The 536,623-nt window shown below is 41.9% G+C and overlaps 9 protein-coding genes across 14 annotated transcripts in view; 3 read left to right on the top strand and 6 right to left on the bottom strand.

The window, feature by feature from the left end:
* Positions 1-57,238, bottom strand: part of CREB3L2 (cAMP responsive element binding protein 3 like 2) — a 75,663-nt gene extending 18,425 nt beyond the window's left edge. Inside the window, exons 1-2 of the mRNA XM_054386695.1 lie at positions 57,128-57,238; positions 12,814-13,030 (exon numbers count right to left, since the gene is read on the bottom strand). Of these exons, the coding sequence (XP_054242670.1) occupies positions 12,814-13,030; positions 57,128-57,238 (328 nt within the window). The remainder of the gene's footprint in view (positions 1-12,813; positions 13,031-57,127) is intronic.
* Positions 57,239-65,413: 8,175 nt separating this feature from the next.
* WEE2 (WEE2 oocyte meiosis inhibiting kinase) lies at positions 65,414-83,026 on the bottom strand. Its single transcript, XM_054386625.1, has 16 exons — positions 82,694-83,026; positions 81,218-81,417; positions 80,295-80,343; positions 77,707-77,879; positions 76,949-77,070; positions 75,753-75,899; positions 74,913-75,014; positions 74,484-74,569; positions 73,386-73,556; positions 73,158-73,300; positions 70,473-70,509; positions 68,959-69,019; positions 67,938-68,078; positions 67,213-67,300; positions 66,896-66,984; positions 65,414-65,566 (listed from the first exon to the last, which is right to left on the bottom strand). Exons 1-16 carry the CDS (start codon positions 83,024-83,026, stop codon positions 65,520-65,522), a joined length of 1,989 nt encoding a protein of 662 aa, XP_054242600.1. The 3' UTR covers positions 65,414-65,519.
* Positions 83,027-87,781: 4,755 nt separating this feature from the next.
* DENND11 (DENN domain containing 11) lies at positions 87,782-98,939 on the top strand. Its single transcript, XM_054386957.1, has 9 exons — positions 87,782-88,016; positions 93,715-93,814; positions 94,825-94,983; positions 95,632-95,785; positions 96,040-96,178; positions 96,650-96,781; positions 96,948-97,098; positions 97,567-97,635; positions 98,744-98,939. The coding sequence occupies exons 1-9, from the start codon at positions 87,782-87,784 to the stop codon at positions 98,937-98,939; spliced, it is 1,335 nt and encodes a 444-aa protein (XP_054242932.1).
* Positions 98,940-105,182: 6,243 nt separating this feature from the next.
* Positions 105,183-139,253, bottom strand: AGK (acylglycerol kinase). The gene is made up of 15 exons (XM_054386581.1): positions 139,144-139,253; positions 130,033-130,072; positions 126,018-126,097; positions 124,908-124,983; positions 123,526-123,618; positions 122,576-122,608; positions 120,538-120,632; positions 118,423-118,492; positions 117,598-117,677; positions 115,436-115,493; positions 113,186-113,333; positions 111,969-112,066; positions 109,951-110,021; positions 107,259-107,343; positions 105,183-105,648 (listed from the first exon to the last, which is right to left on the bottom strand). Exons 1-15 carry the CDS (start codon positions 139,251-139,253, stop codon positions 105,511-105,513), a joined length of 1,275 nt encoding a protein of 424 aa, XP_054242556.1. The 3' UTR covers positions 105,183-105,510.
* Positions 139,254-168,053: 28,800 nt separating this feature from the next.
* TMEM178B (transmembrane protein 178B) lies at positions 168,054-374,435 on the bottom strand. Its single transcript, XM_054386985.1, has 4 exons — positions 374,054-374,435; positions 316,262-316,375; positions 186,330-186,467; positions 168,054-168,304 (listed from the first exon to the last, which is right to left on the bottom strand). Exons 1-4 carry the CDS (start codon positions 374,433-374,435, stop codon positions 168,054-168,056), a joined length of 885 nt encoding a protein of 294 aa, XP_054242960.1.
* A 16,167-nt stretch (positions 374,436-390,602) lies between these two features.
* MRPS33 (mitochondrial ribosomal protein S33) lies at positions 390,603-396,402 on the top strand. The gene is made up of 3 exons (XM_054386854.1): positions 390,603-390,641; positions 393,667-393,922; positions 395,633-396,402. The coding sequence occupies exons 2-3, from the start codon at positions 393,708-393,710 to the stop codon at positions 395,736-395,738; spliced, it is 321 nt and encodes a 106-aa protein (XP_054242829.1). The 5' UTR covers positions 390,603-390,641; positions 393,667-393,707; the 3' UTR covers positions 395,739-396,402.
* Positions 396,403-406,284: 9,882 nt separating this feature from the next.
* BRAF (B-Raf proto-oncogene, serine/threonine kinase) lies at positions 406,285-481,888 on the top strand. Of its 6 annotated transcripts, XM_054386809.1 has the most exons (20): positions 406,285-406,419; positions 422,041-422,142; positions 432,627-432,890; positions 447,261-447,364; positions 448,078-448,180; positions 449,463-449,611; positions 450,706-450,825; positions 459,169-459,328; positions 460,848-460,884; positions 462,254-462,373; positions 465,043-465,179; positions 465,862-465,979; positions 466,641-466,725; positions 468,756-468,932; positions 470,360-470,406; positions 470,832-470,950; positions 471,751-471,882; positions 474,435-474,569; positions 475,406-475,559; positions 481,805-481,844. In XM_054386809.1, the coding sequence occupies exons 1-20, from the start codon at positions 406,285-406,287 to the stop codon at positions 481,825-481,827; spliced, it is 2,421 nt and encodes an 806-aa protein (XP_054242784.1). In that variant the 3' UTR covers positions 481,828-481,844. The 6 variants fall into 6 exon arrangements, with proteins under 6 accessions (XP_054242784.1, XP_054242785.1, XP_054242787.1 ...); XM_054386810.1 differs by lacking the exon at positions 462,254-462,373; XM_054386812.1 differs by lacking the exons at positions 462,254-462,373; positions 475,406-475,559 and having other exon boundaries at positions 481,805-481,888.
* Positions 481,889-490,176: 8,288 nt separating this feature from the next.
* NDUFB2 (NADH:ubiquinone oxidoreductase subunit B2) lies at positions 490,177-491,699 on the bottom strand. The gene is made up of 4 exons (XM_054386907.1): positions 491,611-491,699; positions 491,375-491,519; positions 491,182-491,299; positions 490,177-490,506 (listed from the first exon to the last, which is right to left on the bottom strand). The coding sequence occupies exons 1-3, from the start codon at positions 491,679-491,681 to the stop codon at positions 491,225-491,227; spliced, it is 291 nt and encodes a 96-aa protein (XP_054242882.1). The 5' UTR covers positions 491,682-491,699; the 3' UTR covers positions 490,177-490,506; positions 491,182-491,224.
* A 15,417-nt stretch (positions 491,700-507,116) lies between these two features.
* On the bottom strand, positions 507,117-517,249 carry ADCK2 (aarF domain containing kinase 2). Its single transcript, XM_054386933.1, has 8 exons — positions 516,314-517,249; positions 515,467-515,613; positions 513,898-514,026; positions 513,135-513,230; positions 511,099-511,350; positions 509,155-509,283; positions 508,453-508,506; positions 507,117-507,330 (listed from the first exon to the last, which is right to left on the bottom strand). The coding sequence occupies exons 1-8, from the start codon at positions 517,247-517,249 to the stop codon at positions 507,187-507,189; spliced, it is 1,887 nt and encodes a 628-aa protein (XP_054242908.1). The 3' UTR covers positions 507,117-507,186.
* Positions 517,250-536,623: the final 19,374 nt, after the last annotated feature.

Here is a 536,623-nt window from a genome sequence, read left to right as displayed (position 1 = left end):
GACAATCAAGAACTTGGAAGGACTCAACTTTTAAAACAATTCCATAAGACTATTAACAACTCTGCTTAAAAATAATAGATTAAAAAAAAAATATAAATGTCAGTTGCAATTCTTCTTTCAAAAAATTGCCATCCCTACTGCTAGTGTTCAGTCATAGAGGTTCTTTTCTCTTGCAGGAGCATACCCTGCATCCCAACAGCATAGTCCTCTGCCACAACTCATCAGTAGTTGTGAGAAGCATGTCCATTATGTCAAGCGGTTGGAATTCAAGGCCAAATATATGTAAGATGAATCTTTCAAAGCTTTCTGCTGTCTTCATACAGAGTACTTACTGCATATACAGATTTGAAGCAGAGAGCAAGCATATACACCATATGGCTAGTGAACAGCAACAGAGCTTTGAATTAAGTGCATGCATGGGAGGCAGCCATGGTGCTGTGGCTGTGCCACCGGCAGTTTGCAAGGCTGACACAAGAACCTTACACATCTGAGCATACCAGGTGGGTGAGATGTCAACAGAGTTCAGCTGCAAACAGCTCACCACACCAAGAGCAGGTACAGCCTTTGTGCTGTCTGCCCGTGCTAGTAAGACCACACACAGAGCACACAGGCACTGGGCAGAAGCTGGGTGACTAAAAGAAGGGATGAGCATGTACATCTCCAGTGGTAGTAATTACTTTGAGGTAGGACCTAACCTCCGCCACTGGCAAGGAAGGAGGTAATTTAACTAAAGACACAGCAAGGAATTAAAAATGAAAAATAAGTATCCTGTAATCAGAAGCTGAAGAACAGCGAGCTCAGCTCTGCCAAGAGAGGTAACAGTACAGCAAGGGCTAAACATCCTATTTAAGTTTCTGGAGAGTTTACTCCCAAAGCTTTCTGGGAAATGCAGAAATACATAAATAGAAATGGCACTGTAAAAATACTAACTCAGGAGAGTGAACATTGCTCTCTTTCAACCCTCCCTGAGGTTCTCAACTCAAACACAAGAATACAGCTCCCTCCCTGCTGAATGCAATGAAATATTTAGTGGATCCCAGGACTCCCTCTAGCTTAGTGTGTGTGATCATTCGGATAAGAGACTTAAAGTGGTCTCTTTGCCTGGAAATCCAGAATCCCTTGGCAAATGCAACTTTCAAATGCTTGTTTGGATAACTTCTGCAAAACCTCCACCACGTTATGTTGCACAGTCTCTGCTTGCTGTGTCTCACACCTCTGAGATGAACTACACAGTGACAGTGCGATTACAGAGCTGTAATCTACTTGAGACTCCCTTTGGGAAGAAAAGCTACATATAAATGAGAGCCATCAGTGAAGCAAGTAATTAGCCCTGAACTTTCCGAGACTTGCATCATCATGCAAGTAGAAGAGAAATCTAGCCATGGGTGGCCAGCAAAACAGGGCATGCCCTCTAAGGCTGCACTTTGTGATGTTTATCACCTCTAATCCCCAGACTCATCAGGAGGATTCAGCTGCCGTAAGACAACAAGATATGCTGACCTTCAGCTGGTCATTTTACTCCTCAAGAACCTGACTTTGCTTCTGAACCTGACATCCCTGCCATCACCACTTAGATCTGCACAAACTGCTTGGAGTTATTCTAGGCTTTAAAGCCAGTCCAACCAGTTTGTAGGGTTATGAATGATTTTCAGCAACACGCTGCATTTAACACAGAGATAACTTTGAAGAACTGCATCTAACACTTTTTTGACACTGCCTCTTATGATGCATGGTAACGGCTGTCATTCCAGATTAACAACCCCATGAAAGGAAGGGATGGAGCAACATGCTAGTCAAATCCCACCTTGATACTCCCCACTTTTTCCAAGCACCTGTTCTTCATTCACTATCCTCACCGATATTGCTTTCTTTTGACACATTACTTTTAGCAAAATCCCAGTCAATGCCTCTATGTGCAATACACCAGCACTGTGCTAAATTCCACATAAAATGTTAATTCAACATTAAGGTTGCAAAACATCCAGCTATTAAGAAACACCTAGTATGGTCTTCTTTTGCACATGATATACACCTAAAAATATAAATGTTTTAATAGTATGATCCAACAATTTCTCCACAGAACCTGTGCCTTACTCAGTAAGCAGAACACTTCTGTAACTGAGGAGCTATTCCATGTTTTGTTATCTATGGTTTTGTTATTCTCATCGTCTCATGCACAGCTTCATCGCTCCTTTACCAAATATAATTCAAATTCTGTTCCCACAGAGCTCTTGAATTCCTTCCGTGGAAAATGCTTCAGCAACCTGAATTAATTTCCACAGCTGCCCTGAAAATTCAAACAAGCCATGGAGAGATAAAGGCCAAAAATTATCTAGTAATTTTAAATGGTCAGCTGGAGACAACTAGGATAGCATTTTTCAGATGATTTAATACTGTTATTTTATTTTATCAAAATACAATAAGCATTGAGTCTTCAGGTGCAGCTGTAAGCTACCATTTCTGCAAGTTAAAATGCCAGAGTTTGAAGTCAAGTGTCCAAAAACCTCATTCATCACAGCAACTCTAGGTTAAAGTTATATACCTTTGGAAAAATTTTGTGTGCTAGTTTGTGTCATCAAGCCTGTCCCACCTTTCCTGCAGACTATTGTTTAGCATGCAGCTTCCGCTCTTTTTTAAAAAAAGAAAGACAGGAGCCATCTAAAGTTCCAGTGTAAGGTCATTCAGTGTACTGAGCAACATCTCACTGATAGGAAAAAATTTAAACATGTACTCTTCTTTCCCAGCTGCACTCATCACAAGTCCAGCTCGATCCCAGATATGACACGCAACATAAGATTTTGTCTAAGTGATAATGAAAGGGAAAAAGCTCAAAACAGGACATAATTCTCTCAGTACTGCAAGCATAACCACTGCACCTTGTGCACATCTACAGCAAAGTGTCCAAGAAGCAAACTCTTTGTGTCCTTGGTCTTCATTTCATAGGCCCTAATCCTACCCCACGTTCTATCATCTGCAGTTCAGATGGGCAATGCTTGGAGGATCTCTCAACAGAACACAAGTGGGCTTTCCCTTTTCTCTTTTCTTTCTCCAGATCACTACACCCAAAAGGGAAAAGGCCATGTAACCTTTCACACAATGAAGGCAAGAGATCTTTAAAATCCGTTATGATGATTGAATTAGACACAAGTGCTTGCCTTTGGTGCACAACATGCCCAAGTTAACTTATTTCTGTGATCCACACCACTTACATCATCATGGCAGTTTTCAACAGAAATGGATTTCAGTGTTCCTCTAAGCAGCACAGTTGTAGCAATAACTAGTATGTGTGATCTACGCATACATGAAAAACACACAACTGAGAAGGGTTCTGTTTGTACATGGCAGAAGTAGTATATGCTACTTATGTATTTGTTTAAAAATACTTTGGAATATATCTGTATTTATAGAGAAATATTTTTACAAAAATAAAATTAAATATAGTCTCTTAACAACACCATGTGCAGTTTTCTAGGATACTCATACTTCTGTGAAGAACTGCAACATTTGTTCTATATAATATTATGAGAAGGCAGGTTAAGAAAAGTGAAAAAGAAGATCGATTATGGGAGGGCTTCAGCTTGCACCAAGGGCCCACATTCACAAAAGCTATATTTTGGACAAGCATTTGGTCCTTACCTGGACCCTGCTTCTGAAGTTGCTGCCCCTATACAGCTAGCAGCAGGATCCAAGGATGCCCACTAGCTTTGTAATACAGAAATACAGCTGCAAACCAGGAGCCAGGTAACGGCAAAGGAAAAATACCTCTTGGAAGAGGCTCACAACTTCCTTGTGGGGGGAAATGGCTGCTTGCTGTCTATCCACAGAAACACCCCACCACAAAGGCCTCTGCTGATGTAGGCACTCTGGGCATGCTGCTGCACATGCTGCTTGCAGGGAAGTTCAGCACCCCCAGCTCTGCAGTCTGAGCCTTTCCAGCCTCCCTAAGGCAGGTTGAACCCTTCTAGAGGAATAATTGCTTCCTTGTCTTCCCTTGGTGCCCAGCTCTGGGCTCATGTAACACTTCCCGATAGACACAAGCCTTGTTCATCATGCCTGAAATGCTGAACTCCAACGCCACTGCTGCTACCCCTCCTCCCCTCTGTGAGGTGAGAGCCCACATTCATCGACAAACAGTTTCTCTTACAGATTTTCCAGATGGCATTTCCCCCTCCCAGCGTGTGCACACACTCCCACCGCAAATAATGAAACCAAAGCCCTCGAAACAGCCTTGACAAAGGAGATACTGTTTGGCTACCAAACATTGGGGTCCTTTTTAAAGTGCCAGGAAGGGAAAATTAAATAAATGGGCAAAGATGAATGGCAGCAATACACAGTAATCACAACACACAGCAGAAGCAGCCTTTCTCCTAACAAAGGATCAAAAGTCACACTGGCATCTCACCTTTGAGCAGTCACAGAGTGCATCTAAAACCCACAGATTATTTGTATCACTATCAAAGTTTCTTAGACAGAAAAAAGGACACATTGTCCCTTATGTACCTAAACAATCAGGGTCAGTACCCTCTTTCCTGTGGAGAATTTGACAGTTTTCAATAAGAATCATCTTGTCATATTAGACCAGTCAGGAGACTGTTACAGGATCTGTCTTAACCTCCCTTCAAACTAAGACTTGAACAACAAATAGCTGTCAGCTGGGATACAGTCCTTCATTTTTTTTATTATTTCACTTAGGTGTAAAAAAATGCTTTTGTAGCATCACTATTTATATACATACATGGGAGTGAGGCACAGACAGAGGTGGTAGCTTTGATTTTCAGCCTTAAAGCTTGATACTCTTGAACTATATAAGACTACAAATTTTTGCTAGTTGTTTTTTAAACACATGTGAAAATTACCCACAGAACCACTGTGTGTTCAGATAAAACCGTTCTCTGTCACCCATCTGAATTTTTTTCCCCACATCCCCCACAGATGTTTGTGAAGGTATATCTGTACTATGGCAGCAATCAGGCCCCAATACACATTAAAAGGACTTGATGCTCACAGTGCCTAACTAAGTGAGCACAAACTCCCAGTGCAACACTACAGAGACAGGGAGGCTGCTGGTTTCAGAAACAGTAGAACTGGAAATAGGAGGAGTATTCCTTAATATGCATCTTTAGGGAAATTCTTCCTGGGAAATAAGCTCCTGTGGACAATTGACACAGTTTTGAAAAGGAAATGCAACCGTCCCTTTGTTTAGAAAGAAGCTGCAATAGCTGAATATCCAGAAGATCCCTCTTATAGGGAAACAGCTAGGAAGTGCAGTTCTTTTAAGTTGTATCCAAGCAGGAATTGGGAGGGAAACTTAATCACAGCCTACAAACACCTGGGGAAAGAGGTTTCCAAGAGCGGTTGTTCTTCACTGCAGGTGGAAAAAAGGTCATAAGGATGTGAGACACTAGAAGCTAAAGGTGGTCTGACTGCAAATAAAGTTGTTAATTATTAAGATCAATAGTAAGCAAGCACCAAAATGCCCACCTCTAAACCAAAATTGACATTATTGAGACACACTGCTGCCCAAGTAGAAGTTACAGTCTTGATTCACAGTGGTCTACTGATTTGGTAGTTCAAAAGTCTTCTTTAAAACTGCAGGTGCTAATAAGCACTGACTGCTACTCTTCCACATAAAAATCACCAAATACAGGCTATCAGCACCAAATATCCTTCTCCTCATTTCCTGAATACACGAAAAGAAAAAACCCACACAGGAAAAAAGCTGCACCGGAACGTGCTTGCAAAAATTATCATTAGGGGTTTGACAGCATCTTTTCAAAACAGTTCCATTTCTTTAAAGTTAGGGCAGAGAAGGTTTCATTTTCATTGTTCACATTTCATTGATTCAGGAGTTGGAGAAAAGGAGGCAGAAATAGGACAATGCATCTGTCTGTGCATAGCCTATATTAAAAAAAATAAAATTAGGATGTGCACTATCACAGAATCACAGAATTGTCAGGGTTGGAAGGGACCTCAAGGATCATCTAGTTCCAACCCTCCTGCCATGGACAGGGACACCTTTCACTAGATCAGGTTGCCACATCCAGCCTGGCTTTAAAAACATCCAGGGATGGGGCTCCACCACTTCCCTGGGCAACCTGTTCCAGGGTCTCACCACCCTTACGGTAAAGAACTTCTTCCTAACATCTGATCTAAATCTACCCTCCTCTAGCTTGGATGCAATATGGCCTACTATAAAAAATAAATATATTATGACTTACATATACCATATCACAGAATCACAGAAACATTCAGGTTGGGAAAGACCCTCAGGATCACCAAGTCCAACTGACAACCCTACTGTACAAAGTTCACCCCTAAACCGTATTCCCAAGCACCACATCTAAATGACCTTTAAACACATCCAGGGTATATACACATATATATTGTATGAAGACCACCTGAGCCTCAAGCCCACAGGTGTCTTCATGCAGAAACAGCACATGGCACTAATTACAGCTCATGGACTCTATACATAAACAAGTATGTTCCTGTACAAAGTGCTGCCTGAGATGAGGGCTAGATTTATTGTTAAACGGCTATTTGACCTAGAGAAGTGGGAGCCACATTCAGTGATTTTTAGGCTTTTGTTTGTTTATTTTGGGTTTCTTGTTTGGTTGGTTTTTTTTCTTTTTCAAGCCATGGAGTTGAAGCTTAAAAGGAAAATTTGGGTTTTGAAAACACATTACAATAAAACATATCCTCAGCAGTAAAAAAATCCAGTAATAATACAGCTTGTATTCTGAGGCCAGCAGCAGTTTTGGCACAACCAAGCATAAAATAGAAACATACCATTTCTGCAATCAGCCTGTCAAACCTTCAGCCAAGACAAGCTGCTTCAAATCCAACAGTAACTTCAAAGCATTCCTGAGCAGGAAAGCACGAACAGGAGGGCAGGTGGGGACCAAAACTAGTCTCGAAAGCAGAGCCTTTAGGGTACTGGGAAAGGAATGTAACCAGCCACCTGGCCATAATTTGAGGACAGAAACCATACAAATGACTAGTTGGCTTTTCATTCTCTGAGCCCTGCCAGGCTCATGAAGTAAAAAATACACACAAAAACCAAACACATGCCCACTGCAAACCACCCCCTATCACTTGAGCTGATCCCAGAGGATGCTGCAGCCTTTGTGTTCCCATTGCACATCAGCCTCTCAGTATTACTTTTACTCCATTCTCACCTACAGATCTCACACATCCAAAACAAGGGGCAGCCACTGTCCTAAGGTTTGTGCCTACTTTAGACAAGATGAAGCATAAGAGGGCAAGGAGGGACCCCGCACTCACATCTCAAGTCACAGAGGAGGCTAATCATAGTCCCTGCTAAAACTCAATTCTTGCCATGCTCCTGTCTGACCCACAGCCCTCTCTTTCCACAAGGCTGCAGAGACTAGAGAACTGAAGACAGACACACACCAGCCATAACAGAAAATAAAGCTTTTTTCCCTAACCATTTACAACTGTCAGAAGCAAACCTGTGCCTCAAAAGGCCCTGATGTGCAGCAAGAGTTCTCCCTTATCCGTCTGCCCTATTTCTCAGCCTCCCCTCCCAGCTTCTTCATTTCCTTCCAAGAAGCATTTTCCACTTCACAACTATGCACTGCACTTCTCCACAGCTACTCTGCAGTTGTCTCAAAAACCTGCTGTGAGAGAAGTGGCAATGCAACTGATGTGGCTCATTGGTACCCAGGATGCAGCCTCCTTTTTCATTTGACAGCCTGGAGCCCTCTCCAGGCCAGGTGCCTTGTTCATCAGTTCAGACAAACAAAAGCACATGATCAGCCAGCCAACTGCAAGGAAGCAGGTCAGATCTATAAATTTCTCCCTCTATTATCCTTAGTCTCTAAAGTTTATGCAAAATTGAATATAAGAAGAGATTCTCAGTGAGGAAAAAAACCAAACAAGCAAATGCCAGATGTCTTGCTTACATCTGCTTTTAAAATAGATACTCTTGCCAATATTTTTGTAGGCTTGAGATTTAGGGATTGACACCTTCAGAAACCCTATATTAGCAACAACTTGCAAGTATACAGAAAAGTTTTTCTGCACAAAGCTGGCCAAATACCCCCAATACGGTGAAATCAGAATAGTGATTACTGGGGAAATACGATACTGGGATCTTGATCTTATAGACACAATGTGTTCTCACTTTGAGGTCAACAGGACTCCTCAGAAAAATTAAGCCCAGGCTTAGGAGTTTGCCAGGTTTTACACTCCAAGAATATTTTTTTTAAAACTTAGATGCAAGATTTACAATTAAATGAATAGGTCATGAATTACATGAATAGTTTAGCAGTTGTAGAAATCATGCTAATGGCCAGGTAGTTGCCAATGTGAACAGTTTACAGCAGAAGTTAATTGTTCCCCTGCAACTGTTGCAATAAGGTGCTTATGGAGTCAGAATGATCATTTACTCCACCATAACACTTGAAAGGAAACATTTAATAGCATTTTCAGTAAGTTTATTAGAGACTTGGCAGGGAAAAGAAGATGGAAATAGACACTGAATGGCTTGAACCTGTCTTGAAGACCACATGCCAAACCAGACAGGCCCTTTTCTTACTCTCCTTGTAAACAGGGGCTCTGGGACCTCACACTTGTATGATGATGTATATGTAGATGAAAGCCATTGTAGGCATTTGGGTGCCATTAAATCAGATAGAGATGACTCCCAAAATCAAATTCCCTCCTCCAACAGGCAGGCACAGACTGAAAGAGGAAGGCAGAAAGGCAGGTAGAGGAGCAACACAATGTGGAGTCAACCTGGTGGCAGCCCTCAGCACACAAGGTCTGCAGGACCCTGCTCCAGGATAGGCCACATGCCCCAAGTGTCACTCCTACCTCTCCAACAGGCTTGTCACCATGGAAGTAAACTTCAGTTTTTAAGGCTGTTTTCAAAAACAGATAGGTACATTTCACATTCCAACACCATGTCTGTGTGGTACAAGCCACCTCCTGCCCACCCTCGTCACAAGCAGGCTCCTTCTGACAGCACACGACTCACTGGCAGGCCAGGCTGGCACAGGGCTTGGAAGCCACCCGCACACTCCAGGCACAGAATGGCACCCGAGGGCTGAGCAGTCCATTGGTGTTACACAATTAACATGCCCCAAGTTAAAGTGACACAGGGAGCCAGCTTGCATTTCAATATACACTAACACGCGGTGCCTGAAAAGTTGCCTTTGCTGAAAGAGTTTGCAGCCCCAGGTCACACTAAGAGTAACTGCTGCTGGGTCAGCCTGCAATGGCCACCAGTTCCAAGCATGCATTATCTAGCCACATGGGCTAAAGGACTTGGCCCTAGAAAATCCTGGGGTTTTTGATTCCTCACACTTCCCCTGTCTTCCCCTGTCTGTGCTTGCCCAGAAACACCCCCCGGTCTAGGAGGGGATGGCATTTCTGCTCACCCTGGGAAACAACTCACAATCTCTCACTGCCTGGACAACTGCTAAGAGATTTACAAAGAAGAAACACTGCATTACTGACCTCACTGCAAAGCTAGAGCAAAGCCCGTTGGCTCCATTCTTTGGGCACAACATCAGGTCCCCAGTCCTCTACAGCTAAGGGTGAAGCTCTAAAACAGTATCCAGATCCAGCTTAACTGCTCTTTGCTACCCTCCTTGCACTGCTGCTGAATGCAGGGTCACAATATGTATGTCCACGTGCATGCAAGTGTCATCCATGAGCCTCTGTTCTGATTTTGGTTGGAATAAAATTAATTTTCTTCATAGTAGCCGGTTGAGTGCTGTGTTTTGGATTTTGGATGAGAATAATGTTGATATCACACTCATGGTTTTAGTTGTTGCTAAGCAGTGTTTATACTAAGTCAAGGACTTCTTAGATTCTCATGCTGCCCTGCCAGTGGAGGCTGGGAGTGCAGAAGCAGCTGTGTGAGGACACAGCAAGGACAGCTGACTCAAATGAGCCAAAGGGATATTCCACACTATATGCACTTATGTCCAATATATAAAACAGGGGGAGTTGGCTGGGGAGCACCATGACTTCAGGATTAGCTGGGCATCACTCAGTGGCTGGTGAGCACTTGCATTTGTGCATCACTTGTTTTGCCTATTCTACTAACATTACTATTATTATTATTATTATTATTATTATTATTATTATTATTATTATTATTATTTTCTGTCCTATTGAACTGTCTTTATCTCAACCCAAAGGTTTTATTTCTTTTTTTTTTTTCCTCTCTAATTCTCTCCCCCATCCCACTGGTTAGGGTAGGGAGCTAGCTGCTGTGTGGTGCTTAATTGCTAGGGTTAAATCACAACAGCCTCCTCATTAGCAGTTTCTACTCCCAGTCCTGAAGCACAGAGTCCTGCAGAATCATGAGCCTCACCATGGAAAAAACCACATAAACACAACAGCTGTAAAAGCTCATCAATCTTCCCAGTGGGGTGGTTATATGGAGTATGTAAATTTTTTTTGTATGTTCTTTACGTAAATCCTTCAGCCCCCCCACACAACCACTCTCAGTTTGCCAGCAGCAGGGGATCATGCTGCACACAGCAAGTGGACCTCCTGCTCCACACCCTGTGCCTCCTGCTCCTCAAAATGACACTGGTGCTCTCAGTATCTGTCCCCTTACCCCACCAAGGGGACTGGCATTCACCAGAGCCATCAGAAGCACTGTGTACCTCCAGTGTCTAAGAACAGAGATGCTTTTGATCTCTAGGGTCAAATCCTGCAGTGGAAAATCCCCCTCTTCTGCTCTCATGGACTCAAGGACTGAAAAAATCAGACAGCATGTTAACTATAATTCTGCAATTTCCTCAAATATTTCTCTAAGCTTCACTGCTCTGAAGTCAATAGATACTGAAAGTTTGTGAGCATGATTCAAGGGTTAAGATTAAAACCAATCCCAAAACACCAAGAACAACTCCTCCTCCTCTCTTATGAAACAGTGAACAGAAAACGAAATGCTTTTCATTAATTTTCTATTTTTAAACCCATTTGTTAATGTTTCTTGGCTTTTTAAAACACCATTTGTCTACAGCTCTATTAATTATCCAATGGGCTCAGCAGCATGAATTTCTTCAGTATTTTTCTCTACAGGATACCCCTCATTTTTAGCCTAGTTTGAAGCTTTTCCCTGTTAACTTCCAGAGAAGCTTAATTTTCAAAGTTTCTTGTGCTTGTTACTCCTGCCACAATTAATACCTCCTGTATGCATTCATTTAAAAATATTCACATTAAATGGACAGGAAATATAAAATGGGAAGGCTTTATGCAGCTATGTTTTCAAATCATCTCAAAAATCCCTGTATTACACTGAAAAGCCTTGTTGGGGGTTTTATTCCTTGTCCTCTTGTGAAATCTCCCAACAGATCACATCTCACTTTTAAAAAGCACTTTGTACTACAAAACTCAGCCTTTGAAAACTCAAGTCCTGGTGGATCTTCATAAACTGCTTAGATTAATGTTCAGGCATAAGCTCTGATCTTTGTCCCTTTTATTGTGATGTAATTTAGTAATGTACTGCTTTTGACTACAGAGATTATGTTGAAGACGTAAAACTATTATTAGGAGTTAAAGTCTGCCATGGTGATTATTCCTAATAGTTACTAGATATTCATGGCCTTGCTCCTCCACCAATCACTAGCTTTTACTTTGCACTCTCCTTCCTGCTAGCAGGCATCTTCATGCTAGAACAAGCAGGTTAGATCTCCTCCTCCCACCATTCTTGCATTTGTCTTTTGTCCCCCTCCAGATGTTTGTAAATGCTGAATTAAAGATAACTGCTAAGAAATGCTGTTGGGTTTATTCATTTTCTATGCATCACCATTTTCTACAGCCACAGAATCTAGAAAACTGCAGTTTGATTTTCTTTGGGGTTTTTTTACTATACCGTTGAAAAAAAAACACAACAACAACAGAAACACACCCCCCCAAAAAAAAAAAACCAAAACCACACACAAACAACAAAACCAAACAAAACAAACCCCAAAAAAACCAAAAACCCCAACCAAACAACCAGGGCCTCAGCATGACAAGTTTTAAGGCTGAGGCAGCACCTGAAGTTACATTCCTACACATGTAAAGATAACCAGAAATCTCCAGGCACTTGCTACTGAAAAACAGTATTTTAAAAGGTTTGATTATAATAAACCTGAAGCTATGCAGCTTTGAAGGGACCTCTGGAGACTATCTTGCTAAGTCCTCATTTAGTGTATGGCCAATTTGTATCAAGAAGACTTCACAGCCTCTCTGGGCGCCTACTCAAATGCCTGACTCACCCTCACGATCAAATTATTTTGCTAACACCCAAATTGAATTTCCTTTTTTGCAACCATTGCCTCTTCTGCTATCACTATATATCCCAGAGGAGTCCAGCTTTGTCTTCTCTGCACCCTTCCACCAGAGAGTGATAGACAGCCTTCCTATGTCTTTTTGTCCAGAAGACAAAATCCACTTCACCCTTTCCTTACATGTCATATTCTACAGTACTCAGACTGCATGGTGATCCTCATTTGACTCATTCAGTTTAAAAGCTTCCATTTACCTTCAACAAACACAGATTCAGGCACATGGCAGCAAATGTATTTCTGGCTTTTCTCCCATTTCCTGTTGATGGGTACTTCAGTTGTAATTCAAAATGTCTACAGTACAAAGTCAGTAACGTTTGTTGAGCACAATTTCTCTGTCTACAGACAAGTTGCTTTATGCACAATATCTGCAGACTGAAATGAATCCCTGTAGGTATATGAATTATTAAAGAGCATTCAAATGCACTCTTAGTTTATCATTACCCCACCAGGAAAATTTCATTCTGCATTGACACAATAAATGAATAGTGCACACCACCTTCATTAAAGTTGTCCTCAGTTGAGATGTGAGTCAGGGGAGACTGGGGTCGAGAGTCCCCACAGAGGGAGTAGCTGTGTTCTGCCTGGATGAGAGGTGCTGGGGATGCTGGAGACAGTTCCACCTCCATTATCTCATTCTTCTCAGACAAGAAGGGATCGTTCAAGAGCTGTCCTAGGACATCAGGTGAAAACTCATCCAGGAACTCTGTGAAGTGCTGTGGAGATAAAAAGGGAGGAAAAAATTTATCTCCTTCCCTGGCATGACAAAACCAGAAGAGTGAGTATTGATCAGAACAACTCCAGCATCCTCACTGGGCATCCACGCCAGTAAGTAGCAGGATCTACCAGCCCTGCCTAACAATCTCCTCCTCCAATCACTACTTCAAGCTGAAGAGCCACAGCTAAAACAAAAGGCCTCTCAGGAGGCATAAAGTACAACAGAAGAGTCTGTGATTAACTTGCAATGAAAATGGGAAAGAGAAGTGTGGTAGCCATGTCCTGAAGCAGCCCCTCCTGCAAAGGTACTCAATACAGCATGCCACCAAAAATGCAGAAGCCTATTTCATACAGACAGCATGAAAGATCCTGCAAGATTTATCACCAGAACACTTGTTGTGTGGAATAAAATATATTGGCTTGATGTTCACTAAAGCAGAGAAGAAAAAGGAAACACACTCAGACACAGACTCAACACCACGTATGACTATTTTAGCTGTGCAGAACGTACAGTGTGCTCTAGGAAAATGGGGCCTTGTGTGTCCCCAGCCAAGCAATTAACACATTTGCTAGAGAACAGGTTTCCTGGGTGATTTATGGATCTATTTTGGAAGTCACATTTTACTTAAGTCTAGAGTTCATATCCAGCCTCCAGGCCCCAGAGCTAAAGCTCTTGACAACCAGACCTAATTACCACTTTATCTGTTACAGTGAATTCATTACACTGCACAGTTTATGCCTGTATGTAATAGGATCACTGTGTTTGTTTCTTATTCAAAAATGATCACAAACCAAATCTCATCATCTACTTCCTTGACACTCCTATGTGGTTCCCATCAATAGCCAAAAATGCTGCATCTCTTCTTGGTTTTGTTTCCAGCATCACAAGATTACATCCTTGAGAGACCAAGAAACTACACTGCAAGAAACAATTCCTGCTCATCTCACTCACACAAAGAATTCTAATTTTGTACAAAGATGTTTGTACAATGAATTGCAACAAGCTTTTCCGAACAATCAGGCATTATCCATCATCTCATATAGGAGTCTTTGTCAATTGGGGCATGACCCTACAAAAGTCTTAAATCTGTTTGACTTGCTCTGTTTTTGCAAACAGTATTGATCTTGGCTCTTTGTCTTGCTCTCTCCTGCAGAAACAAACACTGAAATTCCAGATTCATCTTCCTGGAGGCTAAATTAAGACTTAAACAAGTCAATATTGTATAAACCCATGTGGGAAATGGTGTGCTCACACCCCCATCCATGCATATTTCACATCTCCAGCAGCACCTGGGGCCTTGAAGCCTGATGCTGGAAAACGGGATGAGCTTCAAGAAGGCCAAATGCCAGGTCCTGTGCTTAGGTCACAACAACCCCAAGCAACACTATAGGCTTGGGGAAGTGTGGCTGGAAAGCTGTTTGGCAGAAAGGAACATAGGTGTTCTAAATGGCAAGCAGCTGAATATGAAGAAGCAGTGTGCCCAAGTGCCCAAGAAAGCCAATGGTATCCTGGCTTGTATTAGAAATGCTGCATCCAACAGGAGTAGGGAGGTGATTGTCCCCTTGTACTCAGCTCTGGTGAGGTCACAGCTTGAGTATTGTGTCCAGTTTTGGGCAACTCAATACAGGAGGGATGTCAAGGCACTGGAGCGAGTGCAGAGGAGAGCAGTGAAGCTGTAAGGGGCTTGGAGAATAAATCTTATGAAGCAGAACTGAAGGAGCTTGGGATGGTTAGCTTGGAAAAGAGGAGGCTGAGGGGAGACCTCATTGATGTCTACAACTAACTGAAAGAACATCATGGAGAGGCTGATGCTGGTCTCTTCTCACAGGTAAGTAGTGATAGAACAAGAGGGAATGGCCTCAAGCTGTGACTGGGTGGGTTTAGACTGGACATTAGGAAAAAATTTTCCAAGAAAAAGTGGTCAGGGATTGGTATGGACTGACCAGGGAGGTGGTTGAGTCACCAACCCTCGATGTGTTTAAAGGTTGTTTGGACATGGTGCTTGGGGATATGGTTTAGGGGTGAACCTTGTAGAGTAGGGTTAATAGTTGGACTTGGTGATCCTGAGGGTCTTTTCCAACCTGAATGTTTCTGTGATTCTATGAAAGTGACCACAACCAGCTCTCACAGAGTCCCCTGAAGTTCAAGCGCCTCTTCCAAGATGCTCAAGAATGTTAACTGTCTTCTTTCAAAAAGTAAGACTTCAGTCAGTTCTGACCAACAGTGCAGAAAAGAAAACATTTACTAAACATAAGGCAATAAACACAGGACCACAGTTGCTATGCTGGAATAGCAAGCTAGCTAAAGTAAAGCCTTTACGAATGGCAAAACAGGCTTGTAGCCTCATTATTTACTTACTGTAAATGATAACATTATTAAGCAAACTCAGATAATTCAGCAAGAGGGTCATGACCACCTTAGAAAGCCTTGTTTATCTTGATTTTGATACACAAAGGCTCACTAGCACTTCACATGTAGAGCTACCTTCTTACATCTGCAAGGATAAAAGCATAAATTACAGTTCTCTGCTGGACAAAGAAGAAAGAATAACAATGGCCAAGACTAGTCAAACATCCTGGTGCATCAATAAAGGCACTGAGTAAAACACCTTTGAAGCGTAGGCAAGGGACATAAATGCAGTCAATATTTAACCTATATAAAGGTAATGATACTAATAGGGATATTTTTTCCCCACAGTCCACAGACTTCTATTCATTAAGACTAACGGTGAGAGCCAATTACATTTGTTTGCATATTTTCCTAAAGCTGGATAGAATATTTCTCTCTCTTTCTAACTTTTGCATGCTGACAGATGACTAGCAGATGCTGAAATAGCATACAATACCTGTATCCTGGTTTCTACATACAGCTACTTTACCACCAGCACCATTCAATCTGATGCCATCCTTGAAAATATCCTACCTAAAGTGTTGATAGTCTGACACTCGTTAGATGTTCTAACTTAACAGACTCACCTGAAAGACAAAATGACCACAGGCTACTGGGCTATTTTTGGCAAATTTACAAATAAAAATTTCTATTATCTTTCTCTCTATTACTGCTTTGATATGCAAAAAAACCTAATATTAAATCTTATGTTACTTCTTCCATTTGGTTAAAGTTAGGTACATTAGATTTTTATTTTCTGAACGGGGAATTCTTCTAAAACTGCTTGCGAACAAGCACAGAAGGCAATAAACATGGAACTTCCTCAAACCAGAGGGAAACAGGACCTTGGGGTGAGGAAGGATGTTCAGTGTGTTCACCAACGTTTGTGATTTCTCCTCTCACACGCAGCTGCAAAGCAGCAAGCTGTGATGAAAAACAGAATTTGCATTTACAACAGAATTGTCTGATGGCAAATAAACAGAAAATCAGTTTTAAAAATTCACTAGATTCATTATCATTTTTAACCTTAATTTTAATAGTCTATGATATAGCGTTGAATACCAGCCAATAAAGAAGCCTCAAACAATTGCCACAGCTCAGACTGCACAGCCACTGAACCCAGGGAACCAGCAACTTAGGGAACTGGACTTCTCCTCACTCTGTTGCCACAAAAAGCATGACCAGCTGATTTGCAGAACTCTTTCATATGTTATACACATCTCCACTACAGTGAACACTTAGCTAGCTTGCCTTTTTTTTTTTTTTTTGGTAAGAAAAATTCCCTCATTGAGAAATTCCCTCATTGAGAGCAGATATCCATTTGCCTAGAAAATTAATAACAAAAAAGCCACCTAAGCAGCAGCTACAGCAGAAACCATTCAGAGCAGTCATGCCTCCAGCTCCTCAAATCTTCCACCTACACCTAAGCTGCTCCCTGTCTTTTCTCCCATTGCCAACCCTCCTCCTCCCTGTGCTCCCCTCTCTGTTTCTGCACACACTTCAGTGGTCATCAGCTACTTCCAGAGCTGGAAAGCCACAGAATAACCCTCAATTCTGATACAGCAACAACCCCCTCTGTACTCAGGAACAGGAAAAGACAATTTAGAGAGGAAACTGACAACTTTACTGTCATAAACTGTAAATATATTTGTTTCCAAAAGAAAGAAACTCTCTGTGCCTTTCAACTCATCATCTTTCACCCATAGAGTTTACTTTTTCTTTTTTGTTTTAAAAAAGAGCATTTGAACTGAAAATGTGCCTTTTCTCTTTGTTTTTCTTTTGTGTTTGCGTGTGTGTTTAACACCCCTGTAGACAGCTCTGATGCTATCATTCTGCTATCCTCACATGTCACTGGCAGACACAGCACTAATCACAGACGTGTTGGTACAAGGAGTCTGCTTGAATTATCAAACTATTCTCTCTAAATAGCAAAGAGATGTGTTCAGACGGGATTTTAACCTCTGCAAAAAGTCATGGATTTAGGACAGATGTAACCTTATCTTCTGCTTCCCTTTCCCCAAGAACCTTGAGAAGACAGACAAAATAGCAGTGCTCCTGCTTACAGAGAGAAAGTAAACTGCAGCCCCACACAGTTTCACCACCAATCTGGTTGGACAATGGCTCCCACCTATGACCAGGGTGCCTCTGGGGAACACAACACACCCACAGACATCGCCCCACAGTATGCAAACAGAGGAGAACCCTTCTGTCCTGGTGTGTGGTAGGGGGGGTTGGATAGCTCTTTGAAAGCAGTATTTGGCTGCAGATCAGCTGGGCCACAAGCTGCAGCTCTCCACAGCATCTGCCTGTTCCTGCCAGACAAAGGCCCTTTCTCCAGCCCTCCCTAAGGAATGAAGGCTTTTTTTTCTTTCTTGTCTGATCAAATGAAATAAAACAGAAACTCAGGTTGTGCTAGGTGCATGGCAGTGCTGACTTCCCCACCAGATGATCAGAAGCCATACAAGCCGCACCAGCCCTAGCTGTCTAAAGATGTGACATTATGATTAAAAATGAAAGTCATGTTGAGAAAATTTACTAAATTAACTTTCTAAGAACTCACTGAAAAAGGAATGAAGTCAAGAGCCCAAAATGACACTTCATATCTATATTTAAATTATTAAAGAAGTGAGAGGCTTTGCTGAGCCTGGAAAATGCACTGCGTCAGCTGCAAGTCCCACACACCAACTGTAGCAACACAATCCACCCCTTCCAGAAGAGCCACTCCATGGGGGAGCTGCAACAGCAGCACCAGGTGCCCTGCCCTCCAAGCAGCCCAGAGCAAGCCAGCCTGCATGCAATGTGCTGGGGTGAGAATCATCCACAAATTCAAGATATTCACCTCCCAGGAGTTAACGGCTCCCTTCTGGCTTGCCCTGAGGTCTCCCCATCCTAGAAGGATCAATGTCCCCTTCACAAGTGGAACTGCTTGATCAGGAGCATTCCTTCTACCCATCAGGCACTCATGGGATAAAAATGAAGTCCAACATTTACCTGTAGGTACAAAACTTCCTGATATTTATCTCTTGTAAGTCTTGAGCAGCAATAATGGGAGCTGTGGGGCAAGGCCTTCTTTATCAGCATGCATGTAACATATTAGGCAGTGCTCCTGGAGAAGATGAGGGAACAGAGGAGAAAGAGGAGACCACAAAGCAACCCACAACTGTGGGGATGTAAATATGTAGCACAGGCATTAATTTCTCCTTCCCCCCTCAGTTTCCACTCACATTAAGATAACAGGGAAAAAAGGGAATAATTTCTTCAATTGCTCTTTTGTGGTTTGCATAAACAAAGGTATGCAGGAAACAAAACTGCAAAATATCACAAAAGATAGCAATACTTCAGTTAATAGCATCAAACAGATCAAGGAGCATGGCTACATGGTGATACCATCTCTTCTTCAAGGAACCAAGCACACATTTCAGAGACATCTGGCAGCTACTTACATGAAGAGATCTGAGCAAGAGTCAGAGGTGCTAACAAAAGGCCAAACTTTAGGGCACCTAGGCAAGGCACCAGCTGTTAAAGATGACACATGCATGCTGTTCAGCCTTCATGGGTTGAGCACTAGACTTGACTGCACAGCAAGAGCATTGTGCACCTTGCTATCAGCTCTACCTGAGTTTGCAAGTGCAGCATCTACATGTAAGTGCCTGGAGCAGAGCCTTGCCCTTTTTAGCTAAAGAGCCATGCCTAGAGGCACTGCTTGTGGAGGACTGCACACACAAGCCTACCAATGATGACAACACAGAAGAGAAGTTCTTGACTTCTGCATGCCCAACCCCAAGGTTAAACCCTAAGGATCAGGTTAGAAAACTTCCTCAAGGCAAGTGTTTTCTTCCCAGTTATGTTGCTGGTGGTGCTGCTGACTTTCCTATTTTAAGTTCACTGGTGATGGACTGGAGATGTCCTTGTGCAACAGCTTCCAACAGCCAAGACAACTGTTCGCAGTACTCACTGGCACTCAGATGTCAGTTAATTTTCAGAGATTCAAACACGGATTCTGAAGTTTACCAGGTACATCACTTCTCTCAGTTTCTTTCTTTCTAGAAATCCCTTATGTGTGCAGCAGGGAAGCTGGACATGACTCATTCTTCTCCAAACTCTGTCACAGTTTGTGTCACATGGTACCCATCTTAGTCAGCTGTGTGAAGATTTGCCGATGGAGCCCCTGCGGCCTCACCTCTGCAATTCACTTGCCCTGCAGGGAACAGAAAAGCTCCACGACAGGCATGGGGTGCAAATAATGATAGATCACTGTTATGAGGCACAGATCCAAGCTCCTGCTGCATTGCTCTTACAAGGATGAAAAATGAAGGACAGCCTGGCAGCAATACAGTATTTTTCCATAAGATTGATTCGAAAGATGGTGACTGAAAGACAAGACCAACCCCACAAGAGTCATTCACAAATATTCCCACTGGGAGAAAGAGTGCAGAAGGATGCACCCTATACAGTTTGATATAACGAGGTACTTAAGTATGCATTAACTGGGGGGAGAGGGGGACACAACTATATTTAGCAGCAAATATTTTAAAAAATTAGTGCAACCACACCTGAAATAGCTGAAATCTGATCAACCAAGGGACTCCTTGGATGGACCACAGCATTGAGGACGAGACTGCAGGCAGATCTAACTGCTTACTTGTAAATGGGACAGAGAGATCCTCTCTCTCAGCTTGATGAAGGACCAAAATAACTGGAAGAGCTTTCTGACAGCAGGAAAAAAGTCTTAGAGGGAGCAGAGAACTTTAGAAAGACTGAGGACTGTAAACAGTCCCCTAAGTCACACCTCAAACATATTGATAACAGAACAGAGAGATACTACCCTGGCTTATGTACCTGCCCAGGGCAAAGAGAGGGAACCTCAGATTTCTAGGTGTTTATGTCCTGCATTGTAAAAAAAAAAAACTTAATCAGAGCCAAGATGCAGAGAAATAGTTGTTCAATTATTTTACTCTATTGTAAAATCCTTTGCTGTCTAGTCATTAACTACATTGAAATCTGCTCATTTAGGAAGGATATAAAGAGTAACAGGAAACCAGTATTTATTTGAAAACAGCAAAGAGATCCACCATAACACAGCAGAAAGGATTGTTTGGAGTCTCACACCAGCAATTATTCATTCTAAGCATTAAAAACAAGCAAACAAAAAAAAAAAAAAGGTGAAAAATTGGACAGAGTGAAAAAAATCCACTATAGGAATAACATTCAGGTTGTGTCATCAGCAAAACAAATGCCAGGAAATTCTTAGCAAATAGATTTACAGGGCAATTAAATGTGCACATCTTCCCAACCTGCTCAGGTTACACATTGGAAATGCTGAAGTTCATGCTGAGTAAATCTTATAATCCACCCCATTATGCACACATGTATGCACACAATTCCACTGCAAACACTCAAGCAATTCCAACCCACAAGCAGCAAAGATGCATTTAACTAATCAGGGGGATTTTTCACAAATCATGTTTACTCTTTTTCCTTTCCTAGTTAGAAAACGTTCTTTCACTTTCCATTAACACTTCCCCCTGCCAAAAAAAACATTTTATTTTGGATTTAAAAAGAGAATTAAAACCAAAATTAAATTCTATAATAACTAGAACTACATATGGGTTGAAAGAAAAAAAAAATCCCTTGTGCAAGGGTAAGAAGCAGCTCTGAAGTTCAGTGTCTCTTAAGCCCACTGCCTACAAGTAGAGAAAAGGATGCTGTTGCTCATTCCTAGCCCAGGCCTCTTGGGAGCCATACAAAATAGGAAAATCCTTCTCACATTCTCCTGCCCTTCCCCCAGTGCATAGTTCTTGGATGTAGTCTTACTTTTCAGTAGGCTGGGCTCATGTTTTGGTATTTCCCACCCTCTTCCCAAAAGAGCCAAAGTCAGAGAGGAGTGAGTCACAGGGACCAGAGCAGTGAGTCAGTGAGCTGGAAACCCTTTAACAATGCTACCCCCATCTGGGTCCCTGGCTGAGACCTCAAAATACTGAATTAATTCTGTGCTGCAAGCGTCTGGATTATGGTCTCATGTCAGATGCATCCATTCTTCATCTCAGCTACTTTCTTTTTTCTCCCCCCCCCCTTTTTTTTTGTTGTCTCTTACACCAGACTCACTGGTATGCACTTAATTTGTCTTGTATGTCAACTCTTGGGCTGCCAGGTGAGTGACAAAACCACAGAAAATTGAAACTCTTCATTACTTCTCCCCATTCCCTTCTCTTCATCTGATGAGAAGCAAGGTCACAATTCTTTACCACCAATAATTGCAGAGGCTGCAAGACAAGCCTGATTGACAGGTCTGCCTTTCATGAACCACAAACAGCAGGTGCAAGCCTCTCCTGCCACCTCCAGCTAGTGTGACTCACCTTAGACAGAGGAGGGTAGCTCAGCTTCCAAAACCCATCACTGGTGTCTCTAATGATTTTTGGCACCCAAGCAAGATACTTAAAGAGACCAGTTATGTTACACAAACTATCTAGTGAAAAAAGAAATAAAGGCAGTTGATTGGGCTTTTTCCCCAGCTACGCTCCAGGCATGCAATGCCAGTCAGAAGTTTGTGCTGTGAGGTAATATTTATTTGCTGGGTTGTGCCCCAGACACACCTCTGGGCTCTTCGGAAGGAACCTGTATTTACCACAAGTTTTACATATAGATAGTGTCTTCTGGGTAAATATCCAGTGTTCAGCCAAAAAAATAAGCAGTGAAAGAAAGCGTTCAGACTAGTTGAAATCTTTGTTTATAAACTGTACAATTCACCTGTGGGCATTTATGGTCTTGTTTGCTGCCCAAGGGTTTGGCAGCAGGGATAACACATTTTGCTGTTGCACAGCTGGTTTGATTTAGGGCCACTTCTGAAAGCAGTTACTCCATTTGCTTCTGGAATGCTTGAAGATAGATCTTTACCATGGAAATAGGAGGGGAAGAAAGCAAAGCAAATTCACCTCAGCCCTCATGTAACAGCATCCCTCACTGAAGGACAGAGATAAAGCATTCATAAAGGGCACAGCCAGCACAATTCCTGTATTTTAAACAGAATCCACTATTGCATCCATATTAGAGATCACACAGTATCTCAAGGAAGGTGACCCATAACGATCATCAACTCCAATTCCCAGATGACTTTACAGATGTTACACGATGGAGGAAAGGATAACCAGGGAGAGAAGACAGAAGTCACAAGTCCCAGGAACTGCCCAGACGACCTACAGAGAGGCAAAACCCTCTCTCCTAGCACCACCCAATGCATGGACATTTACTCAAAACAGAGATGCTGCAACCTGCCCTGCAGGTCGTCAGCAGTTCACTCCTTTACTCACCCTGCAAGGTCTCACCACAGTTCCCACATGTTAAGCAACACTTGAAGCTGCCAGTCTCTGCCCATGGGCACAACCTCCCAGACACATAGCCATCCCAGTGGGCATGATGTGCTGGGGTGTCATTAGGAGAGCCCAGAAAAACTGAAATTTCTCATCTAAGTTCCCATTAGTGCAGGGAGCCTCCTGCAGAATGCAGATACTCTCGGGCTCACCTGTTTTAAGTGTTTGAAACAGCCTCCTCCCTGAGGATCAAACCAGTATCTTTCAATGGAGGATCTTAAGTAGTTTTGAGCCATTTGGGTAAGAAACAACCCCATGCTCAGGATTGCCACTCCTGACTGATAGGGCACTTGACATTTCAAATAAAAATTACTATTCTCTTCTTCAACAATATTACTACTTTAGTGGCTGCAAAGTTTAAATGGCAGGGTTCCAACTTGCAGTAGCAGTTGTTCCTTCTTTTTCCTAATGCTGGCTGCAAACCTATATCCCACCCATCAAAATTCATCTCTTTAATTAAAGCTGTCTGGTTATTATAAAATACGAAAGGCTTCACCATCAATATTGGCAGTTTAAGGAGTGATTTGGTATTTTGTTTCACTACAGAATAGGTTTTGTTTTACAGATTTAGTTTTAGTACCAGGAGGCATCTGCTGGGATTTATTTTGGTTTTTAAGAGCAGAAGCATGGAGGCTGTGGATTGAAGAGAAAGGACACATAGCATAACCTCCTAAATGTTTATTTAAGTGTTCTCAATGAGTCAGACTTTCTATTCAAGTGCCTAAATGCAGACTTGATTATGGAAAATATTAATTAGCTTTTAAAAATGCTGTCTAATATTCACAGACATAATGGTTAAAATTGCAGATGCATGTGAAGTGTTACAAAGAAAAAAATCACCACATGCATAACCTGTTTTGAACTTGAGACAGGTGCTTGAGCCTAAAAGGGGGGGGGGAAGTGGTTTTGCAAAACAAATGTGAAGAAATCCACAGGTCATATCCCCTTACCCTGGAGATTAACTCCCCTGACTGATTCAGAGCTCAAGGATCAGCAGCCTTTGGCTAGCAATGAGCTTAGCTGCCATGGGGTTTAGACCCTGCTCAGCAGAAACTGCTGCCCCCTCTATCACACAGATATCTACTCTCAGGGCAGAAAGAGAATCAATATTGGCAGGACTTTGTGTTCAGTGCTGCTGTCACTAAGTGTTACACATTAAGTATCATGCACTAGGAAAGTCAGTTTGATCTCAAATCCTCTTCCAGCACGTGATCTCACCAGATAGTGGAACAAATAAGTACATTAAAGAACCCTTTGCAGTAAATAAGCTATAAACCTTGTCTTCAGTAGAAACATCCTGGGGTTTGATCTGACGCATCTTTCATTCTTCCCAAGAACTTGCACTAAGCCCAAACACTGGATGCATACAGAGGAAACACTTTGCCAACAGTAGTTATCATCAAAGACTTCCTATCCCAAACTGTCAAAACGTTTCCAGCATGCTTCATGTCAAACCAGCCACTGCCCAGGAAGCTAAGGAAGAGTACTTGACAATGACAACACCAAGAAAAAACAAGTCTCAACGTCGCATGGAAGCCTTGATAATAGAGCTGCTTTGGATAAGCCAACCCTGCTCAAACTCATCCCACAGCAAAAAAATCCTTCCATTTCAAAGCCACCTCCAGTGGTCCTCCATACCATGAGATGGATACACCAAGACACCCACATTGCACTTGTACAGCCTTAACCCTGCAGAAATTCATACATGAGCCCACAGAAATCCTTTTGGCACTTCATTTTGTATGGACCAGTACCTCCATCAGCACTGGTGATTTCACATCCTCCTTCTAAGGAAAGATGCATTTCATTTTATGTGACCACAAGAGCAGTGGGGGTTACTTGGTTTTTACTCATGTCAAAGACAGACCAATTTGTTTTGAAGCTCTACTCAAAGCTGCAGAGAGAAAGGAAACAAGGAGACAGGATGTGAACAAGATCAAACATATACTCACAAGTATGAAAAGCATTTGTCTAGACAAATTATTTTCAGATAGCCCATACTTGAGAGGCAGTATTCCAATTTCCTATGGAAAGTCTTCCGTCACAAGGTCAGAAAACATTACTCGAGTCAACTTTACAGGAAAAAAATAAAGTAGGAGTGGTACTGGATTGAGGTTCAGGACCCAAGATAGCAGTAGGTAGAAACATCTTAAGACTAGTGCTTAGTTCTTCTCTACGCTACTTTCCAGAGACACAGGGACTAGTGGAGCAATGTATTTAGTAACATATGCTGACATTCTCCCTTCGTGACTCCATGTAATACAGGGGAAATTTTCAAACTGGTGTTGCCTTCATTTGCCTGTGAACAGGCACCTCAGCTTCTTTTTCTAGCAGCCTCCCATACAAAGCACCCCATCTTTCATCTGTACCTACCTCAGCACCTTCCATTTTCAAACCTTTGTTCCCAAGCAGGTGCAAGAGAGGTCTAAGCTACTCATCACCTTGCAGGCTGTAAAGAAGATCAGCAGAGCTCAGGAGGAAGTCACAAGCTGGAGGTGAAGATCCTGAAGGAGCAGAGTCAGAGAGCAAGGGTGCAGAAGGAAAACAGTGGGAGGAGCAGGGAAAGTCACAATGCTTGGGAAAAGATAAAATAAACCTGTGCCAGATAAGCAGCATATTAAGGTTGTGCAAGAACTTCCTTCATCACCAGTTGCATATTTTTGCCAAGAGTCATTGACATTTATGCCTTGCCATTTAAAACTGTCTGGCACTGCTGCCGTCCAAGGAGATATGGATAGGCTGGAGAGCTAGCGAAGGGGAACCTCATGAAGTTCAGATAAGGACAAGTGTTGTGTCCTGCATCTGGGGAGGAATAACACCAGGCACTGGTACAGACTTTGTCCTGCTGGAAAGCAGCTCATGGAGAAAAAACTTGGAGTCCTAGTGGACAGTAAGCTATCCATGTGGCAGCAATGTGCCAACAGGGCTAATGATATCCCGGAGTGCATCAAGAAAAGTCTAGGTCTACGGCTAGATCTGGGGTGGCTCTCCTCCCATTCTACTCTGCCTTGGTGAGACTCCACCTGGAATACTGTATCCAGTTTTGGGATCCTCAATTCAACAGACACAGGGATCTACTGGAAGAGTCCAACGGGACGCTACGAGGATGATTTGGGGACTTGAACATCTCTCCTATGAAGGAAGACTGATAGAACTAGGGCCGCTTAGTCTCAAGAAGAGATGGCTGAGAGAGGATTTTAGTAATGTCTATAAATATCTGAAGGGTGGGTGTCAACATGAAGGTGACAGTTTCTTTTCAGTGGTATAAGAAACAATGGGTATAAGAAAAAACACCAGAAGTTCCACCTCAATACAAGGAGAATTTTCTCTACTGTGAGAGTGACGGAGCACTGGAAGAGGCTGCCCAGAGAGATTGTGGAGTCTCCTTCTCTAGAGACTTTCACGACCTGTCTGAATGTGTTCCTCTGTGGCCTGCCCTAGCTGATCTTGCTTTAGCAGGGAGGTTGGATTTGATGATCTCTAGAGGCCCCTTCCAACCCCTAACATTCTGTGGTCATTCTTGTGACTGCTATGGACTTATCCTCATTTATTCTTCCCCACTCAAAAGGCAGACTCCAGGAAAGGACACTCCTGTGTCTTCGAGTTTGCAAGATGGAGGCACGCTACTGCAGGAGCAGTGCCAGTGCACCATCAAGCAGGACACCCTCACCCTTCTCCTATAACAAACATTTCCTCTAGCTTATGCTCTGCAGTCTGAAAGAGAGTGGAGGTCTTTGAGCTGCCCCCATAAAACAGAGGATGAAGACAGCCTAAGAGAAAGCCTTTAACCAAGAAAGCATTACTGTTAATTGTAAATAATTTATGAACATTTCAGCGCATCCCTAAAAACTAAAACATGGCAGGTGAAGAGAAAGCCACACTGAGCAAACAACACTGCTTACCATGGAAACTTCTAAGTATTACATGTTTGGGTTGCTGGAAGAAGGAAAAATTCATGAGAACATAAATCAGAACCTAGAAAACAAAAAAGAGTTAAGAGATAATACAATTCAGAGGGGAAAAAAAGATTGCTTCTGAGTTTGTCAGGACCCAGAAGAATTTTAATTATAGATTAAGCCATCACTTGGCTGCAGTCTTTGGGGGGAGAGGAAGAAAGATCAAAATGTTTAATTGAATACTCCTGGGAGGGGGTGGTTCTGAATTACTGTTCTTTATATGAGAACAGATGATACAGCCATCCCACAGGATGGTAATGAAATGGTTTTTATCCCAGCAATAACAGAAGAGAATATAAAAACAACAGCTACTTGAAGATGGCCATTTTGATCAGCAGACCTAGAAAACCTCCATCTGAGCTTCTGAGGAGCTCTTGAATCTATTTTCAGTATGAGACAATACTGACGGACTGCAAAAAAACCATATGAAAATATTTAAGTGTAAACAAGGCAATCAAAGTGACAACACATTAAGTTAGTTACTGTTCATTCCTGGATAAGTGAAGGTATGGAGAAGGGAACAGAGTAGTTAAAAGTACAATTGAATGATAACTGACAATCCAGCTTCTGAAATTTTACCTCTTTTTGTAATTACTTTACGAGCTTAATACACCTTGATTCTCACAAAACAACTGACTTGGGGCTATACAAATTAAAGCCAGACTGATACCAAGTCAACAGGCCACATTCAGTGTGACAACGAGGTAAATCTCCAGATATGAAACACAAATCAGATGACTGCACCGCAGGTTTTCAGTGGGGTTTTGGCCCCAGAATCTAGTATTTTATCAAAGACTGTAAAACAAATGTCATCACCACTGAAGTTTGCAGATAATGCTTGCTCAGCAGGAGCAGCAAAGGAATAAAAAGGTCAGATCACAAAACCGAAACGTGGAGTATCTGGTAAACAGCCACAAACAAGGGACACGTTTTAAATGAGACTGAAGGTTAACAAAGTAAATAATAATTCTTATTGCTGCAAACAGAAGTCCCCACATCACCCTTGGGTGACTGACCATCAGAAGCAGAGATCTTAAAAACGACTTGGGACCCTGGGAGAGAAGCAGCTGAAGCAGTGTCTGTGTAACTGGTTCTGCAAGCACCAGACATTGGAAGGATGGCCCCGAAGGCAGTAACTGCAGGTGTATGCTCGTGTTTTGGTTTTGTTTGTTTCTTAATTGAAGTTTCATATTTTAAAAAAGGTGCCTTGTAAAGCTCAACCCCCAGGTACAGATTTTGTACTACAGCATCTTACCAATGGTACAACCTGCTGCACAAGTCTCTGTCCCCTGAACAACTCTGAGTACATTGTCTTGAGGACTTAAGAAAACTGAAGGGTGTGAATCAGAAGTTAATATTCTTCAGCTACTACTGGCCAGAACCAGATTCCAATTCTGTATCACCAAATTCCTCAAAAAAGTATATTGAACAACTGGAGAAAGTTCAGACAATCACAAAAATCACTGTGAAGCTGGAAATTCTGCCTCAAAATAAAAGTAGATAAGAAGCCAATGTATTCAGCTCATTAAAGAAGAAATGAATGTAGAACATGAACTTTCCTTAAACATTGAAACAGGGAATAAGTCAGAGAACAGCTCTACCAGCTTGCAGCTAAGTTTACAAACTGAAGCCAAATATATAGTGACCTTATAAATGATGAAGGAACATCATTAATTCTTTGACCCAAGCCTTTCTTCTTGAAAAGTGGAGGTTTCCCCTACAAAGATACGCAGGAATTCAAACAAGAAACAATATAGGGAAGCTTTATAGTCCATGATTTACACAAAGTTAAGCTAATTGATAATAATTGTTTTCTTTGGCCTTCTTATAACAAAACAAGGCTGTTTACTAGAGCAGGAGCATGTTCTGAAGAACTCAAAAACCCAGAGCTGGGAAACCTGCTGATGCTGCTTTGCATTCCTATACTCCAGATAACTCGATATCCTTATCAGGAAAGAAGCCAGGGACACACAGTTCAAGAACCTAGGTTTATGACCAAAGGTTGTTCACATTAGACACAACCCACTCACTCACAAGCAAGCTCCAAACACAGCTCCTGATAAACTTCAAGTGATTGGCACATCCTGCAGCAGTAGCCCACTGCAAGCCTCTTCCCTTGCTGTTTGTATTTTGGGTTTTGCCTCTGCTTTTTTTTTTTTTAAAGGCTGGGCTCTCAAGTCATACTGCACATCCCCTCCCATGGCCAGGGTGGGCTGGCAAAGGCTGCAGATACACTTGCACTGGCTGAGAGAAGGAGCCTTTACCACTTGCCATCACCCCAAGAGCTGCACCTCAATAGAGAGTTGGGAGAGGGTGACAGAGAAGTTTGGCAGGCTTGCACTGGACTTCAGGGTTTGTTACTCAAGACATTGAAAAGACAAACACCCAGCAACACCCATGAGTGCAAACCATTCCCTATCCTTTTGATATTAATCTGCTTCTCAAGAATGGAGGGACAACTGCAGTCATGACAAAGCACAAGTAAATGCCCAATGACATACTGCAAGGACTCACAAGTACAGTGTTGTGATAATTTTCAGTCTGTGCTTAATTTCCAAACAAACCACATCCGACAGCTGGCTGATTTCAGAGGTGATGGGAGATAGGAGATTCCCCACAAGCCCAGACAAAGTGAGACGAATGCCAGGGTGCGCAGGGGAATCAAAAGGAAGCTTCCACATGGAGATACCTATTTAAAAAGAAGTCATTAACAATTGCTCTTTTCCAAGTCTCTTAAATGTCTCTTAGTTAGCAAAGCTGCACATGTCTGGGCATCTCCTCCATGGCCTATGATCCTTTCCAAATGCCAAGTATGCAGCAGCAGAAGACTGCCCATAGCACAGATACCAAAAAAGTTACTTTATTCTTGCTTTAAAACTGAGAAAGAGCACAAACATACAACATGAAATCCCACTCAAACACACAAAGAACAAGGTTATTAGAGCTCTTAAGTTCAAAAAAGGTTCACTGATTTTATTTAGCTTGAGACAGAAAAAACATTAAAAGCAAGCATTTGAGGGAAAGGAAGGAGAGAGCGTGTTTGAAGGAAAGGAGGAGTTTCATCACATTTTAAAGATTAATTACAAGATTAATCCCACCAGGCAACATAAGTTTCTGGCACTAAAGCAGAAGGGTGCTCTAGCCAGTGCCTCCAGCCAGCATAAACACACACGCACTCCTGCACAGCATCTTCCCAGTTCCCATCTCTCAAACACTGATATGCAAACAAAGCTGCTTTCACTTGCAGCACTGCAATTTAATTAATTGGGTATATTGAGCAGCACTGCTGTGCAGTGCAGAAGACAACTCTCCTATGACTGCCAAAAATCCTGCCAGGAACCCGGGGATAGAGCTGGGCAGAGGGAAGTTGCAGACATCGCATAAGCCCAAGCACACAGAATCACTCATTTGTGCTACCCCAGCCAACGTTAGCTCAGAACCCTGCAAGCTGCAGCCAAGATCTACTTGAGCTATTCTGAGGCAATGAGTGCCCAGAGAGCAGACAGAGAAGGGAGGGAGAGGCCCAGTGTGGGGGGAAGGCCATGGGGCATGCTCACAGATGGCTGTCCCAGCACCCAGCTAGCATGAGCACTGAGAGGCCCCCTCGCACCCTGCTTGTGTAACCATTACCCCAGAATTTAAACAAAGTGGGGGGGAGTGTATTTTTTTTCCAGGCGCTGTCAAACATCACTGCTAGGAAAGAAATATGGCTTTGTGGCTTTAGAGGGCCAGTCAGGAGCTGAAGGCACCCTGTGCTGTCCCACACTGCCTGAGTGAGCAAGGGCCTCTCAGCCCCTGGCACAAAGGTACCCTTTGCCTCTTCATTCCATGTGCTGAAGGGCAGTAATGAAGTGATATTCTCCTGTCACAAGGGATTTCAAGGGTAACATCACGGAAGATTGCATCACATTCAGCACCAAAATTATTGGGATCATAAAAATGCCAGAGCTGGAGGTAGAGGGAGCCCCTTATTGCAGGGCACTGCGGTGGACACTGCCAAGGCTGAGAAGGAGGGACTTCAGGAGTGCCCACTTCAAGAGCTCAGAGAGCACAATTTGCATTTATATTTCAGGTGTCTTGATCTCTTCTGTGCAGCCTGTAAGCTATATGAAACCCTGGCTGCCAAGCTCCAAGCCAGCACAGCCTCCCCACCTCAAGCAGAGAGCACCTGAGGGGAGGAAAAACACTCTCCCAGAGCTAAATGAGTCTGTGCAGCCCTAGGGAAACACAGGTACACAGCCAGAAAAATAATCTGGGGAACCTTGTACTGCTTATCAGCAAGGCATAACTCCAGAGCCAGTTAAGCCTATACATGCACAGAGATATATACATGTGTGTGTGCATGTTTGTGTCTGTGTGTATTAAATATAGATCAGCTTTTTAATACGGTGCTGTTGGCTGCAGAACAGTTCGGATGAGCATCTGCTACAGACCATCTGGACTGGGAGGAAGGGAGAGCGAAACACTCGGGGATTCTTGAGGAATTTGAAACTTGCAGTGGATTTTACGCAGAAAACTGTTGCATAAGGTACACCAACAAATGTGTGATAGCAGGAAGGCTCCTTAAGAATAAGAAAAAAAAAATTAAAAAAAAGGAGAAATTATCTGAAACTGCTGCTTCCTGCGGGGGTTGGAGTTGGCTACAGGCAACAGTACTGACCTCATGCCACTGAAATTCATCTTCATTTAAAGAAACAAAAACAAGTTCTCATGCATCAGTATGGGAAAAGATCTAGCCCCAATGTATTGAAAGTGGTACCTGATGTTCTGTGGGTTGCCATTGAGTATATTAAGCTTCTATAAAAAAAAAAAAAAATAAAAGCTCATAAAAACCACAGTGAGTTTTTATTCATTAGCATACTAAAACTAATGCTCACGTGTAAAGCACTCTGGCATCCTTCTGACTACAATGACTTCATATTCATAATGTACACATGGAGATATTACCTGTATTCTTGTCCAAAGGTTACATTAAAAGTCTATGAACTAGAAGATCCTATAAGTCAAGGCTCACAATGACCATGTCTTATGCAGAACCAATACAAAGACTCAGACATGACAAAATTAAAATTGTCAGTTCTTCAGAATTGCTGAGTGCACTCTGTTTTTTTCTTTCTTTCCTTGTTTTTTGCTTGCAAGCTCTGCAAATAGTAACAAAGGAAACTAAAGAATGTGAAGAAAGTTTGTTTGCAGGGACTGCACGTTTCACCAGAAAATTGTTAGGTGTGCAAAAACAAGAGATTGAAAAATCACTGCTCTGATTCTACTGACAAGTTGTGGTTCCAGACAGCTCAGGAGATCTGGTCTTCAACAAGAGATGAAATGAGCAAGGTTGGCACTAATGCCAAATGGGAGCTCAGCATTTCTGGGATTTCCATAAGCTCAATTATACCTGTCCTGTAACGGCAGCAAGTTGCTAGCATGCACACACTGGGACTTCAAGGAGCAACAACAACTCTTCTTTTGGAAAGAGCAGTTGTCCATTTTTTCCTCACAGTCATTTTAATTTTTCCAATATTGCAATAAAAAAAATACCTAGTAACACTTCAAAAGAGTAGCATTTTGTAAAAGGAGCCCACTACACCATCGTACAAAAAGACCTAATAAGCTCTGTTTCACAAAAGGATCCAGTTAAACATGATTCCAGTTTGAGCATTATAGGGACAGCCAACCACATTCAGAAAAGCCTGCAAGCAGATGGATATAACAGAAATTTAAATGGACCATTTAAACTTTCAGTATAACCACCATATGTGCTATTTTGTCAGTTGCCAGGCGAGTGGGAAAGGGGAGAAGGCACAGAAGAGATCACCTGTCTACATTGCTCCAAACTCTGGCTCGTGTAGCAGCAGTTAAAACTATGCCTCTTTTGACACAATTTGTTAAGCCAGTCAGGAAAGGTCAGGACAGAACATGGAAATTGATTTAGACCAGATGCCCATGCTAATAGTAATTCAAACTGCATATTCCCCACTTAAAATGGAAATATTAAAACCAGTGACAATCTGATATGCTTTTAAAGGTTTAGCACTCTAATAATTTTTATTTAAGCAGGTGATTTGTCTGTTTCTGATGCAAATCCATTTTTAAAAGTTCAAGGAGTAAACAGAAATGCATGTTGAGAAGCAGTCTTTTCTGATGTGTAGAAATTCATATTCAGGACTTTTTTGTTGGTAGGAAATAGGCCACACATTTGGCCACAGCATGACCATACACCTCCAAGAGGAGCAATCAGAGGAGTAACAAGCAAAGAGGCTTTAAGCCCAGCCAGCCAATGTGAAATCTCTCATTGCTAAAGGATGCACACATTCAGATGCTTTCCTGGTATGCTCTTTGAAGGTGGTGCCTTGTTTAGCGAAGAAATCAAGCAGCTGAGAATTACAGAGAGGCTCCTTGCCAGTACTTACAAGAACCACTGCACTGACCTGCTGATGCCTTCAGTGATGAGACAGGCAGAAAAGAGGAACTGGGGAGCAGGAGAGGAATGTACACAGGTCATTATCTTGCTTTTCAATACTTAATTTCCCATGATAATGACTCTTCCCTTATCCCAAAAACAGGAGGACACTTGAGTAACCAGTGCAGGAACAGCCACAGGCAAGCTGCTGCTGCTGTAACACCCAAGATTCATCCTTGGCAAAATAACCTACAGCAAGAAAAATTCCTGCAGTAATTCACCATTCAGTTGATGGTGCCACAAGAGCATGCTGCCTGCAATAGAAAGAGCCCTGGGGATAGTGGGGAAAGAGATGACATTTTGCCAACGGCCACCCAGAGAACCCTCAGTGCTTTTTGCCCCAGGATACCAACACCCTTCAGCCTGTGCCTGAAAATTCAGTTAAACAAGTTCTGAAAAAAATCCAGAAAAACGTGCCTGGTTTAAGATGACATTGCCCTCTGGCTCCCTGCAGGACTATGGCTCCCTCATGATGAGAGAAGCAGACCTTCACACCAGCCATTTTTGTTCACAGGAGAGGACAGGGTACCCAACTCGTTTTCCTCAGTGATGTAAGCTGAAACACTGACCTGGAGGACCCAGGTACCTCTTCCAAAGCAGCGATGCAAGAAGGACGAGAAGAGTGAGCAATATGAGAAAGTAATGCTGCACCACAGTTTCCCTGCCACAGCTGTCACTGGGCATGCTTTAAAACACATATTTTAAATTAAAAAATTCTCAGTGCCCAGATGATACAGCTGTTCACCTTTCCTCAGCCATCAGAGCAACACCAAGAGCTGTGCTGCTAAGCCATTTATTTTAATAAATTAAGTAAATACAGCTTTTCTCATACACAACACTACTCTTGGAAGAACCTGCCTTTTGGAGAACTAAAACCAGACCAAGTGTGTGCCCAGAGAGACTTCAGAACTACTGTTTCAGTCCAAAGTACAGACACAGAGTTGCTGTTCTCAGAAAGAGGCAAGGGTATCCCCACAATTCACCCCACCAGAGCTGCAGCCCTGCTGTCACACTTTATGTTTAACTGTGGGTAACCAATATGTGAAACCCCTCCTGGATTTACAGCATCCCTTTGGTAGAATAAACTCACAGAGATTCAGTGGGTTTTGGTCAGAAGTTACATACACATGCAAGGCTCAACGGTCCCAGGGTTGCAAAAGCCTGACTGTTGGTGCCAACCCCTGCTCCTTCCCCACCAACCCAAAACGAAACACAGAGACATTTGTTGTAAAATAGCTCGGCCGGAGGCACACAGAGAAGGGACTGTGCAGATGGGGCACGACACGGCGGTGGGGTGCCCACTGAAGGGGAGCTGCGCCCCGTTTCCCTTTCAGACAGGTTTATGAGGCTTGCTCTTCCTTCAGTGCAGCCTGTCCAAGGCATATAAACAGAGAAAGCGAGATATTTCTGAGCAGAGGCAGGACCTTGCAAAGCCCCTTTCACTGCCCTACATAGAAAAAGCAATAACCCCAGCCCACCCCAATCCGTCAGCAGCTCCCCGGCAGAGCCCCTGTCCGGGGCGGGGGCTGGCGAGGGTCCAGCCCATCCGGATAACGCGCTGGGAGCCTGCTGCTGCAGGAATGTCTGGGACTGGGCGCATGCAGCCTTTAATTGCAGGCTTCTGTTTCCACTGTCTCAGTCTGTCCTGGCTGGGTATTTTTTGAGGTTGTTTCTTTTTTGTCAGGTTTTTTTGGTCTTCTTTCTTTCCTTCATTCTGCTTTTAAGTGGATGGGGGAGAGGAGTGAGAGGAGCTATTTATAAGGCAGGCTATTGCAATGGCAGCTCCCCTGCCCATTCTCAGGCTTCAATGGCCTAACCCTCTAGGCTAGATGACCACAGCCTTATCATACCCTCATTTCTGTCTAACATTTGGGTTTTCTCAAACTCTGAGACATCAGTTTTCTCAGGTGATAGTGGTGGAGAAAATAGGGCTCTTGGATGACACAAACCAGTGTGAACAAAACTGAAGGAACACATTTCAGAAAACTCTGATGTGCCTGAAAACTCAGCATGTGGCGATGAGTGTTGTAACCTTATCAAGCTATGAAACATACTTTGGCAATCTCTTTTACAGCTCAAGAGGCTAAATGCTGCCCATATGCAATGGATGAGAGCACATCTTGAAAACCGAGCAAGTCCTGGCAAAGTCACATGCAAACGACACAGATTTGCCAACTCTATCGTTAAAAATCAGACGGAGCACAACAAAGAAGCACGTTCCAACTGCAAAATTGAGTTTGAAGCCATCACACCAGATTGCAAATGCAAAAGGAGTTACACCCTGCCCTTACATCCTATCTGTTTCACCAAAAGGTGTGGTTCAGCTGTCTCAGCCTCTTCTCAGCAGCCCACAACACATCAGTATGCCACACAAAAGCGCATCACCAGGAAGATCCTACTGCTGCCAGGTCACTGAGAATTTTGAGATAAAAAATGTTTAATGGGCATAACCTGCAGAGAAATGCACCTTTGTGCCACAAACTGTGTTGGATTATTACTCATGTTCAACAGAAGTCACCATCCTTCCCAGAGGTCATTGTTCCCTCAGAGAAGACAGCTTATCTCCACATCTCTGGCTCCAATTCAGTTCCATCAAGATGAATTTGAAGTCCACTGTTCAAGATAACACAGAACACGCTTCGCAGAGCAGTACAAGGGAACTACATCAGGTTCAGTTATACTGGCAATTCTAAAGGGGCCAGACAGGGCTTCACTCTTCTCATCAGAGCACACCTAGCCAAAAACAAAGTCAGTTGTTAATTTCTTGTTTTCTCTTTCAGGGGAGATTCCCATCTTAATTTTGACTTGTCTAGCAAATCAGGATAAACCTCATCCAAGAGGTCAACTAGATTCCACAGCTTTGTAACAGTTGCACATCAGCAGCCAAAGCATGGAACTGTGAACAATAGAGGCTTTTCCAGGGAAGATGGCGTCTTTTTCTTGCCACCTCTCAAAACTGCATTGCTTAAAGCAGCAGCCTGCCTCATAGAGAATGGCATCTTGGACTGTGCTGCATCCAAGGTCTCCCTTCTAGCTGTAGCACTCTACCAAATCTGATTCCTCCGGCAATCCTTCATTCTAAAGCCACCAAATCCAAAAGATGCCAAAGAAGGTGTCATTCTGCTTCATGGGAAGTGGTACAAACATTGACATTGGAGCAAAGTCTAGTCAAATCCTGTATGGCTTGTCCTACAGAGCAGATGTTTGCTCACATCTGCTTACAAACCTGCCACCTACACAAGCACTACTTCTGTGCCAATGCTGCTACCAAAAGAGACCAGCTTTCACGCACGGGGCTGCTTCTGTCTTGCTCAGGCTTTGGTTGCCACCAAGGCAAACCAATTAGCAGACCTTCTTAACAGGAGTAGCATTAATCAAAAGGAGTTTTCTTCCTGGAGCAAAAGTCAGATCAGTGGATAGGAAGAACTTCATCGATGTCCTTGTAGCTGCTGTCACCTACAAACAGCACTACCTTGCACTGAGCACTGCTCCCTTTACAGGTATTATAAATTATATAATTTGTGATTTAACCGCAACTATTAGCTCAGTGAGGTCAAGTCCACAGAACTTCACTGAACCACAGTGGAAAATGCACTTCCATTAAGAAAACAAAGCAGCAGCTGGAACTGGAAATGTAACAAGAACTTATCTGTGTATTGGGATATGTAAATCTGTGTATCTGTATGTATGAGGCTGGAACACAGATGCTCCATCTTCTGCCCCAAGAAAAACCGAAACTAGTACAGAGCATAGATGTCTTTAAAGGTACCACGCAATGAAAAAATTCTTCTTACATTCATAGGATGAGAAATTTAAGCTCTGTCAAACATTTCACAATTTTTTTTGTGTGGAGATGCACTTTAAAGACCAATTTCACTGAGCTGTCATCCCGTGATCATATGAGGAGAGAACACAGACTGACTTGGACATCTTATTTGAGTCTGCATTGCATACTTGTAACACCTCCAGGATGAACTTCTCTTCCACAGAGAAGACTGCCTGGTTTCACATTCTTATGAGATCATGGATCAGCCTGAAATGATCACAAGTCAGCTCGTCTCGGGCTACAGTGCATCTTGATCAGGACATACTGTCTCTTACCATGTTGCAATAGCATTTAACTGCCTAGTACGATTTTGCAGGCTACTTACCACAACCCTGAAATGGGTTGCAGCTGTCTGAACTACCATAAACCAGCAGAATCAACCCTGCAGCCCGTATTTACAAGACTGCCACAGCCAGCCCTGGGAGGCTGCTTCCTCCAGAGTACGTGCACGTGTGTTGGGGGATGCAAATACACGACTTTTTAAGCCTTCCTACTGAAAGGAACATTTGTTTCTGGCATATGATGTTCCTAAACAAAACCAAAAAACAAAACAGAACAAAACACAAACAAACGAAATCTACCCTAGGTGGCAAAGCACATTGTGATCATTTATCATTTACCACTGGCAGCCTCAAACTAAGTGTCTACTTGTCTCCAGATGATTACATCCATCAGACACACAAAATAACCAACTTGTTTCTTACTACAGAAACAGTCCAGACACACAGAAGCACTTGGAAAAGAAAATTCAGATGAAGTCCTTTTGGTAAGCAGCCTGACCACTTCAGTGGTTTTTTTTTCTAGTCTTCCATATATAGCTGTGACAGCTGCAGTAAAATATTGGCTCAACTGCCCTCCTGTAGCCAGCTGGGTCTGTAACCGCCCACCTACACCAGGGATGTACTCGGAAGTTACCAATCACTCCCTCCCAATTTACACAGCACAACAGGCTGGGATGCCACTGCTGCAGCACCGTTAGTGCACCAGCCCTTCACACAAGATACCAGATCTGTGTCTCCTGAGTAAGGGAGTACCTATGCAGTGCCCAACAACTAAGATGAGCCACATGGATGGCATCTTAGGTTCAAGAGCAGTGTACTTACTTCCTGTGTTGTTTGAGTGAGCTGCAGGATCAGAGCTGGCCAGCAACAACAAAATTATCATAAAAGGAATTATTTTATTTTAATAAATAAGCAGTGCTTATGCAGGAGTAGATTGCCAAATACTTCATGCTTCCATGTTTTCTTCTTCGTGTATACTTCCAGCTAGCACAATCCCACAATATTAACCAGCCTTCTGATGTATTCTGCTTTGGACTGCGCACTCCCACCCTGTCACAAAATTACATAAACTGTCTCCAAAATACCACACACCTCCAACAAAAACTACAAACTGGTTTCAAGATTGTGAGTACACTCCTTCCCTTGTGAAGAGAGAATCATATTTGGATCTTCTGAGGTTTTGCATCACTTGATTTTTTTTTTCTTCTCTCCTTTAGAACTCCTCACCCCTACAAACCCAACCAGAATCTCAGCCAAAGTGGCTGAATCAGCTTAGTCTATACTTTATGAGTCAGCTTTTGACCAACACAAGCAATGCAGACCTCCTAGAGGTGCCTCTGACGAGCAGGCCCAGATTTCTGACATGGCATCAATACATATCACTGCATGGTGTCTGCCAGAGAAAGATAAAAGCAAACAATTTGTACATACAGATTCTGTTTCTAAGTCTCAGGTTCCACACACATAGAGTAGAAATATGGAATCAGAGAAATCCAGCCTTGTTTACTGATAATTCCTGTTTCAAGTGAGAATGCAGACAGTTTCTACTTTCTTAAACCTCTTCCTTAAGCAGTGAGTAGTCTTTTTTTTTCCCCTGAATTCAGGCAAACGGACTGTTGTCTAGTCTAGTTCCTGTCCCTCAGTTTGAACCCCCTGAAGAGCACTCCAAACTTCAATTCAGACATGGAGGAGGTTCTCATATTTAAACTTATTCACTAACTACAGGTAGGCCTGGGTCAGATACATGGAAACTTAACATATGCTCCACAAGGCAACCAGGGTCTACCAGAAAGGTAGGAAGCATAAGTGACATGCTGTTGCAGCAGTCTGCAGCACCCTCCTGCACTGCATAGTTTCTAGGGCAGGAGTTGGCTGAAACAACACACATTTCTCAGTTGCTTTCCTACTTCCTTCTACCCTTCCCTGGACCCCCTCAACAAGTCCTATGACTGTAAACCTTTCCCAATAAATACTAGAAGCTCTTTTTAGTCCCCAGAGCTGTTGAACTTGTGCTTTTTCATATGAGCCTGTCCACTAATTTGAGAGACTGTGCACTAGACAACAGCAGAGAAAAAGAGCTGCTCCTCACATAAAATTATAACCTTGTTTTCCCCCACTGTCAGAGAAGAATGAAAAACCTCTCCATCCTTCACTCCCAACTCTTTGTTTGTTTTCAAATGAACACCACCAGGACAGAAAGATTATTTGCTAAAGCTACTCTGAGATCTTCAGCATTTAGATACAGCACCTGTCCATACACTGCCCATAAGATCCTAGTATAGAAGCTTCACTGTTCACTCCCTAAGTGGGAATATCCCTGTTTGGCTTGGCTCAACCTCCTGAAGTGCTGCATTACTAACTGGAAACAGGCAGGGTTGCAGAGAGCTTCCAAGAAGAGGCTCAAAGAAATGATGCAACATAAGCACTCCCCCTCAAATCAAGCCATGAAGAAACAGGCAGTGCTGAAGGAATCAGATCTTTGCTGGGTCTGCAGCTAAACTGACTGGCAGCATGTTCTAGGAAAATCAATATAGAATCACAGAATTGGGTTGAAAAAGACCTTTAAGATCAAATCCAACCATTATCTAGCTCTACCATGTCTGGTGCTGCTAAACCATGTCCCTTAGCAGCACATCTATCCATCTTTTAAACACCTCCAGGGATGATGATTCAGCCACCTCTCCGGGGAGCCTATTCCAGTGCTTGATAACCCTTCAGTGAAGAAGTTCCTTCTAATATCCAATCTAAACCACCCCTTCTGCAACTTGAGGCCACTTCCTCTCTTTCTCTCACTTGTTACTAGGGGGAAGAGACCAACCCCCACTTCACTACAACCTTCTTTCAGGTAGTTGCAGAGAGCAATGAGGTCTCCCTTCAGCCTCCTCTTCTCTGGACTAAACAACCCCAGTTCCCTCAGCCATTCCTGGTAAGACCAGTTCACCAGATCCTTCACCAGCTTTGTTGCCCTTCTCTGGACCAACCCCAGCACCTCAACTGGCCTCACCAGTGTTGAGTACAGGGGGACAATCGCTTTCCTGGTCCTGCTTGTCACACTATTCCTGACGCAGACCGGGATGCTGGTGGCCTTCTTGGCCACCTGAGAACATTGCTGGTTCATGTTCAGATGACTACTGATTAACACCCCCAGGTCTTTCTCAGATAGGTAGCTTTCCAGCCACTGTTCCCCAGGCCTGCAGCATTGCATGGGGTTGTTGTGACCCACTACCACTCTTTGGGCCTCTATAGTTTTGTATTTTTAGTGGTGGCTGGGGCTTAGGTGTCTCTGTGGATCACAAACAGCAGTGCAGAGAACTGCAGTAAGGAGCCTGAAAACCTTAGTTACACTGATTGTGCCCTTGTACTCTACACAAATCCTTGACCATCTGTTTAAAGACAAGAAAATCACAACAGCTATCTCCTCCCTGCTGCTATGAGACACTGCACCAAGCCATTTCTAATCTCAGGGCTACTTCTACACCAGGCCCTCCTCCCTTCCAAAACCTTGAGGAAGTGATCAGCACTTATACGGGCACAAATTATCACACAAATACTCACTGCAGTCTGAGATATTTCAAGTATCTCCATGCAAGATCTCTGGAGCAAAGCATTACACATACAGATTTTAGCTAGCCACAGTGCTACCTTAAAGCTCACAGACACTGCAGCATCTGCTGGTGACTAAACCTTTCAACCAACCACTTCCCAGCACCAGTCCTGCTCAGCCATTAAAGAAATTGGTACATACTGCAGACCACTGAAGTCATGGCTTGGTTTGTGCACAACTTGTTACACTTCCTAGCCCCATTTGCTTCTAGGTTTCTTCACACCCCTACTTGGTTCAGATTTTCTCCAACATCTGCTCACTGGCTTCAGATCATCTCCCCAGGCCTTTGACTCACATTCCATTCCTGCTGCTAGACTAAACTGATGGAACACAGCCTGCCTAGCTCAAAGAGCAGACCTCTTGTTGGCGATCTACACAGAAGTGTGAACTGAGACTTCTGGGACACCTGCCTGAAAGCGCCTTAAAAGGGCTCAATTAAGAAAGTCCCCTCCAAGGCATTCTAGCAGTACTCTGAGAAGTCAGAATCTTTTACAAAAACTCACTCCCTGTTCATAGGCTGGGGTGTGGGAGAAAAGGTAAAAAAGAGTTTTACACCTCACTTCTGCTTTTATTTATATATTTTCTATTCTGTGCCTTGGCCATAACCCAAGTGTCTGACTCAACCAGAGGTTGCTTCAGGGGTGAGGGCAGCAGCCTGGAGTAGCAGAATCACCCCTCCATGTGGTTTCTGTACAGGCACACCTGGTCCAAGAGATCTGCTCCTAGCCTGTTAAACACATGCTGCAGTGTCTACTGTTGTGAGGAGCTCAGCTCCCCTACATGCACCAAGCAGAAATGAGGTAAGGGCAGCTTTGTGAAGACAAACCTGCTGCGTCTGACCCAGGAGCAGGCTATGCACATACCCAGGCTCCAGGCACCTAGAGCAGTTTAAGACATTGCCTGCCTTTCACTGTTGCTCCACCACTGCAGGTTATCTTTCCACAGCAGAATGGCAAAGGAGGTCCTCTGCTCCACAAATTAACTAGTGCTGAAGATCCAGGGTTGTTCATGTATTCCATCCTCAGACAGGTGTGAATGGTGACTCCCAGCAACGCACATAGCCTCAGCCTCTCCTGCTAAACCCAGCAAAGCCTGACAGGATCATCAAGCTGAGAAGCTACCTTCCCAGTCAGACCCACTGTCAGTCCTCCAGGAGACACCAAATACTGAGCAGCAGGTCAGAAAGGGGCCATTTCAGGAGCACAGCAGCTCCCTGCCACACCAAATGTATCCCAGGGGTGCTGGGAACTGCATGCCGAAAGGACAGCAACACTGCTTTAGAGAAGCTGAGCACTGCAGCGGTTGCTCCACTTCCAATACAGCTTGTAGACGTTTTCAAGCCACATCTTCCATCCATGCTATACTTGAATAAAATATTTTTCCCTCTAGCACATTCCAAATAAAAACCAAAACTGCACTACCACTAGAGAAGGTTCCATACCATGGAAGCAGTTTAAGGCAGCATCTTTTGTCTGCTGGCTACCTAATACTGAGTATGTCAAGGAAAAAAAAATTACTCACCCTTCCCAAATATCCTAGGCACTCTCCTCCTCCTGTCTCCACTTGTGTGCCAAAATTAAACACAAGACTCCTGTAAACTACAAGGAGACTGACCCTGCATCACATACAAACTACCAGGCTCTTTAAAATGCTGGATAGCCATTAATAAGTTAAGGCCTGCCATAGGCAATGGATTTTAAGCTTCCTCCAGCTAGTGGTTGTAGAAAAGCACGTACTTGTGGTACTTTGACAGAAAAATCAGAGAAGTAACAACAACCTACACTGACAAAATCTGGGGTAGAAGTCAGTATCAGCTGGAATCAGACCAGCTACCACCTCTCACTACCTCTATCTTTAAAATGAAGGCTAGAAACTTTTCTTTTTTGCCTGGGTATTCATTCCATCTCCTCTCACGTTCAGCCTATTGTTTTTTTCCTCATACCTCATCCTAACTGCTTTGCTTTCTTCCTTTCCTCTCTCTTCTCTCACCTGCTAGTGATGAAGATCCTGGACAACTGCCACTGCTCAGTTATGTTTCAGTCAGTCCAAGACAGAGACTAGAAGGCCACCTTTGGCACTCAAGTCCAAGAAGGCACATACTTAAAGGTGGCCTTTTTTTTGACAAATGTCTTTTTCTACCAGAAATCAAAACCCTTTCCTACATGCCTTGCATGCTGTCTCCTTTTATATGCACTGAGAGCTGTCACAATAAACACAAGCAGTTCAAAATAGCTTGAAGAGATGATGGCATTTACTTAAACTTCACTGCTACCAGTGCAGTTTAGAAGAAAGACCAAAAGCTGTGATGGATTTGGACAGTTTAGAGGAGTCACATAGGGTGCTGCTGTATGTTCTGCCTTGCAGAGAATCAACAGACCCAGCAATAAAGTCTTACAGCATTTAAAGCTAGAAAGGACTACGAAACCTTCCTAATCTGACCCCTTTCACATGTCCCAGTCCACTGTGCTTCCCTGAGGTACCCTTTTATAGGGTCTGATGCTTTGTCCTTTGTTGAAATATAACTGCCAGAAAGAACATAGGTATGCTACAAAGATTGAGAAATAATTATTTTTTCCCCAGCTCAAGCATATTTTTAGCCTTTTTTTTTTCCTTTCTTTTTTCTTTATGCTTTCCACTTACTTGGTATTTTCTTTAAGACTTAAACTTCAGGAACTGGACACTGTGTGATTGAACTGATTTCACCAACACTCTATAGTAAAGTTAAATTGAGAAACTGTTTTGAAAACCACGGATTTTGTATTTAAAATAAATAAATAAATCTTTGTTCTTCAGAATCACCCTAGCAGAGCACATGACGTTGCCTGTATACTCTGAACTCCAAACCATTTTGCAAGTCCTAATTTCCAGTACTCATTCACCTGTCCCAGAGGTACAGACACACCTTTTGTTCCTAGACAAGTAACTTCACTTCTGGATCATGGATGAAATCCTTAAGAAGCCTTCTGATACCTTTTTGCAGGGTCCAAGAAATCCATCCTGACACCAACTGTCCATTAGCAACAACTTTGAGTTAATCTTATAATTTCACATATTTTGTAGTACTTTTTTTTTTTAATTAATACAATTAAACAAATATCCAATTACTTAGAAAGTGTCTCCATTTTCTTTCAGTCATTTACTTTTCACCTCAAAGAATGAAATCAAGTTTGTCTGACTATGGAATCCTACAAGAGCTTTTCTGTATTTTTAAATATGTTTGGTACCAAGATCTCCAGTGCACAGTTTTTATTTCCTCCTTTATTTACTCTTTATTAATCAACGTTTTCAGACATTTCCTCATGAAGCCATGACTCAATGAAAATCAATGTCAACAAGCCAAACTTCTCTTCTGGGACCTTTCTGCCTATCTGAATTTTCAGTTACCCTTGTTTGTTGGTTCCAAGAAGTTTGCTAACCCAATTACTGATAATGGTTAATTTTCATACTACACCATAAAAAAGTCCTCTTTCTACCCTTACACTTACTTACCCACATTGTCTTTTCCCCTCATATATTCTTAGCTGATCATCATCAGCTCCCCTCTCTACTTCGCATTGGTTCTTTTTACGCTGCTTTAACCTGCAAGCACTACTTTGGGCAAAAAGAGAAATGGTATTTTCAGAGGACATTAGCAGTTTAAAAGAGGAATAGCATAATGATAGCTTAAGATTCACAATCCCTTTCATGATACTGATAATTTTATTCCAAGCACAAAGCTCTGAAGGGATCTTGCTGTGAGTACAATGATATTAATTATCTGTGTGTAACGAGAACCACAGCTGAAACCAAAGTTCTTGCAGACTCTATTCTGGTGCTGATACTGAAAATTACATTATATACATCATATGAAACTGAGAAAGTTTCATATAGCTTTAATGTGAGCTTAACAAACTGATCATATCACTTCCACATCCTCTTCCAAACACCTGGCAGAGCAATACACATTTAATGTTTTTAGTATTTCCTCATAGTCTTGCTACTTCAGCCCCTTGCTTTTATTGTTTTTCAAAATCTCCCAAATTAGCCTCTCTTTCAGATATCCAGGTGTCAAGAACTGAAAAGCCCACAGCCAAACTCTAGCATACTGACACCCACAAGCCCCAGGTTCATGCATCTCCCCAAATCATACTTCTCAATACCTTAATCAGCACCATGGCAGTGGCAAATTAATTTGCCATCCATAATCACAACCCTGGCTCCTTTGATACACAGATTTTATATCTTTCATCACTAATAACTGCTTCAGCAACACAAGTTTCTGCAGATTCTTTTTTCATGCCTATATTTCCAACCTACTTTTTCCTCTCAAATACCTGCAAATTTGGAACAAAATCAAGTGAGTCCAGAGGTTCCTTACAGCTCTATCTCAGCTACCATATGGCATGAAATCCCTCTTAAACACCGAAGCCACATCTTAAAACCAAGCAGGTTTTTCCATCCCCAACTAATCTTACTAGAAAGCATTTCCAAGCAAGGTACCAAGAAGAGGGTTGCCTGCATGCCTCTCTTCCATCTCTTTTCCATTAAAGCTAAAAAATACTTTCTGGAGATGATATGCCTTTAGTTTTTGTTTTTAGAAATGAAGACATTAACTGCACGGTTTTCAAGGTCAATGCCACTTCTTTCTTGGGTTTGATCTTGCAGACATATTTGTAGTTAAGAAAAAACACTAATATAAATTAAGTCCACCTTTCCCCTGTGGTTTTGCAACGTATTTCTAATAACCCAGCAACCAACCAACAGCAATGGAGAAACATTCCCAAGCCCCAGAGCAGACTCCCAGCAGAAACTGATAATAGTCATGAGGAATTCACCAAAACTTTGCTCTGAATTCGTACACCCAAATGAAAAGCTACAAATTACCCCAGGCAAGTACAAAAGTAAGAATTTTCTTTCTTTTGGTCCTTCTTGTAAGTGACAGCATTCACTGTAAGCCAGGAGAGGCAAATAAGTTGAATAGAAACAAAACTTCAAAAGCACCAAGGCTTAAGGAAGAGACGAGTTTCACATTCAGAAAGCTCATGCCTTAAAAATAGTGCCACAACTCAGTTCTACCATGTCTGTTTCTTCAAGGGAGTTGCACCTGAGCAGTGCCTTCCAACTGCTTATGGGCCAACCTGGCTGGGCACTCCAAGGGCTGGGCTACTGCCCATCATCCTCACACATCTGGAGCCCTCCTGCAGTCACCAGCTCAGCCCTCCTTGTCTAATCGGAGAGCTGTTGTCATCAATTTGGTAACTGTGGGCAGAAGCCTCCAAGGGAGTCTCAACTTCAGCTCCTTCAGAGGTGCTGGGAGAGAAGAGGGCAGGTAGACATGCAGGCACTGGTCTGGAGAGGCATGCAGATTTCCGATGAGAGGAAGGGCAGACGGCCCACAGCCAGATGAAATGTTACATCCCCAGAGAGCCCTCACCAGGGTGCACAGGAGGCACCAGAGAGCCACATGTAGGCAGGGTCAGTTTGTTTTTCTTGTCTTCTTTTCTAAAGAAAACCTTCATGCTTTATGCCTGTTCTCTGAAAAATAGAGCTTACCAGCCTGCCTCAAACACCACACCAGCCCTGAAGAGCACACAGGGGGATGGTCACACAGTCAAGGGGGATGGTGGAGAGCAAGAGGGAAAGGGAGCTGCAGCCCTGAGTATCTCAAGCAAGACATACCATCAGTGCTGATGACTAGTCCAGTTACACCCGTGATGAGAAAGACAGATGTTTTGCAGAAACTCAGCCACTGGCTCATATTAGGAAGTAGGAAAACAGACAGTGTAGACGTCAAATTTTCCTCAGTCTTTATCCTTTGCTAGCCAGGACAGATTCAAGAAAGTCAGGTATCTGGCTGCAAGAAATAATAACCTTCTAAAGTCTTGGTTCCTCCTGACAATCTCTTCCTGTCTGTAGTATCGCAAACCTTCCCCAAAGGCAACAGTCACATTGCTGATTTTGCTGCAAAAAAGAGTGAAGGAGTGATCAGCTCTTTACTGCTCACACAAATCTCTTCTGTGGGTACTAAAAGCTCCATAAATGAGAACATACACAAAAACTGAAACATCGCAGGCAAATTACCTAAGCCAACAAAAGAACCTGTAGGAGACTGGGGAAAAGGTAGCCTTGGGATAAGCTTCCCCTTGTGCACAAAATTTGCTGCAGGACTGCAGGGGTGAAAGAACAAAGACCTGCTTGGTATTTAGGGCTTGGTTAGTTTTTTTTCTTGTTGGCTGTTTTCCAGGTTTTAAATCTACAACACCTCCTCCAAGCGAGTCACATGAGCTGCGACATGGGGTGGTCTCTTCCCACACCTACAGTTTCAAGGTTAGCCACACAAAGGAAATAACACAGGTAGTAGCCAATCCTTGTAGGTAAGAGGATGCACATAGACAAATGGCCTTGAAACAGACGGTGTAGGTTTTTACACAGTTGTATCGCATTACAGCAGTAAGTAGGTAAGGCATACAGAAATTTACTTGGGAAAATTCTAAACAAAATTATGCACCACAAGTGCAGCATACCACTGTGCACATCAGGCGTGCTGCAAACAGGAAAACCTGTGCACAGAAACAAGTGTTTGTTCAGGATGGCTGGAACTCAGTTCGGTTTTCCTTCTCCCCACTTCAGTAAATTCAAACCAGAACTGGGAAAAAAAACAACCAACCAAACAAAAACCCCACAGCCCCAAAACGAACCCAAATCATTGCTTCTATGTGATCACAAGAAACACTAACAAAAATCAGCAAAACAACATGGCCTCAATCACTCAGTAGTTTAATGGGGACATGAAAAATACAGAGGTCAGACTACTGCCTAGCAAGATCACACTTAAACCTGAGCAAGGAAGAAGTGCCTTGGCTGCTGTGGAAGGAAACACAGTTTGAAGGAACTCAGGTGGTCTCTAGCCCACGCTCCAGCCCAAGCAAGGTCAGCACCAAACTCAGACTAGGTTACTCATGGCTTTATGGGTCTTCAAAACTTCCAAGGAAGAGCACAGAGCAGCTGATCTGGGCAGCCTGCTCCAGTGGTCAGCTATCCCCACAGCAAAGCCATTATTTCTTACCTGTCTGAACCTCCCTCACTTCAGCTGATGTCCATTTTCTCTCATCCTTCCATCATGCAGTGATGTAAAGAGTCTGCCTCTTTTTCCACTCTTTTCTACAGCTCTTCATACCACAGCATCCAAATGAAACAGGATAATTCAAATATCAGCAATTTAAAGATGCTTTCCTTCCTTCACAAGCCATCAGATGCTTAAAAGCATTTAGCCACAGCTGAAGACCCTGTTTACATCCAAAACTGGGGGCAGTACTCAACATCATTAGCACAGAACAAGGGCAAGTGATCTTCCCCATTTCTGCTGGGGATTAGCCCCTCCTGCTCAAGGAAGCACACATCTTACCTCTGCAGGCAACCTCAGCTTCAACAAGAGCTGGGAGGTGAATGCTCCAGGGTGTCAGCAAAGGCTTGTCCTGGCACAGCTGCAGTAGAGGAGCAAGCCCAGCATGTACAGCCACTAAAGCCTATCAGCAGTATTGTTCTTTGCCCCTACATTACAGGAAAGAAGCCTCAACCAACACCAAGTCACTTCTCTCCTGCATCTCTTTCTCAGGACACATCAGACTTAGCAAGGAAGGAGACATGACGCTCCCTAGGGCACCTTCCCAAAGCTCCTTAAGAGGTTATCAGAGCAACCTGGTCTCTATTTCTCATGCCATATGACTAACAGATTGCATGGAAGGACAAAGCCAGCACAGCTGCAGAGGAATGTTTATCCTTGGCAGAGAGCAAAGAGATGAAGTGGGTGCCACATTTTTCCATTAGATTTTTGCTTGTCACCAAGCAGAGCCAGATCACATCCAGAAGATTGAAAGCAAGTTAGCAGCAGATGGGGGAGGGAGGGGATGGGAATAAAAATGAAGTGAGTAGTTTCCACGACACAGTGAAGGCACAGCGAGGTCACCAACACTATTAAGCTCTACATTTGGATGGATGGCAGCTATGGGGATAACTCTAGTAATTCAGGTCTATCCCATTTAACCAGCCTTTCCTTATTTTCTCACATTACCTTCTTTGCTTTCCAACTCACCCCCCTGAGAGGCAGCACTCCATATTTGACAGAGCATTGATATCCTCCCTGCACACATTTAGCACTGATACAACTCAATTCAGTGTCTCTTTTCTGTGGTCTCAAGCTACGTTTGACAGCTCACAGAGAGAATGACAATCCCTGCTATAAAGAGCTCAGCATCTCAGAGTAGAGACAGTGGACACAATGCCAACCTCTGCTACATCTTACCTAACCTCACCATTTGTTACCTGTCTTCTTTACTGCCTATTATTCACATAAACAAGATGAAAGAGTAACTTATTTGCCAGTAACAATGTGTCCCTGAACCAAGCTTATTTTTCATGTGCTGTTTGGGTCACTTTTGTACAAGACAATGTAGCATCCAAGACAGCCTCCACTGTTCACCAACACTGGGCATCGTGGAGAGGTGGAAGTGCCATCAACTGGATCCAACACCAGTGCTTCTTTGAACCTCAGGTCTGCCCATTTCCCTGCTGCAAACGCACACTCAAACAACCCTTTTTCCTACTGATCCTTGAACAACTGCCTCCTTCAGATAATCCCCTTTCTTTCTAGTGACATACAAGTACTAGTCCACTGGTATCAAACAAATTTGCACACATCAGGATTACATCTAAGCACAATTCTAAAAGCTACTCAGATTATTCCTAGTGCACATTCCTTTAGCCTAAAACGCAGTTCCACCACCCCTTCCCCAGGCAAATATCCCTACCTGTCCTTTCACATCAACACCAATACCTAGGCTGCCACAGGGTAAGCTGCATCAAGGAACTGACACCCCCAAAAGCTAATTTCTTGGGGAAAAAAAAAAAAAGTAATTTTACAACTGGATGAATTCTAAGGCAGCTGCAACAACAGCCTGTGGTTACATCCAGGTGCAGAACCGAGCTGCCAGGTATTGTCACCCAGAAAAACCACAGCCAAAGGGCATCCAGATAGTCGAGATTTCCCAACTCCATGATTCAGAGAGACTAATAAGAAGCAACAGCAGAAACGAATGTGCCCTCCTGGGGAAGAAAAACCAAACCAAACCAACCCAACCAAAACCAACAAAAAAACCCAAAAACCAGATTCAGGGCTCTATAGTGAGACAGCCCCTCAGGAATCTGCCCAGAACACATCCTCCTCGGAAAATAGAAAGCTACTCTAGGGAATCAGAGGAGTTAAAGGTTGGACCTCAGAAACTCAGAGTAGGTAGCCTGTGAAAAACACCACCAAGCTAGGTTAGTCATCCTACCTGACTGGCCAGCAATAATTGCTGAAGTCTCACACACAAAATGATCCTTCTCCAGAAGCAAGAGAAGCAGCCCAAGTCAGAGGAAACAGATGATGGATGTTTAAACCAACTGTAACAAAGTGACTGAAAAACAGCTTTTAAGATTGCAGGAAGGACTACAGACAGCACTAAAGCCAGCAGGGCCTGGTAAGTGGTATTTGGATACAGTACAAAAAAGCAGTGACTATCTGCAAGTGAAAAGACAAGATACCTTGCCCAGTCAGAGAGAGGACGACTTGAAAGGACCATCTCTTCACTTCCAAAGAACGGGAAGTACCTTGGTAGCTGATGCAGCAAGAGAAACTGAGCCCAGTGAGCAAAGTTCTTTGGAGAGATGAGTAGCTAGCAAGACACAACACAAGCTAGGTGCCTCAAAGCCCTAGGCAGGTCTTCATTCCCTGCACAAGCAGGGCCCTGAGAGCTACACTGCTAACAAGGTGCTAGCTCACGAGACAGATATCTCCCTGCTCCTGTTGTGGCAAAGCTGAGCACATCCACTCCAGCCTAGCCCTATAAAAAAAGCCTATTTAAGGAGGCTTACAAGCCCTCAAGCCCTGGGGCACCATCTTGTGTCACTACAGCATGGTATTGCTGCTCAGAGAGGCTCCTAAGGCACTGAAGTAATTTTATTCTGCAGTAATTACTTGTCTCTCACATCTGTCAGACAGCTTGGACATAAAGTGGCTTTACCAGGTGGTTCTGTAAGAGACAGCCACACAGTACAGAGCAGAGACAAGCTAAGAGAGAGTCAGAGCTGGTGGTACACAAGTCAAAGGCCTCTTTGTTTTATATTTATTTTAAAATTATTTTTACTTTATTTTGTCACAGTTGGCAGGAATACAATCCGATTTCACAGTGTACAAGCAAAAGCATGAATACAGACTTGCAGAGCAGGAGAAATAAGGCACAAATGAACTGCTGCAGCTGAAGTCAATGCATCGGAGAAAAACAGGGACACAAAAGATCAAATCAAACTGCACATCACCATCTGGGATCTGCACCTAGTCATATCATCCCCCTCCACAGACACAGATGACCCTAAAAAGTGAAATTGTTTTAATCAATACTGGTCACCCCCCACAGGCTAGTGAAAACTTACTTAATCCCCAGCTATGAAAGACCCCAAAGAAGGGACTCTTCAGAGTGCAAAGACCTGCACAGAGCAAAGGTTCCTCCCACAGCTGTAGATAAGTTCAACAAATCCAGACACAGGAAAACCTTGTCTGGTAACACTGTGAATAAAACTCCTTTACCCCAGCTATCACACATAACCTGCTCCATGCTTAATGACTGCTTTTCCACAGTAAGGAAACGTTTACAGAGGACAGTGGAGACCAGTCACGTCCATCAGGGAAAAGAATAAATAGTGGGTTTGTACATTTAAACGTTGGCTCATTCTTATCTACCATGCCTCAAAGTCAGTCCCAGGACAGACTGACATTTTTTCCAGCTTGCGTCCTGCCTGCAGATGAAGCACTTCACTATACAGTTACAGCCAGCCCAAATGAAACCAGCCAGCAACTCAATACCCTTATTTTGCTAATTTTAACTGTCAGAAAAATCAGAGGGTAAAGTTTCAAAGTATCAGCTTCTAGAGGAACTGCAGATCCCTTAGACTAATTATGAGGACCTGACACGTCCTTTGGCAAACAGGAATGGTTTTCTTATTTAAATTTGGAAAGAAAACAAGGGGGTGTGTTTGGGGGAGGGGGGAGAGGAGTGATGGCTTTCAGTGCAAGGCACTGAATACAACTAGTTCTGCTGTTCAGCAGATATGACCTTTTCTTTTTATTTTAATATGGAAAGTCATTCTCAAAATTTGACACTACTATAAAGTCTCTGTACAACCATTTAAAAACCTCAACTTTCACGTTTTCCCTCTTTACTAGAAGATTTTGGCACAATCCTGGGAAGTTCTGACATTACAAATACTTCTCCTAAAGTTAGCTGTCTGGCTTTCCATATGCAGGTGTATAGAGAAAAAAGTGTGAAAGATTTCAGCCAAACTCCACTTTCAAGTGAAGTGCCCTCCCTTTCAGCAAAATTAAAATGACCCCAAAACTCTCAAACTATATTGACACCAGATTTTACAGAGAGCTACATGCAGCCACCACAAAATAAGAGCCAGCTCCACATCCATACATGCTGTGGTAACCACAACATTTAATTAAATACACACAGATTGCAGAAATCAGGCACCGTCGTCCATTTAAATCAGCCATTGCCGCTGCTGCACACAGCAAGCTAGAGGCAATCCCTGGGAGGGAGTATTTCTGCAGAAGTCATCAGAACATGAAGTAACAGCAACCATCATGTCTGTGGCACAGGAAATGAATCACAGCAAGCTCTTGGTGAGGTTCAGAGGCTTGTAATAAGCAATTTTAATGTGAGGAAAGAAGGCCAACTCAAAGTGTCCCCATCACATCCTAAACAACAATCACAACCCTGGATGCTGTCGGGCAGATCACTTTGGTTTTGCTCTCACAGGGAGACAGCAATTTGGTAGCCAAGGCCTGGAACACTCCATCCGCTCAGGGTAATACACGTTGCACCCGTACTCCAGTGTTGAGCTGCCCACAGCATCACCACTGACATGGCAACAGGCTTGCTGAGCTCAAACACCACTCAGACATTTGCATCAGCAATGCAACACTTGAGGCATTTTATTTTTTTCATAGGAGCTTCAACTTCAACAGCCAAGCTCTTTAATGAATAAGCAATTTGGGCTACTTAGCATTTTAAAGATCTTCCAGTTAAGCACTCGGGACATGACAGCTGGGAATTTAGACCTAAATATTTAAGCCAGCCACTGCCTCCATGTACCTGTAGGGCCTGCACAGTTCTACATCTGCTGTGTCAAGATCACAGTCATACTTAGATTCAACTCCATTTTACTACCATCTGGAAGCAGCAGCCAGCAGCTAATGTGTTACACTAACCATGAAAATGGGGGTGAAAAAAGACTGCTTCCTCAGTATTAAATAAGGACTTCTTAAATGTCAAAGGCTCATAAGAACCATCTGCCTTTCATCTCTCATCCAGCAATGGGACAGGTAGTTGGCATTTCACAGCATGTTTGTCAACAGACTTATCCATCTGCATCAGATCTGGCATTCGTCACTGAAGATGCCATCCCAGCTGGGCTGGGTACCACTACAGATCAATCCCAACAGAGAGCTCTCCCACTTCAAGCCTGCCTGTGTGATAGGGGAACGAACAGCAATGGCATGGAGGTGAGGAGTTTGCAACCCGGCCATGCTTCTGCTCCCTTTGGGTAGCAGCAGTCTTTGTGCTTCTTTCTGCTTGACTGCCAGGGAAAAGAAAAAGCACGTAATAACATCCTGCACAATGCCAGTGTATGGCATTGCCAACACACAACCATAACAAGCCACAGGGCATACAAAGATAGTATGTGCCAACACCTCACAGGCCATGAACACACCTCTGGGATACTTTGCAGCCTTCTCTTAGATGGGAAACTAAGCCACATGAGAAAAACAGCCACTATAAATAAAGCTATCTGGGACCCAGGTGATTAGCATAAACTGTGAAGACTTTGATGAGTGAGCCACCTCAAGAACTGCTGCCTTCTAATGTCAGATCTGATCTCCTCGAGGTCCCGCTTCCTCCCAGCTGATGATATCACCAACAGCACTGGTGGAGCAAGGGACCTGCTCCTCACATTCCTTCAGGTGCTGGTGAAATCATCCACTGTTAAAGAGAAATGTAAATCCCCAGGAGGCTGGATTTCAGCTCTGGTAATTAAGACAGGCTGGAAGACTTTAAAACAGAGGTCAAGTTTTTAAGTATATGCATACTTTCACGCTTGTCTACTAGCTCCAAACCAACCAGACCCATGAACAGCCTTCGTGGTTGTAAAAAAGGTTAAATTTTAACTTAAAATACACAAAAAAGCTTGCACAGAATTATCACCCTCACCTCTCTGCATACATGGGTCTGACTGCCAAAGGACACTGATCCTTCTTCCTACTTGTGAGGTCTCCCCTCAGTCATCCTCATCTTCTGCCTACTCTGCCTTGTCGGTTCAGCTCATGCTCCAAAGCAGGCACCTTTCCTAAGTCCACTCAGAAGTCTTCTAAAGTACAAACTGGCACATCCAGCTATGGGACACCTTGGGAACATGTAAAGACCACAAGGTACCAAAAGGCACGTGCTCCTCATCCATGAGGATGGCAGAACAGGTGGTGAGTACTCATACAGATAGAGCACAGGAGGGTCTTCTCATCCTCTCAGTCTTTTCAGAAACACCCTTCGACAAGTTTACAAACACAGCAGAACCAGCTGGGCCAAACCAGTCCTCCCAGATGGAAAGCATAAGCCAGGAGAGGAGCAGATGTTTCATCTAGAGAGACTGGTTGGTTGTTTTGGTTTTTAAAATGATTCTATGAGGTTTTGGCCAGAGGCAAATGGAAAACTTGTGTTTCATGATATCAAGCACAGTATTTTGCTCCACACACCAGGATTCGCTTTGTAAAAGAAAAAGTTCAACAGACAGAAACACGTGCTTTTGCCCCATGTTAACTTCAGAAAGTTTGTCTTTCTTCCCCTCTAAAGACCCTAATACTTCATTACACCAACTTTATCCACAGCATTTGGTTGCTTTTATTTTTTTTTAACTGGCAACTTCTTTCAGAATAATTTCAAAACATTAAATTCATTGCACATTTTATTTGGCTTTAAGACGGTTTTAAACTCTTACAAGAAATTTTAAACTCTTACAAAAAGCAATCAAAGAAGACAACCACAAAACCAAATTAATGGTAGGCTGTCACTCCCAACAAAGCAGGTCACCACCCAAGTTTTTGCAGATCCAGCTATTCACCACCTCTTGCAAAACACATTGTCACAGCATTTGAAGCTTAAAATCCTCAATAAAGCTTGAAAGCAGCAGAGGAAAAGGCACCACGTTTTTATCCACCAGACAGCCAAGGATGTTTTTGTTTGACAAGCTACACTTCAAATGAAGTCCTAGACTCCTTGAAACAGGGCAGAGCATACACAGATCCATGCCACTGCAGCCACAAGTTCTAGCCCAAGTGCAAGATCTCCTCCAGAGAACTGATTAAAAAATTGTGAGAAATAAGAAAAGTTAAAGAGTGGCAACTCCGTTCTCATCACAAAGATCAAAACAAAGCAGGAAGAACTATTCCAGCACAACTGTGAAATCCAAACAGCAGCACTCTTCAAAGAGTCTCTCATTTCATTCACAACATTCCTCTTGGTAAAGAAGGAAAAAATCCAACCAACCAAAAAAACAAAAAAACAAAACAAAACAAAAAACCAAAAAAACACACACCAAGAAAACAGCTGTTTGAAGGAAGAGCTTTCTATTGTTCGGTGTTCCTGCTGGCTCTTTAAAAAGCCAACCCACCGTAACATACGATTGCTTTTTCCCGGATCTACCAGAAGACACACATTGCGCAAGAGAGCCTAAGAGTTTTCAAAGACAAAGAAGCCAAACAGTATTTAAGGACAGTCACACTTGCAGCAGGCTTGCTTCCTGCTGAAACGCGGTTTGGAGCTTGTGAGGGACATGATCCTGGATCAGTAAGGCCACCACGTACCACATATAACAAACAAGACTTGTTTGTCTTTCAAGACTAACACCATGAACTCCATGCAGTGGCAACATGCTGCCTCACTGCACATCGTGCTGTTGGATCCCACGGAGATGGCTCCTCTCTATGGGATGCCTGTATCTGTCCATCACTCTCAGGTAGAAGAAAGAAATGCAGAGCATGGGCCAGCATCTGTGAAGCACCTTTCCCCAGGCAGGCTGACACAAATTAGTCACCACCACCACCACCAATTCACAGAATCATGCTACACTAGGTTTCCATCTGAGCACATTCTCGACTTGACCACCCTCTGTTTTTATATGAAGAGGACTAGAGAAGTCTTCCATACACACTGTCCTGACATGCTCCAGCTCACTTCCACTTTGGATTTACACCTGAACAGCTTTATAAAGTTGTATATCTGCACTCGCAAAAAGCCTCCAGGTTAACAGATAAAACACACAGCACAGACAACAAGATGCATTTCCCTGAGGTTGTCCTAACTATGCAAAACTAGAGGGAAATTATTTTAATTAAACAAACAAAAAACCCACCACAAACAAAAAACAAAACCAAACGAACAAAACCCACAAAATGAATCAAGAACAGCAAGAATTTAATAAACATCGTTAAAAGACTCCTCCTAGCATGCCTACGGGACAGTTAACTTTCCCAACACTGGCACGATGGACAACGACCAGGCTCCAAGTGCCGGGGGAGGTGAGCCTCACGGTTCACAACGTCCCGGGACAAATCGGGCCCTTCTGTCACTTCCTTCCTGCGCTGGGGTATACCGGGGAGCTGGACGGCGCCGGGACAGTCTCGCTGTGGAGGAAGAGCCGGCGACTCTCGGTGGAACCCCCAGGGGAGAGGCTGGTGTCACTGAGGGGAAACAGGGAGCCCCGGCCGGGAAGTGGGCTGCCAGGGGAGGGGAGGAAGCTGTGACACTCCGGCGCAAATGAGGCGAACCACGGCCCCCACGCCTGCCCAGGGGCAGCAGGACCCCCGGGGAGACCAGGACAGCGAGGCAGGAGCCCCGGGGAAAGGCAGTGGGCAAGCGATAGTTGGCTAAAGGCCCACAGCACTCCTACTCCCCTAGTTACCGACGTCTTTCCTAAGGGGAGGCCGAGGCCGTCAGAACAACCCCTGCCACGGCCCCCAGAAACACGGTCGCCCAGGGAAGCATCTCATACGTTTCCTACCCCCATCCCCCCGCGCCTTCTTGGGGGCTCCGGGCGAGCAGCGACCGCGGAGCCCCTCCACGGCTGCGCCCCCGCCGCTCCTCACCGTGTGGCACAGCAGGGTATCGGGGTCGGCGGGCTCGCACAGCTCGCTCAGCTTGCGGTCCCAGTGCAGCAGCGGCGGCGGCTGCTCCCCACCGCTTTCGCACACCTCCATAGCGGCCACAAGCAACGGAGCACCCCCACTGCCCGATCTACCGCACCCCTGTCTGGCCCCTGCACACTCGCGGCGGCCGGCTCACGCCGCGCCGCCCGCTCCCATGGGCCGCGAAGCCGCCCGCTTGCTTTCTCGCCCTTCCCCGCGCTGAGGCCGCGTCCCCGCCGCCACCCGAAGTGTGCGGGCGCCGGGGCGGGTGGGTCGCCCCCGCCAGCTGCGATCACGCCCCGCCCCCGCACCCGAGGCCACCAATCTGGAGCGAGGACAGCGGCCGGCCGGCGGCCGCGCCCCAACCAGCCCACGCACAGCTCCAGCTGGGGAATGTGGGCGGGAGCTCCCTCGAAGCGTCACAGCGGAGGAGGGGAAAACCCCCGCGCCCCGCGTAGCCAATGGAGCGCCGGGAGCGACGGGCGCGCCAGCCAACGCGGCAGCGACAAGACTGCAGCCGCCGCCAGCCGCCCCGCCCCGGTGCGTGAGGACGGAAGAGCACGGGAAGGGGAGCGCAGCGGCACCTGCCGGCCGCGGGGGTGCCTGGCCAGGGGGCACCGCAGTATCCCCGGGGACAGTTCGGACCTCGAGAAAGGCACGGTCAGCGGAACGGGCTGAGGCAGATCGAGCGGTTCCCTGCCAGCGGGAGCGAGCAGTGGGAAGCGGACGAGGCAAGCCGTGCTTCAGTGACAGGAGGAGCCCTCGCAGGGAGACGCAGTTGGGGCAGACTCCAGTAGCAAGTGACAGCCCCCCTCCAGCCTCCCTCCCTCTGGGCTGGCGCTGTCGCGTTCAAAAGAAACAGCAAGGGGAAGGCAGGATGAAGGCACCGGGCCCTGAGACTTTGGACTTTGTTAGAAAAGACACGATAAACAGAAAGCGCTGAGGATGGGGTAGTGCCTCTTGATTAAAGAGGTATCAAAACATACCTTGTGAAAAGGCAGTCTTTTGCAGTAAACTGCACTTTGACATCCACATCCAGTGCAAGTGAGGGAGCAGTAAAAATAATCCCAGGCAGTAGGAAATTCTGGTATTTTAAGACTTGCTTTCATGCCAAGCCAAAACACCACTGACATTTCATCATTCTTTAGAAATGAAAGATGCCAAATCTTTACAATTCATGGAACTGGGGCATTCTTTAGTGTTGGGACTCAGTCAAGGCATTTCACTGTGGGTCAGTTCAGCACTAATTGGCATCTGCACACATTTGTGCATGAATCATAACTGGAGTGCCTGAGATATTCTCTCTTCTATACATCCCACTCAGACTTCATTTCTTGTGGCACACCACTTCCACTCAGAGCAAACACTTGTGCAGCATTAAGCTATGCAGTCCTCACTAAAAGAGAGGCTGGATTAGCCCCCTAAGGAAAACAGTCTTAAAGACTTCCCAGCACTGTTACAATAGGAACAGGAAAAGTAATGGTGATCATGGCAGGGTTGTCCCTCTAATCAATCTTCTTTAGGTTAAAAAAAAAAAAATAAAAATTGAGTGGAACAAAAGATACATTGTTTGACAAATACAAAAATCCCTAACTGCCCCAACCACAGATCTCCTGCAAAAAGGAGTTATTTTAAGTCACTGTGAAACAAGCCAGTTCAGTATATGCCCTCAGCAGCACAGAAAACATCTAAAAAGCCAAATAACTGGAGCCCAAATTGCTACCTACCACTTTGTCAAGCCCAACCAGAAGTACAAACTGCCAGGCACTCTTGTCAAAGCAATTACATTGTGCCAGTCCAGAGCTGCAGATTGTGAAACCTGTAAAGGTCAGTTCCTTATCCAGAAACCTCTGTTTTCATTGGATGTGTTCTTACTTTCAAAGCCTTTGTGGCCTTGTGATAATCCATATAACAAAAGGCTCTCCATCACTCTGTTCTGTTGGCTGACATTAGTTCCTTCTACAATTACTGCTGACTAGAGATTGTCTTTGGGTTGGGGCATTAAATTCAGCTTCCCATGAGCAGAAAACATTAGAGTGAGCCATGTTTGCCTCATAAGCCAACAAAACAAAAGCCACCTTAAAGATGATGCCAGTGACTGGGTAACTAACTTCAACTTGCTGAGGATGAGGCTCTCCTAAGGACAGGTATCTGACAGAGTATTGGGATGAACCTTCTTATCACAGCACATTTCTCAGGAAGAAATACTTATTTAGGAAACTAGTTGCACAGTGTATACTGCTGGATTGCCCCTTGGGTAAAGAACTCATGGGAAATCAGGCACCCTAGGTAGAGTGCACTGCTTTTGCCAATGCTTCCCACTCCTCCTGCATCACATGAAATTGTGTCCCTTTCTCCTATGCACTCTCGCAACATTGGTACTGAGGCACAGCTGTTGCTGTGGTACACACTGCTGCTGAGTATCCATAAGCATCTGGGAAGATTCCTTTGTCCACTAGTTTATTTTGATACACAAAACGATCAATTTCTGGGGCTATTCACCGAAATGGGACGAGATACGGGTAACTACGGGACGAGATACGGGTAACTACGGGACGAGATACGGGTAACTACGGGACGAGATACGGGTAACTACGGGACGAGATACGGGTAACTACGGGACGAGATACGGGTAACTACGGGACGAGATACGGGTAACTACGGGACGAGATACGGGTAACTACGGGACGAGATACGGGTAACTACGGGACGAGATACGGGTAACTACGGGACGAGATACGGGTAACTACGGGACGAGATACGGGTAACTACGGGACGAGATACGGGTAACTACGGGACGAGATACGGGTAACTACGGGACGAGATACGGGTAACTACGGGACGAGATACGGGTAACTACGGGACGAGATACGGGTAACTACGGGACGAGATACGGGTAACTACGGGACGAGATACGGGTAACTACGGGACGAGATACGGGTAACTACGGGACGAGATACGGGTAACTACGGGACGAGATACGGGTAACTACGGGACGAGATACGGGTAACTACGGGACGAGATACGGGTAACTACGGGACGAGATACGGGTAACTACGGGACGAGATACGGGTAACTACGGGACGAGATACGGGTAACTACGGGACGAGATACGGGTAACTACGGGACGAGATACGGGTAACTACGGGACGAGATACGGGTAACTACGGGACGAGATACGGGTAACTACGGGACGAGATACGGGTAACTACGGGACGAGATACGGGTAACTACGGGACGAGATACGGGTAACTACGGGACGAGATACGGGTAACTACGGGACGAGATACGGGTAACTACGGGACGAGATACGGGTAACTACGGGACGAGATACGGGTAACTACGGGACGAGATACGGGTAACTACGGGACGAGATACGGGTAACTACGGGACGAGATACGGGTAACTACGGGACGAGATACGGGTAACTACGGGACGAGATACGGGTAACTACGGGACGAGATACGGGTAACTACGGGACGAGATACGGGTAACTACGGGACGAGATACGGGTAACTACGGGACGAGATACGGGTAACTACGGGACGAGATACGGGTAACTACGGGACGAGATACGGGTAACTACGGGACGAGATACGGGTATCTACGGGACGAGATACGGGTAACTACGGGACGAGATACGGGTAACTACGGGACGAGATACGGGTAACTACGGGACGAGATACGGGTAACTACGGGACGAGATACGGGTAACTACGGGACGAGATACGGGTAACTACGGGACGAGATACGGGTAACTACGGGACGAGATACGGTAACTACGGGACGAGATACGGGTAACTACGGGACGAGATACGGGTAACTACGGGACGAGATACGGGTAACTACGGGACGAGATACGGGTAACTGGGCATCCTGAGCAGTTCCTGCCCTATTATAGTGTTCAGCTCGTTTTTGAGCTTCAATGTTCCTAAAACAATTCCTTGAGATTTTGCAAGGAAATAGTTTGCCCTGTACTGCAGCAACTAACAGCATACAGATCACACAGACTTCCACGCTGCAGCACCAGTTCCTTTTAAGAGACCTGTATTAGCAAGCACATACAAAGCACCAAGAAGAGATAAAAATGGAAGAAACTAATACTTTTCAAAGAATACTAATTATACAGTGTTGTGATACAATACATGGCATGGCAATCTAGCATCTCATGCACTGCTGCTCACAAACTGACACTACACCAGAAATCAGGCATTGTGGATAGCATTGCAAAGCCAGAAGCATTATACAGACACAACTATGCTCCTAACTTTTTCCTGTATTACTTGGAAGATTTTAAACTGTAGATTTCAATAAAGGCATACTAAAAATAAAAGCTGTTTTACTATGGTTCATAGCTTTCCACTCAGAGCAGCTTTAGTGGCATTTTTAAGTTCCAATACATCTGAGAGCATTTTGATTTCTTCTTCTGTTCAAGATCATTCCCTCACCACAGACTTCTGAACTGTGTTTGAACTCTCTCTCCAGCACAGGGGTACAGTGAAAAAATGGACCAATAATCTCCAAGAAGATAAAAAGGTGGGGGGTTCTCTGGAAAGATAGGGCTGAGGAGAGTTCTGTTTCCTTTTACTGAGTATTCTGACCCCTTCTATGAGGAACAGAAAGTCCACTTAGAGCAGGGAAAAAGAGCCACCCCCCAAAAAAACCCAAACACCCAATAAAACCAACCCACCAAACACAGCCCCCAAACAAACAGAAAACTCAGAAAGAGAAACTAAGAGTAGGCAAAGCTCCAAACAAACACAACTTGAAATATCAAAGGAAAAAAGCTATTAATAATACAAGTCTAATAAGTCACAGAAAGCCTGGCAAAGGGAAGGTGCTCAGCTTTCCTTGCAGATCCAGGTTACCAAAGCTGCGACCCCTGCAAGTGCATCATTATTCAGTCCTAGATCAGGTCAGTTGCACAAAGGCTCATTAAATATTTACAGGTGACATTTTTGTGACTTATGGCAACCAAGATCAAGATAACCATCTGTTTTCTACAGACATTCTGTTCAAGTTTGAAAAGTAAGCCAGCAAAAGAACAAATATCAACAAAGCCTACAGAGTAACAATTGCTAGGTTTTTTGATCAACTACAAATGAAACATCTTACCTCTTGAAAGCCACAGAAAACGGTCATAGTTAGAGAAGGCTTCTTCAACAAACTTTGTACTTTTTAAAGAACACAGCAAACAGACTTCAGGACTAAGAACACAAAGAATGACCAAGTGATCCATTTATAATCACAGTAATTGCTGGAGATTGTTTTGAAACAGCAAACAATGGTAACAAGCTTTACCCAGGACATAAAGCAACAAGAAAAAAAGAAAAAAAAGAGTCACACACTAACATGCATTTCCCACAAGAGGGGGTCTCTAGAAACCCCGTGAAAGTTGATTTGTGTGCCATGTGCAAACAGTACTTGTACTACCCTGTACCTGGTAACACACTAACAAAGCAAATGCCTTGTGTACATGAGATCTAAGTCACATTGCTGTGTGGAGAAGCTCACCATCAGCAAGACAAAACAGGCATGTACACACAGACATGCTCAACTACTTGGCAAAAAGGCTACCAACAGAAATTCCTGTCAAAAATCAGAGGTGTTTGAGAACAGTGAAGTTTTCTTCCCATGATCCTGGCATTATATTCTTTTTCTGACGTGACTACTCATAAGAGAAGTGCAATTGCCAGTAATGGAGAGAGCCCACATAACTGGTACACCCAGAGATACCCCAGTTCCCTTTACCAGAATATTCCTGCCTCTTGTACCCAGGGACTTTGCAAAGCACTAATTCAGCTTTCTTGCCTTTGCAATTCATGGCCTCTTTGCATGGGCTTTTATCAGGCTCCCACAGACCCTGCTGGTCTTCACAGCAGAGCTAGGACAGGGTTCAAACATCTATCCTCTTCATGCATGGCATCATGCAGTCACCCACCGGGATGCAAGTCTTTTGGCTAGGTTAGAATCTAAGCCAAGTACCTGCTGGTAAAGAGCTCTAGTAATCCTGTATCAGTCCAAGCCCTCAGTTGTTCCTAGTTCATCCTATTAGTCCATCTGCAGAAATTATGAGTCTTCAAACAGAAACAAAAGATGCTTCAGCCAAACAAAGTCCCACTCCACTGAAACAGCCTTCTCATTACCCTCCACATTCCATGGGGTTAGGGAAAATTCTGTGTTCCCAAATACAGGTCATACCACACTTAAAGTTGAAACATTGTGCCTGTGTCACACAGCAAGTAATGTCAATGTCTTCCTTAAACCAGAGGACTACAGTCACAGAAACAAGCACAGGAGAAGAGGGTTTCCTATACCTTACACTATACTCAAAATAACTGAGTGGTATTGAATTGCATTGCAGACCAGAACAGCTGTCTCAGAGCTCTTAAGAAATTATCCAAATACTTGGTTAAAAGGTTCTGCCACTTTAAAAAGAAATCATCTCTATTTTTATCTTTTCCAATCTGTCTCCATAAATTCATAAAATAAATTCCTTGTTCAGGTCAAACACTTCTAAATGTCCTGGGTTGATGCAAGCAATCAGGGTTTGCCTAACCCAGTTTACACAAGAGGTTAACATGAACAAGCAAAAACTGAATGCCATTTACAGAGGGACAATGTGGAAAAACTCATTCTTTAGTTATAAACAAGGTATCACTGCATTTTACCCAGTTTTCTCACAGAATTACCACCTAGTCATACAAAACCCCCAACCCAGATGCTCTAGGAATGTTGATTTCACACCTGTTTTTCTCAGAACCAGAATGACTTTGTTATAGATTAACTTTACCCCGTGGCAGCAAAGCAGACATAAGAAGCAAACGCACAACCTAGCTTCACCACTGGTTATGTTTGCTGTAACTATGTCTATTGCTAAGGCAGAACAATGTGTGAAAATCTACCCCAAGGCGATATGGTGATGAAGACTCAAGGTACTGCACCACTCCTCAAACAGTGTGTTCTCAAGGATGGTCTGTGCTGCCTTTGTAGCAGGTCAGTCTTTAAAAGTGTACTAGCAACTTTAAATAGAACTGGAAAAGCAAGTAAAGTTGGAGTTCTTGAGCAAATATTTTTCTTTCTTGGCACCTAATCCTACACCTTGTGCTAGCTTAGCTCTGTCTCCATCCTGAGCCTGGGGCAGAGATTAGCCTAAGCCCTTCAAGCACCTGCCAGATGGAGTTCCAGCCTCTCCACATGCAGTGGTGAAGTGAATTATCATCGCCACTTCTGCTCTGAATTTGGAGTAGAAAGCCAGCTCCCAAGCTCTAAAGCAGACACTGCCATAAACTGTGTTGAACTTGACCACCACAGAAGAGTGCAAAAAAAGGAGATAACCACTGAATGTACAAAGGCTTAGAACATTAACTCCAGGCTTTCTTGATATGAAGAAAACTTAAGACAAACCCCAGTTTCCAACTGAAAGTTTCCATTTAGTCAACACAAACTGTATTTGAATCACTACTACAGAAGTGCAGCACCCTAAAGTTCTCCAGTGCTACAAGCTCAGATAGAACAAGTCATAAAAAGAATTAAAGTCAAAACTTCCTATTAAAAAATATATCACAACCTCCTGTGGATAACAACCCATTTAAGTAGCTAAGCATTTCTAGCATATCTAACACCTTGTTAAGCCAATGCCAGGAGCTAGGCTACTAGGTTAAAGCATTAACCTCAATCAGAAGTAAACACTGAAAGAATTGAAGTTTTTGGTAGCACTGAGTGGTCACAGAGAATTATAAACAAGATTATAATTCAGTAGGGGGGAGAACAGCAAAAACTAAGCATGCTCTGCAGTGGGCTCAGAGAGATAAGATATAGAACCCCACAAGCCTGAAACACAGGAAACTCACCTCTAACATTTTCTTTCCCTCTTCACACCACACCATATTATAGTGAGAAATTAATCACTTCTCCACATAACAGAAAGGCACACCTTTCAGCTGTGTATCTTTACTAACCATACCAGTAATTCTCAATCTGACAATAAAACAATGGTAAAGCAAAATAAACACCACTCCCACATTCACTGAGAAGCCTGGAGCAGGAATGTTTTTCACACACAACCGCAGGCCTCTTAGAAGGAAAGCCAAGGCTTCCAGCTCCTCCTGATGGCAAACAATAGGCATCACACTCCAACAAGGTACTGGGATGAGAACCATGTCATAGTCATCATGTCAAACTCCATAATAATGAAGACCTAAGTACTAAAAAGAAAACACAAGGATACCCTATAGGTACCAAACATTTTGTTTATTCTTTCAAGAAGCTACAGCAATATACATGGTCAGAGAATTATGAAGCACTGTAAAACAAAAGGAATGAAATGGCCTGGATCCAAGCACTAATGACCTCACACCTTTTCTTTCGTACCACCGTCACTCAGAAAAATTACATTATCTGAAAAGAAAGAATGAAAATTTAGATTGTTTTTCCCTGTTGCAAGCCTGTGCACCCACAAAGACAACCCATTTGTGTTAAAATAAGCTGCAAAGATAAGTATTTCAGAACAGATTTGTTCATAAAATAAGTTGCCTGAGACAGGGTTCTGGGTGAGTCTTTCCAAAAGCTGACAATTCAAGGCAGCTGTATACACAATTTAACAAGTCTGCTAAACCTGATGAAAAGCTGCTGAACAACCAGACACCAGAAACATTTTAAAACAATGGTTTCATTCTTTTGCTATGATCTGTATCAGCTACAGCTTATTTCCTTTCCATTTTGTCATTTTTAGCATACACTACCATGTCATCGGCCTGTAGGACTACATGAAACTCATGCTTCATCAAGCCTCAGCAATTGAGTACAGAGATATTGAACACAATGGAGAAACCTTCAGGATTAATACTAATTTTAAAGTCTTGCTTCCCTCCTCCAGCTATTTATAAACAGCACTGCAGGCTGAACTGTTAGTGTGATAGTTTGATTAGTATTATTTTAAAGAGGCTGCACAGCAGAAACATCCAGAACTGTGGCTGGTTTGTTGTTTTGTTTTGGGTTTGCTTGGTTGTTGATGTTTTCTTGATTTTTACTTTTTTTTGTGGCTGGTTTTCTGGTTTTGTTGTTTTAGGGTTTTTTTTTTGCTTGTTTGGTTGGTAGGTTTGGGTTTTTTGTTTTGTTTTGGTGTTTTGTTTTCCTTCTCTGTGCTACTTTTAAAATATGCTTGCTCTACTACCCAACTGGTCTAGCCCTCCCCCAAAAGCCACAAGACAGTGGCTCTACTTATACTAAAGATATAGAATGCTCAGGGTACTTTAAGCTCAAGTGAAAAGCTGAGTTTCCCAGTTCTCCTCCTCCTCCTCCTCCTCTTTGTGTTTACCCAAGGAATAAGCTACTCCCTATCCATTTTGTGCCGCTCTTACCACTACTGGTTACCAGACTGAGGTCATTCTAAATCCTCCATCAAGCTATCCCAACATAACACATCCTTCACAGAGATCCTTAAAGTTGGTGAAGCCCCTAGTCTTTAACAGGAAACAAAAGTTCCCTGACAAACCAAGGGAACACAGTCTCAACCTCCTGCACCAAATGATTTGTGAGCAAATGATGCAACAGCCTGCAATTATATGCTCTCATCTGTGTCTTCACAAGCAGGACATCTACCAGTACAGCTTATGGACTCTCTCAAAATCCCCAAGTACGGGTACTGAGAATGAAGACAAACCAAAGGTCCTCCAAGCCCTCTCCACTCCAGAAGCGCAAGTCAGGCCTTGGCGTGCTGTTCCTTACCTGCTATAATGGTTGTGGCCTGCCGCCTCACATTGTTTTTATCTGTGTATTCACCATAGTCTATCTTCCCTTCAACATAGATTCGAGAACTGAAAAACAAACCAAGTAGGAATTTGGTTCTGGTCAGAGACCTGTACTACTGTTTTCTCCTCCATATCTGATGCTAAGTAGAGAGTCTTCTGCATCAGCTGTTTGTAGAAGGTCTGATAACTTACTTTACAGCACTCCTACTTTAGCATAGCTCCTCAGCACCACAATTATTACATCAACCAGCTTATAAAGCATTAAATCCACAGCCATATTTGTTATTCACTTACCCCTTCTTCACATACTGATACGTAACATCCCTGAGGCCTGGCCTGAAGACAGAGATCCTGTGCCATGTTGTCTTCTGACTGATATCACCTATGGTACATGAAAATAACACAGCTGGATGTCAGATCTGTTGTTTGAGTCAAACCTCAGACATTAGTTTCAACATGTTGGTGTTCTTGAATTACAAACAGTAGTCTAAAAATACATGTATAGTAGCACTCATCTCCCCTCCATATTAGAACTCAACATTCCACTCATCTGCATCCAAATTAAAGTATCATGCAGAAGTACAGTTCAAACCAAGAGATGACTTTTCCTGGAAGCCAGTGCTCATACTGGAAGATTTTTTTGCCTCACATACTCAGCATGGAACAAAAATCAGAGAAAAATCATCTGTAGCTGCAGATTGATGGTGTATCTTTTCTTTCTCTCCCCCCACAGCCCACCCCCCTACTTCTTGAAACACACCTCTGGCAATCCCAACAGTAAGAACTGCCAACTCAACACTCTTTCCTCCAGAGGAAGGTCGATGTGAAGATCCCTACTCAGTACATGCTGCTGGGGATCAGTTAGACACACCAGCGCATCAGTATCTCTGCTAACCTCAAAAGCAGCTCCCCTGAGCCCAAGAGATTTACATGGCAGCCTGAAAACAAAGCGTGGTGCTATGAACATGCATGCAGGACCTCAGAACTCAGCAGCAGCACACTGCTCATTGCAGACTCACCTCCCTGTGTTACCTCACTTTCCCCTGTTCGCCACATCTCATTGGTTGCAAGAGAAAATATGGTAACAGGATTCTTTCCATCCACTTGCCTCATGATAGGGTCCTGTCCAACCCGACCAAGTAACTGAACACGATTCATGGCTGAAACATCAGAAAGAAAATACACATATAGGTGAATTCCAATGCTTTACAGCAAGTCATAACTTGGCAGCTGGAATAATGAATTTCTACATTTTTCAAGTTTTTGTGACTTCTAGCTTTAGGCCCTGCAGCTGGTTGACTGTATCTGTAACACCATATTCACTGATAAGTAAACTTATTTAAAAAACTAAAGGTTCTTTATTCTGTTACTTCGTAATGTTTTTCATAGATGCATGCATATGCCACTTGAAACTATTTTTGGTTTACTTACCTCAACTTGCACTTTCTCATTATGTTAAAAACCATGGCATTACATTGTTTTGTCCTTAAAGCAGTGCCTTTAAAACAACAAAGCTGCATTATCACACCTCATCCTCTGAATTAGAGGGTTACTGGCTTTTACACAGGTACCAGGACTAGCTGGACACAAGTTATTGCTTCTCCTAGTTCAAAAAAAATCCAAGTCAGGAAAGCATCACTCTTGCATAATAAGCACATGAAACAAATGGTAAAATCTGAAGTGCACACCTGCAGCAAATCAAGCTGGGGCAGCAGCAGCCACCAAACAAGTCCCCCAGGCACATGAGTCTGAGAAACAAGTATGTGAGACACCTGAAGGCAAGTACTAGCAATCATGACAACAGCATGCCTGATTCCCTGCCATGGATAAAGCACAACCACCTGCCTTTCACAGGTATAGAGTCCACACCAGAGCTTTTTTTCTATTCCTCCTTAAAGGCAGCTAAACTTAAAGGCTAGGTAAAAAGATACTCTAGTCTGTTTGAAACAAGAGGAGCTACCATTCTAATTCTCTCACAGCATGTTCCAGCCATTCTAAAACTCAGAGTAATGACTAAGGTTCACCTCAGGAGCTACTTACATCTTTCAAGTACCAATGAGCCAACTGTATCAGAATCATGCCTTACAAACTGACGAAGCACCTGAAGAAACAGACACACATTAGTTTAAGACACAAACAGTATTCATATGCTTTTAAACCTTGTTTTCTGAACACTTACAGAGGTTTTGCAAGTATATTCTTTTCCAGAGACTTACGTGGCAACTGAGGGAAGAAATCCATTCAGCTAAAAAGCCAATAAGATTATTCTAAGAATATCTGGTTAAACTGGGGTTAAAAAGCTGCCTAAGAAAAAGCATGGCCTGATGGTACATCTGTAGCAATTGTTTTGGGGACACACAGCAACTGCTGGTTTTCTGTAATACATCAGGGGGCCAGGGAAGAGTTGAAGTGGAGGGGTTGTTTAGTTAGTTTAGCTTCAGTTTTTGGAAAAGAAGTTTTGATGGTTTCATCCGCCTTCTGCTTCATTTCAAGACCAACAAGATGCATTTAAAATGTACATATATCCATTGACATAAGCAGTATGACCTTGAGAACCCCTCACTCCCAAGCAAACAGTAAGTCAAGGCCACAAAAACCTGAGTGCTACAGTTAAACCCAAGTAAGAAAAAGAAACTACTTCTTGTTGGTAAATACATCCTAGAATGAAAGGGAGGAAAAAAGCCCAGAAGGCCTCTGCAAGAGGCTCATGAGCAAGAATTGTAGAAAAGCTCATCTCTTATAACAAATGGTTGACAAAACTTAAAGGAAGGCAAGATTAACAGTTTAGTTGAACAGAGGAGCTATACTAGAGGTATCGTTTCAGTATGTCTGCATGGTTCACTGATGTATATACAAATCATTGAAAACTCATCCCATGCACAAGCAGGATCTTTTAATGCATCTTCTTCAGTAGCTGAGTAACCCAAGTCCAGTATCCGTATTCTTGTAGAGTACACAAGTAGAACCTCCCTCCTCACACTTTGAGAGATGACACAAATAACACCTATGACCTGACATGTCCATGGGGCAACTCACATTTGCTAAGGGCATATTCAGTGCTGCGGCAAAGGCACCAGCAACAACGGCCGGTCCTTGTCGGCAGGCGGCTCGCAGGTCGCCGAAGCGAGGCTCTGTCCGGGCCGGCTGCAGAGCACTCCTTCGGCTCTCGCAGCCCGCTCTGCGGAGGCGAGCGACTTGCCTGTTTGGAGGCACAGCTCCGGGCCCCTCTGCTGTCCTCTCACGTTACAATGCTGCAACGAGGGGGCGGCAGCGAAATCATGTTTCCGTAACGAGGAAGTTATTACGAGCCCAACGGCGGGCTGAAAAGGGGCAAGAGCTGCTTCTCCCTGCCGCCTGCTCTCCGCGGCAGGACGACTTTCAGCTACGGCCCGCGAGCGGCTCCCACCAGGCGGCGGTGCGGTGCGGCCAGTTTCGGGCGGTAAAGTCAGAACCGAACTCCCGCTGGGGCCGCAGCTCGGCCCCAAGGGAGCCAGTCCCAAGTATCGCTCTCCTAAAGGCCCCAAACCCACCGCCTCACCTCCGCCCGGCCCTACCTGCCACGCCGGTCGCCGCAGCATGCTGCCGTCGCTCCTGCGGAAAGAAAAGCACCGCTAAAATGAAGCGCCACGGGGGGAGCCGCGTCCTACCGCAAATGCCCCTGCCCTCGCCGCCCGCTCCCTCCCGACCCCCCTTCGCCCTCTGCACCTCTCCGGCCGCAGGACCAGCACACAGCCGGAAGCGGAAAGGGAGCGCAATCTGTTCTCCAAAAAGGGTCCGGGTGGAAACGCGACCCTATCTCCGGCAGAGGTTCTGAGGGGCCCGGTGGGGAGAGCGGACCGCGGGGGCGGAAGAGGGTAGCGCACTGCCGCGTTCTTGCACCGCGTGGAAACGGGCGGGCGCGGAGTGGCCTTCTGCGGGACAGGAGGGGTCTCCCGCCATCGGCACCGGCCAGCTCCAGTCACTCACGGGCACGCTGTCGGCCAGTGATTGAGATCTCCCGTATGGCGGAAGAAGGAGGCCCAAAAGGTAAAAGAAGGGGGGGGAGGAAAAAAAAAAAAAAAAAAAAAATCACTCCGTCATAAGTAAAAGGATTAAAATCTTTATTTGCACATTGCGCTTCTTAAAGGATAATTCTAACAATTTAAAAGCCAACACTGTTCAACACTTGAGAACAAACTTCGGCAAAACACCTATAAATAACCGAGTTTCCAACTTAAGGCTCTCCGTAGTAACAGTGCAATTCACATGCAACTACTACAGCTAGACGTACAGCCAACAAGGACTCCACTACATTAAGCCGGGGGTGAGATTTAGCAGACATTAAACACATGGGCAACTCCAAGAAGACTGGAAGCCTGAAAAGGCTTTCTTGATTTCCTCCATCTTTGCTGAAAGGCTGCCGTTTGCAGGCAGACAATTGCACCACACAGAAAATCGTAGGAGGGACATGGGTAACGCGGCCACCTACCCGCACACCACGGTCACTTCCCCCACTTAAAGCAGAGTCCTTGCCGACTGACATGAAATAAGTCAGAGACTAGTCTACAAAAGCTTAACGAGTCACACAATACTGTGCTTGTTCCAGAAGGTTGAGGGAGGGGAAGCTTTCCTCCAACTTCTACCAGTAAAGCCCCCTTAACTCAAAGGTGTTGCCTTCTACTCTTTGTAACCCTTAAAGAAATGCCACTCCAATTGCATCCCAAATCCAGGACTATCTAACATGTCCCTCTGATGAAGTTTAGTCAAAACTGTCCACCATAATCCTTACCACCTCACCTCTAGGAGGACCCAGCTTTAGATGCCATCTCTGCATATAAACAGTATCTCCCCTCTCAAGATACACAGGTGACTACAGTTTTAAGATGCACAAAAACATCAATAATAGGGCCCAACTAAACAAAGAGGAAAATGAGTAAGAGATGCCATCCTTTCCCTTCCATGGCAAAACCGTTCCTAACCTAGGACAAGACGAGTTACACAAGAAATTAAACAGGTAAAAGACTGAGGACAATAATCTTAATTCCCACAATCTGATATTTACAAGATAGTCATTCTTCCCTCAGCCAACATCTCATAACTAACAATGGAACCAGAAAACACAACAGGGAGAGCTAATAATTGGTCTGTGGGGACCCTCTGCTTTCACAGGGCCATTCAGCAGCCACAGCATTTTAGGACAACACAAAAGTTCAGTAACCCAAAGTAAAGCTAAATGAGCGACAGCTGTTCCCTCCCACCAGGCGCTTGCTGTTCTGCTTAGAAGAAGTTTCAGAGTCTTGCAACTTGGCACTTCCTAAGGGCTGGTCCTTCATGAGAGTCTGGGCAAGACGAGCTGCTTTAAGTTCCCTGCATGGGGAAGATGGGAGGAAGAGGAGAGGAAGAAAACCACATCATGCATGAATCCCCGTTAGCTACAGAAGAACAGTATGAACAACCCTGCACAACAGGGTACCTGCAGTACTCCAGCACTGCTGGAGAGCTGCAGCTTTTCACCTGAGAGGGTGACAAAGATTACTGTATCTCTAGGGCTTCTGCTTCAGAAGGGAATAGCTTGAACCCACACCAAAGAAAACTATGTATCAGGTCAGACACACTGGCACTAGTGTGTAGAATCCCTAGCTTGGTTTTTCTCTCATGGTTTCAGTCATTTTGAATGGTGGTGCTTAGATCAGTGCCATCCTGTGCAGCACAAACACCTAATGAAGGTACACTTTTCTGTTGCCTTCCCCCCACCAATGCTTGCTATGCTGCCAGAGCATATACCTTCCTGGCTACATGGAAAACCTATTCCCTAGCTGACTACTGCACTACAAGGGGTGGTGGCATAGTTCATAGATACCAGCACCACAGAACATCATTTCCAAAAAGCAGCAAGATGAAGCAAAGGGAAAACAGACACCTGCTACCACCTGATACTTCCTTCTTTCTGTCCTAGACCACTTTCTCTCAGTACAGTATCAATTACTCCTCTGCCCACTGGCTGCATATTGTATCACCAGCAGTTGCAGTAAGTGTGCAAGTTCACTGCTCTAATTTAGCCAATTCCTCAAACCCAGAAATGAACCACAGTTCTTTGGGTACTGTAAGTCCCTGTTGGAGCCCACTCACTCTCCTAGCTTCAGGCACAGCAGCTGACTGGGTATTTCTTCATGTTGGGTCTCATAGCACTACTACCCTACATTCAAGACCAGCAGTTGATACACCCATGGCTTCTCCCTTTGGTGCCCAAGCCACCCTACCTTTCCAACATGGCAGTCTTGCACTTTTCCACATTTAGCTGCTTCTGGAGCTGTGCAGCTTTTCCACGTGAAGGACGGAGAACTGGATGTTTAGTAAGAGCTGTGGCAGAAGGTCTTTCCACTGGGTCCGGATGGATCATGAGCTAAAAGGCAAAGAAATTCAAGGTTTAAACACACTGTCACATACCAGCTGGAACAGCCTCCATTCTGTCAAGACTTCTTCCTCACCTCAAGGAGCTCAAGAAAGCGATGAGGAAGTTTCTGGGGGATCAGGGGAAGATTGCCTTTGCGGATGTGATGCCACATGTCCCCATTGTGAGGCAGTGGTTCTGCACCAGCTGCTAGAGCTACTGTGAGTGCCAAGGCAAAGATGTCTGCTTTTGGCAAAGAGCAATAATCCTGTGAAGAAGATAAGCAGTTATAGAAAAGGAATTTCTTGCTATGCTGAACAAAGGTGGGTTGAGATACCAACTCAGCTGACCAGCTGAATAAGTGTGTGTATGACCCTGCCTTGCACCATCCCAATTTGCTGTTTTCTCCTCTTTAGGATAAGGACATAATTACCAGTCATACCTGGTATCAAACACCACATTAGCTTTTACCCAATTATGAGGGTCTTGCAGTCCACATTAGGATCAGCACAGAAAATCCAGAGGACAGCCTAACAAGTGCACACCTCCAGCTTTCAAAGGCAAAAAGCTAACCATTCCCAACTCAAATGACCAACTGCATGCAAAATATTGACCTCACAGTTCCTAATGCCTCTTGCAGCACAAAAAGATACAGTCACTTAGATACCAGACCCTATGAGCACATCAAAGCTGCTTGTTACGTACCAATGCCCTTTTTTCTTCAACTGCCCAGAGCGTCAAAACTGCAGTCAACTAATTCCCACTTCTCCATGCTACCTGATCAGTTCTTATTGTACAAGACACTTGTCAAGGGGCATATATTCATAGAATCAGTCAGGGTTGGAAGGGACCACAAGGATCATCTAGTTCCAACCCCCCTGCCATGGGCAGGGACACCTCACACTAGATCAGGCTGGCCAGAGCCTTATCCAGCCTGGCCTTATTCCTCAGTAATCACATCCAGTAGTTTAATCTCAGCTGGGTGTGTAAATGATAAACTGATAGTTTGTCCCTCACAGGTGGAATAGCTGCAATCCTAAATTACTAAGTATTTTAAATGGTTACATGTCAAGACTCATTAACAAGATGTTAATTTTGCTGTTTTCACAACCAGACCAGACACAAGAAAATAAGGCAAGGAATATACTGGTGATTCCACAACAGTTGACCTCTCCCCACCATGCAGCAGCTGTACCTCTTGCAAAACCTCATTGGCCAAAAACCTTCTGTCTCCTTCCTCCACCTGGGGGTTTGTTATTGATGTCACATGGCCAAGGTCACCTGAAACAAAGAATAAGCAACTAAAGGAGCAAACTGATATAGATCTCCAGCAATAAAAAAAAAAAAAGCAGACCTGCATTTTTTTTAGGCAGCAACAGAGCAATCAGGAAATACTGATTAAGAGAAAAGTTTGTGCCTGCTCAGGAATGTGGGCTTAGGAAACAAGCATGTGAGCTCAAGACTTGTCTCCTGTAGAGGAATTAGCTATGGCAAGTAGCAGAGGCATTCAGGACAATGCTATCAGTTTTATATGCAAGCATCCTCAGCCAGCAGGACAGAGCAAAGACAAGCAGTAATGAGCAACTCTAATCTTAAGGCAGTTGTAAAGTGCACTGAAACCTACCAATTTTATATACCACACCAGAAGTGAGTTCATCTTCACTGTCACTCTCTTCCTGCCCCGCAGGGCTCTCAACTGCCAGTTTGTGACAGATGAAGATATTACCTGCAAGGTAACACTGTTACATTTAGCAATAGTGTTATCAGTAGACAGACAACTTCATAAAAATACCTACCTATCAAGCTAGTTAAACTTTGCAGCCAGAGGAGGTATGCATATGCTTCCCACCTGCTTTCTGCCAGCTCACACATTCAGCAATACAACTGTATCTTGTGTATAAAATATCCTAGTGTAATCAGCTTTTCCTCACCTTCTGCCCCCCAAGCTAGAAGCACGATTTTAGCAGGGAAGAGTTGCTCCACTGTAAGGACATAACTATGTGGCTGGGAAGGGGAGCATTGCCCTGGAGGTGCCCATCCTCAGCTGCACAAGATGAAAGCTTGTTACTTTTTTTTTTTTGCATGAACTTAATCCCTCAGGGTAGGTATAATAAATATTCACTTCTCACTCCATTTCTCCCATACAAAGGGAAAGTGCTGGGCAACAAAACTCCAGCAAATCAGGGCGTCCTCATCTTCATTAACAGTCCTATTTCCTCCACCACTATGAAAGTGATTCTCATGAGCCAGGATTATGAAGGTCATGGAACAGAAGTGAAACACTGCCAACTATCAGAGGAGGCCCTGGTTTGGAGCATCTTTAATGGAAAGATGCAAAATACACAAACCATTCTCACATTTTCAGGCAAGAGCCTCCTTCCTCTGAAGCACTTCACTAAGTTCCATTGAAGTCCTCTTACAGGTGCCCTGGAAGGTCCACAAAGGATGGGAGCACTATACTTACTAGGTTTGATATCCAGGTGCACAAGACCAGAGTTGTGGATGTATTTTAGCCCCATGGAGACTTGCAACAATATTTCTTTCAGTTTTGCTTCTGGGAAACACTGACCAAGCTTTGCATTTTCCAGAAGTGTGTCTTGGAGACTCCCACCTAGGTGAAAACAGTCAGTTTGAGATCTGACAAAGATCTTGTGGAGCTGCATATTTGAAATTGCTTAGTTGAAACCATTGCCTAGAGAACATGCATGCTTGCTAGTCACAAATCCCAAGCAGACCAGCAATATGTGTTTTGGTGATCAAACTTGGACATCACCATTTGGCTTCAGCCTTTCCATTGCCTCAAAACATCCTTGCTTCCTGCTTGCCCATGACACAAAGTTTTGTGAGTTGCTGTTAAAGCACTTCATTTCAGGACTAGCTAGTACCATGGCCTCTCTCTCCACCAGCCTGCTTTTCACCATTTTTCCTTTAATCTCAGATGTTCATCCACTAAAACACAAGAAGCACATCAATGCTGCAGCCACTATCACTGCATTTCAGTTACCTCCATTATTCCAAATAGCTATCATCACTTGTCAAGCCCCAAGACCTCAGGAGCAGTTGAAAAATGAGAACTACTTATTTGCCTTCAGCTCCTCTGGTAGTCAGAGGAGTCTCTTCCAGTGTCTTCCAAACAGTGGAATGGCCAAGGGCAAACCCAAATAAGACCACACCACCTTGCTTGCAGCACCCCATTTACAGTTTACATCATTATTTAGCTCCATTCCTCTGCAGCTGTTGAGCCTTTTCTTCTAACCAAGATACAAGGTACCACCAGACAGCCACTCTTTAAATCATTACTCCTTCATTAAAAACAGTTGTTTCCAAGATATATGGCACTGAAGTTAGCTGCTTTTGGGTCACTCATAAGGTTTTATCTAGGCAGTCCCAGATGCAGCTCCTAAGCATTAGCATAGAGCATACTTCTCCAGGTCAGCCAACAGAGATGAGCAGTTTTAAAACCTCCCAAATCAAAGGGTGTTTACTACATGTAACACACTGGCAGTATTCAGAGATTTGTCTAAATATTGAGCCCTTACTGTCTTCATAGAACTGTAGGCCCAGTAGTTTGCTTTGTCATATGCCAAAACATCTTATCTGTAAGTACAAAAGAAGGTAACTGCACCCATCCTGAGATCTCAGCCTTGTCACAGCTCTCACCATTGCAGTGTTCATTTTGGATAATCATGTGGTCATCCTCTGCCCACGCCGAGTAGTAGCGCACGACGTGGGGGTGGTGTCCGAGGACAGCGTGAGCATAAACCTCGCGCAGAGCCAGCTGCCTAGAGAGGAGTGCACAGAAAAGGCAGAGGTGACAAAGTGCTGGGGTGCTGCTTGGGACCATGAGAGGAGCCTTGGTTTGCAGCCTAGCTCGAGGGAAAGCAGAGGTGGTTAGGACTTTCTCCTGGATTTTGGCAGACAGACTGGCTCGCACAGCTGCTGAAGCAAAATCTGCCCTTGCTCAAATATGATGAGCAGTTGTCAGTAAAAGTTAAAGAAAAAAATTACTGAGCAAGTTTTTTGTTAAATGGGCAAAGACAACTTCAAGAATTTTGCTTTAGCATGCAGGACAACTCTAGCTGTTCAGTACACAGGAGCAGTGCTTGCCATACCCCAGGGCAGAGACATATCACAAATTATTTGGCAGTTATGCAAGAGAATGTCTACATGAACATGAACAGGTAAGCTGTTGTCTCACTTCACAATGCATGTAGCATCTTCCCTTTCTCAGGCATTTATATCCTACAGTCCTAAAGCAGCAGCTTCCCTCACTCTCCCAACTGTCACTTGGGAGTACAACAGCAGCCAGTTTTTGCTTAATGCCACCCCTCAGATACCTTTAGATCCACACTCCCTCCTTCCTTATCACACCTCCCAAGAACATGTCCATCATTTCAGCTGTCAGTTAGCACACTCACTCATCTGAGGATCCTGCCAGAGGCCTTTTGGAACGTTTGATTGCATAAACACATCCATCAAGACGTTTGATGCACTTGTAGACAGAGCCAAATTCCCCCACACCAATTTTTTCCAGTTCCAGGAACTCTTTCTTGTAGCGGGAAACCATATTGCTCTCTTTCAGAAGGTATCTCTACAAGGTCACAAAACCAAAGACATAAATAACATGTCATGTTTGTAGAACTATTTAGCACTTGCTCTCAGAGCTCCCATGCTTCCCCCTCTCCCATTCTGGATGTCTATCCAGGCACGCATGCAGGTGTGCTACCAGTTCTTCTTGAAATACTACATTTTGCTTAGGCATGTTGTGGTTTGGGTTTTTTTTGACCACCTAACAAAGGTTATCTTGACCTGTTTTGACCAAGGGCTTATCCTTGGTCAAAAGGTTAAGGTTATGCCTTAAAAAAAAAAAAGTTTAAAAAATCCTGACTTACTAGCCATAGAGGTAGAAGTTGTAACTAAGGAGAACTGTAGTCTAGTTAGCTGTATGTGCTTCAGCCTCCTTGGTTTACTACCATCACACCTCCTCTCTTGCATCCTTGCTCAGTTCAACCCATGGCTGATGGAGTCAGTCAGTGATGAACAGCAACAAAACACTTCCCTTTTGCCCTGCTACTGCAGGCTTAAGGAAACCTGTTACCACTCCTGATAGATAGAAGTCTACTGCTTCAGTTAGCCACACTTATGTACTCAACTACTTGTGTTTAAAAGAGCTATTGCTGATTTTGAGCTCAGGAGAAAATGTTGGTGCATTGGCATGATGTGGCCTCAGCTCTGTAAGAGCTGCTTTACTCTAACAGCTGAGGTTGCCTGCAGCAAAGACATTCTGCATAAGTTCAGGCTATCACCAGGTTTGAAGCATGAGCTGTAGACTAATGGGCAGGTTAGCAAGTCTCAATGTATCTGTTTGTCTTCCCAATGATTTCTCACAAAGAGCTTTTTTCCACAAAGGGCTAAAAGCCTGCAGAACAGCTGGAACATCATTGCTACAGTAATGGCCACTAGGGAAATAGGAGCTGCTGGTACTGCTTGTAAAGTGATGTCTGCTTTCAGGGAAGTAAAAAGAAAAAAGGTAAGTAGTGGAACATGAAGTGAACAAGGAAGAAGACCATGATTTTTCTTCATCCTCCTGCCTCCCTTACAAGGACAGTGGCTCATACTGCACAATGGTTTCCACTGAAACCACTGCTGTGATTGCTATAGTATATGGTATATGTCCCTAAAGGGTGAAGGTAAAGAGTAAGTCCTCACAGCCAGCACAATATGGCCCTTACAAAACAGAAGCCCTTCACAACAGGTTTCATAAGGCAGCTATATTTTACTGTTCCTTAAAAAGCTCAGGGAATAACGATACCTCCTAGTATATAATTTTATATCGATGTTACATACTCAATCAGCACTCGAGCAGAATAATAGTTCTGTGAGCCACGAGTTATTTGAGGCTAAGAACAACAGGAATTGTGATAGCCCCAGATGTCAGCTGGCAGCAGTTTGGCTCTGCAGCTGCAGTTTTCCTGCAATACCGGACTCCTCGGCTAGAGGGTGCCATTAGTCTTTCAGTAAGCCTAATTAACTCAATTACAAGGAACAATTCATCCCGCTTGCACAAAACAAGGTACTTCCCTACAGGGGCTGCTCAGGAAAATGGAGATTTCTTTACCTCGTCTGAACGTGGATATTTAATTTAGGCTTGGCTTGCTTTCCAGAAGCCATCTGGATGAGTAGTTTCCCCCAGATAAAGCTGGGGAGAAGGAAGGCTGTGGAACACAAGCTCCCACACAGGTTGCCCGGTTCTGCCAGCACAGCTGGGGGCATACAAGACCTTGAACTCTGCCTGATGCAGCCAGGCCAGCACTCTGCCACTAAGCACAGACATTGGCAACAGCAAGAGAACTTGGTTGCATGTTGAAACATGGTGTTTGCTGTCCTGGAGCTATAAGCTGTGGTGAAGCCTTCCTTTGGACTCCCAAGACAGCCCCCAGAAGGATATTTTCCTACTAAATGAGAGCACAGAATTTTCTTCAGAGGTTTGCCGTTGTGACTGCAACTGAAACTTTGCCCTCAGTACTTATCCACATCAAAGCCTTTCAGCTTAGACTTTGTGATTTTGAAGTGCAAGTCCATCTATTAGAGAATCCATTCACATCCAGAAATGTTCAGTACATTGATTTGTAAGAAGAGCAACACACCTCTTTTCCAACCCACAAAGGTGCAGTCAATATTTACACTAATACTATAGTAACATAGTTCCTCCTGAGGAACCCAAATTTGATTTCCTAGGGAAAAAAAAAAAAGTCTCCTGACTAAAATCAACAAGTTCTAGGTTTACTTGTCAGATCTGCACGAGTACAAGATTCATTTAGAGACAGGAATAATTTCAGAATTTGTTGCCTCAAGCAAATGTTAACAATAGAACATTCATCTTGGAATTACTCAGTGATAGGTATTCACTCTCTGTCCCAATGCCATGAGCATTCTCCAAGAGCAGAATAAGCCTACCAAACATTCACAAGCATCTTATCCTCCCTGTGAATACACAGACACTCACCTTTACAGGAAGCTCCTGTTCTGTCTGGCTTCTTGGATCAGGATTCCTCCTGTAACAGAAGTTTAGGAAATTCTGAGTGCATCATTTCAGTACAACAATCCAACTGAGACTTCGAATGAAAACATTTTTCAAAACAAGTCTCCAAACTTGTATTCATTTTAATTACAGATAGATTTGGCAGAGTGTTAAGAGTTCCTAGTTAAGGCCTTAAAGACAGTAGTCAGTCCCAGGCTAGGAAGTCTGTTTCCATTTAGAAAGCTTCCTTCTACATACCAGCTTTAGTAGCACCCAAAGGACAGAGGAGCATTTTTCAGGGGCATCATTCTCCTGGACAGGTTATCACTAGCAAGGCTATGTGGGAGATGACCTTGCATAGCAAGCTCCTCATGAAGGACATAACTGCCCCACTGTGCCTTCAAAGGGGATACCCAGCTGAGCATCTATTACAGCTGGGCTATGAAAGAAGCTGGACATCATTGTAGCACACAGGGATTTGACTAAGTTATGTCTTGGTTAACACAGAACCAGAACTTCTGCAGGTCAGCAACAGCCTGTACCCCTCTTAAAAGATATATTACAGGCGAGCATGAACAAAATTTCTCCCAAGCTGTGGGTGTGTGCATAACTGAAGCAAGATGCACTTGACACATGGTTAAAAAAAAAAAAAAAAAGAGAGGTACAATTTTTTTCAGACAGCCATAGCACTGGGGTTACCTGTTGATGCCTCATTTCCAAACCAAGGAAAAGAATTTTATTTTACATTTCTATCACCTTCATATGCCTGCTAAGGTTTACTCTGCACCCATTAGTACTATAGAAGTGAACGATTCATCATTAGCAAGTAAGTCCAGGTGCTAAACATCTCCATCATCACTTATCAAGCAGTCTAGTTCCAGCCTGTTATCTAAGTGTAGCTCACTTACAGCTCTCCTCTGGTCTTCCGCTTGCCATTAGGAAGGAAGAGCATTTGTCGATACGACTCTGGTGTAAAGGGATTAATGTTGACATGAGGAGCTTGGGCAGAGTCATCAGAGTCAGCACCAGGAGTAAATCTCAGATGTCGGAAGCCTTTGGGTGGGACCTTTGTGTCAAATGAAGAAAAAGCTGCCTTTGATAACAGGCTCTGCATTGAGAGAAAAAAAAAGAACAAGTGGCACATAATCCAGAAAAGTGTTTCTGTTGCTGCAATGCCAGAATAAAATCTCTACTCTCCTGCAAATCAAAGAGAGCTCAGCTCCTTCCTCAGGGGAGGAATCCCCAACTTAGACCTCCTAATACTTGGTGGAAGGAGAAAAATATTTTCTTTACTAAGCCTTTTCTGACTCTATTCCCTGCTTACCTGGGTGAGGCCCACAGAGCCATTGTGCAAGCAGAGTCTTTAAGAAGAGACAGCTGCTCATCTTTCCCACCTACAGAGCCACATAAATTGCATCATATGCTGCATTAACTTGTGTAACAGTGTGAGAGCTGAAATCCCCCCACACCAACAATAACCAGGCTAGCTCAGTCTGGAAGCAAATGAAAGCTGTATTTACAAGCAAAACTACAATCTATGATGAAATGCAATGAACATGTACAAATATACACTATTCACAACATTTACAAATATGTACAATCAACAGAAAAGCACAACCAAGCCCCCTTTGCTTCCCCCAGGGGGCCTCCCCCTCAACCAGAAGGAATTCCCCCAGACCCCCCCCGGCAGAAGACAGAGAGTCAAGAAGCAGAGAGGCTGTTAGACTTAGCTTGTCAAGATCAGTCTCTTCAACCAGAAAAGAAGCAGACAGACAGAAGCCCAGCAAGCAGGCTGAGTCCCAGACTCAGACTGCCCCAACTCAACAACCTTGTTTTGAGTAGAGATCCTTAAACATTTCAACTTCTCCAATGGAAGTGGTTAGAATAATCATTATTTTGCTTTCTTGCAGCCAATAGTGACTGACTTACATTCTTTCACTTTCTCTGCTCAAACTTTGTGAAGAAAATTCAAAAAGACAGTTTTAAAACCATCACAACACGTAAGACCCAGTTCCATCAAGCATGGACTGTTACATCACTTTGGTCAGGACAGGTTTGTCAAGAAATGAGGCAGAACATCATCCAAGTTACCTTCTGATTCAGAAGTTGGAAAAAAAATGTATTTGGCTACTGGCAAATTGACCAGAAAACAGTTCTCCTTGAGAACAAACCCCAGAATTTCATAAATTTAAGTCCCGAAGGAACCTTTGGATCTCATATGGTTCAGCATCCCAGACAAGACAGGCCCTTAGGTTTTACCTATTTGTTCAAAAAGTTGGGCTGAGTGAAGTATAAATTCAGAGAAGCACTCAGTCTTGATCTGAAGACCACCTAGTGAGTCCACAGACCTCACCTGCTCACACAAAGTTGACACATGCCATTACCTTGGGGGTGTGTGGAGTGTCACACAGCTGCAGCTTTTTCCAGGTGATGTGCAGTGGTGTCTCAGCATTACCCTGTCTCTTGCTCATAGCCGGGGAAGCACTCAGGGTAGGACTCACCCAGGCTTTTGTACTCTTCAGGAAAATCTCATTAAGCTTGCCCTGAGGGGTTGCTGGCAGAGGACTGCTGCCTTGCCACTGCCGGAACTCATAGCTCCTAGCAGGGCTTGGGCTCTGGGCATCCTCCTCGTCTATACTTCTGCCTTCACTCTCTTCACCACAGCTAGAAAAATCCAGTCGCTGAATGAATTCATTACTGTTGTCCCAGTCCTCCATTTCACCATATGAAACAGGACAGGTAGAGCTGATACTGGCCTGCATTATTAGAGGGAGAAAGGTAGAGAGAGAGAGGAAGCTAGCGTTATTTACACAGGTAGATTAACCATCTTTTCCTTGCCTTATCCAAGGCACTAGTTCTGCTCACCCCATGTACTCTCCCACCCCAATCTCACATACAAAAGCAGTGACCATAGGCATTATCTGATGGCACGTGATTAGCAAATACATTCAGTTACTATTCACATAACAGCAACAGATTTTGCTTTTCACCTTGTCAGTTCAAGATCAGAAAAAAACACAAAAGCCATTGCCTTTCCTAGTAAGCCTCTAAGGCACCTTCTCCACCCATCAGGGGTTCATGCATTACTCTCATCACACATAGAGACAAAACAATCACATACTAAAGAAAAAACACACACCAGCTCTCCCCTCACCCTTTTCTACCTCAAATTTCTCAAGCAGAGAAAAAGAGTCCACAGTACATACCCTGTAAAAGCAGAGGGCACCCCAAGCAATTACCAGAGAGCCTACAGCCAGCCTTCTACTGCCAAGGCACATTTTATAACCACCCCACACATGGGCCATTGCTAATGGGAAACACCTGGAGCTCAGCATCACCTGTGCACTATTGCCCCTGCCTTGGAAAGCTGGGGGCTGAAGGGTTTTGCTTTGAAGTGTGGATTTGTTTTGCCTGCAAACAGCTCTGCAGGGAGTCAAGGTTCCCTCTGAGTCATCTCCTTGCTTCTGCACACTCTTCTCTTCTCCAGCTCCTCAAAGCTATGAGGAGGTGATGTTTGCTGACAGGCAGTCTGCTCCATGTTAATCCCATCAGAGATGCAGTCTTTGTGGGCTTTACTCTTACAAGCGATGAGTCTTGTGGTAATGGGGCCTTGTGCTTCCTTCTTTAAAGTCTGAATTTCACTTCCTGCATTTATATGTGTGTTGTCTTGCACAAGCATTGCAGCCTGCATGGAGAGGTTAGCAGTCTAATTTATAACACACTAAGACTTCAGCAAAGAGTTAGAAACCTTGTATAGGTTTCCATCTTGAGGTTTCAGGGGAAAGGAGGGGGAAGCTGGCTGCATCAGTGAAGGCATTCCCAAAGTTAAGGGCCACTCCGTCACTCACTGGGAGCAGATCAATGTCTCCTCTTGCTTCACCATTCTCTGTAAAAAACAAGGATATTTCTGTATCTTTATGAGTGTTCCAAAGAAGCACATAGGTTATAACAGCCTTTCTACAACACTGAGGACAGCTGCTAGAAGGACATGCAGAAATTGAAGTATCTGCAGCTCCGAGATGGAGGTTTGTCAGAACTGTGCTTTCCTTCACACACATCAAGAGGAATTCCCACCAGAAAATAAAGAGGCATGTCAACCTGAGGTCACTTGGTCCTCTTGGAAGGAAAAGCCTGGCCACACAGCCTTTGAAGTTGCCTGTTGACTGTAACCAGTAATTTGTCAGGCCACCAAAGCTGTATTAGGAGGACATGACAGGAACTCAGTATTGTTTTTACTGCTGCATTGGGCTCAGATTTTGTAGCATTTCTTCCAGGCATAGAGCCTGTTGCTGCTATGCAAGACTTTCTTCTGCAATGCAGCTGCTGCAGCTCCCTGCCCCTTACCTTGAGTGAGGTCTGAAAGCCTGGGAGTGCCAGTGCTGTCTGCTTTTTGCTATGAAAAAGCTGAATCTGCAGCATCTAGACAGCTGAGGTAATGACAGCACCAGTTCAGCACTGCTATGATCTGACTGTATTAATCAGACGTTCAGTACTTGCAGTCTTGGGTAGGAATATTTTATTTTAAGTCTGAAGAAATAACACTTTGCATCCTCATAACTATATTTTGACCAATAACCCAGCAGTGAAAGTCCTTCAGACCAGTTTTTGATCTGATTTTAAATTCATGTAGAGGAGAAAAGTTGGACTTGCTGTGTAAAGAAGGCTCAACTTATTCAAGTTGCATCTTCTAACTGAAAGCCACCACATTTTTTATTAATATTTTTTTCTGCAGAACTACTCAAATATCTGACAACAGTTTTCCTATCCCCTTCTTTTGAAGACTTTTTTTTTTTTTCTCCTAAAAGGGCCATATTCTGTCCTAGTCTAGGTCTTTTTAATTTTTTGTGAAATAATAACGTACAAAGTGTAGCATTTGTATGTTGCATGTATCCAACAAACGGTGTGCCCTCTGCAGGCCCAGGTTGCTGGCCAAAGCAGTGCAAGCAGTTCTGTTGTCCCACAAGGGCTTTTTCCAAAAGCCACAAGGTGGGAGGGTGATGACATTTCATCTCCCTCAGAGTCAGCGCTGGCAGCCTCTGCTCCCTGTCACTGGCTGCACTCTCCGTGGTGTCCCCCCTTTCATGCTGGGGCAACTTTTGTACACCACACAGCAAAGAGGACCAGGAATGGCTTTGCACTACAAAGAGCCTGTGTGGGTTATAGAGGAATTTTAATTCAGGATTTGTTTCCCCTGCCTGGATTACTGGGTGACAGGCTGACATTCATACCGGCACCACTGTAGGAATGAAGTAGAGGAGAGAAATGAGCTGTCACTTTAGCATGCAAAAAATATTCATCAAAGTGAAGCTTGCCACTGTCTACATGGTTAGAAGAAAGCATATGGCAAAGAATTTACAGAATCTGGCTTTTCTTTATACAGTAACAAAATATTGTGCAGGATTTGTGTTGGTTTCTTTTTCTTTATCAGTTACCTTCGATGAAAAACTCCATCTGCTAACCACCACCTACTGCAGTTTATAGCTCTGCAAAGTAAACTTGTACATGGGTTTTGTGAAACAAAATGCCCACTCGGTGCTGGAGCTGTCTGCAATGAAGCTCACAGCCAAGGGACACTAATGTTACCCAAAAAGAAAAGAGAAAAAAAAAAACAAAACAAAACAACAAATCCCACTGCTGAGGAAACTGGATAACGAGTTTCTTAATGGTGTATTGAACACTCAGAGCTGCTCAACAGGAGAAAAGTTAGACAATTAAGGCTTTTATGACAATATGTTCCCTTTAATTGTGGCCTGCTTAACTGGGTAATCGAATTAATCAGAAAGTCCTTGGGAACTGAGTTGAACCTAATGACACTTAATGACATTAGTGGTAGAGCAGAAAGGATGGTAATTACACAAAAGTTGGCTGCCTGTGGATGCCTTGGTCATGCTTGTGTCTCCATCTTTCAATCTCAGCCTGATTCTGCCTGTTCCTCTGAAAACAGTTTTAACATTTTTCTGAAGCACATACAGCACACCACTGTATACTGGATCAATATCACTGATTCTTTCAGATTTGTGTCTTGTAGCTCCCACTGCAGTAGTTTAGGGGTGCATGAGATTGCCCCATTCCTGGTTCTGCGGTGGCTCTGCTCAACTGCAAGGGCTCCCCCCAGTAGGATGCAACTGACAGGGCTCAGAAAGGCAACTTGTCTACATTGGAGCCACAGGCTGAGGATGAAAGAAAGCAGGCAGATGTCTCTGCCCCCTGGGAGGATGTGAAGCACAATGACATGGTGTACCTTGTCTTAGGGAGCTCTAGTCATAGAATCATAGAATAGTTTGGGTTGGAAGGAACCTTTAAAGCTCATCTCTAACTAGATCAGGTTGCTCAGAGCCCTGTCCAGCCTAACACTGAACGTTTTCAAGGATGAGGTATCTACCACCTCTTTGGGCAACCAAGGCCAGTCTTTCACCACCCTCACAGTGAAAAACTTCTTCCTTATATCTACTCTCTTTTTGATTAAAACCATTTTCTCCTGCTCTGTCACAAGAAGCCCTTCTGAAAAGTTGGTCTCCAGCTTTCCTATAGGCTGCCTCCAAGTACTGAAAGGCTGCAAAAAGGTCTCCCTGGAGCCTTCTTTTCTCCAGGCTGAACAACCACAGCCTTCTCAGCCTATCTTCACAAAACAGTTATTCTGTCCCCCTGATCATCTTTGTGGCCCTTCTCTGGACTTGCTCCAACAGGTCTGTGGCTTTCTTCTGCTGGGGGCCTCAGAGCTGGGCCCTGTACTCCAGGGAGGGTCTCAAAAGGGTGGAGTAGGGAGAAGAATCACCTCACTCAACCTGCTGGTCCTGCTCCTTTTGATGGAACTCAGGATGTGCTTGCCGTTCTGGGCTGCGAGAGCATATTACAGGCTCATGTCCAGCTTTCAATCCACCGGCACCTCAAATAATTTTCCACAGGACTGCTCTCCATCCCTTCATCCCCCACCCTGTGTTGATACTGGAGATTGCCCCGACATGGGTGCAGCACCTTGAACTTGGCCTTATTGAACCTCATGAGGTTCACACAGCTTCACTTCTCCCTATTCTTCCTCTCCCTTTCGATGACATTTGATCCCTCAGGCGCGTCAACTGCACCACTGAGCTTGGCGTCGTCTGCTCGTCCTTCCGTGCCCCTCCAGGAGCCAGCACCGAACCGCAGAAAAGCCAGGAACTCCCCATCAAGATAGCCCCGGGCAGCTCCAGTAGCTTTCTTTGCACTGACCTCTCCCCCCAACCTGGCGAGGGCACCAGCAGCAGCAGCGCCTGAGCGTCCCGGGCCGCCCTCGCCCTGCCCCTCAGCGCTCCGCCCCGCCCCGGAGCCGGAGCCATGGCCGTGGCCATCCGCGTCCCCGCCCCGGAGCCGCCCCCCGCCGGCGGCCGGTGCGGCGCGGGGTTGCCGCGCAGCACGGCTCGGTTCAACTCAAGTCGGCTCCGCTCGGCTCGGCGCGGCTCGGTTTAGCGCTGTGTAGACGGCGGACAGCGGCCATGGTGGAGCGCGCAGACGAAGCGCCGCTGCTGTTTTGGGCCGAGGGCCCCGCCGTGTCGGCGCCGCCGACCGCGGCTGAGGCGGGCAGCGGCGGCGGGCGGCGGCTCGGCGGCGGCTGGAGCGCGGCTCCTTGGGGTGGCGCGGAACCGGCGGAGGCAGCGGGCCCGCCGCGGGCAGAGGCGGAGGAGGACCAGATCGTGGCCGTCTTCGTGGTCACCTTCGACCCCCGCACGGGTGAGAGGCGCCAGGGGCGGGCGAGAAGGGGCCTGGATGGCCGGGCCTGGGGCTCCCCATGCCACTGGCGTAAGATGGATGAGGGCCGGGGCCAGAAGCCGAAACCCGCGGGGTTCCCGCGGCTTGCATGCCGCGGGGACTGTTCCCCCTGCGCGTTCGAGGCCAGCGTCACCGGACTCCAGCGGAGAGCGGCCTGCGGGAGCCGGGCTGCCCGCGACCCCCACGGGAGACCGCTGCTTCGCAACACGGCCGCCGAGCCCCCACACTTCGGCCGGGCTCCAGCGGAACAAGGGCCGCGGGCATCGCGGGGGTTTGCCGAAAACGAGAGTGTAAGAGGGGTTGCATTGGATCGCCATCCCGCCGAGAACTTTTGACGGGAGCAAGGTGCTGCTCCGAGGAGAACAGTGGGTTGGGCAGGACCGAACGTAGCTCAACTCTAAAGCGGTACACGGGGCAGGGATTCAGGGGCTGCCGCTGGGGCACCCCCGGCACCTCGCATCGTGTCCAGAGTCTCTGCCAAACACTGCCTGAGGTGGCACCAACCTGTTATAGCATCTTGAGAGCACCCTTGTGCCTCCATCACGTGGCATAGACCTGCCTATAGGTATAGGCGATGGATGGCTAATATGGCAGGCACACAGGGCATCATCCCCCCTAGCAGCAGTTGCAGCTTGGCTATGTACTTCTTGGCGACCCATGTGTTTAGAGGCTGGCCTCTGGTAGGATCGCTGAGACTTTTAAGTGGAGTGCTGCAATCCAGGAGGATAGAGGAGAAGGGCAAGAGAATTTTTTTTCCACCATTCTTTGCCATATCCATCTCCTTTGGCACTGTCAAACTGTTCTGTCACCTTTTACTGACAGGTTATTCAGTCAAGTCTGTAAATCATCATTTCTGAAAACACTCTGACTTTGTTTTCTTTGTCTCAACGCTCTAGCGGTGGCCATGATATAGGACACTGTGACACAAAGAGGAAGTTAGCACTTGCCTTGCGTTTAACACAGGTCTGATGTCCTCTCTGATTGCTGGGTCTCTTGACTGCCTGACACCAACCTGGGGTGCAAAGGCAAGAGTGGGCCATAGCTGAAAGTCTTGGTACCACCAGAAAGTGTAGGAAGTATGTTTGGAGATGTAGGAGCTCATTGCATCCAGACTGGGGAGTGAGCTCCTCTTTCCTCTGTCAACAGACAGTTTCTTAGTAAATCCATAGCAAAAGTAGTAGAGATAGGAAAGAGATCTCTAAAGCATGGTGGGGTTCTTCTGTGGGAGGGGCACATCATGCTCATAAGAGGGCCCTGACAGCAAAGACTGGATCTTGTTCTCAAATTGAAAAATCTCAAGGAAGTAGTGAAGAGAACAGAGCCCCAGTTGTGATGTGCTGTCAGAAGTACACACTGCCAAGCAGTATGGCTGACACATAGGGCTTTCCAGAGGTTACCTGTTTAACACTGCACCAAAGATGTGTTGAATGTAGAGGCCAGAAGCTTTTAATTCATCATCTGAAATGAGATTGGATGCCATCTTTCCAATGATTAAAGGGGAGATGTTTCCCGTAAGTATCCAAAACATGGAATAGTCCAGATGACTGCAGCACCAGCAGGTTGTCTTTCAATGTGAGATCATATGCCTTCTACAAAGTGGTGAATTTTCTTGTTTGATAGAAAGCTAAGCTTTCTCAGGAGTTTGAACCAGCTGTTGCTTTGAATGAAGTCCAGGGAAATTTGGGAAACAAGCTATTCTCACATCTGATGTGCCGTTAATGCTGGGTGACATCAGCCATCGAGTAGTCTGTCAGGAGGAAGATTCAGCCTCCTGTTGCTACTCAACTTGTATGCTGAATGTAAGGAGCATGACAGGACTGTGAGAAACACATCACCATATGTCATCTTCACAGGTGGAGGGCACAGACTTGGAAAAAAAGATCTTGAAGCCACAGTGGTGTGAACTTGCTGGGGTCAGAAGGGGGATGTGGGAATTCTGGCTCAGTCACACCAGATGGCATGATGGACTTCCGTAACCTTCATCAGGGTACGTGGTCCTTGTGTGTGACTTAAAGGAGATCCTGCCTAATCAGAGCACAGCAGACCTCCTTTGGTAGCTTGCTCAGGCATGTGAAAGGCAGAATTTCTGGTGGTGGCTGGAAGGATAGTTATGGCAGGGTGAGAGATGCTTTACTGCAGAAGGATGAAGTTGTTGCTGCTCAATAAAGAACATAACAGCTTTCCTCCTAAACGTGTTAGGACTTGAAAGCAGAACAGCTCTATATCCAGCAGTTTCATACTATGAGTTCATAAAGGTAGGTTATGGTGTTGCCAGGCCAGTGTTGCAGTTCCTGCATCTGTAGGACTATCAGTGCTTGTGTGAGTGACTGAACATTCTAAAAAATGCTGCTGTCCTTACCTCCAGCATGGTGAACCACATGTGACATTTGAAAAGGAGCTCTTTCACTGCTATTAGAAAGATGGTTCTTGTACTAATGCAGAAACTATAAATTCAGTGCAGAGCAGGAGGCAACCATGCCATCTTCTTGTTGCTCCCTGCCCTTTAACAGTCCCCTTCTTCAAGGAGTGATCAGTTGGGAATGCATTGACACTTCAAAAAGCATGAGCACCAGCTCTGTGCAAATACTGCCCCTTAGAGCATGGTCACAAGGGGATTTAATGAGGCTGCTGAATTCTCTAGTGTGGATGTTCCCTCTGGGCAGGTAGTTACAGAAGATCCAACACTATCTTGGGCAGCAATGATGATACATCTGTTAGGTGTGACTTACTTGGCGTTATGTGCAAGTATGGGTTCCTTATGAGGCTCATACTTGGATAAAGCAAATGGCAAACAACAATAAATTTTGCTTCGGAAGGGAGGTAAAGATGAAGCGAATCTATGGCAACATCAACTCTGTCAGATCAGAATAGCTGAAAAGTGGCTGAACCTTAGTTCTGTGATGGAGGTGATGATATTCAACCCTGTGGAGGTCTCACACAATCTGTTAATTTAAAGCATGATGTGACTAATAGAGGGAGATGAGCAGGGAAGAAAAGGAAGTAATTGTTTTTGCACCAGTGAACATGCAAATACTGTGTTTTTCTCTTCCACGTTTCTTCCATGCAGCAAATGGAGCCAGTGTGACAGCCAGGTCACACTTTGTGCTTACTGTGTCCTGGCACAACACGGTAGCATTGCACAGCTGGGGATTCTATATAAAGATTTTGGGAAACATCTAGTGGTGAGGAGGAGGGCCAGATGATGATCACCAAATGCTAGTGCCATCATCATTCCTGTAAGGATGTGAAAACCCAGGGGAGAGAAAAAACAGGAAGAGGAAGACCACCCTTAACTTTGCACACCAGAAACAGAGTGCTGGTTCTGACCTGATCTGGAGCTGGGTGATGGCTCCTGAGTGATGTCCAGATATGACTCTCAGCAAAACCACTTTCCTGCTTTTAACAGGAGTGACTCTCACTTGGAAAGTTTGTCATGCACACGAGAGCTGCTTTCTACACAGGGAAAGGGCAGTGCTTCCTGTTTTTCTACATTGATCCCTCCTCCCTCCTTTACTTTCTCAGGCAGGCTGGCAGTCGCTGTTGCATCTAGGTGAAGTCTATCCTTTGTTTGCTCTACTGTTCCACCAGAACAACTTCCTTAATTTACTTTTTTATCTCTGCGTTTGTTCTCCGACTGCCACGTTGCTGCACATTCATAGGGCAGGGTGGTGTGAGGAGCGGCCAGGAGCCCAGGTGTGAGTTGCTTGTCACAGATCCCATTAAAAAAAAAATTGCTGCTTGAGAGGCGAGTTGGTTTTGTGGTTACATGCAGATTAAGGATCTATTTCAAGATGTCTTTTCCTTACTGCTGCAGAACGTTGTTTGGGCCATGTCCACTTCAAAACCTCCATAGTGGATATTACACCTCACAGTAGGGTTTGGGACTAACCTGAACAGTTTCTTTCATTCAGTGGCACTCTCACATGTTGATCTGTCTATCTGTAGGCAATGACCAGTGATTCTCTGCAATGAAAGTCTTGAAAGCAGATTTGGCCCTAATTACAATTTTGCAGTTAAGAGACAGGTCTTAAGAGTTGACTTCCTCACCCTTTAAGGAAGGGTCTTGTGCCTTTAAAAAGAAAAGCAAACACACACACGCAAAACAACAAAGGCCAACATCTATATATAATATGCAAACCCTACAGGGGACTGCACAGGCTGGCATGATGTCACCAGCTTTCTCTGCCAGCCTTTCACACGCTTCCGAGGCAGAGACGCTTACAGCAGAGCTCTGTGGTTTCGCGTGTGAGTGCACAGAGCTGCGCTGGGGTCACGAGGCTGCTGCTGCTGCTCCCAGCCACTCCGGCTCAGTGGGAGAGCTCCACTTGGGGACTAGAAGTGGCTACTTGGATGCAAAACTTCTCCTGTTGCCATGCTTCACACTGTGGTTTTTTGAAGTCCTTGCCAGGAAGGGTGGGGGGAGGTCTGCTGAATATAGTATCTATGTGAGAAGAAAAATAGCCTATTTAAATGTCAGTAGCTAAGCCCCATTCCTGCATGATAGTGCATGCATATACTTGTGCAGTATGAGTAATGACACAAGACAGTCTTCAGAAATGAGGCCTCACAATTAAACATATCTAGACGTCTCAGCTAAGTGTAAGGCCCTTCCAAATGTACGCTGTGTAAGCAGAGCTGGGATGCTTGCCCCAAAGGGCAGTACCAGAAGAAAGCATTATCTGCCATTGCATTATACTGAAGACTGTTTGCTCACTTTGTTGTTAAAATGAAGTTGCATTACATCACAATGGGCTCTCTGACAGAGAACAGGAACTGAATTAGTAAACCTGGAGCTCATCATGGTGCAGTGGGAGTGTCCAGGTGAGCAAGTTAGACTCTGAAATGCTGGTATGGGAAAGCCTGAGAAGCCTGAGTTGTCCACAGTAAACTTGCCAGCAGCAGGGCAGGACTTCACTGCCTTTAGGGACTTTTTGTGACTTCTCTGATACCATCTGTTCCAAGATCTGGCTCCTTAGGTGGCCTTTTCCACTGAACAACTGCATGTTTTCTGCCTGAGCTGGCAGGTAACAGGTGTTTGCTAATCTTTATCCACCTTGTAATTTGTGTACTTTTGGTTATTCTAGCATGCAGAAACACGATGCAGTACTTGGAGTACCTCAGCCTCTGTATAAAGCTTTAGCTAACTCCTCCTAGCCTAAACTACATGTGATGGAGATGCTGGATTAGGGGTTCCTGTTTGACCAACCCTCCCAAACATGGTGGTATGAGCTATTAGATAAACTCATTCTAAAGAGCAGCAGTCTATACTGTGAGATCTTTCTATGTCAGATACTCGTGTTGTCAGCCTTAATGGAGCAGCATTAATACCACAGCTCATCTGCTGCCAGGTAAAATTGTAGCTGCTCTGTGATTAACTGCATAAAGGATAAACCCACAGAAAGCACAAGCTTCAGAAACAGCTCCAGAAATCCTGCAATACCTGGGTGTTGTGCTTCAACAAGTAATGCCTGCCAAGAGCTATGTGAAGTGTGGTATGGCAGCTACTGTCTGTGACAATTTAGGAGTTCATGAGTTGCCTTAGTGCACGGTTACTGGCATCCCAGTGATGTAAAAGCAACAAGGTACTGTTGTTGGTGTTTGCCCTTTAGAAATATGTACCTGTGTCCAAGTTTACCCAAACAAATTTGCTTCTCTGCAGGCAACATGGTGGAGTGGTGTTTACCCCAAGACATTGATTTGGAAGGTGTGGAATTCAAATCCATGGCAAGTGGGTCCCACAAAATCCAGTCAGATTTCATGTGAGTATGTCTGAGCTATGTTAATTCTTCTTTCTCTTAGCTGTAAAACACCATCTCTTCAGAACATGCAAGAAAAAAACTAGCATAAGCATGCTGCTAAACTGTATCTATCTGACCAAGGCCATCTTCAGATACTCTCAACATCCTATCAAGTATCAGCTGCAGGGATCTGTTGTATGATAGCTTTGACTGTGGAGGTCAGCGGGTGAATAGGAAAGGCCACCTTTCTCAGTGGTGTGCACATGCTAAAGTGCATTGGGAAATCATAATGCACTGGCACAACTAGGACTGTCAGCAGTGGCCTAGGGTGAAGAGGAAAGAATGGCAGAACTGAAATGGGAATGACTTTGCAGGAACTGGACTTAGAAAAAGGTTCTTAATTCTGCCCATCCTTTTGGATTCTTTGTTCTGATAAACAGTTCTTGCTCACCTTCTTCATTGCTAGCTCCTTCCCTCAGTGGAATGACAAGCTAGGAACTTCCTGCTTTCCCATGCTTTCATTAACCACTGTTACAATGCTACAATGTTTTGCAATGAGTTAGTGTCACAATTCCTTTCGCTTAGAAATAAGTTACTTTCTCAAAGGTATGCAAACTTGCACTCAGAGTATGCTTTGAAATGGCGGCACCCAAAATATGACTAGTTAGATAGACTATACTCACTACTCCATGCACTGCAGACTGTGCTTTCTGGAAGACCCTTGACTGGGTCTTCTGTTAGTCCTCCCTCCAAGTTCTTTTCTCTGTGTTCCTTACCAGCCTGTGACATGGCTGATAGAAGCTTCGGTGACAGAGGCACAGGGTATTCATCCCTTAAATGTTGTGTCCTGTTCCTGAAAGGGCTAAGACACCCAAGGCCTGCCCTCAGCCCTTTAGGTAGCAGCGTGGGATTTCAGGGTTGTTCCCTAAAGAAAGAACTGTGTCCCCAAATCAGTATTTTCAGTGGTCAGTCACACCTTTTTTCCTTCCATCTTTTTCATACTAAGCTTTCTGTCATATGTTTGTCCCCAGCTACTTCCGAAAAGGGCTCTGTTTTGGCCTAGCCTGCTTTGCCAACATGCCTGTGGAGAGTGAGTTAGAGCGCGGTGCTCGCATGAAGTCTGTGGGGATTCTCTCCCCTTCCTACACCCTGCTGTATAGGTACATGCACTTCCTGGAGAACCAAGTCAGGTAAGTTCCCTTGGGAATGGGACTGGCCACTCCCTGCCTGGGAAAGGTCAGGTTTCCTCAACAGAGAGCAGTTTTAGGCACGAGGGAGAAACTGACTACAACACTGAGTTGTGATTTCTTTAAATGACTGCTCCTCCAGCAAAGAGTTAGAGAATCACAACCAGAAAGAGACAAGGAACTGAATAGCAGCAGTCTGTACACTGCTAACAAGTTAGGCAAATGCTATCCAAACCCTATGTATTTTGTGCAGACATTAAGTGTCAAAGGGAGAGTTGAGAGGACAAAAAGTTCCCCTTTCCTCCTTCTGAAAACCATTTTACTAAAGGGCTTACAAATGGCTTCTAAACCTGTGATGGTAATCCTGGCTAGGTGTGTGCTTCAGCTGTGTTGAGTGGACCTGGCAACAAAAATGGTGATGGTAGGAGGGAAAGCTGTCCCTACCTGAACATACTTCAAGCAGGATCAGTATTACACATACATCAGCTCACTATCTGCTTTGGTCCTGCCCATTCTCTGGCTGTACTGAAAGCTGGTGTTACTCCTAATGTTTCAGCTATTCTCATAGATAAATCTGTGCAGCTGGGGCATCCAGGGTTCCTTTGCTCACTGGCTTGGAACAAGGCTCTGAATGAGTCCTTTCTCTTTCAGACACCAACTGGAGATGCCAGGGCACTACTCCCATCTAGAGGCATTCTATGATGACAAGAAAGGAGTTCTCCCTGACAGCAAGGGCACTCCCACCTCTCAGCAACCTGTCCACTGGCTGCCATCCATCCACAGATACATGTACCCAGAAATGAAGGTAAGGCAGGTGCTCTGAGGCTTGTAGGACTGGACCGTGTGCTGCTGCTCCCTGCTGCTCTTACTACTTTATATAAGTGGTCACTCCAGTGCTTTGTAGGCTGCTTTAGATAAGATTTTGTTACCTAGATGGTTAAAAGCTGCAGTTCTGTCATTGCTCTGTGCTGGTCTTGCTCCCACATTTAGACCTAGCATCTGTGCATGTGTCCCTGTTTCACCTCTGAGCTGTTTTCTTCCCCTTCCTTCCACCTGCAGATCACACACCCCGCTGGCTGTATGTCTCAGTTTATCAAATTTTTCGGTGAGCAGATCCTTGTCCTCTGGAAGTTTGCCCTGCTGCGCAAGCGCATATTGATATTTTCACCACCCCCAGTTGGAGTTGTCTGCTATAGAGGTATGTTTCCAGGGACACTGCAGAGCTCTCATCCAGTGTGCTGGAGCACTGCAGCAATGCCTGTGGGTGCTGAGGGGATAGACATCAGGCAGGTGTTCAGAATCCATTGCAACTATTGCTTGTGAAGATGCCGCTTGGCCTGCGTTTGCCCATTTCCTACAAAATGCTCTTCTTCAGGCACTTTGGGTAAGGAGATAACCTGGCACTGTTACAGACAGCTCCTTTCAGCACAGGACAATAAGAATGCTGAATCAATTTGTGGAATCTAGACATGGGATTCCTATAGGAGAACTGAGTTATGTGCTATCCAAAGCAGGATGTCTCCATTTGAGAACTTATGTTCTTCAGGGGCATTTCAAAACTCTCACCACTGATTTCATGGAAGTGTGTAGGATAATGGGAAAACTGAGGTTCAGAATGCCCTTGAGGGAATACTGAAAGCATCTCAAGATATACTTGTCTTGTCTACAGTGTATTGCTGCTGTTGCCTTGCCAACGTTTCTCTGCCTGGTCTTGGAGGAACTGTCCCAGAGTCCAAACCATTCTTCTATGTGAACGTGGCAGACATAGAAATGCTGGAAACTGAAGTATCATATGTGGCCTGTAAGTATGATGGACTTAGAGGTGTGACGTTTTTACCTTCAGTCTGCAAAATGTATTGAAAAACCAGGCTGGAATAAAACTGATGAGAGATAGGGTATGTATGGTATGATTAACTACAAAAGCAGGGAAAGCAACTTGCCACTCTGAAAATCTCTGGTGTTGGCAGGTACAACAGAAAAGATCTTTGAGGAGAAACGGGATCTCTATGATGTCTACGTGGACAACCAGAATGTGAAGACGCATCATGAGCATCTGCAGCCGCTCCTGAAAATTAACAACGCTGACAAGGAGAAGTACCGGCGGCTCAATGACCAGAGGTAACAACAGACATCTGAGGGGTCCTGATCCTGATAGGAGAGCAGGATGATGTGGGAGAGAGAGAGCACACTGCTCCTTTGTACTTTCCTTCTTGTCAGTATTTTCAAAGTTTCCCTACTGCTTTAGCTCATCTGTGATTCTGGTTCTGCAGTAGCTGACTGATGTGAGAGCCCCTGGGCACTCTGCACGCATACAGTCACTCTACCTGTGAGCTGAAGGAGCAGAGAGAAGGCAGGAAGAGAAGCAGAGGTTGTGACTCACCATTGGTTCACCACTGATCAGCAGGGAACTGAAACCAGCCTGCTTTCTAGTTCAGTGCCTTATAAAGACTACTTCAGATACTGGGACAGCTGTGCCAGGCTGATTGGTTTCCAAGAACAGAGAAGTTTTTAGTTGTAATCCTTGTCTTCTCAAAATGCTTTGAGGTTCACTGTAGGTATGTGCAATTAATGTCTCTTTTCTCTCAGGCAGATGTTAATGTATTCTCAAGAAGTGGGTGAGGATTGTAGCTCCTGTGAAGAGGACCTTTTCATCTTGTGAGTGGCTCCCTCTAAATCTTATTTAGTCACTGTTAGGTTTAGGGTGGCTCTCTCACTGATTTCATGTTGCACTGGTTTGGCATATTATGAAACATCATAGTTAACATAATTCCATAGTCAGCTCTCTTCCTCTAGGGATCCAAGAACCAAACTGGTTCTTCTTCTTCAGATCATCTTCCTTTCAATTTAAGAAGCCATATACAGCCATGTTAGTTTCCACTAGGATCTCTTATGTGCTGGGACAGAAAGAGGAATTTTAAAAATGCAATTGGAAATGCAAGAATCCCCTCCCATTTATGAAAATACAAACATTACAGTACTTTTTGTGCCAGAACATTTGGCTCTGTGAAGGACAATGTCTGCAGGAAGCAGGTATTATACCATGCTCAGGGGGTAGCATGGAGGTAAGACTTGCATGTGAAGGATTGCCCATTGATGTGGTTGGCTTTGTACTTGGCAAACAGAGGGAGCAGAACAGGGTGTAGAGTGTGAAGTACGGAGTTAGATGAAAACCACACCTCTGCCACCTCTGAAGCCCTTCACCGCCTGTTGCTATTGTTCACAGTTTGCAGCAGGTGAGAAGCAATGGGATGAAACTGTGTGAAAGGGCTGTTGGGGCAGAGTTGATTGTTGAGCTGCACAGATAGAGTCAGCACTCTTTATGAACAGCCTTGCATATTCTAGGAAAACAGTAGGTAAGAAGCAGTTCTCACTGCTGTGTTCTGTGCCAGCAGTGGAGAATTTATTTACCCAGTGGCTTACTACACTGTTTCCTCCTTTGTTTTATGGGAGCTATAGGTCTGATGTACCTGCTTGGTTACCACAAAATACACAAGCTGATAAAGTGGGTTGCTTCTGGAGAGTGAAATGCTTGCTGTAAATGGGCTTCAGAGAAGCACCGCTGTAAACTAGAAGTTACCCCTTCATCCTTGTTTATTCTGGGTCACCTGTAGGGTGGATGGAAAACTATTACAGTGCCACCCAAGAAGGTGGGATCTATGATTAAAAAGGGTTAAATACATGTCTGGGGCTCTGCTGCCTGTTTGGTAAATATGCTGTGTTTTGGGGGTCCAATGCCATCATCTCAGCTGACTGTACCCTCTAGGTTTTTCATGGAGCAGAACAACCGCATCTTTCAGACACTGATGGAGGTGTCAGCTAGCCAGGACAAGACACTGACAGCTGACCATGCACGAGGCATGGGCCTGGATCCCCAAGGGGATAGAAGTTTCCTTATGGACCTGCTGGAAGTATATGGCATTGATGTTATGCTAGTCATTGACAACCCCTGCTGCACTTAAACCAAGGACAAGAGCAATGAGGAGCAAAGATCACTTTTTAAAGACTACCAGACACTGCTTAGGAGGATCACTGGAACTCACCACAGCCACTGGATGGATCTTGTTTTATTTAATATCTTTATAGGGAGAGTATTTATAATTTTAAAACAGAATGTGATTTTATTTTCTTCACCTTAGCTTCCCACTGGGTACTTGCTCCAGAGTTGGTTTTTTTTGTTTTTGTCTTTCTCGTTCATTTGTGGGTTTGTTGGTTTTTTTTTTTGTTATTTAGATAGACCAGTGGCACTTTTGCACCAATCCTCACTGTTGCCAGTGACAGCTAGGCTTTGGCCTAGTCTGGATACCTGAGGGCTGAAGACTTCAGGAAAGCACTTTGTCTGATGGGGACCAGTGTGAAATGCTGTAGCTAAGCTCTCAAGACTTGACTGGAAAACCCTCCCATCATCCCCCTCTTCCACCTAGGGACTGCAGAGAGCTTCAGCACAGGCTGTTAGTGGCCCAGTCTCATAAAATATCTGTCCTACCATGTTTATTGGTGGGGACACTTAAAGCAGTGATAAAAGAATAGGACTTCTTTAAACACCCTTCACCCAACTGAGTTGGAATAAAGCCACCCTTCCTCATCAATGGCAGAAGCAAGTTTGGGATAAAGAGGCACTACAGGATCATATGACTTTGCTTACATGAGCTGCGTGGTTTTACTTCCAACGTTGAAGGTGGCATAAACTGGTAAAGACTATACCTACCTTTCTCATAGCTGGAGAAGAGCACCATCTCTCCTACCACTTCCTCTGGTTTTCAGCTGGATCATAACTGCTGCTTCGGTTTAAAATCTTCAAACCAGCAAGAGATGGTCTCCCATGTAAGAGGGACCAACATCACTGAGCCACCTTGCAGTCACAATGTTCTCCAGTCTCAGCTCAGATGGTGCAGGGCCAAACTGAGTTGAACACATACAGGTTTTAACTAATATCACTAGCCCTTTGTTTGTAGCAGATGGTACTTGTCACTCCTTTGCTTTAACACTGTCTGCCAATCCTCTTTTTGTCAAGCAGCCTTCAGCACTGCCTGCCACTATCCTTGGCTTTCAATGTGAGACACAGAGCAGTATGTGACCTTTCAGCTGCAGAGCTTCACACTTTGCAGGAGGTTCCCCTGGAGTTTGGTGTTAACTGGCACAGCTGCTGGAAGCAATGTCTAACAGCAAGCCTTTCATTTTTTTTTTTCTCCTGGGTAGAGAAGCTGTAGGACTAGATGAGAGCAGTGTTTTCTTACTCTTGTACTGTGGGAAAAATAGGATTCAAATCATGCAGACCCAGTGGTTCCCTCCAACAATGTTATCCAAGTAAAGAGTAATCCCTTCACCATGCAAAATCCAAGAATGGTACTGTGGGTTCTAGGTGTGACATGCTGTTTTGCACCAAATCCTTCATCAGCTTTAGGCTAACTGTTCTTCCTGAACTGTGGCAATAGCTAAATTAGCTGCTGCTTTCACTATAACAGACTTCAGTACCCATGCAGCCTCTGCAGTTTGTGGAAATGAAAACTGTAGCTGATGTATCCATTTGTGCTAACATTCTATAGGATGAGACAGAGCCTGAGCCACCAATGCCTCACCTGATAATTCTTTTTAAAAACAGGTAAAGAAAAGTTCTCCAAGTAGGCCCTCTGTGGATTGTCAAAACTGGCATATCCTGGTTTTCCTTGAAGGCTATCTGCAGCAAAGGTTTTGCTTGCTGTGGATTCAGAGGTTTTAGTGAGGTATGGGATCAGGGGCCTCTAAGGCTTATTGCACAGTTCATTGGTATGAGCTTCAGCATTTTATATTCCTGTGAGCTGCCTGTCTATGAGCAGTTGCTCCCCTGCCTGCTTTTTCAGAGTTTTGGATGTTTTTGTTCAGGAGAAAACATGCTGCTGATTGTATTGCCGTTTTCTCACAACTGCAATGTAATCATCCTTCGAAGGCTGGGGGAAATTGGAGAAAGGAAAAGGACAGAGCAGAATATCATTTAATGGAAAGACCAGTTTCTTTCCCTTAAGAAAGCACTGTTTTTCAATTGACAGTTCTAGTATAAAAGTGACCTACGATCTCCATACTTTTTTCTAATTGCCACTTTAGTTTTAACATGCTGCCTGCAGTGAAGACTCCTGAAGAAGCATAGCTGGCACTGTATTGCTGTGACTGACCTCAGATACATAAAAGACAAAAAAGGAACTGAAACTAGTCTCTAGCAATCCTTCCTCTCTTGAAGGTTTGCTACATAGTTTAGCTGTGGTCAGCTGTTAATAACTTTCTCTTTATCAGTAGTTGTTTTGCTGAACTAAATAGAAACCAGCCTTCCTCATTGAAACTTTATAGCCTCTGCAGTCAGAAGCTTTCTTAACACCCTTCATCAGAGTACTATGTTCACAAGCTGTCAGAACATCAGGTCCACTAGACCCCACTGAGAAGAACCCCCTGAAATTACTATTTGACATTTATTAAACTTATACTTTCCAGAAACCAGGGCTTCAGTTGCTAGCAGTGGTGTCAGTGCAGAAGCACCAAAACAAGCAGATAACTGCAAAAGCAGCATCCATGCTACACCCCAGCTGGATGGCTATAGCCTGTTTTGCTCTCCCTTCTAATTTTGCTTATCTCCAGCCTCTCTTGGCAGGTGACTGCTACAGAAGTCAAGTAGCTGCCAGACAGAAAACAGAACAAAAAGACTTCTCTCTCCTAACCCTTCCTGGTTTGATTAATTGCAAAAGAACTTTCCTTCTGCACTCCTTTTCTATAAAACATTACTTTCATTGTTGTTGCATGTGGAAAATCCTTGATAAATGGCTACATAGTTCAAACAAATGGCTACAGCCTGGGATATGAGGACTTGTTCTGCAGGCTGGTTTTGTTTGGAACCAATTTAACTAAAACTTATCTTTCCAGGAGATAATATAATTCAAGGTAAAGCAGCTAAGTGGAGACATTTAAAATTCCCTCTTTGGAGCTTAATGGTTGCTTTTTGAATACTGGCAGCTGGAAGACAGTTGCTTGGGTGTATTTTGAATTAAAAGAGGGAGTAAAGTGTGGCGTAAGGTAGGATATTGCTGATTACTACAAAATCCTCTTCTCCATTTGAAGTACTTTGCCTTTACAGTGGTGCCTTTATTTCTCTGGGTGTGATGCCTCTGGTCAGTTGCTTGTGATCAGAGCCCAGGCTGAATGGTGATGACAGTAACAATCTATATACTGTGCTCTGGCAGATGCTGTCTGGTATGTTCCTCTCTAACACCCAAGTCACAGTACAGCCCTTGCAGGTTCTCAGTACCTGCTTGAGTTTAAACAGGAGAGCAAGAGCTTCATAACTGCATCTTAACTCTAATTGCACTAGAAGTGTATAACCAAGTAATGAGTTATTACTACTTGTACTATATGGATTAGAGGGTAAAGCTTAGGAGAGAAATAAAAGCTGAGTTTTCAATCTGAACAAAGGATACCATGCCAGACATTTGATTCATGCAAAAATCTTCTCACTGCAAGCTTAGATCAAGCTGCATAGAGCCAAGTACAAATTAAGAACTAGAAGAAAGGCATTTTACTCAGTTAAGACTTGAGGTTTGTCTTAGAGACATGCTAATACCTTCTTTTCTAGCATATATGAAGTAGCTATTCCAGTGTATGTTTGACCTAATGGACATGCCTGTCAAGAGATGAGCTTGCCTATCCAGCATCCTTAAGAGCAGAAGAAAGTTCCATCACCTTTTCAAAAGAAAGGAGCTTATTCTGTAAAGCAGTGTTACTGTGATACTTCTTCAATAACTGCCAAAGTTAATGGGCAAAAACTAGAAGTAGCTGTGGCCCTCTTGGTGGCAGACTATGCAAGGGACAGGCATGCTTTGCTCTAGGAGGTTGAAAGGCAGTAGTTTCAGGAATAGCAGGGGAAGAGCACTCTATCCTAATTCCAAAGTCTAGCTGCAAAGCAGGCTAAGCCAAATTCTCTCATCACAGCTATTACTTCTAGGTTAGTTGCTGTCTCTACCCCTTCCTCCCCATCCCCTGCCCAAAGCTAGTGGTCTAATGATTATGGGAGAAGACAACATAAATGTCTTCTGTAAGGGACTGGAATGTACTGACTGAATCATGTATCTGTCTAAACCAGAAGGTACCAGGATTTCAGGTCCTGGTTAATGCAACATGTCATTCACATGGGAATGTTTAATTGTGGAGAAAATATATAGGTGCCTTGGGCTGGTCCAGCATTAGGTTGTTATCCTTCCTTTTTATTTATATTACTGTATGGACTGTAAGTTGAAGCCAGGACACATGTTTTCATGAGCCTGTCAGACAGAAACATGTAAACTGAGTCCTTTCCTCAACACCATAGGTAGTGAGTTCAGCCCCTGCTTATTTTATGTAATGTTTTCTTCACACATCCCCTCTGCATGTTGCAGTTCAGAAGTCTGGAACCCACACTGGAAGACCTCTGGACTGTAGAGAAAGGGGAAGAATTACCTGAATGGTATTTATACAAGGTACTCAACTTATGGTGATATGATGATTTAACTAACAGCCTGTCTCAGATGATTCTTGGTACTTTAACAGCAGAACATCATTAACAATATCCATTGTGAAGGGAGCTCTTGGTTACCCTCAAGCAAGAAATTGCAGTGCAAAGGGAGCTGTGTGGCTGATACTATGGAAGAGAATTAGTCCTTTTCCCTGTACATATGAACCAGCAGCTAGTTCTTAGCATCTCACCCCCTGCAGCAGGCCGGTTGTAATTCTAACAACTCTGATGTTGTTTGCATCTTGCAGATCTGTGGTTGCTCCCATAGGCCTGTGGCTGTGTAGTAAAACTGCTTACTAAAACATGGGTATTTTTAAATACAATTAAAGCTTACCTTTTTGAAATGGCTGCTGCCTTGTCTTTCCTGCCACTTAAGAAAAAAATAAACAAAAATTGCTGATTTTATTACAGAAGCATCAGCTTGAGGAAGAACTCGGTGAAAACTGCCCCAAACTCTGAATGAGCCAGTGGCTGCAGAGCAATATTCCAAGTGTCTCTCTGGCAAGCAAAAAGCAGAGCACAGCCAGCATGTTCCTTGGGGAGGACCCAGAGGTCCTCAGAGCACTCTTAATTGCTGCAGGTGAAAGACAGCACAGAACAGGCCCTATCACCAGCATAAGTATTAAAAAGAACTAGCAGACCTCTACTCCCCTAGATCTTTACTCAAGAAAGGGATGAGTGCTCGTCTCAATAGCTTAGGTTTCTCCACAGTATAGTCAAGGAAGGGCAGCATTTAGACTGGTTCCAGCATCATGCAGAAAACAAACCCTACTTCCCCTTTCAGAGCATTCTTCCTTTAGCAAGCTTCCAGCAGAGGATGCTGTTGCAGCAGCTTGCAGCCAGGATAGTTTTTAGCAAAGCTGCTGGAAGTCAGTTCACTGATGTCCTTATTTTGATTACAGCAATGAATCAACAGATGAACTGAAAACTAGATTGCAGTGTAACACAGGGACTACATACAAACAACTATCACATCAGAAAGAAAGAATTGATTTTTTTTTCTTACAGTTGGCACGGCAGAATCATGGGAACTTGTAAGTTATAATGAGGGCAACATAACCTTGCCTAAGTCAATACTATTTCCTTTCAGCAGTGAAAGCAAAGGTATAAACAGAAGCTCAGAAAAGCAACAAAACTAATTACAGTACTGAGGCCCAAGGGAATGGAGGTTGCATAAGGAGTGGTAAGCACCATTTACATGAGAGAAGAGCAACCAGACACAATGAATAATGAAAGTTATTTGGATGCTCTTTTTATGTATTATACCACTACAGAAATAAAAGGAATACTTACAAAAGCAGACTAATTTTGCTTGTTGAAGAGTCTTTACACAAGTACTCCATGCAGCTTTGAGACAATGATGACATTTTCCCATTTGCTTCTGTGTAGCACACCTAAACTTGATCAAATTAATATTTCTACAATATTCTTAACTGGAACTCTGTGCAGTTGAATCCTGGAAGATGAAAAAAAAATAACAAATACCCAGATATATAGGAGAATTTTTAAGCTTCCTTTGAAGCTTTGTATCACCAATCTCTAATTTGTTTTGTGACAGAACAGGTAACCAGCCACCTGTTTTAATGTGGCAATTCCAACATTTGATAGACTTCTTTAGCATTACTCCCTGAAAATAATTTTATTTCCAAGATCCTAGGTTTTGTGTGATTTATACATTGGTAAAGTAGACCTGAAACACAAGGACAAACATGCTTTCATTCACTTTAATATACAATTGCATTAAAGCAGTAGCATCTGACACAGTGCTCCTCGTACAGTGTGGAAAATGGAACACTGACGACTTCTTCGGGGAAGAAAAAAAGATGCCATCAAGCTAACATACATTTGCCAGAACTCTGCATTTTTAACCCCTTTAAGATTATCCAAATTGGTTGCTTCCAATGGAAGTACTTTGCACATAAAAATGGCCACATCTCTTGATAGTCTGGTGGGGTTATCAGGCTGGTGAAGTCTCATGTGCCTTGAAGAGACCCTGATAAGACTGGCCTCTTTGGCATGAATTCTCATTGTACTGCTGCAGGGAGCATCTGGTCTCTCATTCTGGGATCACAGAAGAACCGGAGTTTGCGGGGCAAGAGCTTCACCTCCACAGGCATAGCTTCATACTCCTCGTTATCAATGCCGAAGGATCCCTCCGTGCCCTGCGTGCAGAGAACAGTGCTGATGAGGGCTGCAATGCTGTAACACTGACACCTGATTTCACTAACAGACTACAGGTGAATACTTAGGTGAGTCTTAGCCAAGATGACCCTCTCCCTGTGCCTTCCAGCCCATTTGGTCTGTGAGACCACTGGCCCAGAGAGAGCTATCCTTCGTGTAATATATTAAAAAGTCTGTTGCGTAAGATGTTCCCTCACTTAGTTGCTAATTGGTGATAATTAAATGGTAGGGAGCCTTAATGACTCACATTGTTTATACTGAACGATTCTTTGCTATTAGAACTACAATTGCATGCACTTAGATCCTGGTCTGCCAGTGGTGTCACAAGCTAATCTACAGAAGTGCCTCTTAAATAACTCCTATTAAATCCACGTTACAAACACACTTTGGTGTTGTTTCACCATCTGAAACATGAGGCAAAGGAATTCACAGGTCAGGAATAACTCAGCAGTAGAATTTTGTTTTAAACCTTTTAATTAACACTGATAAAGTCACCAATGATTAAAAGCATTTATCACAATGGCAGGTTGCCTTTTACCTAGAGAAATCTGGTGACTGCTCTGCATGCTCTTGGCTCAAGGTAGGGCTGTGTTAACATGGATACTCAAACTGGTTCCAAGTGAATTTGTATACCAGAACAGCAAATCAGAGAAAGTGGCATAGATTCTCCACCTGGATCAACACACCACTTCTGTGCAAAGCTAGTAAGACTCATATGAGCTGTCTCCAGTTCCTCTGAAGATCTTAGCAGCAGTTGCAGTGTGAAGAGCTTGTTTTGTACCACAGCCCTTACAGCTCAGCAGTACTCAGCCCAGCACTCCAGAGTATTATTTCAGAAGCCTAAAACTGCCATGATATGAGCTGTCTAATCATGACATCATAATTCATGACTTTCACTTGGTAATGACAGATTTTTTTTTTTTCACCTTTTGGCACATTCTATTCTCTATTAATGTGGAATTATTTTGTTGAATGGCAGATCACTTAAAGTCAGAAATTATCAATGAGACTGATTTCACGTCCTTGTTAAAACAAGGAACTGCCCTCCCCAGGGCCACAATAACAGCCTCTTCTTTCCAAGAGGCAAAAAAAACCTACATAGGGGACACAGTTTTAGCTTCTTTTTCAGTCTCATCTATGAATAGTTTTGAGACACTTCCCTGAGTCATCTGAGCTCCACTGCCTTGTCTCACTTTCACTGGTCCCCACAAAGCTTCTAATATTTATTTTCTCTACAGCACAACCCCTTTTAGGACAAAATGTACACACATCTTTCATACTAACAAGAAGGAGGTTTGCATACACAATACACCTGAGTAGGAGACCCTTTACAACCACCGCTATGGTCTATGTAAAAGGTCTGCAACTATTTACTGGCACAACGATGCTCCCCCTCTGGTTTACAGACTGCCTTGGAAATTCCAGTATGAGTCTCCTGGCCAGGGACTCAGTTGCTGCACTGAGGAACTGTGTGTTTCACTGACAGTGTAATCAACCTCCCAGATTTGGAGTAGGGGTTTCTTCATGTGTAGCATCAACTGGTACAAGGAAATAAAGTGACAGAATTTTCTTAGCTCCCTTAGCTTCTCACCTCTGGAAGTTGCAAGATGCATCTGCTGGCTTGGATGCACTGACTCCCTTCAGGGCACATATGTGGATCATCCATCTTTTGACTTCTGTTCAAACCAAAAGAGAGGTAAGGTAAGGAGATGTTTCTCTCAGGAACATCTTTAGGGCCATGTCATTGTGGGTTAGTAAATCACCGTGCATTTGGTAAGTTTAGAGGTTCTGTATATACACAAATATTTCTGGGTTTAACTGTGAGAAAGTACAACAGACATTCCCTCTTCTGCTGCAGTCAGTACATATCAGCATGCACCGACAGCTTCTTCTCTGAGGCTCACTGAATATATTTGAACATATATAGCAGTTCTGTGCTTCCCACTTACATGCTGAACGGCACAATTCCTGCAGTAGCTACCCGCTCCTCATATTCCATGCTTCACCCACATAACTTAACAGCAACCCTAAGCCAAGAAAACCTGGTATAATCATAGTTCCATTTAATAATGAATTCACCACCTAAAACCTGAACAACCCCCTGCTCTGGAGTGACAGCTGTCTATACCTTCATATACAGAATCTATGGTGGCTACCAGAATGTGGATTACTGATGCTACACTTCCCATCCCAGCTCTCCTTCCCTCCAGCACTTCTTGGTGAGCACTACAGTGTAGCCACCTGTTCTTCTCCAACCTGTCCTTAAACATTAGCTCTATCCCTGGCTGCAGATGTTTGTTCACACAGATCTGATCCACAGCTGGAGGGCGCTTTCACACACCTGGAATGACCTGCTCCTTTCTTTGAAATCCAACAGCAGCTGCCCTCCAGCACTCTGATGCACACACACTCTCCCACTGCCGAAGCCTGCATTGTAGTTTTCCACGGGATGCGCGATTTCCTCTGTGTGATCCATCAGTTCTGATCAGCTTGTGTCAGTGCCCTCTTCAATATAAAAAGCCCTTGATAAGGTATTTTCCCTAAAAATATTCCCTACAAATTCTGGTGAAGTTTAAAATTATGCATTTAAAAAGAGGGGAAAAAAAAGACACGATAAAAAGCAATCCCTGGTGGTGCTGGGCAACGGGGACGCTCTAACAACTTGGTTCAAGCCTAGCTGCCAAAGGGCACTGTGCAATGAAGAGTTTCTCTGAGGACCCTGGTTTAGCCTTGCAAAAACGGCATTTTTTTTTCTGTCCTGACTGCTCTCTGTAGGACTAACCAGTCCCTCCTACTGCTCTGCCATTCCATACACCCCTGTTTGTTACCTTACAGACTTTTTGGGCACTATTAAATCAAAAGAGCTTGTTTCTTTGAACTTTGCCTCAAAAGCAGCTCAAAGCTTTTGGTACTGCCTCTAATTAGATCTAGCCAGTGGGGCATGCTAACTCTCATCAGAGGTTTTTTTTCTGCATGACAATGTAATTGCAGTCAGAAAATGTGACATACTACTGTGTGAAGCATGTCTGGTCCACATGGGAGATACTCCTTCCAGTGGGTGTACACTTGAATACTCCTCCTTTAAATCACACAAATTCATCCACATTTTCACTGCTACCAAAGAGTCTAAGAACCCAGAAAAGCATCTCCTTTACCTCCCTCCTTTATGAAGCTATGCTTCCTTCTGTAGGCTTCAAAGCAAAGACTTCAGACCCAAGCAAACTATGGTCTACATGGCTCATGCAAATTTAAAAGCAGCGACGGGTGGTAACCTGACCTATCATGTATGCATAGGTCAGAAGTTTTGGCACTCGCTGAGGCTCAAATAAAGGGCCTGCTGCTGCTATTAGTATCATATACAAGACACACATGCAGGAATTATACTAGGGTGATGGCAAGCAGGTAAACCTGTGTTGACACCTGTCCACTGAATTCACTAGGGGGAGCTCAAGGACTAGAGAACAGTGTTGTTAAAAAGGGTAACACGCAGGAGCTCACTCTTGGATTTAGTAGGAAAATCTGTTGCTGGTAAAAACTGCACTGAAGATGCAATGTAAATGCTAGTGGGATTTTACAGAGAAGCTGGAAAAAAGCAGCTCAAATTTGTGTCTGGTGAGAGCAGGATGAACAAGCACACTACAGATAACATTCCAAGCACTAAGGAAGCAACATGTTCACATTTCTACATGCTGCTTCCTCACACCTGCAGCGTTTTTGCTCCACATACAAGCAGCACCAATACCTTTGCATAAAGTCTCTGTTTCAGTTCACATCTTCCAATGGTTCTTTCACTTCAGATCTAATTTCTTACAAGAGTTACTGAGTCAAGGGAGCTCTTCACTTAGAAGCAGGGCCAGACTATTGGAGTTCAAAAATGCTAGGCCCCATTAGTACAAACATACCAGCTCTGTCACCCACTTCTCAATCCACTGAGCAGCTCGGACTACAAGATTCTGAGGACGTCTATGGCTGTCTATAAAACTCAGCATTATCCAAGTAGCACTGATCAGCAGCAATGGGAAAAAGATGAAAGATGTAACAAACTCAGAATCTAGGAAGAATTCTAATCAAACTGCTCTGCCTTGCTTCCAGAAAGAGAAAACTAGTAAGAATTTTTGAAGAACAAAATCAGTAACCCACGTGATTACTGACTGGTGTCCTTTGCAGTCCTCTGCTGCTGAATTTTGCAGCACAAGATCAGAGAAAACTAGCACGCTCCTCAGAATTAGTGTTCCAACTCATACAGAGACTCTGTCATCTTTCCAGAGCCCTCCCATACTCACCCTCTGGTTACGAACTGTCCTTTGCTGACAGTATCTTCTTCAATGCAAATATCCATGAAGTCTTTGGTGCGCTGCACAAAAAGATTCAGAAACCAAGAAATTATCATTTCAAAATGCCACACCCATGACACTGCAACACGCTCACAAAAAGCCCAGTCCTTTGTCCCACAAAAGGAGTCAGAAGATGCATTTCTGCATTTCATGCTTTTCTTCCACGCTCAACAATGGGATTACAGATAGCAATTTCCCACTGATGCCAGTTCAACGATAAACATCATGAGAAGTGAAATCAAGATCGACACATTTGTCTTCTTGTTAGATTTCACACACTCATTAAAGACAATAATGGCACATCACTTGGGTTTACTTCTGTTGACAAAGATTTCTAATCAATGGGTCTTTCATGCATTTAAGACCAGTGACCCAACATCTGGCCACCAAACACCACAGTAAGAGAATTTTAAACAACACAAAATGGAAGTCAAAGCATTCTTGTTACCATTCCTTTAAACTCCTTACTTGGCTTCTTTTCTATTTACAGCCTGCCTTTAAACCAAGTATACAGTAAAGCTTTTGCTGGGAAAGCAATTTTGATTAAGATTCATTTTTTATTTATTTTAACATTTCTGTCCTGGCACAAGTCCTAGTGCAGATGCAATCAAAATGACAAAAATAAAAATAAATGCACCTAATAGTGTAACTTGTTTTATTTCTGTGCTGTATCTGCAGAGGCAAGCTTGGCACTATCTAAGCTGCAACTGTATGGCTTTATGAGGTTCTCTTCAACAGGGCAGCCTAGGCATGAATGAGATGAGACAGGAAGACAGGAGTGGCTGACAATATTCAGCAGGCATGCCCTGGTATTGATTTGAGAGAGCTGTTGTTCAGCTTTGATGGCTACAGGGACAATGGTTTCAAGAATGGGAGTTAAAAGCAGTTATAAGGGGTTCACAGCTATCAAGAAAAGAAAAGATGCAGTATCAAGATAATTCCAGCTCTAAAAACAAAACACTACCACTGCCCTACCATAAACTTGTCCGTTTCTTTAGGCTGGGTGAGAGATCTGAGAAACCTGCATCACTGCTTTGTTTAATACCAGTACTAAAGTGCATTTTGAAGGCATAAAGGAGAAGAAGGAAAGAAAAAAAATAAAGATGTTAAGGGCTAGTCTGTGCAATATGATACTTGTACTTTACACCACTGACTATAACCAAGTTCAGCAACCAAAATCATTCTGTTCAAGTGCCATCTAGAAACCACTTAAAAAAAAAATAATCCAAATACTGGTCTCCATCTAGCTTCTACCATAACTAGGACACTGGTGATCCAAATCATAAGCCCCTGATGAAGAATAAACTAAAATCTATGCAGTACATTGTAAGGAGAAAACAGGAGGAAATTTTAAGCCTGGATTTGCTTGGCTGTTTTTTTCATTTGATCCTACAAAGATAATGTGTCAATGTACCACAAATTTTCAGGTTCTTAAGAAACACACTGCAGTAAGTTCAACACTTTCTGTTAATCTGGGTGTAGTGGCAGTGTTTTCCTAGAGGAAAACATGAAAAGCAGCTCACCAGTACAGGATCACTGTTACCATTCTCCAGTAAAGTTGAAGACTGACATCTATCCAAATGGCTTCCACAGCTATAGAGTGTCACCAAAACACATACATAAGCCAAAGAGAGGTTTGAAAACAGCAAATGAATAGCAGGCGCATGCTGATAGGTTATGACAGGAACAGTTTCCTTGCTCCCTTGGTTCTGCTATTCCACAACCACCAGCACTCCCTGTCCCTCAAACTCAGTGTGGCCCCTGTCCTTTCCTGTACAGAGTCCTCCTAATTTTATGTGGGTCTCTCGTGCTTTTACGCTGGCTCTGATACTTGCCCATCCCTGAATTCAGTCACGGGCACCTCCTTGCACAAAGTTTTATTTATATAGACACAAGAATGGGAGGTTAGCAAGAAAGGAAAGCTGTAGGCAGGCAGCATTTGGAATCCAGTTATGCTATGTCCTTACCATCAGATCCAGCTGCCTGTTCCGAGTTGCAATGGAAAGCTCAATAGTGGAGAGATTCAATTCTTCCCAGTCCTCCGGGGAGACCTCCTGGGGAATTTCTGCAAATCCAGAAGATATCATTAAGTGGAATTTAACTACACAGATCATTTCACTGCTAAGAAGCACAAAACATCAATGCCAACCACAAAAATCACTCAAGTCCATTGTGGCCACTGGTTTTACCTCTTTCAAAGGTCAGTATCTCAAAAAAAAGAAAAAGGGAGCTTGTGAGTATTGAAGGAAAGGGAAAAAATAGCACCAGCATTCACACAATAGCAGGAAAAACTATCAAGCACATTATATAGCAGCCCTGTGAGTCCTTATGCCCAAGGATTAACAGATCCTCTGGGCTAGTACTACAGGAACTTTTAGAAAACACCTGAAGCACTGCTAGTAAAACCCTGGAATCCAGTGCTGAAGATGCTGTGGTGAGATGTACTCTCTACAGGTGGAAACTCCACAGTTCAGTTGTCAGATAAAAGTCACATAGTTCATGCTTCTGTCTAAATCACCTCTGATAGCCAAGAAGGAATGAGAAGGACTTTCTATCACACTGGATTGCACAAAATACATGCTCCCTTTCCTTCTGCAGTCTGCCACATGCACTGCCTAGCTAACAACCAAAGAGAGGCTCACAAAGCACTCAGAAAAGAAATGTTAGAGAAAGAAATTTAATGTACTAAGAGAAACTTAAAGCTTCTGCATGACCCAAGCTTTGTTTTTCTATTTTAAGTAACACTTGTTTCTCTGTGTTAGCAGCTCCCTCCACCCTGAAACACAAGGGCTGCTCCTTTCTCACCAGCTCACTAAGAATACTAACAGGAGGAGGCTCCTCCTTCTTCTAACAGGAAGAAGACTGCAAGAAGTTTGCCCGTAAGTGCCAAATATCACCTATGGAGACTTCCATAGCAATGGCAACAAACTATGAACCCAGGGAATGCCCCAGGTTCTTTACAAACACACTTTTGCTCATGAAACCACAAGCTCTGGCAGGACTGCTCTGTTCCACTTCGGGCAAACAGCACTCTAAGTATCCTGAAAATGTCACAGTTTTAATAAATAATTAAAAAATAGTAATACAATAAAAATTAGAGAGCAGGAAAGTAAAGCATGACACCTCCCCATTCATTAGAGAAGTAAAGCCTGCCTGGGAGTTTATACCAAAATATACAGCTCACCTTTGGGAGGAGGTGACCAGTACAACCGAAGTCGTCTGTAAAGCCTCACATACAAAGGAGGTCTGGATGGTTTCTCCTCTGGCTCTTCTGGAGGTCTCTCAGTTGGACCCAGATACGTGAGAGCAGCTTGATGTTTCTGAGGCCATTCCTTGGATTTACATGGAATGGAAACACAGAAGATAAAGGGCCTTTTGTTTAGCATCTACCTATTTATTCTGTTTAGTCCTTCAGCCTATTTATTCCGTGCTCCCAAGTACTTTTGCAGAGCCAAAACCGGCAAGGTCAACATTAATGTTTGAAAGCACAATTGGTTCCTTCATAGCACAAAGGCAACCTCAAAGAGCAGCTGCACAATGGGGTCTAGCACAAACAGACAAACACTACAGTGCTGTGTGCAGCCAAGGGGCACTAAAACCTGGCAGACCTTTGTTCTACAACTACTCAAACAATCAAAATCAGGTGCTTACAGACAGTGACACAACATATCTTAAGGCAAGCAAGGTGAGCTTTGTAAAGCATCTGAGGAGGGATGGGGGAAGGAGAATTTTTAAAAAGTAACTAATTATTCATGGTGATATTTCAGATTCCAGTGCCAGACAGTGATGGACTATGGAAGAACCTTAGTTCATGAAATATTTCCAGATGCTGACAACATTTATTTCCTCTCATTTTGTTTTAAAAAATTTCTGAAATGCTCACAAGACTTACATAGGGAATAATATGACTGGTTTTCAAATGTAGATGCTGAAACAACCCAGCCAAGAGTCCACATGTACTCAGTAGAATTATTTTTCTGTGCATAAAACTTTAGAAGTAGTTTTGGATCATACAGCACAGGTTGTTAAGCTAATTCACCTCACACTGCTGAGAGCAAGAAAAGACTCCACTATTATACTGGCATAACAAAGAGGGCAAATGGCAGTTTCATCAGTAGGGCAAAATACAAACAGTAAGTATTAACAATTAAAGCAGAAACCAGCAATGCTATGATGATTTAAGCCTGTATCCTTTAGAAGATATGATAATGCTCATCACAATGCCTCTACCAATATCAGGAAAGAGTTCTTTCCCCTTACTCTGTTTTCAACTAGAGGTCATCCTATTTCAAAGGGCAGCTGCAGCAAAACGAAAAAAAGATGAAGTGCACAGTGACAAAGACAAGCCACCAGGAAGAGATTAAGCTCAACAAGCTGGGGCCACTTCTTATAGAAATTAACAAAATGATAACACCACAGGCACATGAAGCATCAAATACCACAGTTAGGGGAGAACAGGTATAAACTTTTCTGTCTTAATAGCAGAAATTGTGGGCACTTTAACCTTCAGCAGGTTAAAAGCATCTTTTTAATGTACAATGAATAGCTCACCAGTGAAATCCACTGTCACTGCCACTAACTGAGGCTAAGGATTCAACAAAAAGTGAGAAAGGAGCTGGAGAGAACTGAGTAATAGGTTTCTACCTAAAATGCCAGCACACAGATCATCATCTCAAAATTCCTGGGGAGGAGGAAAAAGGAGAAAAAAAAAAAAAAAAAAAAAAAAAAAAAAAGGGAAGTCTTTCATGGACACATTACCATCTAATTCATTTTTACAGGAGTTTACCATAAAGGAAGCATTGGCACTGTGACAGATGGCATGACTGGACTGCACTATACCCTCCTGGGTATTTCCATAGCTTTTCATGAAGCTCCTTATATGTTTGGAGAACAGGAAAAGCATGTGAATGAAAATGCTTCACCTTCCATGCAGGCCAAATTTTAATCCTTCTAGAATCAACTTTAAGCAGGAGTTGAAGGTGCACTATAAGCTATTAATCTTCATGCCCATTTTACCACATATGGAAGCCCGATTATCAACGTGCATAAGAAGTCTAAATAGACACTTCTGCCAGACAAAAAAAATGAGAATGAGATGTTACCATAAGAAAGACTGTTGAGAAAAGGTGACAGAGCATTTTAATGGTTATCTCCAGCACCACTACTGCTCTCCAGTTTCAAAGGTGGTTGCTGGCTCCCCTGGTGATCCTGCAGCAACAGATACTTAGTGAAGAAATTTTTCTAAGAATTCCTCCTCCCCTTTGTCTCTTCAGAAGTGTAGTCTATAAATTGGTAGGTTTAACAAATCAAGTTTCACTCTTGTTTTACAGTTACCAGAATATTACACAAAAAGCTTACAGATAAATTATACAAAGCATAGTCAGCCTTTTCATTTTTCAAATACAAAAACATTTTTCTCACAGTGACTCTTTACCTTAAATGTACTGAAAAAGTGAGCTGCTTTGGTTTTCAGAGGTCCAAGGTACCAGTACCTGAAAAAAAGAAAAGTACTTCTAAGATACCCAGGGATACTAGGATCAATACTGGGAAAGAGAGAAACCTTCAATGCAGTCAGAGCACACAGACTTGTTTGCCACTGAAGTTAGCAATCCCCTACAACATTTAGCTTTGTTATAATGTAAGGTATTTTCTACACCTCACCAGCAGCTTAGCAGTGACATCCCTCCCTGAGTTACAGGCCAAAAGAATGCAGTATACAATCTTCACTACAGGCAGAGTGACATCTCAGTAGCAGAGTTTTACCTCGTTATGTGACACAACTGGGAATGATTTAAAGGTCTGTGCTCTAAAAGCTGGTGGGATGCATCTCCACAATACGCAATAAAGAATGAAGTTGGGGGAAACAAGCAAACAAAAATCAACAGCTTCAGCGACAACAAAAAAAAAAACAAACAACCAAACCCAGAGCCAGCAAACATCCATTTGCCCCAAACAATTCTTAGATCAAAATCAGCGTTTTAGAAAATAAACATCCTGTCAGCTATACAGCGTTCTGTAGAATCTAAAGATGTGACTATATTTAGGCAGGCTTGGCACACATTTTGATCACTGTCTTCCACCAAAGAAGGTCAACAAAACACGTTAAATGCCACCAGCTCAAGAGTACTGCAGATCCGAGTATATCATTAACTACTAAGGCATGAATTGTTACACCATTACCACCAAGCCATGAAACTGTCTGTATAATAATAAAACTTCAAAAACATTAAACAGCACCATGTCTCCACCAGGACACTGCTTAGCAGAGTGGCAGTCAGAGAACTTTCTGAAATTGACTTACAGCTTAACTCCCTTTGTAGTAATTGTCTTCTTATCAGTGTAAGATCAGTTGTACTGGAATACACCAAATGTTTATTTAGCTCAATAATCCATCTCTCATGGGGACCAAAACTGGATGGTGTGAAGTATAAGAGCAGGTCATGCACACATGGCTCTTGTCCCAGGCTGACTCTGAGCACCCATTCATTTGTGTCTGAAATGGTTTCCAGGCTGTGCATGTCTTCTCTGCATCCCAAAACACCAGTGGAAGAGCACGAGGTCTGAGTATGTTCACCCCTTCCCACATACAAGAGGTGCTGTTAGGCCTCCGGTACTGAGTCCAAAAAACTCCTAAGGAATGGAACTGCTGCAGGCTGACACTAGGCAAAGAATAGGGCATGGCTAGGAAGCCTAGTAAGAGTGTAGAGGAAAGAAATGCACTTTCTTAATCCTGGGACTGCAATTAGCAGGAGAGTCTGCAGCACAGCCAAGTCAGCACCTATACAAGCTACCATAAGAATGTCCCTTGCTTCCCAGGAACAAACATCGGCATGTCGTCCATCCCACATCACCTCTCAAACCTACTCAGATATTTTCCAGGTAAGACTCTAGAGGTCAGCTACCTCTTGCTTTCTGACAAACATAGCTCATTCAAAAAAAACACTTGGTATTTCCTCGTAGCTGCACAGCAGAGGCACATGCTGCAGTTCCTCCACAACGCTTTGAGCAGTGAACTGCTTTGGCCTGGCTGCTCCTTCACCAGACAATGCCAGTCATTTGATACACTAACAGTGGCATACTAAATGTCCATTTGGAGAAGGCCCAACAATTATTAGTTTAGCATTCAGAGAATAGTCATCAGACAAGAGAGTCTATGCCATATCTGGCAGGAATTGAAGGGCATTTCTACTGCATCTAATGTCCCTTGTTGGGATTGAGTTACAGAGTCTGTGTGCATCTTTTCATTGGCAGCTGATGAACAACAATGGGCAATTACTTTACTTAGACTTTACTCAAGGGAGTTCTTTTCCCACTGATACACTCTGAATAAAGTTCCAGAAGTGGGCACCACAAGACAAGCTGAAAGTAAATACTTAAAAGAACAGGTGAACACCAAATAAGTACTTACCTCAAATGACAAATTTGCATCTGTGTAATGTGAAACCTAACAAGAGGGGGTGCCTCTGCCTGTCAAATGTCTACATTCAAAAAAAAAAAAAAACCAAAAAAACCATTTCTTTACAAGAGTGAGGTACATGTCTTTTTGGGCAACAGATGCTAAAAAAGGAACAGTTTCAAAATTCAGTATTTTCTTACTTGCTAGCTTTAACTCCTGCATCTCTGTAAGATCCCCATCTTAAACTAGTCACTGCAAACACAGGCTGTTCTTTTTCTCCCTGTAAAGAAAAACAGACATCGCAGGATTGTTTTCTCTTATCATGTGTCCAATTTTCAGTTTGTTTTGGTTTGTGTTTGTGGTTTTTTTTGCAGCTAGAAAAATGCAATTAGTGATTAATCCTGAAAGTGAATTTTCATAGCTAACAGCAATAAAGCTAAGCAGAATGTGTCTGGCAGCAGCCTATCTGTTGCAAGAGAGGAACAGGTGAGTTTGAAGAGGTTAAAGTTTGACTTCACACCCAACAAAAGCCATTTCATTTTGTGGATAGTCAGCCAAAAGCAAGGAGCTCTGCACAGTTCTTGCTGCAGAAATGTCCATTCTACAACATAACAGAAAAATAATATTCAAAAACCGTAATAAGCATAGTCAAAGCTTTTCCCACCTCAGATTTTTCAGTTTGTGAAAGAAAGCTATTAACTCCACAATACATACAAATGCATTAAATCAGTTTAGGCAACTATTGTTATTTCTCACCATTTCTACAGAAATATTGGTGTTACTAAGTTTTGTATTCACCAATACTCAAAAAAAAACCCCCTCCAGGCATTCTAGAGTTTTCTTCATTTTAGACTATCTGATGTCATAGCATATGGTAGAGAAATGACTGTCACCAGAACTGCTGATATCCTAAACCAAACTTCCTGACTGTATGACCCCAAGGAAAAGCAGTCCATGTAAACAGAACAACATGAGAATAGGAAAGTTTCAGGAACACTGGGTGCCAAATCAGCAGATGCTTTTACCTTGATCTGCAAGACATCAAGTGGAACTGTCTCTCCCTTCAAAATGGCCAATGTAGCATTAGTAATATGCCTGCAAAACAAACAGGACAGAATCAAAGAGAAAAAAGAAGGAAAAGAGTAAGCTTTAAAATTATACTTTTTTCCAGCAAACCCCATGAGTTCAGGTGGGATTTTTTTTTTTTTTTTGCAACAAACACAACATCAAGGGAAGAACTCTGACGAAGTGCTGCATTTTCTTGAAACCAGAAAGCAAACTGGGTGGCTGTAACACACGACAAAGCCTGCATCCTAACAAACAGCAAAAGACCTGAAAACAAAAGGAAGTTCTCAGTCTAAGCTCTTCACAGATCCTGACGTCTTCAGCTAATCTGGCAGATCAACATGTGCTGTTTTGGATCCTTAACACACTAAGGTCCCAAATCATGGGTTTATTTTGTTGGTGTCAAGTGTAACAATGTGAGAGAAAAGGGAATGGTCATGAGAATGGTCTTAGATCATGTGTCTGGAATTCAATTGCCTTAGTATGTTAATTGGTTTAAAAGGTTTTAATCAACATAAATCTACCTATCAGCAGTACTCATACGGATTTGGTCTCCATGAAGTTGTGGACCGTAGCTAAGGCACCTTCTCATTTCAAGTCATGGAGCATGGTACTAAAGATTTTGTAACCAAAGTGTTCAAGTTTACAAAGAAGTCTGTATGATCGAACCTTTCATTAAAACTCCTTCTTTGTTTTCAAAGTTGGGTAAAATTTCAGTTCCACATTGCACACATCTACAGTGTCTCAGCTGGACAGCAAAACACCAATGAAAACTAAATGCAGTTTTCCAATCCAGCCTAACAGTCACATGAATCAGCATGAGAAATTACCCCTGGCTTAGTCAGGCTCAGAATACTGAGACAGAGAAAGGAAGTTGTTCTTCTCTCAGCTTTTCTTTTCTCCTCTTATCTTTCTGTGAGATCTCTACAGTTCCTGTACTCCAAAGGTAAGATTTAATAGTGCTGAAGGAAAAAAAACCCAAATATTTCTTTTAAAAATAACATTTCAGCAGTTCTTAAGCCAGGTTCTGTTACTGGTGTGGGTTGTTAAGCAGCCTATTGACCAAATTCCTTCCAACTTCACCAATATGCTGCAGTCTCACCTGCACAGTTCATTACCTCAGGACAAAAAGATCATTCGTTTCAAAGAGCTTCTTTAGAATCCAAACATAAATTATTATTTTAATCTTAGCTGCTGATTGCAGCCTTGTCCATCTTGCTGAGCTTCAAAGCACTCTGGTAGTTTTAATGAAGGATGTTATGCCAGTTGGCTCATGGGTTTTATGTATGATGGATACCAGCAAGGGTTCCGCAAAGAAGAATATTAATGAGTTACTGGGAGAACCAGAGTGAGCAGATTTCAGGAGCACGGAGAAATATATTCATTAGTATGGGAGGAGAAGAAAAGGAAAATTGAAAAGAAATGAAGTGTGACAAAAAGAAAGATTAGTTGACTAGCTTTTTTACTTTAAAAGTGGACAAACCAAACCTACTACTAACTGAAATGGAGGCAACAAATACTGCCAGACTGGATGCTGACAGGTAAGGCTTTTGGAGAATTGCCAGCATTAGTCCCATGACAAGGACAAGCAAGAAACCCTGAAGAAGTTAGTAATGGAAACCCAACTTTTCCCACAAAGATAGGCTTGTAAGCTTTACTTCGCAGGAGCTAATCAGGTTATTCTGAGGTTGGTTTCTAGAATTCTTAAACTGGAGAAGAGATGGAAAAAGGGCTTTTTTTGTTTTATTCTGTCATATCCCTGCTACTATATTTCTAACAGTTATCTTTTTTCTTTTAAGCATGCCAAACCCTAAGCACCACACGATCACAGAAATATTAGCCACAGAAATTATTTCATGTTCCAATCATACATACATTTCCTTCTCCTAATTTTTAGTCAGTTTTTGGAAGTCATTAACTCAAGCAAGTCCAGAGAATCATCAAGCTCTGCTCAGAGACTGCCAACTTCTATGTAACATGGAAGAAAAAAGAAAAAGTATCATGCTACTGAGAAGCAGTGCTCCTTGAAATCAAACAGAAAAAAAATACCCCTTCCAGAAACATGTAATACTTACTGGACTTGGTTTGTGCTCTCAGGATAGAGTGTGTGGCTCAGAGTGCAGTTCTTCCCAAGAGGAATGAATCCTATAGGAATCTTACTGAAGACAGCCTGGACACATGAGGAGAGCAAATTAACATCAGCTTAACAAAGTTTTCTGTGTGGAGATCACTGCTATGTCTGGTATCACCCCTTTGGCACTAAGCAGCCAGGCACTTCCTTAAATGAGGCAGTACTAGAGAACAACTCAGAACATGGTATCTCAATCTGTGAATCTACCACTGCCAACTGGGTACAAAGGAGCTCTCTGTAATCATTAAGAGCAATGCTACATGCAGGTTGGCAGGGACATCCTAACTAATGCATGGATTCTGTCAGCAATCTGCCATCTTTCTTAATACTGATGGTGGCATTGCAAGCCCTGAATCTCATTTACCATTGTAGAAATCCCCCTCTGACAGAGTAACCTTGCATGGCAAAGATTTTCTCAGTTAAGGAAATTAATTGATTTCTCTGGTGCCTGAATCGTGAAACAGCAGAAGGTCTAGTTTTTGGAAGTCACTGACCATGCTTATTTTTCTGTACCACAGTTCAGCCAAAGTGCTTGTTGAAGGAGCAAGTTATTCCACTATACCTCATAATAAACTGTGCTTCTTGAAGCGTGTCAGTGAATCAGTGTAAACTACCATACATTACAATGCATGATCTTCCTCCTGGGCACTGCTGCCAGCAGCACCGTGATACTGCAAATCTGCACCAACTAAGTAACACCCCTCTCACTTCATGCCCATCCGCTCTTCCTTGCTATCTCTGTGTCACCTGCAAGCCTTAACACATCTCCAACACCCTTCTCTCATTTTCTTCAGAGCTGTCTTACAGCACGCAGATGACAGGCTGTTTGCAGCTCATGCAGTCATGATGTGCTCCTCTGGTTGCTAGGAACAGGCTCTTCTTATACAGGCAAGAGTGGTATGGCATACCCAAGTGAAAAGCAGAGCACAGAGTCAGGGGGCTGAACTGCAGATCTCTACTCCCAGGACAGAGTGGTGTGAAGGACAAGAAGAATTCCCCAGCCAAAGACATAAAGGGACACAGTGGCAATAGTACAATGCAGTATTCCACCCAAAATAGCGCAGGATGCAGAATTTTCTATGCTACTGCAAAATCAACTCAAGCTACATCAAGACAATAAGCAAAACAGAGAAGAAAAGCCAGCCAGTAAAGCCTTTAAACCTCTGTCTTTCCCCACAGCGTCTTTAGACTACAGCAGTCATAGGGGCCAACTACAATAATATTAAAAACATTGATGTCTCAGAATTGATACAGCCAGTGTCCCTTTAAAAATACTGGCTGCAGAGTTTCTCTTTTAACATCCAGACAAAGCAACTGCCTAAACAGATATAATTCGAGCTGCCAAGGATATCATCATAATCTTGCCTGGATCATTTAATTGAGTTTTTGCCAGCTCCTGCCAGAAGGTTTTGGGAACAAAGATTCCCTCCTTTCTTCAATAACACTGTCCTCCCTCTAAAAAGAAAAATCTCTCTCATTTCCATCCGGAGCAATCCACCTTGAGAGGTTAAAATTTGCTTTCTGCAGCCATCTGCATAGGTAGACATTCGCTGCTTGAGAAACAGCAAAGCCATCTCAAAGCTAAAGGAGCACAGCCATGAAGGGATTTGGTTTCAAGCCTGTATACAAGATAAAATACAAGAAAAACTGTTGCCTGACACGTCTGCCAAACAAAGCAGCATAAACAGCTGGTCCACAGGTCTTTGAAAGTTGTGCACTTGGCTTCTCCACAATCCCTGCTCTGATGCTGGAAACTTCCCAAAGCCGTGGCTTGGGAGCCACTGCACTCCCTGAGAAAGAGAATGAAGAACAACAGGCAGAGCTGCAGGACACAAGCATGGCTGATGTATTAAACAGCAAGCCAGCTCCAGATCAGTAAGCAACTACCTGTAGAAGACAGCTGAAGCCATGAAAGTGGATGCACAAAATAATCCCTCTAAGAAAAAGAACCAAACTTAATTTTATAAGTAACACGTCCTCACCTCATCTGCTCTGCGGAGAAGTCCAGTTATGACCTGAAAAACATGGGAATTGCTCAGCTCTGAGAATTGGGGTTTTTTGGTTACAGTAGAAAGCTATGAAATCCATACCCTCATCTACTTCGTGGAAAACAGTTGCTCACATGGGATAGGAAGCATGTTTCCACCTTTCCACCACGTGCAAACATGGTCGCAAGAGCAGGGTTAGGAGCAAGTGCATGCTGGCACCACAACTAATGCCAGCACAAATATTTTAACACAAATAATGCCCTGCATAATGCAAAAATAGCACTGGTCAGTATGCAATTAACAATAATAAATTCTAAGACTAGGAAGAACTTGCAGATGTATTCTGACCACTTTATCTTAAGGTCACTGTATCTCATTTAGCCTCTGCCTTATGATGTCAGTAGTTAGCATTCCAGGAAACGCTTTAATAAAACACAGCCTTCCTTGAAAAATAGAGTATGCCCCAGTTCTGCTGGTAGTTTGCTTCTGTTATTAATCACCTTGACAACAGGCATTTATTAAATACATACCATGCTTTGTTATCACTGCCACATGATTTTTAATTATTTGATTCGCCGTTAGCAAAGCCTGCATTCCTCTTGGAGAGTACAGACAAGAATGAACTTTGAAAATCAAAGCATTACAGCTACACCACACAGAAAGAAAAAGTTAGAATCATGTATCCCCACATAATTTTCTCATTCTGGAATAAAATTCTGGAAGATAGTTATATTGCCCACACTCTTTCTGTGCTCTTTCTGCCTACACTCTCATTGTTGCTTTTAGACTAATAGAAACTATCAGAGTTTTCTTGTCCCCATTGAGATTATAACAGTGACTGAAAATACAGACACTAACATGGACAAGTCTCTTGTCATAGATGTTGTTACTTCACCCTGACTCAATCTTTTTCACTCTCAGCCAGGACAAAGCTTCTGGAGTACCTCTTGTACTGTGCCATCTCCTCCTGCAACAATGATCAGATCTGTGTTCTCCATCAATTCCAGCAGCTTTTTTGCTTGTCCCTCATAATCAGTCTGAAAAAACAGAAATGCCAACATGAGAACTCAAGTGACTATTTCTAGGATTTCCCTTACATATATATTAAAAAAAAAAAAAAACCCTCCCCATTTGCCTAGTAGTTATTCTAATAGCAGCACACAGTACTGTGCATTACTTATGTTCACTGAAATGTCTTGTGACTTGCATGCCTAGTACAGTATGTGCAAGCAAACACACACACGCAAAGACTAAATGAAATATCAGAGTACATCTTATTCAATGGATCTAGCCTATCACAGCAATAATCATGTTTCCAGGTAGTTCTACACAAACAAAACCACAGGCAAACCACACTCTTGCAGAACAAGTTCCAACATCTTTATCAGCCAAGTGCTCAAGTGCATCTCCTGAAACACAGCATCAGCCACATAAAAGGCTGCTGCTGTTGGCAACAGGTTTGGCAGTAGAGAGTACGCTGACTTTCTAAACCATCAAAACTGGTTTTTGCATTTTGAGTTACTGGTCCAGCCTCACTTTGCAAACTTGCTGGGTTTGAAGCTATGAAGTGTCAGTTTTTTCTCCTTGGGTGGGACTATGTATTTTTAATAACCAGAGAAAGGCATTAATAAGAACAGTATTCTAAGACCAAACTTTGTGAAAGAGATTCCCAGACAGAAAGATATAGAACACAGGACACGGTGACTATTAAACCATCCACATAACATAGCCTAAAAACCCTGAAAAGATGAAAATGCCTTCATGTTTACTACTTCTTCTCTTTCCAAAATCCTCCAATTCACACCGTTTAGATCTCAGTATTTTGCTTTTGTGATGGAAACATTGAATTATTTACACATACACTGAAATATTTTCAGTGCAAAAAGAAAAGCTTATTTTAATATCATCTGAACAGTTCCACTGCATGCTAAGGTTCCTCATTTCTGCATTGTGCAAGTTCAGGCTGAATTGATAATTTCAACAGTGATGGGCATGCATCACTAGCCAGCACTCAAATATTTAGAGAGTTTTCTCTCAAACATGAATTATAGAAGGGCTGCTTTAGACAGACAGACAAGCACATGTACTGCTTCAGCTGAAAATCAAATCACTCAGTACACAGTTTATAAATTAACTGCAAATTAAGAAGGAGATTCTAAGTACCAGATTAGTATCTCAGCATTTCTTTCTTCCTATGAGATGTCTACATGGCAACTGAGAATTTCAAATGCATCTAGAATTTAATTTAAGTTCTTCAAGGGGAGAAAGCAGAGCAGACAATAGGTTCTGCTGATACAGATATGTCTCACAATTCTAAGGTTCTTACCTTAACCACAGTTATATCCAAGCCAGATAAGTGCAAAATTGGAGCAGCATTATTTTCAAAAAGGTTCCTGGCTTTGCTAAAAATAACAAGAGCAAAAAATAAAATAAATAAATGTAAAAGAAAAGAAAGAAATGAGTAACGAGAAGAAATCTATTTAAAAATGAGCATACAAGCTACACAATCACTCAACCTGCCAGTCAGCAAAGATGAGATTTCATTTGGTCCAAATGTATTATATTTCTAGACTCCTATCTCAGACGTCAGGTTTTTTTGCAGTTTCAATAAATGCAGAAGAGGTTATTTACCTTTCTCCAAAAATAACTTTAAAAATCCCACCAAAACAAGACAACATCTCCAGAAAATCATATTTTTAGAAAGTTAATGACTTGCAGAGCACCAGGCTTAAGACCACGAAGAACGCTCATTTAGGTTTTCAGAAACATTTAAAAAAAGTTACTGTTACATATTATTACATAAGATTAGAACCAACACTTTATCCGACCTTCTTTTGCTAAAGGACTGATGCATTTTCTGCCTGGAAGTGCACAATAAAATAATTACACCATTAACTATAAATTGCTTACAAGTAGGAACATGAGACTAAAAGTCAGAGACTTAATTTGTTAACACTTGGCATTTTCTAGTGATGTTTTGAACAAATGCACCTAAGTCCAAGCACTTCCACGTCAGATATATTAATCCTTTCATATTGTTACTATCAACTCCCTGCCCCTCCCCAAGATGCAACTGATATGAAGCTTGGCTGACCAGCACAGACACACACCATACCCAAGGTCACGATTTTCCTGCTAATGAGCACACAGAAGTTTGGAAGGAATACGAAGCAATGACAAAGGTCAAAACACAGGATAAAAGAAAAATTGAAAATATACATATATTTAGAAATCATTCTTTCAACTCAAACATTTAGTTTTATTTCTCATTCCAGTATTTTTGGTGAAGTAAAGTTTGGCAGTTACATAGCACGAGCTTGACATCAGAGGGATTTAAAAATGAGCTCAGAATCCTAGCTGACTTTTATAGTGGATGGCAGAACAAAAGTACAGAAAGAGTGTCTCATGTATGAGTGTGGGGAAGGGGGAATTTTACCCTTTGCAAGCTGCTGGGTTGAGGAACACTGTTGCTTTCTTCAGGGGCATACTGGAAGGGATCGGCTGGTTGCCAAAAGCCTGAGTAAGAGAAAGAGCAAAGTTCAGTTTGTTTTATGCACTTAAAGTCTGTCACTGTACTTAAAGTACATTTGTAAAACAGTTCAAAATAATGCATCTCAGTAGATGTGAATTGGCTGCTTTTAAGCCTCATGACATTCAAATGATTTCCATCTTCAGCCATGGCACAGGCCTGCTACTGAAAGACCTGCACTCCTAGCCACAGCTCACACCACTGTCACAAGCACCCTTCAGTTCATTTTTACAATTCTAACACCACTGCATTTCTGTCAACCTCTGGTTTTCTGCTATGGGCAGAGATCCAGGGAGATATCCTTGACTCCAAGGTTACTTGATATTTCTTCCTTATGCAATTCTCATGCACCTTCCTGCCATGTTCTTTCTGCATATTTTTCCACTTCTGTACTTCATTTCTTGTAACTTTTCAGCTCATCTGTGTATTTTCTAGGATTATGTTTTTAAAGATATGAAAGATAATTGCCTTAACCTATAAGCAAGCTCACTGTTTCTCTGACATTTTTTTTTCTTTCTCTTATCTCCATATAAAAATCACTTAATTCACGTTTAACTTCTAATCCAATTCTGAATAGATGCCTCTATTTTAAATTCTTCAAGATTTAGCCCATACAGCCTATTGTACCTTTCAGTCATTTGTACCTATTTCCACAGCTTTTCAGCACAGGGGAGGTAAGAAAAAGTAAAGCTTCTACACAGATTACCTCTACACATATGACTTCCCGCTCTGTAAATATCTTTTAGGTCACCTAAAGGCATCTACACTACCACACCAAATTGAACTGGTTTTGAGTATAAGGATGACAACATATTCAGCAGGACCAGCCAGAAGTCCCAGAAATAATGTAGGGCCAAAAGACAACTGCGCTGAACATGAGACATCTAGGTTTTCTCCCCCCTTTATCATGAAAGTCAGTCCTCCTAGCAAGAATTTTTTATTGAAGAAGGAGGATATTGTATACAAAACAGAGTAGATTATAGTCATCGTTAGATGTTTAAATTTATAGTTAATTTTCCTTGCCAACCTTGCTCAGGAGACTTCAATTAAAAGCAGCATACATTTGATTGCCTTGCTTAAAGCCATCAAATTTCTTCTTCCAGAAAGTGAAAGGATGAGAGAAGTTGCGGAGCGTAAAGGAATCTCAAAACAAAGGCAAATAAATTGGTAGCTCTTAAGCTTTACTCAAAGATCAGCTGGAAAACAGACCGACTTATTTTATTGCAATTGTTGGATGGGAACTGGGAAATACAGGAGACCTCTATCATGTTACAGCTGTTAGAAACAATTAATTATTTGCTTGGGGAGCACTATGTGATGTATTTGCTTTCTCTAAACAACCTAACAAGGCTTAAAAGAATTTATGAGTAATGACACAATCACTTCTTTATGTAATAGACTTAGACATTTATGTTATATACAAGGGTATTTCTAAAGCAAATGCTGATTTTTAAGACAGGAAATAAAATAATAATAATGTAGCATTCTAGGAGTCATTTTTCAGAGCACAACACAAGGAAAAACAACTTAAAGCTAGATATTAGAAATGGTTATTAAATATATATATATATGTGAAGGTATAATTTAGGAAAGCCAATACCTTTTTCACTTCCTTGTCAAATGCACATTTCCAGATACTGCTTTTCTGGACTTCAAAGATGACAATAACTATTTTGCAACTATGCAAAACCCTTTATACAAAGGCTTTACAATGCTTTATGAATACTAACAGAAACTACATTCCTTTATGGAAAACTATCCCTGCTTCATGGAGTGAATTGTTTGCCAGCTAAACAGGATCTCTTTTAACACATGGCAAAAGCTTAGTAACAAAGTAAATCAGCAAGACCACATCTGCAAAGAAAGTCCACAGTCAGCTGACACTGGCTTATCCCAGAGAAGGAGGTGTAAGTAGTTTAAAATATGATAAATGAGTTCTTTATTACAGAATCTTTCTATGGTCATTTGCCACTCTAAGGCTGTCATCATAAACTGGTATTTAAATTCAGATATGCATGGTGAAGGCTTTGCATAAAACACTCTGCCAGAATATCCACTACAGCAAAGGTGGGCACCTCATCAGTAAGGCATGGAAATAGGCTTAAAAAAATTAAAAACTGATGTAAAAATAGTAGGACCCACACACACTTCACTCAGACTAAACTTTTTCCTGTTTTTTTCCCCCAATACTTACACAGCACTATTAACACAAAACAGCATTTTTCAAACAATTACAGTTTGTTATTCTGAACAAGGTATAAGACATTTAATGCCTTACTGCTGAATCACTGTGTATTTTCAAGCAGCATTTGGCACTGACACATCAGCAAGAATGAAAATTGCAACAAGAATTGATTACTAGGCTTTCTCGTGTGTTCCTTTCTAATGCAGGAGTCTTCTGCAGGATATTTTCCCAGGCTTTAACCACTGAAATTGTAGGAAGCTCTATCGACAATACACTGCACTTTCATTTGTAAGAATAAGGCTTTAGAATGGAACAGAAGATCACATCAGTTAATGACTAGAATTAAGAAACAGGCAAGTCAGATTTCCACAAGAAAATTATCTTCTTGGACCTCAGCAAGTACACCCTTTTGACAGTGTACACATTTAAGCCTTTTACCTTCTCCTTATATACCGTTTCATAGTGCCTTTAACAAAAATATTGAATCGGTCAACATACTTCAAATTCTAAGGTATTAACTGCTACTTTTGGCGCTATAAAAAACTTCCATCACTTTGACATTACGCAGTAAAAATTAATATTGAAAACATAAAACTCAAGAACAACTGATACTATGACTTGGAAATGCTTTGATTCTGAAGCTGTAAGTGTGATTTATGAAAGTAGTATTTTCAGAAAAAGATTCTTCTTATTGTTTCATGAGACTTGAGCTCCCTAACATCTATTCTGGCATAAAATTCCATTGCCCAAATCAAGCAGCTGTGAATACCTTTCCCTCAAGAGCAAGCAGGGTAAAACTGGGATTATTCAGGTGCACCACATAAACAGGGTTAATGTCAAGAAGAGTTTCTCAATGAGAAAAATAATTTTCACAGTTCTTCTCAGACTCTAGCACATAGCAGTGAGGGGCTCTGTGTCACCTCCTGCCACATCTGGCATGGATAAGGAGGTTTATACTTTGTAGGAAGTAGAAAGACTTAAAATCCTACAGCACACCACCCAGGTAGTGAGAGACAGTAAGCAGTGCCTGGGCAGTAATGTCATCCACACGCCCCTGAAAGACTTCTATTACGGACAAGATTGCTTTGTGGGAATACTACAGTATGGGAATTTATGCGGGCCACAGACTACAAAACGCAACAGTCAGTATACTCAGAGAGTAACTCACTAAATATTACCTTCCTTGCAGGGGATCAGCAAATGAGTTCTCTCCATTAAGTTCCCATGGGGTACATGGGTCTCAAAAGTGCTAGGTCAGTCATCCCGCTTAGAACCCTTGATCAAGTCAGAATCAAATAGCAAGGGCAAGGGCTCAACCACTGAGCACTAACATGAAGCAGTTTGTGCTGCTGCTGCCCAAACTACGCTTGGTGTGGTGGATCTGAGATTTCAGTTTCCTGTCTTATCAACAAATCGTCTTCCTACCAGAACTTTACAGGCACGGAGCAATCATACCTGCAGAAATGGAGGTCTGGGTAGCTACAGAAGCAACTGAGATTACCCCAATGATAACACTGCACCATCTATCACAACAGTAGTCAGGGCATGAAAGGTACAGTACCCTGGCTGCAAGCTAGAGGCCTCATCCACCCTTTGATACTTCAGCAAAAGAACACAGATGGCACCATTATAAGGCTTGTCACGTAGAGAGGGCCCACAGGGAAAATCTCAGGAGCTCTGTACAACCAAGATAAGAGAGAGATTTTAATCTAATTTTATCACTTTAAACGGTATTACCTGGGCTTCTTGGCATGCAGCTCTTCGTAGCAGGTTATCACTATTAGGTAAGACAAAAAAGAGAGTGGACATTAGGTTGTGTAAGTTTAAAACAATTTGCTTGGTTTTAAAAGGTAGGTACATACCCTTTTTGCACACACTTTTGCCACACAAAAAATACAGGTTCTTTAAGACCTATTTAACACATTTAAAGGATGAAACACAGCCATTTAAACATACGTGCATATTTTTTCTGCCTGTGCACACAAACACCCTTTCTATAGCAAAGAAAAGCAGAAAACAAAGACCAAGTGTGTTGAGATTACATAAACTGTGAGAAACTCCCTAACTGTGATTTAAATTGCTACATAACTGTACTCCAGACCTGAGGTGTGGGGTTTTTCTTCAATGTTAATGCCGCCTGTTATTTGCACTGAAGGAACTTAGCATTCTGGTAGTATAGAAGGGCTTTAGACTTAAGTGTAACTTCCATGAACTTGAATCTTTGGGCATAACTGAGAACACCTCCCTCCACCAGCTTAAAAGCTGAACACATCTTAATGGAGCACCTACCACTCACCCAGGTCTGAACACAGCCTAAAGCAGTAACTCAAGAGAGGTGAGAAATCACTCAACTCACTTAAGTGAAGTTTAGAAACAAAGAAGAAAATATCAGTAATAAATATGTCACTGATGGCCATTTCAGAAATAAACTTCAGGCTAATCCTCGCACTTGTTATTGCTGGTAGACAGCATTAGCAATGTGGCAAGAAGGGGACAGTTGGCAAGAAAACTGGAGACAGAGCTACCAAGTGAGGAACAAAATTTCATTCTTCCCCAGACCAAAAAATGCCCTTGCAGACAAAACAGGGACTCCTGTTCTGCAGTGCCAAAAGTCTCATCTGTCCTCTAAATGCAGACACTTCCCCTGCTTGCTAAAATGAAAAGCTCTTTCATCTTGCCCTTGCCAATACCTAGCAAGACACCATATTATTGTCTCAAAAATACCAAATACAAAAGCCCATAATTATAGTCAGCATACTAAAATGAATACACTGCATCAATTAAAAAGATTCAAGGCCAATCAGAAAAAAAAAGTGACCAGGAAAGCAGCACACTCCTGCCACAAGTGTACAAAGCTACAAGCCACACTCCTGGCTCATCAGGCTAAATCCTGCAATGGAAACAGCAGAGGAGAAGGCAAGGCCTTGGTCACACCTCTTTCCCCGAATACAAGTGCAATCTTTGCAATTCCATGAGTTTACAGTATTTATCTGTTCCTGGAGCTATATAAGCTGTTCTTTTTGGTGTCACAAAAAGATGCTGCAATGTTGGGCTCTGAGAAAATAAACCTACAGCAAAAAAGCCACAGGTTTGTTCCTAGTAATAACAAAAAGGCAAAGGAAGACTTTAAGCATGGAAAAAGAAAACAATATGAATACCTCACCAGGAGGTATTTTTTTTATTTCCTCAGAGGCATGCTTTTAACTAGCATGTTTGCTCCTTAAAACCAAAGGAATAAGTATTAAGCCCCTGAAATATTACTTACAGGAGTGACAGACTAGTTTTGGATTGCAGTAATGCAATGAAAGCACCCTAGTTAAAACAACAGTCTCTGAAAAGGTTTGTGTTCCAAGCTAAACACTGCCACAGCTAATTCCAGTTCAATCAAAACAGCATGACAGGCCAAGTCCACATTACACTGCTGAGGGCATGAACCCTCATAGAGGGACTGTTTTCCCCCTCTGTGAATGCGTGGCCAGAGCAAACGCAAAGCCATTTCACTTTCAATACATAAAGCTGAAATATTATGGGAACTCAAGAGAACCCCCAAATGATGGCTGCATAGCTGATATACCTGAGAATTGTTGTCCTAACCTTATTAACAAATTCTAGTCAAAGTCATGCTATCTGTTTACTTCACTTGATGCTGTTTTGTTCAGAAGTCAGGCTGTGTCATCGTCATCCACTATATTTCACTCCTCCCTGCAATCTTGTGCTGCAGTGTTAATTGCCTTTAAAATGCAGTCCAGCACAACTTTTCAGATGCAAACAAAAGATACTGTGCTCTCTGTGCCAACCTGTAAAGATCTTCAAGACAACTGTCAAGGATGGAAGCTTGACTCAGCTTAATGGAGTCTTAGGCATGAAAATTAGGTTTGACAGTTTGGATGTCAACGTTTAAGCTAATTTTGTTCTAGAAAAACAGAAAACATCTACTCTGGCACATAACATTTTGGTGTCAAATGAGAGGTTTAGGTTCTAAGACCAGAAGAACCACTTACTGTCCATTAATTTATGGGTGATTTGTTTCACCTTTCCAGTAGCTCAGCACCCGGAGTCCCACCCTATCTCAACCATACTCATAGGATTCCCTCTGATTCACTTAGGACACGTATTTCAAAGTTGGATATCTGAATTTGGCTTAAAGATGCTAGGTAACAGAAATGGTTTTTTTCCTTAAAACGTTACGTCAACACTTTACTATCTTCACACTGGAGAAAAAAAAAAGGCATAAATGCACTCACAGGGCTGTATCGGTGAGAACAGCAGTCCTCCTGTATCATAGCTCTTGTCTTTACTCATCTCATATAGCTCACCTTAAGCACCCCAAGTGGGTCTGGAAGTCCTCTGTGAATCATACCAATTAATAAATACAGCTAGAAAAATGTTAAAAATAGCAAAAAAGGAACTTCTTAAGAGTCTTCTGTCTTGGTACATATTAGATTATGAAAATGTAACTGCTTCCCAGTTCTCAAAGAAGAGGAGGATTTAATAATAAAGATAGTACTTTGTTAATTTTTTTGTCCCTTATTGGCTAGTACTACATACACACAATTTTGGCACGAAAGCAAAACAGATGTGCAGTATTGCTTCTGATGGCTAACTGCAGGTTGCCTTCCCACTGCCAGAGTTACACATCACACGGCTTACAACTGGGCCAACTTGCTTAAGCAGTAAAGAACTGGGAGACAGAGAGGAATGAGCAGTGGCAGTGAGGTATGGAAGAAAGAGGATGTCCTAAGCTGAACCCACAGACAGAGCTTTGCCTGATTTGACAGAGATACCAATCAACCCTGCAAGGCTGGCAGCCTCTGCAGTGCTGAGCCCTTGGAGAACAGAGGAGGTTTAGGCCAAAGCAAGGAACCAACACAGTAAGACAACTGAACTGTCCAGAGCTCAACATGCACCAGCCATGTCAGGATGCCAGAACACACCGGGATGTGAGAGCACGACATCCATCCAACCCACCTGAACAGGAGCTGTTCTATCTGCAATATCCCTGGCACAGGAGTGTTTTCAGCTAGAACAGGGAATTAACACTTGTGCATACACACACGCAGACCCACACAATTGAGTACACATGCTCCTCCAGCTGAGGCTGCATCCTCTGCCCAAGCGCCAGCAGCGGCCAGGGCTGAAAGGATTGTTCCCACAATGAAACATCAGCCAGGGCAGCAATGAGCTCAACAAGAAGACAGCAAATGAACTGAAGAAGCTGTTTGAGGCCCACAGCTGCAACAAGAGTAAGCCTTCATTTTAGAGCTAACCAAAGCAACTCCCTTAAAAGTGACAATACTACAAATTCATAAAGAGGCTCAGGTGGGAGATCCCACTTCAAAAAGGGTTATTAGCATTAAATCTAAGACTATTAGGTACATTCAAGCAAGAACAAGCCTAAAAACTCACCGGTTCAGTGTCTGCATCAAAAGACAGTTTTGTGAGGAGAAACTTGACTAAAGCTGTGCACTTAGGATCGCTCTTCAAGAGCTACAACAGAACTCCTAAAAGAGTTTATCATAGCAGAGAGATTTTGGTCTGCTTCCAATATAGCAAGAGCACAGCATTCTCTTTGTTGCATATCAGCATTTACTTCCATCTTGGCTTTGGAAGGTCATGAAAGACAAATCTCAGTTTTGATCAACTTTACCCAAGAATCAGGATTTATACTCCATTTATTTGACAAAGTTGTAATGAAACAAAGCCAGCCTCTCAGGAAGGTGACAAAGTGACTTATCAGTTTGCAAACATGCAGAGACTAACATTCATATTATAGATAATAGTAACACCTCAGGTTATGGGCAAGCAAAGGCCCAGAGGCCTTGCCAGCATTTTCTATGGAGAAAGTCAGTACTTTAAGAGATACAAGCAAAACTGAGTACCTGATGAGTTCACTGCCTCAGCACAATATTGAGGGTCCCCATACTTGCAAAGTGATGGCCACTTACCCAGTGACACCACTGTAACAGTATGGCCTGATCTGATAATCAGTTAAACTAGTACTTATAGAATGGTTTGGGTTGGAGGGGACCTTAAAGATCATCTGGTTCCAACCCCACAAGCAGGGACACCTTCCATTAGAACAGGTTCCTCAAGCCTCTGTCCAACCTAGCCTTGAAACACCTCCAGGAAGGGGGTATCCACAGCCTTCCTGAGCAACCTGTTCCAGTGTCTCACCACCCTCACTATAAAGAATTTCTTTCTAATATCCAGTCTAAATCTACCCTCTTCCAGCCTAAAGCAATTACCCCTCTTCCTATCACCACAAGCCCTTGTCAAAAGTCCCTCTGTAGCTTTCTTGTGGACCCCCTTCAGCTACTGGAAGGCCATCATAACGTCTCCCCGGAGCCTTCTCTTCAGGCTGAATAGCCCCAACTCTCACAAACTGTCTCGAGAGGGAGGTGCTCCAGCCCTCTGATCATCTTCAAGGCCCTCCTCTGTACCCACTCCACCAGTTCTATGTCCTTGTGTTAGGGGCACTGGAACTGGATGCAGTACTCCAGACGGGGTCCCAGGAGAGCAGAATAGAGAGGAAAAATCACCTCTACTCTGCTGGTCACATTTCTTTTGATGTGGCTCAGGATATGGCTGCCTGCTGGGCTGCAAGCATACATTTCCAGCTCATGTTGAGTTTTTCATCAAATGACACCTCCAAGCCCTTCTCCACAAGCCCACTCTCAAGCCACTCCTTGCCCAGCCTATATTTGTGCTTTGGATTGCTCTGACCTCGGTGCAGGACCTTGCACTTGGCCTTGCTGAACTCCATGAAGCTGGCTTGGGCCCACCCCTCAAGCCTGTCCAAGTCCCTCTGGATGGCATCCCTTCCCTCCAGCCTATCAGCTGGACGACACAGCTTGGTGTCATCCACAAACTTGCGGAGGGTGCACTCAATGATAAAGATGTTAAATAGCACTGGTCCCAGTACAGACCCTTGAGGGACACCACTTGTCACTGGTCTCCATTTGCACATTGAGCCATTGACTGCACCTCTCTGAGTGCAGCCATCAAGCCAATTCCTTAACCAGCAAGTGGTCCATCCCTCATCACAATTTCTGTCATCATAACAGTGATTAAATTTCTGCTGATTTGACATAGCTGGTGACTTGCTGCACCATCTGGACATAAAGAACAGCATCTTATTTTACACATGAAAACCCTTTGCTGTCTCCTGATTGATGTCTCTTTTGAAGAGGCACACATGCTGTCATATTACATACTTAGAAGGATGGGATTGGAAATGGGGAAGGGGGAATCAGCACAAGGTTTCCCCTTAACTCTTCTCATTCATCCAAAAAACCCTTACTTTTGAATCAGTTAATATCTGAACAAACACCTCCAAAGACAAAAGGCTAACACACTCATCCAGAAACTAAATGCTGCATGAACAAAGTACCATGCAAGACTGGGCTGGATAAGAAACTCCCCAACCTTTATAGTTATTGTCATCCACAACCTTCAGACTAACTTGGCAATGAACACCAGTGCCCCTCTTTCCTTTACAGCCTATGGAGCACAAGGGTGGGACCCCACAGCAGAGTCTGTGGGGTGCAAGAAGGGGACACCCAGATCCATTTCCAGGCAGGGAAGAGGCACAGGGAATAAGTTAGGAAAAGATAATATTCTTCTTGCCATAGTTGTCCACATAGCCTCCAAAGCCTTAACTAAGTACCCCATAGCTCTTCTGTGTCCATGGCCACATAGAGATTGACTATGGAAGAGTTACCATCTATTTGAAGGACAGATTGTTATTCACAATAGCTCCTCTTAATGCAGGCATTGTAGCTTCTGCATCCAGAAGAATGAACCTTGAGAAGTCAAAAAAAGCAAATTATCTTCTCTGTGCAAGAGAAGTAGCTTAGAAAATCCATGAGGAAAGAAAAGCCAAGTGGAGGGATGAAGAATGCGAAACAATAATTTTCTTCAGCTGCAAATAAATTATCAGCATCTCAGACTAATATCAGCCAATTCCAAGAAGTCAGAGGCTAATCTGAACTGATGCTGTGCTAAAGCAAGCCCCTTCGTCAGAAAACTCCAGTGATGCCAGAAACTGAAGCACAAGACTCCACTAAGCTTTTAATCTGTTCTAAAAGTACAGATGTAAGTCTAGTCAAGTATGCCTCATGCATAGTCATTTAGCCTCTGATGTCAATAACAGCAAGCCTCACAGCCAGCATAGCACATGGTTCACTTGTTAACCTCAAGTGCCACCTGCAGCAGACTATGCATGGGGCAAAAGGCACCTCTTATGTCCCCCAGCATAACCAGAACTTAAAGAAGTTAGGAAAAGGGAACATACATAAAAAAACCTGACACCAAAAGCCTTTACCATATTTGGAAGCAAAAGCTGCAGAGAGGGATCCTGGCCTATTCCCTGCTATCCAGCAGCCACAAGGTAAGGTCTTCACTATGAACAGAGTACCACAAAAGAGACCACCTTTGAGCTGTTAAACTCTTGCCATCAGGTTCTTCTGTCACTTCTCATTTTTCTGTTCCCTGGCTAAAACAATCCCTCACAGTGAAATGGCTAAACAGTTGTCGCTTTTTTCCCAAACAGTATTTACATCTCTGAACGCAGTACTTTACAGATCTGCTTCAGTCTACATCAAAGTCACACAGAGCTGTTTGTCATCACAGGATTTCCTACCTTGCATTTCCAGTGTCTGGTGAGGAAATGCTGTATTTTGCCTTACAGATGAAAGGGGAGATTGAAGAATGGGATGTGTAAACATATTTTTCCTCCACTACCCTCATCTGGGTTAAAGCACCATGCCCACGCTTGGTGCAAACAACCTCTGAGCACTGTGATTTACATACCAAAAGTCCCCTTTTTGTTTGTTTGCCTTTCATATTTTCCTCCTTATTCACCACTTCATCACCTCTGTTTCAAGTTCTCCATCATCATAATGTGTTTCCACAGTTACTGCACAGGAAACCAACACAGCTGAAACCAACAGTACACAGGCACATAAATTCACAAACAGACATAAAGGGGAGACAGGTTGTGTCTGACGCTGCTCCTAGGCCTCCTCAAGTGCCCACTCTCCATATGCAGAAGGAGCAGGTATAGATTTTTTTCTTAATGCTCTATTTCAGTAGCACTCTATAGTACCCAGCCTGACATTTACTGTTCTGTCATTAGTATCTGTGGCAACCATACACCAGTAAAGAGGCCACTTACATAAGCAGGGTACCTGGGAAACCCAGGGGCTGCTCCGCCCTGCCAGCCAGCCCCTCATATGAATGCCACCAAGCATTTCTTCCTCCTCAGTCTGTCCATTGAATTTACTCTTTTGGTTAAGAGTAAATACCTAGAATGATAGAACTTCAAATAACTGCTTATTTGCATTTTGCTATTTTATCTGAATTCAAAAATCAAGTCACCAGAGGGAAAAGTGGAATGCAGGCTCAAGGATCTACTGACATTATAAGAAGGCATCAAGAAAACCCAGTCTGTTTAGCTCAAATACTTCTGCTTACAACACAGCAGTATACTACATACTTATTTTATTCCTGTTGGTTCATGGAGGTATACACGTGAAACCATGACCTTGTTACCACCACTTTCACAGTTATTCTCCATCCTACCATCATCTGTCCCACAATCAGCAATTACAGGGACAAAAGTACAGAGCCAGAGGTTTGTTGATGCTTGCCCTGCAGTCAACACAGCCCTAGTGCTTCAGGTAAAAAGCACCTAAAGCAGATGTGCTACTCAAAGACTGAATTAATGCAAAAGTCCCGAGACAAAAGCAAACAAAGAAGGAAAGTATAACAAACAGCATAAATAGATTTATTTTCCCAAGTTCTCCACAGAGACTTTGGCAGCATTTTAGTGCAAGCAGAAAAGAATGCTGCTAAAATCATGACTTAACAATTAAAAGACATTAAGACACTGACAAAATCAACAACAGCACCAAAAGCGACGATTTTCGAAAATGAATTTGTTATATTTGTATTTTAGTGAAGCGTATTAACCATAATCTTAAAGGACAGGGATTAAAATATAAACCTAGCTACTTTAAGACTGTGAACAAGTGTTCTTCTTACTATAAGGAACATATGCCCCACAGATAAAACACTGAAAACGACCTGTACCCTGTCGCGTACAACTTCTGGGGTCCTTCCAGCTCGGTGGGTGCCAACTGCGAGGCAGGCGCGGAGGGAGGCACACTGCAGGGCTCCCGGCAGTGCCATGCCCCAAGAAAGGCGCAAGCCTTGTGCAGCCGGAGACTGGAACCTTGCAGGAGGTGCCTGGCACCATTCAAAGAAAGAGGTGGGTAAACACACAGGCACAGGACCTTCTGCGCACAAAGGTGGCTTCTCATCACCCCAGTACCAGGGGCACCATTTCCAGGTATAGAGTCTCTGGTTTCATTCAGTCTTATAATAATGGTTAGAAGAGTGCAAGCCGATGGCATGCACTTGGCTGATGGCATGCACGGTTTTTTATGTTAGAAGAAATCTTTCTTCTCTCCAACAGGCCCCAAAAGCTACCCTGACAACCCTTCTATTTAAAACTACCGCCTGACCTAGCCCCAAATTTAAAAGGCCAAAGTAGGAAGTCAAAAAAGGCACTGAGCCTTCCTAAGCTCATGGCTGCTGCAGGAGGAGGGAGAGCCACGTCCCAAAGGCACCGGAGCCCTCTAAGGCGATACCCCCACTTCACGAGCCGCCAAGGGAGACTGCCTTAGGCAGAGGACCGGCAGCCCGAGCATCCGAGGCGAACACGGCAGCCTTGGACGCCCTCGCCTTGCAGGGCCGGTCCCTTGTGAAAGGCGGCAGGCACACAGCTAGAGCCACGGCCGCGCTCTCCTGCCTCACCGGCCCGGCCCGCCCCCAGCCGGCAGTTACCAGTGCTTTCCGTAGAGCCAGCTCCCGCCCCAGCTCAGCAGGCAGACACCGAATGTGGTTTTCTTCCAGTGATTCCTCAGCGTCCTCAGCACTTTCATCGCCCCGGCCATGCCGCCCTAAGCCACTCGGGGCAGACCGGTGGCCCCTCAGGATGGGCCGGCGGGAACCGCCGCGACGCCGCTCCCGTAGCCCGGCTCGGCTGGAAACGACTTCCCCGGCAGGAGCGTTCCGCGCAGCGACGCCGTCCCGCAGCCGCGGGGAGGCCAGGCTGTGCCCCACCACGGCTTAGGAGGGGGTGGCAGGGCCCCCCGCGGGGAACGGCCCCTCCCGGCACCTGCCATGGTGGTTCTGGTCAGCTTTCCTCCCGCGCATCGAACGTGGTGCTCAGCATGGCTCATCCCCCATCCATGCTAGTGTCCCCCTGCCTTGGGCCGTGTGTGGTTCCTATTAGAGGCGAGGCACACCCTACCTCAATGTGAAAAGAAATAGTCCCAAGGAAAAGAGTTTTTACACCCACCTATATCCTGGCCCTTACAGCCTAGTTGCCCTTCAGCCCATGAGGTGACCCACAAGCAGCACTCACCAACAAGGCCCAGCCACCACAACAAACAAGGACAGCAGGAGGCTTTCTGCAGCACAGAGGACAAAAGCAAGCAGGTGTTTTTCACACTTGTAGAAATATCCAAGGTGCTGTCCCTCCTTCCCCAGCCGCACCCCCCTCCCCCCCCCCAAAAAAAAAAACAAAACACAAAAACAATTCTGGATGTTGCCTAGGAAGTACCTGGGGTTTGCTATTTAAGCTCCTCTAACAGGATGACCATATTCACCAAAAGAAATATCTCCAACTATGCATGGAAAACAGACTATCCTCACAAGGATGTCATATAGCTGTGAACAGCATGAACATCGAACATCCAGCCAGGGAAAGGCAGACACATGACTAACAGCAGGACTTGGTCTCATGATGGGAAAAGCTCTGGGACAATCCTCTGGTAGTGGTCCCTTCAAGCATTATCTCTAGCCATGGCTTCCCATGGTGCCTGAAAGATGGCAAACAGCCTCAGGAATTTCACAACAGTGGCAAGCAGAGACATGCATGGCAAATTTTCAAAGAGACCCTGTCCTATGAGAAAGGAAGAGAGCTCATATAGTCATAGAATCATAGCAGAAGTGCTCCAGTCCTTTGATCATCTCTGTGGCTCTCCTCTGGACTCACTCCAACAGTTAGTCCTGGACACAGTACCATGGCAGAGTCTCATGAGAGCAGAGGGTGAGAATCACCTCCCTCAATCTGCTGGTCACTCTTCTTCAACCCAGGATATGACTGGCCATCTGTGCTGTGAACATACACAAGCTCATGTTGAGCTTCTTGTCAAACAACACACCAAATCCTTCTACTCAGGGCTGCTCTCAATCCACTCATCACCCAGCCAGTATTTGTGCTTGAGACTCCCCTGACCCACGTGCAGGACCTTGCATGTGGTTTTATTGAACATCATGAGGTTCACATGATGGTGGACCCTTCAAAATGAACTGTTGATTAAATAAGTGGTGTAAGGAAACAACACTAGTTTTGTAGACTACTGCTTCCCTCAAAAGGGACATGGGTTTGCAGACTCAGAACAAGAAGGATGCAGTCTGTTGGGGGCCACCAGGTCAGGATAATGAGCATAATGCTAGCTTGAGAATTTTTTTCTGAATGTTTTTTTTCCTTCTTGCAAAACACAGAAAAGCTGAACATTTACAAGAATGCCAAAGTCAATAAAATGGCTTTTGTGTAAAAAGCTTCCCCAAATCCTTCTGCTTAATGATGTCTTGATGAGATGTGAGTAGTTAACACAAGGGGTCTGCGTGAAGCCAAATCTGGGATGCTGGTTATCCAAAAGTCTGTTTTGCAGGAATCAAGTTGAAGCAGAAGAAGGTCCAGAAGACATTCTGCTGTTAGTGATAAGGAAAGCAGATTAAACCCTATGGTTTTAGATTTCCTTCTCAATTTTGTAGGCTAGAAAACTTGGGATTTATTTTTCTAAGAAAAACATTAAATGCTCAGCTGCTGATGAACATTTCAAGCACACCCTTAGCCAGTACCCATCGTGTTCCACTTTAGTATTCCAGGTTCATCTGTCCAGTGCATCTCACTGTGCTGAGTATATACAATTGATGCACTGCTGAATATTCCAGGTGGTGTGGAATGATTAAATGTCCTACTTTTTTTTTTTTTTTTGGTGTTGTCCTACTTTTTGTGAGCAATTCAGATGGCATGGCCAACTGCTAACAGCAGTGATAGCAACAGATACTAGTATTCTCATGTTGCTTTCCTTAGTCTATGAAAAGACTGTGTCTTGATAAATACTTTTCAAATTCATAATTCTCATGATGTGCCACCAATAATTTATAAGCATCTGTAACTTTCTATTTTGCAACCAAGTCTACTCAGTACAGTTGTGTTTATTAATGATGCTTTCAAAACAAGACTGAATTTTTAAAATAAAGCCTTTGTAGCATGGCAATACATGTTCAGAGCAGTCAGAAAAATGCTTAGATGTATGAAAGACCTGAATATCTTTAAGATGGTTGAATGGAAATTTTCTTGAGTTCATATGCATGAAAAAACATCGGAGTCAGTATAAATGAGAAATTTTAGCTCAAACACTAGTTGACTTTCAACATCCCTAGCAGAAGGACTTGACCTTACTCTGAGCAGGGTAGCTGGACTGGATGAGTTCCAGAGGTCCTGTTCCACCCGCATTATTCTGATACTGTTTAATGCTCTCTGAAAATTTGGGCTGGTGATTTTGAGATGGGACTTTTTGAAGAGAACTGCCCTTGGAAGAAAGAAACACTGCAGACAACAATGACAGCTTGTGCACTGTCTCATTTCTTGGCTTAAGGTGCAGCATCCATTCTGCAATCCCTCCTGGCAAACACCTATGTCCTATCTTTTGGCTGTGGCCGTCTGATTGCCCTCAAGGTAAATCACACCTGCCATGCTGCCTCATGTACTAGATACTTCTCCTTTAGCTCTCCTTGTTTTCTGGATGTCAAATCAATGGAATTAAGGATTAGAGTATGTGCAATGGAAAGTGAAGGAATAAAGGGGTGATCTTGCACATCCACTAGATTATAAACTGTAGTAATCTTTTAGGCCAAGCAGACTAAGTGCTACCTTTTTCAGAAAACTGCTCAGAGGAGGCTGGAATATATCTTTTGTTCTCTTCTGGTTGCTAGATGGTTTGTGTAGAAAAGAGTCATTCAAAAAGCTGCTCTGCAACTCTTAATACTTGAATAGAGATATGTTTGTGAAGACAGGTGAATGCCTCATCCCAATTACTCGTGGCTGATCCATTTTTGAAGAGAAATTTTGTGATCATCCTGTCTCTACCTTCAGTGCCAAGCCTATTAGTGACAGGGGAGAGCATCTTCAAGATTTGTACAGCTGATGACCCTCCACTGTAAATCTCTCCTTGCCTCTGGCCCAGCAAAGGAGATTATGATTTGCTTTGCTTTAATTCCATAACACCTGAACACCAAACATGATTTAAGCTGGGGAAGAGCCCTTTTCCTTGGTAGGTGATGGCAGGACTGACTGTCTCTCCAGATCAGGTTATGGAATGGGAGCTACAGACTTGTAGGCACGTTCATCTCCAGTTTTTCTATCCCCACAAGCCATGGGCATGGGCAAAAAGAGAGTTCTTTCTCTCCTTGTGTGGCAGTTTAGGCTGGGTGCCCCCTGCCACTGCCGCATGAGATACACCTCTGGTGTCCTGGGTGCCCACCCAGAGGGGTGGACACAGGAAACGACGTATTTCTACCCATAAATCCTGCACCCTATAAGGCCATCTGCAAAGTCATTCTCTTCCTCTTTCTTCCCTCTCTGCTCCCACGGGAGATGTCCTCTCTTATCGGGTAATGCCGGGGGAGTATCCTCAAGGCCTCTTAGGCCTGTCTAGGCCTAATGCCAGGAGGAGAATGGAGGGGGGGCAGTCTCAGACCTGGCCAGCCTGAGACTTGCCTAGCAGCGGGAGGGGGAAGAAAGAGCCCTGGGGGGTTTGGGTTTACCCTCAGGTGGGAAGAAGGGAAGGATTGGGAAGCTTTGGGAATTCTGTGAGGGGTTCTGTATGCTTTGGGATACTCTTTGTCACTATGCTTTGTGGTTTGTAGTTCTCTGTAGCTTCACCAATTGCTTTTTCCATTTAAACTTTCCATCACTCTCCAATCCATTTGTGTGAGTCTCATTCTTTTGTTCCTTTCGGGGCAAGAGAGGATCTGTGTCTGGCCCCAAACCAGCACACCTTGTCTGGAGGGAGCTCCTGTGCTTGCTGAAATCTCTGGTGGGTTTCCTAGTCAGTGTTTCTCTGCTTCTGTTCTCCAGGGTTTGTGTTGAGGGCCTAAAACTGTTCTTCCACCTTGTGTCTGAGGTCCTTCTATGTTCCACCTGTGACCACTATACTGTGTAAAAGAGGAGAGTGCTGCAGCCACTGAAGCTAATCAGAGAAAGTTCCTGTGTGTGAGAGCAGAGAAAGTTCCTGATGGATTCTGTTGCCCTCATTTCCAGCTCTGCATGAAGGTGTGAGTCCCTGGGGTAGTCACGTCTGCAGTCAGTGCCTGCTCCACTGGCTTGGAGACAGATCTGAATCACCCTGGCAGAATTCTTGGTTGGGTAACTCAGAGCAACTCTACACAGGAATAATCGCTTCTTTTACTTCCCCTTCACACTCTTCCCTGGCTCTTCTGTAAGCAAAATATGACATGAGCTTCACCCTCTCTGGAACGAAATTCAGGAGCATGCCTAGCATATTTCTACAGCAAAACCCGCCACTTTTATTCCCTGCCCCCTCTTCCTGCACCTGAACTATCACACTGAAATATTCCCTGATTCTCAGAGTTTATTAACCTTCTTTTTCCAAGGGAATGAATAGAGCTATTCTCAGCTTTAGAACGGCAGCAGAAACCCATTAAATTGCTCTGTGGCAATCTTGTCAGGAACTTGTTCCTTTAGCAGAGACACATTTCAGAAGGCTCTGCACTCACTCCCAGCCCATTTGGATTCAGTAAGTGCAGGTGCCACTAAGGCATTAGGGTGAGCAGCACTGGACCCTAAGCTTTGAATGTAGCAGGGCAACAGATAAAAAATTCTCTAAGTTTGTGGCCTCAGAGCTTGCCAGAGATGTTAAGTCATTCCTAGCAACCAGTTAGATCTCCTCTGGGTCTGCTCCAACTGAAGGAACAAAGAGAGTGGGATTTATCCATTCACCCAGCAGTACAAACCACTGTATGGAAAAATCTGTAGCAGCTCCTGCGCTAATACTACACTCTGCTTTTCAGTGCAAGTCTCAGTGAGAGCTACAGTGTGGACATGAGGTTTGTTATTGGTACAGGTTCCTACTCTTAAGAAAAGTCTTGCTGACACAGGCTATGGTCACTCATCTCTGAGCTGATGCAGTTCCTGTGGTGCTGCTACATATTAAAGGATAGAAAACAGTATGATACAGGGAGAGAGAAGGAGAGAAACCACATGCATACTGCAAATGGGCTGACAAGATGTGCATGCTTCTCTAAGCAGCGTCTGTTTGGAAGGAAGGTAGCTGTTACCCAGCTGCTGCAAACACCTAACCTCTCCTCAGCTTACATCTACAAGCAGATGTTTGCACTTCTGCAGACAGAAACTGAAAATCCTGCTGCTGCTACTACTCTATACCATCCTGGTTACATCCTATAGCCCTTTTTCAGAAGAACTCCTGAAAACTACTAATACATCTCTAGAAAAGATTCATTTTTCACTGAGGCAGTGACATCCTAATCTATGGACCAGATGGAGTGGGGCCTTGGGCAATAGTAATCAAAGAGCAACAGCCACAGTTTGAAAGCAAGAGAGATTCCCAGTTGGTTTCCTATTAAATGCTTCTATTTTCATTTTGTTTTGACTCAATTGTGTGCATCACCATGGCCCACTGAACACATCTGGCTGACATCTTAGATCGCATACCCAGCACATTACTGTGTTTGCTCAAAGTTTCACTTATTCCAAAGTCAGCAGCAATGCTCTGTGATCACAAGTTGGTTTATCCTTGTTCTTAGGTGCCATTGGGGGAACAACAGAATCACTTGCAGGCAAAGGCGGGCTGAGAAAATCCATCACTGTATTGATGAACCACTCCCATCCCTCCTCACCAGCAAACTATCTTTCCTTCTGTAGAAGCTATAAGATTAATTTGTCTTGGATTCTGGAGCACAAAATATGGCCACTTCCAAAAAGTATAATCCCACTGAGTTACTGTAAATCAGTCTAGTTCAGTCCCTGCCAAAAGATATATCCCATGTCTAATACTGACAGTGGCCTTTGCTTATCAATTCTTACTGGTCCTGTCATCAGTCTGTAAAATAAAGTTCTTAATGTTTTCAAGTGTTGCTGAATGCATAACTGTACTTTGATGTGGTTGGTTGTTTTTTTCTTTTAAATTAGGTGAATCAGAATAAAATCTGATGTTCTGCTTTTCATGTTGTTTAGTTATTCTTTTCCCTGTGATAAGATGATGTGGAAGGCAGTGCAGGCCCCTGGGACTTAACTGGGCTAGATTAGAACAGCCTCGTATTTTACATTAAATGAAAGTGGTTTGAGACACAGTAACAAGACACTACTTGTTGTCTGTGTTCTCCAAATGGACAGGTGCTATTGACTCCATTTATATGACATCTTTGCTTGCTTTCTTTTCTTGCTTTCCCTTTCTAAGAACAGATGGGAAAAGTAATTTAAGTACTGAATACCATAAGGTACCTGAAGTAAAGTAAATTAAGAAAATACCATAAGTGAAAGAGTGAAGCAGTTAAACAGCTAACAGGAGAGTTACAATTAAGAATTATCAGAGAAGATAAGCTTTGCCAAGAAAGAGAAATTGCTTGGTCCAGAGTGAATCTTTTAGAGGATGGACAGGTCTCTGATGTTACAGAAATGTGGAGAGACCCAAGCCATAGGAAAACAGAAACTCAAGGTGTCAAACACATAAATAAGTTGATGGATTTATGCAGACTGTAGCAGGAGCACAAAGTTGGGATATTGTCCTTTATATGGCAAAAGTAAATATGGAAGACAGAATGTACACAGATAAGCTTATTAAGCACAAAGAAGTATGTGAGCAAAAATCAGAAATATATTGTAAAAGGCATATTTTGTAATACTGACCCAGGAATATTCAGCTGAATACAGAGCAGACCTGGAAGAGTCTCGCTCCCTTAGCCTCATGTTGCTACCTCCTTCCTGTGAATCCAGTCTTTGGGAAAGATACCTTTAAATCATAATCAAAGAGGGGATGTTGGCAGGGTCATTGAATGGAGGATGTTAGAACAGGTACTGTCACGTTCCTCTTTGTAGGGAAAAAATACAGTGTCTTCTAGTGCCAGAACTACCAGTACAAAGGTAAGCAAACAAAATCACAGAATCACAGAATCAATAAGGTTAGAAAAGACCTCAAGGATCATCGAAGTCCAACCTGTCACCCAAGACCTCATGACCACTAAACCATGTCACCAAGTGCCACATCCAATCCCCTCTAGAACACCTCCAGGGATGGTGACTCCACCACCTCCCTGGGCAGCACATTCCAACATCTTACAACTCTCTCCTTGAAGAACTTTCTCCTCACCTCGAGCCTAAATGTAACATGATAGATAATGCAAATAATATATGAATGAATGATATTAATATAAAAATCTGAATAAATAGATCATGAGTGAGGTGACAGAGGAGGGCCATACAGATGAGAAAAATGTGTCAAAATTCATTGGAAAGGTAGGTAACATTTGCTCCTAGTCTAGGAGCTTTTGGCAACCGCCTGAACCACAGTTCCACAGTAATATTTAATGGCTGTGCTATGTTGGTATTAATACAGAGCCTAAGAAATTGAAGTAGTTGATAAGAGAACTCCATTCCAATGCTTCACAGCACAAGAGTTGTGTTATGCACTCATTTCTCCACGGACACTATTAGTGGTGCTGCAGAGCTATGCTACTAGCTGTGAAACAATGACTTCTGTGCCACAGGTGCCAATAACATCTAGTAAACAGAGGTGTGTAACTAATGCAAATAGCATGCCCTAGTAACTGAAGAGATTTTGGATTTAATTTGCAGAAAACAGTGTTTGTTGAAATTAGCCATGGCACAGTCACTGAGATGGTCAAGCCAGTTCCTGATGGGAATTATGTTTGCAGTTAAACACACAGCTGGCAGGCATCTTTGGGGCCCAGACTGACTCCCAGCTACCTGCATGCAAATGCAGTATGTGTGGCTTAGAATTAGATTCTGTGTGTAATGATCTCACTTAGAAAAACAACTGAGCAAATATCCAAAGTTTTGTCCATCCCTGAACAAAAGAGACTGTGATTGCCATAAATGTAGCTGAGAGAGTGACTAGAGAGAAAATAAATGTTATCAGCAGAATTGCTATTTAAAAATTGCATAGAAACTCTAATTAGTTATGATCAGAACGGATGCGTAAAAGTCCTTCAGACACTGAAAAATCTAAGCAGAGACCTAGGAAAATATTCTGCAGAGTTCCTTTGGATGAGAGAGGACAAGCTGCAGAGCTGTGCATCTGCTTACCTGTGTGCAGACAGTAGTCGCCAATGTTTTATTAGTGGGACATAAGCAGCTGTGTGTTCACTGGAGATTGTCACCTCCAGCACATGATTAGTTAGGTGATCCTCTCCAAATCCAAGAAGGGAGGAAGGAAAGGGGGCAATGAGTCTGTTGCTTCATCCAGGAAAGGTGGGCAGCCTCAGGATCTGCAGCTTCATGGCTAGGTCACTGCTTTGACACAAGCCAGCATCGTAGATCCAAGCAGCAGCAGCAGGTTCCTTGCACCAACACTGACCCTGAAACGTCACTAGGCCTTGATTTAGAAAGGAAGACATGGTCTTAAGACCACGACTTTGGGGGCCGAGCATCCCTGTCATCACTGTGCTGTCAGGCTTTTGTTGCCATTACACACAGGCACACAGCTGGACAGGATGTAAGGCTCTTGAAAGCCAGGCACAGTCTGATCACTTGGACTTGTCAAAACATCACAGTTCATGACCCAGTGTATTTACAGGAGCCTAGCTGCCAGTAAAACTGGCATTCCCTGTGGGACTCCTGTAAATACATTGGATCATCTCAGGTGTGACTGCTGAGTCTGACCTCCATCACTGCATCCTGGTCTGTGCAGAATCACAGCTGTTTGCCTGCTCACACCTTAGGCAAGGCTTTGTCCCACAGCTTCACAAGTGGATGGGAGAGCCTGGACCAGGCAACAGTGACCAGGTATTTCAGCATAATGAAATGTGTATTCCCTGGTAATTTGGGAATAATTGTATTTTAAATGAATAGCCATTGATATCTTCCCTCATCAGGTTTATTTACTCCATGACATGGTTACTGTGTCTTAAACAGGAATCACCCTCAAGGTATCATCTAATTATCTTCTCATCATTCTGCAAATCTGTTTCCTATTACCAATAATCTTATTACTACAAGTGAAACACTCATTATGCAAACAGAAGACAATAAAAATACATACAGTAATAGTATTCAAATTAAGTTTGAATCTCACAGTGAGTGATGGATAATTCTGGAGCAGATTGTTCTCATAGATTTTTGCCTGTTGTTTTCTGAGAAAAGTTTAAATAGCTCAGGGAAATCCTATTTCAATTACCCTTTTCTAGAATCTGGCCATTTTATGTAATTTGATTACCACAAAATGGCACAGTCTGGACCAGAAATGGTTGTGGAGCCCTCCTCTTGTGAGTGGAGAGACCTCTCAGCAGAGACAACATTGGTGGATTCCCACGGCAAATACCAATCCCCACACAGACCAGTGCAGGGGCCTGCTGGAGATAGGAAGATGAACTCTGTGACAGTGACCTGAAATCTCTCAGTTATGTCAGATGCTTCTAGGTGACATAGTGGGTGATCTCACACGGGACTAGGAAGCCATCACTTTCTTCTTGACATGTAGTGGATCCTGATGTTGCACTGAGTGAAGCAATATACCACAGAGGAGTTCTGAGCCATCCGTATTTTAAAAATCTGGGACCTGATCCTCAGCTCGTAGAAGTAAACGGAAATGCATTCATGAAGAGCAGACAGCTAGATTTTCAAGCTGTTGTCACCTATCAGCCATGCCAGGTTATATTTAGCTCTGCTACACCTGCACAGAGCCACTAGAACATGTATCAAAACAATTCCCATGCCTAGCTTTGATCCCTACTGTCTAGTCCAACAAGAGATCATCATTTGTCTCCCTCATAAAATAACTGCTGACAAATGTAAGGGCTTTTTTTTTTTTTTTTCCAGCTGCAAATGCATGAAAATATATTTGGAACATTTTATGGGTACATTGCACACCTGATGGAAACATTTATGACTGCTTCCTCTCTGGGTACATAAAAATATCCTCACCCAACTTCACTATTTTTATCAACTCTACTCTTATACTTAATGTTCATTCCGGCCTAGAATTTTTTTTTTTCTGAGTATCACAAATGAGTTTGTGACCTCTTTGGTATGCTCAGCCAAATAGCTAAAAGAGAATTCCGTGAAGTAAAGTAGGTGCCATTAAATCAACTAAGAGATGTTATGTTGTATGCATGTATGTGCAAATTACTGTGTGACTGAGGGCCAAGGCAGAGAGAGGTGTCTGAATTTAGTTTGCACTTGGGAGATGTTACTGACCATTACATTTTTCTGCTGATCCAGCCCCTTGAAATTCCTTTCTATTTTAATATGCAACTTTGCCTTTACCTCTATAATTCAGTATTATTACTGCAAATATATTAGAAATATAGAGGTATTCAGCTATGTTTTCCAGTAAAGTGGGCAAATGGAAAACAAGAGTTTTAAAAATATGGAACTCTCCTGGATCCTCAAAGAAAGAACGAAATGGGGAGTCAAAGGATAATATCCCACCCCTGCTGTTATAACTGCCTGTAAATCTTTTGTACTTCTCCCATTCCCATTGTGTGGCCCTCTTGTCTGTGCTACACTTGCCTCTGATTATGTTCTTATGGAGAAATACTTTGCAAATTATGTATGCAGCCAGTTTTTAGGAGGAACAAAGTGGGGGTCTTATGGGCTGTCATTATGCTGTTAGAAGTAATGCAGATGTTCTGATGTGTGATGGGGGCAACAAGAGGTCAAAGCTTCCCTCCTGCCTAGTATCCCTATAACAGATCCTGCATTACACACTAGCAGCATTTGTTCTGCTGTCTGGGCTCAGTTAGGAGATGCAAAAATGCAATCAACTTAAAAAAAACAAACAAAAATCTAAACACAAAGGAGTGTTCCTAGCATTCATTTAGTGTTTGCGACATGGTTAGGAGTGATCTGTCAGCCCAGTGCTCTGACTGGCTGCAGGTCCCACTTAGGACTCCTTTTCACCCTCCTCCTGCCTGGTCAGGGGGTACTGTTACTTTTTCTGGAGCTGCCGAGAAGATATGTTTCTTTTTCTGAGAGAAAGCTTCTGTTTTCCAGCACCCTCCATAGTGCTTACTGGGGGATCCCCAGGAAACAGAATTTGGAGGAGAGGTCTCTTTCTAGCCAGCCTTCCTCAGGTCTGCAGGAGGAAGCAGGGACAAAGTGATACCTTGCTGGCTCTTAGTGGGGTTTGCAAGTTTGGAAATGAGCTGTGAGAAACCGAGAATCTGTAATGTGGTTCCTTCTGGCCATTCTCTTGGTGGTATGGAAGCTATACTGCAAATCTCAGAAACAGGTTTTGCTCTCACCTTTCTCTGATCTCTGCAAGCAAAAGGCAAGTGTTTCCCAAGCTGGCAGGAGCGAAGGTGACAGCAAAGGAGAGATGAGGAAAGAGAACAAAGGGCTCTGCACAGAGGTAACACCCTCGAGGGTAGAGCTGGCTAGCTGAGACCTTGGCCTGTTTGCAAAAGCATGTGCTATTTGTGAGTGGATGCAGGCAGCAGTCAGGCAGTAAAAAGGTTTTTTATTTAAGGTGCTGACACTTCATGAGAAAATGAGAAAAAGGTAGGTGCTAAAAGATAAATACATTGCTTTTCATTCTTTTGTCCTCTCACTTCTTCCTTAAATTTTATGGGATGAACTGGCTTAATTTAAGTACTTGTCAGCAAAGGTCTGACAGGACAATCAAGAGCCATCCACAGTGCCTGCTGGGAAAACCAACTGGAGGCCAAGCACTGGCAGCTATCTCAGCACTGCCTGGGGTAGAGCACTGCTCTCCTCTGCCTTCTCTCCTCTCTCCAAGCATATCAGGCAGTGAACCAGGTGCATAACCTCCTGCACTGTTGTTACCAAGTCCCGCAAGCCCCCAGGAGCACACTCTGTGTTCAGGAACAGATGAGCATATTACTAATAAATACATGGCTCAGATCTACCTCTGCAGAGAATTCGCAAGGCTGGTGGAAATTAATTTGTTGTTACTGGCAAAATGGCAAAAAGGTGGCTCTGTGACTGTTTTAATCCAACTGGGACTATGCCACCTGGCAACATTTGTGTCAACACTCCCTCAGTAGCCTTCACAGTAAGCTCTTGCAGATGTTAGACTGTCCCTGTTTATGGGTGGGCAAAGCAAGACAGGCAGGTGGGTTGCAAGGTTTCCTGCAAGGTCATTCAGGACAGTGCTGTTACAGCTGGAAGAAAGAGGAAAGCCTGGCTGACAGCCCATCCTGAGATACAGCTTACCTCGGGGCATCTTCCTTCTGCAGAAACGTTTCAGCTTGCCAAGTTTAGCTTGGGAGCACTCAGACTGGGCTTCAGACAATGTCGATCTCCACTCCTATCATGAATGTTTCCATGTCATCCTCCCTGGTGGGCTTCTCTTCAGGACTCAGACCCAGAGCAAAGATCTCTGCCAATGGCAGAGCCTCCCAGCTGAGAGGAAGAGCCAATGTGATGCACCTTTGGCAGGAACATCGATGACAGCTGTGATGATAGGCAAAGGTGTAGCCCAGGACACAGAGCAGCTGCTGCCCCCCGTGTCCACTGACTTGGTTGAGCCTCCTGGGGAAACTGCATCTTCATGGAAAAAGCTGAGCTCTGAACATAACATTTTTAGCCTGCTTTCCTAAGGAAGTGAAAATTCTGTCACCTCATCTGTCTCCACCAACTTTTGAATCTGCTGGCTATTTGAAAATGAGTTTGATGGAGCATTAGAAGTCTCAAAAATATTTACATTTCCAGTTATGAAAATTGGTAGCTGGGAAGAGATGAGAAGTGCAAGGTAATGCATGAATCTCCCTCTGACAGAAGGGAAGGAAGAGAGGACTCAGCAGTTACCTGATCTGTTCAAAAGATCCTTATAAACACCAGCATAGGGTGTATTTTGCCACAAACATGGTGGGTAGAGAATTCCCAAAGGAAATGAGCTAGGTTAAATGAAACAGAAACTCCAGCTTGTCAGAGGCACCCCAAATGTGAAGCTGAAAAGTCAAGGCTTTGTTCAATGTGTAGAGCAACTTTTTTCACTGTCAGCCTCCTTTTCATTGACAGGTTTGCAGGAAGCCTGTAAGAAAACATAACAGAAAAGAAGGAAATCTGCCTTGCTGTGAAGATGAATATTTGGGGTTTTTTTCATGTTTTTACCTGTCAGTTGAGAGTGCCCATGTGTCTGCATGTGTCCATGCATATATGTGCTCATTTAAAGTTTATTTAGCCGTTAGAAGGCATTGAAATAACAAGTGGTTTTCTGGGTATAATGGTTTCAAATATATATAACCAGCTCCAAGTCCTGAGTGTTGCTATGAAGACTTTGCCTGTGCATTTTATTCCCTTCTCTCACCCTTTGGCTACCTCTGCTTTTCCAAATCACACCCTCCTTATGGCAGAGTTTATTTCTCCCTTTATGTTCCTGGCATGAATTTTGGGTATTGATGTGAGCAGTTAGCAAAAGACAAAGCAAGATTCCTCTTGCCTTCAGTTCTCCTATTTAATACCTCCCAAAATACCCACTACCATTTGAGTAAAGGGGTTCTTTCTGAGGAGGGGAACAGAGGGGCAGATGATAGTCCAAAGCTTAGACTCTGTGTCTCCAACTGTATCTCTGTATCTCCAACAGCTGGCAGTACAGCTCTCGCAACACTGACCATCCCTTAGGCCACCATCTCACTTCCTGGTAAACAACCAATGGCCAACACAGGCTTCACTCTGAGCCACCAGCTCCATTTGAGGTTCCTGCTGATGGGCATTTTGAATTTCAGAACTGAGATGACCAAGGGTTTATCTGAGGATGGAAAAAACCAGCAGAGAATTAAGCATTCAAAGGGAAAGTGCAGTTTCTTACAAAGAAGTGGTCAGTGATCAACCCTATTAAGTCAATAGCAGATGCAAGATAGCAGAGAGAGGGTGGCTGAGGTATGCTGGGGACCCTGGAGCAAGCAGGGGCCCTGCATGATGAGCTTTGATGCGACAGCAGCCTCTGCCACTCCTGGCTGGTGACAAGCTGGCTGCTCTGTTTGGCATAGGTTAGCAGGTTGATAAAATCGTAGCTGAGCTGGCAGAGTTACCCTTCTGCCTGATGCAGATGAACAAGACCACACTCCCTCTGAGTAGGGAGGGAGTGAAAATTTTAGTAAATGTAGCTTTTTAGGTGGTCTGGTTTTGGTCTCTGCAGGAAAAGAGCTCAGCCGTGACTCTTTAGAGGGCCCCTGGGGAAGAGCCCGATAATGTAGTGGAATAATGAATGTCAGGCTATGAAAGCATTTCATTACCAGCATCTTCACCCCATGCAGCCCCAGACTGCTGCAGTTACCGTGCTTCTGACAAGAAAGGTCACCGTGAGACTATCCTGCCTCTGAAGCAGAGCAGTTGCATTTCAGTTACAGGGTCTCTGCTCCTGTGTGCGAACAAAGCATCAGCAGATACCCCAAAGCAAAGGGAAAGCTGCTCTTTGGGGTGCTGCTGAGGGGCAGAGCAAGGGATTTTACTGCTTTTAAGAGCTGTAGTTGTTGCCACTTGTTCCTCCATTTAACCTGCTGAGGCCCTATTGTGTTGCAGAGGAAGGCCACAGGTGAATTTCTCTCTCCTAAACCTAATTCTCACTACTCACTACTTTCCTTGACTTCCCTTCACAACCAGGTGGAGTCTTGAATAGATGGAGGTATCTTTGAAGGCGATGGTGCTGATTCGAAGCAGGAGTTGGACCATGAGAGTGCTTCTGATACAATTTCCAAACTGAGCTGCCAAGCATGGGTGCACACCATGGAGGCAGTGCCTGTTTAAGGCTGTCTCAGCCCTTGCCTTCCCAATTGAGACAGCCTAACAAAGGCACAGCAAGACCCTGCTCTGCCTCAGGTGGCTTGTGTGATGTTGAGTTATTCAAATCCTTCCCTTCTCCATTTTCTCTGTTGTGAGCTGCAGGTAATGAGTCTTCCCTTCTCTTTCATGCTGTCTACTTTGTCTACCTGCATGGAAGGCTCCTGTGTGGAGCTACAGCATTACCCAGTGTCTCCCCTCATGCCAGACAGCTGGACCCCAAAAAGTGAACAGCAGCCTGCAAAGCACCATGGAGCCTGCAGCAGGAATGGGCAGCTCAGGCGCTGCAGGGAGCAAAAGTGCACTGGAAGGTTAAAATTCCACCCTCACATGGCTAATGCAAACCTGGGGTTTTATGCACAAATCATTCCTGAAGTCAGGCCACTCTCTGTAGTGCAGGCCCTTCCACAATGGCATTTTTAGATCACTCTTCAAGGAGCAGCCAGCTCCCTCAATTTGTATTCTTCTTCCCCTTTCCCAGTACAAGGACTGAGCAGCTGAGCCTTCTGCCCTGGCACCATGCTCTTGAGGCTTTCCTTGCTGTTCCTGCCATGAGAAAGGGCACCTGCTTTCTGCACTGCCACAAAGCAAGCTCTGCAGACTTCCATTTTTAGCACTGATGAATCACATTGCCTCAACTGATGGCAGAGAGCAAAGACCCCAGCAGTCCCTACCACCGGTATTGGCTGCTATATCAGGAAGGTTTCACCAAGCAGATGAAGACGGCTGGGTGGACAGCTCTTGTTGTCAGCACAGACAGGATTAGGCAAGAAGAGGAAACTGTTCATTGAAAGGATTTTAATCCCCTATGCTGCTGAACATGCCACTGTACAGCCTTCGCTCCCTTCAATTGCACTGGCTGGGGCTGGCAGCCTCTGCACCCCCTGGACAGCCCTTTCTTCTTCCTACTCTCTGCATCATCCTGCAGACTTCATTCACAGGAGCAGGCAGGTCATAAGCATTGGTAATGCAAGTGATTTCACTCAAAAAATGGCAAAAATAGGCACATCCTCCAAGTCCTGAGTTTAGCATATCACCAAGATTTCTCACTTCCTCAGTTATCAGTGACAGGGAAGAGGCCAAGGAATTTAAGCAAATACCAATAAAGATTATGACAGAGAATTTCCTTTTATGCTCCTCAGTTCAGACCCTTCATTTGGTTTACTATTGCAGTTGATATTTTAGGCAGCAGGTCTCTGGGGGCAGGAAGAACTCTGTCCTGTGAATTGCAGGACACTGTTTTTTGCTACAACCCAAAGTCTGCTGCTAAAAAACAGTTTAGGAAGAATCATCAGCTAGAAAAAATGTGACACCTGCCAGGAGGCTTTAGGTGTCTTTTCATGTTTGACTGTCAGATCTTGACAGGTACAACTGCTAAATAAGGTAAAAACAGGCAACAGAGACAATTTAAATATTTAACATTATTCCCAACAAAATAAGCAAGGTTTTTAAAATACCTTGCCTGCATTTTTTGTAATAGTTTAGTTCTATGTTAATTAATTTAAAACTCTTTAATTGAAATATTTAGAATGTGTGATTTTCTCTTTGATCTACTTTTTAGCTTTTCCTCTGCTGGAACAGTTGAAAGCATTTTTGTCCATTCCTTTTCATTTCTCTTTATCATTTAGAGTATTTTTTATACCTTTACATTTGTTATGAATAGCCTGATCCTTGGCTGTTCAAGCTGGAACACCTACAGCCTGCCTCCAGTTGCACACTCAGAGCTGTATAGAAAATATATGTCTGATTGTTGGCCTGAGGAAAGAGGTGCAATGAGGAAGCACCAATATCAGCACAGCCTTGTGCCTGCCAGGTTTCCCAAGGCCTTTTCAGCTGGAGCACTGAAGACCGAAAAGGCTGTATTTCATATTCAGCTTTGTTTGTTTATTTGCTGGGGGAAGGTAGGGGCTGAACTGCTGCAATGCCTCTCTACAATTCAGTCAAATCACAGACTTCTACACATAAAGTGGCTCCAGAAAGAGATTAATGGTCTTGGAGTACATGCAGTTCTCAAGGTTCCAGCAGGAATCAATCCCTTCTATGATAGGCAGAAAAACCTCCTCATAAATAGCCAGGTGGTGATATTGGTTGTGTTCTGATCAGAAGCCATCCAGTCATTATTTTTAGTGGTTTTAAAAGAGCATTTCCAGTATCCTATAGCTCAGAGACCACTCACCTTCCAGGTCTGCTCTTTGTCTTTTGTCCTCAGCTGGGGATGGGGATGTTGAGAGCTGTCCAGCCGCGCTCCTGACACAAGCAGACACAGCCACTTAAAACACACAACATGATTTTTTTTTTTATTTGTTTAATCAGTTTACATTCCACAACTGACAGTTTACTTATTTATTTTTAAATTTTCCATGAACGAGTTGTTTAGTTAGTTACTAGACAAGATTGTAATCAATGGAAATACAGTATTCTGTGCCAATCTGGAGAAAACAAAAATCAAACAAAACCAAAGCAAAAATAAAATTGTAAGATGTAGACAGTTTTTCAGCAAAATCTTGTGATGCTTTCTGTGACTTTTGTCTCTCAAAGTTACAGGGGTTTGCTCATTCCCCCTGTTAGTTCCCTGATCTCAACCCTGCCACTAAAAGGATCCTTCAGGGCCATGTTCTGGCAAACACAGGTGCATGTACACAAACACCTGTGTGCCTGCAGATTAGCACCTTGGAGTAACGGAACAACAAGTTTGAGTTTGTTTCGTGTTTAAACAACTTCTGTTCATGTCTTCTGCAACAGATTACAGGAAGAAATGGAAAACTACAACACACATAAGATGTTGCATTGCTTGTGAAATTAGCCACCACACTCACATCTTACCAGAACGACCTAATGCAATAGTCAGTTGCTGTTGATGTATTGTTAGCACCAATTGCCACAGGAGATACTTTGCCTCTTGCAGCAGCACAGAGGTCTGAACCTTGCAGGATGTGCCACCCTTAATTGCTTCTGACAACTGGATGCTGCTACCTAAAACTCATTAAACTCTGCGCAGATTGGCTTGGTTGAGCAGCTGTAGACTGATACACAGTTTAAACATCCTTGACAACGCCAGAATGTGGTCAAAATTTGACAAATTTTTGGATTTTCAAAATACGCAGAAGTTTAATATGTTTTAATGTAATTCCCACCCTAGCAGACAAATTAGGCATGTGCCTAGCTTGAAGCATGGTGATGGCATCATTAATGGGACGTTCATGCTTAAAATTAGGCAAGTGCTTACATGCTTTGTGGGATCAAAGCTCTGTAGCAGTGTTCTGATGAAGTCAGGATCCTGAGTGTCCTAATCCTGGCTTTTACATTTACAACCACTGCAGATTTAGATAAGCCAGCTACAGTCTGGATTTTCAGAAGTGCTGAAAACAGAAGGCTCCTCCTGCAGCTAGTTACAAGTTGTGAGGGGGCACCAAAGCACTAAATACCAGGCTCTTGGCTTTCCATCTCTAAAGTGGCTGTAATACCTACCTGCCTCAGGCAGGTGTGATGCTGCTCATACTGTAACATTTTCTGAAGATAAAATACACCAGATAATTGCAAAGTAACAATGCATTTCTCTGGATATGCCCGAGTATTGTGGCATACTTTTCTTAGTCAGCTCTGATACACATGTACTGCACTTAAAGAAAACATAAACATCTGGCCAAGATGCATCCACATGACAAATGTCTTGTACCAGTCATATTGTTTTACTTGGGAATGTCCTAGAAAAGTGCTGACATACTTCAATTCACAGACATTTAAGTGAATTATTATTCTAAGCATCCCAAACTGTCAATTAGAGACAGTGGTGATTGCAACTTTTGTCATCACCAAAGGATGTTTATGGGAGTTGTTTCATTTCTTCTGAGCAAAAAGATGCTTTTCTTAAAGAAAAAAAAAAAAGACAAATGAGAAAGTCAAGGAAGGGGAATGCTCCGAAAACTTTTGGCCAGTGTGGTAGCTCATGGCTGGGGCAAATATTACTTGTGGCAGAAGAAGTCCTAAAGAAAAATATCTGCATGAGATGCACCTACTGTGTATGGAGGAGAGACCAGTGAGTCTGATTTCTGACTGACACTTGTGCAAAACAATAGTACCTTCACACAGAAATCTTTTACCATACCTGCATGTATTTGTCATAGAAGTGTGTGATGGCACAAGTGTGAGACAGTGAGGACTTGGACCCACACTCTGAACTCACTTGCAAGGCAAGGTGGTGCTTTTGCTCTAATGTGAGATGGCCCTGTGAGCTCTGCTTGTCCTCCTGCCTACCGCCTGGGACTGCCCCAGCGCCATGCATTCCTGCTGCCCTAAGAGAGACTGTGCATTCGCTCCCTGCTGCAGGCTCACAGGAGTGGTTATGGCTTTTATTTGAGGATGGGGCAGGGTTTTTTAAGAGAAAGTGGAATATTATCCAAGAAGATATTCCCAAGTGCAGCATGGGGTTGAGGGCCAGGCAGGCCCCTCACGGCAAGCTACACCCTCAGCAAAGTCAGCCCTACAGGGAGAAGAGCGAGCATGTCTGGACATGCAGGGTTCTTGTAAAGAACGAGAGAGAAAGATAAACTGGGACAGGGTCATCCTTTAGAGCCTTCTCCCATGTGATGTTACACATTGGCTTTATCACCTTTAAAAAGGTTTCTTTTGAGAGAAAAACTCTGTCCCTTGTGGGACACAGTGAGTCAACAGCTAAAAGAGCAATCTTTGATAGTCCCACATCCCAGGGCTCTCTCCATCCCTAGAGAGAGGGAGGGCAGGAGGGTGATGATAAGAATTTAGGAACATTCTGAAAAGTCTTGCAGAAAATGGTGCTGCATCCTTAAATTTGATTTATTCTCAGGGTCCTTCTCATTTCCAGAGTTCACTCTTAAAGCCTTTATTTCTTTTTCACGGACATCTCAAATAACAAAACAGTCACATATGCAACAATTGGTATGGAATGGGATTTAGAGAAAAATGTCATTAAGGAAGCATCTCTATATTCTCACACAGGGGGAGGATAAGGAAAGGAGGTAGAGATTACATATCTGACTCCTCAAAAAAGGGACAAGGAGAACAGGAGAAGAATGTCAGGATGAAACAGTACAGCTTGGTCAATGTGGCAACATGCTGAAAAGTAGGTTTTGATCCCTGGAACTTGGCCTTACCTTTCACTTTCTAGCTCAACTCTTTCCCTAAGTACACAGTATTGAATCTTTGCTTTGCAGGTCTCTGCATGCCAGCTGAAGTCCCTCTTGTCATAACCTTAACAGTAATTTTAATATGAACTTGTTCAGAGAGGTGGGTAAAAATTGTCAATACACTGACTTTAATTTAGCTGCAGAAATAAATAGTAGTGACCCTACATTGGCACAACATCCAAAGTTCACTTAGCCCTGGAATTTCCAGAAATCAATTTAATTTTCCTACTCCTCTGACTGTGTTTTTTTTATTCAGGTAAAATATGGAAATATGTAAGAGCTCCGAAGTTCTTCTATTGGATTAAATTGCTGGTCCTCCCAGAAAGATGCTGTCAATATCTGATTCCAAATTTTGGCTCTGAGAGGCTCACCATGAGATGGAGATAGATGTTAAGCCTTGTCAGAACAGCTCTCTAAATAATAGTCACAGTTCATTCTCTTATTGAGTCCTCAGTTTAGTTTTTCTGAGGACAACCATAATCCCAACAATAAGGGATGAAATTGCAATCTCTTTAATCTCCATGTAAGCTGTTTGTAAAGCAGTTATTAACATTTTATTAAAAACCTATCCAAAATGTACCTTGCAGGAGAATTTCTTTTGTTATCACTACCAGCTAGATGATTTTTTTTTCAGGGCAGTTGGAGGATGGAGCAAGAAAAAAAACTTTGGACATCTCAGCCATTCAAACATTTAGGATGCAAACTGACTCTTGATCTGCTTCAGCAATGCCTGGAACTGGCAGAGAAAGGTGCAGAGTTCAGGCCAAAGATCTGTGACCTCCATCACTCTGATCACCCAATAGTCTGTGCCTGGAGATCATGAGGAATTCCCCTCAAATGCAGTTTCCAATAGTTAGGACATGTCCTATCCTTTGCACTCACGTTGCAGTTTGGAAGGGGAAGGTCGTCATGAACATTTCCTTTTGCTCCAGCAGTCTTCCACAATTAACACCTGTGCTTTGCATGGCAAGCCAGGCCACACACCTAAAGCACTGAGCCATGGCCAATCTCCACATGCATGCTCTTCTGCACTAGGTCCCAGATTCCTCTCACTGACATTTAAGATCTTGTAAGATCTTGGGGCCACCCAAGATAGGTGAGTGGTCTCTTTATGAAGCAAGACAAATGTCTTAGATGTCAACTTGACTGGTTCGCCATCTAAAAGCTACTGTCTCTCTTCATTAATTAGAGAAGAAACCAAGGGAGATGAGCCTATTACCATAAGGACCTTGGTTAGTTGCCTAAGGTTTAATTTGACTTCATCCACAAGATGCTCCTCACAAACATACACCTAGGGCAATAAAACAGCAGCCATTCAAAGGGCCTCTTAATAAAGGAGAATTTAATCTATTGGGAGAGCTACTGTGGAACAGAAATTCTGCCATGGATTTTCCCACCCATTTCTTTCCCTTGAAAAGCCCTTGAGACTCAGTCCTGTGATTGGATATACCTGTGTGGATGTGTGAGCTGCTGACTTTAGTGTGGTACCCCTCCTCAACTGGCAAAATGAGAATTTTCCTGGGAGAGAGTACTTTTTATTTTGTTTTGATTTAAATATGAGATACTTGAGGATTACGAGAAAGAAACCATCCTTTGCCTGAAATTCTGTACATCAGCTTCAGGTTATTTCAGGCAATCATGAAGCTATGGGCATTTTTCATAAATTTACAAATATATATATACATATCTACACATATCTACATGTACATGTGGGCACACCTAGGAACTAGGTTTACCACTGCATTATTCCAGCCACACGCAACTACAACGAATCTTTTTTACAAAAAGAGATTGGTATAAAGTTGGAATGACTTAGCAGTGACTATTCCTGTGTCTGTGCAAAAGGTCCTTAAGTGGGCTGACATATAAATACAGCCCCCTCACCTAAGTCCCTTCATCACATACATACATAAATAGGACCTAGTCTCACAGTAGGTAATTTCCCATTGCTTCCAATGACCTGTAATCAAAGGGAATTTTACTTGAGACGAACTGAAAAGTTCAAGTCCATTTTAAAGACAGTTTACAGCCTTGAAAGTTGTCATGTCTGTCATACTAGGCCTCAAAATGCTTTAAAATAATTCAAGCTACTGCAAAAAAATTATTCTCAAAAGTCCCCAAATACGTTTCTCTATGTAAGCAGGGGAAATTTTGTCCTGCAGAAGATCAAAGAACAAATATATGAATATAAACACTCTAAGTGATGGAAATTTCTGAGTAAAAATAGTAACAGTTTAAATTAGAAGTGTGTGATTGTTGGTGGTGCCCAGGAGTTATAAATAATTCAGTACACTCTAACTGAATAGTCAAAAGCTGCATTTTTATTTTATTGTTCTGATTACTCTAACCATTTTCTACCAATGCTCATGAATTTTGACCTATAGCAACTGCTGCTAGGTGTCCTTTTTTTCCACTCCTCCACCTTTTCCTGGAGATAACCTATCTGAGCCCTCCATTATTTCTATTGCAAGTATTCTCTGAGCAAGGAAGGAAAATTGGTCTGTGATTCTGGAATGTTTTACTAGAGGTGACCAGCATTTCATTTCTCTCTTGGAGCCTATATTGAGGCAGTGGTCTAAGCTCCTTATCCAAGTTAAATCCTCAACAGGTACAAGACATACTGCATTTAACTTGGCAACATAGCATCAGGCTCCAGTACTCCCACTGATGTCAACAGGGAGCTTCTCAGAGGCCCTTGGCCATCAACAGTAGGTTTTTGTGTGTGTGTGTTTATTTTATTGTGGGTTTTTGTTTGATTGGATTGGTTTGTTTGGTTAGTTGTGGGGTTTTTTGTTTGTTTGTTTGGGTTGGGCTGGTTTTTTTAAATAAAAAAGTGTTGCAGTCCATAACTACAGCTCTGAAGAAGGCTGTAGGGTTGGGGCATTAGTGGGGCAGACAGGATGGGAACCCTAAATCAAGGGAGGAAAAAAGTTAACATCTCATGACTGTTTCTTTCTAAAGCCAAAGATTAGATAGGGTGAATGTGTAAGCACACATTTACTTATCAGTGTTAGCCAAGACAGAAATAATTTTTCTTCTCTAGCACTTGATCCAAACCACACTGGAGCCAAGCGGAAGCCTTCTGTGGACTTCAACAGACTATGGAACAGGTATGGTATATTCCTGACTGGAAACAGTGGGCTGTTTTGAGCTGAGCCCTGTTTTCATGCATATTCAGTCTAGACTGGCAGAATCAAAATGTTATGGATCTGGCCAGGAGTTTGTAATCAAACTTCAGGTTTTTTTGAAGCTCAGTTCTTGACCTTGGAAATTCATCCATTACTAATCTTTACATGTGTCTGTGCTTTGTGCACACTTTTTACTCTTTGTTCCCTCAGTGGTGCCTTGCAGTTGTTCAGAGCTGTCTCAGTTTTTCACCTTGAGTCTTCCCATGCTGGCTGGCTGAGCACAGCAGTATGGGCTGTGAAAGAGTGCAAAACCTGGGGGCAAGGAAATGCAGTGTTGGTTTGTGTGAATGTGCCTGAGCACATAGCCCTTCTAGGTCTATGTAGAGACATAGAAGAAAGAGCCTGGATAATGTATGTCTTTATTTAAGCTATACTTGGTAACATATTATTTCCTCTCCATTTCACTGCTGGCAGTTAGCTTGGCACTCAAGAATTAAGGACAGATTACAGTGATTTTCTTCTGAGCTCTGCTTATCAGTGGGGCTCCAGGGATGAGCCTGATTTGGAGGCGCTGCATGGTGGGTAAATGGACAGCCATGGAGACACAGTCTTCCCAGAACACTTGGGAATCTGAGATGCTCCCTGCATATCAATCCCTTCCCTCATCAACCATCCAGTGAACTGCACAGCTAATATGCCATAGCTAAAAGTGGTCCCAAATGACTCTCATCTACAAGAAAGCAGAATACCTGCACTCTCATGGTTCTCTCCTGAGAGGATGAGTATCCTCTGTTTAGAGGACTCTGAGTCTTGATTTTTTTTTTCCTTTCATTTGTTACTGCAGCTGGAATAACATTTTTTCAAGTAATGGCAATTTTTCAAAAGCAATATTTCAAAGAAATTGCAATGGTCACTGGTGGTTTGCAATCCACTTGCAACAGTCCCTGGGGTAGAATGAAAGGAAAAAAGCCCAACTAGAAATATAACTGGAGGGACTGTACCATTCAGATCAGAGAATATCAGTTGTGTCTGCAGAGAGGGAGAAGAAAGAGATGATATATACAGGTGGCCACTATGAATCAGGAATTTTAACACACAAACAGCCTAGCTTGTAGAAGAAGGTGTCCTACACAGTACATAAGGTACAGAGCACATGGACTCCTGCCATGTAGCTCCCTCACATATAGAGTGACCTCAGCAGGGACAGACAACAGAATTCCCAGTAGCTAACTCACTGAGGTCACAGAACAACTTCACTGTACAATAACTGAGAGCCACAAATACACAAAACCTCAGCCTGCAGATCTCAGTGGGTTGAGCCAATTTGTCCTGCATCCCTAGGACTGGCATTTTGTGACATCTGTGTTCATGTCAGTCAAGTTCCTCTGTGGTCTCTGGAGCACGATGACATGTTGGCCCAGCAGTACAACATGAAAGGTAGTGTGCAGGAAAGAGGCAGCCAGCTATGGACCCCACCTCACCACCTTATGGAAAGGGAGACCAAATACCCCCTGGTACACCAGGTTAGGACAACAGTGTCATTTTATCTACAAGGAGGGATAGAAAAAGAAGAGCAGGGGCTGGACTCTGCAGGAGGCTGAACATCATCCAAGAAAACACATCCTTAAATTTAAGCATATGAATAGCCTACTAAATTCAAGGGAATTAGTCACATGCTTTCAGTAAAGCACATGCTTAGGTGTTTCTACAGGGCAGATTGAAGGGATATGGTCAAGCCCCTTAATGATAGGATCACAGCTAACAGATTTCTAATTACCTATTCCTTCAGCTAGAAAACCACACACTCATCAAAAAAGCTTCAATCTCTGCTCAGAAAGATATTTCAAAGCCTCCCAAAAATCCAGTAATTCAGACTAGATGCAGAAATTCAGACTATTCTATGCTTTGGCTCCGAATAGATGGAGACACTAACCACAGCCCTTGTTTGAGTGAAAGATGAAAGAATTGGAGTTTCAAGCAATGGTCCCTTTGGGTATCCAGTTTGAGATTAAGATTATATCATCATAGTCTACTTCAGACACTGCTAGTTTTTAAGATCCTTTGTAGCTGCATAGCCCCTAGAGAGCCTATGCTATCACGAGAGGAAAAATAAAGAACTGGCCTAAAGATTCAGGGTTAATACTTTTCCATTGCAAATAATAACCTCCGCCACCATTGGCACACACAGACAAACACACAAGCTTACGCACAGCTTCTAAACCAACACTGTCAGAGATATTTCATCAAGGCAGAACTCTTTTCATGCCATATGCAGAAAGAAAGGAAAGCTTTGAGAATCCATCAAAGTGCAGAATTATTTCAATTTCTTCAAATCTTACTTCTATACCTCTTTCAGAACTGTATCTGTAAAAGAATACACCCTGTGACCTGTCACAGATCACACAAGACTGTACATCATCACAGGAGCTGTGCCACAGGGCTGGTGGACTCCAGCTAGATATCTGTGTCCTTCGCTTTACCTGGGACACTGTACTTGCATGAAACCCTTTCAGCACTGAAGAGGAGGAAGAAAGTTTGTCTTCAAAGCTGTTTCTAAAATTAATCTCTGAATGAAAACTTGAGAGTTTTTTTCCAAAATTGTTCATATTTTGGAAAAATTTCACAATTTTTTATAGGTCTCTTGGTTTTCACTTATTGATTTTCTGCTTTCAGTTTTTATTTAGCTTTCCAAGAGCTGTTTTTACATTTCCTTCTTCACTGCAATAATGACACATCAGCCTTCTTACCTAGTAGGCACTTGCACAGTCAGAAGGCTTCAAAGCTTTTCAAAACCACTCTACTCAAAAACCTTGCCAGAAAAAAAAGAATTAAACCAATCTACTTAAAAAGGAAATGTTTTCAAAAGGCATTTTCAATATGAATAAATAAATATTTTCTCTAGTCAGATCTAATGGAGAATGAAATGGCAAAACTTCAGTTGCCAAGAATGGCACTTCAGTGGCAACACACTGGCTTGGCAGCTGGCATTGGCATTGGCATGATTGGAGCATTTGTAGACCAGAGAAAGCCAAAAATAAGTAGTTGAGCAAGAATGAAAGAAACCCATATCTACTCTACTCCAAAATACCCTCCAGAAATGTAATTTCTTTGGGCACTGGTAATAAAGCGATTACAAAAGGTCTAATGAGAAGGGGAAACAGGGCTATGCAATTGTATTGCATAAGAATTGTTTGTTGGTTGGATTTTTTTAACTGAGCAAAATACAGTATCTTGCCAGTTGCGTACATGGCATGACCTGGAAATTAATGCCTTAATTTCTGTGCAGTAGGCACAGTTTCAACAGGTTGCCTCCTTCTCCTGGTGTTTCTATAAATGCAGGGGATTATTTAAGGACTGGTGGCATGCAGCTATCATGTAAGAAAGGATTGCTGGTACTATCCCTGAATTAAGAGAATGTTGCGTTGGAATGCTTTTGGGAAGGCCTTTTTTCTTTGCCCTGTGTCCCTTTGTCTGTACTTTTGTCAATGGTGCCCTCACTCCTGCATATGGTCAGTTAGTCATCACCTCTTCAGCCTCCATTTGGTTACATTCTTAGTCTTTCCTACCCACACTCCCTTCAGTCACTGTTCCCCTGCAAGGAACTACTGCCCTCACAGCCAAAATGCTTTGATTCCCCTGATGGTATTCGCTTGCCCCTCCAGACTTTGTTATTCATTTAGCTCTTCTAGAACCTATGACCTGACTGATGGGAAGAGCAGACTGAAGGAAAAAGGACACAATGGGAAGAGGAGTAGCAGGAAAAAGAGAAAGACCAAAAAAGAGAGAGTTCCATTTTTGGATTCACAATTATATCTTACAACACTTGAGCTCAGGGGAAATGAATCTCCTTTCTCTGAATCTGACCCTTTTGCTTCCATATGTACACAGTTCTCCCAGATGAAGAGTGGAGATTTCCAGTGAATGGGGGCAGTTTCCAAAGACAAGATGTGAGAAGGTCTTATTTGGCATACATGAACACAACAAGAGGCGTCTCTTATTTCTCCCTTACAAAAAATAGCTTCCTTTTCCTCCTTGGTAATGGCTTTTGCCCAGTTGTCTTAAACATCCAAAACAGAAACTTGGTGAAATCCCACTCCAGGAAATACCTGGGAAGAACAACTGCCAGGGCTTCCCTCACCTCCCTTCTCCCTGGGTCGGTCTTCCCTTGGGTCCAACATCCTTAACTATCAGATGCTCTGTGAAAACAAAATAACATCCCCAAATCCATCAGAGAAGACATGCTGTCTCAGACCTGATGGCTTTCTTCACATTTCTGCAGTTGCAGTGCCTCAGTCTTGGGCCACAAACACAGCATGGAAGGTTTTGTGGACAATCACATTGCAATGTTTTAAATTTTTCTTTTTCTTAAAAAAAAATAAAGAGGGAAGAAAAAGTTATACACACATGTATCACAGCATTTTCAAAAGGCCTTCTGCTGCATTTATGTTAGCAGTTCAGCCTCAGTTGTGAGCCTGGATGTAAGGCAGCTGGAAGATTAAAACCACATTGTTGGAAAGTCCGCTGAGATGTCCTCATGGAGTTGTTTGTTGTTGGTTTTGTGTTGTTGAGTTTGGGTTTTTTTGTGGCTTTCTGGTTTTATTTTTTTAGATGCTTTTTATTTTCACTTGTTTGCTTCTCTCTAAAATTTGACAGGCAAAAAGAAAATGCTTCTCTGCTTTTCCCCACACATTCTGTCCATTTTGGGTTTTTTGAGTTTTAAGCAAAAAAGAAAAAAAAAAACCAACCCAAAAAACCAAACCAAACCAAAATACACAAAAACAAACCCAAGAAATACCTCAAAAGCCAAACCCAATGACAGGGCAGGCTTCTGTCATTTTGCTTTAAGAAAGAAAAAGAAAGTGGGTAGGTTTCTGATAATGGCCTTGAGGAGGTACATTGTAGAGTAGGCTCAAATGCTTGATTTGTTCCTTTGCTTGCTGTTTACATTTTCCCTTCTGGCTACAATGGACAGGCTTTTTATCCTCCCTACCCCAGCCTCATGTCCTGAACAGATTCTGGTTTCACACCCCCTCAGAGACTCCCTGTTCCCCTTCCCAAATGGCAGTAGGTAGGTGCAACTGTATGTTCATTCAACCTGTAAGGTATGATGCTGAAGTTAAGAGCTGGATGGAAGAGCCACGTGAGAGAAAAGCTTTCCCATTGCTGTGAGAAAGAACGAAGCAACACAGAGTCCGGTGGAGATGTGAGTGCCACGTTGGACTCAGCTCTACCTTGGCACTGGCATTAACTTGAGATTATATATATATATATAGAATTATATATACATATATATGCATGTATAGGTATACATAGACATATATATATATATGTGTATATGTGTGTGTGTGTATTAGTTTGTTGTTTGTTTTAGCACACTGTCCCATTCTCAGGTCTAGATTTGGGGCAGTTGGTCCTGGGGACAGGCTGGACAGAAGGAGCCAGAGTGCAGAAGAAGCCAGAGATAAGAGTGAGGCCCAGGCCCCCCCATGCACAGAACATGGACCAGCCATAGCCATGGCTGATGTCGTCAGGAAGTCCGTACAGGTAGCGGGGGTAGCGGGAGAGCTCAAAGTTGATTCCAGCCACACATGTGCACAGTGAAATGATGCAGAAGGTTCCTGGAGGAGAACGGGAAGGGGAAAAGGAAGGAGGAAAAAAAGAAAGAGAAGTTAGAAGAGTGATAGACATACCACTTTCCAAGTTGCCTGAAAACAGCTGGTGCAAGCAGTAAGGAAACACCTACGAGAAGATGATTGTATAGGAAGTAGCATAGCCTAGTGGCTCAGTGAGGAAAGAACTGTGTGCCACCAGAGCCTTGAATTTTGATGTTGAACAGAGCTGTATGGAGAAACTTTCACAGGAACAGCTGGGAACCAGCATGCTTCATGAAACCACTGATTTTTCTGGAATTTTGCTTTAGACAAATACAGGGTGAATTATCACGTTTCTGTATTTGGGGGCAGAGGGGTGGGGTAAAAGAGCTTGACGTTTTTGTTTAATTTCAGTTTTCCCATGATAAGTTTTATAAAGGAAAAGACTACAAAATACTTGACATATTCTGGGTCTGTTGAAACATAAATTTTAAATTACTTGGGAGATTTTTTGCGGAGTTTTCTTATATCAAAATTTAAAATATTTCATTCTATAACCCTTTTAAATACCACTGTCAAAATCTTAAAATCCCTCACAAAATACAGATTCTACATGCTGCAGGATTCCAGTCCTAATCCAGATGCCCTCTTCATTGTTGGGGAAATTTTCAGAATATCCTGTTCTTGTTTTCCATCTCTGCAGCAATATTTCATTTCTTCCTGAGAACACTGCAAGGACAGGCTTCATAACTCTGTCAGGTGGCAAGTTTTATGGACAGCCATATGTATCAAATGAGGCTGAACCTTAGCCCATTCAGATGAGTCTAATTTTGGTCTTTGGCCTCCAGCTTCATCTAACCTAAACTCTGAGCTCCTGAAATATCACAGTTGCCACCCACACACCAAATAATGGATAGCTACAGACACTACACAGAATCCCTTACTTAAAGTTTGGGTTGTTTTACTAGAAGCTACACATCCCTTTCCATGTTTTACCATGTCACTTTGCTTACCCAGTAACATAAGTGTGTCTGCAAGAATGTAGTTATGGCCTGTGTGACATGTCAACATGACTAGTACATTATGGGACCTTATGTGGAAAAAAAAGGATCCAAGAGAGCCACTGTGCTCCGAGAATCGAGCTCTGTGGCTCATTTCAAATGGCTGTGGTTATAAAATTACATGAAAGGTCTTTCTTTACTAGCAAGAACATGATAATTTCAGCTCTCTTGAAGTATAAGATTTTTAAGGAAGGTGGGTGGGAAAATCTGTGCGTCCAGACTAGAGATGAATTTGCTAAGTAGAAAAGGAAGGGAAATAACTTTGGGTTTCAAATACTCCCCATACTTTCATGCTTTGTCTTGGCAGTTTCAATTACGGGTTCTTCAAAGCATGAGTGTTGCTTACTCTTTGTATACAAGCAGTATATTGGCATTCTACCCTGCCAGGGGTATTCTGACCCCTAACAAATGAACAAGAGGAACAAGTAACATCAATAAAGAATAAAGCACATCATGAGCTTGAGACTTCTTTTTAAAAAGGCTGTCCTCACTCTGCTTCTTCACTGGAGATTGTGCTCTGTGATAACAAATAATGACTGCCAGGCACAATGTTAGAGGATGCATAGTATTGGCCCTCAGCCAGTCACCTCCCTGGGCTTCTGCAGGATGTCTTGTACAGCACAGGTTTATCAGCCTCCATAGTGCTACTTATTACAGACACACACACAAAAATGCCATTATATACCACCTAGAGGAATCTTTATGGCCATTATACAAATCCTATATGTTGTTTGTATTCAGCCAAGCGAGGAACATCCCACGTGTAGGTAATCTGGCTTCTCACCAGGAGGGATACTGATGAAACAGTACAGTTACTACCTCATGATTTTGGTAGATTTTGCTCATGAACTTGAAAACATAACACAAAGGGTTATCACAGAATCACAGAAAACATCTGGTTGGAAGACACCTCAAAGATCATCCAATCCAAACCTCAACCTCAAAGATCATCCAATCCAACCCTCAACCCAGCACTGAAGTGTCAACACCAAACCATGTCACTAAGCACCAGGTCCACATGCTGCTTAAACACCTCCAGGGACGATGACTCCACCACTGCTCTGGGAAGACCATTCCAATGTTTGATAACCCTCTCTGTGAAGAAATAGTTCCTAATATCTAGCCTGAACCTCCCCTGGTGCAACTTGAAACCATTTCCTCTAGTCCTGTCACTTGACACAAAGGAGAAGAGGCTGGACCACTCCTCACTCCAACCTCCTTGCAAATTGCATGGTTGTTGCATAGTGAAAAAGTCGTGAGTGGAAGGGATGCAGAGACTGAGCTTACACTTTCACATGTAGCCTCTACTAGTCTGGGTAAGACACAACACAGAGACAGCAGAATGGCTGCTGCCCATAGCACTGTCTGCCCTATGAACACAGAGTAAGCATCCTCAACTCTGGGATTCTTTTTCTGCTCTGAAAATAAAATGAACACTTACTTCCTGGCAGGTTCCTGCCGTCAGTGAGGTGCCACCCTACATGCATGCACTAATGCCCCAGGTCCCCAGGCAGCCACAGCAATACAAACCTTTTATTTGTGAAAAACACTGTAACTCTGGACCAAGTAGAGGACAAAGAACTGAAGGCTGATGGTACAGCTGCAGCACTGGCACACAGAATGTGAATGACAGGTGGTAATAACAGCTCACTAGGGATGTGCTCTTACATGAGTTGGACAGGGAAGATTAAATACCTTCTTCTGCAGCTGGGAAGAGCAGAAAGTTCTTAGTTCTGGGAATCTTAAGTGTGATGGTTTTAAGACAGTCTTTTTAATTTTTCTTCACAAAGTTCAAGCAGAGAAGGAATGTAAATAAATCACTATTGGGTGTAAGAAAGCAAAATAATGATTATTCTAAACACTCCACTGGAGAGAGAGAAATGTTTAAGAATCTCTACTCAAAACAAGGTTGGGGAGTTGGGCAATTCTCAGCTTGCTGGGCTTCTGTCTGCTTCTTCTTTTCTGGCTGAAGATAACACACTGACCTTGACAAGCTAAGTCTAACAGACTCTCTGCTTGACTCTCTGCCTTCTGCCAGGGGGGTATGGGGGGATTCCTTCTGGTTGGGGGGAAGCAAAGGGAGCTTGGTTGTGCTTTTCTGTTGATTATACATATTTGTAAATGTTGTGAATAGTGTATATTTGTATATATTCATTGCATTTCATCATAGATTGTAGATTTGCTTGTAAATACAGCTTTCATTTGCTTCCAGACTGAGCTAGCCTGGTCACTGTCGGGGGGGAACTCAACTCTCACACTGTTACACTAAAGAAAATGCTGATGGATGAGACAAGACAACAGCACCACTTTTGACAATGGAAATACATGTGTCACTGCAAAATGCTTCAGTCATGTGAGAGATGAAATTTCATGTAAAGCTATGTCTGACATGTAGTCAAACCTCCATCCTGACTCCTTATTAGACAGGTGCCCTTCCTTTTGGGCTGGTTCCTTTTGAGTGCCTGCTAACAGACTGATGATCAACAGCTGTTTGAGCTCCTGAGCCATTCAATACCTCATGACCATCTTGTGCTTTTCCTTCTTATAGTTTACAGAAGAAGAGTATTAGACACTGAATGTCTCTTCCATTTAGCCTTTAAGTTTTTTTAGGACAGAGTTTAACACATTTGCTATACATGTGTATAAGACTGGGGTCCTGCAGATGCACCCAGGAGAGGGGTAGATGAGAAAGGTAATATCAAAGCTTAATTTGGCGTGGATTATGAGTCAGTGTGCTTTGCTGTAGCTGGTTTTAAGCATGATTATATCAATTAGAGCTGCCAGCAGGCCTGTGGTACTAGGAATTTTTGTGGGTTTTTTGGTAAATGTACCTTTTCTTTCTAATCAGCTTGGCTGTGTAAGGGGCTGCAATGCCTCAGTTTTCAAACCTCACCTCAATGAGAGAGAAGAACTACTTGTGAGTGAAACAATTTAGACACAAACAGGCTCAAACCATCCATGCCAAATATGTCTGAATTCTGCCTCACAATAGTGCCCCCTGAACCATGTCAGAAGCTACATCCTTCAGCCACAGATTTGGCTTGATTTCCACAGGTATAAAGCCAGAGGGATTTCATAGGGCCTGTGGGGTTTTGTGACACAAGAACTGCTGCCTCTCTTAGATATCCTCCAAATGAAGGTAAGCCTTCATGATGCTGGGGCACAAACAGACCCCGCTGCCAGGAGTTACATCTTAAACACCCTTGTCCCCGGTATTTGGGATGAGGTGTCTGACTGTAGCTTGAAGGAGAAGTCAAAGGAAATCCAAAAAGCCAGTAATTAAAATGATCCAGGCACCAAGCCCACTACAAATTATTTTTCTCAGATTCTTTGGAAAATATTTCTTCCGTGTCTGATGGAATGATTCTTGCTCTCTCCTTTCCCCCCACAACAGACAGAAAAAACTCATGGACTAACTGTGATGTCAAGTGTACAAAGTAAACAAACAGAAAACTCCTGTTTCTTCTCCCCTTCTTCTTTTTCTTCTTCTTTTGCTTCTTCTTCTTTTTTTTCCTTTTTTTTTCTTCCAGAGATAAAAATGTCAAATATTGCTTATAAACACTAGCAGATAAAAAGAGTAACACAAAGGTATGGATTTTAAGGTGCCCTCTGAAACCACACAGTTCTCAAATAAATGTGAATCTCTGCCTTTTAAAGTATTTCTAGTAACTGCAATTTATGGCAACTTGTGGCCACTAATGTCTTTGGAAGAAGTGCTGTTTATTTAATTATCATCACTTTTTTATTATAGAGTTATGGGGGGAAATCTCACAAGTGACACATTATTTTCCCTTTGCCCTAATAGCTTTTACTATTTTCAAGGTAAATCAAACAAACAAATAAAATGAGGTCTGATCCTAAAGTGGAGTGTGTAGCCTTAGCTATTTAAATTATATTATAATCAAATGAAATTATTAAAGAAAAAACTGAATTCCCTCCCAACACAGTGATGACAAAAGCCTTTTGGAGGGAGCAGCTCTGCAGTAAACTCCTTCTGTGCATGGATTAAACGCCTCAGCAGCACACAGCTCTTGAGATCGTTTTATTGCTCTGTGCATACATGCATAGAATATAAATTATTGCTTAATTATGTACTGTTCCAGCAGCAGCAGCTTGCAGCATCACCGGTAGGTTGCAGAATAGCAAGGGGTTTACTGGAAAATTGCCTTTATGTAAAAAAGCTGAAATGGAGTAAGTCTGATTGGGTGATGGAGATTTAGAGCAGTGTCCTTGGGAGACGATACACCCACCTGGGTGGAACCTAATGCACCTTTATTTTATTCTGTGAGCCTGAGTAAACTGCAGAGTCTGTAGTGGTGCTATGGGATTGCATTATAGCCACTGTCAGAATGTGGTTTGCATTTGGCCTTTGGCCTCCAACCTTAGAATACAGCAGTGACATCCACACCAGAGCTGTATGCCTGCTGCCTGTTACTTCAGCAGCAGTCCTCTGTCTATTGAATTGATGCTGCACAAACTATAATATGTCATGCCCCAGAGGACTATGTATCTTCTGTCACAACCACAAATACTTAATGGTTACCAACCTTAGGTTCATGTAAATCAGCACAGTACATAGAACATTACAGTAGTTTGGGGGGGGAGAAGAGGGGAGAGGGCTGATCTCCAGTTTGCTCTGCTGATACAAATGGCAGTCAGGCTGTACTGCACATTATAGCACTCTGCAGATTTCCATATGGTGACAGTTCTGCTACCATATCCCGTGGTCATGGGACTGTACTGGGAGTGGATATTCCTGCTGTGTGCTATGAACATATGAGTTGGCATGTAAGGCAAAAGGAACACCACATAGCCAAAAGCACATAGTTTTGATAAAATGGAGTAAGGAGAAACAGGGAAGTTGATAAAAGCTTGAGCTGAATAACACCCTGATACTTCAGCAATACCTGTTGAAAATAACCTACCAATAAAGTGACCTGACTACAGTCATGAAGCATGCTGAGGCAGCCAGAAGGTTTCTTTCATCCCTTGCACTATCACCCAGGATGACCCAGGGAGAGGCTAAAAGGTTAAATGGAAAGGAGCACTGGTGTTCTGAGCAAACACAAGTGACTCCATCACATCTCAGATTTATCAGATGACAAGACATGTAAGTTTATTACCAAACTACCTCAGCCAGATGCTTTCCAGCCTAGGCATTTGCCAGAGCTGAAGAGAAACTTGTGGGGTCAGGTTAGGTTTGCTTTATCACAGAACATTTCCCACAGCATGGGGAATATGTACACCACATTGCATCTGTTCTTTTAGCAACCAGGTCATTTTGCATCTCTCCTTGTAACAACTTTTTCTTCAAGTCAAAAAAAATCTAACCACTCTCAGAAGGAGCCTTAGAAGGAGCCTCACGGAGTTTGTGGAGTCTTTCTTTTGTAAGAAACCTTAAATTGCTGAAAAGTCTTCAGTGAGACTGGAGAACAAATACAGCACAAACAAATTCAGTGTAGCCTTCTTTCACATTGCCTAGTGTGTACCACTGAAAATACTCTGAGAGGGAATACTTGAAGGGCTGAAAGGGTAGTGTTGTTCACGTGCCTTTATATAATCCTTTTGTTTGCTGAAGGCAGTACTAAAGAAGGCATTGGGAGCTTTGGGTGATAGTGGTGGCATCTGATTCATATATTTTCTGTCTTCAGATGCTGGAGAGAAGCCTATCCATTCATTTTTTCAAGTGACCAAAGGACTTTTTGGTTGTACAACTTTTGTACTGAGCATGAACTGTAGCAAAAAGGCTCTGGTCTCTGTTACTGTTTCCCTAAGTTGACCTGCCAGGAAAAGAAAAATCCTTTCTGTATTTGTTAAGTGTTACAGTTATTGAGATATAATAGCCAGAAATCAAAATAAGATGCAATTGTCTTGTCAACAAGGACTACTTAGTGTAGACCATCCCTATTAAATTTACATCACTCACATGAATGCTTGCAAGCAACAAACTACCCTTAAAGGACCACATGATGAGATCTTTCTTGTTGTAGAGGAAATAACTCTGCAGCCTCTGCAGCCCACGGGAGTACATCAGCATGACTCCCCTCTCTATCCAGTGGAAGAGCTGGATTGCAAAAAAACAAGGAAGGCCTCTCTCATCTAGTTTCTGACAAGTCCAGCTGCTTTTTCTGTGGAATTTCCATGGCCAGTTGGACTCTGTCCAGGTAGATTAGACAAAGCAAGCATAGCAGTGATTTGTCCAAGGGGAATGATCTTCTTCTAAGCTCTCAATCTGAGAAGCCAAGAAGGTGAATCTAAACCTTGTTTCACACTCTGCATATATAACAATAAGATCTGCCACACAGAGAAATTTGCTCTCCTTTCTCTCTGTAAATTCTTTTTGTTTAGCAAATCATATTAGTATCACTCTTTCTTCTGTTGCATGTGTAGTCTTCTTTCCTCTTTGACAGCAGGCATGCAAACAACGAAATAAACTTTTTTACAAAACCCAAACCAGTAATAAATGCCAACTGTGTTTTCATTGTCTTCCTTTGGACTTGAAGCATCTTACCATTGGAATTCAGAAGACAGCAACAGATCAAAGACTTGGTGACATTATTAAAGTATAAGGAACAATCTCAGAATTTTAAAATGCACATAACTTGTTTTCTAGGGCTGTGGTTGCAAAAGTGTTTTGTATTTTCTATCAGAGCTGTCTCTTCTACTTTGCTTCTACTTTATTTCACTCTCTGTCAGGCCCCCAAAGACCTACTGATATCCCTGAGAATCAAACCAGATTGTATGCCCTTCATAGACTACACTACATTTTCTGTTCTTGTAACTCTAAATGGTACTGATGCTTCTGCCAGTACCTCCCATCCTGGTGAGGGAGAAATTACCAGTCAGTATAGCTGACTTGAAATGAACACACACAAGAATATGAGCAGTTATTTTTCCTGAAAATCCAGAGTGAGCTGACTCCTTAATTTACCATACATCAAGTTCAGGAAGACTGATTTAAGACTGAAAAAAAATTATTTTTTATAGGCGTATGTGGTAGTTTTCAGCTATGCCTTTAAAATTTTTCACAGATCTTGAACAGAAAGTGGTAAAATGCAAATAATAAATCACTATTGGGTGTAAAAAGGAAAATGACAATAATTCTAAACAATCCCATTGGAGAGATATCTACCATAAGATTTAGTCCCCGAAACAACCTCTTTCTCTTCTCACTTACTCAGGTTGGGAGATACTAACTTTGTGGTTCTGCTGGCTTCTGCTTGACCTTGGCTGCATTGTCTAACGTCCCTCTGCTCCTTTTCCTTGTCCCTTTTGTACAGGAGGGTAAGGGGGAGCAGGGAGGGAAAAGCTGCTGCAGCTCCCCTGGTCTTTGGCCATGGGGGTCCTTGTGCTGTTTATTAATTGTAAATACCTTTACATATTGTAAATACCTTTACATATTGTAAATATTGTATATTTGTACATATTCATTGCATTCCATTGTAGATTGTAGTTTTGCTTGTAAATACAGTTTTTATTTTCTTCCAACTGAGCTGCTCTGGCAAATTTAATGTTGGGGGGAAATTTTCAACCCACCACATTACAAAATTTTCCCCATCTTTTGCTCCAGACTATGAGATCTCTACAGCTCATTATGAAGTCTTTCTGTTCTGTCCCTCAAATGCCACTGCTCTTCTATGATCAGGTACAAGGTTGCCAGAATTGCTTGTGTTGGTATTTCTCCCCACAGTGTGCAAGGGCACATCTCAGAGCATCAGATATGAGCCACTAGAAAAGAATTCCAACATATTTAAAGGTTGACTTTAAAGTCAGTTGCTAACACTTCCATGGAGACCAAATGCTATGGACTTGACAATAAATTCTCTTGTTGTGCTTTTCTTTCCAGGAAAAAAAAAAAACAAACACCTTTAAATGGCTACATTCTGCAGTACAGATGTGTTCATGGTTTGAAAAAAGCATTTCTATATCCCACCTCTATTTTCTTTTGGAGATGTTAACTCTTATGTCCCAGCTTTTCAGGAACAAGTCTGCCAGTATTGACCTAAAGAATCAGATAAATTCTGAGGCATTAAAAAAAAAAAAGCATCTAATGAAAATAGAAGAAAGACATAACTCTGCTTTTCAACTTAGGCTGTAGGAGATGCAAAGATGTGTGTTATGATCCTGCTTGAAGAGTATTATAACATGACATTCTAAAAGAGCGTTTCAGTGGCTGGTACATAGTGACACACAGATGCCCATACAATGAAATTGGAAACCTAATATATTTCCAGAGAGCCTCCAATTTCACTTACGAAATGGGTGCCATCATTAATAAATAAGTGCAAAATGTGTTCTTGGTGCACCAGTAAGCATAGAGAAGTACTGGAAGTAATGATGCAACGTGCTACTCTTGCTCTGCCTTTACAGCATAGTGTATTGTAAGCCTTGTGGTGCTGTCAGTTGAGCAACTGCTTTCTAGCTTGGAAATGCTGAACAGGCACCCTAGCATCATATTAAAACTCCAAAAGATGGCAAGGATGGCAAGGAGGTGTGTGTCTGTGGGAATGACACCTCCAGTCCTATCCACATGGGCAGAGTGGACCTATGTCCATATATCTGGACATGCATCCCATCGGTGCTCAGGCTTTGAAATACCTAAGAACAGAAGGGTCAGTCTTTAGGCCTGAGAAACAGTCTAAAACAGGACCAAGAAACATGACCCAAGAAACCACAAGCTTTGCAGGAGAGAACTGTTTGAAAAGAGGGACCAATAAATCCTGAAAGTGATGAAAAAGGGCATTTTAAAAATCAGGATAACTCTTATTAACTTACAATGCATGCGCTTGGGCTTGTTATGTAACTGCCTAATGGCCACTAAAGCACACAGCTTGTATAGCTGTTCTGAGCTCTGGGTCTCATCACAGGTCCATGAAGACTTTCAACAGCTCCTTTCTGCCTTCCACAACACCCTTGTAATGTGTTTGAGGGTTTTAAACAATCCAGAGCCTTAGAGAGGTTTAAACATTTAAAACCTATTAACATTGTACATTAACTCAAGTTCATTCCAATTCAAGGCCTTAAACCACTTTAGAGCATAATGCAAAATTTAACCAAAAGCACGAGGAGGAACAAAAGCCTACGTGTGTGGTGTGGGAGTCATGGCAGTGGGGGGACTGACCTTGTTGCACTGATGCTTGCTTCAAAGACTTTCATAGCCAATTTATGGAATCTCTTGATGAAATCAAGCTTTCCTCTCCATCTGGGGGTTAATCCACATAAGTTTCTATAGTGGTCTGCTAGGAGTTCTGCTGAATTCTTAAGTTCCTCTGCACTTGTCACTGATCTAATACCACAGAATTGGCATCCAACTATTTTTTTTTATTATAAATACTTTTCAAAGTGGCAATAGGTATTATGCCTTTGTGAAAAATATATTTATACCAAGATTCACAGCTCAGACTACAGCTGCTTATTGTAGACCTTTGTTTTTGTAAAGATCACATGCTGTTTCTTAAAATCTGTATGCAGGCACTTATGCACACTCATGTGCATTTGCACTTGCCTTTCCATTGGAAAAAAGATTTTACATAAACTTTCTAACACTATTTTCCTTTGGGGAAAGAAGCAGAAGAAACTGGATTTTTCAAAGAAAAAGTTGTGGAAAATATCTTCCATCTTCAGTGTTGTTATGAATCATGTCACCACAACATGTGAACATCCTGAAAAATGGGTAGAAACCTTGATTGTTAGTGAAATATGGAAAGCATAGGTGCCCTGTGAGACACATCATATTCTCAGATGAACTCAGAAGAATGTCTTTTATTTTGTCTTTTTATTTATCTTTCTCTTTGTCTCCTCTTGGCAGCTGCTATGAAGGTACTTCCTCACTGCCTGTGAGATGTCAATCACAAAGCTTTGCCTTACACTTGCTGTATTAAATTGCTCCATCTTTCTTTCTTAAATTATTCATCAGAAGGATGATTATTTTGAGATTGTAGGACCACAGCTTTTGTAGAATAAACACTCTTATTTTCTACTACTAAGTGCTATTTTCAAAGTACAGTGAGTTAAATTTGGGACTCAAATGACTGAACAGCTGGTAACAAACCACGGCTGCAAACCCACAGATGTCTCAGCTATCATCTACTAACATATGCATAGCACAGGCAAAGGAAGTACAGCACACAGGCTTGGGAATTTTGAAGACAAGACTCTCCACGGAGGTGGGGAGTAAAGGAGGATACAGACGTGTGCAGTGCATCTGTACCGACAGCTGTGCCACAGAGGCTCCCAAGGCCTGTATTTGAAGTCCCACTTTTTGATGGGGTTTGCATCCACATCAGCCTGGTTGTCAGCTCCTGGACAGAGTGAGTAATGCTCTGGCAGCTGCTGAGCTCTATTAGGCACTGACACAGAGCCCTGAGCGCATCTTTGTTCCTCCTGCACTTTGTGACAGACCCACATAGAATGACAGAATTGTTTTGGTTGGAGAAGACCAAGTCCAACTGTCAACCTAACACCACCATGTCCATTAAACCATGTCTTGAAGTGCCACATCTACAGGATTTTTTAACATCTCCAAGGACAGTGGCTCCACCACCTCCCTGGGCAGCTTATTCCAATGCCTGACCACTCTTTCAGTAAAGCATGGCATGGCTGGGGCAAGAGAAGGTGACCTGGTGACCCAGCATAAATGGTCAGTTCATCCTCTGGCTGTGGGGCTAATAAAGCAGTTTACTGACTTAACCCTGGGCTAAGGGAAGGAATAGTTTGGAAATATTTCTGAAAAGGAAGGAGGATGGAAATGGCCTATCCTTAGATTAGGATATAAAAGCAGAATGGATTCCTACATTCATAATTGGGTTGTTCTTTATTTCTTTAATAAACATCCTTCCTTGTGTGTCTGAAATAAAGCGTTAAATTGTGCCAGCACACCTACATGACTCTGGTAGTTTTAGGGGGGGCAATTTCAACCCACCACAGTAACTTTATTTTTCCTTTCTTCTCACGCATCCTTCCTGCCTGCTTATCTCTGCCATCGTAGGCAGCAGTGGAAAGAATAGATGTTCACCTCTGCTGTGGGAAAAGGTTTGAAGCTTTTATAACCCTGACCTAAGTCCTGTAAGCATGGATGGGCAGCAAAGAGCAATGTCTTTGCAGCACTCACAGGTGGGTCACAAAAATACAAATTGGGGCAGAAGTGAAGCTGGCAAATGGTGCTTGAATCCCCCAGACTGGCAAATCATCATTGGAGAGGAGGGAAGAGGAGAGGGAAGAAATTCCTGATGTTTCTGAAAGCAAATTCTAGGACAGAAAAACGGAAAGACTCCTTAGCATTACTGTATGTGTACAGCAAGACTTTCAGGCCTTTCAGTGCCAGTACAAAAGGGAATTTCAGACTCCCAAGCAGAGCCCCAAGTCCAGCAAAAATGTCACTAGGCAAAGACAAGAAATGAGCTGTTATGTGAGACTACAGATCATTTTATTACAGATCTGCATGATGAAGCTAAATCACATGAATAAGGGCATTTAGCAGCTGGAATAATTTCCAAATAGACTAATTAGAGACTGAATTATTAATGTTAAAACTTATCATTGGCTCAAAGCAAGGTTACAGCAAGAAACACACCTGACTTTGCAAAGAATAATGAATATTTGCAAGGCTAGTAAAATTTTATGCTTCTCTAAGGAAATTTTAGCAAATGGGGAAAAAACCCTGAAGTGATCCTGAAATACATGTCACAAGACAAAACTGACAGAAAGCAGATAAGAGTGAAGAGAACTGTAAACAAATGCAGAGATGATTTATCGTATTTATTTGCAGTAAATTTAGAGCAGAATAAGACAATGCAGAAGTCTCCCCCTGAAGGACTGCCCTGTTAGACATGCAATAAAACCCTTAACTATTGCACTGAAACATGTTCTCAGTACAAATTGCAGACTTATGAAAGGAAAACACATGAATGTGCAGCTGAAGGACAGATGATGATAAGGATGTGCTAAGGATGATAAAATGTCATTCTTTGTGGATCTTTTAACAGATTTACAAAAGCAAGTAATGTACACAGCTTTGGTCAGGGATGTAGTTTGGTCAGGGATGTAGTTTGGCCAAGGATAACTTTGTGCTAAAGTAAGTACCAAAACAAGGTATTAGAAGTGCCATTTTATATTTCTAGCTAGGAAAAGGGACAGCATTTCAGCAGGGAGGTGCACCAGGTAGGGAAGGGGAGAACGCAAGCACTGCCAGAACACTGGAGTTTGCCATCATGGTGCAAACCCCACTTTCCCCATGGCAGGCACTGATGAAGAGAAGGGTTTTGGAGCAGGTAGCAATGAAGCAAGCTATATGATGTTTTAAACCAGCCCATTGAAATTAAATCCGAGTGAACTGGGAAAACAACAAAGTATCAAATATTGTCTTTAAAAGATGATTTTATAATAATAAACAGATGGTGTGTTGACATTGGGTTTTCATGGGTGTGGAAGGACAATCAACCTTGTAGATTCTGAGATGCTGAAACAAGAAAATCCTATGAATGAATAATCTGAGTGCAGGTGGAAAACCCAAGAGTTAGATGGATATATAGCTTGTCAGCTTATCATGATACTAAAATATTCATAAACAACTTGATGAAAACTGATAGGAGGGATTCTTGAAGCTTGCTGCCTTTGCAGATCCACCAGTGTGTCAGTTCATAAAACCTCACCTCTTTGGAGCTGGAAGTAAGTCTACCATTGGACCTTGGCTTGGCAGTAACATTAGCTACTCTTGAGAGACTCAAGACAACAACCAAAATAATTGACAGATTGGCTATGAGAATAAAACCAAATAAGTCAAGGATTTGAACACATTCAAAAGGGCTTCTCAAAAGCCAGAAAATGAGTACTGCTTCCTGGGAACTGATGAGGAGGTCATGTCTAGACTTCAAAAAGCAAAGGCATGGCTTTGGTGCAAGTAACTATGCTTTGGTCAAAACACAATGTATAAAATGCCCCACGTGCATTTCCTCAGGTAGCTATTCAGCTGAATTCCTTTTAGAACTCTGCTAGGTACTTGATGACCATGAAAGCTTCTGGTTTGCCACACAACTTTGACATCTGGGTTACAGATGCTCCTAAGGTTCCAGAAATGATTGTAAAATTACAGCATTACTGGATGACATGCCCAGTATGGAGCTTTTACTGGTGCACAGATTTTCAGTAATTTGCATGTAGAGAAAATGCAAGAAGATGCAAGAGGATGTGCTTGGAGTCATGTATAATTTGAGTATGACCCAATTCTGTAATAGTATTAAACAGTTTCAAATAATATGCATAAAATGGATTAGTGTTAGTGAAACTTAAGAGCACAATTCCAAATGGAGAAACTCTCAAAAAGAGAAACTCTCCCACCTTGTAGGATAAAATCATACTGACAATATTGAAATAAAGCTACAACAGGTAGTGCAACCCTGGGTACATGAGGCTATGTAACAGTACCATTATGCAAAATGAGGTCAGAAATACTAAATATAATTTGCAGTACCCATCTGGCTTTGTACAAGATGAGTGACTGAAAAAAAAAATCTTACTATGGTCAGGCAAATACTGTTGTTTAAGATAAGGAATCCAAGTACAAATTCCACAATAAATACAGAAAATTATGCAGAAGAACTTCAGAAACCATAAGAGACCTGTGATTGCTGTTGATACAGATGCATTTGGACTACACAGAAAAGAGGAATGATTAAGAATTTTTAACTTGGTACAAAACATGGTGAATAACAGGGTAAAACACACACTAAATCACAATTTAGATGTCCTGGATTCCAGATGAGCTAATACCAGATAGCGACCTGCATTCAACAAATGACTTATTTCAGTAATTTGCTTGAGAAATTAGATAAGGAATCTAAAGCAAGTCCTTATTAGGCATGGCCACATGGGCTAGCAAGAAGACTGTTCAGCAAATATAATGAAGGTTCAAGGAAACCAAGTCTGGTCTAAGATTATCACAGTGCACTCCTCAATACTCCACTGAGATTTCCTGTTCAATAATTACAGGCAGTAAGGGACAAGCCCCATAGGTATGGCATGAGAGGAATATTTAAGCCTTATGGAAGAGCTGTTTATCTAGAAATTAAAACAGAGCAAATACTACAAACATAACCAAGAGAAGTGACATTGCAAATAGAAAGAAAGGCTGATTATATAGCCACTAATTTAACACAGCCTCCTTTCATCTGCAGTGAGGTCAGATGTCATAAGCTTCCCAAAGCATTTTTTCCATTACTGGAACAGAATAAAAAAATATGCAAAACTAAAAGGTCCCCATGCATTTTGAGGACCAACAGGATGATATATTGACAGCATTAACATCATGAGAGAAGCAAGCACAGAAAGGTTCAAATTACAAGATTCATTGCTGTAGAAGGAATGACTATGTAACATACAACGCACTCTGAAAACATTGGTAGGTATTGACATTTAGATTAGATGGCTCTAGTGGTGTATTTTATTAACTGCCTACTTCAGTTTGTAGATCTTACTTTATGCACACTTGCTGTTAAAAGAAATTGGGAAAAATATGGCATTTGCCACTGACTTGTGCAAAACAAGAGACAGAGTAACCTTTTGTAACACTGATCCATGTGTCTATGCTGGAACTTAAAATAAGTTTGATATCCTCCCAACACATCTTTATTAAAATTATCACACATCTTGACAGAATTTGGCAGATAAAATAATCTGGTGCTTGTCATTTAAATTAGTTTCAGAGTCCATCTGCTGGATCTTGTTATTATTTTGTCTGTGCAGTCAAAGAACAGGCTACTATCAGATGATTTCTCCTTGCACAGGTACTTCCATGCTGTGTTCAAGTTAATTATAAATACTCTATTAAACAGTTTCAAGCAATTGGCTTTTTGTGCCATGCTGTGTTTTTCTTGTTTTTCAGACCCTGAGTGAATCCTGTAGGTCTTCTGCAAACCTCTCCCAATCTTTCCATGTCATTCTTTAGTGTGGACATCAGATTAGCATGTCCAAAAATAGTTTAGCTTTGCCCAGAGGTAACCCCATCTCATACTCTTATTGCATATTCCCATCAGAACTGCCACATTTAGCAGCTGTGCTGCACTGAGTGCTCCTGTGTTAGCTGAATGATCCCAGCAACCATGGTTCCAAAGACCTTTTCAGAGTTGCTGCTTTCTGAGAGGCAGCCTGTTCTTCTGCGAGGATGATTGACACTTTTTGTTCCCAGTTGCATGACCTTGGATCTATCTCCACCGAAATGCATATTTTTGAGCATTCCAAAAGATGGCTTTGTAAGCTGCGATTGACCTGTCCCATTATGCATGGTTACACTCAGTAGTGTTTCACCTGGAAACTCTCATCAGCCATCTCTCAAATCAGTGACAAGCAAATAACATTAAGTCAGCAAGTAATCTCTGCAGTTGCACTGGAAACGCTCTCATATACAGTGATAATTTCCAATTAGTAAATAAGATTTAGCGAGTTTCTAATAAAGTTTTCTCTACTTATTTAGCATAGTCCTGATGTTTTAATCTGAATGTCATGCTGTAGCAAGTTTAATACCACACAGATGCAGGAGCATATTACAACAAAATAACCCCCACGCAAATTAATCTTTTAATTATATAAGAAACAGCAAGCTAATTTGGCAGACCCATTGCCCATGAACTGTTGATACCCACAACAAACCATTGACAGACATCCCCACTTAGACTTGTGCTTGCACAAGGTACTAGCAGACTTCAAATGTGCCTGTGAGCAGGGAAAGAGCTAATGTTTGTGTCACCAGCACCAATAGCACTAGGATATAAATACTTGTTAACTTGAGCATCTAACTCCTCTTCTGGGACTACAGAAGCCTTATTTCACACACTTAGCTGTGTCACAACACAGTATAGATAAACAGGAAACCAAATGCACTGAAGTGATGATCTGCCTGAGGGGCAAACTCCTAGTCAAACAAAAGCCACCAGCGGAGAAAAGAAGAGAGAACAGAAGTAGTGCTATTCACTTAGAGACATTGACCCGGGGCTGTATTTGGGACTTGACTCTCACACCCTTCATTTCACTTAACTGTGTGCCATGAAACCTGCCAATGACAGAAAGCTGGCTGGCATCTGTAGTAAGAAAGGTTAGAATACTACACGGGAAATGCTGGATGACCTTGAGGGCTGGTGTAGTAGAAATGGGAAAAAGCTCAAAAGCACAGAGTGCCAGGGCAGGTACTGGGGAGTAAAAAAAAGAACTTGGGAGATCATCAGCAGGAAATTACCCAGGAGGAGAAAGGTCTAGATGTGTTATGCAACTGTGGGTCTTGAGCGTGGCATAGCATGAAAAAGGCAAATACAACCACAAATACTTCAGATGAGGGATTTCCACCAGAGAAAGGAAACCTTCACATCTCTTATATAAGGCATTTATCAGACCTTGTTTGGGAATGGTCCTTCTCATCCATATTTGAGAAAGACAACTACACGCAAAACAGGTGACAGAAAAGCCTGCTGGATTAATAATTGGTCTTAGAGAGAAATAGCTTATGTAGAGTGGGAAAAGGAAAACAGGATACAATTGCTCATCATAGGTACATCAGAGAAAGTAGACACATAAACCAAAGGTTATGTTTCACTCAAGAACAACTGAGGAGGAGGAATAAATATAGGTTAAAGCTTTGAGCACAGTTTCTAGCTATCAATGTGTCCCACTATGAAATAGGATTGTGGCGGGAATAACATCCACATAATCTTCAGATTTTTAAAACTAAGCTTAAGATGGACAGTGTTACTTGCAACAATAGGATGCTAGACTAAACAACTCAGAAGGCCATTTCTAGTTCTGTGACTTATGGATGCTGGTTTGTGAAATAACATCTACCTATGCTTGGATTACCCTTGGTGTACATCAGAAGGAACTCAGACTGAAACCAAATTCACATCACTAAAACAACTCTGAAAACATGTTTTAAGTTTGCTTTAGAAAAGGTGGAACATGTGGAAAGGGGGAACACGAAAACAACAAGGAAAACACAACAGCATCCTTACCTCCCATGAGGAAGAGAAGCCCTGCCACATACTGCATAAGGCCTCGATCCCAACAGCACCCCAGCACCCCAATAATCCATCCAAAGAGGATGATGGCCACAGCCATGCCCATGAAGCCAGCTGTCATCCTGCGCAGATCTGCAGTGGGGAAGACAGAAAAACAGGCATGTGAACAGTGATAAATTTGCATCATCAGAAGTTCACAACAGTCTTAATCCAAAATGCTGCTGATCTGCAAGATCTTCAGTATGTGTTGGCTTGGGATGATTTTGAGTAAGGAGGGTTCAGAGGGAAGATAATATAAATTAAGACAGTACCTTGGTCTGGGAAGAAAGCAGATGACCATACAATGAAGGTCAGTGCAGATGCACCCCAGTACCTTGTCACAATTTGATCAGGAATTAGAAGTTGAAGTTGTTAAACAGCCTCAGTGCAATGCTAATAGCTTTAGTCTCTGGGTACTAACACAATGTCTGTTCAAATCCTGCTTTTTCATGTCCATCTGTTACTCCGCTGGATTCAGTGGATGTTGCTGCTCAAAGTGATAGGCAAAGTGGTCTCTATGCCTTACTCCAGTGCAAACATGACAGGGGATTCACCTCAGTTTTGACTTTCTGTGTGATCATGGGCAAGACACTGAGCTTCTCTGGGGTGCAGCTTCCCATGTGAAAGTTTGGCCATAGTGCTTCGCTGTTCAGTTGGTGGCATGTGTGAAATTTGATACTTTCAGGATGGTGAGACACACAGATATTCTGGTGTAAGAGATAATAATTAATGCAGTGCAAATACACAGCTGGGGCAAAGGACACTTTATTGCCTTCTCTTGTATCCACATGGTGACCTTGCAGATGATTTTTGGTGAGGATGCTTTTTGAGCGCTCCATGGAGCACTGAGAAGTGAAGGAGGACAGGGAGCTCGACTGAAGCGTGGGGACTGAGTACCACACCTAATATGGGTGTCTGGGGTTGACCTGCATTTATTGCATAAATAAAAGAAAAAGACCCCCAAGACCTAATGTAAGGAACCCTTAAATTAAGACCTGGCTATATCACAAATTTGCCTTCTGAAAGGCAAAGTATGGGACTACTGGGATTCCTCCTCTTGCATTTGCTGGGAACCAAAATCTTCACAGTTGTTTTTGATGTGAAATCTGGGCAAGAAGACCACCCTGGCAACTGAAATAGCAAGGACTATGAGAGCTAAAGAGCATCTTTATACCCTCAGCAGTGGAACAGATGGGGGCATCTTCACTAACATTTGATTGTTCCCTGTCTCCTGTCATGCACACATAGATAGCTTAAACACTGATATGTCAAGAGTTTGTATGTGCAGGGCAAATTCTAGTCAAGTCAGCTCTCCAAACATTTGTTGAGTTTATTTATTTATTTATTTATTTATTTATTTGGCATAGGAATGATTTTGCTTTCTTTCAAGAAACAGAATGCTTATGACAGGGGAAGGAAGGTTTGAAAACTGAAGCATCCACCATTCTTTGTAGCAGCATCTCTCCTGGCTGCCTTTGACTGTTATTTTCTGTTCTTCCACAGTGGATCAAAAGAAGCACCAATATCAGCAGTGCAGACTGAGTGAAAATTGTGAACAGTCATAAATTAGCATCATCAGAGATTTATAAAACTCCTTATCCAAAATGCCAAGTGTCCCCAAGGTCTGTAAGTGTGTTGGAACAGAATGATTTGATTCAGTGGAAGGCATCTCACTCAGGGTTGTGTTCATTATAGCAATTCTTATTGCAAGATTGAGATGCAGAATGCAAGCTATAACTGGTTCCTATACGTTGTCACTGTTTCTTGCCTTCAGCCCACTGGTGACCAGGGCCCTTTTAACAAAATATACATCTTAAACTTACTGTTTTGATCTTAGGTTTTGTGACTGTTCCACCAAAAACCTAAAGAAAATCCCCCTGTGAAGCATTTGAGTATGTTCGAGCAGGTTTGGTGCAGAGGAAAAAAAAGCATTTCCTGCAGAAACTATTTCCTGTAGCAATGCTAGTCTCTGCTCCCTGGGAATTTCTCATAGTGATTTCCTAGACAAGCAGCAAATGTTAGTAAGCATCTTTGATGGCAAAATATCTTCCTACTTTTCAGTTTGTGAAGGCCTGGGCTCAATTTGAAAGGCAGACAAAATCATAAAATGTTTACTGTTTCCTATGTCATCTTCAATAACAGCACAACACGTCTCTCAGAAGTGCTGCACAGCTGTGCCAGCTCTGCAAAACCCTTCCATTTGAACTTGTGACTGCTACTCTGGGTAACAGCACTTGCTCATCCTAATGGAAACGTATCCTAAAAACTTACTGTTAATGAGCTGAATTCAAATAGCTTTATTCAACTACAAGATTCCAATAACTCCTCAGAACTATGCCAATGACTAGCTGATGGAGCCAGTTTTCATAAGTCCCACAGGCATCCCCCCCATCCTGTATACCAAAGCAAGGAATGGCTTTTACCCCTTTAAATCAATGTGAGTTTTTCCATTGAACAGAAGAGTTAAAGTAGCAGGACTAAGATTTCTAGGGCAAATGTTGAGTTTTGACCTTTCTTCCTGATAGAACCTGAAATTCCCTTTCCAACAGCAAAATCCATCAGCATCTTAACACTGGACTTACATCATCTCTTAAAAAAAAAAAAATCACAAAGCTTCTTTTTCAGCCAGGCAACTTTCCAGCCAGTCTACCCTGAGCCTGTAGTGTTGCATCAGGTTGTTGTGACCCAAGTGCAGGACTCTGCCCTTGGGCTTGTTAAACTTCATACGACTGACCATGGCCCATTGATTCAGCCTGTCCAGATCCCTCTACAAAGACCTCTGAGCAGATCAACACTCCTGCTCAAGTTAGTGTCATCTGCATAATGTAACTACAAAGAAGGAAGATATTACATTGCTTGCTTTCTCAGATATATAATGCAGAAGTGGACTCTCAATGCCTTTCTTGTATAACCAGTAGTTTCAATGACTCACTATATGGACTTAGATATCATCATCATTTAAGGGTGAAAGTGTATTATTTTTTCACTCATCTTTTAGAGACATCTTCATGCCTGTTTTGTTTTGTTTTGTAATATTAACAGACTATGTGTGAGTATCTTCCCTTTTGGGAACACGAGTACAGGTGCTGCTGCATATAGTAGGAAGGGAACTCAGTCCTGACTTAAAACCAACATAGATCATCAGACAAGGAATGCAGGCATCGTGTTCATGTAAGCTGGAAACAACAAATGTCTTGATTGATACCATTAGAGGAGGAACAGGGAACGAAGTAATCCAGTTCCATAGCTGAAACTGAAACGATAAATTTGAAAGCCACAAGCTTCATGAATAACGATGAAAAGAGAAACATAATCATTTTAGACAATATCCTTAAAATAGGGACAGATTCTCATAAAACCAATATGCATTTCCTAAAAGCATTTAGTCTTTTGCTGCAGCATATTAACTAAAGTTTTTCTGAAGATAAAGAAAGGCAGAAGAGTTGATTAAGATCCATTTTTTTTTCAAGCAGCATGTGGTGAAAGGTTTTTTTCTGTCAGTTTGCAAATGTCCCTGCCCTTCATTTCACCCTGATATCTGTCCATCTGCACTTGTGATGAGCAATAACGTAATTCATGTTGGTTCTCACATCGTGGAAGAAATTTCACACCTCAGCAGCAGCAAACGTAACATGTTCCGAATCAACATTGCTTCTTGAAAATTTCAGTATGCCTTTCTGACTTGTGATGTTCTGTCCTCCTCCTCGAAACTGCAAGTCATCTTACTAAAGCTAGGACTCAGTCTTTCTGTTGTTATCTATCTTCCTTTCCACAGAGGAGTTTAATCACTCTTCCAAAGTATTAGAGATTTCTTTACTCACAACACATATGGAAAGGAAAACATGAGCCTCTTGTCAGAGATCATAGAATCGTAGAATGGTTTGAGTTGGAAGGAACCTTAAAGATCATCTAGTTCCAACCCCTCTGCCATGGGCAAGGACATCTCCCACTAGATCAGGTTGCTCAAGGCCTCATCCAATCTGGCCTTGAACACCTCCAGGGAAGGGGCATCCATAACCTCCCTGGGCAACCTGTTCCAGTGTCTCCCCACCCTCACTGTAAAAATTTCTAATATCTAATTTCAAACTACCCTCCTCAAGCTTAAATCCATTCCCTCTTGTCCTAGCACTACAAGCTCTTGTAGTCCTTCTCCAGATTTCTTGTAGGCCCTCTTCTGGTACCGGAAGGCTGTTCTAAGCCTCTCCAGCCTGTCCAATTCCCTCTGGATGGCATCCCCTTCCCTCCAGCATGTCAGCTGGACCACACAGCTTGATGTCATCCACAAACTTGCTGAAAGTGCACTCAGTTCCGCTATCCATATCCATATCAATGACAAAGATGTTAAACAGCACTGGTCCCAGTACCAACCCCAGAAGGATGCCACTTGTCACTGGTCTCCATTTGGACACTGAGCCATTGACCACAACTCTCTCTGAGGGTAGCCATCCAGCCAATTTCCTATCTAGTGAATAGTCGAACTCTCAAGACCATGCTTTTCCAACTTGGTGACCAGAATGTCATGTGGGACAGTGTCAATGCTTTACATAAGTCCAGGTAGATGACATCAGTTGCTCTTCCCTTATCCACTCATGCTGTAGCTCCACCATAAAAGGCTACCAAGTTCGTCAGGTGTGATTTGCCCTTGGTGAAGCCATGTTGGTTACTACCAATCACCGCTTCTTGATTTTTGATAAGCCTTAGCAAAGCCTTCAGGAGGATCTGCTCCACGATCTTGCCAGGCAAGTGATGAGGGGACAAAAGGGAAAAAAAGTGTCTTGTGGGGCTGAAAAGATGAATTTGTCTTCAAGAGACTTTATGATATGGATATTAGAGAGATTAATGCACAAGGGATGTATTTCCACACCAGAGATTTAATACATTGAATGCAGTTCTACTGTAGAAGGCAGAAATCTGATGTTAGGTCTTAGGAGAAAGATGGCTGTGAACAGCATTTCATGAAAGGATTCAGCCTTTTGTTCCAACGCCACTTCTCCTGCTGCTGAAAAAGAAACTTTCACCAGAGAAGAAAAGGATTTTTTATTATTATTATTACTCAGCTCTGAGTGACAGCAAACTAGGATGGAAACAAAAGCTTTGCCCTTTACAACCTCTGATGTAGTGGGCCAGAGTATCTGAGCTTATGCCAAAGCATTATTCCACTCCACTCCAGTCTAGCCCAGTCTACTCTATCTACTCCTATCCTACCCTATACCTATTCTAAGCCATTCTCTCTCCTCTTCTCATTCTGGAGAACAGATATTTTTTCTCAGAAAGTACCTGAAGCTGATAATTTCTACTTCTTCAGTGATGTTCAAGAACTGATCTTGAACAATCTTTCTCCAGATTTACTATCTAGGCTTTTAGCACTACAGTATATGATCATCTATGAAATTTCCCAGCTTTGGCCTCAGCAGAGTGCACTTGTAACTTGCCCGGCCAAATCCTCTTCCTTTCTCATTCCCTAGGAACATGGGAGAAAGTCTGAGGCACCTGCATTTTTCGCCATCTTTCTTCATATTCATAGCTTTAATCCTTCCTGCTCCTGCTAAGTGAGGCCACACAAAGGAAACATTTCCCAGTTGCAGTCATGCCAGGAGGCTTTTAGTTACACAGCTTTTGCAGATTATGCAGGTGTTGAAGAAATTTCAGGCACATAATAAAATGACTTCTGCTCAATTTCAGTATGAATTTTGGGACTTCATTAGATCAGATCTTTACTTGTTTTCTCCCTTTCTGTTTCCTTGAAGAACTCAGGGAGTACACATTTCTTTATGCTGGTCACCTGTTTAAGTGAATTCTCTTTTGAGCCACCACACAACAAGCACAGCCTTGCTGAGAACACAGTCCCTCAGCATCACATTAGCAGAGGGATCATTCCTGGGAATCTGAGGCACCATCTCCCTGCACCTAGCACCTCCAGCCCTGGCAGCAGTGGAAGAGATGAGGTGGAAAATGCTGCTTCCTAAATGGAAGTTTCCCTGAATTCTCCAATCATCTGGAATAAAGTCATGATGGACTCTGGGATTCAGGGCAAAGGTGACACCCATTGTTGTAAAATGCATTCAGTGCTGGTGGGAAGTGCTGCTCTGACACCACTGAAGGCTGAACTACTCCATTTATTCCCCCCACACACTAGGTACAGTGCACAGGAGAAAATACAGTACAGAGCAGCAGAGCAGGCTTCACCACGCAGCCCTGCCAGGTTGTCACAGTCTGCCTTGGGGGCAAGTGGTCTCCCCAGCACCCTGCAATGGGCTGAGCATCTAGAGTGAAGACCTCAGTGAACTCTGCTTGCCCCAACATCAGTGGGAGTGCTGGGTGCCCCAAAGCTTTCCCCTGAAAATTAGCTTTCTCCTGTCTTGCAGAGGTGCTCTTGAAGCCAGTTCACCACCTTTTCTTCAGATGCATTTGGATAACAATGAGGTACAGAGCACAGGACCAACTGTGTGACAATAACCAGGATACAGAAAGCCTCATATCCCATTACATATGATCATGGCTTCATTGTTAATTTACAAAGTCTCCTTGCACACTGAGCAGAATCTGTGCTGTTACACACTGCTTTTTATATGCCAGCTACCATCTTGGTATCTTCATATCCACTAAATACATGGAATTTCATTACAATTTAATGTTCAGTTAGTATCTCTTGAATGTCTTCTTGCGAAGGTGGTCAGGGCTCATCAGGGCCAGAATAAAGCAGAAGGAAAAACAGAAACACTTTTCCCCCTCCATTTTTCTTTAAGTGAGAAGAGAGAACAAAACCAGATGGAGTATGAAAGAGAGCGATGAGGAAAATTAAAGTTGACATTAAAGACGGCAAATGGAGTGTGACAGGAAGCAAGAACCATAATGGTATGTAAAACCCCAGTATCAGACAGTGTTAAGGTTCTTTTGCAAAATGCAGCTTTACTCTAAGCTCCTCCTGAAGATAAATGAAGTTGGAGGTATGCAGGAATGGACCACAGGAGGAGCAGGAGGAGCAATGCAGAAAGAGACAGACTCAGTAGTGCCTATTTCACCTTTTTCCCCTCTGCATTTGACTTTTCTTCTCTGCTGCCCAGCACCAAAGCCTTATTCACATTTAGAAACAACTGAAACATTATCCTAACGATTTTTTCCCCCTCTCAGCTCCTGCCCCAACCACAGGTGCAGTACTACTCAGTACAAGCCTGAGAATAATCCCATCACAAAGCATTAGGAGAGGCAGCTTTGATAAACGGCCGGCATGAAAAAGGCTGGAGGCAGAGGGATGGTATCTCTGCTTTATCAGTGCCCCAGTACTCTGCTCAAACATACTCATTGCACAGAACCCCAGCATTACACATTTTAATTCAGGAACTCTGAAAGGTGTATTCTTATTTTTAAAAAAGACCATTCAATGCCTGGCAGTCTGGGGGCTGGAGGCTGGGAAGAGAGGAAGGAGGATGGGAGAAATGGAAGGAGGAAGTATAGAAAGATACTTGAAGGGATGAGAAAACACTCTCCTTTATGAAGAAATTTTGATTTTGAAGTTTACTCTTTATTAGCATTTAAATTGAAAGGCATTTCTTCCAAGCTCCACATAGGAAACCAGAAAATCTGCATTTAAATAGATACCATTTAAAAGTGGGGAAAAATATATATCAGCATTGAATGCTTCTCCATTTGTCTGAAAAGAACTTCTCTTATAGATGATTATTTTTTTTTTAATTTTTTTTTCTTTGTGTGTGCTAAAACGAGAAATTTGAAGTACATTAAAATTCTGCTTGGCATGAGAGGGAGGTGGGAGTGGGGAGGTGGGGGGTGGTGGCTGCTTAATTTCCCAAAACCCAGGTTTTGAGCTTAGATATTTTGAGGGAGGGCCTCTGGAGCCTGCAGGAGGCGGTCCTGTCTGCTGCCAGGGACAAAGAGAGTCTTCTGCCTGGTTCTGCTGCTGCAGGACCTGTGCCCAAGGGGCTGTACACTCCCAGTGAAACACTCACTTTGCCGGGGTCATCACCACGGCCCCCAGTCCCAGCTGGAGAATCAGACCTTCTGCAATTTTGTTAGACACCTCTGTAACTTGAGGGCACTATCTAGGAAACAGGGCCATGCACCTTTCCAAAAGGCAGTAAAGCACAGCCGTTGTGTGGTGTTAACTGGGGTCTCCTAGGAGGAGAGTTCACAGACAAGGAGTCCGTGAAGCTTCAGGGTTCAGAGAGAAGTCCTGGGGCAAAAAGAGATGTCCACACGTTGAACCACTTTCACATCATGTTCTTCTGTTGTGCACTGGCACCTGGGGCTCTGCATAGCCCATCACAAAGCCAGAAACCTCATATGAGATTTGGTTCTGGTGTTTTGCAGAGTGCTACATCCTTTCCTGCAGCAAAAGTGATGAGAATTAGCAAGAGAATAGAAGCCTCATGAGTCAGGGAGAGCTGAAATGCCCAATGCACACACACTGAGGTGGAAAGCTGGAAATTAAAAAAGGCAACATGCCCACGTTGCAGGCAAGTTCTCCCTACCTCCTGACCTCATGTACTCACCCCTGCCTCCTCTCTGCCTGAAATGACCACTCTGAGCCTCAGCTTGTCATGTGCCAGGGCCCACATTCCATATGTTGGCTGGCAGTTTGCATACAGAAGGATGGGCAGGAGCATGGTGGGGAGCAGGGAAGTTCCTGACTAGTGAGAGAGGGGCCTCTCACTGGCTGTATCTGACATAGAGTCCCCATTTCTTGGTTGGTTTTTGGTTTATTTTGGTTTTTGTTTCGTTGTTGTTGTGAATGGTGAAATCAAATTTCATCTACCAGCAATATTCAGGCAGCAACAAAGAGACACCTGTGCATGGTGATCACTCCAATTTCAGAGCACAATAGGCTTTGTCATCAGTGAAGAATCCACAGGACAATCCAATTATTAATATTAATTCCCTTTTCTCCATCTCATTTTCAAGCTCATTCCTACAGAAAAGGTCAGACATGCACTAGCCCCCAGCAATACATTATCAGCCACCTCAAGGGCATTTTCTGCCATGTCAAAAAGGGAATAATCAGGAGCAAAGGACAGCTGGTGCCCCAAAGGCTCAGTTCCAAACTCTGGTGGCTTTCACCTTTAGGTCACTGGTCTGAATCTAGGTCAGGCTGGCACTAGCTGCAAGCTACAGTTCAAAAGCTGAGCAGTGGTTCCTGTGAAATAGCAGCTCCATGCAAACCCGAAGGACAAGCACCTAACCATATTTTGGCTCTTTTAAAAGAGTAACAACACAAACATATTCAACTTTTTGGCAGGGCCCAGGGTCTTCTCCTCCACCTGCCTCTCTAATGGATGGCTCCAGTGTTTTCAGTTGGAAGTTAGGCTGACTTTAAAAAAAAGAAGGTGGAAAAGCCAAAGGGAAAATGAGAAGGATGGTTCTGTGATCCAGGTGCTAAGGGAGAGGCTCTAATGAAGCAATTACTGATCTGCATTGTCTCACAGACTTGCATGACAAGAAAAGGTAGGTTTTCTGTGCCTCAGTTCTCAAACTGGAATGATCTCATCTCATCAGGTCACTTTGAAGATTAATACATTACTGTTTGTGATACAGGTTCTGTGCACTGATGATACCAGAAGCCCTAAAAAGTCTTGTACAGCCAAAAAATTTGCAGTAGGGTAAGGGATATTTTTTTCAGTGGTGACTTTGAATACAATCTGAAAAAGCAGAGGGATGAAAATAAGCAAAATGGTAGCTCTCATCTCTATACACTTGGGGAGAGCAACTCAACATTATGACTATTTCTTGGGCCAAGATGAAATCAAGGATCCACAGTCTCCCAGTTTGACACTGGGTCCCCATCAAATCCAATTTTTGCATCATGATCTTGTCTCTAGTCACCAGGTTGATAAAGATGAACCTCTCCTGCCACTCATCACCTGAACAAATCAGGCAGCTTGCTCCTCTTGCCCCTTCATCTCATCCTCACAGCTTGCTGTGATGTTACAAGGAACAATCTCATTCTTTCTCGGGTGTCTAATTTTTTTCCCTATGCAGATGGCAACCACTTTGTGAAAATATATACATGACAATAAGAAATGTTTAGTAGAAGAAGCAGGTGCCTGGAAAATGGATTCCCATTTGTCCTTCCCTCCTCCTCTCCAAAACCCAGTCATTTCCCTGTTAATAAGCTTGCTGACTACATTGTGGCCCTAGCCTTTCACAATTGATGCTAGTGACACTTTGACAGTTCCACATATGGGCCTGCGGAAAGCAGAAGGAATATAAATTTGCAGTTTGGTAAAAAAGCTGGGTGAGCAGCCAAAGCAGCTTGGGGAAAGGAGGAGAAAACCACCAACCAGCCAAACAAAAGCCCACTGCACAGATGTTAAGCACAGCAAAAAAGGAAAAGCACATCCACAGCTGGATGTTCCCCAGCAAACATGCGCTCAGAAAAAAAGCCTTAGGTACCCATTAAGCCCAGTCTAGCTTGAGATGCCTCCCAACAGAATCTTCTCATGTGTAAATTTAGGAAAAGTTTTTTTCCTAGCAGAAGGGAAATAGGACAGGGCATTCAATCTGTGCAAACTCTCTGGTTAACATCAGATGTCACGGGACTTGGCAGTTGCTCTAACAAGGAATCATCAATATTTCCACTGACGTGACCAGCCGTAGGGAAACAACTATTTTCTAGCACTGTTTTGTGGAGTGTCTTTGAATTTACTTTTCAAGATATCTCTGCCCAAAACACCACTGACAGTTTACAGATTGGCTCAGCTACTTGGCAGGCATATCACGCACCATACATCTTCCCCAAATTGCATCTATACTGAATCCCATCAAATTTGTCTAAAAACTAACTGCCAGAAAGTCGTCCAATCGTCATGTGACAAGATTGAGGTAAGAAAAAATGTTGTACTTAGCAGTTTGTTCAGGTTGTTAATTAACCCCCACTGTTGGAAAGACAATCCTGTTCTTTCATTTGGCTATGCCTGGTTGCTGCTTCCAGGCAGGGTTACTGCTGTGTGGTGGTAAGCAGTGCTGTGATCACTCTCTTTCCAATGCCCACTGAAATAATTATATTTTTTTCTGAAATCAGTGGACTATGGCTTTTACCATGGTTTACTTGATGGAAAATTGGCAGTGGAGTTGCTGTGTGTGAATATGTAAATAATCATGTGTAGTAATGGTACAGCTGCTGTAAATGGTTAACCAGTGATGCAAAATTATTGTTTAAATATAATGGTTTGTTTGAATTTTCTTTATGACAATATGGGTCCTCTGGGCAGATCAGGCAGGGAGGCAATACAAGAGTCCAGATAAGCATACCCCAACTTGAAACTGAGAGACAATAAGGCATGCTCTTCCTGTCTCCAGAAGCACAGAACCAAATGTGGAGCCCAAAACAGTTCTAACAAACTCCAAAATGCTTCCTAAGTAAGGGTAGTGGGAACTACTGGTCAGCAACTCCTGGTGGAGGTGAAATGACACTGAAAGCACAACTTCAGAAAGCTGGGTCTTTGCGTAGGCTGGGAACAGCAAGCCTGATGAAAAGGTCAGCTTTATTATTTTTGAGACATTTTGCCTGAAGTGTTTTTTGTGCTGAAGAAATAATAGTGGGGTAGCTGCTGGATCACTGTATTAACCAAATTCACTTGGAGTGTGAAGCCTAAGAACTTCCTGAAGTAAAGTCGCTCAACAGGCAGGGTGTTTCATGTGATTGCAGGATATAGATGACTGCTACCAGCTTGACATTTGTAAAGGGTTATGCTTGATGGGACTGGGAGGACAATGTGGGTCAGAAGTGCAGGGTGTCCAGTAGTCATTACAGAGAGCACACTGGATTTCACCCTGGCATGCTTGATCCAAAGTCATTCACCTGTCAGGCTTCAGGAAATAGTATGAAGTTGCTTCCAAGGCCACTATACCATATTTAGCTCTGGCCACTTCTGGCAACACATTGCTTCATCTAAAATAACTGGTAGGATCCAACTTGGCATGTGAGACTACCAAGTCTCATCAGAGAAAAACAGTGGGATTTAGTCATTATTTGGCCACAGCTCTGCAGGCAGGTAGGGCTTCCACACATGGTACAGGACAGAGCAAGCTCCTGCCTTGTTTTAGCAATGCTGGTGACACAGAATAGCCCATAGATGTTCATCTGAACATTTCCCTACAAGTCAGCTCATTTCCAGTTTTGCAGAAGACATCCCTGGCACAGCATCCCATTCTCCACCTCAGAATGCCATTAACAAGCTGTGCTGATATTCAAGTTTTTCAGGAAAGACCTATCCTTGCACAGGCTCCTCTGAAGGCAGACACAGTGGAAGCACCAGTTAGTGGCAGATTTTTCAACAGCAAGTGGTAGCACTCCTGCTGCTGCTGTCATTACAAAAGCCTACAGCAAACTGGTGCAAAGTGTGAGAGATTCCTGAGAAATGACCCCATGTTAGTGGAGGCTGCCCAGTTTAAGCAGCCCTCTGTACACTGACTGACAGGGTAGGAGGATGAAGAGTCTTGCAGTTCTATGTGTTGTCATAGGACCTGTTACCTTTTTGAGGAAAGCATCCCTCAACCTTTGGCAAGGAAAACAGAGTGCTGCTAATACAGCTGATTCCTGCAGGCAGCACTCTGCCTATTGCTTCAGGGCCTGACAGTGTTGTGAAGCCATGTGATGTAGCTTGAGGTCTCTGGAGGGACTGATTCTTGCTTGGTAAACAGGATGGAAAGGGCCTGATTCCTGAGGATACCAATATATATTTGACAAGATTGTCTAAGATCATCTAAACCAAACAAACAACTCCCTCAACACCACCCACAGACCCCAGTGGTGTTGTTCCACTCCATGTATTTTCTCACTGCCATCCCAAATGGTGCATTACTGTGCTGCCATATAACCACCAACCTAGACCCTGTGCACACAGCCTATGAAGTCTGCAGGCTACAGAGCAACACAAGGACAAAAGGTGTTATCTGACTTTACCCTCTCTGCCTCATCAATCAGCTGAGAGCAGGGCTGGTTGTGTATTTGTATTTGGAGATACACAAAAATAGAGACAGGGAAAGAGGTGGCAGTTATAAATGTTTTGCAACCTGAATGTGACATCAATATATGTATGCAGTGTGTTCACAACACTAGGTACTTATGTACAACCCTAACAAAATACCATGTTTGAGAGCAGTTTCACAAAACTACCCAATAATCTAGAAGCACTTGCCACAAACAAGACTAACTCTAGTTTTACTGAGGAAAAAAAAAAAAAAAAGAACTATCCCTGTACTTGGTGAGAACCTTGACTTAGAGCAACTCCAATGAGTTCCACATAAAGTTCAGTTCTGACAAGCATATTGAAATGACTGGATAGGTAAGTGATCAAAACCTGCTCCATAAAACATGTTTGATTTCTGTGCCCCAGAAGAGAGTTTTAGTAAGCTTCCAAGTCTAGAAATATCAATATAGGACACAAGAAGTTGTAACATCTCCACACAAGGAACTCTCTGGAAGGTACAGCTATCATGTACCCTCACTGGGTGATGGTCTGGTGGCTGCACTTGAAGTCAGGAAATACACCAGCCTACCTGGATTTTTCTTTCTGTGTTCACCTTAAGGACTGAGTCTGATAGTGACATAGATCAGAGATATTTTTAATGCAAGTTGGAAGCTGACTGCCAAGCTACCTTGACATTTTCTTTATATAGCCCAGGTGCTGTGGTCCTGCATGTGGACACATGCACATACATGTTGTAGGTGGTCTGTTCCCTCTTGCACTACCTTGAAGCTGTTTTTATTGATGCAGGGCTCAGCCATAGCCCCAGGATGGTAGCATGCAAGTCAGAATGGACTGAAGTCAAATTGCCTATTTGGCCAGATGTAGCATCTACTGCACCTCATGACAAAAACTTTGTTAAGAACTGGAGGAAGAAAAGGTCCTATGTTAAATCCACATGACCATCTCAGAAACAGTCCAGCTGCTGGTGGTGGTGAGTAGGAAGATGTTCACCAGGGCTCATCCCTTGCCCTCATGAGCTGCTTTCAGCAAGGGTGACAGCCCCAGCCCATGACTGTTCTGGCCTTGCCACAATACAGCATGGCTTAGGCCTGGTCAAGGACAATGTAAATGTCACAGATTGACAGATTTCATCAGGCTGGAGGGGATTCTTAACGTCATCTAGTGCAACACTTCTGCAGTGAGCAGGGACACCTACAACTAGATCAGGCTGCCCAGGGCCACATCGAGTCTGATCTTGAATCTCTCCAGCAACACAGCCTCAACCACATTCCTGGGCAACCTGTTCTAGTGTTTTACCACTCCCATTGTAAAGAACTTCCTCCTTGTGTCTCAATGGCAGTGCAGGCTCTTCCCCTAAGCTGAATTCCCAGCTGGCCATCAGAACTTTCTGGCCACTGTAGACCTGCCTGGATTCTGTCCTTCCTGATGGGCAGAGAGCCCCTATGGCTCCCTGGCAGCAGAGTTCCCCAAAAGAAGTGCAACGAATTGTCTGTGAAGTTATCTGCCCAGTTCTGGTTTTCTACTGGGTTTGATATGTTACAAAATAGGGAAATTTAGAAATGCTAATGTGCTCCATGTAAAACCCACAAATGTCTCATATATGCATTTTGTTATAACAGAGCTTCTGACTTTCCATTTTAAACAGCAATTTTAAAAATTGCACTTACATTAAAAAGAGAAAGGAGAAAATATTCAAACGGGATAAGTGATAGAACTGAAGAATGTCAATTCAGACAAAATTCTCTTCGCTGCTCTAAAATAGATTGTTGGTCATTTTGCTGAAAATCTTTTTCAAGTCACCTGCAGTTCTTCCATCATGCTGTTACAGCCTTTCCAGACAGAAAGCCCTTTATTTCAACAGCTCTGTCCACCAGTGTGGTCCATGAGCAGTGAGAGAGGGCTAATAATATCACTGCCAAGAATTAGAAGGCCAAATTTGTAAGCCAAATTTTGACAGGCCAGTAAAACCAGAGTAATTCTCATTTTGTTTCTGAGACGACATATGATTTAATTTTTGCCTACCTACAAATGAATTAATTATTTTGGGATGTGAAATCCTTGTAGCACATTTGCTCACTTTTAAGAAGCTTTTCAGTTCGCCTCTATTGGTTGCTTTGCTCACTTCCTAATGGGTCTCTCCAGATCTGACGCAGCGTTTGAAGCTATGATAGGTACGTATGTGAAGGAGGGGGAACAAATGGAGGGAAAGGCCCAATGTGCATTACTCACAGTCACACATTTCTGAAAAGCTGTGGTTAGGAGATTCCTAATACAGTCATCCTTTTTGATCTCATCAGGCAGTATGAAATACTGAAAGGTAATGAAAAGATTGTAGGCAGGTCTGCTATGTTTGCATATCAAAACACATGCCTTAGCTCGGTACAGAGCAGGAGACAGATGCACTAAGAACACTTGTGATAGGTGGGAAAAGCATGCTTTGAGTGGAAAAGAACAGCTTTCTTGCTGGTCATGTAGTGTTCATGTGTGAGCAATAAGAAAAACAACCCAGAAAACTCATGCTGTATCAGGAAGTGATGCATATTGAGGCCAGAATTCACTTCTGCTGCACTCCACTAGGCTCCAGGCATGATTTGTCTCCATTTTCTCTCAAGGCCCATGTCCACTGCACGAAAAGATCTGTATTTTAAGAAATTATACCTCCCTCTCCCTTACAGCTGCCAACCTGCCCCCTCCCTCTCCCTGCCTTTCCTCCTATCTGTCCCTCTATCCCCATCTCTGGTTCAGATCTCCTTCTCTCTACATGCTCTTCTCTGCCTTGTAGTGCTGTGGTTTTTCATCATCTTTCAGCTCCTTTCCCTTTCTAACGTTCCCCTATAATTTTCTTTCATCTCATAGAAACATAGAATGCCAAGTTGGAAGGGACCCCAAGGATCATCTGGTCCAAGCTTTCTAGATGATAGTGTAGCTCAAATGAGATGGCCTAACAGCCTGTCAAGCTGAGTCTTACAACTCACCAGTGTAAGGGAATCCTGATCCCTTTGCAAGATTATTCCAATGTCTATCTGTTCTCATTGTGAAAAATTTTCCCCTGGATTCCAGTCAGAATCTCCCCAGGAGTAACTTGTACCCATTGCCCCTTGTGTTTTCCATGTGATTCCTCACAAAAAGGGAGTCTTCATCGTTCTGGTAACCACCTTTATGTCCTGGTACGTGGCAATCAGGTCTCCCTTGAGCCCTCTCTTTTCAAGGCTGAATAAATGCAGTTCTCTCAGCCTTTCCTCACATGGCAGGTCTTCCAACCCTCTGATCATTCTTGTGCCCTTCTCTGGACACTTTCCAGCTTGTCCACATCTTGTTTGTACAGAGGTGACCAAAACTGTACACAGTACTCCAGGTGTGGTCTGACAAGTGCTGAGTACAGTGGGATAATGACTTCTTTATCTCTGCTGGTAATGTACTTGTTGATGCAACCCATCTTCTTTCTCTCCCTCTCTAGGTTGACACGTCTTAACACCCTCCCAGTGACTTTTAAAACATTTGAAAAGTTGCAGTCAGGTATCAGATTTCTTATCAGGTCAAAAGAAAATATTAGGGAAGTCAGTGGCCAGATGCAATGATTACAGTTCAGTGCACACAAGAGTGGCATCAGTCTTTATGGTTCCAGATGAGATTTAAATTGTTGATAAAATGCAACATCATTGATTTTCCACTTTCTCCCTTTGTGGTATCTCTCCAGAGCTGAGGTAAGAAACCTTGGGTGCCTTATCTCTGCATTTCTTATCTTAATGTAGTTGCTTTCTCTTATGCATAAGCTCAGCTATGATTATCCTGGATTTCTGCTGTTTGTTATTGTCCTCTACTACTTTTACTCATAAGTTACTGATGCTCTTAACTGTAACAGCACTTGATGTTTCACTTAGCAATTTTCTTACCCTGTTTTTAAAATCTTTTAGTATTATTTTTTAATCACAAACAACAAGCTCCATAGGAAAGCCAAAGAGAATCCTACTTTCTGATATTTCTAATTTAGCCTTTTTTAGGACACAGTCACTCTGTTCACACATAAAGCACAGCAGTGGCTTTGGCTCTACACCTTCACTCAACATTTCTGTCTAGGGTCTCTATAAATGAGCCTAACACTGCAGAGAGGGTTGTAGAGGATGCTCAGCTGAGCCTCAGTGTCTCTGTGCTCTTGGCTCCATTCTTGCAGCAGCAGTGCCCCAGCCATGAGGCTGCCATCCCCATGTTGTGGTGGATTTCTGAGTCCTGTCATACCTCTGCCAACAAGGCCTTCTTCTTCAGGGAGGAGACACCCTTAGTGCCATGAATCACTGCAGCCCACAATCCTTCTGTGTGCAACCCATAGAGAAAATGTAGTGACTGCTTGGCCTCCTTTGTCTGCACCTCCAAGTGACCTGAGTCTGGCACAGATCCTGCTAACCACAGCATCTAGACAACTTAGCTTAATTACATCCTAATTTCTTTATGTAGAGTTTATGAGCGAGATTTCAATTAACTTTAACTAAATATAAGTTTAATGCGTCTCTATCATTCCATTAAGATAATGTGGGACAAGACAAAGATAAACATAGATGTTAACATTCTATAAAGTATGAGATTTTAAATTCGTTTTAAAAAAAAATAATTATCAGGTTATTTATACAGGTTCATAAAACTCGTTTGCCAGTCACCAAATATACTTCTGTTTGGGGTAGGTTTGTTCTGTCTTTCAACTAAACAGAAATCTTGAACCTCTTTTGATCTAATCTGATTTTCCCATGCAGTCATAATTAGCAATTCTTTTTAGTAAGAGCTTTGGGATCCTAACACTGAAGACCCATCTAAGTACAAAGTCCTATTAGGGTTTTCACTGAACATTTTATTAGTGTGTGAAGAGGTAAATAAGGTTTAGTTCAGGCTGTAGCCTGTTTAACTGAATCAAAACTCTTCTGGCTGGAAGTAACAACTGGAAATATGCCAGACTCTTAAAATGAAGCCCCTTTAAAGTCAAGCTCTGCTACGGAGCATTACAAAGCCACCACATCCCAAAGACAGGGTTGGAAGCTCTGCTGGCACAAAATTAAGTAGGCATTTTCAGGTGAAGAACGATGATAAATCTGAAGATGAATCCGTCTGTAGAAGAGCATGCATCTTGAGTGGAGATTTGGATTCACTTATTAAGCAGGCAGCTCAGCTTCAGGAAAGGCTGGGTCAAGATTTGCTAGCCATTAAAGCTCCAGTGTTTGCTGGCTATCTCTAATTTTAAGCATGACTGCATAAGCAGCCAAGTCTCCAATGTACTGTAGCACTACTAGCCACCATTCAGCTAGCAGCCAGGTTTCCTGGCCGCAGAGCTCTCACTTGGAGAAATGTTCAGAGGGTGTCAGCTTGTGGGCCCCACACAGGGACAGCTATTGCTCACATGTAGGGCAGTCTGACTGAACCCATTTGCATTTACTTTTACAGGGATGTTTCTCAAACCATGGACATGTCTGTTAGCCCCTGACATCTCTTCACAGCTGGTTTTGAAAATGCCTAAAGGGTTCGCTCCAGGGGAGTCAGACTTCCCTCTATCATGCATGGCAAATGCACTCATACCACTGGGGTTGGTACACTGAGAAGCCTCACCCCTGAACCTTCTTTGTCCCCCAAGACAGGCATCGTGATAGAGGGGAATGACTGGGCTCTTGGGTCAGAGGCTGGGTGGTGCCTCACGGCAGCCATGCTAGCTGCCATCCCTGTAATTAGTGCCGTTAGCAGGTTGCTATGGAAGTTTTTTTCTCCCTGGAGAAGGTGTCAGGGCACAGCTCAGAGGAAAGAGGAAATTAAGGAGGAGGAAGGGAAAATGCAGATGACTGAAGGAAAAATAACACTGCCCATCAAAACTCTCCCTGGAGCATTATCTCCTTGGCCAGAGCAGACCACACACATTAAAGTCAGGACTCATCGACTGTATATTTTATCTCCAGAGAAATGTTTGCCTTGGCATGACTAATACAGCAACCAAACCCAGCACAGCAGGAATGTCACCAGAGTCCCTCTCACACAGGACCTGTGATTACCATAAGTGAGCACTCTTAACCTGCTTCATCTTTAACTGATAGCTAAAAAAAAAGCTGGAAAGGAGAAGAAAACGATGCTGAGTTTTGCTGTTTTCTTGACTCTCAGTGAAAACATGGCTTCTGAAAAGAAAAAATTACACCAGGCGAGATCAATTCCCTTTGTGCTACTGATTCTCAGCTTCCAAGAGCTGGAGAGAAACAGAGCAAATCCCTTGCATGATCATACTTCCTGATTTGGAGGAGAATGCAAACAAGACTGAGGGAGAGATTTAGTTCCCAGCCCACACCAACTGCTGCTCTGATGGAGAGATGCAGCTGAGGGAAGACACTGGGAACTTTAAAAGTCTTTAAATGCTTTTTGTTTCTCCAGAGTCGCAGGGGGCAGGAATGCATAGTCTAGGTAAATCTGGATGTAAAATGAGCAGGGACCCAGCTGGAATCAGTTTAGTGATATAAAGACACATAGTCTTAATTAAGGGAATTGTGATTTGCCAATGAAATCCCAGCAGGACGTCTGTCTGCCTGATCAAAGAGTTGACTTTCTGATGGAATCTTAAGTGCATGAGCCATGAAATTACTTTCTGAAAAGGGAACATGCAGCACAAAGTGGCAAAGCAAGAGTAGAGGAGGGAGAGAGGGACAGGGAGTGAAGCAGGCAGATCTCCAAGTGATGCTACTGGGAGCCTCTATTCCCTCCCTCCAAATAAAGCTAGAGTGGGGCAGGCTGAAGGAAAAAACAATGCCAAAATGCCAGAAAAGTCAGCATCTAAAATCATTACCCAGCACTCTGAATAGACACATCCCTAATTTGCTCTTCAGAACAATTTTTCCAAGTGTTTAGCAGAATTTGGGGGGAAACGATTACTTTTCTTTCTAAGTAAATTCTTTTTCCCACCCCCATGCCCCTCCTTGTTTGTGACAGACTAGACAAAAGCACCTGCTATTTCTGCTTTGAGGCTGATTTTCTAACAATTTCAGATTTTAAAAAAAGAAAGGCTTTCTCAAAACTTTTCTTTTCCAGTAACATGACAGATTTTCCTCAATTTTCTTGCAAAGGAGTGAATCAATAAGAAATGCTTCAAACTATATGCTCCAAAAGATATCAAGCTTTTCAGTGCACACGGGAAGAGTTTTAGATCAAATCCCAAAGTAGGCAAATTCTGCACGATCTGGAATTATATATAATGCTGTGAGGCTCTAAAACATTGAAAGCTCTGTAAATCAAGACACAAAGTTGACAGAAGAGACACAATGTACAAGCTTCATTTATCATGCCTGTATTTCATGAGCATTCCCACAGCACTCAATAAACTTCTCAAACCCCATCTCCTCACGCAGCAGATTCAGCACAAAGCTACATGGGATTAATCAGCACCGCCTCAGCTCTGTTCCTGAAGGTCTGCTGAGGCATCCAGAGGTGATCATGTTTCCAAACGTCTTACACAGGTCTTCTCTTCCCTGGCATTTAAATGTGTGTTTTTTCAAAAAGCTCTCTCATTGCCAGAGTAAAACCCAAGGTAGTGATTATGGAAACTCTTATATCAGAAAAAGCCAACTGTCACCTTGCCATGCCACCATCCTCGAAGGTGACTAGATTAAGTACTCAAAAGGAAGAAATAAAACACCCATATGCACATGGGGCAAGACCCCATTTAATGGAGGAATATTCCCAACCAAACACACTGGGCTCTCTTACTAGTCAGGCAACAGCATGGACTTAATAAATCACAATTATTGCACTGATGCCATGCCAACATCTAAAGTAAAAGAGAAAATAAACAATAGAGCCCTATAAATTTCTAGCTGTGTTCAAAATATCTGGAGGAAAGCAATGGATGTGGTAAAATAAAAATAATAAAATGAAGACTAAACCAATGTGGAAAAACACTCAATTTTCAAGCATTTCCAACAGTTTGTGTAGCAAAAAGCCTCAGGGTTTCTGACAAGAGGCTGCAGAGCACAGAGAGCAGCTCGATCCTAGCCAGTGGCATAAGGAACATGGTGCCTCCAACGCTTCCCTCTTTGATTGGTTCTTACTAATGTTGCTAGACGTAAGAGGAAAACAAATCTCAGCATCATTCAGTGAGTCAGACTTAAAGTTCTGCTTCAGGACAGTGTAGCTCTTGAGCAAAGCTGCATGTTGAGCACATAAATAAGTGGGCCAGAGAACTCAAACACGTACCTTAACTATTTTGACATGTGGGTGTCCCCCTTCATGCCACATTCAAGAAGTGTCAGTCACCAGATGTATTCAGTAGGCTATGGTTAGCTGTGCGACAGCTGCACGCTACCCACCTCCTGAACCTACTGAAGGCTTCCCTGAGTCAGAAGTGAGCCTGCTGGGCACAGGTGCTTTGCTTTTGCTTGCTGGTGGTCGAAGAACTTCGGAAAAATGCATTGGTGAAAGAAGTATTTTCCTCACTGCTTCCCCCCCCCCCCCATAACATCTGCTATCACCAGGCCTCCCTCTGCACAGCTTCAGAGCTGTGGGATGAAAAAGCCTCCTTCACTGCAGCTGTGGACACCAGCTCCCTTTCACTCAACCACCTTCTCACTTCTCAATCCTTTCAGATCACAGGGAAACGGATTTTCTCTCTCACCTCTTTCCTCTCTCCCCTCTTTCCTCTCTCCCCTGCCACTCTTACTGCATGCTGGCTGTTCCTGTACTCTAAAATTTAGAAGTGCAAGTGTATATGAAAAACACAGCTTGGAGTATAAAAGAGGGTGTTTTCAAAGGGAGTATAACAAAAGTTGTGGGGGTTTTAAGGAGAATTAACAGCCATTTCACATATGTGGCTTCTTCAAAACACTTTCCTTCTCACTATCAGAGCAGGCTTCACAGTGAAGCAGCAATTCACAAGCTCGGTTTTTCCAAGCAGGTTCTGCTATTGAGGGGTTAATTTGAAACACAAAAACATACTATTAATTTGTGTATCTTGAGTCATAAACTGGCTGGCTCTGCTGTTCACCCCCAAGTATGTTTAATGTCTAGAGGAAAGTATCACAATGTAACAACTGCACTAAGTTATTATCTCAGTTGCTCACACTTGGCTATCCAAGCCAAACAGCAGCAGGTGGCTGCTCAATGTCAGGAGAAAATCTGAGTTTCAGGCTGCCTTGACAGCCAGAATTTCCTGTGCCTGGGACATCATGTCTTCTCAAGTTTTCTTAGTCAGGAGTGCCCAGCACCAGCTGTTGAGCCATCATATGAGCCAGGACGCTGCATGTGACTGGCTAGACCCTGAGTAAGGACAGACCAGCAGGGCTCTGCTGACTCAGCAGACACAGAGTGCTTCACAGCCATGACACACAGCTAGCTAGGTGTGCACATGTATGTGTACACAGCACCTGTGCACATATGGCTATTGAGGCTGAGATACGAGGCTGCATAGGGCCCAGTCTTCCAGAAGTTTCTTTTAAAGATTTCCTTTGGGATACTCTTCTCTACTTCCCCGAAAAATCTAATTGGCTGGAGTCTTGTAATGCCATGCCAAGTGCCATCCATTCACTATAGGACCAGATCAGCAGAAGTATGGTTTTCTATTTAAGGCAAGGAACAAATACCTGGGAGGGGTGAGCCCTGCTCCTGGACTTCAGGCCTCCACCCAGGAAAGTGCACTTCCCTCATTGTCTCCACCCACGCCTTTTTCTCATCCTACAATACGAACCTTGTCTCTTTTTCAGATGCTGCAGTTACAGAAAACAAACCAAATTAAATCCAGGAATAAGATGCTCCTGCCCTTCACAGTCTGTGGGTTTTTTTCTGCTTTCCCTGGATATGTATTTCTGAGTGCTTCTTTCTCAGAACAACTCTATCAGTTGAGATTGCAATTTCTCTAAAGAAGAGGAGCTGTTTGTCAAGATGTGATCAGCCATTTCTCCCTGTCTGTGCCTTCTAGCTCTGCTGGAGTTCATACCTGGTTTATTCATCTTTGGGGACCAACTCTGCTGCAGATTTCCCCCTTCCCTTCCATATATAAAGAAAAAGGCCTACTCCATCCCTCTCCACAAACACTCTTAAAATCTGTGCTCACTGTAGTTAGTCCCCAGTTCTCAAAGGGCATTAATTGCTTTGGGCTTCACCTCAGAGCTGCTGAATACTGATAATAACTGGTTTGCTTGGGCTTACCACCTAAACAGCTGATAATTACAGCCCAAGAACAGTAAGGTGCATGCTGTCTTTCTGCCACAGCTGTCTGTGTATCTGGTTTGCTGGGCATCTCTCCACCTGTCTCTAGGCAATTGTGCCTATTTCAACTTGACTTCCTTCTCCTTCTCCTTCTCCTCCTTCTCTCTTTCTCTCTCATATATTTTGCTTCCCAATCTCTCTTTTTTTGCCTTTTCCATAGCTCTAACATCTTTGATCTCTTGTCGACAGTGAACACAGTGTACTGGCTACACAAATCAGAGATCCAAACATTTTATCACCCCCCAGAAGCAGCTCAGGATGTGACAGGTGAAATGTCAGAAACAATTACAGAAAAAGAGAGGCTTTCCAGCCCCACAAGGGAACCATCCGGTCTGCATTCTGCACTTCACCTCCTGAGTCTGCAGGATTCTGAAAGCTGAGCTGCTGCAGCATCCATCCAGATGAGTGGAAAGAAATACAAACATGCAAGCAAGATGTTGAAGGTTTGGTGGGGGCTAAATGGGGAATATCCTGCAAGTGAAACCAGTTGGATTCTCATCTGGCTTCCTCTTTATCTGTGATAAGATGCAGACACCTATGTGTATCTGTGACAAATGTGTCCTGATCAGAGACAGTTTTCATAGAACTTCATTGTGCTATTGGGACCATCTGCTCACCCACCCTTGTCATACTCCCATGGGCTATGAGGATTACCATACACTACCCAGGGTACCAGGGAGTGAAATGGAAGCCAGAAGAACAATGTGGGAATTCTGTCTTTCCTGCAGCCCACTACACTGGAAACCCAGAAGGGAAAAAAGAGCACAGAAGCCTATTTGGAAAGTGGGCCAAAACACAGGTTGGTGTAGTATTTTGCACATCATGGTAGGAGGCCCACAAAAGATCAGTGATGTGTGTAGTAGCATGTATCAACAGTGCCTGAGGCCCCTATAGCTCACCAGAATGCAGATAAAGAAACCCACAAGAATAAAAGCACATGCAAGAATCAGTAGAGCTTCTGATGCCTCCATACTCTGCTGGTTACAGTTGAAAGAAGAAAAGGTTGCCTTGTCACAGCTCTGTCACAGGATCTGAAGAGTCACAGGCCACTTGGGACTGCTGGGATGAGTTATTCATCCAACCTGAAGGTCCCTACTAGGACTGCCACATACTAAGGGTTTTTCTAGCAAAGATGTTTACAGAACTTTCCACCCCATCCTCTTGCCCAAACAGTGCAGATGAGCAGCAGAAGCCCTGGATGCTGTGGCTGCTGCCAGAGAAATATGTCTGTATGCTGTGAAGCACAGGTATTTTGGATGAGGAACTGGATGGATTTTGAGGAGCCCTGGGTAGAAATCTCTCTCCCTTCCATTATTAACTCCCTCTTTGTAGACCAAGAGGCTAAAGCCTGTCCCTGACAGACCTTGCTGTTTTGCACTGCCTCCCACCCCACTGCTTCCCCCATTGCCCTCCTGAATGCAGAGGCCTCAGGCACATGGCAGTACTGGTATTTACTGAGGCAGTGGAAGGAAGACCCACAAGCAGCCCTTCCTAATGGCTGGTGTTGTGCGGCTGCCTCAGCTTCGGAAGGATGGACAGAGACCCATCCAGGTCACCCTGTACCAAGCAGGACCAAGCTATGCCCCAAAGGCTGACACAGCACAGGGTGCAAGATTAGCACTGTCCACATAGCAGAAGTGTACTGGTACTGGTGCTTCATAAAAGGGCACTGTGGGATGCTGCATACCTCTGGAAGCATGATGCTGCTGTGATGTCAGCCTGTCAGACTTCTCTAGTGCAAGCAGAAAGGCTTCAGGCTGGAAACCTACAGACATACCAGGGAAAGTGATATATCCACAGGGAGTCAGCCACCCATAGTAGTTGCACTTGTATTATCACCAAAGACCAGGAAACACAGGTATTCATTAAATGGGCAAATATCAAAAGGAAAACGTAGCATGATTCTTCCAAGAACTCTAAGAAAGTGGTCATTTAAATTCTCCATGAAAGTTCAGCTCCTAAGTACCCTCCTTGCCTTTAGCTCTCCCTTTCTTGCACAGCTTTTAAGAAGACAGCTGCTAGGTCCTGAAAGAAGCAGCTCGCCTCTGCCCTAGGAAATTATCTCACCCAGCTCCTGCTCTTGCCAATCATACAAAATGGTTTTCCTGCACCCTCTTTTCCCTATCTTTTCCTCCATAGAAATCCAGCAAATAATCCTTTTGCTTCCTGACAAATAGCACCATTTTCCTCCTGTGTGCATGCACACAGCCAGATGGCAGGGTGAAACAGCTATCTGCACAAGGAAATGTTCTGGCTCTCTAGGCATGGGAAAGAAGCCAAAAGGAAAAGGAAAACACTTTCAGATGATGTGCCTCCTGACACAGACTGATGAAAATCCAGGAGACTTGTAATTCAGGCTCCTCATGCTTGGCCCTCATTTAATTTTTTCTTGTGCTTTGACTTATGGGAGTAGAGGCCTGCTAATCAACAGAGGCTGCAAAGCTAAAGGTCCAAGCTCTTCTGAACGCACTATTAATGCCACAGCAACATGTCTTTGTTGCTCTTTTCAGCAGCAAAGCCCACAGCTGTGTTTAAAAGTGGCTGGGGGAAAAGAGAGCTTTTCCCACTCTGGCTTGACAGGCCTTCTCTGTAAGTCATGCACCAATGTCCAGAGGTGTGAAGGAAGCTGTGTCCGCCTGCATATTTGTTGCAGTATCATGAACGGTAACTCCTTTTCCCTAATGCCACTTGGGATATCTGGGACATGACAGATGTTTAATTACATCTTGCCACAACACTGTGGTCCTTTGCTGCAGCTGTGATGACGTAGATTGCATTGGACTCAATGCTCTTAAAGGTCTTTTCAAATCTAAACCAATTCTAAGACCTCTATTCTAGGTCCTCTGGTGCAAACAGCCCCAGCGGACCTTTATCCTCATACTACTTAATCTTACAGATTTTATTGCAGATTCAGACCTGGATCCACAGCTTGTGGGAACAGGAATTTAAGCTGATGCTGCCCAGTGTGTATACAGAAATGTAACTGATGTGGCTGAAGGGTGGGCACCTCAATGATATCCTGCCAATGTCCCGATTTAGCCAGTTTTCACTCAGCCAGCCTGCAGGCAATATTCCATATTTTAGACCCACCTTTAAAAATAAAATTATAGTCAGTGTATGTGTTCAGATATGACATTTGCCTGTTGTTACTGAAAGAAATTCAGCTTGAAAGTCCCCTTCAGTTCACATTGTACTTAGGATGACAAGGGTGAGTTGCTTTGGAGCACAGAACTCTGTATTCCTAGGCCATCTGGAGAATAAAAGAGCCTGGCATCTTAACATTTTGCATGATTCAACATTTAACAGCAGCGAATGCAAAACAAAATGAGCCTGACGCCATCTTCTCTAGTGCTGTGCCATGGCTTATTAGGAAAGGGTTATAAGCTGCTTTCCAGTGAACTTGTTCTCGGAGAGATAAGCTGACTAGTGGGAAATCAATCACTATGAATTTTGATAGCAGTGCCTGCTGAAGTAATTACTTGAAACATCAATAATTCTGCTCACCTGCCTGTGCAGTTTTCAGTCATGCTGAAGGTTAGATTAACGCCACGGAGCTCCTGGGGACTTTCTTTGTTTTGTTTCTGTTTTCCTTATCCTTTTCCATCTACTTCCTTAAATGCTTTTTTTTAAAAAGCTGATGTAATTGAAATGTCATGTTGTCCGTTCCTCTCTTTCTCGGTCTTCTCACACAAGTCATCAACATGAGTTTGCTCCTATCAGAGAAATTATCTCTGCAATTCTGTGTGTGCAGGAGCTGCTGCTGATCCTTCCTGTCAGACTTACCAAGCACTGAACACTCATGTCACATCTCTCCTCAGCTGTTTGTGGCCATGTTCAAGTTAATATGTATTTAGAGAGAAGGTCAAAACAACTTTGGTGCCAAATGTTCTCAAATAGAAGACCCCCACAGTGACCTATGTTCTCAAATAGAAGACCCCCACAGTGACCTCTGTATGGTGTGGTTTTAGTTCCCACACAGATGAGCATGTCAGCTCGGGTTTTGCCACACAGTCAATACACACATGGGGTGCACAGGTGTAATTAAAAGCACATCTCACAAAATATTCAAGGTGATAAAACATCAGCTAAAATGTCTCTGGCTCAATATTATTTCCTCTTTAAAGCAAAAAGAGAACTGTTGGTACATGTGTGTACATGCCTACATGTTCAGCAGATGGTAAATTAAAGAGGGTATTACTCCACAGAGAGGCCAAATATTCCATCCAGTTACTGAACACCATGATAAATGATAACATTATCCAAAACATGTATCATTTCCATTTCAAATATAATGTATGATCTGAGTTTTTCACTACTGTGCTTCACAGACTGCAACCTCCTCCGTTTGCCACATGTGCTAAGTTCCTGAATATCTCCTGCTGCCTTATGCTAAATATGCTCCAGGTCTCCCACTGCTGCCCCTTTTATGCCCAAATTTCATGCAGCCCTAGTAGTTCTGCTCTCTCTGCTGGAGGAGCACCATATTTATTACTATATTATTATTGTATTTCAGCTCCCAGCTATAGTAAATTCCATCCTGCTGTAACCCCTACCTCCATCTACCATTAGATAGCCTGGGATTCCCACAGACTTGGCAAATTTGATAGATTTGTTTATCAGCTCATCAGAACTGATGCATGCATGGATTTACTGCCTGACTGCATTTGAAAGCTGGCAGAGATGTGCCAGAGTACACTTTTCTCACTTTCCTTATCTTTCTCCATCCTGTGTGGGAAGCAAACAATGGTGATATACTACAGAATATTTATTTCCATGCAGGTACCATTCCCATAGACAGCCCACTCCTCTCAAATTAAACATTTCAAAGGTTCCTTCTCATGTCAGTTACACTGAGCTGTGAGGCCTAGCTTATACAGATGTCCTTTGTTTCTAACAGTGATTGACTGAATACACATCATGGATGTCAGCAGAGAAAGCCCTCCACAGACCCAATTTCAGATCCAAAAAGTGTCCTGCTGACAATTACCCACATAAATCCAAGCAAGGAAAGAATGAAGGCTAAAAGCAAGTGCTTTCTTGTCTGAATGACATTCATCACTTTAGCACCACTTAGCCGATCACTGCAGCCATGGTGGGAAGGAGAGGGCTAGGAAAAGCACCATGGATAATCAGAACTTCTTCACACAGGCTCCTTACTCATTGCTTAGCTAAGGGTAGCCATATGTGAAAATAAAAACTGCACATGTAGCTAAATTGTCCCCATTATCTTAATATGACTTTGTTGAAGTCAAGTAACTGAGAGCTGAATTTGGTCCATATTGTCCATAATGACAAATCAATATTTGATGGCCTCCTGTGAGAATGCCTATTCAGTTTATTAACAGGAAAGTGCTCTTGGTCGATCTGACACTCTTTATCTCATTGTTGTTAGAACTACTCTGAAATTTACAGTTAGGAGAAAAGACGACACCAATTCAAAGAAAAAATGAAGTGAAGAAGACAGAGGTTTTAAGTGGCTGAGGAGAAGGGGATTTTGGCACTACCCAGCAGTATGGTTCCTAATTGTGGAATTTAAAACATGGTTTACACTGCTCAAAAAAATATTTTTGAATCTTATTCTTTTCCTTTCTGTCTTTGAAGTAGCAATAGCATTGCACAGCAAAAGACCTGAGCTTTATGATATCCATTTAGTGCTTTACATAAACATGCTTAATAGGGATCTATGAAAAGGAGTGAAGAGGGAGGTGATTAAACCTCGAGACAATGTCATTTATTTCACTTAATCAAGAGTGAAGAAGATGGTGAAGAATTTCAACTGAGCCTGGTGGAGATATGTGAATGAGCACAAAGGCAAGAAATGAAACTCAGTGCTGAAAAATGTGAGGTACCAGAAGGAAACATTTGAACTCATTGCACACGTTACTGGCTTCTAAATTATCTATGAACTTCATGGACAGTTCAGTGTGCAACAAAGTCAATCTCCAGGACAAATTAAATATCAAGGTACATGAAGAAAAGAGCAAAGAAGAACAGTTGAAATACTATAATTTCATTATAGTAATTTATTACATCCATGCATGGGGAAGAACTTAGTGGGGGAAAGTTTTGAATAGTATGACTGTAAGAAAAAGTTTGGGGGGGTTGGGGGGAAGGGAAAAGGGGGATCAGTTACAGAAAGAGCAATTGTTAGAAGATTGGAAACACTGAGGGGAAAAAAAGAGATTTTAAAGACTGAGTTAGTCTATGCTGGGAAGAACAAACCCCATCCCAGGCAGGAGAATAGGATGAACACAAGAAATGATGATGAGAAGTTAAATTAAGAGATTCTATTTCTCTCTTCTTCCTGTGAGAAGAACATAAATTAATCACTGGGTTGAAAAAATGAAAATTGCCTGGAAACCCACTGTCATGACCAGTTTACAATCAATAAGGGCAACAAAATGTCAGCACCTACTAGTAATACTTGTGTATACATACCTACATGCATACACATATGCCCACAAATACTCTTAAGGCTTCAAGTGAAGGTATTGGAAGAAAATTTGAGTGAAACTGAAAGGGACCAAAAATTAGAGAGGTAACATGACTGAAAAGTGGAAACACTCTATACAAGAAGAGTTAATTAACTAGTCAAAATGCTAGTCTCACAGTCAAGAAAGCCTACAGCCTTGGATGAGAAAAAAAAAACCACTTGATTTCATGGCAAATAAGTGAATAATTACAAATAAAAGCAACATAGAGCAAAACATAAGGAAGCAGTTACAGGTAGCAGTCAGCAAAATTAAAGCTATGTGGCAGAAGCAACTGGTAAGGGAAGCTGGAGACATTAGGGTAAAATGCCTGACTTACAGAGTTAAGAACGACAAAATGTAGGTGTCTGAAAATACCCTGGGAACAAAAGAAATATGAAGAAAAGTGAAAATGTGCTACTAGTTAAAAGTGGTAAAATTGTTATTGGCAAAGTAGCAAAATGTCCTATAACCATTGTAAGAGCTATTTAATATAGCTGTTCTGAATAAGTGATTCATTAGCAAATAATGAAGATACTGGGAAGCAGGGACAAGGTCTGCAGGCCAGACAGCCCGTATCCACAATTTTTAAAAAGCTGGCTTGAAGAAATCCTTGGTCTCCTGATGTTTAATACATTGTAGAATACCTAGGAACTTGATATGACTGTGAGACTCCTAATGCTGAGTCAAAATTTTAAAAGGCAGAGGAAGAAGGAAGGGTCCTTAGCGTCACAATTCAGCCAGGAAAGATCACAGAAATGCTGAGTCAGTATTAAATACTTAAAGTATTAATTGGTGTCAATAAAATTCATGTCAAGACAAAGGATTATGACGACAAAGTAATTTAAAAACAATAGGGTTTCATACTTAAATTGCAATCTCAATTGACAAAGGTAAATTAATACCTACAAAAATTTGGGGGTTTGTAGAGCTTATAACTGATTACCTCATAACACTGTGATTTAAATTACCTTACACATTAACAATAAAGTACCTATTCAATGGACTGAGGACTGTCTGAGGAATCTCAAAAAGGAACAACGAACATGGAATCATTATTCAATAGGAGAATTTGGATTGAGGTTTCACATCTCATTACTGATGTGGAAATAAATGAAAAATACTTGAGGTGATGTTTACAGAAATTGGTAGAGGAGCAGGCACATAACTCAAAGTGGATCACTTTTGAATTATACATGTTGAAACTGAATATATTTTAATTCGGCCAAATACAGAGCAGCATGTCAAGGACCAGGAAACGCAGACTACATCTACGAAGCAGGAGACTGCAGCTGGGAAAGCAGCGGCCTCAAAGAAGATTAAGGTTCACTGTAGAGAAGCAGGACTATGGGAAAATGCATGTGTGCATGCCTGGAAAGTGAAGCAAGATGCCTTCAAACTAGAAATGCAGCACACATTTCACTTCAAGTGTTTAACTACTGGAACAAACTACCAAGAGAAGTAGTAATCTTTCTATCTCTCAGTCTCCTCACATCAAGAGATGATGCCTTTTTGGAAGAATTAATGGGTCCTGGCCAGCAGCAGGTGCCCCTAACAAAGTGGCCAAGGAGTGACCACAGATGTAATTTACTCTTAGAATAAATACCTAGAAACAACACGTGTCTACATACAATAAATACAATCACCTTAAATACAAATTAAGCTAGATACATGCAGTTTTGACAAGTGTAATTCAAGGAACGAGACACAGAACTTCAGCACGTATGCTAAAAGTATGCCTCATTTGCAGCACAGAGGAGAGTTCCCTCTGTTGATAGCTGTGGTGGTAAAGAAGAGGTTAATATGATGAAGGGTGGGCAAAAGGAAGGAATGGCTCTACAATGAATGTCGGAAGCTGGTATGGTTCATCCTGACAGTTCACACTGCCCTAGCCTATTCTGCCAGATCACCTTCACAATCTTTATGCTGCTATTGCATGCATCAGCATGGGACAGCTGGATTTCAGGAGTGCTATCTCATGATGTTACTGCTGAAGTAGACCAAGCTATTCCCGTGACTCCATCCTGCCAAGTCATGGACAGTTTTTAAGGCACTGTGAGAAGGCACTAGAGAAATGCAATCATATCTTTCAGTCTAAATCCCCACATCAAAAAGGCAGCTCATCAGCTACTGTAAGAAGAGCACCTAGGCTTCATCTTATGCTGAAGGACAGATTAAACTAGTACAGGTTTGGAATATTTTGTATATACACACACACACATTTAACATTATTATGATATACACATATAAATACATTTTATCTCTCCTTGTGTATATATAAATAAATGTATGTGTATGTATATCAGTGGGACAGTGGCCATAGAGAATACCAGAGCAAGGATCTTTTAATAGTTGGAGTAAGAAAGAGAAGTATGAGAGTAAAAGGGAGAGAGAAGGGGAGACACTGATTATGTGCAGAGAGACTGTGATAATGAAGGGAGGATATATTAGGGGAAAAGGTTTGGAAGAGGGCTTTTGACTGTAGCAGAACATGGGGAAACAGAGGCAAAAGGAAGTTACAGGAGCTGAACGTAAAGACATGCTAGGGAAGCCAAGGAAGTGAAACAACAAACATCAGAAGGGAACACATTGATGAAAAGATAGAAAGAGGACATTGTTCCCTTCCTGCTCACTGGTTATACATCTTCATTATATCTTGTCTTTTTTTCTCTCAGGTACACCTCCTTCTATGCTTACTAGTCCCTTATAGCTGTTTCTTTTCAGAAACATTAATCTGCACGGATTCCCTCACTGTGTGCCTGCCCCTCCACCTCTCTCCCACCCCAGCACACAAGCATGATAAAAAGAAAGACCTCTAACCTCTACCTGTCCCCAGTGTGAGCTTTTGTCAGCTTCTGAATCACTGCCGGGCACATGACACAGACAGAACAATTTACCTTCAAAGAGAAAGCCTCATTCTGATAAACCCAAAGTTTGTTTCCACCAGAAGATGTCCCCCAGGGAATGGAATTTAGCAAACCATACACAGTGTAATATTAATTTGTGTGTGTTACTTCAAGCTGACATGCTGTCTGTTAGATGACTGCCTTTTCCTAACAGGACTATTCCATGGGGGGAAAAAGTTAGCTCTCAACAAGCATTTCTGCTGTACTTTCTCAGGATCCCATTTTCTCTCTTCTTCAGTTTCCCATATATACCCCCTCCATCTGCCCTCCTCATTCTCTTCCCTCATCTCTCTCTGTATCCCACTTCTGTCTTTCTTATTCCCACCTTTATTCTTTTTCTTCACGTCTCTTTTTTACTTTCTCCATCCTGCCTCTTTCCCCTTATTTTGCTTTTCTATACTTTCCCTTCTTTTCTTTTTCCCTTAGTCTTCTATTTTGCCATATTTGCCTGCTACCATGTCCTGCCTCACTCAATCCATTCCCCACAACCTGCAACCAAAGAAGTGCTTGAGAATAAGATTCAAGGTATTTCTACAGCCACAGAGCCATAAGGAGAGCCAGCCTATTTAGAAACACAGCCAGCCCTATAGAGCCTCCAGTGTGGCACGTTATTCTGCAGGCCAGTAATTTCAGCTCCCAGTCATAAGGGAAGCAGAATAAAAAGCAGCACCTTCTGGCACCTTTTCAGCATCTTTGGGGATCTAATGCAAGAATCTGGCTGGGGCTACGCAGTGCTCCAGGCTTTGAAATGGATGTGCAAAGGAAAGATTGGGCAGGATTCACTTCCCCTAATTTTTGGTTGCTTTAGGGTGGGTGTCAGCTAACTGCTGTATGTTTGTGCTATAGTCAATGGGAAGACAAAAGGGCCCCTTCCAAAGAACAAATATTGCATAATAAATAGTTGTGTCACATGGGGTAGCTGTCAAGATAGCCTCAAAACCAGCTTAAATTAATACCCTAACTTTCAGATAATGAAAGCAAGGTAGCATGAAACACCTGAGACAGAGGACAAAATAGAAGGGGAAGTCTGCATGATGGCAGAAAAATGGCAGATCCTGGAGGAAAAGCAAGAAAGATGGGAACACTATCTTGTTTACTAGTGGACAGACAAAAAATAAAATTGTACCTCTGCTAAACCAGCAGTACAGTGAGGGGCAGAGCTGCAGACAAGCTGAAGCCCCACAGCTCCCATCGATCTCTCCCATGTTTCGGACTGCTCAGCATTTCTAGAAGCCAGAACACTTCTCCTGAGCTGGGGACTAATCTAAGAGACTTGCCTTTTCACGGCTAATGCTCTGGACAAGTACCCCCCAAAATGCTGACTTCATTACATTTTGCACCTAACTGCTACTGAGGAAAACTCTGGAGTGAAAGAACAGAGAATTCACACTAACAGGTCTCACATAAAACTGGTCAATATTTGAGAGGTCTGTCTGAAGCTATTTCCCTCACACCATTTTCCACTAGTGTAATTTAATCTCCTGACAGCACAGCCTGCCAGGTCCCGGAAGGGCTGCCTGTGCACACATACATGCCTGTGCATCTGCCTGCTGAAGCATCAGTGATTTAGCTCTGCAGAGATGTACACAACAAACTGCCTCTTGCCAAAACTGGGAAGTAACAACATCCTCTGCTGGGGTGATTTGTGCTACCTTCTGCAGCTGATGGGATTTGGCATCTCCATGCACTTATCCACTGCATATGAAGATACAGGATTTAAATCATCAAACATGGAGCAAGGTTGAGAGCAGTGCTACTTAGCCAGTGGTACTGTTATTTCAAAGCTTCTTTACCAGGCAGGATGCACAAGAAGTATCCAGGAGATGAGGTGATAAGCACGAGGTGGAAATGTCAACGAAATTCAGGAAGGAGGAGGCAAGCATAAACCAACAGTTCTGTAAATAGTCAAGGCTTTCTATGTGTAGCACATCCCAAACCGTTGCAAAATTGGTGGGTTTTATAAATGGTTTAGACCAAAACTAGTGCATAGGAATGATGAGCACTTATTTTCACAGAATCACAGAATGAGATTAAAAGGGACCTCTGGAAACCATCTACTCCAAATCCCTTTCCAAAGCAGGATTAGCTAGGGCAGGCCACATAGAAATATATCCATGTGGGTTTTGAAAGTTTCCAGAGAAGACTCTGGGCAGTCTGTTCCAGTGCTCTGTCACCCTCACAGTAAAGAAGTTCTTCCTCAAGTTGAGGTGGAATTTCCTATGTTCCAGTTTATACCCATTGCCCCTCATCCTGTCACTGGGCACCAGTGAAAAGAGACTGGCCCCATCTTCTTGACCCCCAGCCTTAAAGTATTTGTAAACATTGCCTTCTCTTCTCCAGGCTAAACAGCCCCAGGTCCCTCAGCCTTTCTCATAAGAGAGGTGTTCTGTTCCCTTAATCATCTTTGTAACCCTCTGTTGGACTCTTTCCAGTACTCTGGAAAGTTGGACTCTGTCTCTCTTGAACTGGGGAGCCCAGAACTGGACACAATATTCCAGATGTGGCCTCACTAGAGCAGGTAGAGGGGCAGGAGAACCTCCCTCAACCTACTGGTTGCACTCTTAATGCACCCCAAGATACCACTGGCTTCCTTGGCCATGAGGGTATTTTGTTCTCGCTTTTTGAAATTGAGGAATGAAAGACAGTGAGAGTACCATGGTATCAAAAGTATTAACTCAGAAACAGCATGCCTGCATGCTGACTGTGTCAAGCCTTTTGGATATGCACAAAATCTTTGGAGATTATAGCCTTCAAAACTCCAGGTCCTAGCTTGAGGATGGCTAGGAAGAGAGCCGAATGGAGATACTCTCTTCACCTCTTCTGGTCTACAGAGTATTTGCTACACAGTACCTGGGGTGTCAAGAATCAAACCTCTTATGAAGTACAAAATGTATCTACAGAAAGAAAAGACAAGCAATTAACAGATGGAATATTTTCAGAAAGGAAAGGGGATGTAAAGTGCAAAGGATAATCAGTATAGTGAGTGCTTGGGCTTACCTTTATTTTTTTTTACTTCACTTGTACAAAGCAGGTTCAAATAGACTGTGAACTAGTAAATCAGTACAGCCCTTTGCCCAAGAGTGCTTTGATTTTGTTCCTGTGGTTGGCTTCTAAGTATGCTGCCTTTTTGCTGGTCTTGACAAGTGAGAACCTTAGGACTTTTAAGCTGATTTCTTTAGGACATAACTGGGGTACCTGGAGAGAGCATAAAAACAGCAGACCACCAACCCTTGAGCTCTTCTTCTTCCTTGGCACTGCCCAACTTGACTTCGATCAGCATTCATTGCTGATTTATAAGGAATTCTGGAAATCTGACTTTAGCATAATAAGAAGGTTGTTCCCATTTCTAGTACTGGCTGTTGCCTGTAACTGTGAGCTATTCATATTATAGCTTTACTGATCAGAAACAAGTGACTTTTTTGTAGCTGTATATTAATCCCTGCTTGTGACTTTATTATGGTCTCATGGGGTTTTATCCATAAAAGAGATTGCATTAAAGATACTTTAAAAAACAAAACAGTAAAATGAAACTATTAGAGAGTCATAGATGCCTCTACTCTGAGCTCATATGTAGTCTGTTAAATTAACATGTAACTAACTTGGAACATTAATACAACATTTCTTTCTTTTAATTCAGTTCTAATAAGATTGTATAGGAAACAACAGTCTTGATTAAGAAGAACCAAAGTTCAAAGGAAATGCAGTGCCTGGAAAATATCTCAAAGAAGGGAACGAGGGTGGGACAGTAAACCTTTGCCTCATAAGCAGTGGATTCATGTAAAAGTACACACACACAAGCCCAGAGAGACACAGAATAATTTAGACTTGAAAAGACCATTAAGATCATCAAGTCCAACCATTAACCTAAAACTTGCCACCACTAAACCATGGCTCTCGGCACCACATATATATGTCTTTTAAATACCTCCAGGGATGACTCAACTACAACATTTTCAGAGAAGTTTTTCCTAATTACCAGTATAAACCTCCACTGGCAGAACGTGAGTGACACCCATCTTGCTACCACCTCTTTCCAGATAGTTGTAGAGAGTAATAAGGTCTCCCCTCAGTCTCTTTTTCTCCAAGCTAAGCAACACCAGTTCCCTCAGTCAGTCCCCATGAGACTTGCAAGGCATCCATTCCAACTTTAACTTGTGTTTCAGAAGTGAAACAGTACAAACAATAGCAGTGATTTCTCTATTACGTGCACCTTTCTGAAAAAAACTGGCATCAATGATGACTAAGAGAAAGAGGGAAGATCACCTTGTGGAATGAAAGGAGCCAAACCAATCTGTAGGTGTAGATAATTCAGTGTTTCATAGTGATTTTTTCCCCATTTTATTTTTTTTCTCTCCATTTTAAGGTGAGGGGTGATGCATGCTCTAGCAGCTATGATGACAGCCAAAGGTGTTGTCAGCAGCCAGAGAGACAAGCAAGCACCCACACAGCCAGCAACTGCCTTCATCCTGTGTCATCATCCCTGTGCTCACCAGCCAGTTCCAGTAGATGAGGACAGCTTACTTCTACTATGTTGAGGGGCACACTAGTTAATTAATAATGCATAATCTGTACTAATCTGCTAATTAAAACACACCTCCATCATAAGCTTTAAGAACAACGTGACTCAACTCAGAACTTGCCAACTCTTGTCCTCCAACTCATCCCAGTCACCTCTAATGAAGGGGCAATACAGATCTACCATCCCCAGCGATGTAGTCTCTTTCCATACTGTAGCTTCAGAGAAGTGTTCCAGCAGAAGCCATTAACACATTTTTTCCTTCTTCCTCACCCATGTTGCATGCAAATATACATATATACACATGTGGTATATATAGGTAAGGGAGCAAGAGTCTCTTCCCTCAAACTTCCTCACTTCATACTCAAATATATTCCTCCTAGAGCAAACGGACAACGAAATAGTTACAGAGCAAAGAACCCTGAAGGGCAGGGACAGAAATGTCAGGTGAAAGGGGGGGGGGGGGGGGGGGGGGAGTAGAGGTGGAGAAGGAGCAGATAAGAGAAAAGGAAGCTGATTAGGTGACCCTAAGGGGGAGGAAGCAAAGAGAGACAGGATGAAAAGAGTGAAAAGCAAAGGGAAAAGCACTGTTAATGGAGAAAAAAAAATATGGATAAAGGAGTGCCAATAGAGAGAAACCACATTTGCAGGTGACTTTCAGGGAAAACACAGTAGAAGGCACACATGGATTTACTTGGAAAAGCTGAAGGGACTGAAATGTCTTTGGTTCTACTTTCCTCTGTGCTTTTCATTGCAGCCAAAACTACTGGTCACGGGCCAGGCTCTCAAGTTTCTTGTTACAGGTGTACTGGCATGGCTGAACAAGACCTCTCCCTGCCCTCAATCAGACTGGGGGAGGACTGTGAGGAGGCAAAAAGGGAAGAGGTGACACAGAAAATGAATCAGAGATGGGAAAAAAGGCAAAGATGGAAAACAGGAGGACAGAGTGACAAAGCTACTATACTTGGATATAGAGCAATTCATTCTCCAGAAAGTAGGCAATTTTGGACTGTTTAATAGGATGATTAAGGAAACAGAAGGACTATTACCTAACCTAATTTATTTAATAGGGAAAACAGAAAAAGCTATATAGGATGGCTAAATGAGGAAAACCAAAAAGGCACATACATAAGATGCCCTTTGTACAGCAGGATCACAGAAGATGCTAGTCAGGTACCTAAAGGCCACTGTGCAATATCATGAAACACAGACCTCAAAATGCTCTACAGACAAGGCGTAGAGCACAAGCATGTATGCACACAAGCATGTACGGAGTGCAAAAGGCAAGCAATGATTGGTGGAGGATGAGAACGATGGGGTGAAAAAGAGCATAATAAAAGACAGTGATTTCCATGGAAGCTGTTCTGATTCTGAAGCCTGTCTCTGACTCAGGCAGGATCTTTCTTGCTTCGATATGGATATTCAAACTAGAGTAAAGACTGCATTTGAGGAAACGAATCATGAAACATGTATTACTTAAGGAAAGGACATGCAGTGATCCACTGGCCCTTAGAGAGGAACCTCCTTGCTAGCTCAGCTCTGAGAGGCATTGTCTCCCTCTTCTCCTCCTTTCACACACAGGTTCATGAATGATGTTGAGGCTATTAATCAGCACCAAGTCCCCATACACCTCCTGCTCTGGAATGCCACTGATGAGCAGATGGGATTTTTGGCAAGAAGTGACCTGGCATAAAAATAAACAGAGGAGGAGAATATTAGAGGAGAAGGGAAGAGGAACTGCCTGAAGCTCATCATTTAGAAGAATGAAGGAAAAGAAATTTTTCTTCTCTGCTGATATCACGTTCCAATCTACAGTCATAAAAGGAATTTTCAGAAGCCACTGTGCACATCAGCACAAGCCAATTTCCTTCCTTAAGAGGGTGGTTCATCTACATTTATGTAGACGTATCTAACTTCACTTGGGTAATGCTAGCACCTACTCATAGTAGCTCAATGTAGGTTAACTAAAAAATGTTTATTCCACATCTTGGGTAGGCTTTGCAGCTCACACTGGTGTCCAGACAGATGTCATGCTAGGAAGATACTATCTGGCTATTTTAAGCAAGTGTGGCCGTATCTGTAGGAACTGCAACTGTAGCAGCCTAGAAAAGGAGTCTGACCCAGTCTTTTGAAGCCTATTGACCATTGCCCTTCCACATATTCTCTTGCTCAAAAATAACAGACAGGCTTACCACAACATTTCCAAAATTCACATACAGGAGGTGTGAGCTCACAAATCTTTCAGTAATGAAATGGGCAAAACATCTCAAGAAAGTTTTCCACATTCAAAATTACAGGACTTAGTGTCATGGTGAGTGTAAAGAAGATTCAGTTCTTATAGGTCAATAGACCCTCACTTTGAACTCTGCAAATCTCACTGGTGGTAGTGGAATGTGGATGAGATACATGACAGGTTACAATCTCCACTTTTTGAGTGCTACAATGCTGAAAATCACTGTTACATATGTTGGATTCATATGCTAATATAATACTTGAAACAGCAACAAAGGCTATTTATCTTAGTCATATTTCTTCTTACATCTACTTGCAGTCACCAAATTGAAAACAGCAGAACATAGAGTTAGTGTGGCAACAGAACAGTCTGTGTGCAGGTAGCCTAGAGATGGAAATACTTCACCACCCCATTCTCTCACTTCACACACATTTTGAGAGATGTGTTGCATTGTTTGATGATGCAAATGGCACAGTAATGCTTCTTTCTATAGCTCACATCATACAAGGCTCACAAAACGGTTTACAAATAGTAGCGAATTAAGCTGTCTCTACAGCACCAGAGTTATCATCCCTCTTGGTTTTATCACAAGTCTCACAACTTTACTTGCTCTACTCTGTTTGATGTGAAGCCCTAAGAATTCTTAGAAGTCAACTGATATGCAAGATTTGCAGCTACATAACAGGGCAGAGATTGGCAAAAATCAAGCCTTCTAAGTAAAAAATCTGATGGTAATTGAAAAATAGTTTCCACTTACATGGGAAAAAAAAAAGTTTTGCTTCTTAAGCATGGTTGGCTTCCAGCTTCTAATTCTTGGGCTGGTAAATGGGAACATTTCTCCATTAATGAGCAAGGACTCTTATCCCTAGCTGGCAGTTCAGAAAATCATAAGGCAGCACTAAACCTGGCTAAAACATAAGTGAGTTTTCAATGCAGCTAAATTCCTGCTACATACTGCAGGGTTGAACTCTGCCTGTAAAAAAGGGCAAACGATGCATTTAAGAACAAAGCATAGGTGAAGTCTGAAGTAAAATCCAACTGTCTTATTCTCAGTCCAGTGTCTCATCTAATAAGTATGCTCTTGTCTAAACAAGGAATTCAGCAAAAGTCCTCCTATTTTTATATAAAAATCTGCAAGTCCACCTGCAGAGCTATTTTAGGAGAGAAAAGCCTAATGAAAAACACTAGAGTTTCTTACATCCAATTAGGGAGATGAAAATGAGAAGGAACACATTTTTAGAGAACTTTGATGATATTGCCTCCTACTTAGATTGCAATAAACTAAGAACAATTTCCCAGCCTGAGCAAGAACAGCAACAGTTAGAGACCTTTATGCTGTGAATGAGTTCAAAGGACAGGAGCAGACAGCAGCAGGAGTAGGGAGTTGCCCAGGAGCTAAGGAGTTAAGCAGATTTCATACTAATTCATTGCACACCGTGCTGTTTAGTGCCCACTGAACAGGATGATATGCACTGTTTCATGCAGTGTGAAGGTTGCACATCATTCCTGATGGCTACCAACTTTTCACATACAGTGCCCTGCTGCACAAACAAAGCAAAAATCTTACACTCTCCCCTGCCTTGTCCTGCTGTTCATCTCCATCCCACTCCCCCCCTGCATGGAACTGAAAAATGGAGATCTGGAGGAACAGACCAATTGGTTTATCCATCTGAGCATAAAGGAAAAGAAACAGGAAAAAAAAATAAGCAAATGCAAAGAATAAACAAGCTCTCCCTAACAAAGTTTCAAAAATAAAGAAGTTTTTGTAGTCCATTTAATTTCAGCACCTATCTTCAGGGAGTAAGAGGACTGGATAGCATTAAGCTCCATAAAGCAGAATATAAGCAGTCACACAAGAGCAACACCATATATTGTAACATGCAATTTTATAGAGGCCTTCAAATAGAAATAAAACACTAGGTAGTTGGGTCTTTCTTACATGCCTGCAAAAAGCCAGGATAGATTGCATCAAGAATTTATAAACTGCAGAGAAGAAAGAAGGCACAAAGGAGAAAGAGATAATAAACATTTTATTTTAAAATATCGTTTTATTTGTGTCAAAAATTATTTGCTGGGCTATTTCAATTTATTTCAGTGAGCTGTCTTCAAGACATAGCTGTTAAGTAACAGCAAACACTGGTAGGGAAGAGGGAGGGATTTATAAAACAAAATACCCTACAAAAATTAGTTACTAGCCATCTCTCAGAGGTCTTCTTTTTTCTTTTTAACCCTAGGGAAACGAAGAGGTGAAGGAGATAAAGAAAACAGAAATGAAATTAGAGAGAACAATGTTTTGCCCTTCCTTGCATCTATCAAAACAAGAGTGAAAGTTTCTCTTGGAAGGTGAAGGTCAGGGTAGATATAACATACAGATTTGTAAGTCCAGGAAGCTAGAGGTCTTCAGACTTCCCATGATGGAGGAGCTTGACCTTATGCACCCTCATTGATCTGCTAGCTTTTTCACACATAAAAAATGGTTAGACTGAAACCAGACAAGCTCACCCAGGGGATTCTCCTCTAAGCCTCTTCTCTTTGCTCCCAGACTGGCAGGCAAGGTAAGCAAACTCTTCAGAGCCACAACACAGGCTATGTCTGGGTTCGCTGCATGTGACTCTTGAGCTTGCTGCTGTAGTGTGGTTTTAACTGGGATGTTCACAGATCTCACTTCTTCACAAACCAGAACTTAACCCATGAGAATGAACACTGAGTTTATACCAGATAAGGAGGACTTTTCCAAACTGTAGAAAACTGTGAACACAGAGTATGCCTCCTAAACAACCTCTAGCTTCCTGGGACATAACCATTATCAACCTCTCCCACACATATTGGCCACTCAAAACTGTACAAAGTCACTGAGGACAGAGCCTGTGCCCTTCTGATCCAAGAAGTAGCCTCTCGTAAACTGAGCTGAAGCAGTTTTTGCTAAGTGAGACCTAAAAACCACAGATAAGCAGTTTAGGATCTCTACAGTAGTTGGTGGCATCTACTGGCACTTCATTACAAGTGCACTACTGGCTGTAGAATGAGAGGCTGAGGCGAGCACACACTGCTTTATTACGCTGGGCTGCATGACCTTCCCATCACAAAAGCATTAGAAGGAATGCAATGGGAGAGTCAAAGACTGCTGAGGATACAACAGGATGGAAAGGACTCCTACAACAAACAGTACTGTCCCTCATTGCTTCCTGAGCTCCTCTTTTTCCAGTTCGATCAGTGGTGGCCGCAGTGATGTGACACCAGGAGAGGCCTCATCCTGACAGTGCTCCAGGAGGTGCACTGCTTTGCCTTCTGGCTTTGTCTCTTCCATGCAATCCCAATCAGATCACTGCCATGGTGCTCAGGCTGCCCACCCTCCAGAGCCCGGGCCTCTTCTGATACCTATGTAAAGAATGACACATGGCTATAGCACTTAGATTCATAGAACAGTTTAGGTTGGAAGGGACCTTAAACATCATCTAGTTCCAACCCCACTGCCATGGGTAGGGACACTTCACACTAGACTTCACACTAGACCAGGTTCCTCAAGGCTTTATCCAACCTGGCCTTCAACACCTCTGGGGAAGGGGCATCCACAGCCTCCCTGGGCAACCTGTTCCAGTGTCTCACCACCCTCACTGTAAAGAATTTCTTCCTAGAATCTAGTCTAAATCTACCCTCCTCAAGCTTAAAGCCATTCTGTCTCATCCTATTACTACAAGCCCTTGTAAAATGTCCATTCTGGTTTTCTTGTAGGCCCCCTGCAGGTACTGAAAGGCAGTACCAACACGATGGTGACAGTGACACTGGAAGACTGAGAAAATACTAGAAATATGCAAAGTACTGTAACTGACTTCTCTGTGTGTGGTGCTTTCCCTCTGACGGAATTTCATTACCTGAAAATCCCAGTACTGCTGAACTCTCCACTAGCATGTGGAAGACCGCAAAACTTTTCTTTCAGAACCTTTTAGAGACAAGTAGCAGATGTAGGGAAAGGGCATCATTTTCCAGAGGAAATGTTAACCCTCACGTGCCTCTAAATGTAGTGAAGGAAACAAAATACAGGGCACTGACTGTGGCCATCTGGAGCATGTGAGCCAGATTAATAAGAGGACAGAAACCATTCATGCATACATGGATGCAAAATCTGTCCTGCAACTGAAAAGTTTAACGGACTGAATCTCTTTTTGAGAAACTATCATGCCCCCTTCCCACAATGGGAAACAACAGTCTTTCTTCTTTCCTCTCTTGCTTTCAGCTTCTCTTTTTACTTCCTATCAGTGGCTATTTGGTGCCTGGGTGGACCACCTTCCCATCTAGTGTAAAATCCTCTGACTGAAAAACAGAAGGTTGAAACAGAAATACAACTGGCACTGAGTGCCAGTTCCCTCATTTCCTCCTCTGTTTTTTTCTCTCCATGAGTCAAGCTCTTACTCCCTGCTTTCACACAAGCACACAGCATGGCACAGCACACTTTCGCATAAAAGCAACACTTCATTAAAGCAGGCTGAATTCTAAATCTGTTCCTACTCCAGCTTTTACCCTAACACTGCTCTCTTGTCCTAAAACCTGTAGCTTTTCTCTAGGTAGTTCCAAAATAACACCACTTCCTAACTGCACCATATGGCTGACAGCCAGTCACAGGTCACACTCAGACAAATACCAGCAAAGGCTTAGTCTCTGCAAAGCAACATTTGAGAACCTTTTAACAATGCTGTTTGCATTAAGCTATGAAGTCACAACTTCAAATAAAAGGAAGCATTTGCCAAGGAGGCAAAAGACAAGACCAGCAGCCTAGCTAAGGTCTAAATCTCCACTGTTGTATGGAGTTTTATGGAGATTTATGACTTATGGTTTTGAAGCTTTCCCAATGCTTTTTTAACTAACCAGTTTTCTACACCTAGTAGTCCTATTACTAAGATTAATTTTCTTTCTTTAATTTTAGCCACCCAGCTCAGTATTCCCAAGTGCATTTATATAGGAAGAGGTAACTATGCAATGACAAACCTGTCCTTTTGTTGTTCGTGTCATTTCATCTTTCACAGATGCCAGTCCTCAATATCATATGGAAGATAAATCATCATCTCCCAGGAGTCCACAAGAATAGAGCCAAGAAGCTTATTCACTTGAGACCTTGTTTATCTCCAGTTCTGATGATTAACACAGTGAGCAATGCATAGCAAGCAGCGACTGATGCAATCTGGGTTAAAACCAACATTCATTAGGTGACAGTAATGACCCTCACTCTTCAACAGAAGAGTACAGATGCTGTGGGCCAGAGTGTAGCTTTTCTCATGTCTTTTATTTCAAATGAGATAATGCAAGTGAAAAGTGCTATGCTGACAGCCTCAGGGATAGAAGCCCACCATCTGCATATTACAGGTAACACGGGAAAGCGGTAGCGGAAGATCAAACATCTGTAAAACACTAAACTGACTAAAGGGGTCAGAGTCTGAAGGGAATTCAGGGTGTTCATTCTCCAAGAAACTGAAAGGAGATACAGTGGTCTTCAGATGTAAAAGGTGACTGCAAGAAGGCAGGCAATAATCAGTTCTCCCTGTTCACAGGGGACAGGACAAGAAATGTTTGACTGTAATATGTAAGATGCAGGCTGGACCTTAGGAAACTGTTTCCCATGAGGGTTCACCATGGGAACAGGCTGTATATGCTGTCCAGGCTGAATGCAGGGCTTCCAAGGCAGATTGAGTAGTGGAAACATATGGCAGAATGGGTGTGAATGTGACTGGTCCTGCCTATGGGCAGGGCAGGGCAGTGGATCCAGGTCTTTTTCCTGTGACTCTCAGATACCAAAGTTTATGGTCTGCCCACACCATTCAGTCTGTTCTCATACTGCTCAAAGTGCTAGGAGAAATTCTAGCCAGTGCAATTTGCACTTTAGTGTGGTTGCCATCTGCCTATTTGCAAAAGAACTAAGATCAACTAATGCACAATATAGCAAATAATCATTAAAAAAGCCCGAACCAAACCACAAGGGAAAGAAAATACTTCCCCAAAAATGGCTTATGATGCAACATAAGGGAGTGTTAAAGGACACCTGGACTCCAGGGACATTGAATCCACAGTCTGGCCCAACAAAATTGCTGGTCACAGCTGAGAGAGAGACTTGTCCAGAAATTCTCTAAATTTCTCTATAGCCTTATCATATCTTGGCATCTCCACATAGCTCTGAACTGCACTTGGTGGATATGGACTGTAATCCTTACCTTTTAGTTATGTACCTTATGCCTAAAATACCTACAAGGCATCAATTTAACCTAACCCTAGTTGCTTGGTTACAAAATCTTGCTCTCTCCCTTTTCTCTGTGGATATAGCTGGAGAGACTTTAGTGGTCACTTGCAGCTGGAGGAACAATGGCTGGCCATGGAAAACCTGGATACACCTGCCTATGCATTGTGAAGAACTGTAATGGAAAAAAAAATGATGAGAGCACAAAACCCCACAGTTTGATAGAGCTCCCATTTGATTCCAGAAATGTTACCAGCAGCCTCAACAAAGTAAAAAAAAAAAGCCTTTATTTTCACCAGTGCCACCATCACCTCTGCTGTGATTGCCATTGGGACTAAGTGCTCCTGGAAGCAGAGTGGTAGGAATAATCTCTGTGATCTCTGGCCCAAATTTCTCTGGTTCCTAGACAACACGTTCTGCCTTCTGACCACAATGTGTTGGGAGAAGCAGAAGGAAAACAGAAAAATGTTGGTGTCAGCAACAATGGTCTCCTTGCTCAGAATGATGAAAAATAAAGATGGCATTGACACATCATGACTACGGTGATGATTATATTGCCTAGAGTTAAACAGAAGAGAGAATAAATCAGTCTTCTGTCACTGACAGACATGACAAGAGGAGTCTGAAAAGCACATGTAAGTAGCACTCAATTTCCCATTTTGACTATTTCTCCTCTTCCAGTTCCCCCACCTCTGAAGTTGTGAGTGCAAAAACAAGTTGTACTCTGCGCTCAAAGATAAGTTGACAAAGTTAATTTGCTTTACTTGCTCCCAAATCCCTGATGCATCCACTGCATCTTAAAAGGCAGTTACTAAGCCACTGGTCTAACTAAGACATTATTGTTATTAAAGCAGAGTCATTCGCACTGTGGTGCAAAGCAGCATAGTGGCATCACACCCAGTGGGAGCATTAGAACAACTGCTTTAATCATTCCAGTTTAGGCCTTCAGAGCTGGAAGCCTCTGAGAAAATGCTCTCAGAAGTCTCACTCAAGTTACCCTGCTGAACCAAACTCCAAACAGCAGATTCGTGATTTTCTTTAGATAATACTGAAAACATCCAGCATGTCTTAGTTCTCTTAATGGATTAACTAATTTACCTTGGTTTTCCAGTTCTATAAGTACATTCTATCACAAATGTTTAAGCTAGTTAGTTACAGTGACTTGTGTCTGGCAAAACCCCAGGATGTAAGTGGTTGGTCCTGCACTTTATAAACCACCTAAAATGCAAACTGAAATTATTCTTCTACACGACTGCAAGAAAATAAGTTCCTACTCAGCATCTTTTCAGTTTTTAAATATATATTATGCACACACAAGTCATCATTAATTTTTTTTTGGCAAAGAATAGGAATTCCCTCCTATGAGCGCATGAATGTGAGGATCCCTGCAATATAGTGAGACTGACTTACAGAACTACAGAATGGTAGAGGCCTTACAGAATGGAAGGGACCTCTGGGGATCATCTAGTCCAACCCCCCAGCTAAGGCAGGTTCATCTATATCATGTTGCACAGAAGCATGTCCAGGAGGATTTTGAAAGTGTCTGGAGAAGGAGACTTCACAATCTCTCTGGGCAGCTGGTTACAGTCTTCTGTCACCCTCAAAGTAAAGAAGTGTTTCCTTATGTGGAATTTACTGTGTTCTAGTTTGTGCCACTTGCCTCTTGTCCTATCACTGGGCAGCACTGAAAAGAGCCCAGCCCCGTCCTCCTGACAGCTGTCCTTTAGATATTTATGAACACTGATAAGACCTCCTCTCAGTCTTCTCTTCTCAGGCCAAACAGCCTGGTCAAGCACAGAAGTTCACCCTGCAGGGTGAAGCCTGTCCTAATTGCTTTCCCAAGACTTGCTATGTTCTTTTAAGATAACTTTTCTAGCCCCACTGCTCTGGGGAGTCTTGCCCAGCAGTGGGATATCTACCAACAAGCATCCTGTTTCCCTGGGTCTGTGCATCTCGAAGCACTAGCTTGTCCCTGGGTAGCAAGTACTGAGCAGGGCAGACCAACAAGCTTGGTCAAAGGCACCCCAGATTGGTCTTTTGAGAATGGAAACTTTAAAATGGTCTGTGGTTTACCGCATCTGGAATTTGTGTTAAACAAGATATTGGGGAGTTTTCAGTATACACCTAGCACTGATACATTGGTGCAATTACTGGAGTGAGTTTTTGGTATTGTTTCCCTGATTATTTTAGGTGTTTCCACTTCAAAACAGTTAGTTCTTTTTCAGGTCAGAGCAATTCAAAAGAGAATCAGGCCCTTCAGTGTAGGGATTTCTCTTGAAGCTTGGCCCTTGTATCTTGCTGTGTTTAAGTGGTTAAGAATAGCAGCCACAGCATTTCTGACTCTAGCCTGGGGACTCCCTTTCCAGCACAGTGCTCCACTTCTCAGTGCTAGAGTGAATATCATTTCTATTCCTGGCTTTGGAGTGAGTCTCCCAAAAACACTGAATTCCAGCTGTGACACTACCGTACAGAGTGTAAAACTCCAGCACACAGATTCCCCCAGAGATGTGCCACAAACCTTGCATGTCTTTCTGAGCACCAGCTCTCTGTTTACAAAGAGCTGCCTGTTCACAGAGTGCATACAGCCCCCATCTGAAAATACATTGCAAGCCCTCTTAAAATTACCTTTTGTTGGGTAGGCATTTGCTTCTGCTGTCACAAGGAAAGAATGTGTTCTTCAGCATTTGAGGGAGCTTTGTGCAGGGTGGTAAATTGGAAGGAGTCATCCACAAGCCTCTGTCTTTATATTAAAATACAATTTACAATTGTGAAAGAAACTGTGAAGACATCCAGTACGGTAACTAAGTACTGGTCAATGGTGTGAATTATAGGTTGTCCAAGATGAATAACAAGTCCTGCTGTAGTCCAGCTTAAGTGGAACACAAGAGAACATATATTACAAGAGTCTAAATGCCATTTTCATTCTAATTTGAGTGTTTGGATGAGAACATCATACTGTGTGCTTTCTAAGCTGGTAGGTAGGTGACACAAAGTCACTTTTAGACAGCTAGCCTCTGTTTTCCTCCTGCCTTCCATTTACGTAGCTGAAATATACAGGTTTCCTGTTTAAACTTTGTCAAAGAAACCAAGAGCAGCTCCAGCTGGCATGTATGTCTTGCAGTCCTAACAACTGACACCTAAAAGAGCCAAGAAGGCAAAAAGGCAGTATGCTCTGCCCCCTTTCTTCAGCTGTCCTGAAGACAGCCTGAGCATGCCTGAGAAGCTTTCTCAAGAAACTACATCTCACAGAATAGCAGCAGACCTACCATCCAATACTGCTAACATACCTCTGGTAACCCAAAATCCATGATCAAAACAATCAATCCTGGCCTGTGGTGTCAGTTCTCCAGCTACTGTAATGACAGCTCAGAATGAGCTGGCTCCACACACATCCTTGAGAAGAAGGTAGAATAAAATATGAGGCGGGAAGTGAGAATATCAAAAGGAAACATGAGAGGATGCTATGCAAGGCAAGGCTCTTTGAAAATATGCTGAAGGACTGTGTGTGAAATAAGAAAGGTTTTCAACTTCCCACTGTGAAACCTCTCTCTCCTGCCCTGCAATGGGGGCTCGGTAGAGACTGACCCAAGCTGGGTAATTTCCATCCCATTGCTTGAACAGCTTTTTCCTAGGGTCTGAAAAATTATCTTTATGATAGCTTTTCAAAAATAATGACTGAAGAGAAACAATTGCAGCCCAGATGAAGCAGCAAAATGTTAAATTCCTGCAAAGTGTAGTAGGCAGCACTAGCAGGGAAAAGGGCTTCAAAAAAGGAAGCCAAATAGAGGTCACAGGCAGAGTGCTGAATTAGGCATGTGAGTTGGGGGGAAAGAGTAAAGGAAAGCATGTGGCATCTGAAAATGAAGAAAAAAGAGCTGGGTAGGAGACAAGAGCACAAGGGAAGGGCTGATACAGCCACACAGCCCGACTCACTTAAATACTACGCTGGCATAAACCTGAGCAGTAACGGAGTGGTGAGTCAGTTCCTCGTAATTAGCCCTAACTGGCAACTTAGCTGAAGAAGGAGGGGGTAAAAATAGCAGAACAAATTATGCCCTGTTTGCACTGATGCAAATCCATAATGCACACTTAAAAAATTCATCTTTTACCAGTGTTTTCTGTAGGCAAAGGATTTTTTTTACCCACATGGAGAATCTTACAAGCTTACCATATTCCTTTTACAGTACAGCTATTTTGAGATCTTCAGGCTTAATATCATGGGGTTTTCCATATTTCTAGTAATATTGCAGGAGACATCACAAATATAAGGAAGTTATTTCTCATGGCACAACACAATCCTAAAAACCATTATCAAACTCTTTTCCATTCAATACAACCTATTTACTTGACAAGTTAAATGTTTCAACACAAGTTGAGAATGATACTTCTTTGAAGATAGATTTTAGTGAGAAATTTTTATGAACAGCTATTTTACAGAAAATAGATAGCCCTGTGAGTCAGGACACTGACCTCTGGGAACTTGAATTCACACTTTAACTTTGAACAAGGGGTTTGATAATTTCATTCTCGGCCTAAAAGAACATCAATGCATCTCACAAACACACATCCTTACATCATGTGAATGGCTGCTTCTCCTCAAGACCTAGGAGTGGAGCACAGAAGCAGCTACTGCAAGTGAAATTGCCTGGCAGATTTATTGTATTCGCACTAGGGTCTTTCACCTGTCTGCCACATGGTAGCATATCAGTGATACCACCTCTCTTCTCCAGCTAATTTAATGAGAACTAAATACAGTCATGATGTACTTGCTAAAGAAGAGACACCTTTCATCCCTTATTGACAATGAGGCCATTCAATATCTGTGATCCTTCATGGAAACTTAACAGTCAATGTTCTGCTATCAGCAGTAACAGAGGAGATGCTGAGTTATCAAAGATAACAGAAAATGAGTCTTGCTAAATCAGTCAGGAGCATGATACAGAAACAACCTGGGGTCTATGCATGGAGGAAACTTAAATTCAAATAGGCTTACTAAGTCGAGATGAACTTTATCCTTCCTGGACTATATTACTTGCCAAACAGCCTCTGGGATGGGATGTACCTCTGTCTTGGTTTGTAGCATTCCTGGTGTCAGCAATGCTTCTGCCAGGCAGAGAATAGAGCCTCTCCATGCCTCCAGCAATGGCTGCACATGCTGGGTCTGGAGTGGTTGGACCTTCTAAAACCAGCTGGACCTACAGCTGCTCCATACAGAATTGCTCACCTGCCATTGCTTCCTTCTTTACTACCCCTAAGTCCAAGAACACCCTAGAGACCTCTTTGTAGAGGTGATATGGCCCTGGATGTAACTCAGCTTCTTGCACACCACCACCATCTGCCTCACTTAATAACCTTTCTGGGTTCAGGCTGCCTCTACATCAAAATCATGGATAACCAGCAAGTCAGGAAACACCTTCCTACATGTTCTGCCCTGCACCTTGCAGCAACAGAGGAAAGACTGGGCTTTCCCAGCCACAGAACTCAAAAAGAGAAATGAGAACCTTCCCAAACCACTCCATCCATGCTTACAGACCCTAAGCAACACCTGCCGACAGGCAAAGCTGAGCCCAAACTTCTCTCAAAAGTGGAAGAGAGAAGCAAAAATGAAGCTGAGGTAAAGGTGGAATTTATCTCTTGGAAAATGAAAAAAATCAGCACAGTGTGTTCTTTGCTGTCAAGCTCATCAGTGCAGGGAATGTATCTGTTCCAGAGATGCTACCCAAAGGCATTTATCTCACAGCTATGAGTACAAGTCAGTAGCCTATCTCTGGATGACAGTTTTTTACGAAATATACCCCATCCTAGCAGAAGGTCAGAGCAGAGATGTGAGGGGAAGAAAGGAATGGGAATAACAGAGCTTGCAAAGGAGGCAAATGAAGGGCCAAAGACGGAGCAGAAACTCACTGTTTCACTCCTTCCTCACTTCACTTTTTTGTCCTTTCAAATGGGGAGGGAGGATGGTTTTTTTAAATTTTTATTCTTATATCTATTATTCTTTCTGATTAAAGCCTTCAAAATCAAAACCCAAATGGGCTTAGTGGTGCAGACCACCTGCTAAGCCCAAGAGCGTCGTGCTAAACCGACCTCCAAATGTACAGGTTATTTACAAACTAATGGAGGCAGCAAGCAATCCACTGCTGCAAGGGCTCTTTCCAGCAAGAGGCAGAGCAGAAGACATTACAGGCTGATTTACTATTTTGAGTAATCAAAAGCTAATGATTGAATTATCATGTTAGACATCAATCTCACCCTTTGGTCAGTCTTTATTATAGAGAAACAGTTATTGAAGGAACTCTGTGTAGAAGCCAGAGAAAAACCTGCATTTCAAAGCAGCAGGTGAGTCAAGGTGAAGAAATCATCCCTGTAATGACCCAGAAAACTTCTTGCTTCACTAGGCAGGAAGTACTGACCAACAGAGGCAGAAAAGGAGGCAAGAGAGTAGAGTGTAGAGGGGAACAGTCTTTAACTGCTCTTTGAGTATTTATTGATGTCTAAATGATTTTCTTCTCCTTTGCTAATGACCCAGCAGTATCTTTGGAAGGACTTGTAATGGTGTCTCCTGCTGGACAAAAGGGAAACTTAATTCCATTTGGAACTGGTCCTCTTTCTTTCTAATTCTCCTCATTAAAACTAGCACAGATGTCAATAACAAATGCATCTGTCTCTTAAAAATTTGTATTTCCGCTTCGGCCCCAATCCTTGGAGACAGCAAATTTCTCAACCACTACTGGACAGTGAAGCTCCAAGAAAGGCCTTGGTAAGGATCAGACACCAAATGTCACCAGTCCTGATTATCTCCCCTCCAAAAACTGCTGCAGAATGCTCGCAGAGAGAAGGTTAGGACAGGAATTCTTGGGAGTGAATAGGCAAAGACAGATTAGGGAATGCAAAAACAAAGATCTCAAACAGATTAAGGAAATCCTTCCTCAACCCAAATACTGTAATTTGATAGGACTGCAGCTGGTCTCATCAGAAATGGTGAAAGGGGAAAACTAGAGCCGTGTGAGGGCCTGGAAAAACTTTAAAGACTTTGGTTTCTGGGCTATTATTTCACCTTCTCGTACAACAGTTTTCTTGTCTCCTTGGTTTTTCAGAGCCAGTGCATACAAGGTGATTAAAATAATGTGTATTAATGTAGTATTAACTCTGTGTGCTACCAATCTGCTACCTGAAATACCCAATCAGAGACGAGTAGGGTGTGGGGATCAAACAGGAGAAGTAGGGTTTGGAGGAGTGCATTTGGCTAAAGCTGTGAGTGGGAAGACTGGGCCTGGCTCTCAGCAGAGTGCAACTGCAGGAGTGCTGAAGGTTGAGACCATAAATCCTTTGCTGCAGTACACTGCACACTGATAAAATGATGGCAAAGCGTGGTACTTGCGGGGAGCCTGGTCACAAGTCAGTAACTGAGTCTTGACATCCAGCCCTGGAATTCAAGCACAAAGGACCAATCTGGGATATTCTATACCGAAAGAATAAATACAGAATGGTCTAACAGTATAGAAGGCTAAATGGAAAAAGCATAATTGTTAAAAAACACTGATAGGTCACTTTGCCGTTTCACCTGTTTTTGCAACTCCTACCCTGACAGCACAAGGCAGAAAAGGGGTACATGAAAAATTCATGTGGTTTTAAAAGAAGCAAAACAAAACAAAATAGAACTTCTCTGGAATGACAGGAAATCTAGGATAAATTTGAAGAGACAAAGGACAAACACACTCACTACACTTCACCTCCCTCCTTCCTCTTCCCTCAAACACATCCAACAGGAAAAGGCAGGTAACAGACTTTGTCAGCTCCTGATCCACATACTCATTTTTGATGGCAAAGAGAAAAATTAGAAATTCAGCTCTCACCCACCTCCACCCACCCACTGGAGCTGAAAGTGATAGTTCAAATTAAAACTATGATATTTCCGTTTAGTCTCCAGGGGTGGGAGAGTTTCGGGGGTGGGCAGAGCAATCTCACACAGCCTTTTTTTCTTTTTTTTTCCTTATGCACCAAGTGTGAGACAAAAAAAAAGCTGTATTTGTTTTGTTGGGTTGTGAATGATGTGGAAATAACCATCCCATAAGACAAGCAAAGAGCTGCTTCCCCCTTTCCATCAAAGCTACTGTGCCCACAGCCCCTGAAGAGCAGAAACAAGCAGGAATTGGTTTGTGGGAGTGCAAAGGGCAGGAATACCCTGTTTTTAATTCAGAAGTTGTGGTCTCTGGTAGTCTTTTGCCTCTCTTGTCTCTGCTGGTCTCCATGGCAACAGCAGCACGGCAGAAGCATCCTTCTCTTGTTGGCTCCAACACAGACAAATTCAACAAGGGGTCAAATGCAGTCCCTGCTTTCAGGAAAGCAATGAAATGTGTTGTCTTCCTACCTCTTCCTTTCCACTGCCATCCTCTTTTCCAATTTGGTAGATTGTTGGGTTTTTTTTGTTGTTTTTTTTTTTTTTTCTGGTGCACTGGGGTGGGGACTAATCTATCAGACTTGTTTTTCTTCAGAAAACAGCAGAGACAAATGTGGTTTCTTTTCAGGCGTCTTTCCAGACAGCCTGATTGGCCATACGGCATGCATGTCAGGATGCTTCTGAGAGACATGCACCAAGAGAAACCCAGGCTAAGACAGTGGGGTCCAGCCTGGCTGCCACGACACATGTGCCATGTGGCACACTGTGGGAGGGCTGCCTAAGCAGCACCCACACTGAATTTATGAATAAAAGCAGGGGGTGAACCATTGAGCCATTAATAAGTGCTGCAGTGTTATTTGCTGCCTTGTTATTTAAGTATCATACGAAAACCCAGGAAGCTCAACTGACATTGTCTCAACTGACAACAGAAATTTGTTATTCTCTATTCTCTCCGTGCATTTCCTCCACTGAAAATGTTTCAGACACCCAGTGAAAGAAGAAAAACATTACCAGAAAGCCCATTCCAGGGGTGAGTCAGTCACACAGCAGATAGCAACAATCTTCATTGAGCAAAAAGCTCCTCACTGCTTGGACAGTACTCAGAAAGAATGCATTAGCCATAATCAGAATCAGTTTGCAAGCATAAATTAACCATATTCGTGGAATATTTTATCTGCCATTAAAAATTCTCCCAGTGCTTTTCCTGATTTCTTTGGTTTTGAGAATAAGCTTTGCTTAAGACTGCAGAGACATAAATAGTTAAGTGGCTCAGTGTTTTCTGAAAGCCACTGTCACCACAGAGCACTCATGAATATGAATATATGGAAACAGCAGTAGTCCTTTGTCCAAAACACATGACCCTGTGCTGGTCAACATCTTGCTTTAGCTGAAAGAGATCTAGGAGAGATGAGGGTGGCTAAATTTCACCTTGCTTATCTGCCCCTTCCCTCTCATTTCCCCTTTAGCTTTTATAAATTCACCAGCCCTCTAATCCCTACCAAAGCTTCTTGCAGTTTTGAGTTGGTGCTACAGAGAAGGATGGAGCTAGAAGATGTGTCTAGGCCTGCCCTAGCTCCAAAGTTGAGCTGTTTTCTATCCCATTCTGGATCCTTGTTTCTGTTGCAGGGGTGGGCAGGAAGAGCTGGTGCTGCTGCCCGTAATCCAGAGAGCCTCAGGCCAACTAACTGTCACCCATCCACATGACGGGGAACCACCCCCAGGCATCAGGAGACTAAAAACTGTAAAATAAACATTTTTAATGCTGTCATCACACATGATGCTGCAAGGCTCTGCTGCCAAGAAAACGGCATCCTGGTGTCTGGTTCTTTGCTGGAGAGCAAAGTATTTAAATGCCTCTGAAGTGACGGCTCTCTCCCCTTTCTGGGCTGGGAGATGTTGCTAGCTGCCTCCCACCATCATCTCATCACCTCCAAATGTGCTCCAGAGATAACACTGCTGTCCCACACCAAAAAGAGAAGAAAGCTGTCAGAAATACAAACATGGTGGTCTTCAATTGGTTGTGGACCCTAACCACTCTTACTCCATTCCCACTCATCCCACCTGCTCCAACTTGTTTTCACATGTCAAATCCACTCCTACTCCACTTCCACAGGTCCCACAAAGCCTTTCTTAGCTTCCACCTGCCACCCCTTTGCTTCCTCTCTGTCTCTACTTGCCCCACCCACTCCTGTTCCATTTCCCTGCATCACCCCACTTCTGGTGTGCAGAAGGGTTGACAACCTTAATGCTGAGCTATTGCAGACTCTCCCCGCTCCCCTCCCTTCACTTTCCAACCTTGCACATGTCTATTTATATTGAGGATATACTTTAATCTCCCCTTAAGTACTGTCTTGATGGCCTGTTTCTCTAACAAGCATGCATAACTACTGATTTTGATTACCCGTCTGGTCTCTGCTTCACGAGCAACTGTTCCAGAACACTTTAGAGAAGTTTTAAAAGAGCCAGTATTTCCTTAGCTCAGAGGTCACTGCATGAAGCTCCTGAAGTACCTTTAGAGCATTCAAGACAACTCCAGATCTAGCATGGGTTTTCAAGTTTTGGCTAAAGGCAGTGATGCTGCTTAGAAAGTAAAGCATATCTTTGTTCTCCCCCAGGTAATTCATATCAAACAAAAACAAGGTGGCACGAAAGGGGACATGAAGGGTAAGAAGCATTGTGACAAGTTGATAGTACCTTATTCCCTCTCCATACAGCTACTTTTGTGAATGCTACACGGAGGTATGTGTGCAAATTTTGCCTGACATCTGGCATACCAGTTAGTAACCTCACGAAGAGCAAAACCTTGGACATTTGGTCAGTACAGCTTTCACTTACAGGTATCTTCAAGCTGCAAGGCAAACAGATGTTAATTTATCTTGGAAACTTTTATTGTAATAGACATTTGGGATGTCCTGAAAAGGTGTGTCAAAAGACAGGAACACACAGAGTGTCATCTTTCACTTTTAAATAATCACAATGGTGTGATAGAGGTTTTAAATTGTCATGCTGTTGAAGGGAAAGGTGAGCTGACCAGAATGAGGTTAACCCAGGACCTGAATTTAGAATTAGAAACCAAGATTAATATGTCCGTTCTTCTGATTTTGAAAGTAGAAAACAAGGTGGAGAATGAAGAAAGAGGTAGGCTGGAAGAGAAGTGGAGTATATAATTGCCTAATTAACAGGATTTTCTCTACTGATTATAATCACTTTCAAATTAAAGAGGGTTTAACTGCATCATAACTGATTTTCTTCTCATGATTTTCTGCATTAGAGAAGTGCCAACAGTGTCACTAAGACCACTGCAAGGTTGGAGCTCCAGTGACAGAGCTCCCATTAGTGACCTGGGGCCAAATTTTCACAGCTGGCCTAACTCGGCATGACTCCAGTGAAGTCAGCAGAGTAAATATGACCTCAAGACTCATTCACCTACAGTATTGTGGAAGAGAGAAAATGGAAATGCAAATGTTATCTGGGTTCTTTGGCAGCATCCAGGAGCATTCCATCAAACCACAGAAAACATTCTGCAATTACTTTGGAAAAAGATACTCAGTAAACCATAATTTGTTAAGCTATGAGATGGAAGAAAGCAACCTGCTTTTCAAGGCAACAGCCCAAACCTCATGAGATGACAATTTCATGTTATGCTTCAACTGCAGCATTTTCATGCATGTTCTTTTCCTGCAGCAAACTGGTATTTGGGCATCCAAAATCTGGATAAATTTCACCATTTATGTAAGTGAAAACATTCTGCAAATTTGCATGCGTTAATTCACCTTAGTTTTGGAAAAATTAAAAAGTGTTCCAAAGAACAGTCTGCCATTTCTTTACACCTAATCTCTGAAAGTTTCCAAGTGGGGAAGAGTCCTTTTGGATACAGATGATATCCATAGAAGGGGCTGTACAGAAGGTTTCCCTGGTACAGGAAACAGAAGCTTTCCCTGGTTCATTTTTTGTGTATGATGGCCACAGAAAGATCCAATGATAGCTCTTTTCCATCTGAGGAGATGTACTGGGAACTTTAAATCAAAACCTTTGTAGGTGAAATGAACTTTCATCATTTAGACATTTAATGACCTTACGCTGCAAAATTAAGAGCCAACTTTAAATAGCCAAGTGAGGGCTCCCTGTAGAGAACACAATGCTATACACTGTGCTACGCCGGATCTCTTCCTTTGAGAAACTATTACAAACATTTTTAACTTCCCAGCAGAAATAAAAATGAAAACCTTAGGAAAATACACTCATACGTCTCTATATTTTACAATAAAAATGTACATGTTTGTATAATAATATTTTTTACAGTTCCACAATAAATAGCATTTTGCCCCACCTTATCTTTGAAAAATACATGAAGACACATTTGAATGCAATACATAGTGTAAATATGTATCTCTTACATGCATCATTTTAACCCATAACTCAGAAACCTACAAGCACAGACTTGGACGTCTACACATATGTGTACATGACTAACATATATCCCATTTCTGAAATATATACCTTACCCTAACAATCAGTAAATATGACAGAAAAAAAAATATATATTTATATATATATATCCCATATAATAAGTACACAGCACTCCTGTCTAACTCCACACACACATATCTCTAGTGTACCATGTTATGATGACCCAGCTGTAAGGCGAGTAAGCATCACTATGTTGTGTGCTCCACAGCCACACACAGGCATATGTGGCATTATATTCCTACAACACCATGCAAGGATTCTATGCCCATTGCTAAAACATGCACATGCAAGCAATCCCCAGGCAGTAAAAGAAAGGTGTTACAAATAAGAAATCAATCCAGGTTACCTAACCCATTCTCTACTGCTCTAGCATGACTTCCTCTAGGTTACTTCCTACTTATACCATAGAAGACCAACAGGCTCCTCTGACCATACACAGAGACACGAGGCACTTCTGAGGAGCAATGGGAACTCACAAACATCAAAAAGCCAAGAAGATCTATCAGCCCCTATCAACCCTTACAGAAGGCAATATACTAAAGCACACCACCTATTTCTCACATACTCTTTGAATATTTCTCACATACTCTTTGAATAAAGAGATATGATGAACGTCTGACTCTAGTCTCCCTGGGGGACTGAAATGACGTCTCTAGCTGTCCATTTAATGCCTCCAGTCCTTGACAGCATTGGCAAGGCCATCCATACTGCTGACATTTTTCTCCACCCTCCCCTCACTGCCACCCTTGCTTGCTATGGTCGGGTAGTCCTGCTAATGTTGCCATTTACAAGAACAGCTGAGACAGTAGTGCTGATCAAGGGTTTCTACACCAGCATTATCGATTCAACAGGCGTAGGGAAAGCCGAGGGGTGCTCACAATTTTTCCCGTGTGCTTGCAAAAAGGAGGGAGAGTCACAGAGCACAGAGCAGCCTCCCCCTGTGCCTATACGCCTGGCTCACTGCGTCTCCTGAGCACGCACTATACCCAGACTCGCCCTGGATGCTGAACACGTCTGCCAACCCATCAGCAGCTTGGCCCTTTGCCATAAATCAATAAGTTCTCTCTAGAATTCCACCTTCCAAAAATATTTACTGTACATAATTTAATATAATACTCTCCTGGATAAAGAGCTGACATGTTTAATTACCCGGCTCAAGTGTTTTCCTGCTACAGAATATTATACGCCCAGCCAAGAACATGGACAAACACACAGAAGATTTTTAATCTGTTGGGACCTTGGGGTGGGCGAAAATTCAGTCTAGAGACTTCTCTGACACTGTCCTTCCAATTCTAGGGCCTCCTGCCCACACAGCTTCAATAGGCTCTGTCTTTGCCTTATTGACACTTGAAGGGTTTTGGGGAAATGAAGAGGTACTGAAAAGAAAGCCCATAACTTAACTATCTCAGCAGGTCACTGTTGCTATTGATTTGACGGTAGTACCACTTACCCTGGAGAGAGTTCTTGACCAAACAGCAGTGGCAGAGTTGTATCACCCACTACTGCTTTATAGATGTGAGTGTCCAGGACCTCTCTTCACAGGGCAACCTAATTATAGAGAAGCAATTCACCACATTTTTCCTTACAACTTTTAGACTATAGTTGTGTTTGAAAATAATTTTTTGGTACCTAAGCCCTCATTTACCCTTTGTTTTTATCTTCCATCTCAGCCTGTACATACTGCCATGTGTCAAATGAGGCATCCTTGCCAAATGCAACGCATCCCCTCCTGTGCTTAGGATAACATCCTAGGGACCACCACTCCTAACTGGGACTTTGGTTTGGCCTTTCTGCAATGTCCTTATGAATACTTAGCCCAGCCAGGGAGTTCTCATTTCAAGGTCAAGTTCTTGCATCACTTATTCCATGCTGCCTGCTTCAGAATGCATAATCTCAGTGAAAGATATGCTAGGAACCAGACAGAGTGCTGAATACAGGTACATGAAGTGAAGGTGGCATGTGAATGTGAGTACACTCCTAGGAGTCTCAGGAAGTACAGTTCATACAGACTTGTACAGACTTTGACTTTTGAATATCCAAGAGCTCTAAAACTTAGGAAAGCTCATCAGTGCACATGTAAATTAACTCACATCCAGATTTCTGGGACTGAAAAGATCCCATTTTGCATACACTGTTGAGTGACTCCTGCCAATGATTTCCCTTTGATGACCAGATGAAATGGCAACTCTGCACCAAAAGCCAGAACCAAAGTCAGCTGAAGCTTAGTGTAGGTATGTTGAAAGAAAATGTCCTTTCTTTTCTGCATGAGACATGGTAGTAAAGTTTTCATGACAAATATGTGTACCTCCATTCTTCTACATTTGTCTCTCATTTTCATGAGGAAGCCTTAGTGATGAAGGAACACCACTGCCCTAGTTTTCATTTACATCAGCTGAAATATTTGTGGCTTTTTTAATGACAAAATATTTCTCTGAGGCTTATTGCTGTACTGAATAAAATTTTCTTTACAGTTGCCAAGAACAAGCAATCCAGGAGTACAAGCATTTGAAGTGAAAAGTTGACGTCAGATATTATCAAAGCTGATCTTTTGTATGTTAATGACACTTGTTTAGCAAGTCAAAATGGCAAAACATCCTGGATAGTTTGGGGTTTTTTGAAAACACAGTCAATTTATTCCTTCAGCTAATCTGATGCACATCTCCTATTTGAAGCAGAAACCACATTCCATCTAGTTATCATAAGAACCCTTTTACCTAACCTTCAATGACTTCTACTCTTACTCAGTTAAAGCTTGATAATCACTTCCAAGTGCAAATCAAAACCTACTTCTAAAGAGGCGGATGTGTGCTTTGAGTAGAAAGGTATAAATTTAGACCTCAAATGTTTTCACAGTAGGGGTTTTGTCAGGTTTTCAGACCTGAGAAATTTACTCCCTCTCTCAGTAATTCAGCAAAGTTTAATTCTTTTGGTTTGGTTGCTTTAGGGTTTTTCACAGCAAGACAGGTCTTAGTTGATAGATTAGTCCCTAGCCTGAACACAGTCTAAATCAAAATGATAGTAAAAGTCTCCCTACCTCCCTTATCTCTGAGGAAAGTAGGGTGTCTTGCCCAGTATTGTGGTGGATCTGACACCTCTTGTGCAGCACTGCTTTGCTGCTGCATTGGGTGCAATGTTATTGTGCGTGACATGCCATGGTGATGGCAACATGTATGCCCCACAGCTCACAGTGCTGTGAACAGGAGTTGCTACTTAGCTCTTGAAATGCAAGAGAAGTGGAAGAATCTGGAACTGATTCTGCTAAAAGCAGAAGTCTGAAACCTTCAGAATGGCATATCTCTGAAATGGATACAGAAGCTTATGTTACATGCACCGTGCAATTTTTCTACACGAAATAATAGATCACTGCCAATGTACCTTAGTCTTCATCTGCACCCTCTTCTGCTATTCTTGTCCCCAGTCTGTTTTACGCAGGGGCTGCCTATCACACCAAATTTCCTGCTAGTGACAAACACCTCACAAGTAAAAATAGCCCTGAGCCAAATATTCTTTCTTCTAACTAGCTCCACAGGGCTGAGAGAATACAGATTGAGAGCAAACATTTCGATTTTGCAGCTGAAGTTAAAAAAAAATTTATATTCATAACTGCTGTCCCCAGATCATCTCTGATGATCAGGTCTACAGAGAAACTACAGATTTATTTTGCTTCTGACCTACCAACAGTCATTGAAAGCAAAGAGTGGTTTCCTGCCACCTTCAGAGGTCTGAATCAGGCACTGTATCAGATTACAAAACACATCTAAGATGTAGGCAATGTATTCACCACTCTGTATTCACATATCCTTGTTTCTAGTTCTTCTTTATGAGAAGAAAGCTTTGCTCCTCGGTGACGTGCTGCATACCTGCTCCGTGCTTTTCACACAGGCTAACTCCTACTCTCCCTGGGAATAGCTTATCAGAGTCTCCGGCATTGTTTAGCTGGCTATAAACCAGCAAGCAACTTCTGTCTCCATGGTGAATGATTCTTTGTCATCTTTTCCTCAAAGCTTTCTAATTAGACATCCTGTAATTTGCAGCTTTTCTGTAACATATTTGCTGTGGTCTGTATGTGCATGTGTGAGCGTGGAGAATAGAAATTAAAACATGGCAGTGAATCAGCAGTCTGTAAATAACTGCAGTAAATAAACAAACAATTATTTTTTTTTAATGAGACGTGAACTGGATCTTCCTTTCAGGAAAGCAGATGGTCATTTTATTGCTTCATCCTTAACCCCCCAAAACCAATCTGCTGTAGCAAAGAACCACATCAGTTTCCACCTATTCTCAACATTATGGGATGACATGTCTGGTTTTGGTGATCTGTCCCACAGTCTGTTGGTGAAGCAAAGAATGGATGTGGAGAAAGTGAAAGCACAATAAAATAACATGCCATTTAAGAAAAAAATCACCTCCAGTTGAGCATTTCTTCTCTAGTCAAGAGCTGAACAAAATCTGTTAGCATTCACTAGGCTTCTAGCATCCTTTGTGAAATGAGCTGATTTCATCTGGTTCCTGCTGGACAGATATTTACTTCACAAAAGCAGTCTTTACAGCAGGTATTACCTATCAGGCCATGGAGACATGCCAAAAATAAAAAATGAGCTAAAAAAAACCCCGCTGAATGGGGGACTGGGGTTGTGGTGGCACGAAGGCGAAAAGGGAAACATAGAACTAGTGATTCAGATGACTGCTTTTCCCATAAAGGATCCAAATAGCCAAACTGATAATGGCTGTGCCTACCCTGCATACAGCTACTTGGCCACCCAAAATGTGGAGACCTGAACACAGGTGAAGTCTCCTCTGACAGAGCTCCTGGGCTGCACCAAGGGACTGCATTGTTTGTCATACCTCTTTGAGTCTCCAAGCATGAAGCTACTTCAAAACCTAGACCTTCCTCATGGCAGACTCACTCCTCACAGAATACTTTCTGCTACCCAAATGAATGATTGAGGGGTATTCACCTCTTATTCAAACTCTCTACTCTTCCTTTCTGACCCCCTCAGTAAAATATTCACATAAAAATAATTATTTTTAATACGTTACATAGGTTTGTACATATATCAAATTTAACATTACTAAGAATACTACAAAAACACCTCAAATTTCATCAGTATTCATCATTCCCTGGCTGATGTTGTAAACCTCCATTTCTAATAATGCAATCATCTCCACAGAAATATTCTGCATTGTCATAAAGAGGGACTTACAATTTAAATTCAAGAATAATTAGATGGAACAGATGTGAATGTCAAGAGTATCTGTGTCTGCAAATTCCTCCAATAATGCATCTGATGACCACAAAGTGTTTTATGAGGTTCAAGCCTCATCCACAGCTAATGGCTCCCAGTTAATAGAAGCAGCCAAAGGGCAAAGAAAGAAAAGAGGGGTGTTCGTGAATATTTATGAAGCGAAACAAGCAGCAGAAATATTCCTTTTAACAGGCTTCATTACTTCTTCCACTCTCTGGCTGAAGTAACTGCATTAAAATCCAAGCATGTGCAAATTTCTCACTCTGCCACTCATGGTCACATTTTAAAATCATTTGAATGTATATGTAAATATATCTACAAATGGAAACAGGAAGAATCAGACACTTTTTTTTTTAACAAATTTGTTATTTCAGGACAGGGTAGATTGACAGACAAACCTCTTCTGTGCCTAATTCTGCAAGCTGCTGAATGCTTCCTGAAAGCACTTGAGCCTTCTCAAAGCTATGAATGGAAGATGAGCACGTTGAGCCTCTCTGAAGAGACGTTCATCAGTTTGCAAGACTGTTCCCTTGATCCTCAAACTAAAGTCTGGGAAGGCTTTACCAACATGGCTTGTGGCTAACTTCTAAGAGGAGGATAAGTCCTCATGAGCCTTCGTTGCTCTTTAACAGCTCTGATGAGAGAACCGATGAGAATGGACCTAAATGTCTATAGGCATGTAAAAACTTAATAACATCAAGGCTTATCAACCCTTACTACATCTGTCTATCAATAGCGTTGCCTTACTACTATCATCAGGTTAGAGTTGCCTGTAACTATATTAATTTTCTTGGTTTAAGAAGTCATCTAAACACCAGAAAGCAATTCTATAGTTGGATTTTCTAAACTTAGCGTGGTCCTGAATGTCACAGGTTACAGGAGGACTCCCTTCACCTAGGTAGGATACCAGACAGCCATCAGCATGCTGGAAGGCAGAAGGTGATGGATATCGAAGTAGACAGGCCCATTGTGTGATGGAGTTTCTGCACAGCACTGTCATAGCTCACGACAGACTGCTGGCAGAAACTGGAAACGCATCAAATCAGGCATGAAGCTCCGAGTTCCTTCCCAGGTCTGCAATACTCACACCGCAGCTCTTGCAGGCATGCCACAGACTGTCAGACAAGTGTAGATGCAGAAACCATACTCCATACATCCCTACAAGACAGAGAAATTTCCCTAAATTTGAACCATAGCAGGCAGAGATTTGACATGATTGTAACTACAATGCACAGCTTTCCTCTCTACTGGTATTGATTGCCTGGTCAGCAGAGGAGCAGCTCAGCAAAAAACAAGCTTTTGCAAAATCTCAAAAGGTAATATTCATAACCAGTAATCAAAACAATCTGATACAGAGAACATTCCCTTGGCTGAGGTTGGAACTGTCAGTTAGACATACCAACTTGGTTCTGTGAAAAAAAGGAAGAAATAAGACAGAAAAGAAGATAAAGACCATAGTATCTTGTCTATTGTCTATTTCAGTGTCTTGGTTACCATGCTGAAATTCATGTGGGGATCAACATATTTATGCTCATTTCCCCAGAGAGTACTACCTAGGCTAAGATGTCAGTGATGCAGATTTGAAGCATTCTGAGAAGATGATAATTTTTTTCATAGCTTGGCAGCATATGCACACACCGTCTACTGACACAGCCTGACAGTTCCCCCATATACCAAGCTTTCAAAATCTCCCAAAACAATGGGGTCCCACAGACACTTTTTTTAGATCAAGGCAGAGCTTCTCACCTGAGTTCTTTAGCCTTCAAGCTCTACAACATAGAAGGAGGCTGAAGCACCTTTTGCTTGGTTTTTTTTTCAAATGGACACTTTAATTACATAGCAAAAAAAAAAAAATTTCTTATTATTAGAAACTTCTATGAGAAAATAAAGCTTTTAAAAATTTGACATGAAAGAAAACCCTTGATAGAGGGTTGGGTTTTTTACCCAGCTAAGATTCTGTACAAAGATAAACATGGGGATAAACTGGTACATCTTTCCAACCCTTTCCCAGGGCAGCTTCCAAGCGGGTTTCAGTGTCCACAGACATGTACCTGACTGATCACACCTCCTGTTTGTTAATTTTTCAGACTCGACTGCTCCCACTTTATCAATGCCTGTATATTTTCATAAACGTACCCAGTACTTTTAACAGCTTTTTCACTTTTAGTCTTTACCTGCATGTGTAAAACACATTAGTTCTGGAGAGTCTAGCAAAGAGTAGAATGTTAATGGATGTTTTTAAATTGAGCATAGATCGGTAAGTCTTATGTCATTTTAGCCCCTTGTCATTAAATCTGCAATGCCTCAGTAGGGTGCATACTGCCAAATATCCAACTGTACAGGTATGGTAGAACGAAAATTCTCTTTCTTGCAGCAGGAAAGTGGCCCTTCTTTCTTTAAAACTCCCTTTAGAACATCATATTTGCTGAATGTAATTTTTTTTTCATCGTTTCACAATGAATTTTATCTTCATCTTGCATTAACATAAGCATGAGACTCCTGTGATTTCAATGTAGCTATTTTTAATTTATTCTAATAGAAAAGTCAACTAAGTTTTTCATCCTGCACTTATTTCCATACACAAGAGAGTTTTTCCCCCGCATATTCATCACTCCTGAAAGCCAGTTCAATTCTGAAAATCAGATTGCATCACTTATTTGTCTTGGCAACTTTTTGCCAAGATAAGAGGAACAGGCAACAATCTTTGCTTCAGTATAAATGGGGATAGATTTGGTGTTAGCAGTACACATCTGTTACACCACATTCAGTACTGCAAAATCTACATAAGTCATTCATGAATTCTGAAGTACATACACATGGACTAAACTAGAGTTCATCCATAAAGTTCTGTTCCTAACAGCTAGAAATGTTTGGAGACAAGTAAAGCTGAAGGTTATTAGCCATTTCTAAACTCTCAAACCGGGCTGTTAATTCTAGACTACTCCCAGAAATGTCAAGCTGCAAACAGCAGTGTTTTCTCAAGTATTTGTGCAATTGTATTGATGTTGAAAACTGCCCAGAACCTGTTAAGTGCATTTTAAAACAGTCAAGTAAGTTCAAATGGATGCTTTGTAAATTTTCAATGTACAAAGAAAACATTTTGATTTCCTTGCAGTGGCATAACTATTGCGTTTTATCTACAGGTCATTCTGGAGCTCATTGGGAAACAAGCAGTTTCCCAAATTAATAGAGTATTGGAAGTCACATTTCTTCTACAATTTCAATTCTGAAAGACTTTTATGATGCTCAAGGCCAACAGAATTGTTTCCATGGGGTTATATGTTAATTAAAAAAAGAAAAACAATAGTGGAGGCCTTTTAAGTGTAAACTATCAATCTGCTCTGGAGATTGCATCTCTGTGATGCTACATAAAATCTAAAATTGAAACTGAGCAGAAAATGGCTGTATAGGCAAAAATGAAAATCACTAGCACCTCATTAACAGAGGAAACTGCGTTGTGGTTAAACTATATGGATACTGAGAAATTAAAACTATCTTTTTAATCTTCAGTTTCAATCTTCTAAGGTTATTTTAAGTAACAAAGTATGTACATATGTGTTATTATTACTTTTAAATACAGAGACAAATTATTTTCTGGAGCAGCTCTGTGGCATAGTAGTAACCCCATGATTTTTACCCTTTTAACTTGCCTGTTTGCAGGGAAATTTTGCCCTCATTTTGACCCTGAAATTGTATGGGGTTTTGTGGGATTCATTCTTGGACATATTGAAGAAACAAACTATTTTGAGTTTCAGAAACTGACTGAAAATTCTAAGATCAGAAGTTTCTATCATATGGGCACTCCCCAAAAAGATGTCTGAATTTCCTTTGTGAAATTCTTTATCGAAGTTGGTTCCTATTAGCTCTTTTAGAAGCCTGTGACATTTAGACAAAAGTGCAGAAGTATTTTCCTTCTTAACTTTTTATCCATAATTCCTTTTATAAACCTGGGCTTCCATATTTCAGCTCCAGAAGCTGGAAAGCATCATCGCAAGTACTTGTCATACCTCATGAAGAGGATAATAGCACCCAGAGGTGCTTTGTGGACTAGGCCAGAGGACAGTGGGTAACCACAGACAACATTTGTGACCTCCTTCTAGCTGTGTGGGCATGGAGAAGGTATTAGATGTCTCTCCAGACAGAGATAATGGATACCTGATTTAGCAACTGAAGAATCTTGTATTAACCATTAGGCAACTGGACACTACAGAAAAAACAATCCACTCTAGTAAGCTCTCAAGCCACCCCTTTTCAGAGCAAGTCAGCTGAGAACCTGGCACAAACTCACACTCGTGTCAGGACGCTAAGTGTTGTTTAGTCATATTTGGACCAAGGCACAGGGCAAAGACAGGACCTGCTGCACTGTGGGATGAAGGACAGGCAAAGTGCACCTCTGTCCTTCCGGATTATGTTGTCCTGAGAGGCTGCAGAAGCATACAGGGCCATCCTTGAGGCAAAGTTTATAAAGAGATAATATCTTTTATTAGACCATTTGATATAGCTGGAAGAAATACAGAGACAACCTTTCGGCCTGAAAAACCTCTTTCTTTTTTTTTCTTTCAGCTGTAACAGTTGATCTAATAAAAGATATTCTCTCCCCATAAAATTTACCTTATTTATGTATTTTAGACAACCATGACCACAGAAATTCTACCAGTGTTTATTTTAACCACTCCAAAATGGCTTAAGGTTCTTCATTACAGATCTAGACAAATAGTTACTACAGTTAATTTTTAATTCCACCTCCAACAGCCCCTTTGGGTCTATTCCTACCCAGGCTGCTAGTATTAGTAATAAAGTCATACAGCATAAAATGTAGATTATTCCAAGCTGTATTATCTTCCTTATAATGAAAATAAATACCATGTTCCCAGCATTCCAGCATAGACATAGGCTTGCAAAAGGAAGGAAACACATCAAAGACCTTTCTTCCTCTAACAATGCAAGTAGGCAAAGAGAGAGGATGCACTCCTTACTTGCTGCCCATGGATCACCCTGGCACTGAAAGGCCAAAGCTTCTACAGTCTTCTTTGACTACAAAGGGTTGTGACTCTCAAGAACAGCAACATAGTGATGCAGATGAGAGGCACAGTTTGAAGATACCTTTCCAAAGGCAAGTCATGCTCTGCAGAAGCTCACAGAATCAAGTTACAGGAGGATATGCAAAGGGCAGGGGTGGAGAGCAGCAGAAGCCATCAACACAAGCAGTGATATGAGATCCTTAATTCACAATGAAAGGAGAGCACTTGGGGCAGAGGCTGGCACTTCGGCAATGCCAGGAGAAAATTGAAACATGGAGAAGTGATGGCAGGTCCATCCATCACCTTTGGATTTCTAACCACTGCATTCAGAGCGGAGGGTGAAGGAGGCTTACTTTCCACTTACAGGTAGAAACCTTCAATGACAACGTTCCTTACAACAGAAACTGCTGCTTCTTTCAGTCGGCATCACATCTTGACATGAAGATCAGCAAGGGGAGACACCACAGGAAAGAGTTAGTGTGGTTCATTTCTAGGAAAGTTGTATAATGAACAGAGAGCAGAAAGGATAGCAAGGGAATCCTCTCCCATAAAACTTTCCTGCTCCTGCCAGAACAGCTATAGGCTGTGTTTTTCAGGAATCCATTTAATCTGAATAAACTTAACTCAAATTGGCTAGATGATCAGCTCAGCATAAAGCTGTTCAGCTCCCCTGACTTTTGGGTAGCCAAAGTTCTGCACAGGACATATCCAAAGTGCTAGACATTCATCATAACACATTGATGCTCAACAAAGTAAAGGTTTTGGTGCTGCTTCATGACCCACCCAACTACAGTACATTTATCCTTCCTTCTGTTCAGTTGGTTTCTGCTTCCTTGCAATTCCTGGGCAGATTTGTTAAACTATTGTTGTAGTAACATACCTTGCTTTAACTTACTTTGGGGAAGAATTTACACTTTGCTCATTTATCTCACAACAAACACAGACACTCAGAGTGTATACAATCAGCCTGTAAAATATCCTGTGACCTGGCTGGCTGAGAAGTGTTCTATGAGTATCATAAATCATTCTTTATCTGCCTTGGCTCTTTTTAAAAATAGCACATCTTGGCTTTGTATGACTTAAATGCTTTGAACCACTTCTTTTGTTTAGGGGAAAGAAACAGTGATAAGGATTTGTTTATTAACAAGGAGAGAGAGACAGGTATTCATAATTTTGTGCTGTTGCTGAAAGCATGGTCCCAACAGGTGCTGAATTTCCAATCTTTTGTGTAAAAGCCATCAACAACCTTCTTTACCATGCCACCCAGAATGTTGTTTAAAGCTCAGTGCACACAAGAAATTTCATGTAAATTAGCCACCTGAGGGTACCAACATGGACCCATGATTGTAATAGAAACCTATTGACATTGGCATAAAAAAGGCTAATTAACAACTTCCTTTCTGCCAGTTGCACACTAGATGCATGCCACTGCTCAGCATCTCCCAGGCAGCTGCAAGTACACTGGCAAATACTCTTGTTGCATGGAGCTCAGCTCAACAGCTGCTTAAAAGGTCTGCATAGAAGCATAGGAAAACAGCAATATGAAGGGATGAGTGCTCTGCAAGCAAAAGGATAGAGAGTTCAAAGTGTATCCCCTTCCTTCACATGGAGGAAAGCTCTCTTCATGCATACACCATTTCTGGAAAATCAGACTTCATACGATTTTCTTCCTCAGTACAAAAAAAACCATTGAAATGCTGTAGTCCTATGCAGTATGTTTTGGGCTGATAAGAATAACAGCATGCAGAAAATTTAGTCCTTCGTTTCACACAGAGAAAAACAGACTTTGTGGCATATTATGACTGAAAGACAACCACAAAGAAGGGTGTGAACTCACAGCTTTTAGAGGTTAAATCAGGCAATTCATCCAGGGAGTTGCACACTCTGATTAGAGGATCTTATGGTGTTAAGTAAAAACCTGTACACTTCCATGAACACAACTGAAATAAACTGTGAACTACTGAAGTAATTCTTAAGCAGTACAGGGCCTGATTGCCTCGTATAGTGATTTGCATCCACACACTTTGTGTATCAAGCAGGTGTAAAATGTCTGCAGTGAAGGGATAGGGAATGCTGATTTATGAGTATTTTATACACACATTGCCCTGCACTTAATAGGTATGAAAGGTAAAGTAGAAAAAATTGAGTCTCAAGAACTCAAAATACATGTTCCTTGTGGCTATGAAGCCCTTTATATTCGCAAATGTCCTGCTATTATTGCTTGCTCTTACAATGTACTAGAGAAAAGTCCACACCAAAACCCTATTCCAAGTCCCACAAGGATCTGGAATACCTGTAACCCATTCCCAGGCTTTGCTGTTCATCCCCATTTTTTTCAGTTTATAATCTTTCCATTCTTTTGAATTTATTTATGTATTTATTTTCCCCTTCTGTTATACATAGCAGAAGATGAGCTCACTCTCAGTATTTTCCCTGTGACCATTCTGCATCCACAGCATCACCTCACCCAAAGAAACCCCTTATCTATCCACAGAGGTGATGTAAGAATGAGTGACCGCACAAGTCAGGTGAGTGGTAATGGGACAGTAAGCCTTTTGGTCGTTGGAAAGACTCCAAATTGTCTCAACATAACATGAAAGCAAACTGCAAGTTGTTCCACTTTGGTGACTTTCTGGTCAACTGTGAGAAAGGAGTTAACAGTTTCATAACAGACTGAGCTCTATGCCTCAGAAAATAAATACATAAAATACATAAATAGAAAACAGTGCAGTCATCTGATGCCAATGTTACCACCAATAATGAAATCAAGTCTGAAAACTAAACTAGTTTTTCACCTTTTATCTTCTAGTTAAGGATGGAGGTGCTCTGGCAGGAGGCAGAACCATGCATTTCTGTTGCCTGTGCTGTCCTCACTCTGAATAAAGCATAAGACTCAGTGTCTGGGGATCTAAATGCCCCCACTGAAGCAACCACAGAACAGGGGAAGTGATGACGGGCATAGAGAGTACCAGGAAGAGAGATTATGTTTGCTCCTCACACATTTGTGACCCAAGGAGGAGCAGACAATGCTTCCCTGTAACATCAGGTCCTGCCTACTTATTATTTTCTCCCTTCCAGGTGGATATGCACAATTCTAGGGTAAAGCTCTTTACATGTCAGAGAGCACCAGAAGCAATAAAAAGGTAATTTATAAGCAGCCAGCACCCCCTACAAGCTAGCTCATTTCACATTTTTACATTTTCCAAACTCAGAGAGAGCACTGGCTAGAAACAAAAACATCTCTTTTTTTTCTCTCCCTTATATTTCATTGGTTTGATAAAAAAAAATCATTGCAAGGAAGATGAATTCTGTGAGAAAATTCACACTGAAAACATGAAGAGTTAACAACAGCACTGGCTAGAAATAGGAGATAAGGTTAAGAGCACCAACCTCCTTTTTTTCTCCTGAAAATGTAGAACAAAGGTCAGCTGTTCTACTAACCCTGCTCACTGTTATTTTTTGACTCCTCACAGTCCAAAGAAGGCCTTGAAGCAAAAATATTGCCTCAAATCTCACAGCCTATTTGAGGTATGCATTCTTTGAGAAGCTCTTCCTTTCATCAGATACAAAGCAGCAGATGAATGAAGCCAGCTACCCCCACAGAAACAGAGGTAACACACGAACTCACTGTGCTTGGGGTGGTTGGAGCATACTGACAGCCATCAGCAATGATTAGGCAATTTATTTCTCTTACATCCCTTCATGTTAACCACTGCATACCCGGTTGGACTGCTTTGAAGAAAAGGGCTGGTGCTTAATTTCATTAGCTATCACCAACTACAATTCCAATAAAAAAGGACAGGAGAATAATGTTGGAAGGCATACTAGCATGTCACTATCCTAAAAAAATAAAGCTGTAGTTGACTATAAAATAGAAAAAGAAGCAAACCTCTCATGTGCCACCTCCTCTAGGCCTCCAAACTCCTTGAGACTGGTGTGGTGTCTCTTAACTGTTTTCTTATTTTATTAACAGCAGCAGTGATGATCTGCTTCCTCTGTCTCAGAGCTATGCTTGATATTGGAGACCTGCTTTCAAACTGCAAACAGCTTTTGTGCAAGAGGCTTGCTTGCCTGTTTTCTTCTTAGATCTCTGTCTTTAAATGAAATTGTAAACCTGGCAGGACTGGACTGAAAAAAAGAACCATTAAAGCTTGATAATTTTCTGCTAGAAGAAACACTTTAAGCCAAAACGACAGTGAGATCAGGAAAAAAACATCCCCTTTGATAAGCTGGTAATTAAACAGCAAGCAAGCTGGTGAGGCAATGTGATCAGTCAACCGTGTTGGCCAAGATGTTACTGTCAAGTGGGACAGCAAGTTTTAAAGGCAAATTTTGCTTATCACCTTAACAAAAAAGGACAGAACATGACACAAATACTCCATTGCAGACCAGAGGTTACATACAGGAAAACAGGAAGGATTCTGGCTTACAAAAGAACCCAAAACACAAAGAACATGCCAAAGGAATAAGAAAATTGAAGCAGAGAACTGTTTTTAGTATTTTATTGATTTTGTCACATCTCTTGTGATGTGTGAGCTGAAGGGTAACTGACTTGAAATCCCTCAGTGTATTAAGTATTTTAAACGTCCCAGGGCAATAAGTCATCACCTGGAGTAATCATAAAGCTGATGATTTGGTAAAAGATGAGTTTACGTGGTATATTTTGTAAGGACAAGAACTGGCCCTGAAGGCCTAGGAGACTTGGAAGTGATATGTGTCAGAGGAGTCAAAGAAGGGGACAGTACAGAAATCTATGCAGATGAAAGGGTAAATCATATCAGCTCAGCCTGTGGAAACTAAGTAAAGGCAGGTGGAAGAGTCTGTAATATTCAGGCCTGTAAAAGCAACCAATTCACGTTAATTTAGCTGTTAAGCTTGCAGAGTTTTCTCGCCCCACTGTGTTTGCTAATGCTTCTGAAGCTATTGCTACCAGTTCCTCAGTCTCCTTCCTCAGTGCCAGTCCCTGATATGAACAAGGGACATCTATCCAGTGACCTTTTAGCTCAGGGATGTAAACCCCTACTCAGAAAGTGGTGATCTTCTGGCCACCACATAGCCCCTCATGTCTGCCAGGTAGGAGTGCAGGGTTAAGAGGCGCCACACATCGGTGTTGTTTTGGCACATAGCCTGTTCAACCATGAAAGAAGCTGCTACAAAATCCTAGTAGAACAGAGGAAGAATACTGAAATCTAACCTTTCTCCATTTCTTTCCTCTTTCTCTGTATGTCCAGCCCTTCCCTGCCCAAGAGAGACTGGCACACAGGTCACCTATCATCATACACACCAAAGATTCCCTACTCCTGGCAGTTCTGAGTGAAAACCAGGTGTGTGGCAATTGCAACTCCCAAGACATTACAATTTCAGTATACTGATACCCAAATATCTCACTCAGATGGTGACATCACCATCTTCAGAAAAAAAAAAAAAAAAAAAAAAGACGATTTTTATGGCACAAGCTAAAAATACAAAATTCTATTCCTTGTAACTATGTTAGGGCTCACTAAGTCTATATGTGCAACAAACACCACCACAATTGCTCTATTGTCTATTTAATACAAGGCACAGAGGGTCCAGAACAGCTATTTCAGAAAGTCCAAATGATGGGAAAAAAAACAGAAACAAACAAAGCAAAACGAAACAAAAACCCAAAACCCACAAACAAAACAAAGAACCCCACTGAAATCAGTGACAACATTCAGCAATGACCTCTGACATCATGGAAATATATATTACCACCAGTGGATGCTGGCTTGAAGTCTTGTAGAGTTATGTGAGTTGATGAAAGTAAATAATTGATTTAGAGGTTGTTACTCTGAGATTTTTTTAATTTTGTTGTTGTTACTGTTATTGAGACTACCTCCTAAAATTATGTTTTCTAGTCAATACCGATGGCAAAGATTTAGTGCCAACAAATCTGACCTAAGAAGTGCTTATTAAATGCCTTTCCTGGACAGCTGTTACACACTTATATGATTGATCATTTTATTCCCACAGAGCTGCCTCAGATCTCTGAACAAGATGAACATCAATGCTAAGAATAAACAAGAGTATTTTAAAGACAGAAACTGAAGAGAGCAGAAAGTCTGTCATCCCTGAAGTCTGTCTACTGACAGATTGCATTGTCTTTTCATATAAAACAAATTTTGTCAACAGGTACCAAAATCATAATTACAAGGGAAAAAAACAAGCTTGTAAAGCATGGAAGAGGAATAAACACAAACTAAAAGAAAATTTGACAAGTTCCTGAACTACCATTCAAGTACTTCTGCTCATAAATTGGCAGCAGTACAAAAAAATAAAAGAGCATTTTTAAGAGTATCCTTAAAATGTACCACACTTATATGCAGTACATACTTAGGGAAAGAGCATTTTAGAGCCTTTGATTATTAACATAGCATGTTTTGATTCCTCTCATTCTAGGTTTTAACAATTTTCCATAACAGTCAGGCAGACCTTTGCAATATCAGGGCATTAAACAGCATCCTCCCAGGTGCAGTGGTGTTTCAACCAGAGTTCAAGACTGTAAAGAGAATGACACACCAGAGAGAGTGTCTGAAAATAAAATTACTGACAGAAGTGTCTGAAAATAAAATTACTGACAGAAGTAAGGACAATCAGGAAAATGAAGGCTCATGACAAACCAGACAAAGCTCTCGCTGTTCTCAGACATTAGAATAGGAATTAATGGTGTTTGTGTGTGACCTGTTCTAGGTGTACCTGTGCTAGCAGGGGAGTTGGATTAGGTGATCTCCAGAAGTCCCTTTCAAGCCCCACTATTTTATGATTCCATCATTCCATGTTCAGCTCCTCTTCCTTCATGATTTGCCATCTCTGGTCAGGTAATTGGTTCTCTGAGCCTTAATCCCCACTGCTGACCAGTGTTTCAGACAAAGGTAGTAGTTTACACAGGCAACCAAAAATAAGCTGTGTTGTGGAATGGGGACAAAAGGACATCCATATATGACCAAAATTCACAAATTAGATGAATTTGTCTCAGAGCCTTCAAACATGCTTAGGTGAGACTCACCTAAGTGAATTCTCAGTGGAGAATGAGGATCAACCTAGATACCTGGTTCCCATCATCAGTGTCAGTGCTCCTTTACATTTCACACATCACTAGCACAGTTTCCTACTGCATGTCATCAGGACTGTAACAATGCTAATTCTGACCAAGCATTGGAGCCAGCCAGTACCAACCTCTATTGCCTTCATAACTTCTGTTTTCCCAACAGTGGGGAAACAGCCTCATGAACTCCCTCTTAACATACTATTAGAAAGCCAAACACTTTTCCAGAGCTCTTCTCAAACCAAATAGAGAGCAAAGCACGTTACAAAGCCTGCTGCAGAACCATAGGAAAGGAAGCACCAATAGACTAGGGGGGACGTGTGTTGATAGGAGTGTGGGGCACAGGGGACAGGAAAAAAACTTTGCAGATGTATAAGGAAGCCTCAAAGCTACAACGTTCAGCCCAAATTTTGGACTCATCCAAATGTACGTGGATTTGAATCTCTAAAATGTATCTTCAAAATCATAATCTAAACTTCTTGAAAACCTCTAAGGATTTTGAGATTTAAGGTTTGCATTCAGGCACATGAACTTCAAACTGGTAGAAGTTTCCTTGTTGCTCTGAATAGCAACCACTAACATTAGCAACCACTAACATTTTCATTATCACTACTACAGTTTCTCCCAAAGCTGGGGGCAGTTTCTCACTCCTTGTTCTTAGAAGCCACAGAGCTTCTTAAGCGTTGGCTGCTAAACACTTGATTATTGTATTGTGGGCTTCTTCCCACCCTACACTTGCTGTGTAGCTGCACAGAAATCAGGATATGTATTTCACAGCTGGGTGTTTTAGCACATGGCTCAGCATGCAGAATGCACACTCTCTAGTCTGACTGTCGGGGTTACCAACACCAGGACCTAGCTAAATAGATAAGAAAATATTTATCACTGGATTTGGATACAGACACATGGCTTTTAAAATATTTTTAGTAGCTATTAAATAAACAAACAACACCCAAAAGCCACCAAAAAACCAACCAAACAACAGCAACAAAAAAACCACACCCACAACCACATCTAAATTACTTCTGGCTGGCTTCATCTTCATTGCAGGGAAGGTGTATTCTGCAGTGCACCTGAAAGTTCTGGGATCCACGAAAGTGGGGAAACCATTGCAACCCTGTCATTCCCATCCGCCTGGGTTTGCTCCTCAAGCAAACAAGAATGTGTTGGGAAATTATGTCAGCTGAGGCTCTATCATGATAGTTTTAATATTTACAAAGCACACCAGAGACCTGAAAGCAGCCATTTCAAACTACCAATCGCACATCATGACTCCTAAGATGCACAACTAAACACTTGAATACACTAAATATGTTGGAAAGCACAGATGGAAAACAAAGATGATAACCAAGTGTTAGGGTACACAGTGACTGTACAACTCGAAGTTGCATCCTGATGAAAAGCCATCTCCATGTCTTTATTCATAAACAGGAATTTACTGGCACTTGCGCTAAATTTGAGAATTTTTCATGCCCCACTGAGTGAATTTGCATGACACAGAACTAACATATTAAAGGCAGAATGGTCCTACAGAGTATTTTTCCTTTGTGGTTTGTTTGTTTGTTTGTTATAAACCTTCCGAGGAGTGTGCAGAAACATCGTTTTCTAGACCGTGAGGCTTTCAAACTGAATTTCCATTTATTGCCACTGTGAACATTCAGACAAACACCAAGAGACAGCAGAACAGCAGCTGTAGAGATCTTTTCAGGCTATCTAGTGGATCTAGATTGAGAGAGATCTGCAAAAAACAGTTCCCAGGACAGCCCATGTTTGCAGGGTGAGTGAGAAGCTAGAAGGTTCATGCTGGAAGTGCCTTCATCAGTGGGACCCACAGCTGCAGCAGCAGGGACATGGGGGCTTGAGGAATTTATCTTCAGAAAGAGCTCTTCCCAAACAGAGCCAGAGCAGAGAGATCGCTCCTAAGCGCAAGGGATAAACACCACCTTGGAGAAAGTCTGAAGGAACCACTTAGAGTGTCAGGGCAAGAAATTAAAACTGTGAGGAGACTGTGAAGTGATGAAAATCGCTGTGCCAGAGGCCATGTCATCAGCACCTTCTACCGCATCCCTGCCCAGGAGGACTTGCCAGTGTGGTGGGTGGCAGAGGTGGCATGCATAGGGAGAGAGACCGAAGAAGAGGAGCCATGGCTGCCTGGCCCTCCTCTCTGCCGTAGTCAAGGCAGTGGTGCTGTCAGGGATGTAACCAGCCCTCTGACACAAGAGCTCAGCACAGCTCTGCATTCCCAAAGGAGCTGTTGCTGCCAGTGCAGAGACAAGCCTGCTACGTGTTTAGTGAGACAGGGAACATTTTTCATACTGACACTGTCCCTGCGTTTGAGCTTTTTTGCTGCTGATGCCTGCCCTTGCTGAGACTAGAAGTCCCATGTTCATACAATGCTGGTTTCATTTTAGGATTTATTAAGCATGTTAAATACTAAATAGTCAATAAATGCCAAATCAAGACAAAAACTCCTTGAAAATGTCAAAAAGAGATTTCAAGTCAGCAAAAGCCAATGACACGAGAACTCCCATTCAGAGTGCGCTGGCCCGATAGCACCAGAATGTGTCCTTTTCCAGAAGCTTCAGCTTCTCTTGGCACTTCAGGATTTCTTTATGGTTTTTGCTTTGACTGCACTCTCAAGTTTATCCTTCTTTTAGAAAAATAATTAATAAGAATAATAACAGAATTACACGTATACAAAAGGCATTTCATACTCACCACACACACACATCCTGAAGGAATTTAGAAATAACATATAAGCTAAATTCTTTGAACAACCAGTACCTCAGAATAAGGCAAGGCACTGAAAAGGCCAGGTTTTGCCCTATCACTACCAGTTCCTGACATTAGCACAGTAGGGGAGCTCAGGCTCTGCAGCTTCTCTGCAGTCTGTGCTCAACCTCTGCCACCTCGAAATGGAAGTGGTCAGTACCAGACATCACTAAAAACCTGACAGCTGATGTCAAAAGATTGTCAAGTACATCGTTCACTGCTGAAAGAAAAATCAGCACTTTTCCTATTTCTCTGCCAGTCATGTTTAGGGTAGCATAGTGCCTGCTCTTCACTGCAGCAGTCTTATTGATATGGCAAAGCTACAAGCCCCTTTAAATTGGAACTTTTATTCTTCATGCCATGGTTGAGACTTGGCTGCAGTTAGGTTTCCTTGTCTGGGAGGCCTAAAAAGGAAAGATGCTGTATAGAAAAGTGTCACACCAGAGAAAGCCCTTCCATGAAGGCACTTTCCTTAGCAGAGGAGTATATATTTAGCATGCAGCCTCAGAAAAATTGCTGGAGATCCATGATGAGACTCCACTTACAGCTGCAGTCAGAACCCAGTGTCAGGGCGAGGAGAAGGAAAAATGTATGCAAGGTCTGATTGAAACCCCAGAGGACTGACTTCAGAGAACTTTGGCTCAGGCTCTTGCTTTACAAACCCTTGCAGGCTTGATTTCCACGTCAGCCAGGTCTGTGTGATTTAACACTGTTATGTAGCATAGTGTATGAGTGAAAACTCATACAATAGTTTCCTAGAGGTTTTCTCTTAGGCGTCTGTAAAGCATCACATATTTAAACTGCACTTCCTAAATCATAAACAAATAAATTTGTAAGACTTCCTGATTTATGTTCAAGGTGGGATTTTTAATGTGAAGGTCACCTTGAAAGCTGCAGTGTAAAGAGCTAACTCATTTTATCTCTGGCGACACAGTTCTGCCTCTGCAAAAGATCCTCACCGCATGAAAAACTCATTTTTAACTCTTGTGCAATATTGACCTGTCACAGATTTTGAGTATGCAGCCATGATCAAAGAGCACCTGCCTGGCCACATCAAAGAGCTGGCTAGGTAGAAAAGTTCAAGCTCAATTTGTATAATTCTGAAATAACTTTGGAGAAACAATGTGGGTTTGGAGATATGGTGGTGGCCCTGGTATTCATGAGACCTGGATTCTATTTCTGGCTTTACCACTGACCCACCCAATGACTCAGGATAAATTACTTCAACATAACTGCCGAGTTTCACAGAAAAAGTGTGAGACTTGCACTCTCCCATTCCCCACCCCCCCAACTAACCTTTCACACTACCTTCATCCCACACATTCACAGCATAGTCGTGGCCTCTCCCTCCCTCTCTTCCCAGCCCTTTCCTGACATGCCAGCCTGGGGTACAGTTCCAGAGCAGGAGGGAAGAACGTTCAGTGCTACAAGACACATTTGCCAAAAGTACCTACCTCAGCTCTGTCTCCATGTCTCAAGGCTCAACGTGTCCAGGAAGGCTTTCTCCATGGGATGCAATTCATTAACTATCATCAGCTGTGCACACTCAGTATTCACCTGCGTATATCTTACAGAGATGGGGGAAGTCAAGAAATTCACTTCCATTCGTAGGCCTCTGTTTTCCCTTCTACCACTTCCACTGACACGAAAAGTCACTTGGCACAAGGGTAACATTTCCCACAGTCTGCACCTCACAAAGAGGCTCCAGTTCTCCCAGGGACCCCAAGTCTTTCTGTGTCTTCATGATCACAGGTTCATTTTCCCATTCAGTAGACCCTCCCTTCACAAAACCATCACTGTAACCACTGAAGTGCAACATTAGTGATCCCATTCCCAGGGGTGGCACTAATTATTTGCTGGACAAGTTTTGAAATACATTTTACTATCCTGGGCTTATGAACCTACACGTGAACCAACTATTATTATTAACTATTACAATTATTTCATTAGTTACAGCAACAGAGGAACATATGTATTATGAATAGGAGTTACTAAGGGATTCTCTGCCCAGCCCAGTATCAGCCTCTTCTCTGTAAATACAGAATGCCTGCAGCACATTGATTTTTGTTTCCCTTTCACAATGAAGAGGTAAAACTCTAATGCATCAGTTTCTTGATTTTTCCACAAAAAAGAAAAAAAAAAGCTGTTACAAGGAAACAGAACTACCTGCACAATTTAAATTAGCCTTCTCTGCATAAATTCCATAATGTTGCTCTGTATCTGATATTGCCTGAAATCTAGCGTTTTTGATGGGAGTGAGGAGATAGAGATTCTCCCTTGTTTGGAGGGGAGAAAGAGCCCACAGTAAACAGCAGGATGACTAGCCCTTTCTGAAAGCAATTTCAGCCACTGCTAGCATGATATAGTAACAGTGATATGTCTTCTTAAGAATTTATTTCAGTTTAAGTTACTTTATGTAACATCATAGAATCATAGAATGGTCTGGGTTGGAATGGACCTCCAAAGGTCATCCAGTCCAACCCCCTCTGCAGTAAGCAGGAGCATCCTCATCTAGATCAGGCTGCCCAGAGCTCTGTCGAGCCCCACTTTGAATATCTCCAGGGATGGGGCCCCAACCACCTCCCTGGGCAACCCAGGTAGATCCCCAGATTCTCCAGACCCACAGATGACAGCAAAAGGGAGGAAAATGTGTTGCACCAGGTTATCAGCATTATAGATGGCAAAGAGAGGGTTGACAGAACACACCTTGGGGTCAAGAAAAAATCTCCAAGGGAACGTCAACCATCAGTGAAGAAACCCTCAGAGACTTCTCCCAGCAATATTTCTGTTTTGCAAGTAATAACTGAAATGCCAGCAAAGGGAAGGATATAACTGAATGGGCACTGTTTTCACACACAGAGAGCAAGGAGAGTGAGTCTGAGAAGTCTGAAAACTACATGATGAAGAGACAAAAAAGGGAAATAGAAGGAAGGAGACATTTGACAGAAGAAAAACTGGGGCCAAGAGAACAAGTTCAACATCACAGAGGAAGCCTGTTTCAGAGGTAGGAGTGAGAGAGCCAGAACAGTGACCACAACTGGACAGCACTCTGACACAGGAAGCACAGTTTGTCTCTGAGTGTCCTGCATGAAGTGGGAAGCTGGGACAGGCTGAGGAAAAAAGTTCTCTTGGTCAGTCCAAGATTGTAAACAAAGCCAGCAGGAATTTTATTTCCTTTGAATGAAGGACGTAACTTCAAAAAAAGGCTCTAAGGCAAGTATTTTGACAGAAAAAAAGCCAAAGACCTATAACTGAGAGACTGGATCAAGCACTTGCACAGGCTTCTCTCAAATCTCTGTGCTGTGATTTTTATCTCTGAGAGGAGAGTAGCTTTATACCACATTTTTTACCAACTTGAATAACTCTTGGTATCTGAAAACTGTAAAATATGTAGGTTTTGCCCCTTAGCTTTAAAATAGGGTCTAGAAGAATATTGAACAGAGACCATTTCTGTCACTGATCTTTATTCATAGAGAAGCCAATAGCAAGAAAACAATCACCCAAGCCCAAGTCTGTTTCTTCAAGCTTGCATGCACATTCCTTTGGGAGGACTGCTCAGTCCATGCTCATGCCAGCCCAAGGAGCAAGCAGTTCCTCAAGCCTGGATCTGGAGGTCCCCCTCAAGCTTATTCTTACAGGAGAAGTTTGTGCCTCTGTCTGTGAAGTGTGTGTCAGCAAGGATCCAGGAGCCCTTCTCAGCAGGCTCCCATCACTTACCAACAGAATGGATCAACAGGAAAATGCCATTCCTTGTTCCACAGCAGTCCAAGAGCTTGCAGATGAGAGCCAACAAAGTGGTGCTCTCCCTAGCATTCATTTAGGCATACATACTGTTTAACCACTTCATATTCCATGTTCTTCTATTTCTACAATGCTGCAAATCCACACTTGCTCTTGAATGTCCTCAGCAGACTTGAAGATTTATCTGGTGAAGCTTCTGGCTTCTCAGTGCATGAATCTTAAACTCTGGCTTTGAGAAGGAAAAATAGTGCTATCTTAACTCTGTCAATATTTCGGGTCGCTAACGTAACAGATTGCGGTCTTCCTCTGGAGAGCACAGCCACAGAGCAGTGAACGAAGGCTCCTCTAGATAGGTTATTTTGGAGGGGCAGGATACAATTATCAATTTACAGATAAAGACCTGTAATTGGGTTAGGTGTGCACTCCTATGAGAAGAGGGAAGTGCAGGCTCCAAGGTCTCCTAGGAAGAGATCATCATGTGTCTTTCCTGGGCAAGGCAGCATTTCGCCTTGAGCAGTGAGCTCAAGGCTTCAAATTCCTTACTCAAAGGTGACTAAAACACAAGCACTGAAGAGATGGGCATGATAGAAAGGAGAACAGAGGATTACCTGGCTCTAGCAAAGCCACAGGGAACCCATCAGCTTGAAATGTAAAATGAATAGTTCACCAAAAAAAATGTGCTGTGGATATAGGGTCTTGTTGTCAGTCCCTTCACTGCTAGCTATTGATTTTACAGTATTTGTAAGATTTATTCCCTTTTATTTTCACCAGGGGAAATTAGGCTGTCAGGATCTATTAACCCAAAACAAGCCATTATCCCTCTCATGATTATCACCTTCCAGTGCTGGCTGCAAAGTGCCCCCAGGCTCTGTCTGGCAGGGAAAGAGGCTGCCAGCTCTTTCGTGCCTCTCAGCCATCCTGCCTGCCCCTCTCAGGCTGCAAGTGGATCCAGCTGACAAACCTGCAGAGGACAAAGCCAGCAAGGTGTATCTGAAGCAACACGTGTATCCCTTCCCCACTACTGCCCGAGGCCAGAAACGTCACACCAAACAGCTCCTGCCATCCCATCAAAAAGCATCTCCTTCTCATGTCCTTGTACCAAAGGGTGACACCCGTGGGGCAGTGTGTGTCCACTGCCAAGTGACAGCAATCAGACCAGAGGTGCAAGTGCACTGTATGACTCAAGATGATGTATGCATTTGAACTCAAATGCAATATGTGTTTCTCCATTTACTTTCCTACACTATTTGTAACAGCTTGCTTTATAAGGAGAACATCAAAAGAGATAATCTTAAATCTGCAGGGATATAAAGCTCCCAAACAAAGAAGACCAGAATGATGCTATTTCTCACCAAATTTTTCTAAAAAATATTTGCAGGATTGTTAGTGGCACTTCTGAGGAGATCACGAACTTCAGCCTATTCCTGACCTCAGTCAAGGCACTTTTGCAGAACACAGCCATCCTCAGGAACTGTGCTAACATGCCTACTAAAACCTCTGCTCTATGCACTCAGCATGGAATTTTCAAAAACCCTTAAACTGGTCAAATAAAAATCAGTCACCGTTGGATTGGAGCCATGCACTTTTCCTCAGGAAGAATTATTTTCATAATGAACAGCAGCTCTCAAATTCCAGCCACCTTGGCACCAGCCAGACACACTAAATAGGAGTTGTGAAGCACAGAAAATTACAAAGCACAGACCTGGAAATAGAATTCATGTCCTCTCAGCTCTAAAGCTGAGTGCATTTCCCCAGGCAATAGAGGCGTTTTCACTGGTGGAACAGCAGGCCCTATGAGACACAATTTTCTTACCTTAAATTTTTCAAGCCACGTGAAAAGTAGTCTGTGCTTTTAAAGCCCTTTTGAGGCCTACCTAGTTGACTGCAAGAGTGAAGTTATTCACTCATGTACAGTGCCTTATTCCCGAGATGTACACTTAAGCCCAGGCAGAACACTCTGCAGTGCAGGTTCAGTATGTGATTTTCACTGCTAATAGTGTGGTAAAATCAAACCCAGTTTCCTCTGGAAAAAGGCCACACATCACTCTTCAGTGAGGAACATTTCTACCTTAAATCACAGCTTTCAAACATCTGCCTTTACTGCTGAAAAACAGCTTAATAACTCTAGCAACACCTGAAAGATATGCTCCCCATCTTCCATTTTTATTTTTCTCAGAAGTAACTAACTCTGATCTTATTTGAAAAGATGTGATAGCAAAAAAACTGAAATCACCACCACCACCAAGTAAAAAGAAAACCAAGCTATATTTCAGATGAGAAATCAAATATGACAAATCTTTGCCAAACACTGAATGCTTCCTATGGTCAGTCTGGAAAAAAAAAATAAAGTCTTTAAAATTTAAAGTACCTTGATAACCTTAAGTTTGATTCTAACTGCACTAGCCCTTGCTACAAAACATTAATTCTCTATCATTTCTGTCACTTAAAACTCATGGTAGTTATGGGAAGAGGAAATGTGAGAAGTACATTAAGGCATATGCGTGTCGGCCGACACTTCGCTAAGCAAAGAACAGCCAGCTTCATCCTAACAGCTGGCTACCAGACTTGGTGCTGCAGGCAAGAGCAGATTCAACTGGGGACTCAACCACTGCAGCCAGGCTATAACTCCTTGGGAAAGGCTGAGCTGCACCATCTGGGTTCTGCTCACATCTTGACATAAGGCCATCTGCATTCTTCTGATGGTCATTCTTGCTCCACAGAGACACACATGGAGAAGTGAAAATAGAGTCCTGTGGATGTGTTTTGGGTTTTCCCACCTGACAGAAAAGGGTGATCAGCCCTATAAGTTCTGTCCAGGGGCAGGTATGTTGCCAAGCAAGTCACTAAGACACTGTGCTTCCGTGCATGTGATAGCAAGCAGCGGGGGTCTGGGCTAATGATGAAACTTCTAGAGCAAGCTCTCATCATGCATTTGAGGCTCTGCAAGCTGTGAACATTATGAACATTATAGCCATCCTGATGATCAGAATTTGACTGCTTCTGCAAAGGAAATGGTGTCCTGAAGTCACTTGTAATGAGGCACTCCCAGTGCAGCCCTAATGGCATGCAGAGCATGTAAAAGCCCAGCTGAGAATCTCAGGGTTAGTCACCACCCCAAAGCTACTTTGTCTTGGGGACATTTGAGCTGGGCCTAATGTGCTGTGGAGCTTGTACCACTGAAGTGCTTTGGGGATACTGAAAAGGATCAGTCTCTGACACACCATTCCTCATTTAATTCCCTCTGGAGTGGTATGGGGCCAGAGCTGGCCAGAGTAATTAAGCACACCATCTGGGCCTCTGTGTCTCATGAAGACATAGACAAAGCCCACGTCTTGTTAACCCTTCTGCATCCATAGTCATTCACTGAGATAAGTTATGCACTAGAATAAACAAAAATTTGAAGCATAAGAAACATGGCTGCACACCCTTATGCAGGTCCCCTCAGCACAGCTGGGTTGAATTAGACATTTTATAGTCCAGCCATGGGAAGAAGCAAATGATACAAAGGTGGTCTGCATGCAATGTGAAAGGGACCAGCCACCATGTGAAAACAATGACTATAATCTTTCAGACTTGTCAGCAGAGGCAGTCAAGCCTTTTCACAGAGTGAAATTAAACCAAAAAACAACAGAAGAGACTGCATTAGCAAGAGCAGGAGACAGGCCAGATCACAGCTCTCTCTGCTGAAGGGTTTCTCAGGTTCAAATGTTGCAAGTCAGGGCATAAGACAATGTCCAGATGATGCACTGGAGATAGAACACAGTACAAATCCTCGCAAGAGAAATGCTGAGTGGAGTTAGTGAAGTGAGCATAGAGCTCATCAGAGGGAAAAACTTTGGGGATTTATGATGAGCAAGCTTTGAAAACTCCCACTGTAATTTGTTTCATCCTAGCCAGAAGAAGATAATTTGTTTTAATTATCTTAAATAGAACTTAGTTTACACCAAGACTCCTCTTGATTTATTATACTGACTTCCCATCCTACTAGGAATAGAGTCCTAAAGGGTCAAACTTCTGGTAGCCAGTAGGAGTAGGATACCATCATGCAGATAATGCAGATAGCCTTCACGAAAACCTCAGATAAAGGAGCTCAGAGGTGCTGAAAGTTTTATTAAACCAAATCATTTCATCTCACAGAAATGTTTCTGAGGTGTTTGGAATGACTGTCTGGATTCAAGAAATGGGAGAAAGCAGTCAGAGGTGGGGTGGTTAGCAGATTACACAGAGATTTGGGGATGAGGATACGACATAGGTCTTGTTAAGAGGCTATGGAAACAATGTACTAAACTATACATAGGTAAACTGTGTTATCTATGTACTGAACAATACATGGGTAACATTCAGGATTGACAGAGAGAGATTAAATTCTGGCAGAGTGCAATTTGTGATGGACAATGTCCTTAAATGTTCAAATACCACAGTTCATTCCAGCCATAACAGGCCAAGTCATGACAGTCTCAGGTAATAAAAATACCTCTTAAGTCCTGCCTGAGTCAGAACAGCATTAAGGAACAGCCCTCCGCTTCACTACCAAAAATGCTTCACTCTAAAGTATGTAGAAGCATCTCAGCACTGTTGAAAAAACCCAGGCATCCCTGGGGAAAACAAGGCAGCACAAGATAATTACACAGAACACTTCACTAGCTGAGAAACATTGCTGTCCTTTCCACCTGCCTTCAGACACACAGCAATGGACAGGCAGAGCAAAGGCAATCGACCAGTTAGGAGTGCATTCATGACATCTCTAGGCTATGTCATACAACCTCTTGGCTAATCAAATAGTCTTCAGTGATTCTGGAAAAGGAATTATAACAAAATACTGGGTTTATGTTCTGTTACCACACCTGTTAGGAAGTCAGGCTGCAGTTTCCTCCAAGGTCTCCAGGAACACAGCCTAATACAAGTGCAAAGGAGTGCAAAGCAGTCCTACTGCATTTAATAATGCATTCCTTTATTTTCATAAGCCAAGAAGTTGCATCTTATTCCCTTAAATTCTTATTCTTAATGTGTGCTCAGTTTTTGACATGCTTTGGTGCCTTGATGAAAGGGAAGAGTAAAAGAAGGAAATGTGAAGCTTTGAGCAACAGAACCAAGAAATTATATGCAGTGACAGACATTGCTGAGCTTGCAAGGAAAAAGTACAGCCTAGTGGATAAAGCAAGCAAGGTCAGAAGTGTGCATCTTCCCAGTTTTGCTACTGGCTTATGATGTACTTATCACAGAATCACAGAATCAATAAGGTTGGAAAAGAACTCAAGGATCATCAAAGTCCAACCTGTCACCCAAGACCTCATGACTAAACCATGTCAACAAGTGCTTATGGAGCATCCCACCTTCTTCACCCATGAAAGGAGAACAATAATGGTAACTTAACACAGGAGAGCATAAAGATGAGTGATTAGCCTTTAGAGAGTGCTTTGAGATCTTGAAAAGGACGTTATTACGAAATACAATGTCATTGTTTTTCACAGAGGTTCATACAGCTGAATTTTAATGGGAACAGGTATGCATATTGCCTTCATGTGGTACATCCATAGCATGCCAGGATCTGTTAGATCACTATTGTATCCCAGTAACATGAAAAGGGAGATTTAACAGTGGTAGCACAATAGGAACAAATTAAATCCCAGGAGCTTTTTTCATTGCCAGATCTTCCCCTGCAATTCCTATTTGCATTTCCCCTGCAGCAACAAAACCACAGCAGCAGTAGCTATTACTGTTCCAATATACAAACCATATTAGTCAGCATTTACAATATTAGCTGTCAAATAATATTCTTCCCTCTACCACCCACTCCCCTTAGTATATACCCTATAATGTGAGCATTGGGAAGGGGATACTGTCTGCAGGGCATGTGAGAAAGAAACCCAGAATTGTAAACAAAAGATAAAAGGGCAAAATCTGAAGTATTTTATGTGGAGATGACTGTGCTTGAATTTTCTGAAGTATTTTTCTGTCACACTGCTTAGCAACTGCCTCTTTTAAATGATGTGGAAAGCTGTGATCTTTGTATTCCTGCAGGAAAATGAATGCTCAACATACAATTAAAACTTTTTTGTTTTGTTTTGCAACAAAACATAGTATATTTTATATTTACATAATAGTTTTCACCTTGGCATCTCAAAACCATTTCCAAGTAGTAAGAAGAATTTGGCTTTAGTATCAGCACAATAAAGCAAAAAGATGCAGTGGCCTTTTATCAACAGGCCAACGGAGGCACAAAAATGTTGTGCTACTGTGTTACATGGTCACAGGATTAGTAATGGAATCAAAGTCCCCTGGCTCCCAAAGCTGCGAAAAAATAGGACTGCGTCCCACATGTGCCTGATCAATCAAATCCCCCAGCCCTGCCTGCTGCCACAAATATGCCAGCTCCAGGACAAGCACAGCTCACCTTGGATGCTCACACCTCAAAACACATCTCCAGTTCCCCATATGTCTTTATGTACTGTGTGAACACACAGCTGCCTTTCCTTGTGCACAACCAGTTGCTAAGAACTCGCCTATGGCAAGCGAATGCACAAAACAGCTACGACATCACCTGCATCAACGAGAGCGAGAAAAGACCACTTCTGGCCTTTCAGATCACACAACAAAGAAGTCCTGTACCACTGCAAGGACTATATGGCTAAAGAGAGACCAGGCTAGACCAATGGCTCCAGCACACAGTGGCTCATACCGACTATTGAAAGAGGGGGCCAACAGTGTGACCTGCATTACTCAGTAGCTCGGCAAGCTGCAGAGCAATGCCTATGACTGAAGCCACATCTGAACCCTGTTTTCCTTGGCTGATTTCTTGTTGAGTGTTGTGGATCTCTTTCTTCTGTAACAAAATGCTAATGTAGTTTGTTTAAAAAGAAAGCCAGACGGTCTCTCAGCACTGTTTGTTGCTCACAAGGCCACACAGAAACTGCAGTACGCCACCACATCAAAATGGTGACACTTTTGCAATGATGCAGATGATCACACACGGCACAAGGTTTCAAGGGATCAGAATCTATCCCCCAAACAATTGCCATGAAGATAAATGTGCTGTCAGCCACTGAGAAACTTCTCACATCTAGAATTACCAAAAAAAGTGAGTCTGGCAAGTGACACAGGCACTGCCTGTCCTTACACATACAGCAGACTATATAGTCAGGAAAAAGCTGATGCCTTCAAATGACAAAGCTTCTGCATGTGAACATGCACACAGAAAGACACCTCTAGCTGTGCTGACAGCTTTATGCTCTTCCAAATTGCTTCTGCAAATGCAATTGTTCATCTTCTGTCAAAACACAAGAAAATGTTTGTTCTTTGGTGGCAGTTTCTTAATGGATGAGAGGGATTACCATCAGCTTTTAATACAAAATGAGGGTCCACTTCATCAGAACAGTCACTTCCACCCAGGAACATTGATCTAGTTCCTATATCTTAATGAAAAACTGAACCAAGGAGGAGGAGCAGGGAGAAGGAGGGAAAGCAAAAGGCATAAGGTCAGAAACTCACACAGACATTATTTCAGGGGACTCTTCCACTGTATTGACACACAAACGTCTGGGACAAGATGCTGTGACTTAGACACAAAAAGCTGGTTTGGCAACTGGAAAGCTGGTGCCTGTCCATAAAGACAGCAGAGAGGAGCACCTTGCCTTGGGTTCAAAAACTGAAGTTGTGCCTTGGGTTGCTGATGCCAGCCCTAGCATGGGCTGCAGATCACTCACTAAAGATTCAACTGTCTTCCCAAAAACTGTGCTTAAACTTGTTTGTTAAAAAAAAGTGCTGGAACATGGCATAGAACTGTGCTTTAACCTAGATACAATAAAATTTCCTGCCTTTTACAAACAGACCTTCTTGATGCTGTGGGTTTGTTTTGTTTGTTTTTAAATGTGTTCTTCTCAGTGACATCTGAAGTAGGGGCAGAGGGAATTAAGACATGAGAGCACAGCTACAAGTCACAGCATAGACATTGTTCCAGTCCTGGTGTGATTACAGCCCTAGGTTGCTCAGTTTTAAGTAGTTGTATTTTACATCTTCCTGAAAATATTTTTTTTTATTACCTGTGTCCAGTCCCCATCCCAGTAATACAGAGCTTTACACCATAGCACACCCAGCATTAACAAGCCACACCAACTCCTCCCAGGAAGATTCCTTGCTATTCTTTATTCCATGTACAATCCACAGGTATCACAGTAATAAGTGCTTCATAGAAGACAACAAATGGAATCTATGGATTTTGACACTTCCTATCATAACAGACACTTTTCAAAGACGGGGAACAGTAAAACGTTCAGCAAATTGCCAGTATCCAAAAACCTAATATAATTTTCTAAAACAGAACCTGATGTAAGAAAGACAAGGCATATATATTTGAGAGCCATTATCACCTGCAAATCCTTTACTGTGACCAAGAGAAAGCTACTGGGCTAATGGATGTTTTATAAAATATGCTGTCACTAACAGACTTTTTCTTGTGACAACTGCAAAGCCAGTGCAGGTACAGCAAAGTTATTTCCAGAAATTACTAGTTTAGACTAAAAGACTCAATTCTTAAACTGAATTACTATTTGATAATACTTTTAAGCACAACTCTCTCATTATTTAAGTACCAACAAAAAATTAATTAAATGCTTTATAAAATATTTTAAATCTTGGAAAAGCATACAACAAAAACATTTTGACTTAAGCAGCAGTTAATGTTATTAAGTGACAATGAAGTATTTATTAATCCATAAAACATGGACATAAAGGGCTGAACTCGGGACAAATGAGCAATGATATTTTCTAAGGCATCACTCACAAAATGTAATACTAATCTAACTTGGAACTAAACAGTCACATACTTGAGACAACAAAGCAAAAAACCATCAGCCAGAAGTTATACAGCTGTTCAAACTGCTTTCATACATACTCTGTCAGGCATCTCTTGGGAGAGTTTCAGAGACAGGATTAAAATAAAGGAATATCTAAAACTGGCCTGTGAGTAGCAGAATTTCTTTCTGGAGTACAAAGTGATCCTGATACACCAGTTGAAATAAGTAATTGCAGTCCTTATTATGGAGGGAAAAAATAACAATGACAAAAAAGCTCCTGTTTCAATGTGCTCATCCCTTTACTGCCCACACACTGATCAGCAGCACAGCAATTCATGATGTTACCACTGAAATTATAGAAACCAGACATGAGACTTGCAAGCTACCAAGTCGGCTCCTGACATGTTCACAAGCTATGGTTTCAGGCTGCATGCAGACTCAGGTGGGTGCTGCTGACTCATTTTCATAATTTTCTTCACGGGTAGGAAGATCAGTGACTTCCTTTGAAAAAAAACAAAGGTGTGAAACAGAATAAATATAACCCAGCTCAATTCAAGCCCCAGGAAACACATAACTAAGGAGCTCATAAATTGCATCGTGCCCATGCAATAAATACATCATTCTTATCAAGTGGGAAAAAATACCTTTCATCACAGCTCAGCAACCCTGAAGGTGACCTGTAAAGGGACAACCAGTTTAGTTTGGTGCCTTTTTTTGTTGCTTTATAGACTATGAGAAGATTATGCTTTTTAAATGCATTTATATTTTACAAGGTATTTCCTTGCTGGTATATTGCATGTGAAGCCTAGATATCTTCTGGATAATGAAATAATGACTTGGAAAACTGTAAAACATCAATTATCACAAGTCTAAAGTCAAGCAAATTGTAAGAGTGACTAGTGGAAGATATTCTAATAGACCTATTTTAAAAGTTTGGGGATTTGGGGCTTTGTGGTTATGATACCTGGGTTCAGACATGCAAAGGGGATTTCTTGCTTATTGACATACTTCATAGTATCAGTTACATAGCATGTGAGGGAAAGCAAACCAGTTTTAAAGATTCTGCATCCTTCTCCATTCTGTCATATAAAACAGCTAAAACACTGCTGGCCCACTGGGTCATGTACTTGGTCCTGACACAGGCTGAACTCTGGACATGCACCAGTGTCCTTAGAGAAGATTAGAAGTTGCTATTTCTCATATTTTCAGAACTGCTCCAGACTATCACAGGTAGGCTTGCACAGTGTACTAAGTCAGATCCCAAAAAGTTTAGTAGGACAGTCAAAAAAACAGCACTGCACAGGATGGTAACATCCATTGAACATCTACCTCAATATTGCTGGCACCAGCAGAGATCAGAGGTGAGCCAAAGTCTAATATTGCCCAAGGCCACAGAGATTACATTTTGTGCTGCAAAACTGGACTGGGTGGCAAAAAGAAGCACCTATGCTAAAGTATGCAATTTAGGTCATTACTACATTTAAAATTCTTAATATTTGTTTCCTTCTGAACACCTGCACTTCGTCTGTAATGTAGGAAACAATTTCTCAGATCTTAACCACTTGAAGAAGCTTTTTGGTTTCAGTCTGTTTTGCACATTCAGCATTACAACCTTAGGCATTTGCAAGGAAGAGGTTTAAACAAAATTTATGTTTTCTAAACAGCAGTTTGCTGATGACCTTGTTTTCCCCACCAGAGACCTCACACATAGCTCAGAAGTTAAAAGAGGAAGCAAGTCCATGAGTAAAACTTTCTAAAAACCACAGCCCTGCGATATGAACAACAGACACACAACACATAATAGAAACTATGATGATCAGGTCAGAACTTGTTTAAAGGTCCTTGGCTTTGTAAGTAAAAAAAGCAGCAACAGAGCAGGTTCTGGGTTGGGGATTGGAAAGCAGTGGATAGCAGAGTGGTGAAGATGGCTGAGAATGAGCTAAAGGCTCTCATGGTTGATCTAGGCAAGGAGAAGAAAGGAGCTTTAAAGGAGCTCCTTACTTGCATGCAGTCTGCCCTTCCTCTTTAGCGCTGTCCTCTTATCCCCAGCCCTTGGGGTACAGCACTTCCCTTAGTCTAACCTGAGACCCCTAAGGTGTTGCTTCCAAACTACTTCTGCAAAACAGTCTCCTCCTCCACCCTTTTTCCCCACGCAAAGTTCCTTTTACCATCCCCTGCTTTGCTGGCTGCTAGCAAGGGCTTAAGAGGAGGAAAGAGCAGGGCTGGCCTTCACTTCCACTTTTGTGTGATACAGGGCAGAGAAAAGGCAGGATCAGGCCAGCAGGGTCCCCATAGGGCAAGGATTTCATGTCATGAGTGGGGCAAATGTAGATGTGGGGGCTGCAGTTTTTTACAGTCACAAGATCGGAATCTCACACCAGTTATCCTCTCCCAACTCCCCCTTGTCCCTTCCCTGGCAGCCTGAACAGCCTGGGCTCTGCTTAGGAGATGGCTTCCTAGAGCAAAGGGGCTGCTTTACTTTAGGGCTGGTGGAGTATAGTGCCAGGAGTGGGGTCAGCCTCATGACATCCTCTAGGATCTGTCACTGGAATAAAGTATAGCAAGGCAGGAGCTGGAAGTATGGAGCCAAGAAGAGCTCCTAAAAGGCATTGCAAAGCAGAGGCTGGGAAAGAATGCAAAAGCTCCTCACCATTTCTCCAGAAAACCAGGTCAGTTGCCACCTCAGCCAGGTGCCTACTTGTCTGCTGCTCTGGGCCAGCTCTGGAGAAGCTGACTCTGGGCAGCCTGGTCCAATATGGATTTCATAACACTGCAGCCTTGAGCGAATATCTTCTGCAAAGTACCCCACACTGCCACACCCCACACTGCCACACCCCACACTGCTGCCAAGCACAGATCACAATGTACACTCCAACCACTGGGCTCAGGAAGTAACAAATGAAAGCCTGAGAAACAGGAGGCATCTCTACAATGGAGACTACACAGTGCTGGAGATAGGTGGGCATCATATTAAAACAGAATAAATCAAACTGCAGCTTGACTACTAGGAACATAGTAGAAAACAGCTATTGCCTGCTCTGACTGAGTCTGGCCAAATAGTGCTATGAAGCAATCCCTTGAGAAACAGATGCTTACGCAGGTAGAACTTGCTGTGAGAAATCAAAAGACAACAAAGGGTACATAGAAGACAGCCAGCTTTTCCAGAAGCTCCTCCAAGCTTTTTGCGTGGTGAGAGAGAAAATCTTAAGTGCCATATTCCAGAGATAGGAATCAACTGTCACCTTGTCATCATCACAGAGAAGCTGGCATCAACCATCCAGTCACATTAGGTTTCAACTGCTTTTTCTTCTAGCTCTACATTTGATCTGTTTTATGAGAGTGAGTTGGTTACTTGGTTTCCCTAGTTCTAAAAAGGTTTTTGCTTCTCTTCTTCCATAGGTCTTTTTAATTGATGTTTGTAGACCGCCTTGCAACATACATACTAAATATGAATATTCTTCAAAAGTAAACAAGCGAAAACTATTCCCACTGATGCTGAAATAGCATCTAAGGACTCAAGCAAAGAAGGGCAGCCTGTTCCCTCGTCTTTCCTCTAATGCATACATGTGGCAGCTTGAGCTCTGTTTGCTACCCTCTGCTGAAATTTCAGACTTCCTTCCATGCTCCTATTCCCAAAACAGGAAAAAAGGCTGGGAAAAAAAAATCAGAGGAGATTCTCCACTGCTTATAGCCCAAAGGGGACCATGTCCATGAAGGGAAATATACCCCAAAATTTAGTGGAAAAGGAGAAAGAAACCAAGAAAGAGGGGAGAAGACTTAAGACAAGTGTGGAAAGACAAAAGAACTGTAAAGAGATCGAGAAATGGAACCCCATGTACCAGGAAGAGGAAAAAGGGGAAAAAGAAATAACAAAGAAGGGAAGTTATCTACTGAACCAAGCAAGAGTATGGCAGTGTCACTGCATTTACTGTGTAGTATGTGCAGATCACTTTCTAATATGGGTGGTATAGCCCTTAAAGGAATACATCTCTTAAAGGACTAAGCATGGGGCTTAAAAGGATTCACAGTTTCAGTGATGCCGCTGAGTAAATTATATCACCTTTGTAACTCTATCTTCAAATCCTTTAGAGGAGGTGAAGAAAATGGCATTAACCTCACAAAAGTATAGTGAGCCCAAATTCAGATTTTTGTTTTCTGGGAACCGGAAGGTCAGTTCTTAGCTTTAAACTTGTTTCAGGACATCAAAATTAGTTGATCTGTACTGAAAATCATGGGACCTACATTTCCCAGAACTAATACAATTGTACCATTAGGTGGCCTGAAAATTCAACAGATTAGCCCTAGGTAATACTAACAGATGGCATGGCAAGGAACACACATGGCAGAGCAGACAGGCCACCAGTTGGTCATCTCCCTGCTTTGCTGTTACACTTGTGGTGCTCCAGAGTTGTTCCAGCAATGGGCATTGTCCCAAGTTTGCTACACTGCCAAAGCCATCTTCTTCAGGGAATAGGACAAAAACTGAAGCCCTGTGCTATTAAGCAAAAGAACACAGCTCAAAAGACAGTCTGGGACTCCTTGTCACAGTTTCTGCTAAAGGAGCTGTAAAGTGAAATCAATTAATATCAGAAGCAGCAAAGAAAGTATAAGAAACAAGAAGCAATTAAAGATGCCAGTCAGAAAGAGGCAAGGGAGGAGAGAACAACCTGTCACCATTATAGGGCCACACGCACACAAAGGAAAAGAGCACAAAGCACTTTCAAAAGGGGACTGCAGACAATTTTACAAGGCAAAATTTCTGTTGAGATGACACTGGACATCATTGAAAGAAAGAGTGCTGGGGAAGACAGCACCTTCTTTCTAGCCAGCACAACATGGTGGCCTGGCAGTACAACAAGCCAATATTCAAAACAACCTTAGGCACCTCTCAATTTCCCTCTGCAAACCCTTTCCTTCTCTCCACCTGTATCCCAGCAAAACAACCTAGAATAACACAGTCTGCTAGATGAGAGATTCATTACTAGCTTCCAAGGGAAGCAAGAAGATGGGCTTTCACTTGGCTCTGAAACAGTAATGCTGTGGGCATGGAGTGGAAAAGTCTATCCACTCCACTACCTGTGAGCAAAGTGCAGTGATTTTCCCTTCAGAAGAGGTTTTTGATTGTTGCCTGCAGTCAACTAGTGCAGTGCCATCTCGTGGTACTTTTGAATGACTCATGCTAAGTAAAACGGCAAAATGGAGCTCAGCACACTGCATTTGTGCTGGGGCCTAAGCAGTAACACTAAGGACCACAAGCAAAATACCAGTGTGGGTGAACAGTAAGGCACTCCTGCCATCACCATGAGCAGTGGTAAGAGGCTGTGGAGACAGATGGTTTCAAAAAGATCTCTTCACCACCCTGTTCAGACATCTCACCAGGCACACACCCAAGTAAATACAGCCTTCTACTTCACACAGGGGTCCCTCAAGGACCATGACCAACAACATGAATTCAGGCAAAAACATGAGGAGGAAATACCTGACAGCACAGGGCAAGTTGCATTTATTCCAGATAGTAAGCAATGCTCTGCTCACTGCCTATCTACCATAAAACTGAATGTGAACTGCAGCGTGGCACTACGTTAAAGCTGTCTCCAATTGTATGTGATTGCAGACAAGGAGCATGTGCAAAATCCAGAGCCCTAGAACTGCAACCATGCCTGTGGACAAACTTTTCTTTTCAAAGACAGCACCTTCCTTCTCTGAGATTCTGATGATCCAGAGTTAATATCAATCAGCAGTAAACAGGGAATAAAGTTCTTGCGTATAAATATCTCATCACTACATAAAAATATAGCTGCCTAAAGAAGCAGCCTTGTACATCTTACTAGATTTCATTCAGGAAGAAAATATTTTTAGGATACAACAGTGATTCCAAAGACTTTCTAGTACTACTTTTCCTCACGGGAACCAGGGTTGCACATATGCTTTGGTTATGCTCCGTTGTTTTAAGATGCTAGAATGATAAATCCCAAATTAACACAGCCCTGCAGATTTCATTTCACCTTCACAGAGAAACCAGAATTCTGAATCTCACAAGTGAGAGCCTCATAGACCTGTACACAACAGCCAGTTCTGCTTCAGCAAAAATACATTTGCCCATCCAGCACTAATCGTTCTATCTTCATCCCTTTTGTGGGTTAGCAGACCTGCCTGTGAAGGGGTGAGCAGAACATTAATGAAAGTTCTATGCTCAGTGAAGGCAGATGGTAAAGTCAGAGAAGCAGAAAAAGTTTTCCAGTAGCCTAGAATTAGGCTACTCTCCAGAAAATGACAAAATGCATGAACTGTGTCCCAGCATTTCCTTCTCTTCCAGAATATGCCTACAAAATCTATCCTAAGCAGATGCCACTACTTTTTTTTTTTTTTTTTTTTTGACTATGCATAGCACAAATATGGCTCCAAGTATGCTTTAGGGATGGAAAGACTCTACAAATGGCTGTATATATGTACTGCTTGTCTCTTCTTCCTTTCAGGCACATTCCTCACTCCCAACTCTGTTTTTAATATATTCATATGCCTATTGTTTCAAGGTGTCACAAAAATCCACATGCTAGTAAAACAGTAATCAGTCAAGATCTATGTAAGTAACTCAGACATGAAAAAGCTTGAAAAAACAATAAACAAGAAATAAATATGATACTGGTGGCAGTGACATATGGTTAAAAAAGAAATTTCTAAACTAACATTTTGAAATGTTCTTCAGAAAGTCCTTTAAACTGCTCATGAATCATAAAATTTTGCCCCTTTTATAAAAGGGACAGAGGCAAGTGAGAGCCCAAGACACATAACTGCTGGAGGAATGGAATTGACAGAATGACCACAAGGTATACAGGAACACACCCAAACACTGTGTAAGGCATCTGCACATGATTTTGAGCTTATCACATTTTGCATACAATAGGCTTCCAGATAAGGATTCCCTGGGAAGAGATGCAGTCTTATGTCCCATAAGGGTACAAGAACTTAGGAAAAAAAAATTTAAGAAATCCATACAGCCTCTGAGCCTCAACAGGTTGGCAGCCAGAGGAGGAAGAGAAAGTAGTAATGACTTTCATTATTCTCTTCCTTATATAAATATTTTAAAATGCATACATACACACATTATATATATGTATATAATATATATATATTATGTATATAAATCATCAAAGAAAGGATGAGGATGATGACAAAGACTACCAGAATTGATAGCACTCTTAGAAGGTGCCTAAACCGGGCTCAGGACTCCTTCAGCTCTCAGTAACATCTTAAAAATCTACAGAGTGCAACAGTGAATAAACCTCTCTTCCGAATGCACAACACAATCTGATCTTTATTACACACTGTTCCTCCATTTACATTAGCAGACATGTACACTATATTAATGAATACATGAAGTTCAGTCAGTTGAAGCTTATTTCAGTGTCTCTCACCAGAAAAGAACCCCACAGTTTCGATGGCTCCCTACAGAAAACAGGCAGTGTGGAATATCTACAGGTTTTGTCAGAAGTTTGTCCTAAGCACAGTTCAGACTTACAGACCAAGTCTAGTGGAGATCCACAAGACACAACAACCTGGACATCAGGGACCTACAGGATGGTGTTCTTCTTCTACAACCTTAATCAGTCTTTTGCTCGTGTCACAGAGGAAGGACATGATGCTGGAGTGAGTGCAGTACCTTGCCCTAGCAGGCTTTGTGATTTTGCCCCTTTTGAAGGTTGGAGGATATGGACTGAAAAACACCTCAACTAAATATGAACCTCCATATTTACTAGATGCAAAGGAAAGCGTGGAGTAGACATAGCTTCAAGGAAAAGATTAAATTAATTTCTTTGCCTGACGTAGGGTATAGAGGAAACTAAACTGAATTTTTTTGTGTCCTACTGGCCCTGAGGGGTGAAAGTAAATGTGTTCTTTTACTGGGAGTAAGTGGCTGTAATCCCTTACTGAAAGGGGTTCCATTATGTGAGCTCAAAGTTTCATTTAATATAAAACGATGACATTCTGGTATGGGGTTTTATATCTTCCCTTTGTTCATCCGATTACATATCCCAGTGAAAAACAGCATGCAGATATGGCAGAACAATACTGATTCAGAGGTCAGCGTGCATGAGCAGCCCCCCTCTGATGCCACAAAGTCACTTCTCCCTGCTTTCATATCATTGCCCCCTTGTACATCACATGGGCTGTGGGTCTTTGATATAATTTGGGCTGGGAAATCGATTCAGATTAAAAATAAGTGTTTTCCCCCCTTCTGGGTGCTTAAGAAGGGAGATAAGCTTCCTAATCTAGATCACTGGACAGACACCCAAGGGTTTGCACTGGCACCACTGAGGAGACGGTATAGAGGAAGGAACAAGTAGACAGGAAACAGCATCCTCCTGACATAAATGTGCAAATCACAAGACTTCTGAAGTGACAGAACCATGAGCTGTGCAGTGTCTCTATTCTCTATCAGTAGACTTCACAGCTTACTTCCAAAGCTTTATACTATCATATATTGTCTATATGCTACATGTTTAAAAATGTCTTTCTGGAACTATACAAAGCGCTTTTTATAGTGCTGCTAGGACTGTGTAACTCATTTTTTCAGCTTGGGCACCAGGTGCCTTAGTTAAAACCACCCAACCACTGCTGGCTCAGAGGGAGCCATTAAAACTGGGGAAAAAAGATACATAAAAATACCTTTCCTGTATCCAAAAATATCTTAACACTTATCTCAGATCTTGTGAAAGCTGTACAAGAGAGTTTTTCCCACTGGGAAAAGAGGTGACTTCCCTTCCCAGTGGCACAAAACTCTTGTCTTAAGTTCTCCATAGTTTCCAGTTATCTGATTATGCCCAAAGGATCAAAGACAAAATTATGACCATTTTAAGCCATGTTACTAAGCTTGACAGCAAAAAATGTGAGCTCTTAGCAGGAGAGGAAACACTATTTTGCCAGGAAGATTATTTTTTCTTTAGTGTCAGTTTTTGGGGTTTTTTTAAGATGCTGGAATGCAGTCAGAAAAATAGATTACTGAAAAGAAACCAGTTGACATACATGTTTAATTGGTCACATCATGTTTCAGTTTAATATCACCTCTACATCTGTGAGGTGACATCCATGGGTATCTAATACACAACTGCTGCCAAGAAACGTTGAAAGAGTAATTTTCTCTGTTTATGTAGGTCCTACCTTGTGCTAGCTTTTCCAGCTTCAAAACAAGCAGAGGAAGCATCTGTTAACTGAAAGAAAAAAAATATTCCCAGGGCAGAAAGATGTTATCCAACATTGTGCAGGTGTTTCAATAAAGTATTAAAGCAGGTTAATTTTACACCTTTTGGGCTATGGAAAAGACTTCAAATGACACTTGTATAATGTGTCTCTATTCCACATATACCTCAAGGTATAATGACAAAGGATGGAAATGTTATTTCTCTCCCTTGAGAAAGTTCACAAATATGAGAAAATACAAAGCCTGAAAAATAAAAAACAAATAAAACTTAATTTTCATGCCAAGAATCTGACTCCACTTCATATTAGCTCTTCCATAGTTAGTTATACCGTATTTCAAAGCTCTTTTTACATTCAAGAGACAGAATTTCACCAGTGCCCATAAAACTATTTAGAGTTTTTCTCTCTGGCTGTCTGGTCATAATCAGAAATTCAGTCTAAAGTGCTGCACTCTTGCCAGCACTGTGTATTATATTAATGTAGGTAAGAAATCAGACTGAAGAATATACTAGCAAATTACTACTGGGATTAAACTGACTCATTTCTGTTCTTTTAAGATTGTGTTGCTTGAAGGGGGGGAGAAAAAAAATAATAATAATTTTTAAAATGCCTCTTAAAATTTTTTGCCCTTTGAACACTTGGCAAACAGCTCTATGTCTCTGTTCTTCCAAAGCCTTCAATGACAAAGTAATTCCAGTTTGGTTTCTGCTGGGCCCATACATAAGTACTACTAATCTAACTAGCTGTTCTTTGGTCTTTCTAAAGCTCTTGTGACAGTAAAAGAGCAATGAAAACTTAAAAATAACTTTTTTATCCATTCTTTGGAGCAACTGTTAGAAATACCAAGATGCAGTCAAGCACACAACTCCTTTTCCAAGCAGGAGACATGTCCTCTTTCTAAAGATATTACCTCTTCCTCAAGACTCGATATCACAAAACCATCATATCTAAATCAGCCTTATCAAGAGTATTTGAGTGCTGTTCATAGATTATACTCAGACCACATTCACATAGGTCTGCCTTGGTTAAGCACTTGCTTCTTCCTTTATACTTGCAGCTAGATTTTTCCAGCTTCCCTATCAGGAAGTTTTTACAATGAAATGGCAAGGTCTGCAATGAAACATAAAGCAGCAACATTTGGATCTCTTATTGGCATACCACTGGAAGCTTTCACAGAGCATGCTTCCCACTGTCACACTCCATGTACTGCACTACATGACAGACTATGTTTATCTGTCACAGGTTTATAATCAGGCTCTATCTGCTGCAATACGTTGAACAACTGCAGATTGTTTTCAAAGTTCTGGCAGGCTTTGAGATCGCACAGCTCACCCTTCAGCACAAAATGAGGCTTATCACAACCCACATCCACTTCATAAGCAGAGCTGTAGCTTCAACTTGAAGTTGGTGCAGTCCTGGAAACTATATATAGAGTATTTAAGTTCTTCAGTGTTTGAGCTTACTCACTTTTTAAATGTTATTTTTTAAAGTCTGCCACTATGAAAAATACACTAAGTAGCAAATTTAGGTCTGCAGATCCAGTTCTCACCAACATCCCAGAGATCTGTGCTTATGGACCTGACAGCAGAATTTAGTCTCTCCAATTTAGAAGCAAACCTAGATCGAAATGTACGGTTTGAACGTAAGGCATACTTTTAAAGCTGTATTCTTAAACAGTAATTCAAATGTCAGAAAATTAAACGGAAGCAACTAGATAAATATTTCAAATTATTTAGTGCTAGAGATTTATGTCTACCCAACTGGCTCTACTCAGAAAATAAGTGCAGTTTATGGATCCAAATATATATTCACTCAGCAGACCAGAATTCTGCTTCAGGTTGAACTTCTTTTCATTCTACTCATCTTCCCCCAGTTACACTCATCTACACTTCTGCATTATTTACAGGACCTTCATTTACATAGTACTTAAGTACCTTATAATTTATAACATCAATCAGGGAAGCAATATTTATCCCAGTTTTACAGTTACGAGCCGAGGTTCTGCAGTTACATGGCTTGTATGCAGCGACATCAGTAGGCATTAATGATGAAACCTGGAACTTGAGACTAAAATCAAACCTGTGCACTGCTTCTCCTTCCAGTTCATTTCTAAGCAATTCCTATGCTCCTAGTTCCCTAGTTTCTATGATGATTGTCAGAAAGGTATGCAATCAGCATGGTCTAAAATGCAGTGGATCTGACAGCAACACTATGTTCCAAATTATCAAGTGTTAGTGATTGACACATATTACCTATGTGCTGAACATAAGCTACAGACTTAGAGATGAAAGTTCTGCATCCTTGAAAATGAGATACAAAGATAGCATCAGCAGCCTACCCTATTTTTATACTACATCCCTATCTCCATTCATTAAAGGTCAAACCAACCCCGCTGAAAAATGAGCAACAGGGATGCTCTTCCAGCATGTCCAGATTGCTGCACGGGTTTGCTGGAGCCATGGAGGAGAACAAAAGGAGTCAGAGGCTAATTCCCCCGTGTCAGACCATTGTCAGAGAAACCAAGCTGAAGTCCCATTATAAAAGAATGTGCAAGGAACATAAGCAGCTGCAGACATGGTGGCCTCTGGCGTAAAAGAGATTCAGTAGCCTCAGAGCAGCTTCTAGGGCCACCCTAAATCCTGTCAGGCTACAAAATCATCTTCTCTGTTTTTTTCTGGTTGAAGTTTTTGTGCTGCTGCACACTTCCAATTCATAAGTGACTTTGGCAGGAGGGGAGTTGGCCCCTGGCACCTCATCACCTGTTTAGAGCAGCAGCAAACACAATGACCACAGATGACTGCAAAAGCTGCAGCAGGGACATGGAAGTGCATGTTACCTCTTGCAGAGAGTGTTAATAAGCATGAACACGGAGTGGGACTGCAGCAGAGCAGCACAGTAAAACGAGATTTTGTTTGGTGAAATCCCCCAAGCCTCCACAGGTGTCAGTGTTGAAGGAAGTAGCTTAGAGGCATGAACCAAATCCCTTATGCCTTCCAGATGTGTAAACAGAGATGTGATGTGCAACATGTAGGTTTTGGGGGGGTTTGTTGACAAACAAGTTAATGAAGCAACCCACTCTTACGTGCTTCCTAGCAGTGTTTCCAGTGTTTGCTATATTTCCCCTTTTGTCATGGATGAGAGTTCCTTTAGGCAGTGCATAATACTAGCATCTAGATAATGGGCATGCTAGGAGCTCAGCTTCAAGAGTGGAGAACCAACAGAAGATGCAGGAACTGCTTCAGTACACAAGTGACAGCAGAACAGAGCCCTGTCTCTGATCAGAAATCAGGTTCGTTTCTTCGCCACATTTAAGCAGAGGCTTGCATGGAACAGAGTAATTGCTGGCACTCCATCAGGCAAGTTTTACACTACTTTCAATATTGTCAGATATGAGAGATAATAAACTCATTTTCTTCCTCTCCTCTTTATTCCCTGACTCACTCTCCCTTGCTTTCTGCACTTTGACATTCCATCCTTTTCAACCAATTTTCACTCCTTTCACTGGCGATTTTTAGCTTGTGATACTGAATCTGTCTTTCCTTCTCTCTTTTTTTCATGCTCTCCTTTCTCCTCTGTCTCACTTCACATATTCACTGGATTCTCCTCTGTCCTTTACTGTCCTTCCCTCCTCCTATATCTGCTCATCCCTATACCAACACAGAGAGACAAGTCTTTTCTCTCTCACACTTCCACTGTCTCTTCTAGGAGAGACTGTTGAAAGGATGTAATTATCTGAGCAAAGTCTTGAAATGCTAAAGAAAGAAAACAACCTGGGACTCTTCTGGCAGGTGTATCTCATGAATAGGACTCATCTTCTCTCATTTACTAATGTGCTCAGCAGTGCAGCGTGACCTAGACAGGGGAGACACTTCAAGGCCTGTCACTCTCCCAATATTTCATGTACTTCTGTAATGCCGTAAGACAGCAGCTAATCCACCTGCCTGGAAAGCAGGGTCTTCACAGCATTCTGGTAATTCTCTCCTTTGAAGCCAAAAGCAAGAATTTTGTTTCTATTTCAGAACATTTCTTGCTTTGCATTATTAATAACATTTGGCATGGTACAGCCTTTAGGTAACTAATCCTTACAATCAGTTCTCCCCTCCAGCCTGTCAGGTAAGGGAGTGTGATTTCAACTTTAATGTTACAGACATCCAGTCAGAGACAGTGACTGAGCTGGTGAAAACCACTGGAGGAGCAATGTTAGTGTTGGGGGAGAAGCCTGGAGTCCCTGCTTCCCAAAACCATTACTTCATCCGAGGAAGAGGGTGGCACTAATAGCAACTTATTAGCATATGTGTAGGAGAGCTCAGTGGGAGGTATCACTTGCTATAGTCCCCTGGGGAAAGGCAAGTAGGTGACCTAGAAGAGCAATCTAAGGCCTTGACAGCCTTGATATATGGCAATTTAGAAGTAGCCTAAATGTAGAAGACTTAAGGGTAAATCCATCCCAGGGATGGAGAGACCCAAGCTGAATGTCCACATTAATCCCAGACAGAAATTCATGCAGAGATGTGAAAGGCAGCAGGACACAAGCTAGGTCTGGGGTTTAGTAGACTCTTTAGCACAGGCATGGTGCCACGAGGAGGCAGTTCTGCTGCCTCCAGGTGCACAGTGATGCACTCACAGAGTTTCTCCACTGTGCTATACAACCTGGAATAAATTGCATTGGTATTGCTTGGGGGATCCTGCCCCATAACCCCAGCATGCGATGTACACATGATCTTGGAATCAGGTTGGTGCCTTGCCCATATTAAAACCAAAACCCAGGAAAAGGAGAAAAAAACCCAAATATATCATCCCAAACAAAAATCTGTTAGCTCTTCAGAACATCTGGTTGTTTATACATGTCATTACAGCTTGTTGGAAAGCACTATCAAAAAAAATGTTTTAAAAACAGGAGCCTTTTAAATCAATGTAACTCAGACATCGTAAAAAAAAAAAGAATCTGTTGAAACATCTTTTTAAATAGATCACTTTTGATAAAAAGAAATATGGAAAGCATTTACTTTCCTTGGGAAAAAATGATCAAGACCAAATAAGTTTTTGTCTGAAAACTACAGAAGCATTGCTGGGAAACATCAACATTCTCCTCTCAAAATAAGTATTGTGTTTTGGTTTGGGTTTGTTGGGGGATTTTGTGGGGCTTTGGGGGATTTTTGGGGTTTTTTTGCCAGGGCTTTTAATGAAAAAAACATTCACTGTGCACTCTTACTAATCATACTTGGAGCAGGTGTAACTCAATGCATTTAAACAAGCAGCTCCAGTTCATGGTTTTTTTTTTCTACATAGTGTTACACTACCCACTTGTTTTATTCATGCAAGCAAGTTTTGTTCTGCTACACTAGTAAAAATGAATAAACTGAACTGTATTCTGCTTCACACATAAAAGTAACCATTAGCTAACCTCTTTCTGGTAACTCTTCTTCATGTCTTTCTGCAGAAAGCAAAAAAACACCCACCTTATATTTCAGAAGAAAGGTTTGCTTTAAGATAAAATCCAACTGCAAAAATATTTAAGTAAATTCAATAGGAAAACCAGAGCAGGCAGGGAATACTGAGACTCTCCACAGATACTTTTCTCTTTACAGAATCCCCTTTACAGCTCTTTCATCCCCTATCTTGTTGTCAACAACTTATAACTGAATAATGAAAGCCTGGTATCAGATTTTTATGAATAATAAAGGTTTGGTTTTTAAAAAAATGACATTTTAGAGGTGCATTTCACACAAAATCACCTTAAATATGGAATTTTGAAAGCTATTACAGGAGAATTTTTCTGTTCCAGTGTATATATTACCAATTGTTTTTCCTCCTTGTTAATTGAGTGCTACTGAAAGTTGCCAAATTGAAAGCTCTAGAGGCATAAGCCCGATTTACTCACAAAATAGGTCAAAAATAGTCACTGAAGCAAACATTTTCCCCCACACATCTCAGACAAGAAGGCACTGTGTGTGCAGATTCAGTGATGTCACTTTTCTGTGCTTAGCTGCTAGCAAATGTATTTGCTCTATGTAATTGTGCTATGGACATCTCAGTTCTGTGAACTATATTTCCATGTCAAATCTTTAAAGAGGCATCACATTGTAAAAGCTTTTCATTAATTTATGACCTGGTTATGCACCCTAAGGGTTAACACACACACACCACACCATACCCCCACCCCCAAAAAAAAAAAAAAAAAGACGAGAGATGTACCAGCCTTCCACTCCTAAAATTCAACTGCAAATCCATCTTTGGTTTCTGGCTCGTTGGGGAGGCTGTACAAAACAGGTGTACACTCAAGAGAAGAAGGTATCCTTTTGCTCTTTCAGATGTACACACCTTAAAAAGGCTGAAGAAATAGTATGGCCATCTATGACCCAAGGTTCCTCTGTAAGAATTCCCAAGCGTTAGTAGCATACTTAGTCTGCAGTTGACAACAGAGACAAGCCTTTATTAGAAGACATTCACTTTAATCAGTCCTCAAAACACATCTGGACCAACACAAAAATACCACACTCACCCCTCCTGCTTCTCTGTGTAACTTTTATAAGTATGTTCTGACATTAAACAACTGTAAATCAGGTTTGGCTGTGAAATCACAGCAGGAAACAGTTGCAGTGGGAAAGAATTCAGCTCTGTGCTTAACAAAGCCTATCTAGAAAATTCAAATCAAATCAAATCTACTGGCAATAAAGATATTAAAATGGAAGTGAAAGCATACCAGAAACTGGAAACCTTCACCAAACAGTGTGACAAAAACAGAGGCACCTTCTCCACAAAGATTATGTAACAAACATCCTCATTGGTACAAGGCTGAAAATGCAAGGCAATGTTCTGCCTCCCATGAGACAACCTGGGCATCAACAAGCTTGCAGGTAGTGATGCAGGGATTACAGAGCAGCACACCACCACATACTACTCCTCTCCTTCTCCCCACATTTGGCAATCTGTGTCAATTATCAGATACTGGTGAAAAGACAGAAGGATCTCTTATGTTATTACAAAGACCTAGAAACAATTTGCAATGAATAGTCTTGAATGAGGCATGCAATTGTTTTATGTATATATAATTCCTTGCACATGCCTTTATATATATAATTCCTATATATATAATGCCTATATATATATAATTCCTTGCACATGCCTTTAACAGCACTAACTGGAACGCCTGCCAAAAACTTTCAGACAGATTAGATACCTTCTAGTTGCAAACAAGTGGAAAGATGAATGATGCCTTCACACCATGACAGTTTTATCTCTTAAGTAGCTCCTTCAATACTGCTGACTCCTCATAATTTAAAAACCTCAAGAACTGCAGCCATTCTAGGATCCTGCAAGTACTCATGAGCCAAACCCAATACACATGGAGTATGCATGCCCAAACCTGTTTTAACCAGTTGAATTCTATTTTTAAAAGATTACAAAACAAGGCGTGTGGGGGGGAAATATATATTTTTTTTTTACAAACTATCTATCATATGCCACATATATGTCATTCGGGGACTTTTTTATTAACAGTTCTGTTTCCCAGTTCTTGCTCATAAACACTCTGCAAAGAACAGTCCTCACACTCTTGCAAACTGCTGTGGGACAAGATGGGGGCCGAGTCAAACCCTAAAAATTAAATCCTAGTTCAAGTCAAGCCTGCTCTCTGCATTGCAAGAGAAGGCTTGGGAACTCTCTTCAGAAGCCAATTTCCAGGGTTCATCTCAAGCAAAGTTATCCCAAGTCCAGTCCCTCTCCCCCCATATATTAGAAGTCTATTCTTTCTACAGGCCAGCAGAATGAAAGTAACCTCTCCTAGAGGTTACTCCTCTCCTAGAAGCATAAATACCTGCAAAAAGTACAGGATGATGCCAAAGAACATTGTCAAGTAACTGCTACTTGTGAAATTTAGCGTGGGTGAAAATTTGCCATACTGAAGTCCCCAGTTTATTCACACAGCAGAAGCAGCTCACAGAGTGGCAGCTTGCAAGCACAGTTAAAAAGAACAAGAACTCATCTCAGCTGTGACCAGAAGGCAGCTTACCTGCCAGACTGAGACCAGCACAGTCTCTTGATTGATTCAGCTCTTGGCCTCTCTTCTGAGACTGCTACGAGGTGCCAACTGCATAGGTAGCTGTGTGAAATGATTAGGGAGTTCACGAAAGAGAAGGGAAAGCTTCTGTCTCTCCACAATGAGGCCTTGCTCTTTTTGTCTGAGCAGAGGGTAACTCAGGGATATCGTACTCTCACTGACAGTGTTTATACATCAATATTAAGACACTCATTTTTAAGTGCACCAAACCTTGAGAAGGCCTAGAGAAAAACTTGCAAGGTATTAACCTACATATGACAAAAGTTACAGGTACTGCCAAGATCTCAGACTCTCCAGTTGCATTGACTTCCAGTTTTTCAGGGCAAACAACAGAAACCACAGTTAGCATTTAGTAAAAGCATAACAACTGAATGTTTATTTATATTCACCAGGGCATCCAGTCAACAAGAAGAGTTTGCTCTCAGTCACATATATATACATGCATATATATATATATATATATATATGCATGTCTATGGGTATGCTACAGATATAAGGGAATAAGTAAGCAAGGGTAACTGAAAAGAGGCACATTCTGTCAGGAATGAAAACTGAACATTGCAGTCCTCAGGGGAGGCAATTTATCAGCCATGCTTCAACTTAGGTGAACGCAACACATGGAAGGAAAAATTGAAGCATTTTGAGGTCTTGCTTGAAATAATAAAATACTGTGATGAGCAAATCACTGGGGATTAAACACCAAGAACACTCTTGGTATGACTGTCATCTCTCAAACTAGAGAACATACAGGACTCAAGAGGACCTGAAACAGCAGAAATGCAGGAGGAAAAGCAGCTTCATTCTGCACAGATTAAGTCCAATTGTAAAGACAAACATCTCCTCTGGAGATAAAACGAGATGTGAACTGTGAGGAGAAAAACCCAAGTGAATAACCTTAGATGTCAGCGCAATTCAGTTTTCACTACATTGTGAGAAATCATGTTCAAATACTTGTAGATTGAAAAAGGAGTACTGAAGAACAAAAAAAAAAGGGGGGGGGTGGGAGTTCCTCTGAAGAATATTTATGACATAGGGAAAGCCAGACAATTGCAACATAAGGAGATCACTGGAAAATGAAGACACTCAGACACCGTAAGGCTCCTGTCATTAGGAACAGGGCAAAATCAGTCTATACTCACAACCATTGAGATTGTAGCTAAAAATTTCTGACTGAATAAACTAGAAATGCCTCAGCCAGACAGTTTGCAAGAACACTCAACCCCCACACACAGTTCTGAACTTGAACTGATGTCTGTGGATAAGGAGCTATTCTTCTAAATTTATCTCTAGTCACCTAACTAATTCCAAATAAAACACCTTTGATATCTTGTGCAGGCAGCCTGCTTAAATCAAGCGTCCTGAAGAAACTCCTGACTAGAGATTAATCCCTTGGGTGCTCCTTGGCAAAGAGTTGATGTTTCTTATGCTTCTGCATTCTTCATGGATTTTTAATATAAAACAAGATCTGTCTTCATTTACCAAAGGGTTAACAAAAACTCCAATGATTAACAGCAATCAGCTAAAAAGCTCCCCAGTGCAAAGTCTAGTAAATACCAATTCCTTTTCCCCTTCAGGATAATGGGTCAGCCAAGAAAATTTCCAGCTGTCCCCTGCAGGGATGTAGCTAACGGGCAGTAACATGCCCATGTATTACCCCATCTCTCCCATTCCATCCACAGCATGGCTCTAGCTCCTTGTGGGAGATGTGACATTACATAAAATGGGCCAACTCACTTCTGTTTTTCCTGCTTTCTCCAAGGCTAAGTCTGGTCTAATATGACAAATTAAGCAAGTGATTTTTAACAACTTGTTTTAAAAGACCCAAAATACACACCGATCCCAGAAAATTAGAACTTACAAGTGATCTAAGCAAAGAAGTGAGAACAGTTCTCAAAACCCTCCCAACTCCCTGACTTGTGTTTTGTTTTCACCACCCCTCGCCCGGTGAAATCTCCTGGGACATACAGTCTCTCTCAAATGGTCAATGCTATTTCTAACTTAGCAGAGAGCATCCCTCTCCTCTCCAGATTTTAAAAAGTTAGTTAAGACTCTGGAGTGGACAATAACCACCAAGTTAATCATCCACATAAGCTTCTCTTATCCCCCTTGTTCTGATTCCCCTTGAAGGAGAGTTATAAGACGGGAAACAGAGCTTTCAAGAGAGTCCCATCCATGACAAGAGCCTAGTGCGGTATGTACTGAACCACACTATCCAGATGCTCTTGAGCAAGAATTAAGGGACTTGTGTTGAATCCTAAACATCTGTCAAATGTACCACACTATTTAGGACAGAGCAGGATGCAGACCCAGAGGATGAGGGCAGCTATGTCTTTCCCTGGAGAAGGAAACATGTTTCTTTTCCAACCAGAGATCCACTGCCTCACATCTGCTGAGGGCTTCCCAAAGACATACTGCATCAGCAGGTTCACCCACCAGTTTGGACCTGCTACTGCCCAAAATAGTCTTGTTTATTTGTGAGCAGCCAGAGCTGGAACCAAAGGTATTTGTGTGGCTTGTGCCATTATGTCTTAATCCTGGCAGCAAATAAAATCCTCAGTGATTATGAAAATAATTTGCTCTTGTGATTTAAACGTATAAAGCGCAGCACATGGCATTTGTTTTGTACTTGGGAGCGTATTCTTGTTACTGAAAATACAAAGGTGAAAAATTGTTTGTTGATTTCAGCATTTAGAAGTTGATTTAAGTTTTAATTCCAATGTTTACTATAGTGATTTTGAAATTGCAGTAATCAACAGCAATAATCAATACTAGCCAAAAACATCCACCTTGCTATGTACTTAAAGGATATTAAGAAAGTGAAGCCTTAAATTTGTCCATAAGGCAGTGTGAGGTGACACAAGACACACAGTAGCAGCAAACTAACTTGATCTTTATCATCAATATTTTTAACTTAAGCTGAAAAATACAAGCTTTTTTCAGTATTAACTACATCAAAACTGAAGGGTAATCAAAAAGAATGAATTATCTGTACATTACTGTTAATAAATCAATTCTGTTCACCGTTAATAATAAGTATGCTAATAACATTCAGTTCCCAATACTGGTATTCCTCAGATACTAGAACTATGTGACAGCTATGTCTAAATTTTATTCTAGAAGTGATTCTACTAGAATAATAACTAACTAGTTATTTTTTTCTCTTTTGTAAGTAGGATAAAACAAAATATATCCCTGTGATATAACTAGCACAAGGTTAAGGAAAAGACATCAAAAGATTACAAAAGGTAATTCCATCATGCAGATAACCTCCCCGTTGTAGACTTTGCAGCAAGCACATGTTAAAAGCTTTCTTTACAGTTAATGCACCTTTAAACTTGAGGTTCCCGAACTCACACAAATTTTCCTACACAAGAAATAATTTGTAAAAAATTCAAATTCAGATCACAGCTTGCTATACCACTCACTACACCGTAGGTTGTTGTGGCACTGTGGTACTGGACCTTCTGCAGCTCTAAAGATAGAGCCATGTGGTCAGAGTCTGAGTGCTGCCTAAGCAGCACATGAAGGACCTGAGCAGTCCAGGGTAGAGGCACACGCAGAGTAGCTGCTGCCCGCAGGATCCTGAGGCTGAAAGCATGGAGACAGGGGCAGAATGCTGATGTTATATTGTGTGCAACTCCAGAGTCTGCTCAAAAACTTGTCCTGTAATTGAACTGTTGAAGGACCAACCTGTGACAGGTGTGTTCTGGTGTTTGGCTAATAGCAAAGCAGAAGCCCAAGTCACTTCCCAGCTCTGGTGCAGGCAAGCCATTGCCTGCCCAGCCATGGCCACCACTGCATAGCTCCTGCTGCCTCCCAGAGACTCATGCTCAACAAATGCATTGACTGCAGCTCCTGGAAAATGTCCCAGCCTTGGTGCTGGAATCCTTATTAGCAAGGCACTGGTTTGCCCTTCAGAGGATATGACATGGAGAGAGGACATAAGGGAAACACAGAAAAAGTCAAGGTACACAAACATGTTTCATCCACATATTACAAGAAGCTCTGAACAACTGCCCTGTTACATACTTTCTTGTAGTATATTGCTGTCTCCCTTTGGGAAACTTATTCAGTAAAAGACATGCATATCTGACAGATAAATATCTGACACCCAAAAGTCAGAAAGATGATGAAGTCAACGAAAGCACAGGAATAGGGCCAACAGGAAGCATTATGAGAATTTAATAACCATAATGACTATTATAAGAAGGATTCACAATGACTTTTTAAAGGAAGCATTTTAGAGTCTGGCTGCTCTGACTTTCACATGGTAACTTCTAAATCCTATTAGAGAGTTATGGAGGAATTTGTTTCTTTAATTGCTATGGTTTAGAATCCAATAATGGAAAAAAAAAACCTCCAAGTACTAGTTCATACTGCAGTTTGGAGAAAGGACAACAGATGAGTATGGTTTCTTTTTTAAACACATAAATTCACATAAATTTGAAAATTCAACTCATTGCAAGTATGTGCTATTTTGTGTAATTACAGCCCTCAATCTCCTCCTGAAAGACAAGTTGTCTTTCCCATGTTTGGTCTACAGGGAGTTCTGAAAACAAGTAGTTGTTTTTCTAAAAATTCTAAATTATCCCAGATTTCTCCAGCACGGTTTCATAAAAATGAATGTCAAGAATTATTTTATACAATAATGGTGTGATTTGGTGATGTTACTGACAAATGTCTTGCTAGGGCACATAAAGTCAAGAAAGTAAAGCCTGTGCTGCATGAATAAGTGAGATGTTGCCTGCAGTATAATCACATTCTATTTGGAACTAAACTGGAATTTAACATTACTTACTAACCCACTCCACCATCTGAAACAGGCCTCTGCTGGTAATCACAGGGTTCAAATAACTAAAAATTCTCTTATCAAGAGGTACCTGGCACCAGCCTCATTGTTTAAAAATTTAAAAAAACCCAACCAAACAAATAAAACCAGGGAAAGAGAGGCATCATTTGGGAAATCATCCTGCAGGTCCATACAGAAACAACAGGGATAAGCACGCACGTACCAGATAATCTAATGTGAGAAATAATATAAAATTGATGCCTTTGGGAAAGAAGGAAAAAAGCAGGAAATGTGAAGAAACATAATTTAAAATGTTTGTTAGAAGGTGGGAGGGAAAGGGAATTCTACCTAATGAATGACCCACTCTACCTCAAGCTCATACTGCTGGATCATTTTTTTAGATAGCATTTCTGAAGGAATCTTGAGTTTAGCAATGAGAGCTACAGAGCTAGTGGTAATTATAACTACTCATCTCAAGACAGAAACTTAGTAATCAGGAGGTCCCTTGACTTCAGCTGCCATTTGTCACATCTCCCAAAGCCAATTCACACCAGGATCCCCAAGACAGTTTGCACACATCAGTTTTCCTGCTGGTTCATATACTCCAGAAACAAAATACAGCGTTTTTAAGATTTGCCTGTGCTTCTCAGAGTCATTTGGGATCTCAAGCAGTTCAAGTGCTTTTAGAAATCAACACAGTATGGTAATGTATCCCAGAGTTCTCCTGCTTTTGGAACACTAACAGCTACTGTATGTGTGGAGGAAACTTTTCACACATAGCAAAAAATATTCGGTACTATGGTGCAGCTTTGCACACAGCCTTTTCTCTGCAAGTTGGTTCCTAGCCAAATTTCTCTTTCTCCAGTGAGAAAGCAGCATCTTCACTGGAAATCTCAGGTCCAATATGGAAATAATAAATACAGCCAAATCTGCCAAAAGGACACCTTTTGGGGGGCATACTTCATGCCAAACATCAAAATCAAGTACTCTAATTCATTTCCCTCTGAAAAAGGACATAGTATTCTAAGTAATTATCTCACAGATGCTAAACCCATGCACCAGATACAGGACTGATGTCTATCAAAGCTAACAGGATAGCTTTATCCATGCACTTCCTGGTGGCTGCCTAAAGGTCGTGGTTTTTTCTACAGTCACTAATTTTGTATGTTCAACACAGGGTGTAAAATACACTTAGGAGATTTTTGTCTCTCATTTCTACATATAGCCTGGAATTTTAGTATATGCACCTGCTCTTGGCACCAAAGAGTACAAAGGCATGGAAAAAATACCATCCTGCCTTCCCATTTCAAGGGCCAGAGTTTCACCAAAATGTCATGACTTAAAAACAGATGGAAAGCAATGTCAGAACCACAGACAAAAGGATTTACAAAGGAATTCATAAACGACCATCGTTTCCCTTGCCTCAGGATTTTTCTGGCTAAATTATTACTCTTTAAAGCAGTGCACTGTGAGTAAGCTGCCTGCCTGCCATTAACATTAGTAGCAGTGGCATAGCATAAGCTTTATGTGCAAGTTCTGAGGATTAATCAGAGTCATATCTGTAGGGCACTTGCTTTGAACTCAGCACATCTGCAACAGAACAACTTTTTGTCAGACTCTTCTTTGAAGAAAAATCACAAGGAAGTGGGTGAGCTGCTGGCTAAGCCTCTTTTTAACTCACCTGTATTTCCCTGGTAACTCCAACAGAATAGTGAAGCAACAAGTGAAAACATTAACTAGCACTCTCTTGCATCTCCAGTAATATTAGCCAAGATAAGGGAACAAAAAAGGATAATTATTTTAGAGCAGAAAGAAGAAAGGATAGAAGAAATCACACAAAAATAATGCAATAAGCATGCTATCAATATGATATTGGATGGGGTTTGCCTTTTTTTTTTTTTTTTTTACACAGGATGAAAGATGTAACACTTGAGAATAATTTCCATGTATGGATTTGGAAATCTAAAAATAACATCTCATTTAAACAAACAAACAAAAAAAAACCCTCAGAATAGATGGTGATGAATATATTCAACAGCAAATTTTCTCTATTCTCTCTTCCCTTCTGTGCTTGCTGGCACCTTTCCCCCAGCCCACCCCTTATCATTTCCCAAAAGAGGGAGGAGAAGTAATCATTTCTGAGCAGCCTCAGAGCATCTTTGGCAGAGTAGGAGGCTTCACAGGATGGCAGCTCTATCAACTCAAGGCTTGTTATTCTTTGCCTGAGGTGCTGGAATTTTGTCTCACTTGATGCCAGACTGAAAAATTTCCACCTTCTGTGGTTTCCAGGTGATGCTGATTCCACAAGCTTTTAGACCTCCATTTCTGCAGCTGCCTTTTGTTCTCCTCCATCCAACAGCAGTACATCATGCTGACACAGACTTTTGGTTTACTAAAATCCCTGGAAGGACCCACACAGGGGCACCACCAGTGAAAAGAGGATGGCAGAGATATCGTTGTGTCTTCAGCTTTGGTCTTCTCCTCCCAGGGACTGGAAAAAGGCCCATATCCCCTCTGCACCACTAGAGCTGGACTGCAGCAGGACCTTCAGACCATTCCTCAAGAAGCTTTCATGCCTTCAGCTTACAGAACGCCCAAATCATTGACTCTGCACTAGCTCCATTTCTCCCACTTCACAACTGAATTAAGAGCTGACCAATCCCTCCAGTGGGCTCTTGATCTCCAATGAAATCTACTGGTGCAACAAGTTCTCAGGACCATGTAAGTTAGGCTCAGTTACCAGACACTTGCATCAGGGGCCAAAGTGCTTCTGCCTAACTCTATGATTTTAAAGGCATAGCCTCAAACTACCACAGATGAGAAGCACATAAATGCATCACATACACTCTCTGCCCCAAAACTAGGGGCTGGATAAAGATAAGAACCCAAAGATCGACACTGGGAGTTGAATTCATACCCTACAAATGGATGCTAGTTTGAAGGATCTGAGCTCCTCCAGAAGAGCATGACGCTGAAGCAAGGTTTGTTCTGACATGAGTGGCAGCCCCAGGAGAAGAGCTGCATGGCTACAGCTATAATAGCATTACATTTCAGGAAAGGCAGAATAATACTGCAGGGGAAGGCTCTGAAGAGAAGAGAGCCCAACACACCATCAAAACAAGGAATCAGCTCTTGCTAGAACAACAGTTTCTACATGGTGATTAAGCATACTGGTGTGGCTGTAACTGGGAAAAGTGCCCAGCACTTGCCTGCAGTATGCCTGGTTTTAGCTGGTGCTGTCAAGTCTCTCTTGCTTTCACAAGCAATACGGCATTTCAGCTTTCCCACACACACATGCCCCCAAAGAAAGATAAAAACTCATCTTATTGCAGGAGCCAATGTTCTGTTCCCACTGTCTGTTCATTCACACCAGAGGTCCACCAGAACAGTTACACCCAGCCGTGTCTCATTTACTTTTATGGATGATGCCAGCATTGTAGCACAGTAAACAAAACAACACATTGAATTTGGGACAACTGAAATCAGTTTTCTACTCCTTTATAAAAGAGAGTGAAGCATCAGCTATTGATATCTTCTAGCAGTAACATTCCACTTATACTACATGTTCTCCTGTTCCACCTGCTCCATATCCATCCACCTATTCATGTGCAGGTGGGCATTAGGATGGGTAAACACAGTGGTGCCTACAATAACATTTTTATAACTTGGAGCTCTAGGTAGCCAGTGACCCTACTGGGACAATTACTTTCTTGGCAATACTCAGTGTTGACAGACCTTTGTAAACTACTTCACCAAGACCCATGTTTCAACACTTGAATGCTACAGTGAGCAAGCCTCTCAGTACACAACACTTGGCCAGGAGTGCACTGGTGTGACTGTGTCCCTCGTGGTTGATTGAATGATCTAATAACACCTAAATAAACCAATCATCCCAGTCCTAGACTTCCATGTAAGTCAGTGCACCAGCTGTGCTGTATTACCAGACAGCTGCATGTGATCTGGTACCAATCTACATTATAGATGCTGACTAGCACTAAAGTACAGTTCCATCTTTGTGTCACCTGCAGCTCTGCCCTGCATGTTGTGGGCTAGGACATATATATGCCCAAAGGTGTATGTCACTGTAGCCAGTGTCATGGGCCACTGGCAGATAAAGTAACAAACCTAGTCCTAGTTAAATAGTTTGGCCAGGATCCCACACACATGTCTCAAAGCACAAGTACCTGTTGTGTGACCTCCACATCTGTGCTAACATCATCTGTTTGAGGGGGGCGGTATAAATCACACGCAGGCAAGGGTTTTCCTACATGTCCCTTGGTACTTTTTTGGGGAGCTGCCTGCTAGCAATCAGCATCAAACACACTTTTAATTGCTGTTTCTGTTTTGTCATTCAGTCAAAATGAAGAGATTGATCTCTATCGATCCGTGGAAAGGCTCACTTTGCACAACCTTTCTGTTGCTTATCAGGGTTGTGCCAAGAACTTGAAAAACAGACTGAGAAATAAATTTCAGAAAAAAATAATGAGTGATGGCAGTCTCATTCACTGTCAGACTTTGCTGCAAAAGGAAAGTGACAGAAGCAACAGCTGCCAGTTATTGTCTGAGCAGTGCCAGCAATGTCAGGATTTTTTAATTTAATTTTATTTTAACATTCATCTAATGCCTCTACACTGATGCATAATAAACAGGGGAGAGGTTATCTCTATACATAGAAGAACATCTAGGTATTGCATATTTATTTCCCTCAGCAACTTTGCCATTATTCTCTGGTTTTCCTTTTTGCTTCTTCCCAGGTGTTTACACACATCACCTTGGCTTCTTTATTCATATTCTCAAAAGCACTAGGAGCTCATACTCAGAAGGGGAAAAAAAAAAAAAAACAAAAAACCAAAAAGTAGAAAAACAAACCACCACAAAAAGAAAACAGTGTCCCAGACATTTCCTCTCCTCACTCCTGCTCCTACACCTGGGATTTTTCTCTACTCATTCCTACAACTGGAAAGCAGCAATGTTCCTCCAGCTGCCAACCATGCTGCTAAACAGCCACCCACCAGATGTCTTTCCTGTTCTAGCAACAACAAAATAAAGGCAACTGTCAGAACAGGTGGCTTTCTGCCCCAAGCTAGTTTCCTCCAACCCCACCAACTTCTGTATGGATCAGAGCCCTGTGCAGATAACTTGGGGCCACACCAGCAACCTGCCTCTGTCCTCTTTGGCTGAAGATCCTTCTGGCAACTTCATAGTCAAGTTTTGTAATTCTTATAGGCCATTGCTGCCTGGGGATTAGCTCTCCTGGTCCCCCACTCAGGTGAAACCCTTTCAGCTAATATGTGTCTCCTGGAGACCATGCTTCCAGGTCTAGAGTCCTCCTAGACCTTAATATAGAGTATTAGCCATTACAATAGTATCTACTATGCCTTCTCTAAGCATTGTTTTTATAAAGCAGCAGATCAGCTCTTCTGGTCTGTGAGAAAATGACAGCAAACATTCATCATGAAACCAAATAAGCTGAAAACAAAGGATCTCTCTTTTATGGCTAGTAAAACACTGAGTATTTCCCCAGTAGTGATTTTTTTTTTTAATAATAATATCCTTAAACTGCACTTGGTGTCATCTAACTGCCATAAAATGGGGACTCTTTCACCTCTTACTTAGATATGGGATACCTTCTCATGGAAAGCCAAGACCAGAACCATTAATCAGAGAATTATATGAACTAGCAGCCCAAGAGCTACATCAAATGACCTAAACCATCACACAGATTGTCAGAGTGCTCCTGTCTGTGCTAGCTTCAGCTAGCAGAGCTCTCAATTCAGCTCTCCAAAGAACTACTGATTCCTCCTGGAAAACTTTGGGAGGACTACTCTGAAAAACTAACCCTGTTGCAGTATGAGGTAATTTTTTTGCATTTCTCTGCCCTGCTACTTCTTAAAAACAAACGAAACCAAACAAAACCCTCCACCTGTCTGCTTCTAAAAGCCATTTTCAGTGCCTTCCACATGAAATATCTTGTCCTTCCTAGAAGTGATGATACCATAGACTTTTTCAGTTCAGAGGGCTAGCACTGACCTAAACAGTCAACACATAGGTCCTGATATGCCAGGTTCCATGAGGGATGAAGATCCTTCCTGAAACAAGCTGAAGACCAGTTTAACTTAGGTTTGTGTTTGCATAAATCACAGGTAGCTCTAACATACACTGGTAGTGGACAGTTAATAGCTAGTAATCATGATGCAGAACTACACCTGTCTATATATTATATCTGTGCCATTTTGGGATGAGATGCAGCGCTGGCTGTGGCCACTCTCTTGCCCAAGGAGCATTTGTCCTCCAGGACAGATTCTCCCCAGGCCATCTTGAAATTATCTGCCCATAGTATTCAGTGTGCATTTCTTTTTCCAGATTATTTTATGGTTCTGCAATAGGACCGAACATTAATTCCCCTCAAAACATACTGATTTGATTACATTTCAAATAAAATGACAGTTAAAATTACTTGCAGGTAAAACTCCAAGTGCTGGTATGTTATTCTTGCTGTGCATATTAGCTGGCCTGACAATCTGTGAGGACATTGGTTTAGAGCCTGATTCATACATGGCATAAAACTCACAGCACCTACACATTTTAAAGGAGATAATTTTTGAAATTATTATTTATTATAGTTGTTCACCTGCTGATATCTGCAAGGACAGTTTTCAGCATGTATTGAGGAATCCCAGCTTTGTCTACCTTGATTCACTTCCAACCTTTGAAGGCTCTTTTGCCATTATTTCTAAGAGAAAATCACCACTAATGTATGCAGCAGATTCTTGGTTTTGCCAGTAACGTTTCACTTAAAAAAAAACAACCAACCAACCAAACAAACAAAAAACCCACAATAAATTAAATGTCTTAAGAACAAAACCACTATCCTTGATATAGGGTTTTGCAGTGGTCTTTTCTAGGGGATATACAACATTATCTCCAGTGCTACAGGAAGCAGCATTGTCTAGCACTCACAACAGTAGCAGTCCAAAGACCTGAGTTCTGTTTCTGGCTCTGCCACTCACTCTCTGCATGACATTTAGCAGGTCAATTAACTTCTCTGTAACTCTTTCTGCATGTGAAATGGGTATACTTGGGTTGTATTCTTCCTTCAGCAGCCTGTCAGAAGGATGCAGAGTGAAAACCATTGCCCAAGTGTTTCAAGGTGCTAGGACAGAAGGTGCACTACATGTCATCAGCAGCAGCACTAACAACCAAGTGTAACTGTAGAATTTGTTCATTTTCACTGCAATATCAAAAAGTTTAAAATCTCAAGGAGCACTTTCATTTTTCTGAAATCTGCTGAGCATTTTGCACTCAGATACTGATTTCACATTATTTTTGTCTCAGAATATCTATTCTTGTTTCAGTAGAATTAGTATTCTGGTATAAATCTAAGCCAAATCAAACAATAGAGTTCCCAGCCTTTTGCTCCCTTTCAAAATAGGATTTTTACATTTATGCATTCACGCAGCCACTGACCTCCTTCTGATACCAGGAAAAAAAAAAAAAAAAAAAGATGAAGCCTTGCCTTAGCAGTTTAACACTTTTCTTTCCATGGCAACTCAATCAAACATGGGAAGGAGTTATATGGAATGGCATGACATCATGATCAAACATGCAAGTCTAGCATGTGGCAGAAGAGATTCTACAAAGAAGACTGATTTTGTAGGTGCCAATGATGATGAGTGAAGCACGGCTAGTACCGAGCTAATGCATTGCTAATGCTTGTATCAGGCAAAACCAGTAATTCAGCCCCCTCCATGTCCCCTCACATAAAATTTTAATAAACCAAATCTCATGGGAGGAAAGAAAAGATGGGGACCCTACTAAATTATTTACAGTCTTAGTTGTGTATGGTAAAGAAGCTCCTCTTAGGTCAGTAACTGATATTCTCCCATCGATTTCCTTGTCTCAGAATATGTAGGTGAGAATCAAGTTTGGGGAAAAAATAAATGAAGTAAAAAGGCACTCCAAAATGAAACAGGGATGCAAAGGGCAATCCAGGAAAGACAAAGCTGATGGAGGCAGAGATGATAGTTTGTATTTATGAAAGAAATATTGATCAATTGCACACACTAGCAGCAGAAAGACTCAAATTAGCTGTCATAATTCCAGTGATGCAGAGGGACACACAGGCTCAAGCTCTATTAAACGTAACCTACATCCAAAGGAGCCAGATGAGATTTGCAAGACTGAACTCTGAAGTCCCACAGGAGATCCTGCAGTTGATTTATATTCCTGATTTCCTATTCCCTCATGAACTGTGCAATCAGTTCCTGGAGGTGGGCAGGGAATAATTGAACAGCTAAACTGTGATTCACCCTGCCAATTATGGAGTCTTGGGAAGGGCCCTAAAATAAATCCTTCAGATTCATCCAATCTTCCTGGGCCACAACTACATTCAGCTGTAAAAATGTGGCCAAAATCATTATCGCTTAGTTCACAATAAAATCATCTGAAGATATAAAGCTGCATTACAGTTCTCACACATTACTATTCACGTGTTAGACCTTTCCAAAGGAGCAAGTTGGAGGCTATCCTGGGCACACATGAAGATCAAGTTTATTCTGCAATTCAGTGTACAACGAGAATCACTGCAAAATAGAAATTAAAATGGCAACCACTGCCTAGTAGCGATCAACATACAAAAATCATCTACATGTTCCAGCTTCAAGCTTCTGTTAGGGTCAAAGTCATGTTGTTTGATTCAAAATTTGTTGGTGTCCATCTCATGCTGTAATGTTCTGTTGTGAATGGTGCATGGCTTTGTGAACAAATCACAATAATCTCATTTCCAAAATGTTCCGCTTAAGTCTTTCTTCTTCCACTGAAGCAAGGAAGCTTTTACTTCTCATTACTCTGTGTGTGGCACGTGGCATGTAATCACCTTGAAATATTTAACTGTCTTTCATCTTGCTAATAGTGTGGGGTGGGGCATCAGACTGGGGTATAAATAAATTGGGATATAAATCATCATAAACCAGGCATTAAACTGGTATATAAATCAAAAATTATAGAAGTCAGTTGGAAGAGATCCATTCTATCATCCTGTTTGTTCTTTCCTGTGTTCTCACTCTGAGAATGCACAAGGCATCATTCTTGATTAGCCAAGAGACACAGAAAAACACCCACCTCTCCCCCTCTGTGTCTCTCAAGGAGAAGGGAAACAGAAAGCTCTATATGCATATTAATAAAACCGTATTTTGCCTGGTTGGATGACTAGAAAGTATTAGCAATGGTATGTTTTACCTGTCAACATATGCACACAGCAACAGGCAAAAGTTCTTTAATACTCCTTTGCAAAATAAAAAAAAAAAAAAGTAAGGCTGAAGGGGTGTTTCTCTCAGTTTTTCTGCATTAAGGAGTGCTCTCCAAATACATTAAGACTCTTTTCAATTATGAAGATAAAAACACATCTTCCTTCCCCCATTGTAACAGTGGGAAAGAACATCAAACATCAGCTAAGCTAAGGTGAATCCCAGTGCCTGCACTAACAAGTATAACAAAATGCAAAAGCAAACAACCCACCAAAATCTAAAAATCTAAACTTTATGAAGATTGCCAAGCCAAGCACACCAAAGTCAGGAAATACAAAATGTGATGCTTTGAGAAGGTTGGTGTGAACACAGGAACACATTCAAGCCCCCTAGCAAAGAGCAGTTAGAGCTGGGATCAGTCAGCTGGCGTACAGCTGCTCCTCCCTCTCACACAAGGGCTGCCCTCTACACTTACCCAAAGAGACCTAGGTAGTAAGTCAGTCTAAGAAATCTTTTTAGAGGTGGTCCCTAGCCATATTTTCCTCATTTACCACAACACATTGTGAGTTGGGTGACCATTCGCAGTCTCATTTGCAGGGTGTGAGGCACGTAACAGTTGCTCTGAAAGTTGATGAGAGCTGTGCTCTGAACGTACAAAAGATTAATGTTAAGTACTGTAAAAACCAAGTCTTCCTCATCTCCAACAGGGCATCCAACAACCCCAAAGCAGTTCATTTTGATTGCCAGGCCTAAAAAGGAAATTATGTATATAGAGAGAGGTCTTTTCCAACCTTGTTGATTCTGTGATTCTGTGAAAAGGTTGTTAGATATTATTCTATTTATCTTTACATGCCATGCTTCATTACAATAATTAGAGATAACACAAAGGCCAGGAAGTGGTTAACTCTGTCTTTGGATCACGAGTTGTGTATTCTGCAATAAAACAGGCAGCAGGCATACATTAAGCAATGAAAAATAAAAGAAATAATGCAGACATTGTGAATGGAAACAGAATATCCCAAATGTATGGAACAAGGCAGGGGTCCTGTGGAAAACAAAGTATGTGATTACAGTAATTAAAAACTTGATAATGAGTATGCTCAAAGGAGATAAATGAAGGCCAAGTATACAGCCTGAACTGTGTTATCTCCTACCTTTTACATGCCTGTGTTTGCAACCTAAAAAACGCTCATCTGATTTTCAAGTTCTTAACTTTAAAACAAACAACAAACTGCAAAAGCAGAAATTCTAATGTTTGCTTTCTTACCAATTCAGAAACATGGCAAGTGGTTCATCAGCAAAGTAAGACTCCTGATCCACCTCTGAGCCCCCTGTTACATGAGATGGAAAAAGAACCTTCTGCCTGAAGAAACAGGATGAGACTTTCCCTCTGCACGCATTTCACAATGTGAAAGACTCAGGACTTTGAGCAGGGTTTTGGAAAGGATCCTTCTCTGTCCATCCCCTGTCCTCCTGCAACTCAAATAAACAACAAAGAGCTTGGCCATTTTTACACCTTCCCTTCCAAATTGTTCCAGTGCACCACTCGATCCCTTATTCCAGTGTCAATTTTCAGCAATATCTTGTCTTGCCTCTCCCAACTTCCCAGTACAAAATCTCATCCCTTTCCTTGCCCTTATTTCCTTCCTTCCAAGATCTTGGCCATATTTTCTACTCAAACATGCCTGTCATCTCAGAACTGGGCAGTCTATTGACCTCATCCCTTACTCCTTCTCTGCTCTTCTGTCTCTAAGTAGCAAAGGTAGTACAGAAATAAAAAGTAGTATGCAGTTGGGAAAGCTGTTCACTGGTATAGATATTAAGGTCACAGCCATATGAACAGATCCTAAGATGAAGCCCAGCAAAAGGCAATAAAATCCCTTACAGATTTCAAAATAGGTCTTAGATTTTGATGCCAAAAAAACACATTTATATCTTAGCTTGAAATAGCAGGATATGAAGAAAACCCTACAGCAAAGAGAGGGAAATGAGGTCTGTCACTACCACCTGGTCATTAGCTATGGGAACAATGAATATGATGAAGATCCAACAACAGTAGACCTTCAGGCATGTGAGCACCTGCCGCCTAACCTTCAGGATGGCTGCCCTGTCTCCTTTAATAACCAATGCATTAAGGAATGACATCATATTGTCAGCCAAATGGCACTGACCAGCAGGATGGTGGCATACTTCAGGTTGTACCTCCATCTGGGGGTCAAGGTAGATAATTAAAAATGAAACAGCATTTTCTTGTAGAGGAAGATAGGAATAGAAAGAGACTCAAGGGAATATGGGAAAGAGAGAGTGAAAGAAAGAAGCAAGTAAAGTGGGATGCTGCCTATTTATTTCAAACACTGCTTTCAGTGGTACCTAGAGAAAAAGAAAAAAAAAAAAAGGGCAAAAGTTCTCTCAGGCCAGCACTTAATACAGATACAACAATGAAATATTTATTGTTGCTTATAAAAGCAGACAGGGCCAAGATCATGAGTCTAGTGATGTTACTAATGCTTTGTCAAACTATCAGCTGAGCTTCTTTGCAGATCTAAACATATTTTTCCATGAAAGAGAAGGCTTGGGAACCTGCAGAAATTAGAGGTGCAGACATTACACCTACAGAGTGCTAATTGTAGCCACTGTCAACAGTACCATAACTGACCTCCACAAAAAGAAGACTTTTCCAGAATGCTCCCCACCACCCATCAGTAGTTTTGGTGGCTATCAGGAAGTATTTGAGTGCTTTATAGGTGTAAATGAAGAAGCCTTAATCTCCTGCTAAGTTCAGACCATTAAGACTGATAAAATCCATTCAGCTTTCTGCATAGATGCTATATGAATTAAAATATTACCACTCTGCATCCTGTAGAAATCCTTCATTTCCTCCAATACTTGCTCCTCTCAGAACATGCTAGACTATTTCTTTTGCCTTTGCAATTCATTTTTTATGCAAACAGCTTTCAGAACACCACAAACATAGGATTATTGCTGTTTTCAACAGCATAGACAAATGCTATCATTCCAATTAATACAAGACATTATGGTTCCTCTTATCCTGAAAATGCAGTTCCCCATGCAAATGCTCCAAGCCCATATCCTCTGGTCCCACAGTAAAGGAGACAGACAAAGGATACCTCACAGTGCCAGACCCGGAACATTTCCCAAAATCCCAGGAAATTCTAAACATTTTCAGGAAGCATCAGCTACCTGTTTGCGAACTGGGTCTGTCTAAAGCAGCCTGGTGACAATTTCTAAGCTGTGCAGAAGATCAGTTTCCATAGCAATTCCAGCCACTTTCTGCCCACATGCAGCACTCTCCATGTTCCTGGACACAAAACACAGCTGCTGTGGAAGACAGGCCTAAGTGGCAACAGCAAGCTGGAGAAGAACAGACAAACAGAAACTCCTCATTTATGGCTGCCTATAATTCAAAGCATAAATTCAGGTTTGTGATATATAGGGAAGAAGAGAGGGAGGAAAAAAACAGCAAACAAACAACCCAAACACACAAAAAAAGAAAATAATAACAACAACAAAAAAGGCTTGAAGACCCAGTTCTGAGAGTCAGCAGAATAAAATCTTTTGGAGAGAAGGAAGAATTTTTCATCTCCCTTCTGATGTGGAGTCTTTCATGTGATATAGCACAAGCTACTGGGACCTCTATCATACAAAGGCCCCAAGCACCATGCAGCATTTGTTCCATTTCACCTTCCAAAGCATGAGAAAGGGGAGAGGAAGTGGTTTGACTTCTTCTCTGAGAGAAAAAGAAATCTCACTCTGGAAGAACACAAGACTACTTACTTTTTTGCACCATTTTCAAACCATAATACTTTCTTCATCTGCTTTGGAGAGGTGGCCCTGGAAATGCCACACTCCCTTTCACACTTCCCTTGTCACAAACACAGTGAGGAAGACTGCAGAGTGACCCTCAAACACCAGCCCTGTAAAGCCTCCAGGCAGTTCTGAGCCCACAGCAGGCTAACCCACAATTGTTCTTGTTGAAATCATTCAAGGAATGAATACACAATAGAAAGAAGTCTCAAGGCAAATACGAGTATGTTCAGAGGCAATATGAGAAAGCATAAAGTCTAAACAAAAGAAGCTAAAGGCAAAAATTAAACATCATATTAGACTGGCTCTAAGAAAGTATGAAGACAATCTCTCTCCTCTTATCTGCACCTTCCTCCCTTTTCTGCACTATTTGGCTTCCTTAAAATAAGTTTGTAATCCTAAGTCTCCCAGCAAGACAATGAAATGTAGATAGATGTCTTAAGCATACTTAGAAATTTGTCTCTGCATCTGTCTTCTATGCTGTGGTTACTTTTTTTCACAAAAATACCAAAGAGCTGTCTGTTAAAGAGTCCAGATGAAGATCAGTTTAGATCCTGAGTTGTCTATAACTTGTTTTTTTAAAAACAAACAAACAAAAAATGATGACTACTACAACACCACAAAACAAAAGCAATAAACCCCCCAAACCCACTCGCCCCCCCCCAAAAAAAAAAGAAAAAACAAACCCCCACACCCTAAACAACCCACTCAAACAGGAATGACCTTCCTCCAGTCCTTCTAAAAGTATAAAACACCATCAATAGTGTCTATTTTACTCTAAGGAGTAAGCCAGCAGACTAAATACAGGTCTTTGAGCACCTTACCCCTCACAGTGGCTTTAGGGAACATCACTGTTGGTTCCTGAAAGATGCCAAAACAAGTATAGTACATCTCTTCATTGCCTTGGTGGTAATATTTTCAAAACCAAACACAGCCTATCACTTTCTTTACCAGATAATGGTCTAATAAAGTTTTTGGGACAAGAGGAAAAAAAAACAACAACATAGTCTTTTCATAGGCAACCTTCTTAAAGTACAGGCATCCTTTCACCCATCCTAATGCCTGTAGCATATTCTGTAGCTCAAATCCCTGCCCTGACCACTTTCCCCACGTGCTGTGAACACAAATTGGTAATATTCTGAAAGAACAGCACAAAACACTTGGAACTGAATATGTTAATAAATATAGAACTGTTTAGATTTTCTTGGATTTTTATTCAAATAATATATACCCACATTTCTCAAAGCATCAGTGATGCTGCTGGAGCTTTTCAGAAGCCAGAACTATGGATCAAGTTTCTGTGCACAAGGCTGGGGTCAATATGTGACAGGGTAAATGCCTCATAGAGACTGAGTCATATTATTCTGCTTCCATAAAGAGACAGTTACTCATGCTCAAAGCTGTCGGACGCAGCTTTCCCTTCCTTCTCCTTTCCCCTCCCAGCTCATATAGACAACTCGTTTTGTCTAATTTGATGAACATTTATCTCCTGACAGGGCAAGAGCTGGCAATACTACAATCATCCTTCCCTCAGTCTCTGTTTAACCAGAGATATTTGAGAGAAAGTGATTGCAGGGAAGCAGAGTCCTATTTCCCAGGCTCATGCTGCCATAGGCAATCAATTTGGAGCAAAGGTTCCATCTTGAAAACGTCAACCAGAATGAAAAAAAGATAAAATCAAAAATTATAAAGTCAGCTCCAAACATTCCTTCAGGTCCAGCTGCTCCCCTGGGTTCTTCTAGCATAGCTGACAGCACAGCTAGAAGAATATCTGCTTTCTCTGCTGACTGGTGCCATGGGGTCCTCAGCCTCAAATTAATTGCCCCTCATCCAGTCCTGCAATTCAAGAGAAACTGCTGGAGCATCAGTCCTGCCTGCCAGTCTAAAAAAAATGCAGTCTGCTGAACATGGCTGGAGCCCTCTCTCTTCTGATCCCCTACCCAGCAAACAGGCAAAGAAACAGATTTCCTTGCCAGGCACCACAGTTGCCACTCTTGCACCAGGAAAGGAAAATAACCATTACTGAAATACAAGTATGGCAAAGGACAGCAGTAACCTAAGCCTGGAAGAAACATTTTTATAGTACGACAAGCTGACTCCCTGGTTTCATCTCTCTGTTTTCTCTGAAATTCTGCAGGATGACATTTTGTCCCAGAGTTTCATCAGGAAATATTTTCTTCCCCTCATCTCATGCTATGGATCTGAGAAATTACCCATGGCACGAGCAGGAGAAACAGTGTACCTGGGCCCTGCTCCTTTTGCTGTTTGTCACAACACTCAGCAAAAGGGAAATCTGAAAAGGAAATTGTTCAGAGGAAAATAATGGCCAGGTTGAAGTGGAAACACTGCGCTACCTCAGTTGAACAGCGGTGAGCTGAAGTAGCTGTGCCCTGGATGAAGCTTGTTTAGAGGCACGGAACAGATAAGCCGCTATGGTAGAGACTACAGGGACTTTCTCAAGGCACTTAGTCTTACCCCACTTTATGTCTCCACTCCACTGCAAAAGAACATCCTCCTGAAGCAAAGAACGATTTGAAAAAGGTTGCTGTTACCCTTCTCTTGAAACAGATGTTTTATAGAAAAACAGCAAGGTCACTGTTCCTACACAGAAATAGCCATACAGGCTCAGTTCATTCTTAAATGCAGTGACCTCTGGATCTTCCAGTGGCTAACCCCATATATCAGGCTTTCACTGCTGTGCCTAACTGCCCTGGAGACGTGAGCTACAGCAAAAGTATTTCTCTCCTTCCCATATTTAGATAGGGAGATTCAAAGTTCAGTTCTATCTACATCTACCTACACTTATCTTACTCATGAACTAGCAAGAAAATCTGGGTCAGAAATATGCATGCACACCCCCACACTTAGTGTACTCTCCCCAGGGAGGAATGAGCAGCCTTACCCTGAAAATGCCTCAGACTAGATCAGATATGTAAATGTGTGAGCACAATGTGTCTAGACTGCCACTGTGGAGACTGATGAATGCCCTGCTAAAGGCTCCCTTCAGTTGTCAACACCACTAGGTTCAGATACTTGCTGATACCACTAAGGGATGTGCATGCCAAATGTCTTGCATGGCTAAGTATTTTAATAATTATATTTAAGTTGGGGGGAAAAAAACACAAACACAGCATCATAATAACCCCTTATTTAGCCATTGCTGAGATTAAAAAAAAATCCTATAGTAAATAGTGAGATTCCCACTGGATGGTTGCAGAAAAGTCATTGTTGCTCACAGCAGTGCACAAGGACACACACACAAACAAAAGCTTAAACCAAAGGCCCTTTCTACTGCCCTATGAACCCTAATAGAAGACGTCTTATGTGAGGGGTACATTTCTTTTTGCCCACAGATAAGCAATGTTACCATAAAACTGACGCCAGCAGAGATCACAGGTGGTAGCAGAAAACCTGAAGGGAACTGAACTGCCTGATCATCTGATTTCAGAGACAAAGGAGCCCAGGCTGTTAACTGCCTCCACTGAGACAGAGAAGCCCAGGACATTCATCAGTCCCCATGACTATGCAGTAACAAGAGCAAGCTGTAGTGGCATCCTTCCTTGTGAAATCCTACCTCATAAATTTTGTCAGTGAAAACACTTTTCCACTTTTACTCCACGCTTTTACTCTTCCAAGAGGAGGAGTAAAAGCTTTAAGGCCAGCCAATACATCCCAGAGCAATTCCATCCCTGTCAGATCTTGTTGCTTCAGCAAATGTTACAAGTTGGTGACCACTGGCTACAATTATCACTGAGGGCTAAGCTCCTTCCTTGTGCCTTAAAGGGTGAAGGATTTCTCTTTCTAGATCTTCAAAGGAGACTGACGCCACACTCACCTAGGAGTTGCTGGCAGCAGGACATATCCTACAATAAAAGCCAGCAATGAATTCTCCTAGAAGCAGGAAAGTCAGCAGCAGCATGAACTGCGTGAGAATATGCTCACGTACGGAGCATTCTACTGAATTAAAAAATAGGGCATTGATTTTGTTACTCATTTTTGTATTTAACTCAATATTAATCTCTGCATACAAATGCCTCTTCCCCACTGCCACTTTCTAATGCCTCAGCAGAATTTCTAGACAGCAGCAAAACCAGAGATGTAGGCCTTAAGAACAAATCGATTAATCTGCTGCAAAGACAAACCGTGTGTGAGAAGAGGGCTCGGAGCAGGCTGTCGGTCAAAGCCTCTGTTCTCATTTATCTGTGAGCATCTCCTTTAGGCCACACGCAAGGATAACGGAGAAGAAAGCCAGGAACACTTACGCAAGGCATGCCACTCATCCTGGCGGATTGTCTTGGTGATGTTGTAGGTGAGGTTCTTGGGAATGGTCGCTGAGGAGTAGTGGTACTTGATGTACGTGCACCGCTCAATTGCTCCTGAGAAGGGCAAAATGCAGAAGGGAAAGTGTTATTAAATGAATGCAACATGTCCTCCCAGCTGCACACCACATAGATTTGTCAACTAAGAGCAAAGGCTAGGAACAAAGCTATCCCTGCCATCAGCCCATTGTGACAACCAGTGCTATGTCTGGCCCATGACAAGCACAAGCTACCTGTAGGGTAAGCAGATATCCAAACTTCTGACAGACCAAATTTCCTGCAGTAGCTGCCAGAGTGTCACCATGAAATATATATGTGGTAAATCACCTCTGCTTTTGTTTATTTTCTCTGAAGCATGAGCTAGCAGCAGGCATACAAGCACTTACTGTGTAGAAAATACAAACTCACATCTTTGCTTATCATGCAGTAATGTGTTTCAATGCCCATCCTCGAGGAGATACACAAACACCTTTGATCTTTCCTTCAGTAATAAAAAACCACACAGAAAAAAAATAATAGAGATATCCTGAACCCCTTCTACCCCACAGAAGCAAGACAAGCAGAAGAATACATGACAAGCTATGACATGTCTCCTGAAGGCACTTGGACGTTTTCATAGCAGGCTCAGAAACAGAATTTATTTGCACCCCTGAATAATGAGCCTCAGATGGTAGCATGAATGGCTGAAATGGGAGATTTTCCCCTGTAGTCAGGATTTCATCTATGTTTCATGGAAAAAAAGCACCACATGCTGCTTCTGTTTGTCTTCTGATCACATTATTACACTCTCCTTTTACAGCCACTTCCCTTCCTCTATGATAATCACACCTCAGGCCCTGATCTCCTGGCATCTTTCTGTGCAGTTAGTGTCCTTAAAGCAATAGGTCTGGCACAGCTTAATGCTTTCTATGAATTATAACCTAGCCAAATTTTGCATCTAACCAGGAACCTGTGATAATACAAGTTTTGCACCAATGAAAACCAATGAGGTTTCCTACATCAGTTTTGCCAGCATCCTCAACTAACACTGGCTTTATAAGACCTTCTCACAGAGCTGTCAGATTCAAAGCTCATGAAAGTCATTTTTCCATTAATATTATGGTATTTTGGATCAGGCCTTTAATAACTAAATAAGCATCCTTAATGTGGTTGGCCAGATTGCTCCTAACTACCACTGGTCAAAGAAGCAGCTATGCTGGAAATGCTTTTATGTATTAGAAATACATTAAAACAGGCACTCAATAGAATAAACTAAATGAAGCAGTGAATTATAGAAATAAGAAATAGTCCTATACCGAGAGGCAGCTAGAGGACACTTACTGTACTGACCTGAAAAGTCAGAACCATTAGCCTTATATCAACAGCTCCTATGTGTTAAATACACTTTTATGCCACTAGAAACACAAGTTTCTACCTCAAGTTGCAAAAATATTATTTAGCACGAACTTAGATTATACACCATGAATTCACAGCATGAATAAGAAACTCATGAAATAAAATCAGTAGTTACATCACAGCCTACTAGCATCTTCCAAAGATGGTGCAACACAAACATTTGAGGTCCTCATTGTTTGCTCCTCTTAAACATTCTTCACATTCTGCCTTTGACAGCAATTAGATTAGACAAAGCCAAATATTATAGGGGGAAAAGGCAAAATATTTACATATGCATCCGCCTGCCCTGACAGCGTGATGGGCTTCTGTGTGAGTCTGCACCATCTGGGCACCAAATGTACGCCCAGAATTAAAGTTTCAAACCAAGAACAGTATTTTAAAAAAACAGCTAGTGTGCAAAGAGCTTTAAAAAAGCCTCAGATCACAACCTTGCCTTCTTATATGTTTTCCTACCCCCTTTTATTCAGCTGCTTTTCTGGATCAGAAGCATTGGCAAGAAAATGGAAAATGCTTATTTGTCAGAAAATAATCTTTAAGTTATCAGAGATCTGCCCAAGGAACAGATTTATATAGAATAGCAGAAAAGGACACAGAGCCAAGACTGAAAATAAAAGCATACAGAAGGAAGGAAGGAAAAAAAAATCCTGTTCCACTTGCTATAATTTCTGCTATAATAAGCAGAAAGCACCTCCTTGTACACCAGAGTTTAATTTCTAGCAAGGCCCATCAAACATTCTATTCTTACTGCAGGTGCTGTTAGAAGTAATGCAGTGAGCTGTTTGCTATCTTATAGCACCAAAACCTAAAGCAGAAAGAGGCCTGGTCTCAATTCAGGTCATCAATTCACCATATATATGATTTAGGGCTTATGCTTACATCCCTTTGGCTTTAGCAACAGTCAAGCACACATAACAAGACTTTCTAGAACTGAAGTCACAGTGGTTCAATGGTAGCTGAAGTACAGGCAGATTTGAATGGTGAATTCCATTATAATCTCCTTTCCAGCTACACAATGTATTTCAACATTGTCCTCCACTCTGAATAATGTGTGATTATCTAATAAACTTCACAACTCCAACCAGGAACGTGTAGGAACAAGAAGGTAAAGTGATCTTTAGTGTACATGTCAAGATACATTCTCCTTTTCCTCCCTACTTTTCTCTGTAATATCAGGGCTGGCCACCACATGCCCTCAATAGGGCTGAGCAGAGTACAGAGAATTCACCTGAACCTGGCAATTGTCCTGACTACTTGTCTTACACAGGGAAACAGATCTCCAGGTCAGACAGACAAGGATGCTGTTCCTGGATTTTCACCCTTCTCTGAAGTATTAAGTACATGTTCACTGCTAAAATAGGTAAGCCAAATTAATTTTTTGTTACAGGGTTCAAAATACATCAGTTATTGGGCTCAATAAAGGGATAAATGAGTGAAATACAATGGTCTGACATACCAAAGGTCAGCTTGCATGAGCTAATGGGGACTTCTGGCTTTAGGCTGTTAAACTCTCCTGTAAATGCTGAGTTTAATACACTCAGGAGAATGTAGCTTGGAGTATTTCAGAGCCGTCTTCTATTAGCCTTCAGCACTTCAATTACTTCAGACTTTAGAACAGCAACCACTGGGGAGAGCAGACAGCCATCTTTCCCTGCATGGCCAGTGCTCATAGGAGAGGCAGGCAGGATCTTGCTTTTAACTTCAAGCTTTTATTGGCCCAGAATGATAAAGTTTGTGATTGTTTGACATTTAAACATGAGCAATTAATCTAAATCTGATCTCACAGGTACAGATGAGTGACCCCACTGAGTTAATGCAACTGCCTCAGTGTATACCTAGCTGGAAGTAAGAATTAGCTTCTGAAACTTAGAAAAAGGCTTTCACTTGCCAATAAAATTAGGAAAAGGATGAGTTTATAGGTGGTTTTCAAGTTTCAAGAATTTACACTGTCACTGTGATCACATAGTTTAGTCTCCTGCATAACACAGGCTAACTTGCCTGAGACCTGTCAACAGAAAGTAGTCCTTCAGATGGTGTTTCATGAAACTGATCATCTGTGAGAGCAGTTAGGTGTCAGTTAGATTCAGTCCAAGATGACACACAGAAGTGTGGAGGTTATCCAACTATACTGCCCTCCTGCCAATGAGGGCTGCAAGATGTCACTTTCTTCTCTCCCTGAATTTCAGGGCTGCAGATTGTGGAACCATCCTTAAGGTTCAGGTACACATTAGTCCAGTTCCTGTGAACAAGTTACCTTTGGTAGCTGTTCACCTTTGGTACCCAGAGAGCTGACATCTACACATAAGAATTTCTCTTTGCAGGAATCCTCAGGTAAGAGCAATCAGGAATCCCAGACAGGTGCAGAGAGCCAGCAACTCACTTGCTCTGGTTGAACTATTCCAGAATTCTCAATGTGCTATCACTGACATGACAGTCATCTTGTTTTCTGTAACATGCAGAGATCTGAAACCAGGTGGTATCCATTCTCCTGTTGCAGTACAGATGTTGATTTCTACAAAGGATCTAGCTTTACAGCCAGTATTTGTTTGACTACGTTTCCTGCCAAGGCTTTTGATACAATTTGCTTCCCTCAAAAGACTGTCATGGATGTGCTGAGTCTTTGCTACCTCCAGGCATCTTTTCCTTCCTCTGTGTTGTAGATAGCTCTGGACGAAATGTTGGTAGCACGCAATTTTATTCCACAAAATTCACCTTTTGTGCTAACTAATTTTTACAAATCTGTTTGAGAATTACTACACAAACATTTCCTGGTAAAAGGAATCCTAGCCTCTGGCTTGCAAACTGCACTCACTACATGTATTTGCTATTCTTATGACAAAAAGCCTTCTCTATGAGAGACTGCCTTAATCCCATATTCAGTCTACTATTTCTTCACTGGGAAAACAGAATCATAGAATCAGTCAGGGTTGGAAGGGACCACAAGGATCATCTAGTTCCAACCCCCCTGCCATGGGCAGGGACACCTCACACTAGATCAGGCTGGCCAGAGCCTCACCCAGCCTGGCCTTAAACACCTCCAGGGATGGGGCCCCAACCACCTCCCTGGACAACCCATTCCAGGCTCTCACCGCTCTCATGGTGAAGAACTTCTTCCTCACTTCCAGCCTGAATCTCCCCACTTCCAGCTTTATTCCATTCCCCCTAGTCCTATCACTACCTGATATCCTAAAAAGTCCCTCCCCAGCTTTCTAGTAGCCCCCTTCAGATATTGAAAGGCCACAATAAGGTCACCTCGGAGCCTTCTCTTCTCCAGACTGAACAGCCCCAACTCTTTCAGTCTGTGCTCCAGCCCTCTGCTCATCCTGGTCAAACAGACAGAAGATGGAGATTGGTCATTTAGCCTCTCATTGTCTCACATCTTCAGATAAATCTGTAGGGCAAAGGAATTTTATAGTTTTTTCCTAGTACAACATTTCAGTAAGATTTCCAGGGGCTATAATCATAGGTAGGGCTAGGATCAGGTTGCACCATTGCATGTGGCACATCTATCTGTTAATGCCTTAGAAGTCTTGCCTCCCTGGGAAAAGTTCATTGTTAAATTGTACTAACATTTCATGCAGGCTCCAAAACAGCCCTTGAGAATTACTGCCCTCAAGAGTATCTGCTGCACTCAGTCTCAGTCATTTCATATGAAGAATTCATCAGAATTTATTTGCAGGTACCTTAATTTAGGTGAGGTTATTGCTGAAGTTTCAGCATGCATTAACTAGTCAAACTAAACCCTGGAGGAAAGTAGGAGAAATTAGGCTCTACTTTGACCAGCTGCTATGACAGAATTGCAATCAGATATGCTGACTAGTTAATGAGCTAAGTAAGTAACTGTCTTCTTAATGAAGGCAGAGACTTCATTAGGAAGTATTGCAACACACTTAGCTGGATTATTTCATTACCTCTGGAGTAATACTAACCATGAAAGTACTGGTTATGTGTTTGTGGCCATCTGTAAATATATTAATGCCCAAAATATAGGAACATTATTCTTCTGTGTCATAGAATTATTTATGTTAGAAGGGTCCCATAGAAGTCAACAAGCCCAATCCCCTGCTCAAAATAAAATTAAAAGATAGTTCATGATGCTTAAGGCCTTGTCCACTCAAACTTTAAATGCTAGAAGAACGAAGTTGCACATCTTTGAGCACCTGTTTCACCATTTGACCACCTTCATTATGAATTTTTTTCTCCTAATACCTAATCAGAATTTCCCTTGGTGCCACAAATAACTTGAATACTAGAATACCTAAGGGTAAAGGTCTAAAAAAATAAAGAATATGCAAATAACATATCCTTAATCAACATGCACAATGAATATTTATTAACTCATATGCATAAATAGAAGCCACTGTTCTAATTAATGGAGCTCAAGATAGATTTTCAGCTGCAGTGTGGGCCAAATTTTTAGAACAGGAGATCAGATTTGTTGGTGGCTGGCTCTGATACCATTCAGAATTGACATTCAGCTTGGTCTGCAGTAGGTCTTGTTTCTACTTGTCCTAGATAAAGTGTATCATCTTCTAGCACTGGTTGTTGCGTGCTGTGGGCTGCAAGGAAATTGGGCTGATGTCTCTCTTGAGTTGGCATGTTGGAGTTTGTAAGTTGCTACCCTCTAGCTGCTACCTCTACAAGTGGATAGAATTGCACTATCAGCTTCTACACATGATTTATAGGTTCATGTTCAAGTCAGAGAGAGGGATGTGCTACAGTCCCCTTGCCCATTCACAGACCCACCCAAGGTCATTACCAGGAGACACAACAAACGTGTATGTAGCAACACAGCATGTATCAGGAGTGTACTTTTGCAAATGACCTCCTGATCATCTCTAGTTACCCTGCTTTGGTTCATAACTCCATGTGCTGTAAGACCATGCCAACTAGATTCTTCACAACCAAAACCAAATTGGAAGATGAGCTAAAGGGAATTCAGCTACTGGTACAAGAGGGTAGCCAGTCCAAAGTAACATCTCCTCCCTGAAAATACAAAGTGAACATCAGGTCTAAAGCACCAATTGTTTCTTACAAATCAAACTCCGTGGTACCACACTGCTTACAAATGTAAATCTAACCTCTGCTGTGTGCTGTATTTCTGCAGTTAGAATAATCCTAGTAAGGACTGCTAAAAGAAGTCCAGCCCTTGGTGACCATAGCTGCAGGAAAGCTGCCTACAAGAATGCCTTACCTACCTAGATGGTTGATCTCCACCACTGGGGAGGCACATGGAGCAGCCACCATGGCATGAACAGTACTGCAGGAAAAAACATAAGTCTGCAGCCAAATTCTGTAGAGCTGCAGCCATCACTGATATGTTATCAGACATATGTTACAGATGGGCAAATAGGTGGTGTTTTGTTTTCAAAGGCCAACTTAAGTAATTGGGAGGGCTGGAGTAGAGAACACTGGCACATCCATTTAAAAAATAAACTAGAATTTCAGATCAATTGGAAAGTTTATAGAGTCACAAAACTGTATTCATCTGTAATTTATTTTGACACCTTTAGAGAATAACTTAAAAGTTCAATTAAAAGTCTGGAGAAAGTATTTTGAGAATTCAAAAATGCTGACATTTTTAATTTCATAGTGTTTTCAACAGCTGAAACCATCAGCCATATTAGATCAAGTTTCACAAGTGGTTCTGCTCCCTTGCAAGCTAGTTTGCTAATTGTACTTGCTATAAATGTACTTACAAGCACACTAGGTGCTTCTTTATTCCTTGCTAGGTAAGAGGCAGAAAGCCCACTAAGAAGCCAGGGATATGGCAAAAGGATATTTCAGTAGCCAGAAATCTATAATATCACCTAAAGTTGGCTTTTTATATTTAGATGCCTTTACTGGCCACCGGAAAAGTTAATGAACACAGAACTTCAGCTAAAAATGCTCAGAAGGTAACAGCATCCTCTGTTTTACCTGAAGAAAAAGCTTGCTTGTATTGACCAAATTGGCAGACACTGAAAGGATGAGACATTCACAAGATAAATATTCATCCCTGAAATGGCACATAGCCAGCAAATACATTAAGAGAATGTACAGCTTAAAGATTTTCATTAGGAAAGTAAATTAAGTTTTTTCAGTGTGATAGGCAGAACCTTCCTGCTCTTTTTTCCTCCCAATTTTCATTTACAGTCCATCTCACTTGATTCCCAAATATAAGTTCTCTCAGAGCCTCTAACTTAGTAAAACTTGCTAGACAATGCTCAGTTGCTAAACAAGTCCAGTGAAAACATAGCAGGGGAGATGATTGAAAGGATCCAACATAGTGTACTCTACTGTACTATCCATACAGAAATGAGGTAGTAGATGACAGCATGCCCTTCCCATTCTTCCCTGATCATTTGGGATGAAAACCTGCGAGCTCACTTTCAGTGCTATGGAGAAATACAAATCACACATGCAATGGAAACAATCCATGAAGTTTGTGGATCTCCAGATGCCCACAACAGCTTTATCATGCATGGGCTGTCTGGTGACCGGATTCCACAAGACTGAAACACCTACATTTCAATTTCAACTCATTTCCATGACAAAATATCTAAATTTCCTTTTCAGTCACTGCGTAGAGCAAAGGTAGAGGTTCATCCAGACAGCAACACTGTCAGAGCAGAGGAAGAAGAAAGTGCCTGAACAGCTTCTGCCAGGCCTCTTCTCCACATGCTTTCTGGATATCCCAGCAAATAGCAGCTTGCTTAAAGAAACCAGCTGGCAGAAGATAAATATTCCACCCATGATAAGAAAAGAATCCAAGTATGAGACCAAAAGCCAAATTTGCATTGGAAAGTGATGAGCTCACACTTTCTCTCCAGGGACCAAGGGAAGGGGGCTGGCAAGGAAGCTGGAGCAAGAGGATGGTTATGAAACACTTTTTACTTCAGCTATTAATAACAGTCTCCAAGCCACAGGGCACTTGAGAGGAGGAAGGCATCTCCTTGCTTCTATTAATCTTTTTGTCCACCTATTTGCATTGGGCTGCCCACAGGAGAGAGGGAAGCAGAGCACAAATGAAACGTTAAGGAGGTTAAAAGGGCTGAAAAATACTTGCTCCTCCTTGTTTGGAGGCAGAAATTAAACGATCAATAAAAAGTCACTGAGACAGCAATTACCAGTAAAAACTCACTGATGACCCAATAGCTCACAGGACAAGGCATTATCTCAGCATTGCTGTCAAGCCAAAGAAAAAGCACAGCGAAGGCTATGCCATGGAATATATGAATGTACATCTTTTATATGAATGTACATCCTCTGATTCTCTGAGAGATACTCCCATGAAGCTTGGTATTTATAGAATCAGCTTTGAAGTCCATTACAAAGACGTCTAGGAAGCAGGGTCCCAGACTGTAAGGAAGAAAATACGGATGAGTCCACCGATACCACTAATTCTGCTGAGGATCTGTCATCACATGCAGTGAAGTCTAAGAATGCCTGTCTCTGTACCTTGGAAAGCTTTATATGCTGCTTTACAACATAAATGTGCCTTTTGATATGCATTTACTGCTCTTTACTTCTTAAAGTGAGAGGAACATAGAGAATTGCTTATGTCTTTATACTTTTGGATAACAGCTGGCTCCACAAATCGCTGAGCAGGAGAAAGCACTTAGTTTTCTTGTAGCACTTCAACCTCATGTTTAAACAGCAGAAATGACAATGTGACAGAGAATCAGATGTGTTTCATCCTACATGAGGGAACTTAAACAGAGACTTGACACAGACTAATCTCCCAGAAGGTCCCACTTACAGGTTTAGCCTCATCCAGCACCTACAGCAGTCTCTTAAGAACATAAATTAAATGAAAGGGCTTATATGGGTTATGCAACTTATTTGGCTCTTCTGTATTTTGATCTAGGTTTTTTTCCCTTAAGTTAGCTTAGGGGTGGGGAGAAGGTAGGTTTCACAGTTCTCAATTGGATATAAATTGTGGTGAGAAAAAGGAGAGAGAAGGATAAAGTTCTTGGCAGGAGTCATATATTCAGGATTCACTGGAATCAAACTAAGGAGACCAAGTTTTAGAAGAATAACTATATTATTCCCCTATGTGAAGGACTAGCACAAAGTCAAAAAGCATTTTGCTTATATGCTGAAGTTAAGATGTGGTTCCCTAACTCACATGGTTACTTTAAGGGGTGAATTAATGTGCTTTAAATTTTGAGAAGTACAACACCATTAGCATGGATCTTGTTTTTCACATTTTAAATGAACAGCAGGTCTGAGAAACCACAGGATGTGAAAGGATTGCAGTTCCAAAAAAACTACCAGCAGGCAACCAGCCTATCAAAGAAAGAAGTGAGGAAGGATTCCAGCATCAGCTTTTCAGCCAGGCTGGGTTTTTTCCCCAAGAGAAGATTACAGCATGGATAGACCAGAAAGGGTGCACCCTGCTATGCCCACAAACTGTTTTCTCAATTTGCAGTGCACTGAGCTTGTAACCTCCTTTGCTGGTAAAACAGACTATCTCCATGAATCAAGGACTCTACTGAGACTCTAAAACTATACAAACAGAAGACTCTGGACATAGTTTCTCTGTGATGGAAAGATCCCTTTCTTAATAAGAACACCCCTGTCTTCTGGATTCACTAAGATTTCTTATGTTGTCCCCATTCTAGTTATTTCAAATAATGTTTGGGGTAGTGTGGTTAGCAGAAAGGCATTTTCAAGACATCACTTCATAAACAAAGCAAAGCACTTCCTAGATAAAAGTACCCTGCAGTTATTAAACATATGTGCAGTGTAGAGCTAACAGACCAGACTATCCCTAAACAAGCAGAGTTTCCCCTTCAAGTTCCTAATGTCTCTTGCCCCATAAAGTCTGCCAACTGAATATCTGCTAAGATCAAGCAGCCTAATGGACAAAAGCTACTAAAACTATCTTATCTATAAACCTTGGGACTATTTACTGGCAGGTAGAGACCACTAAATTATAAAGATCATGTGTATAATGGCTCTCCAAAGTAAGGAGTAGTTTCACATTTGACAATGCTCTTTCCCTGTAAAGCCATTTCCTGGATAGTCCTTGTTGAAATTATTCATTAGCTGGTGAGTTACCATTATTAAATTACATGGATACTCCATCTTCCTTTGTAAAGGGGTATGCATTCAGAGGGATAAAAGATTTCACAGCTGAGTGCCCTTTCCTTGCAAGGCTGTTTGCTGCACTATTGTGACTGGACCTACTATCATACATGAAGGCTCTAACGCCATAAAGGCCTTAAGAAATTAACTGTCATATAGATATTTTAAAAAGCACTCCTTGAACAGTAAAACTGAAAGACGGAACTGAAGGGAAAGGGAGAAGATGATAAAGATGGTGGTAAGAAGATCAGAGAAATTCAAGATGAGCTAAAGCACAATTTGGTCATTCTAAAACCTATGAACTACAGATATAGTTAATCTCTCTGCAGCTATCTGAAATCATAAGTGGTTCCTCCCTTACAGGAGGATTGATTCTTGAAGAAGCATTCAAAATAGGAAAGTGTGGTGGATGTCATAAAAAAAATTTTTTTCCAATTGACTGGATTGTGCCCTTACTTATCCAGTCATGAGTTTTGCAATACCATCATACGGCCTCAGACAGTGAGTGTCTCTTCACAAATGCTACAATAATTCATTTTTGGTGCGAGCACCAAGTTCTGGCTGCACTCAAGTGTACTTAAGTCTACAACACAGGGCTAGAATCTCACCATCACTGCAGACAACTCTGCACCAAAAGCACAACATGTTTCAGGGAGCCAGAAAATGAGAAGGGAACAACTTATCTCCATCCCCAACCTTTCCTCTGCTTATTCCCCTCACACAACTGGGAGGACCAGTGTATACCAATAGATGCCAGGCACAGGAAAGTTAGTAGCATGGACTTCAACTGAGAATCGATTTGCAGCAGGCAAATCCCAAAGGCATCTTGTCTCCAAACACATTAGTCAAGATTTCTTTTATCTTATGACGTGTAAAATGTGCCATTTAATGTAGAAATTAAAAATGGCAGAAGCCAGCCTTGTTTACATAACAGGGCAGCAAAACAAAGTAGAGAAAATCCAAGAAGCTCTAATAGCATTTATAAGACTGTTTTTACATGCCAAAGAAAGTTACAGGTTGTTGTGACCCTAGCTAAGACCCAGAGCTGGCATATATTTAAATGTAGAAAGCCTACTGTGGGATGACAATTTCTCATCCAGTAGACACATGTCTACTATTGGGTCAGAGCAGACTGGTGAGCAGACTGGGCTTTGCTGCTGTTGGGGTGGGGATTTTTTGCATGGAGAGGTAGATGTTGCTTTGCTTTGGGATAGTGTCACGGTGTGATGTTCTCTTGCCTCTAGCATACTTCTGTCATTTGGCACAAATAGCCTACCACTTGCATTTTCTCATTTGAAAAGTCAAAATCAAATTTCGGGGTCACAGTGTGAAAATCTCCCACTCACTGATCAGGGCAAGCTGGACTGAATGTTTCTTCTGCTTGTCAAGAAGGACTCATAGCTTGAAAGACATGATTCAAAGTGCACAGAGAACCATTAGTTAATATAACTCTGCTGGTGGCAGTGCCAAGCATTACTTAAAAGGTTGAACACACTTGTCACCACCCATCTCATCCCCCAACCCTGTGCCTGAAAGGCCAGTAGAATCCCACTAGGGCTTATAGCCCTAAGTGTTAGTCAGCTCTCTACAATTTAAGAACCTACTTTCTGATTCTCATTCTGACAGAGAAGGTGTCAACCATATACCAGAAGACCCATCACTATGTATGGGACCAGAGAAGAAAGCATTTTCTAGTGCCACTTTTAAGGTAAAGAATAGCCCTTAAGCTCCACATGAGAAGTTCACCAGTTTTGATCATCACTTCACATTCAGAGGGACATGGCTATGGAAACAGACATTTACTCAGACACTGTAAGCTCAGCATTTATTTTCTTTTAGTCTTTACTCCTAGTCTGAGCTGTAATAAATCAGTAGCATCTGATAACATCCAATGGGACAGAGATGCTCAAGGCAAAATACTGTACAAATACAGTGAACAGAATCTGAACCCTGCTGTTCCTCTGGTTTGTACCTTCCCTCCCCACATAGGTGCTCATTTTGTTCAATATGTAAAGATGAGTTTTGAAGTGTAATATTTGATTTTAGAAATTAACAACCCTGATTCAGCATCCTATGTGCTTCTGGACTCATTTTTGTCTGCATGATTAGCTCTAAATCCAAATGTTGTTATAGACTGCATGTATGGACAGTACAATGAATCCCCTAGGCAACAGATCTAAATTCAGACTTTAATCCATCATCTATTAACTATAAATTAAGAGATGGCAGATCTCTATTCTCCCCTCCAAACATCTCAATTAAAAATTAAGGCAATAAGAACATAGACAGCAAGTAATGATTGCTTGTCCCAAGTTAAGGACCAACATCTTATTGCAATGTGGAATTCTTCCTACATAAAATTACAACATGGATTAAGAGAAGAGCTGGGCAGATGCTAACCTACCCTCACAATTTTCTTTCCTCTTATTTTGTCAGGGTCTGTGTTCAGCCTCTCAGACTCCAAAAGCATGAGACTTCAGTCCACTGGTTGCAGGATCAGGTGAAGAAGATCCAGGATGATTCTTAACATGCCTCCACTGGACTATCAGCCGTTCCAATGAAGGGTAAGAAGAGAGCATGTCAACTTAACTGAACACACATTCTTTGGAAAACATCCAAACCTTTAAGAAAATATGCCATTAACTTTATTCTTATCCCTTAGGGTTCTGCAATATCAGGTTTAATTACAACAATTGTGACAAAAATCTTAGTAAAGAGATATAGCTGCAAGCTGATCTTGCCCAGAGACCTCATCCACCACAGTAAGAGCCAAATGCAGCAGTAGAAAGAGGCTGCAGTAAAAGTTCAGTGAGCAAACTACATTCAAATTGCTTTCAGCAAAAATATTAAGTACAGCCTAACTCAAAGGAAACAAGAGATTAAGATGGCAGCTACATGGCTGAGGTAGAAGGAAACACTCCCAGGACAAGGAGACTAAGGAAGGAGAAGCAAAAAAGCTAGTCTCATACTGCAGTAGAAATGCAGTGAGGGTTAGACAAGTCACAGATTTGGTGGCAGAACAGACAATGCCTCAGACTGTCACAGGATAGATTTTTCATAGCTGGAATCAGCTAAAGAAACAAACACTAACATGGCTTCCTCCAGCAACTGATTAGTTGGATCATGCCTAGAGAAAAAGCACCCAAGGTTACATGATTAACAGAATGGGTTACAGCACTTAGCTTTTAGCTACCCAACCATGCAACAGGCAAGGGGAAAAAAAGCCAGCAGCACAGAGCGCTAAGAGAAAAGGGGAGAGGAATAAGAGGCAATAGGCCAATCTCTGAAATTGGTAACATCATCCTACATCTTTGTATAACGCATTTGCAAATGTGGTGGATTTTACACCTTAAGGATTAAATAGCTTTTCTAAATATATCCACAGAAGCTGCAGGATACGGGGATAACCATCCTCACTACAGGGACACAGTTCTGGCAAAATATTCTAGTTCTGGGATATCAGAAAGTGAACATCTTGAACTTGCATGAATGCAGCTTCATCCACACAAAATGGAAGCCTTTGCCAGGAGCATGCACAGCGGTGAGACTGGATGTCAGCACTTCATAACAGATTACATGAGAGAAAAGACACCTCAGCAATACAGAATCCCAAAAGTTTAATAATTATGTTTCCAAAATGAGTGAGCAAGTGGCCTAGAAGTGTAGAATACCTCAGCAGGGAGAAAACAGACATTTCCAGGTAGTATTTCTCACCTTTTGGCAAGCATCCTTCCTGCAGGTAAATAACCAAGTTACCTTAAGGAGTGAAATTACAATATTCATCCATTCCCCACAGCCTTTCAGCTATAGAAGAAGGATTTGGCTATGAACTCGTACAATGACAATTTACTTTAAAGATGAATGTACAGCACTCCATGTCATATAGAAGATAATATTTAAGAATACTTAGGCTGTCATCGTGAGGAGAGAGCAAGAGAAAATATCTTTACTCTCCATTTAGGTTTCCTGCAGACTTAGTGACATTTGCTGTATTTCAGCAGCGCTCTGGCAGTAACCAGAAACTTCAGCCTTGGACCAGGTCCCCATGAGGTCAAGCTCTGTGCAACCATAAAATTAAAACTGTCCCAGGACCAATTCCTTTACCATTTTATAAAATTTCAAGTGCTTCTGAAGGTTTCCAATACCATACATAATAAGCTAATTTTGTGCTGGGGTGGGAAGATGTACTTTTAAAAAAGGTTAAAATAGTTGTATATATTATGAATGTTCAAGGTCCCAGAGAAGACATATCCAGGTGGAACAGTTTCATCACGCTCAACCATGCATCTCACCTACTCACACAGCCTCGTTATGCTCAACTATATGTCTCACCTACCCACAAGAGTTCTTCCCTGAGGACAAGCCTATTATTTTATTATTCACATTATTTCAGGGCAGAAAAATGAGTTTGTAATAATTTGGGTTGTTTAAAAGACTCAGTGTCCTGTACCCCAAGCGGAAGTAAGAATATGTGGACTCTTTAAGTGCCAAATGAAGTAGTATATGGTCCCATAAGCTGCAGATAGCCTCTGCAGCCTCCTTTGAGACTCAACATACTCCTCTGATTTAATCAGATGCATTTTGTATGATTAGGATCAATCCAGTCTGAAGTTTTGATCATTCTGTTAGCCTTTATTCCATGCCACAAAGTACAAAATCAGTAAGGAGGATTACTGCAAATGATTGCACAAGACCCGTGGCAATAGTATAACACTTAAAGCATTACAGCACTACATGGCTCTGCAACTTCTCACCACTGATACTGCGGAACTGGACACAAATATGCTGCCCTGGCCATCAAGCTGAGCATGATTTCTCCTCTGCTATTACTCCTAATCCCATAAAGTAATACCATGGGGTCTTTGTGCACAATGACTGAAGGATGCCAGTCTCACCTTCTAATAGGAGAAGAGCAGATACACAAATACTCTTAAAAGAAGATTCTTAGAAGATGATAATTTTTTTTCTTTTTACTTATGCTGGAGATAGGATATCAGGTAGTGATAGGACTAGGGGGAATGGAATAAAGCTGGAAGTGGGGAGATTCAGGCTGGAAGTGAGGAAGAAGTTCTTCACCATGAGAGTGGTGAGAGCCTGGAATGGGTTGTCCAGGGAGGTGGTTGAGGCCACATCCCTGGAGGTGTTTAAGACCAGGCTGGATAAGGCTCTGGCCAGCCTGATCTAGTGTGAGGTGTCCCTGCCCATGGCAGGGGGGTTGGAACTAGATGATCCTTATGGTCCCTTCCAACCCTGACTGATTCTATGATTCTATGATTCTATAGTCTGTTACTTATCTCTACGTGGCGAATGATGGTGCCTGCTGGATCCTCAGCCTAATATTAAGGACAGGGATAATCACTAGAGTGCCATGTCAAAAATGGATACCCTCATACTTGCAGGAGCATGCATATGTGCAGCTGTGCCACATCAACCATCCAGTCAGGTAGTCCTAGGCAGGAAGATGAGAGATTCAAATACTGTACTGCTCTGCCACTTCATGTAGAAACAAGATGGAGAGTATCTTTCATTGAGGTTAGTATCAGACTCTGATCTGAACAAGCTGATGTCTCAAATATTGTGTGAGGCAGAACCCTTGCAGTTAGGACAAGTATGTGCTTTGAGGTTAAAACTAGGAACAAAATACACCAGCTCTGCAGTGTTTGGAATGCATTGAAGGATAGATGGCCCTTGCCAAGTCTGCATATATTCCACCAAGATAAGGAAATTTGCAGCACACTGTGCAAAGGGTAATAAAACACAGGCTCTCCACAACCCCTGACTCAACTGGTGGCAAGGGTTAATGCTGCCCCCTTCATACATGCACACATTGGTAGGCACCACCTTCCAACATTTCCCATGCAAATTAGGAGACACCTCATGAAACAACACCCCTTTTGGCAGGGAATAAAAAAGGCTTGAACACACTGGCAGATATGTACTCACCAGTGAAGACCCGATAAATGGCCCAGAGGAGACCTTGCTGGAACTTTGGCTGGTGATCTGAATCTTCACCTACTTTATCTCTCTCTTCCCTCTACCTCCTTCTTTTAGACACATCGTACATCCACACATATAACTTGAGTTCAGGCAGTTAACAATTAAATCTCTTCTTGTATGGGCCTATGCTGCAAGTGACCTTAATCTGACCCAAGCAAATAATTGAATATGAGTCACAGCCCAGTTAGGGCTATGTTGCTCCCATCAGTCAGAAGGAAAGAAACAAGAGAAGTCTGAATACTGACTTGTCAGAGACTCCTTAATGTGTCTTGGTAGGCAGATCCAGCCTCCTGTGTCATGAATTACCTGATCAGAGGAAGCTCAGCTTGTTGCAAGATTAAAAACAAATATCCCTTTCAGTGGTTTGACCTCTGGTTCCTTAACCCTGCAGTTCACCTCTCTGAACTACAAAAAGCAATCAAAGCCATGAGTACTTAGGAGAGGGCAACAGCTTCTACCTCTTCCAGGAAAGAATGTTTAGTGTGAACTGCACTATTTAGCATGAACCCACACCAGCCAATTATTAAATTAATTAGCAATTAAAAAAAAAATCTAAAAATCATGTATAAAAGTCCTTTAAAAGCCAGGCTCCAAATTACCATTACATTCAACTTCCATTGATGCTCTGCCAGTGCTGCTGAACTAATGTTCTTTGCAGAAGCCAAGTAGATTGATGATTGACTAGTATCAATCAACACAAACTGTTGAGCTAGCTTCTTCATCTGGAGATCAAAGGGGTTTGTTTTAAGGAGAGCAAGAAAAATGCAGCACCACTTGGGGTTTCTCCTTTTGCATCTCTCTCCATTTCCAATACAAAGTCTCTGGCATGACCAGGATTCTTTACCAAACAGAACTCAGTATTTGAGTAACCACCAACCATAAAGACAAAACAAAAATCCCACCCTCAGAGAATTTAAAGCTCTCAATAGAACAGCTCACAGCCCACAGGCAACTGAAATGTTATATTACAAAGCTATCACACAACTATGGTTGAGTGATGTACAGATGAGTGGACACAGCCTGTGCTTGTTTCTTTCCCTGTGGCTCCCTGGCAGGAAGACAATCTCTTTTCAAGGTGGCTGCCTATTTCTTTCATACATTTACAAGCAGTGCTACTGGGTCTTTTTCAGCCCTCTTCCTTGTCAAATATCAATTTGGGATTGCCAGATGCTTATATTTTCTTCAGCTTATAAACCACTGAATATTTTGATATCCAATGAGCAGCAGGTGGAGGTAGTTAAGCTGTGAGATAGTTGTGACAATGGTGAAGAAGCATCAAGGAGGGAAAAATTATATGAGAGAATTCCAGCTGCCACAGAAAATCTTTCAGATCACTACACTCCTGCCAGTAGTCTAAACTGGAGCAAGTTTGGAGAAACACTTCACAAACTATTCTAACCTTTGTGACCAGACATAATCTGTGTATTTTACCTTAGGCTCATGCAGGTTAGGGTGGGTACACAGGCTCCTTCTCAAGGCTTGGTGTCACCAGAGTTTCTTTGTACTGACTGCAAGTCCTTCTGCAGTAACTAAATTCAAGTAAAGGGTCTACCTTGATTACTAAGTAGTCAAAGTCATCACAACACAATTGAATGTGGGATGTTAACAAACTGTAGCCGTCGTAAACAGGTTCACAAGATTTGTTAATGTTAGTATCTTAATTAGCACACGAGTTATGCTTGAAAGGACTATACTGCTTAATACCAAAAGTGCATCCATTGCTTCTCTATGCCCTTTAAGGGTAAAAAAAGATCTACTCTAGTGTCTGTAGCAAAACATCAGTTCCTTTGGCTATAGCATGTTCTCCATGCTAAATTCCAAAATACTCTGTTGAGGCAAATAAGCCAGGGCAGGTATGGAAAGAAGTTAAGGGACAGACAAAGAGTACATTCTCTTCTGTGTTTTGAGGTGAAGTGGAAAGTCAATGAGGCAGAAAAAGCTCATTCTGATTGCAAAAGAGAAAATGCACATCAATGGAGCAAGACTATCAACTATGAAAAGACAGAAGGTTAAGAATGAGGCCAAACTTAAACACCACATATGTGCAGTTCTGTCTTTTAGTGGGAGAAAAAAAGGGCAAAAATTCTACTTTTTCATATGTAGCTTAAGACATTTATGTCTGGGATTATACAGAGCAGTTGTTTACAATAGCAGATGACTACATTGATTCAAGTAACACTCCTTAGACTTACACAAAGATGTCAAGAGAAGGCAGTAGGAATGATGTGGATTTCTTGGAAGTGAAGAGTGAAAACACATGAGTAACTAAACCTTTTTATTCTCTTATGTATACTCTGGCACTATGACCACATGACCTTATTTGAAGAACTCTCTACTCAGGTAGCATTTTTAAGATGGAGCAACCACCTCTAGTCTCCATTCCACTATAGGCACCCTTCTCCCCACCCATAAGACTAGCTCAGTGCAGCCATTCAAGGCCTTCTGTACAGCACCAGTGCTATGCTGCCATGTATAAAAAAAGCAGCAGGAAATACTTTGATTAGTGTCTTCTCCTGAAGGGTAAAAGGGAAATTGAGTTTTCTCTTACTTTGCAAAAAGAAGTTAGTCAAGATGGGTGGGAAGAAACTCAGTGGAAACAGAAAACCTGAAAAAAAATAGACTAATTAGTTGGTCTAATTAGAAAGTGCCAGGTTAAAAATATATTGGGGGGGATGTGAGGGGGAAGAGAGAGAGAGAGACACACGCATATTTCAATAGTCAAATATTTATATCCCCCTTCTATTTAACATAGGTACTTCTAGTAAGGTAACACTGGAGTGAGAACTGGCTTTTGGAGTGGAAAGAGTTGTGTTTAAAACTACTTTCTTAGGTTTGATAGGTGGATAGTGCAGGAAAAATCTGGGTAACACTGAGGGCCTGACTCAGACTATGTCATCTCTGTGCTCATCTCACCCCAGGTAACAGTAGAGATCAGAATTCTAATCTGCTTTATTTCCCAAAAAGCAACAAGTATTTAGCAGGATGGGAGCTGCTCAGGTTTATAGTCACTCTACAAGTGACTCCTTAGTATCTTTGACTTCAAACTGAAAAAGAGTAGCTTTAGATTATGTATAAGTTCTTCACTGTAGAGGTCGCCAGGCACTGGAGCAGGTCAGCCTGAGAAGTTGTAGATACCCCACCCCTGGAAGTGTTCAAAGCCAGGCTGGATGGGGCTTTGAGCAACCTGATCTACTGGAAGGTGTCCCTGAACACAGGGATGATCTTCAAGGTCACTTCCAACCCAAACCATTCTATGATTTTAGGAAGCAAGATTCACAAACCATGATCATTAAAGCCAGCTTCACCTTTTTCTGCTTTTTCCCTATACTCATTTCTCCCATGTAGACCTTTCTCAGTGTTTTCTATGCCTGATTCCCCAGGTGACTTGGTTCATTGGCCATCTCAGTTAAACATGAAGAGCAGTTAAAAATTTGTGCAGTGCACATGCAGGTAACAGTGCTGAAAGGATGTCCAGTAATTACAGAAACTATCAAATACTTCTTATCCTGCTATGCACTGAAGTGCATTTCAATAACACTCCTGTGTACTTATTAGATGTTTTCCCCTTGGAAGATGTCCAGAATGATAAATGTTCATTAATCATGACAAAGTACCTGTAAGGTACCAAACTACTTGAAAACTACATCAAATAGGTGATTAGAAACAGAGCTAGAGGTCATTTTACATTAGGACAACTTCATGTTGCTCTGCTGACACCCAGGCTCTTTGCCATGTGGCGTTTCAGCCCCAGAGGAATTACTATTCTTGGAAGAAAAAATACTTTAGGTAACAGCACCCCTGCATTTGTCAATCAATACAAAAGCTTCAGCTAAGAGAACAGAGGGGAGATCCAGACGTCCATGAACTGATAATCTCCAACTAATACCACAGATAAACCAGACTACAATCTATCACCTGCAAGACCTTCAGCCACCTCTAATGAGTTCTCCTAGACCAGGATGAAGAAGAGCAGTGTGGAGGGAAAAGAGGGCTACAGGCCCCTCCACAATCAAATAGGCTTGCAGAATTACAGTTTAGCTAGCTGAGTCACCCACATCACAGAATAAGAGGACAGAGAGCCTTGCTGTTGTAGCAGGTGGCTCTCACTACCCACACCTGACAACAGCTTCTCAGTGAACAGCCCATAGCATAAAAACACACTGTAACTAACAAAATCTCCTAGGTGACCGAATCAATAGGTAGCCTGCTTTTAAGTAAAGTTTTCAAGTCATTATTGCAATAAAAGTAAAATTTCTTCTGAAAAATCATACTAGCAGAAACTCTAGTACAATGTGTTAGAGTCAAAGCACCCAGTACTAACACAGCTTATTTTTGGTCCAGAACTGAACCAAGATATTCTATGGGAAAAATTGCACGTTAACTAAGAAAATTCACACACCAACATTTTTTGCTTATTTCTCAGCACAACTGCTACCCCACCACCAGACTGCTTGAAATGCAGTGCTGGTGGGGAAAAAACCCACCAAACTTTAAACAGATTACAGAGAATTTGCACCGCAGAGTACTACTACCTCCAATGCTCAATCAGGAGTGCATAGAAGTTTTGGAACTTTCATTTCCATACACAAATATGTGTGCATATACATGTTTTAATTAAGCCTTATTAAGGTACTTCATCTTCTCACTATATTTACACAATTATACAGAAAAACAATCAAAAGTCTAGATGAATCAGGAGTTCGATTGTAAGATATGAACTACCCAATTTAGTCAATAATACAAACCTACCTACCCATCTTAAACCAGTAATCTGGAGCAGAGTGAATAATTGAAATACAACTTTGACAAGCTTGGCCATTTTCTCTTTGTTAATTGTTTACTAACATGCCATCAAAACTCTGAAATTTATTCATTATTCAAAATTATTCATAAACATCTTGACTAAATAACTCCTGGCCTACAAATATCTTAAGCTATGACTGCCATAACTAAGTATACAATTTGCAATTCATGGTGCAACTTAAGTAATTAATTTCTTCACTTTATGTAACTAGTGTGAACAGTTTAAACAGCTGACAAACATAGTTTTAACTGCACACTCGCAGTTAACAATTGGGTGGTTACAGGAATCACCCTCCCAGGAAACAAAGAATGCCATGTGATTTAGGCTGCAAATATAAAATCTTGCCTTTGAGGATGTGCTGCCCACACTCAATGAAAGGTGCAAGCCTTCAGGCTATAAATGAGTTTTGCACATATCCTTATGCTGTCATAGTAGTCTTAAAAAAACTTCCAATGAAGCACGATTTTCTCAAATTCAGAAAATTATGCTTTTCTTTATTCCACCTTCCCTATAGTACTCCAGAAAATGCAAATTTACTACCTTGCCTTTTTCCACAAAGCATGCACAACAAACCCTGCATCAAGTGCTGGGGTTACACTAGTATGCTGTCATCTTGACACTGCACTCCACTTCAGAGGTTTAAGACAAATACATGAAACTGCATTACAGAAGACAGATTTAAGCAGTTTCTCAAACAAATTAAGAGCTTCAGGCAACCAGGGTTTACTGTTTATCTCAGAATCCAATTTCACATCTTATCATAACTCTGTCTTGTATTTAACTTCACATTTCAGTTCATTATTAATTACTTCCTCTATTTAGTTTTCCTAAACTTTCCTCTCACTGAAAGCATGGAGCACTTGATGATCTCCTGTCTCTCCCTCCATTTTTTTATGTCAAGATTTTGATACCATTAATCTGGCTTTAAAAAGTAACCCTTTCAACTGTGCATAAATCCAGAAGGGTGCTGACTCTAAGGGGGCTACTACTGAACAGGAATAGAAGCCCTGATATCCGGCTCTACTATTTAGCTTCGAAAAAAAATTAACTCCTAAGACAATCATTCCAGTGTCCCAGTTTTTACTGTTCTTTGATTTCCCCCTATCATTATTCTAATGGCAGAGTGAAATATTGCTGTGCAGCCAGACAACAGAGATCAACAGTTCTGGGGTACTCTGATGCTTTGCCCTCTTCTACACTTCAAAATAATTTTTAAATTCTGTCAATTTAATATCTGGTCTCACAAAGGCTACAAGTGTTCATATTTTTTCACTAAAAAGAGCTATTCCCAGACAGGACTCTACCCACCAGCAACAAGAGCTTCACAGAGCCCAGGCTTGAAAGAGCAAAGCCACGGTGAAGATTCTGTCTCTTTGCATCTGTGAAGCACCTCTCACCAAGTGCAGGACAGTGATGAATCAAATCCCAGGATCATTGTCCTGAATAAAGGTAGGGTTTTTTTCTTGACTAAATTAGTCTTTCATATTGTTTACTTCTGTTTCTTTCCATGACTATATACTTTTATGAAATTATTAGTGAAAATTTATATTTAACAATTAGGATTTTATTATAATAAATTTAAAGTTTATGTGAAATGGCACTGTAATCTAACAGGAAAGATGAAAGAAAATGAGCCTATCTTGAACTGCTTAAAAATCCCTACCTAAAAAGAGTGGGACTGTCTTTCCAATACTGTCTCCTCGTGTTTCAGACAGCTCTCACCTCTGGGACTCCATCCACCCTGAAGATTTTGTTGTTGTTGGGGTTTTTTTGTTTTGTTTTGTGTTTGGTTTGGTTATTGTTGTTTGGGGTTTTGTTTGTTTTGTTTTGTGTTTGGTTTTGTTATTGTTGTTTGGGGTTTTGTTTGTTTTGTTTTCCCAGTGGTAACACATTCCTGATGATTTACCCTGACTATATCAGCAGCCATGAGTATGTTCCCCAACATACACACTTGTCTTTTGTTCCTTCCTGTCCATGCTCCACTGTGCTATTTTAGTTTCTCTCTTCTGTCTAGACAAATTTTACAGCTATTCGTAATACTGCTTTTTCCTAATAAAAATACCCCTATACAATCTGCAGTCACAGGGACAACTAAGCCCTTTAAGATAAATTTAACCATCAAAAATAAAGCCGAAAAGGCACACAGGCCTCATATCTTTTGGATATGCATGATTAGACAAATATGAAATCCAGAAATAGGGTTCAATTCTTCAGAACAGGCTTCATCAGATTCTTTTCTGAAGAAAGTTCCCACAGTATGGCTGATGGTCCCATCAACCCCAGGCAAAATGATCTTTTTTGGTAAGACCATCATACCTACAAAAAATAGCATCAAATTCTGTATTATGCTCTAACAGCAAAGCAATAGCTGACCTTCTATATTTTACTACTGCTTCTCACAATATTTTGATTCTTAAAGGCTCAGCTCCAGGAATCTCATAATTATACTCATGGAGGACAGTAGAAGACATACTCAGAATACCTCGCTATTGATCAATAACGAGAAGAAATATAAAACTAAGCCAATGTTTGTCAGCCATTTTTATATCTTTTTTTTCAGAGCTAGATAGACTTTTTTGCACATTTGAAGTCAATTTTGTCTAGTAATGTACAGAATAAAATTCAGATGTGAACAGAAGTATTAAAACCTAGACTTTAGACATAAATCCTACATGAAAGAGGTGGCCTTTTTAATCCTCCCCCATTTATAATATTCCTCTCAGCAACATGCAGCATGAAGCAGCAGTTATGCCCCCAAATCTGATGCAATGTGATACATATTATAATAGGGTTCACTTAAAAGTTTCACTTAAAATACATAAAATGTCAATTCAATTAGGCTGCTACTATTAAAGCTTCCTGGTGACAGTTTGCTCTACAGATGCATGACCTAGTGCTCTTGCTATTTGTTACTCTGGAACAAAAATGTGTTGCTATTGCATTATGTAAGGCACTAACAGAAGCTAAGCAAGCTGTTAGGGCTGTGAGTTTCAACCTACTTAAACTTGTGGACCTATAAAGCATCTGAAATAAGGTATGGATCCCTGGATAATTAATTTAAGCCTAATGACAATAGCCTCACTTTTTTCATTACCTTTCACAAACCCTTAGAAATATTTCCTGGACCATTGGTCAAAGACCATTACTTTAAGGCAGTGACACATACAGTACTGCTGACCAGGTCATAAGCTGAATAATTATGCACATTGCAGCAAAGCAGCAACTCCTGTGACTGGCCACCCCTAGGCCCTCTGTCGCCATACAGGTACCTGTCTGAGCAACTGTCCCAGTAAGCAGTGTCAGTGCAATAAAGGAAACTACACAAAGGTGCTACATTAAGAGAATGCAGAAGCATTTGCTGGGAAAAGACCTAAACAAGGATGCAGCATGAGAACATTTAACTCCCACCTCCCTTGGCATTCAAACTCCCCAAACTGGAAAAATAACACATACCTAAAGAACATGATCAATCCGCACTTGAACCCATTTTTCCTGATCCATTTGGCCCCTGAACTAAGGTCTTTCTTGGGAAAGTGTTGATAAATTCCTTGCTTGTCTAAATCTATTTCCATCAACTTATAAATTGGTGTATGCCAGACACATAAAGCATTTTCCTCTCTGCTCATTCCGCAGCTCCACCCGCCTAGCCACGCTGGTCCCTTCAGACCCACACAATCGGAGGCATCGGGGCCTGCCAGCACTGGGACAGCTTCACTGGAAGTTCTCAGGCAGATTGAGACCCCGTGCTACTAAATCCCCAGAATAAGAATGAAAGAGTTGAAGAGCCAACCTGCATGAGGACAACCCTCTGCCATCCCTGGCAACCTCACACATTCACTGGGCCTTGCTCACAGGCAGGCAGTTTCTTTACCAGGCTCATACACAGCTGCTTACCGGCCAAGATGGTGCTTGTGCATCACGCAGCCCAAGCAGCAGGCCTCCTCTGGATGGCATTACCACATTAGCTGACTTGAGTGGAATGCGTTTCTTTTTCCCTCAAGAAAACTTCAAACTGAAAAAAGGCAAACAAATTTCCCCCCATTTCCTTGAGATTATTTACAATGTTCACTTGGCAGAAACAACTAACATCTAGGGGTCCCAGGTATTCCCCCAGCCAGTAGTAAACAGCCACTGAAATAAACGAATTGTCAAGCAAAGAGCAAGAGCAAAGCACCCACAATTTCCATCCCTGAAGCGGTGCTTGGAGGATATGCACTTCTGTCTCTTGCTCACCCCATTCCTCCAGAAATCACCAGCACCCACAGCCAGCTAAGACATCCTCCTGCTCCTGTCTTTGGCTTCATGTCCTCACACCCACTTGCAACCCTGAGGCAGCACCCTAGCACCATTCACACCTCCTGAAAATGCTCTTCAGAAATATTTAGAAATCAAGGATCAAAGGTCTGATCCAAAGCTGCTGTCTTCAGACGTAAACAGCCTGATGTGATGTAGATGAACGAAATGAAATCAATTTGAAGTTTACCTGGGAAGAAACCAAAATTAGAAGGAACACAGATCTTGACCACCAGTGCATGGGGGCTCCTGCTAGATGCTGTGCTGCAAGTAGAGAGGAGCTGGATGTCAGGCAATGAAAAGATTTGTGATGTGACACAATGCAAGAGTTTCACCTATAAGGAAGAAAACAACCTTTGTTCTTCTTAATTGTGTGACAAGGCACATGGTGGGTTAATTCACTGGATTTTATTGTGTTTAGATAAAACATTTTCAGGATTGAACTATGCTAACAAGATTCCTGAAATATGTACATTCACTTGAATCATAATATGGAAGTCATTAACCATGTAGCAATAAATTAATATGGAAACCAGATGTGTTGGGTTAGAAGAGGACAGGTTGAATAAATGATGCATTTACAAAGATGATGTTTTTAATATTTCTTGTTCATCTTGTTCTGTCAGGCCAGAAGGTCAAAAGTGTGAAAGGGATAATAAGCCTCTACAAAATTCTTGGCATCAGACAGCTTCTTTGGTGGTACTCCTGAAGAAGATGACTGTTACCTCTGTGAAATTCCATTCTTATGAAACTGACTGGTATTGACCAGTCTCTATAATCTCATCTCTGATAGTTAACACTTTAGCCTGGTTTTGTTTAGCACAATTTTTTGCAAGGCTGATGTGATGGCTTTAGGTGTGAATCAGAACTTACAGAGGTAAAATCTATTACCATCTTGAGTTGCAATACTGTGCTTATGCAGCCCAAAACCATACTCCAAATTTTCTGCAAACATGCTACTTTGTAAACTAGCATGTAATGTCCCAGTACAAGTCTCAAAGTTGATCTGCAGGCTTTTACTTTTTTATGAGTGGCATGAGTTCCAAATTATTTTCATATCTTGCTTTTTGTATTAGTAGACAGATACAGAGCTCATGTGCTCAGAAAATGTCAGTAGGAGTAGCATAAGAATATACTATAATAATCAGAAAAGAGGGCTTCAACACATTTTCCAAAGTCTTCATAGCATTTTGCCTTCAAAGGAAAAACTATTTTTGCTAAATCCTTGCTTATTTTCTGTGCACAACGATATTACTCCTGGGACCTCAAAGGACCACAAAATACCACAGTCACACAGTCCTGACCACACCGTGGAGTAGCATCCATCGCTAGATACAGTCTAGATAGCCTTGGATTACGTATAACTGCATTGCCACGGTGAAGGATGCTGTTGAGCCTCCAGTAATGAGACAGGTAGTACCAATGCTTGAGGATGATAATGAACAGGAGGTTCAGAAGGAAATAATGAGGAGGAAGCAGTCTGGAGAGGAGAACTCATCCAGTTTAGGACAAGTCAAAGAACACATAAAGAAGGATCACCCCAGCCCTCTTTAAAAGCCTTGTGTTGTTGGTAAGGTGCATGTCTCCTCTCTTACCCTGGACTGACTGCCCACTCACTGTCCTGAGGCTCTTTGAGAAACCAGTTACCTGCATGTTCCTGCTCTGGGAGGCCAGGACTGCCATGTACTGGCCATTTTTTGGCTCTTCGAAGACAAGGAACCTTACAAGCTACACTATACAATTTGCATGGGAAGGCACAGGGACAATGCAAAATGGGCAGAGGATGAAGGCTGGGTTAAATAGCAGGCTAACTTTAAAGGACAAGCATAATAGTAACAAAATGGGACTAAGGAAATGGACAGAAAGGAAGGGAGCTGAGAAAAGCAAGATTAAAGGAGCATTTCAAACACTATTAACCCAACATGGAGGAGCCCCAGACTGAGCTGCTATTAGGTGAAGAAGTGTTTGAAGGCAATAGCCAACAGCCATTTCTACTGAGATAAAACCTGGCCACACATTTGTTCTAGAAGCCAAGAAAATCCAATCTTTCTCCAGACAGAAACAGTAACTGCAATAACATTGTGACAGTAATACTCCATCCTTCAAGAGCATATTCTTTACTAACAGATTTCAAAGCACCCTGCAAAGGAAGTATCTCCATCACCAGTAACATGTGAGCAGGTGGAGGCTCAGGGGGTTGAAACTGTTTCCTAAGGCAGTCTAGCAGCAGACCAGGGAGTAGAGACCAGCCACTGTTCTCCTACTCTAGCGTGCTACCTGCAAAGTAGTGCTTCTTAAAAGCATGATCTTCACCCCTCTCTGCTTAACAGGGATCTTCTCCTTCAAACTGAAAAATACACTTCCTCTGGTTTCCTGTGGTTATACTGGTGAGAGGATAAAAGCCAGGTGATGTTCACTCTTCCCTTTAACATTCACCATCAGAAATGAGGAAAAGTAGGTGTGGTTAAGCAGAAGGACCAGAGCCCTCTCAATCGAGACACCCTGCATAACCTGCAGCAGCCCATCTCTCTCCTCCTTGCCTGACTGTTCCGCATGCTAAGTACATGACAAGTGGATTATAATAACATTTAAGACAAGACTTAAAACTCATTATAAAGAGGTGAGATCTCACAGCAAGCTCAAACTGCATCCTTACCTCACCCTGAAGAGATGGAAGATAGCAGCTTTCCACACAGAACGCTGGCCGTTTCTGTCACAGCCCACGTCACACATACATTAAATACACAATGAACACATCAAGGAGCTCAGGAGGGTGTTAAGTGTCATTTGCCAAACGTCATGCTGTACTGTGTTCAACACAGAGACCTCAGGGATAGAAACCCCAAAATCTGACAGCATCTTTTTTTGGTCAGCTGATCCCTTTGCAGAGCAGAGCCCCACATATTCCTCTCCTGTTCCCCATTTTTGATCCTACAAACTCGTTTTGTTTCGGAAGCTAGAAGATGGGCACAAAGGTGGGAGGAAAGAAAGGAAAAGAGATTTCTACCAGGCTTGGGATCACAGAGGCCCACCAGTCTGGGAAATGTTTCGATAAAATGAAAAGCATTTGTAGTGGAGGAAAGTAACTACGTAAAAAAGACTCCATCTTAGGACATCTGCTCTTTCGATCATCCTGTTCTGGCTTGCTTTACAGATAGCACACATTTAAGCAATTAATAAGGAGAAGTCAGGCTAGCTATGGATGAATGGCTTGGATTAATCTTTTTCTTTTTCTTTTTTTTTTTTTTTTGGTCTTGTGTATGATAAACACCAATTTGTCAGCTAAATCCTGTATGTAGACATTCTATTAAGGATGATTATACATGAGTCAAAAAGGACACAGCTTGGCTTTCAGATCCAAATTTGAGCTTAAGGGCCGGCTGGTTAGAAACATCACCTTGAAAACTAAGTAAATTTGATCTGGATGCCACTGAAAAGAATAATACAGAGATTGGTGATGTCATTTTTCTCCAGTCACTTTTACATATACAGCAGGATTTTACCTTTATTTAAATGAAGACCTCCCTTTTGACTTTTCTTGTCTTTACAATTTTACACTTTATAAACATTATAAGAAGAAAAAGAGAAAAAAAGAGAAGAAAAAAAAGAAAATCTAATTGTCAGCTTTGCGCAATTACATTCTGTAGAGCTGCAGAGGACAGAAACCAATAAAAGTTATTTATAGCATTTTTAAGTTGAGTAGATAGAGGTCAAGATGTTTACCTGACCAACTGCTACAGTGAATGGGCTGGAGGATATTTTAGAGGAACTAAAATGAGCTGAAATATTTACGGAATCGTAATCAAGCTGCACATTATGAAAAATTAATGTCTTTAATTTTAAATTTATTTTTTCCTCTTTCCACATTCAAAAATATAAACTAGGAAGTGTCAAACAAAAATATTTTTAATGTCAAAGTAAAATATATTTAATGCCAAAGTAAGTGTGCAAGCTAGCAAATGTAAAGAATGGTCCATCAGATACAGCTGGCTAAAGGGAAAAAAAAAAAAAAAAGAGGAAAAATTAAATTTTAATCAAGCTGAATACATTTTTTAAAATCTTATCAGTGAAATGTTAAAACAGAAAATTTAATTTTAGGTCATCCTAAAATGTATTGGTCAAACCATAATGAAATGCTCTGATTCCCAGTATTTTTAAATGGATCCATTTTTCCTTGAGAAATGCTCCCTAAAAAATGAAAGCATTGTAAGAATATTAAAAATTGTCATAATTTCCACAGAAACATTTTTCGTGCTAATAAAAAAATAACTTTTCACCCCATTGTTTCACTTGACCTTTTCTTACCTTCTAACCGTAGTGACTATTTTGTCACTGTTCTTGACAAAATTTAACAAGAGCCTTTCACTCTTCCCTAAACTGACAAACTTACCTTTTACGAAAAAAATCTTTGACCAGCTTTGCAATCCCAGTAATTCAACATATCACAGAGCCATCAGCCTTCTTTCTTCCACATATCTGATGACAATGACCTGAGGCTTTATTCAGGTTTATAATACTGGAGACAAGAGCCTGTATTTCTATTTATTCCCTGGGTAGAACTATTACTTCAGTTGTTAGGGAAGCAAGGATGACTTTATAGCTAAGGCATAATACCAGGAGTCAAGATACTTGAACACACTTCCAGCTGTAGCTCAGAGTTTTGTGCCGTTGTAGAGGAGGTATCCTAAGTTTCTAGGTAAGGAAAACAGAATATCTCAGTATTTTTTTTCTCTTTAGATTTTATGCTTTGAGGCAGTCTTTCTCCTTACCCCAACAGTCAATTCAAAATTAGATACACAGTCCTTAATTGAGAACTAGGCCTTCCACTGGAACCCCGTGCACAAATTGCACACTCAAGCTCAATTTTAATGTCTTTGAGGTGGATTTGTTTTATTTGTGGTTCTGCTTTTTGGAAGGTGGAAGCTGCATAATCTTTCCTATCATCAGAACCTACCATTAGCTGGCAGCACCATCACTGGCAACCTTTACTCCTCCAATTTGGTGATGCCCCTCTCACTTACAGAAACCAGTCTGCTTCTCCCAAGCATCAGCTACCTGGATGAGCTGCACTTCAAAGGTTCACACCTGGCACCACACTCCAGTGTCATGTGGTCCATGTGCTGTGTCTTCAGACACTAATGGAGGGCTGTGGCTCCTGCAGGCTCTTTCAGTATGTCTATGCCATGCTGCAGCTCCACTGAGGTCTGTCAAGGCACTCCTACCCACATTTTCTACTCCTTTTGGAGAACCCCTCTCAGTAAGCCTCATTGCCACCATACCACTTCCCTTGCTGATTACTATGACACTGATGGTCAGGGGACGCAAACACCTCTGTGCAACCCATGTTCAGCTACAACAAAGACTGCCTCAGTCTGATAACCTAGTTAGTAAGAGCAGAAGAGCCGTGTTGGCTCAGCATTGCCACATGTGGAGCCACATTAGGTATTTTGTACCCCAGATCAACCCAGTGAAGAGTATACAGCGCGCTGGGCAGGAGCTTTTGTAGAAGAGTGACCAGACAGGAGGATCCAATTCATTCCTACAACTGCAGGGCTACATACAGCTGCAGAAGTAGCCAGAGTGCAAGCATGGAGCAAAGCTTTCCTCCACTGTAAGGAGAGCTATAAAAACATGATTAATTATGGCCTCTAAAAATGCACTTTCCACTGCCGTTTTGCTATAACTGTGCACAGACATTTCAAGTATGGTACAACTGTTGCTGCTTGGAGAGAGGGGAGTGGTGGAAGAGGGGAGGTTTTGAGGGAACTTGGATTGTTTAGCCTGGAGAAAAGAAGGCTGAGGAAGACTTTATTGCTCTCTACAGCTACTTGGAAGGAGGTTGTAGTGATGTGGATGTTGGTATCTTCTCCCAAGTAACAAGCAATAGTTCAAGTGGAAATGACCTCAAGTTGCCCCAGGGGAGGTTTAGATTGGACACTAGGAAAAATTTCTCTGCTGAACGGGTTGTCAGGCACTGGATCAAGCTGCCCAGAGAAGTGGTAAAGTTGCCATCCCTGGAGGCATTTGAAAGATGTGTAGACATGATCTTAAAGGTCTTCTCCAACCTACACCATCCTATGATTCCATGATTTAGCAGCAGACGGTAGACAGCACATGCTATCCAGGATAAATGAATAGATAAAGCAAAATTAAATATCTCAGTTACTAAACCAGAGGTTTTCAGCTGATCGAAAGTGAATGTCTACTTCAGTGTTTTGGTCCTGAGGAAAATTAGCTATTTTGACTTTCCAGATCAGTTCTTGCAAGCCTTCCCCAGCTTGGAAATCTGCTGCCTGTAGCTTCAAGCGAAATGGCCCAACTGCTCTCCTCCTGAGCCATGGTTTTGGCTCTGCATCTCACCCCATCTGTACCCCAGCAAAGCCAAGAACTGCTGGGTAGTCATAGCATGTCTGATGGTGTTCTGTGGCTTGGAAAGGCCTGGCAGACAACATCCTTATTTGTCCCCAGTGTGATACTCTGTGCAGGCCAAGGCTGAGTATGTTGTCACATCAGCACACTGGGCAAAAAAACAATGTGTTGTGCACAGCCTAGACTGCTAGTCTCTGCCCTGCCTCAGCAGAGACAAGGCAGAGGCTGCATGAAAAGCTTTATGCCACCTTTGTATCTTCAGAAGATGGAGACTGTCTGGGGAGTTGGACCGTCCCATGCATAAGTCAGAGCAGCTCCAGAGACTGCTCCCATTTCTGCAGGCCAGTAAGAGCCTTTACAACTGTTTTACAGCTTATGCTATTTTCACTCTCTGGAAAGTGAATAAGCACAAAACTTCCAACCTATCTTGCAGTTTTATTGAGATTTCAGTCCACCTGCAGTGACCCTGACTCTGCTTGACTTCCCAAAACAAAGCACTGTTTGTGATAGTGGTTTGGTAATGCAGACAACTGTCTGCTAATAATTGACTGAGACCAATACATTCCATGTAAGCCACTTATAGTAAGAACTTTTGGTCACTAGTGATGCAAGCAAGGTCAAATTAAAACCCATGGGTGAGACTGCATAGTCCGCTCTGAGTCCTTAAGGACATCCGTTCTCCAATGGTGAGAACTGAAATAGCTGGGTGGCTTGCCGAGAAAACTTAATTTGCAAGCAGGGAAATAACTTGGAGCTTCTGCAGAGCTGTCAGCAATGTGACTCTGCTGGGCTGGAAATATTCTGAGTGAATATGATAAGGTGAAATTGGCCAGCACCAGGGCCTCGATGCCATGTCACTCCCAGAGCTCTATTTTAAGGGTTTAAAAGAGATTTAAGTGGCACAGAAAAGTTAATTTCTCCTCAGAGACAGAAATTGCCTACCCCAATAGCAAAACAAACACTAAGTAATTTCAACTTCTTTTTCCCTTCCTGCCTCCTCTCCTTTTAACTGTTTACACACCTTGCTCACCCTTTCAAAATGAAATGAGCTCTGAACTGCATGTCCCATAATCTCAGTATAGTAGGACATAAAAAACTGACCATCCATGGCCTGAATTATGACTGAAAGCCCCCAGTCATAAAGCAAAAACTTCAGCTCATTTGCATTTAAGGGATTCTTCCATCCCTTTCACTTCTGACAAAGCACAACCATGGCAATATCTTCTCCAGAGGCCAACAGTTCATCATGCAACAGCCCAGAACCTGCTTCAGCAAAGGAGGTACAAAGGGCAAGAAATGCAGGAGCCCAAAAGGGCTTGCAGGATCACAGGATGTTAGGAGTTGGAAGGAACTTCTGGAGATCTTCAAGTCAAACCCCCCACCAGAGCAGGACCATATAATCTAATGCAGGTCTCACAGGAATGCACCCAGAGGGTCTTGAAAGTCTCCAGAGGAGATTCCACAACCTCTCTGGGGAGCCTGCTCTGTGAGCCTTACAGTATCTCATGTTGAGATGGAACTTCCTGTGCTGTAGTTTACATTCATTGACCCTTGTCCTATCACAGGAGGGGCTGGGCAGTGAATAATTCTGAAGTTCTGGCTACTAAGTGGAAATTGTATACTGTGACTATCAGTAAGCTAAGGAAAAACATAAATTAAGTTCTTGCTTTTTAATGGAAATCTGGCAAATCTCTGGGTTTTTAGCAGTCTTCTTTGCCATATGGTATAACATCTATGTAGGAATTTTTAAGTGACATGATGCTGTATGTCTGTGTTTAAAATAATGATGATAACAATAATAATAAGCTTATCACAAGCTGGCAGAAAGCTGAGGGGTTCATTGTTGGGTGAAATGTTACCCTTGCAGAGGATAGGCTGAGGAATCTGTGTGCAGTGGGAGCTTGTGAGCACAGGGCTTTAGAAGAGGGCTGCATTTCATGACCTACAAAAGAGAAAAAAATGAGATTTACATTCCAAATGTGCTGAGCAGCCCCTTCCCTTTAGTTATTAGAGGCACTCGGCATATAATTCATAATCGCCGAACGGCAGGGTGGTGGGGGGAGGTGCACCATTGCTGTTCAACATCAAAATCCCTCCAGGAACAGCAGTAACAGGGTTCTGCTCTTATTTATACCGTGACACTAAATGGCTGGCAGGAAGATACCAGCAAATATGAGAATAAATAATTCAGTAAGTGTAACGGAAGGTCATGAAGACTAACAAACATGTTTCTGTTTCCTCTCCTTTTCTCTCTTCCCATCTTTTATTTACATGCTCTTTTCCTTCTGGTCTCCCCCTCCTGAGTGTCCTTTTTTTGTGTAATACTTCTCCCTCTTTTTTCCTTACGTACACAAAAATATGGCTTCAAATGCAGCTTTCCTATTTTTCTGCTTTCTAGCCTCCAATCATGCTCCTGATGGTTTTTCTCCAACTGTCCTTCCTTGAATTAATTCTCTTATATTCTTTTCTTCTTTTACCGCCTGCTCCTGTCGTCACTCACCACATCCCTTCTTATGGGACAACCAGCAGTGTTGACTTGCCAAGGCAAACTCAGCTCAGAGTTACGCTATAGTAAAATGTTGCTGAAGTTAATAAAATTCTTCTCAACTTGATTTTGGAGTCTTAGGTTAGTGCTTTGCTGTACCACCAGATCCATCCAGTTATCCAAGATGTGGCAAGGATGTGTGCTGTGAAGCATCTCAACTTATGACTTTGCATACTTACACACAAAAATTACTCCAAGTTTTGATCTACATTCAGGAAAGCCAGAAAACACCTTGACTGACACTTAAAATTTGAAGTCGTGGTGTCAGCCACCCATTTTCCAGTGCTGCAGCTTCTGTGTAATGTTAAATCATAAATTAGGAGCCCAGAAGGCAGCTTTGTGGTCATTCTCTCAGATGCCCAGTAGAGCACAGCCCGCAGGACATTTCTGTTTGGAAGAGAAAATCTAAGTTTTCAAAGTGCTTTCAGTAGAGAATTTGCCATCTCTAAGAGCAAGCTGTTCCTGGGGTTAATGCCTTTTCTGCTAACTGGGGAAGATATTAACTATTGTTGGCCTAATATCTCATTTGAATTCAGGCTGGGTTAATCCCAGCCTTCCATTCACGATGAACTTAGTATCTGCCTGCTAGATACCGAGTCCTCTCTGAGCAGGTTGTCTTTCCATATGCAGTTTTATAACCACCTCTCGATCTTCTCTTTGTTAAGATTGCCTGGTTGAGCTCCTTAAGCCTTGTGTTATAGAGTATGCACTCCTTGAGAGCACTATCACTTCTGCCCTAAACCCTGTCCTTTGTCTCAGCCCTTACTGAGTGTGTGAGTGCCAAAACTGGAAAAGCTACAAAATATACATCATTGCAAAATAAATATTATCAGCTTTATGAAGCCTTTGTAGGCCAGTGGAATGCTATGTGGGGATGATGTCTAGTCCAACTGTACCCTGAGACATGTCATCTGAGGCACAGATGAGGTACTTAACTTGCTTCCAGGACACACACTAGGATAGATCAGCTGTACCTATATGCCATCTTATTGGCTCAAACACAGGTACCTAAAGCACACAGTATTTCTGTCCACGGTACAAAAATATCTAAACCATTTCTACAGAGTCACCTGGTTTTCATTATGATTTATCACTCATCAAAACATTATTAGGATACTTATGGATCACTTTTCATTTTTTTTCCAGTTCTTTGATAAAAATGATAACTAGACTAATGCAGAAAGCTGTTACCTGCAAAACCTTTGAAATGAAATGAAATTAAATCCATTTTATGTCTATAGAAAATTTAATTTTAAACTCTATAATTTAGCCAGCTTTTCCAGCCCCTAACATTCTGTGATTCTGTGTACCATGTTGATTTCTGTGGCTTAGTAATCAAAATGTCATCTGGTACCAAGTCACGTGCCAAAAGGAAGAGAAGGAATATTCACTTAACACTGGCACCTCTATCAACAAAAAATAGCTTAATGAGTTCTATTGTTATAAATCAATGCTGATTAACATTAGTTGGCATTTCTGCATTTAATTCTTTATTAACTTATTAATTGATTACATTAGCTGCTACATTACTTTTCATATTCTTGCTATATTTACACTTTTCAAGGCCTTGAATAATATCAGCTTTTTTCTAGGTCTCTGATATTTCCTGACAAAGTCTAAAAATCACTATTTATGTGAACTAAGTCTGGAAATTTCCTTAGCCAACTGTTTTAAAATTCTAAGTGTTACATTGTTGAGATCTGTTTAAATAAAATGACTGACTTTATTAACTATGCTCCACCAAACTGTTGGAGAAGAAAGTATTTTGTTGTCATAATATGGGAAGAACAACTCATGTAACTTTTTTTTCCAGAAAAAGAATAAAAATTATTATTAAACACGTCCTTGATTTGTACTTTTTAAAATAATTTCCATTTGGCAAAATACAAATACTGGTGTTTATATTTCTATCATTAATATGCTTTCCCATTACAGAGTATATAACAACAATTTACTTCAAGTGTGTGGTGTTTAAAAGCTTTTGGAGCTTCATTTTCTGAATTAGCTCAGCTACAAACAGTTTTCCGTTCTTATACTTCTTTTCCTACCTAGCTGTTACTGTTCTTAGTTTTTAATTGCCAGATATTTCAGTTTGTTGCACTTCCTCCTGCATGTGAAAACAGACACATTCACAATTTTTATTTCCTGCTACTTTTGCTTGCCCTTATAGTGAAGTTATTGTAGCTTTTTAAAATATGGTCTTTTTTCTCATATATAGGACTATGCCTTTTGCAGACAAAGTGTTGACAATAAGTTCCAAATTACCTCTTAAGATAGTTTAGATTTTATCTCCAAATTAATATGGTCCTTCATTATTTTCAACTTTGTGAAATGCTTTACAGTTCTTTCTCCTCTTGCCTTCAAACTTCAGGGCTTTATTTTCATTTGTATGCTTGCACAGTTTGGTGGGATCTGTTTCTCAATAATCAAGTACCTACAACCATCTGATATTTGCCTGCCTCTGTATGTGCAGTTGCAGACATGCAGAGCAAGGAGATGCTCACGCAGAAGGGATAGGAAACATGCTGGATCTACTCTTCCAGTGCTAGACCAGCCAGAAAAGACTTCAGAGGCCCAAATGTGTCATCATGTCACCATGCGGTCTGACATCCCCACCTGCACCATCCGCAGTGCACTGACCCTGACAGTTGGCAGTCTGCCTCTAACTCCAGTCCGCTGTACACAGCCACAGAGTCATCAAAGTGTACTGAGAGCCACGAATCTGTGCTGAAAGGAACAATTTAAGTGAGTTAAGCAGAACAATTTAAGTCACCCCTAGCTATGCAGTGCTCTGCCACCCATGGGTAAAGCAGGCAAGTTTTGTAAGCAAATCCTTTCCCAGCACACAGGCTTAGTCATCAGTGAAAGCTGCTGGCTCGCTCCCATCCCAGCTGTGGTTCAGCTACTGCTTGGAGGTCAGCTCTGCAGGCACTTGATAAAGCTTCAATTAAGTGCTCTTCTTGCAGCACTTGCTGATTTACACATCTTCTGCCTGCATTGTCCATTTTGCTGAATAAGCCTGCATAATGGCAGGGATCACACGTGCAGAAGTGTCGGACTTTCCCTGCCTACAGCAGGAATTAAGCTCCTCAAGCCTGGGCATCATCAGGCAGCTAAAAATAAATGATAATATTCAAATGAAGTTTTTAAAAGAATGGGGGGAATAGAACTGCAGAGGGCATAGTACAAATATTACTACAGCTACTTCAACTGGGTAATTAATAATACATGGCATATCTATTCCAGACAGTTTCCGAGCAGTATTTCCTTGTAGAGAGGTGCATGTCTGTGTTTAGATGCTGCTGTCGGGATGATATAAAAACTTCAGTAACAGGAGCATCGTGGTGTGCTTCTCCAGCCTGTGTAACAGGCTGGTAGATCAGCCCCTCCAAAGAGGGTACAATCAAAAGGCCTGACCTTACCTGCTCATTAATGTGGGTCACACTTTAATACAGTGAGCAGCTCTTACTGAAGCTTTGCACCCATGTTCAATTGCTTAGGCTACAAGTCAAAATGGAAAGTAGCTCATAATGAATGCAAATCCCTCTGGGAAAGATGGAAAAGTAACAAGCATAAGACAATGGAAATGATTTTGTCATCACAACATGCATCAAGGAAGATCTGCATTATTCATTTGTGAGTGACACTGTTCATTCGAAAGGGAATTTTTTCATTTGCAGCTTTTACAGAAGAAATGAGTCCTGCAGAGATAGCAATAGCATTAGAAGCATATTGAACTATTCAAGGAAAGACCCAACATTTTCATTTGCAAAGGTAATTATATGAATTGAGATAAAGTCTCAAGATAATTTTTCGTTGGACTTTTTTGGGCAGTGGTTCAGATAAACAACCTTAAAAATTCAGTCAAAAATTTATCAGCCCAAGAACAAAATCTTTTTCCTTGCCAGGAGCGTAGTAAAGAAACAAATGAACATCATTTTACTCCCTCCTCAGGAAAAAAAAAATACATATTCCAGCCAAACAAGCAAGTGGAATTTGGCAAGACTGAATTGTTGATGTATTTTATTATACCAACAAATAAAATATTAACTACAAGTGTTTCATGGCACTTGCCTTGTATGTAGGCCATTTTCCTTAGGCAAACCTGCTCAACTCAATGAAATATTTCACAGAACTCATATGGCAGTGAACCTGCACAAGGAATGATTACTAAACCCCTGGGAGGTTTGATCCGGAACACCATTCTCCATTTTTTCTTCAAATTTTTTTCAGAAACAAAAATTAATGCTGGGCAAAACCTAAGTTCCACTGAAGTCAAAGACATGCTTATTTCCAACTTCAGGAAGACTGGCTTTTCTCTCCTGGACTTAAAAGCAGTTATACATGAGCAAGAGAGTAAAAGCCATGTGTGATCTTCAGCACATTGCCCTGGGCTAACTCCAGGGAACACCATCCTCTCAAAGCCCAGCTGCAGACATGAGAGCTTATTTAAGACTACTTTAAAATGTAAATTACGCCAGCATGCTCATCATATGGCTATGGATCCACTAACATGGAAATATCCACAGTCCAGAAAAATTCATGATCTGGGGGCTTGGATGGTCAGAGTTAGGAGTGAAAACTCCAGGCAAGGGTCCATCCTGAATTTACACAACAAAGAACAATCAGCATGATTTTGCTCTGATTTTTCATGCTGTTGGTTTAAGTCTGAACACCTCACCTGGAGACTTGCCTAGCAGCGGGAGGGGGAAGAAAGAGCCCTGGGGGGTTTGGGTTTACCCTCAGGTGGGAAGAAGGGAAGGATTGGGAAGCTTTGGGAATTCTGTGAGGGGTTCTGTACGCTTTGGGATACTCTTTGTCACTATGCTTTGTAGCTTGTAGTTCTCTGTAGCTTCACCAATTGCTTTTCCATTTAAACTTTCCATCACTCTCCAATCCGTTTGTGTGAGTCTCATTCTTTTGTCCCTTTCGGGGCAAGAGAGGATCTGTGTCTGGCCCTAAACCAGTACACATGGATCTTCTACAGGCTCATCAACAGAACAACTGACAGGCAGCCATGAATTGCACGGACATAAATACATCCAAAGGCTATGGTGGCCAGAGCTGATGCAATAAATGATTGCTCTAACAGATGACTTCTCAGCGCTGCATTTTGTAGAAGCAATCTGATTGCTGATTATTCCAAGCAGCAAGGGGGAAAAAAAGACACTGTGATTACTCTCATAATGACTTTGGCAACCTGAGCCTGTCCTGTCATGTCAGTGCTACCCACAGCAATGTTCCACAGCTTAGATGCAGAGTGGAGTTACTCAGGTCCCACGGAAATATCTGACAGCAAAGCAGGATCAGTTGTCCCATGGGCAGTGAGACTCTGCAGAGATGTAGCACTGCAGAGGGTCCACACAAGACAGGGTTGTGCTGCTGCTTCCCCACCATGTGCCACTGAACACAGGCACATGGCAGCACAAAGGAGAGCCTGTCAAGCCAGTCTTTCTCCATAAATCACCCTGCAGCCATGGCTGTGGAAGACCAGCATTGCCGAGTGTGAGGCTCCAAGGGCAAGACCACGAAAGCAACTTTGGCAGGTGCTGGTGCTGCCTGGAGGCTGTAACCTGCCTGTATTTCTCTGTAGTCCTGGCCATGCTTCACTTTCCCCTTCCCTCACTTCTTGGTGCAAGGCAAAGCTGCAGAAACTACAGCTTCCCGGAGGTCTTGCCCCTGGCCTGAGCTCATCTGAAGAGGTTAATTCCAACAGACTCTTGCATCCTTTCACATACACCTCTGTACATGTGCCCAAAGCTAGTAACTACATCCATGCAAAACTGTATGGTTTGATACAGGCTATATTCTGCCCATGACAGCAGAAGGGACATATTTGGTTATCTGTCCTCATCCCTGACAGAAACAAGAGGATCCCTGCTGTACTTTCACAAGAGCTGTATCCCCTCTAATATTAAATGTCACTTATAATAGCTGATTTTTCTTCCCCAAATAACTTTTGCAGCCCTGCAGCTGAAGTGATCTGAAACCACAAGACTGGAGTTTGAATGGCCCTGGATGTTATCAGTGAGCCAAGCCATTGCTCTGTGCCTTGACCATCCCACCCTTTCCATTGCTCACTGAGATGTACACACAGATCCAAAGGAAAAGGTCAGTCAAATGTGGTGAAGCTATCAAACATACTGCTCCTCATCCTTGAAGGGAGTCTTACTGACGTCAGGTGAATATCTAGGTAACTGCAGCCAGTAGAGGGATTTAGGACCTCCACAATGCATGACAAAGCTGTCATTAAAGCAACAGAGCAGTGCTGGCATCCTGAAAAATGCAAAGATAGCAAGATAAACAGTAAGGAGGTCTTGCTTTATTATAAATTATTCCCAGCATATCACAGTAAGCTCTTGAGCCTCCTGAATTCACTGTCATCTATAACATTCGTATCCCCTTGGAGGAATTGTTGTGTTATCCAAAAGCTCTATTACACAAATTCAGAGTTCCATAATATGTTGGGTTACAAGGCTTGTGTTGCACACTGATTTTTCTTCTCCTCCTCCCTACCCACCTCGAGGTTTCCTCTCCCATCTCCAGTACATTGGCATCCTGGATTGCAGAGGGAACTATCTCAAGGTCATACCAAGATGCTTCAGCATGGCTCAGCTACAAAACATGTATGTAACCAAAAATTTTGTTTAAAAGCAATAGATTGAAAACAGTGCCTATGGCCTGAAGCAGCCCTGATTTATTTAAGATACAGAGGTATACATGCACACTTCTAAAAGCTGTCTGTACTTCACCATTTAAAACAATGAGAACACACAAGGCTGTGATCTGTCAAGTGATCCTTTGTCACTCCCAGCACAGGCCCATAATCCTTTAGTTGTGATTATGCAAAGAAATATTACATTGATCCTGTAAAATATCTCTGATTGGATCAATGTTATTTTCTCTTGCATTGACAAGGTCTTACCAGAGAATGACTGTAATTTCACTGCTAACACTGTCTTAGTGAAATCCCCCAATAAATCCTCCAAGCAGCACTGTTAGTAATGCCTTTATTAGACTAACTAAACAAGATATTTATATGCAGGATTTTCCAAAGGACTCTGGCTCCTGCTTCAGTTTCTGGAGGAAAACTTGATCAAACATACTCTGCTGGAAGACTTGCCCCCAAGGAGGCTCTGAATGGATATAAGTGGAAGGTAAAATTACCCTTTTAGGATTCACAAGGTTAGGCACAGATTTCCCCTTGTCCTGTCCACACTACAGCAAGGACCCAAGCACATCTTTAGCAGGAAAATCCTATTGTGAGTCTGGTTTGCAGGCAGGATTGGAGCTCAGGCTCATTTCAATATTTGTTCAAGGCTAAATCCTGGCCCTCATACTCAGCAAAAGAGCTGATCTCCTAGCCACTGCTGTCACAGCTCACCAGTGCTTCTGTTCTCCTTCTCTCTTGCCCTTCTCTCTTTGTGTGACTCTCCTCTAATTCTGCTCCATTTTCTTTTCTTCAGGCTTTCATTCCCAGTGATTTCATTCCCACACTGACCTCCCTTTCATCACTGAAGATCAATTGCCACCTTCTGGCTTCAAACACGATGCTCCAATCTGATGAAGAGCAGACTCCAGAGATCATCTTGCCAAGTCATTTTTTTCAGGCTGCCTGAGTGCTCAGATACTTACTGCATCTCTGCTTTCCCTTGGTTCATTTCAACAAAGTTACCTCTCAAGCCATGAGAGCTACAAACATAGCTACCTTCCTAAACCTTTAAACAGAACCATAAGAATCATGAATAAACAAAGCACAGCTTAAAGACCACAGTGTGCACAGCCATACAGCAATTAGCAGATGAAAAAGCTATGAAGACAACATATCAACAGAAAAATATCAAACAAATGCATAGCATATGCCTTCTTAAATCCTTTAAAACCAGGTTGGCATTTGTGATGAGTATACTCTGGCTCAAACATGTTTCATGGGAAAACTTTCTCCATTTTCTTTACAGCAATATGCTGAAATGTCAGAGTCACTTCTCAGCTCCCAGCCTCTTAGAAACAAAGGAAGAATAATTTATATATTAGCCTTTGAACAGGAATAGTCTGATGGTAAGAGAAACTGTTAATGATTACAGTGAGGACTCCTGACCTATTTCCTCCATTCACATCCAGTATTTTACACATTGCCTCTACCTTCTGACTCAAACAGATGTGCACCAGATGCCTAAATTGTGATGTCAACTTTGAAGGTCATTGCCATAGCTGTGATGGACAGCAAAGCTTTCTCAAATGAAAACTTAACCTCAGGAGCACTGCCGTCCCTTAAGGGGTAGATTCTGGGATAAAATGCTATGGCTGTGAAATTGCCCCATATATAGACAATATATAGACAAGCCCAGGCTATAGACCCCAATGACCTTGATTAATACATTTGCACATTGTTGGGATCCAAGATGCATGAGACAAGCTCAAGGAAATGCACCAGTTCACAAACCAGGCTCCATCAAACCTCCCAGGAAGTTTCTGTGGCCTCTTCCAATGCCATGCAGAATGCTGTGCTCCTGTTCTGGAGGAGGGATGCAGGTCAAACTGCATTTTAGCACAAATCTAAACCCTAGAAAGAAAGTACTAAAACGAATGGAGGAGTGCTTGTATCTGCTCCCTAAGTGTCAAGACCAATCCTACCCTGGTGTAAATTACCACCAGGATAGATAAAAATGAGGCAATTTGTCCCTCTGAGAGACAGACAATTCAATCTTGTTTAAAAATGCAGGGCCTAAAGACATGTAGTGAAATATGCATCCCCCAAACAGTCTGAAAAGTCTTAAGTACCCAGAGGAGGTATTTCAGTGCCTAACTCACATGCCCAAGATGAAAATCAAGCAGCCTAATTTTCATAGTGACAGTTACAATATACCATCTCACCACAGCAATTAAGTGCAGGTCACCTCAAACTGCAAGTCCAGGAACTTTCAAAATGCCATGAACTACATTCAAAGGGAGGAGAACCTTTAAAGAAGACATGTCCTTCCAGTCACCCTAGTGCTACCAGCCCAAAATTACACCCTGGCTGAAGTACAGCAACACTACCCAAATGGATGCCATGACCTCTTGGTTCAAAGCAAGGTTGGCAGCAGGCAAAGCAGAGCTTAGGCCTAAAGACTTGTCCATGCCCCAACACTATAGGCAACCTTCTGCTAAAGAAATCCTGCATCTTTTTCTTTTCTCTGTCTTTTTACATTCACAGGAAAAGAAGACTTGGGTGCTGAAGAGTTCATTTGCCCCTGCTGCTGCTTCTCCATTTGAAGGCATTGACAATGCAATTAGTTGCTGTGTCACAGGCAAGATGCTAACAGTAATGGATGAACAAGAGGGGGAAAGATGTGCTACCAGTTTCTGATGTGGCACAGAGTGCAGGGGACATGGGCAAGGACAGAACAGGGTTTCTAACTGCAGGGATAAGTGAGAAAGGTTGAGAGGGAAGGCAGTGCCATCACTGTCACTTTAAGGCCAGTCCTTACACTGACATACACCTCCCTCCAACCATTCAAGTAGACTCTGCCTCCTGTCCTTGAGGATTCTTAAATAAGTTGCCCCACTTTTGCACATGAAACCCCCTTTTTAAAGACTTCTATCCCAGATTTGAAACAAATCCCTGGGGCCAAGATGATGCAACAATCACTTCATCACTGGAAAATGCGGACTTTATGGAATAGTCAGTGTGAGACGTTACTGTCATGCTCCTATCCCCACAAGGCTAGTATCACTGCTGGGAGTCTGTGGCTGCCTCTCCCAGTTTCCCACCAGGATCAAAAAAATCGAAGGAGTAGCATTTGAAACCTGGAAGCTCCTCAGGTAGAAAAGACCCTTCTTCCCTCTTGGAAACAAAATAGTATTTCAAAGAAAAGGATGGCTCAAATCTACATAAATAAGCACAAAACCCCATTTATCTCTGCCCTTGCTACAAACCCTCAGCAGTATATCGTGGCTTAGCACAGTGGTCCTCTACCATAGATGTACATCTCCTAGAAAACAGCTGCCTTGCCTTCACACAGCTCAGTGCACAGGCAGAGAACCTTACATTTAGCTGCTCCTGCATATGACAAGCCCAACAACCTCCAGCCTCCCTCCCTCAGTCTCTGCTACCACCCTTTCTAGATCACCCAGAGCAGAACAGAGGCTGCTCTTTGTAAGGCTAAGGTCATTCCTCAACAAAAGCAGAAATCAAAAATCTCTTTTCTGGTCCACCTTAGATGTAACCCTGCTCCCCCAGGTACTCAGGCACAAAGCTGGGTAACAGTTTCTTCAGTAACACAGACAGCAGTTTTGCTACTGGGAGTCTCAAGCTAGGTTTTCCAAATATCTAGAAAAGCAAAGCATCTCACTTTGTCTCCCTCCATCCTGACTGATGGAATCCTACTTCCACCTTTTCTGGGAGCTGAACTATAACCCAAAAGGCTATCTGAGGTGGTGCTTTCCTATTTCTAGTGCTGTGGATCCCTTCTGTTCCTTGTAGGATCTTTCCCAAACACTTTTGTGAGAACTGTGGCCTGCTGGTGCACACACAATTGAACAAAACCCAGGGAGTGTGTGCCTTTAGCCTTCATAAGATTATGGATCCTGTGGCAAAATCCTTACAGCCTTAAGGGAATTCACCCAGCATCACCAGCTATATAACTAAGCATTTTGTGAACTGAAACATACATCTCATGGTAATTTAAATATGTGCAAATAAGAGTTTCATTCTGCTGCCAGCCATCTTGAAGGTTTAAATATAGCACAGAAGTTCTCTTTTATTTTATATAAATTATTTTAATGAAGAAATTGAAGGCTCTGCACACTCCTGGCTTGTCAATACAAATGGCTGAGAATCTAACAGCCTTTTGCTGTCACTGAGGAACGGCAACATGAAATGAAAGCACACAAAGGAGTGAGGAAACAAAAACCCTATTAACTGCATTATCTAAAGGAAAGTTATGTAGAATGTGCATTAAGGCACAAGTCTTCATCCCCAGACCTTCCCAGATGTGTGGGATGTCACAGAAAGGAAATAAAGTGCAGCTCAGACCTAGGTGAAAGAGATAAAGCAGCTGGGATGGTGCACCTGGGTTTGTCTTACATTCCTTCCCTCTCACCAGACACCAATGACTGGTATCAGGCAGCCCAGTGACAAACACTCCTTTAATCAGGTCCTGCTTGATACACAGCTAAATATGCTCTTCCTTGGCAGGGGGGGGGAGGGGAAGAGGAATTAATAGTAATAATAAATTAATCCTTCACAGTCCTATGGCATGTTTCACAAGGACACAGCACTAGAAAGGACTGTGTTCATTTTTCTTGTACAGCAGGCAAGTATATCACATAACCCCTCTTCCTAAATATATCCATCTCCATCCTTAAAAACTGTTAGAAGTACTGTGGCCTCATCACTCCTTCCAGAGCCCCATTCAGCATAGCTTCCAGCCTGCATATACTCATGGCCCTCACACACAGTTTTCCCTGCTAATGTTGTCCTTAAACAGATCTTCCTCCTCTCCTGTGTTTGACGCTGTTTCTTCTGGTTAGCAATTATATTTGTAAAATATATTTTTCTACGATTCTCCTCACACTAGTAACTCCACTCTGGACCCGCTTTGAATTCATCTTTCTCAGAGGCAGTTGACAGGATGAGCAAATATTGTAATAGAGAAGGTTTGACTAACACCTTGCCCATGACTTCAACATTTCTTTACTTGAAATATCTGGTCAGCTCTGTTCTTCAATCACATCTGTCTTTCTCCTGGTCATTGCTCTACCACTCTGCACTTCAAGATAAATGTACATAAATGAACCCTTTGCCCCCGTTGCGGTGTGTTCCGTGGTCACATTCCAACTGCATGCTGGGTTTGATTCTAGTATGCGCTTTTCCCACTCTGAAAGGAAACACACTGCAGTACCTGGGCAGGGAGAGAAAGCTATCTGAGCACAAATCTCCTCATAGCCTGGATGTCTAGAGGAACAGAATTCCAGTGTGCAACACAGAGGGTATCTGTCCCACAATGTAAACATAACCTCCAGGACCAAAAGTTCACATTAAAAGAAATTTCACAGAATCACAGAATCAACCAGGTTGGGAAAGACCTCCAAGATCATCCAGGCCAACCTATCCCCCAGCTCTATCCAATCAACCAGATCATGGCACTGAGTGCCTCATCCAGGCTCCTCTTGAAGATCTCCAGGGATGGTGACTCCACCACCTCCCTGGGCAGCACATCCCAATGGGCAATCACTCTCTCTGTGAAGAACTTCCTCGTAATCTCCAGCCTATACCTCCCCTGGCACAACTTGAGACTGTGTCCTCTTGTTCTGGTGCTGGTTGCCTGGGAGAAGAGACCAACCCCCACCTGGCTACAGCCTCCCTTCAGGTAGTTGTAGACAGCAATGAGGTCACCCCTGAGCCTCCTCTTCTCCAGGCTAAACAACCCCAGCTCCCTCAGCCTCTCCTCATAGGGCTTGTGCTCCAGCCCCCTCCCCAGCTTCGTTGCCTTTCTCTGGACACATTCCAGTACCTCAACATCTCTCTTGAATTGAGGAGCCCAGAACTGGACACAGTACTCAAGGTGTGGCCTGACCAGGGCTGAGTACAGGGGAAGAATAACCTCCCTTGTCCTGCTGGCCACACTATTCCTGATGCAGGCCAGGATGCCATTGGCTCTCTTGGCCACCTGGGCACACTGCTGGCTCATGTTCAGCCTACTATCAACCAGCACCCCCAGGTCCCTCTCTGCCTGGCTGCTCTCCAGCCACTCTGTCCCCAGCCTGTAGCACTGCTTGGGGTTGTTTTGGCCAAAGTATAGAACCCTGCCCTTAGTCTTGTTAAATCTCATCCCAGCACATCTTTCCTGCCACCCAGGCCTCACCGTTACCTAGTTCTTAATATATAATATTCCAGGCCTTCTTTCTCTTGACAATGTCTCATTTTTGTGGGAGCAGCAAATGTCTTAAGTTCACTCTTTGGTGTCTAGCCCAACAAGAGCTATCATCTGCCAATATAATTAATGACATTATTAAATAAGGTTATTCTCCTACTTCAGGAAATCTACTGTTGACTTTCATCTTGATACTCCCTCTCTCAGCACTTGTTGCTTTCTTTTGGTCAGTTCCTTAAACACAGTGGAAATTGTGTACTAATTACCTTAATGTTGTAACAAAGCATTTCCTTAGGGCCAGAATATAAAATCCATTACCAAGATCTTAATAACTTAGGTCTACAGAATGTCCTTGTCTCGAAACCCAGTAATCTTCCTAGCCAAATATATCAGAATAGTTTGACACACTTCAAATAGAAAAACATATGTTGCATGTTTATTTCATTTCCCCCTGTGCATTTAATTAATTAAAGTAAGTTCTGAGAACTTACTTTAAACTCTACTTAGTATTATTATGATTAAACTAAAAGGTCCACTGTGGCCCAGACAACTTTTTCTCCTTTCTTTAAATATAGATTTGCTACATCTCATTCCTAATGTACTATCTTAATTAGACAGATTTATTGAAAATCCTTTTTACTGGACTTGCAATGTTACATACCACATCTTTCAGAAGTCTAAGATGGAAATTATCCAACTTCCCAATTTGAGCCCATTAAGCTATCTGAATTTTTCCATTTACCCTGTTCCTGTTAGCTCTCTCCTTTGTCTCTGATCAGTATAACATTTTCCCTCTCTTTAAGCATTGTGGAATATCATATGGGCAGAACTGGGTAATCTTGAGGACCGGTGAATAGAAAAGGGATGAAACTTAAAACAAAACTCCAGCTCATGCAGTTAGGGACTAATAATGAGAAATTATTTTCCAGTTGTCAGCACGGCTGGCCACTAAACAAGTGACAGATGCTCTCTATTAACCCTTCTCCCGTCCCAAAGGGGAAGAGAAAGGGAGAGAGACTTACAAGTTGGAAAATTAAAACAGCTTTAACTAAAATAGTAACAATAAAATTAAATATATAGAAATACAAAGTCCCCAGACTTCTTCCATGGAGAACTATGTTGACAGTTCTGTACAGTTACACAGGATGAACTCACAGCATGAAGGGTAGGCAAAAATTATAGAAGAGAGTCAGTAATAGTGACCTCTCTGCCCCTTAAGCTTTGTTTTAGTGTGTTCTCTGTTCAGCCTACAACCCTGTTTGATCCTGCCAGTCACCAAAAAGACAGAGCTTCACCCTGGATCCTGCGTTCTCCCTCCATCTTCCTGCTCCACTGCTGGGATCATCCCCATGACTCTTACTACAACATCAGCCACTACCATTATACCAAGCTTGCCTGGACTTTGTGCCACCTCACATCATCAATATTAAGAACTCCTTGCCTGCTCTCAATCTTTTACCACCTTATTTATTATTCCTTTCTCCCCTCCACATGCCAATGTTATCCATGCTGCATTCTCTTATTTATAGACCTTTTGTCCTGCATTCCCCTATCTATTCCTGCCTTGCTATCCCAAATCCTAGCTGACCCATACCAGTTTGTTTCTGCCATACCTCACATAGTAGAACATTTCTAGTGGCCTGGCTAACTTTCTACACTATAAACACATTGTTCCTCTATTCAGTGCTGCTCATTTCCTAGATTTACTACTCCAGTCCAACACAGTTAAATCTCAGACTCACAGTCATAGCCAACTATTTGCCACATTTAGCTTATTCCTCAGACCCTCCCACTTCCTCCAGCCCCCAGTTCAGCTGTAAAGAAGGATTTCACTCAGGACTTCCATGAGAAAAATTACAAACTATCATTTTCATCTTGCAATAGCTTTGGGTTTTATTTCCTCTTCCTTTCCTACAACTCCTTCTTCATTCTTCTCTTGCACATATAAAAAACTTCCTATGAAGCTCTCTTCCTTCATTTCTTGTATCTGACCCTGAGCCAGCCTTATCCTATCTCCTGGCTTTCCTTATGGCCATTCTTGTCCTCTCATTCTCTCTTCTTGACCTCTCACACTCTGTCTCTTTACTCTCTCTTGAAGTTATTCAATGTCTTTCCTCTTAAAATAGTCTCATCTTAAAGCATTTACTTTTCTCTCTAAATATGGGGGTTTTTTGACTCCTCCCTTTTCATCACCAGTCTCTCTGAATATGACACCACCTGGAGTATCTCCCACCAGTTCAATGCAGCTTCCTCTCCATTGCAACTTCTGTTGCCCAAGTCTCTACATAACATTGAGAGCAGATTTCAGCATAGTCTGGATAGTCTGCTCCCATCTGCTGTAGCACGTTGCCTACCTTCAGTAGTCTCCTGTGCTGTTTTAACCTGAAATGATGTCTTCATGACATCAATCACTTGGCTTGCACCACCTTTGAATCTGCTCCTTTTTCATGTCCTCCATGACACTTTTCTTCTCTCAGCTCTGCCAGAAGTTCATGGAGCTTTTCTCTTTCTGTATTTTACTCCTTGGTAATATCTATCACAAACATAGTTTCCGCTACTATCTCCATGCAGTGATTTTCAGATTCACCCCTCCACCACAAACTTGTCTACCCAGGTCCACACCCATGGTCTTTCTAATACTCCCTCATGGACATACAGATACCAAACAGGGATTATCGTAGCTAAACCAGAGTTCCTAACGTTCTTGCCTCTTCTTTACTATATACTCTCTTCAGTAATTCCCCTCTTGATTATCATATTACTTTCCTTGTTTTTCTGGTCAACAGTTGGAGCAATATCTTCATCTCATGTCTCTCACTACATCCATAAATCCAGGGGATGTCTAAATTTTTCACATTCTTTCTCCATCCAGGCTCTCATTATCTCATGTCTTTATTACTTCAATATTTCTTTTTCTGACCTTTACAAATGTGATCTAACTCTCCATGCATCCATTCAGGATGCTGGTAGAAATATCATTATCCCAAAGACATCACTCTAACCATGTCATTTCTCTTAGTAGCTGTAGACTGTCATCCCGGTATCTATCTCATTGATGTAATCTACTTGTCTTCATTAAGGAAATGTCACATTTTTCCTACAGTCAGCCAAAGAGGTCAATTCCCATCACCTTCTTACTAATTTTTCAAGCAGATATGACCCATGACTTTTCTGGTGCCATCCTTCAATTTTTCGAAGACCATCTCATAAACACCTGGAACTCTTATTCATTAACCTTCTTTACAACTCTTCAAGGAATCCTGCATTTCATGGAGCTTACAGAAATGTGGTTAGCCTGATGATGTTTTAAAACCACTGCTGGTCACACTGAACATGATTACCTTGTCATCTCCTTGTATTCTCTCGTAAGGCTGCATTATTCACCAATATTTAAAGTGCGGTAACATGTCAAAAGGAAGGGGACATTTTTCTGGTCAATGGTTTCTCATCCATGATTAAGGCTCATAAACCTATGGCAGAACACTAACTAGTATTAATAATAATGAATGAAATCCCTATTATACTGCTACTGAGCTGAGGTAGAAGAGATTAAGTCACTTGCCTCAGGTCATGAAGAAAGACTATGGCAGAGCTTGAACTGAATGCTGGCTTTGTAATCCCTGTCCTACTTGAAGTACTACTCCTTCTTCCCTCTCTTTTGGTAGTTATCTACAAAGGTTTACCATTTCAGCAGGCTCATCTGGGCAGTTCTGAATATTTATTTGTGGAAGAATTAGGCTTTATGTGAAAGAAAATGGGGACACTTCCATTTTATAGTCTGATTTCTCTCCTGCAGAGAAAATATGTTAGTTTATATTCTTTTATTTTAAGTGAATTTTATTCTAAGTGGTCTGTTGGAGGCATTTGGATTCTAGAACCCACATTCTTTGCTTGTTTCTTCCTTAAATACTGAGAAACGTCACCTCATTTCCTTCTTTTGCTCTTAAAGAGGTGAATATGCACTCAAGGGTTCCAGCAACACTTTGTCAGCAATGAGCCATTAAGTTCCTTACATTATAAATGATTGTCAATTTTTTTGCAGAACCTACAAGACACTAAATCTTTTTCCTCATTTACTGGCTCTGCAATAGTTAATGAACTCATCGCACTCTTGAAGTTATTCTGAATGCACAGAAAGACTTTTTCTATAAGAAAAAACAAAGCAATATTGAGATGGATTTTTATTGCTGGAAATGACAAAATAGTTCAGATCTTTTCATCTCTATTTAAGTAAAATAATCTTTCCTGGTTTTATTTTTACAGTAAACAGAACACATCTGCACTCATATCAAATCTTTTTTCCACAATTCTTTAAAAGTTTTCAAGCAATAGATAGAAAGGATAAAAATGCTGAGATTTCTCAAAAGGACTTGGATGCTCAATTAAATGACCGGGAATTAAGCATGCAGTCCTGCAGGCAGCTCAGCAAATATCAGTTTCCCTTGAGAAGGGCATGATCCTGTCATTTTTACTCAGGCAAAATTTCCATTTGTCTTCTGGCAATTTTGCTTGAAAGCCAACAGCTTGATTGAAATTTGCCCTTTAAAACAGCATGATTAAAAACAGTTGCAGCTCTGTTAAATTACATATATGTTCTTATTATTTTTAGCAGATATATATTATCACACTAATTATCTCAGATGTGTCAGAGGAACATGTCAGGTTCTCATTACTTGTGGTAAAGATACCTTTTAATGAATTGCTATTTAAGTTTGATGCAATTAAAATATTAAAATTGCTTATTTAAAATATGATGGGCCAAATCCTCCTGGAACTCAAATGCATGAAACACCAGTGATTTCATCCATCGAGTTATTTTAGAAAATCTCTGAATGAGCAGATGTCTTTGTCATGTCTTAGAAACATGCATTTGTTTGACTTCCAATCTACATCAACAGACTGAGAATAATTATGGCATCAATACCAGTGAAGGCTAAATATCTGGGTAGCCTAAGAGTCAACTCACAGACTGTCTACTGCTTACATTTCACTGGATCCCTCCAGCAGAACTCTGCTGCGACAGATGGGAGCACAGACCTTGCATTGGCCTTTCTATCCAGGGACAGTTTTAACCTCAAAGGAAACACTAAAGGCCTGAACTTGCTGCATCACCACGTTCAATAAAACATTTAGTATTGACTTCACTAGGATTAGAATCAAGACTACAACAAAGTCCCTTTTATAATGAACCCATTTGGAAAACAGCTGGGATTTCAAGCCCACATTTTAAACAAAGCATTTTGATTCTCCGGTGTATGAGGGATACATGAAAAAACGGCTGTCCTAATTTACCTGGCAAAACCACTGCATTTTGAAAGTCCAACCTACAGCATCATATGGTATGTTATAAGAAAAGAAATCTCTGTACTCCTAAGGATAGCTGCAAATAGCTTTCTCCAGACTTTTCCAATTGTGTATAAATAATCCCTAGTGACAGCCAGAGTAGCCCTGGTAAGCCTTTCTTCCTCAGTTGTGCCGTGTATCTGACAAACCAAAACAGAACGCTTTTATCCCAGAAATCTTGCATATTATTTGGAGTGGAGGTAGCCTGCACAGGAATTAGTTGTTGTTTTTTTTTTTTTTTGTTTGTTTTTTTTTTTTTTTTGTTGGGTTTTTTCCAGGAGTGGCATGAGCTAAGTATATTCACAATAAAATCTTTTAAAATAGCATTTACTATGACTTCCATGGGTCTTCAGGGAAGAAAGAAGGTAAAAGGGGGATTGGAATTATGTCATTGTAATTTAGTTTGGTTTGGGTCTTTTTTGTTGTAAAATTGGATTCCAGTGGCAGGCAGTAGAGCCCCATCCAGACAGGTTTCCCTGGCAGTCTTCCAAAAGCGAGATGAAAGGTCTTCTGAGTAGTAATTGTGTAAATGGAACAGACTCTGGTTATTGTGCAACTTCTTCATCTACTTTATTGTACCTTTATAATGAAATGATGTAATTCCTTTTTTTTCTTTCTCGTTTTCCTCTTGACTAGTGCAGGAAAGTATCTGAGCAACTTGCCACAGGATGCAGACAAACTCCATGGCTTCCAGCATTTTTCTGGGTCACTACAAGTCATATATAAGGAGTTAGTGAGCTGCTGGTTGCCAAAGCAGGACATAAACTCTGTCTTCTCCCTGCCACAAATGGACACTTACCTGCATTTCAACTCTGCTTGCTTATTGGTAGAGGTGGTTAGTTCACTGTTTTATGGTAGGGTGAGGGAATGCCAATTAAACTAGAAACTCAGTGGTAAACAGACAAACAGTGGATCTAATGGGATATAGAGAACACTGTATTCAAAGGAATGTTAAGAAGCAGGGATATTTTATTCATGGAGGAAACTGGACAGACACCTGAGAATCAGAAGAGGTTTAGAGTATTGTGCTGAACAAACTCAGAGCCAGCATTTCTTGACTCTGCAAGGCTTTAGAGATCAGGAATGAAATTCCAGTCCTGAGATGCTAAAAGACTTGATCAGATAAAAAAGCAGAATCAGAGGACCAGCTTCATGAACGCTTTTTTACTGGTTCCTCTGTACAAGAGTACTTTCCCTCAGTCCAAATAGCCCATTCAAACATATCAAGATAAGTCAGGTGAGGAAAAGTTAGCAACACTGGTTTGCACATGCAACTCCAATAATTTTTTTACTGTAATTTCTGTTGGGTTTGGTTTGATTTAATTTTTTTTTTCATTCCTGATAACAAAAAGAACAAATGAACTGCCTAATTTTGATGCAGCTTTAGAATATTCTTCAGGCTTTTGGTCTCATGCCTGCCTGCCTCTCCCTCACTTGTAACAATCTGTTTTAATTCACTGCCTATTTGCCTAGCATTATTATTTTGAAATATGGACCTGGGTTCTATGGAAATATAAAAAAGGGGATAAAAGAAATATAAATAGGGCCATTAATGTCTGTCAATCTACCAATAAGAAATCTGAAGTAACAAATCTCCAGCTTTTCTAGCAAAATCTGACATAGACCTTTTGCTTTATTTGCCAGAAAGTAAAAAGTAATAAATACAGAATTATAAAATTGACCCAGACTATTCAGAAACAACTGGTTTTTAAAACCACTGATGTCAGAATATTGCCAGTACCACAGAGCCTGATCCTGCTACAAGCCATTGTCTACAGCTTCTATTAATTTCAGCACAGTTCATAAGCAGAATAACTGCAGGGTATTTGCAAATCTAGTTAAGCTCTTAATGACCATTTTTTGTTATCTTTTGATAGACAAACCTACCATTGTCAATGCTGGAAGTTTTGCCTAGGGAAAAATGTAGGATCTGTCTCAAAATACATGGATCACTTAGATCCTGTCCAGCTTAAGGAAAAAAAAAACCTCACTAGAATTACCAGTCCTCAGTACTATTTATATTCAATTACATATAGCGTTACACACAACATTTGGGGCCAGAACCTGCATTAGTTTATCCAGTTCCAGAAGAGGTGTGCTAGATTAAGATAACAGCTGTCAGAGGACAGAATAAAAGGACCATGTACCAATGACATCCTCTTTTATATGGTATTTGCCCTGGAGCTCATACAGAAAGAAGGAATATGTACCCTAGTCATGGTATTTGATTACTACAGGAAGAGAACATCTGCAGCTCTTCACACCTGCATAGGGCAAGTTCTGCCCTGGCACCCATGCCTGCAACCTCTAACACCAGACAAGCATGGAATTAAAACTAGAAAAGCAAAGAGATGCTGTCAGGATGGACCTAGAATGCCCACCTCATTTGGAACCCATAGCTGCTCTCAATATTGGACAGAGATGGCAAATAAACTTATTCCACTCCCATCATATAGCTGAGGATTGTGAAGAAACAGTCTAGTAGCTGGCCTTAGATGGGATCAGGGACACTAGTTGACTACCCATGTAAAGCTGGCTCCTTCTAATTCAGTAATTCAAGCACACAAAGATTTTTAACAAATTAGTATTTTACATCACTTTGTGCTAAGGGGAGAGTAAAATCCATAAGTTATTTTTGTTGAACAGAACTTCAAGTGGACAAGTATCCAGTTTTATTTGAGCAAGTCAAATACTTTATCAAATGTCCATTATACTTGCTTTTCTATGTTTTAATCTGGAGATGCCAAAGGAACACACCTCTATAGCAAGAGTGCTAATGTTTGTGACTCTTCATCATGGCTGAGAGTTATAGTACAGGCAGATCCTCACTCCAGGACCATCGAAGGAACTATCATGTTGGTATTCAGAGTTATCAGTTTCCCTCCTGTAACATTTCTCTCAACATACGATGAAGTTTGTTGAATTTGTATCAAAAAACCTTTAAAGAAGGCAAGGGGTGACATACACTGATATCTGCACACACCTCCCTTACATGCAAAATTTGCACTTCTGGCCTTGGGCAGCATCTCTGTGAAGTGGCTACCTGGCCATCTGCAGACATGTATGTCCAGGAGTATGTGTGCAGGAACGCACGCTGTACCTGAGCCCAAGAATCTCTTGACACTAGCTAAATGCTCTATATTTAGAGTTAGTACACTGCACACACACACTCAACACACACACAAACACACAGAAATTACAGCAGGGTCTTTCAAAGACTGTCTTCTCCTGTGTTTAGCCTCCTCAGTTGAGTTGACACATTCTTTATGGTTAACAGCAGAGTTTCCATTACACATAACCCAGCACCAGACAATTTAAGAAGTTCTGGCTGCAGAAACAGACATTCCTGAAACCAGGACATGGCAGGAGGTGAAAGAGGAACAAATCTTACTTATTTCAAACTTAAAAGCCTCTCCAATAACTGAAACTCCATTTGCCAAAGGTGAGCTCTGGTGACATTTTGGCCCACTGTTAAGGTTGAATTTCTCTGTCTATGCCCCAAGCACAGTGAGCACACGTGGCAGAGCAATCCAGCCCTCCACAGCCAGCCCAGCACGTCTGCACTCTCACCTACATTGGAGAAGAGGAATCCTTCCCTCAGCACTGAAACCAGCATCAGGGTACCAGGGTGCTGACAGGTTTTGCATGTGTTCGTATATTCACTACAAATGGGACTGAAGTCACCGATGAACTTCACAAGAGGTCATTAAACAGCAGTTAGACATTAAGGGTCACTAGCAACACAGACTGGATTCCAACTAGTGATCTAGCTTCCCTGCTACACCACTGATTTGTATTATTTCAGTCCAACTCTGTACCATGCTACTCACCTCTACTGCTCACTTTTAAAACATATGGAACAAAATATATACATCGGCAAACACATGTGAGAGTCTATCCCTCACGAATAATTAGCTTTAAGCAAAAATTCTGCTTACAGTGTCTGAAGAGGGAATTAACACAGGCTATCATGGGAGTTTGGGACAGAACACACTTAGAAAACAAGTCTTTTTGAAGATTGCATGGTGCACTAAGCAATGATTTCACTGTGATGGAAATAAACCACTGGGGAATCATCTAAATGCAGCAGGAGAATCATGAGAGGGAAATGTTATTTTGTTGCATGGAGTAACCATGCAGTGGGGCAGCAAAGATGCTGACATCCAGTCCTGAAACCCTCATAATCCTGCAAAAGCATGTATCTTTTGTAGGTGGGTTTTATGCATATATCCCCTTCCTATACTTTGAGTCAAAGAAACATGTGAGGCAAGCTGACCATCACCTCGAACTGATACTTTAGGTGGAAAAAAGGAGAATAAGGACCAAAAGACAAGAAAAAAAGCAGCACAAAAATGCTACAGGCAAACAGATGCATCTCCACCCCAAGAGAAAACTATTCCTTTCTAACATTCCTAATAAACTTGTGTAATGTTTTGTAGACATAGAAAATACTCCAAAACATAGCTCAGTGTAAACAGTAAACTGGGTTTCCTCCTGCTCTTCGGCATTTCTATTTGTTTACTCTCCATTTGAGAACAGAAAAAGCCTATATGTGATCAGTGCAAATAGTATATTTTGGGACTGATAGGCCATTTGGTATGGAAATTATGAAATATAGACATATGTAGCCTTCAGTAAAATAATCTGTACTTTGCCTGAGTCACTAGGGTCAAATAAAATTAAAAAAAAAAAAAAGGAAATAAAAATCCAATGTCTGCTTCATTAATACTTATTATTTGTATGTGGAAAATAATCTAATACCATGGTGATGGGCTCACTATATTAAGCTTAGAGAGACAGAGACATGACAGAGACATTCTGGGGTGTGTCTACTCTCACCTCCACTGTCTTCTTGCTCTCAAACCCCTCACTTCAGCAGCAGAAATCCCACGGGAAACTTCCCTGGCAGTGTTTTGAGAAGCAATGACCAGCAAGGCCAATTCACCCATCACAAGGAGAGATTAGAAACACCAGCTCCCATCTATGAGAGTGAATGGCTCTGCTCAATGTCTGCCCAGCTCAGGAGGGCCTAGCATGTTCATTTGTTAAAAAACAGCCCTTACCTTTGGCAATGAGCTCCTCCAGCTCTTGGTCAAATCCTTGTCGGTGGCATTTCCTCCAGAGCCCCATGTTGGTCGAGTTGTACTGTCTGTTGCACTCATCGACTGCGCTCATGGCAAAGATCTGCCTCCTGTTTCGTGCCAAGAGGAGTTTCCCTTCCCAGCGGTCCAACCTAGACCTGCTGGCCCTGAGAGGCAGGTTGTTGTTGGAGTTATAAATGAAGCCAGGATCATTTCTCTTAGTGGTGATGCTCTTGCACCTCTCTCTGTGTTTCCTGGCATCAGTTTCATACCAATGGTCTGAACAGATAGCCACAGCCAGCATGCCCAGGGCACACAAAGCTAAAGAGAGGCCAGCATACAGCAGTAACCTTCCAGCAGCCATACCTCAGCTTCACAGAAACACCATGGACATCTTCACAAGAGGCAAAGCCCTTGAGTGTGAGACCACACAAAAATCTCTGGAACAGGAACAGCTGCTAGGTGTCACTTGGTAGAGACCATGTCAAACATTCCCAACGCTGTGGTTCACATCAGCACTGCAGAGGGATGCTGAGAGTGCTACAAAGTTCTGCCCCAGAGGCAGTCCTGGAGTCTCATCTGCCTCTGCTCCTCTGCAGAGGAGAGCTGGTGAGAAGAAATACAGCTTTCCACCTCAAACACAATCCAGCCAATGATCCACCTATGCAAAGATGTCCTGCTCCCCTCACCAGGAGCACCCAGGGGCTGAAGGGATATATCCCCCTGAGGAGACCTGAAAGCTACGGCTGATCAGTCCATTAATCTCTTTCAATCTGGCCAGCTCGGAAATCCAGAAGTGAGAGCTTTCACATCAGCAGGCTCACCACGGCATCATCACAGGACAGAAAAGTTCAACAGCTAGAGATCTCCCGCTTGGAAGCGCCAGTTACCCCGGTTTCAGGAATGGGTGACTTGCCTTTTCTTTGTCAGTGGCTCAGCAAGAGCATCATCGTCTGGATGGTCTGTCGCTTGCTTGGGTTTAAAGCAGGGTCGAAGCGGAGGGAGCAAGACGAGGGAGCAATCTGTTGTTGTTGCTGCTGCTGCTGCTGTTTCAAATCGTGGCTAAAATGTAATCTCCCCGGCTGGATGTGGAAACGCAGGCACAGGTTTCTCCCTTAGCAGACTTGGCTGACAGTCACTGACATCTTGGCTTCGGAAACACCTCGGCTTCTCTCCGCAAGCCTTGCCATTCACTCGCCTGCTTTTGTCGTCTGCGGTGTCATCAAGGCAGCGTAATGCCACAGTCCCTTCCCCCGGAGCGCGCCGGCAGCGGTTCGGCTGCCGGGCCGGGGAGAGACAACGAGGGCAGCCGCAGGCAGCCCCGGCAGCACCCGCCGCCGGCCGCGCACCTCCCGCTAGGCAGCACTGGAACCAGTCCTCGGCCCCAGCATTGTTTTTCCACACACACGCACCCCACCACCACCCCGCCCTCCGGTGGTATCCGCCAAGCTTTCTCGGTGCCCGGCGCTGGGTCTGTGCTATGCACAGTTTCGCTAACACGGCGGCACGTTAGCCATCTGCAAGATGAAGGCGGGCGGGCGGGCAGGGCTAGGGCTGGCTGAGAGGATGCGAAGGAATGGGGAGGGAGGTCGGAGGAAATCAAACCAAAACAAACCGGGGAGGGGGAGGAAAAGGAGCTACACACCTTACACGGGGAGAGGAAAGCAGCCCCTAACTGTTGTCAACAGCTTTTGGTCTGCACCATTTCTCTGCCATATGGCCTGATCTCCACGTTGGAGCTGAGAATTTTAGCTCAGCAGCTTTATACGAATTGTATCCCCAGCATCAGCGGTTATATATTCAGACATTTTTTTTTTCTCCTTAAATTTCCACTCCCTTTCTCTCTAATGGGAATAACTCACCCATCTTGTAGAGATCAAGTGCAACAGAAGGCGAGCTGGAGTCCCCAAGCCTTAGAAATCTCATTTCACCGTTTTTAACCCAAATAAGAGCGAATCCAATCTTCTGTACACCTGGGAATCTTTCCTTGTTCAAACACCGAGCCCTGCAGCCTTGGCTAAAGCCTACAGATGGAGAATACAGAGCGCTGAGCCAAAAGCCAGTGATGTCACCCATGCAACGTGAGACTCATTTCTTATTTCTCTAGCCTCCTTAAAGATAAACTGCACCACTTTCCAGGCAGGAAATGTCAAAGCCTTACTTTCTTAGGAGAAGAAAATGTAAAACCTGGATTTAAATGGATCCTGCTCATTCTTGATTACAAGTCCTTACTGTGTCAACAAAATCCATGATAAGCAGAGCTGTTTGCTACTGCACCAAAAAAATCCCAACCTACAATGTAACATAGAATGTGAACTTGAAAAAATCCTGGATTCATGACTTTCTGTGTGATCCAGAAAACTGAGGCCTCCATACTCTGAACTGTACTGTTTAAAAAGGAAATAAGCACAGCCATCTGCCTATGCATTAAAAAGCTCTGGATTCTGGCACATCCTGGTCTATGAGTACTACAGCCTCCTGAAGCTGACAGAGAGACCCAGTTAACCCCATCCACCATGTGGGTCACACATGCCAGCTACTCCACTGCATGAATAGCAAACTATGCAGCTGCTCCTGCTGCACCAAAAAGTCCACTGCCCAATGCCTCTACACAGACAACTGCTGCAAGAATCTACAGCCATGTTGGACCCTTCTAGCTTTTGGCCTCTGGAGCCCAAGCTGTGTCATCTGTCTCCTTATCGGAGCCACTAAGTTGGCAATAGTCCTTGACCCCAAGAGAAGAGTACTGGGGTTTTTCTAACTTTTAACCCCAGCCTTACAACTTGCATTTGCTCCAGAGGAAAGAATGGACAGGGGACATAGCAGCTTTGCATGCATCAAAAAGACATACCTGGATTTGCTTGTGGAAAACAGCTGCATCAGAAAAAAACCCACACAGCTTGATCTTACCAGATTTTGGCCCTAAAATAAATTGGATCATCAAAAAAAAAAAAAAAAGGTAAGACAAGTCCTTCCATTTTACCTGGCAAAATCAAGTCCCTGGGATATTCAGCTATGGAAGGGTATCTCTCCCATTTTTTGAAATGTACTCTACTGTCTAACCCTCCTGTATGATTATGAAACTCACAAAGGAAAGTTAACCATCCAAACCATAGACATTGTGATCATGCACTGAAATAGCTCTATTGCAAAATTTAAATTATGTTAGGGATATTAACTGTACCTGGAAAGCTCTAAAAAAAGTTAATTGATTTATTGAAATATAGTGTATATTTTTCAGCAATAACTTCCCTTTGCTTTTCAGAATAAAGGCAAGTATTAAAGGAGCTAAGACTATTTAAAAACAGTTAAGCACAGGCAGATCCATTTCTATAACTGGAGTTTGCAAGCAACTACATGACAGTACATAAAAAGAATTAAGTTTTATAGTGGGCTTGGAGCAGCCATACTTGTCATCTGTTTGGAGATAAAATTTAGATGTCTATGATCAAAAAGCTGCTGGCTCCTACAGAAAATGGAGAACAGGTTTCTTGTATTGCACCCACACAGACAAGAGAGTGCACCTGGATTTCTTTGTCCATTTTTAGCATCAAGTCCAAAGCTGAAGGATAAGAACAGGAAACAAGCCTAATTTTACCAAACATGTTTATCATCTGATAGGATTGTTGGGTTTAAAATCTAAGCACTCAACTCTGTTACATTTATTCTCTGTGGAGACTGAACTGGAAGACAGAACTGTTTTCTGCCTAAACTTCCAGTTAGAACTAAAAGAATAATGGTGAAAGATCCATTAAGGGACAGAAAAATTGTATAAATATAATTGTGCCTACATTTCTAGTTATATATTAGGATTACAGTCCAAAAAGTCAAGATTTGGTTGGACCCAGGCAGCCCCAGGTGCACACACTCCAAAGCAGTAAGAGTGTTTGGGGCAGGGAAACTTGTACCCAGAAAAGCCAGACTTGCTCCCTCTTCTCATTCTTAAGCATGAGTTTGAAAGCCAAAACTTGCCATGCAGTTCCGGGTTTTATCTTTTTCTCGGAAAAAGCATTTCAGTAGCAGTTTGTATGCATTTTTAATTTTTTGCTTGTATTTGTAGCTTTATCAGATGGCAATCTATATCCTCCTGCAAGTGACCTTAAATATATAAATGCAGGAGAAAGTGTTGGCTTTCAGATGAGCCCCACTTTGATGCTTAGAATTAAATATTTCTCTCCCTCATCATCATTGCCACATTCCTTTCAGAAGGGGCAGAATATTGGTTGCTGCAGGTGTTAGGAAACTTTCCTCAGTCTCTTCCCAGGATTATAGACAGCCCCTCTTCAGCACAAACAGATCATTATTAAATTCTCTTCCTCCCCTCCCACTCTGCCTCACCACAGCGGGAAAAAACAATCTTTGTAGATCTTCAGAAGAGTGTGAGCTGGGAGAAAGGCATTTTAAAAATAAATACTCCGTGCACACTTGAGCACGTTACATGGAAACTGCTCCCCACAGTGAATTAAGGGCATCGTGGTAAAGGGAGGTAATTCATGGGTCTTAAATGAATTGGGGAGTGAAAATACAGGTTCAGTAAAGGATTGAAAGCTGAGGCTTTCCTTTCTGCAGGTTATGATTTCAGTGAACCAAGGGGAAAGCTAAAGCACATGGGTGCATAGAAAAAATGTCTGAAGGCATGGGACACAGACGTGGAGCCTGGTGAGTCTGTTCAGAGCAAATTCGCTGTGACAAGCCCTGTGCGCTGCCTGCTAGACCTCACCACCGATGTTGTCTTACAAATAGGGCCATTCTCCTCTCTATTCCCTCCCAGGATTGTTTCCGCTTTCCTTAGCAACCTCCAGCTACCATCGCCCACCGCCTTCCAAGAAGGCTTCAGATACAAAAGCAAAGGGAGTGCCTGTACCAAGGTACACACAGGTGGAGTGCTGGGTCAGAAGGGGGGAAGGGCAGAGTAATGGACAACCTCTTGCATTTTTTTCCCTCGTTTTTTTTTTTTTTTTATATCAAAATGACCTCCACCGTATTTTTTTTCTTCCTCCTCCTGCTTTTTTTTTTTTTTTAAATCGTTTAAAGAAAAAGAGTTCAGTGCCATCTAGTGGGGGAGGGGATCGCGCACGTAAATGTGCTCCCTATTTCTAGGGATCTGTACCACTCAGTTATTCAACAGGAAGAGGATCCTCAGCTATTTCCCTTCTCTTTGTGATCTGAATTTCCCAAGGAGTGATGTTTAATTTATATGGGCTCCAGCCTTCACTCTTTGTAATGAACCACCTGCTGAAGCCAAAGGAACTCATACTAGAGTTGTGTATCTTGCAGTATCTTGCTCTGGAGGCAGTTCGCAGCACTAATTACAGGATTTCAAATACAAGACAGTAATCAAACCAAACACAGATATAACAAATTATACCTACTAATATTTTTTTATCATTCCAACACACCTTGGAACTCGTGTGGGTGAATCCTCAGTATACCAGACCTTCTACTAATACAGACATAAAAGATGCTGCCTATCCCAGAGAAGCATCCTACAATAACTTCCACAAACACTTCATCCACCAGTCAAACATTTAGGGGTGTTCAGGTGACTCAGAACCAAGAAGAGGCTCTAATGGCCTGTGATCCTCTGATCTGGGCCACTGAACACCATATAAAAGTTTGTCATCTAAAATCTGGACATCTAAACTAGTTTTTAATTCTCCTTCTATTATGAAAAGCATTTTCAGAGGGAAATATCAGCCAGCTGCATGAACATGAGGTAGCCACACACACATGCACATAGACACACAGAGATTAGGCAGACAGTTATGTACACACTGATGTTTAGCTGTGCACACAGTATCTAGCTGCACACACCAGCACCTAGCTGGATGTCTTCTGGTGTCGTCCCTGCCAGCTCCCAAAAGGGATTTTTCTGCTCTAAGAAAAACCCCAACATTTGGATTGCAAAGTTAAGCAGGTTGGTGAATGCCAGATTTAAGATCACCCATGCAACATTAATTCACCCCTTATGCAAACACCTTATGATACAATCTTTAATTATGTTATTTTTGTTTCCATGGGTCTCCTGCTTTTTTCAGAGCCAGGGATGGATGTTGCTCACTTAATGAACGCTATTCAAATTTTCTCTTATCCTTATCATCCAATGTGTGGTGCATGTACTATTTACTTCAGAGCATCCAGATCTTGCATTGAATACAGAGTGATTAATTTCCTCATGGGCTTTTCTATAGTGGTGTTCTCATTGTGGTGTTTGAGGGTTGTTTTATTTCACAGACATTAATGAATTTATCTTCACAGCTCCCTGCTGAGCAACAGAGATAAAAGTCAATATTTTCAAACATGTCAGTGTATTTTGGGTGCTTAACTAAAAAAACTTAGAACCAAAACTTTCACAGTGCAGAGCACCTCCTCAGAGAACAGCTCTCAGTCACCTTGGCACTAGATACAGTGGGCAGTGTTTTGACAAATTAGTGCATAGGTGACTCAATACACAGAAAATGGGGACCATGTGGACAGTAGTTGGGAAGAATGTCACCTATTTGAGTCACCTAGCTTCATAATAGCAAATCTCAAAAACAGTGAAACAAAATCCAATTTTCAGTTTCAATTCAGTTGTCTTAAACATGTGACCATGATTGTTCCTACCTGCTAGGCTCACTACACAGCCTCCAAACTCTTCGCCAAACAGCTGCGATTTCAGGACTGCAGAGTTCTAGTTCATCCATCATCTATCAGGAATGGAAATAAGAGTTTGTCTGAACAGAGAATTCAATAATGCTTTTTATTTCATTAACACAAGTGCATGGAAATTCATGGAAAAATTTTATTCTGCTTTTCTTGGAGTCTTGATTTAGTGGCCTGAAGTTATGAAGAGCAAGAGAAACACACATGAGCTGAGACAGAATTAATCACGGGGTCAGGAGCTGAATGGAGTGTAGCATCAAAAAATCAGATCTGTTTGGAGAGGAAGTAAAATGAATTGCTGAGCAGAAAGTGGGAAGACATGTAAGTGAGCAGTCCTGTATCATCTTTCTCAATAAAACTGAGGGGAAGGCCAACACCAAATTGCCTCACAATGAGAGAAGTGAAAGACAATACCCAACTAAAAGGAACCAGAGTATAATGTTCTTTTTCCAGAGACAAAACAACAACAAAAATCACTTGAGACTTTCCACTACAATGGCTTATCTTTATTATTTAACTGTTAACTGTCAAAACCACATCACTGTTATCAACCTAAGGCTACACTGTGGACACAGTTAACTATGATAACCACAGTTAACTATTGTATGATAACCACTGCTTCTCATCTGAACATCTCCAAGAATATTTTTAAGTATAGGCAAAACAAGGATGAACTTTTTAAATGTAACTTAAACTATCCCCCAAACTGCCAAACATGGACACCACATTTAGAAAACGTCAGCCCAAACTGTTTAATTTTAGCAAAGCTATAAGCTACTGAAAAGGCCTGGCAAGCAAACACATCAACTGAAGACATTAATCCCTGCACCAGCTCCCTCCAGACTGAATGTTTACAGGCATCATGATAAACTGCAGAGAAAACTTGGAACCCATCACTCCACTTGGAAAAGTGTTGTCACGAGTTTTAGCTTTTTCAACCAGGTGGTAGGATCTAAATGTGTATCATGCTCACAGGCTCACTAAAGAGACTCAGGAAAGTCAGCCTTGTCCCTGTCTCTCTTGAGTCCTGAGTAAATGCTCAAGATCTTGCAGTGTCAGAGGAGCATCAAGAGAATATTTAAGAAAAAAGTTGCACATGTCTAAGTTTCTTGATAAAGGGAGTTCTGCTGAGCTAGGAGATAACTCAGGCAAAGCACACAGACAACCTTTAACCCATAAGGCTATTTCAAATTCTTCTTCCTACAACAGAAAACACATCTCAGACCTTGCTTTTGCAAGCAGAGGTTAAGCTTCACTCTGGTGCTCCGTGTGAAGACAGCAGCCACTCTGTTATGCATCTGCTTATTGTCTTGTCAACTTGGTAGCCAACGTCTTCATATTCTACAGCTTCTTCTCCTCTGAGCTGGACTTGGTTTCATACTGTCTCCTGCAGACCTGTTTCCCCAAATGCCTTGCTAAGATGACTACAGTTTCATACAAATCCCTCTGTGCTTCCCCGATTTACTTTATGGATACATCAAGCCCAGCCTCCCACCCTAATTCCTGCTGCAGGAAAACCCATTGCCTGCCGCAGTGATGAAGGTGACATTGCTGTAAATGCAGGAGTTATATAGCAAGGTTACTTGCTGCCTAAAGCCAGCTACAAAGGAAGATGGCTCTACGACATCACCATCATTGGGCTCAGCTGAAAACAGGAGATATTACTTCTCATTAAAATTCATAGATCTTGTGACTTTTACAGAAATAGCAAGAAGAATCGTGGATGGCAGAGATGAGATATTAGGGCCAAAGAGTACTGCCTCAGAGCAAGTACTGCCTTCTGGCTGCCAATAATAAGCATATTTTGTAAGAAGTTACTTTTATTCTTAAAGCTACCTCTAACACACTAATCTTCAATACACTGAAGCTTGAATAATTCTGATTTTGCTGAAGTGCATTAATATTTAGTTCATATGGGCAGTCTTATATGAAGGTATATCTCTAGTACTGTTAGTTTGCTTGTGCTTAGTGGCAAATTACACAGCACAACCTAAGATTCTGACAGATTTGAGAATCCAGAGAGATTTCTGCACATGGGTTCTATCAGTTTTCATGTATTTCATTTGGCAGTGAAGTCCTAGCAGATTAGATATGTTTAAAATAAAAATAATTTTTTAAAAAATTATATACATTCTGCATCTCTCTATAAGAAGTTGACATCTAGTTAGACAGAAGTATGGTGTTATCTTCAACAGTATTGCATTTACGTGTTCGTTTATGATGATCAATAATATTTGCATGAAAATAAAGTATGTGGTTCTTCAGAGTTCATTCAATCGTTTGTGCAATTCATTTCCCCATGTGAAATTTCAGCACTGTGATATTGCAGTTGGTTGTGGAGGAATTGATTAGACCACAGAGAGGATTAGAGCTCCAGGTGGAAAACATGCACCAGAAAGAGATGAATTCCTAAGCAAAAAGACCTAGTTTCCATGCTGTTGTCATTGGTTTGTTAGTCTTAACAAAGAATATGAGGAGGAAAGAAAATCTATATATTTTAGCAGAACTGCTACCCATGCTCATTTTCTAAGAGATGGTAGCAGCTCCTTAAGGATTATTCTTCTTCTGTCAACACTGAGCTGAAATCACAATAGCAGTTAGTTTCACATGCCATTGTTTTGTTGCATTGGAAATCTATTATACCACTAAATCTGAAACACCAAATAAGGCACTTAGAGAAACCTACAGCTTGATGCCTTTCTTCTAGAGCACCTTTCAGAAGCTGGGTGTCTCAAAGCGCTTTACAGAAACTGTGTAGATGATTACAGTGCAGTTAATGGATGCAAAGTATGTAGGTACAATGTTGTTTGAGTGAAATTTCTGTTTGGAGAGTCCAGCCAGGACAATAAATTGCTTTGCTCCCCATGTATTTGACTTAAGGCCACGTGATCTCTGCAGTCCTGTATTCAAGAGGATTATTGTTGGAGACCCCAAGAAGCAGCTCACCATTTGTCAGCGACTTGCATGACAGAAGCAGCAGCTACAAGTGTGAAGACCTCATGGAAAGTTCAGTTCTCCAGGCACAGCCCCTTGTTGCCATTTTCAGAAATCCTGTTCAGAGCAGAACTGATCCATTACAAGGGCAGACTGTGGCCACTGCAGCCAGGCAAGACACAGCTGGGCTTTGAAGTTCCATATTAGTTAGCTGCTTGTCTGCTTAACTGATGGAAGAGCACTTCAAGGCACCTCCAGAACTTCCAGGAAGCTCAGTGTAACAATAACTCAGTAAGAGGATATCTCTAAGACCATGCCAATAAATTTAGTCCTGCCGTGAATACTGTGTTAGCACTGAATACAACAGGGTCATTCGCAGAGCAGGACTGGGCCTCAACCACTTAGGGCAAGCAACTGACAACAAAAGGTCTTCATACCTACAAAGCACCATTTGTGCAGACTACCCACAACAACAGCTACTCATAAACAGCGTAGTTTGACATGCTTTTGATAATTATTTGGGATGTTCACTCATCTGCAACACAGTCATAATGACTTACACTCTGAAGTTGTTCCAGTGAGAGCTGTTGTGCCATGAAAGACATCCATTTATTCACCTTTACTGTAAAAGTCTCAAGTAAGTACCTACCAAACAAGAAACAGTGGAGTACTATGATTTAAGGAGCATACTCTGATTGTCCAACAGGTATGTTAAAAGAGACAAGCCTGCAAGAAGCTAAATCTTCTTGATTGTTTCCAGAGAAATGGACTAAAGGACAAAATTTCTCAAGGACCTAAATGGAAAAAAAAGGAAATCTGAGACTCACAGCCATAAAATCTGAAGACTTTTTTTGCAGGAAAAAGAGAACAGATGCCCAGAGAGTACATGTAGGAGCTGAGTTCCTGAAGCCTGCATACTGGCAAGGTCAGAGAGAATGAGCTGAATCAAAAAAAACTCTGTAGCTCAAAACACAAGGCTACAAGAAGATCCTGAATACACCCCAAATGCTGCCTGCCACAGAAGAATGCTCCTGCAGGCTGAAGAAACTGAGACTGGGAAGTGTATGTAAGATTGATTATGTTTCTCTAGACAGGCAAATTCTGAAGCAAAGAGCAATGATGGTTACTAGTGCTGTACAAGGTTACTGTGTATATCCTGAGGCTACCCTGACAATAAATGGCAGCTTCATGTTACCCATCAGGACTGGGGCAAAAAAACTACAAACTAAGACCAAAAAATTTTATCTGTTCCCATAGCTCTGCCTCCAAAAGACTACAAGAGGAAAGGCTGATCAATGATGTTTAGGCCTAGTAAGAACGCTGGTGAGATGACTGGGTACGTGGGAGTCCAACCAGATCTTTGAAAACCTGCTGAAAAGCAAATAAAGGCAGTCAGAGAGTATTTATCTTGAGTGCTCTCAAAGACCTAATGACTATCCTGTTGTCAGCACTGGCTGAGATAACGTAATGCATGAAAGGACCTAAATCAGGAAAACATGGAGAGAAATCTCCATTGGAATGAACCATTCAACAGGGATATATAGTATCAAAGTCTGCTGAAACTTAGGTGAGGCAACAGCTCACAAACTCCAGAGGTCTACATCCAAGATAGTATCTTGACAAGCTCAGGATGCAGAAACAGAAACGTGAACTCAAACAGACCTCACCAATCTCCTTGGATCTGCTGTTTAAGAGATTGATGTCTTCCTGAAAATTTTACTGCTGGAACATTCTTATTTGGTCTTAATTTTTACACTTGGTCAAACAGAGTTAGAGATGGACAGCTATTTTGACTCCATTTGAAACCTTAGTGGATGTCCTTTCAGATGAGTTCTGCAAGGAACAATGGAAGAGAAACTACGAGAGCTTTTATCAGCAGTGTGCCAGATGTCTCCCTTATTTCTTCTTTTTTTCAACTGAATCTGTCATTTTAATGTTTTTGCTTTTTCCCCCCTTCTCCTCTGCAATACTTTGTTCCAGCCAAGAAAGATGCATCTTTTTTACTGTTGCCTTAAAATTTCATGTGCACGTTGCTGGTAAAGTAAAAACAATCCTTTATTTCTGTAGTATGTTTTTCTTTAGGAGAAGCTGAAGGATTTTCTAAGGATCAATTATTCTTCACAACCCATTTCTGAAGCAGACATTATTATCCCCAGTTTACAGAGGGATGAAATGGCAGATAGGTTAATTAACTTGCTTAAGGTTATCCAGTAAGTTCATAATGGAACTACGAAAAAACAAGATTCAACAATTCTCATTCCCAGTCCCTTGATCAAACCACTAAGAAATATTGCTTCTCCTAAGTACTCCATTTAAATCACTGATCATTTGTTCTGACATATACTTGAACTACAAATTAGTCAGTCTAAATGATAGGCATGTGATGTGTGGAGACCAACAGCATCCTACCCTCACTTGCCTGTTCAGCTTCATGCACCTCCTGCTATGCTGAACAGCTTGTCTGCCATTGAAAATGGACATGCTACAGTTCTGGAGACATGTTAATACCATTTTATGTATCAGACAGAGGGCAGAGTGAAAGACAGGAAGAGCACTTGCTGTCTTTCTCCAAGAGAGAAGGCTGCCTTAACAGTCCATCTTTCTGGGAAAGCAATAAGCTCAAGATGCCAACTGGCTTTGAAAAATAATTTATATTTTTCTCTTGTGCTGCATCCCTCTCCCAAGTGTTTCTAGCATTAGAGAGCTGCAGCATCAGTATTTAACTGCTTCAACTTTGCAAATTTCACTGTGGCATTATTTTGATAAGTTATTTTAAAGTCAAAATATCTTTCAAATGCCCACCCAAAGACTGTCAATCTCTTAATACAACACATTCTCTCCAGAGGGATTTACATTGCTAGACATCTCCATAGCTCAGCATGAACTGCTGAGCAACAAACTACAATTGAAGTTTACTAATTAATCATGATCATATAATATATTAGTACCAAATGTATCCTGAACTCATATGTAACTGATGCAGTTTTACCAAATGCTCAGAGGGCCTTTCTGCTTGACTGAGATGAAGATTGTTTTGTTCCCTTGAGTAAATAATTATAACAACAAAATATTAGCAATCATCTTACAGCATGGGATGATAGTTCTAAGCATAAGACTTAGAAGTGAGGTTGGTTTCTGTGTCACACAGGAATTACTCAAGATTTCCAAGATCAAATGAAACAAGTTCAGACTATTGTTTCCTTGCAAGTTTCAATAAAAAAGCACCAATGAGCAAACTGGCATCTTGATCTTTTTTTCTTTCTGGGTATACCTTTGCCTTCTCAGAACAAAGTCACAGTGGCTCAAGTGTTGCTTTTTGTCAAAGCCTAACCTTAAGTTTATTCAACATTCAGTTACAAATAAAATACATAGACAAGTGGAATGAAGCAGATAAGTAATTCCAAATTGCTATTGATCAAATAAAATAGTTCCAGATCTAATTCCTTTTTTGTAAAAAGGTCTTGCATGTACTGAGGTTTCTCTGTCATGAGGTCTCTCTGCCCTTTTTTTTGTTGCTCTGTGTGTGCTCCATGTATGTTTCTTCTCTCCCTTAGTATTTTTCCTTCATAGGAGCCTTCATGCAGACAATGCCCAGACCCATGTCAACTCACCCTCTTTTAGCTCCTTTTTAGGATTTTACCTTTTTCACTCATCCATCTGCCACTATTTTTCTTCTAAATAATTGCTGACAAATCCATACACTTTGCTCTATTTACAACAAAAAATCTCAGAAGGATCTAACGTCCATAGAATGCAGCTAATTACAAGCCTGTTCCTGTTGTCAGCCTCTATCACTTTCTTCCATTCCCTGTTACTATCACTCCTTCGCATGCCAAGATTAATTTGGACTGTGAAAACCTGAGCAGGGGCATTCACCTTATCCATCAAAAAGACTCCACACACACTTACAGCGCTTCTTAAATAGCATTACATTGGTCTGATTAGACAGGTGGCTCAGCACAGCAGTCTAGGTATCACCAGCTTCAGGAACTGGAGGTCTAGCTCTTGTGCACCTCATAATTGCCCCTTCATTCTGCTCTAGTGTGAAGGCAGATGAGCTTCACAACAATAGAAGAGTGGAATGTAAATCTTTCACTCCTGTCGCCTTCCTGTGATGATAACTCAAAAAAAACAGAAAAGTACTTTCTGTGACCAGAGGCACAATAACAAGGAGTTTGGACAGCAATTCAGATGTCATACTGAAAGTAAAGTGCTAGCAACTAAATTAGCCATGCAGCTGATGGCAATTGTTCCTAGGGATGCATACCACAGTACTACTCAGCACCCAGACTGGCCTGCCTAACCTGTTCTCATGATGGGCATCATCTCAGGGAGAGTGATCTGGCCACTGTCCTCCATGGTGAAGCACATCACCCAGTAAGTTTAAACTTCCCAGCAGAGTCCTCAGCCCTCAGATACGGTATGCAAGACCATTTACGGCTACATGGACTGCAAAACAGACATTCTGAAAATCTGTGAGGTGTCACTTTGTTGACTGTTGTGACCTTGATATTCCTTCCTAAGTGTCTGTACCCAGCTACCCCTTGCTGGGTGGTTTTGCAAGCAATTCTCCTTATAGCCACAGTAATAACAGTGATACAACAAAAAACATGCTTTTGTGAGCACACAGTTTTTTCTCTATTGCTGACCTGATATTTAATTTGCATGTTATTGTATGGCTGACAGGGGAAACAATTGAAGTTAGAGGAAAAAAATACAGAAGAAATCAACTAATGCAGACCTTTTCATGTATGTACTTCTATCACACACACACAAAAACACCCATGCTGGAACCTGCTAAGTGTAGTCTGGGGTCTCTGAAGAGAAAAAATTTTATATTGTGACTCTTTCCCAGTGATCCAGACCTGCGAGGTGTAACCACAGATGAAGAAGTCAGTGTGCCTACTGCCCTGACCAGGAACAGCCATAATTCTCACATCAGTCTAATCCACTAAACGTTGGGGGCCTGAAACTCAGCAGAGTAACTTAAAAAAAAAAAAGGCCCCAGGATGATAATGTTGCAGAAACCCACAAATGGATCCAGAACCATGCTACTGGATCCATGATAAGGTAAATCAATACTTTGAGGGAAAGAGGAAGATGTTTTTCAGTGGTCTATACAAGTTTCTGAGTGTGGGGAACATCCAAGAAAAATTGGTTATTTTCATTGATGAGGTGAAACAAGATTAAACTGTCAAAATTACTGAAACAGGCAGGATAAAAGAAATCTGAACATGTGAGAAGGTAACAGATTTTTAACCACCATCATTACTTGAGAGATGCAGAGATAGTAACTTATCACAATTCACCCTGTTGAGGAGGGGTGGAATGGAGTGGGGATGGGTACAGATAATTGGAATTATTCCTCCAGTACACAAAAAGTGTGCCCAGTTTGGAGCTGTATGAAATCTCGAATAGCCAGCAGCCATGTCTCACTAGATTTTCTAAAACTTATTTTCTGTGACAGAACTTGCTCCAGTCTATACAGAGTTAATTGGGAAACCATAATGTTTAAAAAATTTAATCATGTGACAAAAAAGTGGTGGTTGCTTAAGAGTCAGCAAGCACAACTTGAATCTAAGTGAAAAAGGACAGTCCCAGCCAGGGAAATATTCTCCTACACACGGACCCTTCAGAAAGGTTATTTCCATCAAGATAAGAGAAATTATAGAATCATAGAATAGAATCAGTCAGGGTTGGAAAGGACCACAAGGATCATCTAGTTCCAACCCCCCTGCCATGGGCAGGGACACCTCACAAGGAAAACATGATTCAAAAACAGAGATATAAATGTAAATGAGAATTCTTATGATCTTATTCCATAGTCCAAAAATCATGATTGCATAATTAACAAAATTTTGGCTGCAGAACCCAGCAGGGTGAAGGAAATGCTCAGAAGTTAAAAGCACCATACAGAACAATGTAGAAAGGTAAAAGTATAGGAAAAAAGTCAGAAAGATACCAAAAATTGAGATTGCACAAAATGCATGACTGATGTGACTACAGACAGTAAAATGGGTAGTGCAGCAGCGCTGAGGCGTATGACTACATAGGGATGTTAAATTGCACACAAGTGGCAGAAATGTTAAAAACGTCTATTTCCTCTTTAGAATGAGAAAAAAAATCCACCAACAGCACTTTTAGGCCCATTAGTGAGTAATAAAGATGATAAGCATCTACTACAGCAAGTATTTCAAAACTAAGCTATCTAGCTAACTTTTGTAGAAACAAATCTTTGAAGAACTGACTGGAGAAGTCCCTTTAATTTCAATATGTATTGTATTAGTTTTAGAATATGATGTAAGATCATGCTAGTGTTCAGGAAGACCGAGGGATATGATGATGGTGCTTAGGCCACAAGGCTGGTCTGCTCGGGGCAAGCATGGAAAAGGTGACAGAAATTTAACCAAGGCACAACCAAGGAGTAACAAAGTACTGATGGCAGTCAGTACATGCTCTTCTGGGAAACTGACACAGCCAGCCAAAGCCCATTTCATTCTTCAGCGGCATTACACATTCGGCTTATAAAAGTAATCACGTAATTTGTGATTTGTACACAGACTGATGTAGCACCTCCTGGCATTAATTGCAAATTAGTGTAAATCAAGCACCAGGAAGGCTCCATGAAGTGAGCGGATGCTGAGGGGGCTGCTATAAGCGGCGGCGGGGAAGCGCAAACGAGCACCAGTGCCCGGCCTCACACCTCGGGGGTGTCCACAGCTGTCCTAGACCGCAACGCCGGCCGAGATGGAGAGGTGGGAGAATCAGTGACCATGAGGCGCTGGCACAAGACAAGCCAATGCCAGCTCCCTCGCACAGGCGGAGTCTGGCAGCACCAAAATCCGAGCCGGCAGAAGCCACCAAAAGACCCCAGCAGCAGCTCCGCCCCGCTCCTCACCGAGCCCGACGTCACCCGCCGCGACGCCTCTTTGGGGAAGTGGCTGCGCATGCGCCTCTGCCTACGCCGCGCCAGGTGCCGTGCGGCCCGCGGGTTAGTTTGGGGTGCTGCCCGGGGGTGGAGGGGTTATTGGCGGCAGGGGTCATGGCGGTCAGGGTTACGGTAGCTGCCACTCGCCTCCGGGTTGGGGGAGTAGGGCGTGGGGTTATGTGCAGGAGTGGGGAAACCGGCTCCGTGTGCTTGTCGTGGGAAGTTTGGCCGAGCCTGCGCCATCTCCCGGGCTCTGGAGTGGGAGCCCAGGCCCCGCTAGGGCTACCAGGTGGGCAGCGTAGGCTTTTGTCCCGGGGAGCTGCTCGCAGTGGTTACCCCGAGGTGCGAATGGAGCCCGCGGGTGAATTTCCGCTTTAGCTCTTCTAGGGGGAGCGGAGCTGAAGGCAGCAGGGCTTACTGAAGACCACTGTGGGGCCGTGCCTGGCTCGGTTGCCCCTCTGGCCCGGCAGTGTCCTTGAGCAACCTTCTGTTCCCTTGTGGTCATGGAAAAATCAGTTAGTAATTCTGGAAGCAGAAAGTCCTTCTGGCGTAAGTGGGAAGGAAGCAATCTGAGACAGGCTAGTGAAATAGGAAGGGAAAACTCAGCCTGGGATGGGAGAGCAAAGATTTGAGCAGCAATAACGAGTGGGGAGCAGGCGAAGAAGCAGTACCGCAGCAGGTTTGCTTTTGGTTTAGATGCGTTGATTACCAGTAGGTGATCCTGAAAATACCGTGACAAGAACAAAAGTGTTTACTCTTCACCACCTGCAATTTTTTGGTAGCATCTTGAAGGATTAGTGGGAGCTTTGTATAGCTCTGGTCCCTGAGAGTTGGTAGACTTTGCCTTTGTTATCTCTCAAATATTCTTAGATGGACAAGGATTAATGGGGAACTCTAGCTTTGGCTATTTAGATTGCATTAGTGATTCTGAAGTTAACAGCAGGTCCCTCATACCACTGGTTTGCATCATTGAGGAGTTCAAGGTGTTTTAACTTCAAGGTATAGTTGGGAGAGATTATACAAGCTTTGTGTTTGAGTCTGGTGGTAGAGTGGTGATGTGGGACAGAGATTTGGGGACAATTTGTTGCTCTATCTCCTATCTCTGAATGTGGAAATTAGGACTGGCTGCTCTGAAATGGATCATTTAGCAAGACTTGGTGATTATTCCCCCCTGTAATAGGTGCTCAAGTTGAAGTGCTGCCCTGTGATTAAAAATTTCTGCCTTCTTGCACTAGGCCTGCTGCCTTAATTTGAGTCTCTGACACTTTATCTTCCTTTTTGTTACTCCTTTCGTTATTCTTTGATGCAGATTGCTTGTATTGTTTTCATGCTTGATTTTTTTTTTCCCCCGCTTCCTTTCTATTGCTTTGCTAACAGAGAAACTCAAAGTACATGGTTGTTTCTCAGGTCCTCCAATGGGCAGATGGATGTAAGTGAGGTTATGAATGCTTAAGGTTTGTGTTACTAAACAGCAGGCTCCCTGTTACCGTGCTAGAATGGACTTAGCCCAGTCTTGCTGATTACTCTTGTCCCTGATTCATGCTCTTTAATTTTTTTATACTCATCTTCTGGGATCAGCTGTGCAATACTTCTTAAAACAAGAATTTTAAGCTTTTAACATAAGTGTAGAGCACTTGAATGAACCCTGTATAATGTCTCTGGAGACATATGTCATCACTTATTCCAGAGGCACAGTACAGGCAACATACAGCTTCAAATAGAGGATTATGGGACTCCTTGTCTATTACATCCCATTTTGCAAAGAAAGAGTAAAGAAAAGGTGTAAAGAAGAGAAAAGGTAGGGAGGGGGTAGGATAGCTGAAAGAAAAACCTTCTGCATGCTTCTTTTAGAGCCTGCAGATGTTGTCATGTCTGGTGACCTAATAATGATGATTTTGTCCTCCCAGCATTTTTGTTGCAGAGGTGTCTGTAGGTGGGAGACAAATGAAAGAGAATTGGAAACTGCTGATATGGGATTTCCATGGGGGAAAAAAAAGAATCTAGCGTAGGGAAATTGTTTCTTTCCACTCTTAAAAAGAATAGATACCAGGAGAGACTGAAAAGATAATGGAGGAAAACCTGATAGAAATTATCAAGGGAAGGGACTTGAGAAGGGAAAGATGTGTTACTCATAGAGAGAAACAATTATTTTTATAGTTAATAGGCTGGTTCTATTAGATGGGCTTTAACCATGTTCGCTCAGTGTTTTAAACAGCATGAGAAATTTTCTTGAGAATAACTTCCAGGCTTCTTTGTGAATCTGTTTAAGTGGTGTCTTACTTTCTACTTTTGTAGAAGTCAGAGGCATCAGAGTGGGTGCTGGTTTTGGCAGTCACAATGTAATTGCATCCTTAAGCAAGCTGAGTGGGATCTGCTAATAAACTAGCCATGGTAAATTGTGGTTCAGTGTAGGTACTTCTGTAGTCCATATTGCTGTCCTTAGTGTCCTAGTTACACTGCTAATGTTAGGCATTCTTTATATGCAGGGCTGTGTTCTAAGAATTAGAACAATTGTGTTCTGTTACCTCTGCTCTGGGGCACACTTCCTGTCCCTGTCATCTGGTCTGTGCTGGAGTGAGTCCAACGGGCCACAAAGATGATCCAAGGGCTGGAGCATCTCTGCTATGAGGACAGGCTGAGGGAGTCAGGGTTGTTCAGCTTGGAGAAGAGAACACTTAGAGCTGCCTTCCAATACCTGAAGGGTTCCTACAGGAAGGCTGCAGAGGGGCTTTTCATGAGGGTGTCTAGAGACAGGACAAAGGGGAATGGTTTGAAGCTGAGGGAGAGTAGGTTCAGACTGGATCTTAGGAAGAAGTTCTTCAGTACAAGGGTGGTGGGATACTGGAATAGGCTGCCCATGGAGGCTGTGGATGCCTCCTCCCTGGGGTACTCAAGGCCAGGTTGGAAGAGGCCTTGGGCAGCCAAGTCTAGTTGAGAGGTGTCCTCGCTCATGGCAGGGAGGTTGGAGTGGATGATCTCTGAGGTCCCTTCCAAGCTAAGCCGTTCTGTGATTCTGTTTGCCTTGATTCTGGGCTAGCTTGCAATACTCAGTCATTGTAGAGTTGTGACTTTTGTATTGGTTTTGCAGGAAGGTCCAACTCTCTATGTGTGTCCACTCTTCCTTGAGAAATGTCCAATGTTTCCAGTTACGCCCTTCGAATGGCTCGGCTGAGTGCTCAGATATTTGGAGAAGTTGTCAGGCCAACTGACTCAAAATCAATGAAAGTAGTGAAGTTATTTAGTGAGCAGCCTTTGGCCAAGCGGAAGGAGGTCTACAGCTGGTATCCTCCTCACAACACCTACTACGGCCTCATGAAGAAACTCCGTTACTTTGGTCTCTACAGGTAATCTCTGTGCTTACAGGGTGGGAGCAAGACTGGAAATGGGAACAGGGTTGGGGTGGGTTTTGTTGCAGGTTTCTTTTCCACAACAACATTAAAAAATACTACAGAATAGGGTATGCATGTGGAAATAAACACTTGATTGTTGCACTGAGGGCAAGCAGAGTAAAATAAATAACTACTGTCTTAGTAACTTTTACCATGATTGGAACTTTCTGTGAGAAAGACTTTAGATGTAGTTATGGACAATCAGTTATATAAGAAATAATTCTTGGCTTTGGCTCTGTAGGGAAGAGAGCTTTCTTATAGACAAGAGAGGAGTTTGTGGTTCTGAATATGGTAAATGCTACAAAAACGTAACATTGCCTTAACACAAAAATTGCACTAAGACAGTCTTGCCGTATATTCCCTAATCATTCATCCAGCTAATAAGTGAAATGTGGAAGAAAAGGAAAGTCTGTGTTAAGCTGGAGGGGCTTTTTATCCTTTAGGTTAAATTAAAATATAGGTTAAATAGCCTTGTTAATTCCAGCTTCATCTAAACCAGTTGTCTAATAGTTCTAAACAAATTTCTACAGTCTTGAGTAGGAAAAACTGCACTGCTGAAGTACATCAGCAGGAGTCAAACACAGTTCTTTGACTTAAGTCAGGTAATGCTAAAGAAGTCCCTTAAAAGTGAGGCTGCTAACCCTGTGAAGTCAAAACACTGATTTTTGTTGCCAATATTGCAATACCAGCCATTCAAGGGTTTCATCCAGGATGCTCTTGGTTTAGGTGGATGGGCACCTGCTTCTTAGAGGAGCTGTTTGTTGACACAGAAAGCCTAAAGACATGATAATGTTCTTTACTCTTCTAATCTCAGATTCCTTCTCAAGCTGGTCTATATACAGAGATCTTGTAGAGGATCAGGTTTGCGGGTCAGAAATACGTAATGAAGATTCCTAGACTAATGGAGCCTGATAATTACTGGCAAGCATTTTGTTTCTTTTTTAGAAAAGTTGTGCTTAAAAATAGTGGTGCAGTAATCTTAGGCTACTTAGGATGTTGTTGTAATTTTTGAAAAATAGCTTCACACCAAAAGTACAGGGACAGAGATTGAATAGGATTTATTAGAACATTATCAAGATTCACTAACTCTGCCAGCTCTGTTCATTCTTCCTGTTTTATTCTCCTGTTAAGACTCTACCAGTAGCTGGTGCTTCCTTCATAACTCATTCTTGAAGTCACCTGAGAGTTATGTCATGCACTGTAATTACTGCTCAGCATGCCCCTGTTTTCTTAGACGCTAATGACCTGAACTTAGTATCTAGCACAGAAACACAGTGTGCTATTGATAAACTGCTGAGCTAGATGAGAAGGGGGAAATTCTCATTCTTGTATCTTGCTGATTTTTATATTTTAGTGCTCATTTAAACACAGTACATCGATAAATGCAATGGAAATAATACATATATGTACACACCATTTGTTGCTGAAAAGGGCAACCCTGTTACTTCTGAAAGTACCAAAGGGAATCTTTCATGTTATTCAGTCCAAAATTACTGCTAGGAGTAACACTGAATACATTGCAGTGAGTTTCAATATGGACTTCACTGTTTAAAAAATATTTTAGTTGGTATTGGGGTGGGTTTTTTTGTTCTCATACAGTTCGCAGAACCTTTCACATCTAGGTATTCCAAGGTACAAACTTTTTTTCTTTCCTCCCCCACCTAGGGATGAGCATCAGGACTTTAAGGATGAGATGAGGCGATTGAAAAAACTCCGTGGGAAGGAAAAGCCAAAGAAGGGGGAAGGAAAGAGAGCTCTCAAGAAGAAATAGTGCTGCTTGGACAATGTAATGAACTACTCTGGAAATGCTGGACAACAGCTGTAACCCAGGCTTTCTGTTCCTGTCTGGAGAGGGCTTGGCATGCGAGCTGCATGTGAGGCACAAGAAATTCACTGTGAAATACTGGAGTCCACCTTGGGAGTGCACTTGGCTTTTCATGGCTTTACTGGTTTTGAATTTCTGTGATTTAAATACACTGCAGCATGTTAATTTGTCAGAGCCCTCTCGCCCAAGTAGTAAAAACAATATTCAAATAAGTGCTCAGTGTTTTTCTTGAAAGCACCTGTTTCAGTTTTTCTTAATCTCGAAAATTGTTTGGTTTTCATTGTCTGTTTTACTTTCTTGGATTAATATCAACGCTTTTTTTGCATGTCACCATGAAACAAGGTTTCCTGTTTCTAGTGCTGTCTGTCATGGCTATTACAAGGAGTTTCACTTCAGGTAGCTTTAATGATCTTCGGGGTTTTGTAACTTGCTGTTAGCTATCATTCTGCATTTTGCACTGGACATTCATGGTCCGTTGCCTGCCCACAGCACTGTCACTGTACCCTGAATATTTAGATACTGCCGCAGAAGAGTTTGAAATATGAAGGCTTAAACTCTTCCAGTTTGAGAACCTCTACTAATTAAAATAAGTATTTTAAGTTTACCATAATAAAAGGATTTTTGTTTTATTTTTGTTGCCTGGAAATAGCAATGATTCTTTCCACCATTCAAACTCTGTGTTTTGTTACAAAATTCACTCTTTTCCTAAGGGTGTGAGCTACCTGACTTCAGATGATGTTTAGATGGATGTTTTGATTCTTGATTGCATAAACCTGGTTAGCTGATTGCTGAGGGACTGAGAGTAAAACCCCTAACCTCAATCTTTATTTAAATAGCTTTATTCCATGCCACTGTCACCACCTTTCACAATGCTTTAACTATATCTGTGTTTAATTATACTCTAGTATAATATAGTCATGCCTGCTGAGTGCTTGCCTTGATAATCATAAGTTATTTTCTTAACAGGCTGACCCAGTTGCTATATAATCCTACAGGGAGTGCAGCTATAGCTAGAACCTCTTGCTATTGAAAGTCCTGCAGACAGGCTGAAGTTCACTTACATATGACCAGACTTTGTAATGGTGGAAGGAAAAGAAAAAGCAGGCTTGCTTTCTGCCAAAGGTACCAGTGTGTTAAAATGTGTTCTCTGCTCAGGAAAATATTAACTTGAAGAAAGCTTTTCCTAACATGGAAAGAGTTTATTCTACTTACTCACCAAGTTTACACAGGTCAGCCAAATGCACCTGGGTTACTCTGTGCTTTTAGACAAATGCTGTGTCTTGCTCGTCTGTTTTCCAAACAGCAAAATTAGCCTAATGATCAGTTGGGAGTAGTGTCATGAGAGTAAGCTTCTTCTAGGGTGGAAATTTGCCCCTGGAGAACTTTGTGTAAAAGAGCATCTTAGCCTGGCTATGGTAGGACTTGTACCTCTAGATACTTCACAGCTTTATTTCAGAGGGATGATTGAATGCAACAGCTGAGGGTATTTTTAACATATCAAATCAGCTGTGGTAAGTTACAGTGTTCACTGCTCTGTGTTAGAGTCTTCAAATACTTAAAAAAAAATATTTGATCAAACATATACATTTTGAAAAATTTAATCACATTTCTTCAAATGTAAATACTTTGGAAGATTTAAAGCATCTGTGCACATTCCTCTAGCACTTTGAGTTTAAAGGCCATTTTAAGATCATTTTGAAAAGCAACCATCAACAAAGTCCATATGTTTTGGAAGAGCTTCATGAATATGAAAGGCTGCTTTGATAAGGGAATGACTGTTTTGTATGTTCATTCTTTCTTTTAAAGCACCAAGGATAATATGCAAAGCAAACAAGTGCTGTGGGGATCTCAGGTTTATTCCCTTAAACTCCATTCTCCTCTGATTTGTTTGATTCTTGTATAGTCTCTTGGGGGCAGATGCTTGGAACAAAATCCTTCAAGAGGATGCTCTCTGTTTACCATCTTGATATTGAGACATGTCTGAGAGCAGAAGCTTTTCCTGCTTAACTCTTTTAAGGGCAGCATCATTAATGTGTCCAAACAACAATGGAAAACTCAAAAGTTCTTAGAAGTTGTTTTGGGGTTTTTTAAGGATTTATTAGATTTATTGTTATAAGGGGAAGCTGAAATGAAAACAATACCCATATCGTAAATCCTAGAGGTAAAACTTAAATGTTGTGTGTGGGCAAGATACTTAAAATAGATCTTTCTGTGCCTGCGCAGCTGGGGTAGCACAAAGAAAAGTTTGTCTTTTCTCTCCTTACTTTACTGTGTCTTTTTCCCCAAGTGTAATAATAGGTCTTGAGTACACAGAAGAGGGAACAGACATAAAAACATCTGAAAGAACTTGCTTTTGAAGGCTCGGTGACAGCAGATCATAGCTAGAGGGTGTCCAAATGATGAGGAGCATGACTGTAGACAGATTTTAGAGGGACATCACCACCACCATCACACTATTTAAGAAGTTACTTAGGGTTGTTGAAGGGAATAAATATGAAATCAACAAGACCATGATCATGACATCAAAGGGTCTTTATACATACTGTGTTGAATTTTTCTGGGTGGAATACTGAGGAAGATTCCAGAAGTGAAATATTTAGAAAAATTGAGAAGATTCTGAAATGAGTTTGGTTTCTGTTGTCTGAGTCAGGCAGAGCTAGACTGAGCCAAGTGTTATAAAACAGAACTCTGGGACCACATCTCTCCTGGACGAGGAGGAAGCAGACTGGATGACCTCATACATTTTTCTCATGTCATAGCAATGTCTGTGAAGACAAATCTCATGAAGAGCTAAAAGAGGGTTTTTATATCCACTAGGTTTTCTCTCTGTGCTCCAAAGTACTTGACTTCATCCCAGGGCTCCTAAAGCCATTTGTAAATATTTCATGGAGTTCAGAGGGTCTCTCCCCAATTCAGTTGTTGTTTTTGCAGGTCTGATACTTGCTTTATGGGCAGTTTCAGTAAATAGGCTTTTAATGGTATTAGAGGCAGAAACCACCTGAGGCCATAAAGTCTAAAAAACATTCAACTGTCAAATGCAACAGTGTGTTGCTGCAAGTATATAATTGCAAATGCATCACATTCCTCAGTTTCCACTACAGTCTTGCCTGGATAAAAATTACTGGGGTCACTTGGCCCCCAGCTTTCAAAAGTGGAAGTGTGATTCCAGATTCACACACTTAGAGAAGTGATAGTAGCTGTGTGAATACTGAGCATCTCCAACTGGTATCAATGGGAATTACCTCTGCATAACATCTAAGCAAATCATATGCCAGCATACAGGGTTGTAATCTCCTTTGGCCTTTGATAGTGGTCTCTTCAGGACAGGACTGATGAAGCAACATCTCTCTAGAGACTTTCATGCCTATGCATGCAGTTGCCGCTTCTCCTGTGATATTGTGTTGATCAGTTTAATGTTAGGCTTTCTGGGTGCCGCACATTAGTTTCTGTGGAGAAGAGAGCTGCAGGTGGCTTAAGGAAAGCCACATCTACTGAGAGACTGGAGCAGTACAGCTGAAGTATGTTGTACTGACATCTGAGTGATGCTGTCTCATTTACAACCAGCAGCTACTATGGACAAGGTGCAATATTTCTGATTTTTATGCCAGCATACGAAGGAGCCTATGTGTGACTGGCAACGTCAGGCTTCTACTCAGAATGTTTTGGGGGGAGCAGCAGGCAATGACAAAGATGATCTGAAGATACTACACGCCATATTGAGCTGACTAGTTAACAGAGAAGTCTATTATGTCTGTTTTGATTTTTAAAATGATTTTGTAGATCACATGTCAGAGCTTATGCTGGTTTTTTATTTAAGTAAAAGAGATATGACTGATGTTTCAGCTGATGTTACTTAGCATTATATTTAGGTTGTATGCATAGGAGCATTTACACAAAGGCTCCAACCTAAAGGCAGCATTCAGCTGGTCCAAATTGGCACATTTATATGGGAGAGGAGCCCATGAACAGGGCAGTGCAGATGCTGCCTAGAGAGACAGTATTTCCCGCTTTAGTGAATGGGAGGCGAGTGATGCACCGGCTGCATGTGAGGCAGCATCTGCTAGAACCTGGCTGGCTGTCCTAAGTCTCTTCAGTGCAACTGGTGCACAGGTTCACAAGCTCTAAACTTCACAAATGCTTTTTGAATGAACAGCATAAACTGAAATGTATTAATTAGGCTAGGGAATGTTAGCCTTGTTACTGACAACTAGGAAGTAACACTGCAGCCTTTTTATTTACTGCTTTAACACTTAGTCATTTTGCTTATATGCTGTGAGGTTTGCCAGAATACTATTCCTTTACCTGACACCAATACAGCCAACAGTGTGATGTGTCTGTATTTTCAAACTCTAGGGGTTTGATAGCTTCACCGAGTTTATTAATAAACATTCATGTCTAATATCTGAGGACAGATATTAGGGCATTGACTAGCCATGAAAGCTACCTAAAAATAATTAAGATCTGAGCTGGAGCTTTGCAGTATTCCCCCAGAGATGGGTAAGAAAAATCGTGTTCATTTACCGAAACAAATGTGTTTTTTGGAGGGAGAAGTCATATTATATTTAAAAGGGATAACCACATTTGAGGGCCTTTAGCATAAACACAAGCTCCACAGCATCAAAAACCTTGCAAGGCCATTGACCTCTGCACCAGAAATTTTGCTTTTGGCCAAGTGCATGCTCACAGGAACAATGAGAATATACCAGTGTGGTTTGGAGATTGTCCTCATTCCTATGTGCCTCACTGGCAGCTTGTCTTTAGAGGAGAGACTAAATGTTGTGTTGTCTCTGGTAGTGAGGATTAAAAGACAAGGATGGATTATGAATGTGATACTGTGTCAGCAAAAGATGCTTGTTTGAAATACATAAGATGTGAATGTGCATATTACAATATAAGCATTCCTTTAAAAGGGTTATCCATCCTATTTGACTCCTCAATGAAGAACAACAATTCTTAAAACTCCAGCAACTCAGGATACTGCCCTGAAAAAAAACAATGACCGGTCACCAGATTCTATCCCACATCAAAGGTGCAGTTTCTGTATTTAGGCTTTTTGGACTCTTACAGTTTCTTTACTCCAGGCCCATACCAACCCTAATGGACTTACTCTGCTCAGTGAAGAGTCTAGAAAGCAAAAGGTGTAGTTATTAAACTGTTATTAGATCAGAGATGCAGAGCGTTGCTAACCTGTGTGAAGTGCTGGAGAATCAAATTACAGCAGGTATTCAGGTCAGAAGCTCAGCAAGCCTGCATATTATGAAGGAAAATCCTAAGACTGGAACATAGTTGAACAGTCGTTTTCTGAACAGTAAAATAGCTTGTTTGAGATGGTATCCTTTTCTGCCCTTTCTTGGAACTCACCCAATCGTGTTAATGGGTTTTTGTGCCTAAATGGGATAGTTCCAAGTTACAAAATGTGATTGTTCACATTGGAATAATAATGTGAGGAATCTAAAACTATTTAGTCCTTAAAGCTGATCAGCTTATCACTACCTAACACAAAGAACTCAAAAATCAGATATCCAAATAAGCTGAATGCATTAAAGCAAAGACAAGGAATGCTAAGGTAACAGGAGGGTCTTGACTAATCTGAAACATGAGACTTGGTCCCAGTTTCAGTAAAGTATATCAGACAGGAAAATCAGTGCTCCTCATTCCTTTGTTTCCCTATTTTCATCTGCTTCCTGTTTCCTAGGAGAGCTGCACCTTCTCATCCAGTATCCACTTCTACAACACTCTCCATCTCATCTTTTGCTTCATCCCTACCCCTTGATTTCCACTGGCTGAAGCTTCTGTTCCTTATTAGTGGTTTCAGGGCTCATGCACTCTCTTAATGATCCCTTATATGTCATATCTGTCAGTATTTACTGTTCAATAAAATATGTAGTTTTCTCAGTTTCCCATGCTGCTGTGTGTGAGTGAAAGCAGGAAGCCAGCAGAAAGAGAGTACTGTGATGCAGCATATACATTGTTGGACCCTGAAATCACCACTACTTAGATAAGGAAGAAAACAGGTTAGCATTTTGTTGTTGTGATGATGAACAACCTGTAGGGTAGGGGAGGAGCCTGTATGCAAAGTCATTCCTGTTTCCCAGTCTCATCATTTTTCCTGCTCCCTGCCCTCCCACATTTTGCCTCCAAAGGAAAATGCTGGGGTTTTTTTTGTTTGGGTTTCTTGGTTTTGGTTTGTTTTTTTTTTTGGCTCTTTTACTATCTGAAGGTTTGGGCTGTGGTTTAAGGAGAGAAAAGCAACAATTTTATAAATAATTACTCTAAAACAAATTATGCTTGAATCAAATGAAAACTATGTAAATATTTCCAATATAATTTCAAGAAAATCCAGAATATGCTGTTATTTATATATAAAAGAAAGCTTGCTAGGCCAACATTGCTTTTAATGGTAGAATGAAAACTGAGTTAAGAACTTGGTGGCTTTACATTTTCTTCTTTTTTACCTACCTCATTTTTTCTCATAGTCTCCATCAATCCTCATCACTTGTGCTCATGTATTGAGCTCAAAAGCAAAAATCTATGAAGTCTCCATCAGCTGAAAAAAGTACAGATGAGATTGTTCAGCTGCCAAATTCAAATCACCACCTGAATATTATCTAATTTTTCACTGAAGGTATGAATGGTTTAGGCTTAGCAGTGTCACAGAATGGTAAATCTCCTGAACTAGAAGTTCTCAGCAAGGTACCAAAGGAAAAAATACATATGCCCTGTACAGGAATACTTTGAAGAAAAAAAAAGGCAAAAAGGAAAGTAGCAGCCTTGCTTTCTCTATTGCCTCATACTGACAGTGATCCCTAGAAATATGAGAAGATGTACAGTGTATCTTAAAGTGAGTGGGATAATAAACCTTAGAGATGCCAAAGAGAAGTGGGGAAAAAACCCCACCAAACTTGCGTTCTTTCCTCAAAAAATATCTTTGACATTATTTTCCTGGAGAGCAAACAACTAGTAATCAGAAAATGGCTGAACTCTACATAACAGCCCAATTTTTATTTTGCTTCACATTCTCTGTCCAAAACAAAAGGGAACATGAGTGTCGGTGTGTGTGTGTTCCATCAACATCTGTGTCTGTTAAGGGACTGAGGATTAATGTAAAGGGTACCGTTGCCTTAGATACATGAAGTTGTGGATTTTCACTTCATATGACTGCGTTTAAGAGTGAAGTGTGTATTTTAACATACTTTAGAAGACCTGTAATTGTTTTCTGATGTGAGAATCTAATCCAGCATTTTCAGAACTACATGGGCCAAACACAAATGCTACAATGTATGGGTCAAATTCTGGTTCTTTGCAGTGTGTGAAAAGGCTAAACAGTTTTTGGAAATCTGGACGAGTGTTAAGGGTACTTCAGACATCCAGAGGTTGTTTGCTATGTGATGAATTTTCAAACCACTCAAAAAAAACCCCATGTATGTAAATTATTTATTTTTTTAATTGAGAAACTGGAAGTCTGGGATTTTTTTGAGATACTGTCTTCTACTCCAAGGGTATCATAAATGAGACAAATGTTACTTTTACTGTAAAATCTATTTTGAAATTCTCTTTTTGGAGCATCTCATTAGGGTTAATTCCTTTTGTGGGGGAAAGGATAAAGATGTGTTTAAATGTTTGCAATGACACAGTTGTTGTCAGGTAGCCACATAACTTTTTTCAATAACTCATTAAAACAATGTTCTCTGGAAGCTCTGCAAGATGTTGATTAGATCAGTTCCGGTGGTGGGTAACCTAGCTGAAGAGTTTGTCTTTTTACAGCTGGACTTATTTTCTGATCTGAATTTAAATTAAAAAAAAAATTCTGAGGAGGGTGAAACCCTAGTGCATAACTAAGAGTTTGATGAGAGGTGGCAGGTTTTATATTTACAAGTATGCATTACCTGCTGCAATACCAGATAAACTGGCTGTGCTGCATTGTAGGAATCAACCAGCCACTGCCTTAAGTGGCCTATGGATTTGAGAGCACAAACTAGCCCCATCATATCTAGGTTATATATCTGATTTTGATCTATGTTCATAATGAATGCTGTTCTCTCTGTAAAAAATTACATCAATTATCAGTAGATAGAATTTTGTATCATCGAGAAATAGAGTTATTAATGACTTCTTCCATGATGATGGATTAAGCAGAGACCAGAGGCCACCATGTGAAGGAGTAGGAAATTCCATTTATCACTAAGTGTGGATTTCCTCAGAGAGAAGGAAGGTATAGCAGAAGTAGGAGATTTTGTTCTTTACCTTAGGTGTAACAGTGTGGGTTTTTTCTCATGTACATCAGGTGGTAATTCTGATGGGTTCATAGTTAGTCTTGGTCATAAGTTGTCAATACTAGGGTCTAGAATTGCAGCCTGTCAGGTGGTACATCAACTGTAGTAAGAAAGACTAGCAATTATATTTTATGTGAATGCAAATCTTCTGAAAAAATCAAAAGCTTAGAAACAAAGGTATGCAAGATTACTAAAAGCTTTGAAAAGATATTGCAAGTTACAGAATTAGAGTAGTCTACTAATCCCACTGCTAGAGTTATGCCCTAGACATAAATTGCTTGGAGAATAAAACAAGGACTGTGGCTATGTTCTGTATATTGAGACTAAATTATCCCTTGGTATAAATTTCATTTAAACAAATGGACTTTGTTAGTTAACCCATATTGCTCTGTTGGCTTTTTCACAACAGGCTGTGTGCTGGGAGAGACAATTATTTCTGTTGCCTTTTCCTTTAAGTATCAGATAAATTTGTCCCAGCATTTTGTCCTCAGCATATATGCTATTTTCCAGAGCCTGCATGCATTGCATAGCAGGAATTGCTGTTAATTATCCTCACCATTAATGTGGCTGTTAGAGCGAAATTTCTAAACTTGCCAAGCTGCTTAGTTTTCACATTTAATTCTTACACATTTGTGCAGCCTTTCTGTTGACTGCACTGCAGGCCACCAGCTGTAGGAAAAGCTATGCTCCTGTTTGAGGAAGGATAATAACTCGATAGCCATTTAAATATTAACTAGATTATTTTGCTTATTTCACACTGGTGTTGAGGAGATGTTCAATACTATGTAGCTCCCTACAGGAAATACCCTCACCTAAATTCATGCCCAAAGTTCTTTCCCTCTATATCACAGGTCTGGTATTCCTGACTCCATTGTGGTATTGCTGTTTCCACAGAGTCCACTGATGTTGCACCTATTTTATTTACCAGTTACTGCACAGCCAGTATCAAACTGAATTTAAAATGCTTTTACACACCAATGGTCCCAATGTGAAAAGCAAAACATAAATCTTGAGTATATCAGCAGGATTATTGCATTAAGAGTTTGTATGGTTATGTATTCACAACAGAAGTGGAGCAAAGATACAGAAGTTTGTTTTGGCATGTTTCAATTTAAGTGTTTTAATGGACTACCATAAAATATATCAGACTGTGATAGAATAGTCTTTACCTCCTCTAAAATCCTGGTGCTGTTCTGATAATACTAGTTGTTCTTTGTAATGCATTAATACACTGTTGCCAAGTTAGTGTTTTTCATAATAAACTTTTCAACAAGAAAACACTTAAAACACCCTAGTGAATTCTTTTTGTGTGTTAGCAGCATTGCAGCAGGTGTGGCATGCAGGGATGACATGGGGCAATATTTTTACTTTAAACAGGAGCACTCTGCCACTAATCAATTATTTTAGTTATAACTACAACAGGCACAACATCTTCGGAGGAAAATGTGATTTTTGGAAGTATCTGTCACTGTTGCCTGATATGCATTTACCAAATCACAACACTAGCGTTTGCCAGATGAAGTCAGACCAGTGGAGAGTCTGGTGGAGCCTTCCCTCCCTTGGCTATTTACTACTTTCACAGCAGTCCTGCTCTGGCACACTCTTAGCTCACGCAGCGTGTCAGATCCCATTTCTTTCCCATTTCAATCCTGCCGGCACCTTAGTTTCGTTTCCCTTCCATCCGCAGTTTTGCTGTGGCTGAGGCCGTCGCAGAGAAGGACCCCAAGCCGAAGCAGCGGTGGGACCCCGCCGTAGCGCCCCTGACAGTTGGGGTCCAACCCAGGGCCCGGGTCTGCACGGGGCTTCTCCGGGCCCACCATCACTCCGCAGCCGGCTCTTGCAGACGGCTGACAACCGCCGCCCGCCCCAACTGCCCTTTTGGGCCGCCAGGGGGCGCTGGAGGAAGGGAGGGCGGAGCCGCACTGAGGCAGCAGAGATAGGGCCCACGTTCGAGTTCCCAGGGCAACGGTGGTCGCGCCGTGACGTCAGGGTGTTTCCCGGTGACGTAAGGCAGCTCATGCGCAGTTGTTGCGGTGGCGATTTTGGGTGACGTCACGGGCCGGGCGTGACGTGCCGGTGGCGCGGGCCGCTGGGAGCTGGCCGGGATCTGTGCTCACCCCCCCCTCCCCCCTCCCACTACGGGTCGCGGCTGGGGGCGTCCCGGCGGCGGGGACGCGGCTCCCCCCTCCCCCTCCCTCGCCCCAACGCTTCGATCCAAGATGGCGGCGCTGAGCAGCGGCAGTAGCGCGGAGGGGGCCTCTCTCTTCAACGGGGACATGGAGCCTGAGCCGCCGCCGCCCGCGCTTGGCGCCTGCTATGCGGGTGGCAGCGGCGACCCGGCCATCCCGGAGGAGGTGAGGCTACACGGCAGCTTGCAGCAGCCCCCCGCCCGCCGATCGCGCCTCCGCCCCCTCTGGCCGGCCCGCACCTGGGGGCCGTCGGTGGGCCCGGCCGGGGCGGCGTCGGTGGCGGCAGTGGGGTGGCTCGTCGGGGCTCAGCGGGCAGGGTGAGGTGGCCGGCGGCGGGGATCCCTGCATCGGGGAGGCCATGGCCTCCTCCCGCCTCCGGCAGCGACGGCGCCGCTCGCTCCAGCCGCCGCCGGTGATGCAGAGTTGGGGTGGGGAGGCTCCGCGCTTCGCCGCGGCCTCGATCCCGCCATGCACCCCCGGTGCCCGCAGGCAGCGCTCGCGGCCCGGGCCCATTCTGTACCGGGGGCGGCCCGTGCTGCCGTGAGGAGGCGGCGCGCCCCGACCCGCGGGGGCTGAGGGGAAGGGCTTCCCCCTCCCCGCCGCGCTCCGGCTGCGGAGGGGTGGCGGTCGCGGTCTGATTTCAAACAAGTCCATCTTCGTCGCTTCGCTGTCACGCTGGCTGTTACCTGGTGGCTCTGGCTGGCAGAGCTATGTGGGGGTTTTGTAATCAGCTTCCCCCGATGGTTTTGAAATACTCGAAACGTATTTTAAAACCAAGGTTGGTTCGTACAGCTCCTTTTGTGGATGTTGGCCTGGCTCGCCGTTTCTGCACAAGGGCTCTGAGGAAATGTTTACTGTCCAGGCGCTGAGGATGTCGGGGTCTCTGGTTTGTGCCTTTCTTGCATACTTCCTGTGTTTAGGGGCATATTACTTAACTTCCCAATCCCATGGAGAGCAAGCGGTACTACCTGTTTTGCTAGGGTTAAAGTGTAAGTTGCTAGCACTTCTGAAACATTTTCAGAAGGTGGAATAAAATGTGCTATAACAACACAAGGTATTTTGCAGGTTGGAAAACTATAGGAATGAATTGCCAAATGCCATACATCGAGTCTCTGCTGGAAGTAAATAAGGATGCCAGAAGCTCAGCCTTCTTGTTCTGAGCATTATTTGCTGAAGGTTATTTCAGCTTAGCTTTCCCAAGTATGTCGATGTAATCAGTACAGGATCTCTCATCTGGGAGCACTCTTGTGGCCCTGTGAGGTGCCGAGCCCACTAGGTAGCTGCTCCTTGTTGCTGTGGGGGAAGAGCCTCCAGCAGGGAAAATTATTTGTCTTCAATCATGAGCTCACAGAGGGGTCCAGTTTGACTCCCAGTTCACTAGAAAAAGGCTATCATTTTATCCGTTTTATTTCTTAGTAGCATAGTGGATTATAGTGGAATTAACGAGTTGAGAAGTTTGACAAGTACTAGAGCTCATGCTGGGTAGATGACCAGAAAGGAGAAACAGGGAAGGAGTCAGCCCCTATTGATGCTACCGAGAGTCAAGATTGATTCCCTCATGTTAAGCAGCTACTGGCTTACTTGCTGAAATCAGACAAAACTCAGCAATACACATGCATTTTACACCTAGCCAGCAGGGTGATTAAATGTTTTGAGTAATGCAAGTCCAGTCTTAACTTTCCTGAGTAAGGAGAAACTCAACTGGTTGAGAAACTTAAATACCTGAAGAGTGGGGTTTAACAAGTGCTTTCTTTCAGCAGAAAAATGAGGTTAAAAATCTTCTTGCTAACTTGTTTTTTTAGTCTAGAATGTGCTGGTGCAGCTGTGCATGAAACTGAATTTCTCAGTTAGTTGTTTCTGGTATAGCAAAAAAAATTCTCTCTGGAATTATTTCAACAACTAGTTTATACTGTGGCCCTAGAAACAGTAACATCAATACAGCTGAATTGGGTAAATAAACTGAAGCACAGGAGAATGGGATGGGGAAAGCAATGGCAGGAGGCAAGAACTTTTAAAAAATTTAATTTGCATACCAATGGAGGATATTGGTGAAACTGCCTTCAATCACTTGAACTTCAGAAACATTTTAGCCAGTCATTTGATTTTACTCCAAATGCTAAATTACATAGTGTGGATTCTCTTCCTGGCCTGAATGTCTTAGATCCCTACATGAGAGGGAGCAAGAGAAGCAGTCTAGTGTCTGGAACACCTGCCAACCAGAGAGGTTGGTATGTTGTGAGTGCATCTCTTCAAGACTAGGACATGTGTGTGGGTATTCTTGTGTTATTTATATGCAAACTCCTTATTCATTAGAAATACTGAAACACAAAGGTCTAACTTAGTTTCTGATGTGGCTTTCTTCAGTTAGCTAGTTCTTCCTCAAATTGTAAGCAATTAAATTTTCTTTACTGTCCAAGTATACTTAATACTTAATCTAAACCTGTACTTTTATTAAAGTTCAAGACCAAAAAATTGCTGATGCAGCTAAAATGGAAACTCTGTAATACTAAAACAAGCCAGTCTAAAGCCTAGTGGAAAGTAACAGAAGTGAGAAAAATACTCAAGTACTTCTAACTCACACATGGCTCCAATACAAGTGCATGTTCTAGTGTTTTGTTTCATTCCTTCAAGACAAAGCAAATCTAAGCTTTAAAAGTAATCTTCCTGTGGATGCCTATGAAAGAGCATAACCTCACTTATTCTGAGGATATACCTGGAAAGGTTTTAGTTCCCTTTAATCTTTTTGGAACTGTCCTGATTTCCAGAAGATAAACCTTTAGTTCTATATTCAGTTTTTAGTTGTAAAAGAGGGGTGGACAATGAGAATCTCTGACAGACCTTGAAGTACTCTTGCATAGACTTGTTAAGTTGGAGTCCTCACGTAAAGATGGTATTCTGTGTCGAGATGATAATCAAATGTAGTGTTGGTTGAAACCAAATCAACATCACAAATTCAAGAATTGGGGTATTGAAAAGCAAGTTTAAGCTGTGCTGTTCAAGTCGTGATGAGTTTTTAATCAAATAATGAGTTTAGATCTTCAGAAGCCTAACTGCTGATGCTTAGAATCTTCTAATGAAGTCATTACATAAGAGTTTAATAATTGCTGAAGTATTTGTTTCTGTATTAAATTTCAAGATTAGTAAGAGTAGCTGCACGTGCGTTCATGTAGTACATTTAGGAAACAGGTACCTCTTGGAGGCACGAGTGCAGGGGTAAGTGAATTTAGCAGAAATTTTCCTCTACTGCTCACTGTTCAGTTGCTGGTGTTGGGAGGCCTAGGATAAGTGCTGGCATCCAGAGGTACATAGGTTGGCTTCTTCCCCAGCTTGAAATCTTAGGACAAGTGGTTGTTTGGATGGAAGTTTTTCATAGTATTACAAGGTTGTTGATATAATGAGGTGCACGTGACAGCTAGAAGGGAAGGCTGTGGTCTTGTTGCTAGAGATTATTTACACCAATATTAAATAATTCAAATGGAATTTTCTGTCCTCGCAGCTTTGTGCCCTGAACTGATCATTGGGACACAAAAATTACTTTAAAGGTTTTGAAGTGACAGCCTGAGCTATTGGATGGTCAATCATTTTCTAGGCAGCAGTGCTGGAATTTATCCTGTCTGAATATTAGCTATGTATTTAGAAAACTTGATGTTATAAAACAGATTTAAGAAGAACAATAAAACGCAGAGAATTAAAAGGTGCCTGTAACCTTCTAATAGGAAGCAGTGGGCTGTTGTACAGTTACACAGGTACACCAAGAAAAAATTGAGTTGGTTTTGTTGCAATAGCATGTGGGGAGCCTGTCATGCAGGGAATCAGAATAGATTTCCTTTTAAGTTTCTAGTCCTCTGAAGAGTTTACAATTTAAACATGCTAATTATTTGTAAAGTTGAAACAATATGATTTTTTTTTTGTTTTGGTTTCGTTTTTTTACTTAATTGCTTTTGTAGTTTTGGGAATACATTTTATGTTGGATTTCCATTATATGCCATTGCCTTTGTGTTCAGTAATTGGGCTAACTGTAGTCTGTGAATGACATCCTATTGAATTGTGAGAAGTTAAACTTTAGCTACAAGATGTTTCATATCCAGGGAGTATTCTACAGGAGTATAGCTCAAAAGATAAATGAAATAATTCTTTTGTTTTGCACAGCAGAGGAAAGGCCTTAGCTAAATGCTATGTTAGACTTAGTATCACAATTTCAAGAAATATGTGATCTAGCAGGGAAAGATCTAGAGAACAGTAATAGGGGTGATCTGAAGTCTAGAAGATCAGAGCTTTGAGGAAAGGCTGAAAAAAATTGGGTTATTTAACAGAGAAATGGAAGCTGTTGAATCTGATGTAAGGAAGAATGCAAATAACTTGTTCACAGCTTGTGGCAATTACTACCAGAAGTAGTGAGTTTAAATGATAGCAGAGGAGATGGTTTCACATTACTATTAGACCTTTTTCTTTATGGCTAAGGGTAGTTGAGCGTGAAAATAGACTTTCTTAACTTGTTTATAAAATGTCTATTAATAGATTCCATCACCTTCTCAGACATACATCAGGAGTGATGGGGGAAAGTTGATCCAGGTGTAGAAAAGATGATGACTTTGATAACCTCCTCATTTTTTTTTCCCTTAGGCTTTTTATGATTTGTTCATGGCAAAATACTTGAGTTTAGGAAGGATAATAAAGAGATTTCTCCTTAGGATGTTTTTCCCAAAAGGCAATAGGATTAACAGCTCTGTCCTGAGGTAGCTTGTTTGATTACACAAAACTTGCTTAATAAAGTAGTAGCTGCTTCTGAAAAAAATCTGTTGTCTCAGGAGGCTTGTTTCTTGGCTCTGTAGATATCCACAAACTGACTGGATACAAGGTGTTTTGTACTGAGGTTTTTGTTAATTTATGTTGTTACTTGAGCCACTAATGCTGTTTCCCTTTGTATTTTGTTGTAGTTATTAAGCTCAAAGACCTCTTATTTTTAAAGCTGTTCTAATAATATCCTTCTTGAAACTTGTTTAGCCAAGGAGAGGCAGTTCCTTTGTTGCATGCAGTTAAAAATACTGTAGAACAAATTAGATTTGTTTTATTTATGGAGATCTCTTTTGATGCTAGTTTTTTGTTTGGTTGTTGCCTTTTTTTTTCCAAATGGAAAAAAACACCTGCATTTCTGTAATGCTCCAGTATTCTGCTTAATTTTGTTATTTTGTAACAAATATGTAGTTAATTTTTATTCATTGTTATATCTGTAGTAAATTTGACTGCATTAAATACTTTGGAGGTAATTTCAATTAGAGGAAAATAAATTTTTATTTATACTTGCAAGAGAAACAAAAGAAGGTTTCAAATGGTCTTGAAATAGCTGATTTTCTTCCAATCCAGTCTTAGAGATAAGCTGCTTCATGTTTGAAAGGTTTTTTTTTTTGGAGACATTCTTTGGCCAAGCATAAGCTTTATGTAAGTTTTATTTTCACTTTTGAATTGTAGACAAATGTGCAATAGAGTAGAAATGTGCTGTCATAACGGTAGTCCCTAAAGGTTGATGCTGCACCTGATCACTGCAGTTACACTGAAGTCAGTTGGTGCTTTGCCACACAGACTGGGAGGTTTTGCTATCTCCTGTGCCTGCCTCAGGCTACTCAGACAGATCCACTCCCTTCTGCCAGATTAGTTCCACACAGGTCTTTTCCTAAGTTGATTCAACCTGCTAATGCTGAAGAAAATTTGCGTTGCTTGTGGTAGGTTAATTTTCTCAAAGCCTAGTGAACTGAATCTCCTCAACAGGGCACCCTTAACCTCAGATTCTTGTGAAATAGACAAGAAGAATCTGGTTAGGGGGAGTAGTGGTAGTATGGTGGGAGTTTCCTCTTCGTCTGTCCATGGAAGTGTGCTGACCCTTTTTTTATTTGGGATTTTTTGTTTGTTTGGGTCTTTTTAAAAATACACCTTCTTGAACAAGAAGTCTTGTTCAGCTGAAGCTTCTTTAGCTAGACTTGCAAGATTTAGATGCTAACAGGTGAGATCATTATAGTGTTGAACTTCACATCCTAGGTTGCAACAATTTTCCTCAGTCTCTCATGATTGCTTCTGAGTGTACCTTTCACAGAAATATGATTACATGCCATAGTTTTGCCTTGTGCTGGGGATGTGAAGGTCCTCTGTGAGCTTCTTGTGTAGTAAGTATACTTTTCCAACAGCTTTGACCACGTGAGAATTCTAGGTAGAGTATTTGGGTTTTTGAGGTGTGAGATGGTTTTTGTAATTTTCAACTGCTCACATATCTGTGTGAGAACAGATCTGTTCACACATCTGTATGAACACACATCTGTGTGTGTGAACAGAGCTGCTGTCTCGTAGCGACTGCAGGGTGCAGAGTCAGTATGCCACGTGTTTCTGTGCTTCAGCTTTTTTATTCTAGTTGCTCTTGAGCTTTTTAGGGTTACCAGTTCTGGTGTCTTCATCTGTTACATAGTGAAGCCTCTTAAACAGTCATTAGTAAAGCTGTTAAATGCATTAATGAGACATTTTTCTGTCTATTGGAGCATACAGACTTGGTAACTTTTGATTTTATTCTTTCTATGTTTTTATTCTTTAAGGAGTGTTTTGAGGGTAGACATTTCTGATGTCTAAGTAGCACGTGTAGTTTTTTATCCCTCTTATCTGCTAATAATTCACTAATTTGAAAAGTGCTGTAAAATCAACATGAAATAAAATACGTTAAGACTTTTAGAAATTGGTAGTATCAAGGTGTTTGAAACTGAATGGTTGTATATGCCTCAATCTTTGAATTGGTTTTGTGATTTTATTCATTAAATCTTAATAGGTTGAAAGTAATTGTAAGTAATGTAGATTTAAGTGTGATCTTTTAGCATCATCTTGAGACAGCTTTCACAATGGATTTCTTTGAAGCATTCTCATAATTTGCTAGAATACAATTTGTCAGTGCTAAGAAAGTCTCTTGTGAATGTTTTCAGCTTACATACTTTCTTGAAAATGGAGATAACTTTTCCAGTCTCTTTGTCAGTGGTTATAGGCTATAAGTCTTGCAGCAGTTTTTATATTCTAAATAGATCTCCAGTTTCATCAGCTGAAGTTTGACTGAGTGGTGGGGTTTTATTTTCTTCTTTGTTTGGTTTTGGTTTGTGTTTGTGGGGAGTTATTTTGGTGTTTGTGTTGTGGGGTTTTTTGTTGCTGGGGGTATTGCTCCTTTTTTGTTTGTTTTTTTGTGGGTTTTGTTTGTTTTTTTGTGGGTTTTGTTTGGTTTTTTGTTTTTTCAAAATTTTTAAACTAGATAACTAGATAGATGTTTTCAACATCCTTGCATGGTAGCTGTTTTATCTTGGTTTGGATGGTTTTGTTGGTGATGGTTTATTTTTTTATTTTTAAACTTTCTGAACTACAATGTGTAGCAAGGAGACAGTTCTGCCTTTTAAATTACTTCCTTTTTCCTGTTGGTGCTAGGGTTAGTAAAGCAGTGTGGTGTGCTGATTGGAACGTAGAGTGCCGGTTAGGAGGAGACTGGTTTCTGTGGAAGTTTCTCTCTGTGGCTTGTCTGTGATTGAAAGCACGTTACTTCATGTTTTACCAATAATCGTTTTTTTTTAAAGTACATTTTCTGTTTCAGGTTTTGAGACCTATTTGCAGTAAAACCAGGATTCCTTAGTTCAGAAATATCTGCAATCTAACAAAGTAACTAACACAATACATCTATACTTGACTAAATTCCATCTGTCTCTTGGATTTTCTAACTAGTTGGTAGAAAACACATGCACATTGTAGTAATAGTTTAGTGGCAGTATGTTGTGAAGTGTATAAGAGATTATTTTATAGATTGATAAGATGAATTTATAAAATAGGTGATGATTATCTTTTTTTGGATAGTCTGATTGTGTGTTCCGGCAAGGAGAGAGCAGAATAAGTTGTGTAGTTCAACTGAGTCTGAGTTTATTTGTTTTGTCATTTTAATTAATGCGACCCAAGCTGTGTAGGAGCTCTGCTCCACTAGCATTGTCTACTTATAGGCAATTACTGTAATTAGCTGGTTGGCTGCTTGCTTTCCATCACAATCATGACTTGTTTTCAACTTGAGATGTGTGGAGAAATAGTCTGATGTATGCATGATAGGTTTTTTGTGGTTGTTGTTTTTTTTAATTTCACTATTTTATGGATTTAACATATTGAAAGACTGTGATAGTTAACTCTGTAAAGTAAAATTGCTTTCTAAAATAAGTTAGCCTGGTAGTTGGATTTCTTCACCACCACCCTTTTATTTTAAAACTAGTGACAGTCTAATGAAAAGTTGTTAAATTAATGAATGTAAATACAGTGAATCGTTTGAGAACTTGATCTATGCATGATCCTCATGAATACTGAATAAGTACCAAAGTGAATAAAAGACACTAGTAGTAATGCAACACAAAAGCCTTGAAGAATGTGGAATTAAAGATTTAGCTAGATCAAAGAAAGCTGTGCAACTGGTGGTTCATGATTTAAATTGAGGATACAGACATGTCTTATTTTTCACGCTGTTGTTCTACTGTGGTAGAAAATATTTGTTATCTTTTCTTCACGTAGCACTTGGAGGCAAATTCTACTTAGGAGCAAGCAGCAGGTGATGGAAAAAGTCTGAGAAGGAAAGAGAATTTAAACATAAGAAGGCTGCTGCCTCATGGGAACTTGAATCCATCTAACTGTGAGCTACAGAGGAAAGGTGACATTTTGAACCAGCTCAGGTGGTCACTGGGTCCTTTGCCAAGCTGTTGCAGTACACTAGACTGGCAGAAAACTAGCCTTGAAAAAGAGAACAATTTTCTCCTTGTTTAGCATACTGAAATGGTTCAGCCAAAGGTTTAAGTTCTGGAGAAGTGAGGAAGGAAGCAAGGGTAAATAGCCAAGGACAATAGGATAACTGAACTTGCCTTGTAGATTGGTAAAAAGCTGCAAAGCAACCACTGCCTGAGGTTCTTCATGACTTTGTTCCTAGAGAAAATTCTTGATTATGTTATAAGTGTAGGCTTTATTGAGCTTTGTCCTTTATAATTCATTATTGTGTTTAATAAAATAGTTTTTAAACACCTGTAAGAAGTAAGGAACCTTTGAAGTATGACTTGGTTTTGTTAAAGAGGAGGCAGACCAAAAGGCTATATATTCTTAAGACTAGAGCTGAATAATGAGCAATTTGTGTTCACAAACAAAGGAAAAGACATAGCTTACTCTCAGCTGCAACTGATGGTTTGCAAATAAATAAGAGATGCAAGAATCATAAAATCAGTCAGGGTTGGAAGGGACCACAAGGATCGTCTAGTTCCAAGCCCTCTGCCATGGGCAGGGACACCCCACACTTGATCAGGCTGTCTAGAGCCTCATATTAAGTGAAAACTAACTGTTAGTAATATCAGGATTTTGTGTGGTGGAAGTTCTTTGATAAAGAAGGCAAATCTATTGTTTGTCTTCCACTTATTTTTTCAAGAGAGTTTCTGCTCTGGCTCCTCAAAGATGGTGCTCTGATACTTGACTATTAGCTTGGTCAGGTGTTTCCTATTTTTTTTGAGTAGGGGAGGAGTTGCTGAGTGTTTGGGTTTGGTGGGAGTTTTTTTGCTTACCGGGGAGAGTATCACAATAGACACAGTTGAAAATCTGCATAACTGGTTACAGGGATTTAAGAATCAGCCTTTCCTTCCTAAAAAAATGTTACCTGTTAAATGGAAAATAGTTTTCATTTTGAAGCCTTTTAAAAATATTTACTAACTACTGAGCTTACGGCAGATGTCTGCTGATCACAATACTGTGCTGACCAAGTTATGATCCTAGTCATTAGACAGGATGGTACAAGAAGTGGTGTACCTCATCTTGAGGATTTTCCTTCTTGAACTTAAATATCTTCACCAAAGCCATTCTTCATCACTCCAGAGAAACATGTTCATAGACTTTTCTCTTGGCTACACTAACTTCTGTGGATATTCTTTTCTGTAACTTATTTACTGTTCTGTGATTGTAAATTTTCACAGAATTACTATGGTTAGAAAAGACCTTTAAGTGTGAACCTTCTAGCTAGCCAGCAATTAATATACACTGTCAAAATTTGTATCTCAGAGAATGTGATGGAACTGCAATAAAAATTATACACTAATATTAATAAAAAGTTTGGGAAGATAAACTAGGAAAGGCAGCCTGAATGCTGTTGAAAATGTGGTAAGTGTGAAGAGCCAAGGAAAGAGTAGACAAAATGCAAAAATTAACACATTGGATGTGTGAGTTGAAAGACGCTTTCACTAAGAGATGGAGAAGAGCTAGACCCTGAAGTATAGGAAGGAGGAAAGGACTATCCTTTCCACTTTGTGTTCCAGTGGATGACTGCAGAAAGTGAAAAGCCAGCTTTGTAAGATGCAAGAAGAGGACAAGCACTGTTCAAGGTTGATGGTGAGAGGGGCGATACGTCAAAAAAAGATACTGAAATGTGAGGAAGAGGTAACAGTAATTTTCAACAAAGGAACTTAAAATGCAAACTCTGCATCTTGACATGCGAATGCTGAGGTGGGGTGCTGAGTTATTAACCCCACTCATATATCCTCTTGGTTCTCTTCAAATCTAACATTTCATTTTCAGGTTAAGACATTAGTGCAGCTAAGAACGATGTTATACATGTATGACAGCTTTCTAAAGTGTTTTCTGACAATGTGGATCCTAGCTCAGGGGACCAAACAAATTGACTGTGTAAGAAAGAAGCCTGAAGGGACTGATTAGAATAGTATTGGGTAGGTATAGATGATTTTGTTCTCCTTACAAAACAGTTTCCAAACCATTTTTTTGTTTTTGTTTTTTTTTTTTTAAATTACCTAGTTGGTTGTATCAAAGGATTTTCCATCACAAAGTGGATGCAGGCCCAGACAAAGTCAGCCTGGACAAATAAAGTTTTGTGTTCTTTTTTTTTTCTTTACAGAATAGATTTGACCTCTCAAGTGTCTTCTAAAAATGTACATCGTACTGCTTAGAGTGGAGATGAAGTTTTAAGTATTGATGGCAGCTGCAAAAATTATAAAAGAGAGTTTGCTTTGTTCTGTCTCAGACACTGCATATTTTAACAAGCAGCAAAGGATGCAAAAATAACTTTATGGCTTATAGCCTCACATTTGTGGAGACACATTCTTCCATGAATAGAATGGATTTAGGCTTCTACTGTATCTGGCTTGCCTCTGGCTTCAAATAGGTCATCGTCTTTATTACATTGCAAGGGAGTGCTTATTTGCAAAATTAATGCACAATTATCCACAATAGGCAGATACAAGTTGATATATTCCAGTATCTCTGGAATATTTCCAATCTTCTGGCTGCCTGTGTCCATGTTAGCCTGCGTCAGCTTCCCTGTGTCAGCAGCACTAAAAGGAGAATTGAATCTAATCTCTTGTGATAGAGAATAACCTTAACCTAATGCTACCAGATAGGAAAGAAAAATGTATTTTAGGCTTTTTTTTGGAAAAGTGATAAGGTTATGCCAGCTGTAAAGGATTTGTTCATTATTTTTTTGTGGAACTACAATGAAACTGTGTCTTAAATAACCACGCTGCTTCCTGTGGGAAGGGACTACACTTGCATGTGGACAATACCAGGTGCATTGCAGATTTACTTCAGAATACATTAAGATTTCTAACTGTCACTTAGAATGGCATTGATTTTTGTATTTCTGCAAGATACTTGGCAGTTGAGGTTTTATGATTTTCTACAGGTCTGAAGTTCCATAAGTATAGTGGGTTGCTTATAAAAGTAACAAAAAAAAGAGGTCTGTTCTTTCTTAATGACCAGCAGGCTTTCACAGTTTGCATTTACTTCTAGAGTAACTGTGAATGGAGTGTGGCTAAAGATATTACTGTGAGATCTCAAGGAAGAAATCATATTAGCGTGTGCATATTTAACTAAAAAAAAAAAAGGTTTATTGTGTTGTCTAGGAACAAGCTCTTTGGTCCAGAACTGATTGCTGAAAGGATTCTGTATTTTATGTTTTTGATGTTCTGTTAGATACAGTTCTTTGCTGCTGTCTTGGAATTAGTGAAATCATTGGCAATTTTTGTACACTTAGGTTTTATTTGAAGTGCTACTGAACTCATGAAATTTAGTTAAGAACCTAGTGTTTCAGGTTTTTTTCCACAGAGATGATGGAGATGTACTTTGGCTCAATGTCTGTAATGCTGGGCTGTTACACATGATGGAAGCTGAGCTATCTGAACAAGCAGGTCTGTGAGGAGAAAAGACAATCCAAAGTTGCTGGCTCTATGGGCTGTGAAAGTGCAACAGATAGGGTGTGGGTTTTGTGACCTGTGGGTACTGTGGTGTGCAGAAAAGGGGGTTTTGAGGCACATAAGGTGACTTGCACAGAGCACCAGTTCTGAATTGCAGTTAGGACAAAGCTCGACTTCCTTCAGTTGAAGTAGTCGTAAGTATAAGTCCTGTGTGGGTGCAGTATACTTGAGCAGGGGTTGCTTCTCAAGGAGCTAGGTAGTTAAGGGTTGCTCTGGACCACAATAACCTCTGTGTGAGCATATTCACTGATATGGGAAGGCAGAAGATAAGTTTTGTTTAAGTAAAAATAAGTAGAAGTTGCTACTTCAAGTGAAATTGTGAAGCTTGGAAATTCACCATGGCATGTGTGTTCTTGTGCATGCTTAATTAGAGATAGAATATGCTAGTCAGGACTAGATTTGTGAAAGTTTTTTCGGTTTCTCAGAAGACTTTTGATGAATACGGCACAATAAATAGGTTTTCCATTTCTGTGAGCAATAAGCAATGATCTGTTGCTGTGGCTGACTGATAAATTTCCTTCTGCCTTCATCATGCTTTTAACTGTGTGAATAGCCTTTCTAAGATGACAGAAATCTATATTAGGTTTGCCTTTAAGATTCACTTGTGGAAAGGCTTTTGGTTTAGTGCACAGATGTGTGGTAGGTAATTCAAGGTACCATTTCAGCTCTCTGAGCAATGTTGTCTTCCATTAGGCTGTAATCCATAGTTTTTGGGGGTTTTTTTGGTTGGAACCTCTAAGATCATGGAGTTCAACCATCAACCTAACACTACCATGTCCATTAAACCAGCTCTCTGGGCAGCCTGTTCCAATGCCTGATCACTCTTTCAATAAATAAATTTTGCTTAATATCCAAACTAAACCTCCTCTGGCACAGTATCAGGCCATTTCCTCTCATTTTATCACTTGGTACTAGAGACAAGAGACCAACCACACTACAACCTCCTTTTCAGGCAGTTGTAGAGAGCAATATGGTCTGCCTTCAGCCTCCTCTTCTCCAGACTAAACAAATCACTCTTCCTTCAGCCACTCCTCGTAAGACTTGTTCTGCCAACCCTTCACCAGTTTGAGTCACTCAGTATTTGCTCTTGTCATGTTATTAACTTGGCAGAAAGATTTCTGCCCTCATTAGAGATTCTTAGAGTGCCTTCCCAACATCCAAATAACATGCTTCCATTGTGCATGGTGCTGTTGCTCAGTTGAGTGTATTATCCTTAGTAAAAGAGAAGAGAGAAGGAAAGTTGTGGTAATGGACACAAAGTAGAAAATAACATGAGCAAAAAAGTTATTCATTATCTATATTAAAAAAGTGTTTGGAAACTCACCTGTCAAGGGTTCATACTACTTGGCACTGGTGAGGCCACACACCTGGAGTGCTTTGTCTTGTTCTGGGCTAAGACACATGGCTATGCTGGAGAGAATCCAGTGAAAGGCCACAAAGATGGTTAAGGATTGGTCAAAGGAGGGTGGTGCCAAGGTCTTTTCAGTGGTGTCTAGTGACAGGACCAGAGGCATTGGGCACAGACAGAAACACAGGAGGTTCCCTCTGAACATCATGAAACGCTTTTTTATTGTGAGGGGGACTGAGCCAGGAAGGCTGCAGAGTCTTCATCTTTTGGAGACAATCAGAAGCAATCTGGATGTGGTCCCAGGCAACCTGCTTGACGACAGGATTGGCCCAGATGACTTCCAGAAGTCTCTTCTGATCTCAGCCCTTCTGCAATTCTGGGATACTTTTGTCAGTGAAGCATCCCCCCTCCCCATCTTCCCCATTGTCAGGTATTTAAGTGTAGGAAATTGTTGATACTGGTTGGGTACAGTATCTGTTGAGGAAAGCTTTCAGTGGGTAAACTTTCCAGATGACCAAATAATAGAAGTTTTTTTAAGTAGTAATGACATCTGTTTCTGAAGATGATTCCTTATTATCTTGCCAGGATTTTTCTATATATTCATCCTTACACAGTAACTAAACATTCTAAACTCATTTATTGAACAGGTTAATTGAAGTAGTTGATTTGAGCTTGTTCTTTTCACCAGGCATAGAACTAGCTCTTGCCATCTTGGGAAGAACTTGCGAAATACAGAAATCCTTCTCTTTCTGATGCTGAAGTCCTAGCTTCAACATAAATGGATTCCAAGTTGAGTGAGCAAGGTGGCTTGTACAGCTGCCACAAGAGAATTTACATACAGAACACTTGAATAGCACCCAGCACACTGTTTGATGTCCCCCAACTCCCATTGCTTGACTGTAGCTTCTTGATGAAATCTTTGTTCTGGTATCTGTTCTAAAAGTTGGGCTAAAGTTATTAGTTTACTTTAAGAAATTACTGGAACGTAATTGATGCCTACAATTAGGGTGAATAAGGTGATGTGCAAAATGTAACTTCTGTATTTTAAAGTTTGTTTCTTTATGATCATCTCAAGTTACCTACTAAAACTTTTTTTGATCCAACTTGGATTGGATCTTATTGATTGAGCCTACTTCAGAATATGAAGGTATTTGCATCTTCTTTTTTTCAGAGGTAGGTTGTCACAATCTGTAAATACAGATCTTGAGGCTATATATGTTATAATCTGTGAAGTAGAACAGAGTTAAACTGAAAAAGGTGATAGAAATCTGTAAAATCTCTTTGGAGGAAGCATGGTTTATCTTACCTTGATTTCTTCCATCCTGGGTCTTGTAACTCTAATGTAATAATGGTTTCCTGATAAATAGTCTAAATTACAGTACCTGTGATGAAAAGATTCCCTTCTCTTCCTTTTCCCTGCTATAAATTTCTGTCTTTGGTTGGGCTTCTTAAATCAATGTAGCATTATTGCTTTACGTGTTTGGGTTTGTGCTGCCTTTCAAAGTATAAATCAGGATTCACAATACTGTCTATCTACAATAGTGAAAATCCTAAAATGAACTCTCTGAAGATACTGTAAAGAACGATTAACAACCTGAGTTGTTTCGTAGTACAGTGCCATAAGTCTCCTTTGTGCTCTGGTGGTGAATGTCTTTTTCAGATCACGTCAATCATGTCCAAGATGTGTAAGAAAACTGAGCATAGAAGTCAGAGTGTAGAAGTTAGTCTTTAAGATCAAGATGTCCCATTCCCTTGGAAATATAACACTAGGTCTAGGTTCGGTGAATGTTGTTTACACAGGTAACTTAGAGTTTTAAAGAATTCCTTCACTAAACTCTATAGAAATTGAGTTGCAATATCTTGCAGAGAAAATATTTAATAGGATTTTGGTATATACAGAAAATTAACTGTTCTTAGAAGTTGTTTATTCAATGGTCCCTGAGTTTTAAATCTATAAATTTAAATTTTCTCTGTTTACCTCAGAAGCAAGCTGTGTATTACTGACAGTGGATGAACAGCATATCTTTGTGCACTCTTTTACTGATAATTAAAAGTTTTTTATTGTGGACCTCTGTTATTTAATATCAATAAATCTATTTTTTTTCCCTTAGGACATTCTCTAGGCTCCTTTTCATTACAAAATTGTTTCTTTTTCTGTTTTAGGTTTGGAATATCAAACAGATGATTAAGTTAACACAAGAACATATAGAGGCACTGCTAGACAAATTTGGAGGAGAGCATAACCCACCATCAATATATTTAGAGGTAAGTTTACATTTAAATGAATGTGGTTAGAATAATGGTGTGCTAACCTTAATCTTATTTGAAGCATCTTGTGTTAGAGAATACCCCAAGTAAAAGAGAATATTATTCTTGTATATTAGGAACTTAACTCTTTCCCTGGAGATGGAAAGGAACTGTATGGGATTCCTGATATGCATTGGTATTTTAATTTTTCAACTAACTACAGATTTCCTGTATTGCTTCATCTCTACAGATTCATGAAGTTACACAGACATAAGAAAGGACTGCATGCATAAGTTAGAGCAGTTAGGAACTAAATGAGTATCACTTCCTCCAAACTGCCCTTTTCTTGGTTCCTGCAACTACTGAAGTAACTGGAGGTTGACTAGATTTCTTTTTGTGGTCTTTTTAATTGTAATTGCTGCCTGAAGGCACTAGGTAATTAAGAATAAAGATGTCATTATTTGAGGTATTTCTAGCTTTTATCTTAGTATGTCAGAGCAGGAGGCTAGCTTGATTATACAAATGTTGATATACTGTCCTTAACGGTTAAGGTCAAAGAAGGCCCTCTATAGTTGCTTTACTAATAGCTAATGTGAAATGGGAGTATTGAATGAGTACTAATCACTCTTGTAACCACTCACTGGTATATAAACACACCTCTGCTTTCACACAAACTGGTTTGTTCCATATGTCTGCATTTAAAATTGCCACATTTATGTTGGTTTCATTAGATCGTGTATCAAATTGCAATAATAATGATATTAGTTTGTATTAAGTCTGGATTTTAAGTAGTGAATTCATTAGTTCATTACAGCCATTTGTCATTTTCTTCCATCTTAATTAAAACTATGATCTGTACACTGGAAGTTTTTTGATTATTCTGTAGTTCATTGATAGGGAAGAGGGCATTAGCAGTTGTAAATATGTACTAGGACATGATTATGGTAGTGTAAAGAGTATGGTAACTCAGAAACAGGTGATGACTGCAGACCATGAAGCCTAAGTGTAGGTTTGCAGTTGTTGTTGAGGTAGAACTGCAACTCTGGCTCCTCAGCATGGTGGGAAGCCCTGCGAGATGAAGCAGGGTTTACTGTGGTGCAGTGAGTTGTGCTGGATCACAAAGTGGGTCTTCTGACAAGTTGTGCTGGTACTGACAGGGGAGCAGTAAGCCTTTGGGAGGAAGGCGGAAGCAGCTGGGATTCTGCTTTTTCAGTTGAGACAGTGAGTCTTGTGAAAAGAACCCACCATCACTGAAATTAAAAGCCTTGTTTTTCCCAGCTCTTTGCTCTGTAGTTCCTCCACTTCCTCTGTGGAGGCACTTGCAGTGCTAGTAGTGGCCAAGCACTTCAAATTGCTAACCTGAAAGGATAATACTCTGGTTTTGTTGGACTAGTTTTCCATCCATTTAAGAGATTGAACTTGTTGTTGAAGATTATTGGGCCCCAAAGCTGCAGTTAAGGTTAGGGAAGGGGAAGAGCTTGCAATTGTGAACCAAGAACCTAGAAAATGGGGTGAGAGAGGAGAGAAGCTTTCTGTTTGAGTGGTCCTTATCTTAGATTAGATCATCCTCAGGTGAATTGATTGAAGTGAATAGGATTAAATGCTACAAACCTGTCGTTTGTTTAGTGTGTCAATTTCCTGTGGGAGAACTGAAGTTTGAAGCAAAGAAAAAAGGAATAAATCACAGGCTATCTGATACATTTTGAAGCAAGATTACTATCTACCCTTGACAGTCCATTTCAGCCCAGCAGCACTTGTCTAGTGAAACCTTTCTGTGCCTTGCCCACCTTTTTGGCTGCTTTTGGCTTGATCAAGAGGAAGGGTTGCTTTCTATTGTCAGAATTTAGTTAGCAGCAATTTACCTGAGTCTAATCTGTAGCTAGTGGAGCTAATGTTTTGGCTTTCTATTCCACCACCTGTCAGAGAAAGGGCCAAGACAGCCCCAGCTGCAACATGAAAGGACAAAGCTATAACTAAGAAGCTCTGAATGTAGTCTGATCAAGTGTGGGACTACAGTTCTGCTTCTAGAAAATGCAGAACTAAGAAAATACAGTGATATTGATAACAAGCAAAAAAATAACCAGCAGGAGAGTATGTAGAATATGTAACTTAAGTGGTTCAGTACATGACTTGTCTGTCTGGCATCTGTTAGAAATAGCAAACTGCCTGTATACAGTTACTGTGCTGTATCAGGCCTGTTGCACAAGTTCCATACCTGGATGTCATCACTGACTTCTGTGCATGACCCCATTTTCCTCCTCCCCTAAGCTTTCACACCTAGGCTGTGTCTATGTCTGTGTACTACTTCTGAAGTGCTTGAACAGTGATTTAAGCTCTGTCCATCCATTTCTGACTTTCATATTTGGAATGTTTTGTTGAAGTCTCGTTTTTGGTTGTAAAGTGCAATAGTACCCTGCTTTTACCTGGAATCTATGTGGGTAATTTTGCTAGTCTGTTACTTCAGTAACATGTGAGGTTACTTATTAGTCCAGGTGAGGTCTCAATCAGAGCAGAGCAAAGTGTCAGAATCAGCTATCTCAATCTGCTGGCCACTCCTCTTTTGATGCAGCCTAGGATGTGACTGGTCTTCTGGGCTGCAAGTGCATGATGTGAGGTCATATCCAGCTTCTCTTTCCCCAGCATGCCCAAATCCTTTTCTGTAGGGCTGCTTACAATACTGTCATCCCCCAGCCTGTATTGATACCTGAGATTGTCCTGACCTAGGCGCAGGACTTTTCACTTTGCCTTATTTAACCTCATGAGATTCTCCTCAGCCCAGCTCTCCAGCCCATCCAGGTCCCTCTGGATGATATCCTGTCCTTCAGACTTATCAGCTGCACCACTCAGCTTGGTATTGTCTGCAAATTTGCTGGGGGTGCCTTCAATCTCACTGTCAATATCATTGATGAAGATATTGAACAGCACTGGCTCCAATACAGACCCCTGAGGGACACCATTTGTCACCTGTCTCCATCTGGACATCAACAAGCATGTTATCTGCTCCTCCAGCAAAAGCTGGAATTAGCCAAAGCTAATTTGTCAGATAAGTACCTGAAAATGAACACCTTTTCTGTCACCCATTTTTCTCTTCCACTGTTGTAAACATGTAGTTTGTTATTGTAATGCTTTCTGCAAAAGCATGGCTTTTTATATACTTATGAAAAGCTTGACAGCTGTCCATCCATCCATGCATCCATCTTCTGGTGTGTAGAGTTTCACTATAACAGAAATTGTTTGGTTCTTCTGTACTCCTGTCTGGTTTTATATCCTTATTTCTATTACAGATCTTCCTGCTGACGTTTGCAGAAATTACGGCACCCCTTGCACTAGCTCCTGGCCTCTGCTGGAGCTGCTTCTATAGACACATCAAAGAAAATTGTGATTGAAATTGGTGATAGAATTGTATTTCAATTAAAAGTGGAAAGGAAGGGTCTGGGGTAGCAGAAGTGCAGAAAGAGAATCTGAAGGATTTATAAGGAAAATTAATTCTGAAAATAAAGCATTTAAGGGATGGACTAAAATTACTCATTGAGTATAAATTATTTAAAACCAAAAAAGCATTTATGGCTGAGTTATAGTTGCTCAAGAAAATAGAAGCTAACAAACTTTTGTTTCTGTGCTCATCTGAGAGTAAGGATTATTTTTTTGGCAGTGTTTTTTATTTAATTCTAGAGCAGGTTCAATGCATTTTATATCAAAAGAGCTTTAAAACTGACAGGTATTGTCACAGACATTATTTTAGGATTCATCAATTGACTATGAAAGAGGAATGGATTTCTTGAAATATCAAAAGTGATTGACAGGTACTGTGCTGAATTCATCATATATTTAGTTATTCCTGCAAGCATAGGTACTCAGATTCAGGGGCGTCTTGCTTCCATCCATCACTCCTCAGTGACAGTCTGAAAGGTGACTATAGAGCATGGAGAGTAGGGCCTGCAAGCCTGGGTGAGCTACTTTGCAGCTGCCTGGGAATGGAAAACATAGTCTGGATCTGGGGGGCAGCGGGTAGCTTTTCTCTCTCTTCTCAGGGCAGGGAAATAGGGGCTGAGGAAGGAGACCAAAGCTTCAGAGACTTCTGAGTGTGTTTTTCTGAGTACAGAAGTGGGAAACAATGAGCAGGAGACAGCAAAGAACGTTTGTGATTAGCCACACCATTTTTGTCTGATTGTTACAATTAGTAATAGCTTCAGTAATCTTAGCAATGTTCTCTAATGCGATTACAAGAAAAACTTTTCTTTTTGTTCTGACTGGAAGAAATAATAAATGTAGTAAGCAATGACTGTATTAAAATCTAAAAATGGCTTGTAGCTAAAATTCTTTTGTGAGTAATCCTAATTCTTAACTTCTTCCATCCCCAGTGTGTGAACATGGAGCTTGGATCTAACTGACCTGTGAAAATCACTGTCAAATATTTGAAATAACTGCTTGAGTATTAAATGTACTAATAGCATTTTCCTTTTCTTCTGGAAAAGAGGCTGCAGGAGCTCCTCAGTAGGCTTTACCACACTTTTTGGAAGTACTCTGTATCACAGCAGCTGAAAACATCAATGAGTTTTGTCTTCCCACATAATTTCGTTGTGCGTTATATCTGTCCTTGAAGTGCTGTTTCCCAAAATACAGTTTGTGATTCACTGTGGAAAAACTCTTTTCTTAAGGGTTTGTCTAAGCATTGTAAATATTGGAAATCTTTACTGCAGAGAAGGCTAATATTGCGATGCTGGGAAAAGTTACCAGTTATCAAAAGGGATTAAAATATGGGGGTGACCATTCTATAGTACTCATCAATATTTTTTTTGGTCTCTGTTAAAGTACTGAGCAAATGGATAACTAGAGTTGGGGAGAGGAGAATGAAGATCGGCGCATTTCAACTTGGCATTGACAACAAATGCTGTTTGCAAATGGAAATGAGCAGTACAGAGCGAGGCTGGCCAAAAGCAGTCACCTGAAATAACTTATCAGATTTGTTAGCTTTTGTGGACTCTTAATGACTGTTCAGGGAGAGTTTACCTTTTTCAAGTCCCAATATGCATTGTGTGTCCTTGACTTACAGCTGCGTGTGCGATATAGCTATGAACACTTCGTCTGTAAGAACTTAGCCCCTTTGCATGTGAATAGTTCTTCATGTAGTACGAAGTTGCGTCCTGGACTTGTAAGTTTCTTCAGTTAACAGTACAAGAGTAAGCTGCCTGCTCTTTGTATTCAGATTCCACGCAAAATAAACCAGTATATAGATGCATAGATAGAGTGACCCGGGTATCAAAATAAGGTTTAAAACTCAGTCAGCTCTCCAGTACTGTCCTGAAGGAATCATCATCTTTCTTTCCTTTACTTTGGGAAGCAATTTAAATTGAGAATCTTGGTAGAGGGATGTTTGTCCCCAGCTGCTATGTTGATCTTAGGTTTGTCTGAGGGGTTCTTGTTGTTTGGGTTTTCTTTCCCTAGCTTTCCCTTTTCTTGTACTATTAAATGAATTTTATTCAGAGGCCTTGCTGTTGCCATTTTTGGTAGTTTGGCTGAGAGTGTTTCATTCCTTATTCCTATATATCTGAGGAATCCACACAGGAGGTCAAATTAATGAATTAAAGATTACCTCTTTGCTGATCTAAAGTATGCTGATAGCAATAGCAGGCAGATACAGTCTGAAATGGATCTTGGTGCTGAGTCTCAGGTCGTTCAGACTGCTTGTGGGATTCCAGAAAAATGTTAACTCTGGGTAAGGCACTAGGAAACGTCGTGGTTCTTTGGGGAAATTCAGGTTTATTTTTACCAGACTCCTAACAGATGCTGATCAAATATGTTGGACCAAAACTGGAGTGTCTAAAGTTAGACTAAATACAGATTCTTACTAAATGAGTCTTACTAAGGAGTCTTACTAAATGAAGAAATCCTGACGTATGTAACTGTCTATCTTCAGCTCCCAGTTAACTTAGTGGGATTTGCATATGATCAACAGCCTAAAAGGTCAGACATCTTTTAAATAGAAACACAATCTCAGTTTCAAAGACCAGGTAACTGTGGTTTAGGCTTTTAAGAGTCTAAATTTGATTGAATCTAAATTTGATTGGGAATGGTAAAACCAAGTTGGTCTGCTTGAGTTTAGACTAAGTTTATAACCAGATGTGGTAGGGGGCAGAAAGAAGGAGCCATGTTTGGCAACTTGGTTTTGTCCCGGGTTAATTTGTTTAAAAAATACATCATTTGTTGCTTTTTGTTTCCTTAGATGTTATTACTAGAATGTATAGATGTATAGCCTGGCTGTGGCTCAAGAAAGCAAACCTAAAATATGATATAAATAATACGTGATAAAAAAAACATATGCGTTTTTAAGAGAATCCCTTTTCATCACCTTGTCAGCAGAACTCCACTGGCACATTTGTACGTCACACAAATTCTTTTGACGCCTGAGGACAGTTTTTATTTTGTCAATATGTTGCAACATTTTAGAAGTAACTTTAACTCTGCTGTTTCTGACTGAGCAGCCCTTGTATTATGACATGTACATACATCGTATATAAGCATGCTAACTTTTAATGCTTAAGATGGACTTGGCAGCTTACCAGGCTTTTAGACGTTTTACTTAGAGCCTCAGGAGTATTCTCACATGTATGATATATATACACACACACATATATATATATGTATACACACACACTGATATGCAATATAATCAAAATTAACTTTTTTGTTCTACTTTAGGTAGATGTAGAATTGTGTAGATTGACAAGATGTGCCAGTTTGAATTGAATAGTCAGCTTTTAAATATGTTTCTTCCTTTAACTTTTTGAAATACTGGTAATTCACACTAAATTGAAAGCCCCATAACAGTACAGCAAACAAACAAACATACTGAGGATAATACATGTTATTAAATGCAGTCTATTTCTGGAAACTAGTAAATAAGGTGGAGGAGTTGAACAGAAGCCTTGTGACAAGAAGTTTTGCAACAACAAAGATGAGTGTAGCATCTTGTACTTGGGGCTCATGGCTGTAGGCAAGTGACTGGGTAGTGTCTCTTCAAGAAAAGTACTGGGGAGTGCTGGTGGGCAACCAGCTGAGCTTCAGTATCCCACACTTGTAACAGCAGCAAACTGCAGACTGGACTGCATTAGCAAAAATGGAGCTAGCATGAAGTGGGACTCATCTACTCACTGCTGGGGTGGCTGCATTGAGGTGATGCTCAGTGCGGAAGAGAGAAGACTCGGGAGAAATTTGCAGGCTCTTGTAACCTAAGAGAGGGCCAGGCTTCCTACCAACATGAACAGCAAAAAGGGAAGAGATAGCGTCACAGACAGCCTCAAATGAATTTCATAAGAGAAAGGTCTTCATCATGAGAGTGGTTGTTGAGCCTGAGATCTACTTACCCAGAGACTATGGAGTCTCCATCCTTCAAGACTTTGAAAACTTGCTTTTGCAAGGCTCTGAGCAATGTCATTCAACTTAAAAAAATACCTCTGTATTAATCGATTGTTTGGTCTATATGACTTGCAGAGATAGCTTCCAACTTTCTACACACACTCCCACCTTCTTTTCTCTCCTGTGATTCTATATCAAGCTGAAAGTAAAATTTTAAGGTTTCTTGTGGGACATTACTTGCTTCTTAATGGGAATATGTAAACTGAATGGATTTCATTCCACTTTTTTTTTTTTTTATAAACACTTCTTTTGAAATAGCTTTTAAATTCTTAACTTAATGAATTGTTTGAATGTCCAACTTAATCTCATTCATGCTGTAGGTGCTGCAAAATTCTAAAATTTTGTGTGGTTTTTTGGGTTTTGGTTGGTGTTTTCTTTTTTAATAATAAAAAATTAAAAAATAAACCTTAGAAATCAGTCTATGGCCCAGAGGGCCTTGACTGACCTGAAGGTTTGTGTTGCTATTGGGGCTTGTCTGGCCATGCTGTTGCAGGTCTCTGTTGTAGATAGGCTAATTCTGCAGCATAATCTTTCTTTTAATGAGAAATACTTGCCATAGGTTGGATTTGCTGTTGTAATTCTATTTCAGCTGAACTCTGTGGGATAATACTGGTTTGCTTGGTGGTGTTGACTGTGTAAGGTCTGGAGTGCTTCTCAGCAGCTAAACCAAAATCTCACCCAAGTACTTGTTTCTGTGAAAATGAGATTCTATTTGAGCTATACTGTTTCTGCTGCATGTTCTGTTGCTCCTTCTATATTAGAAAAAAATCACTATTTTTTTAAAGAAAAATTAAAATGTTTTTAAATTCCATTGATGCCTTTCTGCTTCCATTATGTCTTGTTATAGGATCTTCTACTATGACATTGAGTAGCAGTGTAATACTTGAGGGCTTTTGTCTTCATAAAGTGTAGAGAACCTTTCATGCCAAGTTTAATGGCATAGTACTGAAAGCCAGCATCAGCTCCCAGCTTTCCGTGCTCATTGTTTATTCTCTTAAGATAAAACATTTGACATGGAGTTTGCAGTAGTGACAGATTAAGCTGCCAGTGTAAACATTGTAGGATTGAGTATTTCCAAAGATGTGTGTAATTTTGCAGAGGAACTAAACCCACAAGTATCCGGAAACAGTGTAACGTGGCGTGCGTTCAAACAATGTTTTGCAATGTTCATGAGAAAGGGAAGTAAATATTTAAAAGTGTTGGTGAAATGGTAACAGTTTATGATTCTTAATTTTTGTTTACTGAAAATAATTCTTGACACATGAAGCTTTTACTGGAATTTACATTAAAAGGTGATTCTGGAAGTAGGAGAGAGTCTACTTGTATTGCTGTACATCCACAGCCAAAACCTGGCATTATTTATGATTGGGTAACCTTTCCATTTACTTTTGACAGTAGAATTGGGCTAGGGTGAAAATGGTTTAATTTTAAGCCTCCAAGTTTGGGGTCTATTTGGGAAGCATTGGACATCTTCAGTTTTTAAAAGAAATAGTAAATAGTTCTGAGTTTCCTGCAACCTATGTCCATTCATTAAAAATGGAACCCATAAAAATTTAGATTTGAAAATTTTTTTCACCACCACCCTTTAAAATCCTTTTTCTTTCATAGTCCTCACTCTTCAGTTATCATTCTCTTTATTAGCACTGTTGGGATGATGACCCAAATTTTGAACATGAGTCCATCCTGGGACATGCCAAGCCTTCATAAAAAGGGAGGGGCCAACCACTGTTGAGTCACACCTCTAACCTGGAGAAGTAAATTCATAGTAAAATGTAGTATTTGTGGCAGCATGACTGAATGCTATTATTTTTTTTTCCTCTTAAATTTAAAGTTATTTAATTTTTTCCACATATAGACCTTGCAGACTTTTTGGTCAGTTTAATTCTCCTATAAGTTTAATTAACAACATATTATGCATACAACATTTGAGAAAAAGCATTTTTAAAACTTAATTTTTTAAAAAGGAAATTCTTCCTAATATAAATATGTTTTGTGGCACTGAAAATTTATGCTGCTTGATGTAGATCTTGGTCTTGCTGGAGAGCTGAGTAGAAAATTCTGTTCCCTTCTGCTTAGATGTTAATTTGTATGATCTTTGTTTCTTCCTGTCTGCAAAGGTGTAACACATCCTTGGTTAACACTGATGTGCTTGTGTAGCACGAAATGCACGTTCCTGAACTGATTCAGATATTTTAAACTACTCTGTACTAAGTTATATACTGAGGAAATGATTCTGATACCTAGAAGCAAATCAAAACTTTCTTGTTACAAAGACAAAGTTCATGGTAATAAACTTTAAACAGAAGTATATACCAATTACTGATTTGTATTAGACATGTTGGCAGCAATGCTTAACTTGGCTACAGTTAATAAAAACTAAATGGCCAGATTTACTGAAATTTTTTATTTGCTAAAGGCACTTGGTCAGTGTGTAATCAATTGTTATGTAAACTTGGAAAATCAAATTAATATCCTACAGATGTTAAAAAATTCTTTCAAAGGATCACTTTTATGTGTTTATGGCTGCCTTTGTAACAGTTGTGTTCTAACTGAAATAGTTTTTTGTACTATCTGATTTGAAAGGATAGTGACAGAGGTGAAGGATGATGAACAATGAGCTAGGTGAGCTGTCAGATGCAGATGGTAAAAAGCAGATTTCAGCTTTCTTCCAATTATTGCACTGGATGTATTTAGCTGTCATTCCAACAGAATGGTAACTTTAACTAGCACAGTAATTTGGCAAGGCAGCTGACAACATTTGTTAAAGATTACTGTTGTCTTCAAAGCAAGTTTTCCTTTAGACGGTGTAGTGCAGGTGTTTTGAAACTCTGACTTATGATTTCTCTTATCCATTTACTCATTTAATCTATTAAAAAACTTACTTGTTAGTTTAGAATGTTTAACATAATTAATTGAAAGAAATTTCTTTGTGTCTTACTGAAAAACGTGACCAGACCATTTTGTTCCAGTTCCTGGGAAGTTTGAATTAGTTTAGAATGCGTTTTGCTCTGTGTTTATTCTGAATTTACATTTCTGGCTTTGTCTGAGGCTACTACATCACTAAAACAGCTGTTCTACCTTCGCAGGCCTATGAAGAGTACACCAGCAAACTAGATGCTCTGCAGCAGAGAGAACAGCAGTTACTGGAATCCATGGGGAATGGAACAGATTTCTCTGTTTCCAGTTCGGCTTCAACAGACACAGTGGCATCATCTTCCTCGTCTAGCCTCTCTGTAGCACCTTCATCCCTTTCAGTTTATCAAAACCCTGCTGATATGTCACGGAATAACCCTAAGTCTCCACAGAAGCCTATTGTTAGAGTCTTCCTGCCCAATAAGCAAAGGACTGTGGTGAGTCAGTTTCTATTCACATACTCATAACCTCAGTGTTTCCTGTATCTCTCTCCCTCTCTATATAAAAATTAATTTAGGCAATGAAAAAATACCTGTGTGGAGGTCAGAGAGGTGTTTCATGATCATTCCTTGTGCTCTGCCACGTTCAGTTGTGTTGATACATTGAAAGTTTTCTACAAAATTAACACAAGGGTGTCTATGATGGCAATAACACAGAATCCAAGACTTTCAGAAGTTTTATAACAATGAAAATATCTCAAGAAATTTTTTCTAATCAGTTTTTTTTGATAAGTAGTAATCTTCAATTTTGTAATGGTTAGGGGGCAGGAAGCTCTGTTTCTTACATTACATAAAATTATTTATTAGTTTAACAGGCCAAAATTGGGGAAAGTGTTTTCAGTGTTGTCAAAGTTACTAGCAGCAGTGAGTGCTTTAGAGCAAGTACCAGCTGCTAGCAGCTAAGGAGAGCTGTGCAGAATCACGTGGGGATTTGGGTTTTGGCTTGGGGTTTGTTTCCTTTTCCTCCCCACTCTCTGTCGTGAGTGTTTTGTGTTGGGACCCTGATGTTGCCAGGCCCTGTGTAGCGAACTGGCAAGAAGTGTTGCCTACAAGCTGCTCAAAAACAAGTGTGTGTCAATTTTGACAACATTACATTGATTTCTGGAATAATGGAAGAGGACCTGATTTTTTTTTTTTTTCCCCTGGCTATTTAATTGTCTGTTACGACAACTCTTGACTGATAAAATCCTGCCTAACTGAAGGGCTTTGCTGTGTGCTGTGGAACTGCACTTGCTGCAAACTGTGATACGTGAAATTACTGATAAGCCATAGTCTAGGCTCTGTTTTGCAAGGCAGTGCATACTTATCCCTTAGAAAGGGAGCTGTGGTTGCAAAGCAAGTGAGCCACTGTGCTTGTCAAACGAGTGCTTTTTGTGGCGGTCAGGTATTGGCTGTCATTGGGCTATGACTGCCTGTGGATACTTAGTTACTGTCAAAAAAGAAGAAAACCTTAACTGGCTTGTGCTGGGCACTGGAAACATGTCCTCTCCCTTCGCCACTTTCTTTTCATCTGTGGGACCCCTCACCCCATCAAACAAAAGAGGTTGTAAGACTTAACCGTGGGAACAACACATTAAAGGGCAGTTGTTTTCTTTTTTATTGTTTAATTGTTAAGCTACAGCTGAAGGTTGGCACTTAAACTTAGGGAAAAACTTCTTTTCTGTGAGGGTGACAGAGCACTGGAACAGGCTGCCCAGAGAGATTGTGGAGCCTCCTTCTCTGGAGACTTTAAACACTCACCCAGACACGTTCCTGTGCAACCTGACCTAGGCACTGTCTTAGTAGACAGGTCAGACTAGGTGATCTCCAGAGATCCCTTCTAACCCCTACCATTGTGTGAGTCAAAGCAATGTTTGGTTTTTGACCTAGAGAATGGGAGATTAATGTAAGCGATAACCACTGTGCAAATATACAGTGTTAAGCAAGGTGATTTTGTTGTCTGCCCAGGAGGTGTGGCTTGGCACATTGTACTACCCACATCATGAAATTTGGAGAGACTGGTTTCCTCTTCATATCTTTTGTCCCTCCCTGTCTGGCTGTTGTAGCCCCAGCTGCTATCCTACAAGCATTTTTGTCTCTTTTCTACAGTGGGTCACTTTGTATGTCACTTCCCGCCTTGTGTGCATTTTCTTTCCTGTGTGTCTTAGGTGTTGCCTCCTTTTCTCTAAGCCATATAGTAGATCTCTGCTCTTACTCATTTCTCCTCATATGCAGTATTTCTCTTCTGCTCCTTTCCTTCTCCTCTTTGTTATCTCCTTCTTAATTCTTTTATCAGTGGATTGGAAGGGCTTTTCTCAAGTCTAAGCCATTTTGGTTTTGAAACAATAAAGTGATAGGATGAGAGGAAATCATAGAATTGTTAGGGTTGGAAGGGACCTCAAAGATCCGCTAGTTCCAACCCCCCTGCCATGGGCAGGGACACCTCACACTACATCAGGTTGCCCAGGAAATGTCCTGAAACTGTGCTGGAGAGGTTTAGATTGGATATTAGGAAAAATTCCTTTACTGCAGGAGTGGTCAGGCATTGGAACAGACTGCTCAGGGAAGTGGTGGACTCACCATCCCTGGAGGTGTTAAAGAAAGGTGTGGAAATGGCACTTTGAGGCATGGTTAATGGTCATGGTAGTGTTAGTTGACAGTTGACTCGATGATCTTAGAGGTCTTTGCCAGCCAAAACAATTGTATGATTCTATGATTTTATATGAAGAATAGTTTATAATTACTAAATGCATTACAGCAAACTTGGAGGCAAGTATGCATATTTTTAAGGTGTGTATTTCACAAACTTTAATTTAATTCTGAATATGCAAATCTGATTACAAATTAGGAAAAGGGGCAATAGTATTTTAGTGTGAAACAGGCGATACAGTTTTGGGGCAGTACAAAACTCTTGTGCCTCATCTGAGGCATGGTTTTGTGCATGTTGTTGGTCCATTGTAATCAACTAAACCAGATTGTCTTCAGCCAATGCATCTTTAACTTCTTAACGAGCAGTATCAAATTAGCTTGGTAAGCTCAAAAACATGTGGGACAATAGTTTCCTGGACTAGTATTTCTTCTCACTTCTAGCCTTGAACTTTGGGTTTTTTTTGGTGAACGTTGTGATTCTGTAGTATCAGTCATGCATATTAGGAGCTCGGCTCAAGAATGAACCAGAGAGCTGATTCAAGAATGCCAGCTTGTCTGTTGCCATGTTTTTACCAAGAGTTAACTTTCTAGCTTGAGGACACTCATTTGGTGAGGGAATTGTAGCTCTTAGCTATAGTACTCAGTGATGGGCAGCAGTGTTCTAGGAGTTTTTTCCAGTGCTGGATCTAGATGCTCTTGCCTGCCTTTGGGAGGCAAATGTGGTTTAAACTGAGTGTAGATGGGGAGGCTCTTACTCATGTCTTCATCTCTCTAAACACCATTTGCTTTAGCAGTCTAGCCTTGCAGCTTGTTTCCAGCTTGCTAAATGTGGCACACTCAGAGTACAGCTTCAGCAAAATTTGTAGTCTTGTGCCATGATAATTATTTAAAAAAAAAAAAAAAAAGTGGTGCCTACAAAAGAGTAGGAGACAAGCTTGTGGTGGAGGGAAGGTGCCAAGTCCCTTTAGTCTCCAATCTGGTATAGCTGTCTGTAGATGCACTTACATAAAGGAACAGGCAGATGCCTGCAGATGGAGGGAGGCGTGAGCTACACATATGAGATCACTAGCTGGAAGCTCAAGTTGGCAGGATTCAGCTTCAAACACTGTACAGGAAGTGAAAGGTGATTACATTCTGCTAGGAGAGACTCATTTTTGGTTGAAATTGTTATTCTAAATAAAAAATTGGAAATATACTCACAGTAGATACCACCCAGCAGATTTCAGTGAATACTGGTGTTACTTGCTTAGTACCTATCCTTTGTTGTCTCAGTGAATGGAGAAGTGTTGCAGATGTCTTGGTCTTCTGTTATAACCTCTGGCTTTAAAAAGAGGCCTGTTGTGTCTCACTTGTGCCTATTAACTGAGCCATTTGCTCATGTAGTCATGATGATAGTTTAGGGTTTTCAAATATACAGAATATCTTCAGATGTAGTGTGTTGAAGTAAGGAGTTTCCTTGTGAAAATACATAGTACCTGTCATTAAAGCCTCCCTCTGTCCTAGTCCCCATTCAGACTGGCTGTTAATGTAAGGATAAAATGTGTCCTATGACCAAGAGAGTAGGTGGGAGAGGAGAGATGCTCTTAAAGTTGCAGTGTTGTAACAAGCTTGCTCCAACCCAAAAGTTACCAGCTTTCAGTTAATATCTACTTCTGAAAGAAATAATATTTAATATCATGATAATATTGTCAGTCTCTACTTCCAACCAGAGACCCACTTCAAGAGGTGAGAAATCTTGTCAGATACTACAGTCTTTGTTTATTTTTATCTGGGAATGCAATTATACTTCTTAAACTGACTTAACCTGAAGTGACTGGAATTAAATTGGTAATGGAAAGCCAACCTCCTCATTTATTTTTGATCATCGTCTGAAACAGTCCCAAGTACTAAACAGCCTTCTGCTACTTGTTTAGAGCTGTTAAAAATCCAGGAAATGGTATGTGTGAGGTTAGAGGGGGAGATGAGTACATTTTTGACTAACAGCTGCATAATTACTTGAGAGTCATCTCTGGGTTTTGTATATTAGTTATATTGTTTGTAATACATCTGTTGTAGTTGCCTACAATTAGAAATACAATGAGAAAACTGATGGAGTACAAAGAAGTACAAAACTGATGTTGATCAGTGTAAGCAATTCTGGTGCATAGTTAGTGTAGCTAATGTCAAGTTTCTTTGTACATGTCATAATAAAGCACAGTGTTGGATAGAAAAGTTTTCCTGATGTAGGAAAAGATACGAAGGTGCTGCCTTGAAAGCAGAGCCAGGAAGTGGTGGAGCTGCCTGCTGGCAGCGCAGCAGGGTTAGAACATAAGATTGATTTATTTTTTTTTTTTAAAAAGCAAACCCAAGTTTATCCTTAGAATGCAGAGAGGTACATGTTTGAAATGTGTATGCTTTCTCTTCCCTCAGTGGCATGGTTCACCTAGCAAGTTGAATGTCCTTTGGAAAAGCATTCAGCATAGATGCAATCAGGATAAGTCTGTGTGGGTTTTGGTTTGTTCCAGGCAGAGGAGTATGTTGAAATAATACAAGTGCAACAGAGCAAAAGTCGACCTGAGATTGTCAGTTATCTTGCAGAACAAATTGATGAGGTTTATCCAAACTGGGGGTGGGTAGAATGTAGGGAAAAAATAGTTCTAAGCTTGTTTGGGGTAGGAATCTAAGTAACTGTGGAGTGGATAGTAACAAAACTGCTAATTAAAGAAGAGCTTTTGTTTGGGAGAGGGAGGTAAAAGTCTGCTGCTGGTAAAAGTCTGAGTGACTGTTGATGCTGAAACTTGGTTTTGGTCAAAAAGGGATAGTCTTGAATGGGAAGTCAATGCTAGTGTGTCAGCATAAAAGCAGGTTACATGTACTGATGAGGTTTTGGAGAGAATGCATGGAGTCCGAACAGAACATTGTTTTGTGGGATCCTGACATGATTGAGTTGTGGACTAGGATTCTTTCTTATTTTTAATTGTTTTCCAAAATTATGTGATTGAAGATGCAAGCAGAGAGAGAAAAGAAACAAATGAACAGAAGGAGACACACAGCTAACTGTTGGGAAGGGCTAATAATTAAAGGACAATGAGGATTAGCAACTGATGCAGAGATATGGGAAGAAGCCCATTAAATATCTCAATAGGAGTTTGTTAAACTAGAAGTCATTAAAGACCTCTATAGGATAAGTTCAATTTAATATAAGAGACAGAAAACAATGAGGAATTTTAAAATGAACTGAAATTGTTCCAGTGGTGAGCATAAACAGCTTTTTATGAGTGTAAATATTACAGGAACATGGTATAAGACAAGATTTAAGCATTTCTGGGGATTGCTTCTAGTTGTATGTTTGGGGTATTTTTTATTTTTTGCTTTGAGAATTGGGAGAGGTGTTCTTTGAGCACCTGTATAAAGTCTCTCTAGAATCTCTTTGGGACTGCCAATTTTAAACTGATAGGCTTGGGATAAGGAAACAAATCCCTATTCCCAATTGCAAGGACTGTTACAATTTTTGTTACCTTCTGTAAATTATTTAGGAATTTCACCTATTAGATTGATTACTGTAGACTGGCATAAATTTGGGCCAGAAAAAGTTCTTTTCCACTTTATCATGTGTTGGTGTGCTTCATGTAAGTGTCGTAAGTATAGAAGTATTAGAAAGTTCATGCACGTTCTCAAAATGTATATGCAGGACTGAGTTGTTTTTTTTTTTTTTCAAAGGGATGATTTGTATTTTAAAACTTACAGTAACTAAATAGGATTGGGACTGCTCTGTGTGTGGACAACTCTTATTTCAGGTTTCTCACTCTTGTCATACCTTGTTAATTAGTACTTCTGCCTTTTAATTAAGCAATCATGTGGTGTTTGCAGTTGTGAAGACTGGAAGAATCAGATATTTTTACTCTACCTAAATTCTTAGCATAAATTAACTCATCCATGCACAGCTGGGCTCCTTCAAATATTCTGGGTTTGAATCTCATGCTTGAAGCCTTTTTAAATTTTTTTTTTTAATTAAGTTTTGCCTCTTGCTTTCTGAAGTTTATGCCATGTGTTTGTGCTTACCAAGTACTATGCACTGGATTTCCATAGGTATTCGAGCTGTACTACCAGTTTTACCTGTCAAGTATAAGGCAAATTCAGAGAAGAGATATTCAGGCAGCTTAATAATGTAATTCTTTTAGCTACACACCTTTCTTGACATGATTAGCTTTTTCTAATAAAAAAAACCCTAAATCTCATGGTATATCAAGCATTCAGCAGAAATGGAGTTAATTTGTAGGCTTTGCCAACAGATGCTTAACCTCTCTGAATGCGTTGGAAATTTGTGTATCATATGAACGGACAGGTAGAATGAAATAAATGGTGGCACCCTTTCAAATAAACTTACTTGATACATACTTGATAAATACTTAGATCAGGGCCTTCCTGTCCTACTGCTGAAAAGCAAAATCACATTAGAGACTAAACTGCCAGTTTTCACTGGGAAGAAACATAACCTTGGAGGACCTCATTTAGGCTGTCAATAAGCAAACAAAGTTTTATTACACCACAGGAGTTGTACAATGAAATAGATTTTACAGCTGCCATGAGCAAGTCCTTCATGTGTAGGAAAGACTGAATTGGGAGGTGTATGGTGAAGCAAGGTGAGCAGCAATGCTGTACTGGGGTCTGGTTTGAGTGGAATTTAATTTTTCTTCATAGCAGCTCATACAGTGTTGTGTTTTAGACTGGTGACCATAACAGTGCTGACAACACAGCAGTGTTTTAGCTGTTGCTGAGCAGTGCTTGCACAGGGTCAAGGCCTTCCCTGTTTCCTACTGCTAATGCCCAGTGAGTAGGCTGAGGAGAGGGCACAGTGGGGACAGCTGATCCCACCTGACCAAAAGCATTTTCCATCCCATAAAATGTCATCCTCTGCAATATAAAGCAGAGGAGTTTTTTCAAAATTGTTATGACTCAGGTCCTAGCAGGGCATGTTTGCTAGTGGTTAGTGATTGCTTTTTTTATCACTAGGAAAAAAAAAATTGTCCCTTCTCTTTTTCCTTCACATATTAAATTATTTTAACCCAGGAATTTGCCTGATTTTGTCCTTCCAGTTCTCTTCCTTCATCCCACTGAGGGGAGAGTGAGCAAGCAGCTGACTGTTCTTAGCTGCCTACCAGGGCTAACCCACTGCACAGACTAAATGTGCTGGAAAGAGAGTAATTTTATCTATTTCTTTTATTGACACACAGTCTTAGATTGCAAAGTCAAATAATATTGAAACTCGCCATTATAAAATCAGTGGTTGGCCATCTGGAATGCCTCACATTTTTGAAAGTACTCGTCAAGTAAGGAAAGCTTAGTGGTTTCTTAAGAGATGTAAAGTCTGTCTGTAGAAATTAATGAATGACAGAGGAAAATATTGTTTGAAGTGTGTTTCCTTTACCTCATGATGCACTAGGGCAGACACTCAACAAAATGGAATGCAAGCCACAAATCTGAAAATAATGGGAAGAAATACTTTATTCCACATCTACTAAAGTAATCAACCAAAGCTTAATATTTATATAAAATGTGGATACTACCTGGAGTGAAAAATATCTGGTTTATGGGATCAGTTGGAAAAGTTTAGAGAGGGATGTGAATTCTAGCCCTCCTGCAGTACAGTTTCTTGCCTTTAAAGCATTTGGAGTGTGATCATCTGAGAAAGAATATTATGTGAGTAGACTGTGGGTCTGAGCTATTAGAAAGATTTAAATAAATTATTTTTTTAATTTAAATTTCTAGATCATTTCTGTTTGGAAAGCATCCACCTGATTTTGTCACTTGAACAGAAACGTTTTTGATTTTGATTCTGATATAGTTGCTATGAATATTTTTCTAGTTGATCGTTTCCCTCAAGTCTGAAGTCTAAAGCTGTATTTTCCAAGCTGCTTGCTTTGGTTGGTTGGTGGGATTTGTTTTTCATTAATGGATCACTGTCAGTCTTCACAACTTCAGGCACTGGTATTCACCTTAAGTAAAGTTTTAATGTTGTGATCCTGCTGCCTGTCACCGCCTTATAAATGACCAGTGCTCTTCTGAACACACTTTAGAAGCTGTCCATTAAAAAATGATAGTGTGGAAGCTCCTGTTGAGTAAGCACAGCAGGTTGGATCTCCTGTGGGTTTCTGGTGGGGTATACTCTTAGCAAACAGGTTTGTATTCACCTAAACCAGGCTGCTGTGCTCTGCAAAGCAGCAACCCGTAATTGCGTTGGAGATGCGAGTGGGTGCCGGTAACCAATGTTTTTGCAAGTTAAGTGGGATGGATTTGGTAGAATTGTAACAGGGTAAAAATGGGAAAATTCTGTTCAAATTCTCTTGAAATCAAGTTTTAATACGATGGAGTTGTCTCCCATTTTTCTTACTACTATGTTGCATTAAGAATATATGTTCTTAAATGTTTTCTCCTGAAAGACAGTCAGAGCTTCATGTACTGAAATCCAGAATAGCTTTGTCTGAAAGCCATGCTCTTCAGTTTGTAGAGGATATGATGTTCAGTATCATCTTAGCCTCTCTTTGTCACAGAGAAGGTTATTTTTATCTGTTAGTACTGTTAAAAGTGGCTGACTAATTTGGTTAAACATTTGTCCTTCATGCCGAAGATGAGAAACTAAATGTGACTCTCATGGTTGGATTTTTACCAGAAAACCTAACATGTTGGAAGACAAAACTAGTTACTTGGCAAAAATCTTAGCTTATTTCTCTCCCAAAGCATTGAATTCTGTGAGCATGTTGCTGGCAGTTTTTAAGTCATATAGGTAGTGGGGGAGAGGGGGAAATGTGTGATCTCTCAAAGCATATATGTTGAGGTAAGTAAATCAGTACTTTGAAGTGATATTTCAAAATCCACGTTACTCAGAATATTCTTGCTATTGTACCCAGTTCTTTGCTTGGCTGTTTAGGACTTTTCCATAATTTGCTTGCTTATCACTGGACTAGTGAGCTGAAGCAGAGTGCTAGATAGAGGAAAAACCAGAAACAGATAACTGGTTTTAAGAAGCGTTATACTAGATATTGAGAGCTGTCTAGCCTCTCCACTTTCAGAGAATACCTTTATATTGATTTTTTTTTTTTTAAGTGATTCTCAGTCTTCTCAGGCTTTTTATTGCTGTAAAATATTGGAAACCACACTGGTGTAAGGAAGCATTTTTAACTTACTGAGACTATGCCAGTTTCTGCTCTGATGTTAGAAAAGTGATGTAAGAGTTATTTAGGGATATAGTCCTGAATTTCTTACTGAATCGGGAGTGACCTGATTTACAGAAATAAATGATTTATTATATGTCGCTTAAATGCTTGTGGCTACAGTACTAAATATATATCACCAATGTTCTTACTGTCCACAGAAATTGTTTACATGAGTAAAAGAAATGGGGAAACAAAGTACTATAGTTCTGTTTAAGTAGTAAGACTGAGAATTTTTGGAATCTGAAACAATTTTTCTCTCCTTGGGACTTCACACTTGCAAAGCTGAGCAAGTATTTTGGCGTCTTCCTGAAACACTACTTACCTGATTCAGGATGCACAATTAGTTTCTCTGGTATATTACTAAGCTATGCACTGGACATATTTTGCAGTCTGTACTGGTGACTTCTGTGCTGTTCTGTAATACTGTACAGGCCATGCTCTTTGCTTTTGAAAGTTGTTTGCTGAAACAACTTTCAAATTGCTACAAAAACCTAAACCTTTTTTGAGGTACAAATCTTAGGTATATAAGTAAGTTAAAAAGAAAACCCTCAGCAGTTACAATTTAGAAGCAGGTCCCATAATCCAGTAGCGTGAATTTCCAGGTGGCCACTGTTGTGAAATTTATTTAGGTTCTCAGCTAAGAAACAGGTCAAAAGTTAATGGATGGACATGGACAACATGGGTTTGAAATAATATTAAGCAATTTTTGTGCCTGTCAGCTGGAAAAAGTAGTTAGGGCTTTTTTTCCTTAAGGTTGAGTCACTCTCCAAATAATTTTCTTGGAGCAGGACTTCTCTTTGCCATTGTATAAGTGCGAGATAATAGTGGAGGGGGAAAGGTTTTAGGGTGAATGCTTTGCAGGATGAGATTACTGCATTACAGCAGGCATGGGTTGAAACTGAAAGAAGAGGCTGAAGAGCTACATGCACAGATGGTCATAGAGCATACTGTACCAGTCTGGGAAAATGATTAATCAATACTACAGGGTTTTATTCTAGTATTTAGTTATTTAGTTTAGCCTTCTGTTTCTCTGCTCAAGAGTTCTGTAAGAAAATGTTCTAAATGTGATGCTGATTCAGGATCCTGGTGATTTTTTGAAAGTAATCAAAATAGTTCCCTTGCTGTTAGCTGGATTTTTGGGCAAATGGCAGTGAAGAGAACAAATGTTCTATCCATGTTTCTAATTGCATTTTAATGGAAGAGATTTGGGGAAGTAATACTGAGGAACAGTGAATGGCAAGTGAGCAAGATGCTTAATGCACATTTTTCATAGTCTGTTGCACTTGTGTTGCTGTAAGGAACCTTCATGCTGATGCTTTCCAGATTTTGAGAGATTGTCTCTCTGATTATTGATCTCTTAAAAGGAAACTTGCAACTTCATAAATCTTCTTTTCAGCAAAATTAAAAAAATAATTAGAAATTACTTCAAATGGCATTATTTACAGCAGTGTAATTCATTAATAGAGTTGGAATTTTTAGGTTCCTGATGGAGATAATTGCCTCATGACATACTGGAGGACGTTATTGCCCTTTAGGGGAGGGTCAGTGCTGGGGGAAGGAAGTGTCTTTCACTTTCACAAAGACAAGGCTCCTTCCCTTTTCATCTCTTGAATGTTAGTCAACTTTTCATTTCTTAGCTTTTCCTCCTTGTCTTCTTCCATTCCCTTATCCACGTCCAGATTTTACTAACCTGTGGTTTTTGGGTTTTTTTTCCATGCTTACTGTGTTTTCTGCTTAAATTGGAACCTCTCCCCACTCTGTGCTCAGTTGTAACACTTGGGCATTCCCTTCAACTGGTGCTCCTTGTCCAAAACAAGATATATTTTCTTCCAATCACAGCACAAAAACTTCCTGTTCAGGATGTGCTTCCATTGTCTTACCACCTGTTTCAACCAGTTCTCCCTTAAGTGATAGTTCAGTGTATCTTCATGTCCTGCCCTCTGCCCCATTTAGCTCTTCAGCCTTTAGTCCCTCTGTCCTCCTTGGTTTCCCACCAAACTGCTGATGGCAGTACCCTCTCCCAGTATACAAAGGCTGGTCAGTTCTTTGTCCTGCCTCCCTTCTCCTATTTCTTCTTCATGCCCAACCAGTTTCCTGGCTCTTTTCATTCCCTTTTTCACCTCACAGTCTCTGTGTCACTCTCTCTTCCACTTCCACTTCTTTTTCTTCCACTGTGAATATCAGTGGTGAAATAGCTGAGGCTGCTGGAGAGGTAGACATGAAGTGTCTGCAGGGACTCTTCCTCAATCCAGCAGGAGCTGCACTGAGAGGAGAAATAGCCTTGAGCTGAAGAACACTTGCTTGTTCCATTGAAATGGCTCATGATTGAACCTGAATGTGTGTGGGAGGTTGGCACACACCTCTGAAATCCTCAGAGACTATTTACTCTGTGTCTATAAATATGTATGTTGGAGGCAAAGAGAACTTGTCACCTCACACTGAGGGGACAGGTTCTTTTTGGGATCCTTGGTAGAATGATGATGGCATTAAATGATAGTTACAGTTAAAGTTTTATTTTCTTAACAGAATACCATCTGATCTACTGTGAGGTGTCCCTGCCCATGGCAGGGGGTTTGGAACTAGTTGATCCTTGAGGTCCCTTCCAACCCTAATAATTCTATGATTGTCATAGCACAGAATTTATGATTAGAGTGGTATAGGATTTCTGCAAGCTGAACCAATACTGTAGCATTTTAAAGTATCATTCTACAGAATTTATAATACAACTTAACTTACAATTTCTGATCTCCAGACCAGGTCAGGTCTCTTGTATGTGCCTTTCTGTATCAATACAGCAATCAGAATCTGGACTCAAAATTTATGTGAAAGAGTACAAGTTACTCCCTCAGTCCTCACAGAAGCAGAGGATGATGGAGGTATTTCTGGCTGCCAGCAAGTCCCAAGTCTCATTGTCTAGCAGCAGCTCCAGTCCAAATTCCCATCTTAGGACTGGTGGCTGCTTGGTTTTATTGAAGACCGTGCTCTGCGTGCTGTTACACTTCCTTGTTCTGTGACAACAGGGACATCACCACCACTTGGTGTCCCTGGGTGCCTGGGACCTTCAAGGCTGGCAAGGGAGGGTGTAATTGCCCTGGCACCCAGGAACCTTAAGACAAGTGGGGATAGGGAAAAATCTGTTTTGTCTTCCTGGTTCGCAGGACCTTTGAGGTGTGATAGTGAGGGGAAAGAGAACGAGTATGTGACCCACTTGGTCACAGAGAATGACTGCTTGCTTCACAAAATGGTGCTAGTTAGGCCAACCACATCACCAGGCATCAGGAGCAAGGGTTACTGGACACTGAATGACCCTATGAACAGTTGGTTTCAATGTGAACAATTAAAACACTTAAGCAACAGAGAGATGAGTTTTACAACAGGCAGTTGTTGGTAGTGCTGACAGTAATTGGTGCTCCCAAGATCCCTCTTAATACCAGTGACCTGTATTAGTAACAATTAAGGATGTTTTATGCCAGAGGAATGATCTACAAATGATTGAAAGCCATGGTGTTAACTTCTAGGATGAGAAGTTATTTGAATTAATAAAAAGATGCTTTGGGAGATAATGGAATGTGTAAAGCAAAATCACTTAAGGGTGAGTATCAATGCTGTAAAGCAGTGTGCTATAGGATATTTTTTTCCAATGGATTAGTAGAAATTCTCTTTTTCAAGTGTTTCTATGCTGATCAGATGAAATGCACAAATATCCTGTAAGAAGCACTTTCATATTAATGGGAGGAAGATTGTGAAGCAAAATAGTCCTTTAATTTGTCTCTTCTGAGAGAGCATGTGTTTGAGTTCTAAAATGCGTAACCTCAAGTGGTGTTCACAAAGCTCCTTGAAATAGACTGCTGCTTTTCTCTGCCATCCTTAAGTAGGACATAGGGGCCTTAAATACCCATGGAAATTTAAGTGCAAGGAGCAAAAATTAGGCTCTGATCCAAAGCCAGTTGAAGCTGATTAAGAGACTGCTTTTGGCTACACTGGCTTAGACCATTAGCAAGCTAGAATTGAGTCTCAGGTGTTCAGACAGATGTTTTGGGTTAAAGTCAGAGGGTTTTCTTTTGCTTCATGTTTGAGGTACTGCCTGTGATTACAGGATATACCATAGTGTGTATGCCACCACCCAAGGTATTACATATTTTCACTTTTGAGTTCTAGAAATACTAAATACTCAACACCTTCACTGCACTTAATCGCCAGGTTATGTATTGTTCTGGTTTTGTGGCTTGACACTATTCACTGTTAAATCACAGGTATACACAGAGATAATGTACTTATTCATGTAAGATATGCCTGTAGAGGCAAGGAAAATATTTTTAATCTGCACAGTTCACAGTTTTTTGTTTGGCTATATTTAGTGTTCTCCATTCTTCCCATCCTGTTCAATATTTGAACTTTTCAAACAGTGAAGCAGAAGAGAGGAATATGTTTTTAAATGGGAAGTTTCTGTAGAATTGTCTGCACAACTCAGGTGATTGTTTCATTTTACTTGTTTTCATGCTTATCTTCTATTTTAGAAATAGAAAATAAAGTGTTTTTGTCTTATCACAATGGGGTTTTGATTGCAGTCCAAGTTAGTTCTTCGTTTTAATTCTGCTTGGCATGTTGCCCCACTCTTGATTGTACAGCTTGGCCTGAACTTTCTGTAGATGTACATAGTTATTAGCTATCAGTATGCTGTGTCTCTGCTTTCTCTAAATTGAAGAGTTGGAAAGTCACTTTTGGAGTTGGGTCAAGTTTTTATTCCAAATATTAATAGACATGTAGAGCTTGTTATCTCTTATAGCTGAGCTAGATTGCTTATATATTGTTCACCAAAAAAAGAATTCCACAGTGCAAAAAAGATTTTGAAAGACTCTTACCTAATGTTCTGCAGAGCATCAGGAAAAGTGGGGTGTTTAGCACTTGAGGGTCAAAATGTTTGCTTCAGTTTGGAGGGATAAATTTGAACTTGATTTAATTAATTTCTTCTATATTTGACCTCTAGGTTCCAGCAAGATGTGGTGTGACAGTCCGAGATAGCCTAAAGAAAGCTCTGATGATGAGAGGTCTTATTCCAGAGTGCTGTGCTGTTTACAGAATACAAGATGGGTATGGGTTTTGTGTGATGCTTTTTGCTCTTAGAATCTCTTTGGAGTTACCCAGTATGACTGATTCTATCCAACATTGTAGAAGTTGCTTTCAAAGTTCAGAATGATGTGATACTTTGCACTAAATTAAATTGAACCTTGACAACCTCTAAAAAGAATGGCAAACTGCTAGCAAAAGATTTAATCACCTCAAGAGCAAGCATTATTATAGAGTAATATGAGCTTATAGATTGATGGCAAAATGTTAGTCAAACTCGTGCTAACCAAATGAGTAGTAAACAGCTTGAATTAAATATTTGGGTTTATTTGGCTTGGTTGTACTGCATTCTTAAAGGAATATAGAGCTCCTGTGGGAGAAAAAAATAGTTCTAGCCCTACAAAATTTGTAGATTATTTTACTGCAAAAAGTAGCTGTTTCTTGGAATTCTTACAGAACAGGTACTTTCACAAGCACTTGGTCAGAAAAGTAACTGTCACTTTGGAACTAAGGAATCTGTAACTACTGGTTGGAAAAGTGCATTTCTTCCATATGGTTTGTCCAGGGAAGGTGTGCTGAGCTTATTATCTCACCTTTAAAGCTTCCTGTATTTCCTGTAGTCTTCTGTAGAGACTGAGTAGCCAACACCCACAATGCGACTTTCTATGTGCATCTTCAGCAGAAGACTTTCAAGGGCTTGTGCACTGGTGCTAATGAAAGCTTTCTTTACATTGTAGAGAGAAGAAACCAATTGGCTGGGACACTGACATTTCCTGGCTCACAGGAGAGGAGTTGCATGTGGAAGTCTTGGAGAACGTGCCACTCACAACACACAATTTTGTATGTGTCGTTTTTTGTGCAATGTTGAGTAGGGTTAAATCAGCTTGGTACTTTCAAATTAACATCTTTGAATAATATTTTGTATCTGTGGAGTGTGGTGGGGGTTGCAAAAGAAATGTTTAATCACAATAGCTTAACTGGATTGGATAGAATTGTAATTTAAATATGTGATGTTAGAGTACTTGATCGCCCTTAAAACTTTCACATTTAGATGGAATACACCCTCTAAAATCTATAAATGAAGGTGGTTTAAATCAGCACTGCATTGCAGAGCTGTAATAATAATCTACTATTTTTGTATTGCTGTATCTATAAAATGTATTCTGGGCCTCCCTGCTGTCTCTGCAGCAGCAATTAACTAATGAACTAACTATTCCCAGAGCAGTGCTGACATCATCAATGATGCTAGTGCACAAATGTGTTTTGACCTGATAAGGCACCAAGTAAATGGAAGCTGCTTAACAGTATCCATCTAAATGGTTCCAACTACATGCAGAATCCTGTAAATAATGTTTGGCACATTGAGAAGATCTTTTATTTAAATTTAAAAAAAGAAATTCTATTTGCAAGCTGCTTAAACTATTTTACTCAAACAAGCTCGTTTGGCTCTGGCTAGTTAGATGAAAGTCTAGTAGGCTTTACATGTTTGGTGTTTTGGTTTGGGTTTTTTTTAATATCCTTCTGAAATTTTGATTATTGCAAAACTAGAAAATGCATTTATGCCAAGTATTGCCAAGTTTTAAAATGAAACAAACATTTTCCCTGCTATAATATCAGGATATTTGTTCATCCTTCTGCAAATTTAAGTGTTTCTAGGTCTCAACAGTCCAAATTGCAACTACATATGCAACCATACATGTAAGCCATATGTGTGTTTCCAGGCCTGTGAGTGTTGAATGGATATGTCGTTTGACTCCTGGAAAAATTAGAAGACAATATAATCTTCCCCTTGCTTTTGTTTTTATAGGCTATATTCAATTAAATTCTGACTGTTTGTCTCTAGCATGACAATAGTGCACACTGATTTGCTTCAGATTTGTTGCTGTTTTTCTTACTGCTGATTAGATGAAGCATTAATTCCAGTAATTAGTTGAAATAAAATTTTAATACCTAAAGAGTGTTTCAAAAAGGAGACAATCTTTTATGTAAATGTTCGATATATAAAACTTGTAGCTCCAGCATCAAAAAGAGAGGCTTGTGTTTTTGAGGGAGGTGAAAGCAATAGCCTGCCTTAGGCTTAGAGAAGGGCTGTAATTAATGATGGTTGTTTTTGACAACATAGGTACGAAAAACATTCTTCACGTTAGCATTCTGTGACTTCTGTCGGAAGCTGCTTTTCCAGGGATTCCGGTGCCAGACGTGTGGCTACAAATTCCACCAGCGCTGCAGTACAGAAGTGCCGCTGATGTGTGTCAACTATGACCAACTCGAGTAAGTAATCGCAACTGGGCTTGAAGTTGAGCCTTTTATTGAGCTTACAACTGTCAGTGATTTCTTACGTTAAATTTGTAATTCTGGCAGTTAGAGGGGGTGCCTGAAAAAACACAAGAGTTCAGCTGTCCTTGTGGGACTCCATAACTCGTATTCTTTCTGTGCTAGCTCAGACAGCCAGTTCATATTTTTTGCTAGACTATGAAATGCGTTCTTTGAAGTATGAATGTGGTGGCTGAGCACTTGACTGTGTCAGACAGGCTTCTCGTTGTTAATCAAAGATGGTTCTTTATTACATGATAGCTAGGGCCCTGTTTAAATGTTTAGATGTGGGTTTATTCTTTTCAACCTGACAAATGTTGAGGGACATTAGTTTAATATGGTGAAATTACACGTGGTTTTAGTGTGATTGAAGATAAATCCAGTAGTAAGTTTACCTAGGTAAGAAACATGAGAGAATGACCCAAACAGTCATGTGTTCTTGAATTTAATTATTGATCTGTTTGTGTAAGTCTTTGATGTAGGTTAAGGATCTGCTGTAGACTTGCTCTGTGTTCTATTTGATCAGTTTCAGAAGAACCTAGTAAGTCTTATAAATAGATGTTCATACAAGGATTCATTTAAAATGATAGTTTTTCCCCAAAGAATAAATTTAATTCCTGCTTATGTTGGCATTTGTAATTGTTTCCTTGGGCTTCTCTCGAGTTTATGCTCCGGGCCTATAGAAAACACAATTCTATCCATTTGGGTTTTGGCATTGCATCAGTGCAAATGCTCAGTTCCTGTACTCGATGTATAGGTATAGTTGTGCATTTTTGAGGAACCAGGTGTTTGCAATTTCAGCCAAAAGGTTAATGCTTTCCACAGACCATTACTGCTTTCCATGTTTAATGCATGATCTTTTGCTACTTTGTCAAGTAAATAATACTTTTAACAAACCTTGCAGATTCATGTGTTAGTGTAGTTTTCATTTTTAAATCTAGAATTTGATGAGTGAAGGATTTTGGGGTGTTTTTCAGTCTTTGGGTATTATATTGTGAAACTTCTGGGGTTTGCACAAGTTAGGTGGTTTTTGTTTTGTTCTTGCCTCACAGTTTGCTGTTTGTCTCCAAGTTCTTTGAACATCACCCCATACCACAGGAGGAGCCCTCCTTAGGAGAGACCACCCCAGCATCTGGATCGTACCCCTCAGTGCCCCCCTCAGATTCTGTTGGGTATGACCTTATTCCTGCTGTTTAATGACATAAAATGTCAGTACTGTATGCTTAGAAACACTCAAAATACTGCTTTGCAACTATTACATTTTTATAACCTGGTTTATCATACAAATATATCCACCTATGTTTAACTTCAAAGAAGTGAGTGTTTTCATTCACATGAATGATATCAATCAGTAATGAACCTAAGTTAAGCCTGTGCATAAGCATCTCTAGAAGCGAAAGCTTTACCTGTTACACTGCCTGCTACTGCATGGTAGCTTAAGCCTGGTCTAAACTGGAAAGATTTTATGCTTAAAATTAATACAAACCAAAACTATATTCTCACAAACCCTTTTAGTTTGTATTACCAAGCTACAATTTATTTGCCTTGAAGTGACTTACCGGAGTTTCAGAATAAACCACACCACTATAAGACTGGCATGAGCAGATGCCAATTGCAGGTCATCATACTGCTTTAGTAGCTTCTCCACATACACATTGCTCTGGTGTCTTCCAGACCAGCTGTCTTCCTCTTATTTAGCTGTTGAGATTATACCAATAGCACCTGTTTGCTGCTGATCCAGGTTTTGCAAAATTAGACTTCTAAAACTGACCACAGCCTCCCTCCCTTGTATTTCCAACAAAGATGTGCAGCCCTCTCTCTTGAGAGATAAGTGATCATGTTCAGATTATGTTCCCAGTAGCAAAGGGATCCCTGTCACCACCCAGCCCTAGATACTTGATCTCCAGGAAAGAGTGACTCAAGGATTTGTATCAAAATCTGACAAGAAACCTGATGCAAATTTATTAAGAACACCAAGTACAAAAGCCTTCAGAAAAACATTCTTAGAATGTATGTGCTGCATGGAGAGGAACTGAATTTGGCGGTGAAGCTGTCATGTAATAGTGAGCATTGCACCCAAGCTAAAGCAGAAACACAGCTGGAAGCTGCACAGGCACCTATGGACTCTAACTAGAAGAAAATTCCCTGGACAGCCAAGACTATTTCATGAAAGACTGAAAAAGACATCTCCCAGGATAACAGATGGATGACCCTGCAGAGGAAGCCTCGTTTGGTAAGTACAAAGAGAAATTATGTTCTCTCTCATATTAGATTTTGTAGTTTCAAGTTACTTTGTAAGTGCCTTGTCCAGGCAGTGGATGTTGCCATTATCATCCTGTGCAAGTTAGTGCAGCAGATTGTGGACAAGGCTGCTGTTGCGGTTCCCTAAGCTAAGCAGGCTTTACCTTTCTCATAATACAGCTGAAATTATAACCGGGCTGGACCTATTCATCTGTGAGGGAGCTTGTTCGGCCCAATTGAGTTAAATGCCTGCAGATGCCTATTTCCCAGTTGTCTCAGCCTTGCATCTGTTTTGTTAGCCATTTAGCCATTTGTAAGGATACAGCAGAATATAGTATCTATGAATTGATACATGCTCTACTTCAGGTATTCTTAGTTTTGTGAAGTGAAAGCAGAAAGGGAAAATTGAAACCAATGCCTTAAGGTTTGTACATCCTCACATATATAAAAATGTGAATATTTAAATATACTTGTCAGTTGAGGTTAAGAAGCTTTTCCTGAATGTTGCATATGTAAATGTGGTTGCAGGAGCTGGGAAAGTTTATCTCTTTCCATTTGTTGGGTTTTTTGCCTTGCTATACACTTCATTGTTAAACAAACTAAAAAAAAAAAGCCATACATCATGTCATCAAAATTCTGTTTGCTTGGATCATGGTTTATGATCACCAGCTGGTGTTCCTGAGTAGTATGCATGTTGCAAAGTCATGCAATTTTCCCCAAGCATCTGTGTTTATAGCATTTCCTTTTGAGAAGCAGCTCAGATGCTTTCATATGAGCATAAAACACTGCCCATACGTTTATCTGATTTATCTTTTGCTTGTCTTTAATACTTCTCTGCCTTTTAAATGTGCAATTGTGGAAATATTAATTTATCTGAAATTTTTCTTGAGGAAAAAAAATGCTGTGCTTTTCTATTAAAAAAATGTAATTGCTCATGGTTTTGTTTAAGCATACTGCTATAATGCAGGACAACAGTTCAACTAGAATAGAATAAAAAAACCTGACATGTCAGGTTGTCTTGTCTGGAAAGAGAACAAAAGACTGAAATTTCAGAGTTGGGCAATGGGATTGAAAGCAGGAGGAACTAGTGCTTTATTCTTAGTTTAATAATTGTTCCTTTGATTTCTCTATTCTTCTAGCATCTTTCCCACAGAGGAAGGGACATTGCTAACATTGGTAAACCCGAGGAAAGAGAATACAAACATCCTTCTCCATCTTTAGCCCCATGAAGGGATTCCAGCAGCAGGCAAAATGCCAGAAGAAAGGAAGAGTTTTGAGTTGCAAGGCAAGCTCAAGAGCAAAGGCGTGTGTGATGTGCTGAGGAGTTGTCAAGGAATCAAATGGAGAAGTTGGAAAGAGAAAGGAACGTGAAAGAAAAGATCATTGGACGTGATGTAAAAGTTGCTAAACGTGTTGGAGAACTTTGGTTCGCTTTGAGCATGTGTAACATCCCAAAGCAGTCTTCTAGCCTTTCATTCTTCCAACTGTAAGCCATAGGCAGCCCCTCCAAACATTCCTTCCCAAGATAAGGGAGCACCCATGATCCCACTTGCACGTTTCTGGATCCTGTATTAAAAAGTGCCCAGGCCCCACATGACTTCTTTTGTCCCATTTTAGTTCTTTCAGTTTGCACTTTCTTGTTGTGCTGAAGCAGTCATTTTAGTTATAAGCTGCACTTAAGTGGAAAGAATTATTAAAGTGTAGGTCTCCCTAATAATAGCCATTTGTAATAAAATCCAAGTACACAAATTGTGTATAATACATTGTATTCATTTCATCCATTGCACTGTGATAAGGTTTCTTCTGTGTCTTTGCTCGTAAAATATGAGCACAGAATTGCTATGAACTCAGTTCCCTGGATTTTACAGATACAGGAAAAGGGGAGAGATTAGCTATTCAGAATATTCCAAAATTGTCTTTTTCAACTTCTGTCAACTCTCTCAGATATTGTGATGTTGGGCATAGCTCAGCAAACTCCTGAGGCAGATGTTATGACTGGGTAAGCAACCCATGGAGTGGGTGGCAAGGGGGTGCATGGACAAACATTGAATAGCACAGAGACAGGCTGAACTCAATAGCATCTGCTGGATTTGAGGCAGATCACTGCTAGTAAGCAGGTTGGCAACATCTTGGCTCTTCGAAAAACAAGATTTCCTAACATGCCTAATCTTCTAAATTTGAGGAAGAAAGTGGGACTGTCTGATGCACCATTCTTGGAAGCTTGCCCAGTCCCTGTCTTAGAGCAGGCTCCAGCCTGTGATTAAACACCTCTGCTCTCCTGTCTTCCAAATGTTTACTGATCATTCTGCCTTAGCTGAAGGTATTTAATGTCTAGAAGAAATCCTGAAAAGCCAAGGAAACAGATAGTCTTACACTATTGTATGTAGTGCTACAACACCATTTCAATCCCCATGTGTTTAAGTGAGCAAAGCTTTGTGTTTTATTGCATAAAATAATGATGAACTTTTCCCCTAAAACTTCTGATGTGAAATCTTTTCCAGACCACTCCATGTAAGTGTTAGCAAGCTTCCTACAACATCCAACTTAATATACATTCTTGCAGAGCAGAAAATACCCAGTATCAGAGTCTTTAGGAAAAAAATCATCCTTAGTCTGTACAAGTAAGGGAAACCTGTTGTTCCCCAAAACTTTATTTGCAAAAACATGCTAGTGAACTAAAACTTGGTTTGGGGGACTAATAACAGTTGTATCGGTTCTCTTGATAGCCCCTGGTATATCAAGCTATCAGAAATTTTTGGGAAGCATTGCTTTGATCTGGGCCCAAAGGCCAGTATAAACACATATTTTATGATAATATGGGCAGTTATTTTTCACCTGCAAGCTAACATTGATGAAAACAAGTTACTGTGATATAGGAAAATGCACTAATCCATGTGAAGTTCTGACTGTTACAGATCAGTCCAATGGTGTGCTTAGCCTGATTTCACAGAATGCTGTAACAGTGATCTTTAGCTTGTATTTACAAGCACGTACTGTCATCATTTATTGAGAATTTCCAGCCTATGGAGGTGAGGAAAGGAAAAAAATAACTTTTTCTGGCAGTACCTCTGGAGTACAATGATAATTAAACTGAAACATGTTTGGCCTCCAAAATTTCAGTTTACCTGGTTGCTAGTGTAGCTGAAATACCACTGTATCCCAGATCCTTAGCAGTGTTTAGAAACTGCTTAAAGTTGAAATGCACTGAGCTCTTCATTAAGGGCAGCACCAAAAACCAAAGCCAGTCATACTCTGTTATAAATACCACCACCAAAATAGCCTTGATACACATTTTAGCTAGAAGTAGGTTTGTCTTGGGCAGGAGTATGTAGTCTGCTAAGTGAATAGTATGTACTACACTGAGCCATGTGGCTTAACTGAGGTGCACTTGTTCAGGTTAAGAGAAGGAGAAGAAAAATCTCAATCTAGTGGAGATGCTGTCATTTTAAAAGGGAATTTGCACACACTCCATAACTGAAGCTAGACAAACATGACTTTAATTTCTTCCTGAACTACAGCAAAATTAAAATCCAAGCAAATATCTTGAAGCCCAAATCTTTCCTGAGTAGACCAGCTCTTAAAACTATTAAACATCACATTGATAAGTTAAAGAAAATTGAGGAAAATCTCTATTAGAGTTTTATTTTGTATCCATAAAGTAAATTAACTTGTATCATTGCAAGTTTGAAGTGCAATGAAAGTACCTTATGTGATTTTATAGAATTGTTTGTGTCTATATTATGTAACATGTATGGACACTTTTCTGATTTACCTTCCTCTTTCTCAAGGACCCAGTTTTGTAGGGTAGTGACACTGTGGGCACACTGACACATGCTGTGATTGGCAAAGGGCAAAACTCTGCATCTGTCTACGATTACTCCTGACAGAGCCTCTCCCTGTTTTGCCTTGGTAAAAAGGAGGGGAATAATGTGCTTATCCCACATACATCGTCCAAGGAAAAAGCATCTTGTGTCATACTGCCAGGAAAGGTTATAATATATTAAACTGAGATTTGACAGTTACATCAGCTTGTTGCCTGGAAAAATCAGAATAGTTTGTTAAAGGAATACCAATATCTAAGAGGCTGGGAAAAGACATGCAAGATGATGTGGTATAACCTCTCCAATATGTCAGGATATTGACCTTCTTGTTTGTAGAAAGCCTTCTCTGGCTAGGACGTTGACTGTTAGTTGCTGTCAAAGGGTATTTGATGCTATTTTAAGCCCCAGCCAACTATATGTGTGTGCTACAGTAAACAGGGCTTTGCAGCAGTTGTGTCCTGGTTCTCTTGATTTTGTTGTTGTTGTTGTTGTTGTTGTTGTGTGTGGTGGGTTTTTTTTCCTTTTCCCCAATATTTTTGCTGGCACTATGTCATAACTAGTTTTGCAATTCACCTATAATAGACCATGTCACCCTCTTCCACATGATGTCATCTGATCCTTTTTGCTCCAGTGTCCCTTCTGTCCTCCCAGAGTAATTAAAATTTAGGAATACTCTAAGAACAAGATTTTTGTAGCTAAGAGGATTGCTTCATCCTTTGTAGTATGTTTTCTGTAGATCAAGATCTTGATGCACATCAAGATACAGGCAGAGGCTGGTGGTAATATCTTCTGAGTTTGTGATCTAAGTAGGCCTTCTTGACTGGCAAACCACTTGTGCTTTTCTCTTCACTAGTTAACTTTTTTTAAACCAAAATTCCAATTTAACAGAAACCCATTTTCTTTCAGGTGTCCCAAGGACACCCACGAATGAAATCCTGACTGTATAGATAGAGCACATGGCTAACTGCTTGTGAGATTTCTATCTCTGGATTCTTTGGTGTCTAAAGTTCAGAGATCCTCCCAGTAATAGAGACTTCAAAAAAGAAAGTTCTTTGTCAACCTGTAATTATTTTCTAAAGATATGAACTTCACCCAGTTATAATTTAATGATTAGAAAAACCTATTCAGGTTGTGTTCAAACATGCTATGACACAGTGTGCTGTCTCTGCTAGCAACGTCATAGCCATGATGACCTGTGACCCAAAATACTGAAGTATTTCCAGTCTCCCTTAGCAGATAACCATGTATGACTCAAAAGAGGATGCAATTGAAACAATGTTTCTGTAATTTGGTTTTCTCTTCCTTGGCTTACTCATGATCACAGGAAATCTGATTGCTTCTGTCCTCATCATGTGGCAGAGCTCAGATGCTGTCTCACTGTCACTCCCAGTGCAATGATCTGTTGTTTGTTGTTACATATTCCCCCTAATTTCATTACTGCTGAGGACTCCCAGAAAGTGTGAGCAATCCCAACAGTACGGATCTGGCTGAGGCACGTTTTAAGCTTTTCTGAAATCTTCCCTAAAGCATCTGATATGCTTGGCTTAGTGTGAAATTATAGTGCCTTAGAATGTCAGCTGAGTTCTGCACTTGTGTATCTGTGCAGTGTCCCATCTCCTGATGCAGGTTTTAGTTGCATGATTTCCTTAAAAACATTCAAGAGCTCAAAAATTCCTCATCTACGATAGAAAATATTTTACCCAAAGGCACTTGTTAGCAATTCATAAAAACTTTAGCACTTATATATATATGTGTGTGTGTGCGTCAACTGCATTTAAATAATGTTTTTGAAAATAGGAGCATCTTCTGCACTGCTGGTCTGTTCAAGGCCCTATCTCAGAGATTTATCTGTTGGCAGTTTCAGTTCATTGCTTCCGTAGCATCCTCCATATATTTATATTCTGTCGTGTGACAATAGGTAACTATTGTTTGAAAAAGTTAATCAGGGTTAAAATCCCTACCCGTTCTTCCCCTGCCCTGCTTCCCAAGCATTATCTAATATTTTATTGCAAGGCTTACTAGACTGTTATTTGAATTAATTCACAAATGCTCTGTTTTGCCATTCTCAATTGTGAGACTGTTGGCCAGGAAGGAAAAGATGACAGGTACTTAGGATACAGATAGCACTGAGTTCTGGGATCAGTGCCAAACTGTATAAACTCCTCAATGAAAGGCAGGGTAACAGTCTTTAAAGCAGACCTGTTTCTAAAAAAAAATGTCTGGAGATCCTGTTGAAAATACTACTTGCACCTAAGGATCTTTGGAGGGACCAAGGAGAGTTGGCTTATAGGACTTATTGCTACTGTGTGCTGCTGTATGGTTTATTTCTGAAGTTTCTCCCTGTGGACATTGCCTTTGTGGGCATGATAACTAACACATGAGTAACTGAATGGCTGGATGACTCTGCTCCTCCTTGGAGTTGTGTTTTCTGTAAGTTAAAAAAAAAACCTTTATTGCCAGTTCTCATGTAAATTTTAACATAAAGTTTGCTTTGACAAAGGTGGCGAATGTTTCTCATTGACTTTTTGCCATCTGTCCATTAACTGAATTGCTAGACTTACCAGGGGCTGACCTTGACCTGAATAAGAGAGAAGTGACAATTTATTGTACTTTAACAATATAAATAGATAACCAAAGAAGTGACATTCTGTCTTTCTACACACAAAAAAACAAGCATTTACGTGTTTTGTCTTTTAAATGTATGATTCATGATACCAGAAATTAAAAACTTGATCTACATTTATGACTGAGAGCATTTGCATTGTTCAGAAAGCTTGTCTGTATAGGACAAATGCTTATCTTTCAAGTCAAATCTATTGCACTGCCTAACTGTAGCAATGTAAATAACATTTGAAATGTTACACTCTTCAAAATTACTTCAGGAAGATTGAGGTTAACAGGTGATATGTTTGGGGTTTGTTATCAATAGTTTGTATTACATTTGCCATAATATTATCAATTATGTTGAGTGACCAGTATTTTCAGTCTTTCTTTTTTGAACAGTAATCCCATTCATACAATTTGTTTTGTGACATCTCCTGACTGTGATGTTGACATGAGATGTTAAGTGTCTTCACTTCTCATTAAAATTAGTGTATTGCATTAACTCTGAAGTGAGGAAACTACAGAATATTCTGCTCCGTGCAATGCATGTTTTACTGCATGAATTGTTCAGATCAGGATTTATTACTAGTTTGGTGTAGAATGTTAGTGGATTTTATTTTAACTTAGAACTCTTCAGCCATGTAATCAGGTAGTTTGTGCAGCAGAGAGTTCTTGCAATTGATTATTAGGGTGTAAAGATTGTTCATTATAAATTGTTTTCATGCGGGTCTTTAGATTTATTTTTTTAATGTATGTATTATAGTTGAAAAGGACTTACCACACCCACTATGCAGTGTTTGAAGCCATTTGTAGACCTAAATCCTCTTTTTCCTTGACTTTGTTTCTCAGACCACCAATTCTCCCTAGTCCTTCTCCTTCAAAATCCATTCCAATCCCACAGCCCCTCCGACCAGCAGATGAAGACCATCGGAATCAGTTTGGGCAACGCGACCGATCCTCCTCAGCTCCTAACGTTCACATCAATACGATCGAGCCAGTCAATATTGATGTGAGTATTAATAATGCTTCTATCAGGAAGTAGTAGATCTGATGCTTGCCTTCCGAATAGCAACATTTATCATGTGTACACAAGTGCAGTTTTTCTAAACTAATCCTTGGTTGTCTGTCAGAATCTTCATAGATCCCCTGCAGAACTGCCTTTTGACAGTCCTGTCCTGTCATTTTTAAAGAAACATTCTACCAAAAAAACACTGCTCTTCTTTTGTCATTAGTTCTAAAGCTCAAGTACTACAGCATTCAGAATATGAGAACCAATAATGACTCTTGCAAACCATTATATATGTTAAGCTTAGTCTTTTATATGCAAGATAAAGATTTAGAATGTTTGTCATTCAAGTAATCTTTCTGACATTGAAGAAAAGTTATTGTAGAAGGTGAGTTAAGATTTACTTTAAGTTTCTTAGGATTTCAAGAGCTCAATAAATATTCTGAGCACTCTTCTGGAGTGTTTAGAAACTGCTACACCTAACTTTCTACATTCTTAAAAATTTCTGGATGCTGAATCATAAATAATATTAATGGCTGATATAACTAGGGCCTTTCAAAATGTTGGTCACAAAAATCTTTTCCTAATTTTTCTAATGTGTACAGTTCGCATTTTACACTTAAGTCTACTCTCTAGAAATTAGTCATTTGTCAGGTGAGCAGTCTTAAATTCTGCATGAACACTGAGGGACAAAATCTTGTTTGCATGTGAGCTGAGTGAAAGGTGAAATCTTGGCTAAGTATGAAGAGCCTGGCCACAGAGACGTTTGTAGCTGGTATATGGCAGGGCTGGAGCTCAGAGGCAGGACCAATGCTATCAGGAGCAATAGAGGTCTATAAAGAAATACAATACTTATCAAGCCTTTTTTCCTTTGGTTACATAATGAACATACAGAGGGAAACTGCTAGAATTTTATAATCTTCTTCTCTTCAGAAAATCCATACTGTCGTTTGCTTGTAGTCTGGATGTGTTGTAAAAGGTACTCTCAGCTCACAGTGGATTGCAAGTAAGGGAAACCTTTTGCAGTTAGTCATTTCTGAGAAGAACAGAGCACCTGACTATGCAAATGAGTTGCTTTGTTACAAGAAGTAATGAAACAGAACTCCTTTGACCAATGTACCTCAGTACAGGAAATTGGTGTCACAGCTTCTGATACAGATGGTTCAAATAATTTGTGCCACAAACATTGTAGCTCTAGTGTCTGGTTCAATAATTCTTCATGCATTTTGGCCAGCTGCATGTTTGCATCAATGTTTTCATGTCAGCATCTATTTTGGATAGTGTACATTTTACTTTACCACTGAGAGATGCTATTATAAAGCAGCTTATTTTGAAAAGTTCAGTAGTTGTTATAAATAGCTCTCTGGAGTTAGTGCTGTTAGTAAGCCAGGGTAACGAAGAATTTTTATTTCATGGACAGCATATCCAATGTTATGGATTTTCAGTTTGATCTATCTCAGTTGATGTTGGCATGTAAATGATAATACCTAAATTAAACACTTTTAAAATTATTTATTTACAGGACTTGATTAGAGACCAGGGTTTACGAGGAGAGGGAGGTAAGTAGTGTTTAAACTAGCTACTCTGGTAGATTTAATTACACAACTACTCTGTCCCTTCCCTCTGTTATACTTCCTTCTACAAACACAGGCACAAAGGAAAATCTGACTAGTGCAAAAAACAAATTTACATTTGCTTGTCCATGAACTTAATATTTGTCTGACAAAGGTTTGAGTCATTTGCTGGTCATTTTGGGAGTGGGGGAGACAGAAGGAGAAAAAGTTTTGGAGAGGTATCTAGTGGTTTCGTTTTAAAATTTTCTTTTTTTTGCTCTCACATGCACACACTCATTCACCACATGGATACACACAGATATGCTGCAACTTCCCGATTTCTCTCAAAGGTTTTTATGCTTGTTGTTACCTTTCCACCCATGGAAACAGGGATTGAAAACTATCCATACAAACTGCTGCAGCATGAAATACTCCAGTTCTTCTCCCCCTCTACCCCTGCTAAAGATGCTGCTTTGCTGTACTGCATGCCTGTGCTACTCTTGGAACCAGGTTGTTGGGACCTTATGCTAAAGCCAGATCTTTTTGTTTCTTCCAGTAACATACAGCCCTAATTCATAGTTAAGTCAGAACTAATGCCAGATTTCTTTTTCCTCACGTTATCCATGGGCCTGTTGTCAGTTCCCCCACTGGCTGTCAAGGTCCTGATAGGGCCTCCTAAGTGCTGTTTTTATTATTATGAATATAACAATAATAACATAGAAGTAGCAGAAATAAATAAATAGTAATTAGGGCAGGCATATGATGTTTTTTCCAACTGCAAAATCATTAACACAGTTAATGTCTCTTCCTAATTATAATATACTTCAACAGTAAGTGAAGTCTGAGTTAACCTTAGTGTACTCTGTCCTGATCTCTAAGGTTTTGGTGCTGTGGGCTATCATTGAATTTGTTTCTCCCATCTAAATCTGGTAGTCAGTAGAATGGTACCTATCTACTGCATTGTGTTTGATGGAGCAGTTTTTTCTTATGCCAGCAATAGAACACTTTAAAAAAAAAAAAATTCCTTTAATTCAGCAAGCCTACTAATTCAAAATAGCCAATTTTAGCTATTTTTGTATGTGTTGATAGATGTGGCTCTCCACAGTTCTGCCCATTTTGTCCAGCATTTAAATGTTGTGCTATCATGTTGGTTTTAACTTTCAATCATAAACTGTCTGCTTGGCATCTGAAAACAATTGGGTATTTCCAGTCCTGGAACAGTGTTATTAGTAATTGACTTTTTTTTCCCCTTCAAAGTACAGAAGCAATCAATGAATAGAAATCAAAGCATCCTAGTTATTTCCCATGACTTCTTTCATTTCTTCTATGTGTCTGTCTTTCTGTCTCTGCCTGCCCGTCTCTTTCTCTCTAACAGCCCCTTTGAACCAGCTGATGCGCTGTCTTCGGAAATACCAATCCCGGACTCCCAGTCCCCTCCTTCATTCTGTCCCCAGTGAAATAGTGTTTGATTTTGAGCCTGGCCCAGTGTTCAGAGGTAGTTGGGCTCTTCTTTCTTGTTTTCACCCAAACAAAATAAGTAAAACCACAGATGCTGTTTGTGCCTCACCCTCACACCGTGTGTATGTAAGTGTGTGAGTTTATCAAAACACCTCTGTTTTTTGCTTGGCCTGGCTGGAATGCTTTGAATGTGCTTTTCACACATACTCACTTTCACCTTTACACGCTTGACAGTGACTATAAATAGTCTGACTTAAATATTAAGAATCAAGGAATTTTGTAGTTGAGGTTTTTTTGTATGGACCTTTTATATGGAGTTTTTTTTCTAAACAACAGTCCTTGGACTGCATTGATATAAAAAACAGTCACAGCCTTGGCTTAGAATTTCCTTGACAGTTCAGTTTAAGTCAGTTCAGTGCTGTAAGAGTTTTCTGTGTTTATTATTCTTTGTTTTGAAAAGCAATCTAGGAAATTGAATGTGAATTACAAACATTTCCATTGATATCTCGGTAGGTCTCATGCTTTTCAAGGAATGTGACATGTCTACTTTCAACAATTACTTTGTTTTGAGAATGCTGTTGATAACACTTTGAGGCCCTGGATGGTTTAGACCATGCAGTTTTTATTGAGATAGTGAATTTCCAGTGAAAGAGTATTTGTTTGTGTCCTGTATCACGTAAACTAAAACTTCCATTTTTACGTCATTGACTCTGGGGTTAATTCAGGCCTAAAGCTGTCAATGGATCTGTTGTATTGCACAAAATCCCCAAAACTCTGTGGGATTCCATATGCTGGAGAAACCAACTATTGAGTAATAGCATGGGATGTAACTATTTGTGTCTATACCTATACCTGCAGAAATGGGTGCTTCAGTGCATGTAGTGTGGTCTTCAAATGCTACCATCTTGGCTGTTTCAAAGACTTTTGTCCCACAATGTATCCAGCACAGTTCAGCTTATGAAACTGTAAAGCTCTTCCAGAAGTCTCTGTAAGAAGACAGGTGTTTCCAACCCAAGCAAACTGGCCGCAGAATGGAATACATTATGTACAGCTTCAGACTCCAAGCTGATGACTTAAGTCCAACATTCCCTGAAATACTCTACTCAATAACTTGGAAAACAGGCCATCTGGTGGTATTATGAGCAGATTAACTGTAATGTTCTACCATGTGCTGTAAACATTTTTGGTGAAGGGTGAATATTGTGCTAATGTTTCTGTATTGCAATATCAGAGTAGGAGACTTCAGTTGTCTCTAAGGAAAATGAATTGTTGAGCTTTGCTCTTGCAAAGAGAAGCCTGTAAGCCAGTATGCATTTGGAAAATTGATCATATTCTGGGAACATCATGATTTAATTCCACATCTGTGTGATTTCAGACAAATAATATAATGAATATATGACAGTATAGTGATGATAACTTGAATTTGAACAAAAGTCCATCCTTCAGATCACTGGCTTTTGGCTGCTTAGGAATGTAGTTAGGACACCCCATATACAACATTATTGTTGCTTTAGCATGTGGGACAAAGTTTATGAATGCTGAGTCCCACTTTTTTATGTCATTATTTTGTCCTTCCACTTTTAAATTACAGATTTTGGCTCATTGAGGACAGGCAGTGGTGGATGGATATACATAGTCTGATAAAATAACATACTGAGTGAGTGAATTTGAGCAACGGTTTTAAAAGTCACAAAGTCAGAATTTTTTAACTGAAGCTGGCATTATAAGACATTTTTGGATAAGAGGGCTTCTGAAGGAATATGCAGAGGAGTATGGTCTTCCATTACTTCTCAGAGCACCGATGTGAGAGAGGGCATTGGAATGCTGGAGGACTTGTACGATGACATACATTGTTTAGCAGAGCAGCATGAATTTAATTAACAGTTGACCCTATTTTATGTCCTTTGTATTGAGAGGGTCAGCATAACCTTGTTATGAATAATTATGTTGTATTTTAAAAAGCATTGCCTAGCTAAAGTGCTCTATTTGTATAAAGGAGCCATTTGGGCTCTGAAACACAGCTCTGTTAGTGACATTTTGCTGTACAGATTTGTTTAGGTAACATACAGGCTACTGATGTACTGATTTTTTTTTTTTTGTTATTAATAGAATATGCTTCAAATAGTCAACTATATATTCTTTTTTCAATTCTTTCTTCAGTATAATATTGACCTTTAAATAAGAGCTCGCTGCTAACAGATAGCTTTAAAACAGCCAAATGGTTTTCAGGTGGCACTTGGAGACTGAACTAGAAAATATTTCAGTGTTTCACATGTAGCCTATTTTGAATCCGAAGTACAGTATTTCAACTATTGATTAGGTCCCTGAAAGGTTAGCTATAAGAAATCTGAGAGGTAGCTGCTGCTAACTCAAATGCCACTACTTTTCTTCTCAAAGAAACTGGTGGAATTTTTTTTTTTTTTTTGTCTGTAAAGAGACATTGTCCTTCTGGAAATTCATGAACAAGAGACTGAGGACTATCTGACGTACAGGGATGTTTGCTATAGACTTGTCTCTTCTTGAAATCTAAAACCCAAGTGCTAGTATTTTGTTAGGACAATATTCTTAGTATATGTTTGTTCCCTCTTAACATTTACATTGATGTTTGGAGATGCTGCATCTTAAACACAGTTCTTGCACCTAATATCACTACATTCTTGTAAGCTGGATTTTTATAGATAAAAGTATCCTGTTTCTAAAATTTAGGTTCAGCTGCAGGTTTGTCTGCAACACCTCCTGCCTCTTTGCCTGGATCACTCACCAATGTGAAAGCGTTACAGAAATCACCAGGACCCCAACGGGAAAGGAAATCATCCTCATCCTCAGAAGACAGAAATAGAATGGTAAGGCAAAGATCAGCTATTTTCATTTGTAGTGTGGTATATTCACAGAAATACTACACAACCATGTTCCTCTCACCTATCTTTCATCAAAGCCTTCTGAACCATTTTGGAAGATGAGTATGGCAATGATCAAAGATTTTTAAATCAATAAATAGTGGAATATTGAAATTGTGGGACTGACATATGAATCATTTAAATAATTGACTGTGCTCACTTTTACTCCATTGCACCCAAAGTTCTTGGTGTGCTTCATATTGTAATGCCAGTTTCCCATCAAATATTAGTTTGAGTTTTCCCACTATGAATCATGGACTTTGAAAGTAACAATATGTAAATGTCTGGGTTTTTTTTTTCTTTTTTTTTTAAATATCACAATTTAACAATTGGAATTGGAAAAACCCAGAATTTCTTTTCTGGTAAGAATGCCTTAGCGTTTACTGGGTTTTACACTGCCAGAAACCTGTGGCAAATACTCCATGCCAGGAAATAATTTCGTATACATTTGTGCTGCAGGTTTGCACATGGCTGTCTTGAAAAGTCAAATGGAGTATCTGAAAAGAAAGTTTTTCTAGGACTTTAATGATATGAAATATTAATACCAAATCTTTAACAAAGGAGCTGTTTTCACAGACATTGATGCATTTCCTGTCTTCCTTTTTATTGTTTATGCATATATATAAAGAAAACACTTGGTCGACGAGATTCAAGTGATGATTGGGAGATACCAGATGGACAGATCACAGTTGGGCAAAGGATAGGATCTGGATCATTTGGAACAGTCTACAAAGGAAAGTGGCATGGTATGTGGCTGTCATGGCAAATGGTTATTCTTAAGCAAGTAATGTGACCCTTAGGGGGCCACCCATCCAGGAAGCAGCTTTGTAAAGAGGCGCCAGGGGAGCCTGATGGACACCAAGTTGAAAATGAGCCATCAGTGTTCCCTTGCCACAAAGAAGGCAAATGTTATCCTGAGCTGCATTAGGCAAAGAACTGCCAGCAGGCCAAGGGAATATGTCAGGTTCATCGCTGGCCTCCTCAGTACAATACAGACATGGACATACTGGGTAGAGCCCAGTGAAGGGCCATAAAGATTATTTTTAATAAGTAGTGTGCTATAGAGGAAATGTTAGAAATGCAGACACGTCAGAAAGTCAACTCTTGCATGTTATTCTGAATTAAGTAATTATTAGGGTAAAGATGAAATACAGTAGAAGCATCCATCTAGATGAATGAGGATTTCAAATGTGTAATTTTGAAAGCTTTGGCTTGCCTAGGATTTGTCAGTAAAATACTGTTTATAACAGTGTTTATACCTTTTACAGATTATTTACTTATTTTACTATTTGTTTGTCTCACCAAAGCTAGGAAATGAAGTATTTTACTATTTCTGATGTTCTCTGTAGAGCATCTCAATAGAGGAATATGTATCAATGGCACTTACAGAAATTTGCTATTTTAAAGGTGACGTGGCAGTGAAAATGTTGAATGTTACAGCACCCACACCTCAACAGTTACAGGCTTTCAAAAATGAAGTAGGAGTGCTCAGGTAAGAATATTTTTGATGACCTGAAATAATATCTGTAGACTTACACTTCAGTAATCATTTGCATTAGGACATGTTGATCTTGCTCCTCCATGATGATACTTCAGGCAGAAAATACAGCTTGCCATTTTAAAATATTCCTCCTAGTCCTTCCCTTCCCTCTATGTTTTTGACTGTACACCTATGTTGTGGATATATGTATGTCCAAACACTCAAGACAGGGCTAATTTTTGCTGCTGTTCTACCCCCAGGGCACAGCCTCAGTATGAACTGTAGGCCTTGCTTTCCTCTCATCCACATTTTGAAACTGAAGGAGAGCTGCTGTCTATATTATCTATCATCTGTTTCTGTTCACTAACATCGACTTTCCGGTTTTTTTTAAATGTATTTCTCAAAGTCACTTCTTGATTTCCTTTTCTTACGTCTACTACTTGTATTTTCTCAGAGGAAGTAATTGTCTTGGGCTCAGTTCCTAGAAAAAAAAAGGATTCATCAGCATGAAACAATGGAATATTTATTGGGGAAGACAATCTTGAGCAGTCTCGAACATAATTCTGTTTTAAGAAACAGAATAGAGAGAAGGGGGTTTTTTTTTGCCTCTGGAAAATTGCTGTGTTGAGCTTGGGCCCTACTCTGAAGGAGTTTTCCCAGTAAGCTACACGTTGAAGAGAGATCAATAGCCTTCTTTCCCCAGGAAACATCAGTTCTTAAAATTCTAAGCCCATAGCTGTATTAGTAGAGGCTTTCTGGGGCATGCTGCTTTGACTATCTCTGCATGTTTGTGACACACCTGCTCAGGAGAACCTAGTGAAATATAAAATATTATATTCCATACCTAGTCCAGATTCCTGCTGGCAGTCCCATAGCTGGTATCTAGCCTTTCTCTGTTGTTAATTGTTTCAGCACTTAGAGTAAATAGTCAACTGTCCTTTGACCCAGGCAAGCCAAATTTAGTGGTAGTTGTGCCTTTTCTATTATGCTTCATCATTACTTTCTTAGCTTTGAGGTCTGCAAGAGTCCTGCTTATTTCTTGTTCTCTCAGCAGTTAATCTCAGCATCACTTGACAAATCCTTGAACCTGAAAAAGACACAATCACACAGTGTAGAACTTTCCTGACTGCATAGCTGCATAGACAAAGAGGTTATGTGTTAGTTTTTTAGTATGGCTTTGCCATCCTCAGCAACAGCATACATATAGAACCTACCACTGTTTTAAGAGTTGTTTGGAAACAAATTCATATTGTAACCTTACTGACATACAGTTTTCACCCCGCTTTCCACCTTTTTTACGTGCTGGTTCCAAAAAGAGTACAAAATTCTTGTCAGATAAAACACTAATAGAACTGAATCCTTATTAAGGAAGTCTGTTGATACTTTCTGAGTGAAAGAATTGCCCTTGGAAGCCTCTGAGACTGGAATTTCATTTTGGATGTCATCTTTGTAGGCAGCAGCACATAGAAGATTTTACATCAACATGAGGAGAAACTTCCGCACAGTGAGGGTGACAGAGTACTGGAACAGGCTGCCCAGGGAAGTTGTGGAGTCTCCTTCTCTGGAGACTTTCAAAACTCACCTGGATGCATTCCTGTGCAGACTACCCTAAGGGATCCTGCTCTGGCAGGGGGTTGGACCCGATGATCTCTTGTGGTCCCTCCCAACCTCTGATATACTGTGATACTGTGATAACTGAACAGGGGTTACACAAAAGCAGACCTGCCTGCAAAGCATTGCTGTCCCTTGAGGACCTGGACCTAGTGATTAACAGCATCTTCTGATCAGTCCCATGCTGAGTTTCTTGTAAAAGAAAGAGGAAGCGGTGCTTACCCCAGAGTTGCTGTTCCATGTCATTATAATGAGAAGGCTAAGTCCTGTAATTCAGTTGAATCTAGCAACAAGTTATTATGTTATCTTAGTAAAAGTTGAGGTTGTTCCAGCAACTTTTGTTAGGAAATACATATTTAGATTGTGATACATCTGAGTTTTTCGTGGATTCCTGATCCATCTGATTTTTTTTCTTCATTTTTTTCCAACAGGAAAACAAGACATGTGAATATCCTGCTTTTTATGGGTTACTCAACAAAACCCCAGTTGGCTATTGTTACACAATGGTGTGAGGGGTCCAGCTTATATCACCATCTACACATCATTGAGACCAAATTTGAAATGATCAAATTAATTGATATTGCACGACAGACTGCACAAGGCATGGAGTGAGTATCATATTATTTGTTTGCCAGTGAGCACTGGGGCAGCATTTACTTACCCCCTTCACACTCTGACTGACATTGGCAACTAAGGCCAGCTATCTGCTCACATTGTCAAGCCCAGGATTCTGCTTTGATGATCAAAGCATTTGGTGAAGTGTTTATTGTTTTGGTTAGTAAGTAGACTTTGTGTTCTTCTTTTGAAACACAGGGAATTACAAATCTTGAAGGAAATACAATCTGGACAGTAGAATAAAAAATTATTACAGTGTAGTTAAATTTCTAATCTTGTGAGCAAAGATGATGTTCCAGACTTTATGATCTTCACAGTGCAAATAGTCTTATGGTAGAAGGTAAAACATTTTTGAAAGAAATAGTTTGTGAACAAAAGAACAGAATCCTGTAAGATAATGCAGAAGGCATACAGCCCTGTTCCCTAAAAGAATTGATGATTTTTTTTTCCTCTCCCTTTCTTAAAAGTATTTTAGCTCTTTAAATAATAGATTTCAGCATTTGGAGAAAGCATGCCTATTTTGTTCAAAGTAACTCTTACTCCCATAGAGGGCAATTGAGTTAGAATTTACAAAACCAGACCAAAATGTTGTGTATCAAAATCAGAACACTGATGTAATATCAAAGAAATCACCCTCTGGCTGGAAAACACTGAGATGATTGCTGTTCATTGTGACATTTTTCTATTAAGTATTCTATATTTTCAGTCAAGAGGCAGGGGTGTGTTTGCAGCACACACCAGCTTTCTGTTAGACTGCTCAACTCCCCATGCTCCCTCTGTAGGTAATGGAGATGGAGAAGCTGTTTTGTGAGTGTGATTCAAAGCAGAGACACTTATGGGCTTTTCCAGCAGGTTTCTGCTGATCTCATTGACTAAACAAAGAGCCATGGGAGACTAGTTGCCTAATTTAGGCTGTATCTTTGCTCTGGGGCAAGTACTCTTCTCTGTGTTTCCTGCAATCTATTTATCCAATCTGCAATACTAAAAAGCAGTTAGCATACCTGAGTACACACTGAGCCTGAGAAGCACATTTAGCTCCTGCAATTTAGAAACACCTTGCCTAAAGTTGTGACTAGCCCACAAAGTGTCTTCACAGTCACCATTAAGGCTGGAAGGCAGACCCTTCAGCACTGAGACGCATCTCAAAAACTACTGAAGTACTTTTTTTTTATTCTGAACATTTTGTTAGGGCTGTACATAATTATTTCATTCTTTAGTAGCATCAAGTTTCAGCTGGAGATCTAGGCTTTCCTTCAATTTCTTTCCCGTGGCTGTTACAGTAACTGTCATGGGTGACCAAAATTTTGGTAGCTTAGTAATTATGTGCAGTTTGAATATCTACAGCATTTGTGTTTCATTAATATACTGAATTCTGTGGTGTTGATATTTTACCCACCTAATCTATTACATTCCTTTTCAGTTATTTGCATGCCAAGTCAATCATCCACAGAGACCTCAAGAGTAATAGTATCCTTTTCCAGAGATGTTATTGTAGACTGTGACAGCATTTCTGGTTTTTTTCTGACAGAAATGAATTTACTGATGTGCAAAGCTGTTTGTGTGTGAATATTTGCCAAGCTGAAATTTTGAGCTGAGCAGGGGCAATATCACTAGCAGCAAAGTAAGGAATAATTACTGTATCTATTGATGGGATTTCAATAACATAGCAGATTTCCAGCTTTTGTCATAGTTGCCATTTGAAGAAGGCCACCTGGGATGTGGTCTGTTCAGCACTGGCCCACTCATTGCTTGTGTAATCCTTAAGTACTGTAATTCACTGCTTAGAACCTGTATTCTATGAAAGCCTTTTCAGTGATGATGGATGGTTAGAACTGTTATGTCTGAAGTTGCAAATTTGTACCACTTGTTTTCCCTTAACATTTTCCTCTTAGATATTTTTCTTCATGAAGACCTCACAGTAAAAATAGGTGATTTTGGTCTAGCTACTGTGAAATCACGATGGAGTGGATCCCATCAGTTTGAACAGTTGTCTGGATCTATTCTATGGATGGTAAGCAAGGGGGAAGTGGTGTGGTTTGTTTCAACAACTTAAATTGCCCTTAGCCAAAGTTTCTAAGACTATACTACCATCATACTAATACATACAAGGTGTCTTAATTTGGAAAAAATGAGCAGTAATATGAAGTACTAAGTGAATGCTTTTCAGTTCTTCTTTAAGAATGTATTTCCAGTAGTCAGCAAAAAAACTTCAGTGTCTTTATCCCTTATTCTGAGGTTTAAACTGGAAAGAAAATGGTAGCTAAAGAAAAAGGATGTGATTAATCCAGGGATGAGGAGAAGGTGAGAAAAGCCATTGAGAACATCATGCAAAGGAGTGGAGGAACTATCAAGATGCTCTTACATTTTAGTGATTCAAGCATGATTACTCTCATGCAACTTACTGAAGTCTTAATAAGAATTACAGTTGCAACCTGCTGTGCAACTCTGCCTTGTTCCTTTTCTCCCTGAAAAAAATGAAGGCTGTGTTAGTTGCTGTTTTATTCAGTGTTATATTTTTAATTTCCAAACTGGCTTCTCAGCCTGCACAAGGTCATTTTCATAGAATCATTTTGGTTGGAAAAGACCTTTATGATCATTCTTCCATAGAATAATAAAGGGTTCACCAAGTTGAAACCAACTAATGGGTTTTGAGGTTCATGTCAACATCCACTCTGTATTAGCATCTGATAGCATTGGAAGGCAAGAGTAGGCTTTGTATCTGGTATACTTTGGGCAAGTCTATGTTCATGATATATGAAGTGCAGCCTGATGTGGTGAAATAAAAACTAATTCTTTCATGTTATGATACAGGCACCAGAAGTTATTAGGATGCAAGATAAAAACCCATATAGCTTTCAGTCGGATGTGTATGCATTTGGGATTGTTCTTTATGAACTGATGACTGGACAGTTACCATACTCAAACATCAACAACAGGGACCAGGTAAGGGAAGGAATTGACTGCAGTCACCTGTGGCCTGAAAGAGAGATTGATTCAGCCTTGTGAAGTGCACATCCTAATATTTTGTGTGGTTTTTTTTTTCCTTTCTGATTCTTACGACATTTCTGCAATTTCTAGATCTGCCTCAGCCATGCAGCACCAATTTACTTAGTTCTCTTGAAGGACTTCTTTTTTGTTGTTTTTTTTTTACTTCAAGTATAGATTTTTCAGCTTCTGAGCTGGTTGCCATGATACTTATTACGGAGAGAGCAGGTTACTTAATAGTAATCTAATTTAGACTAGTTCTGCAAAGGCGAAACGATCCTCTCTGTGTTCAGTTACTCCCCTCCTCCCCCCACTTTTGCATTGAATAATAGCTCAGCAGCAGAACTGACAAAATGCAACAACAATCATCTCACTGAATGTTTTATATTAATTTCAGTCTTGAGAAATGCATGCACCATCTAATTGAATTTCAGGGTATCAACATTTTTCAAATCCTGCTTGATGGAGTATATGACTTTCTAGAGTATGTGAATCCTGTAAGGAGATTACTTAATTGTGAACAAATATTCCTGAAGTCTGATGGTACCGCTTGCCTGTAATGTATCTCCACAGGATAGGCATGTTTGTGAAGGCACACGTCATTCATTATTTCTCTGCCTCATCTGAAAATAGTCCCTATGCATCAAGATCTTTGGTGTGAACTATTCCCTGTCTAGGCGGTGATATATTTATGTTGTTTCTGGGTCTGCATCTCTCGTGTTGTCACTGTCAGTACTTGAGAATTGCAACCATAGCAACGTTCATCTGTGAATGCCTTTTTTTAAGGCCGCTTCCCTATTTGTCAGAACACTTCATCCCAATTTATCAAATTTGGAGTTACTTCCTTCTTAATAATCATAATAATTGTTTTTGCCTTTTGAAAGAAGGGAAATGTCCAGATTGCTGATCAGATGGATATGGCCTTCTAAAGGCCGTGTTTAGGCATGCTTTTGTTTTTACCATTTGAAATTTGAACCCAGAGATGTGGGTGCTCACAACTCAGTGCTGAAGCAAGTTTTAAATTGCAGAGGAGGCCAAGATATGAAATGCTTCTAATGACTTGAGTTTTGTTACTCTGTCTGTTGTCTGAAAAGACATGAGTATTGCTTACTCTTCGTTGGTGCATTTACATCAGCTACTGTGATGCAACTAAGATTCTTAGTGAGCAAAGCATGGTTCTTGTAGCACCTCGGTATTTCATCTTAACAGACTTTTCCAGACAGGCTAGGATTGTTCTTCTCTCTAAAATAGAAATTGAATCCCTCTGTTATTTATAAAGAGAGTACTGGAAACATAAAATAAAAATTATTCAAAATATTATTTATTAGTGTAATGATTTAGGAAAGAGTGACTTTCAGATGATGGTAAGTCTCATGGCAGCAGAGGGAAAGGATAAGGTAGATGAGAATTTACTAGGAAATGCTACTCTGATGCATTGGGTTTTCTAAAGAAACCACATGGGAATTTTATACTCCTCCTTGATGCCAGAACAGATGTGACTGAATCAGAAAGTTGAAAAAGGATGAGTATTGTATTAGTATAAATTATACATAGTGCTCGCTTGAGATGGGGGCTGTTTTCTGCAGTGTTTTTTTGCCAGTGTCAAGATACAAAGTAGTTACACTTCATTAAAAGTAAGGTATGATAAACCCGCTGGGTCTGTCGGTGTATTCAGTAAAGGTAGTGACTATCTGCTGCAGCATGAACAGATCTTTGATTAGTTAGCTTGAAAGGGATTTTTAGTGTCAGTGCAACTGCAGTACTCAAACCACATTGCATTTGACCTTGGTGTTTGATGGATTTTATTTTTTTTTTATATCCAAGAGAACATTAACCATATTTCCTGCTTTCTATTAGTTTGCTTTGGTTTATGCTTAAGTTTTATCTTTAGGTGAAATATAAGCCTTCCATGTTAAAGGAATTAGTGTAAAAATACAAAACCTATTTTTCTTTTCTACAGAAGAAAGGCAGCTTCTTTTACTTGCTTTTCTCTTTTTTTTGGGGGGGGAGGTGTAGAAGGTGGAGGGAGGTGGAAAAGCTTATGAAGGAATTTTATTCTCAAAAAGTAAGGTGTTTTAATATCTGAAGTTCTCTTTTTTAAAAATACCTTTCAGTGTGAACTTGCTGTTGACTTACAATATGAAACGGAGTATTTATTTTTACAGACTATTTATTTTTAGGCATTCTGTTCCTGCCACAAAGTTGCTTGTTCTTGGTTTTGTAACAGTTTTTGACAGCTATTGCTATAAATGGTAACCATTTACTAGTGCTCAGGTTTCACAGAAATCTCTCTTAGGAGGAGGAGGAAAAAATCTTTTTTTTTTCTCTGTACTGAATAGGTTACAAGCATTACTGTAAGACACTTGGCAGTTTTAATAACATAATGTTCTCTGGGAGCAGAAAACTTGCTGCTGGGACTAAAATGATTTAGCAAAATGTTCATATTTTATTACTGTTTGTTTTATGGACTCATCTGCTTCCCCTTCCATCTTTGTTCCCGTTAAACACAGATAATTTTTATGGTGGGACGAGGATACCTATCTCCAGATCTCAGCAAAGTACGGAGCAACTGTCCAAAAGCTATGAAGAGGCTAATGGCAGAATGCCTAAAAAAGAAAAGAGACGAGAGACCCCTTTTTCCACAGGTGAGAAATGTTCCTCTTTAGTTCTCAATAGACTTTACAATTCCAGTATTAAAAGTAAAGATCAGTTATGAGTTTATTGGCCAGTTCAATTTTTTTTATAATGCTATAGCATGACTCATAAGAGTTCTGGTTCAGTACCTGATTAGTACTATATAAATAGAAATGTTTCTTTTCAATTCAAAAAGCACATATTAGAATGAAAACGTAGTCAACAAAGCATTTATGTGTTGGACAAAGTTTTAACCGAGAGACAGTGAAATTGATAATCACAATTAGACACACAAATTGAAACCTGGCATCTGTACTCCCCTCCTTGCTCTCCCCCAAGCTTTACGAAGAGAAACAGATAGTTTTGTCAGAAAACTTGATGGGCTAAGAAAGGTTTGGATTTCTAAAAGCTTGTGGGGGACACCTTATTTCTGTTTGTTTGAAATGTAACCAAGGCGGGTTTCAAAACCAGGGAGCTCCCTCTGCTGGCAGTATGGTAAATGGCATTAAGCAAACTGCTGCCCAAGCCGCGCTTATTGCCAGCGTGCTAGGCAGAGGTACCGCTGCACGCACAAGAAGGCAAATAAAAGGCAGGTGTATTCATTATGCTTACAGAGGAAATCAGTATGCTCTTTTTGAAAGGAAAATGGATACAGTTTCTTCCCATAATGTCCTGTACATTTTTCAAGGATGTAAACATCAGAGTGTAATGCAGTCATCTGTTAAAGTTTCCATTTGAATTTGTGCATAAATATGCTTTTGTCATTATTTGATGCTCTGCCTTTGGTCTTGAGAGTAGTGCAACTTTGGAACAACAGATTTTATTGCTTAATTTTTCCTTGTTTTAGATTCTTGCCTCCATTGAGCTTCTGGCCCGGTCATTGCCAAAAATTCACCGCAGTGCATCTGAGCCCTCATTAAACCGGGCTGGCTTCCAGACAGAGGATTTTAGTCTATATGCTTGTGCTTCTCCAAAAACGCCCATCCAAGCAGGGGGATACGGTGGGTTTCCAGTACACTGAAAAGAAATGTGAAAGCATGTGCCTGTGCATCTGTGTGCTCGTGTGTTCCTGTGAGCGCAACACGTGTACGTTCTCAGTTCCTACCATCTGTGGTTTTAAGGTTTACTGAGGGGATGAAGACTTAGCTTCCTAACACCAGGCATTGAATGTTCTGACCACAAAGTCTGTGTTGGTAAGGAGTGCCCTGGGAACAGCCGGCACAAGAATTAGAAAGTCACATAAGAGAAATGGGAAAAGTTGCTTCCAAACAAGCAAAAAGCTTCTTAAGGTTGTTGGGTGTCATTTTTGCCTAGTTTATTCATTGGAAATTAGTTACTCAGGAGTGTATTTGATTTTAATCTAGTCAAGCTGTGGTGGGTTGTTTTGTTTCATTTTTTATGTCAGTTGAGGTCGTTTTACTTGAGCAATAGTCTTTAGATTCCTGAGTTGGTAATGCTATTCACGTGGGCGACAATTGGAAAAATAAACTGCTTCAAGGCTGAGCAGAGTCAAAACTTCTTATGGTCAGCAAAAGTGAGCAGATACAACAGAAATCCAAATAAAGAGCGTAGTGACCTCTGAATTACTTTGAAAGTTGAAGTGTAAAAAAATGCTGTTCAGAGAACATTTCATCCTGCAGAAGAGTGGTAGCATGGGATTTAGTTTTTACATTTATTCTTTTTGTACCTGAATACTCTGACGTGCTATAGTTTAAACCATCTCAAAACGTTCTTTTACAATGCAACATAGAAATTCTTAATCTGCTTCTGCTGAACTACAAGAATATTACTGATGATAGTGGAATTGTGCTTGTATCCTTCCATTAGCATGTATTTCAATTAAAAAGAACCAAAAAACCCACTTTAAATCCTGAGTATTACCAAATACTTTGAGAGGAAGGCAGCTAACACCCATAATAGGAAAAGAGGATTTGAAAAAGCAGTTGTTTTCATGGAAATCAGTGAAATACCATGAATGCTGTTAAGGTGAAATGTTTTAGCTATTTTAATATTGTTAAGAATACCACTGAACGTGCTTCTATTCAGTGACAAATTGTTGTTTGTTTTTTTTTTTTTTCACTTCCTGTCAGCTCACTTGAAAGACTGTATTTTCCCCTGAAACAGGTGAATCAGAACAGTAGCTCAGGTTACAACAGTCTTTGATGTCAGATATTAAAACAATAGTGCTATTGACTGTGTTCTTACATATCTTCAAATTAGTTGTGTGACTTCATTTCTTTTAAACTTCCAAGCTGTTCATTTTCACAGATTATTCTGCATTAGAAACAGACTACTGCTGTTCTTGTTAGGACTTCAAGGGCCAGGAGTCTCCTTAATGGCTTCTGATTTACATAATTACAGAGAAGGTTGCATGTTGCTGGCAATAGGATTTTTTAAATAGATCAAGAATTCAAAAAAGTTTTCTCTTCTACTGTCTGGCAACTGAGCCTTTCAAAACAGAAGGCAGAGTTAGAGAGCTTAAAGAGATGTAGGCAATTTCTGCATTTTCTGGCTGGATTCTGATGGTCTTTCTGGCTTCTGCTGTTGGAACAATTTGGGAACTACTCGTATTGTCAGTCAAGAAAATTCGGCTGTTGAAATCTGTCTCTATGGAAATAGCTATGGAGGACAAAAGTTGTTACTGATTTAGAACATCTTTCTGGTAGCTTCACATCATTTTGGCAGGTTTAGCTTGAAATGAAAGCAGGATTTCAGTGGTGGTGGTTTTGTTTCTTTTTTGGTAAGTTTTGTGTTTTGGGCAGTGAGGAGGAATGTCCCTTAGGCTTTGGGGTATGGTATTCAGTAGAGGCTACAATGCTCGTCTTAGTAAGAGCAGGAGGATGCTGCTGGATCTCCTGTAGAATCTGTAAATGTGGCATTCCACACAGAAGAGGCTTGACCACACAGGGAGTTACAGAGAGTGCGGAACCATCATCACTGTCTTGCCCAGGCTCACTCTTTTTCAGGTCTGCCAGATCAATTCGAACAAGTTACTACTTGGAGTAGGGTTATCATCCTTCATATTAAGATTGTTCTGTGCTATAGGGGCTACAATGTGGGGGCGGGGAGGAAAATGCTGCGTTTGGCCCCATTTCTTGCTCTATGGTCAATGCATTAGACTTCCTCCTGTGTCACCTGTTCTTACACATCAAGCACTGTTTGGGATCCATAGCCATGATGTGATCTTAGCTTCTCCCTGAACATTTTATGAAGCCTAAAAGAATGCTGGCTTTGTGGATCATTAACTTTGTCTGACATAAAGGCATTTAGGGGCTTCATTTCTGTGGTTTGTAATTGCTACTTCAATGAGATTTGGGATCATATGCTGGATGAAGTTGCCTGTAATACTTAAGGATTTGGGTCAGTGCTCTCAAGATTGAACAAATACCTATTGCTGCTGAAAACAGGTCTGTAGAATCCCAGGCTTTTCCAGAGAGGTGCTTTGTACTATGTGAGATTCCTTTTTTCTTTACTTCTCTGCATCCCAGTTTAGAAACAAAATCTGTCTCGGTACCTTCTAGAATGTCAGATCCACTGATGCATATTCTTCTTAGGGTACTAATTATACAAATTCCTGTATACTCCAGAATTTTATTTAGCCATTGGATGCTATTCATACTAGAAGATGAGGGCAAGATGCAACAGCAAACTCTCTCTTTGTCATACCTTTTTCTCTGTCTGTTTATAAGCCAGGCAAGGTGTTGGAATTTGTCGTTTCCATTTGATAAGGCAGTTGTTCTTTGCTTTTCTGGAAAGGAACCATTCTTTTCCTTATAATTCTTCTGAGAAACATTTCGTCTACCACAGAATAAGGAGGACAGTTAAGCTGTTGTGTACATACCTTAGTAACCTCATGAGGCCAGATAGCTTAGAAAATTTGTGAGAGATTGGTAACTGCATCTTAAATCCTTGCAGGAATCAGAGGGAGCAGATTTGCTCAGAACATGCCCTTATAATATATTGTTTGGATACAACATGAAAGAACTTGATCATCTCTTTAGTATATTTTTTTTTAAGTGTTCATTTAAAATAGTTTCCACTGGCTTTGCATGTGACGAGCGTGAAAAGACTGTAGCAACTAACTTGAAAGGGCTCAGTAGGAAGGTGTAGATTTTCAATTGCTATTCATCCTTTGGAAGGGAATTTTTTTTGTTACCAGTCAAAGCACATCTGAAGTTCTGCTCAGTAAAAAGCACATTAGATGTCTCGCTTGCAGTGAATAAAAATGCCTGTTGTTTTTTTTTTTACATCCCAAATCGCTAACTGTGTTGTTTCATAGGCTCATGGTAAGCTGATCTCATGTAGAGCAGCCATGGTCCAGCTCCTTACCTTGCACTGGCAGATGCTCTCCAATTCCACAAGTCCCTTCTCTGCAGTTGAGTGTTTTCCCTCCATTACCAACAGAGCAGCTCTTCAAAAACTTGTTAGAAAACTTTGCTTTTCCACCAACCCAAGCTTGCATTTGCTAGGTCAGCTCCTTGAGCCATCTTGCCTCAGGGCCAGATAGTGCTGCTGTGGCACAACGATGAGGTCATTGCTCTACAGCTCATGTCAGGAAGAAAAGGGGCTGCAGGAGTCCCAGTTTAGGTTAGTGCTGGCCATTACAGGGCTATGTCCAAAGAATTAGTAGGGCAGAATAAGGATGATCCTGTTCCTGCAGGAGAGGGCACATTGCATCATGTTGCTAAAGCTGTCTTCATCCATTCAGGTCACGACAGCAAGACCTTCCTGTCCTGCAAGAAAACAGTGAATTCACAGTTCACGTTACTTCATTTATCTGTATTCATCTGAGTCTCAGGAGGAGGCTGCCTGTGTTCTCTCTCCCTCTCCAATAGCTGGGGTTTCTTTCAGAAGATAAAAGAACCAGCTAAAGCTATTTAACATCTTCAGAATAGAAGGGGTGACATAAAGCGGTGTAGCTACTCCTCGGAACATCCTGTTGACAGCAGGCAGGATGGAAGCTTCCTGTATGTGGATAGGTATAGCTATCCACATTCCTCACCCAAGGAAAGATGTTAACTGGTAACTGAATTCTGTACACATTCAGCTGACTTAAGGCCATCATTACATGAATGTGTTACCTATTTTGGTCTCTTCTTGATCTGAAATTGGATTAGCACCTAAATTTTGAAAGGGGAGATTTAGCATTAGCTTCTCAAAGAAAATGTCTTTGCTAAGGTTTTATTTAAGTAGCAGAAAAGTCTAAAAATCACTTTTTTTTTTTTTTATAGATACCATTCTATGTGAAACACTTCTTCTGAATCTGTTTTCCATTGCCCTTTCCCAATTATTGGTTCATCTTTTATCTTCTGAAATCCCTGTACAACTATTAAAAACTGAATTATTACCAGAAATGGGCAGAAGGACAAGATGAGTAGTGAGGGAGCAGTCTCTTGTTTATCAATTGATCTTTAATCAGCAGTTTAGGAAGGCAGACTGAAAAATAAATGAAGTAAGCTGTGTTTTGAAAATGTACTTAAGCATGAACGTCAGTCTTAAAAATTAGCCTCACAGACAATACTCAATGACTTTTTTTGTCCTTCTCTTAAAAGTAGAAAAATTGAGGTGTTTCCAGAAGATACTCTGATGAGATTTGGGAGATGGTTGAACTATGTCAAAGAAAAACAGGAAAAATTATCAAATATTTAGAGTATTTTAGAGCTGTTGGTAGAGCTAGTAGGATAAGCAATTGGATTCATCATGGAGTTTTTATTCTTCTGTTGTTAGAACTTAAGCCTACAGCCTATGAAGACACAGAGAGCTTGAGATGTGTCACAGGCCTCTATGTCATCCACCCTTACTTTAGACCTTGGGTATAGTCCTTTTCATTTCCTGTGGCACACAGAGCCCTCTCCTTGCTTTGTGTTCCCTTAGGTCAGCTGTTCCTATCTGGCCCTTTAGATGCTTTTTCTTTCAGTCATGCAGACTGCTGATCACTCCTCTTGGTTCTCTTCTTGCAAGAGCAAGACATTCCATGGAATTAATGCTGTCAGCCTAAAACTTGTTTTGCAGGGATGTTTCTGTTTTGTTTCCAGTGTTCTGAATAAGAATCTTAAGGAAAAACAAAGCCAATGAAATGCTTGCCCTTGAAAGGATGGAAGGACACCAAGATAGAGAGCAGTTGTTTGTATGTAATGGTATTCAACACATTTCTGTTGAACGGAACAGAATGTCTGTTAGGCCTGCTTATCACTCCTTTGTTTTTAGGAGAACTCTGAGGAGTGCTGTCCAGAAAGGGGCATAAACTAACCCAAAATTCATGTGAAACCCAACACTAGGAAGTTATATGTATGTTTCTTTTCCTCTTGCCTCTGAGTCCTTTTGCTTAAATGTAGTTAGACACTTCTCCCTAAAAACCCTGTAGAATACATGTTCTTTGTGAGTGGCAGGGAAATCTTACAGCCAAAGTGTAAGATGAAGAAGATGAGTATCTTAGTTTCAGCTTCTATTTAATGTTCTGGCAAACATCTTAAGACCTTAGGCAGCAATTTTACTCTGTGCCATACTTGCATCTCTGAAACGGGACCTACCAATCTATCTCACAGCATGCTGACACTAAGTAAGTCTGTGCAGAATTTCAGGGGATTATTGCATGTGAAAGCACTGCACAGAATTATTGTTCACTCAGTAATTCTGAAGGAAGCATGGAGCTGCTTTATTTGTTGTGCTGCCTATTGGCAAGGCCTAATTTCGGTCTCACCATTCTTATTTTTCTCATAGGAGGTTGCTGTGTTGGCCTCTAAATTAGATCCTAGCATTCTTTAATGCGTGTTTAATATTCAGGCACTTTACTATATATAGTCTTTAAGGGTTAGCAGGTGTGAAATAGTTCTTTGTTATTAAACCAGTTGCACACCAGAATAGAAATTAGTTTGCAGTCTGGTGCATTTATTGCAATTGTTGCTCTTTAGGAGGATATTATTTGTGCAATAAGGAGTTTAAAGTGAAATTAAACCACCACATTTTATTTTCAAATGCATGATGAATTCGACTTTACCTGAACTTTCAGACCTCTGTCTTGGGAAGAATGGGTACACCTTGCATTCAAGAAATTCTATTTTCTGTAAAATAATGCTGAGTCTGTTTTCGATGTTCTCTCACTGTGTATTCTTTTGTGCTTTAACAGTTTATGGGTTTTTAACATCTTTTATATTCAACCTAATGTTCAACCAGTCTGGAGAAAATCTCTGTCCACCTAATAACTGAAATCACCTCCTTAAACCAAGCTCTTGTCCTCCCTCTACAGGAGAATTTGCAGCGTTCAAGTAGCCACAGCACCATGGCAGCACCCACTCTGTTATTTAAGACTTGTGTTCCTACAGTTTCTTAACATCAAAACTCTATTCTGCTCCACGAAAACCTAAAGTTATTTAGAAAAGATATTCATGAGCTTAAAAGTGGAGCAGAATGGAACTGCCAGTCCAACACAATGGGAAAAAGTACCTTTTGGGGAACCAGAATCCTCTGCTGCCGTGTTTCTCCTTCAACACAAACCACCACGTGCATTCGGAGACCCGCAGTGGCTGCCTGTGCCGTTGGCATCATTCCCAGGAGAGAGGAGAGGGCGCTCATGGTTTGACTGTGGTGCGTGGGCGTGAGGTGATGGAACTGCTGCTGCAACTTACGAGACTTGCTTTGGATGGTCTGCTGGTCGGCTTTTCTCCTCTAACAACGTACCATCAGAGGCTGAAAATCTCATGAGTGCTAGTTTAAAAGAATCATCCTCTGTTCTGATCTTTTTTTTTTCCTGGTGTACTCACCGGTTTATGGACAATGCAGTATCCCCTTTTCACTGTATTACAGTGTCAGATACCTAAATCTGTCTATATTATTGGGTTTGCTCCAGTAAAATTGTGGGGGGTGGTGGGAGCTGGGGAAGATGTTACTCTAGAGGCGAAGAAGTTCATCTGAATGAAAAGGGGATGCTGCTGCACCTGTTCTGAGATTTACTTTATCACTTCTTCAAAAACCAACCAACCACCACCAACCTTAACCTCCTTCCTTTTCCAGCATTTTCTTGGTGTGTGCATATACAACATCTTTTAGAAGGATTAGGTAGATCCTTCTTGTGTTGGTCCAGCAAACTGAAGTTTAAAAAAAAAAATGTAGCGAGATCGTCCTCTCATTCTTGTTTCCTTTGTATCATATGATACAAGTATTTATCAAAGATGCTACCATGGCATCTGAAGTCTGTAGAATTCCTGATACAGACTGTGAATGGTGTATGTACCTACTTTAAAAGTTTTATTTTAAATGAGGGTGCAGGTTAATGCCAGGTACCTTACCAATATGTAATGTTTTCATAAATGGAGAAAAAAGTTCTCAGGTTGAATTGAATACAAATACAAAACCCCCTAGAATTAGACATTCCGAAAATTGTTTTGGTACTTTCAAGAGCTTTTTTTAAAGGATTTTTATCCTGTTAACTAAATGTCCTCTGATAAGTGTGTGTGTAAATGTGGAGCATCTTGTCCTAATGGCAAGCTGTTAGATCAAAACAAAACGGTACTTGCTGGATCCACGCTGACTACTTTCCCTCCCATTGCTCTCTTCCAGGTCATCCCTTCCCTTCCATTTGTCTTTCCCTTCTTAAGACTTTGCAAACTAGGACGAAGGTGGCGGTTTCTCCATTAAAGTGCTTTGTTTTCCTGTCCTCCAATCCTGGTTTTCAAATGGTTGGTAGCTTTTTGACAAGTTACCCAGTCAGGGAAAAAACAGCTCATAAAGATGTGCACATCATTTACCTCTAGTAGAGTATCTCGTGATGTGATCTGTTTGCAGAGTTCTCTGATATTACGTGTAAATTATTTGTACAGAGGCAAGTCAGACGGCATTAGGAAGACGTTTAAGCTCAGACTGAAGCTTTCAGAATTTGATTCATATCTGCCCTGTACCATTCCAGGTGAGGCAGGAGAACCAACCCCCCTCCAGTGGGGAGGTTCTTGCTGGGTAAAGGTGTGGGCTGTTAAAAGAAAATCATGACAAATAAATGAAGGAGTTAAATTGTGTGTGAATGTGGTGTCCGTGCCAAACATGGATGTTTTGGTTGAGGATGCTGTTCTTCCCTCCCTACGAGAGCTGGACTGTTTCTGTCTGCAGAAGGTTGCTCCAAGGCAAAGGGAGAAATGTGCATCAGTAGCAGAACATGCTTTTAAAACCCTGGAGTTCTGCAGTGTTGCTGGTAGTCTGTTACGTTTGTCAGTAAATGTTTACTGGGGTTATAGGGACCAGACTAACCTGAAGTGGGAATTATAACTGAAATACTGTGTATTCATCTTAATTCCATAAATATTAGTAAGACAGCAATAGTGAATGACTTAATAGTCACTACAAGAATGAAGTGATTCATGTTGGTACATGAATAGGATTGATTTTGTGTACAGGATGCATTTAAAAAAAAAAAAAAGCACAATTTTTTTCTTGTCTGCTGTGGATCTTCAGATGCTGTAAGGTTTTTTTCCTTGTTGAGATTGGCAGGAATTTAAATAGCAGCAATAGCCACTTTCCAGTGTGGAGAAGCTAATGAGCAAGCAGTGGTTTGCAGACCAGTGAAGTCAGAGTGCTCCCTGGTGAAGCCACTTGGGTCTGCAGGCAGGTGAGAGATACATAGTCCCGGAGAGTAAGGTAGTCACTGCTCCTTCTCCTTCCACTCCATGCACTGCTCCAGCCCCTGTATAGGCTGTGGCCTAATTTGTACACGTTGAGCATACTGGAAATTAACATTCTCCTGAAAGAAACTGTTACTAGAGCAAGTATGTACAGGTGGTTTAACTGTCATTTGTTTCACAAAGCTTGTTGAAAGCCCTAGTTTCCTTCCACAAAGGTCATGCTGGCAGAAGATTGCCTGCTAAAATATAACTGTTAGGAATTTCATTCTATCTTTGCTTAAAATGAACTTACTTTTGTGAAGATTCATTGCCCATTAGTCTACAATATGCTTCTTGAGCCCATAGGAAAAGCACAAGGAAAATTGCTGTCCTTGTCCATGCAAAGCACTTTATAAGTAACAGATGATCTCTGGGGGGGGGGTTTATTGGGGTTTGTTTGCTTGCAATTTTGTTTTTCTGATTGTGTTTGATTTGGGTTTTTGTTTTTTTCCTAAGGAATGTGCAAGTTGTTTGGCTGCTGTTTAGAGAAGTCCTTTCAGGATGCATTTCTACTGGTTTTCATGTTTGTTTGTTTCCCTCCATGTAGCTGTAGTAATGTGTGTTTGTCTGTAAGAGGTCCCATGTAATACTCACTCAAAAATTGGGAAGAAATTTGGCTTGTAAATAACTAGGATTTTTTTTTTCCCTTCAAGAAGTTTTCCTCAATGTCTCATATGCCATCAGAACCAGTCTTAAAGGTGCCCTGTAGATATTTAGTGAATGGGGAGATAAGAACAGGCAAGAACTGAGTGCCCTGTATAGAAGTGGGATGACGGAATCAAGCTGAAATGACCTGTACATTCATGTCCTTTAGACCAAATTTCTAAGCTTCTCTGTGGTATTCTGACCATAAGCAGATGCCATAGTATGGAAATGTCAGTACAGATAGTGTGTGTGCGTGTTGGGGTGGACACCGAGACAGTGATACTGCCTTTAGCTCTCCAGTATCTAGTATATAACAGTTATTTGCAAAACTACCAGTATCCAGTCCTGGCTATTCATGTTTTCATTAACCACATGTACACCTTCTCCTCTGCCTTTCCTTCTTTTGCACACAGTCAGGAGGCCAGTTACCTGTTGCATCTTCCCTGTCAGTATGTGATGTAATGTTTCCTGCAGCATATTTGCTGGAGCTAAAACATTGTAGTGGAGCTTAAAATCAGATGGTATGAGCATAGAAGCCTGGTTATTTTGAATCTCATTTCTCCATTAATGAAGTTCTAGGTGGCCTCAGATACAATTAGTCATTTCTTTTTTGATAAGCTCATGCAGGTCATTAAATTAATCCACTTCTGCTTTTCATGCTTATCTAAAATCATGCTTTCTTGTACTAGGATGCCTTAGCAGCTGATGATGATTCAGACTCTTTGAGGCCAAGTACTGCCATGTTATTATGTCCTCTCAACATCACATGGATTAGTGTGTGCTTGTATGGCCTTCAGGACATAAAATGAGTGAAATGCTGACTGTTTGATAGATACCATGTCTTTCCACAAATGCCCAAATCGGGGAAAAAAATACACTGAAGGTCACGCTAAAGTAGATTTGCTTCTGTGTTTGCCTGGTGATATAAATTCATCCAGCATTTTACAGAACATTTGCAGAAGCCTGATCCCCAGAAATCTCACAAACAAGTTGCAGTTTTGATAGCTGGAGGGGCTAAATGTAGGGAAGAAACATGTAGACATTTCACCTATATTCAGCCTATAGATTTCATTCCCTTCTTGACTGTGAGTGTAGCATGTGTAGCACAAAGTATTCATAGTACTGTAGACAACGTGTCTTCTGTCTGTTGAAAAAAAGCATCACCAGTAGCACAATGCGACAGGCAAAGCTTCTAGGTACAGTTAAGTTCAGTTGAAAAGCAGCTGCATGAGTGGACTGTTGCAACATCACATTGAAGGTGCTGGGTGTTCCTGTTCTCACACATTTTACACAGAAGTTTATGAAATAAACTTTCTGTTTACTGCAGCCTTGTTAGTATGCGTTTGCACTTCGTATTTGTTTTGGCAGGTATTTTAAATATTTTTCTTCATTGCTTCATTATTTCTTACCTAGTAAGTTAAATTATCAGAAGAACAGAGCAAAGTTGTTTAAAACCTTATTATTTGCATTGAAGTTTTAAGGAAGTTAACACAGAAGCTATTAAGTCAGCACCATGACAGCAGTAAATGACTACAAAAATGCAGAAGGAAGAAACTTAAACTGCAGAATACAGAGTACACCAAGAGCGAACTCAGATCAAAGCTAGCTTCTCTTTCTGTACAAAAGAGAGTTACCAAGACCCTCTGTTGAATGGTTTACATAGGGATCCCCCAAAACACTCTTTGCAGTTTGCCAAATGATCATGTGCCTTTGCAACCTTAAAAAGTACAACAGAATGTAAACCAGGTGCTTTGTAACTAGAGCAGTGGCTTTGGTTTACTTCTTATGCAGTAGTTTTGTATATAGCTATTACTATAGATAAGTACTTTGGAGTTGGTAAACTTCTGCAAAGGAGCAAGAAGGACAGAGAGTATTCCCCAAAATACCTATGATCATTTCAAAGCCAGGAATTGAAGGATATGTAATTCACTTACAGTGAATTTCAGTTACAGTTTCAACCTGCTGCTTGAAATCTGCTCTATAAAAAGTTAAGTTAGGTTAATTTAGTTTAAAAACAAGTCCTTCTCACCTCCAAAGACACAAAGGTCTTGTTAAAGAAAGGTAATAGAAAGCCTTGAAGAGGCCCAAAGTTACACTGTTATAGCATCTTGGAATGAGATGGTAGATGAAAAATGAGATCTAGATGAGGAAAAGTTGATGGCTAATAGTCATGTAATACAAGTCCACATATATCAGACCATACAATTAATTTCCTGGCCTAGAAAGTGCAATTTCATTTTCTGGAATATCGGAAGGTTTCCTTAGTTCTTCCTTGGGCCTCTTGCAGTTACTCTTCAGTGATCACATACTAACCATGGGAGATAGTAGGTGTCTTGTCAGCTGAGGGATGACCAGTGTGATTGAATTTGATTTGTTCAAACTGGTTACACACTATATACCAGTGTCATGTTTAACCTAGTTGTCCATGATGGTCAAAATAATGAGATTTGGTATTTGTGCTTTTTCAGATCTTTTCCTTTCCTTCTTTGGGGAAAGACTTTAGGCATAATTGTGAATTATAAAATTATGTCTAAATGTACAGTTCATGCAAAATATCAGACCAATTTCAATTTGGATTTGTTCCTTTCAGGAAGCAAAGTATAAAAGCATTTTACTAATGCTCCAGGAACTACCTTGAATCCTTCTACCTAGCCTAAATTCTGCACTAAAAATATATGTGAGAAGATGGTATTTTGTCCTTGTTTAAAAACAAAATCACAAAGAAACTATTTCTCCAAGAGAAGGGAGCTAGTGGGAGGGTTCAGAAGCTTCTCAACTACCTAAGCATTTGCTTCACAGCCTCACAACAGCAGTGTGTTCTGCTCATCCAGCCTCCTTATGAGCTAACCATGGTCTGTCTGGTCATTTTATCTGGTTTGTCATGTTTGCAGCAGCTGTACTTTAAAGTAAGCCTTTTGTGTCATTTACTTTTGAATGACCAAACCACAAAAAAAATAACCTTTGTTTGTTTGGGTTGGGAAAATTATTTGGGTTTGTTTTGTTAAATGTCATTCTGTGTTGCATTTGTGTATTCACTCTAGCTGAAAATAAAATCTGCGTGTTTGGGAGTTCAGTGGAACAGTAGGAGAAAAAAATGAAGCCCCACTATCTGGGCATTGATGTTGGGTCTAGAGGGAAAAATGGACCAAACTTGGGTGTTGGGTTATTTTGGGATGGTGGGGGGTTCTGAGGGCATAATTTAAATTAAGTCTGTCTAAAATAAAATGTAAGTGCAATAGATGTGCTTTTTTTATTCAAAGCTGTGAACCTTTAGGGGGGAAAAAAAAGCCACAAAAAAATCAACAACAAAAAAATGCACATCATTCCTTCATGAGCCTTGTGTCCTACCTGGCTTCCCTTCCTCCCCTTCTCCACACTTCTCCTCAACTGACAGAAACCTGACAGTGGCCAATTTGCATCTGTTGACAACCTAAATTAACGTTGCTTTTCTTCTGATCTCATTGGTTGGGATTAGGGAAGAAAAGTCCTGTTCTCTGCTTATTCCAGCCTTGAAATCCCTTCAGGATCCAATGCTGACCTGTGCTGCTAGAGCAAGGCCTGCCACTGTCTGGGACTCAAGCAAGCCCAGTGGTGCTGTGGTGATCCTGACTGCAAGCACAGAATTCCTGGCCTTTTGTCCTCCAGGCCTAACATCACTCCCCACCTCATTTCAGGTGCAGTGATGGTCTCCCAGGGCTGGGCAGGTGATATTTTTCATAAGCAATTGCACAAGTAACCAGTTATCATCTGCCTAATTGGATTGCTTTTGCCGTTTGTCAAACCACACGTGCAGGCTGGCCACTGTTGCCTTCTGTGACTGCCTTGTTCTGAAGGAGCAGGTGTACATGTGTTTCATCTGTTGTGTGTTCCTTCCACTGTCTTTTTCTCAGTTGAGCACATGCTGCTTTTCCTAGGTTAGGAAAGGTGCACTGGGCTCTTGGAGGGGGGTTCCACAAGGGGCACAATACTTATGTTTCATTAAGAAGTGATGGAAGGTGTAGCACTCAGTAGTTGGACCCTATAGGGGGAGAGAGAGAACTCGCTTGTTTAAAGTTTATAGATATATGGATCTATATCCTTTAAACTTGATTATTTTTATATATATAGTCAAGACAATGGCATTACCTCATCATGCAGAGGCTTATGAGAGGCAAAGTATCTAGTAAGGAGAGGAAAGGGAAATTTATATAGAGATTTGATTTGTTTGTTTGTTCCTTAGTGCAATTAAATAAATATGTCCCACCAATTTACACTCTGTGCTAACACAACATTCCTTTTAGCTGTATTTTTTTGTTGTTGTTGCTGTTGACCACCAGAGGTTTGTGAGGGGCTTATGACTGCAAAGTAGAAGGTCCAGTCTGGTTACTTAAACAAAAAACCCAATTGTGTTAGTAGATTTCCATAGCTGCTTTTAAAAATCTACAATGGAGTAATTGTTTTGAAACTTGTATTTATTTTTTAATTCATAATGTTTATTTTTGGTTTCCTGTTACATAGGTCATGGCAACTCCCCTTCTTTCCTTCTCAAGTTTCCCCTGTAATTGCCAATACAACTTATTTTTCTTGTTTGTTCCTGCCCCCTTTACTTTTGTTGTCCCTTCATTTGTACTTGGAGTTTTTCTCATGTAAATTTGTACAATGGGAAATATTGTCCAGTTTGGTTAGAGAGCATGGAGACTTAAGACATATTAAAATTTGATAGCTGAATTCAGATTGAAGAAAACTATTTCTGTGTAAAGTTATTTAAAGAACTCTCTGTATTATATAAAAGGCAAAAAGTTCTATGTACTTGATGTGAATATGAGAATACTGCTATAATAAAGATTGACTGCATGGAAAAGTCTGAAGGAGATTGTCACGTAATTCACAACTCCTCCTCTCTGTGAAGTGCCAGAGGTGTAACTAATGTGGTTAACAGGAGTGAAAAATTTACTGTGATGCTGTTGCTTTAGAATGTTATTCTGGAAGGCAAAAATGAAAGGGGAGGGATGGTGGGGGGGTGGGAGGAAACAAACAGACCCCACACACCAGAAAAACGGCAGTAGAGGGATGAACCCCTCTCCCTCTTTATGCCAGACTGCTGCCTCCTTGACCACAGCGCTTAACCCTGCAGCATTTTTACCTCTGCAGAGGGATTTGCTTCACATGCATTATTCTGGACTTTGGTAACACCCAGGGCAATTCCCCTTCAGCTGGGCGGGGGGAAGCTTGGCAGCAACTGGTCTGGGTTCTCTTTGAGGGTCACTTCCCCTGCTTCTATGGCAGCTGGTATTCCAACTGCTATTTGGTGACATTTCAGTAAAATGTTAAGTCAGATTCTTGCAGTTCTAACAAGGACAAGTTTTATTTTCCTCACCCTTTTAGTGGTTATTTGGTAGAGCTTTCATGATGGAACTCTTGCCTACTGTACATTCATGGAAGTTGGAACCTGCTCTCTCAACATGGCTCTATCACTTTGTTTCCAGGGTGCAGCACCTTATGTATTGAGCAAATATTACAGAAGCTCCAGCAGACTGAAATACCCCATCATCTCCAGAAATCCTACAGCACTCAAAAGCAAAGTACAGTTTATCTTGACTTTGTTTACAGTTAACTTTTATTGAAGTAAGGACAAAGGAGCCAAAGCTTGGTTCCAGAGATCTCTAGTTCCAGGTACCTGCAAGTAACAAAAGAGAATCTTTAGAACCCTTTTCATTCACCCTTTTCCTACCACTGAGATTAGAAGAAGGACCCCTTGATACTGCCTATGCTGCCTTCAGCAGTAGTTGAAACTTTTTAGAGCCACAACATGACACAGCAGCTTAAGAAACGGGATGACAACTGGAAACACGGCAAAGCCTCAAACCTTTAAGGGAACAATTTCACAGCTCTCTCTCTAGAAACAGAGTGTGTCCTCGAGATTATGTAATGCTGGGTCTACAGAATAGCTTAAGAAAATAATTTTCAACTGCTAGCAGTTAAGCTACCATTCATAAGAATTTTAAGTATACACTGCAGGTTCACAGTGGCAAAACTAGACTACCAGGACACCAGCATTTAAGTACCCAAAAATGTGTGAAGGCAAGAGGTAGTGCAAATACTTGCACTCTGTACAACAGAGATTTGACACATTTACCTATGTAAGTGCACAAGTAATGGCTGAAAATAGGGCACTTCCAGCAGTGCCATGAAAAGACAGCCTGTAAACAGAGCCAGGCACTGCAGCTCAGCCAGGAGCTTTGAAGCAAAGTTAAAGCACAGTCTAGACTGTGTGTGGAGACTGGTGTCTGCGATTATTACTGTCCAAAGCCAACCACAGCACAGCCACAGTGGCCGGCAGCAGGAAACGTACCGGTGTGTGCTGCCGGCAACGCCGGAACCCGTGGATGGAAGCGCTATTCCGCGTCATCTGGAGGGATCCCAAGCTCCTCGTCCGTCCAGGCCGAAGAGTCGGGGTAAGGGAAGTGGCCCTGGGAGAGAGTCACGGTCAGAGCGCGGCCAAGGCCCCAGTCACCTCCCGCCCGCCCCTGCTACGCCGGCCTTACCAGCACCATGTCCGAATTGTGCCAGAAGTGCCACAAGATCCAGAACCACATGAAGCCGCTGAGGAGCTCGCTCCGGATCACTTGCGACCGCGTCAACTCCGGGAACTGCCGGTACCGCGGCTCAATGTGCACCCCACCGCCCGCACTGCAAAAAACGCACCACCGCCTCACTCCCAGCTCTGCCGGCAATTTGCGGCAACCGGCCCAGCCCGACTCCCCCTGCCAGCCCCACTCACTGCCGCAGCCCGGTCGCGCCTGTCCCGATCCGCAACAGCCGCCCCGCCGACCGTCCCAGCGACGCCAGCATGATAGCAGCTCCACCAGCCCGCCCCAAGCCCTCAATGTCACCCAGACACCTCCCAGCAACAGCTGCGGCGATTGGGCCGCCCCGTTGCCTACTGGAGAGGCGCAGAGAGGTCGTGGGCGGGAGCGACGCAAAACGTCCCGCCCCGCTGGCAGACTTGCTGTGCCTAAGAGGGCAGCCTTGCCTTCCAGTCCCGGCACTTGGGAGCGGGGGGACGGCACCAACTCACCAGCGGAGGGGTGTTCCTCCTCTGTCCCAAAAATGGGAATCGCCCACTGAGGGTGCGGAGCGGGACGGGGAATGATCTCCCCGGCCAAACTGCACATTTCCGAGCAGGGCAAGAAGGGTATGTCAGCTTCTTGTCTTTAAGGGTAAGGATCTAAAGAAACAACGCGGGGCTCTTTTCTCCCCTGGGCGGCCCAGGTGGTCCAATCCATAGCGTCCGGTTGCGCCGCAACGGGACATGCTGGAGGTGTGGGTAGAGGCCGCTCGGGTGTTTGTGCGTAGCCGCCGCTGCGTTTCTGCACCGTTGTGAGGGCCGGCAGCAGGGCCTCGCCTTCGTGGTTGGGATGCGGGTGGGAGCGGCCCCGCGGCTGGGCTCCTGAAGGAACGTCTGGTGCGGTGCCTCTTTCCTCTGGCCAGTGGCTCCGTTGGCGCCGTTCTCAACGTCGTGCTGTTCTCCAGCCGGGCGAGGCGGGCGGGGAGCGGGCAGGGCAGCGGGGGCGAAGCGAGGCCCTCACTGTAAGCCTGCTGCTGTAGCGGGAATGCTGAGGCAAACTACAGGGTGCCCAAGCACAGAAATACCCAATAAGGAATTTAAAGCCTGTGCTGTATTAGCAAAGACCTACTTCTTTCTTTCTCCTTTAATAGGTGCTAAAATAGCGCAACGGCCTAGTTACATGCTCAGTAGTGTCATTGAAGCAGCAGCCTGGATTCGATCCCTGCAGTCTGGGAACGGCAGGAGTGCTTGGCCTGGCCGTGGAGTTTGAGGACCCAGCCTGCAGTCAGCCTATCTGTTCAGTGACCTGCTCCCAGAACAAGAGTCAGAGGAGATCTGCTGGCTTGTTACAGAGAACGAGTTGCCTCCAGTACATGTTGTATGCCTTCTGAGATTCAAATGATTGTGAAAGAAGTAAGTGAAAAATAATGGAGAAAGTGGCCAGACTGTCAGAGGGGTCCTTTCAAGCAATCAGATGCCCTCCAGCTGCTTCTGGAAAGGTAATAGAATCATAAATGCTTTAGGTTGGAAGGGACCTTAGAGAGGTCAGTGTGTCCAACTCCCTCCGCAGTGAGCAGAGACACCTTAACCAGATCAGGTTGCTCAGATCCCTGTCCAATCTGACGTTGCATGTTTAACAGGGTGAGGGTCTTACCTGTTCCAGTGTTGTGCCACCCTCACTGTAAAAAAATTATTCCTTGAATCTAGTCTAAATCTACTCTCTTTTAGTCTTAAGCCATTACCCTTTGTCCTGTCAGTAATACAAAATTAGTGCATATTAATTAGTTCCTCCTGAGTATTTGTTGAATGCCATTTCACAAGTAAAACTGGTGAAGAGTTTCTGTGACCCTCTGGAAGGGTAACCTTGTTTTGCCTGGCAGTGTATGAACAAAGCAGTCTGTGAATGAAGATTTAAGATAGGTTTGGTGTCTCTGTCACAATCTGTACCTGACATCCCAAGCTGGCATGTCCACCCTTCTAATATACATTACTTGTACCTTAAACCTCTGCTTGTGAGGAAAGAGCACTTCTCATAGGCCCAGAGCAAAAGGCGTTGTTGCCAACACTTGGAGTCAAATTCATGTATATCTTAGTCTAGCTTCATCCAGGGACATACACTGTGAAGTGATTTCACTGAACTTCACAGACCAGCACTTGAAAAGAGGTGTTTCTCACAGGTGAAGATCCCGAAGAAAAGAACAAATGCCTTGCTTTGATTTTACTTTTTCTTTGCCCAGTGACTGTACAACTTTGCATACAGCTAGTGTGTTCTGATCCACAGACTCTTAGGCAGGGTCTTTTAAATAACAGTATATTCTAAACCTGTTAACATCCCAAACAGCTGACATCCTCAGCTGAACAAGTATAGGCTTTGCATGTCTACCCTGTGGACATCCTTGTAGTTAAGAGATTTTCAGTTTGCCACTCTTCCGAGTCTTGTAACCATCTGAGTGCATTTTCAACAACAGTTCACACAGAACAGTTGGTTCTAATCATTGGTTTTAATTAACATAAGATTAATGCAACACAAGTTTCTCTTTTTCCATAAAAGCTGAATACGTTAATAGAAGGTTCATAGTTTTGTTGTCAACTCTGCTTCCCAGCTCCCTTGCATTTTGTCTTTCTCCCTTCTTGTAGTCCCTGGCATGTTGTTCGCTGTGTCACTATTCTTAAACATTTCACATTGTCCATCCTGCTCAAACCAGATGGCCTCACTGCTGGCTCTGACCTAAAGGCAACTTTGTCTTCCTAGGCTCAACCCCTGCATTCTTTGTTCTTCCTTGACTTCAATTTCTTTCACGGACCTTGCAGGTCTTGCTTGCTTAGGGAGTGTGGATAGCTGTATAAGAAGCAGGGTACAAGAGCAGGCAATGCACACCTGACCACTAACTGCCCCATGAGAGCTGGGGCAGGTAGACTGGGAAGAAGCCAGCAGGGCTGGTATGCCTGCATTGCTCCTGGACATGGGAGAGGCAGCTCCAGAACCCACTCCACCCTGCTGCCTCCATTCTGCCACCTTTCTCCCAGCTGTGCCTTGTCCTGAGAAATTGGTGTGTTTTCCAGGTTCAAAGCTCTTTACTAAAGTCAAGTAACTAAAAGATCAAGGATAAGTGAGAGAAGTGTTCTGATTTAAAACCTGCACACCTAGTGCCTCCTTCACACTAGAATAAAGTCATGATAGGATCCAGGATGGGTATCTGCTATAGCTTTGTTTGTACTTGAAAGGCATGTTGTCCTTTGAAAAACACATATCACCATGATTGAAGAAATGGTGATATACCTGCTAAATACATGTCTAGCAGCTGAATAGAAGGCAAGTGAAACACAAGGGGAATTTTACAATGTAGTTCCTTTTATTTTTTTTTTAATATTTCTTCTTTCAAAGGTTTTTAAAAATCAGACCCATTTGTGATGAGCTTACAGGTGAACAGCATAGTATCGCAGGATATAATGGAAGAATTAAAATAGAGAACTAATGTACTGGAAAGCACATTTCAATTTTATAAGCAATATTTCTGTTTAAGGATTTAAGTATTCAAAAATCATGCTGATGATCTGCTTCTTTCTCCTCCTTCCCCTCTCCAGGTTAACTCCATGTCCATCTCACATGTCCAGTGTTGTCACACAGCTAATAAAGGTCCCTGTAGCTCTCTGCTGCCAAGATGTCCAGTAACATAGTAAGTTCAATATCCATAGATAGGTCACTGAAAGCAGAGAGAAGAAAAAAGCTAGGAAACAAAGACAGTTGTTGGAGTGTGGGGCGGGTGTCCCGTGTGGATTTAGTTGTTTTCTTTGCAGCAGGCTATGGAAGTTCTGTTGCCAAGGTCTTCATCACTTGTGCTTTTCTACAGCTGTCCCATTTGTTCATGGAATCTAGATTCCACTTGTATGCCCTCTGTATCCTCAGCAAAAAGGACTTTTATTGATTCATCATCAGAGGCTTCCAGTGTTGTGAGGGGGGCTCGTGTGTTGGCAAGGAATGACACTGATGGCTATTACTACCTGGGACACATTGCCCAAGAGGTGAAGGTAGGTGTGGTAGTTTTAGGGCTGTGCCTTTAACTTTTCTTCACAAAGTTTGAGCAGAAAGGTAAAAGAATGTAAATAAATCACTATTGGGGGTAGGAAAGCAAAATAATGATTATCCTAAACACTTCCATTGGAGAAATAGAAATGTTTAAGAGTCAGTACACAAAACAAAGTACAGGCAGTCTCTCTGTCTGTCTGGTATTTCTCTGTTGGGCTGTTCTGCCTTTCTCCTCTTGCTTTTCGAAGATAACGCACACACCCGCATACTGACCTTGAAAAGCTAAGTTCCTAACAATCTCTCTGCTTCTTGGCTTTCTCCCCCTTTGCCTGCTAGCTCTGGGAAGGGGTGGGGAAAGAAGTGGGGCCCCTCTGGGGCCAGGAGGCTTTGTTGTGGTTTTCTCTTAATTGTACGTATTTGTAAATGTTGCGAATAGCGTATATGTGTACATATTCATTGCATTTCATTACAGATTGTAGTTTTGCTTGTATAATACAGCTTCATTTGCTTCCAAACTGAGTTAGCCTGGTTATTGTTAATGTGGGAGGGGTGAAGGCTTAAATTAAAACATTAAAGTTTATGCCAGTTATACTATTTTACTGATTTGTTCTTCTTTTGATCACTATGCAACAAACTGCATCATACATGGCAGTTTCTTTTGGCTACCCTTTCTGACGGGAGGTTTCCTGGTAAACTTCTGCCTTAGTGTGCTAATTGTGCTCTTACTAAAGTCTGAAGTCTAAACTGAAAGATAGAGAAAGGCTTGGTCAGCCCTTTGGACCCCAGCGTTTTAATTACTTTTAAAGTCCAATGTGGACACAGTGCAGTGAACAATCTGGTAGAAGAGGAAAGCTGCATTCCCAGATCACATTCTGTTTCCTGGGATTTCTGCCACTTCCCTCTTAGCACTTACATTTGGCCCTTAATTGGACCCAGATGTCTGTCTTACAAACCACATGTTTCATCTTGTAGGGCTCCAGGGAACGCTTTTTAATTGAGTTTGACAAAAGCCATGCTCTGAAAGGCAAGGTACAGCTTCGCCTGCAGGAAACGCCTCTCTACGACATTCTCCACTATGAAGATGCCAGGCAACGGCCTCTTGCTCCAGGAGACAGGGTCTTGGCACCATGGGAGGACAGAGCTGAACGTTTTGGCCCAGGCACTGTGCTAAAGGTTGTGGAGAGCAAGGAGGCACATTTAGGTACGGGGTGTTGGCTTCCTTAATAGTGTTTGACCTGCCACAGTTGCTGGTCACTCTACAGAAAGAAGTCTCAACCACAGAGAATTCACCACCTGCTGCTTGGGTTTTTTTAATCATCTTTTTTGTTGTTGGCAGTGAGCATCCTGTTCTTTTTCTGGTGCCAGAATTAATGCAGCTCTCAGAATTAGCCTTTGCTTTGTCCTGTGAGTGGAAACTTCCTGCAGTTTGCGGAAGTGGGGTGTGCATTCTCCCAACACAAGGAGAAGAATGTTCCTGACCCTTGTGAGCATTCACCCAATAATGTGCTACTCTAGTTTCCAGCTTTTGTAGGGTAAAGTCCTGGCTCACTGTGATGAGTGAGACATTTACTATCTGCTCTCTCTTCATGGGAAGTTCAGAAGAAGGTCAAATTTTAAACCTATAAGAAAAAAGTTGTGGAAGTTGTTACAAAATTGACTGAAACCCGAGCCTTGACTTTTATCCTCTGCTTTCTAAGGGATAAATCACACAGCTTGACAAGCTTCTAATTCATTCTTTGTTTGTTTTTTTTTTTTTCTCTTATATGCACAGCACACAACAGAAGAGTGATTGTGAGTTTCTGGAATGGGCAGACTAAGGACCTGTCTTCTGAGCAAGCTCTGTGGATCCCTCTGCCCTTAAGCGAACGCATCATCCTAGAACTGCAGATGCCTTTAGCAGCCAGGCAGATGGTGGTAGATTCAAGTTTGGATTACCCATACATCGTGACCCCAGGCTATAGAGCCTCAGGCCATCACAGATGGGGTCACTCACACCTGGACCATTGTTCAGGGGGTTTGTATTTGAGTGAGCCATGCACTAAGTGCAGCAGTAGGTGTACCTTGCTTCCCTATTGCTGCCTTTCAGCTGGGGAACCCACATGGGCTACAGGATGCAAAGCGCAGCAGGAAGATGCCTTCATCCCTGGAACAGACTTGACAGAACAAGAGCTTAGCAAGAAAATAGAAGAACAGCTGTCTGAAATGAGAATTTCATCTTCAGAAAGTGTTTCCAGAGAGGAAGACAAAAAGGAAGAACAGAAACTGAAGACAGAAAATGTTCCAAACGATATTCAGTCTTGTTTGGAAGAAGACAATGAGCTTATAGAACCTAAAAAGGTAAGAAGAGCTTCATTCTGACTCTTTTTTTTTTTTTTTTTTTTTTTTTTTTTTAACATGTGGTCTGCTATTTGTGTAATGTCTGCTTTGTTATCTATAATTTTCTGCTCTTCATACCAAAAAATTACTGGAAGTTTTAGGTCTGGCCCTTATGTACATCTGCTAAAGGACAGAGATACGCTGCTCTGCACTGTGTTCCTGATCCTTTGAGGAAAGAGAATCATAGAATAGAATCATTAAGGTTGGAAAAGACCTTCAAGATGATCAAATTCAACCATGACCCAACTACTATGACCACTACACTATATCCTGAAGCACCATGTCTACACTCTTCTTGAACTATTCCAGGGATCGCAATTCCACCACCTCTCTTGGCAGCCTGTTCCATTGCTTCACTGCTCTCTCAGGTCTGGATTATGATTGTATTTCTTATTATTTCTAGAGTCCTCAGAGGGAGATGGCTGATGCTTTGGTTGATACTGCTGTCAACACAGACAGGTGGTTAATGGTGACACTGCACAAGGAAGAAGCAGAAGGACAGCAGGATGTTAAAACTGAGGGTAACGTTAAACACAATCATGGTATTAAAAATGTAGCTTTTTTAATCCAAAAATAAGACTTGCTACACAATGTCAGTGCAGCAGGCCATTGTGTCTAAGATCTGTTGCCATAGTTTTGATGTTTCAAAAGAAAATGCCATAATGCCAAGCTGAATGCAGCCACCATAAATGTAAGATCATTATATATAGGTATTAAAAGTAGTGTGGCTTGAGAAGTTGTTCATCTTCTTAGAATCATAGAATTGTTCTGATTGGAAAAAGAGCTCTAAGATTGTCGAGTCCAACTGTTGGCCTAGCACCACCATGGCCATTAAACAGTGTACCAAAGGGCGATGTCTACACATTTTCTGAACACCTCCAGGACCTTCACGACCTCCCTGGGCAGCCTGTTCCAATGCCTGACCACCTTTTCAGTAAAGAAATCTTTCCTACTACCCAATCTAAGCCTCCCCTGGCACAATTTCAGGTCATTTTCTCCCATTCTGTCACTCGATATGAGGGAGAAGAAAACAACCTCCACCTCACTACAGCTTCCTTTCATGTAGTTTTAGAGAGCAATGAGGTCTCCACTGAGCCTTCTCTTCTCAACTCCTCATAAAACTTGTTCTCTAGACCCTTTGCCAGTGTTGTTGCCCTTCTCTGGACACACTCCAGCACCTCTAAGCGCTTCTTGTAGTGAGGGCCCAAAACAGAACACAGGATTGGAGGCACAGCTTCACCAGTGCTGAGTACAGGGCATGATCACTTCCCTACTCCTGCTGGCCACACTTCGTGAGGTGAAACTATTTTCAGATGGAAGTCAGGGAGGTTTGCCTTTTACAGTTTTCTTAACCTTTATCATGATGATCACTATAAATGTTATTTATTATAAATTTCCTTGCTTTAAAAATTAGTCTGTAACATTAATTATGACTGCCTGTAGCAAAAGAAAAAAAAATCACCTGTAAAAACTCCTTCTGTTATATCTGCTGAAAATGATTGCTTTATGTCACTCAGTAAACTTTTGTTCCCTTATCATCCAGAAGGGCCTGGATCATGATTAAATTGTTGCTGTTCTTTTTTAAGCTAGTTTTGTGACAATCTCAGGTATTTAAAAGAGGATGCTGAAAGCCTAAGGCTTTCTACAAATATTGTTGCTTTGCTCTGTCACTGCTGGTAGAGAGAGAATGATAAATCAGAGGAGTGCACATTTCTTCCCAGCAATTGGGCTTCAGCATCATTCAATGCAACAACAGCTACTCAGGTCTGTAGTGCCTGTAGAAGAAAGGTGCAAGCAAACTCTGTCCATATTCTTAGTTATCCAAAAGCTAATTTCCCCTGTCTCTGATGTATAGCTCAAGCTTTGCCCTACCAAGAAATTCCTAATATTTTCATGCCTCAGAGCATTGGCAGAAGCAGCTGATGTCTGTCTGTGAAATACTGTATAAACAACCAGTCAGTGATCTTGTGGTACCAGACAAAAATCTTGCTCGACTGCAATGACAAGCTGGTTTTCAGATAGCTGGGACCTGTTTTGTGGACACTGAAATACATCCCACTTGCTCAGAGGAAAATGTTGGTACCAAGTTATGAAAGTCTTGCTTGCATATGTATTAACTGAAAAGACCTGGTTTTCTTTTTAAAATTCGTTTTCTTTTTATAAGCTGTCTATAACATCTGATGTTCCTGCCCTAATTTTTTGAAAGGTCCTTTTGAGTCTGGAGTGGCAGAAGCTCCAAGGCAGCATTCGCAAAGGAGCCCTTCTCTGGGAGTCAGTGCTTTGGTTCCTTTCAGGCACCAAAGCTTCTTTGACCGTGTGAATCAGTCACTACAGAAAGACAGTCTGACCATTGAGTCAGCTCTGCGTGTACAGAGACCACACAGTACCTCCACTGTGCAGGCCAGGAGATCCACAAATCTTCTAAATCTTCTAAAAGAGAAAAGCATTACAGTGAGTATTTGGTCCAAAACAGATTTAGCTATTAGGATCAAGTGATTTGTTTGTCATGTGAGAATATACTCTCCTTTGATCTCTTTCTCAAAGGTTTTTACTTCAACAAAAATTATGCCAATGTAGAATAAGGGCTATGCATAAATAGAAACATAAGGTTTCCACTCAGAATCTGTGTTGCACAGGAACAGAGCACTTCTGATATTTTTACTTGGCACTTTTGATAAAGTGTTTTATTTTAGATCTAATCTCTTCTAAGTCAAACTCTCTGCCAGCTCTACTAGATAGCAAAAAAATTACTCCTCCTTTACAGAAACTGAAAGCAAAGAAGAGGAAGTCTAGGTAGTCTCATAGCATAGAGTGCTTGTCAGGGCTGGAACTTCAAATCTCCTAATCCTTAGGCTAGTCCTTTACCTGCTGGAAAACACCATTTGTTAACTTGCCACCTATAAAACACCTTTGCTTCTTTCTTTGGTCTCTCCCTCTGTATGTCATTAAACAACAAGGTACAGTTTTTGCAAATAATAACAATGCCCTAGAGAACAAAGGTGTTTACTGCCCCTAGGAAGTCATACAGATCAATGTGGTGAGAAAAATCAGTCAAAATGTTTTGTGACTGGACTTGGCAGTGTTAGGTTAATGGTTGGACTTCATGATCTTGAAGGTCTTTTCCAACCTTAATGATTCTACAATTCTATGAGACTGGCAGGGACATTACTTGAAGGTCCTATTCCAGAGCTCAGGAGTATCTTTGGGAAGACTAAGCTGTTCTAGTTTTGTAGCTTTACAGTTTGCATTAGGAAAATATACCAATGACATTAAGGGTTTGGTTTGGATTTTTTTCTCTTAGAAATCAATTCTTAATGATGGATCTCAGAAGAGCTGGAAAGAAACGGCCTTCAACAAAGCCAAGATTGAGCACAGAAGGTGGCAAGAGGAGCAGAGACAGCTGAAGAGGGAGCAGCAGGAAGAGGCAGATGGTATCCAACGCCAGCTGCGCAGAGAAAACCAGAGGTGATACCTAGGAGCTAACTGGTTTTAGTAGTAAATGTTGGAAGGTTGGTAATGTCTACTCCCTGATGCTCTCATTTAGTCTCTGAGCATCACAAATTGTGCCTCATGCTAGTCTCTGCAGAGTGGTCAAGGTGGTTTACTAATGGGAATAAAATTGATGCTTGAGGTTAAGGGCGAGTGGGTACAGCATGGACCCATCACCTTCAGCATTACCTCTAAGGGCAAATTCCCATCAGTCTTGTCATCAGACCCAAAGTCTTTTTGCCTCCCTGTTCTCTGCCCCTGGACCCACAGTCCACTTAAGCTTAGTAGGTTCTTACCCCAATGGCCCACATCCGTCCATCTCTTTTGTTGCCCTTGTGGCTCTACCAATACACAAAGCCACCCAGTTGTCTGGACTGGTCTTACAGCCCCATTCACACAGTTCATTTCCTTTGTTCCTGGCACTCAGGGCCAAGACCACACAGCCACACCAGGTTATGTAGTCAGGTGAACAGCTGATTGCAGTTAGCTGACATCAGGCACTAGGCCATTTTGGGGTTTTACCTCCTCTGTCTAGGATACAAGTTTAACTCTCATAAGCTAACAAAGAGTCCTGGAATATCAACTGAGCACAGACTGCCGGAATATCTGCTTTGTGTCTTCAGCACTCTTCTTTTTTGTTGCTCTTTCTTTCTGAAAAATTTGAGAAATTTTGTTTTGGAAACAGGCAGCAATTGCGTCAGAGAAGATTGCAAGAGCTGGAGAAACAGCTGGAGCACAGAGACAGAGCTTTGCAGCACATGGCACTGCTCCAGGCTGCTGTGGCAGAGAGGAGCAGGAAGGAATCCTCCTTGATCGAGGAGGAGAAGAGGAAGGCAGGTCAGAGGCTGCAGTTTTTAAAGACACAGTATTTGCAGAGAGAGGAGTTGCAGGCAGAACGCAATGAAAGGAGCTTTGAACAAGAGAAAGAAAGGCTGGTAAGGGCAATTTCAGAAATGGTTTTCCTGGGCTACTGTATTTCTAGCAATGGCACCATCCAGAGTGTTTGCCTTTTGGCTGTTTTATACCCAATATATCATTCAGAGATGCATAAATTGTAGAACGCACTGGTTGGAAGGGACCTCTAGAGGTCATCTAGTGCAACCCCAGTGTGGTATGCAGGGAATATCCCCAACTACCTCAGGTTGCTCAGAAACCCCTCAAGCCTGACCTTGAATGTCTCCAGGGATAGAACCTCCACCACTTCCTTGGACAACCTGTTCCATTGTTTCACCAAATGAAGGGTAACATCTTCTGACACATGTATAAAGATAAAAGAGGGGAAATAAAATTCCCCGTCTCTCTGGTAGAGATTTTCTGCATTCAGGAAATGAATTTCCATAGATCATGCTCATTTCTGACTCCTGCCAGTGGATGAAATTCAGCATTGTATAACTGCAGGTGTCTTTATCTAGGATTTTCTCCGGAGCAGAATGCAGTCACGGCAGGAAGCATTGGAACAAGAATTGCACAAGCAGGACAGGCAACAAAAACAGCATCAGGCTGCCAAAGGGAGAGTGTTCCAGAGCAGAGACCGTTCACACCAGAAGATGGAAAAAGAAGGCAAAAAACTCTGTGAACTGCAGCAGTACCTCAGAGAACAGAATCTTTTGATGCTCCGTGCATCACTGCTAGCATAAGGAAGCAGCAGAGTAGGTGAGCAAGACCTTGAGCAGTTCACAAACCTACTCTGTGTCTTGTAGGTGTGAGTCCAATGTGCTGGAGCTTGTGCACTTGTGTGCAGTTGCAACAAGTGGAATTAATTCCTGGAGATGTCTCCAATTTCTTTTTCACTGCAGTCAGAGTGCATTATCACTGCTCAAACCTTTACATGCCTGTCTTTCTGGAGTCACTATTCTAGTTCACCTGCTAAACTTCTGTGACCCTGCAGACAGACACAACTGCAGCTGAGAGCTATCTTGGATTTTAATATGTAACACAACCGTCCTGATGATTTTCTGCCCCAAAGGCATCTGAAGGGACCCAGCTCTTTCCAGAGGACTCCCAGGAAGTCGGCACCCATGGTGCCAAGTGTTCTGGCCTGGGGCTGGTGAAATTGTCATGGGGCAGCCCAGAATGGAGCAGCTGAGGACCCATGAGTTAGTTACAAAAGCGATTTAAAGCAGAGGGGCATCAGGCTGTAGCTGCTTTCAAGATGCAAATGACAGAGGAAGAAGTTACATGAGGGTATGAGCTGTATGACTGAGTAGGTGGTGAAGAACAAGACAGGAGAAATGCCCTGGGAATAAGTCTCTCCAGTGAAGTGGTGGAAGTACAGGCACTGCTTATTTCCTGCTAAAACAAGCCTGCAGGGAAATTAAATATGGACCTGAAAAGGCTTTTGCTACTGAATTGTAGGAACTTTCTGCCCTGCTGTGTTTCTTCCAGAGTATTGCCAGAAAAGCACATTTCTTCAAGGAGCACATAAAATAGGAAGTGTAGTTATGCAATGCTGTCATGTGACTTACCATGCCACGTTAACATTACATGAAACATGGGGAGGAGACCTGGATGTTAATAAAAACCCCAAACCTGCAGCAATGAAAACGTGCTAAAATACAATCTAAATCATAGACTGCAGTTTCTGTTACTAATAACTGACTCTTGCAAGTGCCCCACCGCTCGTGAGTTGTGGAGATCCCTAGAGAAGTTCCCATGCATATGACACGGTTGTGCTACTTCCTGACAGAACTGCTGTAGAGGGCAGGACAGGGATTCAGTGACCATGAGAAGGTGCTTCAAAAAGCCCAGTAAGACAACTTGGAATGGTCCAGTTTGGGCTTCAGGTGAGCATAGATCTTGAACTGTCAGGGTGTACCTACTGCTTGGAATATGTAGGCCATTCCCATAGAGGAGAAATTACTTATAATGCAAAAAGGAATATGCGTATTTTTGCTGACACGCCAGCCTTTCTAGGCATTGTGATGACAAAAATGCCTGCTCTCTGAAATACTTGGTTTTGGAGAATCACCAAACTCAGTGGTGGGCTTAGGGGTCTGTTTTGCCCACAACCTCACTTTTAGGCTAATGGTGTTGAAAAGTAAGTAAGCTCAGGTCAGAAAGATACTCAGATATTTTTGTAAGTAGGGTGCCTGGTCAGAATAAAGATGTTTTTTCACCATGAATAAATGAGGAGAATGGGATAAAGACAAATGAAGTGGTAAACTGACATTTAACAAATTGTGTAAAACTTTGAGGCAGCCATCAGCGCTCTAGGAAGAGAGGAGTTCCCCATTCAGGCTATAGGGTAACACAAAGTTCCCACATGGAGTTCACCGTGCAACTTGTCTCAGGATCCCCTTGCTTTTCTAAGTGCATCTCTGACTTCCCTATGGTGTCAGCCACTGACACAGACAAGCTTACTGTTTCCTTTCCTCCTGGAAACAGTAACACGCATCCAGAGGCAGTTTTCTGCAACATCAAAGGACAGAAAAGGAGATTTAATGCATTGTACTGTGATGAGTGCAAGTGCTTTCGTTCACAAAGGGGAGACGTAGGCTATGCTTTTGTCACATCCTGAAGTACAGTCCCTGCTATCATCAAAGGTACAAAATACAGCAGTTGGTTCCAGAGAATGCTATGACCAGCTTTGGGTAGCCAGAAATGTATCTCTTCTTTTCATGTGGGTATTTAGGAATGGAGAATGGACATGACAATTTATTTGCTGGAGCACTCAGAGCTGTATCAAAGGATCGTCTTATTTTACACAAAATTATGCTGAAATAGGTGTAATGCTTGTAATACCTTCTATTAAGCAATACCTAAAACCAACATAAATACATAATTTAAATGTTGTTGCCTGACATTCCATGTACAGTTAGAAGCATCTTGCATAGTTAAAAAATTAGGAAAACTTGTGCAAGGGAGCTCCTTTGAAATTCTGCCAGATCTTTTGAATGGCCAGCAGTTCTTTAGGAGTAAGTCTCAAACTGTGTTCCTCCAGAGATGACTGAGAGGGTATGCCTTCAGCTTTCCCCCATAAAGCAGCTAAAGTTTCTCATCCATATATTTGCCAACTATTCTAATGCCTTAATAGCTAAAAGGAGTATTTTTAACTTTAGGATCCCTAATGTGCATGAACCATCCTGAATTTTTTTGTTTAAAAATCAAGGAAAAGGGAAAGAAAGATGAACTTATTATATAAGGTAAATGCCTTTACATTGTTTAAATTAAGGTCCAAAAAATAGCTTGCTGTATGTGTGGAAACTACATGTGAAGCACAGTATTGCATTTTAGACATGGAATTCTATCATTTGTTTTATCATCTTTAGCCCTTGGGAAAACTAAGTGAAATTTGTTTAGCCAGAAGAACATGGGTGGTTGTGCCCAAGACATGCCTAAGTGATGGACTTGGCCCAGACTGCACCCACTGCAAAGTGCTGTGCCTGGTACCTTTAACTCCCAGGTGGGTGAAAATGAGAGGGGACCTGCACACTACCAAAGTGGGTACTAGCAGCACATGAAGATTTTCTTTCACGTAAAGCTCAAGGGTGCTTACTTTTCTTCTTTTTGGAGTTCTGTTACACAGAATCATGTGCTAGTTAGAACAATGCACCTAGTTATCAGTTTAAGTCTAACTTACAGTCTAAACCTTTGAAAATTGAATACATAACAATTAAAGTACACAAAATATATTGAACAGAATTTAATTTTTAACTTCATTTTTGTTGTTAATTTTATGATCATCATAAACCAGCAGATTGTCTGCTTCTGTACTTTCTTTTCATTGCTTAACTATCTGAAAACAGACCACTGCAGGCACCCTATGATGCTGCACTTCCACATACACTACAGCTGAGAATATATTCAGTATTGCAGTATTTCCAATCATGCACAGACTGCTTCCCATTAAAATACAGCCATAAAATAATTTTAATACTACTATTAAAATAACTAACTGTAAATACCATGTATGATCTAGCTCTTTTATTTAATTTTTTAACTTTCACCATGTGATTTCTATCCATAAGGAAAACACTTGGACTCTGTTTTGTAAACTACTGGAAACAAAACCCAAGTATTTGTATATTAATTAGGGCTGTGAGTTGCTTAAGGTGAGTAGAAGAGCAGGGAAAAGCTTGTAAGGTTTAAAAAAAACAAAACAAAACCCAAAACCCCCCACAAACCCACAACAACAAACAACTCACCCTAGAACACAAACACCCTAAGTCCCAGTACAAATATTTCCAGAGGTTGCTTTTATTACAGAATTAGCTTTTCTGCCTCGGCACATTTTTTCTTTTGCTGTTTATAACGCAAACTCCTATACTATTGTGTTAGAGTACAGAAGTTGGGGGGAGCAGGGGCAGATAAAAACAACTGGTCTGTTTTTATCATCCAAAATGCCTAAGAACAGACCACACCATGCAGGATCTCAGGACACTTCTACAATGAAAGCAGAAGTTAAAAATGCAAAAGATAAAAAGGTTTATTGGCTTTTTCCGACCTGAAATAGTTGCTTGGGTGATGTTAGAAAATCATTTCTTGTACCACAGTGACACATAAAATTCAGTAAATTAAATATTTAACCTGATATATTTCAAAACAGACTTAATCAATTAACATCTTCTTAAAGACAAGACTGCTTTCCTCATCCGGCTGCAGTGATCTTGAGCACCTCAGCTACACAGTAAGTCAGTTCAAAAACTACCAGAGCACATTAGCTCATACAACTGTGTTAACAAGTCATAACTCTCCAGTTGTGCAAAGTCTTCCTGGTTTCTGGAACAGACCTTCCAATCACCCCATGCCTGGTACCTGGCTGAAGTGACTGAAGGCAACGTCAATGGAGAGCAACACTGCAGAGCATTTCTCCCAAGATGTTTGTGGCTTTACACCTTCAGCTTCTGTCAGATGGCATGGGTAATCCTGCACAGCAAGAGGGCAGCAGCCACAGGAGTCTATTCGAGGACAGAAGCTGCAGTTTTGATGAGTAGTGGTTTAGCTGCCTCTAGGATATCCAGTTCAGGGTCCAATGAACGACCAAGACCTTCCAGAACCATGATGGCAAAGATGATGGAAGCAAAATTGCTCTCAAGCTTCACCTAGAACCACATGTGACTTAATGAACTCAGTGGACCTTTTATTTTCCTGAGCCCGTTCCACTGAGGTACCAGCTCTGGCTATGCTGAGGGGAAAGCATACACCCATCTGAAACTATACTTCTTTGCTTGAGTTTTAGAGCACAACCAAATCCAGGAACAGGCCCCAAAATAAGACCATTTCAGGTTAAGTGCCATAAGGAAACCCAAGAGTTTGCTTTTCAGTTTCAAGAGGAGGAATGGGATAACTTCTTTGTTCCACACAAATATCAGGATCTTAGGAGTGCTCACCCTTGGTAGTGTAGTTATCTACTTTGTGAACACATGCACTTGTGTAACCTTCTGAATGGTCATGAAAGACCCTCACAGATCAGAGGAAACGCTACCAGGCACCAGGATTGTTTCAAAGCATACCAGGGCATCGAGAATTCCTGGAGTTGGGAGGACGTGCTTTGTAATGGTCTAAATTATATTTAATATTATTGGAAACCAGCTTAATGAGGTTTAAGGACAAAAACCTCTAACTAAGGAATATTTAGGGAGACTCTGCAGACTGGATAGTCCTATGGCCCTTCTCATCTCTAGTTCAGGCTACCTAGCTCTGTTGATTTCCAAAGCTCATTGCAACCATGGAAACTCATCCCCCAAATACGAACAGCTGCAAGAAGGAATGTGTTCTGTAAGCAAGTCCTCACTTTTGAGGCCTCTAACAAACAAGTAAACACTTATTTCACTGGTGCTAGGTCTAGTGCTGTTATGTAACTTTGTATCAAGAAAGAGGTCCACAAAAGAAAGCATGCAATGATATACAAGTGGAATATAGATTACATTTCATTTTTGCCTCTGGACTATTAAACAAAATAGGAAAAAGGTGTTACAGCAACATTCCTTTTAGAAAACATCAACTGGTAAATGCAGTATTAAGACAAAACCCACCAAAGCAGAAATTGGTCTTTGTAGGTTGTGTACCAGGCCTGAGAAAGAGCATTCCTGCAATCCCTGTTCTAGGACTTCAGGACATTTCATTTCAGAAGTCACTCCCTCATCAGCCCTTCATGTTCCCAGTAGTTCTCCTTCCCCAAACAAACTTCTAGCTATGGAAGTCAGACAACAACAGGACCTCACCTTATGAGTCATCAATAGTTTAAAGACATTGGAGAGGAGATTTGCCACTTGAAGCTGGAATGCAAAAGGAGAAGTTAACAACACATCAAAAAAAACTGTGGTCAAAAAGACCAAGCCAAGTGAGTGACAGGCAGGACTGTGTTTGTTAGCATTTGGGTTTGGGTAGTGGGACAAGATTCCCCAGCTGACAACAGCCAACATCAAATATGATTCCCCCCTATCCTGCCTAGGATAAGAAGTTCATCTGTGACCTATGTTCTGCTTACTTGGAAGCCCAGGAAGGCTGAGAACATCTGACTCCACAGTAGTATACATCATGCACCAATGTGCTCTGTACTACCATATGATACTCTCTGAAGTGCCCTAAGGCTGGCCTTAGCTAACAGGATGCAATCTGTAACATCAGGCTCAGCAACTCCTCACAAGGAACTGCAGGTGTTAAGAGATTTTAAAAGAAAACAAACAAAAACAAGAAAGAAAAAAAACTAAAAAAGCAACCCACAAAAACTCCCCCACCCCCAAACACTTACAGGAGTTTTTAATTAGAAGAAAATAAAGGATTTTGTGGACTTTTGCTGTAGCTGAGTCTGAAAGCACATACTACACTGGTGGTGCTGATGAGATCAGAGTTGGCTTCCGCACATGGATCATTCTAAAAGCCAGGTTGCATGGAATTACACCAGGGTAGGACACTGCACTTGCCTTTCCCAGGGCAATGGTGTTCCCTCGGACCTTGGTCACTAGTTCTGCCATCTCAGCTTTGAACCGCTCTATGTCCTGGCACTGGTTAGCACGGGCATGATGCAGGATTAGTTCTGCCACTCTCTCCCCCTGTGAAGCAAGCCAAAAGGGAGACTCAGAACGTGCATCATGGATGTCAGCAGGCCTATAGGGAACTGCACATCATCCCTGGAAGGCCTCTGCTGCATAGGTCCCTGGAGGAGATATACAGCAGGGAGATACTTTCCTATCCAAACAATGGAGACCAAGTGAATCGTAAGAAGCAGGTACAGAAAGAGCACAACTGGTCAAAAACTCTTATCTGGCACAACCCCACTTATTTCTCTCACAGGCCTTATAGGGTAGAACACAAACAAGTTTCAGGGAGGAAAATAAAACTCACAGGGCTGGCATTTCTTCTCAGCAGAGGAGTAAAGAGCATGTATTAACCTCCGTTATGGGCCAAGTCCAACTTTCCATTTGCAAACTGCAGAGTAAAAGCAAGCTGAGTCTACACCAGCAGATACCTGGTGAGAAAGCAGAGAAGCCCCAAGCTTCACTTGTAAAAGGCTTTATAGCTCTGCTTGGAAAATGTGTCTGACAGCCACATACAGAGACAGAGGCCCCAGGTTTGGCAATGTGACTTGGTATAAAAGTTACATATGTTTATATAGATATAAAGCATCTATCACCTTATTGATTAAACATTCCTTGGAACCACTCTGACCTGTGGATCATGAATGACTTGCAAACAAATGCTTGCAGTTTTTGCTTAGTAGCTGAGGAGTCAGTCTGGCAGCACAGGATGGGTCTGAACATAGAGTTTAGCACTGACTCCTTAGAATACTTTGGCAAATGTGTCCCTCTTGAGATACAGTGAGCTGAGAAACAGGAACACGCAAGCATAAGCACTCATGCCTGTTCTCAGAATGAATAGACGTTAGCACTGGAGTCTATAATCCATGAGAGATAAGTAGGAAGAAGGATAAAGTAAGTTCCTCTTATACAGAGGAGCCTGGCAGAGGCCAGACCCACCTCATCTGTTTTGCTTCCCCTCTTTACAGACACTGACACAACAAAATGGAGGACATCACATGGGCTTTCCAGCAGCAAGGCTCCAGAGAAGGGCAACGAGGCTGGTGAGAGGCCTTGAGCACAAGCCCTATGAGGAGAGGCTGAGGGAGCTGGGACTGTTTAGCCTGGAGAAGAGGAGGCTCAGGGCAGACCTTATTGCTGTCTACAACTACCTGAAGGGAGGTTGTAGCCAGGTGGGGGTTGGTCTCTTCTCCCAGGCAACCAGCACCAGAACAAGAGGACACAGTCTCAAGCTGCACCAGGGGAGGTTTAGGCTGGAGGTGAGGAGAAAGTTCTTCACAGAGAGAGTGGTTGGCCATTGGAATGTGCTGCCCAGGGAGGTGGTGGAGTCACCATCCCTGGAGGTATTCAAGAGGGGATTGGACATGGCACTTGGTGCCATGGTTTAGATAGTCATGAGGTTTAGGGTGACAGGTTGGACTCGATGATCTTTCAGGTCTCTTCCAGCCTTCTTGATTCTATGATTCTATAAGGGAACGTGTATGGAAGATCAAGATGTTAATCCACTCCCTCCTCTTCTCTGGCAAAACCTGGCAGATTCTGCAACAGCCTCTGAAATGCGAGAGGCTCCCAGGCAGTCCTAACTTGCAGCAGAAGCACTCCTGACCAGGGAGTGGCTGCCAGTGCTTCCTGTTTAACACCTTCTGTTTCCTGGGCCACTGAAATCACTCGATTCTGGCAGCCGCCTTGCTCTAGCTGTGTTGGGTATAGCTCTCACAACAGCAAATCTCCTCTTAGGGAGGTTCATAAGAGGAAATAGAGAGAAAGCTGTCACTTCAGCCATCAGACTCTTCCCCAGCCTCAGCTTCCCAGCCAGATGAGATGCCTCACCTGTCCCTGGACCACAGCTGTGAAGACAGCCCGGAAGTTCTGCAGGTCAGCGCTTTGCAGCTCCGCCACAATTCCCGCATCCAGCAGCACCAGGCAGAGACGTCTGACAGGTGGCTGCACTTCCACCACGAGTGTGTCACACAGGTCCACAATGGCTGTCTGCTCCTTGCAGCCAGTGCTGACATAAGCAGAGCCTTGAACCAGGATGTTCCCAGGGTGCAGGTCAGCATGGACAAAGTTGTCAACAAAGATCTAGAGGACAGGAAAGTCAGAGCAGTTCCTTCAACCAAACCTACCCATGCCAAAACTCGCAGGCAAACAAAGGTTCGTTTCTGATCTCTTCACTGTCACAGCTAATGTGCACCACCCTATGCATCCACACAGCAAACAGCTTCTGCTGGAGACCAGCTGTGCTGAACTGGCATGAGTGCTACTCACCCTAGGGGAGTCAGCAGAGCTCTGAGGCAACACCCTGTGTTTGCTAGCAGTCAGGTAGGACCCCCAGGAGTCCTAGCAGGGAAGAGTAGTGCTCTTTGGAAATTACCACTAAAATGGGGGCACACTGGTAGGCCTTGGCAAAGAGTAATACAGTAAGAATAGGCTATTTGCTATTATGAACAGATTAGAGTGAGTGGTTTGTCTAGTCTGGGACACCAACCCACATTACAACTGTATCGAAACATAAGGAGAACAAGTTAGGAGGAAACAAATGTATATAGCAGTGAGCACCAGAAAGGACTAGCAAGAAGGCAAGCACTTCCCCACTAACCCTCCTGGGCACCTGGGACTACAGGACTTCCTATGCCAAGGAGACCACCTTGTATTTCATGGATTTCTCCTACAAATCTGTCTAATTGCCACAAATAATTGGAGCTGTGTGAAAAAAATGAAATTTTTTTTTTAGGTGTTGCCTGCAAACATTACTCCTGATAATTTTATATCTTTCTCATTCTCTTTTGAGAAACCACATACAATAGACTTATATTCACTCTGGTGAATTCTAGTTCTATTGGAGCCCTTGAAATGGAGTGTCCTGGACAGCAAGGGATTAGAACTGCAGAATATTCAAGAAATGGGTTTGCTTTACTCTTTTTAATTCTTTTCTACTGCTGAAAAGGGGTTTTGCTCTTCTCCTAACCATTGAATTCAATGTTAGTATAACACTACTCTAGTTCCACCGTAGCTTTTACCATTCAGAAAAGCAATTTCAGAGTCTGTCTTACACCATGGAGTCGAAATTGCAGGACTCACCATCACCCTAGCATGATAACACAGTTATCATCTGAATCTCATCTGACACTTACTGCCCATGCACTCAGTACTGTGAGGTTCTTTTGCAATCTCCCCGGCTGATTCTCACAGCTTCTCCTGAGACAATTTGTCACTTTCTCAGCACTGCTTTCCAGAGCATTTGTGATTATTTCAACCACACAACAGGACAGCCAGAAGCCAAATTGTAAGCTGAACCTGGTCAAGATTGTTTTCTTTACTCCATATTTAGTTCTTCCTTTAAAAAGGCAGTTTTGGAGGAAGAGTCAGTAAATGAAGAAATTAGCTGTTTTCCCTGGGAGTTACATCCATAGTCTCCACAGAGTATGGTATTTGCTAATTACATTGCACTTTATAGTATGTGGGGACTATGGCAATGCACTGGTCAAGTTGCATAGGACAGCTCTACTGCATGCAAGCAGATTGTCCTGCTGTGTTAGAAGCTCTGTGTCAGTCTACAGCAGTGGTGTATCTAGCCCAGGCTTTAACCAGACCTTGTGTCACACTGCATATGAAACACAGACCCTCCCTCCACCGCTTCAGGGGCTGCACAGTGCTTGAGCAGCCCAAGTACTGGGTTACTGTGAGATACCTGGCGCCCATGGGCTGACTCCAAATGGCACACTTGTATCTTTGAGGTCATGAGGAGAAGGGTAGGAGACATGGGAAGCAAACAAGCTTTCTTTTCAGCCACATTGTCTTAATACTCAGTTGAATAGCTTCTGCAGGAAGACAACCTTCCCTTCCAGCCTCAGCCAAGTGCCTACCATCTTTAGGAGCATGTCCATGCCCATCTTTGCAAGTCTCTGCCTCAGCTCTGTGGCAGTCTCCTCCTGCAGGTAGTGTGAAATAGGCTCACTCTCCTGAAAAAAAAAAAAAAAAAAAAAAAAAAAGAGAGTTGGAGTCAAACACACCCTGTGTCCCACCTTAACCTAGGTGCCCAGAGTTGAGGGAAGGCAGAGTTGATAAGAAACCCCTGAAAAGGACCTGCCCAGTAGAAGCTGTACCTAATGTGACAGAGAACATGAGAGAAACAAGAGTTTGTTCTTCAGAAAGGGTGTGATATAGCCCGGAGCAGAAATACTCTTGCCAGGATCACATGCACAAAAGCTAAGGTTGAGAGTAGCTTTGGTCTGTGACTCAAACATCCACAAGGGAAATGAGGCAAGCATCAGAAAGTGTCAGACTGCTGAGCTCCTTGCTTTGACCCACCACAAAGGAGAGCTGAAGCATGGTAATGGTTTGCAAAGCACAGGCAAGCACGTGGTGGCTGGACACATTGCTGGTCTGCTTGGCTTCAGGCCCAATGTTCACTTCTCTATGGAGTTGTCTGCCGCCTGTCTTCTGGGATGCACTGCTTACAAACAAAGGAAGTTGAAGAGACACTGAGGAGGGACAGCAATCTTTTTAAGCAAATAAGAGAAAAGCATCCTCCTGCCTCTGACAGCTCCTTCTCAAAAAAACACCTTATTGGCATGTTCTAAGGGCTTTATCACTGCTACTACCACTCCCAAACCCTGCAATTCTTGCCTCAAATGTTTCCACGAGAACATCTGTCGTCACCAAAGGCCAAAGGGGAGTTGGAAACTTCACAAAATCGACATCTAGGAAATTCTGTCGGAAGCGCTCCAGATTTCTGGCTTCATAGCGTAAATCAATCTCGAGGAGAGAAAGAAAAAGCAGATTGGAAATTAGGTGCAATTAAAATTAGATGTGACCCTGTGCAAGGGTATGCCTGTACGATGCAATACTCAATAGCAATAAAAGTAATCAGAAAGCCAGAACAAAAGCAAAAAATAGGAGTGCTTCTTATATCCTTACAGCTCTTCTGGTGGAGCAGCAGAGTAACAGACTGGGTAACGGATGGCTCGCAACCTTCAGAATATGGGTGATGCTTACTATAGGCATGGTGTCTCAAAACAAGACTGCATTATTTTCAAGGGCAGAGTGAGCCTGAACCAAAGCTTACTGTCCAAATACCAAGGCAGGCAGACAGGGTAGAAAAATCACCCTAGCCTCACTTTACAGGGAGGCAGCCATCCCAGGAAAAAATTTAATGTAGCACATGCAAAACCACCCACTATGCAAAGTTGTGGCCCCAGCTCGTCAGTGACACAAGGACATCTATTCTGCATGCTGCTACAGCTCAAGGAGGCAGGATAATCTTGCATTGCCTTGCTCACATGGCAGTGGGAAGTATCCCAAGATTTTTTCTTGTTCTTTCAGAAAGAAACAAAAGAAAATTGCACTAAGCCTATTGGTTGCTCATCTAATCCACCGTCTTCAGCACATACACCAAAAGCTCTGCCAGACTAACCTGGTACTAATGACCTCAAATCACATTTGAATACAGTCAACAGTTTACAACATGGATTTACTGTGCAGACTTTTTTCAATAGCAAAAAATAATTAAGGCTTTCAAAAGCTTCTAACAGACTTCAGGCAATCTAGACAAAAATGAAAATTAGCATATCATAGTTCATTTTAATAGAACTATAAGTGTAATTAAGCCTGTAGTGATACCTTTCTAAAGTTTTGGTAGTAAGGAAATTGCAAGACTGCATCTTTAGAAGACACTGATCAATCAGAACATTTCAGATCTATTTGCAAAGCTTAACTTCACCAATATTGAGTCTGATGATAATATAATATAGAATGTATTATTTACTTATGTAAAGGTATATTAGTTATGACAATATATATGCCTCTGTGATAACAAACACAACCAGTGAGTACAGACTGCAAACATTTAGGACTGAAGAGTAAACACACATCTGAGGATCTGTTTGAAGAGATTCTTTTCCTCACCTCAGTATTTGTCTTTCACAACACTGCAAAACAGATTGTGTCTAAGTCTAGTTAGCTCTTCAGGCTGTTCACTGGAAAACATACTCAAACTTAGATTTTTAAATCTAAGTGAGCATATAAACTTTCACGTCATTAACATTATGTGACTGATTAAAATAAAGACCATAACCAAAGAACATGCAAGCCTTCATCTAACCATTTAAAAAGTAGCAGTATGAAGTTACAGCCTGCCAGTAGCAAGACTAAGGGAACTTTTATTTCAATACATGCACACCACAGCATGGCACACACCTGCTGAATCATAAGCTTCTCAAACTCTTCTACAATCTCTGTCAAACTCAGCCACTTAAATCCAGGGAGAAGTCCAATGATGTGGCTACCCATCTTCATAAGGAACAGATCCATCTGGACTTGATGGACCAGCCCAGGGTGCAGGACCTGTGCAAGAATGTACAGTGGCAGAATTAGCCCCCAAAACGCCATGAAGGGCAGTCTATTTCAGTCAGCTAAAGTGATATATTCCAAATAGATAGAACCCAGCTTATAAAACTGGGAGCTAAGAAGGCTTCCCCAGCTAGTCCCCCAAAGAATTCACATTTTGCCATGGATTAAACTGTAAACATACACATTATAATCTTCAAATGGAAAGTTAGGCTGGAGCCTATAGTCGCACCCAATATCATTTTCCACTGCTTTTGCATTCCTGCCCTCTCCATGCCACACACCACTGACTAGTATTTGGAACAGCTCAAACGTAAGAAAAGAACTTCTCTATTCCAGATTTTTCCATGTGAGAAGGGGTTTCATTTTCTGGAAGGTGAAACCAAGCTTAACATTCAAGATGTTCATATCAACTGGGCCCTTGCAAGCATTTCTGGTAGCCACATGCACATCACAGGTGCCATAGGCTGTACGTGTACTTGAGCTCTCTGGGCTCTAAAAAGCTGGGACCACTGGAAGTCTGGATTGGAGTTGTCTGGAATCAAAGCACTGAGAAAAGGCATTATGGGAGACAAGTGCCACTCCTCTTGCTCTACCTGGCCCTAGCCAGCTACTGATCTGTATGGGAATTAGATTTGATTGGCTTTGTCCAGCATGCTCCATTTTCACACGTCTACCGGTCAAATGTCCGACTTACTTTAATGGCTACAGGCGTGAGATGTCTGGCTGATGAGGGATTTGCGTTCAGGAGTGGCTTGGCCGTTAGTTCCATAAGGGACATCCCACTCACAGGATTTCCTCGGGAGCAGTTTGATGGGCTCAGATGCTCCCTGCTCCTCTCCTCCCACATCTCTTGGCTCTTCCTCCTCCTCAGCCAGCTGAGGAGGCCTCTAATGCCTGACACTTCCCATGCTTCAAAAGCAGACCGTAACTCCGAGCGTCGTGCTACCTCCTTGACCTGGGAGCCAGCGACTGCTGTGAGGTCGGCATAGGCTTTATATACCTGGGCGACGCAGCCCGAGCCGACTGGCTCCTGGCTTTGAAACTCGAGGATGCCTCTCCAGTCCTCACCGAAGGCCTTCCTGAGGAGCTCATCAGTGTGGCTCCACGGGTGCGGGCTCACCTCAATGTGCAGCTTAGAAAACTCATCACAGAAGGCCTCAGAAAAGAGGTCCCTCCGAGTGCTGGCCCACTGGCCCAGCTTAATACAGGTGGGACCGGCAGCCTCAGCTGCCCTCCGCAGCAGCCGCAGCCACAGCGCTCCCAAGCCGGGCCACAAGCGACTCAGAGGGTAGAGCAGCAGCAAGGGGCCAAAGCGCAGCAGCAACCCACAGGCCCGCAGACCCAGCTGGAGCACCAGACTCAAGCGACGCAGCAGCCCCTGGGGCGGCCGCTCCGAGCCGCACTCCCCTACCCACACCGGCCCCCAGTCGCCCGGCCTCCCCTTCCAGCCGGTCCCGGCGGGTACCGCCGCGGGTACCGCCGTGGGCACCGCCAAGGCCACCGCGACCCAACGGCCAGCATGCAGCCCTCCGCGCCCCGTGGCCGTCCAGCCGTGCAAGATCAGCCTGGCCCCTGCAGCCCGCCTGAAGAGGGAAAGCGGCAGCAACCGCACGGCCCCTCCCGCCACCATCGCCCGCCCGCAACGCTCACAGCCACTAACGGCCGCCCAGGAAGGGCAGAGGGCGGTGGGCAGGGACAGCCAGTCAGCGCCGGCAGGCGGGGGAGGCCCGCCCCTTAAAGGGACAGGAGCACCTGCCGGTGAAGGGATTTTTTCCCGCCTTGTGGATGGCACCTGAGCCCTGCGAAGGGAAGAGCTTCCCTGAGCTGTCGCCTCCTGAGTGGGAGCGCCCTCTCAGGTTCGGGTTATAACGCAGGAGGACAAGAGGCTCCATCCCTTTAGTCACTGGGTGCCCCCTGAGATGCATCCACATCCCAGCAGGCAACTGATGACGAGAGGAAAAGGGCCCACGCTTACACCAGCGGCCTCCGAAATGCCATTGCTTTTGACAGTTGAAGTAGGGTCTTGTCGTCTTGGTTTTGAGCCTACCTTGGTATGGACTGCTGTGGTGGACTGAGCTACAGGTGAAATAAGGGGGCTGACACATGCAAGAGTACTTAAAGTATTTCAAGTATTGCTAAGTGGCAGTTGCCTTTTTCTTTTTTTCTGTGATGAGAGAAGCCAGCAATGACCTTTTTAATTAAGTAAAAAACAAGGCTTTGTAGTAGTAGCCTTATGTCAGCTGGTGATATGCTGAGACTTCCTTAGTAGAGTATTAATGAAACAGTCAATGCTTTCAGTAAGAGAAATATCTGAGGGCACATGACATCACATCACTATTAGGTACAGAAATTAAAATTAAAAGCAGAAGCCTGTTGAGGTGATGATGGTAGTTCAGCAGAAACAGAGAACTGTTTCATCTTTCAGGCTTGCTCTGTATCTCAGGCTTTCTGCTCCCCAGAAGAGCTGCTGACGGCACTGCTGGGTCTGCTGCTTATTCCTGAGTCAGCTGACAATGTATTAACCTTGTCTGTAACCAGACAGCTCACAAAGGATTGCCCACATCTTTCGCAAGGGACACCTGCCTTTTATAAATTGAAATGAGTGCACCTGCTGCTGAGGATGCAGCTGAAGAGCACATCATCCATCTCTACCTTTTGGGAGCGCTTGTATGCATGACTGCAACATGTTAAAGAGCATGCTTTAGGGCACAGACAGCCCAGAGGTGATGCTACAACTCATGCTGCTGTCACAGGTGTTTAGCAAAGCTACTATCTTGTGCAGGGAGGCTTTGGGCTGTGGCCTTTCACAGTGGGAGTTTGACTGGTACCCAGCTTTGGGTGTATGTTAGTAACTGAATACTCCTGCTCAGAGGAACATCCCTTTTCTGTAATGTACCCTCAGAACCAAAAGCTTGTGAAATGGATTAATTCACTTTAACAGGTAGCTCAAATGTAATGGAGCCTGATTGTGGCCCCGCGCAGACGAGCTGATCCAAAAGTTTTCAGGCTGGAGGCTTTCCTGCCCCGCCGCGCTCCCGTGAAGCGCCTGTGAGCTGATCAGATGCTGCGATAGGTTCCTCCAGCGGCGGGAAGCTGTGGAGGAACTGGTGCCGTTTTGATAGCAAGCAGGGACTTTTTTGCTTTCCCTCGGATATTTCTCTTTACAACCAGAAAGATGCCTTGTGCACCTCGTCTTTTAATTCCTGCCTCACGACCAGCATACCACCATCACCTCTGCGCACCCCTTCGATGGACAGCCTACACCGGACGCGGTATTCCCGCGGGGGTGCGGAGGAGTGGCCGCGGTTGCTAATGCAGCGGGGCGGGCCGGGCCGGGGGCGGTGCTCCCCGCCGGAGGGCGGCCGGGACCGGGCGGGCCGGGGCCGGGGCTGGCGGGGGGCGGTGGTAGGGGCGCGGCGCTGCATGGCGCGGCGGGCGGGGAGCCCCCAGCCGCGCGTCCGCACGCCGCCAGCCCGGCGCCGGGCGCCGCTGCCGCCATGCCGGGGCACGGCCCCTCGCTGAGGAAGGTAGGGGGGCACGGAGGATTCCCTGGCGGGGCCGGGGCAGCGGCAAGCGTTGTTGGGACAGAGCGAGTAGAGGTGCCAGGAGGCACCCCGCCGCCGCCTGAAGACCGCCAGTCTCCCGTGGCGGCGGTCGGGGCGAGGGGGATCGGTGCCGTTCCAAAAATGTTTTTCATTCCTTTTTCCCTTTAACCTTCAAATTGGCTTTTCTCTTCCCCGGGTACTGCGTTCGTCTGCAGAGACGGAAACGGGGGGTCGTGAGCTGAACTCCCCACACCCTCCCGGACGCTGAGGGCTCCGCCGCTTACCGCCGCCACTTTCCCGCCGGGACGGGAGGGCTGTGGTTCCCTCCGGCCCCGACGGACGTGAGTGGAATGCGTCGGCTGACGGAGCGGCTCTCGGCCGCAGGCGGGTGGGAAAGGGCCGAGGGGACATGGGGAGCCGCTGAAAAGCCAACCCAAGTGGTTCGGGAGCGGTGGGGCGGAGGAGCAGAGGCAACCCCAGTCACCCAGCATGGGGCCCCTGAGTGAACTCAGCCCTGCCTGAGTCTTCAGCAACAAAAACCACAAGAAATGCTAAACAGATTTTTTTGGGGAAACCCGGGCCCTACCGGAGCAGCAGCAGAGTACTGCACGGTTTCAGCAAAGTCCCGAAACCCTGCGTGATGTTAGCTCTGCATTCTCTCTGCTCTGGAGAGCCTGCTTTCCTCTTACTTTGCCTTCGACAGGAGGAAATGTCTGCACTTGGGTGCAGCTTGTAGCTTTATAGCATTTCTGACTCCTTCTTGGGGTCCGTGAGAATTCTTCCCCCGGGACAGGTGAATAACGGCCAGCCTGACTTCCCACTGTGTACCCAGGGATGATGAATGATTGTGGAGTTGATCTAAGGGAACGGTGGCTAGGAAGGGAACAGGGAGCTGCGGCCATGATCCAAGGGTGTCAAATGCAAGCTGGTGGATAAACTGTGCAAGGTGTGTTTGTGATGTTTTCAGAAGTTTTGATTTTACATATCTCCAAAGAGCTTGGCACTTTATGCTTGACACTGGAAGAGGGATGATCTAGGGGTGAGGAGGTTGAGGCTTTCTGAATGCTTGAGGCTGCACTGCAGCAGGTAGTAAGTGCTAATAAGCACAGGGTGCTTATTACCTGCACTTTACGAAAGCACGGTTTGTTGCCTGGTTTGGTCAGTTGTATGGAGGTTCTCCAGCCTGAGCTCAGCTGGAAGGATAAAGAGGCAGAGGGGTTTCCATGGGGCTTTCATTTGCTGCTGGGACAGGAGCTGCTGATGGTGCTGGTGGATTAAAAAGATGTTTTCTGTGTTGGCTGCCACCTTACTGACCACTCATTCTTCGTGTGTCAAAGTCCAGTAAAGTGTACCGACTCTGTTTCTGAACCACCAAAAGGGAATTGTTACTCCATCCTGCCGGAAGAAAGGAAGGAATTTCCTCGTCCCTTGTGTTGTGTTCTGAATTGTTGTCTTTGGGGTAATGTTTGTGGTGTATGGTGGTTGTTGATTTTTTGAGATTTTGTTGGTTGTTGTTTGGATTTTTTTAAAAAACAATCCAGTGTTTCAGCATTTGGGAACATATATCTGCTATGCTGGAATTTGGAAATGACTGAAAACACTATGGAAATGAGAAGAAAGCCACAGGATATCCTGGTGTAATACAGCCCCTGTTTGAGAAACAGAGGAGAAAACTCTAAAAGGGTGCTGGAGCAACCCAGGAAGGAAAAAGCAGCCTAAAGATGTATGGCTTAGATGGGACCTCTTTTCAGCTATGGGTGAGAAGGTTGTGTGCTGAAGCCTGGGTTGGGCTTTGGTATGTCCCTGTCTTGACAGACCATCAGAAGCTGCTCCCTGTTTGTCAGCTGAGCCCCAAGCATAATAATCTTTGTAGACCACAAATGCATGTAGAGTGTCCCAAAGTGCTTTTGATAGTGTCCCCAGCTTGCTGTCTTGGGAAATCTTTCAGGACATTTTGTCTGTAGAGACAACCACGTGATACTTTCAGTTCTCCAGAAACAAGAAGGACATTTAGATCTTTTGTTGAGTGCTTAAAATACACTTGTCTTTCTTCTGTGCTTGGCATAGCTACATGTAAGAACTGTTCATTTGGACAAGGTGATGATAAATAAAGGCCATGTCAGCTGCAAGGCTGTGGTTTTCAGAGGTGATCTTAGTTCAGTAGGAACTTTTCCACTGGGTTGCTCTAAATATCAGTCATAATAACTAATTCATATGGTCAGGAATTAAAATCTGTTTTGCTGGTTGCTCTGGGGACACAGAGGCAAATGCAATCCTTGCCCCAGCTTTAAGAAATCTGTCAATGAGAACTTCATGCAGCAAGACTCTTAAACATGGAGAGATGCTGGCCATTTCAGAAGTCCCCATAGGTGTCATACTCTTTTGGATTCCTCTGAATGTATCAAAGCTGGAGCTGGTTCTCCATTTTGTAGCACCTGACATTTATTTGCTGACTGGAACTGTCCTGAGGCTGCTTCTTCCTAAGTGGAGGCCACTCCAAGGGAGGAAAAGGCTCTGTAGTGCACCATTAAGTCATGAGAGTGGAGAAGAACCTCTCTTAAGCTTTTATGGAGGCTGGTTAATTGTGATGATCATCTCTCTTAGGCATTCAGAACTGGAGTATAAGCTCTTTAGGGAAGCGTTTTTTAGTGAAAGGATTTAAGTACTAGTGGCTGATATGTCTGTTGGCAGGATCCCAAGACCTGGGTGGAAGAGGCCTCTGCTATGAAGGAAATGCTGAAATAGAACTTTTAATGAACTTGCATAGCAGTTCCTTAAGGACTGAGAAGACTCCACAGGGAAGAAGGGAGTGGGATGTAGCTAGAAAGAAATTCCTCGTTGCTTTCAAGTTCTGACAGTAAACAAGTGAACCACGTTTTGCCCGTTTTGCTCAAATAACGTTGCAACTGAAGGGTACTGATCTGTAAGCACTGTTTTACCCAGACAAGGCTCAAGAAGAGACAATATTTTCTTGATTGTAGCTCTGAAGTACAACAGAAGGGACAATAGCACACTTCTCTCGTGTAAGGTTTTTTTCTCTGTTTTCTTCACCTCTAAGTGGCCTTACCAGCTACTGGAAGTGAAAGCAAAGGTTGAAATGGGTGAATGTGCATGCCATTTGTTGGTGGTTTCAGCCCAGGTTTTGTTCTCAGTGTCCCTGGTCAGCCTTGTGTACATCATGTGATTGAGCTCCAGGCTCCTGGGTGCATGAATGCTGTGCTTTTGAAATGTAGGCTTCTGCAGGGACCTTGGCTGTGCCTTGAAGTTGATGCCTAAAACAAAGAAGCTAGAGTCCCTGGAGCCACTGAAGCTCTACAGCTTTGGTTTTCAAACCAGGGCTGTGTCTGTGTCTCTAAGTGGAAGCCTGGCACAGAACAGCCTGCGGACAAGCTCAAGGTCTTGGGTTTTGTTATAGTACTAAAAGGCATCATCACTGTCTTACATAAGTAAATATGTAAGGTCCCATAGGTCAGTCTAATTCAAGATTTGTCCCAGCCTTTACATAGTTCACCACCTAACTAGGTCAAGGTACTCTGTATCCATAGACCAGGACTGATGAGGTGAAAGTCATTAGTCCCCAATCCGGTTCCTGAGCAGAGCAATGGATACTAAGCAGCTGCTCTTGAGAGTCTTCACCAGTTCATGCCCTTTAGTGAGCCAGGAGCACAGCGGGAACCTGGGGCAGAGACCTGCAGTGAAACACCACTGGATGCTCTGCCATCATGATGGTCCTGTCATTCCTGTGCCAAGACAGGTCTGAGCATCTCTGAACTATGTCATGTGATGTGGTTCTTGCCCATGATGGTTGCAGTTGCTGGCAGAGGTTGTGCTCTTGGGATAATCCTGGTGCCATGGCCAGGGTAATCCTGTGCTGAAGCCCCCTGGCTTGTACTGGTTTGCTGGTCAAATATGGGGTGCCATGTGCGTTCAGCAAAGACCCCAAAAGGGGATTCACAAAAAACCTGCCTTGCAAGCAGCTTGAAACGCTAGGGCTCATTTCTTTAATGGAGATAACATGTATTGAGAACCTTATTTCTGTCTTTTCTGTCCCTCCACTGCAAAGCTGAGGGGAAGTCAAGCATAGTTTGAAAGAGAGAAGCTCAAAAAAGTAATGTGCTGCTGGAATGAATACTATGAGTGCTGGTACAATCCTCACCCTTTGTTTCAGTGCTTCTTTGCCTTCATAGGTTAGGGAAACCAGCTGCAGCTGGCATACTGATTCAATACTTACAGTGGTAGTTAAATGTCTGTTTTTACTAATTAATCTTATTAGGAATCAGTTCTTAGGACTGCTTGTACATTTTGGGTGAGGTCTTCATTCTAGTTCTGGGATGCTGTGAGCCAGGTTTGCTTGGGACCTTTTGGTTTTCTCTTTTTAATCACCCCTGCAAATGAGAACTTGGCTTGAACATTACCTTCTGTCTTTACATGCTGTTACAAGTGTCCTTTGAATGTAAGCTATGTCTGTCAGCCATCTGACCAACAGCTCATGGGTGGTTGGAGTAAAGCCTTTGGTTGCTCACTGGGAGCAGGGGAACCAGGAGAGGAGGTGGTTTCCCTCCAACCAGACTGCTTTGTTCAGCCCAGGCAGAAGTCGCTGATCCTCAGTTCCCCTGAGCTGCAGCCAAAGCTCTCGCTCAGCCCTGTGCTCCTGGGCTGGGAACCAGCAGTATTTATGTGATGAAAGGGAGCAGAAGATAGCTTTTCCTGAGCACTGCCTTTGCCCATACATGTGCTGGCCCCAAGCCAGGATGGAAACTCTCTCCTCATGAGCAGAGAAGGAGATGGGAGGGGCGAGAGACAGAGGGCCCCAGAAGCAGAGGGAGTTAAAATCACCAACCCACACAGAGAAAAGCTTCTAACAGATGGGCCTGGCCATCCCTGGGGTTCTTCATGCAGTTGGCTTCACATGCAGTACTGCTGATGAGGGCTCATCTAGCAGCATGGGACACGGGTCATTTTGAGATGTGTGATAGAAGATCAGAGTAAAAGGCAAAAGGAAGGAAGCTGGTTGGGTAAGTTAGCTGTTTGGTTCTATCTTTGCTGCCTGAAATGGGGTTTGCGAGTTGTTGCTGATGCTGTGCCACGAGGCACATGCTGCTCCGTGAGCTATTGGAGGGGCATTAATACTGCTTTCAAATTCATCTGCAGCAAGCCTTGTCTTCTCCATAAAATAGTATTGCTGATGGAGCCTTGTCTCACTGGTCTTGTTCCATCTAGCAAACATACAGCAGAGAGCTGTTGATCTAGATTGAGACTAAAGGAAGGTTCTGCAAGTAGATGCTGACAGGTGTATTTTCCTGTGCCCAGTTCCTCATTGGGCATCGTGGTAAGTAGTCAGATCTGCTGAACAATTCAGCGTATCAGTTGCTTGAAAGTGCCTTGCCTTGGTTATATACCTGTGTGGGAAACATTGCCTGACAGAAAAGCTGGTCTTGACGAAGTAGTCAGAAAAGCTTGGCTCTGAGCCTGTTTGAAAGTCTGGCCCAGACACTTAAAATATTGAGAGCTGATGATGGTTAGGAGCAATTTGAGTGGGGAAAGGTGTCACTTCACTTGGAAGTGGACGAAAGAGTTCTGAGTGGGATCCTGCCAGGCAGTGAGTCTCCTGATCTTGCAGATCCCTGAAGGCACATGGCTCCTGACCAAGTTCAGGCACATAAATTGTGTTTCCAGAAGCTTGGTGGGGACTCTGGCAGTTTCAAGGGACAAGGACTTACTGCTGTTTGTAACTGGAATAATTTTAAAAGGCTAGATGCTCTGTGTTTTAATTAAATTTCCCTTTGGGGATAAAAGTGGTGAAGTGTCTGTGATCCTGCTACACTTCAATATTCTGTACAGTGCCCCCAGTTTGGCAAGTGGTTTGAGCAGATGTGTAGGACCAAGTGCATGCTTAAATTTACCCAGAAGAGCACTTTGGCTCCTGGTGCAGTACTCCTGCTCTGGGAAGCTTGAACTGGACTTCATGCAGTCTAATTGAAGATAGTGGGCTTTGAGCATAGGCTTAGAATTAAACACCTGCCTAAGTGTTTTCCTCATCACAAGTGATCTCTCCTACCCCCAGCTGTATTCTGTAGAAGCATTTTCTGTTAGTGATGTTCCTGAACATCACTTTCCTCTTAATATCCTGCAGTATTTCTTGCCAAGTGCTTGCTAACAAGCTGTGTTACTGTGAGCAATTCAGGTGAGATGCTGTCACAGCCCTGCTATTTTGCTAGCATTGTGAACAAGCATACGTGAGTGATTAAATCAACCCATCAGGGTGTCATCTGGAGAGGAACAAATGCTGAGCTTGCTTTGCAGGCAGGGGAGGATGAAATCCCCCTCTGTATTTTTTGCTGAAAGCTCTTCCTCTCTGCAGATGTGCAGCTGCTGTAGTTCTTCGCCAAAAGCCAGCCGTGACTTTCAGAGCTGGGGAGCATGCACACATCTGTTTGCAGAGGAGAGCAGGGAAGGGGCTTAGGTCTCCTGTCCTAGGGGATTATGTTCTCATGATAGATAGTGCTGACTGTCATGGAGGGAAATGGCGAATTTCACAGGGCACCATGGGGGCACTTCATAAATATGAGTTTGCTTGCCAGTGTCAGCCAAACAGCACCTTGCTCTAAATTAAAAGGAAAGAGCTCCCAGGGACTTGGAATTCAGGCTATTTGAACATTTGCTTTAAAAGCACTAAGACTCTCCCCAAAGTTGGGTATATTTTCCACATGCAAAAGTACAATGTGTTTCAGTTGCAAAGTGTGCTGTGGATATAGGCTTCTCTTCCTTTTTCTTAAGAGTCAAGTTATCCAGATCTCAAGAGTGGCATAGTCGCAGAAGGAAATAAGTGCCTCTTACTAAAAATCAAGAAGAGTGTTTTCTTCAGCACAGGCAACACATCAGAAGGCAGCATCTGGCCAAAACCAGACCCTGAAGCATCCTTCATAGTCTACCAAAGTCTATGGAAGCTTTTCCATGAATGCAGGGAGCTTGAGGTCAGCTTTGAGTCATTGCCACACATCCTATCACTCAATACCAGGAAGAAGAGCGCAGCACCTACCTCTCTGCTTTCTCTCAGGAAGCTATAGAGAGTGAAGAAGTTGCCCCTCAGCCTCGCTTTCCCCAAACTAGATGAGCCCAGCGTCCTCAACTGCTTCTCATGGGACATTCCAGCCCTTACACCAGCTCTGCTGCCTTCCTCTGGATGCACTCAGTAGCAGTGTTATGTTTTTACTTCAGGTTCCTGGTGAAAGATCTGCTTTTTGAAAAATCAAGCCTGACCTTGTATTCCATTGTTTTTTCTTCCTTTCTGTTTTTAAGTAAAAAAAAATTAACCAAGTATGGAAATAGATAATCACTAACCCATTCTTTATGTCCTGAAGGAATTACAAAGTTCAGCCATCTCACTGTCTCTGTTGTGCATAGAACTTTTTTTGTTTTTAAACATGAATAATATTTTGCAATAGAGGAGATTTTGGTATGACTTGTCATTAAATCCTTGAATGCGGTATTAAGCAGAAGATTGTATAATGCCACTTGTCTTAAGCCGTTGTTTCACTGCATCAGTATAAACTGGTGATACACTGAAGCAGCACAGTGTGGATGAGATCACACCAGGAAAACAAGGTGGTGTCAGCTGTCATTGCTTCCTTAACTTTAGCTGAGCAGTGGCGTCGAAGTGACAATCAGGGGTTTTCAGTGCTTTGGAGGAAATTTTGTAGTATTTCTTTTGAAGTTTTGTGGCTTAATAATAAAAAAATCCCCATAAATAACTATTTGGAGAAACTTGGCAGGGTAGCCCCATCGCTTCCCTTCCCTTTTTTCCCTAAAAAAAAAAAAGGTGGGAAGAGGAGGGGAAACCCAAACAAAGTCTTTCAGCTCCTTGTGAAGGGAAGGTTTAAGGGACACGCACACAATCTAGCTAAAGTTTGGTAGGTAATGCTATTTCACAATAAAGATCCTGAACTCTTCTAAGTTTGCTGCAGTTTACCTCAAACATTTTCTTGAGAGTTTCTCTCTCTGTTTTGTTGGGAATTTTTGGCATACTGAATTTAGACCAAGCTTAGCAAAAATTTTTTTTAGTTGATCAGAAACTGTAAGTAATTTACTCATCCAGCAACACTCAAAGCTATTTGTGATTTATGCAGATTGAATTGCTGAGACCATGCAGCTCTATTTCAGGTATATGGTGCATTTTGCCTCAGATGTGAGTTAGTTTCTGAGACACTTTGTAATGAAGAGACAGGCACTTGAACAGTACAGAGTTTGTGAGATGGCTGCCTCAGGAAGAGACAGTACTTCTAGAGCACAGATTACTTCTTGCAAGCATTAAAAATGCTGAAAGAGTAGCTCAGGTGTGGACATCAAGAGTTGGCAGAGCTGGATCAGCCTGTTGCTCCAGTTTAGTGCCTGTATAGAAAATTATGTTCATCTGAGCTATCTGGGAGCATGTTTGCCATATAAACTACTACCATCTCAGTGTACAATATTTTGAAAAGTCAGTCTTGCCAAACATATGACACAAGGTAGCACTGATTTCTTATTCAGCTTCCTATTTACCTGCCATCAAGCCAGGTTCAAGTGAAGAAAGTCTAAAGAGAAGTGATTTCTTAGTTTCAAATGATAACTGTATTTATAAACAGTATGTATCTCTCATTCTTTTTGCTTGAGAAGGCATATGAGCAAAGATAACTTCTTGCTAACCTACTTCTAGTGCCAGAATTTCTCCTCTGTCTTACTTTTCTTTTTAATATGGATGTGGTGAACCCACTTGGAGAAGTGGATGACAGATTTTTATTAAGTAAGTGCTATCCACTCTGAATGTTTGCATTATTACACATGGAAGAGATGGGAAGAAGAATGCCTACTTGAATGCCAAATGTTTTTCTTACCAGCCAAGAGGTATATCAAGTATAGCTTTACATAAGCTCTTCCTGCACCTCTTCCAACTGAGGAAAATGTTTGGGGTATTTCCCCTAAAATATTACGTGTAGGTTTAATTTGCCAGTAATTCTGTAGACAGTACCTTTTCAGTAAAGAAAATCTAGTTGTTATCAAAAGGTCCATCCAAAAGCCAAGGAGAACATGGAGCTTCTATCCTTGCATAAAGAAAGTGGTTCTGGTGGTGAGGAGTGTCTAACTGGCCAATCAAGAGAACATGTGCATTTGTTTCTTTGCAGGGAGAAAAACATTTATGGACAGCCTCTTCCTCTGAGCCACAGCTTTATAGCTAAGTACATCATGCTGATGTTTCTGGAGCAAGAGGGTGGGAACTTCATGGAGGAACCTGCATATCATCAGGATATTGTGCTGTCACCTGTCTGCTAGTGCTGGTCATCTATTGTGAGAGACCTCATCTCTCAATCTGCAGGAAATCTTTGTATTCTTCTAACATCACATGTGAACCTGTAAGACTTGGTCCATCCAGAGAAGCTTTATGCACTTGATCTGAGGGAGGTCTGCATGGCTTTCTGTAGGTAGGCCTGTTTTGGTGAAGAGCAGAAATGAGTTGAATATGGCAGATTTGGTGAGTGAAATGCAAGCCGCACCACAATCATTGGGGTCAGTACCTTCAGTACAGCTAGGATTTTGCCTTGCATTAGACTGGAAATTAGATGTTTATGTGCATTTAAGATGAAAGGGGTTGATGTTTATTAAATAGTTCAGGGGACAGGGACTTATGCAAAGGGTTTGAGTCCAGAAGACTCCTTAGATAGCTTGTTCTGGGTCCTGTAAAATGCGCCCTTGTGAAATGAATTCAGTGCTGGCTGCTTTGTAGTAATGAGTTTTTCCTGTGCACAATAAACAGTATCGGGGCCCAGTCCAGGACAATATTCAAACGTTTTGGGTGGAGTATGCCCTTGTGGTTACCCTGGAATACAAAACTTGGATGCATGTTCTCTGTGTTGGAAGCTTCTGTAAGAATAGCTCTGCTTTGGTTGTGAGATAAGGGCTTGATGGAGGAAATTGTATGTAAGTGCTCTGCTTCTGCTCCATTATCAGACATGTTGATGTATATAAAGAAAGTAAACAATGGAAATTAGTCCTCTAGAGTACATATTGCCTTTAACACATCCCTTGGAAGAGAGTAGTGAACAATATGTACTTATTTGATAACTCTCAAGTTTCTAGATTTTCTGCCATGAGAATCTCAAAGAAATGCTTCAGCAACTTGAAAGAAACAAAAATAAAAAACCCACCAACCAACTAAACAAAACCCCCAAATGTCCCAAATAAATGCTTTCAGTATTTCTCAGGTTTTGTTGATTTTGTTGTTTGGGGTTTCTGTTTGTTTGTTTGTTTGAATTTACTTATGCAATAACTTTAAGCTTTTCAAAAAATTGTATCTTGATCTCTCTGGAACTGGAATAATTTGGGAAGAAAATATTTTCTTTTTGTAGTAGTGAGAATTTACAGCACTCATCAGTATTTGTCAAGGCAGCTTTACTGGCTTCCCTAATAGCTTCCACTCAACTGTTGAAGTTTGTTAGGCACTACAGAATTGCTTGGGACAAAAGACTGGAATTGTGTTAAGGATAACATAGTTGTGTATCTTGTTTTAGCAGCCTTTTTTTACTGCTTTCTTGCTGGTCAGTTGGAGAAAAGCAAAAATATATCTCTTGGGGAGAAAAAGGCACCTAGTAATATTGTTTTGAAAGTAATTTTCTTCTTTTTTTTGCTGCTCTTTGGGGTGTTTTGGGTTGTTTTCCATGGAGAAAATTCTTTCTTTTCCAGTAATTAGTGGCAGGTTATCCATTGGATAATCGAGGCTGGAAGGGATTGCAGGAGGTCTCTGCTCCAGCCTCCTGCTCAGATTGGTTCAAGTCTCAGATCAGGTTCCTGAGGATTTTAGATGGGTCTTGAAAACCTCCAGTGATGGAGAGAGCAGGGCTGTTCCAGAGCTGTATTATTATCCTTGTGGTGAAAAAAATTTTTCCTAACATCAAGCCTCTATGTTTCCACTTGTTCCCATTGTCTCTCATCCAACCAAGAGAGAAGCAGCCAAGGAATTTGCTTCAGGTCACACTCTGTGCTGCACCGAAGCTTTTGTTTTCACAAGAAGTAAAATGTTTAAAAAGTCATAACAGAATGTGGAAACCTAAGTCTCATTTCTGAAGGGGTCTGGAGTGCATGGATGGCAGTTCACATCTGACTTGGACACACTTAGGTGCAGAGTACCAGTGGGTCAGTCTGTCCGTCTTCTGAGCTGCTAGGACACGAGGAAGCTCTTTTTAGACCATGTCTGGATTGATCAGCTCTTCTGGAAGTACCTTTTTCATCTCTGACATCTTCCATGTTAGCAATTCTGCTGGCTCTGTGGAGCTGGATCTGGCACCTGGAGTTTGTAGGTGCGTGGAGATGCAGGTAGGTGTTCTCTCAATTTTCCTAGCAATACCTAAATAACATCTCTTGGTGCAGTCAGTGAAATAGGAATGTGTGCTTACAGTTCTTTGAAAATGTTACCCACTTTTATAGTGTTTAAAACAAATCAGACCCTCAGTTGGTTTTGAAAATGAGTCTTAGACTTGAAAGTTGTGTAATCGCTTCTGAAATACCTTTATCTATTTCATTTATTTATGTATTACCATTGGACTTTCCTGTCACAAAGCTGGCAGAAGGATTTGCTACCAAGCCATCATGTGTCTTGCCAGCATTTTTGCCTGACAGTACTAGAAATTCAGATATTTTTTCCCTCCTGTCACATAGTTTTATAGCCAGAAGCTGTACCAAAGCCCATGAGTGAGAATGTATGGATGGTTATATACAATAGACTTGTCCTTAGGCTCTACCTTTGTCCCTTGGGGAGTCAAAGAGCAAAGGGTCTTTCCTCAGGCTGTTTTGTGCTTTTGTTGCTAAATCCCTGCGTACTGGGAGGGTGTAGGCAGGCAGGCAACATGGTGATGTGAATTGACTTTGTGTTACTTTCTTGTCCCGCGATGCTAGAGTCAGTGCAGGGGGGAAACCTGGTATTTCCCCAGGTCATTTCACTCTGCTGGGCCCTTCAAGCAGTTCCTTGAGCTCAGCAGCTCTCTGGGAGGGAGAGAATATTGAATCGCATGTGAGAGTGAAAGGGCAGAGGAGGAAGAGTAGTTTTCCCTACGGTTTGGGGTTTTGGTTAGGGTTTTTTTTCCCCCCTACTTTTATTGGCCGTGAGTGCAATGACCGCTTAACCACATGGAGCAGGCTCCTTCCCCCATGCTTCCTCTCCCTGGCAGAACAGAGGCTCTCAGATTTCCTCCCAGCGAGGGCGGATGGCGGCTCTCAGCTACATTCCTCTTTGTGCAAAAGGAAAGGAAAAACTGCTCTCCTCACGGGCAGATGGCCGACTGTTTCCTGGCAGCTCCGCTCCAGTGTCCTTTTTCCTATTGTCCTGACAAGCATGCACGCAGGCACACACCCACAGCAAGCAGCTTTCCTCCTGGAAAAAGAATAATAAATGCAAACCTTCTTTGCAGAGGTTTTTCTTTGGAACTATGCAGGTTTCCTCCTCCTGATGCATAAGGATTCGGCAGCTCATGTGCTGCTTGGACATGTGGGAGGTTGAACCAGGGGATAGTGTGCAGCCTGGCGTTGAAAGATACCAGTAAGATCTGCAATAAGCAGGTTCTGCATTTGTGATGGCCAGGGTAGGTGGGAAAGTGAGGGCTGAAGGAGGTGAGATGTCCAGAACTAAAAAGGAATCTACAGGCGATTTTTCACTTGAGCTCAGAAAGGGGTACTTAATAGAGACAGACTGTAGTGACAAGCCATGGTACATGCAGAGCCTTGGAGCATGTAGCTACCAAGGCTCTGCAGAGGGTGCCCCAGAGTTGTGGTGATGGACACTTCAGGAAACTGTGTACTAAATTTGCATCGAGAGGGCCAAGAGTCAGCATCCTGCAGGCTGAAGGCCACTAAAGGAGAAATTTGCTGAGGCTCAGTTTGTCTTCCTTAATGATAACTTATTCTGGAAGAAGTTGAGGTTCTTCATTTTAATGCTCTCATTTCCTTTCTGAATATGAGACAATTTGTCTTCCTGCCAGGAAACTCTTTGCAGAGTTGCTCCTCAAAGGGACTTCTTAAGATCCCGTTTGTGCTAGAATAGCAGAGGTTATCTCACCATGCTGAAAATTAACTTCAGTGCTGCTCCTGAGCTGAATACTATATTTTAGTGGTGCATTGTTTCCTATGCTGTCAACTGTTTGGGTTTCTTAGAAGCATAACAACAGCCCTTTTCAATTTCTTTTACACCGGAAGTGATTTATTGTTATAGTAGGACTGGCATATTTGTAACACAGCATTCCTATCAAAGGCCATACTGGTAGAAATGCTTATTTGCCAATGTAGTTGTGCCTTTGTTGGGGACTGCAGCCAGTTCCACTGCATCTGTTTGGAATCTTGCCTTCCATGTGGCTGATAGATGGTTCTGCTGGCAAGTGTGTGTTTGTGTAAATCTGGTCCATATTTATGTTATTTTTCTTTTTCTCCATATTGACTACAGTCATCTTGTATGTGGATAGTTTTAAAACCAAAGAAAATAGGTATGAAACACACACACTACTGATGTCATCAGCAAGCTTGTGTTTGCTTCAGTAACCCAGGTTTTGCCGCTAGTGTATTCTTCAACTTTGACTTAAAGTAACTGAATTGTCATTTATTAGGTTGAAAAGCATAAGTAAATGTTTTCTCACTTGGAAAGGGGCTGAGCAACCCCACTGTGTTAACACATGTGATAATGCAAGATCTAAAACAGAACAATCATCATAGAAGAGCTGTCTTAGACTCTTGCTTTCACTTCCCAGGGTCTTGTATTATTTAGGGTCTGGTATTACATAATTTTGTGAATCTTTTGTTCATGACTTCGTCGTAGAAAGCTTAACCTGAAACATGTCATTCTATTAAACGTTGTAATTAGATTCCATTTTAGCAGCCAGATTGGGAAGTATTGAATCTTACTTCTCACGTGTTTGGTTTTGTTGGGGTATTTAGTGTTTGTTAACCTACCTGCATGGAGTGAAGGCTCATCATGTCTCTAAGCAGTAATGCAAACTACACTTGCTGCCACAAAGAATAACAGTATTTATCTTCTATACATACAGGTCTTATTCTGTACTTGTGAACAATGAATTAGAGAAAGAGTGTTACTATTTTGTTTGACATGGTCATGTAAACCGCACCACTAACCCCGGACATGCTGTGTTTTCCAACTGAGGGCGTGGTTGCCTGAAGGAAACTGGAGGGATGTTCAATACCCTTTGAGTTGTTGAGTAGGTTTTTGTTTGTTTGGGGTTATTTTCTGTTTATTGTGTTTAGAGGGAGGAACAAAGGGAAAATAAGACAATGGGAAATAGTCGGTGCAACGAGCCCCACCTTCAGCAGAGGACAATTCACATTGTAAGACCCTGGTTTCTCTTTCTGTCTTCAGGTTAATTTTTTTTATTTTTGTTTCAGTCTGCAATTTTCCATGCTGAGCATTGCCTCTGGCTGAATTACTTTTAAAAGCCTTTAGCCAAAATGCTTCAGCTGTTTCAAAGAATGAAGCTAAGGGAGAAAAATGTGCTGTTTCCCCTGCATTAGAAAGTACATCGAGCTCTTCTTTCGCTAAGGCTAATTTTGTGCTTTGAAACAGAAGCATTACATGCTGTTTGGAGCAGGTATTTTGTCTGTTGCCACTCCTGTGTCATCTCTACTTTAACTTTTCTGAGGGTCTGTGGGGAGAAAATTTCAATTGGCTCATGGTTTTTATTTTTAATAGCTAAAATCTGCTTTAGTTCCCAAATGTGCTGTCCTTCCAGCTCCCTGTGCCAGGCAGGTGATACTGGTGCTACATCTGTGGAGAGGTAAACCTCAGCTGTCTGGGCAATGGAAGATCTGGGAAGCATGAACTGGTATTGAGTAGGTGAGGAAGATGATAGGTAGCAAGGCTCTAGCATGAGGAGATGAGAGAACAGAGGCAGGGGCAGATCAGAGCAGTTTTTCCAAGGTAAGGTCAAACAAAAATAATTGTCAGGCTTGACTGGGTGGTCATAGTTATCAGTTTGGTGCATCTGCAATCTCCTTCAGTGCAACAGAGGGTACCTGCTCTGGAGGTGAATCTGGGTAATGTACCAAGTGAAGTGGGTTTTTGCAGGGGTTCCGTGCCTAATTAAGCAGGTAATAAAAGGAAAATGGCTCAGAAAGGGTTTTACAAGCGCTGGAGCTCATGCAAAGGAAAAGTGAGCAAAGAAAGCAGTAAAAAAGTAGATGCACTCTTAGTCAATGGCAACTATTAGATCTGATCAGGCACATCCTTTACCAAGGACAGGGATGAGACCATGTTGCTAGCAGCCAAGGGAGGAGCAGGGGCCCAGGGAGAGGCAGGCAGTCCCTTCAACCATGGTAATCCTTCCCTTTAACCATAGTAATTCCTTAAATCAGGTTAGTGACATATAAGAGGGTAGAGTTTGTTCTGTGGGCTTAGAGGGGGAGAGGGTCAGTAGAACGAATTGTATCATAAAATTAAAGCAATCTCGTAACACACAGCACAGCTTTGCTGCACAGCACCCCATCAGTTTCTGCATTCCTTGCATTGCAGCATTGTTGCTCTGACATGGGGGTGCATCCACAAAGAGAGAGGTTGTAGTATGTCAGTACCGCTTGGGGATTTTGAAAAATACAGTTTGTTTCGACACATAGGATTCTCCTGAGTGTAAGATATGATAGATCAAAGGGAAGAGTCAGGACAGGGTAGGGTAATGGGTGTAGGAAGCTCTGCAATCTGGCTCTAAAAGGTACTGTAGGAGCATGTGGCTTCCTAGTCATTGGTCCTTCATGTATTTTTTGGTATAAGTTTATCCTGCCTTTTTTTTTTTTCTTCGATAAATTACTTGGGCCTGGCTATCTACAGTTAGATCCTCATTACAAGTGTGGTGAACTGAACAATCCTGGTTGTATTGTGGAAGCTCACAGGAGACTCCTGTGGCCAGGAGAATGAGTGACTACAAAGAGGTGACAGCTTGCCTTGCCCCAGACTAATTGTGCTTAGCTCAGGATGGCATCTTATCTGAGGTAGGAAGGCATCTCTGGAGATGGCCATGTCCAGCCTCCTGCTCAGAGGAGGGTCGTATAGAGCAACATTCTCAGGATGTTATCTAGTTAGGTTTTGGATATCTCCAAGGACAGAGCCTCCCCAGCCTCTCTGGTTTTCAGACACCTTCTAAATTTTAATTATTTTTCCTCATGCTTAAGCTGAATTGTCCTTTCACAGGATCCTACTGAGAAATTCTGCTGTTGCAGAGGTGGCCCATGCTCCCAGACCTTGAGGTATGCTCATTTACAGAGCTGACGGAGAAGAAAAAAGTGGACCACATGGAAGTCTTTTGATGGGAAACTGTTGCTGCTGTGAGCTAGGGAAGGCTCATGACACATGTAGCAGAGGTTTGGGTCAAAACCCTGATCTGAAGTTCCAGAAGACCTTTGCCTTTCTGATGGGTCGGTGTTGGGCACCTGAAGTCAGTGACTCCCCCTGCTGCTGGCATCTTGTTTCACCAGGGAAGTCTGTTGCCCTGCTTGGCTCTAGCTGCGTCTCTGCTCGGCCGGTGTCCTCCCTACTCAGCAGGGTCTCACCCGCTTAGGTCATGCTGCTGCCAGAGACCTTGGGAAGTGCTGGGATTGTGCACAGGGACCCATGCACGGCCTGCATGTGCTTGTGTGTGCACAAGCACGCATCCTCATGCCTGTGTCTCCCGAAGGGAAACAAGCTCCAGAGCAAGGGCTGGGGGAAGGAGACTTGAAGGCTGTAACTGTTGGCTTCCCCTTACTCACGATTTTCCTGTTAGTGTTTTGTCCTCTTGGCATCCTTCCTGTTCTTTATAATTGTATGGTATACATTGTCGATTTGTTGTTGCCTTCTGTACCTTACATCCTTTGTTCTGTAAAGCACTGGAACAGAGGTGTTTCTTGCAGGCTTTGTCTGGCTGCTCAGGGTTACTCGTGAAAGTAACTGGAAAAACAGTTTCTGTGAGCATCAGAAATGCAGTATGTCTTTTTTCTTCATGGAGAAGAGTTTGACCAGCTGTGGGTTGCTCCTCATGCTGTGAAGCCTCACTGTTTACATGCACCAGTGGTGTGGCTAGTATCCAGTTACGGACTTGAATCCAGTCTTTGTGTGAGGTGCAAAGTAAACAGAGGAAAGAAAATCTTGAGACGTGGCCTCCAGCACACAATCATGATAATACCCATCCCCAAACCACAAGACCCTTTGAGATATGCATGGTTTATTCTCCACAAATGAAAGGGCAAAGAAGGGGGGCCTGGGAGGCTTGCCGCCATCGCTGCCTGACCTTATCAGGGGCAAGACTCCACACTGGCAACTTGGGTGCAGGCTGCAGGGCATTTGGTGCTCCTCTGGCTTTTGTCATCTGGTGTCTGCACCAAGCACAGTGGGCAGAGTTGGTTTCTTCCTCTCCCTGAAGGAGTTCAGTTCATATTCCACTTGGAAGACTTTGTCCTTTGGAGGTGGG

Source organism: Indicator indicator, chromosome 14, assembly GCF_027791375.1.
Source record: "Indicator indicator isolate 239-I01 chromosome 14, UM_Iind_1.1, whole genome shotgun sequence".
Taxonomy (NCBI): domain Eukaryota; kingdom Metazoa; phylum Chordata; class Aves; order Piciformes; family Indicatoridae; genus Indicator; species Indicator indicator.
Note: the sequence above shows the minus strand (reverse complement) of the source record. Positions and strands in the feature narration are given on the sequence as shown.

What these genes read in the sequence shown, in the direction of transcription:
- WEE2 (XM_054386625.1), bottom strand. Translation starts at nt 83,026, where the DNA reads ATGGAGGACTGGGACAACAGTAATGAATTCATTCAGCGACTGGATTTT. An exon ending in CTGGCAGGATCCTCAGATGA is followed by an intron (nt 77,071 to 77,706) that starts GTGAGTGTGCTA and finishes ACTCCTCTCTAG; the next exon opens with GCAGCTGGCTCTGCGCGAGG. An exon ending in TATCAGTATGTGAAGAAGGG is followed by an intron (nt 66,985 to 67,212) that starts GTAAGTGAATAA and finishes TTTGTTTTTCAG; the next exon opens with TTCTCGAATCTATGTTGAAG.
- DENND11 (XM_054386957.1), top strand. Translation starts at nt 87,782, where the DNA reads ATGGTGGAGCGCGCAGACGAAGCGCCGCTGCTGTTTTGGGCCGAGGGC. An exon ending in ACATGTACCCAGAAATGAAG is followed by an intron (nt 95,786 to 96,039) that starts GTAAGGCAGGTG and finishes TTCCACCTGCAG; the next exon opens with ATCACACACCCCGCTGGCTG. An exon ending in GAAGAGGACCTTTTCATCTT is followed by an intron (nt 97,636 to 98,743) that starts GTGAGTGGCTCC and finishes TGTACCCTCTAG; the next exon opens with GTTTTTCATGGAGCAGAACA.
- AGK (XM_054386581.1), bottom strand. Translation starts at nt 139,253, where the DNA reads ATGGCCGGGGCGATGAAAGTGCTGAGGACGCTGAGGAATCACTGGAAG. An exon ending in GAGATGGCACAGTACAAGAG is followed by an intron (nt 122,609 to 123,525) that starts GTACTCCAGAAG and finishes CATGTTTTTCAG; the next exon opens with GTCATAACTGGACTTCTCCG. An exon ending in GCAGGAGTTAAAGCTAGCAA is followed by an intron (nt 115,494 to 117,597) that starts GTAAGAAAATAC and finishes TCTTTTTTTCAG; the next exon opens with GTACTGGTACCTTGGACCTC.
- TMEM178B (XM_054386985.1), bottom strand. Translation starts at nt 374,435, where the DNA reads ATGGCTGCTGGAAGGTTACTGCTGTATGCTGGCCTCTCTTTAGCTTTG. An exon ending in GGAGGAGCTCATTGCCAAAG is followed by an intron (nt 316,376 to 374,053) that starts GTAAGGGCTGTT and finishes TGCCCTTCTCAG; the next exon opens with GAGCAATTGAGCGGTGCACG. An exon ending in GCTTCTCTTCCTCATGGGAG is followed by an intron (nt 168,305 to 186,329) that starts GTAAGGATGCTG and finishes GTTCTCCTCCAG; the next exon opens with GAACCTTCTGCATCATTTCA.
- MRPS33 (XM_054386854.1), top strand. Translation starts at nt 393,708, where the DNA reads ATGTCCAATGTTTCCAGTTACGCCCTTCGAATGGCTCGGCTGAGTGCT. An exon ending in CGTTACTTTGGTCTCTACAG is followed by an intron (nt 393,923 to 395,632) that starts GTAATCTCTGTG and finishes TCCCCCACCTAG; the next exon opens with GGATGAGCATCAGGACTTTA.
- BRAF (XM_054386809.1), top strand. Translation starts at nt 406,285, where the DNA reads ATGGCGGCGCTGAGCAGCGGCAGTAGCGCGGAGGGGGCCTCTCTCTTC. An exon ending in GTTTACAGAATACAAGATGG is followed by an intron (nt 447,365 to 448,077) that starts GTATGGGTTTTG and finishes TTTACATTGTAG; the next exon opens with AGAGAAGAAACCAATTGGCT. An exon ending in CTGGATCTATTCTATGGATG is followed by an intron (nt 470,951 to 471,750) that starts GTAAGCAAGGGG and finishes GTTATGATACAG; the next exon opens with GCACCAGAAGTTATTAGGAT.
- NDUFB2 (XM_054386907.1), bottom strand. Translation starts at nt 491,681, where the DNA reads ATGCTGGCGTCGCTGGGACGGTCGGCGGGGCGGCTGTTGCGGATCGGG. An exon ending in GGCGCGACCGGGCTGCGGCA is followed by an intron (nt 491,520 to 491,610) that starts GTGAGTGGGGCT and finishes CGTTTTTTGCAG; the next exon opens with TGCGGGCGGTGGGGTGCACA. An exon ending in ACAATTCGGACATGGTGCTG is followed by an intron (nt 491,300 to 491,374) that starts GTAAGGCCGGCG and finishes ACTCTCTCCCAG; the next exon opens with GGCCACTTCCCTTACCCCGA.
- ADCK2 (XM_054386933.1), bottom strand. Translation starts at nt 517,249, where the DNA reads ATGGTGGCGGGAGGGGCCGTGCGGTTGCTGCCGCTTTCCCTCTTCAGG. An exon ending in TCACGCCTGTAGCCATTAAA is followed by an intron (nt 515,614 to 516,313) that starts GTAAGTCGGACA and finishes ATTCTTGCACAG; the next exon opens with GTCCTGCACCCTGGGCTGGT. An exon ending in TTCTCGTGGAAACATTTGAG is followed by an intron (nt 513,231 to 513,897) that starts GCAAGAATTGCA and finishes TTTTTTTTTCAG; the next exon opens with GAGAGTGAGCCTATTTCACA.